The sequence below is a fragment of the Macaca nemestrina genome, chromosome 15 (assembly GCF_043159975.1).
Source record: "Macaca nemestrina isolate mMacNem1 chromosome 15, mMacNem.hap1, whole genome shotgun sequence".
Taxonomy (NCBI): domain Eukaryota; kingdom Metazoa; phylum Chordata; class Mammalia; order Primates; family Cercopithecidae; genus Macaca; species Macaca nemestrina.
In genome coordinates this window covers 87,271,701-87,778,525 of record NC_092139.1, presented here as the reverse complement: position 1 = coordinate 87,778,525, position 506,825 = coordinate 87,271,701, and the positions used below count along the sequence as shown (strand labels likewise).

General features: G+C 50.7%; 13 protein-coding genes, 2 long non-coding RNA genes, 2 other non-coding genes and 3 pseudogenes across 43 annotated transcripts; 12 read left to right on the top strand and 8 right to left on the bottom strand.

Moving 5' to 3' along the window:
* The first annotated feature begins 13,675 nt into the window (after nucleotides 1-13,675).
* On the top strand, nucleotides 13,676-19,144 carry LOC105480664 (RIMS-binding protein 3A). The gene has a single exon (XM_011739753.2). It carries the CDS (start codon nucleotides 13,787-13,789, stop codon nucleotides 18,719-18,721), a length of 4,935 nt encoding a protein of 1,644 aa, XP_011738055.2. The 5' UTR covers nucleotides 13,676-13,786; the 3' UTR covers nucleotides 18,722-19,144.
* A 780-nt stretch (nucleotides 19,145-19,924) lies between these two features.
* On the bottom strand, nucleotides 19,925-20,007 carry LOC112426489 (small Cajal body-specific RNA 18). The gene has a single exon (XR_003017829.1). It is a non-coding gene; the product is annotated as a small Cajal body-specific RNA 18 (non-coding RNA).
* Nucleotides 20,008-20,091: 84 nt separating this feature from the next.
* LOC112426491 (small Cajal body-specific RNA 17) lies at nucleotides 20,092-20,235 on the bottom strand. The gene has a single exon (XR_003017831.1). It is a non-coding gene; the product is annotated as a small Cajal body-specific RNA 17 (non-coding RNA).
* Nucleotides 20,236-50,779: 30,544 nt separating this feature from the next.
* Nucleotides 50,780-88,227, top strand: LOC105480665 (HIC ZBTB transcriptional repressor 2). 2 transcript variants are annotated; one of them, XM_071080048.1, is made up of 3 exons: nucleotides 50,780-50,978; nucleotides 77,539-77,637; nucleotides 79,793-88,227. In XM_071080048.1, the coding sequence occupies exons 2-3, from the start codon at nucleotides 77,612-77,614 to the stop codon at nucleotides 81,612-81,614; spliced, it is 1,848 nt and encodes a 615-aa protein (XP_070936149.1). In that variant the 5' UTR covers nucleotides 50,780-50,978; nucleotides 77,539-77,611; the 3' UTR covers nucleotides 81,615-88,227. The 2 variants fall into 2 exon arrangements, with proteins under 2 accessions (XP_070936149.1, XP_011738056.2); XM_011739754.3 differs by lacking the exon at nucleotides 50,780-50,978 and having other exon boundaries at nucleotides 76,166-77,637.
* LOC139358666 (uncharacterized) lies at nucleotides 86,551-108,970 on the bottom strand. Its single transcript, XR_011613898.1, has 3 exons — nucleotides 108,827-108,970; nucleotides 105,066-105,179; nucleotides 86,551-86,686 (listed from the first exon to the last, which is right to left on the bottom strand). It is a non-coding gene; the product is annotated as an uncharacterized lncRNA (long non-coding RNA).
* Nucleotides 108,965-111,562, top strand: LOC105480666 (transmembrane protein 191C). 5 transcript variants are annotated; one of them, XM_011739757.3, is made up of 10 exons: nucleotides 108,965-109,252; nucleotides 109,533-109,656; nucleotides 109,791-109,841; nucleotides 109,991-110,068; nucleotides 110,415-110,471; nucleotides 110,569-110,628; nucleotides 110,755-110,819; nucleotides 110,899-110,971; nucleotides 111,118-111,158; nucleotides 111,241-111,562. In XM_011739757.3, exons 1-10 carry the CDS (start codon nucleotides 109,098-109,100, stop codon nucleotides 111,443-111,445), a joined length of 909 nt encoding a protein of 302 aa, XP_011738059.1. In that variant the 5' UTR covers nucleotides 108,965-109,097; the 3' UTR covers nucleotides 111,446-111,562. The 5 variants fall into 5 exon arrangements, with proteins under 5 accessions (XP_011738059.1, XP_011738058.1, XP_070936151.1 ...); XM_011739756.3 differs by having other exon boundaries at nucleotides 110,569-110,652; XM_071080050.1 differs by having other exon boundaries at nucleotides 110,569-110,819; nucleotides 111,121-111,158.
* Nucleotides 111,563-115,468: 3,906 nt separating this feature from the next.
* LOC105480668 (phosphatidylinositol 4-kinase alpha) lies at nucleotides 115,469-262,344 on the bottom strand. Of its 2 annotated transcripts, none has more exons than XM_071080046.1 (55): nucleotides 262,099-262,344; nucleotides 243,128-243,244; nucleotides 239,047-239,140; nucleotides 234,831-234,919; nucleotides 231,708-231,780; nucleotides 230,784-231,043; nucleotides 229,652-229,718; nucleotides 222,631-222,779; nucleotides 220,211-220,276; nucleotides 216,288-216,384; nucleotides 213,871-214,062; nucleotides 213,202-213,302; nucleotides 212,084-212,213; nucleotides 210,451-210,583; nucleotides 207,785-207,880; nucleotides 207,208-207,391; nucleotides 206,708-206,811; nucleotides 204,299-204,467; nucleotides 201,327-201,377; nucleotides 173,631-173,739; nucleotides 173,147-173,283; nucleotides 172,864-172,997; nucleotides 168,986-169,068; nucleotides 163,300-163,370; nucleotides 163,095-163,219; nucleotides 161,773-161,854; nucleotides 161,392-161,475; nucleotides 159,748-159,837; nucleotides 157,410-157,529; nucleotides 154,089-154,181; nucleotides 150,414-150,570; nucleotides 150,050-150,177; nucleotides 141,664-141,822; nucleotides 141,265-141,416; nucleotides 140,958-141,065; nucleotides 140,195-140,322; nucleotides 137,932-138,051; nucleotides 137,672-137,751; nucleotides 137,353-137,546; nucleotides 135,061-135,151; nucleotides 134,506-134,673; nucleotides 133,774-133,827; nucleotides 128,192-128,312; nucleotides 125,694-125,823; nucleotides 124,710-124,780; nucleotides 123,075-123,147; nucleotides 122,907-122,977; nucleotides 120,746-120,855; nucleotides 120,168-120,272; nucleotides 119,961-120,086; nucleotides 119,135-119,255; nucleotides 118,488-118,647; nucleotides 117,701-117,790; nucleotides 117,090-117,173; nucleotides 115,469-115,882 (listed from the first exon to the last, which is right to left on the bottom strand). In XM_071080046.1, exons 1-55 carry the CDS (start codon nucleotides 262,339-262,341, stop codon nucleotides 115,831-115,833), a joined length of 6,396 nt encoding a protein of 2,131 aa, XP_070936147.1. In that variant the 5' UTR covers nucleotides 262,342-262,344; the 3' UTR covers nucleotides 115,469-115,830. The 2 variants fall into 2 exon arrangements, with proteins under 2 accessions (XP_070936147.1, XP_070936148.1); XM_071080047.1 differs by lacking the exon at nucleotides 262,099-262,344 and adding an exon at nucleotides 248,107-248,126.
* On the top strand, nucleotides 182,013-196,003 carry LOC105480667 (serpin family D member 1). The gene is made up of 5 exons (XM_011739758.2): nucleotides 182,013-182,113; nucleotides 187,196-188,100; nucleotides 192,222-192,495; nucleotides 194,305-194,449; nucleotides 195,162-196,003. The coding sequence occupies exons 2-5, from the start codon at nucleotides 187,212-187,214 to the stop codon at nucleotides 195,351-195,353; spliced, it is 1,500 nt and encodes a 499-aa protein (XP_011738060.1). The 5' UTR covers nucleotides 182,013-182,113; nucleotides 187,196-187,211; the 3' UTR covers nucleotides 195,354-196,003.
* A 195-nt stretch (nucleotides 262,345-262,539) lies between the features above and the next one.
* LOC105480669 (synaptosome associated protein 29) lies at nucleotides 262,540-293,228 on the top strand. The gene is made up of 5 exons (XM_011739760.2): nucleotides 262,540-262,880; nucleotides 274,907-275,103; nucleotides 285,976-286,061; nucleotides 288,377-288,475; nucleotides 292,986-293,228. Exons 1-5 carry the CDS (start codon nucleotides 262,644-262,646, stop codon nucleotides 293,141-293,143), a joined length of 777 nt encoding a protein of 258 aa, XP_011738062.1. The 5' UTR covers nucleotides 262,540-262,643; the 3' UTR covers nucleotides 293,144-293,228.
* Nucleotides 293,229-333,023: 39,795 nt separating this feature from the next.
* On the top strand, nucleotides 333,024-376,203 carry LOC105480670 (CRK like proto-oncogene, adaptor protein). Its single transcript, XM_011739761.3, has 3 exons — nucleotides 333,024-333,371; nucleotides 355,669-356,134; nucleotides 372,178-376,203. Exons 1-3 carry the CDS (start codon nucleotides 333,061-333,063, stop codon nucleotides 372,310-372,312), a joined length of 912 nt encoding a protein of 303 aa, XP_011738063.1. The 5' UTR covers nucleotides 333,024-333,060; the 3' UTR covers nucleotides 372,313-376,203.
* Nucleotides 369,209-369,321, top strand: LOC112426488 (small nucleolar RNA U3; annotated as a pseudogene).
* An 11,684-nt stretch (nucleotides 376,204-387,887) lies between the features above and the next one.
* Nucleotides 387,888-404,242, top strand: LOC105480672 (AIF family member 3). Of its 11 annotated transcripts, none has more exons than XM_011739767.2 (21): nucleotides 387,912-387,947; nucleotides 390,567-390,737; nucleotides 396,253-396,466; nucleotides 396,711-396,820; nucleotides 397,016-397,125; nucleotides 397,205-397,249; nucleotides 397,465-397,561; nucleotides 397,644-397,756; nucleotides 398,617-398,703; nucleotides 399,127-399,218; nucleotides 399,320-399,450; nucleotides 399,562-399,677; nucleotides 399,782-399,853; nucleotides 399,940-400,003; nucleotides 400,607-400,683; nucleotides 400,795-400,912; nucleotides 402,160-402,258; nucleotides 402,514-402,589; nucleotides 402,907-403,011; nucleotides 403,631-403,651; nucleotides 403,878-404,242. In XM_011739767.2, the coding sequence occupies exons 2-21, from the start codon at nucleotides 390,707-390,709 to the stop codon at nucleotides 403,915-403,917; spliced, it is 1,818 nt and encodes a 605-aa protein (XP_011738069.1). In that variant the 5' UTR covers nucleotides 387,912-387,947; nucleotides 390,567-390,706; the 3' UTR covers nucleotides 403,918-404,242. The 11 variants fall into 11 exon arrangements, with proteins under 11 accessions (XP_011738077.1, XP_011738069.1, XP_011738075.1 ...); XM_011739769.3 differs by lacking the exon at nucleotides 387,912-387,947 and adding an exon at nucleotides 390,009-390,058; XM_011739775.3 differs by lacking the exon at nucleotides 396,711-396,820 and having other exon boundaries at nucleotides 387,888-387,947.
* Nucleotides 404,243-404,367: 125 nt separating this feature from the next.
* LOC105480671 (leucine zipper like post translational regulator 1) lies at nucleotides 404,368-423,354 on the top strand. Of its 3 annotated transcripts, none has more exons than XM_011739764.3 (21): nucleotides 404,368-405,453; nucleotides 405,912-405,974; nucleotides 409,003-409,059; nucleotides 411,092-411,171; nucleotides 411,598-411,706; nucleotides 412,998-413,081; nucleotides 413,812-413,869; nucleotides 414,655-414,794; nucleotides 415,874-416,075; nucleotides 416,448-416,603; nucleotides 417,032-417,142; nucleotides 417,899-417,991; nucleotides 418,161-418,256; nucleotides 418,344-418,506; nucleotides 418,795-418,964; nucleotides 419,111-419,267; nucleotides 419,990-420,116; nucleotides 420,207-420,356; nucleotides 420,966-421,071; nucleotides 421,156-421,236; nucleotides 421,502-423,354. In XM_011739764.3, exons 1-21 carry the CDS (start codon nucleotides 405,254-405,256, stop codon nucleotides 421,616-421,618), a joined length of 2,520 nt encoding a protein of 839 aa, XP_011738066.1. In that variant the 5' UTR covers nucleotides 404,368-405,253; the 3' UTR covers nucleotides 421,619-423,354. The 3 variants fall into 3 exon arrangements, with proteins under 3 accessions (XP_011738066.1, XP_070936144.1, XP_011738064.1); XM_071080043.1 differs by having other exon boundaries at nucleotides 418,341-418,506; nucleotides 419,156-419,267; XM_011739762.3 differs by having other exon boundaries at nucleotides 418,341-418,506.
* Nucleotides 423,355-424,054: 700 nt separating this feature from the next.
* LOC105480673 (THAP domain containing 7) lies at nucleotides 424,055-426,439 on the bottom strand. Its single transcript, XM_011739782.3, has 5 exons — nucleotides 426,337-426,439; nucleotides 426,083-426,162; nucleotides 425,510-425,665; nucleotides 424,920-425,060; nucleotides 424,055-424,707 (listed from the first exon to the last, which is right to left on the bottom strand). The coding sequence occupies exons 2-5, from the start codon at nucleotides 426,160-426,162 to the stop codon at nucleotides 424,155-424,157; spliced, it is 930 nt and encodes a 309-aa protein (XP_011738084.1). The 5' UTR covers nucleotides 426,337-426,439; the 3' UTR covers nucleotides 424,055-424,154.
* Nucleotides 426,440-427,900: 1,461 nt separating this feature from the next.
* On the bottom strand, nucleotides 427,901-443,386 carry LOC105480674 (tubulin alpha-3 chain-like; annotated as a pseudogene).
* An 863-nt stretch (nucleotides 443,387-444,249) lies between these two features.
* On the top strand, nucleotides 444,250-466,399 carry LOC105480677 (purinergic receptor P2X 6). 9 transcript variants are annotated; one of them, XM_011739785.2, is made up of 12 exons: nucleotides 444,252-444,545; nucleotides 445,148-445,298; nucleotides 447,191-447,262; nucleotides 452,106-452,181; nucleotides 452,373-452,466; nucleotides 452,549-452,629; nucleotides 452,706-452,847; nucleotides 452,940-453,049; nucleotides 456,374-456,467; nucleotides 456,581-456,646; nucleotides 456,822-456,899; nucleotides 456,986-459,319. In XM_011739785.2, exons 1-12 carry the CDS (start codon nucleotides 444,382-444,384, stop codon nucleotides 457,172-457,174), a joined length of 1,317 nt encoding a protein of 438 aa, XP_011738087.2. In that variant the 5' UTR covers nucleotides 444,252-444,381; the 3' UTR covers nucleotides 457,175-459,319. The 9 variants fall into 9 exon arrangements, with proteins under 9 accessions (XP_070936138.1, XP_070936141.1, XP_070936139.1 ...); XM_011739787.3 differs by having other exon boundaries at nucleotides 444,253-444,467; XM_071080037.1 differs by lacking the exons at nucleotides 456,822-456,899; nucleotides 456,986-459,319 and adding an exon at nucleotides 465,914-466,286 and having other exon boundaries at nucleotides 444,250-444,545; nucleotides 452,960-453,049.
* On the bottom strand, nucleotides 458,585-462,644 carry LOC105480676 (solute carrier family 7 member 4). Its single transcript, XM_011739783.3, has 4 exons — nucleotides 461,010-462,644; nucleotides 459,581-460,221; nucleotides 459,207-459,315; nucleotides 458,585-459,101 (listed from the first exon to the last, which is right to left on the bottom strand). The coding sequence occupies exons 1-4, from the start codon at nucleotides 461,989-461,991 to the stop codon at nucleotides 458,926-458,928; spliced, it is 1,908 nt and encodes a 635-aa protein (XP_011738085.1). The 5' UTR covers nucleotides 461,992-462,644; the 3' UTR covers nucleotides 458,585-458,925.
* Nucleotides 466,400-466,976: 577 nt separating the features above from the next.
* Nucleotides 466,977-476,917, bottom strand: LOC105480679 (uncharacterized). The gene is made up of 3 exons (XR_011613893.1): nucleotides 476,651-476,917; nucleotides 475,046-475,117; nucleotides 466,977-467,097 (listed from the first exon to the last, which is right to left on the bottom strand). It is a non-coding gene; the product is annotated as an uncharacterized lncRNA (long non-coding RNA).
* Nucleotides 476,918-478,577: 1,660 nt separating this feature from the next.
* Nucleotides 478,578-495,800, top strand: LOC105480682 (leucine rich repeat containing 74B). Its single transcript, XM_011739792.2, has 9 exons — nucleotides 478,578-478,788; nucleotides 480,360-480,502; nucleotides 480,852-480,984; nucleotides 481,928-482,134; nucleotides 485,735-485,844; nucleotides 487,144-487,259; nucleotides 488,910-488,988; nucleotides 490,910-491,005; nucleotides 494,158-495,800. Exons 1-9 carry the CDS (start codon nucleotides 478,647-478,649, stop codon nucleotides 494,311-494,313), a joined length of 1,182 nt encoding a protein of 393 aa, XP_011738094.2. The 5' UTR covers nucleotides 478,578-478,646; the 3' UTR covers nucleotides 494,314-495,800.
* A 6,579-nt stretch (nucleotides 495,801-502,379) lies between these two features.
* On the top strand, nucleotides 502,380-503,628 carry LOC105480681 (tubulin alpha-3 chain pseudogene; annotated as a pseudogene).
* The last annotated feature ends 3,197 nt before the right edge of the window (nucleotides 503,629-506,825 follow it).

Below are 506,825 nucleotides of genomic sequence, written 5' to 3'. Positions count from 1 at the left end.
AAAAAACTAGCCGGGTGTGGTGGCGGGCGCCTGTAGTCTCAGCTACTAGGGAGGCTGAGGCGGGAGAATGGCATGAACCCGGGAGGCGGAGCTTGCAGTGAGCCGAGATCACGCCACTGCACTCCAGCCTGGGAGACACAGCGAGACTCCGTCTCAAAAAAAAAAAAAAAAAAAAAAAAAAAGAACAGTGGGTTTCCCCTGAAAGGAGAGAAGGAAAGGGAACTGGAAATAATATATCCTGGAATAAGGCTGGCCTCACACTCATCTTGGGAGCCCAGGCTTGACACAGGAAAGGAGGGAGAAACTAGATGACAAGCCTCATGTGAGCAGCCATTCTGCCTGCCTTTTACCTCCCTCAAGGCCAGTACACTGGAAGTTCAATACACATTCAGCGTATGTATGAGGGACCCCATCAGCTCCCTAGGGTCATGGTGGACTTGGAAGCCTGGGACTGACTCTGGGGTCTACTGTGAGCACCGGGCCTGCCCTTACTGAGCCCAGGACAAAGGAAAAACATAGCTTTATTGAGAACTGCTTTCCTCTGTGGAGAATTACAGAGGAAAGGGACCCTTACTCTGAGAAATTCCAAGCCAGATGAGGAATCACAATTCATACCTTCGACCCGATGTGCTAAACTGAGAATAGAGAGTGGGATCATCAGAGGCTCAATGTCAAGGACTAGCCTTTACCATGGCATCTTCTTACATCCTCACCGCTGCCTGCAAGATGACTCTCTTGCACTTTGCAAGTGGGGAGCCAAGCCGCTGAGCTGCAAAGTGCTTTTGCTAAACAAGCACTCAGGAAATGTACCCAGTCCCAGTGGAAGGGCGGCCTGGCCTTTGGGGCCCCTCTCTCGTTCTAAAACCTTCATTCCTCCCTCTAGTAGGCGTGACTTCTAGTCATACCCAATCCCCTCCACTCAGCCAAACCCTGTTCATACACACCTATCCTTTCTGTGCCATCTCCCCAAGCCTCCCATCAGAAGTAACCTCATGGTGACTCATGCCTGTAACCCTAGCACTTGGGAAGGCCAGGGCAGGAGGATTGCTTGAGCCCAAGAGTTTGAGACCAGCCTGGGCAACACAGGGAGACCCCAGCTCTACAAAAAAAAAAGTGAAAAAAATTAGCCAGGTATGATGGCCAAGTAATTCTAGCTATTTGGGAGGCTGGGGTGAGAGGATCACTTGAGCCTGTGAGATTGACGCCATTGACGCCGCAGTGGGCCATGATTGTGCCACTGCACTCAAGCCTGAGTGAAAGAGTAAGACCATGTCTCAAAAAAATAAATAAATAAATAAATAAATAAGAAAGAAAGAAAGAAAAGAAAAGAAAAAAAGAAGTGGACTCTTTTGGCTGGGCACAGTCTCACACCTATAATCCCAGCAATTTAGGAGGCTGAGGCGGGAGGATTACTTGAGGCCAGGAATTCGAGACTGGCCTGGGCAACATAGCAAGACCACCATATCTACAAAAATAAATAGGCCAGGCGCAGTGGCTCATGCCTGTAATCCCAGCACTTTGGGAAGCCAAGGCAGGCAGATCACAAGGTCAGGAGTTCAAGACCAGCCTGGCCAACATAGTGAAACCCTGTCTCTACTAAAAATACAAAAATTAGCCGGGTGTGGTGGCACGCACCTATAGTCCCAGCTACTTGGGAGGCTGAGGTGGGAGAATCGCTCAAACCCAGGAGGTGGAGGTTGCAGTGAACCAAGATCATGCCATTGCACTTCAACCTGGGTGACAGAGTGAGACTCCATCTCAAAATAAAAAAAAAAAGTAATAAATTTTTTTAAAAAGAAGTGACTGCTTTTTCCTCCTGGACTACCGGCCCTTCTGCTCACATTGACCACATGCTGTTCCTTCCTCCAGTCAGCATGGAGTCCTGGGCACTCATCTATTAGGCCTTGGGCCCAGGTCCAGAAAAGGAGATACTCAGGACCGTGCGCGGTGGCTCACACCTGTAATCTCAGCACTTTGGGAGGCCTAGGCGGGTGGATCACGAGGTCAGGAGATTGAGACCACAATAAAACCCGTCTCTACTAAAAATACAAAAAAAAAAAAAAAAAAGCCGGACACGGTGACGGGCCTCTATAGTACCAGCTACTCCCGAGGCTGAGGCAGGAGAATGGCATGAACCCGGGAGGCAGAGCTTGCAATGAGCTGAGATTGCGCCACTGCACTCCAGCCTGGGCGACTGAGCGAGACTCCGTCTCAAAAAAAAAAAAAAAAAGAGAGATACACAGGCACCACCTGCCCCCAAGGAGCTCGCAGCATCCTGAGGAGGCACCAAGGAAAACACCAGAGGGTGCTGAGGGTTTAGTGAGGTGTGGGGGCTCATAGGAGGGGCCTCACAGAAGCTGGTGGAGGAACCGGGGATGGAAGGAATTCCCAGTAGGCAAGAGGACAAGGAAAAGCAAATGCCTCTGCTGGGGCAGGAAATGGCCAGCTGGGCACCGGACACTTATACCCTTCACTGGCACCACAGAGCAGTGCTGAGATGTTCTATTTGATAGGAGAGAAAACTGTGGCCCTGAGAGAAGTGGCCCGTCACTGGGCTAGGAAGCTGGGTATCAGGAGTTGGACCCTGTCTAGAGTATGCAGGTGAGGCTCTGCCTCAACCTCCCTCTGACAACCTGAAGCCTCATCTCCCACATCCCTTGCTTCCCACAATCAGTGCTGTGCCACATCATGCCCCCCACCATGCCCAGGCTGGTCCTTCTGCCTGTGGTGCCTTTGCCATTCCCTCCCCCTATACTCCCCATGTCCACATGTCAGGGACTCAATTTATCATGCTCCCTTGGGTAAGCTGACAGTAAGATGCATACTGGACCCTTTTGAATTTTTTTTTTTTTTTTTTTGAGATAGAGTCTGGCTCTGTCACCCAGGCTGGAGTACAGTGGTGTGATCATGGCTCAGTGCAGCCTCAACCTCCTGTACTGAAGTTATACTCCCACTTCAGACTCCCAGAACTACAGGTGCACACCTCCATGCCTGGCTAATTTTTGGGAAAAAAAAAAATTGTAGAGACAGATTGTCTCCATATTGCCCAGGCTGGTCTCTAACTCATGGACTCAAGAGATTCTCCCACCTCAGCCTCCCAAAGTACTGGGATTACAGGTGTGAGCCACCACAGCTAGCCTGGACGCTTTTGAGTGCAAAGGCAACACCCAGCATCTCTGTGACTTCCCCAACAGCCCTCTGTTGGGGGGCTCTCTGGGTCAGAATTGCTATAGCCCTCTGGGTCAGAACTGCTATCAACCCCATTTACAGAGGAAAAAACTGAGGCTCAAGCTGTTCCTCAACTTCTCAGTCATCTGACTGGTCAGAGGCTGAAGCCCAAGTCTGTTCTTGGACTGTGAGGACCAGACCAAGTCCTGAGGGGCTTAGATAACCTAAAGGACTCCCTCTTTCTTTCCTTTCTCCCTCCCACCTTCCTTCCTTTCTATCCTCCTTCCTCTCGCTTTTCCTTCCTTCCTTCTCCTTTCCATCTTCCTTCTACTCCATTCTCTGCGCTTGGTGAATGAAGAAATTAGCACATTACTGAGCCCTTGTAATCCCCTGGCCAGATTGGATGCTTAATAAACATTTGATGAAGGACGGTCCTCTGACCTAGAGCTATGGCCAAATGACAGAACAAATGGTCATTGCTACTGGTGCCTTTGGGAAGTGGGCAAAGCCTCAAGCTTCAGACTGCAGAGGAAGGAGGGTGATTGAAATAGATGCAGGCTGGGATTGGTGGCTCATGCCTGTAATCTCAGCACTTTGGGAGGCCAAGGTGGGCGGATTGCCTGAGGTCAGGAGTTTGAGACCAGCCTGGCCAATGTGGTGAAACCCCGCCGCTGCCAAAAATACAAAAATTAGCCAGGCGTGGTGGCACACGCCTGTAATCCCAGCTACTTGGGAGGCTGAGGCAGAAGAATCGCTTGAATCCAGGAGACAGAGGTTACAGTGAGCCAAGATCGCTCTACTGCACTCCAGCCTGGATGACAGAACGAGACTCCATCTCAAAAAAAAAAAAAAAAATAGATCCAAAGGGAAGAGAAATGCAGATGCTAGAAGACAGAAGATATGTCTGTCCTGGTAGCAGTGTGGAATTGGGAAACAGAGACACTGCCAGCAGCAATGGGGATCTCAGGAAGCAGTGCCTGCTTGTCCAAAGGCTCAGGGATTACAGTAACACTCAGGCTGCCAGAGCCAGCGGGTAAGACCCTGCAAGCATCAGTTCAGAGCCCAGACTCAGGTCACACAGACCTGCACATAAGTCCCTGTGTGACCCTGGGCAGTTTCCTTCTCTGGAGAGGATAGTGTTAGGCTCCATGGCTATAGGGGGGATTCAGGGATGAGGCTTGTAAAGTGCAGATGGGAAGGGGCTGACCACTTGCTGCAGAGGCACATGAACTGGGGAGCTGAGCCAGGGCCACCAAGGCAGTAGGCCAGCCCAGCAGGCCAGGGGGCCCCTGCCAGAGAGCTAGAAGCTGGCACAATGCTGCCCTCCTGGCCCAGGAAGATGTGGATCAGCCGGGCAGGCTGCAGAGCCCAGGAAGAGCACCACGATACCTCTCCAGGTATCCAGCCCCACCCAGTGCTGGGGGATGGAAGGAACTCCACTGGAACTCAGCTGGTTAGAGTCTGGCCAGGTGACCCTCCCTCTCTGAGCTCCAGTCCTCCCTGCACCCTCAAATGAGGGTCATAATAGGATGGGCAAATATCAGTGCAAGAAGGGATGTGCCTGCCCTGAGGGTGGTGGGCATGAGTGAGGGCCGGTACAGACAGCCAGACTGCAGGAGGCTGGGGGTTTGCAGCTCCAGTTCCCACTGCCCGAAATCGCCTCTCAGCTCCTCTGGCAGCCCTCACTCCCTCTCCTTCAGCTCTCAGTCCCTGTGTTTCCTCCTTGCCTCATCCAGGAATCCTGCTCTGATGTGGCTCTTCTCCCCCTCAGCGCCACATTCCTCACCCAGAGCACTTGCCCAAGCACCAATGTTACTACATTCCATTGTTATTTGTATCTGACCTTTGCATCCTCCCCCAGACTGAGCCCTGAGGAACCCAGTTTGAAAACCATTCAGGTAATCCATCACTTTCATTTGTTGTTTGTTTGTTTGTTTGTTTGTTTTGAGACAGTCTTGCTCTGTCACCCAGGCGGTAGTGCAGTGGCACAACCTCAGCTCACTGTAACCTCCACTTCCCAGGTTAAAGCAATTATCCTGCCTCAGCCGCTGGAGTAGCTGGGATTACAGGCACCTGCCACCACGCCCAGCTATGTTTTGTATTTTTTAGTAGAGATTTCACCATGTTAGCCAGGCTGGTCTCAATCTCCTGATCTCAAGTGATCCACTCACCTCAGCCTCCCAAAGTGCTGAGATTGCAGGCGTGGGCCACCATGTCCAGCTTCGCTTTCATTTAATATGTGAGAAAGCTGGACCAGGAGAGGGCAGGAGTATGGTGAGCTCATGCTGGGACACCTGCCTCCCAGTCTGCAGCTCATTCTCATAGATCATGGACTGTCAATTCCCTGAGGGCAGCAGCCACATCTGGCCTGTCTGCCTCTGTCTTCTTCAGTCATGTATTTACTGAGCACCTATCGTGTGCCAGGCACTGTTCTAGACATGGAGGACACAGCAAAGAACAGACAGAAAACACATAGAAACAAAAATAAAAACTATGCCGCTGGGGGTGGTGGCTCATGCCTGTAATTCCAGCACTTTGGGAGGCTGAGGTGGGAGGATCACTCGAGATTACGAGTTTGAGACCAGCCCAGGCAACATAGGGAGACCCTGTCTCTACAAAAAGAAAAAAAAAAATTTTAAGTTTTTAATAAATAAAAATAAAGGATATGGAATGAAAAGCTGGGGGAGCTACTGTAGCAATGGGGGATGGGAAGCTGAAACACTCCTGCATGCTCTCGGATGGAGCCCATTCGCCTCCTCAAGGCCAGGCAGGCTCTACAAAGCTTGGGGCTTTGGTAACCGAACAGAAATGGAGCCAGGCTAGGCCGGCAGGAGAAGGATGTGAACCAGGTTGCCCAGGAACCCAGATTCTATGGCCCAAAAGTCATAGACTGGGGCTGTAGAGAGAGGGAAAGTGGAATACAGGGCTGGCGCTATGGGGCTAACTGAGATGTAAAGGGGACATAACACCTTCTCTCCAGGTCAGAGAACTCATGACGTATTGGGATGGCGGGTGTGTGTGTCGTGTGTGTGTGTGTGTGTGTGTGTGTGTGTGTGAGAGCACATAATAGGCAAGAGGTCTTCTAACCCAGGGGTTCTCAAACGTATTTCAAGGAGCATAACCTTTTATTAAACCAAAGTGCTTCTTCGAATCTGATAAAAGACACTTTTTTTTTTTTTTTTTGGAGACAGAGTCTTGTTCTGTCGCCCAGGTTGCAGTGCAGTGGCCGGATCTCAGCTCACTGCAAGCTCTGCCTCCCAGGTTTACACCATTCTCCTGCCTCAGCCTCCTGAGTAGCTGGGACTACAGGCGCCCGCCACCTTGCCCGGCTAGTTTTTTGTATTTTTTAGTAGAGACGGGGTTTCACTGGGTTAGCCAGGATGGTCTCGATCTCCTGACCTCATGATCCGCCTGTCTCGGCCTCCCAAAGTGCTGAGATTACAGGCTTGAGCCACTGCACCCAGCCAAATGACACTTAAGAGTAGATCTACCCACTGAAGCAAGTAGGGGCAATGTCTCCCCATCCACTTCCTGCAGGTCTCCTCCCAACAGGCCTATGGTATTTCTGTGTTGTATTTTTTTTTATTTTTTATTATTGTTTATATTTTGGGGGTTGGGTTTTTTGTTTTTTTGGTTGTTTGAAACAGAGTCTGGCTCTTTCGTCCAGGTGGGAGTGCAGTGGCACAATCTCAGTCCACTGTAACCTCTGCTTCCCAGGCTCAAGCTATCCTTCCATCTCAGCCTCCCAAATAGCTGGGACTATAGGCGTGCACCACCATGTCTGGCTAAATTTATATATATATATATATATATATATATATATATATATATATATTTTTTTTTTTTTTTTTTTTTTTTTTTTTTTTTAAATACAGATGCAGCCTTGCCATGTTGCCCAGGCTGGTCTTGAACTCCTGAGCTCAAGTGATCTGCCTGTCTCAGCCTCCCAAAGTGCTGGGATTACAGGCATGAGCCATCACACCCGGCCTGTCGTTAATTTTTTTTTCTTTTTTTTGAGTCGGACTCTCGCTCTGTTGCCCAGGCTAGAGTGCAATGGTGTGATCTCTGCTCACTGCAACCTCCGCCTCCCGGGTTCAAGCAATTCTGCTTCAGCCTCCTGAGTAGCTGGGATTACAGGCACCTGCCAGCATGCCCAGCTAATTTTTGTATTTTTGGTAGAGACAGGGTTTCACCATATTGACCAGGCTGGTCTCGAACTCCTGACCTCATGATCCGCCCACCTCGGCCTCCCCGCTGGGATTACAGGCGTGAGCCACTGCACCTGGCCTGTTAAATTTTTTTTTATTGGCCAGGTGTGGTGGCTTTTGCCTATAATCTCAGTACTTCGGGAGGCCGAGGCAGGTGGATTGTTTGAGGTCAGGAGTTTAAGACCAGCCTAAGCAACATGGTAAGACTCTATCTCTACAAAAAATATATAAAGAGAGGGAAGGGAAGGGGAGGGAAGGGGAGGGGAGAGGAGGGGAGGGGAGGAGAGGGGAGGGGAGGGGAAAAGAGAAATTAGCTGGGCATGGTGGTGTTAGCCTGTAGTCACAGCTACACGGGAGGCTGATGTGGGAGGATTGCTTGAGTCTGGGAGGCAAACGTTGCAGTATGCCGAGATCACGCCACTGCACTCCAGCCTGGATGACAGAGCAAGACCCTGTCTCCAAAAAATAAATAATAAAACAATTTTAAAATTTATTTTATTTTACTTTTTTTTTTTTAGAGATGGAGTCTCTCTCTGTAGCCCAGGCTGGAGTGCAGGGGCATGATCATTGCTCACTGCAGCTTTGAATTCTTGAGCTGAAACTATCCTCCGCTTCAGCCTCCCAAGTAGCTGGGGCTACAGGCACATGCCACCATGCCTGACTTTTTTTGTTTATTTTAGAAACAGGGTGTCACTATATCTTCCAAGCAGGACTGTGGTGGCTTACTCATGGCTCACTTCAGTCTTGGCGTCCCAGGCTCAAGCAATCTTCCCACCTAGCCTCCCAAGTATCTAGGACTATAGGCATATACTACCATGCCCAGTTAATTTTTGTGGTTTTTGTAGAGGGGTGTCATGTTGCCCAGGCTGGTCTCAAACTTTGGAGCTCAAGCAATCCACCCATCTTCGCCTCCCAAAGTGCTGGGAATACAGGCTTAAGCCACCATGCTGGGCCACATTTTTTTAAATTTCTCTTTGAGATGGAGTGCAATGACGTCATCTCAGCCCACTGTAACCTCTGCCTCTGCCTCCTGGGTTCAAGCGATTCTACTGCTTCAGCCTCCTGAGTAGCTGGGATTACAGGCTCACACTACCATGCCTGGCTAATTTTTGTATTTTTTTTTTTTTTTTTGAGACGGAGTCTCACGCTGTTGCCCAGGCTGGAGTGTAGTGGCGCGATCTCGGCTCACTGCAAGCTCCGCCTCCTGGGTTCACGCCATTCTCCTGCCTCAGCCTCCTGAGTAGCTAGGACTACAGGCGCCCGCCACCGCGCCCGGCTAATTTTTTGTATTTTTAGTAGAGACGGGGTTTCACTGTGGTCTCGATCTCCTGACCTTGTGATCCGCCCGCCTCGGCCTCCCAAAGTGCTGGGATTACAGGCTTGAGCCACCGCGCCCGGCCGTTTTTTTGTATTTTTTAGTAGAGACGGGGTTTCACTGTGTCAGCCAGGATGGTCTCGATCTCCTGACCTCGTGATCCGCCCGTCTCGGCCTCCCAAAGTGCTGGGATTACAGGCTTGAGCCACCGTGCCCGGCCTAATTTTTGTATTTTGAATAGAGACATGGTTTCATCATGTTGGCTAGGCTGGTCTTGAACTCCTGATCTCAAGTGATCCACCTGCCTTGGCCTCCCAAAGTGCTGGGATTACAGGCATGAGTCACCGCGCCCAGCCTACAAAAAAAATTTGTTGTATTTTTGGTAGAGATGGGGTTTTACTGTGTTAGCCAGGATGGCTTTGATCTCCTGACCTCGTGATCCGCTGCCTCAGCCTCCCAAAGTGCTGGGATTACAGGCATGAGCCACCGCGCCTGGCCCAAAAATGTTTTTAAAATTGTCAGCTGGGGACGGGCACAGTCCGTCTCAAAAAAAAAAAAAAAAAAATTGGCAGCCGGGCCTGGTGGCTCATGCCTGTAATCCTAGCACTTTGGGAGGCCGAGTCAGGCAGATGACTTTACTTGAGGTCAGGAGTTCAAGACCAGCCTGGTCAACATGGTGAAATCTATGTCTACTAAAAATACAAAAATTAGCCTGGTGTTGTGGCACACGCCTGTAATCCCAGCTACTAGGGAGGCTGAGGCAGGAGAATCACTTGAACCCGGGAGGCGGAGGTTACAGTGAGCTGAGATCATGCCACTGTACTCCAGGCTGCAGAACAGAGCAAGACATCGTCTCAAAAAAAAAAAAAAAAAAAATTGTAGAAATGAGGGTCTCTCTTTGTTGCCCAGGCTGGTCTCAATCTCCTGGTTTCACATAAGCTTCCTGCCTTGACTTCTCAAAATGCTGGGATTACAAGTGTGAGCCACTGCACCCAGTTTATGTGTGTTTTTTTTAGGGATAGCATCTCATCACTATGTTGCCCAGGCTGAAGCGCAGTGGCTATTCATACAAGCACGATCCTACTGCTGATTAGCACAGGAATTTTGACCGGCTCCTTTTCTTTCTTTCTTCTTTCTTTCCTTCTTTCTTTCTCTTTTTTTTTTTTTTTTTTTTTTTTTGAGATGGAATCTCATTCTGTTGCCTAGGCTGGAGTGCAGTGGTGGAGGTTGCAGCCTCCACCTCCCAGATTCAAATAATTCTCCTGCCTCAGCCTCCCAAGTAGCTGGGATTACAGGCATGCATGCGCCACAATGCCAAGCTAATTTTTGCATTTTTAGTAGAGATGGGTTTTCACCATGTTGGCCAGGCGGGTCTCGAACTCCTGACCTCAGATGACCTGCCCGCCTTGGCCTCCCAAAGTTCTTGGATTACAGGCATGAGCCACGAAGCCTGGCCAACCTGCTCCTTTTCTTTCTTCCTTCCTTCCTTTACTTCCTTCCTTTCTTTCTTCCTTTCTCTCTCTTTCTTTCTTTCTTTCTTTCTTTCTTTCTTTCTTTCTTTCTTTCTTTCTTTCTTTCTTTCTTTCTTTCTTTTCTTTTTTTTTTTTTTTTGACGGAGTCTCACTCTGTCACCCAGGCTGCAGTGCAGTGGTGGGATCTCAGCTCACTGCAAGCCCCGCCTCCCGGGTTCGCGCCATTCTCCTGCCTCAGCCTCCTGAGTAGCTGGGACTACAGGCGCTGGCCACCTCGCCCGGCTAGCTTTTTGTATTTTTTAGTAGAGACGGGGTTTCACCATGTTAGCCAGGATGGTCTCGATCTCCTGACCTTGTGATCCACCCATCTCGGCCTCCCAAAGAGCTGGGATTACAGGCTTGAGCCACCGCGCCCGGCCATATTTTTGTATTTTTCAGTGGAGACAGAGTTTCACCATGTTAGCCAGGATGATCTCAATCTCCTGACGTTGTGATCTGCCCGCCTCAGCCTCCCAAAGTGCTGGGATTACAGAAGTGAGCCACCACGCCCAGCACTTTTTTTTTTTTTTTTTTTTTTTGAGACAGTCTTGCTCTGTTGCCCAGGCTGGAGTGCAGTGGTGCCATCACGGCTCATTGTAGCCTTGACCTCACCTTGCTGGCTCAAGCAATCATTTCACCTCAGCTGGAACTATAGAGTGGGTCTCGCTCACTCTCTTGCCCAGGCTAGTCTCAAACTCCCAGGCTCAAGTGACCCTCCCATCTCAGCCTCCTGGGTAGCTGGCACTACAGGCATGCACCAGCACACCCAGCTAATTATTTTTTTGTAGAGACGGGGTCTCTCTATGATGCTCAGGCAGGTCTTTTTTTTTTTTTTTTTTTTTTTTTTGAGACGGAGTCTCGCTGTGTCTCCCAGGCTGGAGTGCAGTGGCGTGATCTCGGCTCACTGCAAGCTCCGCCTCCCGGGTTCACGCCATTCTCCCGCCTCAGCCTCCCAAGTAGCTGAGACTACAGGCACCCGCCACCACGCCCGGCTAGTTTTTTGTATTTTTAGTAGAGACGGGGTTTCACCATGTTAGCCAGGATAGTCTCGATCTCCTGACCTCGTGATCCACCCGCCTCGGCCTCCCAAAGTGCTGGGATTACAGGCTTGAGCCACCGCGCCCGGCCTCAGGCAGGTCTTGAGCTCCTGGGCTCAAGTGATCCTCCCACCCTGGTCACCCAAAGGGCTGGGATTACAGGCCTGTTCCACCATGCCTGGCCCAGCCTGCCCTCCTGACCTGACAGTTAAGGCCCTACCAGAGACTGCAGCAGGGCATCCAGGCTGTGGAGCCCCACCCACCAGCTCTGCCTCAGTTGCCCATGTGCCCTGGCAAGCCAGTGGCTCCCACTGAGCCTCAGATTCTCTTTGGTGAAACAGGGCTGTGATGATGATTCTCTGAAGATAGTTCTCCCTGTGGCTACCACTTCCAGGAGCCCAGCACCAGTTCAAGGCCGAGGGCATCCCTGCATCTCACCTCCTCTCCTTCTCACACACACACTACATCTGCTTCACCTCTCAAAAAGAACATCTGAGCTGGGCATGGTGGCTTACGCCTGTAATCCCAGCATTTTGGGAGGCCAAGGCAGGAGGATCACAAGGTCAGGAGATCGAGACCATCCTGGCCAACATGATGAAACCCTGTCTCTATTAAAAATACAAAAATTACCTGGGCGTGGTGGCGGCGCCTGTAGTCCCAGCTACTCAGGAGGCTGAGGCAGGAGAATCACTTGAACCAGGGAGTCGGAGGTGGCAGTGAGCTGAAATCGTACCACTGCATGCCAGCCTGGTAACAGAGCGAGACTCCATCTCAAAAAAAAAGAAAAAAAGAAAAGAAAAAAGAACATTTGGAGCCATAATTCCCGACGTTCTTGTTACTTGACACTGCCTAAAGGCATTTTCTGTGGGTTCAGGGGAACTTGATTTGAAAAACTTGAGTGTTGTGAAGGAGTGGAGCCAGAGAGTCATAAGCTGAGTGAACACAGCAGTTGCAAGAGGTCCCAGGTGCTTCCTGGGGACAGGGAGACACGACAGACCGAGAAGTAAAGGGGCCTCTGATGTGACTTCAATATCAAGGTCTCATCGGGTTCAGTGGCTCACACCTGTAATCCCAGCACTTTGAGAGGCCCAGGCAGGTAGATCACTTGAGGTCAGAATTTCAAGACCATCCTGGCCAACATGCTGAAACCCTGTCTCTACTAAAAAGTACAAAAAATTATCTGGGCATGGTGGCACGAGCCTGTTATCCCAGCTACTTGGGAGGCTGAGGCAGGAGAATCACTTGAACCTGGAAGGCAGAAGTTGCAGTGAACCGAGATTGCACCACTGTACTCCAGCCTGGGTGACAGAGTGAGGATCTGTCTCAAAAATAAATAATAATAATAATAATTTAAAAACCAATGTCTCGATGCAGATGGCCAGATATCAGGTGTCCATCCATGTTTCCCAAAAGCCACTTGGCACCAGGAACAGGCAGGAAGGGCAAAGAGGAGCCAGACTGAAGCAGGGCTCCTTAGCTTCCAAGCCACACAGGTGGCCACCAGTCAGAGACAGGCAGTGTGTGTGTGTGTGTGTGTGTGTGTGTGTGTATGTTTCTTCTGCAGCTCATTGTGTGTGTGTGTGTCTGTATGTTTCTTCTGCAGCTCATTTTGTGTGTGTGTGTGTGTGTGTGTGTGTGTGTGTGTCTTCTGTGGCTCAGGATGCCTCCAGCATTTCTGCTGAAGCCTCACTCTCACTCCTGGCCCATCCTGAGGCCTCTACCTAAAGTGCCAATGAGTAGCCCAGACACTGGGGCTCCAGCGTTTGTCACCAGGTGGTACCTGGATGTGGGAGGTAGGCAGGCCAGATGGCCAGTTTGGGCAGTGCCCCTCATGCCTATCTGGCCCTGGGTCCCTATGCCACCTTGCTGGGGAGGGTCTTTTCGTTTATACCTCCTCTGAGCCGACTCTGCACAGTAACACAAATGGGTATCAGGCACATCCTTTCCCCAAAAGGTGGATGACCAGTTGGGTGATCAGGGCTGTTATGGGGGCTGAAGTGTCCTGGGGAGTCCAGGTCTAGCCAAGTTGAGGCATATCCTACTGCATTTTCCAGCCACCTGACCCAAATACACCACCTGAACCCACGACCAGGTATGCCCACACCCCTTGGGTGGCCTTGACACACACACCCTGCCCCTTTCTCCAAGTCCAGGAGCAGCAGCCCAGACTTCCCTCAGGGCACCTCAGCCTGCTTGGGACTGCACAGTGCCTGGGAGGGTGCCTAGGGAGGGTCACAAGGAACTTGGTGCTAGAAGCAGGAAAAGTGTAGGGACCAGAAAAGCCCTCGTGCATCCTGGAAGGGACATGGGCCAGTTTGAGCAGGGGTGTGGGAGTGCAGCCCTGGCCTTGCCAGGTGGAGAGGCACGTGGGCCAGACATCCGTGGCAGGAGGCGGGGGAACACTCCAAGAGACGGAAGGGGCGCGCGGAGACCCCCAGGGGGCGCCGGAAGGGGAACGCCGGGCGGTTGGCCGCTGCCGGGGCGGCGGCCGTTGGCGAGCTGCGGTCGGCCAGGCGAAGTCTGGAGTCCAGCCGGGCCGCGGCCGCAATGGCCAAGGACTCGCCCAGCCCCTTGGGCGCGTCGCCCAAGAAGCTGGGCTGCTCTAGCCCGGCAGCGACAGTGTTGGAGAACCAGAGGCGGGAGCTGGAAAAGCTACGGGCTGAGCTGGAGGCGGAGCGGGCGGGCTGGCGGGCGGAACGCCGGCGCTTCGCTGCTCAGGCGCGCCAGCTGCGGGAGGAGGCCGAGAGGGAGCGACGGCAGCTGGCTGACCATCTGCGCTCCAAGTGGGAGGCACAGCGCGGCCGGGAGCTGCGGCAGCTGCAAGAGGAGATGCAGCGGGAACGCGAGGCCGAGATCCGGCAGCTGCTGCGCTGGAAGGAGGCCGAGCAGCGGCAGCTGCAGCAGCTGTTGCACCGTGAGCGCGATGGCGTGGTGCGCCAAGCCCGGGAACTGCAGCGCCAGCTGGCCGAGGAGCTGGTGAACCGCGGCCACTGTAGCCGCCCGGGGGCGTCCGAGGTCTCCGCGGGGCAGTGCCGCTGTCGCCTGCAGGAAGTGTTGGGGCAGCTTCGCTGGCAGACTGACGGCGAGCAGGCGGCGCGCATCCGCTATCTGCAGGCGGCGCTAGAGGTGGAGCGCCAGCTCTTCCTCAAGTACATCCTGGAGCACTTCCGCAGGAACCCCAGTTTGTCGGAACCCGCGGACCCCCAAGCTGTGCATTCCTTGGAAGAGCCGCTGCCCCAGACCTCAAGCGGCTCTTGCCACGCCCCTAAACCCGCCTGTCAACTCGGATCTCTAGACAGCCTGAGTGCCGACGTCGGTGTCCACTCCCGCCCGCTTGACCTGGTGTCCTCTGCGTGCTCCAGCTCCCTAGACGGACTGCTCTCGACGCGCGCCAGCTCCCTTGATTGCTTTGCACCAGCACGTTCCCGCTCGCTTGACAGCACCCGGAGTCTCCCCAAGGCCTCCAAATCCGAGGAGCGGTCCTCCTCACCATACACCTCCATCCCTGGCTCCCAGAGTCTCCCGCCGCCACCATCGCCACTCCGGCCGCCACCATCGCCACTCCTGCCACCACTACCACCATCAGTCCACAGGAAACTCAGCAACCCGCAGGGAGGAGAAGGCTCTGAGAGCCAGCCCTGCAAAGTCCTGACTCCCTCACCCCCGGGCCTGGGCCACCAAGAGCTGATAAAGCTGAACTGGCTGCTGGCCAAGGCGTTGCGGGTGCTGGCGCGCCGCTGTTCTACCCTGCAAGAGGAGAACAAGCAGCTGCGGCGTGCAGGCTGCCCCTACCAGGCAGACGAGAAGGTGAAGCGGCTCAAGGTAAAGCGCGCGGAGCTGACCGGGCTCGCGCGGCGCCTAGCTGACCGCGCCCGCAAGCTGGAGGAGACCAACCTTCGGGCGGTGAGCGCGCCTGTGCCCGGCGAGAGTTGCGCCGGCCTGGAGCTATGCCAAGCCTTTGCCCGCCAGCGCGCCCAGGACCTGTCGGAGCAGGCGAGCGCGCTGCTGGCCAAGGACAAGCAGATCGAAGAGCTGCGGCAGGAGTGCCACCTCCTGCAGGCGCGTGTCGCCTCGGGCCCCTGCAGCGACCCGCATACTGGAAGGGGAGGCCCCTGCACCCAGTGGCTCAACGTCAGAGACTTAGACCGCTTGCAGCGCGAGTCCCAGCGGGAAGTGCTGCGCCTGCAGAGGCAGTTGACGCTTCAGCAGGGCAACGGTGGCGCCAGGCCCGAGGCGGGCGGCCAGAGCACAACCTGCGAGGAGGTGCGACGGCAGATGCTGGCGCTGGAGAGCGAGCTGGACCAGCGGCGGCGCGAGTGCGAGGAGCTGGGCGCGCAGGCGGCGGCGGCGCGGCGACGCGGCGAGGAGGCCGAGACACAGCTGCAGGCGGCGCTGCTCAAAAACGCCTGGCTGGCGGAGGAGAATGGGCGGCTGCAGGCCAAGACAAACTGGGTGCGGAAGGCTGAGAATAGCGAAGTGCGCGGCCAGGTGGGCCGCGCGTGTCAAGAGCGTGATGCCGCCGGCTTGATGGCCGAACAGCTGCTGCAGCAGGCGGCGCGCGGGCAGGACAGGCAGCAGCAGCTGCAATGCGACCCGCAGAAGGCCCTGTGTGACGTTCATGCTTCCCAGAAGGAGATACAGGCGCTCCAGTGTCAGCCTGTTCACCCTCCCGAACAGCCCTGGGAGACCAGTCAAATGCCGGAGTCCCAAGTTAAGGGTAGCAGAAGGCCCAAGTTCCAGGCACTGCCTGAAGACTACACAGTGTCACAGCCCAACAGAGACATACATGAGAAAAGGGAAGTCTCCCTCGAGGAGAGCCCAGTTGCCCTTGGGGAGCCAGCCAGTGTCCCCCAAGTTTCAGAGACAGTCCCTGCCAGCCAACCTGTGTCCAAGAAAACCAGCTCCCAGTCAAACTCCTCCTCTGAGGGGTCGATGTGGGCCACCGTGCCATCCTGCCCTACTCTGGATAGGGACACAGCCAGTGAGGTGGATGACCTGGAGCCTGACAGCGTGTCCCTGGCCCTGGAAGTGGGGGGCTCAGCAGCTCCTGCTGCCCCCAAGCTCAAGATCTTTATGGCTCAGTATAACTATGACCCATTCGAGGGGCCCAATGATCACCCCGAGGGTGAGCTGCCCCTCACAGCTGGGGACTACATATATATCTTTGGGGACATGGATGAAGATGGATTCTATGAGGGGGAGCTTGAGGATGGCCGGCGGGGGCTGGTGCCCTCCAACTTGGTGGAGCAGATTCCAGACAGCTACATCTCAGACTGCCTGCCTGCAAAATCCCCTGACCTACGCCCCCATCAACTCCCAGCTGGGCAGGATGAAGCTCTGGAGGAAGACAGCTTATTACCTGGGGAAGCCCAGGGAGTGGTGGACAGAGGGCTATACCAGATGGTAAGGGTGGGCTCCAAGACAGAAGTAGCAACAGAGATCCTGGATACCAAGATGGAAGCCTGCCAGCTGGGCTTGCTGCAGAGCATGGGGAAGCAGGGCCTTTCCAGATCCCTTCTGGGGACCAAAGGGGTGCTCCGTATGGCTCCCATGCAGCTACACCTGCAGAATGTCACAGCCACATCGGCCAAGATCACCTGGGTCTACAGCAGCCACCGCCACCCCCACGTGGTGTATCTTGATGACCGAGAGCATGCCCTGACCCCAGCGGGTGTGAGCTGCTACACCTTCCAGGGCCTGTGCCCTGGCATGCACTACCGGGCGCGGGTGGAGGTGCGGCTGCCATGGGACTTGCTGCAGGTGTATTGGGGAACTATGTCCTCCACCATCACCTTTGACACACTCTTGGCAGGACCTCCCCACCCGCCACTGGATGTGCTGGTGGAGCGCCATGCCTCGCCAGGCGTCCTAGTGGTCAGCTGGCTCCCTGTGACCATTGACTCAGCTGGGTCCTCCAATGGAGTCCAGGTCACCGGTTATGCTGTGTATGCAGATGGGCTTAAGGTTTGTGAGGTCACCGATGCCACTGCTGGGAGCACTCTATTGGAATTCTCCCAGCTACAGGTGCCCCTAACGTGGCAGAAGGTCTCAGTGAGAACCATGTCACTCTGTGGTGAGTCCCTGGATTCGGTGCCAGCTCAGATCCCCGAGGACTGCTTCATGTGTCACCAATGGCCAGAGACTCCACCCTTCAGCTACACTTGTGGCGACCCATCCACCTACAGAGTCACCTTCCCCGTCTGCCCCCAGAAGCTGGCACTGGCTCCTCTGAATGCCAAGGCCAGCCCCCACAACCCTGGAAGCTGTGGGGAGCCCCAGGACAAGTTCCTGGAAGCATTCTTTGAAGAACCACCAAGGAGGCAATCCCCAGTGTCCAACCTGGGCTCAGAAGGAGAATATCTGAGTTCAGGGACTGGCAGCCAAGCCGAGGAGCTTGCAGAGGCCTGGGAGGGCTGTAGAAAGGACCTGCTCTTTCAGAAGAGTCCCCAGCATCACAGACCACCTTTGCTCAGTGACCAGCCTGGGGAGAAGGAAAATTGCTACCAGCACATGGGCACCAGCAAAAGCCCTGCTGCAGGATTCATCCAACTACACACCAAGTGTGGGTCCAGGAAAGAACCGTGTCAGGAAAAGGCTGCCCTTGAGAGGATACTTCGGCAAAAGCAAGATGCCCAAGGGTTCACACCTCCCCAGCTGGGCGCCAGCCAACAGTATGCATCTGACTTCCATAACATTTTGGAGGAGGAGCAGGAGGCACTGTGCTTGGATCCGTGGGGCACAGAGAGGCAAGAGGAGAGGAGGGAGCCCAAGCCCCAGAGCAGGCAAGGACAGGCTCTGGGGGCCAAGAGAGAGTGCCAGCTCCACAAGCCCAGCTCAGCACCGTGTCCAGCTCCATCTGCCAAAGTCATCGAGATGCCCAGGGGTGGCCCCCAACAGCTGGGGACAGGGGCCAACACTCCAGCCAGGGTCTTTGTGGCTCTCTCTGATTACAGCCCCCTGGTGATGTCTGCCAACCCCAAGGCTGCAGAGGAGGAGCTGGTCTTCCAGAAAAGGCAGTTGCTAAGAGTGTGGGGCTCTCAGGACACCCACGGCTTCTATCTCAGCGAGCGCAACAGGCAAGTGGGCAATATCCCTGGGCACCTAGTGGCTGAGATGGAGGTGGGCACAGAGCAGACTGACAGGACGCGGCGTTTGCCGGCCCAAGGGCACCTGCCTTCTGTGGCCCACCTTGAGGACTTTCAGGGGCTCACCATCCCCCAGGGTTCCTCCCTGGTGCTCCAAGGGAACTCCAAGAGGCCCCCACTGTGGACTCCAAAGACCATGATAGCAGCTCTGGACTATGATCCCATGGATGGGCAAACAGGGGGCCAGGCGAAGGGCAGGCTGGCGCTGAGGGCAGGAGATGTGGTCATGGTTTTTGGGCCTATGGATGATCAAGGATTCTATTATGGAGAGTTGGGCGGCCACAGAGGCCTGGTCCCTGCCCACCTGCTGGATCACATGTCCCTCCATGGACACTGAGCAATCATCCTTGCCCAGGTAGTGGTCTCTGGCTGCTCACACCCTGCCAGAGAAGAGGCAATCTTGCAGACCCTCACACCAGCACCCCTCCTCACCACCATAAGTAGCATGTGCTCCAAGTGCCACCATGTTAAACTGATGGTAGTCCTTAAACTGATGGTAGTCCTTAAGTGTTCCCTAGGCTCTGAAAGTAGCAGGACTTAAGCCTGAGTTATTTGCAAAAGCAAGCAAAACAAGCCAACCCCTGAGATTTTGAGAGACCATTTCAAAAGTTGCTGATAACTATGGTAGGTATATGGAGAAGTGCCTTTTTTCTGTGGCCAATGTGTGTTTTCTCTAGGAGGTTAAGGTTGTCTATCCATTGCCTTGTATGTATGAAAGTCTCAAGAAAAGTCTATATCTTAAAAAAAAAAAAAATGCAATCTGAATGTTATTTTTGGGATGTGAGGGTGATCTGGCTGCGACATCTGTCACCCCATTGATCACCAGGGTTGATTCGGCTGATCTGGCTGACTGGGCGGGTATCCCCTTCCTCCCTCACTGCTCCGTGTGTGTCCCTCCAGAAGCTGTGCGCTCAGTGGAAGAGGATGACCATCCCCGATAGAGGAGGATCGGTCTTCAGTCAAAGGTATAAGAGTAGCTGCGCTCGGCCGGGCGCGGTGGCTCAAGCCTGTAATCCCAGCACTTTGGGAGGCCGAGACGGGCGGATCACGAGGTCAGGAGATCGAGACCATCCTGGCAAACACGGTGAAACCCCGTCTCTACTAAAATACAAAAAAAAAATTAGCCGGGCGAGGTGGCGGGCGCCTGTACTCCCAGCTACTCGGGAGGCTGAGGCAGGAGAATGGCGTGAACCTGGGAGGCAGGGCTTGCAGTGAGCTGAGATCCGGCCACTGCACTCTAGCCTGGGCAACAGAGCCAGACTCTGTCTCAAAAAAAAAAAAAAAAAAAAAAAGAGTAGCTGCGCTCCCCTGCTAGGACCTCCAAACAAGCTATCAGAATGTTATTTTTCTGTCTTATGTCCAACCCCTCATTAAAATGTTCATAGTAAAAACATATTTTAGAAGTTGAAGCACAACCAAGGAAAACATGAGCCTGGCTTTCCTCCCTCTCACTACCGTGCAGTGGGTCTGCAAGGGCTACAGAAATGTTTTCCTGGCCAGGGAAGGGAGGGTGCACCCTTCTGCTTTTTTTTTTTTTTCCTTGCTGCAGTCTATTCCCAGAACACACTCCACCACGTGGTTCCCAGAACTCAGATTGTGCAGTGGCCACATCATCATTGGCTGGGGCTCACAGTCACAGCAGCAGAGGCCTCCCTAAACTCCCTGTCCTCTAGCCCCACCCACCGTCCCCTGCTCCTCACGCCCCCATGCTGGGTTCCCTGGCCTCACTTCCCTTGCCATGTTTTCATAATCCTCTCAGGCTCTGGGCATGCAGCGCTGCCCACGGTGGGACCAGATCATATAAGGAAAATACTGCAGTCTTATCTGGGGGCTGCACTGGGGACCTGAGAACACCTTATTCTACCATACCTGCTGCACCTCATCTGACGCTAACTTCTCTGCTTTGCTCAAGGTCCCTAGGCCCTGAATTCTTACTTTTTAAGGTCAGCCTGGCTCGGGCTGTGCTAGTTTGACTGCTGAGGGTCCTATTAAGAGCCAGGACTGAGGAGCAGGGCCTAAAAGACTACTCTGGGCCACATCTTCCCCGAGGGCATCTCCACAGGGAGGCTGTGTGCTGCTGAGCCCTTTGCGAAGAGTGAGTAGTCAGTAGTGTCTCCCAGCTTCAGATAGCTATTGTAGCTCACTGCTTTTCTTTTCTTTTTCTTTTTTTTTTTTGAGACGGAGTCTCACTCTGTCACCCAGGCTGGAGTGCAGTGGTGCGATCTCCGCTCACTGCGAGCTCTGCCGCCTCCTGGGTACACGCCATTCTCCTGCCTCAGCCTCCCGAGAAGCTGGGACTACAGGCGCCCACCACCACGCCTGGCTAATTTTTTTTTGTATTTTTAGCAGAGACGGGGTTTCACCGTGTTTGCCAAGATGGTCTCGACCTCCTGACCTCGTGATCCACCCGCCTCGGCCTCCCAAAGTGCTGGGATTACAGGCGTGAGCCACCGCGCCCGGCCAGCTCACTGCTTTTCTGAGTCCCTTCCTGTGAAGGACCACCTTGGGATGGCATTTCTTTTTCTTTTTTTTTTTTCTTTGGAGACAGAGTCTTGCACTGTTGCCCGGGCTGGAGTGCAATGGCACCATCTTGGCTCACTGCAACCTCTGCCTCCCAGGTTCACACGAGTCTCCTGCCTTAGCCTCCTGAGTATCTGGGGTTACAGGTGCACACCACTACACCCGGCTAATTTTTTGTATTTTTAGTAGAGACAGAGTTTCACTATGTTGGTCAGACTGGTCTTGAACTCCTGACCTCGTGATCCGCCCGCCTCGGCCTCCCAAAGTGCTGGGATTACAAGCATGAGCCACCACATCCGGCCTTCTTTTCCTTTTTTTTTTTTTTGTTTGAGATGGAGTCTCGCTCTGTCACCCAGGCTGGAGTGCAGTGGCACAATCTCAGTTCACTACAAGCTCAGCCTCCTGGCTTCATGCCATTCTCCTGCCTCAGCCTCCCGAATAGCTGGGACTACAGGTGCCCGCCACCACTCCTGGCTAATTTTTTGTATTTTTAGTAGAGACGGGGTTTCACCATGTTAGCCAGGATGATCTCAGTCTCCTGACCTCGTGATCTGTCCACCTTAGCCTCCCAAAGTGCTGGGATTATAGGTGTGAGCCACCACACCCGGCTCTTTTCCTTTTTTTGAGGCAGAGTCTTCGTCTGTTGCCCAGGCTGGAGGGCAGTGGCACAATCACAGCTCACTTGCAGTCTTGAGCTTCAGGACTCAAATGATTCTCTCACCTCAGCCTCCCAAGTAGCTGGGACCACAGATGTGCACTACCACGCCTGGCAAATTTGGTGTGTGTGTAGAGACAGGGGTCTTACTATGTTGCCCAGGCTGGTCTGAAACTCCTGGGCTCAAGAATCCACCTGCCTCAGCCTCCCAAAGTGCTGGGATTACAGGCCTGAGCCACCACACCTGGTGCCTGGCTAATTTTTTAATTTTTTGGCAGAGATGGGGTCCCGCTATGTTGCCCAGGCTGATCTGGAACTCCTGCGTTCAAGTGGTTCTCCTGCCTTGGCCTCCCGAAGTGCTGGCATTACAGGCCTGAGCCACTGCACACAGTGAACATTTCTTTTTCTTTTTCTTTTTTTTTGGAGATAGAATTTCACTCTTGTTGCCCAGGCTGGAGTACAATGGCATGATCTCAGCTCACCACAACCTCTGCCTCCCAGGTTCAAGCAATTCTCCTGCCTCAGCCTCCGTAGTAGCTGGGATTATACGCATGTGCCACCACGCCCGGTGAATTTTGTATTTTTAGTAGAGATGGGGTTTCTCCATGTTGGTCAGGCTGGTCTCAAACTCCCGACCTCAGGTGATCCACCTGCCTCGGCCTCCCAAAGTGCTGGGATTACAGGCGTGAGCCACCGCACCCGGTGACATTTCTTTATTTGTCCCATTTTGCAGAAGAGCCTCCTAAGGCTCAGAGGGGCTCCTCATCTAAGGTCACATCATGGCTCAAAGTCACCTCCTCCATAGACTTCCCAGGCTGCCCCTCTGGGAGGGCGGGAATGAGGGGTGGTCTTTATCCTTCTCTCCTTCTCTTTCATACCCTTTTGCTTCCCCATGTCCAGCAACACTGTCAGAGGAAAGACACTTCCAGAATACCCAGGTACAAAAAAAAAAAGAGAGAGAGAAAATAAGGAAAGGACACTGACTTCTTCAGTGTCATCAGAAATGACCAGAAGCACCTTGGGGCAGAAGGACCAGAGCTACCAACTGGTTCCATGGAAAGTTCATGAACTGGCGCCACTGGGTTCTACCACACTGTCCCTGCGGTTAAAGGTGGGGATAGGGAAGGCACAGGCCTGAGGGCTGTCTCAACCCAACACACTTACTGCTGCCTTATCCTCAAAGAACACACCAGATGGCTGGGCGCAGTGGCTCATGCCTGTAATCCCAGCACTTTGGGAGGCCGAGGCGGGTGGATCACCTGAGGTTAGGAGTTTGAGACCAGCCTGGGCAACATGGCGAAACCCCATCTCTACTAAAAATACAAAAATTAGCCGGACGTGGTGGTGCATCCCTATAGTCCCAGATACTCAGAAGGCTGAGGCAGGAGAATCACTTGCAGCAGTGAGCCAAGATAGCACCACAGCACTACAGTCTAGGCAACATAGTGAGACCCCAACTCTTTAAAAATAAATAAATAGGCTGGGCCCAGTGCGGTTGCTCATGCCTGTAATCTCAGCACTTTGGGAGGCCGAGGCGGGTGGATCATGAGGTCAGGAGATCAAGGCTATCCTGGCTAACACAGTGAAACCCCATCTCCACTAAAAAAAATACAAAAAAATTAACTGGGCGTGGTGGTGGGCACTTGTAGTCCCAGCTACTGGGGAGGCTGAGACAGGAGAAGGGCATGAACCTGGGAGGCGGAGCTTGCAGTGAGCTGAGACTGCACCACTGCACTCCAGCCTGGGCAACAGAGCGAGACTCTGTCTCAAAATAAATAAATATAAATAAATAAATAAATAAATAAATAAGGCAGGGTGCCATGGCTCACACCTGTAATCCCAGCACTCTGGGAGGCTGAGGCGGGCAGATCACAAGGTCAGGAGTCGAAGACCAGTGTGACTAATACAGTGAAACCCTGTCTCTACTAAAAGTACAAAAAAATTGGCTGGGTACGGTGGCGCACGCCTGTAATCCCAGCACTTTGGGAAGCCAAGGTGGGCGGATCATGAGGTCAGGAGATCGAGACCATCCTGGCTAACACGGTGAAACCCCGTCTCTAGGCCGGGTGCGGTGGCTCACGCCTGTAATCCCAGCACTTTGGGAGGCCGAGGCGGGCGAATCACAAGGTCAGGAGATCGAGACCATGGTGAAACCCTGTCTCTACTAAAAATACAAAAAATGAGCCGGGCGAGGTGGCAGGCGCCTGTAGTCCCAGCTACTCGGGAGGCTGGGGCAGGAGAATGGCGTGAACCCGGGAGGCGGAGCTTGCAGTGAGCCAGGATCGCGCCACTGCACTCTAGCTTGGGCGACAGAGCAAGACTCCATCTCAAAAAAAAAAAAAAAAAAAAAAAGAAACCCCGTCTCTACTAAAAATACAAAAAATTAGCTGCGCATAGTGGCGGGTGCCTGTAGTCCCAGCTACTCGGGAGGCTAAGGCAGGAGAATGGCATGAACTCAGGAGGCGGAGCTTGCAGTGAGCCAAAATCCAGCCACTGCACTCCAGCCTCAGAGATAGCGAGACTCCATCTCAAAAAAAAAAAAAAAAATCCAAAAACATTAGCCAGGCTTGGTGGCACACACCTGTAGCCCCAGCTACTCGGGAGGCTGAGGCAGGAGAATCACTTGAACCCTGGAGGCAGAGGTTGCAGTGAGCCAAGATAGTACTACTGCACTCCAGCCTGGGCGACAGAGCAAGACTCCATCTCAAAAATAAATAAAAAATAACATTAAAAATAAAGTTAATTTTTAAAATTTAATTTAAAAAAGTAGGCCAGTCGCGGTGGCTCACGCCTGTAATGCCAGCACTTCGGGAGGCCAAAGCGGGTGGATCACGAGGTCAGGAGTTCGAGACCAGCCTGATTAACATGGTGAAACCCCATCTCTACTAAAAATACAAAAATTACCTGGGTGTGGTGGCAGGTGCCTGTAATCCCAGCTACTTGGGAGGCTGAGGCAGAGAACTGCTTGAACCCTGGAGGCGGAAGTTGCAGTGAGCCAAGACTGCACCACTGTACTCCAACCTGGTGACAGAGCAAGACTCCATCTCAAAAAAAAAAAATTAGTTGGGCATGGTGGTACACGCCTCTAGTCCCAGCTACTTGGGAGGCTGAGGCAGGAGAAACGCTTGAACCTGGGAGGTGAAGCTTGCAGTGAGCCGAGATCGCGCCAATGCACTCCAGCCTGGGCAACAGAGTGAGACCCTGTCTCAAACAAAAAAGAAAAGAAAGAATAAATATCAGTGCCTCATAGTTGTAATCTCAGCACTTTGGGAGGCGAGGCAAATGGATCGCTTGAGCACAGGAATTCAAGAAGAGCCTGGGCAACATGGCGAAACCCCGTATCTACTAAAAATACAAAAATTGGCCTGGTATGGTGGTTCACACCTGTGGTCCCAACTACTTGGGAAGCGGAGGTGCAAGAATTGCTTGAGCCTGGGAAGCAGTGGTTGCAGTGAGCCAAGATCGAGCCACTGCACTCCAGCCTGGGTAACAGAGTGAGACCCTGTCTCAAAAGAAAAATAAAACAAAATAAATGACAATGTAAAGGCAAATTTTGTCTATAGCAATATCATAATAGGACATTGAATTATTACAGTGCAGTTGTCATAATTAAGTTTACAATAGAATATCCTTGGCTGAAACCCAGACAAACTAAAATTACCAACTGCTTACAAACCATAAAGATCAGTAGTAGCAGTTGTTAGCTTACTAGTGAAAACTCAAATAGGTAAGTCTTTTTTTAGCAATGAGTCTCTGCTCAGTGAGGACCTGGGCACCCTCATTTTGAGTCTTGGTGTTTCTTTCCATCTGAAAGGGTGGAGTGGATCCCCAACTTTTTCAGTTCTTCCACCTGGTCCCCATTCTGTCATGGCATGATCATAGCTCACTGCAGCCTCAACCTCCAGAGCTCAAACCATCCTCCCACGTCAGCCTCCTGAGTATCTGGAAGCATGCACCACCACACCCAGCTAATTTGTGTGTGTGTGTGTGTGTGTGTGTGTGTGTGTGTATGTAGAGATGAGGAGTTCTCGCCGTGTTGCCTAGTTTGGTTCCAACTCCTGGCCTGAAACCATCCTGCCTTTGCCTCCCATGGAATAGTCGATTTTTTTTTTTTTTTTTGAGATGGAGTCTCACTCTGTCACTCAGGCTGGGGTGCAGTGGTTCAATCTTGGCTCACTGCAACCTCCTGGGTTCAAGCAATTCTCCTTCCTCAGCCTCCCGAGTAGCTGGGATTACAGATGCATGCTACCATGCTCAGCTAATTTTTTTTTTTTGAAACGGAGTCTTGCTCTGTTGCCCCGGCTAGAGTGCAGTGGCACCATCTCGGCTCACTGCAAGCTCCACCTCCCAGGTTCACACCATTCTCCTGCCTCAGTCTCCCAAGTAGCTGGGACTACAGGCACCCGCCACCATGCCTGGCTAATTTTTTGTATTTTTAGTAGAGGCAGGGTTTCACCATATTAGCCAGGATGGTCTCGATCTCCTGACCTCGTGATCCGCTTGCCTCAGCCTCCCAAAGTGCTGGGATTACAGGCGTGAGCCACCGCACATGGCCATGTCTGGCTAATTTTTTTTTGAGACAGAGTCTCACTCTGTCACCCAGGCTGGAATGCAGTAGTGTGATTTCGGCTCATTGCAACCTCCGCCTCCTGGTGCAAGTGATTCTCATGTCTCAGCCTCCCGAGTAGCTGGGATTGCAGGCATGCACCACCACACCCAGCTAATTTTTTGTATTTTAGTAGAGACAGGGTTTTGCTATGTTGGCCAGACTGGTCTTGAACTCCTGACCTCAGATGATCTACCCGCCTCGCCTTGCTCCCAAATTTCTGGGATTACAGTTTGGAGCCACTGCACCCGGCCTATGGAATAGTTCTGAATGCCTTGCCTAGCTAGGGATCATTGCACATGTTGTATGCAGGGTAAACTGCAGCTGAAGGATCTATACCAGGGTGTTGGTGAAGATGCAATGGGGTTGCCCCAGCGTCCTTGAGAAAGACCACTACTGCCGGGCACGGTGGCTCAAGCCTGTAATCCCAGCACTTTGGGAGGCCGAGACGGGTGGATCACGAGTTCAGGAGATCGAGACCATCCTGGCTAACACAATGAAACCCCGTCTCTACTAAAATACAAAAAAAATTAGCCGGGCGAGGTGGCGGGCGCCTGTACTCCCAGCTACTCGGGAGGCTGAGGCAGGAGAATGGCGTGAACCCGGGAGGCGGAGCTTGCAGTGAGCTGAGATCCGGCCATTGCACTCCAGCCTGGGCGACAGAGCGAGACTCCGTCTCAAAAAAAAAAAAAAAAAAAGGAGAAAGACCACTACCTTGTGGCTGAGCGCAGTGGCTCACGCCTGTAATCCCAGCACTTTGAGGCCGGGCGCGGTGGCTCAAGCCTATAATCCCAGCACTTTGGGAGGCCGAGACGGGCAGATCACGAGGTCAGGAGATGGAGACCATCCTGGCTAACACGGTGAAACCCCGTCTCTACTAAAAAATACAAAAAACTAGCCGGGTGCGGTGGCAGGCGCCTGTAGTCCCAACTACTCGGGAGGCTGAGGCAGGAGAATGGCATGAACCCAGGAGGCGGAGCTTGCAGTGAGCTGAGATCCGGCCACTGCACTCCAGCCTGGGCGGTAGAGCGAGACTCCGTCTCAAAAAAAAAAAAAAAAAAAAAAAATCCCAGCACTTTGGGAGGCCGAGGCGGGTGGATCATGATGTCAGGAGTTCAAGACCAGCCTGGCCAAGATGGTAAAACCCCATCTCTACCAAAAATACAAAAAAAATTTAGCTGGGCATGGTGGCTCGCGCCTGTAATCCCAGCCACTTAGGAGGCTGAGGCAGAGAATTGCTTGAACCTGGGAGGCAGAGGTTGCAGTGAGTCAAGATCGTGCCACTGCACTCCAGCCTGGGAGACAGAATAAGACTCCGTCTTAGGAAAAAGAAAAAGCAAAAACCTACCACCTTGTACTTCGTTCAACAGAGTGTCCAGTTGCTCCACGGCGCCTGCACTCCAAGGCTGCCTCCACCTGTGCCACACTCTCACCAAAGCAGAGCCCCCACTGCTCAGCCCAGAGACCTGCTCAATCCTTCTTGTTCACTGGAGCCCTTGATGGCCTGCGACCTTGATTGGCAGGTCCTTGGCTTCCTTCCCTTGGCATAATGTCCTTTAGCTTCATCCATGTTGTAGTATGTGTCAGAATTTCCATCCTTTCATGAGTAATTGTTTTTTTTTTTTTTTTTTGAGACGGAGTCTCACGCTGTTGCCCAGGCTGGAGTGCAGTGGCGCGATCTCGGCTCACTGCAAGCTCCGCCTCCCGGGTTCCCGCCATTCTCCTGCCTCAGCCTCCTGAGTAGCTGGGACTACAGGCGCCCGCCACTGCACCCGGCTAATTTTTTGTATTTTTAGTAGAGACGGGGTTTCACTGTGGTCTCGATCTCCTGACCTTGTGATCCGCCCGCCTCGGCCTCCCAAAGTGCTGGGATTACAGGCTTGAGCCACCGCGCCCGGCCGAGTAATTGTTTAAGGCCAGGGTGGTGGCGCAAGCCTGTAGTTCTAGCACTTTGGAAGGCCAAGGTGGACGGATTGCTATAGCCGAGGAGTTGGAGACCAGCCTGGGTAACATGGCGAAACCTCATCTCTATTATTATTATTTTGAGACAGAGTCTTGCTCTGTCACCCAGGCTGGAGTGCAGTGGGACCATCTTGGCTCACTGCAACACCCGTCTCCCAGGTTCAAGTGATTCTCCTGCCTCAGCCTCCTGAGTAGCCAGGATTATCGGCTGACCGCCATAATGCCTGGCTAATTTTTTTGTATTTCCAGTACAGGCAGGGATTCACCATGTTGGCCAGGATGCTCTCTAACTCCTGACCTCAGGTGATCTACTTGCCTCAGCCTCCCAAAGTGTTGGGATTACAGGCATGAGCCAGTGCACCTGGTCTTCATCTCTTTTATTTTATTTTATTTTATTCTATTTTATTTTTTGAGACAGGGTCTTGTTTTGTCTCCCAGGCTGGAGTGCAGTGGCGCAATCTTGGCTCACTGCAGTCTCTGCCTCCTGGGTTCAAGCGATTCTCTTGCCTCAGCCTCTCGAGTAGCTGGGACTAGAGGCATGTGTCACCACGCCCAGCTAAGTTTTGTATTTTCAGTAGAGATGGGGTTTCACCATGTTGCCCAGACTGGTCTTGAACTCCTGACCTCAAGTGATCCACCCACCTCAGCCTCCCAAAGTGCTGAGATTACAGGTGTGAGCCACCACACCCGGCCTCATCTCTATTATTTTAAAAAACATATTTTTTGGCCAGGTGTGGTGGCTCATGCCTGTAATCCCAGCACTTTGGGAGGCTAAGGCGGGTGGATCACAAGGTTGGAGTTCGAGACCAGCCTAGCCTATATGGTGAAACCCCGTCTCTACTAAAAATACAAAAATTAGCCGGGCGTGGTGGTGTGTGCCTGTAGTCCCAGCTGCTTGGGAGGCTGAGGCAGAAGAATCACTTGAACCCAGGAGGCGGAGGTTGCAGTGAGCTGAGATCATGCCACTGCACTCCATCCTGGGCAACAGAGCAAGACTCTGTCTCAAAAAAAAAAAAAAAAAAAAAAAGCAGGCCGGGCGCGGTGGCTCAAGCCTGTAATCCCAGCACTTTGGGAGGCCGAGACGGGCAGATCACAAGGTCAGGAGATCGAGACCATCCTGGCTAACACAGTGAAACCCCGTCTCTACTAAAAAAATACAAAAAACGAGCCGGGCGCGGTGGCGGGCGCCTGTAGTCCCAGCTACTTGGGAGGGTGAGGCAGGAGAATGGCGTAAACCCGGGAGGCGGAGCTTGCAGTGAGCTGAGATCCGGCCACTGCACTCCAGCCTGGGCGACAGAGCGAGACTCCGTCTCAAAAAAAAAAAAAAAAAAAAAAGCATATTTTTATATATATATATATATATTTTTTTTTTTTTTTTTTTTGAGACGGAGTCTCGCTCTGTCGCCCAGGCTGGAGTGCAGTGGCAAAATCTCGGCTCACTGCAAGCTCCGCCTCCCGGGTTCACGCCATTCTCCTGCCTCAGCCTCCCGAGTAGCTGGGACTACAGGCGCCCGCCCCTGCGCCCGGCTAATTTTTTCTATTTTTTAGTAGAGACGGGGTTTCACCATGGTCTCGATCTCTTGACCTTGTGATCCGCCCACCTCAGCCTCCCAAAGTGCTGGGATTACAGGCGTGAGCCACCACGCCCGGCCTTTTATATTGTTTAAAATTATTATTAATATTTATTTTATTTTATTTTTTAATGGAGTCTTGCACTGTCACCTGGGCTGGAAAATGGTATGATCTTGACTCACTGCAACCTCTGTCTCACAGGTTCAAGTGATTCTCCTGCCTCAGCCTCCCGAGTAGCTGGGATTACTGGTGCCTGCCACCACTCACGGCTAATTTTTCTCTATTTTTAGTAGAGACAGGGTTTCACTATGTTGGCCAGGTTGGTCTCTAACTCCTGACATCATGATCTGCCCACCTTGGCCTCTCAAAGTGCTGGGATTATAGGCATGAGCCACCGTGCCTGGCCTATTATTTTTTTCTTTTTTTCTTTTTATTTTCATATTTTTTCTTCTTCTTCTTGTTACTTTTTACAAGTTTTATTTATTTACTTATTTTTTTTTTGAGACAGAGTTTCACTCTGTTGCCCAGGCTGGAGTATAGTGGGGCAATCTCGGCTCACTGCAACCTCTGCCTCCCAGGTTCAAGCCATTCTCCTGCCTCAGCCTCCTGAGTAGCTGGGATTACAGGTGCCTGCCACCATGCTCGGCTAATTTTTTTAGTGGAGATGGGATTTCACCATGTTGGCCAGGCTGGTCTCAAACCTCTCACCTCAAGTGATCCACCCGCCTTGGCCTCCCAAAGTGCTGGGATTACAGGCATGAGCCACTGCACCCGGCCTATTCCTTTTTTATTTTTATTTTTTTTGAGACGGAGTTTCACTCTTGCTGCCCAGGCTGGAGTGCAATGGCACAATCTCAGCTCACTGCAACCTCACCTTCCAGGTTCAAGCAATTCTCTTGCCTCAGCCTCCTGAGTAGCTGGGATTACAGGCACGCACCACCATGCCCAGCTAATTTTGTATTTTTAGTAGAGATGGGGTTTCTCCATGTTGGCCAGACTGGTATCGAACTCCTGACCTCAGGTGATCTGCTTGCCTCGGCCTCCTAAAGTGCTGGGATTACAGGTGTGAGCCACTGCACCCGGCCAATTAATATTTTTTAGGAGACTGGGGTCTCACTATATTTACCAGGCTGCTCTCAAACTTCTGGCTTCAAGAGTTCCTTCTGCCTCAGCCTCCCAAAGTACTGGGATTACAGGCATGAGCCATTGCGCCAGGTCTTTTTTTTTTTTTTTTTTTTTTGAGACGGAGTCTCACTCTGTCCCCCTTGCTGGAGTGCAGTGGCCGGATCTCAGCTCACTGCAAGCTCCGCCTCCCGGGTTCAGGCCATTCTCCTGCCTCAGCCTCCCGAGTAGCTGGGACTACAGGCGCCCGCCACCTCGCCCAGCTAGTTTTTTTGTATTTTTTAGTAGAAACGGGGTTTCGCTGTGTTAGCCAGGATGGTCTCGATCTCCTGACCTCGTGATCCACCCGTCTCGGCCTCCCAAAGTGCTGGGATTACAGACTTGAGCCTCCGTGCCCGGCCTGCGCCAGGTCTTTATCTAGGTTTTTCTATTGTCTGTCTGTCTTCATCTAACCATCCCCTACCAGAGTGTGCCTGGCCAATTTTCTTCCCTTCTTCCACCCCATCTTTTTTTTTTTTTTTTTTTTTTTTTTGAGACAGCGTCTCACTCTGTCACCCAGGCTGGAGTGCAGTGGCATGATCTAGGCTCAATGAACCTCCACCTCCTGGATTCAAGCGATTCTCATGCCTTGGCCTCCAGAGTAGCTGGGATTATAGGCATGTGCTACCACACCTGGCTAATCTTTGTATTTTTAGTAGAGAGGGGGTTCCCCCATGCTGTCTATGCTGGTTTCCAACTCCTGGCTTCAAGTAATTCACCTGCCTCAGCCTCCCAAAGTGCTGGGATTATAGGGGTGAGCCACCACACCTGGCCTCCATCCTTTTTAAGACTGAATAATAGTCCATTGTGTGTTATGTAACGCATTTTGTTTATCCATTCATCTGTCAATGGATACTTCAGTTTTTTCTACCTTTTAGCTACTGTGAATAATACTGCTGCTCTTCTTTACATTTTTTCAAAGCACTAGATCCCTGTGAGCCCACAGCCTAGAAATGGAGTCTGAGCACAGCAAGCCACAAGACAGCTGCTCTGCAGAGGGGACAGCCTGGGACCTCTTGGGTGAGGGACAACAGGCTTGGAGGTTGGCAGGCTGCTCTCTGACAGAGAAGCGGGGACAAGTATGGTTTCCACACACTAGGGAAGCAATGAAAGACTAGCAAGAGAATAGAAACTTTAATTCATGCACTGTCAGGCCAGGCATGGTTGTGCAGACCTGTAATCCTAGCGCTTTGGAAGGCCGAGGTGAGCCACTGTGCCCTGTCTGTTTTGTTTTTTGAGACAGAATCTGGCTGTCACCCAGGCTGGAATGCAGTAGCACGATCATAGCCTCAACTTCCTGGGCTCAAGTGATCCTCCCACCTCAGCCTCCTGAGTAGCTGGGACTACAGGTGCATGTCACCAGTCTAGCAAGTTTTTTTTTTTTTTTTTGAGATAGCGTCTTGCTCTGTCAGACAGGCTGGAGTGCAGTAGCACGATCTAGGCTCACTGCAACCTCTGTCTCCTGGGCTCAAGCAATTTTCCTGCCTCAGCCTCCCGAGTAGCGAGATTACAGACATGCACCACCACACCCAGCTAATTTTTGTATTTTTAGTAGAGATGGGGTTTCACCATGTTGGCCAGGGTGGTCTCAAACTCCTGACCTCAGGTAATCCACCCATCTCAGCCACCCAAAGTGCTAGGATTATAGGCGTAAGCCACCACAACCAGCAATGTTTTTGCATTTTTTTTTTGGTAGAGATAGAATTTTGTCATGTTGCCCAAGCTGGTCTCAAATTCCTGGGCTCAAGCAATCCACCTACCTTGGCCTCCCTACAGGCATCAGCCACTGCGCCTAGCCCTCAGCTAATTTTTACATCTTTTGTAAAGACAAGGTCTTGCTATGTTGCCCAGGCTGATCTCAAACACCTGGCCTCAAGTGATCCTCCTGCTTGGCCTTTCACAGCACTAGGATTATAGGTGTTAGCCACCACTTCCCACCTAGCCTGTTCTATCACTTTTTACTTAATTTCACAACTTTCCCTGACCATTGCCTCAAATCAGCTTTTTTTCTGACAGCTGCGTTGTAGTCTTTGTCAGAGTTATGAAGGGGCACCCCCATTCTTCACTCCAGCCCCCACCTATTTTATTTTCCTCCACAACCCTCATCACCCCCAAGCATGTTACCTAGGTTTTAATTAATTAATTAATTTATTTTTTTAAGACGAGGTCTCACTCTGTCACCGAGGCTGGAGTATGGAGTACAGTGGCGCAACCACAGCTCACTGCAGCCTTGACTTCCTGGGCTGTTGATCCTCCCACCTCAACCTCCCAAGTAGCCGGGACTGTAGGCATGAGCCACCATGCCTGGCTAATTTTTGTATTTTCCGTAGAGACAGAGTTTTGTGCAAGCCACTGCACCTGGTCGATCGTGTGTTTTGGGCAACTCTGGGAGCAGTGGCACAGGAAAGAAGAAAGGGAGTGGGGACAGGTGCCAACCCATCAGCTGGTGTAGATCTCCTCCTCTGGGAGGGTTACAGGTCCTGGGAGGAGGACCTCATGCCGCCACCAGGGGGCAGCTGAGATATGCTTAAGGGTCATTCCCCCAGGGACTGCACACCTGGCAGAACTGCCTGGGCCACACCTGCCTGCCCAGTGTAAGGGGGAACAGGAAATACTGTATCTTTTTGACTGAGCAGGCCTGGAATCCACACCCTACCCAACCAGCCCCATTCTCTCCCTCCCTTCTCCCCAGAGCACCCTAGGCAGCCCACTCCCCACATACCGAGAGGGGCTGTCCTTCCAGGGGGGCAGTGACTAGTGTCAGGCCTGGTTATTCTGATGCCCACCCACAGAAAGGTCTCCTTCTTCACCCCTCTGGCAGCCCTGCTCCCCTAAATCCTCAACTTCAGAGGCCATGGGCAGTTTTAAAGAAGCATAAGGCTGGAGAGGCAGGGCCACAGAGTCACTGGGCTCCAGAACCCAGTCACTGGATCCAAATGCCAGCCTGCTCACGGACAGCTGCAAGGCCTCTCTGAGCCTCACTTTCCCAGACTGTGGCAGAACTGGTTTTGTTTTGAGCAGGTCAGGTGTGCAGAACACTTGGCCTGGTGTCAGAACCCAGAGAAAGACCCAGACAGCTGATGAGAAGCTGGGCGGCATGGCTTGTGCCTGAAATCCCAGCTATGGGGGAGGCAGAGGGAGGAGGATTACTTGAGACCAGGAGTTCGAGACAAGCCTCGGCAACATAGCAAGACTCTGTCTCTACAAAAAAAATTTAAAAGAGGCCGGGCGCAGTGGCTCACGCCTGTAATCTTAGCATTTGGGGAGGCCGAGGTGGGTGGATCACAAGGTCAGGAGATTGAGACCATCCTGGCCAATATGGTGAAACCCTGTCTCTACTAAAAATACAAAAAATTAGCTGGGCGTGGTGGCACTCGCCTATAGTCCCAGCTACTCAGGAGGCTGAAGCAGGAGAATTGCTTGAACCCTGGAGGCGGAGGTTGCAGTGAGCCGAGATCGCACCACTGCACTCCAGCCTGGGTGACAGAGCGATACTCTGTCTCAAAAAAGGAAAAAAAGAAAAAAAAAGAAAGCAGATGAGGGCACAGGTCGCGGGTGGGGGCAAGGGAGCATGGTTCTAAGCCCCGGCTTGGCTCCCCCTACAGAGCCCTGAGAATCTGGAGACTTTCATCAGAAGGGAAGGCCACACAGGTCTAGCAAGGTTGGCAGGCTGCTGGGGGATAGGGGTGGGCTGGGAAGGAGGTGGATGCCTGGCTGTGGCCTGCACCAGGCCCCTTTCCTGACTGACTGCAGGACCTGGAGGCCCAAAACCTGTCCAGTCCAGACCTGCCCAGGAGGGGACCGAGGGGGGATGGGCAGCCCAGCCAGCCTGAAGGCAGAGGAGCCTAACGAGTGGGCGAAGGGGCGGCGTCCGGAGCGTTCTGGTGCAAGGGTCACTAAGCCTGTCCTGGCCCCATCTACCCCTGCCCAGGCACCTCTGGCCCATCTGCCCCCTCCACCTCTCGCTGACCTGCCCCCTCTCGCTTGCTGCTGCTATGGATTTTGAAAGCATGAGGCTAACTGATCAGTTTCAGAGTCATCGTAAAAAATCTGGAGAAGATTTCACAAGAACGTGATATGAAAGATATGATTTTTTTTTAAAAGCTCAGAGTTATCTCTGCAGCCTATTTTAAGCTCATTCCACCTTCTGGTCACACCCTCCTCTCCCTGTCTCACTCCTGGGGTGGTTGAATTTGGAGGCTGGGTGGGGTGTGCAGGAGGTCAGGTGTTCCATCTGAGGTGGAACACGATGGGCCAACTCTCGTCTTGTGAAACCGTGCACATTGCCAGGTGGAGCCGGCTCCAGGAACCTAGGCACAGAGGGTTCCACACACGGTGGCACTGCTGACACCCCAGCCGGCCCCACAGGTCCTGCCAGCCTCCAGGCTCAGCCCCACCTGTCCCTGTTTTAGGTGGTGGGTGGGGTCTATAATGGGTCTGTTCCCCCAGGCTGGAATGCTCTGTTTGGAAGATCTCCTAAACATCCCTGGCCCACAGGGCCCATCCACCCTCCCCATAAAGTGCTAGCCCTCACTATCTATATCTGATATCTACAGGCTTATGTGCCCTCTTTTTGCCCTCTCACAGGGTCCCCAGAAGCCCCAGTAAATCCTCCTGTCACTACCTGGCTAGCTGTACCTACCTTGGTGGAACTCCAGGACCTGGGCCTCAGTCTTAGGGTCACCACGGTGCACAGCCTCTTGGTCAGGGTGCTTTGGGTCGAAGGCGCCCTCCTGAGGGCGAGGTACCTTCCTGCCCAGCCTGAGAATGGAGTGGGGGCTGAATCTGAACCCTGGCCCAGTCACTTCTCAGTTGAGAGACCTCAGGCAGTTCCTTTGTTTTTTGACTTTCAGCCTCAATTTCCTCTTCCCTAAAATTGGCCTTCCAGCTGCCCTGTGCCTACAGCCAACTCACTCCCCCAGGTGTCCTTCCAAAGCACCCTCCACCACTTCTTGCAGGCAGTGTTCCCCCATTCTCCCCTCCCTTACAGGATTTAGCTTCCCCTCCCACATGGTTGGACAGCCCTTAGGCATAATCCCAAAACGCACCCAGGAATTACTCATTCATCCTGCTACCTTTCCCTTCAGACTGTCTTACTCCACCCTGCACCCTGAATGCAGGCACGTGGACCTGGTGTGGACCAGGCATCGGGATTTGTGGACCAACCCATTTCCAACTTAGGAAAGGCACCAACTAGCGTGTGAATGAGAAGCATTGGACTGGGGCTCTCAGCGGCCATACTTCCCCTAGAAAACTGACCTTTCCTGAGCTCACATATTGCTCAGCACAATGTACCCAGATGGTTTCATTATTCGCCCCTTTTACATAGGGAATAACTCAGATTTGGAGAGAGGTGTGGTCATTTGTCATGATCATTTAGCAGGTTGGGGGCAGAGCTGAGGGCCTGAACCCAGGTGTGTCCCTTTGACCAATGCCCTTATCTGTAGGATTCCTTCCCCCACCCTGGGGCAGGGCCTGGGTCTAGGGAGGAGGCCAGAGAGAGATAGGAATTCAAATTGGTGGTGCTGGTGGTGGGGGAGGGCGAGGCCCTGGGAGTGGCCAGCACTCAGGGCTTGGGCAACAGGGTGCTCTGCAGAGCCACTGGGTGGGGGGAACAGCAGGGGCAGGCACAGACCTGCTGAGTCAGAGATGCCGCAGGGACTCCAGGGTGAGGCGTTTGGCAGATGGCTGTGGGCTGGGGCCTGGCAAAAGTACCCCAGGGTGGTGGGTCAAGGAGTAGAATTGGGTGCTGAGGCCCCAACCAGGACCAGGGGGTGTAAGAAGGAGGAGGCCGTGGAGAGGGCAGGGGGCAACATTTTCCGGAAGGAGGGAGTGGTCAGTCTCCACAAGGTCAGGCGAGATAAGCGCTGCTGCACCCAACCTCCCTCGTGACTGTGACCAGAGGCTGTTGCCCCAACTCAGGGGCTTCCTAGCATCTTGGCCATGAGGGATATGTGTTGCCCCCCTACCCCCTGCCATCTGAGGCCCTGTTGGGCCCTGGTGATGGAGGAAGGCTCCCCAAAGAAAACTAGGGAGCTAGAATTTGGAAATTCCATGCCATTAGGCCTTGGTCCACTCCCACTCTCTTTTTATTTTATTTATTTATTTATTTATTTATTTATTTATTTATTTATCTTGAGACGGAGTTTCGCTCTTATTGCCCAGGCTGGAGTGCAATGGTGTGATCTCAGCTCGCTGCAACCTCCACCTCCCGCGTTCAAGCAATTCTACCACCTCAGCCTCCCGAGTAGCTGGGATTACAGGCGCCCAACACCATGCCCCGACTAATTTTTGCACTTCTGTAGAGACAGGGTTTCACCATATTGGCCAGGCTGGTCTTGAACTCTCGACCTTGAGTGATCTGCCTGTCTCGGCCTCCTAAAGTGCTGGGATTACAGGCGTGAGCCACCACACCAGGCCCTCTTTTTATTTTAGACACAGGGTCTCACTCTGTTGCCCACACTGGAGTGCAGTGGTGCCATCATAGCTCACTTCAGCCCCAACCTCTCTAGGCTCAAGCAATCATCCCACCTCAGCCTCCCAAGTAGCTGGGACTACAGGTGCCACCACTGCGCCTGGCTAATTTTTTTAGAAGTTTTTTGTAGAGACAGGGTCTTGCTGTGTTGCCTAGGCTGGTCTGGCCTCCTGACTCTGTCTCCCAAAGTGTTGGGATTACAGGTGTGAGTCATTGCACACAGCCCATCCCTTTGACTACAGGAGACAAGCCAGAGCCCCAAAGAGGTTCTTGGTGCCTCAAGAACCCTGTTTCTCAGCCCACATTGAGGAGGGGATGTGTTTTCTCCACTCCTGCCCCACCTCCAAACTGCTAGAGAGGAACCTCAGCAGGGAAATGAAGCATTGCTTCACCTTGCCTCTACATCTGGCCCTCGGGTACCCTCTCTGTCCACTTGACCCCCACTCCTCCAATCACTGAGGCTGTGCCGACCTTCTGTCTGCTCTATCCTATAACTACCTCACATTTGCACAACCCAGTGAAGCAGATATGGCTCTGAGTTCCATTCCACAGGTATGAAACTGAGGTCCATAGCAGTCAGTTCTAGGGCATCTGGCCGGTTAGTGGCACAGCCAGGATTTTTTTTTATTTTTATTTTTTATTATTATTTGTTTATTTTTTTTGAGACCAAGTCTCACTCTGTTGCCACACTGGAGTGTAGTGGCACAGTCTCGGCTCACTGCAACCTCTGCCTCCCGGGTTCCAGTGATTCTTCTGCCTCAGCCTCCCGAGTAGCTGGGACTACAGGTGCGCACCACCATGCCTAGCTAATTTTTTAGTACAGACAGTGTTTCACCATGTTGTCCAGGATGGTCTCCACCTCTTGATCTCGTGATCTGCCCACCTTGGCCTCCCAAAGTGGTAGGATTACAGGCGTGAGCCACCATGCTCAACTTTTCTTTTTTATTTTGAGACTGAGTCTCGCTCTGTCACCCAGGCTGGAGTGCAATGGAGCAATCTCGGTTCACTGTAACCTCCACCTCCCGGTTTCAAACAATTCTCCTGCCTCAGCCTCCCGAGTAGCTGGGATTACAGGCATGTGCCACCACGCCAGGTTAATTTTTTTTTGTTGTTGTTGTTGTTAGTAGAAACAGGGTTTTATCATATTGGTCAGGCTGGTCTCCAACTCCCGAACTCAGGTGATCTGCCCACCTCGGCCTCCCAAAGTGTTGGGATTACAGTCTTGAGCCACCACGCCTGGCTGGATTTGGTTCCTGGTTTGACTGTCTCCCCATGGGCTTCACCGAGAAACAGGCCTGCTGGCCCTTTTCTCCACCCATCACGGAAGAACAACTGGGTCCCCTCCTTTACCCATCCTGGGGCCATTGTATCCTACACACAGATCCCAGAAAACAGACCCTGCCAGTCTAATGGTGGAGACAACTCCGAGATCAAACGGCACGTGACAGATTGATCACGAGCAGGAGACCCAGGACCTGGGGGAGACAGAGCAATTAATTCACAAACTACCTCAAGCAGAGGGCAAGCAAAGCTCCCTAAGAAAGTGGAGCCAGGCCAGGCACAGTGGCTCACGCCTGTAATCCCAACACTTTGGGAGGCTGAGGCCAGTGGATCATGAGGTCAAGAGTTCAAGACCAGCCTGGCCAAGATGGTGAAACCCTGCCTCTACTAAAAATACAAAAATGAGCCAGGCATTGTGGTGGGCGCCTGTAATCCCAGCTACTCGGGAGGCTGAGGCAGAGAATGGCTTGAACCCAGGAGGCGGAGTCTGCAGTGAGCCGAGATTGCGCCACTGCACTCCAGCCTGGGGGCGACAGAGTGAGACTCTGTCTCAAAAAAAAAAAAAAAAAGAAAGAAAGAGGCCGGGCGCGGTGGCTCAAGCCTTTAATCCCAGCACTTTGTGAGGCCAAGGCGGGCGGATCACGAGGCCAGGAGATCGAGACCATCCTGGCTAACAGGGTGAAACTCCATCTCTAGGAAAAATACAAGAAATCAGCCAGGCGTGGTGGCGGGTGCCTGTAGTCCCAGCTACTCGGGAGGCTGAGGCAGAAGAATGGCATGAACCTGGGAGGCGGAGCTGGCAGTGAGCCGAGGTAGTGCCACTGCACTCCAGCCTGGGAAACAGAACGAGACTCTGTCTCCATAAAAAATAAAAATAAAAAATAAAGGCCGGGTGCGGTGGCTCAAGCCTGTAATCCCAGCACTTTGGGAGGCCGAGGCGGGTAGATCACGAGGTCAGGAGATCGAGACTATCCTGGCTAACATGGTGAAACCCCGTCTCTACTAAAAATACAAAAAACTAGCCGGGCGTGGTGGCGGGCGCCTGTAGTCTCAGCTACTTGGGAGGCTGAGGCGGGAGAATGGCGTGAACCCGGGAGGCGGAGCTTGCAGTGAGCCGAGATCACGCCACTGCACTCCAGCCTGGGAGACACAGCGAGACTCCGTCTCAAAAAATAAAAATAAATAAATAAAATAAAATAAAATAAAATAAAAAAATTAAAAAGCCAGGCGCAGTGGCTCACGCCTGTAATCCCAGCACTTTGGGAGGCCGAGGCGGGCAGATCACGAGGTCAGGAGATAGAGACCACAGTGAAACCCCGTCTCTACTAAAAATACTAGAAAATTAGCCCGGGTCGTGGCCGGCGCCTGTAGTCCCAGCTACTCCGGAGGCAGAGGCAGGAGAAGGGCCGAACCCGGGAGGCGGAGCTTGCAGTAAGCAGAGATCGCGCCACTGCACTCCAGCCTGGGCGACAGAGCGAGACTCTGTCTCAAAAAAAATAAATAAATAAAAATTAAGAAATTGGGCCGGGCGCGGTGGCTCAAGCCTGTAATCCCAGCACTTTGGGAGGCCGAGACGGGCAGATCACGAGGTCAGGAGATCGAGACCATCCTGGCTAACACGGTGAAACCCCGTCTCTACTAAAAAATACAAAAAAACTAGCCGGGTGAGGTGGCGGGCGCCTGTAGTCCCAGCTACTCGGGAGGCTGAGGCAGGAGAATGGCGTAAACCTGGGAGGCAGAGCTTGCAGTGAGCTGAGATCCGGCCACTGCACCCCAGCCTGGGCAGCAGAGCAAGACTCCGTCTCAAAAAAAAAAAAAAAAAAAATTAAGAAATTTAAAAAGCCGGGCGCGGTGGCTCACGCCTGTAATCCCAGCACTTTGGGAGGCCGAGGCGGGCGGATCACAAGGTCAGGAGATCGAGACCACGGTGAAACCCCGTCTCTACTAAAAATACAAAAAATTAGCAGGGCGTGGTTGTGGGCGCCTGTAGTCCCAGCTACTCGGGAGGCTGAGGCAGGAGAATGGCGTGAACCCGGGAGGCAGAGCTTGCAGTGAGACGAGATCGCGCCACTGCACTCCAGCCTGGGCGACAGAGCGAGACTCCGTCTCAAAAAAAAAAAAAAAAAAAAAAAAAAGAAATTAAAAAAGGGCCGGGTGCAGTGGCTCACGCCTGTAATCCCAGTACTTTGGGAGGCTGAGGGGGGTGGATCCTGAGGTCAAGAGATGGAGGCCATCGTGGCCAACCAACATGGTGAAACCCCATCTCTACTAAAAATGCAAAAATTAGCTGGGCGTAGTAGTGCATACCTGTAGTCCCAGCTACTCGGGAGGCTGAGGCAGGAGAATCGCTTGAACCTAGGAGGTGGAGGTGGCTGTGAGCCGAGATGGTGTCACTGCCCTCCAGCCTAGGTGACAGAGTTTCTGTCTCCCCCCCCAAAAAAAAAAAAAAAAAAAAGGCAGCCAGAGAAAACCACACCAGGAGTGACCTTAGAGCAGCCACTGAAGAACAGCACGGCATGGCAGGCAGAGGGCATGGCAAGGGCACGGACCCTTGCTTGGTTCCTCAGACCAGGGAAGTCAGTTCCCCTTTTATGACCTGGCAAAGCAGCCTGCACCTTTTTGCCCAGCCCCAGCAACCTTGTGAGTATTCCATCATCTTCTCCTGAGTCTCTGGGCTTCTGAGGCCAGGGAACACATCTGTGCTGTTCACTAGCCCAGTGTCCACCTCATCAATGCTGTCAGCATCTGTTGGTTGAATGACAGTCCCATGAGGGGCCTCCCTTGGGCTCAAGGTGAATGACTCTGCTAGGGGTGGAGGAGTGGTGGCTTGACAGGAAGGAGTGTGGTGAGGAGGGGGGCACCCATCACAGGCCTGGCCTTTGCTATAGGGAATATGCTTGCTGGGGATGCATTCGTCACATAGTGTTCCTAAGAGGGTGAACTGAGCTCATGTCAGTCTGAGAGGCTGGAGTCTGAGCTTAGCTAGGGACCTTGGGCAGGTGACTTTACCTCTCTAACCTTGGTTTTCTCATCTGTAAAGTGGGGTAGTACGAACACCCCCTCCTAGGTGGTGTTGAGAAACAGCTAGTGCAAGTGAGGAAAGTGCTTTGTCCACACAGAGTGAAAACTCAGTGTTGGGAGCCAAAATCAGCAACCAGAATTTGAGTGGGACTGTTGCTCTTACATAAGAGAGATTCTACCTCCTGGTTACGGGACCTGTGTATGCTGCCTGCATGGCATTCCCTGTGACACGAATGAATCTAAAAATGAACGAATGAGTTTATATGGCTCTGAAGCACCAGCAGGATGCATTGTGACAGGAAGGAAAGGGGAATTGGGAGGAAATTCATTCACTAGACTTTTTTTTTTCCTTTTTTTTTAAGACTGGGTCTTGCCCTGTCATCATGGCTAGGCCGCAGTGATGCAATCTCAGCTCACTGCAGCCTTGACCTCCTGGGCTCAAGCTATTCTCCCACCTCAGCCTCCTGAGTAGCTGGGACTTCAAGCACGCACCACAACGCCTGGTTTTTTTCTTTTTTGTATTTTTAGAGACAGGGTTTCGCCATGTTGCCCAGGCGGGTCCGTAACTCCAGGGCTCAGCTGACTCACCCACCTCAGCCTTCCAAAGTGCTAGGATTACAGGCATGAGCCACCACCCCTGGCCTCATTCATTTGACTTTCATTTTCATTATTATTATTTTTTTTTTTAGAGTCAGGGTCTCACGCAGTCTCCCAGGCTGGAGTGCAGTGGTGTGACCTTGGCTTAGTGCAGCATCAAATTCCTGGGCTCAAATGGTCCTCCTGCCTCAGCCTCCTGAGTAGCTGGAACTATAGGTGCATGCCACATGCCTGGCTAATTTTTTTTTTTTTGAGACGGAGTCTCGCTCTGTCGCCCAGGCTGGAGCGCAGTGGCCGGATCTCAGCTCACTGCAAGCTCCGCCTCCCGGGTTCACGCCATTCTCCTGCCACAGCCTCCCGAGTAGCTGGGACTACAGGCACCCGCCACCTCACCTGGCTAGTTTTTTTGTGTTTTTTAGTAGAGACGGGGTTTCACTGTATTAGCCAGGATGGTCTCGATCTCCTGACCTCATGATCCGCCCGTCTCGGCCTCCCAAAGTGCTGGGATTACAGGCTTGAGCCATCTCGCCTGGCCAATTTTTTTTTTTTTTTTTTTGAAACAGCGTCTGGCTGTTGCCCAGTTATGGTACAATGGCTCAAGTATAGCTCACTGCAACCTCGAATTCTTGGGCTCAAGCAATCCTCTTACCTCAGCCTCCCAAGTAGTTAGGACTATAGATGAGTGCCACCACGCCCAGCTAATTTTTAAAATTTTTTGTAGAGATGAGATGTCACTATGTTGCCCAGGCTGGTATCAAACTCCTGGACTCAAGCAATCCTCCTGCCTTGACTTCCCAGAGTGCTGGGATTATAGGCGCCAGCTACCATGAGTGACCTCATTTGACTTTTTTCTTTTTTTTTTGAGACAGAGTCTTGCTCTGTAGCCCAGGCTGGAGTGCAGTGGCATGATCTCACCTCACTGCTACCTCTGCCTCCCGGGTTCAAGTGATTCTCCTGCCTTGGCTTCCCAAATAGCTGGGATTACAGGCATGCGTCACCATACCCGGCTAATATTTTGTATTTTTAGTAGAAACTGGATTTCACATGTTGGCCAGACTGGTCTTGAACTCCTGACATCAGGTGATCCTCCTGCCTCAGTCTCCCAAAGTGCTGGGATTATAGGCATGAACCACTGTGCTCGATCTCATTTGACTTTTTTTTTTTTTTTTTTTTGAGATGGAGTCTCGCTCTGTTGCCTAGGCTGGAGTGCAGTGACACAATCTTGGCTCACTACAACCTCTCCCTCCCGGGTTCAAGTGATTCTCCTGCCTCAGCTTCCCCAGTAGCTGGAATTACAGGCACCTGCCACCACGACTGGCTAATTTTTGCACTTTTAGTAGAGATGGGGCTTCACCATGCTGGCCAGGCTGGTCTCGAACTCCCAACCTCAGGTGATCTACCCGCCTTGGCCTCCCAAAGTGGTAGGATTACAGGAGTGAGCCACCGAGCCTGGCCCCTCATTTGACTTTTAATTGAGAACCTACTTGGTGCCATGTATAAGCTGGGTACAAGAGTGAACACGACCAAGTCTTCCTGCCCTCATGCCAACTGCTTAGCAGTATTTCAGCACGGTATCAGGGTGATACAGTGCCTGGGATCACAGGAGACTTCCTATAAGAGATGTCTGAACTGAGTCGTTCACCAGGCACAGGTGGGAGAAGGGAGAAGGGTGACCTGGACAGGAGGAGCCCTGGTGTGAATGCCCAGAGACGGCAGGAGAAATCATGGTGTATATAAGGTGTCTTGAGTTTGGGATATGGGAAGATGAGAAGTCATATTGTATGGGACATACTTATACTAAAGAATTACTGAGCCGGGCGTGGTGGCTCAAGCCTGTAATCCCAGCACTTTGGGAGGCTGAGACGGGCGGATCACAAGGTCAGGAGATCGAGACCATCCTGGCTAACACGGTGAAACCCCGTCTCTACTAAAAAATACACAAAGCTAGCCGGGCGAGGTGGCGGGCGCCTGTAGTCCCAGCTACTCGGGAGGCTGAGGCAGGAGAATGGCGTGAACCCGGGAGGCGGAGCTTGCAGTGAGCTGAGATCCGGCCACTGCACTCCAGCCCGGGTGACAGAGCGAGACTCCGTCTCAAAAAAAAAAAAAAAAAAAAAAAAAGATTTACTGGTTGTTTTTCTGAAATTCAAATTTGGGAATACTGTTAAGTGCTAAACCTAGCTGTCATGATAAAAAGCTGAAATTTACTGTTTGGGGATATTTTTTATAATTGTTTTCTTTCTGTTTTTATTGAAAACAGATAATGATAAAATAATAAATCAGCTCTAATTGATCCTTCCTATATGACACAAGAATCATAGTCACCACACCAGGGCTCACCAGACTGAGTTCCGTGCTCTGCCTGCTTAACCTCATGTCATTCAAGCCTCCCAAGGCAGTGGTGCCCTGATTCCCAAATGGATGAGGAAAGCAGATCATAGTGGTTAGATCCTGGACTAGACACACAGAGAATCCAGAGGGAGTCAGGACACAAAATGAACCCATTTCTGGCAGGTCCTCCCATCCCTGTTAATCTGTAGTTTTTATATTTCCATATTACCTTCCGCCCAGATGTAGCTTTACCGGGTTGCTGCCAGGGAGAACAACTTTTTGAAATCTGCTATTTATTTTTTCTTTCTTTCTTTCATTCGTTCGTTCTTTCTTTCTATTTCTTCAAGACGAGGTGTTGCTGTGTTGCCCAGCCTGGGGTGCAGTGGCACGATCTCAACTCACCACAACCTCTGCCTCCCTAGTTCAAGTGATTCTCCCACCGCAGACTCCCTAGTAGCTGGGATTATAGGTATGTGACACCGTGCCTGGCTAATATTTTAGTAGAGATGGGGTTTCTTTTTTTTTTTTTTTTTTTTTTTGAGACGGAGTCTTGCTCTGTGCCCCAGGCTGGAGTGCAGTGGCGCGATCTCAGCTCACTGCAAGCTCCGCCTCCCCGGGTTCACGCCATTCTCCTGCCTCAGCCTCCCGAGTAGCTGGGACTACAGGCGTCCGCCACCTCGCCCGGCTAATTTTCTTGTATTTTTAGTAGAGACGGGGTTTCACCGTGTTAGCCAGGATGGTCTCGATCTCCTGACCTCGTGATCCGCCCGTCTCGGCCTCCCAAAGTGCTGGGATTACAGGCTTGAGCCACCGCGCCCGGCCGAGATGGGGTTTCTTCATGATAACCAGGCTGGTCTCAAACTGCTGGCCTCAAGTGATCCACTTGCCTCGGCCTCCCAAAGTGCTGGGATTAGAGGTGTGAGCCACTGTGCCCAGCCTAAACACACACATATGTATATAAAATATAATATATATATAAATATAATATATATAAAAAAAATATATATATATATATTTTTTTTTTGAGACAGAGTCTCACTTTGTCGCCCAGGCTGGAGTGCAGTGGTGCGATCTCGGCTCACTGCAAGCTCTGCCTCCCGGGTTCACGCCGTTCTCCTGCCTCAGCCTCCCGAGTAGCTGGGACTACAGGCGCCCACCACCACACCCGGCTAATTTTTTGTATTTTTTTAGTAGAGACGGGATTTCACCATGTTAGCCAGGATAGTTTTGATCTCCTGACCTCATGATCTGTCTGCCTCAGCCTCCCAAAGTGCTGGGATTACAGGCGTGAGCCACTGTGCCTGGCCAAAAATATTTTTTAATAGCACCACACTGTAGGCTGGGTGCAGTGGCTCACACCTGTAATCCCAGCATTTAGGGAGGCCGAGGCGGGTGGATCACTTGAGGTCAGGAGTTCAAGGTTTTGGTCTCAAAACTTGAGGTTTTGGTCTCAAAAAAAAAAAAAAAAGAAAAGAAAAGAAATGTTACTTTCATAAAATAAAAATAACACACTAAAGTATACATGTATAGAAAAAAAATTCCCAACTTCCAGGGAGAACGTCTGTAAATATTTTTGATTTATTTTCTTCAGTTACTTTTCCATATATCAATATTTTTGCATGCATTTAAAAACTACAATTTTTTTTTTGAGACAGAGTCTCACTCTGTCGCCCAGGCTGGAATGCAGTGGCAGGATCTCAGCTCACTGCAAGCTCTGCCTCCCAGGTTCACACCCTTCTCCTGCCTCAGCCTCCTGAGTAGCTGGGACTACAGGCGCCCACCACCACGCCTGGCTAAATTTTGTATAAAAAATACAATTTTTTTTAAGACAGGGTCTAGCTCTGTTGCCCAGGCTGCAGTGTGCAGTGGCGCGATTTTGGCTCACTGAAACTTCCACCTCCTGGGTTCAAGTGATCCTGCTGCCTCAGTCCCCCGAGTAGCTGGGACTACAGGGGTGCACCACCATGACTGACTAATATTTTTATGTGTATTTTTAGTAGACATGTGGTTTCACCATGTTGGCCGGGCTGGTATCAAACTCCTGACCTCAAGTGATCCTCCTGCCTCAGTCTTCCAAAGTGTCGGGATTATAGGTGTGAGTCACTGCACCTGGCCTCTTTTTTTTTTTTTTAATTACTTTTGGCTGGTCACGGTGGCTCACACCTGTAATCCCAGCACTTTGGGAGGTCAAGGCTGGTGGATCATGAGGTCAGGAGTTCCAGACCAGCCTTGCCAAGATGGTGAAACCCCATCTCCACTAAAAATACAAAAATTAGCCAGGCGTGGTGGTGGGTGCCTGTAATCCCAGCTACTCAGGAGACTGAGGCAGAGAATTGCTTGAACCCAAGAGGCAGAGGTTTCAGTGAGCCGAGATGATGCCACTGCACTCCAGCCTGGACGGCAGAGTAAGACTCTGTCTCAAAAAAAAAAAAAAAAAAAAAAGATTTTATTTTTTAATTAAAAAATGTACGGATTTATTTATTATTATCATTATTATTTTTAGAGACAGAGTTTTACTCTTGTCACCCAGGCTGAAGTGCAATGGCAGGATCTCAGCTCACTGCAACGTCTGCCTCTGGAGTTCAAGCAATTCTCCTGCCTCAGCCTCCCAAGTAGCTGGGATTACAGGCCTGCGCCACTGTGCCAGGCTAATTTTGTATTTTTAGTACAGACAGGGTTTTACCATGTTGGCCAGGCTGGTCTCAAACTCCTGACCTTGGGTGATCCACCCGCCTCAGCCTCCCAAAGTGCTAGAATTACAGGAGTGAGCCATCGTGCCTGTCCTATTTATTAAATTTAATAAATTAATTAATTAATTTCTGAAACTGAGTCTTTGTCGCCCAGGTTGGAGTGTAGTGGTGTGATCTGGGCTCACTGCAACCTCCACCTCCTGGGTTCAAGCAATTGTCTGCCTCAGCCTCCCGAGTAGCTGGGATTACAGGTGCCCGTCACCATGCCTGGCTAAATTTTGTATTTTTTGTAGAAATGGGGTTTCACCATCTTGGCCAGGCTGGTGTTGAACTCCTGACCTCGTGATCCACCCACCTGGGCCTCCCAAAGTGCTGGGATTACAGGCGTGAGTCACTGCTCCCGGCCTTATTTATTTACTTTTAGTGGAGTCCCACTCTGTCGCCCAGGCTGGAGTGCAGCAGCGCCACCTCGGCTCACTGCAACCTCTGCCTCCCGTGTTCAAGCAATTCTCGTGCTGTGCCTTAGCCTGCTGAGTGGCTGGGACTACAGGCATGTGACACCATGCCCGGCTAATTTTTTTTTTTTTTTTTTTGCGACAGAGTTTTGCTTTTGTTGCCCAGGCTGGAGTGCAATGGTGTGATCTTGGCTTACCGCAACCTCCGCCTCCCGGGTTCAAGCGATTCTCCTGCCTCAGTCTCCTGAGTAGCTGGGATTACAGGCATGCTCAATCATGCCCAGCTAACTTTTTGTATTTTTAGTAGGGATGGGGTTTCTCCATATTGGTCAGGCTGGTCTTGAACTCCCAGCCTCGGGTAATCCGCCCGCCTCAGCCTCCCAAAATGCTGGGATTATAGGCATGAGCCATTACTCCTGGCCTAATCCACATTCCATTATGTGGATTATTTAACCCCATTATGAGAAATTTGTTTATGCTTTCTTTCATTATTATACATGACACTTAAAAAATATTATTGTGGCCGGGCGCGGTGGCTCAAGCCTGTAATCCCAGCACTTTGGGAGGCCGAGACGGGCGGATCACAAGGTCAGGAGATCGAGACCATCCTGGCTAACCTGGTGAAACCCCGTCTCTACTAAAAAATACAAAAAACTAGCCGGGCGAGGTGGCGGGCGCCTGTAGTCCCAGCTACTCCGGAGGCTGAGGCAGGAGAATGGCGTGAACCCGGGAGGCAGAGCTTGCAGTGAGCTGAAATCCGGCCACTGCACTCCAGCCTGGGTGACAGAGCGAGACTCCGTCTCAAAAAAAAAAAAAAAAATTGTATATTAGTTATCTTTTGCACTGTTTTTTGAGACCAAGTCTCCCTCTGTTGCCCAGGCTGGAGTGTCATGGCATGATCTCAGCTCACTGCAACCTCAGCCTCCCAGATTCAAGTGATTCTCGTGTCTCATGTAGTAGTTGGGACTACGCGCATGCACCATGCACCATGACATCCGGCTAATTTTTGTATTTTTAGTAGAGACGGGGTTTCACCATGTTGCCCAGGGTGGTCTCAAAGTCTGGCCTTGGCCTCCGAAAGTGCTAGAATTACAGGCATGAGGCGGCCACATTAGTTTTCAAATGCAGACGAAACAAGGGACAGTTGAATGCCTGTTGTCTCAGGTGTGCTCCTAGGCACGGGTTCCAAACTTACAGGTACAAACTTACTTATGGGTAGAGAGACAGATAATAAGTACGTGGTCTGTAAATGTGGTTAATTTCCCCAGAACAGAATCCTGGAATACTGGTCTGAGAGGGTATAATTATTTTAAAATATTTTTGGGGCCAGGTGCGTTGGCTTAGCCTGTAATTCCAGCATTTTGAGAGGCAGGAGGATCACCTGATCCCAGGAGTTTGAGGCTACACTCCAGCCTGGGCAACGGAGTGAGACTCCGAGCGTCAAGAAACAAAACAAAACAAACAAACAAAAAAACTTTTGGCTTACACCGCCAAACTCATGTCCAGGAATTTTGAGGCGATTTATGTGCTTCCAACAGTAAAAGACTGGTAAGAGTGATTACCTACCAGACCCTGTGTTTGAAGGTTATCATTTGAAACTGATTTTTAATTTGTTTAGTAGAAAACCCAGCTTCTTATAGTTTTAATTTATATGTCTTGGGTTAGCAGAATGGTTGACTATTTTTTTTTCAGTCGTTCCTTCAAATAGTGAGTCCTCTGCTGGGCTCTATTTGTGGAATATTCCTTTTCTTCTTCAAGGATGTTTGATATCTCTTTTTTCTTCACAGATGTTTGATATTTCCTTTTTCATCTATTGTGTTCTTACCATTTCTAGGATGTTTCTAGGCTTTCTATTCTATTTCTTGTTCTGTACCACACTGAAATGCTTGCGGTAGCTTTACAATTTCTTTTTGACATCTGTTAGGGCAAGTCTACCTTCATGCCTGCTTTTGTTTCCAAGGGGGGAAAACGATAGCTGTTTTCGACTATTTAGTTTTCCAGGTGAACTAAGAATTTTGTGAAGTCTAAGAAATGTTGTTAGCATGACACTAAACCTATACGTCGATTAGGAAAGAAAGGTGCATAATCAGCTTGGCAAAGGGTTATTGGAACTGGCTTTTAATCTTGACTGGAGCTGGAGCACAACTTCCCTGTAAGGCAGACCTGTGCTCCTCTTGGACTTGGGCGACCTCGATAGTGGTGTGTTCCTTTGTTTGGTGTTCAAAGTAGAGAGAGGTCCATTAAGTAGCTCCCTAGAGAAGCAGTGGCGGCTCAGGCCAGCCCAGCCCCTGGGAAGGCCATCTGCATGGCGGCCGGGAACCCGGGTCCTGGTGGGCCGGCTCGGGCAGGCGCTTGACCCCTGGGGCCTGCGAGGGGCTGCGGCCACCGGAAGGGGCTGGCTGAGCGCAGCTCGCTGGGTCCTCCGCGCCTTCGGAGCAGGTAAGGCACGCGGGGGTGCGCGCGCGCGGGCCGGAGGGGCGCTGGGGTCAGGGAAGGGGCGCCCCTTCTCTTTTGCACCCAACCAGCCCGGGCCTCCCCAGGAGCCCAGACCCCCGAGCTTGCAGTCACTGCTGGCTGTGCCTTTGAGCCTCGCGCAACCGCAGGGAGCGTCGAGCAGGGGTCGCAAGGGAGTCGGGGAGGAGACGCGTAGGCCGACAGAGGTCCCTAATTCGGGGCTCCTAGGGGTCAGGGTAGGGCTAAAAGGGAGTAAGTCCATCTGAGTTTGAGGGGGTGGGCGTCAGCCTGTGGAGGGGGGGGCCAGCGTCCCTGTCCCGGGGGCGGGTATGCGGTCCGGGTACTTCGGGGGTGAGGTCGCGGTCCTGCCCTGGCGCTTGAGGTCGGGATCCAGTTAGATGTCCGGGGTCTGGGTCCCCGGCTCCTCCCGCGCTCCCCTCCCCCACGGCGCCGGACCCCGGCAGCCCGCCCCGCCTAGTACTCGGACCGCTTGCCGGCGCCGGCGCCGGCCCCGCCCCCGGAGGCCCCGCCCCGGTTCGCAGGCCCCGCCCCCTAGCGCCCCCTGGCCCCGCCCCGCTGCTCGCCCATTCAGATGTGGGTCAGGGGTGAGCGGGCGGCGCCGACGTCACAAGCTTCCAAGATGGCGCTGGGCGGGCGGCTGTGAGCGGCGCTCGGGGCGCGCTGGGCGGGGAGCCGAGCCGAGCCGGCGGCAGACGGACGGGGCGGACGCGTGCGGCGCGAGCCGGGCGCTGAGGACAAGGGCCGCTGGTAGGGCCGGCCGGCCGGCGGGCGGAGCGCCGCCGCCGACGCACACGAGGTGAGGGGCGGCCTTGGGGGGCGGGGGGCGCGGGGCGCGGGCGGGGGCCGCGGGCCGGGCGCGTCCCCGAAGAGAGGGGCGTGGGCGCGCGCGCGCCCGGGCGACGTGGGACTACGCGCGTGGGGGACGCTCTCGCGTCTGGCGGGCCTGGGCGGGGGCGCACGCGGGACCCCTGGCAGGCCCGGGCTTTGTGGGCCAGATGCCCAGAGGGGCGCGGGCGGTGGGGCACCCGGGGCACAAAGCCCACGGGGCCGCGCCAGGCCCAGGAGGCGCGGGTCTGCGGAGCGGGGGTCGGCGGGCGAGCGGGCGCCGGCTCTTTGTGCCTTTTCATTAGCAATCTAATCCGAACAGCGTCGGGCGAGCTGCGCTGCCTGACAGGCGGGAGGGCTCCCATTATGCAAACGGCCCTGCGCCCGCGGCCGCCCCCTCGCTGGAGGATTTTGCGATTTCCAGAACTGCGGTCTTGCACTGTCTGCGGTCTCCTCTCTTCTTGCCTCCTCCCCGCGGGAAGACTGGCCACGGCAGGGGCAGGGGCGGGCCTGGAGGGGCCGCTCCCAGAGGGCCAGGCTCTGCGCCTGGTGGGCTCGCTGCCCTGCCCCCAGATCTCTCCTGTAGGCAGCCGCTTGGCAGGAAGAGAGATGGGCTTGGGGGAGGGGGTCGGCTGGCAGGGGGAAGGGACCGGCTGGCTGAGGGAGGGGGCTGAGGGGCCCCAGCTTGTCACTCTCTGTTTATCTTCCAAGATGGTTCATATTCACACAGGCCTGGGTGTGTGCGTGGTGGGGGGGAAATGCCTCTCCCTGGGGGGCAGTGACTTGCGGAGAGGAGGGAATGAGGCCAGATAATGCTCCCAACGGCCCCACCCAGAACTGCCTGGGACTGCCTGTGTAAGGGAGCCCAATGCTGAGCCGGATGGGTTGGAGCGGTGTTAAAGTTATTTATCCATGTCTTCTATTCCCTGCACCCCTAGTCTTTTCTAGTAGGAGTTGCCAAGCACATCTGGAAAGCTATGTTCCCGACCCCCCACTCCCCCAGCAGCAGGAGGGGTGTAACCCAGGGAAGCCACCCCTCTGACATATGTGCTGGGGGGAGGGGCAGAGCCTTGCCCATAGGAATCCTGTGGCGGTGGGTTGTTGACTGATGTGGGGATTGCTGTGTCTCTTGTGCTGTCGGAGAGCTGGCAGGTAGTGGAGGGGCCTTGGGAGCTCCTAGGGTGAACTCAAGGCTGTCCTCTAAGGATCCAGGATGGAGGGATGGAGCTGGGTCACTCAAACCTAAGGCCTTTCTGGGTCTAGCATTTATTGCTTCCTGGTTTCTGGCTTTGCTTCTTTCCCTCCATTCTCATCTGCCAGTGTCTGGACTCCCTGGGGCTTCAAGCAGACATTTTCAGGAGCACAGGCCATGTGGTTGGTCTGGAGCCCTGTGGCAAGGAGAGTGTGCATGCTTGGTGGAGCAGGGTTGCTGTAGTAGTCTGAAAAACAGATGAGCTGGCCTCTGGAGACAAAACTGTGTGGCGAGACTGCTGGTTTAGTGAGTTCTGAACACCAAGAACAGGGCTGGGAGTCTGATGCTTGGGGGCTGAACTGAGTCCTGTGGCCCAGAATTGTTGCCTGGAAGTGAACGTTCCGTCTTGTGCCATTGAGATTGTGAAGATCTCTAGGTCCCACAGGACAAGCAATAGACTTGGAAGGCTGGGAAGAGGCTCCCCAGCTGCCTCCCTTCGGAGGTCAGAGCTCTCAGGTGGGTCGGCAGGCCAGTGTCGGGTTGGGGGAGGGAGGTTGTAGAGTGCCTGTAGCCCAGCTTTTCTGGCCAGTTGGCTCTGAGTGCTGCTGTGTGCCCAGCAACCTCTCCCTGCGGTGTTTTTCTGCCAGTTGTTGGAACTTGTAGATTAGTCACTGAGGTTTTACGACCGATTCCTGAAAAGAAAAATCTCCCTCTGGTTGCTGGCTCTGTGTAGAGGAAGAAGCAGCCCGAGGGAGTCAGGCCTTTAATTAAAGTAAAACCGAAATGATTGTGAAGTTGCTGGAAGGAGAAGAGAAGGCGCAGGTGGGGCAGGGGTGATGAGTCCTGTTGTGCTGCATGATACCTGCTCTGGGGACAGGTAGGCACGATCCCATCCTCGATCCTCGGTCTTGGCCAGCAGCCCAGCCTTCTTCACAAGCTGCAGTCCTGGATTAATCCTCACGTAGTGTTTTCTTTCCGTAGATCAGATTTCTCATTTTGTTAATAAGCGCAGCCTCCCGTCCACTTGAAGTCAGCTGTTGTGGACGAGGAGCAACAGGATTTTGCATTATTGAGCTGATAGCCTGCTGCCTTCCTCGAGTCCTTATTGTTTGCGGGGTCAGATCTGAGGGGTGGGGGAAGTGCCATTTAATCAGCAGCTAGCCCCTGGAGAAGAGCTGGCGGGGCAGTTCTGGAGAGAGAGAGCCGTGAGGAAGGAATAAAGTTCAGTTTACCCAGGGGACTTGTGGTTCCAACCTTATTGCTTGGTCTGTTGGCCTTGAGCAGTCAGCCCCACCCCATACCTTGTCTTGCCTGCTGCCCCCAGTACCTGATCCCTGGGAGAGTGGGGTGCTTCTTCCTGGGCTGCTCTTGCTGGCCTGGGAGGCAGCTTTCACCACGGGAAGAAAGAACAAATTAAGTTCCTCCCCTCTTGTCTCCTCTGAGCCTGGCCGAGGAGGGACTCCTGTGGGGCAGTGAGAGGGGAACTGGACTTGGTCGCAAAGTCTGCAGTGCATTGCTGGCTCTGCCATTTACTTCCGTTGTGACCTTGGGCAGTGATTGACTCTCCTGCCTCATTTCTACAATGGGAACAGAACTTGAGTTTACATTCATGTATCACTGTTTTCTGGAGCTCAGCCTAGGGAAGTTAGACACTCAACAAATGATTATAAGATGGGGTGATAAGGGCTGGCATCTAGCGGAGCGCAGAGGGCATAGCGGTGGTGTGGGAGGAGCCCGCTGTGGGCTGGCTGAGAGCCCTGGATGCCATGTGGGTTGGGTTGGCCTGGAGGGGAGGGGTTTTAACCAGGAAGTGACTGCTGCTGGGTTTTAAAAGTCAGTGGTAGGGTAGAGGGTGGCAGGGGAGACAGCTGGAGAGCACTGAGGACGTGGACCCACAGATACCGTGTGAGTTGGGAAGCCCGCTTGGGAGACCCCACTGCCAGCCAGGCATGTATGCGGCTCTTTTTCGAGCTTTTTATTCATTCCGCCACATTTTCTGAGCACAAACTCAGTGCCTGGACCCCTTGGTTTAGACCAAATCGTGTTGGCCCCTGCTTTCTGGCGCTCACAGACTTGCCTGGGTGGGGTGATAGAGGCGCTTGCAGTTCAGCACGCGGTCTGGTCTCCTCTAGAGGAGTGAAGGAGCTGCTTTTGGAAGTTCAGTAGCTTGCTTGGGGGCTGGAGGGTAAGTGCCATTGATTCCACCGCCTGTGGAGGCCCATATAGTGTGGTGTCTGGAGAGATTTGAGATCCCACTAGGGAGGAGTGGGGCTGAAAGCCCCCTCCCTAAGAGAGGTCCTGGCTCCCATTTAGGGGCTTCTGAACCAGCCCTTCCAGTTTGACTCTGCCTGGCACCGCCAGGGTTCCCTTCCTGCTGGGAGGGGCCTTGCCCTAAGGGTTAGGGACCTGGGCTGGGGGAGGGCTCTGAGAAGGGACTGGGCCCCGAGGGACTGAGGGACTGCAGGCTTGCTTGCCTTGAGCCCAGTTTTAGCTGGGAGTGGCAAAGCAAGAAAAGCTGGTGGGGGTAGGAGCTGTGTGTGGGCCCCCAGTGAGCTTGATAAGGGAGGGAAGGCTGGGAGCTGGTTCCAGCCCGCCACAGTTCAGGAGGGAAGGGCCAGACTGCCTGAGAGGGGTGTGGCAGCACTGAGTGGGGAGAGGGACCGTAAGAAACTGCTTGGGACCCTCGGGAAGGTGGCCAGGCTTTGGGGAGGCCCTCCTTCTGACTATTCTATTTTCCTCTTTCTTTTCTTTTCTCTTTTCTTTTCTTTTCTTTTCTTTTCTTTTCTTTTCTTTTCCTTTCCTTTCCTTTTCTTCTTTTTGTGGTAATGTTAGTGGGTGGAGAGTGGGAGTGCAGCCTCGGTGTTAGAACAGGGGGACTTGGGGGTTCTTCTGATGGTGAGAGGGAACAGGGATGGGTCAGCCAGGTCCCTCTAACCTAGAGGCAGCTGTTTTTTGTGAGGTGGGCGGCGCATCGTAGGATCTTAGGTGCATGTTCTCTGTTTAGGGGTGATCATACACGGGGTGTGGTGAGGAGGGAGTGTGTGGAGTCCCCAGCCTTCCCGTGGCAGTTCCCAGTGTGACTAAAAGAAGGCAGGGATTGGGTTTGGTTAGGTGGGTGCTTCCAGATGAGAGCTGGCCTGCTGTAGAAATGGAAGAGTTCCTGGCTCTGGCAGGGGTGTGGCTGCTGTACAGACTTGTCCCCTGCCGTCCTGGGCTGTTGCCCTGCGGCTTGGGCTTCGGCTTCATTCCTCTGGGTGGGTGGATTCTCTCTGGCAAGTGTGGGAAGGGGCCGCTCCCATTACCACACTGAGGCCTGAGCCCCTTTGAGGGGGAGGATCTGTTGCATGGCCTTTGCAGCCCTCTCACCCCTGCTGCAGTGCGGGAGGTGAGGCCGCAGCACTCGGGAGATGGTAAGCTGTTGGTGACCTCTCATTCACAAAGTAAGGGAGAAGGGAGAGTGGGGCCTGGGACTTTGGTGACTTGTCCTTGTGTGGACACAGTGGGGCTTTTCTGGGTGATGAGTGCAGGCTGCACATTCACCTAGCACTTGCTGTTGCTCATGCTGCCTGGCAGAGGCCTGCCTGCTGGTGCCCTGGTTCTCACCTTGGGCTATACCTGTCTCTGGGGTGGGCCCAAGGCACTAGCTTTTCCTGAAGCTTTTGAAGTGAACCTGGTGTGCAGCAGAGTTTGAGAACTGCTTCTCTAGCAGGTGATGCATCTTTGTTGATAATAGAATCCACAGGCGGAAGGATGAGTAGCCCAAGCAGCCGGCGCTTTTACCTGCGGTGCTCACTAACTGCTTTACTCTGAGGACCTGGCGGGGTCAGCAGTTATCCAGTGAATGAATTGGTAGAATCAGTCATGCCGATTCTTGGGTAGTTACTGGGCACAAAGGGTGAACAGCAGGAAGAACCTAGACCTTGTGCAATGGGGGCCTCTCCTGGGAGGTCCTCTGGAGGTGGGTCCTACTAACCCTGTAGCATGGGCTTTTGGAGTCTGCCTGGCCTGCTTTCCTGGCTGCATTCTTGGGCTCTTGTTGGCCTGTATGTAGTTTGGTGGGGCCTCACATAGTGCAGTTTGGGTTGAGCAGACGTGGCCAATAATGGGAGCCCCTGGGACTCCTGGGACCTCTGCCTCGTTCTCCCTGGAAGAGAAGAGATTTGTCCCTGAGGTTGGTTTCCTGGGCTGTGTTATATGAGGAAGGTATATGAGGCCACTAATAGGGGCAGTGAGGGAAGAGTGGGAGGGGACTGAAGGTGGAGGGGACAGGACAGGAGGCAGAGCTTTAGGTAGGGCCTGGCTGGGCCTGGCCCCCTTTGTTGGAACAGAACAATGGATTGTTCTGGGGTTTTGTTTGTATTTGAGGGAGAGAGGCTATAAGACAGCTCCTGCCAGCTAGGAGCAGCCTATCATGTGAGGGGACAGGTAAGGCCCCTGGGTGTGGTTCTGATCAGCATCCTGGGTAGGAAGTCTTGCCCTTTAGAGAAGGACAGCAACCTGGCCAGGGGCAATAGAGGAGATGGGAAAAGGAGCTGAGAAGGAAGGGGTGGTGCACATCTTGGTAGCTGGGCCTAGGTAGTCCTGTTCTGAGTGAGTGATCTGGGGATGGATTCCTGCCCTAGGTCTTGTGCCCCTTCACTGCAGCCCTCTCCGGAACCCCATGGCCCTTCCCCTTTGTGGAAGCAGCTGCTGTTATAGTTTCTGTCTGGCTGGTACCAGGGAACTTGGCTTGGAAGATGGGAGGAGGATGGTCCCCACGGAGTTCTGACAGAAGGCCAGGAAGGTAGTGGTGAAGAGGTAAGCACTCATCCTGGGCTCGTTCCTGGGCTCAGCCTGGCAGTGGGCATTTTACACCCGATTCAGTTATCAGAACACACCAGTGTGGTCCTCATCATTTTGTCAGTCCTCGTTGTACAAGTGGCTCAGAGAAGTTAAAGAGAGTCATACGTCTAGAGAGTGAGTGGAGGAGCTCCAGGTGAAGTGTGTGAAAGCCTCGGACACATTTGTGAGTGAGGACTCCTTACTCTGCGCAGTGCTTGGGCTGGAGGGCAGCTGAGATTTTCATTTTGAATGGGGTAGTGGGATGGCTGCTCTTGACAAAGCCAGGGAGTCTGGCTCCCAGAGTGGGAAGGTGGTCCCCTGCAGGTCCCTTGCTCCTCCCCAAGGACCAGGGGCCAGAGAGCATTCTCTGGGTCGTCCTCATCTTTCCAGTCACACGCAGCTCCTTACTGTCTGGTATGTGGGAATCTTCTGCCCCACGGCATCCTGTGCCTTTGCCAAACACCTCCAGGAGAGCCATGTGGGGGATGGTCTGGACGTTGCAGGGACCAGAGCTGAGCTCTTGAGATTCTTTGAGTGTGGACAAACGAGGTGCCCTTGGTGGTGTGGGGACGCAGGCAGGGTAGCTCCTCTGGGCGACTCTTGGTAGGTTGTCTTCTGGTAGATGGACTGGGGGTGCGGGTTCTGGTGCTTCAAGGTGGTTGTCCTCTGACTGTGAACCAGATCCCAGGGACCAGGCGTCAGCCCCGTGCTGGCGGAAGGGAGAGGGTTGTTGCCAAAGTCTCACATTCCAGGCATGTGTTGATGCTGATAAGGCAGCAGGGCTGGCTTAGCCGCTTTGGGCAGGAGGGGACTTTGACTTCATGCCCCCAGCAGGCAGCATGCACATCTTGCTTCCTGGTAGCACCCCTCCCCCACCGACCCCCTCTGCTTGCAGGGGCAGTGCTGCGCTCAGCAGCGTTGCTGGCTTAGTAGCAGGCCTCTGGAGGCCTATTGATGGATTCTGCCAGCACTGCCTCTTGGAGTATTCGAGGATGCCATTGGAAATGTCACTTCCTTTTATTTGCTGAAATTTGTTACTCTCAGGTTTGGCAGTAGGCCCCTTGTCCAAGATTTCAGCTTTTGGGGAACTTCAGTTTTGTGGAAAGATGACTCCTGCTTCCTCTGTGGGCCAGTCTCTTAACCTCTCCAGGCCTCATTCTCCTTGCCTATAAATGAGTTGTTAGACTCAAAGTTGTTTGCAGACCCTGGGGATCCCCAATACCTTTTTCAGTATATTGAAAAGTTACGAGGTCGGATGGGGTGCTCACGCCTGTAGTCCCAGCACTTTGGAAGGCCAAGGCGGGTGGATCATCTGAGGACGGGAGTTCCAGACCTGCCTGGCCAATATGGTGAAACCCTTCCTCTCCTAAAAACAAAAATTAGCCACGTGTGGTGGCACATGCCTGTAGTCCCAGCTACACAGGAGGCTGAGGCAGGAGAATGACTTGAACCTGGGAGGCAGAGATTGCAGTGAGCCAAGATTTTGCCACTGCACTCCAGCCTGGGTGACAGAGCGAGACTCCCATCTCAAAAAAAAAAAAAAAGTCGCTGGCCCCTGCCCTGGGTGGACACTTGCACTGCCAGAGTTGTGTTCCCCACTGTCAGCCAGCACTGGGGGCTGAGACCCACCAGTTCTACACATGTCCAGGGGAGGCAGTACGGATGACTGAGTATTAAATCTAGACCTTTAATTACACATCTTTTTACTTTTCTATGTGATGAAATAGGAAGGATACATGAGGCATTTTTTGAGATGGAGTCTCGCTGTTGCCTAGGCTGGAGTGCAGTGGTATGATCTCAGTTCGCTGCAACCTCCACCTCCCGCGTTCAAGTCATGCTCGTGCCTCGGCCTCCCGAGTAGCCGGGATTACAGGCACCCACCACCATGCCTGGTTAATTTTTTCTATTTTTAATAGAGTCTGGGTTTCGCCTTCTTGGCCAGACTGGTCTTGAACTTCTGATCTCAGGTGATCCGCCTTCCCTGGCCTCCCAAAGTGCTGGGATTACAGGCATTAGCCACCATGCCCGGCATGAGGCTTTAAAATTTTTTTTTTGTTTTTTCTGGTTTTTTTGGTGTTAGGTTGCCTAGGCTGGAGTGCAGTGATGATGTAATCACGGCTTAGTGCAGCCTCACCTTCTGGGCTCAAATGATCCTCCTGCATAAGCCTCCCGAGTAGTTAGGACCACAGTCATGCCCACACCCAGCTAATTTTTTTTTTTTTAGAGGTGGGGTCTCCCTGCTCTTGAACTCCTAGGCTCAGCCAATCCTCCTACCATGACCTCCTAAAGTGTTGGGATTACAGGTGTTGAGCCACTGCGTCCAGCCTACATAGCAACTTTGTTTTTTTTGAGATGGAGTCTCTCTTGCCCAGGCTGGAGTGCAGTGGCACAATCTTGGCTCACTACAACCTCTGCTTCCCGGGTTCAAGCAATTCTACTGCCTCACCCTCCGAAGTAGCTGATATTATAGGTTCGTGCCACCATGCCTGGCTAATTTTTGTATTTTTAGTAGAGACTGGGCTTCTCCATATTGGGCAGGCTGGTCTCGAGCTCCTGACCTTGTAATCGCCTGCCTTGGCCTCCCAAAGTGCTGGGATTACAGACGTGAGCCACCGCACCTGGCCTACATAGCAACTTTTGTTTTTTCCTTGAAACGGAGTCTCGCTCTGTTGCCCAGGCTGGAGTACAGTGGTGCAGTTCTGCCTCAGCCTCCCGAGTAGCTGGGATTACAGGCATCTGCCACCACACCTGGCTAATTGTTGTATTTTTAGTAGAGACAGGGTTTCACCACATTAGCCAGGCTGGTCTCAAACTCCTGACCTCAGGTGATCCGCCTGCCTCGGCCCCCCAAAGTGTGGGATTACAGGTGGGAGCCACTGCGCCTGGCCAATAGCAACTTTTAAGAAACTCGTTTGTCAAGCTTTAGTGTAATATCAATGAAGAATAGACACATGGTTTTCTGAAAAAGTTATTAAAATACTCCTTCCTTTTTTCTGTGTAAGGCCAAATTTCTTTAAAGACTTTAATCAAAACCACATATCCTAACAGACTGAATGCAGGAGATAGAATCCAGCTACTTCTGTTAGACCAGACATTAAAGAGATTTATAAAAGTGTGAAGCAACGCTATCCTTTTTTTTTGTTTTTTTGAGATGGAGTCTTGCTGTGTCGCCAAGCTATAGTGCAGTGGCATTATCTCTGCTCACTGCAACCCCCACCTCCAATCACTTGAATCACCTGGGTTCAAGTGATTCCCCTGCCTCAGCCTCCCGAGTAGCTACAGGTGTGCGCCACCACACCCAGCTAGTTTTTGTATATGTATATATATATTTTTTTAGTAGAGATGGGGTTTCACCTGTTGGCCAGGATGGTGTGGATTCTTTTTTTTTTTTTTTTTTTTTTTTTTTTTGAGACGGAGTCTGGCTCTGTCGCCCAGGCTGGAGTGCAGTGGCTGGCCGGATCTCAGCTCACTGCAAGCTCCGCCTCCCAGATTCACGCCATTCTCCTGCCTCAGCCTCCCGAGTAGCTGGGACTACAGGCGCCCGCCACCTCGCCCGGCTAGTTTTTTGTATTTTTTTTAGTAGAGACCAGGTTTCACGGTGTTAGCCAGGATGGTCTTGATCTCCTGACCTCGTGATCCACCCGTCTCGGCCTTCCAAAGTGCTGGGATTACAGGCTTGAGCCACTACGCCCGGCCGGTGTGGATTCTTGACCTCGTGATCTGCCCGCCTTGGCCTCCCAGAGTGCTGGGATTGCAAGTGTGAACCACCATGCGGCCCTTTTTTTTTTTTTTTTTTTTTTGTTGTTGTTGAGATAGTCTCACTCTATCACCTAGGCTGGAGTGCAGTGGTGCGATCTCACCTCACTGCAACCTCTGCCTCCTGGGTTCAAGGGATTCTCCTGCCTCAGCCTCCTGAGTAGCTGGGATTACAGGCACCTGTTACCACGCCCAGCTAATTTTTGTATTTTTTAAAATTTTAATTTATTTATTTATATATTTTTTGAGATGGAGTCTGTCTCTCTCTCGCCCAGGCTGGAGTGCAGTGGCATGATCTCGGTTCACTGCAAGCTCCGCCTCCCAGGTTCACGCCGTTCTCCTGCCTCAGCCTCCTGAGTTAGGACTACAGGACTACAAGGGCGGGGACTACAGGCCCGCCACCACACCTGGCTAATTTTTTGTATTTTTAGTAGAGACATCTGTGTTAGCCAGGATGGTCTCGATCTCCTGACCTCGTGATCCGCCCGCCTCAGCCTCCCAAAGTGCTGGAATTACAAGCGTGAGCCACAGTGCTCGGTCTATTTTTTTTTTTTTTTTTTTTTTTTGAGAGGAAGTTTTGCTCTTGTTGCCCAGGCTGGAGTGCAATGGCATGATCTCAGCTCACTGCAATCTCCGCTTCCCTAGGATCAAGTGATTCTGCTGCCTCAGCCTCACCAATAGCTGGGATTAGAGGTGCGCACCAACACATTTGGCTAATTTTTGTATTTCACCTTGTTGGCCAGGCTGATCTCGGTGATCCACCCACCTTGGCCTCCCAAAGTGCTAGGATTACAGGCGTGAGCCACTGTGTCCGGCCCTTTTTTTTTTTTTTTTTTTTTTTTAAAGACAGAGTTTCGCCGTTGTTGCCCAGGCTGGAGTGCAATGGTACGATCTCGGCTCACTGCAGCCTCCATCCCCTGACCCTCCCCTGGGGTAAAGCCTTTCTCCTGCTTCAGCCTCCCAAGTTGCTGAGATTACAGGCACCCGTCACCATGCCTGGCTAATTTTTTGTATTTTTAGTAGAGATGGGGTTTCACCATGTTGGCCAGGCTGGTCTCGAACTCCTGACCTCAGGTATCCACCCACCTTGGCCTCCCAAAGTACTGGGATTACAAGCGTGAGCCACTGTGCTCAGCCTTTTTAAAAAAAATTTGCTTTTCTAATACAGTAAGTAGAACAGTGATGTGTAAAGTAGTCTCTCTTTACCTGTGGGGGTATGTTCCAAAACCTCCATCGGAGACCTGGAACCATAGGTAGTGCTGAACCCTATATGTGATGTTTTTTCTATACATACATGCCTGTACTAAAATTTAATTCATGAATTAAGCATAGTGAGGAAATAATAAAATAGGACAGTTATAACAATATGTTATAAAAGTTATGTGGATATGCTCTTTCCCTTTTTTTTTTTTTTTTTTGAGACGGAGTTTCACTGTTGTTGCCCAGGCTGGAGTGCAATGGCACGATCTCGGCTCACTGCAACCTCCGCTTCCCAGGTTCAAGCGATTCTCTTGCCTCAGCCTCCCTAGTAGCTGGGATTATAGGTATGTGCCACCACGCCTGGCCAATTTTGTATTTTTAGTTGGTCAGGCTGGTCTTGGAACTCCCGACCTCAGGTGATCCGCCCACCTCGGCCTCCCAAAGTGCTGGGGGTAACAGGTGTGAGCCACCGTGCCTGGCCGGATATGCTCTTTCCTTTAACATATTTAATACTCACCTATTTTCTACCCGCAGTTGACCAAGGATAACAAGCTGAGGAAAGTGAAACTGAATAAGGGGTCACTACTGTAATACATGGTAACATCAAATACTGCAACAGCCCGGATGCAGTGACTCACACCTGTAATCCCAGCACTTTGGGAGGCTGAGGCTGCAGAATGGCTTGAGGCAGGAGCTCGAGGTTGCAGTGAGCTATGATTGTACCACTGTGCTTCAGCCCGGGTGACAGAGCAGGACCCTGTCTCAGAAAAAACTCCACAAAGCAGTAACATAGAAGCCACATAAGCAGATGCTCTTTAGGAGTTCTGACTAATTTAAGAATGTAAACAACACAATTTTAGAATCAGTGGCAAGGAGGGTGCTAGGCATTTCCCTCTTCACCACGTGCCTCTGTATCTTTCACATATTGTTTCACTCTATCTCTTCTCAGCCTTGGCTCTGACCAGCATTTGCTCACTTAATGAATGTTTATAAGTGCCTGCTACATGCCTGGTGCTGTGGCTGCTTGGGACAAAGGGTCTAACTTTGGGTACTGGTCTGTGGGGTGGTCGGGGGTAGACAGGAGGGAAGCGGCTTGGCAGCTGGTGCTGACGTTGGGAGCTGGAAGACAACAGGCAGTTCTGGCTTCACTGAGGAGGGAGTCGTGTGGGGGCAGGCTCCTCCTGGAATAGGGCACAGCCTGCAGGAGCTCTCAGGTGTGTCTGTGGAAGGGGTGAGGTGGGCTTGATACCCCTATGGGAAGTGCTTTGCTTGCCAGGCCTGAGCATGGACTTTATCCCAGGCATCAGAAATTTATTGAAAGCTTTGGTTTTTTTTTTTTTTTGAGATAGTTTTGCTCTCATTGCCCAGGCTAGAGTGCAATGACGCGATCTCAGCTCACTGCAACTTCCACATCCCGGGTTCAAGTGATTCTCCTGCCTCAGCCTCCAGAGTAGCTGGGATTATGGGCGTGCGCCACCATGCTCAGCTAATTTTGTATTTTTAGTAGAGATGGGGTTTCTCCATGTTGGTCAGGCTGGGCTCGAACTCCAGACCTCAGGTGATCTGCCCGCCTCAGCTTCCCCAAGTGCTGGGATTACAGGCCTGAGATACCACGCCTGGCCCATTGAAAGCTTTAAGCAGGGGAGTGGCTTGATGAGATGGGTGTTTGAGAAAGATAACTCAGGGTTATTGGACTCTGAATTGGAGAGTACAGGGACTAGGCGAGGGTTGGCTGGAGGGGTTGCAGAGGGGTGATTGTGTTCTAGATGCTGATATTTTCACTTAGAGTGGCTCTGATTCTGCCCTTCTTTCCCCTGTAGACCTTGGGAGGTTTCCTGGGATTTCTCCCTCCTGGACAACTTCTGTTGAGTTGCCTGCCGCCTCAGGTGTGGAGGCCCCAGGTTCTTTTGCTTTGTATGATTAGGACAGGGTGATATTTTCTGGGTTATCTCTTGTGGGAACTGAGCCCGCCAAAGCCCTCATTTGTGCATTGTTATAGCTGCCCAAGTGTGTGGCCCTGCTGTGTTTGATGGCTGTAGACCAAGTGACCTCTCAGGTGGTGAAAGGGGGGTGCTCTGTGAGTGCACCTCAGCTTTAGCATCTTGGCTTCTCTGTGGATTGGGATTTAGCTCCTCCCTGTACCAGGAAGGTCTCTTTCCTCTTTTTTTTTTCCTCTTTCTTTTCTCTCTCTTTTTTTTTTTTCAATGAGACAGGGTCTCGCCCTGTTGCCCAGTCTGGTCTTGAACACCTGGACTCAAGCGAGCCTCCTGCCTCAGCCTCCCAGAGTGCTCAGATTAGAGGCATGAACCACCGCACCCGACGTTCCTTTCTTTTGAGACTTCTGCACAGAGCAGGCTCAGCTTCCTTAGTAGACTTAGCCATTGAGCTCTAAGAAGTTATTTACAGAGGTGGAAATAGGCCGGGCACGGTGGCTCATGCCTGTAATCCCAGCACTTTGGGAGGCCGAGGCAGGTGGATCACGATGTCAGGAGTTCAAGACCAGCCTGGCCAAGATGGTGAAACCCCGTATGTACTACAAAAATTAGCTGGGTGTGGTGACAGGTACCTGTAATCCCAGCTACTCAAGAGGCTGAGGCAGGACAATCCCTTGAACCCAGGCAGCAGAGGTCTCAGTGAGCTGAGATTGCGCCACTGCACTCCAGCCTGGGCAACAGAGCAAGGCTCAAAACAAACAAACAAACAAAAAAGGTAAATTACATGTATATCTGTGTGTGCACAGTCTTAAAGAACAGAGAGATAAGTAGTGGTAAACTCACTATTGGTTGAATCGTGGGTGTCCCACTGAGCGAGACACAGTTGTTCCCTTGTGGCCACGTAGGAAATAGCCTCCCAAGTTCCTGGGACAGCCCATGCACTTCTCCCTGGCTTATCCCCACTTCCCTCTAGAAGCCAACAGTCTTCTGAATTGTGGGTCAGCCATCCGCTGGGTTTTGTCAGTTTCCCACCTTTGTCTGGATCCTGAAACTGCGAATGGTTTTGGCTGAGTTCGCTGGGAGCCGGGTGCCCTGCACTCTTGGGACACGAGGAGCAACAGTTCCTGTGTTCCCATTCTCCATTTCGGTGTTCAAGGTGGCACTATCCACACATAATCACCTGTCCTACTGGCAGTGAGCATTTGGGTGGTTTTCTGGGTTTTGTTTTTGCTGCCTTCTGAGTAGCTGACTTTTCACCCCCAAGCTATGCTTCTTGAGGCAGAGAAGTGCCAGTTTATTTTGTTTTCTGTCTCTAAATCCAGTTCCTTAATGCACCACTGAGACTCAGTTTAGAAGTGCAGTGAAACTTTGTGAGCATTTTTCTCCCCAAGTCTGAATGGATCCCTCTCTGATTCTTTGAGTTCTTGGGCACTTCTCTGCTAGACACTTTCAAGTTACCTACTGGACAGGATAGACCTTCTTTATAAAGTATCACACTTGGAGGCTTTTCAGGCACAGTGCCATAGATTGTAATATTTTCCATAGCAATTGCCCAATTTTATCTGTAAAAAATTGCTTTTTAAGGCCTGGTACAGTGGCTCACACTTGTAATCCCAACATTTTGGAAGGCTGAGGCAGCAGGATCACTTGAGCCCAGGAGTTCGAGACCAGCTTGGAAAACATAGTGAGACCTCATGTCTACAGAAAATTTTAAAAATTGGCTAGGCATTGGTGGCATGCACCTTTAGTTCCGGCTACTCAAAAGGCTGAGACGGGAGGATCCCTTGAGCCCAGAAATTAGAGGTTGCAGTGAGCTATGATCGTGCCACTGCACTCCAGCCTGGGTGACAGAGAAAGACACAAAAAATCACAAAACTTCCAATGGATACCGAATGTATAACTTTTTTTTTTTTCCTTATTTGGAGTAAAATAACTGGATCCTTGATCGTTGGCTGTAGCTCCTGAGCCATTTGAGGCAATGGGGGGTTTGTGTGTTGATTACCTATGAAGGAACAAGTGGGCTGTTTCCTTCTCCCCAGCAGCTTCCTTTGACCCTAAATCCCTGAGAGCCTCACCCATTTTCTTCTTGGCTTCCTCCCTTTGATATGCCCAGCCGGCTCCTGCCCTAGCTGGCTGCCACCAGGACCTGCTGGAGGTTTTTGCTGGGAATTATTTGGTGTCCTGTTTGAACCTCGCTTGCCGTGCTCCCAAATTTCCTGTTTCTCCTGGGGTTGCCTTTCAGGATTTGCAGAACCCCTTCTCCTTTAGAAGTGTCAATTGGGGCTGGGTGTGGTGGCTCACACCTGTAATCCCAGCACTTTAGGAGGCCGAGGTGGGCGGATCACCTGAGGTTGGGAGTTCCAGGTCAGCCTGACCAACATGGAGAAACCCCGTCTCTACTAAAAATACAAAATTAGCCGGGTGTAGTAGTGCACGCTTGTAATCCCAGCTACTCAGGAGGCTGAGGCAGAAGAATTGCTTGAACCCGGGAGGTGGAGGTTGCGGTGAGCCGAGATTGCGCCATCGCACTCTTCCTGGGCAACAAGAGGAAAACTGTCTCAAAAAAAAAAAAAAAAAGTCAATTGGACCTTAGGACAGCTTAAAAACATTATCAGGTTTTTATCTTTTAGATAGCAGACATGAGTCTGCTCCTCATAAGGATTTACAGTAGTCTCTCTGTTTCCCGTGGGCTCCTGGCTGGCTTGTGTGAGCTCCCTCCTCTAGGATGGGCACTCCATCCTGGACATTGTGGCATTGCCAGCTGTCCTGCCAATGTTCTGCTTCCTGTGTTGCTGTTATTGGTTGGGGGTCCAGGAGAGGTTGCTGCCTGGACTGAGTCTGCTTGCTGATCAGGATGAAGTTGATCTCTGCTTCCCTTCTGAAGGTTTCTGTGCACTGTATTGAATTCAAGGACGTCCTATGTAAGAAGTGTGCATAGCTCCAAGAGTTCTTTACAAATGATATGCCCTTGAAACGAGCATCCAGAGTGAGAAACACAACCCTGGAAGCCCCTCATGTATCCTGAAGCTTTTAGTCACTCTCAACCCCCACCCATATGATTAGTGCTGCCTGCTTTTTTTGAATGTATGCAAATAGAACTGTAACTGTCTTTTTGGCTGTGGCATCTTTGCGCAAAAGTATATTTGAGAGATTCATTTGTGTTGTTTGTAAGTCAAATCATGTGAAATTATCAGCAATCAGCTGTGTTTTTACCCCTAAAAGCTAAATTCATACAGTTCAACCTAAATGTCTGTCCTGTTCACTGCTGGATCATAGTCTCTTCTACCTGCAGCTGCCCCTTCTCAGGGTGGCCATAGGAGTTGTTTTCCAGTGTTGGGCCTTCATGAGTGTGCCTGCCTGTTTGGTGCGCATACGTGTGCATTCTTGTTGGCGTATACCTTGGGTGAGTTTTTGGGCCCACAGCTGGCTAGCTTGCTTGCTTGCTTTATTTATTTATTTAGAGACGAAGTTTTGCTCTTGTCGCCAGGCTGGAGTGCAGTGGCGCAATCTCAGCTCACTGCAACCTCCGCCTCCTGGGTTCAAGTGATTCTCCTGTCTCAGCCTCCCAAATAGCTGGGATTACAGGAGCCTGCCACCGCGCTGGACTAATTTTTGTATTTTTAGTAGAGACGGGGTTTCACCATGTTTGCTAGGCTAGTCTCAGACTCCTGACCTCAGGCGATCCACCCACCTTGGCCTCCCAAAGTGCTGAGATTATAGGCGTGGGCCACCACCCTGGGCCTTGGGCCCACAGCTTTAGATTGTACCATCCAAGGGTTTTCTAAACCATGTGAGTTTTCTGGCCAGGTGCAGTGACTCATGCCTATAATCCCAGTACTTTGGGAGGCTGAGGTGGGCAGATCACTTGAGGCCAGGAGTTGGAGACCAGCCTGGCCAATATGGTGAAATGCCATCTCTGTGGAAAATACAAAAGTTATCTGGGTGTGATGGCGCACTGCCCTCCTCTGTAATCCCAGCTACTTGGGAGGCTGAGGCAGGAGAATTGCTTGAACCCGGGAGGCGGAGATTGCAGTGAGCCGAGATCTTGCCACTGCACTCCAGCCTGGGTGACAGAGCAAGACTCTCTCTCAAGAAAATAAAAAATTATAAAGCATGTGAGACTTCTGGTTGCCTTATTGCCTTTCCAACATTTGGTGTTACCTTTTTCCTGATAGGCTTTGACGTTCTTATTCTTTCTAGAACAGTCCTGTTCTGTTTAAAAACATCCCCGTTTCCCTTTCATCCCTGGGAGATACTATTTTAGCCTTTGTTTGGCTAATCAAAATCCCATCTTTAGTGTCTGTTGTTGAATTTTTGTGTTTTTGTTATTTTGGATTCGCTTTCAGCATGTCATCTCAGTCTTGTCCCAGCCCAGGGGGTCAGGCGGTATTGTGTACAGACAGTGCAGCGGCTCCTTAATGCCAGTTGCCGAGCCTTTGCCAGGCCTGGAGAACTGCATAGGTGCAGGACTGCCAGTAGTTCTTCCTGCTCTTCAATCATTGAAATGTTTTCTTTTATGAAGTAATGATGGTAGAAGATGATAGGGTTTCTGTTTGTTTCTAATTCTAGTCTTTACTTGGCATTAAGAAATTGTTAGCTGCTAGGGTTGATTTTGAAACTGTGAAGTTGGAGAGTCTCTCCTGGAGCCGTGGGCTGGATGGCTGCAGCTCTGTGACTCAGCTGTGCTGGGTGCTTCCCTTTGGGGCTTAGTTACCTCGTTTTAAGGTGTCCCTGGGGTGAGAGAGATGATCATGATAGTGCCTTCCACCTGGGCGGCCCAGGCTTTCCTCGCCCATTTAGTGCCTTGCATGTAGAATTTCCACCTATGGTCTGCTGTGCTGCCATTGCTTGTCCTCCTTCCCTGCCACACAGAGCTGTGTTCTCTGTCTGCCACTCATGCCTGCTTCTCTGATCAGAGTTTGTGGAACCCTCAGGCATGGTCACCATTCTGGTACCTGTGGTAACAGGCTTAGCCTTGGTGTGGCACATTCTAGGTCTACCGTTTGTATTCACCAGCCTGTGAGCTTGTGTACATGGGACATGTGTCTTCGTTTTGGGGGCCTTCTCCTTCCACTTGATGCCCATCCCTTAAGCATTTACTCCTTGTAGAGCACTTGGCTTTCAAGCCATGGAGAGCTTTCCAATCAGTGGTGTCCAGGTAAAAACAAAAGAAGGAAAAAAAGCTTCTAACCTAGCCCTTCTCAGACTTGACTGTGTGTTTGAGCCCCCAGGGTTCTGGTGGTTAGAGCTGGATGGAGCCTGAGCGTCTGCATTTCTAACAAGATCCCTGGTGGTGCTGCTGCTGTTTCTTGGGTCATGGCCAATGAGCAAGAAGAGCAGGGAAGTGGGCTGGAGAGGACTGCAGAAACCAGCACAGGGCCCGTTTTGCCTCTTGACATACGTGGCTGCCAGATTCCTGCCTTTTCCTCACCTACTAGGAACAGCAGCTGTACATCCTCTAGTGGTCTTGCATGGGCTCCTGCTCTGTGGCTGCCAGCAAGCCTTTTACCCCCACACTCAGGTCCCTCTTGGGAGGCAGGGTGGTGTTGGAATGGAGTTTGGAGGTGAGCACAGCATTCGTAGTAACTATCACAATCTTAAATTGTTATTCTGCTTCTTTTTTTTGAGACAGAGTCTGACTCTGTCACCCAGGCTGGAGTGCAGTGGTGCGATCTAGGCTCACTGCAAGCTCCGCCTCCCAGGTTCAAGCAATTCTCCTGCCTCAGCCTCCGGAGTAGCTGGGACTACAGGTGCGTGCCACCACACCCGGCTAATTTTTTGTATTTTTAGTAGAGACGGGGTTTCACAGTGTTAGCCAGGATGGTCTTGATCTCCTGACCTCATGATCCGCCCGCCTCAGCCTCCCAAAGTGCTGAGATTACAAACCGTGCCTAGCTGTTATTGTGCTGCTGCTTTTTTTTTTTTTTTTTTTTTTTTTTTTGAGACAGAGTCTCGCTCTGTTGCCGGGGCTGGAGTGGAGTGGCCGGATCTCAGCTCACTGCAAGCTCCGCCTCCCGGGTTTATGCCATTCTCCTGCCTCAGCCTCCCGAGTAGCTGGGACTACAGGCGCCCACCACCTCGCCCGGCTAGTTTTTTGTATTTTTTTTTTAGTAGAGACGGGGTTTCACCATTGTAGCCAGGATGGTCTCGATCTCCTGACCTCGTGATCCGCCCGTCTCGGCCTCCCAAAGAGCTGGGATTACAGGCTTGAGCCACCGCGCCCGGCCTATTCCGCTTCTTAAAGCAGTGTTCCCCTGCCTCTCTCCAATATCCTGTCTCAGAACTCTCAGCCAGATGGTGCTAGGGCCCCAGGCCCTCCTTGGTGCCAGCCCTAGCAGGGGAAATCAGCTGCAGGCCTCCAAGGTCTTCCTGGCCTCGCTCCTTGCTGGCTCCAAACCCGGAAGTGATGAGAGTGAGGGGACCAAGGCTGTAGCTTCTGGGGAAGCACAGTTTGGAGGCATCTTCGGTCCAGCTCTCCTCTCAGCAGCCCATTCTAGCCTTTTCCTTGTGCTGGAGTGTTAGCCTGTGCTTCCTCACCTCTCAGAAGGGACAGTACACATGGGCGGGTGGCTCGGACCATGCAGGGCTCGGCCCTGCTGTGGGCAGCACGAGGTTGTCAGTAGGACCCATGGGCATTTCAGAACAGGCTTGGGAAAGTCACCGGGCTGGGGTGGATGCTACCTTCCTCACTCTAGGCCACAGGGCTGGCCTGAGGAGCAGAGAAGGAGGAGGCCAGCCTCAGGTCCCAATTGCTGCATCACCAATGTGTTGAGTGGAACCCGAGTGTTTATTTTGTAGAAGCTGCATTGGAGAGAGCTGGGCTCCTGGCATTTGTGGAGCCTGTTGCTTTCCAGGAGGATGGTCTGGGAGAAGAGCCAGGAGCTGCTGGCCGGCATCCAGGTCTAGGCTGGATTGCATGGCTGGGCTTGCCCAGAGCAGTGAGCCCCACCCACCACCAGCCCATGCCTGGAGGGACAGGGAAGGAGGTCATGGAGGGTGGGGGTGTTCCCAGAGGAGCAGCAAGCTCCACCTGGGCCTCCAAAGCAGGCTGCGTGATTGGGGCCCCACCTTGTCACTTCTGATGAAGGAGCCAGGCAGACCCCATGCCCTCACAGTGAGTTTGGGAGAATGCACCCAGGTGAGGCCCTGCTGTGGATATGCAGGTGGTGCTGGGGGGTGGGGGGGGTGGGGGAGTGAGGCTGGAGGTGCAGACTGAGTCCCTCCTCCTGGCACACCAGTGCATAGAGGGCAGTGCCTCCTGTGACTCCCCCAAGCAGCTTGGCAGTTGGAAACCCTGTGTGAGTGGCATCCCTGGCCCTGCCTGCATTAGGGTGGGGTCGTCAGACTACAGCTCTGGAGTCAGGCTTTGAGTCCTCACTTTGCTACCTACATGCTCTTGTGACCCTGGGCAAGTTGCTTAACCCCCAAGAACCTTTAATTTCTTATCTGAAACTGCAGAGATAACGCCCCGCCCAATGGGCCTGTGGGAAGATTGAGGAGATCAGACCTGCCCACACATGGGCTACCATCTCATACAGGGCTGTGGCGGTGGGCGAGGTGCAGCCTTGGCCCCTTGGAGCTATCTCTTGTTTACCAAGTCTTCCTCAGGGAGGACTCCAGGCCATAGGGATAGGATGAACAAAGTCCTGGGCTTGTGACTGTGCAGGGTTGGTTGGTCTGTCCAGGGGCTGGGCCTTGGGGCGCTTCTAGATCCTGGCTGCCTCCTGCCTGGTTGCCTTGTGCCCTCCAGTCTCTCCCATGGCTTAGGGGCCCCTGGGAAGAGGCTGAGCTCACACAGGGCCACCCCTTGCAGCTGCATCTGTCCCAGCCACACCTGAAGTTATGAGGTGACTATAGTTGGGGGTTGGTCTGGGACCAGGGCCGATCTGACCTTAGACTTAAGTTTGGGAGGAGTGGCAGCAAGTCTGGGGCTCTCTCTGATCCTGGTCAGATGTACTTAGACCTCTGGGATGTGGAAGTTGCCTGGTGGCCCTGCCCTGCCCAGCATGGCTTCTCAGCCTGGTGGCCCTGCCCTGCCCAGCATGGCTTCTTAGCCTGGCGTGCTTGTCCCTCCCACCTGACAGTGGAGCTTGGGCGGGCCGTGGGCGGCCCTGCTCACTCTCAGCTGTCTTGGCGTCAGCTGGAGGGTTCCCATTTCACTGTTACTTTTGTTTAGGCTGGGAGGTGGTTAAGGTGCTGCTCCTTGGGGGTGGGCTGGAGGGAGCTTCTCCTCAGTCCTCCAGTATAGCTCCAGGCCTCATGCAGGAAGCCCCTTTCTGGGGAAGTTAGGGATGGCTTCCGGGGAGGAAGGTGGATGAGAAGGATCCTAGGAGGGCTAGGCGGGGTGGCCTGCTTGGGGCGGCGCCCTTTCCTGGTCTTCACCCTTCTCCCCCAGGCCTCCCTCCTGGCTGGGTGTGAGCCAGAAGTTTCAGTCTGGGTGCCTGTGCTGGCCTCCAGGAGGGCACGTTCTGCCTGTAGGAGCCAGACACTGAAGGCGGGTATCATGTAGCTGAGACCACACCCTGAGTTTGACCCCCACTTGTGGGCCTGGAGGTGGGCGTGAGATGTGTTCCTGTCTCCCAGAGGCAGGGCCTCCAGAAGGAGCCATGTGGGGGCCCAGCACCTGGAGCGATTCTGAATGCCTGGCTTCTTGGAGGCCAAGGCTCTAGGCAAGGTGGGTGTCCAGGCTGGGTTGGGGCAGTGCCTCTCAGATTGGGGGCTGGAGTTCTCTGCTTTCTGCCTCCGCAGGGATCACTTTTATCTGAAAACCTCCTCTCTTCTGGCCTTTGAAAGATGCTGACCAGAGCACACTCTCCTGCCTTTTATTGGGTGCTTAGAAAAAAGGCCTTGAGGTGACCCTGTTCTAGCCTCCCCATGGGCCCCTGCAGCCACGTGGACTGACCAGAGGCTCTACACGCGGGCAGGTGTGGCCTGACCTCGCATAGGATCATGGACTAGTGGGTCCCCCAATGGGGGGCTGCTTCGAGTGTCAGGAGGCAGTGAGGGGTGCACAGTGCCCTGCCCTCTGCCACCCCCATTGGCTATTTGGCTGGTCTGCATTTGGGGAGCGAGTAGAGGGATCCAGAGTGCAGGGTGGTCTTGGCCTGGGGCTTTTGACTGCCCTCTGGAGATGCTCTGAGGGCCACCCAGCTGGGGAGCAGCTGGGAGGGACAGGAACCTGTTCCCGCTGTGGCATCTTTGCCCTTCCAAGCTGTTTCCCCGTCGCCCTTGGTCTCTGTGCCAGTTGGAAAATTGAGAACTAATCCCCTGGGTGGTCTGGAAATCATTAGTGAGAAGGGGGTGTCCTGTGCCCAGGGCTGCAGATGACATGTCCCTCCACACTTTCAGCCCCAGGTTTTCCTACCTCGTGGGGAGGTGAGAGGTCGGGGTGAGTGCTGGGTTTGAGGCTCAGCTGTGCTGTGTGAAGATGAGAGGGTCCCACCTCATCACATGGACAGAACACACAGGCTCCTGGGTGGCCCTGAGGGTCCAGTGACACAGCACATGGTAGGGCATACAACAGTGCCCAGTAAATGTTAGCTGGTGGTGTTTCCAGGAGGGAACAGGGTATCGTGCTGAGTTTCTGAACTGGGAATGTCCTGTGAAAGCCTCTGTCTGGAAGTTTCATTGGAAGTACAGTTTACATGCAATTAAGTGCCTAAAATTGTATTTTCATTCACCTTAACCCAGACTCCCAGCAAGATAGAGAGCTGCCCTCACCCCAAAGAGTTTCTCATGCCCCATCCTGGATAGTCCTGTCAGGGCCAGGCAGTGGTGGGCATTTGTCCCTCACCCCATCCTGGGCAGTCCTCACCTGTCCCTCCTGCTGTGGTTTTTACCCTCAGTCCGTTTTGCCTATTCTAGAACTTAATGTAAATGGAGTCATGCAGTCTGTACTCGTGCAAAAGGCTTCTTGTACTCAGTGCCATGACTGTGAGGTTCATCCATGTCTCTGCATCATTTCTGCCCTTTGTATTTTTGGCCGGGCGCGGTGGCTCACACCTGTAATCCCAACACTTGGGGAGGCCGAGGTGGGCTGATCACGAGGTCAGAAGATCGAGACCATCCTGACTAACACGGGGAAACCCTGTCTCTACTAAAAATACAAAAAATTAGCTGGACATGGTGGCAGGCGCCTGTAGTCCCAGCTACTTGGGAGAATGGCATGAACCCGGAAGGCTGAGCTTGCAGTGAGCCAACATCACGCCACTGCACTCCAGCCTGGGGGACAGAACGAGACTCACTCCATCTCAGAAAAAAAAAAAAAAAGTAATACTTTTTAAAAATGTTGAGTATTGCTCAAGCCTGTAATCCCAGCACTTTGGGAGGCCGAGGCGGGTGGATCACAAGGTCAGGAGATCGAGACCACAGTGAAACCCCGTCTCTACTAAAAATACAAAAAATTAGCCGGGCGCGGTGGCGGGCGCCTGTAGTCCTAGCTACTCAGGAGGCTGAGGCAGGAGAATGGCGTGAACTCAGGAGGCGGAGCTTGCAGTGAGCCGAGATCGCGCCACTGCACTCCAGCCTGGGCAACAGCGTGAGACTCCGTCTCAAAAAAAAAAAAAAATGTTGAGTATTACAGAAATGAATATAACATGCAGATACCATGGTTTTTTTATAATCCCAGTCCCACAGATAATCTTATTTAGCAGTTGGATATGTGTGTCCCCAAGGTTTTTATTGCCACAGAATGGACTTGCTGGGCCGGGTAGGCTCTGACTGGGCCTTGGGCTGCCTTACTGTAAGTTCCTTGAGGGTGAACAGAGCGGGGGTGGGGCTGCTGTGGCTGGTCCAGCTCTGCAGGGCTTGGGCATGTGCCACCAGTGGCTTGAGAGACTGGAGTGTTCCAGCCCCCTAGTGCCTGCCTGGGCCCTGGGCCTGCCCTCAGTGTTCGGGGACATGGCTTTCTGGCTTTTTAGTGGCAGGCACTGGGAGGGGAAGGAAAGGAGAGCAGTTACGTGTTGACAGTTCCGTAAACAGGGCTGTGCATCTGCTCTAACAGAAGGCCTGGGAAGGTAACCCAGAGGCTTTGGGTTCCTTCCTGCAGACCTTCTGGGCTCCCCAGAGAGAGCTGGCCCTCACTCCAGCTGCTGGGGTTCTTGCCCTTCCCAGCTGGGGCCAGTCCATCTACAGGGGGAATCTTGAAGCTGAGGGATCCTAACTGGGGAGATAGTTTCTGTGCTACCCTTCTTGCCTCTCCCCTGGACCCCTGAAGGCTCTGTCCCAGGGAGGCGACGGGTCACAGCCTTAGGCGAATGCCCAGCTGGCCCCGATAGCCCAGGCCTGCTGCCCCACTGCCCCAGATCCTGGGCGTCCTGGGAGCTAGCGTTCTGGCGGGGCAGTAGGCCAGGGCTGGGCGTGCTAGCCTTGGGGCTGATAGGCCTGCTGCCCGGGCCTGCTGCCAGGGGCTGCTGGGTGCCAGGCGGCATCCTCATCGCAGCCTGCAGTCAGCTGCTGCCAGGGCTGGGCACCAGCATCCGGGCCAGCGCCCAGAGCTGTGTTTCTAGTTACCTGGCACTCCCCAGGCGGGGTCCTCCAGGGTAGGCGCTTGCTGTTTCATGCCCAGCGGTGAGCGGGTAGGGCAGAGCTCTGTGGCTGAGAAGGAAAGAGCAGTGCTTAGTAGGGGTTTTGCAGCAGAATGGCGTGTGCCACCCCCCACCCCTGCATGGGGTGAGGCTGCATTGCTGCTTGCAGACACAGTGGTGGCCTAGACGTGGCCCAGACTCAGCCCAGCTGGTGTAGATGGCAGGCATGGTGGCATTGTGCTTGCTGTGAACTTTCTGCAGGTGGCTCTGACACCCTTGCCTCAAGTGGAGGGCGCAGGGAGGAGCCCTGCCCTGTTCTGTGTGACAGCTGACCCAGCCTGGGGCCATCCTTCCTTGGTGGAGAGACCTAGTCCTAGCCTGGGCTTGTGAAGTGCCTGTCAGGGCCAGGCAGTGGGCACTGATGGAGGGTGTTCCCACCCCCATGGCACTCAGGTGCCCCCCAGTCCTGTTCTACCACCCACTCCCTGCGCGGCATCCAGTAGCTGGCCTGGCCTCTGGCAAAGTCAGGTGACCCCTGGTTGCGGAGTTTGGCAGACGCTCTGCCCAGCAGGGCTCTGGTTGACTGGGTCCTGAGGGGCAGTGGTTGGGGAGCAGGTAAAGTGGCACAGGGCTGGATGATGGTGTCTGATTGTCTCCAGTGTGCCACCGAGACCCTCTATCCAGTTTTCTTTTTTTTTTTTTTTTTTTTTTTTTTGAGACGGAGTCTCGCTTTGTCGCCCAGGCTGGAGTGCAGTGGCCGGATCTCAGCTCACTGCAAGCTCCGCCTCCTGGGTTTACGCCATTCTCCTGCCTCAGCCTCCCGAGTAGCTGGGACTACAGGCGCCCGCCACCTCGCCCGGCTAGTTTTTTGTATTTTTAGTAGAGACGGGGTTTCACCATATTAGCCAGGATGGTCTCGATCTCCTGACCTCGTGATCCGCCCGTCTCGGCCTCCCAAAGTGCTGGGATTACAGGCTTGAGCCACCGCGCCCGGCCTCTATCCAGTTTTCTGACTGCTCCTGCCAGTGTTTCAGTGGCCCCTGCCTGACTGGCCTCAGCCCAGCGTTAGCCCACCAGGTCCAACCCTCGCTAACTATCACCCTTGGGCTTCCTGCCAACAGAGCTGGTTCTGCTGCCCTCTGGGCCTTTGGTGGGGTCCTGGACCAGCCATGCACCCCTCCCCTCACACCCCCCACCCAGAGGGGAGCTGCACTAGGGGCTGGAGAGACAGCTGGCCAGCTTCAGCCTAGGCCTCCCAACCCTGGGCCGGCACCCCGGGTCTGGTCACATTCCTGAGGGACCTGCTGAGCCTCCCTGGCCCTGGGGGTGGAGTGGGGGAAGGGGAAACGGAGACGGGCCACTGCACGCCCCCTCCCTGACCCCGGCTCTGTTCCATGGAGGCCCAGGCTGGCAGGTGTGGGGTGCAAGGACCCACCACCTCAGGATCCCCCCTCCCTCAGGACCCAGAGCTCTGGGGGTAGGAGGGAGCCCGCCCTTTGCTGGTGGCAGCTGCCCAAGGGTTTGGTGGGCCGGTATTGAAAGCCCAGGCCTGCAGCTTGGGCGAGCCCTTAGGCAGTGAAACCTCTGGAGAGGGAAGGCCATGTGGTCTGGCTAGGGGGCTGGGCCCTCTGGGCAGGGAGGGGGTAAGAGTAGATCAGGAAGGGAAGGAACAGGGGAGCCAGAAGCGGTTGAGACTGGTTCTTATAAATAGCTTTGCACAAGTGGCTCCAATTTTGACCTTTTGTTATGTAAATGTGACCAGCCTGGGAAGGGCCCTGCCCAGGCCTCCTGCCACCACACCCACAGGCCAGGAATTGTGTGTCTGCCACCAGCGCCCCCTGGCCTAGGTGACCCCTGGGTGTCCATAATCACCTTGTGTGTATTAGAGGGGGAGGTATCGCACCCTCTGAACTCCCTAGACCTGTTCCCTGGTCTTTACTTTTCCTGGTTGTCAGAAGGGACAACTGTGGCTCTGTGGCCACAGTCTCCTGCTGGGCTGCCCCTGGTGCCCCAGCCAGAGACCCCCAGGTGCTTCCCTTCATCGCCCTTCCCTCTCTTCGCTGATGGCTGTCTGGGTGACTGTGTTCGTCTTCTCTTCCCCAGGTGACCAGGCATTGATGCGCCCCCAGGAAGGCCACGCGCGCAGGAGGCCCCCCCGCCGCTGGCTGCTGCTCACATGGTGTCTGGGCCCTTGGCATTCCGGTGAGGCGCAGGGGAGGGAGGACCGCCACTGGCCCCTTTCCCCGGAGCTCTCTGGGTGGCGCACAGCCCCACAGCTCAGCCTCTATCGCTGTCTGACCCGTGGTCCTTTGTGTGCACACAGCACTGGGCAGTGTGGAGGGAGCCTGGGGGCTACTGCCCTCTGCCAGCCCCGTTGCCAGTCTCAGGGTACCAGGTGTCTGGGCGCTGGCAGAGCCGGCACTGATGTTTTCTGGGAGCTAAGCGGCTACCGGGGCCCAGTGTGGAAGCCACACCTTGGGGGCTCTTTGTCCCTGCCTGGTGGATTGAGGGGCCAGGGAGCAGAGGAGGATTGGTTCGTGAAGTCTTCAGCCCGTGAGCACTCTTCTGAGCTGCTGTGGGCTGGGCTGCTAGGCAGAGAGCCCCTGCAGGTGCTTGCTGCCTCTTGCTGTTAGGCTCTGAGTGCCAGTGGTGTTCCAGGCTGTGTTGCGCTCTTGCGTGTTCACATTGAGCTCCGGCACCTTCAGGGGTCTGTGAATGTTAGGGTTTTCCTTTGTCTTTGCAAACAAGGGCAGGCATGGGGCTGGGGAGAGTTTCTGTCATGGGAAGGTTGGGTAGGGTGGGACCCTTTCCAAGGCTCTGCTCTGGGAGGCAGGGCTGGACACTCTGGGAGGGGCAGTAGATCCCAGAGGGCAGTGGCTGAGAGTAGTTCAGCTGCTGAGAGTCTGGACCCTGAACTGTGAGGCTCAGAGCTGCCTGTGGGCCCCGCTGCTCAGTTGTCCAGCAGCCGTGAGTCAGTGAGGAAAGTTCCTGTCTCCACTGGCCCCCTGCCCTGTGGAAGCTTGTGAGCCTGTCCAGGGCACAGGTGGCCACCTGTACACTGGCATGCCTTCCCCAGAACCCTCCTGCTGAGCTGTTCTCTGAGGGGCTCTGGTAGGGGTGAGAGGATGGAGCTGAGGGTACTGTGTTTTGCACTGGGGAGTTGGGCTTAGGGCTGAGGATGGCTTTGAGTCATTCAAAACATTCCAGAGTCATTCTGTACACTGCCGGCCACAGTCCTTGCCTCTTCCCTTGGAGCAGCATTTCTCTCTTCCCCCCTGGGGTCCATCTGGTGCCCACTGTGCACCCGTGTGCGCTGCCCTTGCATTCCCACTGTGGGGTGCCTGGTCCATGGCAGAGGAAGCTGCTCAGTGGGGATGGGAAGCGTGGTGAGGAGCACCCGCTCTCGAAACCCCATGGCTTGCTGCCGCACAAGCAGAAATACACCTGGGCTGGCAGGGTTCCTGCAGAGACCAGTGGCGTCGGTGTGTTTCTTGCTTACTGAATTCGGTTAGCGCCTGTGCCAGTCTGTGTGACGGAGGCCAGCTGGCCAACTTTCCTAGGCCCAGATGGCGCTGCCCTTCCTAGAGAGGATGGAGGGTTCAGGTGGTGCCAGGTGTTTGGCCCAGACTGCCTTTCCTGCTTGGTACCTGGAAGCCCAGGCTGGGGCAGCACTTGGCACCCGCCCAGAGTGCAAGGTGGCCCAGGGCCTTGGGGAGAGGCGGGGCTGCAGGCCGACTGCAGCATCTGGGAGGCAGCCACGTGACTTCTGGCAAAGCTTGGTCAGCCTCTCAGGTGGCTTGGGAGGCATACCAACAGAGCCAAGGCTGCACACCAGAGGCTGCTGGAAGTTTGATTTGGGCCCTGCCGTATTTCAAAGGGAACATTTAGGTTTGGGGGATTTTTGCCAGCTTTCAAGACAAGCTCCTCTCAGGGAGGTCTCTGCTTTCTTAGGTTTAAAGCCATCTGCTGGTCATTTTTGGGTCCCCTTCTGGTGCCTGAGGGTGTGTCATCGACTTCATTTAGTGTAGAGACAGTAGCCCGGGCTGTGAAACCAAATGCAAATCCCTGTTTCTCTATTTGTCACCTCATCATCCTCCACCTCCGTTTTCTTATTAGTGCAAATGGGGCAGGGGCCTCTGTCCCTTCTCAGTTTGAGTCCTCAGTGAGGGGACACGTATACTACGCCTGCATGCAGGGGGCATTGTGGGCTTATGTGCCGTGTACTGTGCCACAGGGGCTGCTGCCCTGTGTGGGGTAAGTTCTGAGGCACTTTGCCTTGTCGAGCCCCACCCTGCCCTAGAGCCCTGGTCCGAGTGTCCCAGTCATCTGACGCGTGCATGCCTGTTCTTGCCCACAGGTGGTGCGCGTGGGCAGGGCGCGGGGACATGGGGCCCGACATGGAGCTGCCCAGCCACTCGAAGCAGCTCCTGCTGCAGCTGAACCAGCAGAGGACCAAGGGCTTCCTGTGTGACGTCATCATCATGGTGGAGAACTCCATCTTCCGGGCCCACAAGAACGTCCTGGCCGCCAGCAGCATCTACTTCAAGTCCCTGGTCCTGCACGACAACCTCATCAACCTGGACACAGACATGGTCAGCTCCACGGTGTTCCAGCAGATCTTGGACTTCATCTACACAGGCAAGCTGCTGCCCAGTGACCAGCCAGCCGAGCCCAACTTCAGCACCCTCCTTACTGCCGCCAGCTACCTCCAGCTGCCCGAGTTGGCAGCCCTCTGCCGCCGCAAACTCAAGCGAGCCGGCAAGCCCTTTGGCTCTGGGCGGGCGGGGGCTGCCGGCATAGGGCGACCCCCCCGCAGCCAGCGGCTGTCCACAGCCTCCGTCATCCAGGCTCGGTATCACGGGCTCGTGGATGGGCGCAAGGGGGCCCACGCCCCCCAGGACCTCCCGCAAGCCAAAGGCTCAGACGATGAGCTCTTTCTTGGTGGCTCTAACCAGGATAGCGTGCAAGGTCTGGGCCGGGCCGTCTGTCCAGCTGGCGGGGAGGCGGGCCTGGGGGGCTGCAGCAGCAGCACCAACGGGAGCAGTGGGGGCTGCGAGCAGGAGCTGGGCTTGGACCTGTCCAAGAAAAGCCCACCCTTGCCTCCTGCTACGCCAGGTCCCCACCTCACTCTCGATGACCCAGCCCAACTGAGCGACAGCCAACATGGGTCGCCCCCTGCGGCCTCTGCCCCTCCCGTTGCCAACAGTGCCTCTTATTCTGAGCTGGGGGGCACCCCCGATGAGCCCATGGATCTGGAGGGGGCCGAGGACAACCACCTGAGCCTGCTGGAGGCGCCTGGCGGGCAGCCTCGGAAGAGCCTCCGGCACTCCACTCGGAAGAAGGAGTGGGGCAAGAAGGAGCCTGTGGCTGGCTCCCCCTTTGAGCCGAGAGAAGCGGGGCCCAAGGGTCCCTGCCCGGGAGAGGAGGGCGAGGGGGTCGGGGACAGGGTTCCCAATGGTATCCTGGCTGGTGGGGCTGGCCCTAGCGGGCCCTATGGGGAGCCCCCTTACCCCTGCAAGGAGGAGGAGGAAAACGGCAAGGATGCAAGTGAAGATAGCGCGCAGAGCGGGAGCGAGGGGGGCAGCGGCCACGCCAACGCCCACTACATGTACCGGCAGGAGGGCTACGAGACAGTGTCCTATGGGGACAACTTGTACGTGTGCATCCCCTGCGCCAAGGGCTTCCCCAGCTCCGAGCAGCTCAACGCGCACGTGGAGACTCACACGGAGGAAGAGCTGTTCATCAAGGAAGAGGGGGCCTACGAGACAGGCAGTGGGGGTGCCGAGGAGGAGGCCGAGGACCTGTCAGCGCCCAGCGCGGCCTACGCGGCTGAGCCCCGGCCCTTCAAGTGTTCGGTCTGCGAGAAGACCTACAAGGACCCAGCCACGCTGCGGCAGCACGAGAAGACGCACTGGCTGACGCGGCCCTTCCCCTGCAACATCTGTGGCAAGATGTTCACGCAGCGCGGCACCATGACGCGCCACATGCGGAGCCACCTGGGCCTGAAGCCCTTCGCCTGCGATGAGTGTGGCATGCGCTTCACCCGCCAGTACCGCCTCACCGAGCACATGCGTGTGCACTCGGGCGAGAAGCCTTACGAGTGCCAGCTGTGTGGGGGCAAGTTCACCCAGCAGCGCAACCTCATCAGCCACCTGCGCATGCACACTTCTCCCTCCTAGAAGCCAAAGACCCGCGGGCGCCCTCTGCCACCTTGCTCCCCGGGAACCCATGGAAGGAGAAGCGAGGTGATGCAGCGGCAGGGGCGAGACCCTGGGTCCAGTGGAGGCTCCGGGTGGCCCCTCTGGCCCCCACTGCCCACACCCAGAGCTTTAATCGACAGTCTGTACCAAGCAGAGCCGAGAGGAGGGAAGCCAGGGGTCCCAGCCCGTCTACCTCCCCATCCCACCCAGGCCCCCAGCTCCCCGCGGGGGCCACCGCAGGGCCTGTGGGCTGGGTCACGTGGGTCTCGCTGGGACCTGGTCCCTTTGCTGCAGTCGGCTTGGAGAAAGAGGGCAGTGGGACGCTGGCCACGGCCAGGGTGGTGTCAGGAGCAGGCCCCACCCCGCTAGCCGTGTCTGTGTGTGTGCTTGTGTCTGTGCGGGCGCGTGCGGCCCTGGTTCTGCAGGGAACAGGTGCTGGGGGTGCAGATCCCTCCCTCCTTGAGCCAGGGTGGCACTGCTCACTGGCGCTGGGACAGTCAGGGTGACCCCACCGCCTACCTCTCTACAACTAAAGAGCCCTCTGGGCCTGTGTTGCTGTTATTCCTACTGATCTGCTCCTCTGTTTTTCTTTTTGATTTTTGTTCTTTAAACCAAAACAAACAATAGCTTATTTTCTTCCCGCCCCCTCCGGGCTGAGCCTGGGTCTGAAGACTGAATGTAACAGGGGCCGCTGGCCCTCCTGCGCGTCCCCCGGCTCTGGCGCTGCAGGGGTGCTGGTGCGCCACCTCTCCAGGCCCCAGAAGCCCTTCTTGCCCAAAGGCTTCCCTGGTCCCTGAGCCCTGCCTCGGCTGCCTCAGGAGAGAGTGCTTTTCCTGTAGTTTCCAAGGAATATTCTTTGTTTAGAGGTACTTGTTTTTTATTAAGAGAAAAACCAGTGTAACGTTTATGTGACTGTTTGAACTGGAAGGTCTGGGGTTCCGGGGGGTGGGGGGAGGCTGGACTCGATGCCGGGGCCGTCGGTACTCGTTTTCATTTTTGTGTGTGTGCGTGTGTGTGTGTGTGTCTGTGTGGTGTGTGCTGTACGCATGGGCAGACGTTTCGCTTTCCCTGCTTCCTCACTGAACAAGGTGGAGACTTCTGACATTTTGCTACCTCTTGAATTCGTGACAACAATATGTTGGTGACTGGCAGTGGAAGCCCTTGACAAGCGCCCAGGAAGTCGTGTGCAGGAGCCAGCAGGGTGCCGAGTGGCCCAGTGCCTGCAGCTCACCTGTGTTTTCCCTTTGAGCCTTGGGCCACATGCACCCCGAGGGGACCCTGGCAACCCGGGAACGCGAACCTCTGTTTGTGGCATAGGGGAGGGGTGTGAGGCCCCAGCCTGGAGCCAGGTACTGGGTGCTGACGGGAGCCATGAGGAGGGTGGCAGTTCTTTGCAGCTCCCGGCCAGGGTGAGGCAGAAGTGAGCCCTCATCCTGCCACTCCCACCCTCCATTCCTGCAAGAGTTTGAGCTTGAGAGAGCTGACCACAGGGCCCTCTGGGGAACAGGGATTGCACTTCCCTGAGCAGTCCTGGCCCCCGGCCACCGTCTAGGGGCCAACCTCTCGCCCCTCATCTTGGGCTTCCTCAGCCAGCCTCAGATACTTCCATGGGCCCCGAAGTGGGCTCTCAAGGCCAGACCAAGGTTGCTGATCTCAGTCCCACTGTCTTCAGCCAGCTGGAGCTGTGGGGCTGGGCCAGCAGGCTTTATCGTCATCTTGCTTCACCATTTTTTTTTTGTTTTCTCTTTTCATTCTATTTTAAGTTTAGACCAAAAAAATACAGTCATCCCCTACCCCCACCCCTCTAGAGACCCTCCAGCTAGAAACAGAGCCTGAGTTCAGGGACCCAAGTGGGGAGCGGCGTGTTTGGGGTGAGGGAGTCGGGCAGATGAGGCTCCTGGCTGAGCCCTCCCTGTGGTGATCCCAGCCTGAGACGGCCCTTCTTCCCTCCTGGTGGTGGGAAACAGAACTGGGCCCTGGGTCTCAGGTTCCAGCAAGTCAGGCTGGGGACCTGGGGGGAGGAGACCCATGGACTCCACCCTTACTCAGGGCGCCCCCGCTGTCCTGACCCCACCCCACCCCATCAGCACTTAAGCCACGTGACACAAAGTCTGTACTGCACGGGAAATGTGCACACACCTGGCCGTGTGCGTGGCCTCCCGGGCTGTGGGCAGCCGCATCTGTGAGGTGACTTGTGAAAGTAGGTGATTCCTTTGCAGAACTTCAGGGACTGGGAGCAGAGGCCCCTCACTCAACGACGTTTGTGCGACATAGTATTGTACCCACCTTAGTATTGTATCGAGCCTTTTCTGTATTTTAATGAGAAAGCAGAACACTAGTTTCCTATTTAAGACTTTAAGGGTTTTTGGGACAGGGCGGGATTAACACAACATTTGGCTTTGTTTTCTTTTTCCTTTGATTTCCACGTTGGGTGTGTGCGAGTGTGTGTGTGTGGAGATGTTAAGAGCCTCATAAGGAAACTGGGTTATTGGAGGCCAAGGCGGCTTACAGTTCTCTGCGTTTGTCACTTAATTCCTGAATGTTTCGGAGAAACAGGAATCAGAAAATAGCAGATATCATGTAGGAAAGAGAGGATAAACAAAGAAAAAGAAAAAAAAATAAGCTCATACCCAAATTCACAAAGCCTATTTTTTAAACCAAAGCACATTTTGAATGAGTATGGAACCTCCATGGGCTCAGAAAAAAGATACTAATATATTTATCTCATTGTTTACATAAGCTTTTACAGTTTCAGACCTCAGCAGCTGTAAGGCCAGTCCAGGAAACCCTCCCCTGCTGCTGGAAGCCCTTCTGAGTTGGCCCTGGAGTGGTTCACGAGCAGAGAAGGGCAGCCCTGGGACTGGGGAAGGGACTGGAAGCCTCCCTGGAGTCACCTGAACCCTCGTCCCCATTCCCAGGGCCCCTCCAAGCCCAGCTGGCACCAAAGAGCTTGGGCCCGTGCTGACCAACCCCCAAGGCCCTCTGGCCGGACCACGCTGGTCCTGACCAGCTAGCCTACACGGGGATGGCTGTCAGTTCTGGCCACAGGACCTGAGTCTGGGCTTGGGTCCCCTGCTGCTCTGCCCGTGACCCTCGGGGATGGGTTGATGTGAGGGTCCCACTCAAGCCAAAAAGCCGGGACCTTTGCACGGCTCAGTCGACTCTGGTGGGTCCCCAGGAGTGGGGACCCTTAACCCCACCCCAGACAGCAGATGGGGCTGACTGGGTCTGGTCCTTACCAACATAGACGGTGCAAACACTCTTAACAGTGTTGTTTTTGTATCAATATGTTTGTGCAGTGATGAATGTATTTATTTCTCAGACTTAGGGCGAGTGAGCGGGTGGCAGGCCGGGCTCCGCCACTGCACGCTCCCGCCGGACCGAGCCCCAGCAAGGGCTCCTCCAGGATTGCAAAAAAAAAGGAAGAGAAAAGATGAACCTTTAAGCAAATAAGAATCTCAGAGACTTGCAGCATAGCCATACACCTCAGCCTGTGAAATGAGCAATCCGGACCCTCATCGACTTTCCCCACCTCAGGCAGCCATGTGTGTTTCCCGTTCGTCACCACTCGGGGGCGCCGGGCCGCCCACCCACTCCCCCAACCTGTCAGTATTCACTGGGCCTCAGACCCCATGCAGGAGTGCGATCCGGGCTGGGCCGCTGGGCAGGCTGACCCCCTGCCCTCCTGCCGCCATCCTGAGTTGGGGTGAGGCCTGGGCAGCCGGAGGGCAGGGCTCAGGGAGCAGGAGGCTGTATCCGTCCACCCCCCAGGCGTGGGGGACAAAAGCCAAAGGCGCCAGGCCTTAGAGCAGACAAGGACTCTCAGCCCTGGCATGCCCCCTAAAGGGACCAAGGTCCTATTTCCCAGTACCCCGTCGGGGCAGATGTTACTGAACCTGTGAATCAAGATGCCAGGAGTGAGGGGCTGGGGAGGGACCTAACTGGAGCCTCAGTCTGACATTCCACGCCGGGGTAGGGGTGGGCATGAGCGGTGGGAACTGAGGCTGCCCAGGACCCCCTTCCTAGGATGCCCCGGCTTCAGTCACCCCACTTTAACTTTCTACCAGGACCCCCTCCCCCTACCTCACCTTGCTATTTATTGCTGTAATTTATTGACCTCAAAAATGCTGCATAACAGACCTCACTGGGGTAGGGAGGATCCCCAGGGCTCCCACCCTCCACTTGGCGGGCCCCGTGGGGCCAGGTGCTGAGGGGAACCTCTCTACCCCACCCATCACTAGCTTCCCTCTGCCCTCCCCCACCCGGGGGGGGCCCAGGTTGGGCACTGGCTCATTTCTCGCAAATACCTCGAAGGGGAGGGGGGAGGGATGGAGTTATAGCTGTTTTGTTTAATTGGAACTGGAAGAGGGATCATGTTTTGTTTTATGCCCTTCCCAGAAGGGGGGAGGGACACCGGGATCGCACTCCTGTACTGGCCACCGCCGCTGTCACTCGTCACATTGAGTTCATGTCCCTTGAGAGTTTGTATAAATTCAGGTCAGAACTGCAGCTACACAGCTGCCCAGTGTCATAGAAAGAAAAGCAATTCACCAACGACTGATCTCTCCATTCAGAAGTGTGCAGTCTTAATGTACAGCGATGAGAAACTGTTATTTTATGATCTTTTCATTAAAAGCTTGATTGAAAACTGGTGTGGGACCTCCAGTTTCTGCTTTGGCTGTTCTCTAGCAAAGTGACATGGCTTCTAAGTCTTAGGAGGGTGGTGTCTGGGATGGGCATCTGCCTGCCACCATTCAGTGGTGCTTGGTGGTGAGGTGCTTGGTGGGTCCTGGGGGTGTGCACTGGGCCAGTGGACTGGCACTTTGGTGTCAGTATGCTCTTGGGCAGTGTTGGCCTGAGTTAGCTGAGGCTGTCTGGGAAGCAGCAATGTGTGCACAGTTACAGCAGCATGGACCTGGTGACTGGGAAGAGGAGGATGGCTGTCCAGTGCCCGGGACCCCTCATTGGAGCGGCAGAGTTGGGGCTGAGGAAGGGCTGGGGCAAGGCGAGGGCTGTTCCCTTCTGCTCACTGCTACTTCCTGCTGCTTGGCCTGAGGGGAGGGGAGGGAGGAAGGAAAATGGTTAATAATCCCCAGGGACCACCCAGAATGGGGATCCTAGTGTGAAGACCCAGGAGGAGGAGCAGGGATGGAGGGGACTGCAGGCATCCGTGGTGGCTCCTGGCAGCCGGAGATGAACCCAGTGACCCCAGACTCCAGAAGAGCTTGAGCGCAGATACTGTAAGTCTTGGTGAGTTCTGTTCAGTGGATTTAAAATGATTTTTCGGCTTTATCAAAGTAATTCCTGAATAGAATTTAAGTAATTAAGTGGTTCTCAAAAAGGCTTAAAACGAAAACTAGTTTGTCTCCCCAACTCCATCCCATACTATATAATGTGAATCACTTTGAATTATTTTAGCACTTTCTCCTGCATTTATCTCTACGTGTCTAAATAGTATTCTTACACTGCTGTCTTATTCATTCTGTTTTGGAGTCTGGACTTACTATCAATAAGGATTTTAGTTGATTTGTACTCTCTTCTCCCTAATTTATATCCACCAAATAGTTATCAAATGTGTAGTTTGATCTAGAGGTTGGCAAACTTTCTATTAAGTAGTCAGATTGTAAAAAAAAAAAAAATTATATATATTTACATATATATATATATTTACTCCAGCTTTTGTCTAGGCTGGAGTGCAGTGGATCATAGCTTACTGTAACCTCAAACTCCTGGGCTCAAGTGATCCTCCTACCACAGCCTCCCATGTGCTGGGACTGCAGGTGTGAGCTACCACATCCAGCTAATTTTTTTTTGTTTTTGTAGAGACAGGGTCTTGCCATCTTGTTAGGCTAGTGTTGAACTCTTGGCTTTAAGTGAGCCTCTTAACTTGGCCACTGCATCTGGCCTCATTGATGGCTACTTTTGCACTATGACAGAAGGCTAAGTAGTCACAACAGAGATGGTATGACCTGCAGAGCCTGAAATATTTACTATCTGGCAGCCAGATGCGGTGGCTCACACCTGTAATCCCAGCACTTGGGGGGGTTAGGCGGGTGGATCATGAGGTCAGTAGATCGAGGCCATCCTGGTTAACACGTTGAAACCCCGTCTCTACTAAAATACAAAAAATTAAGACCGGGGTGGTGGTGGGTGCCTGTAGTCCCAGCTCCTCAGGAGGCTGAGGCAGGGGAATCGCCTGAACCCAGGAGGCAGAGGCTGCAGTGAGCCGAGATCACGCCACTGCACTCCAGCCTGGTGACAGAGCAAGACTCCATCTCAAAAAAAAAAAAAAAAAAAAATTAGCTGAGCATGGTGGAGTGCACCTATGGTCCTAGCTACTTGGGAGGCTGTGATGGGAAAATCACCTGAGCCTGGGAAGTTGAGGCTGCAGTAAGCTGTGATCGTGGCACAGTACTCTAGCTTGGGCAACAGAGGAGACTCTGTCTCAAAACAAAACAAACAAAAAATCATAAACTTCATTTATAAAAACAGGTGCAGGAAGATGTGATTTGCCAATCTGTCCCTATTGTGATCATTATGTAAATTTGTTTACTTACTGGTAAGCTGGGTAAGATAATGGGTCTTCATCTCCTTTTTTTTTTTTTTTTTTTTTTTTTTTTTTGAGACGGAGTCTCGCTCTGTCGCCCAGGCTGGAGTGCAGTGGCTGGATCTCGGCTCACTGCAAGCTCCGCCTCCCGGGTTCACGCCATTCTCCTGCCTCAGCCTCCCGAGTAGCTGGGACTACAGGCGCCCACAACCGCGCCCGGCTAATTTTTTGTATTTTTAGTAGAGACGGGGTTTCACCATGGTCTCGATCTCCTGACCTTGTGATCTGCCCGCCTCGGCCTCCCAAAGTGCTGGGATTACAGGCGTGAGCCACCGCGCCCGGCCTTCATCTCCTTTTTTGTACAATTTCTTTTTTTTTTTCTTTTTTTGGAGATGGAGTCTTGCTCTGTCACCTAGGCTGGAGTGCAATGGCGCGATCTTGGCTCACTACAACCTCCACCTCCTGGGTTCAAGCGAGTCTCTTGCCTCAGCCTCCCAAGTAGTTGGGATTACAGATGCCCACCACCATGCCTAGCTAATTTTTATATTTTTAGTAGAGAGGGGGTTTTGCCATGTTGGTCAGGCTGGTCTCGAACTCCTGCCTTCCAGAGATCTGCCCGCCTTGGCCCTCAACGTGCTGGGATTACAGGTGTGAGCCACCGTGCCTGGCCTTTTGTACAATTTTTTGTTTTTCTTTTTTCTTTTTGGGACAGGATCTCACTCTGTCACCCAGACTGGAGTGCAGTGGCGCTATCACAGCTCACTGTAGCTTCAACCTGTTTGGCTCAAGTGATCCTTCTCTCTCAGACTTCGAGTAGCTGGGACTACAGGTGTGCACAACCACACTTGGCTAATTCTTTAAATTTTTGTAGAGATGGGGTTTCACTGTATTGTCCAGGCTGATCTCAAACTCCTGGGGTCAAGTGATTCACCCACCTTGGCCCCCAAAGTTTTGAAGTTACAGGCCTGAGCCACTGGCCAATTCCTTGTTTATGTTTTTTCCCTCCCCCTCTCCCTTCTCCCTCCCCTCCCCTCCCCTCCCCTCCCCTCCCCTTTCTGACAGGGTCTCGCTTTTTTGCCCAGACTGGAGTGCACTGGTGCCATTTTGGCTCACTACAACCTTCACTTCCGGGTTCAGATGATTCTCATGCCTCAGCCTCCTGAGTAACTGGGACTACAGGTGCACACTGCCATGCGTGGCATGCATGCATATATTTATTTATTTATTTATTTTGTATTTTTAGTAGAGATGATGTTTCACCATGTTGCCTAGCCTGGTCTTGAACTCCCGGCCTCAAGTGATATGCCCACCTTGGCCTTCTAAAGTGCTGGGATTACAGGTATGAGCTACTTTGCCTGGCCTCTTGTTTTTTCTTAAAAATTATTTATTTTGATTCACAGTTACCCCCTTTAACTCTGTGAAACACCTCCAGTACAGTTTTCCACACAGTGAGACACTATCTATGCTGTTATTTCCAACCCTCTACCACCGCAGGGGACATCCTGGAGTCCGCACAGATGTGGGCTAGGGTTCTTCCTGCCATTGTCCTGCATTAGCAGCCCTGTCTTGTGGATCTCATGTACTCTCTTTCTTGAATTACAAGCTTGTTTTGGTGGCACAGTTCCTCTGGTGCAATCCTGAGAAATAGCATATGGGAAGTAGGATTTTTAAGACTTTGAAGTTTGAAAATGCTTGTTAACTATATGGAATTGATATTTTGGCTGGGTATAGAATTGTGGTTTGGATATCCTTTTCCCACTGAATTTTTAAGGTGTTGTTCCCATGGCTTCTACCTTCTAATGTGATGAAAAGTCTAACTCGTTTTGTATGTGCCCTGATTTCCTCCCTGGAAGCATTGAGGAACCTCTGTTTTACGTGGTTTGCCCATTCATTGGGCTAGGCACTTGATGGCTAGGTTTCACTCCAGAGACTCATTCCCTTCAGTAAAGTCCTACTGATTTTTAAAGTAGCTTAGCTGGGCACAGTGGCTCACACTGCAGTCCCAGCACATTGGGAGGCTGAGGCAGGCGGATTGCTTGAGCCCAGGAGTTTGAGACCAGCCTGGGCAACATGGCAGAACCCTGTCTCTACCCCCCAAAATAGAAAAAATATTAGCTGGGCTTAGTGGTGCACACTTATAGTCCCAGCTACTCAGGAGGCTGAGGTGGGAGGATTGCTTGAATCTGGGAGGTGGAGGTTGCAGTGAGCCAAGACAGAGACTCTGTCTCAAAAAATAATAATAAAGCTGGGTGCGGTGACTCACACCTGTAATCCCAGCACTTTGGGAGGCCAAGGTGGGCGGATCACCTGAGGTCAGGAGTTTGAGACCAGCCTGACCAACATAGAGAAACCCCGTCTCTACTAAAAATACAAAATTAGCCAGGCATGGTGGCACATGCCTGTAATCCCAGCTACTCGGGAGGCTGAGGCAGCAGAATCGCTTGATCCTGGAAGGTGGAGGTTGTGGTGAGCCGAGATGGTGCCATTGTACTCCAGCCTGGGCAACAACAGTAAAACTCCATCTCTAAATAAATAAATAAAATAGCGATCATTTTTAATTCCTAAGAATCCTTTTGTCTGTTTCTTGATTTTATTTCATTTCATCCTTTTTTTTGTAATAGATGTAATCTCTTCCTTTTTTTTTTTTTTTTTTTTTTTTTTGAGACAGTCTCACTCTGTCGCCCAAGCTGGAGTGCAGTGGCGTGATCTCAGCTCACTGCAAGCTCCACTTCCTGGGTTTATGCCATTCTCCTGGGTTTACGCCTCAGCCTCCCAAGTAGCTGGGAGTACAGGTGCCCATCACCACGCCAAGCTAATTTTTTGTATTTTTAGTAGAGACGGGGTTTCACCGTGTTAGCCAGGATGGTCTCCATCTCCTGACCTCGTAATCTGCCTGCCTCCCAAAGTGCTGGGATTACAGGTGTGAGCCACCACGCCTAGCCAATCTCTTCCCTTTCTAAGGAGTGCTGATTTTTGACATCTTAATTTGTTTCTTACATTGTATATATAGTAGTTTCTTTTTAGATCCCCTTTTCAGTTTGGTTATACATATATTTGAGACAAAGTCTTCCTCTGTTGCCCAGGCTGAAGTGCAGTGGCACGATTTTGGCTCACTGCAACCTCTGCCTCCTAGGTTCAAGCGATTCTCCTGCATTACCCTCCCACGTAGCTGGAACTACAGGCGCTTGCCATCATGCCCAGCTAATTTTGGGGGTTTTTATTTGTGTTTGAGATGGAGTCTCACTCTGTCACCTAGGCTGGAGTGCAGTGGTACGATCTCAGCTATTGCAACCTCCACCTCTCAAGTTCAAGTGATTCTCCTCCCTCAGCCTCCCGAGTAGCTGGGATAACAGGTGCTTGCCATCACACCCGGGTAATTTTTTGTGTTTCTAGTAGAGACAGGGTTTTACCAGGTTGGTCAGGCTGGTCTTGAATTCCTGACCTAAAACGATCCGTCCGCCTTGGCCTCCCAAAGTGCTGGGATTATAGGCAGGAACCACTGCACCTGACCTGATTTTTATATTTTTCAATAATTTTAAAGACTTTTCTCAAATGTTGGGTGGTGGTGACAGTTTATTCATATTTAAGAATGAGGGCCGGGCGCGGTGGCTCACGCCTGTAATCCCTGCACTTTGGGAGGCCGAGATGGGCGGATCACGAGGTCAGGAGATCGAGACCATCCTGGCTAACACGGTGAAACCCCGTCTCTACTAAAATACAAAAAAAAAAAAAATTAGCCGGGCGCGGTGGCGGGCGCCTGTAGTCCCAGCTACTCGGGAGGCTGAGGCAGGAGAATGGCGCGAACCCGGGAGGCGGAGCTTGCAGTGAGCCGAGATGGTGCCACTGCACTCCAGCCTGGGCGACAGAGTGAAGACTCCGCCTCAAAAAAAAAAAAAAAAGAATGAGACCCGAAAAAGCTGCTTGGAACCAACCAAATGGCGCCTGAGATGTGTGCTTTTCCTCACACCTGTCCTTGCATGATGGGGTGGAAGGGAAGCACACGTCACGTGTGCTGAGTGGGCCATGGTGCTTCTAACAGAGAGGGGCCAAGACAGGCACCTTGTTAAGCCAAGTCAGTGCTTTTTCACCTTGGAGTCTTGAGAAACACTCCACATAAGGAGAAGAGCAAGGTGAAATACTATATTGCAGCCTGAGCTGAAGTCAGGGCTTGGTTAGAGGGTACTTACTTGGTTACAGATCAACACCAGGTTTGGAGTCGTAGGCAAGAACGTTTCCTTAGTAATGTGTCTTACTTGTTTAAAACTTGCTTCTTGGCCAGGTGTGATAGCTCACGCCTGTAATCACAGCACTTTGGGAGGCCTTAAGGTGGGCGGATCACCTGAAGTCAGGAGTTCAAGACCAGCATGGCCAACATGGCGAAACCCTGTCTCTATTAAAAATACAAAAAGTAGCCAGGCATTGTGGTGGGTGCCTGTAATCCCAGCTACTTGGGAGGCTGAGGCAGGAGAATCGTTTGAATGTGGGAGGCGGAGGTTGCAGTGAGCCAAGATCGCGCCACTGTACTCCAGCCTGGGCGACAGAGTGAGACTCTACCTTTAAAAGAAAAAAAATAAGTCGTTTTCCAAAAGCTATTTGAGATGGATTTCAGTAAAAGACTTCTATGGAGTGGAGAATGTTTGACACAGTAAAAGAACAGGAGTAGGAGAAAGCTGCCATGCTTCCCAGGGGGCTAAAATGTGTGGCTGAGCATCCTATGTGGCTCTGTGTGCCCAAGGTGTCCCTCCGCCCTGCTCCTAAAAAGAGGAGGGACGGGAAAAAAGCAAAGGTGGGGAAGTGGGAATTGGAGGTGGTTTTCATCTTAGTGCATAAGGAAGTGTCCTTATGCTAAATATTCCAAGAAACGTTTCCCACCAGACTTACTTTTTTTTCTTTCTGTTGAGACTGAATATCGCGCTGTCTCCCAGGCTGGAGTGCAGTGGCATGATCTCGGCTCACTACTACCTCCGCCTCCCAGGTTCAAGCAATTCTCCTGCCTCAGCCTCCCGAGTACCTGGGACTACAGGCGCGTGCCACCATGCCCAGCTAATTTTTGTATTTTTAGTAGACACGGGGTTTCACCATGTTGGCCAGGCTGGTCTCAAACTCCTGACTTAAGGATTTGCCCACCTTGGCTTCTGAAAGTGCTGAGATTACAGGCTTGAGCCACTGTGCCCAGCCTCCAATAGGACTTTGTAAATTACATTCACTAAGTTGCACAGCAAATGTAGATGGAAGCTTGTGAATGGCTTTTTCTCAAAATGACCTGGGTAAAATCAGACTGTGTCATTAGAGGTCCCTGGTGTTTTGCTGTAAAATGTTACTTTTGCCAATGGCAGGATGCAACCCCTACCTCTACCGTGCTATGAGGTAGTATGCAGCATCCATACTGATCACCTTTCCAGAATCGCGTAAGAGTGTGGACATGTGTAAGCCCTAGGCTTGGGTGGCTGGTACTTGGTCTTGTAGCCCCCTGTCCTGGGCCTCACTCATGCTGTCCACCCATGCGGCACAGGCTGGGCTTGGCCTTTCCACTGCTCCAGGCTGGGGTGGAAAGAGCCAACTGGGAGATGGCAGGAAGCCCCCCACAGACCAGGAAGCTGCACGGACCCCATGCTGAAGGAAGAAGTCATCGAGGGGCCGAGCGGGTACCAGGGTTGGGAAAGGCAGCCAGGGCTGCAGGCTCCCTGGGAGGCCAGAGCTGGCCAGGGGTGCAGCAGCCGAGGCCTCTCCCTGCAGTGCAGGCTGCGTCCTTTCCCATGCAAAGGCTTGCCTCTGTGCTGTGGAGACCAGATGGGAGGCTGGAGGGCCTTGGTGGCAGTGTAAGAGGCTGGGCCACCAGCAGGGCCCAGGTGTCTTTCTCAGTGTGCCTGGCACTACTGAGAATACTGCCCTAGGTAGATGACTGAGGAGAGCTCACCTGTCCCTGTGCCCAGACACTTTCTGAGCCAGGTGGCCTCCCCTAATGCCACTGACCAGTGGATTTAAGAAAATGTTGGCCCCCAGCCGGGTGCAGTGGCTCACGCCTGTAATCCCAGCACTTTGGGAGGCCGAGGCAGGTGGATCACAAGGTCAGGAGATCAAGACCATCCTGGGTAACACAGTGAAACCCCGTCTCTACTAAAAATACAAAAAATTAGCCAGGCGTGGTGGCGGGCGCCTGTAATCCCAGCTACTCGGGAGGCTGAGGCAGGAGAATGGCGTGAACCCGGGAGGTGGAGCTTGCAGTGAGCCCAGATGGCGCCACTGCACTCCAGCTGGGGGAGAGCGCGAGACTCCATCTTAAAAAAAAAAAAAAAAAAAGTGGCCGGGCGCGGTGGCTCAAGCCTGTAATCCCAGCACTTTGGGAGGCCGAGACGGGCGGATCACGAGGTCAGGAGATCGAGACCATCCTGGCTAACACGGTGAAACCCCGTCTCTACTAAAAAATACAAAAAAAAAACTAGCCGGGCGAGGTGGCGGGCGCCTGTAGTCCCAGCTACTCGGGAGGCTGAGGCAGGAGAATGGCGTAAACCCGGGAGGCGGAGCTTGCAGTGAGCCGAGATCGCGCCACTGCACTCCAGCCTGGGTGACAGAGTCAGACTCCGTCTCAAAAAAAAAAAAAAAAAAAAAAAAAAAAAAAAAAAAAAAAAGAAGAAGAAAGTGTCGGCACCCATGGCTGGGTGTGGTGGCTCATGTCTGTAATCCCAGCACTTTGGGAGGCTGAGTTGGGCAGATCACTTGAGGTCAGGAGTTCAAGACCAGCCTGGCCAACATGGCGAAACCCCATCTCTACTTAAAATACAAAAAATTAGCCGGGCATGGTGGTAGGCACCTGTAATCCCAGCCACTTGGGAGGCTGAGGCAGGAGAATTGCTTGAACCCAGGTGGCAGAAGTTGCAGTGAACTGAGATCGCACCACTGCACTCCACCCTGGGCGATAGAGTGAGACTCCATGTCACAAACAAAAAAAGAGTCAGTCCCTGGCGATTTTGGGATTTGGGATTTTTGCCTATTCATGTTCAGCTCCTCTTTCTGGCCAAGGTAACAATGAGTTGCCTCCTGCAGGGTCCCTGCTGTGAAATCAGGCCACCACTCAGGCCGTCCCATGCTTCTTGATCAGCAGGCCATACCTCCAGGTCAGCTGAAAGGAGCCCAGAGCATTTGAATCCCAGCCCCCACCGGCCGTGGCCTTTGCCTTGGACAGATGCCATGTCTCTGAGGTGCAGACGGGCTGGCTGGCCATTCAGGTGTCAGAGCATTTAAGTGTGTGTGGTGTTCCGAGCCCTGGGTTTGTCAATGGAGGGAATGGTGCACAAGATATGGTCCATGAGCTCTTGGATCCTGGAATGCTTGGGGAAGACAGACCAGCCTCGGAGGCTCAGCCTGTGGTCCCAGCTACCTGGGAGGCTGAAGTGGGAGGATTGCTTGAGCCTGGGAGGTGGACGCTGCAGTGAGCTAGGATTATGCTACTGCACTCCAGCCTGGATGACAGAGTGAGACCCTATCTCAAATAAATAAATAAATAAAATAAATAAAGCATCCTTGGTAGTGCTGAGTGCTGTGGGGATACAGTTGCAATTGGGGATGGGTGGCCTGAGAAGGCTTCCCAAGAAATGGCATTAGGGTGAGGCCACAGGAAGTGAGGGAGGGTCTGGGCAGAGGAATGAGCAGAGGAATGAGCAGGCACAGAGGCCCTGTGGCAGCAGACTGCACAGCGGCAGGAGTGGTCCTGGTGGTGCCGGGCCTAGGAGCCATGTTGGGACTTGGGCTTGTGCTCTCTGAGGGTCTGAGAGGCCCTGCTGGCTGCTGGAGGAAGGCAGGGTTCGGGCAGGCAGGCTTCTTAGGAGCTCTCGGAATGGTGCAGTCCAGAGCCATGGTGTTGAAGGTGGTAAGCAGGGGTCAGAACTTGGAGGTTCACGTTTAATTTAAAGCTGTTTAGTGAGCACCTGTGAGTCACTGACACTTTGTAAACATCAGCTCGTTTACTCTGTGTGGCAATCAGGCTGAGGTGGACAGCATCTCCTGAGGAAGTAAGGTGCACATGGGCCAGCAGTTTGCAATGGAAGAGCCCCGAGGGCTTGGGGACAGGCTGGAGGAAGGGTGTGAGGCGGGACGGGAGGCAAGGACAGCGTCAGCGTTTCTATGCCTACATGAAAGAGTGAGAGAAGAGCAGGACTCTCCCAGGGAGCCACGGGGGCACCGTGCTGAAGAGGAATGGCTGTGATGCTAGAGGGGACAGTGTCCAGGCGCACAAGGGTCACTCGGCTGAGTGTGGCAAGTGGGCAAGTTAGGGACAGCTGACCCCCAATAATGCTAAAACCAAAATCAATAAATGCGTAAATACAACACAGTTCATCCTGGCTGTAGTGGGAGGATGGCTGGAGTCCGTGAGGCTGGCAGGGCCCAAAGGCTGGAGGACTTTGATTGCCCTAGGCAAGGATTTTGGATTTTATTATTTTTATTACTATTTCTTTTTCTTTTTTTTTTTTTGAGATGGAGTCTTGCTCCGTCGCCCAGGCTAGAGTGCAGTGACACCGTATCTGCTCACTGCAAGCTCTGCCTCCTGGGTTCACGCCATTCTTCTGCCTCAGCCTCCCGAGTAGCTGGGACTACAGGCGCCCGCCACCACGCCCGGCTAATTTTTTGTATTTTTAGTAGAGACGGGGTTTCACCGTGTTAGCCAGGATGGTCTCAATCTCCTGACCTCGTGATCCGCCTGCCTTGGCCTCCCAAAGTGCTGGGATTACAGGCGTGAGCGACAGCGCCTGGCCTAAATTTTTTTTTTTTTTTTTTTTGTAGAGGTCTCACTATATTGCCTGAACTCGGGTTCAAGCAGTCCTCCCAACTCAGACACCCAAAGTGTTGGGATTACAATTGTGAGCAACCACGCCCACCAGATTTTATTTTTATCTTTATTTTTGAGACACAGTCTCACTCTATCACCCAGGCTAGAGTACAGTGGCGTGATCACGGCTCACTGAAGCGTTGACTTCCAGGGCTAAGTAATCCTCCCACTTTAGCCTCCCTAGTAGCTGGGACTACAGGCGCACACCGCCATGCCCAGCTTTTTTTTTGTATTTTTTGTAGAGATGAAGTTTCGCCATTTTGTTCACCGCCATTTTGTTCAGGCTGGTCTCAAACTCCTGGGCTCAAGCTATCTGCCTGCCTCAGCCTCCCAAAGTGTGGGGATTTCAAGGGTGAGTCACCACACCTGGCCCAGATTTTATTATTTAAGTTAATATTTTGTTTTTGTTGCTTAACTGATCCTTTTCATCAAACAGTTTCTTACAACCAGGCGCGGTGGCTCACGCCTGTAATCCCAGCACATTGGGAGGCTGAGACAGGCGAATTGCTTGAGCCCAGGAGTCTGAAACCATCCTAGGCAACACAGTGAAACCCTGTCTTTACTAAAAATTTTTGTTTGTTTTTTTTTTGAGATGAAGTTTCACTCTTGTTGCCCAGGCTGAAATGCAATAGTGCAATCTAGGCTCACTGCAACCTCCGACTCCTGGGTTCAAGTCATTCGCCTGCCTCAGCCTCCCGAGTAGCTGGGACTACAGGTGCCCACCACCAAGGCCTCAGCCTCCCGAGTAGCTGGGACTACAGGTGCCCACCACCAAGGCCGGCTAATTTTTATATTTTTAGTAGAGACGAGTTTTCACCATGTTGGCCAGACCTCAGGTGATCTGCTCTCCTCAGCCTCCCAAAGTGCTGGAATTATAGGCGTGACCCCACCGCACCCAGCCTACTAAACTTTTTTGTAATTAGCTGGGTGTGATTGAGGCTGGACACTGTGGCTCATGCCTGTAATCCTAGCACTTTGGGAGGCAGGTGGTTTGCCTGAGCTCAGGAGTTCAAGACCCGCCTGGGCAACATGGCGAAACCCCTGAACACGTAAGACTCCAGAGGCAAACTGCCCGTCTAGACAGCTCCGGCCTGTGGAGCACACCACACTCCCAGGCCAGCGCCATGAGGTCCTGCTGAGCTACCCCACCTCACTGCGCTCCTCCCTGGGTAAACCCTCAGACGTGGGCCCGGTGCCCTCCTTGCTGAGGCTGAGGCCACGTGGCCATGACAACCTGAGCACCACAAGCCACCCTCTGCGTCTGTGGTGTGATCAGGGTCTTCTACCACAAGCCATGTGCCCAGGCTGATCGTAATGTGGAGAGGAGGCTGCACTGGAAAGGCCCCAGAAGAGCAGCTGGGTCCTTGCAGACAGTCATCAGGGTGTGGCCCTCGGGACTGGCCGCAGCACAGGTGTTCACATCGCACGGCGGAGGCAGTGGAGGCCACGCTCGCCTGCAGGCTCTCAGCAAGGCTCTGAGGCTGGCCCCTTGTGCAGTCCCTCGTGACTCGTTGGCTTCTGGAGCAGAACTCCATCCTTCACACGGTGCTCTCCTCGAGGGCCTGTGTGCGTGTCTGTGGCCAAGTTCCCACTTCATAGGGACATCAGTCATATTGGCTGGGGGCCCCACCCTGCTCCAGTGAGACTCCATCTTAATCACACCTGCAATGACCCTATTTAGGGTCACTGTATAGGCCTATGTAAGGCCACATTCTGAGGTATTGAAAATTAGGACTCCAATATGAATTTGGGGGGACCCAATTTAACCTGTAATATGTATATACCAAATGCAATTTTCTCCTTTTCTCTTTGAGACAGTCGCTCTGTCACCCAGGCTGGAGTGCAGATCTCGCTCACTGCCTCTGCTTCCCGGGCTCCAGCAATGAGTAGCTGGGACCACAGGCGTACATACCACACCCAGCTCATTTTTGTATTTTTGACAGAGGTGAGGTTTTGCCGTGTTGCCCAGACTGGTCTTGAACTCCTGAGCTCAAGAGATGCACACGCCTCAGCCTTCCAAAGTGCTGGGATTACAGGTGTGAGCCACCGTGCCGGCCGCCAAATGACATTTTCAAAAAGGCCTTTTCTTTTTTTTTGAGACGGAGTCTCGCTCTGTCGCCCTGGCTGGAGTGCAGTGGCCGGATCTCAGCTCGCTACAAGCTCCACCTCCTGGGTTTACGCCATTCTCCTGCCTCAGCCTCCCGAGTAGCTGGGACTACAGGCGCCCGCCACCTCGCTCGGCTAGTTTTTTGTGTTTTTTAGTAGAGACGGGATTTCACCGTGTTAGCTAGGATGGTCTCGATCTCCTGACCTTGTGATCTGCCCGTCTCGGCCTCCCAAAGTGCTGGGATTATAGGCTTGAGCCACCGCGCCCGGCCCAAAAAGGCCTTTTCATAATAGTAACAGGAAACAAGTGACATAGGCATGGCCTTGATAAATGTGCCAAAAGCCCATTTGAAAACAACACATTTGTAGGAGACCTGAGGCAAGACTTGTGGGATTGGATGGAAATGCTCTGCTCCTGGGACCGGTACCTGATGATGGAGAGTGTTCATTCTTTCCTTTTAAATTTTTATTTGAATATTTTGTTTTTGAAGATGGGGTCTTGCTATGTTGCCCCAGCTGGTCTGGAACTCCTGGGCTCAAGTGAGCCTCCCACTTTGACCTCCCAAAGTGCTGGGATTACAGGTGTGAGCCACTGTTCCCAGCCCATTCTTCCCTTTTAATATATACGCTTCACATACAGGCTTTTTTTTCCGCAACTCCTATCACATCCCAACAATGTATTTGGGAGAATTTGACAAGACAGTTCTATAGTTTATCTGAAAGAGAAGCAGCAGATCCTAAATGACTTTCCCCAGGCCCAGCACTAGTGGATAGCACCTTCCTAACCTTCGGTGTGAATCCAAGGCTGGTGGTGGAGCGTCAGGACACCTGCACCCTTGTGTCCCTCCTCTATGTAAATGGAAGGCTTCAGTGCCAGCTCCTTTGGGTTGTAAGGATTGAACACACTCACAGAAGTCGTGTGCACAGTAAGGTGGGGGCTGAAATGCAGCAGCTCCTCTCCCCATGTTCTGTCCCCGCCCCACCTCTCCCCCACCTCACCTTTGACAGCTAGGGGACAAATTATAACACGAGATGTCAAGAATAGCTCATGTAAAGCCACCCCACCCCAGTCACCTGGTTGCTGCATAGTGTCACATTCATAGGAGTACAATTCAGTCACTAGTAATCCTTTGCGGGTAATATGAACGTCCAGTAATTCTTTGCTGCATAACAGGCCTTGTGCTCGAAAGGTTCTGCAGACCTTGCCTGGGTGCTCTTGCCCAGCTGTGGTCATCCCAGGGCTGGCTGGTGGCTGGGGGTTTGCCGGCATGCCTGCTGGTGGGTGCTGCTGCCAGTCCCAGCTATTCGGGAGGCTGAGGTACGGGGACTGCTTGGTCCCAGGAGGTTAAGGCTGCGGTGAGCCATGATTGTGCTACTGTACTCTGGCCTGGGCAACCAAGCAAGACTCTGTCTCAGGGGGGAAAAAAAAAAAAAAGAGGGGCTAGAAAGACTCTGAGGTCCAGGCTCTGGAGGCACACAAAGTATTTTCTGCATCATCCTGTCTGTCAGAGCAATTTGACCCAAGGTTGAGCCTCGATTCCTGAGCTGGGGAAACAGGCTCCACCTACTGGTGGTGAGAACTGCAGACAATCTGTGGTCATTTTGAGTCCACTGTAAGTAACCAAAATACCTTCAGTCTTGCTTGCATTTCTCAACATTAGTGAAAGGGGACCCAGTGCTTGGTTATAGCAGGCTTCCGAAACTCTCCTTCAGACCTGCAGAGTGTTCGTTTGCAGAACGTCCCCTCCTGGTGCACAGCATTCATGTCCCTTGTCCTCATTCCTGGTGGGTGCTCCCGCCGCCTCCTTTCTGATCCCATCCTCCTCCTTGTCCTACCAACCCCCTGTACTCACCCTGTGTATTTAGTTTATATAAATGTTAATGCCTGGCTGGGCATGGTGGCTCACGCCTGTAATCTTAGCACTTTGGGAGGCTGAGGCAGGCGGATCACCTGACGTCAGGAGTTCGAGACCAGCCTGGCCAACATGGTGAAACCCCGTTTCTACTAAAAATACAAAAAAATAGCTGGGCATGGTGGTGAGTGCCTGTAATTCCAACCACTTGGGAGACTGAGGCAGGAGAATTGCTTGAACCCTGGAGGTGGAGGTTGTGGTGAGCTGAGATAGTGCCATTGCACTCCAGCTTGGGCAACAACAGTGAAACTGTCCCAAAAATATATATAAATAGGCCAGGTGCGGTGGCTCAAGCCTGTAATCCCAGCACTTTGGGAGGCCGAGACCATCCTGGCTAACACGGTGAAACCCCGTCTCTACTAAAAAATACAAAAAACTAGCCGGGCGAGGTGGTGGGCACCTGTAGTCCCAGCTACTCGGGAGGCTGAGGCAGGAGAATGGCGGGAACCTGGGAGGTGGAGCTTGCAGTGAGCTGAGATCCGACCACTGCACTCCAGACTGGGCCACTGAGCGAGACTCTGTCTCAAAAAAAATTAAAAAAAAAAAATATATAAAAATAATAAATGTTAACATCTGTAGTCCCAGTGCTTTGGGAGGTTAAGGCAGGAGGACTGCACTGAGCACAGGAGGTCAAGGCTGCAGTGAGCTTGGATGGCGCCACTGCTCCCCAACCTGGCAACAGAGTGAGACTTGATCTCAAAAAAAAAAAAAAAAAAAAAAAACAGGCGTGGTAGCTTATGCCTGTAATTCCAACTCTTTGGGAGACCGAAGCAGGTGGATCACCTGAGGTCGGGTGATTGAGACCAGCCTGGCCAACATGGTAAAACCCTCTCTCTACTAAAAATACAAAATTAGCTGGGTGTGGTGGTGGGCGCCTGTAGTCCCAGGTAGGAGAATCGCTTGAACCCAGGAGGTGGAGGTTGCAGTGAGCTAAGATCATGCAACTGCACTCCAGCCTGGGCAACAGAGCGAGACTCTGTCTGAAAAAAAAAAACATGGAGTAAACCTCATTTTCTATTTCTCACTGTCCACATTATTTTCAGGGCTTGCTGTTGATTTTAGGAGATCCCAGCTTATTTTAAGTGGTCTATGGGACTCCTTTGTTTTCATCTGTCTCATTTCAGTCCCCCCCCATTTCACTTCTCAATTCCCTAGGAATGAGTGAGGTGTTTAGGCTTCACTCACGGAGCCTAAACTATCCACTTGGGATGAAACATGGGTGACAGAATAAGAAAAGATCTTAGCAATCTTTAGAATCAAATGATTATTAATTAGAATACACAGGTACCAGGTGCGGTGGCACATGCCTGTAATCCCAGCATTTTGGGAGGCCAAGGTCGGTGGATCACTTGAGCCCAGGAGTTCCATACCAGCCTGGTCAACATAGTGAGACCTCATTTCTTTTTTTTTTTTTTTTTTTTTTTTTTTTGAGACGGAGTCTCGCTCTGTCCCTGGGCTGGAGTGCAGTGGCCGGATCTCAGCTCACTGCAAGCTCCGCCTCCCGGGTTTACGCCATTCTCCTGCCTCAGCCTCCCGAGTAGCTGGGACTACAGGCGCCTGCCACGTCGCCCGGCTAGCTTTTTGTATTTTTTAGTAGAGACGGGGTTTCACCCTGTTAGCCAGGATGGTCTCGATCTCCTGACCTAGTGATCCGCCCGTCTCGGCCTCCCAAAGTGCTGGGATTACAGGCTTGAGCCACCACGCCCGGCCTCTTTTTTTTTTTTTTTTTTTTGAGACGGAGTCTCACTCTGTCTCCCAGGCCGGAGTGCAGTGGCCAGATCTCAGCTCACTGCAAGCTCCGCCTCCCGGGTTTACACCATTCTCCTGCCTCAGCCTCCCAAGTAGCTGGGACTACAGGCGCCCGCCACCTCGCCCGGCTAGTTTTTGTGTGTGTGTGTTTTTTTAGTAGAGACGGGGTTTCACCGTGTTAGCCAGGATGGTCTCGATCTCCTGACCTCGTGATCCGCCCGTCTTGGCCTCCCAAAGTGCTGGGATTACAGGCTTGAGCCACCGCGCCCGGCCGTGAGACCTCATTTCTACAAAAAAAAAAAATCAGCCATGCTGTAGTCCCAGCTACTGGGGGAGCTGAGTGGGAGGATTCCTTGAGCCCAGGATTTCAAGACTGCAGTGAGCTAAGTCAGCCTGGGTGACAGAACAAGATCTAGTCTAACAAAAAATTAAAATTGAAAAATACTGGCCAGGTGCGGTGGCTCATGCCTGTAATCCCAGTACTTTGGGAGGCTGAGGCAGGTGGATCATTTGAAGTAAGGAGTTTGAGACCAGCCTGACCAACATAATGAAACCCTATCTCTATTGAAAATACAAAAATTAGCCAGAAGTGGCGGGCATCTGTAGTCCCAACTACTTGGGAGGCTGAGGCAGGAGAATCACTTGAACCACCACGCCCGGTCTAATTTTTTTGTTTGTTTGCTTTTTTAAGTAGAGACAGTGTTTTGCCATGTTGGCCAGGCTGATCTTGAACACCTGACCTCAAGTGATCCACCCGCCTCAGCCTCCCAAAGTGCTGGGATTATAGGCATGAGTCACCGCGCCCGATCTGAAGACATTTTTTATTGGTTGATTGATTGAGTTGGGGTGTCACTGTTGCCCAGGCTGGAGTGTAGTGGCATTATAGCTCAATGCAGCCTTAAACTCCGGGGCCCAAGAGATCCTCCCAGCTCAGTCTTCTGAGTATCCAGGACTACAGGCACACACCGCCACACCCAACTCATTTTAAATTTTTTCTTTTTTTTTTGAGATGGAGCCTTGCTCTGTCGCCCAGGCTGGAGTGCAGTGGTGTGATCTCGGCTCATTGCAAGCTCCGCCTCCTGGGTTCATGCCATTCTCCAACCCGCCACCACGCCTGGCTAATTTTTTCTATTTTTAGTAGAGACCAGGTTTCACCATGTTAGCCAGGATGGTCTCGATCTCCTGACCTCGTGGTCCACCCGCCTCGGCCTCCCAAAGTGCTGGGATTACAGGTGTGAGCCACCGTGCCCGGCCTAAATTTTTTTTTGTAGAGACAAGGTCTTGCTATATTGCCCAGGCTGGTCTGGAACACCTGGCTTCAAACAGTCCTGCTGCCTCAGCTTCCTAAAGCGCTTGGGATTACAGGCATGAGCCACTGCACCCTGCCTGAGTGAAGACCTTTGATGCCCAACCACAGTAAGGGTCCGTTACCTCTGCCAGAGCAGCCAAAAGCTAGATGTTGGTTGACATCACATACAAGCAATGATCCAGTTTCAGAGCCCCTGGCACACTGCTAATGGCACTGTTAATGGGCCATTTGGGGGAGCACTTGGTGCAAATGGTGACCAAGTATGGTCACCTCCATGACCTGCAATCCACTGTGGGGTAAGTGCCATGGTAAAGTTTCTTACATGTTCACAAACTTATAAGAGCAAAGCATTAAGAACTTTAAGAGGCCAATGGAGGAGGATCACTTGAATTTTGAGACCATCCTGTGCAACAAATGAGACTCTATCCCTACAAAAAAAAAAAAAAATTTTTGCTTTGTTTTTTTGAGATGGAATCTCGCTCTGTCTCCCAGGCTGGAGTGCAATGGCGTGATCTCGGCTCACTGCAACCTCCGCCACCTCCTTGAATTCCTGACCTTGTTCAAGTGATTCTCCTGCCTCAGCCTCCCTAGCAGCTGGGATTACAGGCACCTGCCACCACACCCGGCTAATTTTTGTATTTTTAGTAGAGACGGGGTTTTGCCATGTTGGCCAGGCTGGTCTCAAACTCCTGACCTCAGGTGATCCACCCGCCTTGGCCTCCCAAAGTGCTGGGATTACAGGTGTGTGCCACCACACCTGGCCAATTTTTAAAAATTGTATTATTTTAGAAATGGGGTCTCACTCTGTTTCTCAGGCTGGACTTGAACTCTGGACCTCAAGAGATCCTTCTGCTTTAACCTCCTGAGTCGCTAGGACTTAAGGCATGCACCACGGCACTTGGCAACATCTAATTTTATTTCTCCTCTTATCACGAGCCAGTTTATTCAGCACAAGTTGTCATGTGGTCATGGGGGTGCCTACCTCAAATCCTCCTTGCCCTGTAGTTTAGTCTTGGTTCTGTTCCCATGTGCTGTAGGTTGCCTTAGGAACCAGCGTAAGTCCTAGTTCTTGCCCATTAGAGGTGGGGGCTCCCAGCTCCCTAAAGAGACACATAAGATATAGCATATTGACTTGCTCTTTTAGGTCCCTCATGGTTACAAGGTGGCTAGAGCAGTTCCAGCCCGTAGGACAAAGACAATGTTGCTCCCATGTGTCCTTTTGCAGAAACTCAAACCTTTCAGAAGCCCACAGCCAACTTTCCCTAGTGTTTCAGAGGCAGAATTCTACAAGGGAAGTGAGACATCCATGGTTGGTTTAGACCAGTCCTGCTTTACACCTGGGGAGAGGATGGGCCTGGCTGCCCAGAAGAACAAATTTAGGGGCTTGTATCAGCAAGAAGGAAGAGAGAGAGAGAGAGAGCAGTTTTAAGCGGTTGCTAGGCGGCCAGGTGTGGTGGCTCCTGCCTGTAATGGGAGGCCGAGGTGAGTAGATCACTTGAGGTCAGGAGTTCAAGACCAGCCTGACCAAGGTGAAACCCCATCTGTACTAAAAATACAAAAGTTAGCTGGGCGTGGTGGCGGGTGCCTGTAATCCCAGCTACTCGGGAGGCTGAGACAGGAGAATCGCTTGAACCTGGGAGGTGGAGGTTGCAGTGAGTCAAGATCATGCCACTGCACTCCAGTCTGGGTGACACAGCAAGACTGCATTTCAAAAAAAAAAAAGGAAAAAAAAAAAAATAAGGTTGGTAGGCAACCAACTGTGTGTGCAGATTCTTCAAGCTTTCCTACTAGATTTTTTTTGAGACGGAGTTTTGCTCTGTTGCCCAGGCTGGAATGCAATGGCGTGATTTTGGCTCACTGCAACCTTCGCCTCCCCAGTTCAAGTGATGCTCCTGCCTCAGCCTCCAGAGTAGCTGGGATTACAGGCGCTCGCCACCATGCCCAGGTAATCTTGTATTTTTAGTAGAGATGGGGTTTCACCATGTTGGTCAGGCTGGTCTTGAATTCCTGACCTCGTGATCCACCCCCCTCGGCCTCCCAAAGTGCTGAGATTACAGGCATGAGCCACTGTGCCCAGCCTCTTCTACTACTTATTTTTATTTTTATTTTTTTTGAGATGGAGGCTCATACTGTTGCCCAGGCTGGAGTGCAGTGGCGCGATCTCGGCTCACTGCAACCTCCGCCTCCTGGTTTTATGTGATTCTCCTGCCTCCTCCCAAGTAGCTGGGATTACAGGCCACCACACCCAGCTAATTTTTTGTATTTTTAGTAGAGATGGGGTTTCACCATGTTGGCCAGGCTGGTCTCAAACTCCAGACCTCAGGTGATCCACCCACCTTGGCCTCCCAAAGTGCTGGGATTACAGGCGTGAGCCACAGCGCTCGGCCCCTACTACTACTATTTTTTTTGTTTTTGAGACGGAGCCTTGCTCTGTCACCAGGCTGGAGTGCAGTGGTGCAATCTCAGCTCACTGTAACCTCTGCCTCCCGGGTTCGATTCCCCTGCCTCAGCCTCCCGAGTAGCTGGGACTATAGACACGCACCACCATATCCGGCTAAAATTTTTTTTTTTGTATTTTAGTAGAGGTGGGGTTTCACCATGTAGGCCAGGATGGTCTTGATCTCCTGACCTCGTGATCCACCCGCCTCAGCCTCCCAAATTACTGGGATTACAGGCGTGAGCCACCATGCCCAGCCGTTTACTACTACTTCTTAAAGGGTGAGAGGCGGGAGGATCGCTTGAGCCCTAAAGTTTGCGGCTGCAGTGAGCTTGTGATGGTGCCACTGCACTCCAACCAGGGTTACAATGGGACCCTGACTCTAAAAAAAAAAAAAAAAAAAAAAGCATACACTATTTTTTTTTGAGACGGAGTCTCTCTGTGTCTCCCAGGCTGGAGTGCAGTGGCCGGATCTCAGCTCACTGCAAGCTCCGCCTCCCGGGTTTAGGCCATTCTTCTGCCTCAGCCTCCCGAGTAGCTGGGACTACAGGCGCCCGCCACCTCGCCCGGCTAGTTTTTTGTATTTTTTGGTAGAGACGAGGTTTCACCGTGTTAGCCAGGATGGTCTCGATCTCCTGACCTCGTGATCCGCCCGTCTCGGCCTCCCAAAGTGCTGGGATTACAGGCTTGAGCCACCGTGCCCAGCCATGCATACACTATTAATACTTCCTCCTTACTATCATGTTTACTGTGGCCTTTATCAGACTAGAGAGTCCTTTTATCTCTCCCTTTTGTAAGAGCTTTTAGAATTATCAATAGATGGTTGGGTGAGGTGGCTCAGGCCTGTAATCCCAGCACTATGGGAGGCCGAGGTGGGTGGATCACGAGGTCAGGAATTCAAGACCAGCCTGGCCAAGGTGGTGAAACCCTGTCTCTACTAAAAATACAAAAAAATCAGCCGGGCGTGGTGGAGAGCGCCTGTAGTCCCAGCTACTCTGGAGGCTGAGGCAGAGAATTCCTTGAACCCGGTAGGCAGAGGTTGCAGTGAGCCGAGATTGTGTCACTGCACCCCAACTTGGGTGACAGAGTGAGACTCCGTCTCAGAAAAAAATAAAATCAAATAATCAATAGATGGTGACCGGCTGGGCGCAGTGGCTCAAGCCTGTAATCCCACCACTCTGGGAGGCAGAGACCGGCGGATCATGAGGTCAGGAAATCGAGACCATCCTGGCTAACACGGTGAAACCCTGTCTCTACTAAAAAATACAAAAAAAAAAAAAAAAAAAAAAACTAGCCGGGCGAAGTGGCGGGTGCCTGTAGTCTCTGCTTGGTTTCCATGGATTTCTGTTTCCCTTTAGATTTTGTTAGTAATTTATTTTGGATTTTTGCATCCAAGTTCATAATTGTACTCGACAAATAAAGGCAGATTTTAAAAGGACAAGTTGGGAGGCTAAGGCGGAAGGATCACTTGGGCCTGGGAGATTGAGGCTGCTCTGAGCCTTGATTGTGCCACTGTACTCCAGCCTGGTGACAGCAAGACCTTTGTCTCTAAAATAATAATAAATAAAAGGACGAGTTTACTTACAGTCTCACCAAGCAATGAAAGAGCTTATCTTCCTCCTGTTTCCTTTGCGGATCTTGCTCATGTATTTTATCTTAGTTACTTTAGCATAAATGCTAAATCAAATTCTTTTTCACCAGACATCATCATAGCTCTGGGCATGCCACATAATAAATACCCAAACACATATTAATCATTAAAATTGTTTCCTTTTTTTTGTGGCTACTGTAACCACTTCAGTGAACCATTTAATGCACAGTGGGTTTAAATTATTTTTTCTCGGCTGGGCGCGGTGGCTCACGCCTGTAGCCCTTTGGGAGGCTGAGGCAGGTGGATCACGAGGTCAGGAGATCGAGACCATCCTGGCTAACACAGTGAAACCCCGTCTCTACTAGAAGTAAAAAAAAAAAAAAAAAAAAAAAAAAAAAAAAAAAAAAAAAAATGCCGGGCATAGTGGCGGGCGTCTCTAGTCCCAGCTACCCGGGAGGCTGAGGCAGGAGAATGGCGTGAATCCGGGAGGCAGAGCTTGCAGTGAGCCGAGATCGCGCCACTGCACTCCAGCCGGGGAGACACAGCGAGACTCTGTCTCAAAAAAAGAAAAAATATTTTTTCTCCTTCCTGGGATAAATTTCCCAGGAGAGGGATAATTGGGTCAAAAGATATGAACATATTTATGGATTCTTTTCTACAAGAGATCGATCAGTTTCCGAGTGCCATCTGCAATGTGGGGGAACCAATCTTCAACTTGCCTGCATTTGGTCTTAGTATTTTATTAATCTTTCATTGATCCAATTACGGCTCTTTGACACAATTTTCATCAGTGGTGGACTAAGTGTGACCGGCCTGACCTGTCTCTAGCTGGTGTGAGAAGAGGCGTGTGTCAGGTTGCGCTTGGGCTCCCCCTGCCGCCCGTTGTGGTACAGCCCGCTAGGCGCTCCCTGCAGCCCATTGTGACGCCCGCCAGCCGCAGGCTGGGTCCCCTAGGCGGGCGGCGTTTAGGCACGGTCTCCACAGCCATGGCCGCGACGCAGGAGCTGCTGCTGCAGTTGCAGAAGGATAACCGAGATGGTCGCCAGCGGAAGCAGGAGCTAGAGAAGCTGATGCGCGGGCTCGAGGCCGAGAGCGAGAGCCTCAACCGGCGCCTGCAGGACCTAAGCGAGCGGGAGCGAAGGTGCGCGGGGAACGCCGCTCCACCTGGCGGGCGCGTGAGGGTCCGTCCCGCAGGCAGCGCTGCGAGGGGCTTCGCAGGGTACCAGGCCGATCCGCCCGGGCCTGCACCTCTGCTCTAGGCGCTTGGGGAACGGGCGATCCACCCAGCGGACCCAGGTGGGGGACTCGGTCAGGACTTCCCCGTCCCCAATCATGAGCCTGCGGCTGGTCCTTCCCGGTGACTGCGGGATCCTGAGCAACCCAGTCCGCCTTGTAGCGCCAACCTCAGTTTCCCTCTGCAGCCTGCTGCGGAGGCGAAGCCAGGCAGTACAACCTCTGCAAGGGGAGGCGCGCGAGGCGGCGCGGGAGCGCGCGGAGCGGGTGCGCAGAAGGCTGGAGGAGGCGGAGCGCCACAAGGAGGACTTGGTGAGTAAGAGTCCTGGAATGGGGCTGGATCCACGGTGGAGTGGGGCAGGGCGGGCGGAAGGGGGCGGGACCCGGGGGTGGGGTGAGGCAGGACCGTCGGAGAGGCCGGCACCGCCCCAGGACCCTGTCCGCAGGAGCAGTACAACAGGCAGCTGCAGGAGCAGTGGGAGGAGCTGTCGAGTCAGGTACGTGCGGGAGATGGGAGGGTCTGTCTCTTGGTTCCTCTCGGAAGTCCTGCCCTGGTCCCCGCCCTTGTTGCCTCTCCGTCCCTGTCACCCCGACACCCGTTCCTCCAGAAGTCGGTAAACCCCGCCTTTACAAGCCCTGCCCCTAGCTCTTCTACTACGGAGGGGAACAGCAGAGCCAGAAGAGCACGGAGCAGCAACTCGCAGCCCAATTGGTGACGCTGCAGGTGCTTGAGCTGGACCCTGAGGTCTTTAGTAGAGGCGGAGCAGCAGCATGAGCGGGGCCATGACCACCTGGGGGTGTGGCTTGCGGCAGGCCCTGACAGCGTGGACTGGGCGGGGATGTGGGCGGAGCATAATCGCATGGGGGCGGGGCCCTGAAGGCTAGAATAGGGGCGGAGAGCGGAGGGGGCGGGGCCACGACTAACTGGGGCGTTGCTTACGATGGGTCCTGAGGACGTGGGCAGGGTCATGGTCGCCTGGGGACGGGCGCTGAGGGCCACGGGCGGGGCCCGGAGGGGCAGCGGGGTGTCGGCCTGCGGACCTCCTGACATTCCCTGGGTCCTTCTCAAGAATGAACTGGAGCTGGCGGAGACCAAGTGCGCCTTGCAGGAGGAGAAACTGCAGCAGGTGAGGGCAGAAGTGGGTTCTGTTGGAGGGTCAGCTTTCGAGTGTGGGTGGGGAAGGGCGTGTCTCCCCGGAGTCTAACCCAGGTGTCCACACCCAGGGCGCGCTGCAGACAGCTGAGGCCTGGGCCATATTCCAGGAGCAGACCGTAGTCCTGCAGGTGCGGCCCCACTCGGACGCCAAGGTGCCTCCCGCCTCTCCTCCCCAAGACCTGGGGCGGCAGGTCTCCCAACCCGCCGCCAGGACGCCTCCCCGAGGCCTCAGTCCGCACTCTCACCCGCTCCAGGAGGTGCAGGTGAAGGTGATGGAGGCTGCGGAGGAGCTGGACGCCTGGCAGAGTGGCCGGGAACCGTAAGGGAGTTGGGCCTGCGGGCGCGGCGGGGCACTGTGGGGCCGGGCCGGGCTCCCACCTGCATGCCTGTCCCCGCAGGTGTGACAGACAGCTTCGCGGAGTGCAGTATAGCACCGAGTCGCTCATGGAGGAGATGGCCAGGGCGGACCGAGTGAGCGCCTGCGCGGATCCGGGCGGGGCGGGCTGGAGCGGGACACCCCTCCCCATCCCGGCGCCGGGCCGCCTCCCCCTCCTCCTGGAAACCCGGCCGGCTCCGCGGGCGCGGAGGTAGCTGGATGAGGCCCCCTCTCTCCGCAGAAGATGCGGCTGTTCGGCGGCCGGTGCGCGCTGGCCATCAGGTGAGCAGGGCGGTGGGCGCGGCCTCGGTCCCCCAGGTACACGTCCGAGTCGCCGCCCACCTGCCCGCCTTTCGCCCCTCAGGCGGTGCGTGCTGGGCGCGCTGCAGGTGCTGCTGACGCTGCCGCTCCTCTTCCTGGGGCTGTCGCTGCTCTGGACTGTGCTGTTGGACCCTGGCACCATCTCCGCGTGGCTCCGGAGCCTCACCTCGGAGACGACGCTGCGCCGCCTGCGCTACACACTGTCCCCGCTGCTGGAGCTGCGCGCTAACGGGCTGCTGCCCACCTAAGTGCAGCGCCCCGCCCCTGGCTCCAGGTGGACTCCAGGGCACCTGGCTTTATTTCTGGTGCACTCCTCTCCTGAGAGTGTAGACCAAGGTCGCCTAATAAACTCCTCAAGGGATGAAGCTCGTGGGTTCGTCATCTGTCTCCCATGCCCTGTAGGAGCTTGGATTTTTTTTTTTTTTTTTTTTTTTTACGGAGTCTCGCTCTGTCACCCAGGCTGCAGTGCAGTGGCGCAATCTCGGCTCACTGCAAGCTCCGCCTCCCGGGTTCACGCCATTCTCCGGCCTCAGCCTCCCGAGTAGCTGGGACTACAGGCGCCCGCCACTGCGCCCGGCTAATTTTTTTTTCTATTTTTAGTAGAGACGGGGTTTCACCATGGTCTCGATCTCCTGACCTTGTGATCCGCCCGCCTCGGCCTCCCAAAGTGCTGGGATTACAGGCGTGAGCCACCGCGCCCGGCCTTGTTTTTTTTTTTTTTTGAGACGGAGTCTCGCTCTGTCTCCCAGGCTGGAGGGCAGTGGCCGGATCTCAGCTCACTGCAAGCTCCGCCTCCCGGGTTTACGCCATTCTCCTGCCTCAGCCTCCCGAGTAGCTGGGACTACAGGCACCCGCCACCTCGCCCGGCTAGTTTTTTGTATTTTTTAGTAGAGACGGGGTTTCACCGTGTTAGCCAGGATGGTCTCGATCTCCTGACTTCGTGATCCGCCCGTCTCGGCCTCCCAAAGTGCTGGGATTACAGGCTTGAGCCACCGTGCCCGGCCTAGGAGCTTGGTTTTTTAGCCTCCAAAGATTCCTTCCTTTTTTACAGCTCATGGATTTAGATCCACTCCCCAGTATTATAAACAGCATTTTTAGTTTTTCAGGATATATAATTTGCCATATTGCCAGAAACTTGTACATAGCATTTGACACTTTTTTGCCAATTTGACAAGCTCCCTTTTTCAAGTATTGTGATTTGAAATTATTTCTACTATATCTGAATATATTTCTACCATTTGTAATATGTTGATCCTGATTTTTCAATGCTCCCCTTTCCGTTTATTTGGGAAGTCACACTCTGTATTCTCGTATTCTTACTACTTGAGCTCAGCTCATTGCTGTCATCTTCCCCTAAACTGCCTTAAAGCATCTTAATGCTTGTTTTTTCCCTCTGATCACATGTGCTACTTTTTTTTTTGTGAGACGGAGTCTCGCTCTGTCGCCTAGGCTGGAGTGCAGTGGCATGATCTCGGCTCACTCCAAGCTCTGCCTCCTGGGTTTACACCATTCTCCTGCCTCAGCCTCCCAAGTAGCTGGGACTACAGGCACCCACCACCACACCCAGCTATTTTTTTGTATTTTTAGTAGAGACGGAGTTTCACTGTGTTAGCCAGGATGGTCTTGATCTCCTGACCTCGTGATCCACCCACCTCGGCCTCCCCAAAGTGCTGTAATTACAGGCATGAGCCACCGTGCCTGGCCAACATTTTTTCCAGATACCTTACTGTTAGTGATTCCTAATTTCCACTGTGGCCAGATAACATACTTTGCATGATTTTAATTCTATCTCATTTACTGAGACTTGTTTTGTGGCCCAGCACAAAGCTTGTAATGAACATTGAGAAGAAAGTACTATTGCTGTTGACAGTGATTTTTTTTTTTTTGAGATGGAGTCTTGCTCTGTCGCCAGGCTGGAGTACAGTGGTGTGCAATCTCAGCTCACTCCAACCTCCGCCTCCTGGGTTCAAGTGATTCTCCTGCCTCAGCCTCCCAAGTAGCTGGGACTACAGGTGCATGCCGCCATGCCCAGCTAATTTTTGTATTTTTCACCATGTTGGCCAGGATGGTCTCGACCTCTTGACCTCATGATCCGCCCGGCCTGGCTTCCCACAGTGTTGGGATTATAGGCGTTAGCCACCGTGCCAGGCTGACAGTGTTTTACAAATACCCAGCAGGTCCAGGTGGGTGACAGGCTTGTTCAGGGCTCCTGTGTTTACTTCCTTGTTGGTAGCTCATCAATTGCTTATTGTGAAATGCTCCATAAACAGCCATACACATGATGATTATGTATGGCCAGTCTTTTTTCCATAGATCTATGTCTTCATATGTAAAGTGCTTTGGTTATAATCAGCACATAACTGGGTCTCACTTCTTGTTTATAATCTCTGACTTTTAAATTGGGGTGGTAAGTCTATTATGTTCTCCTTTCCTGCTTTCTTTTGGATTAATATCTTTTAAAAGTCCTTTTTTTTTTTTTTTTTTTTTTGAGACGGAGTCTTGCGCTGTGTCACCCAGGCTGGAGTGCAGTGGCGCGATCTCGGCTCACTGCAAGCTCCGCCTCCCAGGTTCATGCCATTCTCCTGCCTCAGCCTCCGAGTAGCTGGGACTACAGGCGCCCGCCACCTCGCCCGGCTAGTTTTTTGTATTTTTAGTAGAGACGGGGTTTCACCATGTTAGCCAGGATGGTCTCGATCTCCTGACCTCGTGATCCACCTGCCTCGGCCTCCCAAAGTGCTGGGATTACAGGCTTGAGCCACCGTGCCCGGCCGACTCATATTTTTTATTGAGACAGTCTCACTCTGTCACCCAGGCTGGAGTGCAATGGCGTGATCTTGGCTCACTGCAACCTTCACCTCCCGGGCTCAAGAGATCCTCCCTCCTCAGCTTCCTTAGTAGCTGGGACCTGGGACTACAGGCCTGTACCACCATGCCAGGATAACTGTTGTATTTTTTGTAGAGATGGGGTCTTGCCATGTTGCTCAGGCTGGTCTCAAACTGCTGGATTCCAGCAATCCACTCACCTCAGCCTCCCAAAGTGGTGGGATTACACATGCAAGCCACTGTGCCCAGCCTCTATTTTTATTTGTACAGCTGGGACTCAACTGTGCTTCCTAAAGCTGAATATTTGTGTTTTTCAACTCTGGAAATCCCATTAAAAGTTGACTGGAGCCGGGCACGGTGGCTCCAATCCCAGCACTTTGGGAGGCCAAGGCGGGCAGATCACCTGAAGCCAGTTCAAGATCAGCCTGGCCAACATGACGAAACCCCTTCTCCACTAAAAGTATAAAAATTAGCTGGGTGTAGTGGCGGGCAGCTGAAATCCCAGCTACTTAGGAGGCTGAGGTAGGAGAACTGCTTGAACCTGGGAGACAGATTGCAGTGAGCAGAGATCGCACCATGCACTCCAGCCTGGGCGACAGTGAGACTCGTCTTAAAAAAAAAAAAAAAGTTGATTGGAGCTTTTCATTCAACTCTTTTTTTTTTGGACCCTGTTACCCAGGTTGGAGTGCAGTGGTACAATCACAGCTCACTGGAGCCTTGCTCTTGGGCTCAAGTGATCTTACCTCCTGAGTAGCTGGGACTACAGGCATGCACCACCACGTGGCTAATTAAAAATTTTTTTTTGTAGAGACAGGGTCTTGCCATGTTGCTTATGTTGGTCTTGAACTCCTGGGCTCAAGCAATCCTCCTGCTTTGGCCTGCCGAAATGCTGGGATTAGGAGCCACCCCGCTTGGTTTTCCTTTCCTTTCCTTCACACTCCATTTTTGGTCATTTCACTGTTCTGATCACTGATTTTCTCTCTTACCGGCTGTTGAGCTGATCTTTTGGAGTTTCTAATTTGTTTCAGGTCTTCAGAAAGACCAATCTGCTTCAGATGCAGGGCCTCGGTAGGTGGGAGTAGATGCTTACTGGGTCTAGTCACACAAAGATTTTGGAGTTCCAGAGCACAGCACTTGAAAATGAGTAAGAGGGAAAGACTAGAGCAGTGGGAGGATGCTGCGGAGAGCCACAGACAGGCCCCCATGGCAGCCCTGAGGGAGACAGCTTTGGAGCGGGCAGAGAGTACTCAGGAAAAACACAGTGTGTGCTTTGGTGCACCTGCGCCTTGGTAAGATTGTGGGACTCTCATGCTTGTTAAGCCACAACCTGTGCTCCTGGGCCCCAGCCTATGAGTGCGGGCAACCCTGGGCCCCCCTCTCTAGGGGCAAATCCAGGAACTGCCCCTTGGCTGAAGGTGGACTTAGGACTTGACACAAAACCTCACAGATTCCAACACAGCACTATTTTGGGTTTTTATTTTGTTGATGTTGGTTAAATCTTGTATCTTTTTTTTATACACAAGAAAATACTTCATGTACCTATGAAATAAGACAGGTAGGGAATATGTCCAGTGCAAACAGAGGACTCACACCTGTGCATAGACAGCACCATCCAATGATTGTCACTGCAGTCCATGGCGTTACCAAGGCTGCGCCACCCACGTGCTGCCCCAGGAGGCGCTACCAGGCTCTTCCGGCCACAGGTCTGTCCTCCACTGCATGTGGTGGCAGGGCGGGGAGGTCACAGGGCTCCATGATTGTGGGGCAGCTTCAAGGGCACATGGGGCGGAGGGCCTTGGAGGTCCCCTCCTCAGTAGGGGATGTCATTCTGATAGTACTGGATCATGTCATAGGTCCGGCTCCTGAAAGGCCAAGGAAGAGTGAAGGGAGATGTGAGGAGTCAGCAGGGTCTGAGGTCCCTCCCCAGCAGGGAGCCCTCACTGTCCAATCAGCCCCTCATGGCTGCCCAGCACCTGAAGGCACAAATGTCTCAGGCGTGCCCTCCCCCACCCAGTGACCACATTTCCTGCTCCAACCCGGGGGCCTCCAAGGCCACTTCATGCTCCTCAGCCAAACCGCTTCCATCTGTGGGAGCCACTGCTCTGCCACATGGGCCTCGGGGCCCTTGGCTTGTCCTGGCCAGATGCCCCCAAGGGGTCTGTATGCTCTCCTCGCACCTCTGGAGAGCCCCTTCTCGCCCTGCCCCAGCCCCTCTTGAAGTCCTGGCCGCCTGGTTTCTCTGCTTCCTCTCAGCAAGAGCTCCTTCCGTGCCCAGTCTCCACACTGCCCTTGTTAGGGCACTGGACCCGGGTGCCACCTGGGGGCAGGTCTCAGCTTCCTCTCACACTCCTCCGGCTGGCAGTTCCCCACGCAGATGGCCATGCCTGGGCCCCTCATCCTAGTCTGGATGTGGCCTGTCCCATGGCACAGCCTTGGGCCCCCACATGCCCCTCAGGGCCCTACTAACCCCACATGTGTAAGTGCTGCCCCCTTCGGGGATGGCTCACCTGCTGGGCTCACCATCCTCCCTTTGTTGAGGCTGGACCCCTCAAAGCCGCCTCTGATTCCCACAGCGGGGAGCCTGTCAGCCCGGTGCTCCGCCTTTGGACCCTGAGCCAGCCCTCTCCAGGGCCCCCTGCACCCAGCTACTCCCACCACAGTAGTGACCAGCAGCCCGGCTTGCACTTCCAGTCACTGCCCACAAAGCAGCCTGAGGCAGGCACAGGGAAGGAGTGAGGTCTGACTCCTCAGCCCTCCTGGGAGGAGGGAGGCCTGACACCACATTCAGTTCTACTACTCCTGGCCTTGTGCCTCCACTGCTCCCTTGGCCTCACAAGCCCTGGCCAGTTGGGCCCAGCCTCTGGCCTCTGCCAAGTGTTCCCCTCGGCACACCACAGCCCCCTAAACCAGTGCCCCACTGCTCCTCAAGAGCTCCTGTCAAGGCTTGGGTCTTCATGAGAGGGGCGGCTCGGGGACAGCAGAATCCTCATCTCCTGGTGCAGGAAAGGCCCTGCAGGTGCCCAGGGGCCACTGAGGCAGGGGGTGAAGGCAGGAGGGCGGGGGACTCACCTGTTGCTGAGAAAGCAGCTCTGGATGACCTTCATGATGAAATTTGCAGCCTCGCGCTCGGTCATGTTGGGGCTAAACCTGTGCCTGGGGGAGAGGCTGTGTCAGGGCTGCCATGGGTAGGGCCGTGCTGGCTCCCTGGCCCAGTGGGAGGAGGGTCTTCCATGGGGACGGACTTCAGCTGAGAGTCATGCCCTGGAAATGTACCTCTGGGGCCCATGTTGGAAGATGGGGTGCTGTGAAGGCCACGCCTGGCTTACTGTGGGCCCTGTCCCCTTCCCAGCATAACCTGAGTGCTCCCATGGCATTAGGGGACTAAGCATTGGGGAGCTAAGCTACTGCAGCCCTAGACCTTAGGGTCAAGGTGGGGTGGGCGTAGCATCCGTGACATAATAGAGGCCCCTGGGTGGGTCCTTGGTGTGGCCAGCACAAGCAGGGGCCTCTCACAGGCGTGGTCTAGGGACAGAGCGTCACCCAGGAACCCTGTCTGCTCTGAGGTTCCAAGGAGATGACAACCACACTGACAATTACACAAAAGCTTCCTATCTTGGATGGAGCCTCAGCTAATGGACAACTGTCCCCCAGATGGCCTGCATGTCCACCAAGGAACCTACTTCAAGAGCTTGATCGTCTGGCCGCGAAAACAGGGCAGGCCCGTGTCCAACATGAGAGTGACCAGGGAGACGACCGCGTCCATGTAGGGCCTGGGGAGAGATAGGAGGGAGCGGTGGGCTGAGGCCAGCCTAGGTGGTGGCCCTGCCTGTAGTCCTACGGCCTGGCTGATGCCAACAGCCTCAGGTGTGGGCTCCTGCCACCCACCTCCCCTGCCACATCTTCTACATCTCTGAGGCAACTTTCAATCTGCTGCACTTGGCAACCCGTACCGCCCAGGCAAGGACTGCCCACGTGCACTCTGGACAGGCTGAGTGTCCTGCCCTGTCCCCCACATCAGGCTGCCGGCCATGGCTTCTGCACCTGGGTGGGACGCAGACACTCTGACCTGACTTTCCCTGCAGGGCAGTGCGGACGAACCCAGGTTGGATTGTGGCCTTGGCCAAATGACCTGTATATGAAACTGGGACGAAGCCCATCTCTGGCATGTAGCCTGTGAGGTGGCAGGTGCTCAGGCTTTGGTGACAGGGTGGATGGGATGCCCAGAAAGGGGGAGCCCATGGCTGAAGGCATGGGCAGGATCCTGGGGAAGGTAGCTGGAATTAGATGCCCAGAGCAAGAATTTACTGGCACAGGTGGGCAGACAGAGGTGACCAAAGGACAGGCATAGGTCAGCAGGTGGCTGCTAGCAACTACCTCACTCTCTGGAACCTGATTCCCTTCTAAAGGGGACCTCAGAACGTTCCCCACACGCCCTCTGCCTCCACCCTGGCCCTCACCCAGGCTCACCGCACAGCCAGGTAGCCGCGCACACACATCTCCATGAACCACTTGAAGGGCGTGGCCTCCATCTTGCCCCCCATGATCATCACCATCTCATCCGTCAGCTTAATGTCGGGTTCCCAGCCAAGATTGCCGCCGGGCGAGCTTTCAAACATGAAGCCAAAGTCTGCAAAACCCCAAAGAGTTGCCTGTGACTGGGCTAGGAGCCAGGGCGGGCAGAGATGAGTGGTCTGTTTTGAGGAGGAGAAAAGGACTGCAACAGCAGCATCCCCTCCACCCCCAATAGGCAGGTTGTTTTTTCTTGGGGACAGTGATAGGGTGGGTGGTGGAGCAGCAGGCAGAGGAAGAGAAGGGAGAAAGTGGAGGCAGGAGTGAGCCAGGCTGGGGCACTGAACTTGGATAAGCCCCACTCCGCCTAGCTCCAGCTTCTGACTCAGAGCAATGGCTGCTCTCACCCCAGCTCCTTGGAGCCAGGGCCAGGCACCCTCCACAGCAGAACAGCTTGGTGGCTGACAGTTCGGACCTCAGAACTGGACCCTGACACTCCTGGCAGGGTGGTCCTGGGCATGCTTCCCTCTGTGGGGTGGGGATCCCTAGCCTCCCCTGGGTGCCAGGGGTGAAGGGAGAGGAGGGTGGCACTGTGGCTGGCTGACCGATGTGGATGATATGGCCCTTCTTGTCCAGCATAATGTTGCCGTTGTGTCTGTCCTTGATCTGCAGCAGGAACAGCAGGAGGCTGTAGGCGGCCATGCTTCGGATGAAGTTGTAGCGGGCCTGTGCAGAGAGCGCCCTGGGCTCACAGAGGCCCTGGGGCCTGTGGGCACCCTCCCTGGTCCTACACCCAGGATCCCTGGGCCTGTGGGCACTCTCCCTGGCTCTGTGACCCCACTGTGGAGGCACAGCCCGAATCAGCAAGCCAGTCTTCGGCAGCAGGAGTGACAGGGGCTGTCTGTGGATGTGGGGGTGTAGATGCTTCCTCCCACACCCAGAACTTAACTTTCTTCTGAGGAGTCCAGCCCAGCTCTACATTCTTTTGACTCCCAAAGTGGCTTACAGATGCTCTGGTGTTTTTTTTTTTGAAATGGAGTCTCGCTCTGTCACCAGGCTGGAGTGCAGTGGGGTGATCTTGGCTCACTGCAATCTCTGCTTCCTGGGTTCAAGCGATTCTCCTGCTCCAGCCTCCCAAGTAGCTGGGACTACAGGTGCCCACCACCATGCCCAGCTAATTTTTTTATTTTTAGTAGAGATGGGGTTTCACCATCTTGGCCAGGATGGTTTCGATCTCTTGACCTCATGATCCGCCTGCCTTGGCCTCCCAAAGTACTGGGATTACAGGCATGAGCCACCACACCCGGCCCAGGTGCCCAGGTTTTAACCCTTAGCAAAGGATGACTGAGGAGAGCAGGGTGTGAGTGGAGGCTGGGGTGGAGTGGAGCGCACATGCACCCGCCCACCCCAGGCTGTGGCTGCCCTGGCTACCTGCTGGAAGGCCAGGGTGGATTCGTCCCCGTACTGGCGTGTGAAGTAGTCGTACATGCCGAAGTCTGTCTGGCGGCCCAGCTGGTCCCGGGAGGTGCAGTCGGGGATGCACTCAATCACCCCGCACTAGGGAGGAAAGGCCAGTTCTGAGCCCGCTGGGTGCGAGGTGCCCAGGGCTGCCCTACTGGCTCCACTCAGGGAACTTACCCCAGGGGCAGTGGCCACCACGCGGTAGGGAAAAACAAAGAGGTCCAGGCCGACCAGCTGGAAGATGTTCTTGAAGAGGTCGATGATCTGCAGGGCCAGCATGTCCTGGGAAGCCGGGACGTGCGGGATGCGGTCAGCTGGCCATGCACCCCAGCACCTCTTCTGGCTCATGCAGGGCAGAGGCCAAGCACCCAGAGATGGAGTGAGGTGGGGAGGCCACAGCTGAGCAAGTCTGGAAGGCCTTGCCTTCTGACCATCAGGGGCTGGACTCAGGCTGCTGGGACCACCAGGTCCTGGGCCGAGCATGAGGCTGAGCTGTCTGGTGGGGTGTGTGAGATAGGGCACCCAACCCCTGGGCAGTTCCCTCAGGTGGGCACTGGCGGAGACAGTGGGAGAAGGGCTGGAAGGAGAGGCCTCTGGGTTTTGCAGAAGCCCTAATTTACCCCATGGCACCTGAACCATATAAGAGGAGGCAAAGATTCACATTTCTGCATATGAGATTGGACTCTGGCCGGCCTGGAGCCTTGGGGAGCAGCAAGCCCAGCCCCTAAGCCTACCCCAGGCCTGACCCTGCTTACCTGCCGGCAGTCGTCCCCCACTTTGAAGATGGCTGCCTGCCAGGAGATCTTCTGGCCGTCGGCCTCCTGCGCGCTGCACTCATCCTCGGAGTCTGAGCGGCACCGCAGACCTGCCCACAGGGAGAGAGGCTGTTGTCAGCCTGTAGGCAGTGAGAAGCCCTCTAAGGGGGCCAGGGGTTAGTCTTCTCCCATGCCTGAAAGAAACCCCAGCAATCTTGGGGATCACTTCTTCAAAGCCCCAGGGAGGCCAAGAAGGAGCCCAACAGTGTGGGCGGCAAGTCACCCAGGTGCCGAAGCAAGAGACCGAGGGCACGAGCTGTTCCAGTATATTATATAAAATAACAAGTTATAGAAATATAAATCATAGATATAATTATATATATCATTAATCATTAGTTTGTAGCAATGACTCTATTCCAATATTATAATAATCTTTGCTCTACAATTATAACCTAGGAGAAACCAGGCCATACAGAGACAGGAGCTGAAGGGGCACGGTGAGAAGTGACCCGAAGACAAGTGTGAGCCCTCTGTTAAGCCGCGACACGGCCACTAGAAGGCTCCTTGGTCTAGTGGTAACGTCAGCGTCTGGGAAGGCGCCTGTTACCTAGCGGACCATGGTCTAGTAGTAGGAAAAGCACCCGCTACTTAGCAGACCGGGAATGGGAGTCTCCCTTTCCCCGGGGGAGTTAGAGAAGACTCTGCTCCACCACCTCTTGTGGAGGGCCCGACATCAGTCAGGCCCACTCGCAGTTATCCGGAGGCCTAACCGTCTCCCTGTGATGCTGTGCTTCAGCGGTCCACGCTACTGGTCCGCCTTCATGTTCCACCCTGTACACCTGGCTCTGCCCTCTAGATAGCAGTAGCAAAATTAGTGAAAGTATTAAAGTCTTTGATCTTTCTGAAAAGAGCATAGAAGAAATAATGACGTAAGCTGTCCTGTTTCCACCTCAGCTACCTAACAGGGAAAGGCCCCCTGTCCGGTGGGCACGTGACTCACGCGACCTTATCAATCATTAGAGATGACTCACACTCTTTACCCTGCCCCTTTTGCCTTGTATACAATAAATAACAGCGCAGCCTGGCGCGCCACTACCGGTCTCCGCGTCTTGGTAGTAGTGGTCCCCCGGGCCCAGCTTTTATCTCTTTGTCTTATGTCTTTATTTCTATGATCTCTCGTTTCCGCACATGGGGAGAAAAACCCACCGACCCTGTGGGGTTGGTCCCTACACAACAGGGCTCAAGGAAAGCCTTGGAATAGCAAGTGGAATCCAGGGTTGGAGTCTAAGAACATTTAGGCTTAAATGGAACTAAAAACAGAGCCCTATTTCATCTGCAGTGAAGACCCAGGTATGCCTGGGTCAGTGTTGGGTGCTGTGAGCTGGGGGGCAGGAGGAATGTGTCTGTACACTGGGGTCCTGGGAGGGCTCGGGGCCAGTGTGCGGACATGGCCATGGGAGGTAGGTCCCTGCAAGGGGTGGTGGCCCCCTCTGCACAGCTGGCCACACTGTCTGTACTGGATTGAAGAGTGTCTTCCTAAAATTCATGTTCACCCCAAACCTTAGAATGTGTCCTTATTTGGAAACAGGGTCTTTGCAGATGTAATTAGGTTAAGACAAGGTCACAGTGAATCAGGATGGGCCCTAATCCAATGACTGACGTCCTTCAAGGGAGATCATCATGTGAAGAGTGAGGCGGAGATGGAAGTGGAGCATCTGCAGGCCAAAGTGTGCCCAGGACTGCCGGCAACACCACCAGAAACTGAGGCGGCAAGGCAGGACCTGCCCAGAGCCTTCAGAGGGGGCACGGCCCGGATGACACCGCGATGGTGGACTCCAGCCTCCAGAACTGATTGTCTGCACAGCAGCCCTCAGAAACTAACACCCCACAATGGCCCTGGGCCCCTCAGCCTCAGGCAGGAGCCTGCTGGAGTATGCCAGCTGACTCACGGCAGACAGACCTCTAGGGGTGGCACATCGGTCACTGCACTTGAGCTCCATGCCATCCCCCAATGAGGGGTCTGACTTGAGTGAGGGCAGACAGATGGACAGACATCATCTTTTATGGAGAGCTGGTACTAAATTAAATACATGCCGAAAGAAACTGGCATTAGCAAGGAATAGCACTGAGCTCCCAAACAAAACCAGGGATCTTTACTGACCTTCTTTTTCAAGTTCACTAACTCCACATCGCTTCACCTTGAACTTGGCCAGATATGGGGCTTTTGCAGCACTGAAAACAGAAAGAATGTATGTTTCATGAGGTAGCCGAGAAAAACTGCATACGAGGATGCTGCGGAAGCGGGGGATGGGCAGGGCGAGGCGCCCACCTCTGCATCGGGGTCCCAGACTTGTAGTCGATGTCCAGCACGATGGCCTCCGGGTTGCTGGGCAGGTAGCAGCCTGTGCAGGGACAGAGGCAGTCACAGGGAGTGCATGTGTCACCAAGGTGAGGCCAGTGTCAGTTTCCAACACGGATGTCAGGTGCGAATCCACCCTGCAGGCACACCCCACCCCTGTGGAGGGGCCTCTGGTCCTTGTCCAGGGCACCACTAACTTATTATTCTGCGGCCACTAAGGGTCTGTCCTCCCTGACTCTTCAACTCTTCCCGCCATTGACCAAATGAGTCAGAACCTTCCGGGACACGCTCTTGCTGGAGGAGCACTGAGCCCCATCCTCACGGATGCAGCCCTACTGCTTCTGGGGGCGCGTGTGAAGCCTGTCCTGCCTCCACCTGCCTGAGCAACCCTCCGAACAGCCCTCCATTCTTGGAGTCCCCTTTTATTTTTGGATAGAGTCTCGCTCTGTCACCCGGGCTGGAGTGCAGTGGTATGATCTTGGCTCACTGCAACCTCTGCCTCCTGGGTTCAAGTGATTCTGCTGCCTCAGCCTCCCGAGTAGCTGGGATTACAGGCGCCCGCCACTGTGCCCAGCTAATTTTTGTACTTTTAGTACAGACAGGGTTTCACCATGTTGGCCAGGCTGGTCTGGAACTCCTTACCTCAGGTGATCCACCCAACTCAGCCTCCCAAAGTGCTGGGATTAGGGCGTGAGCCACCACGCCCGGCCAACATTGTTTCTTTATGCTTATTTTATATCTTTGTGAGTTCAAGCTTCTTCAGCTCAGGGTCCATGCCTTACTCATCTTTTTAACAGCCACAATACCTAATGTCATGCCTTTTCTTTTCTTGTTTTTGTTTTTTTGAGACGGAGTCTCACTCTGTCACCCAGGCTGGAGTGCAGTGGCACAATCTCGACTCACTGCAAGCTCCGCCTCCCAGGTTCACGCCATTCTCCTGCCTCAGCCTCCCGAGTAGCTGGGACTACAGGCGCCCGCCACCTCGCCCAGCTAGTTTTTTTTGTATTTTTTAGTAGAGACGGGGTTTCACCGTGTTAGCCAGGACGGTCTCGATCTCCTGACCTCGTGATCCACCCGTCTTGGCCTCCCAAAGTGCTGGGATTATAGCCTTGAGCCACCGCGCCCGGCCCCATCTTCTCTTGAAAAGCTCAGCCTTAACCACACTGGGCTTGAATTGCCACATGGCCACAGCCACAGGCACCCAGGAGTGGCTTCCTATGGGAGGCGGGGGGTGCTGATGGGTCCCAGCGCACATGAGCCGTCCCACACTAGCCCCGCCTGTGTGACCTGCTCCTGTAATGCTGGTGCCCAGGAACCCTCTTCTAGAGTAACAGCTACTGAGGTCAGTGTCAGCCTCCAGAAAAACAGCAGGCAGCAAGGAAGATGAAGGGCACCCACGGACGAGCAGCTCCCGCTCACTAGGGGCAGATTCTGGGGAGCGGCTGGGGTCTTGGGGCACCAGGCACCATGGGCCCAAGCAGGTGTGGGGCTGGCCAAGCTACTGTGTCCACACCCTGCAATGCCTGGAGAGGGCAGCAGCCTTCACGCCCCGCTGCCCACCCGCAGGAAGAGGTTGGTCTGAGCCTTCAGAAGCCACCTGCTCACCCGGCTGCACCTTCACTTCAGACAGGGCCGACAGACAAGCCTTCTTTCTCTCGTCGCCTTTAGGGTAGGGCCTGAGAAACAGGAAAGAAATGCTTGGTCTCCTGGAGGAACTGGCTGCTGGGGGACAGCCCAGGGCTCCTCCTGCCTGGATTACCCTCTCTGTCCCTCTCTTCCCAGCTCTAGCTGCTCCTAGGGCAGCCAGGCACCGCTGGCAGCGATTCTTGCCTTGCATTCCTTGTGGAGAATCCCCGACAGCCCCCAAGGGCGGTTTTCTGGCAGGCTCTGCCCCTGCTGTGTGGGGGTGTGTGTGGCTGGGGGGGGGGTGGGGGTAATGCCTGCCACCTGCTGCCACCCAGGAAACGCTAGATCTGGTCCTTTATCTTGTGGGTTAGAAGCTGCCAGCACTGCTATTCTCAGCACCCAGCCCAGAAAAGGGTCTTAAACTGACCAAGGTCAGAGCAGCGTAAGCACTGGAGACAGCCCGGCTAGCGTGCCCAGCATTGATGACTCCAGGGTTTCATCCCTTATGAATGGGCAAAGCCAACAACATCCAAGGATGGTGTCAGGTCCACACGAATGGAAGGTCCAGGAAAACGATGATGGGAGCTACAAAGGCAGTCTGGTGTTCCTGACATCATGAGGATCGATCCTTCAGAGTGTGGAGAGGGCAAGGTGGCCTCACATTGTGGAGCTATATGCTAAATTCTACAAACCTTAGGAGTGAAACTAAGCTGTGTTTCCTGAAACTGGTGTGGCCATGCATTCTGCCATGCCTTCAAGAGCCTTGACTCACCCCAAGCAGTGCTTCCCCACCCACCCTGGCTGTCCATCAGAACCAGCAGTGGCCCCGTTGCTAGAGACTACTCTCATTCATCTGGTTGGGGCCAGGCATGGGCATTTTTAAAGCTTCCCAGGCATTTCTGTTAAGCTGCAGGGACTGGAACGAGACATCCCAGAAGGCGGTTTCTGAAGCACTGCACTTACTTGATGATAGCCGACACATTGGTGATCTTGTTAAAGAAATCAAACTCCCGCTGGTAAAAGTCCTTCGCTGGGCCCGACAAGGAGCCTGTGATCTCCTCTACTAACTGCTCCAGGAGGTCGCCGATGTCAGCTGCCAAGGAAACAGACGCTGAGTCTCTGTGGCTGCGGAAGAGGCCCCTCAGGAATACCAGCGCTGTTTCCCAGCCCCCAGACGGGCAGTGCCCACTGTGTGCTCTGCAGGCTTGGTGAGACCGTAACACCTGCCATGCGCCCCTTTTGCTGTGTTGACACAGCTGACGCTGGTGGGAAAAGCTGCTGGTGCCTAAGCAGAGCTCAAGGCAGGGGCCAAGCGCACAACTGAGCGTGGAATCCTCACTGCTACACACCCAGTAAGAAAAAAAGCCCATATCATTTATGAATGTCACAGGTGAAGCAATGAGAATTAATTTTTATTAAACTCTACCCTGAATACATGTTTTTTTGTTGTTGTTGTTAAACAGAGGCACACAGTGGGCGGGGCTCTATTAAATAGTGCCTCTCGCAATTCAAATCCCAGGCTGAATTTAAATTCCTGGGCTCAAGAGATCCTCCTGTCTCAGCCACCTGAGTTGCTGGGACTAGAGCTAGTAGGTGGGACTACAGGTACGCATCACCACACCTGGCTTTTAAAGTATCCTTTGTGATGAAATGGGATGTGCATCTAAGGCAGGCGCTGTCCTGAGACGCACTTGGAGCTTGTCTGATTTTGGAGCCTGGACTAACCTTTTTCACAGACCTTGGTTTTTACTTGAAAAAATGACTGACAGACAACATATAGTTATTCAGACTGAGGGATGTGGCAGATGTTTTCCTGAAAATGAACAAAAAATGAATCTTCCACTCAAAGGAACAACTGAAACATTTTTTGGAAAACTTGGATCTGCCACTGTGAGCTCAACAGCTTCCCTTAAAAACCCTTTCTGATAAGACTGGCAGCATGTGAACAAATGATTTTTCCACATTGTATAAAGAAATACATCAACCTTTGAAAGATGTGCATAACTCACTGGCCTGAATTTTTTTTTTTTTTTTTTGAGACGGAGTCTCGCTCTGTAGCCCAGGCTGGAGTGCAGTGGCCGGATCTCAGCTCACTGCAAGCTCTGCCTCCCGGGTTTACGCCATTCTCCGGCCTCAGCCTCCCGAGTAGCTGGGACTACAGGCACCCGCCACCTCGCCCGGCTAGTTTTTTGTATTTCTTAGTAGAGATGGGGTTTCACCGTGTTAGCCAGGATGGTCTCGATGATCTGACCTCGTGATCCGCCCGTCTCGGCCTCCCAAAGTGCTGGGATTACAGGCCTGAGCCACCGCGCCCGGCCACTGGCCTGTATTTTATAAATGCCCACTGTTTGATGTCATAAAAGCTGTCATGGGTCCAGGTGTGAAGCAGACCAATGGACTTGAACAAAACACAGCGTGAGAAGTTTACTGCCAAATTTAAGATGCCACACTGCAATTAACCTTTTTTTTTGGCGATCCTCCTGCCTTGGCCTCCCAAAGTGTTGGGATTACAAGTGTGAGCCACTGTGCCTGACCTGCAATTGGCTGAGCTACAAAACATTAAAAATTAGCCAGTCGTGGTGGCATGCACCTACAGTCTCAGCTACTTGGGACGATGAGGCAGGAGGATCGCTTAAGCCCGGGTGGTTAAGGCTGCAGTGAGCCGTGATTACACCACTGCACTCCTGCCTGGGAGAGGGACCCTGCCTCTAAAAAAAGAAAACAAAAACTACCACTTGTCAAGTGTGATGCAGTATCAAACAGGATCTCCACAATGACCTGAAAGATTACTAACATACAACTTCCTTTTTCAAGTACATTCACTTCAACTGAAACAATGCTGCAATAGATCAACTGCAGAAGTGGAACGGAAATGAGAATCCAGCCATCTCCTACAAGGCAATGCCACTCTTTTGGCTCATTTTTGAGTTTTGGGGGGAGAGTTATTTTCCTAAAAAGATGTTATTTATGTTAACATGTAATGAATGAGCTTACATTTTCTGAAATTCTGTGTTAATTTCTAATCCTCGTTAACATTGACAGCTAATGCTCACATGAACCAGCGCTCTTTGAGGACCTCAATACTCATTTCTGACAGTGCAAGGGTCCTGAGGGTGTGCTATTTGGGAACCGCTGCCCTGGACTGGCGGCCCCTTTCTCACACGCAGTCACAGTTGTGTTGAGCATGGAGACTCTGGAGAAGCAGCCATCGGAGCAGAAGGGTCTCACTCGCACTTGGGAGTGCAGGCTGGCATTGGACAGCAAGTTAGCAAAGGCGACATGAAGGAATGGTCCTGCTCCCATGTGTGCTGAAAGGTGAGAAGTGCCCTAGCAAAGGGTGGGAGTGGAGGGGTCGGTGAGCTGCGGCAGTGCAGGCTGGGGAGAGCCCTGTGGGCTGTAGAAGGTGCTTGGCAGTGCACTGAAGACAGAAAGTGAGGCCTGTGGGAGGACAAAATACTCACGGTCTTTCTGGTGGCCTTCTTCGTCTAGATAAATGTTAGTCTTCATGTTCCAGATGAACTGGTGCGCCAGAAGCTGGGATTTAGACGCTGCCCACAGAATATACTCCCGCACATAGCCCATCTGCAGGAGAGCAAGGTCCCTGTCAGCCAGGCTCGGAGGGCCCTCTCCACGAGGAGGGCCTTGTCAGTAGCTGCTGACTCCCGGCATTTGGAAGGCCAGGAAAGAGTGAGGCCCAGTGGTTCTAGTGGTGTGGCCAAGCTCTCCAGGATTGGTGGCGAGTCCAGCTGGTGGCCAGGTCAAGTTCCAGCCGGCTGGTGGCTGGGACCTGAGGGGCAGGGGTGCAAAACGGGCTTCAGTCAACCTTTGTCTCCTCTGTGTCTTCCCATGGGTTTAAGAAGCACAACTCTCAAACCAATTTCTGGGGTTGTCAAGTACGAGAAAAAGCAGGCTGGGTACTAAAAACTCACTTGTTAGCTGGTTGTTTAGAACAATGTTCCAAAGTGACAGACAGGTTCCAGAAACATGCAGATACACCTCCTTCACAAGTTGACACATTGATATGATTAGGCTTTGTGTCCCCACCCAAATCTCATCTTGAATTGTAATCCTCAGGTGTTGAGGAAGAGACCTGGTGGGAGGTGACTGGATCAGGGGGACGGTTCCCCCATGCTGATCTCATGACAGTGAGTGAGTTCTCAGAAGATCTGACGGTTTTATAAATGTTTGACAGTTCCTCCTACACACACACTTTCTTTCGCTTGCTGCCAGGTAAGATGGACCTACTTCCCTTTCTACCATGATTCTGTTTCCTGAGGCCTCCCTAGCCATGTGGAACTGTGAGTCCATTAAGCCTCCTTTCTTTATAAATAAACCAGTCTCGGGAAGTTCTTTTTTTTGAGACATAGTCTTACTCTGTCACCCAGGCTGGAGTGCAGTGGCGCCATCTCAGCTCACTGCAACCTCCACCTCCCAGGTTCAAGCGATTCTCCTGCCTCAGCCTCCTGAGTAGCTGGGATTACAGACGCACGCCACCATGTCTGGCTAATTTTTGTATTTTTAGTAGAGACAGGGTTTCGCCATGTTGGTCGGGCTGGTCTTGAACTCCTCACTTCAGGTGATCACCCCCCTTGGCCTCCCAAAGTGTGGGAATTACAGGCATGAGCCACTGCACTCGGCCAGGAAGTTCTTTATAGCAGTGTGAAAATGGACTAATATACACATCTACGGTCATCAACCTAAGGATCTCTCCTCCTCTTCCTTCTTGGTCATTTTCCGCCACTCACAGTAGTAACTCCAGTTTTTCTTTTTAATTACAAAATTTTTTTTTGTTTGTTCCTAGAGACGTAAGTTTCAAAACTCCAGTTTTAATTCCATGCCCTAGGTTTAAAAAGGTGAGCTGGCCTTTCTGGGTAGCCTCCTGGAGTCTATGGACACTGATCTGGTGAAGTATCCCTTGGATGGACATTTGTGACCTGGGCGAGGGGGGGTGGTCTTACCACACAGGCAGAAGTCCTCGCTTTGGGTTTCCCAATTCTAACCCAGAAAATGGATCTAAAGATAAACTATGAATGTTCAATGTGTAGTGCTTTTTAAATATAAGTTTGCTTTATAATTGTGTAAACAATGACAGAGTTCCAAAGTCAAAATTATTAAATATGGTACATATCTGTTACTTCCATCCTGATCTCTCCCTCTTTGGCCATTTTTATTAACTTTTGATTTACTGTTTCCTTTTTTTTTTTTTTTTTTTTTGTTTTGAGACGGAGGTTTTTTTTTTTTTTTTTTTTTTTTTGGTGAGATGGAGTCTCGCTCTGTTGCCCAGGCTGGAGTGCAGTGGCGCATCTCAGCTTGCTGCAAGCTCCGCCTCCTGGGTTCACACCATTCTCCTGCCTCAGTCTCCCGAGTGGCTGGGACTACAGGCGCCTGCCACCACACCCGGCTAATTTTTTTTTTTTTTTTGTATTTTTAGTAGAGATGGGGTTTCACCATGTTAGCCAGGATGGTCTCCATCTCCTGACCTTATGATCCGCCCGCCTTGGCCTCCCAAAGTGCTGGGATTACAGGCGTGAGCCACCGCGCCTGGCCTACTGCTCCTTTTTTTCAAAAAAAGTATAAACAAATATGTATATACATTTGTATTGCCACAAGTGATATAAATTTTTTTAAACTTAAAAAAAAATTCCAGGCCAGGGATGGTGGCACACACCTGTAATCCCAGCACTTTGGGAGGCCGAGGCAGGTGGATCACCTGAGGTCAGGAGTTCGAGACCAGCCTGACCAACATGGTGAAAACTCATGTCTACTAAATACAAAAAATAGGCCGGGCATGGTGACTCATGCCTGTAAACCCAGCACTTTGGGAGGCCAAGCGAGGTGGATCACCTGAGGTTAGGAGTTCAAGACCAGCCTGGCAAACATGGCGAAACCCTGCCTCTACTAAAAATATAAAAATTAGCCAGGTGTGGTAATGCACGCCTGTAATCCCAGCTACTTGGGAGGCTGGGGCAGAAAAATCACTTGAACCTGGGAGGTGGGGGTTGCAGTGAGCCGAGATTGTGCCACTGCACTCTAGACTAGGCAACAGACTCTGTCTCAATAAATAAATAAATAATAACAATTATTATTATTTTGAGACTGAGTCACTCTGTAGCCCAGGCTGGAGTGCGGTGGCGCAATCTCGGCTTACTGCAAGCTCCACCTCCCAGGTTCATGCCATTCTCCTGCCTTAGCCTCCCTTGGTAGCTAGGACTACGGGCGCTCACCATCACGCCCAGCTAATATTTTCTATTTTTAGTAGAGACAGGGTTTCACCCTGTTAGCCAGGATGGTCTCGATCTCCTGACCTCGTGATCCGCCCACCTTGGCCTCCTAAAGTGCTGGGATTACAGGAGTGAGCCACCGTGCCTGGCCATTAATTAATTAAATAAAAAAATTAACCGGGTGTGGTGGCACATGCCTGTAATCCCAGCTACTTGGGAGGCTGAGGTAGGAGAATTGCTTGAACCCAGGAGGTAGAGGTTACAGTGAGCTGAGATCACTGCACTCCAGCCTGGGCAAGAAGAGTGAAACTCTGTCTAAAAAAAAAAAAGGCCGGGCGCGGTGGCTCACGCCTGTAATCCCAGCACTTTGGGAGGCCGAGGCGGGCGGATCACAAGGTCAGGAGATCGAGACCATCCTGGCTAACACTGTGAAACCCCGTCTCTACTAAAAATGCAAAAAATTAGCCGGGCGAGGCGGCGGGCGCCTGTAGTCCCAGCTACTCGGGAGGCTGAGGCAGGAGAATGGCGTGAACCCGGGAGGCGGAGCTTGCAGTGAGCCGAGATCGCGCCACTGCACTCCAGCCTGGGCGACTAAGCGAGACTCTGTCTCAAAAAAAAAAAAAAAAAAAAAAAAAAAATATATATATATATATATATATACCAGCTGAGTGTAGTGGCTCATGCCTGTAATCCTAGCACTATAGGAGGCCAAGGCAGGTGAATCACCTGAGGTCAGGAGTTTGAGACCAGCATGACCAACTTGGTGAAACCCCATCTCTACTAAGAATACAAAAAATAAGCCAGGCATGGTGGCATGCACCTTCAATCCCAGCTACTTGGGAGGCTGAGGCAGGAGGACTGCTTGAATCTGGGAGGCAGAGGCTCCAATGAGCCGAGAGTGCCACTGCACTCCAGCCTGGGCAACAGAGCGAGACTCTGTCTCAAAAAAAAAAAAAAAAAAAAATCCCTAAAAATTGACAGCAAGAAAGAAACCAGGGAAACTCGCTGAGTCCTGAGTTGGTACAACCAGACACAGAAGAATTGTTTCAGGCAGCCTTTCTCTGGTAGCCACCACCAAGAGTTCACACAGAGGCCCTGGGCACTGGCTCCCCTCCCCACTGCCTCTGGACCTAACCCTTATGCTAGGCCTGTATGGAAGCAGAGAGCCAAACAGTCAAGGGAAAATAATGTGGGAGGGGAGCCAGGGGGAAGGAAACAGGTCCCTGAAGAGAAGGTGCCTCATGACAATCCTGTAAGTTGCCACCAGTGTGAAGGCTCCAGCTTGGTGAGTGTGGCTCCACACATATCACTGCTCTGAGGTGCAGAGAGCATGGCACCACCTAGTGAGGGCAGTGAATGATTTCACAGGACTCAGTCTTTCAACAGAGGCTGGCTGCTGTTCTAGAAGCACTTTGGTCTACAGACTCTAGGGCTAGCCCCTGGGACACCCAGTCATGGCACTCAGCCAGCCCACAGGTGGGCCACGTGGTGAGGGCTCAGCCAGGACACATGGAGTCTGCTGCCCAATTCAGTCAGGGAAACAAGGCCAGCTCTGGGGTTGGGGAATAGGGCAGACAAGTTGCACTCAGACACAGAGTGCAGTGGACGGGCTGGCACGAGGGCACAGGAGGCTCAGGCTCCTGGCTGTGGTCACTCTCATGGATATTTTCTGTGCCACGACCTGTGCTGAGTACTTTATGTCCACAGACACTGCTATGGGCTGAATTATGTCCCTTCAAATTCATATGTTATAGGAGCTCAGAATGGTACTATATTTGGAGATAGGTACTTTATAGAGGTGATTAAGGTAACATGAGGTCAATAGAGTGGGTCCTAATCTAGTATGATGGGTGTACTTATAAGGGGAGATTAGGACACAGCCACACAAAAGGATGACCCTGTAAGGACTCAGAGAGAAGACGGCTATCAATAAGCCAGGGAGATGGGCATGGTGGCTCAGACCTATAATGGTGGCTCAGATACTTTTGGAGGCGGAGGTGGGCAGACTGCCTGAGCTCAGGAGTTTGAGACCAGCCTGGGAAAACATAGCGAAACTCTATCTCTACAAAAAATACAAAAATTAGCTGGGTGTGGTGGCGCATACCTGCCATCCCAGTTACTTGGGAGGGGTAGCGGGTGAGGTGCTGAGGTGGGAGGATGGCTGGAGCCCGGGAGGTTGAGGCTGCAGTGAGCTGAGATCATGCCACTGCACTCCAGTCTGAGTGACACAGCGAGACCCTGTCTCTTAAAAAAAAAAAAAAAAAAGCCAGGGAGACAGGCCTCAGAAGGAAGCAACCCTGCTCACACCTTGACCTTGGACTTCTGGCCTCCAGAATTCATGGATTTTTTGTTTGTTTGTTTTGTTTTTTGGCCTCCACAATGCTGAGAATAGACATTTCTGTCATTTAAGCTGCCCAGTCTGTGGTGCTTCACTACGCAGCCCTGGCAGACTAATGCATATGTCACCTCGTTAATCTTCCTCACCTCCGGCTGAAGAGAGCAGGATTCAGGGATTTGAGGTGACCCCACCAACGAGAGGGAAGCCTGGCCAGACTGGCAACAGCCCCAGAACCAGCTCACTCCACAGAGCATGCTTGGGCCTCAGGGTGAGGCAATGGGTGAACATGGCTTCCCCTGGCATGGCACTGGGTATCAAGAGACAATCACAGAGGCTCGGGTAGGGGGAGCAAGGGGACTGCTGGGCAGCCCTGTCTCTGAGGAGGCTCTGAGGAGCCTGTGAGGACCGGGGATAGACCAGGCACAGGCTGGGTGTGGAGCACACTCTGCAAGTGAAGAGGACGGCCATGCAGGTGCAAGCTTACCTTGTCGTACCTGAGGGCCTGCACGATCTGGGGGATGTAGAAGAGGATGGCGTCCTGTGGAGGAGGAGCAGAGTTGGTCATGACTTCTAAGAGCAGAGCCACCCAACCCTATGGCCCAGGTCCTGCCTCTGCTTCTGCTCTGCCCACAGCAGGGCTGAAAACTGGGGAAAGCCCGGAGGATGGCAGGCAAACAGACTGATGGCTCAGAACACAGGAATGGAGGAAACAGGTAAAAGGAACAAGGCTCCTGCTCTACAGTGGGTGGGAGGGCCTCACGCTCCTCACTGGGGAGCCTGCCTCAGGGAAATGGTCTGCTGTGGGTCAGACTCTAGAATATTCCAGAAGCCTTTCTCCACCATCATCATAGCTGTCTCGTGGGCTCCCTCAAGGAGGGAGGGACCCTCCATGGGCAAGGTCACTGTGGGGTTCCAAGACACAGCTGCACTGCCATGTGGGTTGTGCACAGCTGCCGCGCCGCCTCATAATCAAACTCAAGTAAACTGTATGTCTTTAACTCGAACACCTCACTCAGGTCAAAAAACAAATGTAACTAGAGAACACATTTGAATTAGAACTAAATCCATCTTCTACAACTACTTGAACAAAAACAGGGAAAGGAACAGTATGTAATGGGGCGACCTCATGGCCAGTGGTGGGGCCTGTGCCTCTCTCCAGGTAAGACCCCTCCCAACAGTCCCACCAGAGGCCAGCTCAGCAGGGCCCTGGGCTCACCGGAGGGAAGGACCGCAGGACTTTCACCCCGTACTGCGCTGTGAGAGGGTGCGGCGGGTACATGCTGGAGAAGTAGGAGAGGCCCGTGGGTGGGTCTGTGGGTGCCCAGCACAGCACATGGCTGAGCTCCGGAGCGTCGGCGTCGATGGTGTGCCAGGTGACCAGGAACTGCGGAGGAGGTGGGGAGATGCTGTGGCTTGGGCAGTCCCGGGACCTCTGGAGATACCTGGCCCACTAGCCACACCACAAGGATGGTCATGAGAAGTGATGTTTCTAAGCATCTGTAACCATGTGGAAGATGCTTCTGATGTGTTATGGAAAACAGCGTAACTGCAATTAGGGTGAAGTGCATTACATTTTCTTCTACTGTAAACAAATAAATGCTACAGACAAGGAATAGACAACACAGGAAATCAGAAAAATCATGAATAGTACTGAAGTTGCCACGTGGCTATTTTTGTCTCATTTCCAGTTTCAGGCATTTTTGTCTCATTTCTAGTTTCAGTGCTGTTTTGTGCAGTTTGAACTCAGGCCCTGGCACATGGGCTACACTACCTTGATCGCTTCAGGCACGTCACTAACGGCTCCTGGGTCCAACCGAACGAGACGGGTCACTTCGTTCCCGATGGCTTCTGTGTTCTTAAACCTACAGGGCACAGAGGGTATGGGTGGTGCTGCCTCGCCAGGGAAACCGTGCTCTCCCACACACTAGAGGGAGGGGAGCCAGAGGGAAACGCTGAACTGGAGGGATTCACATCAATACCAAGTGACGGCTTGGGTACAAACAAATAGAATGAAGACCTGCTATTTGATAGCACAACTGGGGGACTACAGCCAATAATAATTGTACATTGAAAAATAACTTTAAAAGAGTGTAGGCCAGGTGCGGTGGCTCATGACTGTAATCCCAACACTTTGGGAGGCCGAGGCGGGCGAATCACAAGGTCAGATCGAGACCATCCTGGCTAACACAGTGAAACCTCGTCTCTACTAAAAATACAAAAAATTAGCCGGGTATGGTGGCGGGTGCCTGTAGTCTCAGGTACTTGGGAGGCTGAGGCAGGAGAATGGTGTGAAGCCGGGAGGCGGAGCTTGCAGTGAGCCCAAATCGTGCCACCACAGTCCAGCCTGGGCGACAGAGCGAGACTCCGTCTCAAAAAAATAAAAAAGAGTGTAACTGGATTGTTTGTAACTCCAAGGATAAATGCTTGAGGGGATGGATACCCCATTCTCTGAGATGTGCTTATCTCACATTGCATGCCTGCATGAAAACATTCCATGCACCTCATAAATACAGACGTCTACTACATTTGCACAGAAATTTTAAAAAAAGTTTAAATAAAAAAATGGTTAGCCAGGTGACGGCTAAATGTTCTATTATGCCACTAACTAGCAGGTCTGAACATTAGTGCTTTTTTTTAAAAAAAAGCATTATTATCCGCTGTGATGAAATGCTGGAACTTTCTTAAAGAAACACAAATTTTCCTACACTTACTGTTCAAAAGGCTTCCTTTCACCATCCTTGTCCTAAATCTCCTGCCTCTTATTCCTTTTCCTACCATATTTCCCCTGACTCTCCACAGCTACCCATCCAGTGAGTCAGTGTCTCAGTCCACAGTCCAGGGGCCACAAGGCACCTGGCCCATGAAGGGGCAGCTACTAGTTTCCAGGTGTTCCCACCTCAGGCTAATGCAAGGCAGATGCCCCACGAGCACTGTGCTTTGAGGCAATGCAGAGCTGCTCTGCGATCCTACTCCAGAGGATCAAAGTAGGGCTGGAGGGAGGATGCAGTACACTGGCAGGTCTGGGCTCACAACGGAGAATCACCCACCCTGGACACATTCATGGGAAGCTGTGGATCATCTGGTGGAATTCTCTTTTTTTTTTTTAGTAGAGACGGGGTTTCACCGTGTTAGCCAGGATGGTCTCGATCTCCTGACCTCGTGATCCGCCCGTCTTGGCCTCCCAAAGTGCTGGGATTACAGGCTTGAGCCACCACGCCCGGCCGGAATTCTTTTTTTTTTTGGAGACAGAGTCTCGCTCTGTCACCCAGGCTGGAGTGCAGTGGCGCGATCTCAGCTCACTGCAAGCTCCGCCTCCTGGGTTCACACCATTCTCCTGCCTCTGCCTCCGGAGTAGCTGGGACTACAGGTAACCGCCACTGCGCCTGGCTAATTTGTTTTGTATTTTTAGTAGAGACGGGGTTTCACCGTGTTAGCCAGGATGGTCTTCATCTCCTGACCTCGTGATCCACCCGCCTCGGCCTCCCAAAGTGCTGGGATTACAGACTTGAGCCACTGGGCCCGGCCCCATCTGGTGGGATTCTAAACAGGGACTCTGCAGTCCCTCTCAGCCACCATCAGTCTGAGGTTCTGTTCCTGTAAGAGCTGCCACAGGCAGTTCACAGGAATGTGGCTGCTGTCTGCAGCATGTGCCTCCTCCGAGTACTCTGCCACTGAAAGGTGACATCCAGGAACAAACCCAAACCCTCCCCAAGGCGGATCCGGCAGCCGCCTGCCAGGAGTGACAGCCTCCACATGCCTCCTATCCGGCATGAATCAGATCTTGGCTCTGAATTCACCCTGCTGCTACCTCCCTAGGCTCCAGGTGCTGCAGCACCCCAGGCAGGCGTCTGAAAAGATCACAAGGGTTGCTGGGTTATCTCTGCACAGAAGAGCTGGGGGAGTGTCCTGGCGCTTCATGATCAAAGTAGCCTGCTAGACTACTTCCTGACCGTCCTTGAGAGGGGCTGCAGGGTGCTCCCCAGCATTCATGACCCAGCTGGCAGGCGCCCTGCTCTGGGCCTCTGGTGAGGCCTGTATCAGGCCGTGGTGCCTGGGGGCCCACCTGGCAGGCAGCTGCACAGCCAGGTAGGGAGAGATGCTCCAGGCCAGGTTCACGTTGTCCTTCCACTGCTTCTCACTCAGGCTGATGTACTTAGATCTCCAGTTGGCCACGCTGTTCTCTCCGGCCTGGTCTAGCTCCAGTTCTGGGGCTGACAGTGGGTTGTACCATGTGATGAGCCGCTCAATCTCAGTGGCCTGGCAAGATAAGATATAAGGCCTGATATGCACGCCTTCTGTGAGTGACCACACACTGCCCCAGCCACCAGGTGTTGTACGGGCAGGTGGTGGGCAGCAGGCACAGCTGCACCTGTGGGCCTCACCAGCAGGGACAGCAGCAGCGTCCTTCGCTTCATGTAGTATTTGTGTAGCTGGGAGCCCCGGTTGGTTTTCTTAGACATGCCTAGGAGGAAAGACAAAGCACAGGTGTAGTCCTCAGATGCCACCTGCCTGCCCTGAGTTTCTAAACCTAGAGGAAGCTTGCAGTGCTCTGTTCTGTTGTCTGAGCAAGTGTCCATCAAGTAGCTTGCAACCAGAATGGTAACTTGTATGTGAGGGCCCCAGGAGCATGCCTCCCACTGACCTGACTTCTTGGAGATGGTGGACATGCCACTGGACAGGGGGTAGGTGTTGATCCAGCCTTGGGTGGCTTGTTGCCGAGAGCCAACAGTTATGTCCAGGTTGCTCCGGGTGTCCTGATTATCTGAGGGCAAACACATTGTTGATTCTAGAGTGAGGTGGCTCAAGAAAAGGTATCACAAAAAGTAAACTAATATTCACCAGAGATAAGGCAATCAGTGGTACAGTGGGAAAGAGTCCTGGAATTGACTGCAGGAACAAACCTGTCTGGATGGTGAGTTTTCCAAAAGCGTGAGTAATTCTTTAACTATTCTAGATGGAATGCTTAAACATTTTAATTATATTTCTTCTATCCTTTTCAAATATTTTTTATTTAATTAATTCATTTATTTATTTTTGAGATGGAGTTTTGCTCCTGTCACCCAGGGTGGAGTGCAATGACACAATCTCAGCTCACTGCAACCTCCGCCTCCTAGGTTCAAGCAATTCTCCTGCCTCAGGCCTTCCGAGTAGCTGGGATTACAGGTGCCTGCCACCACACCCAGCCCATTTTTGTATTTTTAATAGAGACGTGGTTTCACCATGTTGGCCAGCTGGTCTTGAACTCCTGACCTCAGGTGATCCACCGGCTTCGGCCTCCCAAAGTGTGGGATTACAGGCGTGAGCCACCGTGCCCGGTCTATTTTTCATTTTTGAGAGGGAGTCTCGCTCTGTTGTAGTAGAGCCACCGCGCCTGGCCTTCTTCTATCCTTTAAAATATTATAGGCTGGGCACAGTGGTTCATGTCTGTAATCCCAGCACTTTGGGAGGCTAAGGCAGGTGGATCGCTAGAGGCCAGGAGTTCGAGACCAGTCTGGACAACAAGGCAAGACCCCTATCTGAACAACAACAATAATAAAAATTAGCTGGGGGAGCTGGCATGTGTCTGTAGTCCTAGCTGCTTGTGAGGCTGAGGTGGGAGAATCGCTTGCACCCAGGAGTCTGAGATTGCAGTGGGCTATGATTACACAATTGCATTCCAGCCCGGGTGACAGAATAAGACTCCATTTCTAAAAAAAGTAGAAAATAGAATAAAACAAGTATCATAATTTTCTTGATAAAGGATGGCAATTACCTGATCACCGGTAATGTATAGTCCTTTAGCAGGGTGATAACTTGAGGGCCTGTGGGGCAGACTGTAAGGACTGTTTGCCCTCTTCTAAGTGGAGCCAGAAAGCTGCCTTAGAAAATCACTGCATCTGCTTCTTTCTTTCCTTTTCCTGCTAGTCAGGTTGTCACCCGTGGGTCTGCTAAAGAAAACCCTATTGGCCAGGCACAGTGGCTCACACCTGTAATCCCAGCACTTTGGGAGGCTGAGGTGGGCGGATCATGAGGTCAGGAGTTCGAGACCAGCCTGGCCAATATGGTGAAACCCCGCCTCCACTAAAAAATAAAAAAATTAGCCAGGCATGGTGGCACACACCCATAGTTCCAGCTACTCAGGAGGCTGAGGCAGGATAATTGCTTGAACCCAGGAGGCAGAGGTTGTAGTGAGCCAAGATCGCGCTACTGTACTCCAGCCTGGGTAACAGAGTAAGACTCTGTCTCTCAAAAAAAAAAAAAAAGAAAACCCTCTCTCTCGTCTCTCAGTCTGTGCTTAGTAATCAGCTAGGTACTGGGAGAACAAGGGCATGGCCTCCTTGGAGCTGTTTGCTGCTTGTTTGTGTGGTATGTTTCCCTTAAGCATTCCCTTCCCTGGAATGCTGTGCCCCATCCACCCTGCATGCCTGTGCAGCCTTTCAGACTCAGATCAACTGTCATCTCTTCCAGAAAACCATCTCTGACTCCCCACTCTGGAGGGGCCGAGTGTCTATCCCGAGGAGTGCTCCCACAGTCCCCCCATATTGAAATCACCTGTCCATTTGACTGCCTCCTACCAGACGACAACAGACCACATCCCAGTCATGTGGGTGCACTAGCCTCAGCCCAATCTTGGGCCGTCAGCTGCTCAGAGGGGTGTGTGAACGCAGCTGGTGCCAGTGCAGGGAAAGTGCGGAGAGTGGAGTCTGCTCAGGGTCCTTGGGTGCGGGTTTATGCTTCTCAGCTTAGGCTGGAGAAGCAGAGCCAGGCAAGCGCCGGCCTCCAATGACCGTGCAACACAGCCAAGGCCAGGGCTCAGGGGGCTCTAACTGCTTCTCCGTCCCTACCTCTGGGACCCTCAGGGCTGCCCACGTTGCCCCCCTGTCCTGCCTGCCTCCACCATGAGCGGCTGCACTGCTGAGGGTTACCTGGGGGAACAAGCTGGCTGGCGGTCAGGTACTTCTTATCTGAGAACATGGCGGTCCAAAATTTAATCATGATGCTTATGTCTTCACGCAGCCGCTTCTCTCCTTGAGTAGGGAACTTTGGGGGACAGCTTCAAACAACCATAAGAGGACAAGGGCTGAGTGTCTGGAGTTGGGGACTAGAGGCCAGTCACACAAAGCAGTGAGAGGTGATGTACACAGTTTCTTAATGACAAAGGGTCAGCCCAAAGCCCGTCATTAGCAAGGATGATCTGGCCCATTCCCATGGGAAGGTGTGGTGGCTCTGGAGCCCTCTTATGCCCTCCTCCCTCACTGCCCACAGCAGCCCCTACAGCTTTCCACTGAAGCTGCGCTTGTGGCAGATCAGGGCAACGAAGCTGCACTCATACAACAGCACAGTCTATGGGTGCAGAGCCCCAGGCAGTGGGTGTTTGCAATTCTTTGTGCAATAAGCCTTCACATCAACAGGGAAATTAAATGGACGCACTTAATCTCCTAAATCAGTTGAACTGAGGGAAAATTTGCCTACATCTCACTGGGAGGCTAGCTCTCAGTACACAGGACACATGCACAGGGCTGAGGGTATTTAAATCCAGGGGGCCAGGGCTACTGAAGGAGGAGGTTGGTGAGCACAACTGGGCAACTGTGTACTCCTGTGAGTGACTTCCTGGGGGTCTGGGGTGGTAGAACACTTGCAGGGGCTGGGCCATCCCTGGACGCTGCACAGCACACCTTGGGGGAGTACCTGAAGTAGTCAAAGGCAGTGGAGTAGATCTTCTCGCGAAGCACATTGCGGATGGTTGCATTTGGAACCACATCGGCATGCAGGAGGGACAGCCCCAGGGTCAGCAGCCTGTGAGGGAGCCCAGGACCCAGTCAGAGCAGGAGCCTGGCCTGGGGCCAAGTTCACCCTCTGGACTCTCTTCCCTGCCCTTCCAGGAGCAGCTCACTGAAATGTGTTCCCTGTCTACGGAAGTACTGTGACACACAGACGCCCCACGAGACACTGTACACACCAGGGGCCCTGTGCTCCCCAGGAAGAGGGCTCTCACTTGAAGCGGGGCCCGATGGCCGCCACATGCCGGTTCATGCTCCCCTTGGCCCCGCCGATGTTCAGGGACATGGAGCGCTGCAGCAGGCTGGAGAAGATCTCCACTTGGTCAGAGCTGCAGTACTTGGCGATCTCAAACCGCTGCACCAGGAACTGAGTGAGAAGAGGAAGACACTGTGGTGGTGGGGCTGCGCTGGGCTAACCCTGGGACCGGCAGAGACAGCTGAGGAGGGGCTCTGGGCTGACTGGCCGGGCTTGCCAGAGGCTGGAACAGTCAGCCCCTGAGGTCACAGCGTCTGAAAACCTGCAGGCCTCGGGTTCGGCTACCCCCACCCCAAGAACAGTCCTGGCCCCCCCAGGTGGAGCACCCCAGAGCCTTGGTGGGGGAACAGGCACGTACATCGATCCAGATGTAGTGGGGGGTCACTTCGGGAGGACAGGGTTTGGGTTGACTCGCTTCCGAGGCGGCCAGGGGGTCTGCTTCCTTTATCTCAGCAGAAAACAGGCCAAACTTCTGCTCCACCGTCATGTGCCAGGCCCCTGCCATCTCCCGCATGAACTACAGGTACAGAAGGAATGTTAGCTCCTCTGTGAAACACAAAAAGGGGCTACTGTCATGTTTTCTCTAATTAAAAAAAAGGAACATATGCTCACTGAGTAAGATTTAGAAACCGAGAAAAGTATGAAGAAAAAAATGAAGATCGCCTATAGTCCCACATCCCAGGGTCATCCGTGTCAGTGCTTGGTGTATTTTCTCCAGCCTCTCGAGGCTGCATTCTGCTTAACCCAGTTCACGGTGTGGACGTTGCAGGGTGTGAGATAGCAGCACCCGGGATGTGCCTGATGCCCTGACAGGCACTGGGTAGCTGACTTTTCTCTATAACCCTGAGAACCCTCTGTAGCTGTGAGCGGGAAGACCCCTGTGGGGGCTGCTGAGCTGGCAAGGGCAGAAGAGGGTTCTGGATCCAGAGCCTGGCTCCTCCTCTCCACCCCACACAGACCCTACCCGATGCCTTCATCCCGCTAACCAGATCAGGAACAGCCCATGGAGCTGAGGAGAGCCTGCAGCCACCATGGCTAGGCCTGGAAGCCCAAGCTCAGGCTGCTCCCACGGCCCAGTCATGCTCAGCCAGGTCCCCATTCCTTGGGGAGGCATGAGGGGTGCCCAGAGGGAGCAGCATAGTGCCAGGGAGACACCTAGGTGCTGGAGAGAGTAAGAGGTGTGGCTCACATGTGGAAAGCCCCCACAATTTCTGGGTGTTTTTACAAGGAGACCAAGAAACAGCATTTGGCATCTGGCCATAGAGGATTTCTATCCCTCTATTGTCCCAGCAACACCAACTCCTGCAAGGGCTCCAGGCGCCTGTGCAGACGTGGCAACAAGGCCCAGTGAGCAGAACACACACCGAGGCTCCTCTCCAGTACCCATCCCCTCCCTTCTTCCTCATGAGGTGGATCAGGGTGGCCACGTGGCCAGTCACGGAGCTCTCAGCCAGGCTCCCTGCTGGCTGGGGCAGCCACTGTTCTCCCCGGACACTCTAATGAGCCAGGGAGAGCGAACTGGGCAAGGCCCTGGGAATGCATGCCAGGGTGAGCTTCGTAAGGTCAAGGCAGCTGGCCTCTGCCTTTTGCACTCTGCTCTTGTCTTCCTTCCTGCTGGGAGGCACAGAAGCCATCTGGAAGCCGTGAGGGTAGAGACAAAGGCCACATAAGCCCAAGATGGCCAGGAGCCGACAGGAGCCTGGGGCGGGGCTGCACTACTCTGTCTGCTGCTTCCCTCTAAGCTGCCCGTGGGGTGAGGACTCCTGGGGGACGAGACACTAGAACCACTAGAACCTGCTTTCTGTTTCCTGAAGACCGATGTAGTCTTATGGAAACAGACAAGGGAGCAAAAAATGTGTCAGGGGGGAACCCCAGCACTGCCAGGGATAAGAAGCCACGGCAGAACCACACTCCCACCTATTTGTTAAACAACCACATCCTGGTGGCTGCCTCTGTGCCAGGGCCTCGTGGGCTCTGGGCGTGGTGCCGCAAATGAAGACAAACATGACCACACAGTCTACGGTGGGGACCAGAGACAATAAGAAATAAGCTACACACACTGAGAAACACTAAGAAACAGCAGTGCGAGTGAGCGTGTGACAGACCTGGTGGCCAGGGAGAGCCCTGGCAAGGAGGGGACATCTGAGATGAGCCCTGGAGGAGATGCAGGAGTGAGGCGCAAGGCACGGCTGTCTGAGAAGAGGGAGTGTATGACACGGCCTATGGTGGGAGCAGCCCAGGAGGGCAGCTTCAAAAGTGAAGCTGACGGGATGTGCGGAGAATCATCCGTGGGAAGTGCAGGCCGGACCCCAGCATGGCCACAGCACAGCAAGCGAGGGGAGGAGAGGGGATGGAAGTTGGGTGGGAAGGGGGCTTGCAGGTCACAGAAACAGGCCCGCCTTTGAGTCTGTAGGGGGGCTCTGATTCCCCCCTGGCTTGCGCCAGCTGCATGTGGAGAAGGGGAAGATGCCTGGGGGTGGGGAGCAGGAGGCCAGGCCAGGGGGCAGCAGCTGGGATGCTGGGACTTGTCAGATCCTGGATAAACCTCAAAGGTGAAACTGATGGGATGTGCTGAGAGTCATCTGTGGGATGTGCACAAGAGGAAGTCAAAGATGTCTGAGCAGAGGGAAGGACCTCGCTGGCATCTACAGTGAAGGGAAGGACCATGCTGGCATCTACAGCGAAGGAAGGGGCCATGCTGGCATCTGCAGTGAAGGGAGGGACCTCGCTGGCATCTACAGTGAAGGGGGGAACCTTGCTGGCATCTACAGGGAAGGGAAGGGCCACACTGGCATCTACAGTGAAGGGAGGGACCTCGCTGGCATCTACAGGGAAGGGAGGGGCCACGCTGGCATCTAAAGTGAAGGGAGGGACCTTACTGGCATCTCACATGAAGGGAGAGACCTCGCTGACATCTACAGTAAAGGCAGGGGCCACACTGGCATCTACAGTGAAGGGAAGAACCACCCTGGCATCTACAGTGATGGCAGATGGGCGACCAGTGTAGGGGTGTCTGGAGCTGAGGTTGGACCCATTAGTTGGGGCTGCTAATCAGTTCACCACGCGGGCTGTGGGCCAAGCCACCGAAGGGATGCACCTGGACTAGGGGTGACTGGGCTAGGTAAGCAGTGGAGCTGGCCAGACTGCCCAGGCAGGAAGGAGGAGCCCTGGGGCATGCCAGTGCTGAGAAGGCCCTGGGCTCAAGAAGGTCCCTTTATTCTGGAGGACGAAAGGGCTACAAAAATTACAAAGGCCTTAAGTCCCTGGGAAGGACTGTTAGGCTCCCACAACAGTTGCTTTCAAGTCCCAGTGCTCTGAAGGAGGCTGTGAGCAGCTTTCCCTGAGCTGATCTGTCCTCCTACCACCTGGGACCTGCTAGTGATATCCGTACTCCATCTGCCCTGCCCCAGGGGTCCCCGGAGGCTCATTCAACCCACTCTTATCTGAGGACCAGATAGGGAGGCCAGAGGTTCAAGGGCACCTAGACTAAGGAAGTGGAGAGGAGAGGAACGGATCCGGGCTCCGGAGCCCCAGGCACAATGTGAGGGCTGACCCGTGATCAGGAGCACCCCCACTGCCCTGTGAAATGGGAACAGCTGCAGCCCCTACTCTTTTTTTTTCTGAGACGGAGTCTTGCTCTGTCGACCAGGCTGGAGTGCAGTGGTGCAATCTCAGCTCACTGCAAGCTCCACGTTCCGGGTTCACACCATTCTCCTGCCTCAGCCTCCCAAGTAGCTGGGACTACAGGCGCCCGCCACCTCCCCCAGCTAATTTTTTGTATTTTTAGTAGAGACGGGGTTTCACCATGTTAGCCAAGATGGTCTCGATCTCCTGACCTCGTGATCTGCCTGCCTTGGCCTCCCAAAGTGCTGGGATTACAGGTGTGAGCCACCGTGCCCGGCCTAATTTTGTATTTTTAGTAGACATGGGTTTCTCCATTTTGGTCAGGCTGATCTCGAACTCCCGACCTCAGGTGATCCACTTGCCTCGGCCTCCCAAAGTGCTGGGATTACAGGCGTGAGCCATTGCGCCCGGGCAAGCAGCCCCTACTCTTAAGGCCCGGCAAGGTCTCAGGCTGAAGCAGCATGTGAAAAGGAATCCTGACCACAGCAGCACTGTGTCCTGACGGTCACAATTTGTGGTGAAACCAAGGCTTCCAGAAGACCCTGAGAGGAGGGCACACATGTCCTCTCCTGGGAAGTGGAGAGTCCCACCAAGAGACAGTGTGTAGGCAGGTGTGTGCAGGCAGGTGGGCGCCCTGGGCCCACACAAAAGTGAGTGTGGCTAAGACTTCCCAGGATCGGGCCCCTCCTAAGCCCAGAGGAGGACAGTCTCAGGGTGTGGGGGAAACTGTACCGTAAGCATAGACCTCAAGGCCTGGGCTAGATGGACAAGAGAGTGATATACATATAATGCCCTGCTCAAGCTCAGCACATGGCAGGACCACAGCAAGTTATCAGTTACTACCTAGTGCAGCCCACATCCATTTATTTTGGGTCATGAATTTTAAGTACCATACAAGGATCACGAACCTTTCCCCTCTCAGTGAAATGAAGGTCCCAGACCCCTGTAAGGAGGTCAGGCTCCCCACTGTCCCCACACTGAGATGCAAACAGCAAGTGTGACATCTCTTTATCTCTTTGGGAATGCAAGAAAAGACATCAGTGATTCAGTGGTTGCCTCTGAAGTTGGGCGATTCTTATTTCTCTCATTACACTCAAACCTTCCACTTTTTCCATCATGAGTGGACATTGCTTTTATAGTAGAAAAAAATTTAAAAAGCCCCCACCCTGGGCACTATGGGAACTGGACAGGTCAGGTCCTTGTGGTGGCAGAGACAGGGAGTGAGGACCTGAATGGCCAGTGCCAGGTGTAAGTGTGAGTGGGTAGAGAAACCTGACACAGGCGAAGGGACCTGAGGCCAGCTGAGCCACTGGAGATGGCAGGGGCAGGAAGTGCAAGCTGGACTCCAAAAGACCCCAAACGAAACAGTAATTTGGTTTGTATAAAAATCCCTTTAAGATATCTTTCCCAATTTTGCTTAAATTAAAAAGAAAAAAAAAAAAAAAAGGAAGTGGGGTAAAAAGCAGGAAGAACCCATACTTCCTGTCAAGACCAGCTACTGAGTGGGAGGAGGAGCCACCAGACATAAGAAAGACACTTCAGCTAGGCGTGTTGGCACACACCTCTAGTTCCAGCTACCGGGTCAGGAGGCTGAGGCAGGAGGATCACTTGAGCTCAGGAATTTGAGGTCAGCCTGGGCAACATAGCGAGACTGTGTCTTCAAAAAAAAAAAAGAGAGAAAAAAGAAAAAAATAGAAAAAAAAATAAAGACCTCTTTCTCTATGGGAAAATATACAGCAGTCCTCAATTGTCAGTTTTATTTAAATGTACAACATCCAGTATAGAAACAAAAACTTTCAAACAGTGAAGAAAAAAGATCAAAAGAAACAGACCCACAGATGACTCAAATACAAGAACAGACCAGATAAGGATACAAAAATAATTACAATAAATATGCTCAAAGATTTATAAGAAATAATGGAAAGAATGGGTGAAGGTAAGAGAATCTCAGCAGAAAATGCAAACTATAAAAAAGAATTAAATGACTGGGCGTCGTGGCTCATGCCTGTAATCCCAGCACTTTGGGAGGCTGAGGCAGGTGGATCACCTGAGATCACGAGCCAAGACCAGCCTGGCTGGTTTCACATGGTGAAACCCTGTCTCTACAAAAATACAAAAATTAGCCAGGCATGATGGCGGGTGCTTGTAACCCCAGCTACTCGGGAGGCTGAGGTGGAAGAATCATTTGAACCCAGGAGGCAGAGGTTGCAGTGAGCCGAGATTGCGCCACTGTACTCCAGCCTGGGCGACAGAGTGAGACCCCATCTCAAAAAAAAAAAAAAAGAATTAACTAGAAATCCTAGAATCCTAGATCTGGAATTGTTTCCTTTTCTTATTTTTATATTAAATTTAATATTTATTTATTTTTTGTTGTTTTCTAGATCTGAGAATTGTATCTGAAATAAAAATACACAAGATGGCTTTATAGCAGAATGAATAAAGCAGAAGAAAAGAACAGTGAACTGGCATATAGGTAAAAAAAAAAAAAAAAAAATTAACCAAATGAAAGAGTGAAAAAAATCCTGAAAAACTGAAAAAGACTACAGAGAACGTCAATGATCTATTGGACAATACCAAGTCACTAATATATGTGTACCTGGAATCCCAAAAGGAGAAGAGAGAGAGAATGAGGTAAAAAAAAAATTAAAAAATATTGACCTTAGGAGCCTAGGAAGTAAACAGGAATTTTTTTTAAAAAAAAAAAAAAGGTCGCCGGGCGCGGTGGCTCAAGCCTGTAATCCCAGCACTTTGGGAGGCCGAGACGGGCGGATCACGAGGTCAGGAGTTCGAGACCATCCTGGCTAACACGGTGAAACCCCGTCTCTACTAAAAAATACAAAAAACTAGCCGGGCGAGGTGGCGGGCGCCTGTAGTCCCAGCTACTCGGGAGGCTGAGGCAGGAGAATGGCGTAAAAACCCGGGAGGCAGAGTTTGTAGTGAGCTGAGATCCGGCCACTGCACTCCAGCCTGGGCGACACAGCGAGACTCCGTCTCAAAAAAAAAAAAAAAAAAAAAAAAAAAAAAAAAAAAAAAAAAAAAAGGCCGGGCGCAGTGGCTCATGCCTGTAATCCCAGCAACCTGGGAGGCCAAGGCGGGTAGATCACAAGGTCAGAAGATCGAGACCATCCTGGCTAACATGGTGAAACCCCGTCTCTACTAAAAATATAAAAAATTAGCTGGGCATGGTGGCGGGCGCCTGTAGTCCCAGCTACTCAGGAGGCTGAGGCAGGAGAATGGCGTGAATCCGGGAGGTGGAGCTTGCAGCAAGATGAGCCGAGATAGCGCCACTGCACTCCAGCCTGGGCGAAAGAGCGAGACTCCATCTAAAAAAAAAAAAAAAGAAAAGAAAAGAAAAGAAAAAAGGAAAAGAAAAAGAAATGACAAATAAATATTGACCTAAAGATTTCCAAGTTTGATGAAAATCCTAAATCCCTAAAATTAAGAAGCTCAATGAATTCCAACAGGATAAATACAATGAAAATCACACACAGTCAAACTACTAAAAATGAAAGATAAAGAGAAACATCCAACAAGTAGCCAAAAGAAAAACAATAACATATACAGTCATCCCTTGGTATCCTCAGGGGAACTGGTTCCAAGATGTGGAACCCATGGATAAGGAGGGCTGGCTGTACTGAGAAACAGAAAGACTGTTGACTTCTCTCCAGAAACAATGCAAGACAACAGAAGGTATATTTGAAATGCTAAAAACAATAAAATAAAAAACTATCAACCTAGAATCCTGGGCCTAGAAAAAATAATCCACATGCATCAAAAATGAAGGTGAACTAAGATGAGAGAATTTATTTCTAGCAGACCTGCATTACCGGAAATGTTAAAGAAAATTACACGTGCAGAGGAGATCACAGGAAGACTGGAAAAGTGTGAGTGATGAAAAACATTTGGATAAATTTATAAAGCTGTAACAAAACCTCTTCTTAATTTCTTTGAAAGACTTTTGACTTTTTTTGAACAAAAACAACATTATAAGGTCTAATGCATATAGCAGTAAAATATGAAAACAGGACACAGGGAATTGGAGGGAGAAACTGGGTGTCATAATGGCAGGGGGTGTCTACAGTGGCAACGGTATACAGCCGTCTCTGCAGAATCCTCTCCCTGGCAAGAACTATAACTGCTGTGGCTGCTCCAGCTGTCATTTACCGATAGCTCACTAGGATGCAGGTGTTCTTGTTATGATGCCCACCACGCAGGTGAGGAGCCCTGCCCGGGAGTCAGAGCCCTACAGGCTGAAGCGTGACTTCCACAGGCCCTTCTGCACATCTTTGATGGAAGCAGGCTGATCAGGCTGAGAACCCAGAACCCTCCCTGACTTCACAGGTGTCCCCCTCACTAGATAACCTCCCCCAGGTGCCCACTGGACCAAAATGTTTCCTAAGAACGCTGAATGATGTGATGGACACAAACCCCACAAGGTTATAAAATATCAGGCAAATGTGAGGTATTATCATCACTGCCACCGCCACCAGCCTGGAAAATCTTAATTCCGTTTTTGGAAATAGTCCAACTTTCCTGAGGAAACAAGAAAATCAAAATCCCCCTTTCTGACCACTCATTTCAACTGATCCTAAGAAACACAGAAAGAAAACATGTCAAATTCCCTGTTACCCTGACAGTTAACAGGATCTTTGAAAAATAAAATTGTTCTTAAGCATTTATCTAATCAGCTGAAAGGTAAGTATAAACCTCCTTGTGGGCCCCCTGCAGTAGCAACTCCAGAAATACAGATGCAGGGAAAAGGGGCTGATCCCGATTAGGTCAAAAAAAACGTTCCTGTGGACAAACACAACTGCTCCCAATCAGATTCAAAGTTAACAGGTGTTCAAGAAGCTGCATCTTCCAATTTCAGTAGGGAAATGGCTCCCCCTACCGAGGTTTTGGGAGATAACGGCTTCTCGGTACCAATGGGATGCTGTTAACATATGTTCTATTTTCCGTGACTGTCACACATAATAATAGAATCTATAAGGAGACTGAGGCTTGAGAAGGTGAGGGGCTTGCCCAGTGTCTCCATGCTTGGCGGTGGCGGCACCAGGGAAGGCTCTTCCCGTCTCTTATCCCATCCCATCCTCAGTGCCACCCCAAGGTCAGGGTCCTACCGGCACTTCTACTCCATCCTTGCCGGCCAGCAGCCATTCCCAGCAGGCCAGGGCTGTCTCCATGCCATGCTCGTTGAACATCCGGAGGGGACCCCAGCAAAGATGATGAAGGAGCTGCGGGTCACAATCTGGAACCGAACACACCTCAGTCAGAGGCCTCCAACACAGCTTCCATAGGCCAACAAGAGTTGACCAGCTGGGGCCAACAATGGCCTTTTATTGACTTTCCACTCATGAGAGATAACTCCTCTACTGAGGGAGCTCCTGCTCCTTCTCCTGCCAGGACTCCAGCTGACTATGGGTCATGAAGTCCAGCATTCATTTAGAAATGAGCCCAGAATTCCACGGTGCTTCCGTGAGTTACCTTTGCTGCTAATGAGCATTGCAGTCAGCTTGAACATGGCCTGCGTGTAGTGCTGAGGATGACTGCGGTCTAACGCTGAATGTAGATCCTGGACCATCATTTTGTTCAGGTCAGACATCTGGCCTGTGGTGCCTGAGAACCGAATCATTCCATACACCTGCAAAAACATTCTCATCAACAACTATGCATAGAAGCCAGGCAATGTGGGTGAGGTCCTGGAAGCTACCAGATCACACTTGTGGTGGCAACAGCGGGTGCCTCACTGCCCCAAAGTGGAGCTCATGCATGCAGAGAGACAGGCTCATTTCAATGATGCTACTACTGATCACAGCTTTCTTCTAAAAGAATAGCTCCTCTAGAAATGCAAGTTGGCGGTGCCACCACTGCAGATGTTCCCCGGGGGTGGGAACCCCGTCCCTCATCTTTGTACCCAGCAGTGAGCCCGGGGTCTGACCCACGGTGAGACTGCATGAATGTGAACTGGATAAATACATTTCCTCAGACTCATTAATAACTCAAACAACAAGATCAGCCTCCTTATTAATATTATTATTTTTTGAGAGAGGGAGCCTCGCTCTGATGCCCAGGCTAGAGTGCAGTGGCATGGTCTTGACTCACTGCAACCTCCGCCTCCTGGGTTCAAGTGATCCTCCCACCTCAGCCTCCCAAGCAGCTGGATTACAGGCATGCACCACCATGCCCGTCTAATTTCTGTATTTTAGTAGAGACAGGGTTTTACCATGTTGGCCAGGCTGGTCTCGAACTCCTGACCTCAAGTAATCCACCCGCCTTGGCCTCCCAAATTGCTGGGACTACAGGCGTGAGCAGCCATGCCCAGCCCTCCTTACTATTATTATTATTATTATTATTATTTTTTTTTTTTTTTTGAGACGGAGTCTCACTCTGTCGCCCAGGCTGGAGTGTAGTGGCCGGATCTCAGCTCACTGCAAGCTCTGCCTCCCGGGTTCACGCCATTCTCCTGCCTCAGCCTCCTGAGTAGCTGGGACTACAGGCGCCCGCCACCTCGCCCGGCTAGTTTTTTTGTATTTTTAGTAGAGACGGGTTTCACCGTGTTAGCCAGGATGGTCGCGATCTCCTGACCTCGTGATCCACCCGTCTCGGCCTCCCAAAGTGCTGGGATTACAGGCTTGAGCCACCGCGCCCGGCCCCTCCTTACTATTATTAATAATTTTTTCTTTGAGACAGAGTCTTGCTCTGTTGCCCAGGCTGGAGTATAGTGGTACGATCATAGTTCACTGCATCCTCGAACTCCTGGGCGCAGGTGATCCTCCTGTCTTGGCTTCCCAAAGTGCTAGGATTACTGGCGTGAGGCACTGTGCTTGGCCAACCTACCTATTTTTAAAGTCAAATATAACTTTTTTTCCAGAGAAAAGAACATACAAGTGACAGAGTGCTCAGAGGGAGTGAACCCCCACTCAGACCAGGCAACTGATGGACTTTCAGAGTCGCCAGGGAGCTTAGAAATGGTATAGACTGGCCGGGTGCGGTGGCTCAAGCCTGTAATCCCAGCACTTTGGGAGGCCGAGACGGGCGGATCACGAGGTCAGGAGATCGAGACCATCCTGGCTAACACGGTGAAACCCCGTCTCTACTAAAAAATACAAAAAACTAGCCGGGCGCGGTGGCGGGCGCCTGTAGTCCCAACTACTCGGGAGGCTGAGGCAGGAGAATGGCGTAAACCTGGGAGGCGGAGCTTGCAGTGAGCTGAGATCCGGCCACTGCACTCCAGCCTGGGCGGCAGAGCGAGACTCCGTCTCAAAAAAAAAAAAAAAAAAATGGTATAGACTAGGCCAGGTGCTGTGGCTCACACCTGCAATCCCAGCAGTTCGGGAGGCTGAGGCGGGTGGCTCACGAGGTCAGGAGATTGAGACTAGCCTGGCTAACACAGTGAAACCCCATCTCCACTAAAAATACAAAAAATTAGCCAGGAGTGGTGGTGGGTGCCTGTAGTCCAAGCTACTTGGGAGGCTGAGGCAGGAGAATGGCATGAACTCGGGAGGCAGAGCTTGCAGTGAGCCGAGATCACACCACTGCACTCCAGCCTGGGCGACAGTGCAAGACTCCGTCTCAAAAACAAAAACAAAAACAAACAAACAAGAAATGGTGTAGACTAGCTTCTGAGTTTATGGAGCAGGAAATGGAGGACCAGAGATGTGATGCCACTGGTCAGGCTGGAATAAACTGTGGCGTGGTGGGTGAAAGCCCATGATGTGGAGTTGGAAGATGTGGTTCCAGACCACACTCCACTTGTGTGACTCTGGCAAGTTACTTAATCTTGGGAACCTCCGTTTATTTATAAAACCGGAATAATAATACATACATCTCACCAAGTACCCAAGAGCCTATGGTACATAAATGTTTGTTACTGCTTTTAAAAAAAGCCAGAAAAATTAAAAAGCTTCATTCAGTGTAGCCAGAGTGTGCACAGAGTTACCCTCTTGTGGAAAAAATAAGTAACTGTCATAAACACTCTGGAATGTGCCAAGGATTGTAGGCGGCAAGCCACCCAGGTGCCGAGGCAAGAGACCGAGGGCACAAGCTGTTCCAGTATAATAAAATATGTAAGATAAGAATAGTTATACTAGATATAGACCATACATATGATTATATATGAATATCATTAATCATTACTTTGTAGCAATTACTCTTTATTCCAATATTATAATAATCCTCGCTCTACAATTGTAACCTAGGAGAAACCAGGCCATAAAGTGATAGAAGCTGAAAGGACGCAGTGAGAAGTGACCAGAAGACAAGAGTTGTTATGCCTGGACAGGGCCACCAGAGGGCTCCTTGGTCTAGTGGTAACGTCAGCGCCTGGGTAGATGCCTGTTGCCAAGCGGACCGTGGTCTAGCGGTAGCATCAGTGCCTAGAAAAACACCCACTACTTAGCAGACGGAGAAAGGCAGTCCCCCTTTCCCTGGGGGAGTTTAGAGAAGACTCTACTCCTCCACCTCTTGTGGAGGGCCTGACATCAGTCAGGCCCACCCACAGTTATCTGCAGGTCTAACTGTCTCCCTGTGATGCTGTGCTTCAGCAGTCACGCTCCTAGTCTGCCTTCATGTTCCATCCCATACACCTGGCTCTGCCTTCTAGATAGCAGTAGCAAAATTAATAAAAGTACTAAAAGTCTCAGATATGCAGAAATAATGGCGTTAGGTGTCTCTCTCTTTCTCCCTCTCTCTCTCTGCCTTGGTTGCCAGGCAGGGAAGGGCCCCCTGTCCAATGGACATGTGACCCACATGACCTTACCTATCACTGGAGATGGCTCACACTCCTTACCGTGCCCCTTTGTCTTGTATCCAATAAATAACAGCGGGGCCTGGCATTCGGGCCACTACCGGTCTCCGCGTCTTGGTGGTAGTGGTCCCCTGGGCCCAGCTGCCTTTTCTTTTATTTCTTTGTCTTGTGTCTTTATTTCTACAATTTCTTGTCTCCACACACGGGGAGAAACACCCACCGACCCTGCGGGGCTGGACCCTGCAAAGGATCCTCCTAAAATGTAAAATGTGCCCTTTAAATCCTCCTAAAATGTGTGAATTCCACATCACCCGGACCCTCTGTTCATTTTCCACTAGGAAGCAGTCAACAGGCATCAAAACAAGAGGACACTTTAAAGGACCTAGGACGCAAGGACAAGAGAAGAGAAGTACCTCGCCTGCGTAGCGGTTGCGCAAATTCAGGGACGCCATGAAGTTGGAGTAGTCTTTCTTCACACAGGCCGGGCGCTCGGTTAGCTGAGTTGCCTACAGACAAATAACAATTATTTTAGACTATGGTAACATTATCCTTTTCTCATGTTTACCATGGCTAAGCCTAAACCCAATTAAGAAGTCACATTCGGATCTGGGGGTTACTATTAATAAAAATCTTCACTGCTGGCAAGTTAATAAAGCAAAATATTTCAGAATACCCAGCAGTTTGATATGTTCCATAAGAAATTAAAAAAAAATTTTACAGAAGAAATGTCTCTGAAAGGCAGTTTCTGCTACTGGTAGGCCTTTGCAAGAGAAAGAATTGCTAGATTGTGAGAGTAATTGTCACCTGCGATGGAAACGCCATGAAAGCATTCACAGCCATCTCCTTGAGAGTTGTGTGGGCAGCTTACAAATGTCACTTACAGACTGTAAAGGGGCTGAAGGGGAGAGCCAAGGCCAGCAGGCTCTTAAACATCTGCTGGCTGCTCCTCAGTCTAATGGGAAGAGACAGAACAGGGTACACCTTGAATACAAAGGCAACCCACAGAATGGGAGAAAAATATTTGAAAACTACCACCCACCCCCTCCACCCCTCCAGCCACTCTCTCTGCTTCAGCCTCAGCCTCCCAGCCCCAGGGCCTCAGTGACCCGGCTTCCTAACCCACACCTTTTAGTTCCCGTTCATCCACGGTCACTGCAGAGTACAGTGTGCATTGAAAAGGACCTCCTTTTGCATTTCCCTTTAGCATTAGTACTAATGGGGAAAGTGAGCTTCTCAACTGTTTTGAGTTTAGAGGGATTTTTTTTGAGGGGACGTGGTGTGGAGAAAGAGGACCAGGAGAAGAAAACACAGGTGTTGGGGAACATCAAAATGCAAACAAGAACAAAAATACGTGATTTTTCTCATGAAATTATTAAACTGGTTTATTTAAAAAAAAAAAAAAAAAAAGATCATGTAAAACTGCTTTACATTTTCTAGAAACAATATGGTCTTTGGCACCAAGCAGGACTGAGTTAGAGCTTGGCTCTGATACTGATCAGCTGTGAGACCCTGGGAAGTCAACGTCTCTGAGCCTCAATGTGCTCATCTGTAAAGTGGGCATAAGAGTGGCCCTCTCACAATGTTGTTACAGGTTCAACATAATGACACACACAACATCCTGGCATGGCAAACAGCACCTGGTGGGCAGTGCAGGCCAGCTCCCTCCCTTCCACCGTCGCTCCTCACTGCCCAATGAACCAGGCAAGAGAACAGCAGGTGATTGCCAAGAGCTGCTGCAGGAGTGCCCTGCCCTGCAGAGGAATGTTGACTCGGTTCTTTGGTCCTACCAGCCTGAAATCATACTTCTGAAACTGCCCTCCAGAGATCACTCTTCCCCTCCGAATGCTGTGTGAGGGGCGGTCAGTCAGGGGTGGTGGAAGCTGCCCTCTCCCTGTGCTTTCCAGGGGCAGGGTACCTTAGGATTTCGAGCACAACCCTTTCCTGTTTAGCAACAGAAAGGGAAAACCTGACAGAACAGTAGGGTGATTCCAGTTAACATTCATTGTTTGTACATTTCAAAATAGCCAGTAGGGGCCCAGGCACAGTGGTTCACGCCTGTAATCCCAGCACTTTGGGAGGCCGAGGCAGGCGGATCACTTGAGGTCAGAAGTTCAAGACCAGCCTGGCCAACATGGTGAGACCCCATCTCTACTAAAAACACAAAAATTAGCTGGACATGGTGGCGCACACCTGTAGTCCCAGCTACTCGGGAGGCTAAGGCAGGAGAATCGCTTGAACCAGGGAGGTGGAGGTTGCAGTGAGCCGAGATGGTGCCACCTGCACTCCAGCCTGGGCGACGGAGCAAGACTCTGTCTTGGAAAACAAAAATAAAATAAAATAAAATAAATTCACACCATTCTCCTGCCCAGCTGGGACTACAGATGCCCGCCACCACGCCCAGATAATTTTTTATATTTTTAGTAGAGATGGGGTTTCACCGTGTTGGCCAGGCTGGTCTCAATCTCCTGACCTCGTGATCCGCCTGCCTTGGGATTACAGGCGTGAGCCAACCGTGCCCGGCCCCAGAATTAACGTTTAAATATTTAAAAAAATAAGTTAGAGAAAATCTAACATATCGAATTTTCTGGGGAAAAAGAACAAAATCCTTTAGGCAAAACAGATTTTTCACAAATCAGCTGGTTAGAGTCTAGAAGAGGCTTACAAATGGGAACACATTCTATTTTATGTAATAAAGTTTTGCTCCTACCACCCCCAAAAAGGAAGAGGCTTATGACTGTCATAAACACTTACAGTCAATGAGTTCCACCTCTGGTCTCTGTGGCCACCCAGTGGCCGAGACACCCAGGTCAGCGCACTGATACCTGGTGCCCCATCAGAGTAGGAGGCCTGGGGCGGGTGACCCTGCAGGTGCAGGCTGGACCCAGCTCGACCATGTTTGCTACGCTGGTGTCTTTAGAGATAGTGCAGTGACCTCGAGGGAAGTGTCCTGATAGCAAAATGAGGCGAGAAGACACCAGCCTTCTCCGGCATAGCTTCAGGCCCCAGAAAGGCCAGAGGGCACTCAGGCCCCTCTCTCCTGCTGGTATCCCAGGGGAGGCCTGTCACCCTTCCTCCTGGGTGCTCAGCCTCTGCACCTCCACATATCCCATCCCACACTCCATTCGGAGAGAGTTGGGAAGAACACATGGCCAGGCTCTAGATTGATTAACCAACAGAATCTCTGTGACCAGCCCCAGTCACATGGCCAGGTGGAACTGCCTGCTTTAATCCTATTTAACTCTAAGCTCTAATTTAACTTCAGAAAGTATTGCTGTGTGAACCCTCTGTCCTCTAGATTAATCTCTAGCAGAACAAGAAGCTGAAGGCATTCATGTGCAGCTCAGCACCTGCAGAAAAGAGAACTGTTCAGGAGTCCAGTACATGCTCCAGATAAGCGTAACTGTGGCATCGCACTGCCTGTGTCCAGCAGAGCTCTGTTTCCATCCTCTCACATGGGGACATTCAAATAAAAAACTAATCATTGTCATATCAAGCGCTGATCCCCATAAATCCATATATTAAAAAAAAAAAAGCACAATAAGGAAACACTCATTTCAATGGCCACCTCTTCTTTGGGCTAGGGTGAGGCTTGCACGACTACTATTGTCAACAGACATCCACAGCACCCTGCATGTACTCGGTGCACGTCATGAAAAGCGACAGCTCTAGGCCTTCCCCTGCACTGTGGCTCCTATGGTCTAAGGGTCACTGCTCTCCAGAAGGCTCGCACGTACCCCGAGAGTTGTGTTCTGCTTGTTGTAGCCAGCAAAGTGAAGGATGCTCTCAGTGGCCATGGCCAGTCCCGTGTGCTGGGACAGTCCTGACACCCAGTTCTGATGTTTGTTCAGATATTCCTGAAATAGGAAAAACACACGGGGTTTCAGTTATTTTTTAGAGGCAGGGTCTTCTCGCTCTGTCACACAGGCTGGAGTGTGGTGGCATGATCATGGCTCATGGCAGCCTCGACCTCTTAGGCTCAAGCTATCCTCCCACCTCAGCTTCCCAAGTAGCTGGGACACACCAACAAGCTTGGCTAATTTTGTAATTTTTTGTAGAGATGGTGTCTCACTATATTGCTCAGGTTGGTCTTGAATTCCTGGGCTCAAGTGATCCTCCCGCCTCAGCATCCCAAAATGTCAGGATTACCAGCATGAGCCACTGTGCCTGGCCTTGCTATTTCATTTAAAGGGGAAAATAAAACTTTATAAATTAAGGTGTGGGCTAATGGACCAAACACTGGGTTTCTGTCCTGGGTCTGCCCCTCCCTAGCTAGCTGTGGGACTGTCAGTAAGTCAAAGCCCCTCTCTGATCAGCTACTGCTCATCTGACTGAGGACGAGGCCAATTCCCCAAGCGGCAGTCATGCAGTCACTGCGGTGTTGCACCATCAACGGGGGAGGGCCACTTATTCTTTCAGCATATCCTTGCTGAGCATCTGCTGTGGTAAATAAGGCAAATAAGGCACAAAGCCTTGGCCTTGTGGTCAACAGACAGGTAGTGTGGTGTGGAGCCTCGGTTCTCCTACTGCAGTATCCTGGCAGCCCGGCCTGGGTGAGCTGGACAGCAGGAACAAAGAACAACACCTGTGTCCACCTGGCCACCCAGTGGGAGAAGGGTGCTGGGCAATGGGATACCTGGCAGAGCCCAGAGGTGTGAGGGAGGCCTCCTGCTCTGGGCACCACAGGGGGCTCAGTACTGCAGGAGTACCAAGGACAAGGGTCTCAAGGGTGGGGGCAAGCCTGGGCCAGATGCAGGCCAGGCGGGAAAGGCCTCCAGGACCATGCAAAGGTGTTTACAGGCGTGAACCAATTAATTCCCTTAAGAAGAATGTACAGGAGCATGTACATGCAGAATTGTCTCAATGGTTTTGGGGGACTCCTGGAGCCTCAGAAACCCATCCTTGGACACCATGGTGATGAAGAGTGACTAATGATCAAGTTTAAAAGGGAAGCACACTGACCAGCTATCCTAGTAAAAGCAGACTACTCTGGTGGGTGGAGGAGAGGACAGATTTGGGGAAGGCTGAGGCAGGGCATGGAGGGTGGGGAGTAAGCGCACTGCAGGGGATGTGAAAGGGCAGGCCAGAGGCACGCCAAGGGGACACCTGGTGGAAAAATCAAGACCGCTTCAAGCCTTTTCATTTTCCATTTCCTTCTTAGGCCAGACATGCCTGAGACAGTAAAAAGCTCTATCAGCTGCTTTTTTTGTCCACTTAAACTTTCTAGGCATCAGAGGGGGCCTCCCCTTTTCAGACGACAGACAGCCTTGCGACCTGAGGCCCTTTTGCTGTAAATGAACAAGGGGAAATCATTTCTTGCCACTGCGCTTCCACACAGCTCCCAGGGCTCTTGGAGCTGGCTGCTCTATCCTCCCTGGATTCCACAACCAGAAACACTTTTGAACTTGTTTCATCTTTAAAGTGCTGCCAAGGTCAACCTCACGAGCAGCTCCTCTCAGCACAACCACTCTCTGTTAACACAGATTCCTTCTAGAGGTATTTTTCTCATCTTTGATTCCTTTTAAGGCAATTATTTCCTCTCACACCCTGTGGCATCACATGGTTTACCTCGTGGTCATCTGAGTTTCCAAGCCAGTGTTTTTGTCTGAGACTCCCATGCACCTCCATGTGCAGCTTATGTGGAGCTTTACTGGGACACAAGTCCCCAACTCTGCCTCTGCTCCACCAGCCTTGGTCAGGCCCCCACCTTTGGGCATAGGTGCCAATAATGCACTTGGCCCTTAGAGATGCTGCCATCTGGCAGCCTCCCACATCCACCACACCAGCCCGTGCTCTCTTGTGAGCAGCTCCCAAGTCCTGCCACAGTCCTGCCACCTCACCTGGTATGAGCTGTCAGATGCCCTCCTTGTGCCCTGGCCAGCACTCATCCCACAGGCGCTCCTAACACAGAGCAGCCTCTGAGGCATCTATTATTCTCAGGCCCTAGACTGATGTTTTCGGTCTCCATTCACACTAGTGCTATTTGGATTTTGAGTTATCCATGTCTCTGTAAAGCTTTTTGGGGAGCTTGAAGGAGCTTATGGAGACTGCAGTTTGATGGTTTCAAGAAAGTACCTGCAGGTGGGACTTGGTGACGGTAGGTGCCCACTTCATGGCCTCCTGCAGGATCATCCCACAGCGTGCAGCGAAGTCCTTCACAATGCTCTGGAAGAGGGTGAAGTTGCTTCTCAACAACCCAAAGTCGTTTCATCTGAGCTGCTGTAGTGACTGTCATGGGCTGAACTGTCTCCCCAAATCCCTATGCTGCGCCTTAACTGGTACCAGTACCTCAGAGCAGAGCTCATTTGGAGACAGGGCTTTAAAGAGGTGATTCAATTAAAAGGCCAACAGGGTAGGTCCTGATCCAATCTGGACAGTATCCTTCCTTACATGTGTGGAGGGGAAATCTGGACCCACAGAAATACTGGAGCAGCGAGGAGGGTGTGCACAGAGGGAAGAACACGTAAGGACATAAGGAGAAGGCTGCCATTCACAAGCTAAGGAGAGGTCTCCGCAGAAACCAGTTCTGCGGACACTTTGATTTTACACTTCGGCCCTCAGAACTGTAAGACAATAAATGTCTGTCCTTTAAAGCTGCCCAGTCCATTGTCTTTTGCTACAGCAACCCAAGAGACTAGCACAGTCACTAAGTTTGAACCTCAGGGCGCCTGGGGCCAGGAAGCCCACACACACTGTGGTCTGTAATTCCGGCACAAGGTTTGTGGCAGAATCTACATGAGTAACATGTCACAGAGCCACTGTGCAACTTGTGTCCTGGGTCTGGGACTGGACGGAAGGGCAGGCTCTGGGTGGCAAAATTCTCTTCAGTGCCACACCACTCTGTGGGAAACTCGCCATTGACAGCTGGTCTGGAAGGGAGGTCCAGAGGTAGGATATGACTCAGCCCAGGCTGAAGGAGCTGTGAGCTGAGTTTCAGTCTTGCCATAGTGAGGGCTCTGAGACCGAGTTGGGGAGAGGAGAGACCCAGTATATCCTCCTCTTTTGGAGTGATTTATTCTGCCAGTTTCCCCATGGGATAGCACAAGTCAAAGGCATGTTCCCCTATTACCACAATAATAAAATGTCAGTGCACCTCAGAGAAGTGAAGTCCAGGCCGGGCGCGGTGGCTCAAGCCTGTAATCCCAGCACTTTGGGAGGCCGAGACGGGCGGATCACGAGGTCAGGAGATCGAGACCATCCTGGCTAACAGTGAAACCCCGTCTCTACTAAAAATACAAAAACTTAGCCGGGCGAGGTGGCAGGCGCCTGTAGTCCCAGCTACTCGGGAGGCTGAGGCAGGAGAATGGCGTGAACCCGAGAGGCGGAGCTTGCGGTGAGCTGAGATCCGGCCACTGCACTCCAGCCTGGGTGACAGAGCGAGACTCCGTCTCAAAAAAAAAAAAAAAAAAAAAAAAAAAGAAGTGAAGTCCACCTGAAAATCATGCAGCTAAACTGAGGACACAGCTGAGTCAACATGGCTGAGGTGGGAGAGCTGGACTTGGAAGACAGAGCAACCTGGGGGCAGCCAGCTCCCCTTGCACACGATGGGGCCTGGTCTCCTCACTGGCTTGGTCTCCTCACTGGGGGATGTGGCCAGTACCACCCACACCTCAAATTGCTGGGGACTGGGTGAGCTCATGCAGGATGACCACCTTGTGGACATATTCAGGGAACTGTGGTAAAGATGGCCCTTAATGCAGGGGATCGTGTCAGGCCTACCTCACGGGCTTCGTATGTGTCAGGAACCGTGATCCGATAGGGGGCGTCGGGGATGTCATAGTAAGGCTGGTCCTTGTGAATATCCTGCAAGTACAGCGAGACTCCGTTTTGCAAACTGCCTTCCCCAAGTTGCCACTAGCAAGCACATGGGCCACCCCTTCCCACCAACTGTCTGTCTGTGACAGGCCTCCATACTTGATGCAACTTACTGCAAAACACCAGGTGAATTTGGGCCCCCTCACCCCCAACTTGACACCTGTAGCATTAATTAGGTTCAGGCTTATTGTCAGAGAAGCAAGCCACAACACAGGGCGGACAGGGCTGGCGGGGTGGTGGTAGTGCTGGTAGTGTTTGGGCCCTAGGTCTCCTGGGGACACTCACAGCGCTCAGGGACAGTGACAGGGTCTGCAGGATGTCCAGCATGGTCTTCAGCACAGTCCCGCTCCAGAGCAAGTGGGGAAACCTGCACAAAGAGCCGGCTCTCAGGACCAAGAGCCAAACCTCCAAGGAAGGTCTGCTTCTAGGAACCCCCTCAGCTGCCAGTCAGAGCCCATACCTGCTGCAGGCCAGCTGAAGGGGGAGGTCGGGAGGCCTTTGCAGCAGGATGCCTTGCCTCCTCAGGCTCACTGCAGCAAGGTGAGCAGTGCCTGGTCAGAAAGGCTCCCCAGGCCCCTGCCAGACCCACTTCTTAAGGCCAGACATGTCCCAAGTGACCTGCTATAAACCTGACACCAACTGCCTTGGTTATGCACTGGCCAGGGCACCCCTCACTTCCCAAAGCAATCCTCTTAGTTTCTGACCAGGGTTCTCCATTATTTCTCACATAATGGAGAAAACAGCAGTATCTACCTGACACCCTGGGGTAAGAGAGGCCAAGGGCTCTGATGGCCCCAGGGCTGAAGGAGAGGTGTCTCTGCACAGCTGTGACCCACCAGTGGCCCACTGCTCAGGAGGCCCAGCTCAGACACACACCACGTGTGTGCTGGACTCATTTTCATGACCCTTGGCTGGCTCCTGACTACCCTTGATGGTGCCGCTGCCTGGACCAGGCACACAGCATCTGCAACAGGCTCCAGAACCGCTGGATACCTCTGGGGAGCCGTAGGCAGCCTCCGTCTGGGTGTTTTGCTGCCTCTGGCCTTCTCACCTTGGAGAAGCTGGCCCAGCCCACCTCTGAGAGTTCTCATCAGTGTGGGGACATGTCCCAAGAGGGTCTCTTTTGGCTCCCAGCACAAAGAGTGTATAGCAGAGAAGGGGCTGTGTGGGCTTTTGTTCCTGAGAAGCCCAAAGATACTGATTCTACCAGGGGACCTCAGGCTGGGCCCTGGGCTAGAAGATGGTGCACCAGGTCTTGCCAGGGTACATTCAACAAAATAACTGTTCTTCAAAAGTGTCAAAGTCACAAAAGACATTGACAGACTGAGGAGTCAGGGTGGGTGGGATTGAGAGACACAGTGATGTGGCACCCAGCAAACGTGCTGTAAGTAACATTAACAGCTCAGAATGAACAGAAGTTTCTGGACCAAAATTCAGACACCTCAGCAAACTCACTGACATTGGAGGGAGGCTGCATCGCCTTAAGAGTTTTCATTCTGACTCCAATTTTTCCTAGGCTAATAATACAAGGATGATATTTCCCGGCATTTGAAATCACAGAAGTATATAAACATACACACAAAACATTAGCAGGAAAATGAGCTTACTTATCCACCAGACCAGACAGATACTTGTCTGCCACCCTCCTTATCCTCTTGTGAATGTGGTTAAAGTTCACCAACAGGAACTGAGCGTGCCGCTCCAGCTCCTCCTCGTTCTCCTTGGTCTTGGCCTAGAGATGCAAAAGAAACAGGTACAGCAGTGCCCCAGGTGCCTCCAGCAGACAGACGCATTCATGCAGGAGAGGCTTACTTTATCTGCCATCATGTTCAGGAAGGCATCGAATACTTTGTCGGCGACTGCAATCACACACTGCATCATCCCTGAAACAAGAAGGTTTCCACAGATAAGGTGCAGCAACAGAGAGAGAATACTAGCAACTTTCAATCATTTTCTTTTGAAATGATTTCAGACTTACAGAGTGGCAAAGACAGCACAGAGCTCCCATATACCCTTCACCCAGCTCCCCTGGATTTTAACATCTGCAGTAACCAGGCTGATGTGTCAAAACTGAGTCAGATATTGATATAATCCTATTACCTAAACTTCAGACTTCGTCTGGATTTTCCATGCCTCCCACACGTGCCCCTCTTCTGTTTCAGCATCCAACCCAGGACACCAGATCGCATTTAATCTCTGTGTCTCCTACTCCCCTCCAATATGTGGTGACTCCTCAGTCTGTCAATGTCTTTTGTCACTTTGACACTTTTGAAGAACAGTTATTTTGTTGAATGTTCCCTAATTTAGGTTTGTCTGATGCTTGCCCACGATTAGACCAGGGTTACAGGATTTGGGGGAGAACTCCATAGAGTGGATGTGCTCTTTTGTTTTGAGATCGAGTCTCACTGTGTTGCCCAGGCTGGAGTGCGGTGGCATGATTTTGGCTCACTGCAAGCTCCACCTCCTGGGTTCACACCATTCTCCTGCCTTAGTCTCCCGAGTAGCTGGGACTACAGGCGCCTGTCACCATGCCTGGCTAATTTTTTGTATTTTTAGTAGAGACAGAGTTTCACCATGTTGGCCAAGATGGTCTCGATCTCCTGACCTCGTGATCCGCCCGCCTTGGCCTTTCAAAGTGCTGGGATTACAGGCGTGAGCCACCGCACCTGGCCCGGATGTGCTCTTTCTGCATCACGTAAGGGGTATGTGGTAACAGTATCTCTTATTACTGGTGAAGCTAACCTTGACCACTTGGTTTGAGTTACCATTTTTCCCTTTTTCTATTTTTTTTGAGACAGGGTCTCATTTTGTTGCTCAGGCTGGAGTGCAATGGTGAGATCATAGCTCAGCTACAACCTTGAACTCCCAGGCTCAAGGGATCCTCCCACCTCAGCCTCCCTGGCGGCTGGGATTATAGATCTACAACACCATGCCCAGCTAATTTTTAAATTTTTGTAGAGACTGGGGGTCTCACTATGTAGCCCAGGCTGGTCTTGAACTCCTGGGTCAAGCAATCCTTCTGCCTCAGCCTCCCAAGGTGCTAAGATTACAGGTGTGAGCCACCATGTCCGGTCCCCTTTCTCCATTCTTTTTTTTTTTTTTTTTTGAGACGGAGTCTCGCTCTGTCGCCCAGGCTGGAGTGCAGTGGCTGGATCTCAGCTCACTGCAAGCTCCGCCTCCCGGGTTCACGCCATTCTCCGGCCTCAGCCTCCCGAGTAGCTGGGACTACAGGCGCCCGCCACCTCGCCCGGCTAGTTTTTTGTATTTCTTAATAGAGATGGGGTTTCACCGTGTTAGCCAGGATGGTCTCAATCTCCTGACCTCGTGATCCGCCCGTCTCGGCCTCCCAAAGTGCTGGGATTACAGGCTTGAGCCACCGCGCCCGGCCCCCCTTTCTCCATTCTTTAGAAGAAAGTCACTAAGGACAGCCCACACTCAGAGCCAAGGAATTAAGGGCTACCACCTGAAAGAAATTTGTGGATGAGAATTACAGCCACCATAGTGATTGATATTTTGGGGAAGATACTTTGAAGTTATGCAGACATCATGTTTCTCTTTAAGATTTTGCCCATTTACTTTGGCATCCATGAATGAATTCTGCCTGCAGTAGTTACTATGGTTGTCACAAGAATTTTCTATTTTCCTTGTTCTTTCTACTTTTTAAAAAGTGTTGGCCAAGCACGGTGGCTTACGCCCGTAATCCCAGCACTTTGAGAGGCCAAGGTGGGTGAATCACGAGGTCAGGAGTTCGAGACCAGCCTGGTCAACATGGTGAAACCCCGTCTCTACTAAAAATACAAAAATTAGCCATGCATGGTAGCGCACCACTGTAATCCCAGCTACTTGGGAGGCTGAGGCAGGAGAAGGGCCTGACCCTGAGAGGCAGAGGTTGCAGTGAGCCGAGATTGTGCCACTGCACTCTAGCCTGGGTGACAGAGTGAGACTCCATCTCAAAACAAAACAAAACAAAAATTTATTTTTTAGGGACAGGGTATCACTTTGTTGCCTAGGCTGGTCTTGAACTCCTGGGCTCAAGCGCTCCTCCTGCCTTGGCTTCCCAAAATGCTAGGATTACAGGCATGAGCCACTGTGCCCAGCCCCTTCTATTTTTATTAATAGTAGTTGGAATTCTGTAAGGAAGGTTCAGCCTTTTTCCCCATTTTTAATTTATTTGATAGTCTAATCATTACAGAACCGTGGATTTTTATTTGTTGGGTTATAATCCAATACTATTTATTCTGTTCAAATCATTCCAGCTTTGGCCACTGGGAGTTCTTTCAGGCTGGCTCCTGTGTCATTTGGACAGGCCCCATGTCTTCTCTTTTCTTCTTTATTGGTGTATCCTTACTTTCTGGTGCAACAGGGTGCCCCAGGCTCATCCTGTACAGGCTCCCTAGAATCAACCATTTCTCCATGGAGCCCTGGTTCCTTTTATTGGAGAATACTAATTAGAAACCAAGATCTGGGCCGGGCGCGGTGGCTCAAGCCTGTAATCCCAGCACTTTGGGAGGCCAAGGCGGGTGGATCACGAGGTCAGGAGATCGAGACTATCCTGGCTAACATGGTGAAACCCCGTCTCTACTAAAAATACAAAAAACTAGCCGGGCGTGGTGGCGGGCGCCTGTAGTCTCAGCTACTTGGGAGGCTGAGGCGGGAGAATGGCGTGAACCCGGGAGGCGGAGCTTGCAGTGAGCCGAGATCACGCCACTACACTCCAGCCTGGGAGACACAGCGAGACTCTGTCTCAAAAAAAAAAAAAAAAAAAAAACCAAGATCTGAGCACCGGATATGCTCACTGTTACAGGGGTGCCAAGTAGGCTGTAAAAGGCAACAGAATGGGCCAGGCACAGTGGCTCACGCCTGTAATCCCAGCACTTTGGGAGGCTGAGGTGGGTGGATCACTTGAGGCCAGCAGTTCGAGACCAGCCTGGCAACATGGTGAAACCCCGTCTCTAGTAAAAACACAAAAATTAGCTGGGTGTGGTGGTGCACACCTGTAATTCCAGCTACTTGGGAGGCTAGGGCACAAGAATCACTTGAGCCTGGGTGGTGGAGGTTGCAGTGAGCTGAGATTGTGCTACTGCACTCTAGGCTGGGAGACGGGGCAAGACACTGTCTCAAAAAAAAGAAAGAAAAGAAAAAGCAACAGAACACAGTGATCATCACAGTGCAGATGAAGAACTGTAATAAAATGCCAATTCACACTCCATCATGCTGTTTTCTCTATCCAGTGTTTTTAATTTGCATGACTACATGCCAGGTCTGCCCTCTGCCTCCAGGCAGAGAGACAAGGCAGGTGCTATCAGCTTTGCACCTCATGCCCAGCATGGAGCCTGAGACATAAAGAGGCCTTTCATAGATATTTTTTATGAAGGTAAGCGGGACCTCAGCAATCTGAAAAGTTGTCAGTGTGACCTGGACAGATGCTCAAGGGTAGTGAGAGGCTGCTTTCTTTTTTTTTTTCTGAGACAGTCTCGCTTTGTCACCCAGGCTGGAGTGCAGTGGTACGTTCTTGGCTCACTGCAAGCTCTGCCTCCCAGGTTCACGCCATTCTCCTACCTCAGCCTCCTGAGTAGCTGGGACTACAGGGTGCCTGCCACTACGCCCGGCTAATTTTTTGTATTTTTAGTAGAGAGGGGGTTTCACCATGTTAGCCAGGATAGTCTGGATCTCCTGACCTTGTGATCCACCCGCCTCCACCTCCCGAAGTGCTGGGATTACAGGTGTGAGCCACCACGCCCGGCTAAATTTTTTTATTTTTAGTAGAGATGGGGTTTCATCATGTTGGCCAGGCTGCTCTCGAACTCCTGACCTCAGGTGATCCACCCATCTCGGCCTCCCAAAGGGCTGGGATTACAGCCGTGAGCCACTGTGCCCAGCCTGATTTTTCAACAAAAGAAAAAATGGTACAAGTAGTTATCAGAAATAATTTCTCCATAGGCAAGAACAAGTTGATAGATTCACCAACCTATCAACGGCTTCCGGTGCGGAAAGGACTACACACTGCTAGTTGCACTTTCATTAATATTAAATTTGTCAATCTCAAGAATTTATCAATAAGCATGCCTCAAAGAATTTATTCATACAGTTAATCAAAATTTGTGGATTCTCCCCAATTCTCTTGCACACTTAAACATGATTTCACCATAATTGCAAAAATAATCAAATTATTCTAAGCATTTAATTAAAACTCAGGTCTAATATTTCAGCATCTTTTAAATTTTTGATTTTAAACACCTTATAAATCAGACTTCTTAGTGCCCTTACACTAAAACTGGCCAAAAAGTGCTTCTATGCAGTATTTAACTTTTTCCTTTGTTGTCTCTATTTTAATATCTTTTTATTGTCTAAATACATTTTTTTTTTTTGAGACGGAGTCTGGCTCTGTCTCCCGGGCTGGAGTGCAGTGGCCGGATCTCAGCTCACTGCAAGCTCCGCCCCCTGGGTTTATGCCATTCTCCTGCCTCAGCCTCCCGAGTAGCTGGGACTACAGGCGCCCGCCGCCTCGCCCGGCTAGTTTTTTTTTGTATTTTTTAGTAGAGACGGGGTTTCACCGTGTTCGCCAGGATGGTCTCGATCTCCTGACCTCGTGATCCGCCCGTCTCGGCCTCCCAAAGTGCTGGGATTACAGGCTTGAGCCACCGCGCCCGGCCTGTCTAAATACACTTTTATAAAACTACTTAATATTAGCCTTTTGTAATTTTAAAAATTTGAGGTATAATTTGCATATAATAAAATCCACAGCTCTTATGTGTTCAATTCCATGACTTAACAACTGTATACACTCATGCGACCACTACCCAAACAATCTAGAGGACACTTCCATCAATCCAGTCTCCTTGTACTCTTCCCAGTTTCCATCTCTCCTTTTTATTCTTATCTTAGCTTTGTCTTCATGGGGTTTTGGTAATTGTAACATTTTTATGCCTTCCTACAGTTTCCACCATTTCTCTGTCTTCCTAGGAGTTGGTTTTCTGGGCTAGGGCTGTTAACAGCTGAGGCCCTCTGTGCACTCAGGGTCTGACGACAAGTTGCATCTGGAATGCAGTGGCATGATCATAGCTCACTCTAACCTTGAACTCCTGGGCTCAAGCGATCCTCCCACTCAGCCTCCCGAGTAACTTGGGACTACAGGCACGAGCTACTGTGTTCCCTGCTCCTGACGTTAAAAAACCATGACTGCTCTCTGGCAACAGCAAGATGCTGCAGGTCCATCAGTGACCATCCGAGAAGCCCTGGTCCCTCTAGATGAGTGCTGGAGCACACCTGAGCATAGACAGTGGGCTAGAATGACCATCCTTCTTTTTGGGGCCCTTGCACCAGTGGCAGAACCATTAAGGTATACATTTGAAGGTTATATGTTTTATACTGATCTTTCTAATGTAGTATGTAACTTCATAAAACATTTTCTACATGTAGACAGAAAAGAGGAAGTAGTACTGCTTTTTATCCTATTAAAGTTCAATTCATCATGAAAGCACCACAATAATGAGCTTACCAGATTTGTCTTTCTGAATAGCTTTATCCTCAAAGTAGCAGAACATTACCTGGAAGCGATCAGGATCTGTTGAACGCAGTACCCTAAGAAGAAAACAGCTTTAGATAAATTTTGAAAAATCCAGGCCCTCCCTATCACAGATTTGACACCGCCCATAAGTGGTAAGGCTGTGAAGAACATTTGCCTTCTGCCATTCATAAGGGCGTACACTGACGTGGACTTTCTGGAGGGTGACGTGCACCATCTATTACACATTCCCATATTTTTCACTCCAGCAGCCCCACCATTAGGATATATCTTAAGGGTTACATGCATAAGGATTCTCCTAATAGCACTGATGGCATTACCCAAAATGGAAAGACTCTGAATGTCCATCAACAGAAGACTGGGCAGATAAGCCAAAGTACACCCATTCGATGACACATCATGCAGCCACCACACAAGAGGCAGCTCTCTACATGTGCTGTTACAAAAAAATGTCCGAGACATATATTAACAGAAAAAAGCAAGCTGCAGGGAACACATGTCCAGCATGATCCCACTGACAGGTTTCCTAAAGGCCTGTCTGTGCATGTGTATGTGTAGGCTACGCATGCTTGCCTATGCACAGAAAATTTCTAGAGGGAAATTAAGAGGCCATTAACAGTAGGATAGTAGAAACGAGGTATTCACATCTACTAAAGACAGGTGACACCTGTCTTTTTTCATCTTTAGCATCTTCTGTACTATTCCAGTGTTTCCTCTTTTCTTTTTTGTTTTACGCACCCTGTATATTTTTCTTTTATGGTAAAAAATATCTTTAACCTCAGGGGGAAAAGGAGAAAAAGGAAAAAGCGCATACACTTGTCCCATGGGTGCTGTAAAGGGCTGTTCAGAGTTCCAGGGGCTCCACTAAGGCAGCAGCGGCTTGGCAGGCCACGTCTTTTGGCCTCTGCGCCAGCCTGTCAAGAGTTAAGCCTCAGGAGGGCAGGCCAGGTGGCTTTCAGCACACGCATTCGAGTGTGCACGTGCACACACCTTTAACTTGATTTCCCAAATTCTCCACTTCGTGGTTTTAAAGTTCTCTCAATACCCAGTGGCTGGGAACCTGGGCCAAGTTCCTGAATAAAGGCTTTGAGGTTGCCTCTCTATGCTAATAGAGTGCCCTCAAGGGCCTGGTAGGCAGCCCGAGGTGGAAGGTGGGCTCACAGGAGCTGCTATGGGCTGCCTCTTAGAGTCTTCCTCTGCCAGTTAAGAGCCTGTCCTGAGAACCTGAGAAAATTACTCAGGGGCATACTTGTGGGAAAGGCAGAGGTAGCTTTGCCTTCAAACCACATGAGGTTGAGAGGGTCTGGAGATACCTCTTCTAGCCATGCATGCTGGGATGAAAGCCATGTTTTTGCTCTGTTTGGGTCTGGCTTGTTTTGTTTTGGCTGTTTTTTCTTTGAAAATATATTGTTCAGAAAAAAGACTACAAGCAGCTATACTAACAGGCTATAGGGGATGATGGTGAGGTCAGTGGTTTTTTTCTCTCTCTACTTATTTTGCAAGATTTTGCATAAATGTTCTGTTTTTCTGAGACAGTGTCTTTTGCCTAGGCTGGAGTGCAGTGGTTTGATCATAGCTCACTGCAGCCTCAACATCCTAGGCTTAAGCAACCCTCTTGCCTCAGCCTCCTAAGTAGCTGGGACTACAGGCATGTTCCACCACAACTGGCTAGGTTGTTTTTTTTTTTTTTTTTTTTTTTTTTTTGGGGGGGGGGTAGAGACAAGTTCTTGCTCTGTTGCACAAGTTCAAAACTTCCAGGCTCAAGTGATCCTCCCACCTCCCAAAGTGCTGGGATTATAGGCATGAGCCACTGCCTAGCCATTTGTTTTTTTGAGATAGAGTCTCACTCTGTCGCCCAGGTTGTAGTGCAGTGGCGCCATCTCAGCTCACTGCAACCTCTGCCTCCTGGGTTAAGCAATTCTCCTGCTTCAGCCTCCTGAGTAGCTGAGATTACAGGCATGTGCCACCACGCCCAGCTAATTTTTATATTTTTAGTAGAGACGGGGTTTCACCATGTTGGTCAGACCGGTCTCAAACTCCTGACCTCATGATCTGCCTGCCTCGGCCTCCCAAAGTGCTGAGATTACAGGTGTGAGTCACTGCGACCGGCCGCACTTAGCCATTTTTGTGTAATGTTCTTTATTTTTGAGATGGAGTCTCGGTCTGCTGCCCAGGCTGGAGGGCTGTGGTGCGATCTTGGCTCACTGTAAGCTCTACCTCACCTCCCGGGTTCATGCCATTCTCGTGCCTCAGCCTCCCGAGTAGCTGGGATTACAGGCACCTGCCACCACGTCTGGCTAATTTTTTGTATTTTTAGTAGAGACGGGGTTTCACCGTGTTAGCCAGGATGGTCTTGATCTCCTGACCTTGTGATCCACCCGCCTCCGCCTCCCAAAGTGCTGGGATTACAGGCGTGAGCCACCGCGCCTGGCTGCATGTGCAATGTTCTTATATTACTTTTATAACTGAAAATAAAGGACACTTTTTTCTTTTGAGATGGAGTTTCGCTCTGTTGCCCAGGCTTGAGCACAGTGGCATGATCCTGGCTCACTGCAACCTCTGCCTCCCGGGTTCAAGTGATTCTCTTGCCTCACTTGAGGCAAGTGAGGCAAGTGAGTGGCTGGGATTACAGGCGTCCGCCACCACGTCTGGCTAATTTTTGTATCTTTAGTAGAGACGGGGTTTTACCATGTTGGCCAGGCTGATCTTGAAACTGACCTCAGGTGATCCACTTGCCTTGGCCTCCCCAAAGTGCTGGGGTTACAGGTGTGAGCCACCATGTCCGGCCAAAATAAAAGACACTTATAATGAAAAAAGACCAAAGTCAAAACTCCCTTGGCTCTGTGGGACTTGGGGAGAATGGGTTTCCATATTTGGCTCTGTGTGGAGCCCTGGGCTGCTGAGGGCAGGGCGGAGGAGACTGAGCAGGAGGGTGGGGGTGCATTCTGATGCAACCAAAGCACTCTGCCTTCCTTTTATGTATTGAGCTTTCAAGGACTATTTTACCAGAGGGTTGGTGGCAACAAAGAAAGGCTAAAATAGTGTTTTCCAAATAGCCTTTCTTTTAGGACACTTTCTTTCTCAAATCATTTGTGAAAGGAATTATTCTACGACTTATCTGCACTCTCCCATGACTTAAGCTGAGTGTAATTTGACCTTTTCTTGATGACAGGAATCATCATTTTGTAGACAATGTACTCAGTTGCTATCCCAGGGTGCCTGAGGCCTCAGCACAGTGGGTCTGTATAACACCGCCTACCTCACAGGCATGTCGGGAGTGGTAAACGTGGGTAATGCAGCACAGTACCTGGTACAGCACAGGCACTCAATTCACGTTTACTTCTGAGGTCAACATGATAACAGCTGTAGCTCCAAAGAGTTACTACTGCTGTTAGGACTGCTGTGGCCACAGGTGTGTCCTGAGCGTCGGGCCACATGCAGGATTGTTTTGGAGCCGGCCCCACCTCATGTTGCATTTGCTGTTTGTACTCAACCGTGGTCCTGGGCAGCTCAGTGAGTGCCCTAGACACGCACTCAGTGAGGCTGGGTCCTCAGAAGGGCCTCGCTCAGCCCGTGGGCTGAGTTCACAACACTGACTGCGACTGCCCAGAAGCCTGTTTCCTATTAGAGAGGGGATAAGGCGGAGCTTAGATACTGGGAGGTGTTACCAGATGTGGTACTTGGTGGTCATGAATGAGGGGCATACGAGAAAAGTAGAAGGTGTTTTTGCTTGGTTTTTCAGAAAGTTTGCATGTCTTGGGAGGAGTTGAAAAAAGTCTCACGCTTACGAGGGCACAAAAATGAAAACCCTGCTCAAATGTGGATGTGCATGGTGGTGAAGGCACGTGTACCTCATGTACTCCAGCCGGTACACAGAGAGAAGGTAGGTGGACATGGCGAAGTCCAGCTTGTTGATGAGTGCGGACACTTCGGGAGGGGGGTCCAGCAGGTTGATGATGGTGCTGCGGAGCTCACTCAGCTCAGCCTGGAGGGAGAGAAACATCCAAGGGCTCAGGGGGCACCTCCCAGGACAAACAGGTCCCAGTGGCTGGCAACATGTGTTAATAATGGCAATGAAAGGATCTGCCCTAATTGGCCCAGAGAGCATGGTAAAAATGAGATGTGAATCCTTACAGGGGTGACTGTGTCGTTCTTCATGGCTGAGTTATACTGGAGGACGGACCGCAGTGGCTCCTTGCTGGGAAAGGTGAGCAGGGGGGACTTGGTGGCTATTTCACAGACCCCTTCGTACCACTCTTCCGGCCAGAGTCCTGCAATAAAGTGAACACAAATGAGGAAATCACCTTGGTCAGAAAGCACAGCAGTGAGGTCGACTGACCATTTCTATAGTCATGGGTCCTTTGAGACAATTATCCCAAAAACTAGGCACACAAATGAGTCTATTACCTAACTTGGACAGACTTTTCCTAAGGTGTGCGGCATTCTCAGCACCCTAAACTACATCTGGGGACAGTAACACTTGCTAATACTTGCAGGAAGAAGCAGCTGCATGTGGACTCATTTAAACATGCTCATATTCATAATTACATGGGCTCTGACCTCACCTTTATCTTCATTCTGCACTCCATCTTCCCCGGGAGAGAGATTATCCCCCTACCTGAGCCCTCCACAGCGAATCCCATCAGAACGGAATATAGCCAGAAGTCCCGGAAGAGCTTCTGTAACCGAGGCTTAGCTTCTTTGATGGGCGGCAGTCGTCGGGTGAGCTGATGTGCCAAGAAGAGAGGGAGAAAGGAGGTTATTTGCTCAGGAAACCCTAAGCCCTGTAGGTGTAAAAGTAACCACAGATTCATTCTCCAAGAGCATTCTCAAGAGACTCAGACTGGGTAGGAAAAGGCACACTGAGCAGTGATAATTTTGCCAATAAGCATTGTCCATCCATTCAGGTACTGAGTCCCTAGTGTGCACCAGGTGCTGTGCCAGAGAGGAAAAAGCCCTGTTCCTGCACTTGAAGGACTTCCTGTCTAGTTTGGAGGCAGGTGAGCAACAGTTACAGTGGGGCGGAGTTCCCAGAGAAGGAGTCATGGGTCTCACAGCTAACATTCGAAGAAAGCTTAGCCAGGAGAGAAGAGAAGGCAGCCTGTTCAGCCACAGGAGCATTAGGTCCTAAGCCTGGCACTGTGGAGGGCAACAAATGCATAGGAAAGGCAAACAACGGGATGCGAGCCAGAGCTGGGAGGAAGGGATGCTGCTGGGGAGGCAGGGAGGAGAGCACAAGAACTCTCATGGGCCAGGCAGCACAAATTTTCCAAACAGTAATCTCTGGCAGAATCCCCATGTGTGTAACAGGTAAAGCAGAGTTGCTCAGGTGCAGGTGAGGGGCTGTTGTCCCTGTTTCTGCTCCAGATGCTGGTGGGAAGCAGGGAGAGACTCATCAGTAGTATAAATGGTTAAACTTGGCCAGGCGTGGTGGCTCACGCCTGTAATCCCAGCACTTTGGGAGGCTGAGGTGGGCAGATCACCTGAGGTCAGGAGTTCAAGACCAGCCTGGCCAACATGGTGAAACCCCATCTCTACTAAAAATACAAAAAATTAGCTGGGCGTGGTGGCAGGCACCTGTAATCCCAGCTACTCGGGAGGCTGAGGCAGGAGAATTGCTTGAACCCAGGAGGCAGAGGTTGCAGTGAGCCGAGATTGTGCCATTGCACTCCAGCCTGGGCAATAAGGGCGAAACTCCGTCTCAAAAACACCAAAAGGTTTAACTTGTGCATGATGCCCAGCTGGACGGGCTGATCCTTACAGACCCTTCAGTGGACGCTGAGCTCCCATCAGTGATGTTGAGTCTGTGGTAAGCGGGGGCTTTGCTACCCCCAAACACTTATAAGCACCCAGTATGGGTCAGGCACTGGGCCAGGGACGGAGAGGTGGGGGAGATGAAGACATCATCTCTTGAGGCAAGGAGGGCACAATGGGATGGGCTGTGACATATCACACACAGCAGGCAGGACTGTAAACTGTGACAACACTGCTTTGAAAACAATTCGGTAATATGCATCAGAAATTCTCAATATCGCCACACATATTTCACCCAACATCCCATCCCTGAGAAATCTATCCAAAAAATTTTAAAAAGCTGATTTAGGAACAAAAATGTTGTAACAGCAAAATAAATAGAAACACACTAAATGTCCACCTGAAAGGGGCATTTAAATAAGTAACAGTATATTAACAGTATAATAAATTGGCCAGGCGCGGTGGCTCATGCCTGTAATCCCAGCACCTTGGGAGGCTGAAGTGGGCGGATCACGAAGTCAGGAGATTGAGACCATCCTGGCTAACATGGTGAAACCTCGTCTCTACTACAAAAATACAAAAAAAATTAGCCAGGCGTGGTGGCGGGTGCCTATAGTCCCAGCTACCCAGAGGCTGAGGCAGGAGAATGGCGTGAACCCGGGAGGTGGAGTTTGCAGTGAGCCAATATGGCGCCACTGCACTCCAGCCTGGGCGACAGAGCGAGACTCCATCTCAGGAAAAAAAAAGTATAATTAATTATTTTTGAGACAGGGTCTCACTCTGTTACCCAGGCTGGAGTGCAGTGGCACAATCACAATCACTGCAGCATTGACCTCGATCTCCCAGGCTCAAGTGATCCTCCCACCTCAGCCTTCCCAGTAGCAGGGAGGACAGGTGTGCTCCACCATGTCCAGCTAATTATTATTTTATTTATTCTTTTTGAGATGGAGTTTTGCTCTGTCACCCAGGCTGCAGTGCTGAGGCACAATCTTGGCTCACTGCAACCTTTGCCTCCCAGGTTAAAGCAATTCTCCTGCCTCAGCCTCCCGAGTAGCTGGGACTATGGGTGTGCACCACTATGCTCAGCTAATTTTTGTATTTTTAGTAGAGACAGGGTTTCACCATGTTGGCCAGGCTGGTCTCAAACTCCTGACCTCAAGTGATCTGCCCATCTCGACCTCCTGAAGTCCTGGGATTACAGGTGTGAGCCACCGCGCCCGGCCTAATTATTATTATTATTATTTTTCCAATTCTAAACTTTTAATGTAAAAGTAAACTTTAATGTTGAAAATGCAAACTTGGGGAGGGGAGAAAGATCACACACAAGGCTGCCAATTCACACTTGGAGGGTTGCACAGCAGCTGGGCAAAGGTGCTCCTCACTTCCCAGACAGTGCAGCGGCCAGGTAGAGGTGCTACTTACTCAATTCCCAGATGGGGTAGCAGCCAATGCCCGGCTTAATTATTATTATTTCTTTTTTCATGCAAACAGACACTTTACTGATTTTTTACATTTTTTTGTAGAGAAAGGCTCTCACTACGTTGCCCAGGCTGGTATTAAACTCCTAGGTTCAAGAGATCCTCCCGCATTGGCCTCCCCAAGCATTGGGATTACAGGCAGGAGCCACTGTGCTCAGCCAAGAATCATATTTTCGAAGACTATTTGGTGACACATGTAGAAATCACAATATGTCAAGTGAAAAAAAAGCAAAATGTATAAATAATATGATATAGATTTTTAAAAATCTAAACATATATGCATAGAACAAAGATGGGAAAAAGTAGCCACATATTAAGATTATTTCTGGGTTGCTAGGGATTTCACTCTTCTTCTTTAATGTCTGTTACTTCCTGGAGCTCTTTCATGAACTTGTTCCTTTTACAATCAAAGGGAGGGTGCAGGTGCTGGTCAAGGGCTTGGCAACCTGTATGGAAGAAGGTTCCACACCTCTGCTTGAGAGTCACCAGGGCACTGTGTCCTTGGGAAGAGTGGGCCAAGACCTGGGGGTGCAGGGTGGGCTCTGGATAGGTGCTGAGGAGGTGGGGAGCTCAGCTCCTCCACGGCTGTGTGGAGGGTAGCAGTAGACGGACACGACAGAGGGCAGGAAATCTAGAGCCGCACACGATGTGGCCACAAAAGGACAGTTGACAAAGGGCTTCCAGTTCAGCTAGCGGCCAAGGACAGTGAGAGTAAGAATACGCAACTGTGGGACTCACTGGCTCTGAAGTGATCAGCCTCCCTGGATAAGCGATGGTGGAGATATGAAGGGGTTTCCAGGCTGCAGAATTCAAGGCCTATGTGGCTAAGAGGTTCTGGTACTTTCTAAAGAGAACTAGACTTTGGTGGTTATGGAAAGGGTCAAGCTTCTAGAATGCTCAATGAGAACAGCAGCTCCACGTGGCTGGGAAGCTCAAAGTGGTTTTGGTACAGAAAAGAGAAAGTGGACTCTATCTTTGATTTGGGATCCTACTCCTGACCCTGTGAACTTCTTGGCTCCCTCCTGAGGACTCCGGCTTGAAAATGGCCCTGTAGGTTCTCCCTGCTCTCTGACTTCTCCGGGCCTGCTGGCCACTGTCTTGGCTGAGACTGCTCTAGTCTCCAGAAAGGAGACCTGCTCGCTCCTAAAGAGTATCAAGGTCAGGCCAGGCGTGGTGGCTCACACCTGTAATCCCAGCACTTTGGGAAGCTGAGACAGGCAGATCACGAGGTCAGGAGATTGAGATCAGCCTGGCTAACATGGTAAAATCCATCTCTACTAAAAATAGAAAAATTTAGCCGGGTGTGGTGGCACGCGCCTGTGGTCCCAGGTACTCGGGAGGCTGAAGCAGGAGAACAGCTTGAAACCAGGAGGCTGAGGTTGCAGTGAGCCAAGACAGCGCCACTGCACTGCAGTCTGGGTGACAGAGTGAGACTTTGTAAGACGAAAGAAGGACGGAAGGAAGGAAGGAAGGAAGGAAGGAAGGAAGGAAGGAAGGAAGGAAGGAAGGAAGGAAGGAAGGAAGGACGGACGGAAGGACGGAAGGAGGGAGGGAGGGAGGGAGGGAGGGAGGGAAGGAAGGAAGGAAGGAAGGAAGGAAGGAAGGAAGGAAGGAAGGAAGGAAGGAAGGAAGGAAGGACGGAAGGAAGGAAGGAGGGAAGGAGGGAAGGAGGGAAGGAGGGAAGGAGAGAGGGAGGGAGGGAGGGAGGGAGGGAGGGAAGGAAGGAAGGAAGGAAGGAAGGAAGGAAGGAAGGAAGGAAGGAAGGAAGGAAGGAAGGAAGGTTGGTCAGGGGAGAAGTGGAAAGACTGAAATAGATAAAGGATTCTAAAGAGATATAACAGCCAAATGCAATGCATGAAACCCTGACCAGATAAAAATAAAAAAGCCATAAAATACAAGTTTGAAGTCATGGAGTAATCTGAGTTGGACTAGACATGTGATATATGTGAGGCCTGTGATCTTCCCAGGAGTGAGGTAGCACAGCACAGGGCAGAGACCCTTCCATAGAAGAAAAACACTGGTGCTAGTGCCCAGGGCAGAAGTGAGTGATGTCTTCTCACCTTCAAACACTCCAGGAAAATAGCCCCCAACACATAGAATTAAGTGGACATGGCAAAATATTAACTATTCTACCTAGGTTGTGGGTGTATGGATATTTAGTATTCAATTATTCCGATTTCTCTGTGTACGTATATGTACTTTTTTTAGAGACAGGGTCTCACTCTGTCGACCAGGCTGGAGTACAGGGGTACAATCATAGCTCACTGTACATGCTCAAGTGATCCTTCTGCCTCAGACTCCTGAGCAGTTGGGACTACAGGTGTGTAGCATCATAGCCCAGTTAATGTTTTTTTTTTTTTTTTTTTTTTTTTTGAGATGGGTTTTGCTAGCTGGGCGCAGTGGCTCATGCCTGTAATCCTAGCACTTTGGGAGGCCAAGGCAGGCAGATCATCTGAGGCCAGGAGTTCAAGACCAGCCTGGGCAACATGGTAAAACCCTGTCTCTACTAAAAATACAAAAATTAGCCAGGCATGGTGGCAGGCGCCTGTAATCCCAGCTACTTGGGAGGCTGAGGCAGGAGAATCACTTGAACCCAGGAGGCAGAGGTTGCAGCAAGCTGAGATTGAGCCACTGCACTCCAGCCTGGGCAACAGAGCAAAAACTCTGTCTCAAAAAAAAAAAAAAGAGAGAGAGATGGGTTTTGCTATATTGCCCAAGCTGGTCACGTGTACAAACACACACACACACACACACACACACACACACACACAACAGGGCAAAGGTTCTAAAATTTTAAACCTGGTAAATCTGGGTAAGGGTATATAGGAGTTGTTCTACTACACTCTTTTTTCAACTTTTTTGAAAGTTTGAAGTTATTTCAAAATAAAAAGTTTTCCAAACTTTAGTGATCCTCCTGCCTCAGCCTGCCAAAGTGCTGGGATGACAGGCATGAGCCACTGTGCCTGGCCCCTCTGTATATTTTTAAAATTTAATGTTAAAAGATGGACAAGGCTGGATGAGGTGGTTCACACCTGTCTTCCCAGCTGTTTGGGAGGCCGAGGTGGGAAGACTGCTTGAGGCCAGGTGTTCAAGACCAACTTGGCCAACATAGTGAGACCCCACTTTTTTCTAACTAAAAAAAATTTTTTCAAGTTGAAAAAAATAGCCATGAGACAAGCCTTGAAACTGCAAAACAACAATGGAGTATGTGTGACAGGAGGTACTACTCTACAGTGGGGGCTAAAGCCATACACAAGCTGTTACCACTAAATGGGAAAATGACTGAAAAATGTCAATGTCAAGAGGGATTGAAATCAAATTTTTTCAATAGTGGGTTACATAATCAGAAATCTAGATAGGCAGGAAACATACTAGCTTTATTTATTTATTTAGATAGAGTCTCACTCTGTCACCCAGGCTGGAGTGCAGTGGCACGAACTTGGCTCACTGTAACCTTCGCCTCTCAGGTTCAAGCGATTCTCCTGCCTCAGCCTCCTGAGTAGCTGGGACTACAGGCGTGTGCCACCACATCCGGCTAATTTTTGTATTTTTAGTAGGGACGGGGTTTCACCATGTTGGTCAGGCCGGTCTTAAACTCCTACCTCAAGTGATCCACCCACCTTAGCCTCTCAAAGTGCTGGGATTACAAGTGTGAGCCACACCTGGCTGGTACTGGTTTTAAAAATAACAAAAGTAACACATACACATAGAAAAAGGTCAAAGAAGTACATAGCATGAAAACGAATGCTGTGTCCCTTCCCAGACCATTTCTGTGAATAAATATGTAACACCACGAAACGATGACGACTAACATTTCCTGAATGCCAGACACCACTCTACGTGCTTTCCACACATTCACTATCTCATTCAATCTTCACAACAACCTCGTGCAGTAGGTGTAACTGTCACCCTCATTTCAGAGAGCAGAACACTGAGAGCTGGAGGCCAAGGGGCAATTTCAGCCAGGGTGGCTGGTGATGCCTCAGTGAAACCAAGAGCGAACAGTGACAGCAGCGGCCACCTGCTGGTCTGCAGGGAAGGTGCCCTTGGCAGAAAGAATAGCAAGTGCCAGGGCTGTGCTGGAGCCAGGCTTGGCATGTGTGAGAACAAGATAGAGAATGAGGGAGGTGGCCCCAGGAGGCATGTGGGCTCAGGCAGCAGTCTCTGCCTATGGTGCCACGCTGAAGACTCAGTATTGTGTGTGACAGATGAAGGCTCTGAGAAGACAGCTCTGACCAAAGCTAGAATGCAAAACCAGACTCAAACACAACCACTGGTCTGTGTCCTAAACACAATGGACCTTTACACTCTGGAATTTCTCAAACGGAGCAATGCATAGACACCCCCATGGGCCCCTTGCACACCCGCAGATTCTCCTAGGAGTCACATTCTCCCTTCAGATAGACTCTGGGTGCCGACACTCCCAAACATGCTCTCGAGGAGCAGTCTCTGTGATCTTCCAGACAATCCAGAATATTCTTAAAACTTTTTAGATCATAAAATTTAAAACACAAATTAAAAAACAAATTATCATAAGGCTGGGCACAGTGGCTCATGCCTGTAATCCCAGCACTTTGCAAGGCCGAGGCGGGAGGATCACTTGAGCCCACGAGTTCAAGACTAGCCCGGGCAACATAGTGAGACCCTGCCTCTACAAAAAAGTCAAAAAGTTAGTCACACATGGTGGTATGCACCTGTATTCCCAGCTACTTGCGGGGCTGAGGTGAGGAGGATTGCTTGAGCTCAGAGGTTGAGGCTGCAGTGAGCTAAGATCATGCCACTATAATCCGGCCTGGGTGACAGAGTGAGACCCTGTCTCAAAAAACACATAGGGCCGGGTGTGGTGGCTCACGCCTGTAATCCCAGCACTTTGGGAGGCTGAGGCGGGCAGATCACTTCAGTCCAGAAGTTCAAGACCAGCCTGGCCAACATGGTGAAACCCCGTCTTTACTACAAATACAAAAAATTAGTTGGTTGTGGTGGTGCATGCCTGTAATCTCAGCTACTTGGGAGGCTGAGGCAGGAGAATCGTTTGAACTTGGGAGACAGAGGTTGCAGTGAGCTGAGATCGCACCACTGTACTCCGGCGTGGGCAGCAGCGCAAAACTGTCTCAAAAAATAAAAAAAAACCCAAAAACAGAATCACAAAATGTATCACAGCCTCACAGATCCCCACGAATGCCTAAGTGGCCCTGAGTTTGGGAAGCACTACTCAGTAATAGTCCTATCTGTCCCACAACAGACAGGAGAACTGGGCTGCACCTACTGGCAACAAACACAGCAACCCTTGACTGGAGAAAGGTCCATGCCACGATCTCCTTATTCCGTAAGCCACTAATTTTGTCCTCTCTCCTCCACTTTTCACTGAGGAACAAGCTCTTGGAAGGATGGAGATACCTGCCTAGTAGCTGAGCCAGCCACATCAACCCTGGAGAGCAGGTGGAGGGCAGATGCTGTGATCATCCCAGAAGAGAAGACACAGTTGGAGGCAGACGCATGGTCTCTACTTTCAGCTACCCTCAATGCAGCCTGGTCCTCAAAGGCCAGAAGAGCCCCTTGTTTATGTGGTGACCTCAGGAAGGGCTGCTCCTGCACCAAGGCTTTGAGTGCATGCTAACACAGTAACCGTCATATACTCAAAATCTCAGCTCTAAGAACTGGAGATGAGGAGCTGCAAGCCACTCTGCAGTTATCAAAGGCACAGCTGAGGGGGTTTGTGCTGACCAAGCTAGTTGCCTGGTGTTTGGATTGGGACATATTTACTTTGGAAAATACGCAGCAACAGCCCAGCACCAAAGTTCACATCGAAACCCCACTGATGACCTTGGCTGCTTTCATCTCTGAAGCGCCACTTCTCAGAAGCACAGAGGTAAGTTGGGTTTCTAATATTTCTGCTGATCATAAATTATTTATGGTATTCAAAGATAGGCAACTGGTTCATTTTTCTAGCAAACTAATTCAGAAGCTTTCTACACGTTTTAGAAGTGGGAAATGGTTTCATTTTTCAATCTGCCTGTTATAAAATTGTGTCAGTTGCATTGTTGGGAGAGTTGACAAAATTAGAATAGGAACTGTGGAATAGATGAAAGTATTGTACTTTTATTAATCAAATTGGGTAACTGTCCTGTGATTATGTATGAGAATATCCTTGCTTTTACGTATTTTCCCTGAAGTATTAGTATTAAAGGTTAGAGGGACCGGGAGCAGTGGCTCACACCTGTAATCCCAGCACTTTGGGAGGCAGAGGCAGGCAGATCACAAGGTCAGGAGTTCAAGACCAGCCTGACCAACCTGGTGAAGCCAAGTCTCTACTAAAAATACAAAAATTAGCTGGGCGTGGTGGCGCGTGCCTGTAATCCCAGCTACTCAGGAGGCTGAGGCAGGAGAATCGCTTGAACCCAGGAGGCAGAGGTTGCAGTGAGCAGAGATCGTGCCACTGCACTCCAGCCTGGACGACAGAGTGAGACGCCATCAAAAAAAAAAAAAAAAGGTTAGAGGAACAAGATACAGGAGACCTACTCTCAAATGGTCTAGAAGAAAAAATGCATACGTTCATGCATGTGAGTACACACATGTACACACACACACGCGCGCGCACACACACACACAATGACAGGGCAAAAGTTCCAAAATTTTAAACCTGGTAAATCTGGGTAAGGGTATACAGGAGTTGTTCTACTACACTATTCTTTCAACTTTTTTGAAAGTTTGAAGTTATTTCAAAACAAAAAGTTTTCCAAACTTTAGGCAGTTACTTCTCTCCCATTCTGCCTGCTCTGTTGGGCCTGGAGACCATACGCCAGGAGGGACGATGGTTTATCGAGTGTTACGCTCTGATGCGTGACTGAAAAGGCCAACCCAGCTCTGGCAATTAGCAAGAAAGTACAATATGAAGCTCCCAGGAAAAAAAAAAAAAGAAAAACAAACTTTTGAATGATTTATCTTTAAAATATATAGTTTCTCTTCAAATAGTAATCTGGATTTAATCACAACCTAGTGAGTTTTTAAACGTCTTCTACAATGTTTGTTATACGAAACAGCAAAACAATAGGAATATTTACCTTCAGATCTTTAATTTCAATCCATAAAAGATATCGGATATATTTTCTCCTTCCTCTGGTAAGGGATTGATGAAAACTATTTTTGGCTTTTCATCAGACAATGTGGGAACAGGGTATAAGAAGTTTCCAAATGTAACTTCTGAATACCGGGATAAAACATGAATGTCTTTACTCTGCCACTCTATCGGGCCTCAGATGCATTTTCCTGAATATGTTTATTTCTTCAAGTTAGTTTTTGTTTTCTTCTTTAACCTTATTTTTATCTGAGATAAAAACTTTTTCCCCCTTTGTTCCTTCTTCTTCTGGCTTTCTTTTTTAAAATAGAGATGAGGTCTTGCCATGTTGCTCCAGCTGATCTTGAACTGCCGGGCTCAAGCGATCCTCCTGCCTTGGCCTCCCAAGGTGCTAAGATTACAGGCGTGAGCCCCTATGGCTGGTCTTCTTCTTGATCTTAGCCAGAAGGCCAAGAAGTGATAAGAGGAGGACACTTGAAGTGTAGCTGGGCAAGGAGCCTTCTACCAGCTGCTTACTTTCTTTGTTCCTGACTTTTAAAAGTGTGTTGCTGTTGATACCGATGCCTGATTCCATTCAGAAACTGGACCTAGTTCTATTCACAGCTACATACATTAGAAATCATTTCTAGAGGCCGGGCATGGTAACTCACGCCTGTAATTCCAGCACTTTGGGAGGCCGAGGCATGCAAACTGCCTGAGCTCAGGAGTTTGAGACCTGTCTGGGCAACATGGTAAAACCCCATCTCTATCAAAAATACAAAAAATTAACTAGGTATAGTGCCACACACCTGTGGTCCCAGCTACCTGAAAGGCTGAGGTGGGAGGGTCTCCTGAATCTGAGAGGAAAAGGCTGCAGTGAACCAATATTGTGCCACTGTGCCCCAGCCTGGGTGACTGAGTGAGACCCCGTCATCTCAAAATAAAAAGAAATCGTTTCTAGAAACTGTTTTCCTGTGTGTAAACTAGTGGCACTGCAGCCTCAGGCAGGTGCTGAGATGGGGACCTGGAAAAGGCAACAGGCATTTTCAGTCAGAAACAATGTGACTTTCCTGCTCCAAAATGTGCAATTCAAAAGTCTTTCTCAGTTGTGACTAAAACAAACTTTGAGTTTACTATTTCAACAGTATTATAAAGGGAAGACCCAAGGAAGGGGACGGACACTGGGGAAACAGCTAGGAAGCTGCTCGGCACGGCCAGGGAGTCTGGAAGCATTCTGGTACTCCAGGGTGAACAAGGCAGAGTGCTTGATGTGGGCTAGAGGCTCAACCAACTTGGTTCGAATCTAGCCACTGCCACTTATTCGAGACAGTGATGAAAGGCTCAGTCTCCTGATATGTAAAATGCTGGCAGGATGAAGCTGAGTTACACAAAGTGCCTTATACAGCGTGTCAGGCATCCAACAGAGGCCATTATCAACATCAACCACACTGACAGCATTTCAAGCAGAGTATCCAAACAGTTACCCCATCTTCAGGCCTAATGAGTTCAAATATTTGCTTAACAAGAGCAGCCAGTAACTCTTACCTGGCCTCAACTGGCAGCAGATATTCTGGCCCTCAAATACCTACCTAATAGGAAATGGTCACAGACACAAAATAAGCTTAACAAAAGGCAGTGTTTTGTTTTGTTTTTTTGAGATAAGGACTCAACTCTATCCCCCAGGTTGGAGTGCAGTGGCATGATCATAGTTCAATGCAGCCTTGACCTCCCAGGCTCAAGTGATCCTCCTACCTCAGCCTCCGAAGTAGATGGGACCACAGGCGTGTGCCATCACACCAGGCTAATTATTTAATTTTTCCTTTCTTTTCTTTTCTTTTTTTTTGAGATGGAGTTTCGCTCTTTTTGCCCAGGCTGGAGTGCAATGGTACAATCTCGGCTCACTGCAACCTCTGCCTCCCAAGTTCAAGCGGTTCTCCTGTCTCAGCCTCCTGAGTAGCTAGGATTACAGGCATGCGCCACCACGCCTGGCTAATGTTTTTATATTTTTTAGTAGAGACAGGGTTTATCCATGTTGGCCAGGCTGGTCTCGAACTCCCGACCCTCAGGTGATCTGCCTGCCTCTGCCTCCCAAAGTGCTGGGATTACAGGCGTGAGCCACTGCGCCTGGCCTAATTATTTAATTTTTCATGGAGACGAGGTCTTGCTATATTGCTCACGCTGGTCTCGAGCTCCTGGGCTCAAGTGATCATCCTGCCTTGGCCTCCCAAAGTGTTGGGATTATAGGCATAAGCCACAGCACCTGGCTGGCAGTTCTTTCTGGGGTGATTAGAAGTTGGGACCATGTATTACCTGTCTGAGTCAGCATTATAAAATACCTATGGCCACTGTCCTGGCAAAATATGGAAGCATCAAAGCTCATCTACCCAGAATGCAGTTAACAACCAGGAAGTAAGCAAGAGAAAGACAAACGATTTGGCAGCTAAAACAGATTTGATAGGCCAAGTCAGATCCTCCTCTGAACCAGTCAGGGAGGAGAGCAGGATTACCATAATGCCTCTGTGCTAAAAGCTTATCTTGTTTACTTAAATAAAAGCAGTGCCCCTCAGGTCTTGAGTAAGAGCTTGCTGACATCACCCTCACACAGACTTTATCTCGTTTCTAACCCTGTGTTAGAAGCAGGAACACAGAAGATTTAGTTGCTCCTGACAGCAGTGGGAGCCATTGTCTAAGAGATACAAAGGAGAAAAAAGTATACCTGCAGCAAGTGATATCACCTCTGGGGCTGCCACCATATCATCTCACTACACCCTGAGGGGGTCCCGGCACTAGACAAGCTCCAAATCTTACGCAAATTAAACAACCCCAGGTCAGGTGTGGTGGTTTATGCCTAATCGCAGCACTTTGGGAGGCTGAGGTGGGTGGATCACCTGAGGTCAGGAGTTTGAGACCAGCCTGGTCAACATGGCAAAACTCTACTAAACAAAATACAAAAATTAACCATGTGTGGTGGTGGGCCCCTGTAGTCCCAGCTACTCAGGAGGCTGAGGCATGAGAATTGCTTGAGTCCAGGAGGCCGAAGTTGCAGTAAGCTGAGATCACGCTACTGCACTCCAGCCTGGGTGACAGAGCGAGACTCCATTTCAAAAAATAACAACAAAAAAAGCCAAATACAACAAAATAAAAAAACACAACATATTAAACAACCCCAAAGATTACACAAATTTCAAGTATCTTTAGAGTATTTGTTTTCAGAAAGCCTGGCCCATGGACATTTTTCAACAGCATCTCCACTGTAAAGGTGGAATAGTGTGAGTCACACAGGCATGGTGAGTCCCTCTAAAGCACATCCCTGCTGGGTGCTCTCCAGTCACCAGCCCTGGGCGCCCACTCAAACCCAGCTCTTGGTGAAGTTTCCCTGACTCTCTGGGCACCTCCACTCCTACCACACAGGGTAGAGCACACCCCTTTCCGTATCCCCCTTCTGCTCTGGCAGCATTATTTTCAGAGTCTTTGCTTTACTGCACGTCTGTCCCATCTGAGCCCTGACTGGTCCATGAGCCCCTGGTGGGAACTTTGTCTCTGGTACCTAAACACTATCTGGAGGTGGTGGACAAGGTGTCTGGAGAAAAAGAAACTCCTCTCCGGGATGCCTGAACTCCCAGGATTCTAGGTTAGTTTTGCAAACCTTTAAATAAGGGATTTTCATCAAGGGGCCCATGGATCCTTCAGTGAGGTTTATGAGTCCCACATCAAAGGTTGGGTGTCTGTTTATCTACATCAGATTCTCTTAAAAGTCCATGATCCTAAAACAGTTAAGAACTAACGCTGTGAGGGCCTCCTCCTGGGTCAAAGCCACAGGGAACCTGCCATGTGGATGCTGCAGCGGCGTGTGGATCAGCCAGGCCGCCTTTCACTGTGTTTTGTTTTCCCTCCCAGCTTTAGCTCTGCCAAAATGAAACACTCGTTCCACCCACTTCTCATTTTCCTCATCATAACATCTGTGTGGGGTGGCAGCAAAGGCCCGCTGGATCAGCTTGAGAAAGGAGGGGAAACTGCTCAGTCTGCAGATCCCCAGTGGGAGCAGTTAAATAACAAAAACCTGAGCATGCCTCTTCTCCCTGTCGACTTCCACAAGGAAAACACCGTCACCAACGACTGGATTCCAGAGGGGGAGGAGGACGATGACTATCTGGACCTGGAGAAGATACTCAGTGAAGACGACGACTACATCGACATCATCGACAGTCTGTCAGTTTCCCCGACAGACTCTGATGCAAGTGCTGGGAACATCCTCCAGCTTTTTCACGGCAAGAGCCGGATCCAGCGCCTTAACATCCTCAACGCCAAGTTCGCTTTCAACCTCTACCGAGTGCTGAAAGACCAGGTCAACACTTTTGATAACATCTTCATAGCACCTGTTGGCATTTCTACTGCGATGGGTATGATTTCCTTAGGTCTGAAGGGAGAGACCCATGAACAAGTGCACTCAATTTTGCATTTTAAAGACTTTGTTAATGCCAGCAGCAAGTATGAAATCACGACCATTCATAATCTCTTCCGTAAGCTGACTCATCGCCTCTTCAGGAGGAATTTTGGGTACACACTGCGGTCAGTCAATGACCTTTATATACAGAAGCAGTTTCCAATCCTGCCTGACTTCAAAACTAAAGTAAGAGAGTATTACTTTGCTGAGGCCCAGGTAGCTGACTTCTCAGACCCTGAATTCATATCAAAAACCAACAACCACATCATGAAGCTCACCAAGGGCCTCATAAAAGATGCTCTGGAGAATATAGACCCTGCTACCCAGATGATGATTCTCAACTGCATCTACTTCAAAGGTAAGAAGCACCTTTACAGTTCTCAGAGCAAACCCACAACTTACTCTTTTTGTATGTGGGTAGATTGAATGCCCACATATGGTAGCTATAATTTATCCAGGAAAACAAAACACAAGATTGACTCTGGAACAGGGACAGGGAAGGCCGAGCTGAAGTTGACAGTAGCATCTGACACTTACTGAGCCCTAACTCTGTGCTTTAACAGAGACTTGTGAGGTCACCACTGTTATTAGCATCCCCATTTTACGGAGGAAGCCACCAAAGCATGAAGTAAAAGGATGGGCCAGGCACGGTGGCTCACGCCTGTAATCCCTGCACTTTGGGAGGCCAAGGTGGGCAGATCACTTGAGGTCAGGAGTTCGAGATCAGCCTGACCAACATGGTGAAACCCCCTCTCCACTAAAAATACAAAAATTACCCGGGCATGGTGGTGGGTACCTGTATTCCCAGATACTTGGGAGGCTGACGCAGAAGAATCACTTGAACCTGGAAGGCAGAGATTGCAGTGAGCCGAGACTGTGGACTGTGCCATTGCCTAGACGAGAGAAAGAGAGAGACTCCATCTCAAAAAAAAAAAAAAAAAAAAAAAAAAAGGGAAGTAAAACGATGATCCAAGGGCATCCAGTTATTAAGGGGCAGAGCCAAAGCTGAACCCAGGTAGGCCATCACTAGCAATCTGCTAAATTGGAAGAAATAATACCAAAACTGTTTTAGCATATGGCCAGCCTAGATTTGAGTTTTCTCTTTTCCTTTCCCAATCATCAATAAGCAGAAATACAGACAAAAGGCTAAAGAAATGCACCTGTGAACTATTCAGCTTGAACAGCTGACATTGACATCTACAAGTGCTTTTCAGGATACTTTTGAACTACTGGGCAGATGGGATGGAGAAATAAATTACTATTTCCCCAGCAACTGTTCTGGGCTGAGCACAAGGGCTTTTTTTTTTTTTTTTTTTTTTTTTTGAGATGGAGTCTCGCTCTGTCGCATGGGCTGGAGTGCAGTGGTGCGATCTCGGCTCACTGCAAACTCTGGGGCCTCCAGGGTTCATGCCCTTCTCCTGCCTCAGCCTCCCGAGTAGCTGGGACTACAGGCCTCTGCCACCACGCCCAGCTAATTTTTGTACTTTTAGTAGAGACAGGGTTTCACCATGTCAGCCAGCATGGTCTCGATCTCCTGACCTCGTGATCCACCTGCCACGGCCTCCCAAAGCGCTGGGATTATAGGTGTGAGCCACTGCGCCCGGCCTCACAAGGGCACTTTTTAAGGAGGTCACCCCACACCCACAGGACCTCTGGAATCCTAGGAATAAATGAGCATGGATTTCTGAAATCCAAACCTCTCTTTTCAAATACCTTCACCTGGACCAGACCAGAGGCAACCTCTACTTTACTATCTAAGCTGAGAGTGCAGAAGGGGAGACACGAGGAATGGTTTGGCTTCAGGACTAATTGCGGTGACACATAACCACCTCTCTTTGCCACCAAGGACTACCAGGTACCCGCAAAGGGCAGTCCCTGAAGACTTGGAGGCCAGTGCTTTCTGCTAGTTAGCCCCTGTGGTTTTATAGCAGCCCAGGCGAAGGAAGGAGACCCCGCCCGGCTCCTGTTCTGTTCACGGAAAGGGGGCCAGAGCCCCTCCTGATCTGTCAACACACCTGCTCTGTGCTTTGGTTGAGGTCCCTGCAGCTCTACAAGGCAGGCATTCTGCTGGATAGACCAAGCAGGGCCACTCTAACACCCAGATTTCCGCCCCAAGGCAAGGCACAATGCTGGCCTCCTGTGGGTGGAATCAAAGGCTGAGTTTTAACAGGCTTGTGGCAGACACACACACAGAGACCACATGTATACGATGAACACACATATCCTTTTCATTACTGGTTATTAGTATAAGTTTTGGAATTGAGCAAACAAGAGCCTAAGCCCTGGTTTCACCACTTCTCGTTTGTGTGACCTCAGACAAGTCATTCAACATCTCTATGACTCAGTTTCCTTATCTTTATCAGAGAGATAACACCTACTCTGACAGGGCCAAGGGAAGAACCATAAGAGATGGTGATGCAACAGAGTGGCACATGGCAAGAGCTCAGTGAATTTGAGGGAATGAAACTGTAGATCACAATACTAGTACAATATGATAAACATATATGATATTGTTAGTGACATTTATTTTACTTCTACTAGCAAATAACCAATGTTTAGGACTGACTTTAGAACAAGCTGGCAGAAGCCTTTTTGGTAGCATCAAAGTCCTCCATCCTACTGGTCTGTTGGCTCCCCCAAGTACACCAAAGAGCCTCCGCATTAGCCCTGGCTGAGGGTTCAGGGACAGGCAGAGAAGTACAGCAGCGAACCATCTCTGCCTGTATGGAGGTAGAGAAATGACCAGGCATGGTCAGTTGACAATCTCCTAAACACAGTAACCCGTGTCACACCACAGTGTAAACACACACGCAAGCGCTTCTGCTTCCTTTCCCCATCATATGAGAATAGTCACTCAATGCTGGGAATCACAAGGGATCAAATGCTAGGATTACCCAATCATTCAAGGATGCTTCTCAAAAGGGAAGAGTGTCTAGAACTGTAATTTTAATTTCAGTTAATTTCATATGAAATCATCTCCATTACTAATTTTGTTCTAATTTTGAATGTGGTAATCACTTTGTAAAGCACAATAAACAGAGGTACGCTCTCAGGAGGAAGTCAGAAGGAAAGAATCCCAGGAGACGTGGGACAGCTCCATCCAAACTGGAAAGGGCCGTGATTCCCAACAGGGCAACTGTGTCCCCAAGGTCTGAAGACACTTGTGGTTGTCACAACCTGGGGGGTTGGGGTAAGCATTACTGGTATCTAGAAGGGGGAGGCTGGGGATGTTGCTAAACACCCTACCATGCACAGGGCAGCCTGCATCACCACCAACTATTATCTGGCCCAAACGTCAAAAATGTTGAGGTTGAGAAACCCTGGGTGAGGCAGACTCAGGGAGAAGGGAATTGAGCTTCACTCACAGGCAGGCAGGAGCTGTCTGGTACTTCAACCTCCAAGACACCTCCTGCTCATTTCATCCTGGCTGCTCTAGCCACCAGCTAGAAACCTTGAACAAGTTACTTCACTTCTTTGTGCCTGTTTCCTCATATGTAAAATGGGGATAACAAAAAGCACACAACTTGCATGTCGCTAGGAGCAGAAATGAGATAATACAAGAAAGGTGCTGAGAAGAATGCCCGGCACATGGCCAGTTCTCAACTACTAGTCACCCATCACTATTAGTTACTCACATCTTAGAACTAAAATAGACATGGGCTTATACCTGGATACACAGCACTGTCCCCATATCTACAGTGGTGATCCTAAGGGCAACACATGGCATCACCCAATGTCTTGTTAGTCACTACAGAATCACAGTGTGAGGGATGAAGGCCATCAAGACAGAGCTGAGGCTGGCAGGGTGGCTCACGCCTATAATCCCAGTGCTTTGGGAGGCTGAAGCAGGAGGATTGCTTGAGGCCAAGGGTTTGAGACCAGCCTAGGTAACATAGCAAGACCCCATCTACAAAAAAAAAAAAAAAAAAAAAAAAGACAGAAAAAATAGCCAGGCATGGCACATGCTTGTAGTACAAGCTACTGGGGAGGGAGGATACCTTGAGCCTAGGAGTGTGAGGCTGCAGTGAGCTATGACGGCATCACTGCACTCCAGCCTGCATGACACAGCGAGACCTGGTCCCAAAAACAAAATAATAATAATAATAATAACAACAACAACAACAACAACAACAATAATAATAAAAGCTGACAAGAACCCAAAGTTACTCATTTGACAGATCTGACAGATGAAGAAATGGAAGCGCAGCAAGTTAGGTGTCTTACCGTGGTCAAACAATTAGTTCATATCAGACCCATTATAATCCAGAAACCATTCAGTCCAGGTAACCTCTTATTAACTTCTCTTGTTAGAAGTGCAAATTTCAGCCCAAACCAGACCTCAGGAATCAAGAGCCTGTGGGGTCGGCTCTATGGGCTATCTGAATGAGGCCTCCTGGGGAATCAGATTCACTCTCAAGGGTGAGCCGATTTTCCCTAAAGGAATCTTCTCATAACAGCCTCTTCCTGTGGCCTCTACAGGATCCTGGGTGAATAAATTCCCAGTGGAAATGACACACAACCACAACTTCCGGCTGAATGAGCGAGAGGTGGTCAAGGTTTCCATGATGCAGACCAAGGGAAACTTCCTCGCAGCAAATGACCGGGAGCTGGACTGCGACGTCCTCCAGCTGGAATACGTGGGGGGCATCAGCATGCTAATTGTGGTCCCACACAAGTTGTCTGGGATGAAGACCCTCGAAGCACAACTGACACCCCAGGTGGTAGAGAGATGGCAAAAAAGCATGACAAACAGGTACTTCATGCTGTGTGTTTGTTCTTTTGATCTCCCAGATGCTGGGGGTGTCTCGGAATACTGGAAAATTGATCATTTTTTTAAAAAGGGAGAATTATGTACAAGTACCCAAGAATTTCCATGCAGGGCCACTCTATTAATTCAGCTCCAATTTGTTGCTTGAGATGAGAGATGATTAGAGAGCATTCATAAAGGACATATCTGCCCTCCAGGGGCCAGTTTCAGGAGTTAGGGGCAGGTGACTTAGAGACAGCTTGGAAACAATCCCAGCTCTGCTATGTACTTGCTTTGTGGCTTTGAGTCCCAGTTTCATCATTCCTAAAATGGGGATAATTCCATTACTTCCCGGGGTTGCTGTGAGAAAATAACAGAATCAGCAATGCTGAGCACCCCTCCCAGTACTTGGAACCTAGGAGGCACTCAAAAAAGAGTGGCTCAACTCTTCCCTGCCCAGGAAATTCCAAGGTCCTCTTAGTGTACTGAGGATACATCATTTATGATTTCCTGTATTATTATTCATTACTCTGTAGTTAAAACTGCAGGTGTTAAGTACTTATTGAGATTATTATGAGGTCATGGCAGAAAGAATGGAGAGGTCTTATTTCTGTTTTACTGGATACTGGCTAGGGCCATATGAAGAAGTGATTCTGGTTTGAGCCTCCTTATAGGACAAGAATACAAACATATGCAACCAAACTGAGAAAAGTGGGCTCTTAGAGGAAGGTATTTGCCTGGGCAGCCAGTCATCATGCTCTATGAATTTTTCCTTAACAACATCCCTTCTGTAGCTGCCTCCCTCCATTCCTCCCTGCAGCCAGCAGCTCTTGAGAAAGGGACTGCATTTTTTTTTTTTTTTTTTTTTTTTTTTTGAGACAGGGTCTTGTTCTGTCACTCAGGCTAGAGTACAGTGGCATCATCATGGCTCATGCAGCCTCAACCTCCTGAACTTAAGTGATCCTCTCACCTCAGCCTCCTGGATAGTTAAATAGTTAAGACTACAGGCGTGCACCTTCATGCCCAGCTAATTAATTTTTTTTTTTTTTTTTTGTAGAGATGAGGTCTCGCTGTGTTGCCCAGGCTGGTCTTGAACTCCTGGCCTCAAGCAGTCCTCCTGCCTTGGCCTTCCAAAGTGCTGGGATTAACAGGCGTGAGCCGCCGTGCCTGGCCTCATTTGACTTAATTGAGATCCTACTTGGTGCCAGGTATGAGCTAGGTACAAGAGTGAAGAAGATCAAGCCTTCCTGCCCATCCAGCTGGGATTGCAGCTTAAATCTCTTTATCCCCTGCAAAGTGCCAGACTGACTCCACAGGCACTACTGGTGCTATCCACCCCCTTAGGGACTGAGTAAGTTGAGGCAAAGACTGAGAATGCTCAGCATTGTCTAGTATACACGGGAAAGGTTCTTTTTAAAAGTACACTACCAGATATTCGACTCCTTAATTAACAAACAAACAAACAAAAAAACCAAATGCCTAAAATTGGGGAACCAAACCAGAGAATTATTTTAGATGCCTTTTTAAACCACAAACCAGGAAAAGTTCTGCTGCTAACCTTGAAGATAGGAAACAAACCACACAGTCTCAAGGAAATAACCATGCAACAGAAAACAAGTCTCAGTTTTCAGTAGTGGAATTACAATGGAATACGTTTCCTAAAATCCTCAACTGACAGTCCCGGAATATAAATTTTAATAAGTGCTATATCAATTCTGTGATAAATGTAACCCGTGGCCCTTTAAAGGGAAAATCATGATTCTTTTGTAACTTGTGGTTCAATAAAATTGGGCCCCCCTTTCCTTTTCTGTCTAGAACTCGAGAAGTGCTTCTGCCGAAATTCAAGCTGGAGAAGAACTACAATCTAGTGGAGTCCCTGAAGTCGATGGGGATCACGACACTGTTTGACAAAAATGGCAACATGGCAGGCATCTCAGACCAAAGGATCGCCATCGACCTGGTAACCACTCCCTTGTCCAACCGCCTGCCCCGTCCCGAGGGTCTGCCTCAGCACAGCCTCACCTCCACTTGCCCTTCCTACCCACTCCCCAATCTGATGTCCTAGCTTGGGGTGCTGATTCTGCTCTTCGGCCTGGCTGGGGTACACAGAAGCCTGGTTTCGTGGATGCCAGCTGGAAAGCACGGCACCTGGCAGACACTTGGTGGGCAGGGAGGTCCCAAGAGCAGCCGTGGGGTGAGCCCCACTCCTGCTGACACCAGAGACAGGGAAGACATGTGCTCCGGTCTGGAAAATAGCTACCCCCAGCCAAATCATGAAACAGCCATTAAACACCACACTACACACATACTTAAACCAATCAGGCGCTCAGTCCAAACAGTGCAGCAGACCCAGTTCCCTGTCCCGGGGAAGTACGCAGCAGTGTGGGGAGCTGGAGCTGGGGTGGCTGTCCTGCACCAGCCCCTACGACCCTCAGACCACAGGCACTGCCAAGAGGGAACATGACCCTAGAGTTACACCACCCGGCCTCTAAGTGCAATGGCTGCCCTTGACAGGTGGTGACAGATATTTTCAAGGGTGACTCTGACCAGCTGTGATTTCCACCTTACATGTTGTCTTTGGATTCTTTCCCTGAATGATACGCGATTGTGCTGGGCACTCTAGCCCTCTGTGTGCTGATCTCTAGAATCTGATAACTTTCCTTTCTAAACAGTTCAAGCACCAAGGCACGATCACAGTGAACGAGGAAGGGACCCAAGCCACCGCTGTGACCACGGTGGGGTTCATGCCGCTGTCCACCCAAGTCCGCTTCACTGTCGATCGCCCCTTTCTTTTCCTCATCTATGAGCACCGCACCAGCTGTCTGCTCTTCATGGGAAGAGTGGCCAACCCCAGCAGGTCCTAGAAGTGGAGGTCTGGGTGTCTGAAGTGTCTTGGGGGCACCCTCATTTTGCTTCCATTCCAACAATGAGAACAGAGATGTTCTGGCATCACTTTTGTAGTTTACGCTACTAATCTGAATTCGAGGCCCATATGAGAGGAGCTTAGAAACGACCAAGAAGAGAGGCTTGTTGGAATCAATTCTGCACAATAGCCCATGCTATAAGCTCACAGAAGTCACTGTAACTGTGGTGTGTCTGCTGTTACCTAGAGGGTCTCACCTCCCCCCTTCAGCAAACCTGAGCAGTGCGTCCTAAGCACCTCCTGCTCCAGTGACCCCATCCTTGCACACCTGGTTGTGTCACTCAAGCCTTTCTCCAACAAGCCCCTCATCTGAACATCAAGCACAGAAATTAGTGGTGTGACTAATTCCTTACCTCTCCCAAGGAGGGTATACAACTAGCACCATTCTTGATGTCCAGGGAAGAAGCCACCTCAAGACATACGAGGGGTGCCCTGGGCTAATGTTAGGGCTTAATTTTCTCAAAGCCTGACCTTTCAAATCCATGCTGAATGCCATCAGTCCCTCCTGCTGTTGCCTCCCTGTGACCTGGAGGACAGTGTGTGCCATGTCTCCCATACTAGAGATAAATAAATGTAGCCACATTTACTGTGCATCTGTTACAATTCTCTATTTTTTGAAGCTCAAATATCAAAAGCCAAATCCAAATTCCTGGACAACCTCAGGAATGATAAAAGCTGACAGGAAGTCACTTGAGCACCACCATGTGCCACGGCAGGGCATGTTCTCAGGACAGGACAGGACAGGTGTGTGCTGGGTCCTGGGGAGGCCTGTGTGGTACCCCAGAACTGCGGGGCGCTAAGCAGCACACAAGCCCCAGGGCTCCCACAGTCTCTGCCAGGCTGCTGCAGCTTTCGTCCCTCACACCTGGTCCTGCAGTGGGTCTGGTTTGACAGAGCAGGTGTCACCTGAGGAATATGTTTCTGGATTCTTCAATCCCTGGGTAAGACAAGTGAAATCCACAGAGGCTGCTCAGCATGCAAGAGTGCCAGTGCTCTTTCGGTGAGGGGACGACTGATGGTCACAGGTGCTGCATGTGCAGGTGTCTTAACAGTAACCCCCACAGTCTGGCAGATGAGGAAGACAAGGGTTGGAAGAGTTCTGAAACCTGTCCAAGATGCCGAAGTAGTGGGGCTGGGTTCGAGTGCAGGTTGGCTGGACTCCAGGGACCACACAAGGAGTCCTGTTGCAGGCTTCTGATCCCATGAGACCAACACCAGTAAGAAGAGCCGCAAAAGGGAGTAGGGATGGAAGAACATCACTGCCCTGTGTAGGCGTGCCTGTGGGTTATCTCGTAGAGTCTCCTTACCCTCAATCCCTAGGGGGCTGGCACTGTTACCCCTCCTTTTCACAGCAGAAGCAGCAATTTCAGCTCACAGAAGGGAAGGCATCTGCCTGAGGCCTGAATCCACAACTAGGCAGGGGGAGCCCTGTTTTCCCCTGCTCCCTTCCTGACTTCCCACACCAGGCTCTGCCTCCTTACTCTGCTGAGAGCTGACAGTGCAGGGGCTAGGTGAATTGCCCCAAGCCATCCTCTCGGTCTCCTGGTGAGCCCTGATGCTGCGGATGGCCCACTCCTTCAATTCATTCTCCAATCTGCTTCACCACTCTTCTTTTCTGGTGCTTGTCCTATATTTCTCATCTTGCTGCAGCTTCCTTTTGGCTCCTCTCATTTCTAAGAGTAATGATCTCAAAAAACCCTTTTAGTCCTTTGCCATGTCCGTCCCATACCCAGAAAGGCAGTGGTCACTTCTGCTCACCCAGCATCATCTCTGCTACAGCCAGTGTGGAGTCCTCCACACTCTTGAGCATCCAGAAGCCCCCGTCTCAATATATTTTGTTCACATACACCCACTCAGAATCTCTCAGATCCCCTCTTACAGAAATTAGCCCATCTGTTACTCAAAGCAGGAGAGTATTCATTCAGAGCATAGGCTCTAAGCCAGGCTGCCTGGTTGGAATCCTGGCTCTGATATCTAGTAGCTATGAAACTCTAGTAGCAGGTTCTGTGCCTCAGTATCCTCATCTGTAAAATGGGGAGACCAGCAGCACTTACCTTGAGGGACTGCTGTGAGGATTAATCAAATTAATGTCTGGAAAGCATTTATTTATTTATTCTTTTTTTTTTTTTTTTTTTTTTGAGATAGAGTCTCACTCTGTTGCCCAGGCTGGAGTGCAATGGCACAATCCTGGCTCACTGCAACCTCCGCCTCCTGGGTTCAAGCAATTCTCCTGCCTGAGCCTCCTGAGTAGCTGGGACTACAGGCATGCGCCACCACGCCTGGCTAATTTTTATATTTTTAGCAGAGATGGGGTTTCACCATGTTGGACAGGCTGGTCTCGAACTCCTGACCTCAGGTGATCTGCCCCCTTGGCCTCCCAAAGTGTTGGGATTACATGTGTGAGCCACCATGCCTGGCCTGGAAAGCATTTAGATCACTGTTTGGTGTTTAGCAAGAACTAGGAAAGGGTATAACGTTACTCTCAATCTAAGAGAGTACGTAAGCCAGGCCTTCCTAACTGGGGAGCCTTGGGTAGATTGTTTCCATTTAACTTCCTGAAGTTACGTGTAAAGTCTTGAGAATAATACAGATTTCCACGGAGAGTGCACAGTTTTCAAAAAGGTTCTCTGTGACCTAAAACATGTTAATCCACACACACCTGGTTTTGCAGGCACTGAGAAAATAAGTAACCCTTCCAAGGCCACAAAAGTGAGCAGTGACACAAGTAAACTTGCTCTCAGCAAAATACATGAATGTTTTTCCAGAAGGAGGTGCATCTTATTAAATCACTATTATATGACTGTGGAACAACTAGGTCTCTAAGCATTAGATACCATTCAAAACATTTAACAAGCTAAATAACAACTGAAGTAATTTAATCAATGACATCTCTGAAGAAATATTATTCACAAAGTTGCAGTGCAAAGATCACCAAACCTAGCCAGGAAGGAGCCTCAGAGATTGTACGACCCAGCTTCCTAGCAACTCCCTCAAAGTCACTGAGAAAAGCTGCATTGGGGCCAAAACCCAGGCTTCCTGCCCCAAATCCACTGGTACTTCCATTCAACAGAGTAATCTGAGATACTGTGCCATCAAAGGTCCAAAATAGAGTATATCTTTCTTTTAAAAAGTAAAATAAGTAGGCCAGGCATGGTGGCTCACACCTGTAATCCCAGCCCTTTGGGAGGCTGAGGCGGGTGGATCACTGGAAACCAGGAGTTTGAGACCAGCCTGGTGAACATGGCAAAAACCGATTTCTACTAAAAATACAAAAATTAGCCGTGCATAGTGGCGCACACCTGTAATTCCAGCTGCGTGGAAGGCTGAGGTAGGATAATCGCTTGAACCCAGGAGATGGAGGCTGCAGTGAGCCAAGATCGTGCCACTGCACTCCAGCCTGGGTGACAGAGTGAGATAGTGTCTCACAAAACACAAACAAACAAAAAACAAAAACACACAAACAACAACAACAAAAAACCACCTCCGGAAATTAGTTTATTCCAGAAGGTTCAAGGGGTAACCATAAAGTAAATGCAAGAACCCATGATCTCTGTGCTCTTTATTGAGCAATAAAATCAAATATTTGTTTCCTCCCCCATAATATAACCATTAACTTTCACTAAAAATACACTTATTCTACTCATGTAAAAGGTCACATCAGGGGAGTATTTAAGTGAGCATGTGCTAAGCTACCACAGACAACAGTTCTGCCTGTACCACCCACCCCAGCAGCCTGGAGAGGCACAGGCTCACATACAGTCTCACATGCAGGACCAGGAGTCCAACTTGGAACTCTGTGACCCTCAAATTCATGTAATTTCAACCAACCTCACCACTCACTGCTTCCCAAAAGTGCAAAGTGCCCGACAGATTTCCACTATGCATATATTAAGCTCTAAATGACAACTGCTCAACATATTTGAAAGCTCACAAGAATACAGGTCATCAAACTCTGATGGTCAAAGATCCTGGAACTCACTGATTTTAGTGTTGCCCCAAGCATCCTCCCTGTCTGCCTAAAACTTGCTCTCCTGCAGAGCCTGCTGCCAAGGAGTGCCTTGGGCTTCATGTCCCTTACTTTTTCTTCCAGGTCAGATAAAAGGCCCACATACAACAGCACTTTAAACACACAAGCATACACTAGTCAACATTAACTATACAGTGGGAAAATTTCTGTTTTGAAAAATCAACCAATGGGGCCAGGCATGGTGGTTCACACCTGTAATCCCAGCACTATGGGAGGCTGAAGTGGGCAGATCACTTGAGCTCAGAAGTTTGAGACCAGCCTGGGTGACATGGAAAACCCCATCTCTACAAAAAAATAGAAAAAGTAGCTGAGAATGGTGATGTGCACCCGTAGTCCCAGCTACCTGGAAGGCTGAGGTGGGAAGATTGCTTGAGCTCCAGAGGTCCAGGCTGCAGTGAGCTGATATTGTGCCACTGCACTCCAATCTAGATGCCAGAGTGAGACCCTGTCTCAAAAAAAAAAAAAAAAAAAAAAAAAATCAACCAATGGGGGCGTCCACGAAAAATACCATGGCAGGCCAGGCGCGGCAGCTCACACCTGTAATCCCAGTACTTTGGGAGGCCAAGGCAGGTGGATCACTAGAGGCCAGGAGTTTGAGATCAGCCTGGCCAACACGGTGAAACCCCGTCTCTACTAAAAATACAAAAATTAGCCATGCGTGGTGGGGCGTGCCTGTAGTCCCAGCTACTCGGGAGACTAAGGCATGACAATTGCTTGAACCCGGGAGGTGGAGATTGCAGTTAGCCGAGGTCTCACCACTGCATTCCAGCCTGGGTGACAGAGTGAGAATCTGTCTCAAAAATAAAAAATAAAATACAATATAATAAAAAATAAAAACAAATAAATAGCACGCGACATAAAACATTTTACTACTAAAGATAAATAATGCAGACCAGTCAGTTACTATTTTTCATCTACCTCGGCCAGCCAAAACTGGACACCCTAGAAGTCCCCAGGCTGGGAATAATGATGAACACTCAGATGGTGTGAGCAGGGGAACCACTTCACTGAGACCAGGAGAAGTGCCTCCCTGCGCCTGCAATGCCACCTGTCTACCTGACCTCCACGTCCCTAGGCTGCCCTAGCAGTTCTGCCACCAGGCCCAACCCTCTGGTGTACAAGTTGAAGGGGACACATGTAAGTGCTCAAGACTTGAACTACTAGGGGGTGAGGAGGGGGGAAGGCACTGTAAGGCAGACACAAGGGATGGCCTAGAAGGTCGATTAAATGGAAGGGAGAGAATATGGAATGAAAATAAATACTGGAACATAGGTGTTGGGCTTAGGACTTGCAGCTAGCAGTGACGAAGAAAGGGAAAAACAACTTCTACAAGTCATCTGGGAAGAAGCAGACCTAGGCTGGGACAGGACAGGACGGAAACAGGCTCTCCAACATGATGGTGCCGCACAGGAGGCAGGGACTGTGCCCGCCATGCCAACAACGCCCCCTGGAGGAGACTGGGGCCACAGCTCCGAGGCCTGAGCACCAACAAGAGGCTTCCAGGCCTGCACTTGCAGGAAGGATCCAAGGAAGGGATGGAAGCAGGGAGCTGGCCCACCATCAGTCACGAGGGCATGAGACACAGGATGAAAGTGGAGTCAGATTTAGGACCTAGGAGCCACACAGAAGGGAACCAAAGCAAGTGACCTTGTCAATTGGTTGAGGGGGTTCGGGCAGGGCATGGAGAAAGGGAGTGAAGAGTGTCTCACGGTGGACACACCTACAGGGCTGTCATGGAAGAGCTGGTGATGGCTGAAGCAGTCACATCTAGAGGCACAGGGGCCTCAACACTGCACCTTTCTAAGGAATTTACTATGCGTCACCAGGCAAGACTCAAAGCATGCACACAGTATCTGCAGTTTCATCATTCAGTTAATGAATACTCACCACAGCTATTACAGGAATGAGTACTCCCAAGTTCCCTGCGCTGCTAGAAGCCTAGAAAAGAACAGAATTGTTGTCATTAAAGAGTATGTGTTTCTTTTATTTAAAAAAAAAAAACCACAAGATACAACATAGTGTTATGTAAACCTGGAATGTCTTAATCTAAGAGAAATGATGAGAGGTATGAAGAGAGAGGCATAGAGATGCTCATCCAGCATAATTTTAACAGCAAAAAATGAAAACAAATGTGAAAAATAAACCATGGTTACATAAATGATTACATAAATCATGGCACTTCTGCATAATTAGATATGACACAGCCATTTAAAATACAACTTTCTGAAAAGCATTTAGTCACCATGGAAAGAGCCCACAGCACATGTCAAATGAAAAAAAAGGCAAGATTTAAAACTGTGCTATGATTCAATCCCAATTATGTAATAAATACATATGCATAAAAAAGCTAGGAAGAAATCTGTCAAAGTGTTAGTAATGATTATGTCATCTCAGTCAAGGAATAAGTGCTTTTTACTTTACTATTTATAGGTTTCTGTATCTTTTCTAAAATAAACATATATTCTTTCCAAGCTAGGGAAATTTTGGGGGGTTACTTAACAATAAAAGACTCCCTGGCTAGACACACAAATGTAGCTAATCTTCAGTACACAGTGATTAGTAAAAATCCTGGAAGCACTGGCCTAAGCCGACGTGATTTATGCTCTTAACCTATAATAACGACAGCAGCTGAAGACCCTGAGCATCCACTGCAGCCAGGCACGTGCTGAGTGCTTCACATGCGCTGAGTGCTTCACATGCACTAACTTCTGGGAAGATTCATGGGAGGTCTCAGTAGCTTGCCAAAGCCACACAGCACTGCAGTGGTGGGGACAGAATGCCAAGCTGTAAATATATACACCTACTATGTACCCACAAAGATTTTTTTGAAAATTTACAAAGAATGCCAAGCTGGTTTCCCTGGGCTGGGGGCCACAAGGGTGGCCTTGCCTGGTCCCCTCTGGGAAACCGATAGCCTAAGGGCTGCGTGATGATGGAGAACAACCCACAGATCTTAGTTTAATTTATAATTACAGCTTCTTGTCCTCCACAAGGTGAGGCACTGAGGTCCAATTTCCAGGGGAGAGCAGGCTCCTGAAACACCCCTCAGACAGGTTACAGCCTCTGCTTTCTCAGGTGCGCAGCACCACCTTGTATCATCGGCACCCTCCTCTTATCCTGATGCCTAAGGTCCCGCTAGACATGCGGGACACGTTTCTTTCCTGTGCACTGAGGTGGTCCGAGCTGTGTACCCCGCTGGGAGACTTGGGAAGTTATTCAGCCACATCACTGTCGGAGGGCCCGGCATAGCAAGGCCGAATTAGGGAAAAGTCTTAGGATCCCTGCTTGCACCAGCCACTCCCTCTTGACTGAGACTTTCACAGGGGGACTCCTCCATGCAGCTGTCATCTCAGATGTCACTATTCAGAGAGGCCTTCTCAACGAGCCCAATGTAAAGTGCCCCTCACTACACTGCCCTGTTTCACTCTCCCACTAAGCCCCACAGTCAGAGAGGACCCTGTCTGTCTCGTTCACTTCTGTAACACCCTCATCTAGAGCAAGGGCTGGTAAACTATGGCCCATGGACCAAATCCAACCCAACGCCTGTTCTTGCAAATACAATTTTATAGGAGCACAGTCACACCTGTTCGTTCACAAACAGGTAAACATAGAAGAGTTGAGTTGAGCAGTTACAACAGAGGCTGTATGGCCTGCAAAGCGTAAAATATTTATACTCTGGCCCTTTACAGAAAAAGTGGGCTGACCTCTGACCTAGGACAGTAGCTGGCAGAGAGTAGGTAAACAATAGCTGTCTGGGGGAAGGGGAAGGAAGGAAGGGAAGGGAGAGGAAATGACAAAACAGGGTGGAAGCAGAGATAGGTTGTGGGATATAATGGGGTTTTTCTTTAAATAATCTGATCAATCTTTTATTTTTTAATTTATAGTACCCCACACTTTTTCTTCTTTTTCTTTTTGCCTTTATTAAATGCCTAAATATGCCTCAGTACCAAGCGTTATCAATACCAACTCACATTCCTTTCCTTATAAAAAAAAAAAACCAGCTTTCTAGCTCATTACAAACACCCCCCTTCCTTTTCTCTCCACTTTTTTTTACATACCCACTCTATTTTTAAAAATCAAATGTTTAGCCAACCAAAATTAGTTTCAACTATACGACCCAACCCCAGTCAATAAAAAAATACAAAAACAAAACTTGCGTCAAAAATAAAAATTCTCATGCTCTTTATTCAAATATGCTTTCCTAACAACTAGCCAAAAAGACACCCTCTACACAAAAATAACATTGCTTTACTAAACATCTTTTGTTCAAATATTCAATTTCCTTAACATTTTAAGCATTATTCCTAACATGGTAGAGCCACTGGTGCCCACGTGACATGCTACTGGGGAGTTACAGAAGAAGAGGCCTCACCTGCCTCGGCCCCACCACAAATGTATTTGGGCATTCAAGACAGGACATTTGTTTGTCTCAGTGGACCTGTCTTCCTTGGGTGGCCTGAGATTAGGTGAACTCTGGCCCTTCTCATGTTACCGCTGTGTTCTGATGATGGGCCCTTAAAGTCCTCCTAGGCCCAGCTACCACCCCGGGCTTCATGAAGAAGGCAAGGAGAGAGAGAGGGGCCCATGGGGAGCTGAGGCTAGACTGTTGTCATGTCTGGGATGGGGAAAGCAGCTACCATGAGCTGGATATAACTCAGTGAGAAAGCTGCCCTCTCCTCCATCCCTGCCAGCATCCTTGAGAAAGAACCCCACCCCTTCTTACTTGCATTCTACCAGGCACATTTAAATCACTCAACAAAGAAAGTGCCATATTCCAACCAAGATAGTGCCTGGAGACTAAGCCTTGGCCAGCAGGGATGGGACACTGATGGGGAAGGCACAGCCATCCTCCTTCCTACCTTCAGGGCAGGGCCCTTCTCGCTTGCCCTCTCGCTGGCTCGCTTCCCCTCCAGCCCCAGCTGCACAAACAATTCCAGCAGGTTCATGAGCAGCTCATCCACCAGGTGCTCGTCTTGGATGTTGGCCGCAATGTTGGCCAGGGCATTAATCACTGCCAGGGAGCAATGCCTGAAAAAGAAAGAGTAAAATAACAGCCACTGCCATGCCCTCAACCATCCCCAAGGGACAGCACTGCAGGGGTGAGGAGAGCTGAGCGGGCCAGGCCCAGCCTGCCTTAGCACACTCCTCCCAGTGTCTGTAAACCAAAGGAATCTCAAGTGGAGAAGGACACGTCATCTTTGTGAAAAACAGCCCGTAAAAGAAACTCAACTGCTGCAGAAATGACTGTAACCCTTTCTCCTGAGATGTAGTAAGGACCTCCAGGAGACTAAGTTCCAGGCATCTGCAACACTGGGGACCTGTGAGGGTCTCAGGACACTTCCCTCAGGGCTGAAAACGAAAGGGCCCATGCCCAGGCATTCCAGGTTGGATCTTGCTTTCCCCCCACAAATCACCAAGAGCCTTAATGCATCATTTACCACCCACAGAACTTTCACTTCATGACCAGCTTCTCCCTAACGCTGCCTCCACCTTGGAGCTGATGTCAGCATTTTTTCACATCGAATGCTCAGGAAGTGTTCCAGGGTCCTGCCTCAGGATCCTGGCTGGCCCCATGTAAACGCCGGATGTGAAGCTGACATTGCCCCTTTGGCCAAAAACCTGAACCATGGAAGCCAACCAGGCTTCTGTGGCCCTGGAGACTGCCAGACTCTGTCACGTCCAAGCGGCACGACCTTGGGTAAGTCTCTTAAGTCTTTGAGCCTCAATTTCTTCCTAAGTAAAACAAGGATAATAATTCCTCTTCGTAGGATCATGGGAAGAGTGAAACACCATGCGAAGCACTGAGCATGTCGTCTGCCCCACTAAGAAATCCCAGAGCAACAGCAGCCACAGCAAAAGGCACTGCAGTTAGGTAACACCTGGTAGGTCAACGGCAAACAAAGGGCAGTAAATGCTTCTGCTGGTGAGGAAGAGGACAAATCATTTTTGGTGGCAATATGAGAAAAGGCTTTATGGAAAGAGAGGCAAGCTAAGCCAGAACTGAAGAAATGGAAGGATGAAGACTGGCAGATGCTACACACTCACGGTAAGGCGTGGCAGAACATCTAGGAGGGGTGGGAGCAAAGGCAACCGGGGAGGCAGCTGAGGAGGCCCCTGGAGAAAGGGCCCAGCAGTCACACAGGCACAAGGAAGCAACGTGTTAGCCTGTGTGCAGGTTCCACGGCAAAGAATGGGACAGAGGAAGAAGGAAAGGAGAGCCTGACCCCATCCCCAATCCAGTCTTCAGGCTGTTCTAGCAGCCTGGGCTCATGACGGTGGCAGCAAGAAGGCAATGAAGTAGTATCGATGTGAGAGACAGCTCTATTGATTGAGAACTTTAACGTATGCAGTCTCATTCCCAACTGCAGGCAGGTTCTCATTTGGCAGATGAGGAAACTGAGGCACAGAGAGGTTCAGCATTTTCTGAAGTCATGCAGCCACATGGCATGGCTCCACAGCTGCACTCCCACCCACTAAACTGACATGGAGAGACTGGACTTCACAGTCAGAAGGGAGGAGCCTGGAGGTCAAGAAGAGTAACGCCTGCAAAAGGGCTCTCTTCTTCCCTCCCCAGCCTCCTGTCCTCATCTAACTTCACCTCTCCCCTTCCCTCTCTTCCAAACATGGATGAACATGTCCCTGTCCTTAAGGCATTCCTAGAGGAGGGTAAGGAATAGCCAAGAAGCATCTCTCCGTCTGTCAGGGAAAACTGGTCAGACTTTATACAAGTATCAAATGTTCAAAGACATTTAACACCTACTTCCTTGGACCCAAAATCCTACTTCTCTGAATCTAACCCACAGAAAGCATCAAAGATGCTCAGAGATATGTAGCTGTTAGGCTGTCAATGCTGCATTTATTAGTGGGAAAACTGGAAGACAACCTAAAATCCAAACTAGGGACTGGCTGGTTAAATCTCGGTTCTGCTACAGGATGGGACGCTCCGCAACCTCTAAAGGCAAACTGTGCAGGATCATTCATGGTGTGGCTGATGTGCTGCCCCATAAAAAAGCAGGTTAGTTGCATGTGCAGCATGGGCCCGATCAGAAGGAGAGGCAGGAGCTGAGATCTCGTGCGCTGAGATGCTTGATGGTCACCTCTGCGGGGGGCACATCGGGTTTTCATTTCCCCCCTTATGTGTGCATTGATCTGTAGCAAATAGTGTTCTTGTAAGAAGAGTTTATTTAGGAGACAAATTCACAAACCTCCCATTTTCAAAGTAAATTAAATACTGTCATGATAAAAAAGTGACAATGAAGTCCAGTTACCTGTAGCCGTGGTCCTTGTAATCTTTGGTGGCTGAGTATACAACGGAGCTGGCCTTCACACTGATCTGCTGGAAGAGGTTCCACACTTCCTGATAGATGTATTGCTGGGAGAGAGCGAGGGGCACTGTCACCATGCAGGATGCCCTCATGAGGCCCCTCCTGTCATCACCCAGAGGGAAAGCTCTGGAATCATGGGGCACAACAGCTCAAAGATCATCCATTTCTAAAGCTTTAATCAAACCTCAAATTAAAAGCTAAAAGGAACATGGCTTAGATTCAAATATTCTGTTATAATACACCAACAAGAAATTAAACCTCTTTTTCCCCAGCACTCATAGCACTTTATACTATTCTTACTACTCAGTATTAAAACAGTTGTCAGCATTTAGCTCATCTGCAAGGTATATTTAATCTGTATTTGCACATCCCTTACAGTCAAGAGTTTAATGTAGCTTGTAATGTAACAGGGTTAGTGGTGTCCTGGCTCTGGCCTCCCTTACATTTCCGGTGATAACCAGGCAGCCTAGCTGGTCAATAATCAGCACATCGAGAGGGGAGGGTGGTTGGCAGAATTTCTGCTGCAGGATCTGCAGAATGGGCTCCATGACCTTCGGGGTGTCCCTTAAGGCCACCGCGATGTGTCCCAAGGCTCGGATTGTGTGGTCGGGAATCAAGTGAGCGTCCCTACAAAAGGAAGAACAGAAGCACCCTAGCAACAGTCCTCCAGCATGCAGTAGTGAAACAGTACCCAGAGACTACAATCTAGACCTTAATTTCCTAACAGTCTTGATGAAGTATTCATCGGAAACTGACAGTCCAGGATTTTAACCACCAGCAGAAAGGCAAGCCCCAGGTACTAGGCTGGATGACAAAGATCTTTCTCGACTTCCACACAGTGGTCCAGGAAGTACGTTCCAAGGTGGACTTCACCTTAAATCTTGTGACAACCCTGATGCATGCCTATGCTCTGAGGCAAGGAGATAAGGACAGACGCATCCATACGCACAATGCCAGGTGCCCCACACAAGCCTGCTGAGAACAATGGGTTGTCTCTGAGAGACAGGAATGGGGGCGTACTTGTCGCTCTCCTGAGAGATGTAGAGCCGGTTGGACAGGCTGGCCAAGAATGCCTCCACGATCACTGGGTCCACCGTCAATCCAGCCTTCAGGCACCTGAGGAGCAAGAAAACCCATGTGGCATTGAGGCATCAAAACAAGATAGGTTTTTTGTTTTTAAATTTTTCCTTCCTTAGGCCTACAAAGTTTAAAGAACTGCTCAAATTTTCTTCCCCCAAAATTGGAGGTCATAACACAGAATGAATTCAAAGAATTACTCCAGATTTTGCCCACTTGATAAATATCTCAGTCAGAAACAATAATTTCATTATTTTGCCCAGAACAATTTCCTTTGGAATATCATGCTCACTCTAATTCCAATTTCAATCCCTTGTACTGTTCCTGAAGGTCACAGAGACTGATTGAAAAGACAAATGGTCCCAAGATAGCAGAGGAAACATCACAATTATATACCAAGGTTTTCATGGTAAGGAGAAACATTTATGTTATAGGGAAAAGGAGAAAAATTTAAAGCCCCTAAAAACATAAAATCTTGTAAGATGTCCTAGCTCTCCACATCTGTTTGGCTCCTGGGCCAGAGTTGAGAGAACAGTTTGAGTCTGACAGACAAGCTGCCATCCTAATTTAGCTTCCAAGGGCGAGGAACCAGAATCCAGGCAAAGAGGCATTTGCATGGAATCAGACTGTATTTGGCTCCCAAGTTGGAAGAACAAGAGTCCACAGTGCAGGAGTCTGGGCAGCAAGGGGTACCTGATCATATTTAAAAACCTCACATTTATATTACATATTCCAAAGAAAACAAGGTAAAGAAAATATGATGATACGTTACTCTGGATGGTGAGCTAATGGGTAATCTTTGTCTTTTTACTTTTCTATACGTTACAATTTTTCTCTAGTAAGAATTTTTTAGCCAAGTGCGGTGGCTCACGCCTGTAATCCCAGCACTTTGGGAGGCAGAGGTGGGCAGATCACGAGGTCAAGAGATTGAGACCATCCTGGCTAACATGGTGAAACCCCATCTCTACAAAAAAAAAAAAACCAAAAAAAACAAAAAAAGCACACAAAAAAATACAAAAAAATTAGCCAGGCATGGTGGCGGGCACCTGTAGTCCCAGCTACTGGGGAGGCTGAGGCAGGAGAATGGTGTGAACCCGGGAGGTGGAGCTTGCAGTGAGCCGAGACCAGGTCACTGTACTCCAGCGTGGGTGACAAAGCAAGACTCCGTTTTTTTTTTTTGTTTTTTTTTTTTGAGACAGAGTCTCGCTCTGTCACCCAGGCTGGAGTGCAGTGGCGCAATCTCAGCTCACTGCAAGCTCCGCCTCCCTGGTTTACGCCATTCTCCTGCCTCAGCCTCCCGAGTAGCTGGGACTACAGGCACCTGCCACCTCGCCCAGCTAATTTTTTGTATTTTTTAGTAGAGACAGGGTTTCACCGGGTTAGCCAGGATGATCTTGATCTCCTGACCTTGTGATCCGCCCATCTCGGCCTCCCAAAGTGCTGGGATTACAGGCTTGAGCCACCGCGCCCAGCCCAAGACTCTGTTTTTTTAAAAAAAAAAAAAAAAAAAAGGAAGAATTTCTTATTACGGTTTTTGAGACAGAGTTTCACTCTTGTTGCCCAGGCTGGAGTGCAATGGCATGATTTCAGCTCACCTCTGCCTCCCCGGTTCAAGTGATTGTCCTGTATCAGCCTCCCAAGCAGCTGGAATTACAGGCATGCGCCACCATGCCCGGCTAATTTTTTGTATTTTTAGTAGAGATGGGGTTTCACCATATTGGCCAGGCTGGTCTTGAACTCCTGACCTCATGATCCACCTGCCTCAGCCTCCCTAGTAGCTGGGATTACAGGCGTGAGCCATTGCGCCAGGCCTTTTATTATGTTTATGATCAGGAAAAGAAAAGAAGTAAAATATGAAATAATTCCTCTTTACAGATCAAGTGTAGGCTTAAAATAATCAGAAACAAGCTTTAAAAAAGTATAAATGCAGCCAGGTGTGGTGGTTTATGCCTGTAATCCCAGTACTTTGGGAGGCTGAGGCAGGCGGATCACGAGGTCATGAGTTCGAGACCAGTCTGGCCAACATAGTTAAATCCTGTCTCTACTAAAAATACAAAAAATTAGCCAGGCATGGTGGTGTGTACCTGTAATCCCAGCTACTTGGGAGGCTGAGGCAGGAGAATTGCTGAGGCAGAGGTTGCAGTGAGCCGAGATCACGCCATTGCATTCCCACCCCAGGGAACAGTGCGAGACTCTGTATCAAAAAAAAAAAAAAAAAAAAAAAAATGTGTAAATCGTCTGGGTGTGGTGGCTCACACCTGTAATCCCAGCACTTTGGGAGACCAAGGCAGGTGGATTACCTGAGGTCAGGAGTTCGAGACCAGCCTGGCCAACATGGTGAAATCCCATCTCTACTAAAAATACAAAAATTAGCTGTGCGTGGTGGTGGATGCCTGTAATCCCAGCTACTCAGGGGAGGCTGAGACAGGAAAATCGCTTGAACCCAGGAGGCAGAGGTAGCAGTGAGCTGAGACTGCGCCACTGCATTCTAGTCTGGGCAACAGGGAGAGACTCAATCTCAAAAAAAAACCAGTATAAATGTCTCTTATTTTGTAATAACCCGCTGTCTGGAACACTGCTGTCTACTCGCCACTTGCCCGGCTTCCCACCTGCAGATGTTGTCAATAGCGATGTCTCGGAGCTGCTCGTACATAGAGGGCTGGCTCTTCTTACCCGACATGACGTTCAGGGTTGACTCGGAATGCTCATTGGTCACACTGATTTTTATATCATTGCCAGCAACTGAAAGTAAAAAATTCAAATATATAGCTGGTTAAGCCTATTATTTTCCAGCACCTTCTTTGTAATTCAAAAACCAAGATGATATGCTGATCATTTATAAAAGCAAAATGATCACTCTAAAAACATCTGACCCAAATATATCAGAAACAGAAGAGTCTAAGACCAACAGAAAATAATATGTTTAAACGAAAAGGAAGAATATTCAGGTTACAAAGTGATAAATATAGAAAACCAGCAATTTCTCAATAAACTGTTCAAAAGTACTGATGACCAACCACCAAAGGCAGCCCTGAGGGCAAGTGAGGCATGGCCCAGGGCTTGGAGTTATCTCACTAATATGGACAAAGCCTGGAAGGGTTGGGGACGCTTAGGAGAGCAGGGACCTTACAGCCTGAGAGAACCCTCCCCACTATGAGGTCCAGGGAAGTCTTGTTTTTTATTTGTTTGTTTTTGAGATAGGGTCTTGCTCTGTCACCCAGGCTGGAGTGCAGTGGCACTATCACAGCTCACTGCATCCTCAACCTCCTGGGCCCAAGCCATCCTACAGCTTCAGCCTCCTGAGTAGCTAGGACTCAGATGAGCACCATCACGCCTGGTTAAAACTTTAAAATGCTCTGAGTTTAAGTCTTCATCTGAAGGGGAAGATAAAAACAGCTGAGACAGGAGAATTGCTGAGGCAGAGGTTGCAGAGAGCTGAGATCACACCATTGCAGTCCCACCCTAGGCAACAGTGCGAGACTCTGTTAAAAAAAAGAAAAAACGTATAAACGGTCTGGGTAGAGTGGCTCACGCCTGTAATCCCAGCACTTTGGGAGGCCAAGGCGGGTGGATCACGAGGTTAGGAGATCGAGACCATCCTGGCTAACATGGTGAAACCCAGTCTCTACTAAAAATACAAAAAAAATTAGCTGGACATGGTGGCAGGCGCCTGTAGTCCCAGCTACTGGGGAGGCTGAGGCAGGAGAATGGCATGAACCCGGGAGGCGGAGCTTGCAGTGAGCCGAGATCACGCCACTGCACTCCAGCCTGGGCGACTGAGCAAGACTTTGTCTCAGAAAAAAAAAAAAACGGCCACCTTCATGAGACTGTGGGTAACAGGGTGATACTACATCAGAGCCACTAGCACACAGTAGGTGTTTAATTAATTAATTAATGTTAATTATTGTTTCATCATACGTGGAAACATCATAATCCATTCTCGTAGAGGTAGTAGGGACTGGGCCCCTGGCTAAGTATTTGGGGCACATAGGATTTGCATTTCAGACTTCCACAGTGAGAGATGTCAAAAAGAAAACAGCATTTGAAGGGGCCTTTGGTGGTAACATGAATATAGGATGAGAGAAGACCGGGGAGGAAAGGCCTGGAGCTTCAAGGGGACGCAGAGGGAAAGACAGAAGGAAAGGTGTGGCAAAGGAATGTGCCCAGGTACAGTCATGAAACCTGTGTGGGGCTCACACAGTCCCTTTCTCAGGGCCTGAAGGGCACACGGTCTGTTATTACCTGTGTGGTACTGACTGTGGTACTTGTAGAGCTTCACCAGAACTGGGGACGGGATGACCAGGAAGTCTCGCAAGGACGGTGTCACAGAGTGTACCACCACCGGGAACCTCTCGCACAGGCGGCCCAAACCCTGCAACACACCATCAACCTGTCACATGGCCTCTGGTGTGGGACCATCTGAGTAGGCCCTGAGCAGGGAGATGCTCAGCCCTTCAGTACCCAAGTCTGACCCAAAATTTCCATGGTCAGAGCTCCCATAGGCCACCTGCCCAGGACATAAAAAGACAGGGAAGGGATGGTGCTGGTTCTACTCCACCTATAAGGGACATCAACTACTGTTTTTTTTGTTTTGATTTTGAGACGGGGTCTTGCTCTGTCACCTAGGCTGGAGTGCAGTGGCACGATCACAGCTCACTGCAGCCTTGACTTACTGGGCTTAAGCAATGCTCCCACCTCAGCCTCATGAGTAGTTGGGACTGTAGGCACACACCATCATCCCTAACATTCTAATTTTTTAAATTTTTTGTAGAGATGGGGTCTCACTATGTTGCCCAGGCTGGTCTTGGGCTCAAGCGGCCCTCCCACCTCTGCCTCCCAAAGTATTGAGATTACAGGCGTGAGCCACAGTACCTGGCCACAGGATATAGACTGTTAAAGTGTGCTCATTTCTTTAGGAAGCAAACTAAAGAAGAAAGGGGCAAAACAGAACTTTTAAACAATGGCAGGGGTGGAGTTAATGGGATTGTGACAAGGTAAGAGTCTTGGCAGAGCAGAGCTAGCACTGTGGGTGTCAGAAGATGTCCCCTTGCGTGGCCCCATGGCACATGTCAACAGTCCTTCCCCCACAGACCTTGGGAATGGCCCCACAGCCTCACAACAAATGAGAACTGAAGCCAGCTGCACCCAGATGCCACTTGCAGAAAGCCCTGGCATCCTGTAGGGGGCAGCCCACACTCAGTGATGAACTGTGCACAGCAGGCACTGGTTAAAGCTTCTAAAGACAGAACCTGCATGGTCACCACTGCTGGTGTGCCCAACATAGCCTGAACAGCAACAGCATGACCAGAGGAAAGCCCTACAGATGGGATTTGAGCCTCTCTGGGTTCAGGGAGACTGACCTGCAGACAGCAGATCAGCAGGGGCAAGTGAGCAATGATGACTTTGCTGGACGTCTTGGACTGCAGCTTCTCAGATAGCTTGATGCAAAGGTTTTCTGCACCTTAATTCAAAACCAGAAGAGGAGCTGAGTGATCAGCACAGGCCAGTCTTTCCAACACGCTTATCCACCAAGTAAGCACAGAATTTAATAAAATCCCAGCGATATACTTTAGGCGGGGCTTATTCATACTGAGAGGTCACACAGTGTGTGATTCTCTCTCTCCTCCGCGGGCCCTAAGACCCCTCGTCCCCGCAGTGTCCATTCCACAGGAAAACTTCCCATTTTACTCCTCCCCTAGAAAAACACTTCACCTGAAGGCACTGAGCTTCCATGTCACCACAGAAAAACCTAAAGAACCAGTGAGATGCAGCAGACAGCACACACGGGCCCTGAGGCCACGGGCATCCCCATCCTCCCAGGTCCAGTGCCCTCCGTGCAGGACAGGACACCAGATGTAGAGCACAGCAGGGGCTGATGCTTCACTCTGCACGTGCCCTGGAGGTCTACTGCAACTGCCCCTGCTAGTAACAGAGCCAAGCGTTCTAGAAGTCGTTTGGGGAAACCTGTGGGAAGAAAGCCTCTGGGGCATGCCTGGAGCTCACATGAGAAGCAGGGCAGTCTGTCTCACCCTGCTCGTCCTTCACGGCCCACACCATGAGGTCCACGCAGGCGGCATTAGCCTGGCAGCGCAATTTGAGGGGGCTCAGCTCATTGTGGATCCGGTCTGCGTCATGTAGAATCTTCTGGAGCTCCCCCTGGCTTGTGTTGAACTGCTCCAGCACAAAATCATGGATCTCCTTCACAAAAGAGGTCGAGAGATCTGCAGGAAAGAGTGTGGCATCACAGCTAGGAACAAAACTACAGCAGAACACAGGCAATGCTGGCAGCAGCTACAGTCTTCGCCTTTTAACAAAAACCCCAGAAAAGTAGCATTGGCTACTGGCCACTGTGGGTCCAAGAATGCCCACTGGAAAGAAGTTGGATAGGAAGTGCACAGCTGTCCTCCACATGCACACAACCTGGCAATCAGAGGAAATGATAATTTCCCGGGGATGTTACAGCCATGCTTTGTTTTAAGCAGTCAATGTACTAAAACCTGAATACACAAAACATATAAATTGGGAAGTATTGTCACTGGAACTACTTCCATTGACAATATGAGATACTTCTGTGATTTTTTTTTTTTCTTTTAAGAAAAAGGTTGTCAGGGCTGGGTGCGGTGGCTCACACCTGTAATCCCAGCACTTTGAGAGGCCGAGGCGGACAGATCACAAAGTCAGGAGATCGAGACCATCCTGGCTAACATGGTGAAACCCCGTCTCTACTAAAAATGCAAAAAATTAGCCAGGCGTGGTGGTGGGTGCCTGGAGTCCCAGCTACTCGGGAGGCTGAGGCAGGAGAATGGCCTGAACCCGGGAGGCGGAGCTTGCAGTGAGCCGAGATCGCGCCACTGCATGCCAGCCTGGGCGACACAGCGAGACTCTATCTCAAAGGAAAAGAAAAAAAAAGAAAAAGAAAAGGGTTGTCAGATAAGGGTAAAAACTGGTTGTAGCCTTGAGAAGAGAATTATCTGGATCTTCAGAGCACTCACCCTGAGTTTGAGAGACTTTTCAAACTCTCATCCCCAGGGCGTGGAAAATTCAGGAGAACCACGATGATGCACACAAGTCGGCCCAGCCAAGGCAGCCAGTAACACACAGCATGGGTGGTGGGGAGGGCAGGGGCAATCCCTGATGCCCCTTCTTAGGGAGTCTCAACCCTTGCTGTGGCCCCAGATGACTCAGCTTCCGAGGAATGTTCAGAATCAGATTAGGAAAGTGGTTACTAAATTTTGGTATACCTTCCTGATAAAATATTATGTGCTCATCAAAACTTATGCTTACAAAGAACACTCAACAGTGTGAGGTGAGAGCATAGGAAAAACATTTTGTAAAATGCATAAAAGATTATTTCCTTACTTCCGGGAAAGAAAAAATCATGAAAGAGGGACTAGAAGAAAATGCTAAATTGTTGTATGTGCATGTTAGCTATTAAGATATTGTCTCCGGTTGCGTGCGGTGGCTAACACCTGTAATCCCAGCACTTTGGGAGACCAAGGGGGCGTGGATCATTCGAGGCCAGGAGTTCAAGACCAGCCTGGCCAACCTGGTGAAACCCCATCTCTACTAAAAACACGAAAATTAGGCACACGTGGTGGCACACACCTGTAATCCCAGCTACTTAGGAGGCTAAGGCACGAGAGAATAGCTTGAGCCCGGGAGGCAGAAGTTGCAGTGACGCCAGATCATGCTATTAATGCACTCCAGCCTGGGTGACAGAGCAAGACACTATTTAAAAAAAAAAAAAAAAAAAAAAGCTAGTATCTCTATGTTAAGAGATTGTATGTATTACAAGTGCTTCATTTTCTTTTTTTAAATTTTTTTCAGATGGAGTCTCACTCTGTCACACAGGCTAGAGTGCACTGGCACGATCTGGGCTCACTGCAACCTCCACCTCCCGAGTTCAAGCAATCCTCCTGCCTCAGCCTCCTGCGTAGCTGGGATTACAGGTGCATGCCACCGTGCCTGGCTAACTTTTTTTGTTATTTTTAATAGAGACAGGGTTTCACCCTGTTTGGCAAGGCTGGTTTCGAACTCCTGACCTCAAGTGATCCGCCCATCTTAGCCTCCCAAAGTGTTGGGATTACAGGCGTAAGCCACCATGCCCGGCCTCTTTTTTTATTTTCTAAAATATCTAAATGGTATGTAAAACTGTACCTGTGCTTAGTGTGCTTAGGACAATATAACATGCACATTTTAGAAAAACACCTTAGGAAATAAACTCAGCAAAGGAGCCATCACTGATGGTACCAGGGTTGCAGGATCATGGATAGATTTTTTGAATTTGCTTTTTTCCCAAAATTCCAGTAACATAACCACATTGCTCATATGTGTTTTTAAGTGGCCCCAGCAAAAACTGAGTACCAGTCTGCAACCACTAGCATGCGACAGTGGCCTGGGAGCCAGTCTTGCTGTACTCACAAACACATGGGCAAACTGTCCTCACCCTTCATGTAGTACAGAGTGTCGCGCAGCATCTTGAACATGGTCAGGTAGAGGGGGTCACTGAAGGAAGTGTAGTAGAGATCAGCACTGGGGTTGGCCTGCAGGGAAGGCAGACAAACATGACTACAGAACAGAAACTCCCTTCTGCCCACCCTTTGCCTTCACAGCAAGGCCCTGTGGAATGGTGATTCGTGACTTAGCATTCTAAATGAAGTAACTGTTTATCACGACTCATCACTTGGACACTTTACTGTCTTCACCCTCTTAAGCATCAGATCAAGGAAAACAGGAGGCTCATACAGTCCAGAGATGCCTGTGGGGGAGCAGCCATCTGCACCCTAGTAGGAACCTCCTTGCTGTGGCTGAAGCTCGCCATCTTTGGCCATCATTGGCCCAAACAGGGACATGGGAAGTGGTGAAGGAGGAAGAATGACGAAGGCCACCAGAGTAAGGGATCCACACTGTCCATCATCCCAAGGATAGACATTACAGCCAGGACACCTTCAGATACAATTCATGTTTTGTAACTAAAACGCATTTTAAATTATTCTTTAGGAATCTATTTGAAATGCAGCACTATTCTTCTGCTGAAAAAAAAAAAATTCGCACAAGGTCTAATAAGTTAAGAAAGATAGCTGGGCGCGGTGGCTCAAGCCTGTAATCCCAGCACTTTGGGAGGCCGAGACGGGCGGATCACCAGGTCAGGAGATCGAGACCATCCTGGCTAACACGGTGAAACCTCGTCTCTACTAAAAAATACAAAAAACTAGCCGGGCGAGGTGGCGGGCGCCTGTAGTCCCGGCTACTCGGGAGGCTGAGGCAGGAGAATGGCGTAAACCAGGGAGGCGGAGCTTGCAGTGAGCTGAGATCCGGCCATTGCACTCCGGCCTGGGTGACACAGCGAGACTCTGTCTCAAAAAAAAAAAAAAAAAAAAAAAAGGAAGATAGATAATAGTCCAGTCCAGGGGCGGTGGCTCATGCCTGTAATCCCAGCACTTGGGGAGGCCAAGGCGGGTGGATCACCTGAGGTCAGGAGTTTGAGACCAGCCTGACCAACATGGAGAAACCCTGTCTCTACTAAAAATACAACACTAGCCAGGCGTGGTGGTGCATGCCTGTAATCCCAGCTACTTGGGAGGCTGAGGCAGGAGAATCCCCTGAACCTGAGAGGCAGAGGTTGTGGTGAGCTGAGATGGTGCCATTGCACTCCAGCCTGGGCAACAAGAGCAAAACTCCGTCTCAAAAAAAAAAAAAAAAAAAAAGTTGCTGGGTGCAGTGGCTCTCACCTGTAATCCCAGCACTTTGGGAGGCCAAGGCAGGTGGACCACGAGATCAGGAGTTCGAGACCAGCCTGTCCAACATGGTGACACCCCGTCTCTACCAAAAATACAAAAAATTAGCCAGGCATGGTGGCTACCCAGCTGGTAATCCTAGCTACCAAGGAGGCTGAGGCAGAAGAATTGCTTGAACTTGGGAGGCAGAGGTTGCAGTGAGCCAAGATCACGTCACCACACTCCACCCTGGGTGACAGAGCGAGACTCTGTCTCAAAAAAAAAAAAAAAGAGAACAGTCCTTAACTTCTATACATTCCCAGTTGAGTAGGATGGAAAATTATGGTTTATTATAACTCTTGTTTTTTTTCTTTTTTTTTTTTCGGAGATAGGGTCTCACTCTGTACCCCAGGTTGGAGGGCAGTGTGATCACAGCTCACTGCAGCCTTGAACTCCTGGGCTGAAGTGATCTTCCTGCCTCAGCCTCCTGAGAAGCAGGGACTACAGGCATGTACCACCATGCCCAGCTAATATTATAATTCTTGACAAGTGTGAAAGTGCTCTGCAAATATAGCAAATCTTTAAGGGGCTAGAAGTTGGCCAGAGTGGGACGGGACATGCAGTGTAAGGTTGACAGATGGTGAGTGAGCAAGTGGAGAAAAGAAGAATCATGTGGAGAGTGTGAGAGTCATGCCAGTTCCCAGGAGGGCACTGACAGGAAGAGCTGTGGTTGACAGCACTGCAATGATGGCTTTACAGACAACGTTTGGTGGCCTTTACAGGGCATAAATGGAAAAACGAGACTGCGAGAGGTTAAAGCAGTTCAGGGCTTTGACTCTGGGAGTCCAGACAACGTGAGTGTTAAGCTTTGGAGCCCTGGAGACCAACCATCCAAAGCCCACAGCCGGGTTCCATCACTCACGAGCTATGTAAATAAAGTTCCTTAGCCAAGACTCCGTTTCCCCATGTGTAAACTGGGGATTGCTGTGAGATTCAAGGAGTGAGTGAGTAAAGTTCTGGCACATAATAAGCATGTAATAATTGGTAGTGATTATTACACTGGTTATGGATAATGATTAGTATATTGCAGACTCTAGGTCAAGATTACAAGAAACTGTTTTTTTAAGCTATGAAACCATTTCTTCAAATGGATGTTTATGCTAAAGTACAAATTACAAAACAAAAAATACCAGAAACTGCCCTGGTTCAATGAGGAGGGTCTCAGAGGAGAAGTGCAGGCCCAATAAGTCTCCAGTTGTCTAACTGCCCAGCCCAGCTCTCGCCCTGGTCCTCCTAATCTTTCCTCAATCACAAATGATCACACACTGATGATGGAAAACAAAAGGCCTCTGAGACCACAAGTTCAGTCTACGGTGAGCGAGTGAGAGAGCTAAAGCTCAGGCCAATGGGCAGAACGACAACCTGCAAAAGAGTTGAAGACAAGGTAGGAACTGCCCAGATGCAACTTGGGGAGTTAACAAGAACTCTGTTACTTAATCAAGAACCAACCCAGACCAAACTACAGCCAGCACATCCATCTCACATCTGCGACAGCTTGCTGGCAGGGGTGCGAAGCAGGAAGACATGGTCTACAGCACATGAAGGGCCCTGGTAGTTCCTTCCCTGCTTCATACCTGAGCCCCAGGTACAGTGGTATCAGGCACTGTGCGTCTTATAATCAGGTAAGAGAAGGAACACCAGGCTTAAACAAGGAATCTGGGTCCAGGACATACCAATGGTAATAATTAGCCTGGCAAATGACAACCTGTCTGTATCTTAACCCTCAAGAGGGTCCTAACCCAAATGTTCCCTGAGATTCTGAGACCTCTCAGCACCAATGTAATGATTTCATAAGTAATGCTGTAGGCCTTGGTTCCAAATACATTAAAGACAAAAGTTCCAGCCAGGCATGGTGGCTCACAACTGTAATCCCAGCACCCTGGGAGGCAGAGGTGGGCGGATCATGAGGTCAGGAGACCAAGACCATTCTAGATAACATGGTAAAACCAATCTCTACTAAAAAATACAAAAAAATTTAGCTGGGAGTGGTGGCGGGCACCTGTATTCCCAGCTACTTGGGAGGCTGAGGCAGGAGAATGGCGTGAACCCGGCAGGTGGAGCTTGCAGTGAGCCAAGGTCACGCCACTGCACTCCAGCCTGGGCAACAGAGCGAGACCATCCGTCTCAAAAAAAAAAAAAGTTACCTAGTTACACACTACTTACCCTTAAAAACCAGGGCTTGCACATGCCTAGAAAATGCAGCTGAGCCCAGAGGAGCAGCTTTGTAAGCACCAAAGGAGTGACGAAGATAAAAGAGTAGGAGAGACCCAGGCCAGACTCCCAGCTCCCACAATAACTACGTGATGTGGGCACGTTAGTGAGTTCTCCCTGAAACTCTATCTTCCGTCTGTGAAATGGAGACGTTGGCTGCCAGTCAGAGGCACCAAGAGGTGGTGATTTTAAAAGAGCATGCAACAGTACCCAGCACAGACCAAGCCCTCAGTGGCAGGTGGATTGTTACCACATAAACAAGGGAAGTGAAAACACTGCAAAACCCCTTCCACTCTAGCCCCTGCTCAAACTCTTCCTGCTTTCTCTACGCACATGTTTAAGTCAGGTTGATTTCATGGTAATGCCCTCAGAAGCGACATACCTCCATCACACTGGCTACAATGGCATCCAAGGATTTGAGAACAGGCTCCTCAACGATCTTCTTCACCTACCAAGAAAACAGAACCTCATGAAGCAACTGACATACACAGAGACAGAAATGCTAGCTCCTTCTACCAAAAACCCGTGACAAACTCACATGGTGAAAAATGTGATGCAGATAAAGGCCATTAAATACAAATTATGGCTATGTATTAAACTATACGCACAAAATGCCTTTAATTCTGAAGTTACTTGGGACTGCTTTCCTACCTTAGATAGCAATGACATAAAAACAAAGGAAAAAAGCCAAACTCCCTCAAATTTGTTGATATGAGGTTTCCGTTTCCAGGATGTGCAGACCTCAGGCCTTGCTGCCATTTCACCCACTCATGGTTAACAAGCACATTTGAGTGACATCCTCCTGCAATCCCCTCCCAGACATCAAGGACACCCTCACAGCCAGTCCTTAGAGCTGATGGCACCTCCCTCCTCCCTGGGCGAGGTACGCTGGCTCTTCTACAACTCCTTAGGTACTCAAACTAGAGCTCACATTTTAAATTTTCAATAGAAGCAATTATTTTCACCTGTTCTCTGTACAGCATTTAGTATAGGAATGAACTGTTCTGTCAACTGCAGAAACACCAAAAAAAAAAAAAAAAAAAAGAAAAAAAAAATTGCCCACATCCACAACTGTAGTATTTGATGAAGGTCATTTCCAAACTGTACAGATAATGATAAACATGCTAGGAAAAGAAATGAAAAACCACCTAAAAGAAAACCTAGGCTGGGCGTGGTGGCTCACGCCTGTAATCCCAGCACTTTGGGAGGCCAAGGTGGGCAGATCATGAGGTCAGGAAATCGAGACCATCCTAGCTAACACGGTGAAACCCCATCTCTACTAAAAATACAAAAAATTAGCCGGGCATGGTGGCAGGTGCCTGGAGTCTCAGCTACTCGGGAGGCTGAGGCAGGAGAATGGCATGAACCCAGGAGGTGGAGCTTGCAGTGAGCCAAGATCGTGCCACTGCACTCCAGCCTAGGCGACAGGGCGAGACTCCATCTCAAAAAAAAAGAAAACCTAAACTTGAAAAAAGTTAAAATATACTGCAAAAAATAATACCCCAAGAAAGGATGTGAAACAGTCAGTCTTCAGTTAGAATTTCTGACATGGTACTGGGAACAGTCATCTGTGAAGGTCATGGCTCTACCAGGCCACTATTCTGTCTGGGGCACTGACACTGAGAAGCAGTTTGGGGACAGTTTTCCTTCTTGACAGCAACTTCAAAAACATCCTAGCCTATTTAGTAATTCATTATGGCTCCATCCTCATTAATTATTACCTATGTTGTAATGTCTTCTTACATCTTCAGCCTAAAGCCATTCTCTGAGGGATTTCTATTCACACTCCACATAGCAGGGAGGTGGACACTCTTCAGCACTTGCTCCATGCTATCCAAATTGTTCTCATTGTTCTCATATTGGCCAGGCTAGTCTTCTAACTCCTGACCAGCAAGTTCAAACTTGAGAGTCTGGCCTTGATGATATCATCACCCATACCCATTCAAATCTGTCTTGAACCATCCTAGCTTGATTGTAACAACTTCAGCGCCCCTGGATCTTTATTTTTCAATTTTTGGGGGGATGGAGTCTCACTCTGTTGCCCAGGCTGGAGTGCAGTGGTGCAATCTCAGCTCATGCAACCTCCACCTCCAAAGTTCAAGCGATCCTCCTAACTCTGCCTCCTGAGTAGCTGGAATTACAGGGATCCATCACCATGTGCAGATAAAGTTTTGTGTTTTCTAGTAGAGATGAGACTTCACCATGTCGGCCAGGCTAGTCTTCTAACTCCTGACCTCAAGTGATCCGCCTGCTTTGGCCTCCCAAAGTTGGGATTATAGGCATGAGCCATGCATCCAACCGAGGTCCCTGAATCTGACCAAAGCTCTGGCCGTTTAAGGATTCGAACAATGGCACTGGTGTTTTCTCTGGTATCACCCTAAAGGTCATCCAAAGGTACACAAATATGAAAAAGTCAGGTTTTGTATTAACCCAAAGAGCCACCCCTTAGAGGGAGTCAAGCCCAGGAAAAGCACTGGGCTTGGAGTCAGAATCCCTGGACTGGATGCAGCCCAGCTGCTGGCCTACATATCCATGATGTGTTTGGTACCGATTTCCTGACCTCTGAATGGGGATGCATGGGTGCCTCCCCAGCATGGTTGCTCAAGGATTAAATGAGAAACTAGTGCACAATGATTCCATGAATGTTACTCTACTTCCTTCATTAATCTGCAAGTTTATGACTATTAAATGATACTTTGAAATACTGGTACTCTGAGTTTTTCTTTTAAAAATACAAGCTTTCACCACTAGCAATTTTACTGACATATCCATAGTCTGTTCATCCATCAGTTCTTTGCTTACCAAGTTTAAGAGTTCCCGAAGCATTTCCAATGGAATGTTAAACTCCTTATATGTGACGCCGTTGAAAAGGGGAGAGACGGAGAAACTGGAGCTGATGGTTGAAAAGTAGTACTCAGGCTCTAGGGCAGTCCCATCGGGCAAGCAGGAGGCTGGTGGGAGATAAAGCTGGAAACTCAGCCATGGTCACAGGCAACTAGGGTACTTCCTCAAGCTGACTCCTCTAATAACCAACAAAGGTGCAGATTTTGCTTTTGTTTATATTCCAATTCTCTGCATGTTTTAAAATTAACAACTAAAGGGTAGATTGCAAATCCTTGGGGACTGATGCCCCTCACCTGTGTCTTTCAGGTCAAAGACTCAGATATGATGGTCCTAATATTTCCATCTTAGACTATATAACTTAATATGTGGGAAGTGAAAAAATAATTATACCTTTTTTATTTTTATTTTTATTTTTTTTGAGACAAGAGTCTCGCTCTGTTGCCCAGGCTGGAGTGCAGTAGTGCGATCTCAGCTCACTGCAACCTCTGCCTCCCAGGTTCAAGCAATTCTCCTGCCTCAGCCTTCCGAGTAGCTGGAATAACAGATGCCCATCACCACACCCAGGTAATTTTTGTATTTTTAGTAGAGACAGCGTTTCGCCATGTTGACCAGGCTGGTCTTGAACTCCTGACCTCAAGTGATCCACCTGTCTCAGCCTCCCAAAGTGCTGGGATTACAAGCGTGAGCCACCATGCCCAGCCAAATTATACCTTTTTAAAGGTGAAGAGATATGAAAGCTTGAGGTCTACAGGGCCTGAGATATTTTCCCACCAAAATTAGAATAAAAAATGCACACTACTAGAACTTTCAAAATCAGAGCAAATAAGTGAAATACACCTGTCACTAAAAGACAAATACTGTACGATCCCACTTATTTGAGGAACCCAAATCATACATAGAACGGTAGCTGCCGGCCGGGCGCGGTGGCTCAAGCCTGTAATCCCAGCACTTTGGGAGGCTGAGACGGGCGGATCACGAGGTCAGGAGATCGAGACCATCCTGGCGAACACGGTGAAATCCCGTCTCTACTAAAAAAATACAAAAACTAGCCGGGCAAGGTGGCGGGTGCCTGTAGTCCCAGCTACACAGGAGGCTGAGGCAGGAGAATGGCGTAAACCCAGGAGGCGGAGCTTGCAGTGAGCTGAGATCCGGCCACTGTGCTCCAGCCTGGGCGACAGAGCGAGACTCTGTCTCAAAAAAAAAAAAAAGAAAAGAAAAAGAACGGTAGCTGTCAGGAACTGGAGGGAGGGGAAATCAGGAATTATTGCTTAATGTACAGTTTCAGTTTCATAAGATGAAAAGAGTTTTTGAGATGAATTGTGGTGATAGTTGCACAATATTATAAATGTATTCAATACCACTGAACTATACATTTAAAAATAATTAAGGCCAAGCATGGCGGCTCATGCCTGTAATCCCAGAACTTTCAAAGGCTGAGGTGGGAGGATTGCTTGAGTCCAGGAACTCAGGACCAGCCTGGGCAATATAGAGAAATCCTGTCTCTACAAAAAAAACGAAAATTAGCCGGATACGGCAGTGTGCGCCTATAGTCCCAGCTACTCAGGAAGCTGGGGCAGGAGGGCTGCTTGAGCCTGGGAGGTTGAGACTACAGTGGAGCTATGAATTTGTCACCGCACTCCAGTCTGGGTAACAGAGTAAAATCCTGTCTTTGAAAAAAAAAAAAATGAGTTAGCAAATTTTATGTTGTGTGTATTTTACCACAATAAAAAAATAGAAGGAAAAAAATCAACAAAAATAAAGTCATTCAGTCATTTGACGTTTAATAAATATGAACCCAGGCCCAATGCAGTGGCTCACACATGTAATCCCAGCACTTTGGGAGGCTGAGGTGGGAAGATCGCCTCAGCTCAGGAGTTTAAGACCAGCCTGGGCAACATGACAAGACCCTGTCTCTATATAAACAAATTTTTTTAAATTAAAATAAAAATATAATAAATAGGAACCCAAAAGCATATAATTGTTTGAAAATCAATTATTTAAAAACTATAATAGAAAACTATGAGGCTGGGCATGGTGACTCATGCCTGTAATCCCAGCACTTTGGGAGGCCGAGGTGGGCAGATCACAAGGTCAAGAGATCAAGACCATCCTGGCCAACATAGTGAAATGCCGTCCCTACTAAAAATACAAAAATTAGCTGGGTGTGGTGGCACATGCTTATAATCCCAGCTACTCGGGAGGCTGAGGAAGGAGGATCGCTTAAATCTGGGAGGCAGAGGTTGCAGTGAGCCGAGATCGCGCCACTGCACTCCAGCTTGGTGACAGAGGGTGACACCATCTCAAAAAAAACTATGATTGTGCTGGGCGCGGTGGCTCAAGCCTGTAATCCCAGCACTTTGGGAGGCCGAGATGGGCGGATCACGAGGTCAGGAGATCGAGACCATCCTGGCTAACCCGGTGAAACCCCGTCTCTACTTAAAAAAAATACAAAAAACTAGCCAGGCAAGGTGATGGGCGCCTGTAGTCCCAGCTACTCGGGAGGCTGAGGCAGGAGAATGGCGTAAACCCGGGAGGCGGAGCTTGCAGTGAGCTGAGATCCGGCCACTGCACTCCAGCCTGGGCGACAGAGCAAGACTCCGTCTCAAAAAAAAAAAAAAAAAAACTATGATTGAAAAATAGATGAATTTGTAACATTTTCATAAGACAGACAATATCAATTCATAAAGAAGTGAATACTAAATTTTATGACTTTTTCAAGCACTAGAGAACAGACTCAAAGAGTTGAGTTTAGCCCCAGTTGTGTCAAAGCTGGTGTCTAATAGCTGGCAGCGCACTGCCAATCTGTCTAAAGATGGACGCAAATCAGCAACTTACAGCAGAAAGGATGGGCAACAATACCACTGGGAGCTGAGACGCCAAGAGGCCAACATAAGAAATGGCCACTGAAAAAGGGAACAAGTGAGGAAAGAAGGGAGGGAGAAAACAGCCGGATTAAAAAGGGTAGATAAGGAAGAAGGGAAGGTTGTGATTATCGGGCATTTCTCAGAAAGACACCATGAAATAAGGGCTAAGTCCTGTGTGGCTGAACCCCACAGAGGGCACAGATGATGGCAAAAGACAGGGGCTGCAGGAACTAGGGACTTAACATTTGGGATTTATGCAGGGGGTGTCACTGAAACTACTTTTGTTTTTGTTTTTTTTCCTGTGAGACAAGAGTCTCACTCTGTTGCCCAGGCTGGAGTGCAGTGTCATGATGTCGGCTCACTGCAACCTGCGTCTTCCAGGTTCAAGCGATTCTCAAGGCTGTCTCCCGAGCAGCTGGGATTATAGGTGTGTGCCACCGCGCCCGGCTAATTTTTCTATTTTTAGTAGAGATGGGGTTTCACCATGTTGGTCAGGCTGGTCTCGAACTCCTAGCCTCAAGTGATCCGCCTGTCTGAAAGTGCTGGGATTACAGGCATTAGCCACTGTGCCCAGCCTGAAAGTTTTTAAGCAGGAAAATAAGTGATCAAATTTGTGCTATTAAAAATAATTCTTATGCTGGGCGCGGTGGCTCAAGCCTGTAATCCCAGCACTTTGGGGGCTGAGGCGGGCGGATCATGAGGTCAGGAGATGGAGACCATCCTGGCTAACATGGTGAAACCCCATCTCTACTAAAAATACAAAAAAATTAGCCAGGTGTAGGTGGTGCATGCCTATAGTCCCAGCTACTTGGGAGGCTGAGGCAAGGGAATGACATAAAACCTGGGAGACAGAGCTTGCAGTGAGCCAAGATCACGCCACTGCACTCCAGCCTGGGAGACAGAGGGACACTCCATCTCAAATCAAAAAAAAAAAAAAAAAAAAAATTATTATTTATTTTTTTAAGGGTCTCACTATGTTACCCAGGCTGGTCTCAAACTCCTAGGCTCAAGCAATCCTCCCACCTGGGCCTCCCAAAGTGCTGGAATTACAGGCGTGAGCCACCTCTCCTGGCGTAAAAATAATTCTTAAAAACTAAATTCTTACAGCAGTTTGGAAGAGGGCCTGGGAAGAGAGACAGAAGGACCAGCTGTAAGAAAAGTCTGAGTATGTGGTGTTACATACCTTAAATCCCAGCTACTTGAAAGGCCAAGGCCAGAGGATCGCTATGACTGCACCCCTGCACTCCAGCCTGGGTGTCAGAGCAGGACCCCAACTCAAAAAAAAAAAAGTCCAAGCAAAACAGGAAGTCTGAGAGGAAACTCGGAAGGCACAGGGTCTGCTGTTGTCTGTCCCTACAGTGAGGCGCTTCAGAGAGCAGGGCTCGCTTGCCTGGTCATCATCACAGGCAAAGTGGGCGGAGCCAGGTCTGATGGAGAGATGTGTGGGGATCTCACAGTCAGCCACACCACTGTGCTCCTATCTGCCACTTACTGGATGTGCTCAAATGGGGCAGCTGTCAAGGAGAGGAGCCCTCACCACAGAGGGTGGACAATGAGCTGTTTACCAGGAAAAGGGAAGCCTCCAAGAGTACATCATGGCGGCCAGGAGCGGTGGCTCACGCCTGTAATCCCAGCACTTTGGGAGGCCGAGGTGGGTGGATCACAAGGTCAGGAGATCGAGACCACGGTGAAACCCCGTCTCTACTAAAAATACAAAAAATTAGCCGGGCGCCGTGGCGGGCGCCTATAGTCCCAGCTACTCAGGAGGCTGAGGCAGGAGAACGGCGGGAACCCGGGAGGCAGAGCTTGCAGTGAGCCGAGATTGCCTCACTGCACTCCAGCCTGGGCTACAGAGCGAGACTCCGCCTCAAAAAAAAAAAAAAAAAAAAAGAGAGTACATCATGGCCATCCTAAAATGCCCCAAAGGCAAACAGGTGGCAGTGAGATTTTCAGAGCCTGGAGGAATACATTCTACACTTAAACAAGGAGTTGTCTCTAAGAGGTACGATTCTGAGAGGCTGAAATTAGCCCATATATTCTAACATATATATAGAATGTAATCTGTTACATTCTCACAGATCTAAGAGATGGAAAGCTTCCTACATTTATCTAAGCCCAGATATTCCCTTTTTCCTTCAAAATTCCCTTCACATCTCTCAGAATTGTCTTGAGACATGCTCTTTTAAGAAACAGCATCATTCAAAAATGGAGAGACTATACTGAAGCATGGAATTCTGCCTTCCCCATTTCCTATCCCTTAATCTGGGTCTTACTTCCATCAAGGATGAGGTAGAAGTAATTTTAACATGTGTCTGACATGGCACAGGGTAGTCACATGAATCCAATTTAGTAAATTATGTAAAAGTACTTTGTGAACAGCAGAGCTCTATAAAAAGTAGTAATAGGCTGGGTGTGGTGGCTCACACCTGTAATCCTAGCACTTTGAGAGACTGAGGCAGGCTTGAGCCCAGGAGTTCTGGACCAGCCTGGGCAACATGACAAAACCCCATCTCTACAAAAAATGCACAAGTCAGTGGGCATTGTGGAAGGTGCCTATAGTCTTAGCTACTTGGGAGGCTGAGGTGGGAGGATCACTTGAGTTCAGGAGGTTGAAGCTGTGGTGAGCCGTGATGGTGCCACTGCACTCCAGCTAAGGAGGCAGAGTGAGACTCTGTCTCAAAAAAAAAAAAAAAAAAAGGGCCGGGCGCGGTGGCTCACGCCTGTAATCCCAGCACTTTGGGAGGCCGAGGTGGGCGGATCACAAGGTCAGGAGATCGAGACCATGGTGAAACCCCATCTCTACTAAAAATAGAAAAAATTAGCCGGGCACAGTGGCGGGCGCCTGTAGTCCCAGCTAATCGGGAGGCTGAGTGTCCAGAGCTGCACGCCCCGGCCATAGCGAATAATAACTGACGATTAAAAACGCCTGAGCTCTATTCATTTCCACCTTCTACCTCCTCCCTAGATTTACCTTTTTCCCTGTATTAATACCTCATAAAAGATGGCGCTCTTCCTGCTTCTTCTTCACCCACTTTTCCCGCGCCCGCGAAAATTACTACCTGACAGCGCAGGTGCAACATGACGTTCGACCAGAGAAACCAATACCTATCTGGCCACGCCTCCACTATGAGATCATTTTCGCCCTGGCCCAACCCCTTTCCCTCCAAGTGTATATAAGGCACTGCATTACCGCCATTAAAGAAGACTTGATCAGAGCACTGTCTTGTCTCCATTTCTCGTATCTCTTGTTCCCCAAATTCCCACCCCCTCCTCCAGGGCCTGCTTCGACTATCCCGCGGGCCGGGAGAGCTGAGGCCGGAGAATGGCGTGAACCCGGGAGTCGGAGCTTGCAGTGAGCCGAGATTGTGCCACTGCACTCTAGCCTGGGCGACAGAGCGAGACTCCGTCTCAAAAAAAAAAAAAAAAAAAAAAAAAAAAAAAAAAAAGGTAGTAATAGTAGTATTACTACATTCTTTAATATTATCTACATACTTAATGTCATTTAAAAAAAAATGTCCGGCCAGGTGTGGTGGTTCATGCATGTAATCCTAGCACTCTGGAAGGCCGAAATGGGTGGATCACTTGAGGTAAGGAGTTCGAGACCAGCCTGGCCAACATGGTGAAACCCTGTCTCTACTAAAAATACAAAAATTAGCTGAGCATGGTGGTGTGTGCCTATAGTCCCAGCTACTTGGGAGGCTGAGGCAAAAGAATTGCTTGAACCCAGGAGGCAGGGCCTGCAGTGAGCCGAGATTACGCCATTGCACTCCAGGGTGGACAACAGAGCCAGACACCATCTTGGAAAAAGAAAAGAAATATCCACCATTAGCACTTCCACCTGAAAAGGAACTTTTACAGGTTAAAGTGCAAAAATTCTGATGGCAGGTATATAGGGGTAAGCTATTTTCTGTACTTTTCTCTCTATATAAAATATTTGAAAATTAAATTTTAGAAAACTTAAATGAAAAGAGAAAATAAATGCTTTCTAAAAGCTTGGCACTCTAGGTCCATCCATGACAACAGAGTTAGTATCAGCATCTTTAATATCACGAGAAGTCACTGTGAGCCTATTCTCCAAGTACTAGGTCAACATTCTTGAGAGAGGTAAAGCCCACCTTCAAAGTAGTGAAAGGCGGATCCTCCAGGGGAACTGGGAGGGGGCATGCCACGTTCAGGGCTGACCTGAAACACACAACCACAGTTACAGATCAGAAAAGACCAGTGAGACCTCTGTCAGATTTGTCTTAGACTTCAAGTCCTGGTTGAAGCTCATTTCCTTCCTAAAGCCCAACACAGCTACAGCATTCTCTATTACATACTATATCACTAAATTCTTCGTGTTTAGCCGTATATTTGACACTTGATTACTGAGTTCAATTGTCCTCAGTGTTTTGTGTTTTTACCTTTTCTCCATGAGTCAATTATATACTTCTTAAGGGCACCAACTGTCTTCCAGGCAAAATAGAATTTGGCACCCAACTGCTATGAAACACATACTTTATGACTATGAAATCACTTATAAATCTTATGTTGGGGACTAGCCTCAACACCACCCATAGGGTATTTGAAGTTTGGTGGCGACAAAGGAATGAGAAGAGACAAGTTAAGAGTTTATAAAGGTGGCAGCCAGGGGGCCAGAGGAAATCAGAGGCTGCAAAGGCCTAGAGTTTTGTTTTTTACACTATTTATTGAGTACAATCACTTAGATTTAAGAAGCAGATGTTTAGGGTGAAACGGTGAAAGGGAGGCAGTGTGTCATATGTGTCATCTACAGTAGTGGCAGTTTAAATGAATTTTTTTGTGTGTTTAAACAGTATATTTTTAACTTATTGGAGAGTAGTTAAGTGCGAGCGTGCTTAACTAGGAGTCTGTATGTTTGGCCATATTTTAATGTTTTAAAGGAGTGTTTTTTTTTTTTTTTAACACAGTGTTTACGGATAAGAAAGTAAGTCCTGCTCAGAGTATAGGAACATAACGGCGATAAGAAGGCTTTTTTTTTTTAAAAGGCCTTTTGTGGCTTTTTACACCTTACTGTTTTATATTTTTACGGCCAGTTTATACAGGCTCTCTATAAGCCTTTCCCCCAACATCTTAAGAGGGACAAGACAAGTCTGTATTAAAGAGAATTCTAGTGAAACATTTCACATTACTTAAGTTTACTCCAACTACAAAGAAGAGGGATTTTCTTTGCAGGGGAGCTTAACAGGGTCTTTCTCCTCTGCTCTTTCCCCAGTAGCCCAGGCCCACCTGAGAGATGCTGGACACACTGCTGGTTTTCCTCTTCAGGGTACCCTCCTGACAGACAGTCAGCAGATTGCTGGGGAGGATGGAGCGGAAGTCATTAAAGGAACGCCTTCGAACACCTTCAAGCTCTTCTGGGACACGGAGGGAATGAGGAGGGATTTTTGGAAAGAGCTTTGAGAGGAGAGACTCTTCCATGTTGCTGTAACGCCCAAATGCTCGCGAGATTCCTATCAGGCATGGGATAGCATACTTGCAAAGGTATTCTAGAAGATCAAGTGAAAACATTACAATATGAGAAAGTATGCTGACAGAGTCATACGGTAAGTAGTCATACGGTAAGTACTAACTTGTAACATTGACTAAGATTTCACAATTCACCCACTAATAACTGTGAAGGTTCAAAATAAGCCACAATAATGAGGTCAACCCCAAGGGCTGGCCAGTGATATCTTCAACCTGTCATTAATAACTTCAGACTATGTCTTCAACACACCCAGCTGCCCTCTTTGGAAGGTCTTCATCTATTCATGGCACATCCAAATCAATAACATAGCTAGGTCATATTATCAAGTACCTTGACTCTAGTTAATACATTTATTCCTCTTAGAAGCATATCGGTAGCCTTACAATACAGAAAAAATGACCTTTGGAAGTCAACTAATCTACCCACAGATGTTACTAGTGAAGAAACTGGGGCCCATAAGGGTGAAGTTACTTGTCCAAGGTGACCCAGCATCTATATAGCAGAGCAATGCGCATGACCCCACGTGGCCTCTGAGGATACTTACACACAACAAATCAAACTAAAATAGGAAGGTTTTCTCCCATCATATACATTAGGTACCCAACAACAGAAAAGACTGGAGAAAAGCAAGCGAAAGAGTAACCACAAAACCATTTTAAGAAAAACGTTAAGGATACTTGTACCTTTGTCTTGAATCTCCAAGGCCTGGCACATCCCCAAGAGGACATGCAAAACCTGCAAAAGCGCTTCTAAAATCTGCAATAGTCAAGGAAATAAGAAAACAAACAAACATAAACAAAATTAGGTAAATATCACAAAACTAAGTCAAAATTACAAGGCACTTCAGACATTATCTTAACCAGCCCCATATCTGATACATCCCTCCACAATGACCGTGCCAAGTGGCCAACAAGCTGACTTTCCAGGGACAAAACCCTCACTCTCTGGGCTGGTTCAGAGTTCCTCCCAACACTGGGCCAATGTTGTCCTCCTGGGGCTTGTACCTACCAGCCCTTGGGGCTACTTTTTCCTCTATTGACATATTCTGTAACAGTATGGCTAATTTCTTGTATTTTTAGTACAGATGGGGTTTTACCATATTAGCCAGGTTGGTCTCAAACTCCTGACCTCAGGTGATCCACCCGCCTCAGCCTCCCAAAGTGCTGGGATACAGGCGTGAGCCACCACACCCAGCCCATAATTTTTTAAGTTAAGAATTGCTTTTTGTCCTGGCGGGGTGGCTCATGTCTAAAATCCCAGCTCTTTGGGAGGCTGAAGCAGGTGGATTAGTTGAACTCAAGAGTTCAAGACCAGCCTGGGCAAAGTATCGAAACTCTGTCTCTACAAAATATACAAAAATTAGCCAGGTGTGGTGGTGCGTGCCTGTGGTCCCAAATACTCAAGAGGCTGAGGTGTGAGGGCCACTTGAGCCCGGAGGGCTGAGGATGGAGTGAGCCAAGATCAGTGCAGGGGTTCAATCATAGCTCATTGGAGCCTCAAACTCTTGGACTCAAGCAATCCTCCTGCCTCAGCCTCCTGAGTAGCTGGGATTACAGGCATGTGTCACTATGCCCAGCTAATTTTTTTTTTTTTTTTTTTATACTTTGAGTTCTAGGGTACATGTGCATAATGTGCAGGTTTGTTACATATGTATTCCCAGCTAATTTTTATTTTTATTTTTGTAGGGATGGGTTTCGCTATGTTGCCCAAACTGGTCTCAAACTCCTGGGCTCAAGTGATCCTCCTGCCTCAGCCTCCCAGAACTTGGGATTACAGGCGTGAGCCACCATGCATAACAACGAGCTTATAAATGAGGAAGATACCTAAGTCTTTTTTCGCACCTGCTTCTCCTAAACTATGTAATCTCTACCAATGTAGTTGGTATTTTTTATCTTTCATGTATTCCTACAAAAACTCATGGTATTAGCTTTAGCTCATTGTACAAATCTGTGATTCCCAGCTTTGTGCCTTCTACAAATGAAATCAACTTGCTTTCCAGATATTCATTCACAGCACTAGCTTGTTTTGCTCCAATGATAGGAGGGTCTTGCTGGGCCGATACCTCACTGATAACCCTTTGGGACAGTCCTTCAAGCAGTTCTGCAAACCCTCCAAACCATTTGGCCCTCAGCCCATATAATTGGTCCAGGATGTCAGGAAAGGTGCTTGTCTAAAGCCTTTATGAAGATCCACTACACTGCAACAACTTCATTTCTCTCAACCACTCTTCTTAGAAAACCCAGGCAAAGAAAAAATGAAGTTGGTGTGACATGACTTGTTCATAACCAAGTCAAATCTCTTACATTTTCCTAATATTAAACAATGCTGAATACTCTATGAAAGCCTGAAAAGCAATACTTTTTCCATTTTATTTATTTATTTTATTTTATTTATTTATTTATTTATTTTGAGACCGAGTCTCACTCTGTTGCCCAGGCTGGAGTGCAGAGGCATGATCTCAGCTCGCTGCAACCTCTGCCTCCCGGGTTCAAGTGATTCTCATGCCTCAGCCTCCTGAGCAGCTGGGATTACAGGCTCCTGCCACCACACCTGGCTAATTTTTGCATTTTTAGTAGAGACAGGGTTTCCCCCTGTTGGCCAGGCTGGTCTCAAACTCCTGACCTCAGTGATCCACCTGCCTCAGCATCCCAAAGTGCTGGGATTATAGGCCTGAGCCACCACACCCACCCACATTTTCCATTTTATATGTTAAAGTCATGTTATCACCTTTGGTGTTGACCTCTTTATTCTGATAAATTATATTAACAGAAAAGCCTTTAATGTTCAACTTTTAAATAAAAACACATAATTCTAACATATTTAATTATATCTTTAGCCAACCTACAAATAAATGAAGAATCTAAATTAGTCAAAATACATCACTAACTGGGAACATTTAGAATGCAGACAAGCAACTAGGCACTGCTTGGAAGAACCTAGAATACCAGCATACAAAAACTAACTTTCTAAGCGATAAATCTAAGAAGAAGTTGTATGATTATATTCTTTGCTTAAAGAAGAGGAAAGTATGAAATACATGTTTGTAACATTTCTATCAAAATTAACAAAATCTAAAGAAAGTCTGTGCCCTTAAAGATAAAAGCTTCAGCTACCTAGAAGATTCTCTTCTAGCTGGGCACAGTGGCTCACACCTATAATCCCAGCATTCTGGGAGGTCAAGGCAGGAGGATCGCTTGAGGCCCAGAGTTCAAGACCAGCCTGGGCAACGTGGCCAAATCTCGTCTCTACAAAAAATACAAAACAAATTAGCTGGCGTGATGGTGCACGCCTATAGTCTCAGCTTCTTGGGAGTCTGAGGAGGGAGGCTGGCTTGAGGAGGAAGGTGGAGGTTGCAGTGAGACAAGGTCATGCCACTGCACTCCAGCCTGGATGACAGAGCAAGACTCTGTCTCAAAAAAACAAAAGAAAAGAAAATGATCTTCTATGAATGACTTCAATCCCCAACAAAGAGCAAGAAAAATGAGCTGACTCTGCCTTTTTCTGCCGCCTACCTTACACGACTTTCTGAAAAGCTGAAAGGGAGAGTGCTGCTCATGTCTCTGCAGCACCTGCCCTTCATTAGAAAAAAGAAAAAGAAAAAAAAAGAAAAGTTGAATGAGATAAGACTCATGAGATCCTAAAGAGTACTGAAAGACCTAAACATGTCTTAGGTCTGCTATGAACAGGATGAAACAGATAAATATCAAAAAGCAATCTGGTCACATTTCACATTTTTAAAATCTTTTCATCACTTTGGGACTCTATTCAATCTAATAGAAATGCACACCAAATCAACACATGCTTACCTCATCCCTGAGTGAAGGATCCCTATAGGCCACATCAGACAGCAGAGTTACCAAGCAGAAGCTGAAGCTCTCTGCAACTGGGAGGGCACCTGGAAGATGTAAAAACAGTAATCAGATAACCAGGAACCAGATACTGGGTCACACCTCTGGCCATCCAACTCAGTATATTCCCTCTCACCATGACCTGCCAAGGGACCAGTTTACAGCAGCTCCCCTCCTTGAGACAAGTATCAAAAGAACAGCTATGGGCCCAATGAGTTTGCTGAGAAACACCCCTACCTTTCCTTTATGTAAATGTTTTGGTTCAATAAACTTAAATGTTTCCTGAACCAATAGCTAGTGTGAGATAACAGAGCCTCTCAACATGACGGATTCAACTTTTTATTCCCTAAGTAAATGTGAGAAATCACAAAAAAATTAAAAAATAATAATAATAAAATTAAAAAAAAAAAACACTTGGCTGGGCGAAGTAGCTCACACCTATAATCCCAGCACTTCTGGGGGGCCAAGGCAGAGAGATCACCTGAGGTCAGGAGTTCGAGACCAGCCTGGCCAACCTGGTGAAACCCCATCTCTACTAAAAATACAAAAATCAGCTGGGTGCAGTGGCGTACACCTATCCCAGCCACTTGGGAGGCTGAGGCAGGAGAATCGCTTGAAGCCAGGAGGTGGAGGTTGCAGTGAGCTGAGATCGCACCACTGTACTCCAGCCTGGGTGACAGAATGAGTTGTCATCTCAAAAATAAAAAATTAATCAATTTTGAATATTGAATATTGAATTAAGGACAAAAGAGTATCCATTATTTAATGGATATATTCATAGTACATGACAGAAGACTTACATTTCTACTCCAACACCTAAAATTTTTCTTTTTTTTTTTTTTTTTTTTTTGAGACGGAGTCTTGCTCTGTCACCCAGGCTGGAGTGCAGTGGCCGGATCTCAGCTCACTGCAAGCTCCGCCTCCCGGGTTTACGCCGTTCTCTGCCTCAGCCTCCCGAGTAGCTGGGACTACAGGCGCCCGCCACCTCGCCCGGCTAGTTTTTTTTGTATTTTTTAGTAGAGACGGGGTTTCACCGTGTTAGCCGGGATCGTCTCTCGATCTCCTGGCCTCGTGATCCGCCCGTCTCGGCCTCCCAAAGTGCTGGGATTACAGGCTTGAGCCACCGCGCCCGGCTTTTTTTTTTTTTTTTTTCCAACACCTAAAATTTTAAAGTGCAGCTCTAGGCTATTCTCAAACTTGAATGTGCCCATGCCCAGCCTAAAATTTGACTTTTTAGTAATGATGCTCTATTTAATTTGTAGTCTATCAAATTGCACGACAGACTGGGTGCGGTGGCTCACGCCTATAGTGCTAGCACTTTAGGAGGCCGAGGAAGGCAGACCACTTGAGGCCAGGAGTTCAAGACCAGCCCAGCCAACATGGCAAAATTCTGTCTCTACCGAAGATACAAAAATTAGCCAGGCATGGTGGTGCATGCCTATAATCCCAGGTACTGGGGCGGCTGAGGCACGAGAATTGCTTGAACCCAGGAGGTGGAGGTTGCAGTGAACCGAGGTCAGGCCACTGCACTCCAGCTTGGAGTGCAGACAGAGTGACACTCTGTCTCAAAACACAAAAAAGAAACAAAATCCTAACAAATTGCAGGATACATGCATAATTTGGGATCTGTCAGTTTTAGGCATGTTACCAGAAATGATGAAAACCCAAAGGTCAAGAGGAATATAGGCACAAACAGAATGTTTTTTAATTTTTATTTCAGGTTCAGGGGTACATGTGCAGTTTTGTTATACAGGTAAACTGCATGTTACAGGGATTTGGTGTACAGATTATTTCATCATCCCCGTAGTAAGTATAGTACCCAAAAAGTAGTTTTCCCATCCTCACCCTCCTCCTACTCTCCACTCTTAAGTAGGCCTCAGTGTCTGCTGTTCCTTCTGTATTCATATGTACTCGATGTTTAGATCCCACTTATAAGTGAGAACATGCAGCGTCTGGTTTCCTGTTCCTGTGCTAATTCTCCCATAATGGTCTCCAGCTCCATCCATGTTGCTACAAAAGACATGATCTCGGCCGGGCACAGTGGCCTCACACTTGTAATCCCGGCACTTTGGAAGGCTGAGGCAGGCAAATCACTTGAGGCCAGGAGTTCGAGACCAGCCAAGCCAACATGGCAAACCCCATCTCCACTATAAATCTTAAAAATTAGCTGGGCGTAGTGGCACATGCCTATAATCTCAGCTACTTGGGAGGCTGAGACACAAGAACCGCTTGAACCTGGGAGGCAGAGGTTGCAGTGAGCAGAGATCGCACCACTGTACTCCAGGCTGGGTGACACAGCGAGACTCCGTCTCAAAAAAAGATAAAATAAAAAATAAAAGGACATGATCTTGTTTTTTTTTTTTTTTTTTTTTGAGACGGAGTCTCACTCTGTCGCCCAGGCTGGAGTGCAGTGGCCGGATCTCAGCTCACTGCAAGCTCCGCCTCCCTGGTTTACGCCATTCTCCTGCCTCAGCCTCCCGAGTAGCTGGGACTACAGGCGCCCACCACCTCGCTCGGCTAGTTTTTTGTATTTTTTAGTAGGGACGGGGTTTCACTGTGTTAGCCAGGATGGTCTCGATCTCCTGACCTCGTGATCCGCCCGTCTCGGCCTCCTAAAGTGCTGGGATTACAGGCTTGAGCCACACCGCCTGGCCGATCTTGTTCTTTTTTTATGGCTACACAGTACTCCATGGTACACATACCACATTTTCTTTATCTAGTCTTCCATTGACGGGCATTTAGGTTGATTCCTTATCTTTGTTATTGTGAATATTGCTATAATAAACATACTTATGCATGTATCTTTACAGCAGGATGATTTACATTCCTTTGAGTATGTACCCAATAATGGGATTGCTGGGTCAAATGGTAATTCTGTTTTAAGTTCTTTCAGAAATTGCCAAACTGCATTCCACAATGGCTGAACTAATTTATATTCACACTAGCAGTGTACAAGTGTTCCCTTTTCTCCACAACCTCACCAGCATCTGTTATTTCTTGACTTTCTAATAATAGCCATTCTGACTGGTGTGAGATGGTATCTCATTGCAATTTTGATTTGCATTTCTCTGATTATTAGCATCAGATGATGAGCATATTTTTCATATATTTATTGGCCACTTGTATGTCTTCTTTTGAAAAGTGTCTATTTGTCCTTCGCTCACCTTTTAATGGGGTTGTTTTTTGCTTGTAAATTTAAGTTCCTCATAGATTCTGGACATTAGACCTTTGCATAGTTTGCAAATATTCTCTTTCATTCTTTTTTTTTTTTTTCGAGATGGAGTCTCGCTCTGTTGTTGCCCAGGCTGGAGTGCAGTGGCATGTCTTGGCTCACTGCAACCTCCACCTCCTGGGTTCAAACGATTCTTCTGCCTCAGCCTTCCGAGTAGCTGGGCCTACAGGCACACACCACCATGCTCGGCTAATTTTTGTATTTTTTAGTAGAGATGGAGTTTCACCATATTGGCCAGGCTGGCCTTGAACTCCTGACCTCGTGATCCACCTGCCTCGGCCTCCCGAAGTGCTGGGATTACAGGCATAAGCCACCGTGCCTGGCTGACCCAGACTAGTCTTAAACTCCTGAGCGCAAACGATCTGCCCACTTCGGCCTCCCAAAGAGCTAGAATTACAGGAGTGAGCCACCATACCGGCCAATTTATTCCGTTTCTAAAGGTGCAAAGTTTAACTGCAACTTAGAAACAAAGTGATGAAACCATTTACAGTGAACATTGCTGTTGCGTCCCAACCTCCATCTCACCCTTTTTGAGCAGCAGCAATATAATCTGGAAAACTGACCTCACTCCAGGAGTGAGCCTATAAATTCTAAGGGTAACAGTGACTGATTTGGGGATGGGCAGGTAACCCAATTCTGGCCAATGAGACATGAGAAAAGGTTCTTGAAGGTCTCAACAAGAATGAGCAAGAATGCTCAGTCGCAGAAGAATGCAAGGGAAAGCTGGCCTGCCCAGGCCCACCTTCTCCCCAACTCATCCATGGGCTGTGGCCAACACATGGATGTAAGCTCAGCCCACAATGCTGCAGGCAGTTAGTTGTTTCACAGCCAGAAGTGAGACAAGACGCATCTGATGTATCAGTATGAATAAACACTTGATCCTACAGACACTGAATATGTATATTTTCTTTTATATTCAGGGAAAACATTATATACTATTACCTCTGCCTTTCCGAGCTGTGCTTTCTTCTACCCAATACACTTTTGGAAGACCTTTGAGAAGTCGCAGAAGGTAAGGAACCACACAATCTTTGTGCTAAAAAATAAGAAGAAGAAGAATAAATTAGATTTAATAAAATAAGTGATTGGTAGCTTTTTAGCCCAGATTAAGCCCAAAGCAAAGCATATACACATCCTAATCATCTCAGAGATTCTCCAAGGATAATGTAAAGAGCATGTAAATTCACATGGCATCACTCCATTCCTGTTTTCACACTGCAGAGTCCAGAGGCTGTTTCATCAACCTGTACCACAGGAGCCTAAGGAAGGGTTCACACCTGCCTTCTGGAGCAGAGGGTCCAGCCTGCTCAGGCCTCCTCTGGGGGTTGGCCATCTCCAGAAGGTACATGTGTGTACGCACTCAAAGCTGTCTTCAGTGAGAATGGTTTAGACCCCCAAAATCCATCCAAGAGCCCCAGAATAAGATCCTAGGGATGGAGAGAAGCTCATAGTGTGGACATCTCAACTGGGTGATGCTTTTTTCTGTTCATGTCCCTTGTCCATATTCCTTGCTTTTTTTTTTTTTTTTTAATTTTCTACTTCATGTTTCCTCTTGCTCTTCTCAAGTTGAGCATCAGACTTTATAGCCAACATTAGCCCAGTGAAAAATTTTACTTTCCTCTAATTTCTGAACTAGCCAATCAACACCAATATACAGCTTCATAATCTTCCATCATTGGCTTTTGGAGCTATTTCCCTAATTACAGCTGTTCCAGTTAAGGATTAGTTGTGCTCCAGAGAAGTCTGCTGTAGAGAAGAGGGGTACTATTTGATGTTTTGAAATGCTGACAAACTATGTGGTAGTTTTAAAAACATGGCTGCAGCCAGGCACAGTGGCTCACACCCGTAATCCTAGCACTTTGGGGGACCCAGGCGGGTGGATCACTTGAGCTCAGGAATTCAAGACCTGGCTGGCCAACATGGCAAAATCACGTCTCTACTAAAAATACAATTATTAGCTGGGTGCAGTGGCACATTCCTGTAGTCCCAGCTACTCGGGAGGCTGAGGTGGGAAGATTGCTTGAGCATGGGAGGTGAAGGCTTCAGTAAGTCAAGATTGTGCCACTGCACTCCAGCCTGGGCGAGAGTGAAATCCTGTCTCAAAAAAAAAATTAAAACATAAAAACATGGCAGACAGTGGCCGGGCATGGTGGCTCACACCTGTAATCCCAGCACTTTGGGAGGCCGAGGTGGGCAAATCATGAAGTCAGGAGATCGAGACTATCCTGGCTAACACGGTGAAACCCCATCTCTACTGAAAACACAAAAAATTAGCCGGGCATGGTTGTGGGCACCTGCACCTGTAGTCCCGGCTACTGGGGAGGCTGAGGCATGAGAATGGCATAAGTAAACACGGGAGGCGGAGCTTGCAGTGAGCCTAGATGGCGCCACTGCACTCCAGCCTGGGCGACACAGCGAGACTCTGTCTCAGAAAAATAAAACAAAACAAAACATAACATGGCAGAAAGCACGCAGCTTCCACCTGGTTCTTTTTCAGGACATTTGTCCTGGAACCCAGACACTATACCATGATAAGACCCATGAATGAGACTTCAGGTGATTCCAGCCCCCAGCTTTTGAGCCACCCAACTGACGCTAAATGGAGTCAATTGAGCCCTGTTTAAATTGCAGATTCATGAATCAAAGAAAACAATGTATTAAGCACTAAGTTTGGGGGGAGCTTGTTATACCATAACAGATAACCAAAAACAAAGAACTTTATCAAAAACAAAACAGTTTTTTCTCTAGACCATAAAAAGGAACTGGCTAAGACATCAGTTGAGGATCCTAGTGTACTGACAGGAACAAAACTCCATAAGGCCTGAACCACATGGCCTCCTGCAGAGGAAGTGGCTCCAGGTGGCTCTTTTCTATATAAACTGTGATGACATTAGCAGTACAGGGTGAGTAAAACCACCTCAGCTCCTCTGGCCACAGCTGCTACCATGGCAGCCCACTGCTGGGACCGGAAGGAGGTTAATGCACAGCCCATCCTAGAGGGAAGCAAGGAATATAAGCACCAGGTAAACCAAGGTGGTCCCTAGGGCTTTCTCAGGGGGCTGGCAAAGCATGCTAGGCTTCTCTCCTAGTATATATGAGGCCAGTGGGCTGCCCTGGACATACAGGCAAACTCTATGGTCCAAGGGACAACGTCACATGCCACCTGGGACCCTGCTAGTCCTTACCCAGAACCTGAATGACACCAAAAGTAACTTGTGCTCATCTATTCGTTGTCATCTTAAGAAGTCTAATACAAGTACGATACTTTCAGGACTTACAAGTAAATCTATAAAGAAATGTGTTTGTCAAAGATATTATCAAGTAATCCACATTTGAACAACAATAGTTTCTTAAAAATTTTTTTTAATTCTTTTTTGCCCTTTATAATTCATTTTATATTTATGTAGGATATGGTAAACAGAAAAAGTAAAAATGGTTTTCTTTCTTTTCACGTTTATAAATAAACAGGTAAGCTGGGTACGGTGGCACATGCCTGTAATCCCAGCACTTTGGGAGGCCTAGGCATGAGGATCACTTGAGACCAGGGTTGGAGATCAACCTAGCATATGGAGATAACCTATAGGCAACATAGCAAGACTCTCATTTCTACAGAAAATTTAAAAGTCATACCCATGACTATAAACCCAGCTGCTCAGGAGGCTGAGATGGGAGAATCCCTTGAGCCCAGGAGTTCAAGGCTGCATTAAATAATGACTGTGCCACTGCACTCCAGCCTAGGCGATAGAGTGACACTCTGTTTCTAAGAATAAATAAACAAATACATAGCAGAAGAAAAGCCAAAATGCAGCTTATGTATCTAATTTTGGTTTTTTATGTAACCTTGATCAGGTAACCTATTTAATTACTAAAATACTGCTCTATAATTAAAATTCTTATTTTTTTCAAATGTATAAATACTGTCAAAATATTAACGCTTATTAGAGCAAAATTTCCAGGAGACGGAAGCAACCTTTTCTAGATAAATATTCAAATGTCTAACATCTTTATTTACCTAACACAGCATAATTAACTTGGAATTTAGAAATAGTTTCTAGTAATGATAAAAATAAATAGATAAATAAAAGATTCAATATCCAATGATCAATCGTTTGTTTCAATTAGCTTTGATAAATATAAAAATATAGTCTCAAAAAACAAAAACAAAAAAAAATACACACACAAAACAGTCACATTATTTTTTCGTTGGAGCTACAGGGCTAGTTTTTAAGTCTCTATTAAAAGGTACATTGAGACCAGGCATGATGGCTTACACGTGGTTCATGCTTGTAATCCTAACATTTTGGGAAGCAGAGGCGGGCAGATCACCTGAGGTCAAGAGCTTAAGACCAGCCTGCCGAACATGGAGAAACCCCGTCTCTACTAAAAATACAAAAAAATGAGCCGGGAGTGGTGGCTGGCACCCGTAATCCCAGCTACTCAGGAGGTTGAGGCAGGAGAATCACTTGAACCCCGGAGGCGGGGGTTGCAGTGAGCCAACACTGCACCACTGCACTCCAGCCTGGGCAACAGAGCGAGACTCCATCTCAAAGAAAAAAAAAGAAGATACAATGATACATACTCTACAAGTTTATATACATAATCACAATTTTGAAAAAGACATTATATCAAAATTACCTAAAATGATTTTGTCCTTTTGGAAGGAGAAATACAGTACCCCTGAGTCTGAATGATGAGCTTGAAAACCAAACCTATCCTGGAAGGCACACAATTACTTCTCAAACCATTTTGACTTACTCTGTGGCACATAATAACAAACAAACAAAAACCACTTTTTTTTACAACATAATATATACACATAATTCCAAAAAACTCAAATTTTCTAAGAAGGTTTACATTTGGAAGTCTCACTTCCACCTTGTCCTACCCTCCTCACTAACCACTTTAATTAGGTTCAAATGTATTCTTCTAGTAATGTTTTAGGTAAATATAAGCAGATACAAACTTAAATGCTCACTACACCCCTATTTACAATGAAGAAACTTTTAATTTCATGAAGACTTACCTGGAGATCAGATTCAATCAGAAAAATGCCCAATGCAATCACTGCATCTCTCCGTCTTTCATCTAACTGGAAGATCCCATGGAAATCCACTGGACACATGCAAAGAAGCTTTTGGACCTAGAAAATAAGACCCCCCAAAAACAGCTCCAGAAAACAGAAAACCACATTCAAAGTAAAGCAAGCTGAGTACAGTGTCACATGCCTGTAGTCCCAGCTATTTAGGAGGCTGAGGTGGAAGGATAGCTTGAGTTGGGAGTTTGAGACTAGCCTGGCCAACACAGTGAGACCCTATCTCTTAAATAAATAAAAATAAAAAATAGGCCAGATGCAGTGGCTCATACCTGTAATCCCAACCCTTTGGGAGGCCAAGACAGGTGGATTACCTGAGGTCAGGAGCTCGAGACCAGCCTGGCCAACATGGTGAAACCCCGTCTCTACTAAAAATACAAAAATTAGCCAGGCGTGGTGGCATGCGCCTGTCGTCCCAGCTACTCGGGAGGCTGAGGCAGAAGAATCACTTGAACCCAGGAGACAGAGGTTGCAGTGAGCCAAGATCGTGCCACTGCACTCCAGCCTGGGTGACACAGCAAGACTCTGTCTCAAAAACAAACAAACAAACATACAAAAAACAAACAAAAAAACACTACCATAAACCCCAAAGAGTCCATGTAACCAATAAGTCATAATTATTTTTTAGTTAAAAGATCACAGGACATCTCCAGCTGCTGAAACGATTGTACACATGCCCCTCAAAACACACAAACTCTGAGTAATATGAGCTAAGGGTTAAAACTATATATACTCAGAGGGGGTAAGACACAATGGCTAAAGTTTGCATTTTGGTGTTAGGACAGTCTAAGTGGGTGTCCCCACCTCCTGACCACGAACAGGTTACCTAAACCAACCTGCAGTAACAATGCCTCACTGACTCTTTTAAAAAATCAAATGTGGCCGGGCGCAGCGGCTCACACCTGTAATTCCAGCATTTTGGGAGGCCGAGGCGGACAGATCATGAGGTCAGAAGTTTGAGACCAGCCTGGCCAACATGGTGAAACCCCGTCTCTACTAAATACAAAAAGTAGTCGGGCATGGTGGCGAGCACCTGTAATCCCAACTACTCGGGAGGCTGAGGCAGGAGAATTGCCTGAACCCAGAAAGTGGAGGTTGCAGTGAGCTGAGATAGCACCACTGCACTCTCCAGCCTGGGTGACAGAAGGAGACTCCATCTCAAAAAAAAAAAACCGGCCAGGTACGGTGGCTCAAGCCTGTAATCCCAGCACTTTGGGAGGCCAAGACAGGTGGATCATGAGGTCAGGAGATCGAGACCATCCTGGTGAACACGGTGAAACCTCGTCTCTACCAAAAAAATACAAAAAACTAGCAGGGCAAGGTGGCGGGTGCCTGTAGTCCCAGCTACTCGGGAGGCTGAGGCAGGACAATGGCGTAAACCCGGGAGGCGGAGCTTGCAGTGAACTGAGATCCGGCCACTGCACTCCAGCCTGGGCAACAGAGCGAGACTCTGTCTCAAAAAAAAAAAAAAAAAAATTCAAATGTGTGAATCAGCTAGGACTGAACACAGCACATATTAAGTGCTCAATAAACATTATCTATTGTTACTGCATATGCTATAATAGTGGCCAGTGGAAGGCAAAAGCAGGCAATGAGATTCAAAGAATGCTGACTAATGAGTCAACACTGAAGCAGAGGGAAGAAGTGGCCCTATCAAAGCCTATGTACTTTGCTCTGTCCTGTGCAATACTTTATCAATACCCTGTACTAAAACACAGAAGATACACTCCACTACAAACCTGGCAGATGAAACTAATGTGCTAGAAGACAGCACAGAGACTTGAAAAATCGTCAAAATTGGCATAACATCATTATTTCTCCAACAATAGTGCCTGAAAGACAACTTTTGATAATGTGATCAGGGAGGACCTCTCTAAGAAGGTTCCTCAAATTGGGATCTGATCAAGGAAGCCAGAACAGGAAAGGCTGCTGCTGCAGCAGCACAGTGGAAAAGAGGAAGCAAGGAGGCCCAGGAGTTCAGGCCCAGGCAGAGAAGGTCCCCAGAGGGCCCCACAGGCCAGGTCAAAAGCCTGAATTGTACACTAATAACAAATACATGGAGGCCTTAGGGCATCAAGTTTAGAACTGAAATCTAGAAGAATCCCTCTGGCTGATGCACAGAAAATGGATTTTGGAGGACAAGAGTGAAAACAGAGAGACAGGTGAGGAGAGCCCTGCAGTAGCCGAGGCAAAGATGGTAGCATGGTAACAATCGACGAGTACAGACAGAAACAGACCAGTTCAGGATATGTTTTGGAGGAAGAGTTAACAGGGCTTGATGATGGACAGGATATGGAAGCAAGGGAAAGATTACTTTAGCTGCCTCTTTACCACACTAGAACGTATCCAGGCTAGGTGCATGGCTCATGCCTGTAATCCCAGCACTTTGGAAGGCTGAGGCAGGAGGATCACTTGAGCCCAGGAGTTTGAGACCAGCCTGGGCAACATAGTAAGACCCTGTCTCTACAAAAGATGACAAAATTAATCAGCTATTGTCAGAGGTGTGTGAACCAGAGCAACTCCATCCTGAATAGGGGCTGGGTAAAATGAGGCTGAGACCTACTGGGCTACATTCCCAGACAGTTCAGGCGTTCTAAGTCACAGGGTGAGACAGGAGGTCAGCACAAAATACAAGTCATAAAGACCTTGCTGACAAAACAGGCTGCAGCAAAGAAGCCCGCTAAAACCACCAAAACCAAGATGACTGGTCTCGAACTCCTGATCTCAGGTGATCCACCTACCTCGGTCTCCCAGAGTGCTGAGATTACAGGCATGAGCCACCGCGCCCAGCCACCAAGGCTTTCTTTTTCACATACAGCATAAGAATGGATTTCCTCTCTCAGGCCAGGTGCTCTGGGTTGGGCTCTAACAATATCCCAGGATCAGAATTCAGCATCATCAATACAGTTTAGCCATACTGCCAGGGCAGGTGTCACCCTACCAGTAGAAAGAACTGAAGGCAGCATTTTTTACCATCCTCAATTCCTCTAGACTGCCAGGGCCTCCTCTCCTTCAAATGCCCAGAGGGGCTCTGGGGTACTCTGACTTCAGACTTTCCTCCCCTATCTCCATCCAACTAAAAACATTTAAATAGAAATCATCTGTGACCATTCAGAAATTACTCTAAAAGCTAGGCACAGCTTTAAATGTGAAGCAAAGATACCAAAAAGAACAACTAACTCAGAGACCCATGTAATGATTCCATGATTTAAGCACTACACTGGCATGCCATGTTTAGGCAGAATAATGGCACCTCAAAGATGTCCACACCCTCAATCCCCCGGAATCTGTGAATATGTTACTTTACATGGCAAAAGAGACCTTCCAGATGTAATTAAATTAAGAACCTTGAAAAGGAGGGATTATCCTGGATTATTTAGATAGGCCCAGGGCAATCGCAAAGGTCATTAAAAGGAGAAGAGATAGACAGAAGAAGGGGTCAGAGTGATGTGAGATGGGGGCTTGGCCAACCATTGCTCCTTTTGAAGATGAAGGAAGGGGCCAGGAATCAAGGAATGTGGGCAGCTCTAGGAGCTGTAAAAGGCTTGGAAATGATGGTTGGGTGCAGTGGCTCATACCTGTAATCCCAGCACTTCGGGAGGCCAAAGTGGGCAGATCACCTGAGGTTAGGAGTTCAAGACCAGCCTGGCCAACATGGTGAAATCCCATCTCTACTAAAAATACAAAAATTAGCCAGGCATGGTGGTAAGCCCCATGGCAGGCACCTGTATTCCCAGCTACTCAGAAGGCTGAGGCAGGAGAGTTGCTTGAACCCAGGAGGTAGAGGTTGCAGTGAGCTGAGATTGTGCCACTGCACTCCAGCCTGGGCAACAGAGCAAGACTCCATCTCAAAATATATATATATATATTTTTAAAAATGAAAAAGGCTTGGAAATGAGTTCTCCCCTACGGTCTCTAGAAAGATATACAGCCCTGCCATCACCTTGATTTTAGTCCAGTGAAACATAGGTTGGGTTTCTATCTACAGAACTGTAAAATTATAAATGTATGTTATTCTAACAAGAAGTCTGTGGCAATTTATTTACAGTAGTAATAGGAAACTAATGTAATTGGTCACAGGTAATTAAACAAAACTCAAAGCCTGTTGGACTGCCTATAAAGAAAAGTATCAAACTGAATAATCAGATTACAGGCAAGAGGCGGGGCACAGTGGCTCACACCCGTAATCCCAGCACTTTGGGAGGTCGAGGCAGGCGGATCACATGAGGCCAGGAGTTCGAGACTATCCTGGCCAAAATGGCAAAACTCTATCTCTACTAAAAATACGAAAATTAGCTGGGTGTGGTGGCCAGGGCCTACCCAGCTACTCGGGAGGCTGAGGCACAAGAATTGCTTGAACCCGGGAGCCAAAGATAACAGTGAGACGAGATCGTGCCACTGCACTCCAGGCTGGGCCACAGAGCAAGACTCTGTCTCAAAAAAAAAAAAAAAAATTACAGACAATATTTATTTCCTTCTTTATTCTTTTCTGTATTTACCATATTTCTATAAAAAATATTGATAACTTTAAAATCAGAAAAAAATACAGGCAGGCATGGTGGCTGACGCCTGTAATCCCAGCAGTCTGGGAGGCTGAGGTGGGAGGGCTGCTTGAGCCCAGGAGGTCAAGACCAGGATATGCAACATGGTGAGACCCTGTCTCTACAAAAAATTTAAAAATTAGCCAGGTGCGGTGGCATGCCCCTGTAGTCCTAGATGCTCAGGAGGCCAAGGAGGGAAGATTGCTAGAGGATTGCATGAGCCCAGGAGGTTGAGGCTGCAGTGAACTGTGATCACACTACCGCACTCCAGCTTGGGTGACAAAGCAAGACCCTATCTCCAAACAAAAAAAGAAAAAGAAAAGAAATACAGAATATACACAAGTTCAGGTGCTCCACTGATATGCTTACCTGAACTGCAGGCCTGAGGATCACTGACAACTCCCAAACATATGAAGAAGTGTAGGTATAGGGCTGGAAGAGGTTGCAGATGCAACCAGTAAATGTCCACTTTCAGGCAGGCCATGTGTTATTCTATCCCTGTTTTACAGGTTAGGCAACTAGGTCCAGATAAGTTAAGTGCATCTGAGGCAACAGGCTCCTAACCAGACCTTCCTTCTTATTTTGTCTCTTCCTACTCCAATATTTCCACTTCTGGTTCATATACTTTCAATGGTTCCCCATTGCCCAATGAACCCTCAGTGCACACTCCCAGTCCCAAAACTTCTCTCATAAACCCAGGCCGCTATGTATCAACTCTCATTTCTCCCTGCCTGGCCTTTTCCATGGTTTTGACCCATCTGAAACGTTTTGTTCAACCTGCTGTATCTCCCCTATAAAAATTCAACCCATCCTTCCAAGATCCATCTCAACTGTCTCACGCCTCTCAAACATTTTCCAGACCTCAGCAACTTGACGTAGTATCTCCCATCATACTTCTCAATAGCTCACATAGAACTCTGTATTTCTCAAGATAATCACCTTCCTGACATCTCAGAGTTACTTGTATACTTATGCTCTTACTGCAGAGAGGACTGTGACCTCCTCATCACTCCACTGCACCCTGCACATTTCAGAACTTTAACAACTACTTAGTGCAACTAAAGCGGCCAAGGTCACAGCATTTGATAAGGTGAGGAGGAAAGAAAAGAGGTAAGGGCTACTAGAAAGCAGGGTTTAACTACACTGTGATACTTGTCATATAGTCAGTACCAGGCACAGTGCTGGCATGCAGTTGACACTGAAAAAGTTTCTGCTGCCTCACTGAATGAATGGAGGGATGGGTAGAAGAACTCTCAAATGAAGTAATATATAATGTACAATCACTCCCTCCCGAGTGTTACAATCCAGCAGAAGTTACAAAACTAATAAAAATGACACAACTAGCAAATAACACAAGTCAGAAACTAAATGACAGAGGGCCCTGAAAGCCTGGTGCAAAATACTCTTGGAAACTGGGACTCTTATGAGAAAGATATTTGAAGACTTGAACCTGGGTCCTATAGAAATCGTCACACCCAGTTCTGGTGGGTGCCATTCTCCAAATAATGACAGCTAACACATATTGAGCATTTATCATGTGTTCATCTGTATTATCTTATTTAATCCTCACAACAGCTCATTAGGTAGCTATTACTAATCATCCTCCTTTTACATATGATGAAACAGACACAGAGAGGTCAAAGTCCTAAGGCAAGATAAAGCATTAACTCTATAGTCTTTGAAAAAAATGAAAAGAAAAATAACATCAAATGGCTTTTCAGAATCAGAATTTTACAATAAACTAGCAAGTTGTTCGTTTTTAGGGTCTTAGGGGGAGTGGGTCATTATAAAAAGTCATTAAGCTCAAAATCTGACCACGATGGCCAGGGTTTTTCCCATTTACAAAAAGGATCCAGAGGGGTTCTACCTACCACTTTCTTTTTTTTTTTTTTTGAGACGGAGTCTCGATCTGTCGCCCAGGCTGGAGTGCAGTGGCGCGATCTCGGCTCACTGCAAGCTCCGCCTCCCGGGCCGACGCCATTCTCCTGCCTCAGCCTCCCGAGTAGCTGGGACCACAGGCGCCCGCCTCCGCGCCCGGCTAATTTTTTGTATTTTTAGTAGAGACGGGGTTTCACCGTTTTAGCCAGGATGGTCTCGATCTCCTGACCTTGTGATCCACCCGCCTCAGCCTCCCAAAGTGCTGGGATTACAGACGTGAGCCACTGCGCCCGGCCTACCTACCACTTTCAAAAGGTTGTTAAGCCAATGGACCACAGGGAGGCAACAGATACGACTGACTTAGACTCTGATAAGAACTCTTGGCAGTACTTTAACCCAAGGATATTAAAAGACAGATAGCTCAAAGATGTGAATTTTGACTGCCAAGGTAAGGAAATGCTAAACCAAGGAGAAAATAAGATTCTTAATTGTAAGTCTGGATGACTGGGCAGAAAATTGTAGATGAGAATCAACCATAACAGAGGGTATTTGTAAGGTATTTAGGTCAAAATAAAGCTACAATAATAGCATTACAAAAGTTGGATAATTAAATGATTTTTTTAAAAGAGTACTACTTGTTATTTAAAACCTCTGGGAACAGTCTTTCTGGAGAAAACAAAATTCCCTGAGAACGAAAGACTAAGATTTAAGTATCAATGGTATATTTTTCTGTTAAAACCATTTGTAATTGTGTTTCTCAAATGTACTGCCCCCTCAGACAAAAAAATATTGAACATAAGTTGACATTTTCAAAGTGACTCAGAGCTATCATGATAAAGGTGACTGTGACATGATACACATGGACCTACAAATGTAAATGGAACAGCACCTGCTCCTACAAGCACCCTGGATCAGACTTTCATTAGAGATGCTCTTTTGAGCTGAGTGCGGTGGGAAGTGCCTGTAATCCCAGTTGCTTGGGAAGCTGAGGTGGGAGTACTGCTTGAGCCTAGGAGTCTGAGGCTGCAGTAAGCTATGATTGTGCCACTGCACTCCAGCCTGGGCAACAGAGCAGAATCCTGTCTCCAAAAATACAAAATAAAAAAGATGCTCTTTGGTCATCTTTGGACAGATTCATGGCCTTCTAACAAACAAATTCAGCAAGGTTACAAGATACAAAATTAAGATAGGAAAATCAGCCGGGCGCAGTGGCTCACGCCTGTAATCCCAGCACTTTGGGAGGCCGAGGCAGGTGGATCGCCTGAGGTTAGGAGATCGAGACCATTCTGACTAACACGGTGAAACCCCATCTCTACCAAAAATTAAAAAAAAAAATTAGCCGGGCGAGGTGGCAGGCGCCTGTAGTCCCAGCTACTCGGAAGCCTGAGGCAGGAGAATGGCGTGAACCCGGGAGGCGGAACTTGCAGTGAGTCGAGATCACACTACTGCACTCCAGCCTGGGTGACCGAGCAAGACTCCATCTCAAAAAAAAAAAAAAAAAAAAAAAAAAAAACGAAAATTAGCCAGGCATGGTGGCGTGTGTCTGTAGACCAAGCTGATTAGGAGGCTGAGGCGGAAGAATCGCTAGAACCTGGGAGGCAGAGGTTGTAGTGAACTGAGATCTCCCCAATGCATTTCAGCCTAGGCAACAGTGCAGGCTCAAAAAAAAAAAAAAAAAAAAAAAAAAAAGAAGAGGGGGGTGGGGGGGCCAGGCGCGGTGGCTCACGCCTGTAATCCCAGCACTTTGGGAAGTAGAGGCAGGTGGATCATGAGGTCAGTAGTTTGAGACCAGCCTGACCAACATGATGAAACCCCGTCTCTACTAAAAATACAAAAAAATTAGCTGGGTGTGGTGGCACATACCTGTAATCCCAGCTACCCAGGAGGCTGAGGCAGGGGAATCACTTGAACAGAGGAGGCGGAGGTTGCAGTGAGCTGAGATCACGCCACTGCACTCCAGACTAGGCAACAGAGCAAGACTCCATCTCAAAAAAAAAAAAAGTAATAGCTAATGGATGCTGGGCTTGATACATAGGTGATGAGATGATCTGTGCAGCAAACCACCATGGCACACATTTAACAAACCTGCACATCCTGAACATGAACCTAAAATAAAAGTTGAAGAAAAATGAATAAATAAAAATCTAAAAAGAAAAACAACTGTAATAATCTCAGCACTTTGGGAGGCTGAGGCAGGAGGATCGCCTGAGCCCAGGAGTTTGAGACCAGTCTGGGCAACATAGTGAGACTCTGTCTCTACAAAAAATTTTAGAAATTAGCCAGGAGGCTGGGTGCAGTGGCTCACGCCTGTAATCTCAACACTTTGGGAGGCTGAGGTGGGTGGATCACTTGAGCCCACGAGTTCAAGACCAGCCTGGGGTACATGATGAAACCTGAGACCAACCTGGAGTACATGGTGAAACCCAGTTTCTACAAAAACTAGCCAGGCCATGGTGGCTTGTGCCTGTAGTTCCAGCTACTTCAGAGGCTGAGGTGGGAGGACTGCTTAAGCCTGGGAGGTCCAGGCTATAGTAAGCTGTGATAATACCACTGCATACCACTGCTCTCCAGCTTGAGTGATAGTGAGACCCTGTTTAAAAAAAAAAAAAAAAAAAAAACAATTTCATTTAAAATAGCATCAAAAAAAAAAAAAAAGTAACTTATGAATAAAAACAAAAGAAGTGCAAAACTAAGAAACATTGCTGAAAGTAAAGAAAACCTAAATAAATGGAAAGGCATCCCACGTTCATAGATCAAAAATAGTTACCATTGTTTAGATGGCAATATAGGCCGAGCACAGTGGCTCACACCTATCATCCCAGCAGTTTGGGCGGCCAAGGTGGGTGGATCACCTGAGGTCAAGAGTTCAAGACCAGCCTGGCCAACAAGGCAAAATCCTGTCTCTACTAAAAATACAAAAATTAGCCAGGCATGTTTGTGCACACCTGTAGTCCCAGCTACCTACAAGGCAGAGGCAGGAGAAATGCTTGAACCTGGGAGGTGGAGGTTGCAGTGAGATGAGATTGTGCCACTGCACTCCAGCCTGGGTGACTGAGAGAGACTCCGTCTCAAAAAACAAAAAAAAAGGACAATACAGCAATACAGTCCAAACTGACCTACAAATTCAACACCATCCCTATCAAAACCCTAGGTGAGTTCTTTGCAGAACTAACAAGCTAACCCTAAAATTCCCATGGCAATTCCAGGGACCCAGAATAGCAAAAACTATCTTGAAAAGGAAGAACAAAGGTGGAGGACTCATTCTTCCCAATTTCAAAATTTGCTACAAAGCTAAAGTAATCAAAACAGTACACGAGCCAGCATCAGGAAAGACATATAGACCAAATAAACCCTCACACTTACAGTCAACTGATTTTTGACAAGGGTTCCAAGACCCCTCAATGGAAAAAAGAACAGTCTTTCCAAGAAATCGTGCTGAGACAAGTGGATATTCACATGCAAAAGAAAGTGGACCCCCATCTCATATCAAATAAAAACTTAAAATGGATCAAAAACTCAAATGTAAGAGCTAAACTATAAAACTGCTAACAAAAAACACAGGTGTAAGTCTTTGTGACCTTGGAATTGGACAATGGTTTCTTAGATACAACACCAAAAGCACAGGGGACCAAAAAAAAAAAAAAAAAAAATGACAAAATGGACATCATGGAAATTTAAAACTTTTGTGGTTCAAAGAACACCATGAAGAAAGTGAAAAAGCCCACAGAACGGGAGAAAATATTTGCAAATCATATATCTTAAGACACTTGTATCTAAAATACATAAAGAACTATTATAACTTAATTAAAAAAAAACTACAATTTAAAAATGGACAAAGGATCTGAATAGATATATCTCCAAAGGAGATCTACAAATACCCAAAAAGAGTGGCTGTTCTAGGATAGAATAGGCTGGCTCAACATCATTAACCATCAGGCAAATGCATATCCACAACAGAATAATAAGATCCCACTTCACATCCACTAGGATGGCTATAACTGGAAAGACAGACAAACCAGAGTGTTGGTGACAACGTACAGAAAACAAGCTTTCTGTACACTGTTGGTGAGAATGTAAACGATGTAGTAACTTTGGAAAGCAGTCTGGACTTCCTCGAAAAGTTAAACCTAGAGTTACTGTATGGCCCAGCAATTCCACATCTAGTTAAAGACCTAAGAAAAATGAAAATATGTCTACAGAAACACTTGTACATGAATTTCCATAGCAGCGTTATTTATAATAGTCAAAATGTAGAAACAATCCAAACATCCACCTACTAATAAATGGATAAAATGTGGTATATGCATACAAATACTATTCAGTAATAAAAATGAAGTAATGAGATGCTACAACATGGATGAACCTTGAAAATATGCCAAGTAAAAGAAACCAATCACAAAGAACCACATCTTATATAATTCTATTTCTATAAAATGTTCAGAATAAATCTACAGAGACAGAAAGTAAACTAGTGGTTGCCTAGGGATGGGGCTGGTAGGGCTGGAGGGTAACAGCAAGATTTCTTTTGAGGGCAAAGAAAATGACCTAAAAATGATCATGGCGATGGATGGACAACTCTGTGAATACACTAAAAATGATGAATTGTACATTTTAAATGGGTAAATTTTATGGTATGTGAATTATATCTCAAGAAAGCACTACTGAAAAACCTAGCCTCAGAAGGATCAAATTAAACGACAGCAACTACCTACCAGAACAAGGCCCAACATTCCCTAAAGGAAGACAACAAAAATCTAAACACTCAGGCCAGGTACAGTGGCTTGCCTGTTAACACCAGCACTTTGGGAGGCCGAGGTGGGTGAAATCACTTGAGGCCAGGAGTTCAAGACTAGCCTGGAACCCTGTCTCTACTAAAATACAAAAAATTAGCTGACTGTGGTAGTGCACGCTGAAGGAGTCCCAATAGGTCCCTGGGACTATATACTCATTAAAAATTTTTTAAATTTTGGCTGGGTACAGTGACTCATGCCTATAATCTCAGCACTTTGAGAGGCTAAAGTGAGTGGATCACTTGAGCCCACGGTTTCAGATAAGCCTGGGCTCTTAAGATAGTAAGATCCCATCTCTAAAAAAATTTATTTTTTTTACTTAGCCAGGTATGATGTGCACACCTAGAGTCCCAACTACTTGGGAGGCTGAGGCAGGAGGATCCGTCAAACCCAGGAATTCAAGGTGGTAGTAAGTTACGATCACGTCACTGCACTCCAGCCTGAGTGAAAAAGCAAAACTGTCTCCAAAAAAATGTAATTTTAATTTTAAAAAATGTCTAGGCCAAGCACAGCGGCTCATGCCTATAATCCTAGCACTTTGGAAGGCCGAAGTGGACAGACAGTTTGAGTCCTGGAATTTGAGACCAGCTTGAGCAACACAGTGAGACCCTACCTCTATTTTTTTTTTAATGTCTATTTATCCACCCCTCTAATGCCAGCGCCTAGCACAGTGCCTGCAACACAGCAAACCCCCAAAGACTTATCATATGAATGGATGGTGCCATCTGTAGCTTTTATAATAGTATAGCCTTGGTTATCTTTTTTTTTTTTTTTGAATCGGAGTCTTGCTCTGTCACCCAGGCTGGAGTGCAGTGGCGCAATCTCGGCTCACCGCACCACCTCCTGGGTTCAAGCAATTCTCTTGCCTTAGCCTCCCAAGTAGCTGGGATTACAGGTCCATACCACCATGCCCTGCTAATTTTTGTATTTTTAGTAGAGACAGGGTTGCGTCATGTTGGCCAGGCTGGTCTCAAACTCCTGACCTCAGGTGATCTGCCTGCCTCAGCCTCCGAAAGTGCTGAGATTACAGGCATGAGCCACTGTGCCTGGCTGGCCGCCTTGGCTATCCTGAATCCAGGCTTCCAGACCAGCTTGAAACACAGAAAAACATTCAGGAAAAGAGAATGGCTTCTGCAGCAGAGACAGAGCCTCTCAGGACTCAATAAACAAACGCAAATGAGACCTGAGGATTTCTGCCTCAACCCTGTATTTGTCAGTTTACCACACAAATGAAAGTAGTGTTCTGGCCGACTTGGCAATGTTCATGAAAGGCCAAGCATTTCTCCAGTATGCCAACATATACAACAGAAGCAAATACAAAAATAGAAATATAAATAAGCAATCACGAAGATAAAATACATAAATTTCAGCAACTGACGTCAATGATGGAAATAGCTGCTGGTGAGAAAGATTAGAGGCAACCACATCTCCAATGAGTGCAAACTGCAAACACAGACAGCAGAAAAGAGAATCTGCAGTAAGGAGTAAGAAATAGAACATTTCTGCCCCCTGGGGAGGCAAACAGCTGGTGACGCAGGAGGGCACCGAGGGAAGGCTACGTGAAGACAGAGGGAGAAAGGGACCTCAGAAGGAATCAACATTGCTGACACCTTCATCTTGAACTTCTAGCTTCCAGAATGAGGAGGAAATACATCTGTGTTGTTTAAGCCAGTCTGTGGTACTCTGTTATGGCAATCTAGCAAACTAACAGTTAATATGGTATGGTTACAGGTAAAGATTTTTTCTTCTTCCAATTTCTTCTTAAAATATTTTAAGAGTTGACTTAATAATAATGATTCTGGCAACATGTATACCCTCCGCTGACCCTCATTCTCTCTCTCCTCTCAATCTACAGATGGCTGTTCTTTTTTTTTCTTTTTTTTTTTTTTTGAGACGGAGTCTGGCTCTGTCGCCCGGGCTAGAGTGCAGTGGCCGGATCTCAGCTCACTGCAAGCTCCGCCTCCCGGGTTTACGCCATTCTCCTGCCTCAGCCTCCCGAGTAGCTAGGACTACAGGCGCCCGCTGCCTCGCCCGGCTAGTTTTTTGTATTTTTTTAGTAGAGACGGGGTTTCACCGTGTTCGCCAGGATGGTCTCGATCTCCTGACCTCGTGATCCGCCCGTCTCGGCCTCCCAAAGTGCTGGGATTACAGGCTTGAGCCACCGCGCCCGGCCCCGGCTGTTCTTAACACAGTCGCACAAAGGAAAGGGAAAGAGGATGGGAAATTCTCAGCTTCCTGATGCTGAAAAAACGCCACCACTATGATTTTTACTCCACGGCACACCACTCTAAAGTACCACTCTAACGTACACACTGAATAACCATGAACTCCAGAAAGCCCACTACCCTAAGCACCAAGCCACATATTCTTCCAACTACAGATTAGAATTAACTCATCTTATGGAGCACATATGGCCACCAAGAAGGGTTCAGCCTGTCCCTAATGCCACAGTGCCATTTAAACATCAGATCAGGCTGGGTGCAGCAGCTCACGCCTATAATCCCAGCACTTTGGGCGGCCAAGGCAAGAGAATCACTTGAGCCCAGAAATTTGAGACCAGCCTGGGCAAAATGGTGAGACTCCGTCTCTATTTTCTTTCAAAAATCAGATCAATAGTTAGCTACGACACCTCAGGATTCTGGCATTCTAACTGAAGAAAACAAAGAGAACATTTTAGGACATGGAAAAAGGGCTCTGATCAAAGCCTCCTGAGGGTGGGGAGAGGAACAGAAGCTCTGCCCATGACTCTTGGTATCCCAGGATCGAGGGTCCACTGGTTTAACACAGGCCTACAGAGGAGAGACAGAAAACAGGCCACTGAACTTCCCTGACGAAAAGGAAGATTAGCCAGGCAGAGCCAGGAGGAAGCTTGGTAGGGGTGGCTCAGCAACATTCTGAAGACAGGTGAGAACCAGGAAGGCAGAACGAGACTAGCGGGCAGATAGAAATCAGGAAGGAGGAGTCTGGAAGCCAACTGTATATGGAGATCCCTATGTTGAAAAGCCTCACTTTCTTTATTGTCTATTTTTTTCTTCTTATCTTTCTCCCAGAGGGAGAGGGGCTGAGCACTGGGTAGGACTTGGTTCAACGGGCTTCACAGAGAGAGCGTCCTCTGAGGTGGGTTCCAATCCTGGGGGTGGGACCCCAGTCTAAAGCATAGCCTAGCAGGAAAAGCTCAAACTCAGACATGGATCAGAACAGATGCTCAAGGGTCCTGGTTTTGGCTATGGGAACATGGCAGGAGTCTAGTTTGAAATATGAGAGTAGATGGGATCTTGGCCAGGTTGGAGTAGCTCATGCCTATAATCCCAGCACTTTGGGAGGCGAAGGCAGGAGGATCCCTTAAGCCCTGGAGTTTGAGACCAGCTTGGGCAAGATGGTGAGACCCCCATGTCTATTTTAAAAAAAAAAAGGGCCGGGTGCGGTGGCTCAAGCCTGTAATCCCAGCACTTTGGGAGGCCGAGACGGGCGGATCACAAGGTCAGGAGATCGAGACCATCCTGGCTAACATGGTGAAACCCCGTCTCTACTAAAAAAATACAAAAAAATAGCCGGGCGAGGTGGCAGACGCCTGTAGTCCCAGCTACTCGGTAGGCTGAGGCAGGAGAATGGCGTGAACCCGGGAGGTGGAGCTTGCAGTGAGCTGAGATCCGGCCACTGCACTCCAGCTTGGGTGACAGAGCGAGACTCCGTTTCAAAAAAAAAAAAAAAATTAGATGGGATTTCATTGGTTTATTAAAGAGGAAAAAAAAGAGTAGATGGCAGACTTGTAGCAAGGTTGACTTGCTGCTTTTCACTTGAGCAACCAAATTAACACTGCTTCTGATTTAACTGGTCTAGTCGAAAGTAATTTTTTGTTTTGTTTTGTTTTTTTGAGACGGAGTCTCCCTTTGTCACCCAAGCCAGAATGCAGTGGTGAGATCTCGGCTCACTGCAACCTCCACCTCCTGGGTTCAAGCAATTCCCTGGCCTCAGCCTCCCAAGTAGTTGGGATTACAGATGCCCGCCACCACGCCCGGCTAACTTTTGTATTTTTAGTAGAGAAGGGGGTTTCATCATGTTGGCCAGGCTGGTCTCGAACTCCTGACCTCAAGCGATCAGACTGCCTCAGCCTCCCAAAGTGCTGGGATTATGGGCGTGAGTCACTGCGTCCAGCCTAAGGTAATTTTTTTTTTAAGTAAAGTCCACAGAGCAGTAATAGGCTTGGTTTCACAGACTGGGATTAGAGTAAGTGACTAAAGTAAACACAACTGTGGCATGTAGAGAGACAAAGGTAGGGAAGGTTATGTCATTAATGTACCTCAAGTGTCACTAAAACCATGTCAGGGCTGCCTGAGTTACCAATGTCTGAGCTGAGATGCAAGGTCTGGTTCTGCAAACTTAGCCTTCCCCAGGTCAACCCCATCTAGATCAAGCCCCACACAGTCCTCCATCTCTCAGGAAGAAAGAAAAGAAAAGAAAATAGAAGAAAAGAGAAGGGAAAGAGGGAAGAGAGAAGGGAGGGGATTGGGTTTTAAACACACATCTCCTGCCATTAAGTATCCATCTTTATTATTTCAGGTGCGTCCTCTAAAATTCCTTTACTCTTAAGAACAAGAAACTTTTCCTTGGGAATGCTAAAGGCTTTTTGTGAATTGCTTTAAAATAGAGGAATGTAGTAAGACACATATCATAGGACTATATATTAACAATGATCTCTAGCATAATCAAGTTGCAAGATCTTAGATGAGGATAAGAGGAATTCACATATACTTAATGGGTTCAGCCACTGACAGAAGCCTCCTCTATGAAATAAGTTGCTTTAGGGGGCCCCCAGACTGCCCACATGTATACAGCTGTACTCATGGCTACATTTTTCACAGTGAATGGATATCAGCAATGGGAAAAGACCTCAAGTGTCACTAAAAGCACGTCAGGGCTGCCTGTAGAAACCCATGCACAGGCTTCCTTCTGTTCTCTCCCTCCTCTGAGGATATACATCAAGCTTGCTCCTTGCTACAGCAGCAAAAAAATTCAATACATGCATGCAAAGTTTGTGCCCAGGAAAGTCCATTAGAGAATCAGCACCCTAAATTTTTAATTTAGGCACCACCAGCCTAGCAATCAGATTCCCAGAAGGAAATCAGGTACAACAAAAAAGTGATTGGTAAATGTTGCCAATGAGACTGAAGTACTTCTTAAAGTAAGAGGCATTAGGGAGCTGCCAACCTGTGGCTATGGCTGTGTTCCTTGCAAAATAAAATTTTTTTTTTTTTGAGATGGAGTTTCGCTCTTGTCGCCCAGGCTGGAGTGCAATGGCGCAATCTTGGCTCACTGCAACCTTCGCCTCTCAGGTTCAAGCGATTCTCCTGCCTCAGTCTCCCAAGTAGCTGGGATTACAGGCACGCACCACCATGCCCAGCTAATTTTGTATTTTTAGTAGAGACAGGGTTTCACCATGTTGGCCAGGCTGGTCGCGAACTCCAACCTCAAGTGATTCGCTTGTCTCAGCCTCCCAAAGTGCTGGGATTACAGGCATGAGCCACCACGCCCGACCATAAAATATAATCTTGACAACTGAAGCAGTTATTACTACAAAGCTAAGAATGTTGCAATTACAGAATGTTCTCAAGACTGGTGAACATGGCTGAAGAAGGCAAATTGAGCTCAAGGTGCCCTTTTCTGAGTTACTGATGGAAAGGGTGCTACCACTGCTGGAGCTGCAAGACCAGCTTCTCAAAGATCATCCAATTTCCTGCATTCTCTTCTCACTTCTCCCAGAATCCAGCAATCAGACATAAGATATACTTGTTGGCTCTCCTGCTAAGAAGCGAATGTGCTGACTAGCTAGCATGAGTTTGATTTAATAAAACAGCACTATGCTGCATTAGTCAGACTACCTAATAACAGTGATCATACATTAGATACCCACAGGCCTTTCTGTTCATCTTCACAATGTTTCCACTAAGTACTATCTTGTATTGACAGAAGATAGCAAAGTATCAGAGAAGGGAACTGACCTGTCTAGAGTCACACTAGTGCAAGAAACTGATACAGGATTTAAATTCAGAGGTCCTATTTTCCAAACTCATGTCCTTTCCATTGCATTGCACTCCCTCTTTAGCTAGAAGTCAGGTTAGCACCAATTTGCCAGGACCTCCTCACCCTGAAGGTGCGTGATAAAATCAAATATGAGGCCGGGCGCGGTGGCTCACGCCTGTAATCCCTGCACTTTGGGAGGCCGAGGCGGGCGGATCACGAGGTCAGGAGATCGAGACCATCCTGGCTAACACGGCGAAACCCCGTCTCTACTAAAATACAAAAAATTAGCCGGGCGCGGTGGCGGGCACCTGTAGTCCCAGCTACTCGGGAGGCTGAGGCAGGAGAATGGCGCGAACCCAGGAGGCGGAGCTTGCAGTGAGCCGAGATCGCGCCACTGCACTCCAGCCTGGGCGACAGAGTGAAGACTCCGCCTCAAAAAATAAAAAAATAAAAAATAAAATCAAATATGAGAACCGACAAGGCCAAGGACCAGGTCACTCTGCCAAAAGTGCCTAAAATAGCCTTTCAGCTTCACCCATCAGCAGAGAGCCACAAAACCACTCCCAACTGCAGCAGGCTTCTTTTACTGTCTTCTTATCTTGTCGGAAAACATCCTCTTTCCATTTGCCAAAAAGTTGAGTGGGAAAATAATTCCATCCTTTCGGGGCTAAACATTGTGCTGAGTCTCATCACACACTGGTGGGCAAACAAAGTTGACATTTACTGCTCACCCACTCTGTGCTCAGCCCCGTGAAGACGCTTTATGCTAGAACTCATTTAATTCTCAAGAACAACCTCCAACCTCATCTTACAAGTAACGATACAGAAGCTCTAAAAGTTGAAGTAATTTGCCCAAGAAGACACGGTAAGTGCCAGTGCAGGAAACAAATTTAGGTCTAACTCTAAAACCTGTCTCCTTCCAGATCTCAAGGCACACCACTGAGTTGCCTTTCACCTTTCTCCCAAGATGAGGATTGCTCTGGCTGGCACGACTTCACCATTCTCTTCTGAAGCAATCCCGAGTTCACTTCCCTGCCCACTGACAGTTCACTCTCCCTTTCCTGCCACTGTCCCTTCTGCAAACGCACAATCTTTTACCCAATCTAACGCCCCCAGCCTCGAAGAATAACACTGCGCAGTTGGTTTACAGTGAGAAAGCACTTTCAACACAGTGTTTCGTCTTCTAGCCACCGCAGTCCGGTGAAGCCGGCAAAGCAGATAAAAGCATCCCTATTGTAAGAGAAAGGCATTTTCCCAAGGTCGCCGAATAAAAAGCAGCTGAAATCGGAAGCAAAGCCCCAGGTCTTGACCCCTGGTCATCGGCTCATCCCACTGCTCCTCACTGACGCCCGCGATCCAGTCTCCACCCCCGCGATGTCACAAGATGCTCCCTGGGCCAGCAGCTCACGTCCCCCCTACCCCAATCCCACGACCTCCCACCTGCAGCGGCCCTGCAGGCCCCACCGACCCCTCCCCCACGGTCCCTCTCTCTTCACCAGCTCCTCCCTCTGGGGCCTCCTTCCTCAGCTAGATCCCTCCGCTCAGACGCCCCCTCCCGCACAGGCTGCCTGCGAGCCCAGCCTCGGCCTCCCACCGACCTTCGTCCCGCCTCCACGCTTCGCCACCCCAGCCCCTCCTCCTGTCAGCCCGCGGCAGAGCCCGCCGACATTACCTTCTCCAAGGATGCTGGTCTCTGCACCGCCAGGGAGCGGGCCAGTGACAGGACCGTGTTGAAATAGAAACCCCGCGAGGCGCAGGGACCGGAGCCGCCGCCGCCGCCGCCGCCGCCGCCGCCGCCGCCGCCGCCTCCCCGGGCCGGGGCCGCCGCCATCACCTCACGCGCCGCGGCGGTGCCCGCCGGCTCCCCGCTCCCGGCCAGCGAGCGCCCGACCTCAGGGCGCAGGCGTAGGCGCATCCGGCTTTCCCGCCACGTGACCTCTCAGTTGCCGACAGTAGATAGGGCGTGACTGCGGGGCGGGCCCACCGCTGCAGGGGAGAGAGGGGATGGACAGTAGGCTGCGGTTGCGCGCGCCGGGCGTGGGCCCCCCCCCAGCCGACCTGCGCGATGGTCGGCTCCGAGGGCGGGGCCACGTGCGCGCGACGCGCGGAAGGAGTTAGCGCGACGATCGCGGGGTCGGCGGGCGGGGCGAGGCCCTGGACGGCGGCGGTGGCTGTCCTCCTCAGTCTCTTTCTCAGACCGAGAGCCACTCCGGCACCATGTCAGCTTACCCTAAAAGCTACAATCCCTTCGACGACGACGGGGAGGACGAAGGCGCCCGTCCGGCCCCTTGGAGGGACGCCCGGGACCTCCCCGACGAGCCCGACGCGCCAGCGGACAGGCAGCAGTACTTGCGGCAGGAGGTGCTCCGCAGGGCTGAGGCCACGGCCGCCAGCACCAGCAGGTCCCTGGCCCTCATGTACGAGTCCGAGAAGGTTGGGGTCGCCTCTTCCGAGGTGAGCCTGGGCAGGGCTGGTGTGGACCCGCCGGTGTCTGCGTTATCAAACGAAGACGAGAAATGTTTTGCTCACAATCTTGAGAATTCTCAAGTTGCCTAGCATAGATTCTTGCACCTTAGTGACTCAGTGGTGGTAACAGTCTGTTAACTATGTGAAAGTGTGTGCATCTGGGGTACTTGAAGACAGCAGTTTACCCCAGAAATCTTCCTTAGCTATTAGTCTACTTAGTTGATTTTTTTTCTTACGCCTAGCTCACGGGGAAACGCCAGATTATTTTCTGTGCAGGTGAGTAAAAATTCTGAACAGCAGGTCCTGGGTTAGGAAAATGGAGAGTCTGTTTTTTCGACATTATTTCCTGTGTAAAAGTCTGGCACGGGGTTTCGGCCATTCTTTCCGGAGTGAGCCAGAAAGAGAGGACTATGTGCTTGCGAGTGTCAGGTGGTACCCTGAAGCGTCAGGGCAAGTGGTCCACGAGTTCTTTCCGCGTCATCAACCACATCTCCACCTAACCAACAGAGATATTGAAGGCCTGTCTGCCTAGACAGCTGCCGAGTTGACCAAAGTCTGAGTTTGGTTGAGTCCAGGGCCTTACCTTTACTTCCCAAATCCTAGACACACAGTGTGTGGGTTGAGTCTATTGCTCCAACTCACCTTCATCACGTCTTCCCATCTTTAGATTTCACAGAGTACTACCTTTAATAACAATTATTGTGGCCAAGCGCGGTGACTCACGCCTGTAATTTACCCAGCACTTTGGGAGACCGAGGCAGTCGGATCACCTGGGCTCAGGAGTTCGAGACCCGCCTGGGCAACATGGTGAAACCCTGTCTTCACTAAAATTAAAAAAAAAAAAAAAATTTAGCTGGGTGTGGCAGCGCACCTGTAGTCGCAGCTACTCAGAAGGCTGAGGTAGGCGGAGGTTGCCATGAGCTGAAATGTGCTGCTGCACTCCAGCCTAGGCAACAGACCGAGATCCTGGAGGGTCGTTTTTTTTTTTTTTTTGAGATGGAATCTCGCTCTGTCGCCCAAGCTGGAGTGCAGTGGCACGATCTCGGTTCACTGCAACTTCTGCCTCCCGGGTTCAAACGATTCTCCTGCCTCAGCCTCCCGAGTAGCTGGGACTACAGGCACGCGCCGCCAAACCCGGCTAATTTTTTTTGTATTTTTAGTGGAGGCGGGGTTTTGCCATATTGGCCAGACTGGTCTCGAATTCCTGACCTCAGGCGGTCCGCCCGCCTTGGCCTCACAAAGTGCTGGGATTACAGGCATGAGCAACGGTGTCTGGTAGAGAATTGTTCTTTATTGTACACCACATTCTCTCTTCAGCCTACTAATGAAACAGTTTTGTCTGGACAAAGTAAAAAAAAAGGTTTAAAAAAATACAATAAGCTGGGTGCGGTTGCACTTCTGCAGTCCCAACAATGTGTGAGGCCGAGGTAGGTAGATCACTTGAGCGCAGGAGTTCAAGACCAGCAGGCGAAACTCCATCTCTACAAAATTTTAAAAATTAGCCATGCATGGCGGCATGCGCATGTGAGTGCAGCTACTCAGGAGGCTGAGGCAGGAGGATCGCTTGAGCCCAGTATGTCAAGGCTGCAGTGAGCCATGTTCATACCACTGCACTCCAGCTTGGGCGACAGAGCCACACTCTGTCATTTCCCCTTGCTATTTTCTTGGGTTACTTTCCTTCCCCACCTCTCTCTGTTCATGTATCTCCCATTGATCCACCTCCCTGTGTTTTTGTTTTTGTTTTTATTTTGAGACAGATTCTCGCTCTGTCACCAGACTGGCGTGCAGTGGCACCAACTTGGCTCACTACAGCCTCCACCTCCTGGGTTCAAGTGATTCTCCTGCCTCAGCCTCTTGAGTAGCTGGGACTATAGGCGTGCGCTATCACACCCGGCTAATTTTGGTTTTAATAGAGATGGAGTTTCACCATGTTGGCCAGAATGGTCTCAATCTCTTGACCTTGTGATACACACACCTTGGCGTCCCAAAGTCCTGGGATTATAGGCGTGAGCCACTGCGCCTGGCCCACCTCCCTGTGTTTAACTGTTGGTTTTTTGTTTTTGTTTTTTTGTTTTGTTTTGTTTGAGATGAAGTCTCACTCTGTCACCCAGGCTGGAGTGCAATGGCGTGATCTCGGCTTGCTGCAACCTCCACCTCCCCAGTTCAAGTGATTCTCCTGCCTCAGCCTCCTGAGTAGCTGGGATTACAGGCATCTGCTACCACACCTGGCTAATTTTTGTTTTTGTTTTTGTTTTTGAGACAGAGTCTTGCTCTGTCTCCCAGGCCAGAGTGCAGTGGCGTGATCTCAGCTCACTGCTACCTCCGCCTCCCAGGTCAAGCGATTCTCCTGCCTCAGCCTTCCGAGTAGCTGGGATTACAAGCACCTGCCGCCATGCCCAGCTAATTTTTCTATTTTTATTAGAGATGGGGTTTTGCCATCTCTAATAAAACATCTCTCATGTTGGCCAGGCTGGTCTCAAACTCCTGACCTTAGGTAATCTGCCCGCCTCAGCCTCCCAAAGTGCTGGGATTTGGGATGTGAGCACCGTGCCTGGTCCTAACCTTGTTGAGGAGGTTTTGCTTGTAGTTCTTCATCTCATACCTACTGGATTCCTATGTTCCATTCTAAATAGCAAGTCTCCACTTAGATTTGGGAGGATTGCCTGAGATTTTAGAGCCCTGGTGAATGGGTCACATGATTGAGGATCTCAAGCCCAAGGAAGTCAACTAACAACTATTTGAGGAGACATCTTTGTAAATTGAGAACAAATAAAGTAGGAAATCAGAATGATTCAAAGTAGGGCATTGTGGCAGAAGATAAACTTGAATCTAGCTTTTAAGGCTGAGGTTTACACAAGAGGAGTGAGAATAAGGGATGTTCTTAGGGAAGACAGGAGAATGTACAAACACACTGGCCCAGCAACAGAGCTCCTGGGCCCAGAGAAGGGATGCGATAGACTGGGTGTGTTAGAGGACAGAGGATGGAGGAGGTAGCTTAGGAGCCCTTCAAGGTCATAGGGAAAGTTCTGGTCTCATAACACAGGAGAGGCAAAAATATAGGTGTGAGTTTGATATAGATTATGATGACATGCCCCATGCTGCCCCCAAAGGTCTTTCTATGCAGTGGGGACTATGAGAGCAGAGGCAGAGTGGCACTTCAGGCATATCAGGCTTGGCCAGGCCATTCATTGCTGTGAGAGGTACAGCGTGGTCATGACTGGGCAGGTGACAGGTGCTCTTGTCAGTGAGACAACACGTTGGAATTTTCCAGGATTGGATCAGTTCTCAATTATGAGAAGTCCTGGGAGTCCGGAATGACCTACATCCACACCCCACCCAGTGTTCTCCAAGCTGTCTATGTTTTTGTCTTTTGTTTTGGGGAAGGTTTTTTGAGATGGGGTCTCACTCTGTCAACCAGGCTAGAGTGCTGTGGTGCATTCTTGGCTCACTGCAGCCTCTGCCTCCAGGTTCAAGTGATCCTCCTGCCTCAGCCTCCCAAGTAGCTGGGACCACAGGTGCACGCCACCACATTCAACTGATTTTTGGTATTTTTGGTGGAGAGGGGGTTTTGCCATGTTGCCCAGGCTAGTCTCAAATTCCTGAGCTCAAATTCCTGAGACTGTACAACTCAGTCTCCCAGTGCTGGATTACCGGCCTCCAAGCTGTCTGGCCTCCAAGCTGTCTTTGAATCACTCTAATGACTCTTTCATTCCCTTTGGGGTTGGGATGGGGACAGGGGAGTATGAGCTCTTTCAGCCCTCAGTGCACAGTGTGGCTTCCAGCACATTCCAGTGTACCCTGCTAACCACCCAACTTAGACGGGTGCCTCCTGGTTACCCAGCACTGTGAAACATGTCAACGCATGACAGATTTATGTCAAAGATGAGGACTTTACAAATAGGTTGGGAAGATCATAATTCAGTCCCAGCTTGGCAGGAAAATGGCTTAATTAAGTCACCTCTAGCAAAGAGAACTGCCCTTCTCCTACTGTGAAACCTGACAAGGTCTGTTTCTCACAAAGGCTCGGGTCACAGGCTATGACTACAGAGGAACGGAGAAGTAGTGGGAGCAGGGCAGGTTTCCCCAGGCCGACCTCATAGGTGCTTTATAGAACTACAGGGAGGCTTGTAAGCCATTCATCTCTTTCCCTGTTTGGTAAGCATGATTTCTTTCCTAAGGTGTGATTTTTATGAAGAGATATTCCAATCACATGGTTAAAAATTCAAAACATACAAAAGGGTGTAGTCTTCTCCCACTTCCCTCCCTATCCTCCCTCTGCCCCTAAAGCAACCAGTCACTTTCCCTCTTTCAGTGTTTTGGGGAGATAATGCTGTGGATAAAGATGGGGTTTTTTTTTTTTAAGTGACGTATTCTATACATTCTGGTCTGCATGTGCTTAATAGAATGGAGGTTGTTCCACACTAATATGTAATGAGCTGGGCTTTCTTTATGGCTATGTTGTATTCCATTGAACAAATGATTTCTATTTATGCAGCCTGTCCCCTAATGAGCATTGAGTTGTTTACATCTTTTGGTGAGTCTATTTGCATCCTACTTGGACATGGTTTGTTTTTTTGTTTGTTTGTTTTTGAGACGGAGTCTTGCTCTGTCGCCAAGGCTGGAGTGCAGTGGCCGGATCTCAGCTCACTGCAAGCTCCGCCTCCCGGGTTCACGCCATTCTCCTGCCTCAGCCTCCCGAGTAGCTGGGACGACAGGTGCCCGCCACCTCACCTGGCTAGTTTTTTTTGTATTTTTTAGTAGAGACGGGGAACATGGTTTTTGTACACCCTTTCACCACTCCCAACGGAGGAGACCCACCTGCCCAGAACACTCCACTTCCCCTATTGTAGCTGAACTTACTCCACTGAGGTTTTCTGGGGCCCAAGATCTCGGTTCAGGGCAATACAGCAACAAACATTAGACCAAGGTTGGAATGGCTGGCACAGTAACATCAATGGAAAGGGACAGAGTTTGAGAGTTCAAACATGATGCACTCAGCAGCCACCGCCAGCACATCCTCCACACCGTCTCATGCAGGGGCCCACCCATCTCTGTGTCTTTCCAGCACACAACAGTCACCCACACTGGGCATTCAGTTCAGAGGTGGGAGAGAGGAGGACACCCCTCCTACCCCAGGAGCAGAGGCCCTCAAGGTGTCCCGGGAACTTAGAGTAGATACATTGTCAAAAAGCGGTATCCTCATCCTCAGCAATGCTGGTCTTGGAGCAGCCCACTCCAAATTAAGGGCTGTGCAGACCAGAGTCAGCCCACTGAGGCAGCGTGTGGTGATGCTGATGTAGTCAGAGTTCTTAGCAAAAGCTGATGGATGGGGACCGGCAGCTGCTAAATAAAGTAATTCCTCAAATTTGTAAATGTCAGCTGTGGAAGAGTAGCAGTCTCTTTCTTGCTCAACTTTCTACCCCCACACTTCTCAGCACAATGTCCTTAAGTGTCATTGGCGCTCCCGAAATTGTTGCCAAATGAATAAGTGACCTTGGGGAAGGAAAGGAAGGAGGGAGGGAACAGAAGATTGCCTGAAAAAGGAGGAGAAAGTGGGGTGGAAAGAATGCATTGAGCTGTGTGCCTTGGTTGCAGTGCCTGTCCCATGACCAGAAAATGCATCCCAACGCATGGCAGGCTGTGTCTAGCAGGTGGGAGGGAGTCTGGTAGAGAAATGGCATTGGACCACATATTCACCACTAGGTCTGTTCAGGATTTATTCTTAATTAATTTTTAGTAAACTATCTATGATTGAATTTGACCATTGATGGCCGGGTATAGTGGCTCACACCTGTAATCCTAGCACTTGGGGAGGCTGAGGCAGGTGGATCCCTTGAACCCAGGAGTTCAAGATCAGCCTGGGGAACGTAGTAAAACCCTGGCTTTACAAAAAATACAAAAATTAGCTGGGCGTGGTGGCGCACGTCTGTAGTTCCAGCTGCTCAAGAGGCTGAGGTAAGAGGATTTCTTGAACTGGGGAGGTCAAGGCTGCAGTGAGCTGAGATCATACCACCGTATTCCAGCCTGGGTAACAAAGTGAGACCCTGTCTCAAAGAAAAAAAAAGAATTAGACCATTGATCCTAGGCCAACTTGCTGGCTTGTTGGCTGTAACAGGATGCCTTCTGAGGATGGGCTGGTGGTTCGAGCGTCTGGCTGCTCTTTCCTGGGCATATCCACTCACAGCTGCCACATTGTCCCAAGGAACCTTGCTTTGCTGACCAGGAAACATGCTGTGACAAGCTGAGCGGCCATCTGCTATACAACTTTCTGCCTCCGAGGTGTTCTCAGAGTGGGAAGTGTTGTAGGGAGGTGTTTGGGGGTTCCCAAGACCACCCTCAACTTCCGTGATTCACTGGAAGGCTGCCCAGAACTGTTATGGTGATTTCTTACAATGAAAGAATACAGATTAAAACCATCAAATGAAAAAAGTGCATAGGGCAGCGTCCAGGGGAAACCAGGCACAAGCTTCCAGTTGTCCTGTCACCATGGAGTCATGGGGACAACACTTCTCTAAGCAGTATGTGACAACACACACAGAGTATTGTCAACCAAGGACCCTCACTTAAACCTGGGTGTCCAGAGGTTTTTGGGGGTCTGTCACATAGGCATGGCTGAGTATAGTCTCCAACCCCACCAGAGGTCAAGCTGATAACGTGTAGCCCAAGACCACCATCCTATATTACATTGTTAGCATAGTCTATCTGACCTGGCCTAAGCTTAGGCTCACTTAAACACTCTTATCAGGCAGGATATTCCAAAAACAAGAAACCAGGCTAGGGCCAGACTTCTCTTTGGAATGTGGAGTGTATGGACAACCTAGAGCTGCTGAGCTAGCCTTTTACTCAGCCCCAGGTCAGCCTGCACACAGGTGGTGAGGGGCACCAGCACTACCGCCTTTGCCCTTGGTGGTTTTTCCTCACCCTAAGACCCAATTTGTCTCTGAATCCACCCCACACTGTGGCTGCCACATTCAGAGCCCCAGGTTTGAGCATGCGCCATGGGTGCTTACATATTCCTGCCAGGGCTTGTGCCTGTGCACACTCTCTTGGGAAAGGAGAGACGGGGCCGGGCGCGGTGGCTCAAGCCTGTAATCCCAGCACTTTGGGAGGCCGAGGCGGGTGGATCACGAGGTCAGGAGATCGAGACCATCCTGGCTAACATGGTGAAACCCCATCTCTACTAAAAAAATACAAAAAACTAGCCGGGCGTGGTGGCAGGCGCCTGTAGTCCCAGCTACTCGGAGGCTGAGGCGGGAGAATGGCGAACCCGGGAGGTGGAGCTTGCAGTGAGCCGAGATCGGGCCACTGCACTCTAGCCTGGGCCACACAGCGAGACTCCATCTCAAAAAAAAAAAAGGAGAGACGGAACAAAGATAAATTTCAGATTTCTAGATTCAGCTCGCTGACTCCAGATTGGCCTTCATCTACTTAGGATGAACCTTACTTATCAGAACCTGAGTTTCCGAGCTCAGTGTGAGAAACACAGTGTTGATGCCCTTCCTTAGGAACCTGGGGAGGACTCGGTCACGGAAGCCCACCTGATGTTATAAGTGTTGGCTTTGAATTGCAGTTGGGATCTGGTGGTCACTGCTGCCCTTTGAAGGCCTTAGCGACATCCTGTGGGTGTTCCCTGCCGAGTCCTCTGGGTAGCCCCGCTCACTCCCCACACAGTTCCTCCACCCTTGCACGAGCTGCACCCTCTGCCTGGTGCCCTTGCCTCACCCCAACTCTTTGTTGTGGTTTGTGTGTGTGTGTGTTTTTTTTTTTTTTTTTTTTTGAGACAGAGTCTCGCTCTGTCGCCCAGGCTGGAGTGCAGTGGCCGGATCTCAGCTCACTGCAACCTCCGCCTCCTGGGTTTACGCCATTCTCCTGCCTCAGCCTCCCGAGTAGCGGGGATTACAGGTGCCTGCCACCTCGCCCGGCTAGTTTTTTGTATTTTTTAGTAGAGACGGGGGTTTCACCATGTTAGCCAGGATGGTCTCGATCTCCTGACCTCATGATCCGCCTGTCTCGGCCTCCCAAAGTGCTGGGATTACAGGCTTGAGCCACCGCACCTGGCCTTGTTGTGGTTTGTTTTTAAGAAAACTAAGTCCGAATGGACAGGACCCCCAACTTTCTGACTGCCTAACTTCTCCGTCTCTCCTCCAGCCTCAACAGGGAGCCTCTCTGACCCCCACCTTAAGCTGGACAAAGAGTCCGCAGGGAGAGGTGACTCTGTGTGTGTATGTGTGTGCATGCGTGCAATAGCTTTATTCTCTGCCTACAAGACTGTAAGCTCAGTGAAGCAAGGACTCATCTGCCTGCCTTGGATTCCCAGCATTGCAATGTTGTCAACAAATGAAAAACTGAGATTGAACCTCACTCATCTTGCTCTCTGTCAGACTGTAAACACTATCAGGACAGAGGCTTGGGATTGCTTCGTGGACAAAGAGAGAACTCTTGTTGGGGTTCAAGGGAGTAAGAAGAGCATCACCTGTAATGCTTAGTAGTCACTGAAACAAGGAAGCGCTTTGCATGTGCGTCCTTTACGCTGAGGGCACCTGTGGAGCTCACTTCCCTCGCAGCCACTCAAGTCCCTTCAGGGACCTCATTCTCCCAGAGGAAGGTGGAGAAGATGTGCCGTGGCTCTGTGGAGGGGGGTGTGGACATGCCTCAGGACCCGGAGTGGTTGAGGCCTGTCTTGGTGATGGCTGGGGCACAGGTGCCTGCCTGGCATGTCCTTGCAGACTGTCATTGTTCTCTTTCCTGGTATTTTGGTGTTTGCTCTGCCAAACCCTTCTTCCTCGTTGGTTGGAACTAGGTCACAAGCACATTAAGTCTGGTCATTTCCTCTGCCTTCTGGGGGTGGATTTTGGCAGAAGAAATACCTCCTCCTTTGCTGGCCTGGTGACCTCCAGTGAACGCTAGCTTCCAGCAAACAGAAACTTCCAGAAGCCAGAGCAGCACTCACTCGCCTGGTCTTCCAGCCTCACATGCAAGACACGCCACCCTCACAGACTTCTCTGTGCTTCTATCTAAACATCTAAATCAGCCATCTGGTTTCCTTAACAGTAGCACAGACTCTGGGAGTTTGAGAGAATGTGTCGCTTGTGAATAGGAGAAAATAAGTCCATACTGGGGAAGGTAGCTCTCCAAACTGAGATGAGGAAGTCAGGGTGGGAGGGTGTGTGGTCATGGGTTGGCCCTGATGGGAGGAGCTCCCCATAAGGGAAACTGAGGACCCCCTTGCTAATGTGACAACAGAGTGTTGGCCACCCCTTCATTCCCCAGCCCCCAACCTGGCTGCTGTGAGTGTCTTTCAGCTACAGATTATTCTGTCTTCTGCAGCCTGCAAAGCTAGCTGGAACTGGACTGTTAGAAAAACGTGTAGATGCTGGAGAAAATCTCTTTAATCCTAATGTGTAGCTCTGCCTTATTCCAGAAAAGACCACAGTATGGACATGAAGATGATAAACTTGAGGTAATGGAAGAAGCAGAAACACCAGATATGTTAGCAGCTCTTTTTTCTTTTGAAAACTAGCCCTTGCAAGATTTGCTTGACATACTGACTGACACAGTCCAGAAAACATTTTTCTTTTTAGTTAAAAAAGGCTGATGGTTTTTTCAGACATGTCTTGTGAACTGGCGAAAAATGTAAATGTTGAAAGCTGTAAAATTCAGCAGTTCTAAGTTTATTTCCAGCAAGAGTTAAACAAAGTTTAATAGTAAATTCAACCAGTGTTTTAGCTTTTTGCGTATACATTATGTTTTTAAATTTCACCCATTAAACAAGGACTTAGGTTACACATTGATTCCTTAAGGACTTTAAGGAAGCCACAACCATTTATTTATAGTTGCATTTTGCTCTTCTGATTACAGTTGCATTTTACTCTTCAGCGATTAAAGCTTTTTTTTTTTTTTTTTTTTTTTTAACTTTGTTTATAGGCGTCAAGAGAGAATATATCTAAAAAACATTTGCGGCCGGGCGCGGTGACTCACGCCTGTAATCCCAGCACTTTGGGAGGCCGAGGCGGGCAGATCACAAGGTCAGGAGATCGAGACCATCCTAGCCAACACAGTGAAACCCCATGTCTACTAAAAAGAAATACAAAAAATTAGCTGGGCGTGTTGGCGGGCGCCTGTAGTCCCAGCTATTTGAGAGACTGAGGGAGGAGAATGGTGTGAACCCAGGAGGCAGAGCTTTCAGTGAGCCGAGGTTGCGCCACTGTACTCCAACCTAGGCGACAGAGCGACACTCGGTCTCAAAAAAAAAAAAAAAGTATTTGCATAGTTAGTGTAATTGCTAAGCCACAGGGTGATGCGTGGATAACAGATTCAGAGGAAGGCAGCTGAGGGCAGAGGCTGCCTGAGAGCAGGAAAAAGAAGCTTGAGAGCCTTCTGGCTGGAAAGGCAGCTCAACAGATGGGCCGCAGCCATAGATCAGTTCTGAAGCAGGGACTGAAGCAAGTGTGTCATAAATAAAGGAAAGTGGTAGTGTTCCTGTTGTGGTGGATGTATATCCACAACCAGAACCTTTAGCTCTGGAGGGGCCATCAGGCTGCCACTGTGGCCAGAGAGCATCACTCACGTCTCCACTGGGCAGATTTGCAGAGACTCATCTGTGAACAGAGCAAGTCCCTGCCTCCTGGAGCTCATATGCTGTGAAGAAAAGAGAGGCTGGGTGCAGTGGCTCATACCTGTAATCCCAGCACTTTGGGAGGCCGAGGCAGGTGAATCACCTGATGTCAGGAGTTCGAGACCACCGGGCCAACATGGTAAAACCTTGTCTCTACCAAAAATACAAAAAACTAGCTATGCGTGGTGGCAGGCGCCTGGAATCCCAGCTACTCTGGAGACTGAGGCAGGAGAATCACCTGAACACAGGAGGCAGAGGTTGCAGTGAGCTAATATCATGCCACTGCACTCCAGCCTGGATGACAGAGCGAGACTCCATCTCAAAACAGAAAAGGATGTGGAGAAGAGGGTTGGTGGTTGGAAGGAGTTCTCCTTTAGGGAAGATGTCTGGGAAGGCCTCTCTCAGAGAGTGGCCTTTGAGAGGAGACCCTAATTGGATGAGGGATGAGAGGCTGAGCCATATAAGTATCCGGATGGAAAACATTACAGGCAGAGACAGTGGTGTGTGCAAAGGCCCTGGGACAGGGTCACACATGTTAACAGGTTTTAAAGCTGGAATTGCGGATGAACTAGAGTCAGACATTAATAGGACCAGAAGGGACACTGGTCCCTGAAATAGAATTCGAGGATTTGACCATGGCCAGGAGGCTCAGGTGGCCCACTGGGACCTCCTAAAGTGGGAACTTCATAAAGGAAGAATATAAGAACCAAAGTCCAGGGGGCAGTGCCAGGCCCAAGTCTGTGAGGGTTCCCAGAATTGGTGGGCTAGAGAGAATCTGCTTCCAGTTCAGGCCCTGGACTCTGAACCTCACAGGCACATTGCCATCCATCTTACCCGCTGCCCCCAGCATCGAGATGGGGTCTTGCTCTGTTGCCCAGGCTGGAGTGCCGTGGTACAATCTCAGCTCACTGCAACCTCCGCCTCCCAGGTTGAAGTGATTCTCCTGCCTCAGCCTCCCGAGTGGCTGGGATTACAGGCACCCACCACCACAGCTGGCTACTTTTTGTATTTTTAGTAGACAGGGGTTTCACCATGTTGGCCAGGCTGGTCTTGAACTCCTGACCTCGTGATCTGCCCACCTCGGCCTCCCAAAGTGCTGGGATTATGGGCGTGAGCCACTGCGCCAGGCCTCTGCTATCCATCTTAACATGGTGCCGTGAACCAGCCTCTCAGGAAAAGGGTCTCATGAACAAATGAGGAAAGCAAGCAGAGGTAGGGCAGGGAGGGAGAGGCAAAGGAACGTGTTGTTGGAAAGGGTAGTGTGCCCCTCACAGATGATAGTACCCGTCTCCAGATGTGCCCACTGAGAGTTTATGAAGTGGCTGCTCCATGTGGTCCTTGACTGCCCTAGGGGAGAGTCACAGAAAGCTATAATACCACCGCCTCTTGGTTTCCCCAGGAGCTTGTCCGTCAGCGAGGAGTCCTGGAGCGCACAGAGAAGATGGTGGACAAGATGGACCAAGATTTGAAGATCAGCCAGAAACACATCAATAGCATTAAGAGCGTGTTTGGGGGGCTCGTCAATTACTTCAAATCCAAACCAGCAGAGGCCCCACCTGAACAGAATGGCACCCTCACCTCCCAGCCCAACAGCAGGTGAGTGTGTCTTCTACCATCTGGGTATAAAGGAGCAGAAGTGGGGATTAGTGCAAATGACCAATACTTTCAGTCCACGTCAGTGTCATGAAGGGATCCAGCAACCCTTTAAGTACTCATCAGGATATTTGTCCTCAAACATTGTGAAGCCAGAAACTGTTCTTCCGTGTTCCCATGTTCACTTGATTGACATGTAATCTGTCAACTGCTTCTCCGATAGTTGTGACCCCACTACTTTGAAAGAGAGGGTGTGGCCGGGCGCGGTGGCTCAAGCCTGTAATCCCAGCACTTTGGGAGGCCGAGACGGGCGGATCACGAGGTCAGGAGATCGAGACCATCCTGGTTAACACGGTGAAACCCCGTCTCTACTAAAAAATACAAAAAACTAGCCGGCCGAGGTGGCGGACGCCTGTAGTCCCAGCTACTCGGGAGGCGGAGGCAGGAGAATGGCGTGAACCCGGGAGGCGGAGGTTGCAGTGAGCTGAGATCCGGCCACTGCACTCCAGCCTGGGTGACAGCGCGAGACTCCGTCTCAAAAAAAAAAAAAAAAAAAAAAGAGAGGGTGTTCGCCTCAGCGTAATCAGTACAAATGTGACTCACTTCACATAATTTTTCCTTTAAAAAGTCTTTAGGGCTGGGTGCAGTGGCTCACATCTGTAATCCCAAAACTTTGGGATGCCAAGGTGAGTGGATTGCTTAAGTCCAGAAGTTCAAGACCAGCCCGGGCAACATAGTGGGACCCCAGTCTTTACAAAAATTACCCAAGCATTGTGGTGCACACCTGTAGTCGCAGCTCCTCAGGAGGCTGAGGTAAGAGGATCGCATGAGGCCTGGAGGTCAAGGCTGCAGTGAGCTGTAATGGTGCTGCTGCACTCCAACCTGAGCTACAGAGGGAGGCCCTGTCTCAAAAAAATAAAAATAAAAAAATTTATGTCTAAATTTGTCATATCTAATCCAATTCACCCATTGATTTTCATTTTAAAATTACAAGACTGAGCTCAGTGGCTTATCTGTAAAATCCCATGCTTTCAGAGGCTGAGGTGGGAGGATTGTTTGAGACCAGCCTAGACAGCATAGCAAAGACTCGTCTCTATAATAAAGAAAAAAAACAATTAGCCAGACATGATGGCACTTGCCTATAATCCTAGCTACAGGGGAGACTGCGGTGGAATTATTGCTTTAGCCCAGGTGTTAAGAGACTAGAGTAAGCTATGATGGTGCCAGTGCACTACAGCCTCAGTGACAGAGTCTCCCTGTCTCTAAAAATATATAAAAATAAATAATTAAAATTAAAAAAATAAAGATAGAAGTTGCTTTCCTCAGGTTTTGGCTTGAAATATAAAATAACACATGAGATTGGGGGCTGGGCACGGTGGCTCACACCTGTAATCCCAGCACTTTGGGACGCCGAGGCAGGCGGATCTCAAGGTCAGGAAATCGAGACCATCCTGGCTAAGACGGTGAAACGCCATCTCTACTAAAAATACAAAAAATTAGCTAGGCGTGGTGGTGGTCGCCTGTGGTCCCAGCTACTCAGGAGCCTGAGGCAGGAAAATGGCATGAACCCAGGAGGCGGAGCTTGCAGTGAGCTGAGATTGCGCCACTGCACCCCAGCCTGGGTGACAGAGCGAGACTCCATCTCAAAAAAAAAAAAAAAAAAAAAACTTACATGAGATTTTGGTAGACTTCAGTGTTACATGTTCAAGGATAAAGGAATGGAGTTTCTGCTAAAATAGATTACTACTGTTTGTATTTTAGATCATTGTGTCTGTTTTTATTATTAAAAACAACATGGCCATATTACAGATAATCTATACATACCACAACACAAAAACAGAAAATTTCGTTTTTCCCCTTATTCAGTATTTTTATAGTTGTAACCATAGTATTTTTTTGGTTTGATAGCCTTTTTCTTCCATTTAACCCAGAAAAAAATGTTTGATATTATAACTCGGGTTCCATAACCATCTTTCTCTCTCTCTCTCTCTCTCTGTTTTTTTATTTTTTATTTTACTTTTTTTTTTTTTTTTTGAGACAGAGTTTCGCCCTTCTTGCCCAGGCTGGAGTGCAAAGGCGCAATCTCGGCTCACTGCAACCTCTGCCTCCCAGATTCAAGCGATTCTCCTGCCTCAGCCTCCCAAGTAGCTGGGATTACAGGTGCCCACGCCATGCCTGACTAATTCTTTTTTTTTGAGACGGAGTCTCGCTTTGTCACCCAGGCTGGAGTGCGATGGTGCAATCTCGGCTCACTGCAAGCTCCACCTCCCGGGTTCACGCCATTCTCCTGCCTCAGCCTCCCAAGTAGCTGGGACTACAGGCGCCCACCACCACAGCCGGCTAAGTTTTTTGTATTTTTTAGTAGACACGGGGTTTCACCATGTTACCCAGGATGGTCTTGATCTCCTGACCTCGTGATCTGCCTGCCTCGGCCTCCCAAAGTGCTGGGATTACAGGCGTGAGCCACCGTGTCCGGCCTAATTTTTGTATTTTTAGTAGAGACGGAGTTTCACCATGTTGGCCAGTCTGGTCTCAAACTCCTGACGTCAGGTGATCCACCTGCCTCAGCCTCCTAAAGTGCTGGGATTACCGGTGTGAGCCACCACGTCCGGCTTTTTTATTTTATTTTATTTTTTTGAGACAGAGTCTCACTCTGTTGCCCAGGCTGGAGTGCAGTGGCACCATCTCAGCTCACTGAAACCTCCATTTCCCAGGTTCAATTCTCTTGCCTCAGCCTCCCAAGTAGCTGGGATTACAGGCATGTGCCACCGTGCCCGGCTAATTTTTGTATTTTTAGGAGAGACGGGGTTTCTCCATGTTGGCCAGGCTGGTCTCGAACTCTTGACCTCAGATGATCCGCCCGCCTCAGCCTTCCAAAGTGCTGGGATTATTATCGTGAGCCACCACATCTGGCCTCTCTCTTTGTTTTAATTCTGTAATGTGGAACTTTTCTTTTTCATTTTATTTATTTATTTTTTAAGAGATGAGGTCTTGCTATGTTGGCAAGGTTGGTCTTGAACTCCTGGCCTCAAGCAGTCCTCCCACCTCAAGCCTCTGAAAGTGCTAGGATCACAGGCACGAACCACCACACCTAATTGCAGAGCAATTTTTTTTAACGCATTACTAAGGTACAGTAAAATGCATGCATCTTAAGTGGAGAGCCAGTAACTGTGAACCTGTGTGCACTAGTGTGGCCACCACCCAGATCAAGATGTAGGGTATGGTAGGGAAGAAATTAGATAACTACTTCAAACTCAGAGTGGGGCTGGGGAGAATCCAATGTAGGTAACAAAGCTGGCGGTGATAGCAGAAAGAACAAGCACAGGCAGGTGAAGCCATCAGACTTACGGAGAGGTTCAGGCATGGTGGCTGATGCCTGTAATCCCAGCAGTTTGGGAGACTGAGGCAGGAGGATCACTTGATCCCAGCCTGAGCAACATGACAAAACCCCGTCTTTACAGGAAAACACAAAAATGAAGTTGGGCATGGTGGTTCAGGCCTGTAATCCCAGCACTTTGGGAGGCCGAGGTGGGTGGATCATTTGAGCTCAGGAGCGTGAGACCAGCCCGGCCAACATGGTGAAACCCCGTCTCTCCTAAAAATACAAAAATTAGCCAGGCGTGGCAGTGCGTGCCTGTAGTCCCAGCTACTTGGGAGGCTAAGGCAGGAGAATCCCTTAAGCCTGGGAGGCAGAGGTTGTAGTGAGCAGAGATTGCGCCACTGCACCTCAGCCTGAGTAGCAGTGAGACTCTGTCTCAAAAAACACACACACACACACACACACACACACGAAAATTAGCCGGACGTGATGGTACGTGCCTGTGGTCCCAGCTACTGGGGCAGCTGAGGTGTACCCGACCTTTTGGCATAGGTAGGAGGATCACCTGAACCCAGGGAGGTTGAGGCTGCAGTGAGCCATGATTGTACCAGTGTACTCCAGCCTGGGTGACAGAGTGAGACCCCGTCTCAAAAAAAAAAAAAAAAAAAATACTGCAGGAAGGACCTTGCAGAGTTGGCCCTGGGAACCTGTAGGCCTCAGTGAGTGCCCTGGGGAGGCATTAGCTAAGGTTGTGAGGGTTGGTTGGTTTTTTTGGCTCAGCCATAATCACCATTCTGGGTTCTCCAGCTCAACCCTAATTTTAAACATCTGCCATTTTCCTCCAATTCTAGTTGTTGCTTGTTTTTTGTTGTTGTTGTTTTCCAATATACATCAGAAAGAGGTTTTATATCCTAATCTTTGGCCACATTTAATTGCCATAGGAGAAGGTAGGATGTTCATTTGTTTTGGTCTAAGACATCCTCTGTGTACAAACTCAGGAGCAGAGTGAGCCCTTGGAGGAGTGGGAAACTGGCAGGTTTGTGACTAGCACCCTTTCACAACCTTCCACATCCTACATACCTCTTCACAAAGGCTGCTGCTGGGGCTCTTGGAGGCCCCTACATCCCTGAACGTAGCTATGAAAGCCATGGAAGTCCTGTGGCTCCAGGGGCAGTTTTCTTTTTTTGGAGCATCTTGAAAACTCAAGGGCTTCCCAACAAAGGCTTCCATCAGTGAGGCAGCCATAGCTATTTCAGTGAGGTGGGCTTTGTCTCTTGGGAAGTCCTGTTTGTCCTTGGCTGACAGCTTTCCAAGCCACTTGTTCTCATTTCCACTTAAAGCTCCTGAGTTCCTATCAAGGTCCCCAAAGTCATGTACCCTGCCTGGCCTGCCCCTAGATTAGCCCCAATCAGTTGTAGCATTCTTACCATCTCTTAGTAAATGCAATAAAGCAAAACTTTCTTTTTTTTTTTTTTTCTTCTTTTTTTTGAGATGGCGTCTTGCTCAGTCGCCCAGGCTGGAGTGTAGTGGCACGATCTCGGCTCACTGCAAGCTCCGCCTCCCGGGTTCACGCCATTCTCCTGCCTCAGCCTCCCGAGTAGCTGGGACTACAGGCGCCCGCCACTATGCCTGGCTATTTTTTTTTGTATTTTTATTTTTATTTTTTATTTATTTATTTATTTTTTTTTTTTTGAGACGGAGTCTTGCTCTGTCACCCAGGCTGGAGTGCAGCGGCCGGATCTCAGCTCACTGCAAGCTCCGCCTCCCAGATTCACGCCATTCTCCTGCCTCAGCCTCCGGAGTAGCTGGGACTACAGGCGCCCGCCACCTCGCCCGGCTAGTTTTTTTGTATTTTTAGTAGAGATGGGGTTTCACCGTGTTAGCCAGGATGGTCTCGATCTCCTGACCTCGTGATTTGCCTGCCTAAGCCTTCCAAAGTGCTGGGATTACAGGCGTGAGCCACCGCGCCCGGCTGCAAGCAACACTTTCACCCACGCTCTGCAGTTCTGTGGGAGCAGAAGCTACAGGAATGCAGTCTGTCTGTTGGAAGATATGGAGGAGGCAGACAGTCCACAGGGATGCAGTGGGGACCCAGAGGAGAGGGAGGTTGGCCCTGGGGACAGAGGAAGGCTGCACAAAGGACCTGACCTTTTGCAGAAGGTGAAGGTTTTGAAGGAACCCACCAGTTGAAGGAGGGGGTTGGTGCAGACACATGGCAGACAAAGCACAGGGGAAGCCAGTATGAAGGAAATTGTTGGCCATTTCAAGGGCCCAGCAGGGCCAGGCACGGTGGCTCACGCCTGTTATCCCAATATTTTAGAAAACTGAGGCAGGACGATCACTTGGGGCCAGAAGTTCGAGACCAGCCTGGGCAACATAGCAAGATCCTGTCTCCACAAACATAAAAATTTTTTAAAGCTGGGTATGGTGATACACACCTGTAGTCGTATCTACATGGACAAAGAAAAAAAAAAACGAAAAGGGGCCGGGCACAGTGGCTCACACCTGTAATCCCAGCACTTTGGGAAGCCAAGGTTGGTGGATTATGAGGTCAGGAGATCGAAACCATCCTGGCTAACACAGTGAAACCCCGTCTCTACTAAAAATACAAGAAATTAGCCGGGCGTGGTGGTGGGTGCCTGTAGTCCCAGCTGCTCGGGAGGCTGAGGCAGGAGAATGGCATGAACCTGGGAGGTGGAGGTTGCAGTGAGATCATGCCACTGCGTTCCAGCCTGGGCGACAGAGGGAGACTCCATCTCAAAAAAGAAAGAAAAATGCAGTAAATTGTGAGTAAAATTTCTGTGATCCTATCAAAACCTTTAATCCATAAATGCAGGAATACTGTCACTTAAAATCTTTTTTTTCTTTTTTTTCTTTTGAGACAGGGTCTCTGTCACCCAGGCTGGAGTGCAGTGGTGCAATCTGCTCACTGTCTCCTCCACCTCCCAGGCTCCAGCAACCCTCCCACCTCTGCCTCCCAAGTAGCTGGGACTACAGGCGTGGGCCACCAAGTACGGCTAATTTTCGTGTTTTTTGTAGAAACAAGGTCTCACTATGTCTCCCAGGTTGATCTCGACCTCCTGGGCTCAACTGATTCTCCCACCTCAGCTTCCCAAAGTGCTTGCATTGCAGGCATGAGCCACCGTGCCTGGCCCGCTTAAAAGCTTTTTTTTTTTTTGAGACACAGTCTCATTCTGTCACCCAGGAGTGCAGTGGCACCATCTCAGCTTACTGCAAGCTCCGCCTCCCGGGTTCACGTTATTCTCCTGCCTCAGCCTCCTGAGTAGCTGGGACTACAGGCGCCCGCCACCATGCCTGGCTAAATTTTTTTTGTATTTTTAGTAGAGACCGGGTTTCACCATGTTAGCCAGGAGGGTCTCAATCTCCTAACCTCGTGATTTGCCTGCCTCAGCCTCAAAAACTTTTAAAATGAGTTTCTCCTAATCAAACTTCTATTCAGCCATGCATTTCCTGCATACATCATTATCACGCAAACCCTTCGGCCTTCTCTGAAATTTCATCTCTTGGGAAGCCCTGTTTGTCCTTGCTGACAGCTTTCCAAGCTGCTTGTTCTCATTTCCACTTACAGCTCATGTGTTCCTGTCCCAGATGCACCCCTAATTTGAAATTCTCTAACTTACTGAAGACTTGGTTTCTGACCAGGAATTACCCTCTCTTAAACCTACTTATCACTTCTCTCACTCTCCCTATAAATTGGCTTTCTTGGCCTGGCACGGTGGCTAACACCTATAATCCCGGCATTTTGGGAGGTTGAGGTGGGTGGATCACAAATCAGGCAATTGAGACCAGCCTGGCCAACATGGTGAAACCCTGTCTCTACTAAAAATACAAAAATCAGGCCTGGTGCAGTGACTCACACCTGTAATCCCAGCACTTTGGGAGGCCAAGGAGGGTGGCTCCCCTGAGGTTGGGAGTTCGAGACCAGCCTGACCAGCATGGAGAAACCCTGTCTCTACTAAAAATACAAAATGAGCCAAGCAAGGTGGCGCATGCCTGTAATATCAGCTACTTGGGAGGCTGAGGCAGGAGAATTGCTTGAACTTGGGAGACAGAGGTTGCAGTGAGCCGAGATTGCACCATTGTACTCCAGCCTGGGCAACAAGAGCGAAACTCCATCTAAAAAACAAAATTAGCCGGGCGTAGTGGCACTCACCTATAATCTCAGCTACTCAGGAGGCTGAGGCAGGAGAATTGCTTAAACCCGGGAGGTGGAGGTTGTGGTGAGCTGAGATCGTACCACTGCACTCCAGCCTGGGAGACAGAGTAAGACTCCATCTCAAAAAAGAAAAAAAAAGAAATTGGTTTTTTTGTGGGGGAGTCATTTTTCACAAAGAAACCATGTTTTCCTCATTTATGTATTACCAGTAGGTACGTGATGGCACTTGGAAAGAATAAAGCCAGCGTTGAGATGTGCAGGCTGAGAGGTGGCCAGGCAGACTCAGAAGCCAAGCATCTCCTCCTACTCCCAGCCTGGCAATGCACAGCCCACAGTGGTGCTTAGAGGAACCAGTTCTGTGTTCTAGACTTTCAGTCACAGCTTCCATGGGGTGAAATCCTAGAGTGTTAAACCCTTCCATTCATGAGGCTCTGCTGCATTCTACCCATAACTGGAGCCCTGGACCTGCAAAATCCTTAGTTTGCAGGAGTCTGGATTTGCTCTTGCAAGTTGGGAGTCATTAAAGACTTTAACTGAAGAAGTGCTTGCCAGTATTGCTTTAGAAGGATGCCCAGCACCCATGGAGAGTAAGGATTGGAAGGGAGGGGATTGAATTGAGAGGCATTGCCATAATCCTTGTTAAAGGTAAAGAAAGGCAAGGCAGGCCGGGCGTGGTGGCTCAAACCTGTAATCCCAGCACTTTGGGAGACCGAGGTGGGCAGATCACGAGGTCAGGAAATCGAGACCATCCTGGCTAATACCATGAAATCCCATCTCTACTAAAGATACAAAAAATTAGCCGGGCGTGGTGGTGGGCGCCTGTAGTCCCAGCTACTTGGGAGGCTGAGGCAGGAGAATGGCATGAACCCGGGAGGTAGAGCTTGCAGTGAGCCAAGATTGCACCACTGCACTCTAGCCTGGGCGACAGAGCAAGACTCCATCTCAAAAAAAAAAAAAAAGGCAGCCAAGACAGAAGGAGAGACTGGGTTTCTGGGCTACCTAGGATTTGGGAGATCAAGAGGGCATTTGTTTTGCCTGGATTGCTGGGAGTAGCACTGTGTAGGAGGAAGGCAAAAATTGCGAGTAACCCTGGTTCCCAGATTGGCTGGCAAAGTAGTCAGGCTGCTGTTGAGATAGAGAAGAGCAGGCTGTTGAGGAGGCACAGCTCCCAGCTGGAGGCACCTGCCACACCTTAGGGGGCTCAGCAGAATGTCGGGGATCAGCAGGGCATCAGGCCTAGTCTAAATGACTTTGAGTTGCAAGAGCTGTCCCCGTCTACAGCCAGAGTCAGCAAACTAGGCCACGGAGCAAAATCAAAGATACAGGGACTTATGTGATGAGAAAAAAACGTATTTTCACTACTTTTTAGTGACAAAATTTAAAATATAAAAACAGTAGTCGGGCACAGTGGCTCACGCCTGTAATCCCAGCACTTTGGGAGGCTTAGGCGGGCGAATCACGAGGTCAGGAGATCGAGACCATCCTGGCTAACACAGTGAAACCCTGTCTCCCCTAAAAATACAAACTATTAGCCGGGCATGGTGGCGGGCGCCTGTAGTCCCGGCTACTTGGGAGGCTGAGGCAGGAGAATGGTGTGAACCTGGGAGGCGGAGCTTGCAGTGAGCCAAGATGGCACCACTGCACTCCAGCCTGGGCTATAGAGCGAGACTCTGTCTCAAAACAGAAAAAAAAAGGTAATAGGCTGGATACAGTGGCTCATGCCTCATGCCTGTAATCCTGGCACTTTTGGAAGCTGAGGCCGGAGAATCGCTTGAGCAGGCATCTGTAATCCCAGCTACTCAGGAGGCTGAGGCAGAAGAATAGCTTGAACCCGGGAGGTGGAGGTTGCAGTGAGTCGAGATCACACCACTGCACTCCAGCCTGGGCAACAGAGCAAGACTCTCAAAAATAAAAAAAATAAAAAAATTAAAATATTGGCCAGGCACAGTGGCTTATGCCTGTAACCCCAGAACTTAGGGAGGCTGAGGCAGGCGGATCACCTGAGGTTCGTGACCAGCCTGGCCAACATGGTGAAACCTTATCTCTACTAAAAATACAAAAAATAGCCAGGCGTGGTGGTGGGGGCCTGTAATCCCAGCTACTCGGGACCCTGAGGCAGGAGAATCACTTGAACCCGGGAGACGGAGGCTGCAGTGAGCTGAGACTGTGCCTTTGCAATCCAGCCTAGGTGACAGAGCGAGACTCTGTCTCAAAAAATTAAAAAAAAAAAAAAAAAAAGCAGGGTGGTGAGTGCCTGTGTTCTCAGCTACCCGGGAAGCTGAGGTGGGAGAATCAGGAGCCTAGGAGTTAGAGACTTCAGTGTTTGCGCCATTGTACTCTAGACTTGGTGAGAGAGAGAGACCCTATCTCAAACAACAACAACAAAAACAGTAATAGTTGAATACAGTATTTTGGTAATGTAAGTGCACTAATGAGAACAATGAAACTCTTGAGGTTCTAAGTTTGTCATCTGAGGTGCAGATGGTCATCTCTAAGGCCATTCTTTGCTCATGAAATTTTGTTATGTGTATTTTACCACAATAAAAATAACTTGGGGCCGGGCGCAGTGGCTCAGGCCTGTAATCCCAACACTTTGGGAGGCCGAGGTGGGTGGGTCACTTGAGATCAGGAGTTCAAGACCAGCCTGGCCAACATGGTGAAATCCCGTCTCTACTGAAAATACAGAAATTAGCTGGGCGTGGTGGCGCGTGCCTATAACTGTAATATCCTAGCTACTCAGGAGACTAAGGCAGGAGAATCACTTGAACCCGAGAGGCAGAGGTTGCAGTGAGCCGAGATCACACCACTGCACTCCAGCCTGGGTGACAAAGCAAGACTCCATCTCAAAAAAAAAAAGAACGAGGAAACAATACAAAAACAGGAGGTGAGCCAGATGTGGTGGCAGGTCATTGTTTGCTAACTGTGGTCTAAAGTACCCATTTGGTTGTTCCATGTGCTTTCCATCTGCCTGGTCCTAGGAATCCTGGTTTCCCTGAGAGAGGGCCACCTAACTCGATGCTACACTGCTTTTTTTTTTTTCTTGGTAAAGACAAGGTCTCATTATGTTGCCCAGATCTCACACTCGTGGGCTCAGGCAATTCTCCCACCTCAGTTTCTCAAAATGCTGGGATTACAGGCATGAGTCACCACACCTGGCTTAGCTGCCACACTTCTGAGGCAGGGGTCTTTGTAGGCTTATTGCTTGGCCAGCTGTGCTCCTAGGAGAAGCTGTTGAAATCCCTACTTTGGTCAGAAGGAGTTTGGTACAGAAGAAGCATTTGATTTTTGGCATACAGGCATTATGTGAAAATACTGATAACATTGTCATAGGGATTTTTCCTTTTTAATACTGTCCTTTTTTGTAAACTTTTATCCAAAGATTGAAAGAAGCCATAAGTACAAGTAAAGAACAGGAAGCAAAGTACCAGGCCAGCCACCCAAACCTTAGAAAGCTGGATGATACAGGTAAGTGGATACCTGTGTGCACAGCCCTATTTGAATTCTAGCAGGGAGACCTCTGGGTTTGGCATTGGTCCTTAGGGGGCAGTAGCAACCTCTCGGGGGAAGTGGGCAGGGGCCCCAGCTGCCAGCATCACCCATGCTAGCCAAAGGGCCTTAGGGACCCGGCATGCTCTTGGGGAACTAGGGGTGTGCCTTATGGTAGGGCTCCTCCCTCCTCCCTGCCTCCATGGAGAGGAGAATAAGGAAGTGAAGGCCTGCGTTCCATTGAAAATGAGCCTGCCTAGCCTGGTGCAATAACACACGCCTGTAATCCCAGCACTTTGGGAGGCCAAGCCAGGTGAATCACCTGAGGTCAGGAGTTTGCGACCAGCCTGACTAACATGGTGAAACCCCGTCTCTGCTAAACACAAAAAAATTAGCCAAGTGTGGTAGCATATGCCTCTAATCCAAGCTACCTGGGAGGCTGAGACAGGAGAATGACTTGTACCTGGGAGACAGAGGTTGCAGTGAGCTGAGATCATGCCACTGCACTATAGCCTGGGCAACAAGAGTGAAACTCTGTCTCAAAAAAGACAATAAGCCTGCCCATCATTGGTTCCTACCTATGTCACTCTCAGTTGTTCCAGCAGTAAAAAGGCAACTACAGAAAAACCCCTTGGTAAATAGCTGTCCACGTCCTAATCCCCAGACCCCGTGAGTCTGTTAGGTTATATGGCAAAGGCGGAATTACAGTTGCAGATGGAGTTACAATTGCTAATCAGCAAGATGGGGAGATTATCCTGGGTTGTCCAGTTGGGTCCAGTGTCATCACAAAGGTCCCTTTTAAGTGGAAAGAGAAGCAGAAGAGAGAGTGGCAGAGTCAGAGATCTGAAGATGTTGCTGGCCTTGAAGATGGAGAAAGGGACTCACCTGCCAAGGCACACAAGTGAACTCTAAAAACTGCAAAAGGTGAGGAATTAGATTCTTCCCAAGAGCTCCAGAAGGAGTGCAACCCTGAGGACACCCCGACTCAGCCCAGTGAGACCCACGTTGGACTTCTGACCTCCAGAACCGTAAGACAAGTTTGTGGTCATTTGTCACAGCATCAATGAGGGGCTAATACAGCCTCCAGCCCAAGCAGGAGGAGCAGCAGCCACATGGACAAGGTGTGCAAGACAGTGAGTGTTGGTCAAATCATTCCACTTCTATCAAGTGATAGGCCCAGAAATATCCCTTATCTGGAAAGGAATTTAGGGCTCCTGGGGCCTCCTCCATAGGCCCCCCAACAGCCAGGGTACATTGAAATTGGTGCTAGAAACCAAAGGCTTAAAACTGTGCTGCCTTCAAGAAAACGATACACCATGGAAGCTCTGGAACCCACCATGGTTGTGGTCAATGCAGCTGGGGAGATCAGATGGAGGAAGAGCGGGGAGCAGGAGAGACTGACACCATCAGCACAGTTCAGTCTGGAAAGGCAAGTGGAGGAAGTGAGTGTAAATTGAAAGGCAAGGGTGGGGAAAATCGGCCTCATCACACCCTGGAGAAGTGGCACAAGACACTGCACCCAAGACACAATTTTAAGGAATTAAGGAGTTTCCATTTGTGTCGTATATATTAAAAGACTGAAAAAAAAAATCGGCACAGTTTGCAGTATGGTTTCAGTTGGTTGGTGCTGGAGGAAATATGCTAAGTCTAGAAAGTGATGTTTCCCTAAAGGAGATAAACTGGGATGACAGGGCTTTTCTGTGTGCATTTAGAAACTGAAGTTCATTCAAGCCAAGAAAGATAACTTTAAAAAAGAAGAAACTAGGGTTCAAGGAAGATTTCTTACGGCAAATGTGCATTATTTAACATTTCTTTTTTTTTTTTTTTTTTTTTTTTTGCTTATTTGTTTCAAGTGAAAATATAGCGTAGAGATAAATTTCGGAAAGAAACAAAATTACCCATTATTCCATTTATGTAACGTAACAATGTGTATTTTTAGACTTTGTCCACAGACTGTGTAGTTTTGCATTATTGCAGTTCCACTGTGTATTGTCACTTGTGTGACTCGTGTCTTTCCTGAGCTTGTGCACCAGGGTCTGAGTAGGTGACCCTTAGTTTGAGGGTCTTTCATCTCCCAAGGACTGAGGGAAAGTGGGAACCATCCCCTACCCTGTGGAAGCATCTCTCCTGGCCCATGAGCCTGCACTGTGCTCCTCCCTCATCCCTCTGGATAGCCTCAGAACCAACCTTTCATTCCTTCCACCCATTTTCCAGATGAAATTGTTTTGGGTGTGTGAAGCAGCATTTGAACAATGTCAATTAACCACTCTCCTGGTGTTTCCTTCTAAACTTAGACCCTGTCCCCAGAGGGGCTGGTTCTGCTGTGAATACCGATGCTTACCCAAAGAACCCACACCTTCGAGCCTATCACCAGAAGATCGACAGCAACCTAGGTAAGACTGAGCGCCACACCAGCTTCTGTAAGCCACTGTTCCTTCAGGCAGCTCACGCCAAGCATAGCCCCTACGTGAGGACCCTCCAGCTTCAGCTCCCTCCCCACACATCGCATCCCACACTAAGCTGGGTCCATCTTGCCACCTCACTGTCTCTGGAATCTCTCCACTTCTCACCATTTCCTACTTCCAGCCCAACCGAGCCCTCCCCACCTCTCACTTTCATGAACAGCACCAGGGACCCAGGAGTCCCTGAGAGGCGATAAAGTGGAGCCTGGACATGACCGCTTACTCCATCCTTCCCTTCCCACCTGGCCACTCAGAGCCCTGTTTTCCTCCTTGTGAAACGGGCTGCCTCTGAGAACAGTGGGAAGGTTACCTGAGCCAGAAAGTGCCTGGGATGGAATTAGCGCTCGTGTTGCAATTGGCATTTTGGCCACACAGCCTCCAGCATGATGTTTCAAAACAGAAGGGTGTGCAGGGGGCCAGGCGCAGTGGATCACGCCTGTAATCCCAGCACTTTGGGAGGCCAAGGCAGGTGGATCACCTGAGGTCAGGAGTTCAAGACCAGCCTGACCAACATGGTGAAACCCTGTCTCTACTAAAAATACAAAAATTAGCCGAGCATGGTGGCTGGCGCCTGTAGTCCCAGCTACTCGGGAGGCTGAGGCAGGAGAATCACTTGAACTCGAGAGGCATAGGTTGCAGTGAGCCAAGATAGCACCATTGCAGTCCAACCTGGGCAACAAGAGTGAAACTCCATCTAAAAAAAAAAGAAGAAATGAGGGGTATATTCTTCCAGAACTCTCTCATGGAACCCCACACACTCACAGTGCAGTCCAGGCTCTCTTTGCCTGCCCTGGTGCCTTCTGCTCTCATCACCTGCAGGCTCGTGTGGGATTTCTGATGTGAGTTCTGCCTCGTGGCCCCTATCTGCCTGGATGAGCTCCCCCAACTCTCTGCAGGCTGACTCCTTCTCTTTCTGTCAGTCTTGCATTAGTGTGGTCTCCTCTCCCTGTCTCTTGGGACCCTTGTGTTTCCAGGGGGCTGCCCTGGCCGTTTGTGATTGTGTATCTGCTGGTTTGCCTGCTGTATTCCCAATCAGAATGTAGATTCCAGGACAGCATGGGAGAGTTTCCATTTTGTCACTACTTTGTTCCTGGGGCCCAGCAGGCAAGCACTTAGTGGTTTTGTTTTGTTTTGTTTTGTTTTGTTATGTTTTGTTTTGAGACGGAGTTCACTTTTGTCGCCCAGGCTGCCGTGCAGTGGCGCAATCTCCGTTCACCGCAACCTCAGCCTCCTGAGTTCAAGCGATTCTCCTGCCTCAGCCTCCCGAGTAGCTGGGATTACGGGCATGCACCACCATGCCCGGCTAATTTTGTGTTTTTAGTAGAGATGAGGTTTCTCCTTGTTGGTCAGGCTGGTCTCAAACTCCCGCCTGCCTCGGCCTCCCAAAGTGCTGGGATTACAGGCGTGAGCCACTGTGCCCAGCCAGTGATTATTTTTTTAATGGAAAAGTCAGTTACTTGAAGTTCAAGTAGGTGTTGGCCTGTGGGCAGTTCTGTGAGTTTATTCTAAGTAGTGTCTCAGATTTGCTGCCTCCTCTTACCACTACTCCATGAACAGAAATCTCCCCCGTGGTGACCTGGGTCACCCTCTCAGTCTCCCAGCCCCTGTTAGCTGGCAAAGTGGAGAGGACAAATAATAAAATCCTCCCCTGCTGTAAAGGTATCTAGTGGGAGGCAAAACTGAAACCCATGAAGATGCACATGGAGTGTCTGTGCACACGTTTGCTCCTGCTTGCTTTCTGGGAAGCCCTAGACAGCTGCCACCTCCTTCTATGCCCGAACTCTGTCCTCCAGAGCCAAAGACCTCTAAGGCAGAAGGTGTGTCTGCCCAGATCTAACCACTCCAGAGAAACCCAGAGAGGCGTGAAAGCCCTTTGTCCTTCACCAGGAGAAAGGGAGTGGTTAGGGCTAATGGTATGGTTGGTGCCTGCTGGCAAGAAGTGGGAGAAGCGACTCTGAGGAAAGATACTGAATTCAGAGAGGCAGGAAGAAGCGCTGAGTACTGCCCACCAGTAGGGGTGCTGAGGGTGCACAGTTGGCACTGTGGACTTGCAGCTGGGCAGGTCCCGGCAGGACGCAGTCTAGAGTAGGAGGTGGGCCCTGGCAGAAGGGCGGGTGGCTGGTTCAGAGCTCAGCCCTCCGGCCCTGCTCACACAGTTCAGGCCAGGCCACTCTGGTGGGGCAGGGGATGTTGCCTTTGTTCACACTCTTCCCATCTTAACACATGCTCCCTGCTATTTCAGGAACTCAGGCAAGCTCTCTGGACTCCAGTGCCCTGGCCTGGTGGCTTTACATTATCACATATTTTATCTCAGCCTCTCTGTTTGCTTATCCTTTGCTGCCCTGGCTGCCAGTGAGCTTCCTCCTGAGGCCTGAGGCAACCACAGATTCTACTGTCCATGGAGCACGAGGCCCACAAGTTTCAGTAAGCTTAAGAAGCAAAGAGCTGAATACTATCTTTTTTTAAAATTTTTAAATTATACTGTTTTTCTCTTTCTTTTCTTTTCTTTTTTGTTTAGAGATGGAGTCTCACTTTGTTGCCCAGGCTGGTCTCGCAACTCCTGGGCTCAAGTGATCCTCCCACCTTGGCCTCCCAGAGTGCTGGGATTACAAGCATGAGCCACTGTGCCTGACCTGAAGACAATCTTTTTATTTATTTATTTATTATTTATTTATTTTAATTTCTTTCTGAGAGTTTTACTCTGTCACCCAGGCTGGAGTGCAGTGGCGCGATCTCAGCTTACTGCAGCCTCTGCCTCCTGGGTTCAAGCGATTCTCATGCCTTAGCCTCCCAAGTAGCTGGGATTACAGGTGCGTGCTACCACGCCTGGCTAATTTTTGTATTTTTAGTAGAAACGGGGTTTCACCATGTTAGCTAGGATGGTCTCGATCTCCTGATCTCAAGTGATCCACCCACCTTGGCCTCCCAAAGTGCTGGGATTACCGGCATAAGCCACCACACTCAGCCTGTCTTTTTATTTTATTTTTTGAGACAGAGTCTTGCTCTATTGCCCAGGTTAGAGTGCAGTGCATTGATCTCAGCTTACTGCAACCTCCTCCTCTCAGGTTCAAGTGATTCTGCCTCAGCCTCCCAAGTAGCAGGGAATACAAGCATGCACCACCACATCCGGCTAATTTTTGTATTTTTTAGTAGAGACAGGGTTTCACCATGTTGGCCAGGCTGGCCTCAAACTCCCGACCTCACACGATCCATCTGCCTCGGCCTCTCAAAGTGCTGGGATTACAGTACACTTTGTAATCCCACACTTTGTGAGTACAGGATCACTCACAAAGGTGTGAGCCACTGTGCCCGGCCAAGAGTACCTTTTTAAAAAAACTGATTTTGGCCAGGTGCAGTGGCTCATGCCTATAATCCTAGCACTTTGGGAGGCCAAGGTGGACAGATCACAAGGTAAGGAGTTCGAGACCAGCCTGGCCAATATGGTGAAACCCCATCTCTACTAAAAATACAAAAGAAATTAGCCGGGTGTGGTGGCACACGCCTGTAGTTCCAGCTACTTGGGAGGCTGAAGCAGAAGAATCGCTTAACCCGGGAGGCGGAGGTTGCAGTGAGCCAAGATCACGGCACTACACTCTAGCCTGGGCAATAGAGCAAGACTCTGTCTCAAAAAAAAAAAAAAAAATGATTTTGCTTAGATTTGTGGTACCAGTGCTAAGCATTTGTGTATCCTGATCCTTTTTCTCTTAGTGTTTTGTATTTAATCTTGCAAGTAAGAAGGCTTACACAGCACTACCTCTTCTCCCTCCCCTCTGGCTCTTTCCTGGCTGCTGTTCTTAGTAAAAAGGCAGAAAGCGGCCGGGCGCGGTGGCTCACGCCTGTAATCCCAGCACTTTGGGAGGCCGAGACGGGCGGATCACAAGGTCAGGAGATCGAGACCACGGTGAAACCCCGTCTCTACTAAAAATACAAAAAATTAGCCGGGCGCGGTTGTGGGCGCCTGTAGTCCCAGCTACTCGGGAGGCTGAGGCAGGAGAATGGCGTGAACCCGGGAGGCGGAGCTTGCAGTGAGCTGAGATTGCGCCACTGCACTCCAGCCTGGGCTGGGCGACAGAGCGAGACTCCGTCTCAAAAAAAAAAAAAAAAAAAAAAAAAAAGGCAGAAAGCAGCCCTGGGCATATCTCCCTACCCCCGGCGTGCACAAAGACACACACACACACGCACAACGACACACACACACGCACAAAGACACACACACACACACACACACACACACACATCGTCACAAACCTGGGAAAGAGGCTTTACTCTTCACCATGACAGAATCAGTTAAGTCAAGACTCATCTCTGCAGTGGGTGCAACCCCACCAGGCAACACAGATCCCTCAGTCTGTCTCTCCCCCTTAGCCACACCATCAGGAAGCATCTGCAGGTGCCGCGACTGTGTTTGCTCATGCCTACATGTCATTTCCTCCTCCCACAGATGAGCTCTCCATGGGACTGGGCCGTCTGAAGGACATAGCCCTGGGGATGCAGACGGAAATTGAGGAGCAAGATGACATTCTTGACCGGCTGACAACCAAAGTGGACAAGTTAGATGTCAACATAAAAAGCACAGAAAGAAAAGTTCGACAACTCTGAAGACAGATGGATTTCTACTCTATTGTGATGAAAAGATTTGAAAGAGCTTTTTTTGAACTTTCAAGAAATTTCATTTACTATTTTAGTATGTAAATTAATGTGTGTTTGCAAATGATATAATAGAGTAGGTCTTAAGACGTTTTTGCCATTATAAGGAAGTGTTTGTCCTCCATTTCCCTAGGGTTAACACCTCACCTAGTTCTTCCAGCAAAATGCTTATTAGAGTTTTTGTCTGAGCACAGTAGCCTGGCCCTGCATATCTTGGGCATTTGCTTACCATGCTGGAATAAGAAGAGTTGCATTTCTCCCTTTAGTGAGCATGTGGAAAGATGTGGACAGAATTTCAGTCTTGCAGCCACGAGCCTCTATTTCTTATTCCCAAGCCTTCCTGTGAGTCAGAGCGTTAAGGGGGTGTGTGAGCCAGTCGTTTGGTGGAGGAGGGTCCTTGCCACATCTTTGTTTAGGAGTCATTCACACACACACACACACTCACACACACACACACCTCCTCACACACTGAACACATTATCTGCGATTCATCCTCTGGGAAAGGATCAGTGTTAGAATGGGAAATGGAGTGTGCCATGTTGCTCTTTTGTTTTCTGATATCCCCGCTTCCCTCCAGCCCCCCATCCTTGGCATGCATTTTAGTAGGTGGGCTTCACACCAGCACTGCTCACTGTGATTCCTGGAAATATGCAGGGAATTGGGTGAGCCCCTCTTCCCCACATGCTCTCATCTGGAACTCTCCATCTGTGACTGGGAACAGGTCTTATACTGGCTCGAGGCTGCCAGGCTGACTGACAGAGTGCCCAATAGAGTTTGTGGGAATGGAGTATTACACAGATGTGGCTGCGCAATGGTCTTCCTCCACCCCTCTGGGAATCACCATTAGGCAGGCCTCAGGAGGGCAAAATGTTTATTTGGAACCTGGGGTCTCCTGACCTGACTAGCATTCCCCCCGACTCTTCTGCACTTTTTGCAAGGTAACGAATCATCACTTATTTCTCTGCCACCCAGTTTTAGGACTGGAATTCTATAAGTGATGCTGACTTTGTATAGAAAAATTTAGCTAAGGGGGGAAAAATGCCCAGATACTATTTTAACTGGCTCGGCTAGTTTTCTCCTTTCATTTTACAAAAGAAATCATTTAGAAGTGTCAGTTAAAACTGATTTATTTATGCTGGTATATCCAACAAAATAGTTGGAGCCACAAGGCCCTTGCCTTTTTAAAAAACAAAATATTTTGAAGATGGTGAAAGTGATTGATTTTAATAATGAGATAGGTCACTTAAAATAACAGTGCCTTTGACCTTAAAACATGGCACTGGCCCATGTGACCTTTGCCATTTCCCAATACTTCCCTTTACAGTCTGCAGCCTATAAACAGTGGTGTCTCAAAGCAAAGCAAACCTCTGTAAGTGCTGCCACAGTGCATTAGTTTTTATGTAGCACTCTGTTTATAAAAATTCCCATCCCATAATGCATGACCTTCCTAAAAATATCCACAGCCTCCATAGGCAAGCAGAGCTTTCTGTGCTACACACTGGTTAGATTCCAGCCACCTCAGGGATTCTGATCCATGTCATTAATGACCCTCCCAGGGTGTGAGGGCCTGATTAAAGCTTATCAAACTAGACATTTGTTTATTAGATGAGCTCGGCATTATTATTCTAACTGGTAAAAGGGAAATTTTAAACATAACACTCAACCCAAACAAAACTACTTCATGAGGCTTTCAGCAAAAATGCTGCTTAAAAGTATGAACCCGGGATGCAGAGCAGCTTTTATGCACAGTTCAACTTACTGTAATTGTTTCCGGTTCTTTCCTCTAACACCTTCCATGTATGTCATAACTGTTGATCACCATCAGGCATAGACTCGTGGAGATTAGTCATTACACCTCAGACCTAAGCTAATTATTTAAAATAAATACATGTGAAGGCCACTGCCAGACATTCTCGGCAGCCTTCTACTTGCATAATGAGTTTAGTGATTCAACTGACTTGAAGCACAGTAACATCTTATTTTATGCCCCTTCCCTGTCTTTTGCTGGACTGATGAAGCCAGTTACCCGCCCTTCTCTGTTTTTTTTTTTTACCCCAAGTATATGGAAGGAGAGTTGCCTTTTCTGGAAATTTGTCTTCCTCTGACATATTGGAGGGCCTTGTTTTGTCCTGTTCTTGTTCAGACCCTCTTGTTCTATGTCCTGTGCTGAGGGACTGTCCTTAAGCTACAGGACAGCCAGCTGGTCCTTTCTGCCACTTCTTCCCCACTCACATGCCCAGGAAGGCCTGGTTGCTGATGCTACTTTATAAATGAGTTGCTTGCATTTTCACAGAGAATGAAGGAAGACCTAATGTGGCTCCAGAATGAAGGATGACCTAACATGTCTCCAGAATCTTTTCACATGATGATTGGGGTCAACAAAAAAATGCTACCCTCTAGATTAGACACATTTCATGGAAACAAGCAAAGGTGCCAGGGCTGGGCTGACTGTGGGATGAGATTTGGTACTGCAGACAGATTTCGATTTCCACAGTTGAGCTGGAAACAAACTGTGCCTTCAAAAAACGGCTTTTCTAACTTAAGGTGAGTTATATGTTAGGTGTGCTACTAACTTAAAAAATAGTGCACTCTCTGGCCGGGCGCGGTGGCTCACACCTGTAATCCCAGCACTTTGGAAGGCCAAGGCGGGCGGATCACAAGGTCAGGAGATCAAGACTATCCTGGCTAACATGGTGAAACCCCGTCTCTACTAAAAATACAAAAAATTAGCCAGGCGTGGTGGCTGGCGCTTATAGTCCCAGCTACTCGGGAGACTGAGGCAGGAGAATGGCGTGAACTCGGGAGGCGAAGCTTGCAGTAAGCCGAGGCAACAGAGCAAGACTGTGTCTCAAAAAATCACTCTCCTTCAAGAAAGTTTTCTAACATCTAGTGATTTGTAACTTAGAAGTGGAGTTGCCTTGTGGATGTCTTTTTTTGCATTCTGTAGGAAAGGAAACCTGAATTTAACTCAGGTTGCAAGAAATAAAAATGTCAGTGCATTTAAATTTCTCTTTCTCTAACCTCTTTTTGTGAATTGAATATGTAATTTTAAGTGTATACTATACCAATTTAGTAATAATCTTATACTTTGCCCATATAGGCCTTTTCTGCAGATTTTTTTATTTTATTTTATTTTATTTTTTTGGAGATGGAGTCTCACTCTATCACCCAGGCTGGAGTGCAATAGCACAATCTCAGCTCACTGCAACCTCCGCCTCCCAGGTTCAAGCAATTCTCCTGCCTCAGCCTCTCGAGTAGCTGGGATTACAGGTGCGTGCCACCATGCCCAGCTAATTTTTTTATTTTTTTAGTACAGACAGGATTTCACTGTGCTGGCCAGGCTGGTCTCAAACTCCTGACCTCGTGATCTGCCCACCTCGGCCTCCCAAAATGCTGGGATTATAGGTGTTACCTGCAGAATTTTAAAGTTACAAACGTAACTTTTAGCTTTTTAGGTCTGATTAATGCAGTGTCAGTACAAAAAGATGAGCTAGGGCCGGGGCATGGTGGCTCATGCCAATAATCCCAGTGCTTTCAGAGGCTGAGGCAGGAGAGTCTACTGAGGCCAGGAGTTTGAGACCACTCTAAACAACATAATGAGACCCCATCTCTACAAAAAATTTTTAAAAATAGCTGGGCCTCTAGTCCCAGCCACTTTGGAGGCTAAGGTGGGAGAATTGCTTGAGCTCAGGAATTGGAGGCTGCAGTGAGCTATGATCATGCCACTGCACTCCAGCCTGGGCAACAGAGGGAGACCCCATCTCTAAAAAATAATAAGGCCAGGCACGGTGGCTCACGCCTATTAATCCCAGCACTTTGGAAGGCCAAGGCGGGTGGATCACAAGGTCAGGAGATCGAGACCATCCTGGCTAACACGGTGAAACCCTGTCTCTACTAAAAATACAAAAAAAAAAAAAAAAAAAAATTAGCCGGGCATGGGGGGGCACCTGTAGTCCCAGCTACTTGGGAGGCTGAGGCAGGAGAATGGCATGAACCTGGGAGGCAGAGGTTTCAGTGAGCCGAGATTGTGCCACTGCACTCCAGCCTGGGCGACAGAGCAAGACTCCATCTCCAAAAATATATATAAATAATAATAATAAACAAAATGATGAGCTAAGTTCGAGACCAGCCTGGCCAACACAGTGAAACACTGTCTCTTATTAAAAATACAAAAATAATTAGCCGGGCCTGGTGGCATGTGCCTATAGTCCCAGCTACTCAGGAGACTGAGGCATGAAAATCACTTGAACCTGGGAGGCAGAGGTTGCAGTGAGCCGAGATCACACCACTGCACTCTAGCCTGGGTGACAGAGTGAAATTCCATATCAAAAAAAAAAAAAAAAAATCGATGAGCTAGTCATTAAAAGTACAATTATGTGGGGATGGGATGGGGTCTTTAGTTCGAAGTCTGTTTCAGGACAGCACTTTTCCTCCATGCCTTCAACTCAGCAAATGACCATATTCCATCAAATAAAATGTGAAGTAGTTTTTGGTTTTTTTTGTTTTTTTTTTTTGAGACGGAGTCTCGCTCTGTCGCCCAGGCTGGAGTGCAGTGGCCGCATCTCAGCTCACTGCAACCTCCGCCTCCCGGGTCTATGCCATTCTCCTGCCTCAGCCTCCCGAGTAGCTGGGACTACATGCGCCCGCCACCTCACCCGGCTAGTTTTTTGTATTTTTTAGTAGAGACGGGGTTTCACCGTATTAGCCAGGCTGGTCTCGATCTCCTTACCTTGTGATCCGCCCGTCTCGGCCTCCCAAAGTGCTGGGATTACAGGCTTGAGCCACCGCGCCCGGCCTGAAGTTGTTTTTTAAACAAATTTTGTCTCCTATGTAGTTATTTCTTAGTGAGTTGGTGGAGGGGATCTTCCTCGTTGAGTCTTCATGTATTTGGTCTTCGATGCCACATTTAGCCCTATAAACTACCTTCTATCCTGAAACCCTCTCATCAGTTTTCCAGTCTGTCTCCTACCTCCCTACCTGCTCTGCAGGACTGTCTAGACCAGGGCTCAGCAAATTTCTGTAAAGGGCCGCAGAGTCAGTGTTTTAGGCTTACAGGCCAAACCATCTCCATCTCTGTTGCAACTGCTCAGCTCTGCCATTGTTGCATAAAAGCAGCCAAAGGTCCAGGCGCAGTGGCTCATGCCTGTAATCCCAGCACTTTGGAAGGCCGAGGTGGGCAGATCACTTGAGGTCAGGAGTTTGAAAACAGCTTGGACAACATGGTGAAACCCTATATCTACTAAAAATGCAGAAATTAGCCAATCATGGTGGAGTGCACCTGTAATACCAACTACTCGGGAGGCTGAGGCAGGAGAATCACTTGAACCCAGGAGGCAGAGGTTGCAGTGAGCCGAGATTGCATCCCTGCACTCCAGCCTGGGCGACAGAGTGAGTCTCAAAAAATAAAGAATGAAAGCAGCCAAAGACAATACATAAATAAGTGAGTGCGTGAGAGTGGCTGTGTTCCAAAGACTGAAATTTGAATTTCACATAATTCACGTGATAAAATGCTATGGATTTTGTTTGTTTGTTTTTGAGACAGCATCTTATTGTAGAATCAAAAGGTCTGAAAAGCATCTGTAGGTTATGCTAGGCCATTTTGGATTTTTTTTGTTTTGTTTTGTTTTGTTTTTGTGATGGAGTCTCACTCTGTCTTCCAGGCTGGAGTGCATTGGCACAACCTCAGCTCACTGCAACCTCTGCCGCCCCGATTCAAGCAATTCTCCTGCCTCAGCCTCCCGAGTAGCTGAGATTACAGGCGCCCACCACCACACCCAGCTAATTTTTTGTAACTTTAGTAGAGACGGGGTTTCACCATGTTGGCCAGGCTGATCTCAAACTCCTGGCCTCGTGATCCACCCACCTCAGCCTCCCAAAGTGCTGGGATTATAGGTGTGAGCCACTGAGCCCAGCCCATCTTGGAAATTTTTATCTGTCAGTGGGCTAGCTACCCGTGTCCCAAAAGCCACTCTGGTTTTAGTGGAATATCATCTTTATTTATTTATTTTTTATTATTTTTTTGAGACAGAGTCTCGCTCTGTCGCCCAGGCTGGAGTGCAATGGTGCAATCTTGGCTCACTGCAACCTCCGCCTCCCGGGTTCAAATGATTCTCCTGCCTCAGCCTCCCGAGTAGCTGGGATTACAGGCACATGCTACCACGCCTGACTAAGTTTTTGTATTTTTAGTAGAGATGGGGTTTCACCCTGTTAGCCAGGATGATCTCAATCGCCTGACCTCGTGATCTGCCTGCCTCGGCCTCCCAAAGTGCTGGGATTACAGACGTGAGCCACTGCACCCGGCCGAATATCATCTTTAAGTATCATCATTATAAATAAGGCATGATGAGGATTTGAACCCAGACTGGACTTTTCTGGGGAGACAAAGAAGCGGACATTACAGGCCGGATGCAGTGACTCATGCCTGTAATCCCAGCACTTTCGGAGGCTGAGGTGGGTGGATCACCTGAGGTCAGGAGTTTGAGACCAGCCCGGCCAACATTGTGAAACCTCATCTCTCCTAAAAATACAAAAATTAGCTGGGCGTGGTGGCAGTCATCTGTAATCCCAGCTACTCGAGAGGCTGAAGCAGGAGAATCTTTTTTTTTTTTTTTTTTTTTTTTTTTTTTTTTTTTTTTTTGAGACGGAGTCTTGCTCTGTAGCCCGGGCTGGAATGCAGTGGCCGGATCTCAGCTCACTGCAAGCTCCGCCTCCCAGGTTTACGCCATTCTCCTGCCTCAGCCTCCCGAGTAGCTGGGACTACAGGCACCCGCCACCATGTCTGGCTAGTTTTTTGTATTTTTTAGTAGAGACGGGGTTTCACCATGTTAGCCAGGATGGTCTCGATCTCCCGACCTCGTGATCCGCCCGTCTCAGCCTTCCAAAGTGCTGGGATTACAGGCTTGAGCCACCGCGCCCGGCCTATAGAAGAATCTCTTGAACCTGGGAGGCAGAGGTTGCAGTGAGCTGAGATCGCACCACTGCACTCCAGCCTGGGTGACAGAGCGAGACTCCATCTCAAAAAAAAAAAAAAAAAGAAAAGAAAAGAAAAACGAAGAGGACATTACAGAAGAAGCAGCATAAGTGAAAAAAATCAAGGCGGCTCACATTTGGCATCTACAAGTAGGGAACTAGCATTATGGGTTGTGGGTGGGAGATTTCATGAAAGGTAGGCAGGACCCAATCTAAGAGGCCTTATGAGCCATACTGAGCAGTCAGAACATTGCACTTCGACGACAGGGAGGTACTGATGGAGTCTAACCAAGTGAGTGATGTGACAATATTCAGATTTTGAAAGACCATAAAGATGCATCACAGCATTATTTATAAAAGCAAATAATGGCTGGGTGTAGTGGCTCATGCCTGTAATCCCAGCACTTTGGGAAGCCGAGGCAGGCAGATCTCCTGAGGTCAGGAGTTTGAGACCAGCCTGGTCAACATGGCAAAACCCTGTCTGCACTAAAAATTCGAAAATTTGCCAGGTGTGGTGGAAGGCACCTGTAATCCCAGCTACTCGGGAAGCTGAGGCAGGAGAATCGCTTGAAACCGGGAAGCAAAGGTTGCAGTGAGCCAAGATCATGCCACGGCACTCCAGCCTGGGTAATAGAGCAAGACTCTGTCTCAAAATAAATAAATATAAATAAATAAAAGCAAATAATAAGCCTAGCAACAACCCGATTAGGAAGATGATGGAGTCAACTATGCTCACCCATAGCTGCAACAGACAATTGTATCTATGAAAAGTCTTCAAAGATAATGCTTGCAAGATTAACATAAAACTGATTATATGGTATGGTCCCAATTTTGTGGAAAAGCAAACCAATACGTGAATTAAAAAAAAAAATCACCCTCGTTTCAGTGAGGAGGACAAGCTGGAAACAGAGTAAGGAAAAGACTTTGGTCATGGTCCAAGCAAGAACTGAAGAGGGGCCCAAACTAGAGTGGTGGCAGGACAGAAAGGGAGAGATGGGCAGACTCCAGAGCATTGGGTAGGACAGGCTTTAGTGACCGATTCACCAATGTGGGATGATGTAGAGGGAGGAAGTGAAGACAGCACTCAGGCTTCTGGCCAAAGGAATTAGTAGACAGTGTTTTATTTCACAAAAGGAATACAAAAACAGGCCAGGCGTGGGGGCTCACGCCTGTAATCCCAGCACTTTGGGAGGCCAAGATCAATGGGTGGGTGAATCACATGAAGCCAGGAGCTCGAGACCAGCTTGGGCAATATGGTGTGAAACCCTGTCTCTATTAAAAATACAAAAATTGGCCGGGCGCGGTGGCTCAAGCCTGTAATCCCAGCACTTTAGGAGGCCGAGATGGGCGGATCACGAGGTCAGGAGATCGAGACCATCCTGGCTAACACGGTGAAACCCCGTCTCTACTAAAAAATACAAAAAAAAACTAGTCGGGCGAGGTGGCGGGTGCCTCTAGTCCCAGCTACTTGGGAGGCTGAGGCAGGAGAATGGCATAAACCCGGGAGGCGGAGCTTGCAGTGAGCTGAGATCCGGCCACTGCACTCCAGCCTGGGCAACAGACTTCGTCTCAAAAAAAAAAAAAAAAATGCAAAAATTACCCAGGCGTGGTGGCGAGCACCTGTAGTCCCAGCTTCAGCTTCTTGAGAGGCTGAGGCACTAGCATTGCTTGAGCCCAGGAGGTGGAGGTTGCAGTGAGCCGAGATTGCACCACCGCACCCCAGCCTGGGCAACAGAGCAAGACTCTGTCACAAAAAAAAAAAAACCATGGCCGGGCATGGCAGCTCACACCTGTAATCCCAGCACTTTGGGAGGCAGAGGCAGGAGGACTGCTTGAGTCCACGAGTTTGAGACCATCCTGGGCAACAAGTTGAGACCCTGTCTTTATAAATAATCAAAAATAAGCCAGGCGTTGTGGTGCATACCTGTGGTCCCAGCTACTAGAGAGGCTGAGACAGGAGAATTGCTTGAGCCCAGGAAGTAAAGACTGCAGTGAGCCATGACCATGCCACTTGGGCAACATGACCCTGTCTCAAAAAAAAAAAAAAAACAAAAACAAAAAACAAGCAAGTTTGGGGTTGGGGCATTGATGAACTAGGTACTGGACAGGTTGAGTTTGAAGACCTTTGGGACATCCAGATGGATCCCAGGTGCTGCACCAAAAGCTATGCAGAAAACAGATCAGAATCCCTGTCCTCATGGAATGGACAGAGAAGACATTGAACAAGACAAGTAGAAAATTAATAGGCCGGGCCAGGAGGGGTGGTTCAGGCCTGTAATCCCAGTACTTTGGGAGGCCGAGGCAGGTGGATCACCAGAGGTCAGGAGTTCAAGACCAGCCTGACCAACATGGTGAAATCCCCATCTCTACTAAATATACAAAAATTAGCCGGGTGTGGTGGTGCATGCCTATAATCCCAGCTACTCGAGAGGCTGAGACAGGAGAATCACTTGAACCCAGGAGGCAGAGGTTGTACTGAGCTGGGATCATGCCATTGCACTCTGACCTGGACAACAAGAGCGAAACTCCATCTCAAAAAAAAAAAAAAAGGGAAAGAAAACAGGCCAGGCGCTGTGGCTCACGCCTGTCATCCCAGCACTTTGGGAGGCTGAGGTGGGCAGATTACCTGAGATCAGGAGTTTGAGACTAGCCAGGCCAACATGGTGAAACCCCCTCTCTACTAAAATATACAAAAATTACAAAACAATAAAAAAAATTCAAAAACTAGGCTGGGCGTGGTGGCTCACACCTGTAATGCCAGCACTTTGGGAGGTCGAGGTGGGTGGATCACCTAAGGTGATGAATTTGAGACCAATTTGGCCAATGTGGCGAAACCCCGTCTCCACTGCAAATACGAAAATTAACTGGGTGTTCTGGTGGGTGCCTGTAATCTCAGCTACTCCAGGGTCTGAGGCAGGAGAATCACTTGAACCCGGGTGGCAGAGATTGCAGTGAGCCAAGATTGCCCCATTTCACTCTAGCCTGGGTGAAAAAGCGAAACTCTGTCTCAAAAAAAATTAATAAATAAAATAAAAATAAAAAATAAAAAAATTAGCTGGGCATGGTAGTGGGTGCCTTTTAATTCCAGCTACTTAGGAGGCTGAAGCAGGAGAATCGCTTGAACCTGAGAAGCAGAGGTTGAAGTGAAGTGACTGGGATTGTGCCATTGCACTCCAGCCTGGGTGATAAAAGCAAAACTCCCTCTCAAAAAAAAAAAAAAAGAAAAAAAGAAAAGAAAATTAATAGAATATTAAATGGTGAAGTATTTGCATATAACCAATGTACATCCTCCTGTGTACTTTTTGTTGTTTGTTTTGTCTTGATTTTGAGATAGAGTCTCACTCTGTCACCCAGGCTGGAGTGCAGTGGCTCGATTTTGGCTCACTGTCACCTCAGCCTCACAGGCTCAAGCAATTCTTGTGCCTCAGCCTCCTGAGCAGTTGGGATTACGGGCATGCCACGCCTGGCTTTTTTTTTTTTTTTTTGCGACAGAGTCTTGCTCTGTCACCCAGGCTGGTGTGCAATAGCACAATCTCAGCTCATGCAACCTCCGCCTCCCAGGTTTAAGCAATTCCCCCACCTCAGCCTCCCAAATAGCTGGGATTATAGGCACCCGCCACCACGCTCAGCTAATTTTTTGTATTTTTAGTAGAGACGGGGTTTCACCATGTTGGCCAGGCTGGTCTCGAACCCCTGACCGCAGGTGATCTGCCTGCCTCAGCCTCCCAAAGTACTGGGATTAAGGCATGAGCCACTGCACCCGGCCATATATATATTTTGAGACAGTGTCTCACTCTGCTACCCAGGCTGGAGTGCAGTAGTGGGATCACGGCTCACTGCAGCCTCAACCTCTCAAGCATAAGTGATCCTCCCACCTCAGCCTCCTAAGTAGCTGGGATTATAGACATGTGCCACCACACCCAGCAGATTTTTGTATTTTTTGTAGAGATGGGGTTGGCCAGGCTGCTCTGAAATTCCTGAGCTCAAGTGATCAGCCCACCTTGGCTTCCCAAAGTACTGGGATTATAGGCATGAACCACTGTGCCCAGTCTAGAAATTTTATTTTCTCACAGTTCTAGAGGAACCACAGTGTTGGTTCCTTCTGAGAGTGGTGAGGGAAAGATCTGTTCCGGGTCTCTCCCTGGCTTGTACAGGGCAGTCTTCTCCCTGTATCTGTTTTTTTTTTTTTTTTTTTTGAGACGGAGTCTCGCTCTGTCGCCCAGGCTGGAGTGCAGTGGCCAGATCTCAGCTCACTGCAAGCTCCGCCTCCCGGGTTCACGCCATTCTCCTGCCTCAGCCTCTCGAGTAGCCGGGACTACAGGCGCCCGCCACCTCACCCGGCTAGTTTTTTGTATTTTTTTAGTAGAGACGGGGTTTCACCGTGTTAGCCAGGATGGTCTCGATCTCCCGACCTCGTGATCCGCCCGTCTCGGCCTCCCAAAGTGCTGGGATTACAGGCTTGAGCCACCGCGCCCAGCCTTCTCCCTGTATCTTGATATCATCTTAAAGACACCAGTTATACTGGATTAGGGCCCACCCCAAAGACCTTACTTTCAGTGATTACCTTTGTTAAGACCCTATCTCCAAATAAGGTCACGTTCTGAGGTACTGGGGATTAGAACATCCACATATTAATTTGGCAGGGGAGTCAGGGGAGCACAGTTCAACCCAGAACCTATGCAGGTAAGTTTTAGCTGGAAGGATCTGACATCTGTTGGCCTTTATTTTCTTTTCTTTGCTTTTTTTTTTTTTTTTTTGAGATGGAGTCTGGCTCTGTTGCCCAGGCTAGAATGCAGTGGCGCAGTCTCGGCTCACTGCAAGCTCCGCCTCCTGGGTTCACGCCATTCTCCTGCCTCAGCCTCCCGAGTGGCTGGGACAACCAGCGCCCGCCACCACGCCTGGCTAATTTTTTTGTATTTGTAATAGAGACGGGGTTTCACCATGTTAGCCAGGATGGTCTCGATCGCCTGACCTCTTGATCCACCCGCCTCGGCCTCCCAAAGTGCTGGGATTACAGACATGAGCCACAGCACCCGGCCTGGCCTTTATTTTCTTTGTGAGGCTGAAATTGGATGGAGCAGAGATAGATGATTGGAGAGTTAGATCACCAAGGATAGGGCTGTTGTAGACCCAGCTAAGACAGGGCACTCAGAAGGACCCTGGTCTTTAACACATTTCATGGATTTAAAGAAATAGAGTAGCAGGGTTTCTAGCCCTAGAGTCACCAGTCAGCTTCGCAGCTGCTTAGCAGCAGGTGGTACAGGATCCCACCATATGGCTGAAGTTTAAGAGCAGGACTCCCGAACCAGGCTCTCTGTCTTGCAACTATAATCCCAGGTACTCAGGAGGCTAAAGCAAGATCACTTGAGGCCAGGAGTCTGGGACCAGCGTGGGTAACATAACAAGACCTGCCCCCCTACACCTTTAAGAAAATTAAGTAATTTTGGGCTGGGCGCGGTGGCTCAAGCCTGTAATCCCAGCACTTTGGGAGGCCGAGACGGGCGGATCATGAGGTCAGGAGATCGAGACCATCCTGGTTAATACGGTGAAACCCCGTCTCTACTAAAAAGTACAAAAAACTAGCCGGGCGAGGTGGTGGGCGCCTGTAGTCCCAGCTACTTGGGAGGCTGAGGCAGGAGAATGGCGTGAACCCGGGAGGCGGAGCTTGCAGTGAGCTGAGATCTGGCCACTGCACTCCAGCCTGGGCGACAGAGCAAGACTCCGTCTCAAAAAAAAAAAAAAAAAAAAAAAAAAAAAAAAAGAAAAGAAAATTAAGTAATTTTTTTTTTTTTTTTTTTGGAGATGGAGTTTCATTCTTTTCACCCAGCCTGGAGTGCAATGGCACAATCTTGGCTCACTGCAACTCCGCCTCCCAGGTTCAAGCGATTCTCCTGCCTCAGCCTCCAGAGTAGCTGGGATTACAGGCGCATGCCACCACATCCTGCAATTTTTTTTTTTTTTTTACACCAGGTCTCACTGTGTTGTACAAGCTGATCTTGAACTCCTAGGTTCAAACCATGCTCTGACCTCTGCCTTTCAAAGTGCTGGGATTACAGGTGTGAGCCACTGCACTCAGCGAGGACTTGACCATAGACTGAAAGCAAGAGAGTGAGGCAAGCCATTTTTTTTTTTTTTTTTTGAGACGGAGTCTCGCTCTGTCGCCCACGCTGGAGTGCAGTGGCCAGATCTCAGCTCACTGCAAGCTCCGCCTCCCGGGTTCACGCCATTCTCCTGCCTCAGCCTCCCGAGTAGCTGGGACTACAGGCACCCGCCACCTCGCCCAGCTAGTTTTTTGTATTTTTTTAGTAGAGATGGGGGTTTCACCGTGTTAGCCAGGATGGTCTCGATCTCCTGACCTCGTGATCCGCCCGTCTCGGCCTCCCAAAATGCTGGGATTACAGGCCAAGGCAAGCCATTTATAAGTAGGAAAGAAACTGCTTGCCCGACCCCCGCCATTGCTGAAGGAAGCACAGCAACACACTAAAGATACAAACCTTGGAGACTAAGAGCACCTCCAGGTCATTTAGAAATTAAATCAAGCCGGGCGCGGTGGCTCACACCTGTGTAATCCTAGCACTTTGGGAGGCTGAGGCAGGCGGATCACAAGGTCAAGAGATCGAGACCATCCTGGCCAATATGGTGAAACCCCGTCTCTACTAAAAATACAAAACTTAGTTGGGTGTGGTAGCACATGCCTGTAGTCCCAGCTACTCAGGAGGCTGAGGCAGGAGAATCGATTGAACCCAGGAGGTGGAGGTTGCAGTGAGCTGAGATCGTGCCACTGCACTCCAGCCTGGCAACAGAGAGAGACTCCATCTAAAAAATAAATAAATTAATTAATTAATTAATTAAATCAAGGCCAGGCGCAGTGGGGCTGGGAGGCTGAGTCAGGCAGATCACCTGAGGTCGGGAGTTCGAGACCAGCCTGACCAACATGGAGAAACCTATCTCTACTAAATATACAAAATTAGCAAGTCATGATGGTGCACGCCTGTAATCCCAGCTACTCAGGAGGCTAAGGTGGGAGAATCGCTTGAACCCAGGAGGCAGAGTTTGCAGTGAGCTGAGATCATGTCACTGCACTCCAGCCTGGGTGACACAGCAAGACTCTGTCTCAAAAAAAAAAAAAAAAAAAAAGGCCGGGCGCAGTGGCTCACGCCTGTAATCCCAGCACTTTGGGAGGCCGAGGCTGGTGGATCACAAGGTCAGGAGATCGAGACCATCCTGGCTAACACGGTGAAACCCCATCTCTACTAAACAAAATATAAAAAATTAGCCGGGCACGGTGGCGGGCGCCTGTAGTCCCAGCTACTCGGGAGGCTGAGGCAGGGGAATGGCGTGAACCCAAGTGGAACTTGCAGTGAGCCGAGATCATGCCACTACACTCCAGCCTGGGCAACAGAGCGAGACTCCATCTCCAAAAAAAAAAAAAAAAATTAAATGAAAACAGATGGGTGGAGTGCCTCATGTCTATAAATCCCAGCACCTTGGAAGGCCAAGACAGGAGGATTACTTGAGCCCACGAGTTTTTTTGTTTGTTTTTGAGACAGAGTTTCACACTTGTTGCCCAGGCTGGAGTGCAAAGGTGCAATCTCAGCTCACCGCAACCTCTGCCTCCTAGGTTCAAGCGATTCTCCCGCCTTAGCCTCCTGAGTAGCTGGGATTACAGGCATGCACCACTACGTCCGGCTAATTTTGTATTTTTAGTAGAGACAGGGTTTTTCCATGTTGGTCAAGCTAGTCTCGAACTCCTGACCTCAGGTGATCTGCCTGCCTTGGCCTCCCAAAGTGTTGGGATTACAGGCGTGAGCCACCACGCCCGGCAAGCCCAGGAGTTTGAAACTAGCCTGAGCAACACAATGAGACCCTGTCTCCACACACACACACACACACACACTAAATAAGAATAAAAATAATTAGCTGGGTGCGGTGGCTCAAGCCTGTAATCCCAGCACTTTGGGAGGCCGAGGTGGGTGAATCACTTGAGATCAGGAGTTTGAGACCAGCCTGGCCAACATGGTGAGAGACCCCTTCTGTACTAAAAGTACAAAAATTAGCCAGGCATGGTGGCAGGCACCTGCAATCCCAGCTACTTGGGAGGCTGAGGCAGGAGGATTGCTTGAGTCTAGGAGGTGGAAGTTGCAGTGAGCCCAGATCACACCACTGCACTCCAGCCTGGGTGACAGAATAAGACCCTGTCTCAAAAACAAACAAAAAAATTCCACTTCTGTTGGCTCCTATTAGGGTGTCATTTAGGGAAGCCAGTTGACCAGCTTAGGCAGCACATGACACAGTCTCCACTGATGGCCCTGAGTGTGGCCCTAGGTTCACAGGACAAGAGGTGGCTAGTGTCTTACAGGTACTAACCAAAATCATGATAAATCTTAAAATCTGAAGACCATTATTACTCATTTACAATAAGAAAGATAACTGACCAGAATGTAAGTTCTCTGGTGGGAGCCCAGAGCATTGTGCCTGGCACAGAGTAGGCATTTAAGAAGTTTTTGTAGAATGGATAGTAAGAAAAGGAAGGGAGAGAAGAGGGGGTAGGGAAGGAGCAAGTGAAAGAGGAAAAAGCTCATTCTCTTTCGTAGGAAGGCTACTTGAGGAGCCAAGTTAAAATCAGATTGAATAGTGCTTATTCCTCCACTAGATTAAGTACCACCAAGCAGGACCATATCACATTCACCTTTGCATCCCCAAGTCTAGCCCTGGGAGATGCTTAATACAGGTGTGCTGAGCCTATCTGTCCCTTAAATGTTCATTATCTCAGGATCTTACAAAGGGTTTCTTTTCCTGAAATTCAGCAAGGAGGAGTTTTAGTCCGCATGTGTCTGATTACCCAAAGAAATGTTTCCTTCTGCTTGAAGGCAAAGCCACAGTCTTTTTTTTTTTTTTTTGAGATGGAGTCTCAGAATCTCGGCTCACTGCACGCTCCGCCTCCCAGGTGCGTGCCATTCTCCTGCCTCAGCCTCTCAAGTAGCTGGGACTACAGGCGCCCGCCACCGCGCCCAGCTAATTTTTTGTATTTTTAGTAGAGACGGGGTTTCACTGTGTTAGCCAAGATGGTCTCGATCTCCTGACCTCATGATCCACCTGCCTCGGCCTCCCAAAATGCTGGGATTACAGGCATGAGCCACTGTGCCTGGCAATTTTTGTATTTTTAGTAGAGAAGGGGTTTCACCATATTGGTCAGGCTGGTCTCAAACTCCTGACCTGTGGTGATCCACCTGTCTTGGCCTCCCAAAGTGCTGGGATTACAGGCATGAGCTGCCATGCCTAGCAGAAAGCCAGAGTCTTGTATGCTCTCAGTCAATCACAGGTGGTCCCATTCTTGCTGATCCTTGCCTTAGGAATGGCTATGTGCCCTGATGGGATGGGATATGAAGGGAGAGCTCCCAGGTTTCTGGAGGAAGTGATCTTTGCCCTTAAAAAGGGATGCCAAGGGCTGGCCTTGGTGGCTCATACTTATAAGCCCAGCATACTGGGAGGCCAAGGTGGGAGGATCATTTGAGGCCAGGAGTTTGAGACCAGCCTGAGCAACATAGTGAGAGACTTCATCTCTGCAAAAAAGAAAAAAATAGGCCGGGCGCGGTGGCTCAAGCCTGTAATCCCAGCACTTTGGGAGGCCGAGACGGGCGGATCACGAGGTCAGGAGATCGAGACCATCCTGGCTAACAAGGTGAAACCCCATCTCAACTAAAAAATACAAAAAATAACTAGCCGGGCGAGGTGGCGGGCGCCTGTAGTCCCAGCTACTCGGGAGGCTGAGGCAGGAGAATGGCGTAAACCCGGGAGGCGGAGCTTGCAGTGAGCTGAGATCCGGCCACTGCATCCCAGCCTGGGCGACAGAGCGAGACTCCCTCTCAAAAAAAAAAAAAAAAAAAAAAAAGAAAAAAATAAAAGGGGACACAAGGCCAGGCATGGTGGCACATAACTGTGGTCCCAGCTACTTGGGAGGTTGAGGCAGGAGGATTACTAGAGCCCAGGAGGTTGAGGCTGCAGTGAATGATGATCATGCCACTGCACTCCAGTGTGGGTAACATCATGACACTCTGTCTCTAAAAAAAGGACACAAGGAAATGACTGTCCTTCTCCCACTGGGCATTGGCATAACTGAATGTGAGCCTGGGATAACCAGCCAGAGGATGAGGACAAAACCTGAAAGAAATTAGAACAAAAAAAAAAATCACACAGAAGCAGACCCATGGCCTGGACATCCTGCATCTTGAGCTGCCTGCTACAGAGTCGTGTTATGAAAAATAATAAACGCCCTTGCACCTGGCTCAAACTATTTTGAATAGGGCTTTCTGATATTGCAGCCAAAGCATGCTAATACAGCTTGTTAGTTAAGATGATTACATCATGAATCCATGGCGAGTAAACTTTTGTAAGACCATTGAGTCACTCTGGTGTTGCAAGTATAGACAGATCTGATTGCCTAATTCCAGGAGGGTTAGGCCCTGACCTCAGTCATGACTACTTTCTGAATAGGCTTGACACCAGGAATTGAGTGGGAGGAACCTGGGTGACCTAGGAGCTTAAACAAAAATAAAACTTCAATTTTAGAAGAAAAGATGTCCCAAGAAACTGCTCCATGATGGGCAGGAGGTGGAAATAGGTGGAAATTTGGAAATAGGTGGAAATTTCCAATAGGTGGAAAAAGTGGAAATAGGTACCTGAGCAGGAAAAACTATGTTCATGATTTTATACTAGCTCTTGAGGTTTTAGTCTTCTGTTAGGAAAAGTGGATTTAGGATTAAAGTCTTCTGTCCATACACAATCTACAGCATTAAAAGATTTTACCCTCTCAGATTGGCACAGGCCTGTGGTCACTGCTACTCGAGAAGCTGAGGTGGGAGGATCACTTGAGCCTGAAAGTTGGAGGTTGCAATGAGCCAAGATCAAGCTACTGCACTCCAGCCTGAGTGACACAGTGAGACCCTCATCTCAATTAAAAAAAAAAAACAGGCCGGGCGCGGTGGCTCAAGCCTGTAATCCCAGCACTTTGGGAGGCCGAGACGGGCGGATCACGAGGTCAGGAGATCGAGACCATCCTGGCTAACACGGTGAAACCCCGTCTCTATTAAGAAATACAAAAAACTAGCCGGGCGAGGCGGCGGGCGCCTGTAGTCCCAGCTACTCGGGAGGCTGAGGCCGGAGAATGGCGTAAACCCGGGAGGCGGAGCTTGCAGTGAGCTGAGATCAGGCCACTGCACTCCAGCCCGGGTGACAGAGCGAGACTTCGTCTCAAAAAAACAAAAAAAAACCAAAAAAAAAACAAAACCTTACCCTATCAAGATTAGAGTTCAGTGAAGATCAATTATAAAATACTTCCTCTTTCAAATACAGATGATGATAACAGGCACTGATGCAATACTCTTAGTAAGCGTTGACTCTTGGTTGTTTTTAGTCAAAGATTTCTAATTCCGGCTGTATTACTGAAGGACCATCTGGCCACCCATTATGGTACATGGGTTATATAACACGAATGCTATGGTTATTGACTGAAAGCCATTTTATAATGAGACACCCTATTGCTATTACATAAAAGGCAGTCTCAGCTATAGAATGAATTCTCGCTTGGTCAGTCACTGCGGTCCTCCTAATCATGGAAGGAAAAGATGTTTCTCCCAGAAAATCTAAACTGAGTAGGAAAGCCCCAGGAGGTACAAGCCTGGTTGCACATTAGAATTGGCTAGAAGTTTTAAAAAATACTGACGATAGCCCTTGAACATATGAAAAGATGCTTCACTTCACTCCTAATAAGAGCAATGCAAAATAAAACTACTCTGAACATTTTTTTTCACCTATAAGATTGGCAAGAATCTAAAAGTTGGACATATAATTTTATTAATATCCAGTTCTCCTCTACTTCTGAAAATAGGGACTGTACAATTTCCTGCACCCTCTGAATTTAGGCTTAGCATGTGACTCATTCTGGCCTATAAAATGTGAGCAGAATTAACATATTTTCCACTGGGCTGAAGGATTTAATAGCTGGTGCTATTAACAAACTATGGGGATTCTCTAGTTCTGTTCCCCAATTCAGCTACTGAGGGAGAAGGTGAAGTGTTCCATTTGGTGTAGACTCAGGATGGTGGACTTCCACCAGCCTGGATCTGAGCTGCTGTGCGGAGGAACATTGCCCTGTGTCAGAAATAGTTAAGCCACTGCTGCATAAGCCCAGCCCATTCTGACACACGCCGTTGATGAAGCTGTGAGTAAACAGGTATTCACCTATATTGCTGCAATAGTACAAAACGCTATAAGCTTCATGGAGGGCAATTTGACCATAGCTATAGATGCACATTTATCATTTAATCTATCATTTAACTCCACTTCTGGAAATTCCTCCTACAGAAATGCCTGCATACATATGAAGTGATTTATATACAAAGTTATACATTATGGCATTGTTTGTAACAAGAGTTTGGAAATAAATAAGTATGGAGACTGGTTAAATAAACTATCGTCTATCTTCACAATGGAATAGTATGCAAATATAAAAACAAACAATAAGGAAACTCTCAAAATGCTGATATGGAAATTGTTCCAGGATATACTGTTAGATTTTTTTATTTTTTTAATTTATTTTATTATTTTTTTTTTTTGAGACGGAGTCTCGCTCTGTCGCCCAGGCTGGAGTGCAGTGGCGCGATCTCGGCTCACTGCAAGCTCCGCCTCCTGGGTTCACGCCATTCTCCTGCCTCAGCCTCCCGAGTAGCTGGGACTACAGGCGCCCACAACCGCGCCCGGCTAATTTTTTGTATTTTTAGTAGAGACGGGGTTTCACCGTGGTCTCGATCTCCTGACCTTGTGATCCGCCCGCCTCGGCCTCCCAAAGTGCTGGGATTACAGGCGTGAGCCACCGCGCCCGGCTTTGTTAGATTTTTTTAAAAGCAAGATGCAGGCCGGGCGCAGTGGCTCACGCCTGTAATCCCAGCACTTTGGGAGGCCAAGGTGGGTGGATCACCAGGTCAGGAGATCGAGACCATCCTGGCTAACACAGTGAGACCCCATCTCTACTAAAAATACAAAAAATTAGCTGGGCATGGTGACGGGTGCCTGTAGTCCCAGCTACTCAGGAGGCTGAGGCAGAAGAATGGCGTGAACCCGGGAGGCTGAGCTTGCAGTGAGCCAAGATTGCGCCACTGCACTCCATCGTAGGCGATAGAGCGAGACTCCGTCTCAAAAAAAAAAAAGAAAAAAAAAAAGCAAGATGCAGAAGAGTAGGTATGTTTCCCTTAGTGTAAGAAAGGGGGAAAATAAAAATATTTTTACTTACATAAACATTTGTGTGATACACGAGATGAACAGAAGTGGTTAACTATAGGGTCCTCCAAGTTGGATGGGATGGGAGCAGGACTTCTCAATAAATACCATTTGTATCACTTTATATTTGAACCATATTAATACATTACTTTTATATATATATATATATATATAGTACTCAGGTCTCCCTGCAGGCCAAATAAGTAAATGAGTCTTCTGGGATTAGGACTGGGCTTTTTGTTGTTGTTGTTTTTAATGCTATGCAGGTGATCAAATGTTTAGTCAGCACTGAAAATTGGTGTTTTAAGCTCCAGTCTCAGACGAAACAGGGTATCAGAGAGGCAGTTTTTGTGTTGTGGGTATGGGTAGTATTTGGCCTTTGCTCTGTGTTCTAAAACCTAACTCTGATGGCTCAAGTCACCCTTCTGGTTGGAATACTACAACGAGATGAGGGAGTTCCATCTGGCACAGTTGTTGACAGTGCTGTGGGATATGCCTGGACCATGTGCCAAGCTATCTGGAACTGAATACTCTGAACTAGAGAATTGGGCCAGACACAGAGATGAAGTAAGGTGCGAACCAATACTGAATTTATCAGGGCTGTGTGGTTATAATCAGGGGCCTTTTTTGGGAGAAGACATCTATTAGAAGTTGTGGTAGTAGGCTGGGCACGGTGGCTCATGCCTGTAATCCCAGCACTTTGGGAGGCCGAGGCGGGCAGATCACAAGGTCGGGAGATCGAGACCACCCTGGCTAACAAGGTGAAACCCCATCTTCACTAAAAATACAAAAATTAGCTGGGCGTGGTGGCGGGTGCCTGTAGTCCCAGCTACGAAGGAGGCTGAGGCAGGAGAATGGCGTGAACCTGGGAGGGGGAGCTTTCAGTGAGCCGAGATTGCATCACTGCACTCCAGCCTGGGCAACAGAGCAAGACTCCATCTCAAAATAATAATAATAATAATAATAAATAATAATAATAATTTGTGGTAGTGACCCAAAAAAAGTTCTGGGTCACACTGGGAGCAACACAAATGGCACACATTCAATACAGAAGATTTTTGACCTAATGTTGGCAAACAACGGCCCATGGGCCAAATCTTGCCCACCAACTCTATCTTTATGACTTGTGGGCAGAGTGTTTTTGTTTCGTTTTTTGTTTTTTTTGAGACGGAGTTTCGCTCTTGTTGCCCAGGCTGGAGTGCAATGGCACGATCTTGGCTACAACCTCTGCCTCCCGAATTCAAGTAATTCTCTTTCTTCAGCCTCCCAAGTAGCTGGGATTATAGGCATGTGCCACCATGCCTGGCTACTTTTGTATTTTTAGTAGAGACGGGATTTCTCCATGTTGATCAAGCTGGTCTCAAACTCCCGACCTCAGGTGATCCACCCACCTCAGCCTCAGCCTCCAAAGTGTTGGATGTGAGCCACCACGCCCAGCCAAGAGTGGTTTTTACATCTTTAAATGGTTGGGGGAAAAGTCAAAAGAATAACTCAGGATACATGAAGATTATGTGAAATTCAAATTTCAGGGCCCATAAATAAAGTTTTACTGGAATAAAGCTATACCTAAATCTATTGGGGCAAAGTCACATATAGTGTGGCTGCTTTCCCACCACAATGGCAGAGTTGAGTAGTTGTGGCAGACACGTACCTGGCACTCTCATCCCTTTGTGCTGCTGCTCAGTGCACTACAAGTCGGAGTGCTGCAATTATAACTCAGCAGTATTTTGGCCAGGCGCGGTGGCACACGCCTGTAATACCAGCACTTTGGGAGGCTGAGGCAGGCAGATCACGAGGTCAGGAGTTCGAGACTAGCCTGACCAACATGGTGAAACCTCGTCTCTACTAAAAATACAAATAATTAGCCAGGCGTGGTGGCGGGCGCCTAGAGTCCCAGCTACTCAGGAGGCTGAGGTAGGGGAATTGCTTGAACCTGGGAGGCGGAGGTTGCAGTGAGCTGAGATCATGCCACTGCACTCTAGCCTAGGCGATAGAGCAAGATGCCTTCTCAGAAAAAAAAACAAAAAAAACAAAAAACAAACAAACAAACAAAAATTGCCAATGCACATCTCGTATCAAAAGAAGAAAAGTGGCCGGGCGCGGTGGCTCAAGCCTGTAATCCCAGCACTTTGGGAGGCCGAGACGGGCGGATCACGAGGTCAGGAGATCGAGACCATCCTGGCTAACACGGTGAAACCCCGTCTCTACTAAAAAATACAAAAAACTAGCCAGGCGCGGTGGCGGGCGCCTGTAGTCCCAACTACTCGGGAGGCTGTGGCAGGAGAATGGTGTGAACCCGGGAGGCGGAGCTTGCAGTGAGCTGAGATCCGGCCACTGCACTCCAGCCTGGGCGGCAGAGCGAGACTCCGTCTCAAAAAAAAAAAAAAAAAAAAAAAAAGAAGAAAAGTAGAATTTTCTTTTTTTGAGACAGGGTCTTGTTCTGTTGCCCAGGCTGGAGTGCAGCGGTGTTGATCACAGCTAACTGCAGCCTTGACCTCCTTGGCTAAAGCAATTCTCCCACCTCAGCCTCCTGAGTAGCTTGGGCCACTATGCACAGCTAATTTTTTTTAAATTTTTTGTGGCGATGGGGTCTTGCTATGTTACCCAGGGTAGTCTCAAACTCCCGGCCTCAAGTGATCCTCCTGCCCCAGCCTCCCAAAGTGCTGGGATTACAGGCATGAGCCACTGCACCAGGCTAGAAAAGTAGACTTTGAGGCCGGGCGCGGTGGCTCAAGCCTGTAATCCCAGCACTTTGGGAGGCCGAGACGGGCGGATCACGAGGTCAGGAGATCGAGACCATCCTGGCTAACACAGTGAAACCCCGTCTCTACTAAAAATACAAAAAACTAGCCGGGCGTGGTGGCGGGTGCCTGTAGTCCCAGCTACTCGGGAGGCTGAGGCCGGAGAATGGCGTAAACCCGGGAGGCGGAGCTTGCAGTGAGCTGAGATCCAGCCATTGCACTCCAGCCTGGGCGGCAGAGCGAGACTCCGTCTCAAAAAAAAAAAAAAAGTAGACTTTGAATGTCACACTTTCAAGGCAAAGTGTAGATTATTCTGTTACTGTATACAATTGCACGGTCGGGTGCAGTGGCTCACACCTATAATCTCAGCACTTTGGGAGGCCAGGCAGGTGGATCACTTGAAGTCAGGAGTTTGAGACCAGCTGCCTGGCCAACATGGTGAAACCCCATCTTTACTAAAAATACAAAAATTAGCTGGGTGTGGTGGTACATGCCTGTAATCCCAACTACTTGGGAGGCTGAGGCAGAAGAATCACTTGAACCCGGGAGATGGAGTTTGCAGTAAGCTGAGATTGCACTACTGCACTCCAGCCTGGGTGACAGAGTAAGACCCTGTCTCAAAAAAAAAAAAAAAAAAAAAGCATACAATTGCAGAGTATTGTGTTTATTATGCAGTGACACTGTATCTGTGCTAAAAGAATAAAATGTACGTTAACTTAGACTAAGCAGTCATCACAGTATTACCAATTTATAGGAAAGTAACAGTCAGAAAAATTGGAACATTTTGGGTGGGCGCTGCAGCTCATGCCTGTAATCCCAGCACTTTGGGAGGCTGAGGCAGGAGAATCGCTCGAGCCCAGGAATTTGAGACCATCCTGGATAATACAGCAAGACCTCATCACTCAAAAAAAAAAAAAAAAATTGGCCAGGAGTGGTGGCGTGTGCCTGTCCTCCCAGCTGCTTGGGAAGCTGAGCTGGGATGACTGCCTGAGCCCAGGAGGTCGTGGCTGCAGTGAGCTGTGATCATGCCACTGCATTCCAGCCTGGGTGACAAAGCAAAACCCTGTCTCAGATTAAAAATTTCAAATGGAACATCTTATCAGAATTTCTGCACAAAAATGAAAAATGAGGCTGGGTGTGGTAGCTCATGCTTATAATCCCAACACTTTGGGAGGCCAAGGTGGGAGGATCACTTGAGCCCAGGAGTTTTAGAACAGACTGGGCAACAGAGCAAGACCTGGCTGTACAAAAAAAAATTTTTTTTTGAGTCTCCCTCTGTCACCCAGGCTGGAGTGCAGTGGTGCGATCTCGGCTCACTGCAAGCTCCGCCTCCTGGGTTCACGCCATTCTCCTGCCTCAGCCTCCCGAGTAGCTGGGACTACAGGTGCCCACCACCTCGCCCGGCTAATTTGTTTTGTATTTTTAGTAGAGACGGGGTTTCACTGTGTAGCCAGAATGGTCTCAATCTCGTGACCTCGTGATCCACCTGCCTCGGCCTCCCAAAGTGCTGGAATTATAGCTGTGAGCCACCACGCCCAGCCCACAATTTTTTTTTTTTAATTAGGCAGGTGTGGTGGCACACACCTATAGTACCAGCTACTTGGGAGGCTGAGGTGGGAGAATCACTTGAGCCCTGGAGATAGAGGCCACAGTGAGCTGTGATCATGGCACTGCACTCTAACTTGGGTGCCAGAGTGAAACCCTGTCTCAAAAAAAGAAAAGAAAAAATGAAAATGAAATTGCAAAAGTAAATTTCCAAGGGGCTTATGCGTTAGCCAAAGAAAGCTGCTTACTGGTGGTGAATTCATTAAATTGTGTTTGTAGTAGCAGAAGAAAAGTGTCCAGAGAAAAATGATTTTGAATTATTTTCCTTGATTATCGACAACTTGATAGATGTTACCATTAGTGCTCAATTGCTGTTGTTTATTTGAGGTATCAATTCTGAGTATAAAATCACTGATGAATACATCTCTCTTGAATAGTGTGCATGGAATAACCATACGCAATATTCTGAAAAGTTGGCCGGGCACGGTGGCTCACACCTGTAATCCTAACACTTTGGGAGGCCAAGGATAGCGGACAGCTTGAGCCCAGGAGTTCGAGACCAGCCTGGGCAACACAGTGGGCCCTCATCTCTAGTAGACTTGACCTCTGCCAGGTGCGATGGCTCATGCCTGTAATCCAGCACTTTTGGAGGCTGAGGCAGGCAGATCACCTGAGGTTGGGAGTTCAAGACCAGCCTGGCCAACATGGAGAAACACTGTCTCTACTAAAAATACAAAAATTAGCCAGACGTACTGGCACACACCTGTCATTCCAGCTGCTCAGGAGGCTGAGGCACGAGAGTCGTTTGCACCTGGGTGGCAGAGGTTGTGGTGAGCCAAGATCATACCACTGCACTCCAGCCTGGGTGACAAGAGTGAGACTCTGTCTCAAAAATACATAGGCTGGGCGCGGTGGCTCACGCCTATAATCTCAGCACTTTGGGAGGCTGAGGCAGCCAGATCACCTGAGGTCAGGAGTTCAAGACCAGCCTGCCCAACATGGTGAAACCCTGTATCTACAAAAATACAAAAATTAGCCGGGCATGGTGGCGTGCGCCTGTAATCCCAGCTACTTGGGAGGCTGAGGCAGGAGAATCACTTGAACCCAGGAGGCAGGCGTTACAGTGAACCAAGATTGCACCACTGCACTCCAGCCTGGGCGACAGAGCGAGACTCCGTCTCAAACAAACAAGCAAACAACAACAACAAAATAAATAAAGACTTGACCTCAGACCAGATGTGATGACCTGCTGAATTTAAGCATATTAGTCAGCAGAGGAAAAGAAACTAACCAGGATTCCCTCAGTAATGGCAAGTGAACAGGTAAGAGCCCAGCACCAAATCCCTGCCTTGCAGAGTTTTTACATATATACATATATATACATATATATGTGCATTATATATATATGTATTCTTTTTAAGTTGAGAAAACAATAATTCAGTACAACCCAAAGTGGAATCTGCTAAGATGTGTAACAAGTGATGGTGGTAATCATGTATGAAGCAGAAAAAGGCTTAGTTGAGCAAATCTATAAAGTCCCGGAAAATAATAATGAGTTTAGAGCCTATGATTATTTATTACATTATTCATCTAAAACTAATCCATGAAAAAAATATATATATTTTTCAAGACAGAGTCTCGCTTAGTCACCCACGCTGGAGTGCAGTGGCGCAATCTCAGTTCACTGCAACCTCCGCCTCCCAGGTTCAAGTGATTCTCCTGCCTCAGTCCCCTGAGTAGCTGGGACTACAGGCGCATGCCACCACACCTGGCTAATTTTTGTATTTTTAGTAGAGACAGGGTTTCACCACGCTGGTCTCAAACTCCTGACCTTAGGTGATCTGCGCGCCTTGGCCTCCCAAAGTGCTGGGATTACAGACGTGAGCCACTGAGCCTGGCTCCCCAAAATATTTCAATCTACCATGTGTTATTGAACTAGAAATGTTAACAGGGAATTTCATTTGCTCTCATGTTTAACCATCACAAAACATGACTTTTTGTCAGAAACAGAAGCTAAATATCCTGACTTGTCCTATCATACATCATTTCAATGACTTAGCAATGATTAGGTTTTATTAATTTTTTTTAAGCTCAGGGCCAAGATTGAAATTATTGAAAACAGACAAAAATCATTCTAAACCATTATTACTGAATAATTAATAGCTTTGGGGATTAGCTTTTGCTACAAACTTCGTAATGTTTCTTTTTTTTTTTTTTTTTTTGAGACCGAATCTTGCTCTCTCACCTAGGCTGGAGTGCAGTGGTGCGATCTTGGCTCACGGCAACCTCTGCCTCCCGGGTTCAAGCGATTCTCCTGCCTCCTAGCTGGGATTACAGGCATGTGCCATCATGCCTGGCTAATTTTTTGTATTTTTAGTAGAGACTGGGTTTCACCATGTTAGCCAGGATGTTCTCGATCTCCTGACCTCGTGATCTGCCCGCCTCGGCCTCCCAAAGTGCTGGGATTACAGGAGTGAGCCACCACACCAGGCCTGATGTTTCTTAATGAATTAAACCTAAGGCCGGGCGCGGCGGCTCACGCCTGTAATCCCAGTGTGGGGGAAAGAAAGAGAGATCAGCCTGTTACTGTGTCTACAAAGAAGTAGACATAAGAGACTCCATTTTGTTCTGTATTTGTGATGCTGTTAATCTGTGATCCTACCCTCAACCTTGTCTTTGCAAGAGGCATGTGCTGTGGTGACTCAAGGTTTAATGGATTTTGGGCTGTGCAGGATGTGTCTTTGTTAAACAAGTGCCTGAAGGCAGCTTGCTGGTTAAAAGTCATCACCATTCTCTTAATTTCAACTACCCAGGGACACATACACGGCCAAAGGTCGCAGGGACCTCTGCCTAGGAAAGCTAGGTATTGTCCAAGGTTTCTCCCCATGTGATAGGATGAAACAATGCTGCTAAAAGGTTTATGGAGATGTTTGCATATGCATCTCAAGGCACAGCATTTTCCTTTAAACTTATTCATGTCACAGAGGTTTTTGTTCATATGTCTTACTGCCGATTTCCTCCCTACAATGATCCTATTGTCCTGCCACTCCCTTATCTTTAAGATGGTAAAGATAATTATCAATAAATACTAAGGGAACTCAGAGACCGGTGCCGGCGTGGGTCCTCTGTAAGCTGAGTGCGGGTCCCCTGGGCCCACTTTTTCTTTCTCTATATTTTGTCTCTGTGTCTCATTTCTTTTCTCAAGTCTCTCGTTCCACCTAACGAGAAACACCCACAGGTGTGGAGGGGCAGGCCACCCCTTCATCCCAGCACTTTGGAAGGCCAAGGTGGGTGGATCACCAGGTCAGGAGATCGAGACCATCCTGGCTAACAGGGTGAAACATTATCTCTACTAAAAATACAAAAAATTAGCTGGGCGTGGTGGCGGACGCCTATAGTCCCAGCTACTCGGGAGGCTGAGGCAGGAGAATGGCATGAACTCGGGAGCTGGAGCTTGCAGTGAGCCAAGATGGTGCCACTGCACTCCAGCCTGGGCGACAGAGCAAGACCTCATCTCAAAAAAAAAAAAAAAAAAAAATGAATTAAACCTAAAATTACAGGGCAAAAAAGTGCTTATACACAAAATACATACTGTAGCAAAGTCAATGATAACTAACTGTTTTAAATCACAACTAATGTTAAGGCCAGGCGTGGTGGCTGACACCTGTATTCCCAGCACTTTGGGAGGCTGAGGCAGGTGGATCACTTGAGGCCAGGAGTTCAAGACTAGTCTGGACAACACGGCGAAACTCTGTCTCTACTAAACAACACAAAAATTAGCCAGATGCAGTGGCATGTGCCTGTAATTCCAGCTACTTGGAAGGCTGAGACACAAGAATTGCATGAGTCTGGGAGGTAAAGGTTGTAGTGAGCTGAGATTGTGCCACTGCACTCCAGTCTGGGCAACAGGGCAAGACTTTGTCTCAAAAAAAAAAAAAAAAAAAAGAAGAAAAGAAAACAAGTAATGTTAAGCTGCTTTATTTTGTTTTGTTTTGAGACAGGGTCTCCCTCTGTCGCCCAGGCCAGAGCGCAGTGGCACAATCGTAGTTCACTGCAGCCTTGAACTCCTGGGCCCAAGCAATCCTCCTATCTCATCCTCCCAAGTAGCTATGATCACAGGCACACACAACCAAGCTAGGCTAATTTTTAATTTTTTTTTTTTTTTTTTTTTTTTGAGACCAGTCTCACTCTGTCACCCAGGCTGGAGTGAAGCGGCGCGATCTCAGCTCACCGCAACCTCCGCCTCCCAGGTTCAAGCGATTCTTGTGCCTCAGCCTCTCGAGTAGCTAGGATTATAGGCGGGTGTCACCACACCTGGATAATTTTTGTATTTTTAGTAGAGATGGGGTTTTACCATGTTTGTCAGGCTGGTATCGAACTTCTGGCCTCAAGTGATCTACCTGCCAAGGCCTCCCAAAGTGTTGGGATTACAGGCGTGAGCCATCACGCCTGGCCAATTTTTAAATTTTTTTGTGTGGAGACAAGGTTTCGCTATGTTGCCCAAGCTGGTCTTGAACTCCTGGCTGAAATGATCCTCTTGCCTTGGCCTCTCAAAGTACTGGGATTACAAGCATGAGCCACTGTGCCCAGCCTTAAGTGCTTTAAATACTTCTTGTGCTGTCAAAAGGTAAAACAGGAAGCACAATCTCTATTCCTACACAAATTTGCAGCAGAGACATCTCAGCTCAAACTACAGTTGCAGAGGCAATTTCTAGATCTTGATGCCAAGTGTAATAGAATTTCACATATTTCAAAACCCATTTAATTGTGAGATTGAGTAGCTGCTACCTAACCTTCAATTGAAGGTGGTTACTCTGCAATAACAGGCAAATACCAAGAGAAGAATCTAATAGAATTCTATAAATGCCTTCCAACAATGAATATACTCAATTAAAATCATATGCTCATGGACTGGCATTAGTATTGCCAATGCTATCTAGGTGAAAGACATTTTCTTTTTTTTTTAAGGTTTTTTTTTTTTTGACTCATCACTATATATATAAATGAGGAAAATACATTTTCAAATATGAAGTATGTAAAATTTCATTATAGATCAGCATTAACAGCTCAGCATTTAGGGCCAGACATGGTGACTCATGCCTGTAATCCCAGCACTCTGGGAGGCTGAGGTGGGTGGATTGCTTGAGTCCAGGAGTTTGAGATAGCCTGGGCAACATAGCAAGACCCCGTCTCTATAAAAAATTTAAAAATTGGCCTGGCATGGTGGTGCACATCTATGGTCCCAATTACTTGGGAGGCTAAGGAGGGAGGATCGCTTGAGCCCAGGAGATTGAAGCTGCAGTGAGCCAAGATCGCGCCATTACCATTTCATACCAGCCTGGGTGACAGAGCCAGAACCTGACACAAAAAACAAACAAACAAACAAACGTTTTTCCTACGCTCTCCCCTCACACTGGTGAATGAGAAACACCTGAGCCCAGATGGGCGGTCTACAGTGAGCCAAGATCTCACCACTGCACACCAGCCTAGGTGACCAGGGTGAGACTCTGTCTCAAAAAAATAAAAAAAACTCAGCATTAAATAGTGCACACTAACTTTGAATCCCAATTAAGCAGAATGTTATTCCAAACAAATGAATCCCATTCTTCTCACTACTATACATAGATTACAAAAAAAATTATACTCAATTGCTCTTATACTTTAATGTATAAAAAATTTGCAGCAAAATATTTTTCTTTTCTTTTTTTTTTTTTTTTTGAGACGGAGTCTCACTCTGTCACCCAGGCTGGAGTGCAGTGGCGCGATCTCGGCTCACTGCAAGCTCCGCCTCCCGGGTTCACGCCATTCTCCCGCCTCAGCCTCCGAGTAGCTGAGACTACAGGCGCCCGCCACCGCGCCCGGCTAGTTTTTTGTATTTTTAGTAGAGACAGGGTTTCACCATGTTAGCCAGGATGGTCTCGATCTCCTGACCTCGTGATCCACCCGCCTCGGCCTCCCAAAGTGCTGGGATTACAGGCTTGAGCCACCGCGCCCGGCCAGCAAAATATTTTTCTTCTTATACACTGACTTACATAAATTTCCTTGATTTGCCACTTGGTCCACAAAACTTAACATATTTACTATCTGGCCCTTTATAGTAAAAGTTTGCTGACCCCTGGTGCAAAGAGTTGCATAGAACTAGTTTATTTGAGATAAGGGTGAGAGGGAATCAGTGTTCCCTAGTGGAAGGATCATCCTGCTCAGATCTTTACAAATGACATGCCAAAGGGTTCTGAAATCCAAGGACAAGAGAATTTGACTTTCAGTTCAGAAGTAGCTAAGTGACAAGAAAGTAGACATACTACTTTTAAGGACAAAACGAAAGTACATGAGAAAATGGCAAGGGGAATATGACCGCACTTTACAACACTTGGACATGCTTTCTGTGGCAGTCAACAGAATTTCCAGGTATGGCAGCTTAGCCTAGATCAGGAATATAACCCATGATGGAAGTGATTACTAATTTGATATTATGATAAGGATATGAACATTATTATTTTTGTTTTGGGGGGTTTTTTTGAGACAGAGTTTCACTCTTGTTGCAATGGCACAATCTTGGGTACCTGCAACCTCCGCCTCATGGGTTGAAGCGATTCTCCTGTCTCAGCCTCCCGAGTAGCTGGGATTACAGATGCCTGCCACCAGGGCCAGATTATTTTTTGTATTTTTAGTAGAGATCGTGTTTCACTATGTTGGCCAGGCTGGTCTCCAGCTCCTGACCTCAGGGGATCCCCTGCCTCAGCCTCCCAAAGTGCTGGGATTACAGGAGTGAGCCACGGTGCCCAGCCGAACATTATTATTCTTATTATCCGAGACAGGGTCTGGCTCTGTCACCCAGGATGGAGTGCAGGGGCGCGATCTTGGCTCACAGCAACTTCCACCTCCCAGGCTCAAGTCATCCTCCCACCTCCACCTCCTGAGCAGCTGGTACTATAGGTGCACGCCACCACATCCAGCTAGTTTTTGTATTTTTGGTGGACATGGGGTTTCACCATGTTGCCCAGACTGGTCTTGAACTCCTGAGCTCCAGCAATCCACCCTCCTTGGCCTCCCAAAGTGCTTGGATTATAGGAGTGAGCCACCACACCTGGCCATGTCTCGCTCTGTCGCCCAGGCTGGAGTGCAGGGGCGCGATCTCAGCTCACTGCAACCTCTGCTTCCCAGGTTCAAGCAATTCTCCTGCTTCAGCCTCCCAAGTAGCTAGGACTACAGACACTCACCACCAGTCCTGGCTAATTTTTTTTTTTTTGAGACGGGGTCTCGCTCTGTCACCCAGGCTGGAGTGCAGTGGCCGGATCTCAGCTCACCGCAAGCTCCGCCTCCCGGGTTCACGCCATTCTCCTGCCTCAGCCTCCCGAGTAGCTGGGACTACAGGCGCCCGCCACCTCGCCCAGCTAGTTTTTTGTATTTTTTAGTAGAGACGGGGTTTCACCGGGTTCGCCAGGATGGTCTCGATCTCCTGACCTTGTGATCCGCCCGTCTCGGCCTCCCAAAGTGCTGGGATTACAGGCGTGAGCCACCGCGCCCGGCCCTAATTTTTTTTTTTTGAGACAGAGCCTTGCTCTGTTGCCCAGGCTGGAGTGCAGTGGCGCAATCTCGGCTCACTGCAAGCTCCACCTCCCAGGTTCACACCATTCTCCTGCCTCAGACTCCCAAGTAGCTGGGACTACAGGTGCCCCCCACCACGCCTGGCTACTGTTTTTTTTTTTTTTAATTTTTAGTAGAGACAGGGTTTCACCATGTTAGCCAGGATGGTTTTGATCTGACCTAGTGATCCGCCCGCCTCGGCCTCTCACAGTGCTAGGATTACAGGCGTGAGCCACCACGCCAAGCCTTTTTTTTTTTGAGACAGAGTCTTGCTCTGTCACCCAGGATAGAGTGCAGTGGTGCTATCTGGCCTCACTGCAACCTCTGTTTCCTGTGCTCAAGCGATCCTCCTGCCTCAGCCTCCCAAGTAGCTGGGATTACAGTCGCCCGCCACCACACCTGGCTAATTTTTGTATTTTTAGTAGAGACGGGATTTCACCATGTTGGCCAGGCTGGTCTTGAACTCCTGACCTCGTGATCCACCCGCCTCGGCCTCCCAAAGTTTTGGGATTACAAGTGTGAGCCACCATGCCCAGTCTAGCTGCTGCTTCTTTTTTTTTTTTTTTTTTTTGAGACAGAGTCTCGCTCTGTCACTCAGGATGGAATGCAGTGGCAGGATCTTGGCTCACTGCAACCTCCGCCTCTCAGGTTCAAGCGATTCTCCAGCCTCAGCCTCCCTAGTAGCTGGGATTACAGGCGTGCGCTACCACACCCAGCTAATTTTTGTTATTTTCAGTAAAATGGGGTTTTGCCATGTTGGCCAGGCTGGTCTTGAACTCCTGACCCCAGGTGATCCACCCTCCTTGACCTCCCAAAGTGCTGGGATTATAGGTGTGAGCCACCAGGCCTGGACATGAACATTATTTTCTAAGTATTACAGTAGCAAAGTAGTAGAAAAGAAAAAAGAAAATCCTCAATGAGATTTTTTCATTTAGGGAAATAAACTTAGAAATATATGTAAAACATGGAACAGTGGCTGAGAACTAATGAGAGAAAATTTCTTGCACAGGAGGCGAAGAACTCAATGATTTAGGTTAGTAAATGCAGTACAAATGGAAGAGATTGACCAGTCCTTGTGTAGAGAGCATCCGAGGACTGCTGAGATGCTCTGAGTTACCACAGTAAACATATCATGTAATTGTGCATCTACATTTTCACACTTCTACCCTTAGCATCATTGCTGAAAAAGAGAAGGGCAGGAAGATGGGACAAAAGGTTGTTCTGGTGCCTTCAGTAAGGCAGCAATCTAGGGAGACTGCCAGGCCCTGACCATCACCCAAAGGGTTGAGCCTGCCCAGGCAGGAAGAACAGAGCCAATAGCGGGGTCCCAAAATTGTGGCCTCTCTGCAGTGTCAGGGCTAGGAAGTAAAGAATCCAGACAAGTTGCTCAAAAATATTTGTCATTTTGAATCTAGATTGTAATTATCTTTTTTTTTTTTTTAAGAGACACAGTTTCACTGTGTCACCCAGGCTGGAATACAGTGGCATGATCCGGGGCTCACTGCAGCTTCAACCTCCTAGGCTCAAGCACTCCACCTGCCTCAAACTTCCAAAGTGTTGTGTTTACAGGCATGAACCACCACACGTAGCAACTGTAGTTATTACTTTTTTTTTTTTTTTTTTTTTTGAGACGGAGTCTCACACTGTTGCCCAGGCTGGAGTGCAGTGGCGCGATCTCGGCTCACTGCAAGCTCCGCCTCCCGGGTTCACGCCATTCTCCTGCCTCAGCCTCCTGAGTAGCTGGGACTACAGGCGCCTGCCACCGCGCCCGGCTAATTTTTTGTATTTTTAGTAGAGACGGGGTTTCACTGTGGTCTCGATCTCCTGACCTTGTGATCCGCCCGCCTCGGCCTCCCAAAGTGCTGGGATTACAGGCTTGAGCCACCGCGCCCGGCCAGTTATTACTTTTTGATACGGAGTCTTACTCTGTCACTAAGGATGGAGAGCTGTGGTGCGATCTCGGCTCACTGCAACCTCCGCCTCCTGGGCTCAAGCGATTCTCCTGCCTCAGCCTCCCCAGTAGCTGGGACTACAGGCATGTGCCACCATGCCTGGTCTTTAGTAGAGATGGGGTTTCACCATGTTGGCCAGGCTGGTCTTGAACTCCTGACCTCAGCTGATCTGCCTGACTTGGCCTCCCAAAGTGTTGGGATTACAGGCGTGAGCCACCACAGCCGGCCCGGCGATTGTAATTATTTTAGAAGACAGGAGTTTAAGCATAATACCATCTAGAAACCCTGGGAATATGCAAGCTAAGGAAGAATCACAAATCTATATGTTACAGCTTTTTTAATGGTTTCTTTCTGTTTCTCTACTCATTGCTGTTTTGTTATCTCAGCATTTAGGAACTTTTTTTGGAATGTTTTTGACAGGGTCTGTCTCGCTCTGTTGCCTAGGCTGAGGTGCAGTGGCACAATCAAGGCTTACCGCAGCCGCGACTCCTGGGCTCAGGTAATCCCCTCACCTCAGCCTCCTGAGTAGCTGGGACTTCAACACCTGGGCTCAGTGATCTACCCGCCTTGGCCTCCCAAAGTGCTGGGACTACAGGCATGAGCTACCATGCCCAGCCTGGAAAGTTTATTTTATGCTTGTCTCAACTGTGCTAAGGAAAAATAAAGGAAAGTATCTTTTAGAAAAATGTTATTATGACAAATTCCAAACATATATAAAAGTATTGGCCGGGCGCGGTGGCTCAAGCCTGTAATCCCAGCACTTTGGGAGGCCGAGACGGGCGGATCACTAGGTCAGGAGATCGAGACCATCCTCGCTAACACGGTGAAACCCCGTCTCTACTAAGAAATACAAAAAACTAGCCGGGCGAGGTGGCGGGCACCTGTAGTCCCAGCTACTCAGGAGGCTGAGACAGGAGAATGGCCCGAACCCGGGAGGCGGAGCTTGCAGTGAGCTGAGATCCGGCCACTGCACTCCAGCCTGGGCGACAGAGCGAGACTCCGTCTCAAAAAAAAAAAAAAAAAAAAAAAAGAATATAATTAACCTTACCCTCACATCATGCCACCTGGTTTCAATAATTATCAGTCACACATGGCCATTCTTGTTTCACTTTTATCTAACCCACACTTTATTCCCCTCTGGAGTATTTAGAAGCAAAATGAGAGATATTTGGTTCTTTTTTTTTTGAGACGGTGTGTTGCTCTGTCACCCAGGCTGGAGTGCAGTGGCATGATCCCAGCTCACTGCAACCTCTGCCTCCCAGGTTCAAGCAATTCTCCTGTCTCAGCCTCCTGAGTAGCTGGGACTATAGGTGAGCACCACCATGCTTGGCTAATTTTGGTATTTTTAGTAGACACAGGGTTTCACTATGTTGGCCAGGCTGGTCTTGAACTCGTGACCTCAAGTGATCTGCCGGCCTTGGCCTTGCAAAGTGCTGGGATTACAGGTGTGAACCACAGTGCCTGACCTTCTTTTTATTTTTTCTAAAAAGAGGGTTTATTTAAGGAAAATAGAGAGCAGAGAGTTTACTTTTAAAATGTTTTTACATTGGCTGAGTGTGGTGGCTCACGCCTGTAATCCCAGCACTTTGGGAGGCCAAGGTGGGTGGGTTGCGAGGTTAGGAGTTTGAGATCAGCCTGGCCAATATGGTGAAACTCCGTCTTTCCTAAAAAATACAAAAATTAGCCAGGCATGGTGCCACGCGCCTGTAGTCCCAGCTACTCAGGAGGCTGAGGCAGGAAGAATTGGTTGAACCAGAGAGGCAGAGGTTGCAGTGAGCCGAGATCACGCCACTGCACTCCAGCCTGGGTAACAGAGTGAGACTCCATCTTGAAGAAAAGAATGTTTTTACTTTTTTTTTTTTTTTTTTTTTTTTAATAGAGATGGGGTTTTGCAATGTTGGCCAGGCTGGTCTCTAACTCCTTGCCTCAAAGGATCCACCTGCTTCACCTTCCCAAAATGCTGGGATTACAGGTGTGAGCCACTGCACCTGGCCAGGAGCAGATAGTTTATATAGACAGATAGTACACCCTGAAAAGATGAGGTAAAGAGGGCTGCTGAAAAGGGAGTGAGTCAGCAGCTAATGTTCAATTTTCATTTTTCTCTGGCTTCCTCCCATCTTTATCCATCTACATTCAAAAACCATATATTATGTATTGGCTGGGCGTGGTGGCTCACGCCTGTAATCCCAGCACTTTGGGAGGCCAAGGCGGGCAGATCACGAGGTCAGGAGTTTGAGACCAGCCTGGCTAACATGGTGAAACCCCCTCTCTACTAAAAATACAAAAATTAGTCAGGCATGATGGCGCGTGCCCATAATCCCAACTACTCAGGAGGCTGAAGCAGGAGAATCACTTGAACCTGGGAGGCGGAGGTTGCAGTGAGCTGAGATTGCACCACTACACTCCAGCCTGGGCGGCAGAGTAAGACCCCGTCTCAAAAAAAAAAATAGTATGTATTATGTGCTAGGTACTGGGAACAGAAAAAATAATATACAGCAGCCTGCCCTCAAGATGCTCAGATTGGGATGAGAAAAATATTTATAAACAATTACAAAAGAATGCGATAAAAATTAATTTAGGCTGTGACCACAGTGTATACATAGTAATCAGAGAGTATGGTCAGTTTTGGTTCTGCTTTTAGAATATGTGTTTGGAGTCACCAGAGATGTGACCCCTGAATGCTTCATGATGATTATTAGCCTACTAAAGGAAAAATTATAGAGAGGTGAAGGAGGCTCTACACTTAGAGGGCAGAGAGTGGGTTGCTGTGGCTCACATCTGTAATCCCAGCTACTTTGGAGGCTGAGGCAGGAGGGCTACTTGAGCCTGTGAATTTGAGACCAGAGTCAGCAACAGAGAGACCTGTCTTTAAAAACAAAACAAGGCTGGGCGCGGTGGCTCATGCCTGTAATTCCAGCACTTTGGGAGGCCGAGGCAGGCGGATCACAAGGTCAGGAGATCAAGACCATTCTGGCTAACATGGTGAAACCCTGTCTCTACCAAAAATACAAAAAATTAGCCGGGCATGGTGGCGGGCGCCTGTAGTCCCAGCTACTCGGGAGGCTGAGGCAGGAGAATGGCGTGAACCTGGGAGGCGGAGCTTGTGGTGAGCAGAGATCGCGCCACTGCACTTCAGCCTGGGCAACAGAGCGAGACTCCGTCTCAATAAATAAATAAATAAATACAAACCCCAAAAAGCCTAATTCAGTCAAAGCATGGGTGGAAGTCAGATTTGGTTGAGTAGCTGGGCGAGTGGCTCTCGCCTGTAATCCCAACACTTTGGGAAGCCAAGCTGGGAGGATCACTTGAGCCTAGCAGTTCCAGACTAGCCTGGGCAATACAGTGAGACCTCATCTCTACAAAAAATTAAATAATTTTAAGTCACCACTGGGATTACAGGTAGTGGCTCACGCCTGTAATCCCAGCACTTTGGGAGGTCAAGGTGGGCGGATCGCTTGAGATCAGGAGTTCGAAACCAGCCTGGCCAACATGGTGAAACCCTGTCTCTACCAAAAATATAAAAATTAGCTGCGCATGGTAGTGCGTGCCTGTAATCCCACCTACCCGGCAGGCTGAGGCAGGAGAATTGCTTGAACCTGGACCCAGGAGGCAGAGGTTGCACTGAGCCGAGATTGCGCCACTACACTCCTCCAGCCTGGGCTACAGAGAGAGAGTCGGTCACAAAACAAAACAAAACAAAAAAACAGAAAAAACGCTGGGCAAGGAGCAGGTGATTATTAAGTGGTAAATCTGACAGTGAAAAGCAGTTAGAAAACGAAGTGGAGATTTTTCTCTCCTCCCTCACCCACCGAGGGTATGCTCAGGGTTTTAGGCTATAAAGGTACAGGCCCAGGGAACGAGTGAATAATAATAATGGAAGACTCATATGATGCTTATGTGCCAGGTACTATTCTAAGCACTTTGCATATATTAGCTTATTTCATACATAGCTGGGCCGGGCGCCTCACATCTTGGCTGAGGGGGAGGATTGTTTGAGCTCAGGAGTCTGAGACGAGCCTGGGCAACATAGTGAGATTTCGTCTCTATTTAAAATAAAAAAAAAATTAACTGGGCATGGCAGCGTGAGCCTGTAGTCCCAGCTACTCGGAAGGCTGAGGTGGGAGGATCCCTTGAGATGCAGAAATCAAGGCTGCAGTGAGCCATGATAGTTCCACTGCACTCCAACCTGGGTGACAGAAGGAGAACCTGTCTCAAAAACAAAATAAAACAAACAGGCCGGGCACGGTGGCTCACGCCTGTAATCCTAGCACTTTGGGAAGCTGAGGCAAGCAGATCACCTGAGGTCAGGAGTTTGAGACCAGCCTGGCCAACATGGTGAAACCCCGTCTCTACTAAAAATACAAAAATTAGCAGGGCATGGCTGCGGATGGCTGTAATCCCAGCTACTCGGGAGGCTGAGGCAGGAGAATCGCCTGAACCCGGCAGGCGGAGGTTGCAGTGAGCCGAGATCGCGCCCCTGCACTCCAACCTGTGGACAGAGCGAGACTCCGTCTCAAAATAAATAAATAAATAAATAAATAAATAAATAAAAATAGAAAACAACAAAAACAAATAGGGATTAATAAATAGGGAGAAGCAGGCATAATCCAGGGCAGGCGAAGCCTCGGGGCCACGCCCGAGAGGCGTTTGCATTTTACCTTCAACAGTTCAAAGCCCTGGATGGCCAGGTTACCCAATTGTGGACTGCCTTGACTACTTAATTGAGTCAATCTAACCCCCACCTTCTCTCTCCTCTCTCTCCATTTAGCGGGTCACGTAGCCACTAGGGCTTCCTTAGCCTATCAAGCCACCTGGGGACTGAGTCATTCAGTCACCTATCTGGTAGTCACATCTGCCCCTGGGGTCATCCCTTTACTGGGCCACCTCGGCCCATCGTGACCTGTCACTTCTTGAGCTCCCTCAGGCCCCTAGGCTGGCCAGGTCGCCTCAGTGCCACGCCTCCCTGGCCCGCGATTCGGCCTGCACGTTACGCTTTGTTCCCAGAAGCAGGTTTTCGACACGCCGCTCCCTCTCGCCTCCAGCTGTTTTCCTGCCAGCGCTGGGAGACCCGGCAGCCGCAGCGCCCCCAGCGGCGCGCAGCGGCCCAGGAAGAGAGTGCCTACCGCCGGCGCCTCTTCAGCCTCCTCCCGGAACGCGGGAGCGGGCGCGACCAGCGCCCACCCAGATCGTCGTGACGGTGCTCCTCATTGGCAGCATTGTGTGACGCCACGGAAGGGCCCCGGCGGCCGCCGGGAGCCTGGGCTCCGCGCGTGCGCAGACGGAGCGCGCTGAGCGGAGGGGGAGGTGGCTGCCGCTTCTCCCGCGTCCGCCATTTTGTTGCTGTAGCTATTGGGAACGAGCTGGGCAAAACCACCCCGGAGGCGCGACGCTCCTTCGAGTTCGGTGCCTCGTGTGACGGCGGGGGTCGGTGAAGACCCGTGGAGCTGCGACGCCGGCGCGTTCCAGGCCGGGAGTCACTGGAGGTACCCCTGGGACGCCGAGCAGCCCGAGAACCCCGGGGTGGCCTCAGCTGCGGCTCGGCTTTGCGTGCCCTGACCCCCCGGCTCTGCCCTGCATTCCCGGGCGGCTCTCCGTGAGGCGGCCCCGGAGCAGGCGGGCGGCGTTGGAGGATGCTGCGGGCCTGGAGCCGAGAGGAAAGTGCTGGCCCAGCCCTCTGAGCGCTCCTCGAGGTGTGCGAGAGGCCCTTCCTCGGCCCCAAAGCCGTCTGCCGGGCTAAGGCGTGCAGAGCAGGCGAGGACAGCCGCCGCCCCTACCGCCGCAGAGTCCCCGGCCCGACACCATGTCCTCTGCCAGGTTCGACTCCTCGGACCGCTCCGCCTGGTATATGGGGCCGGTGTCTCGCCAGGAGGCGCAGACCCGGCTCCAGGGCCAGCGCCACGGTATGTTCCTCGTCCGCGATTCTTCCACCTGCCCTGGGGACTATGTGCTGTCGGTGTCCGAGAACTCGCGGGTCTCCCACTACATCATCAACTCGCTGCCCAACCGCCGTTTTAAGATCGGGGACCAGGAGTTTGACCATTTGCCGGCCCTGCTGGAGTTTTACAAGATCCACTACCTGGACACCACCACTCTCATCGAACCCGCGCCCAGGTACGCGAGAGCCCGCCCCGACCGCGGAGGAAGGTCGAGAACCGGGTCGGTCGAAGGGTGTTTGTGTAGGGGGGTGGGGCGCGCTTGAACCCATATTCCCCCCATTCTGAACCAAATTATTTTCCAGAAGGCCTTCCTAATGGAAAGCTAGTGTCAGGATCTGGGTCACTGGATAAGAGGATGCGTTTTTGTTTTTTGTGTTTTCCTCATGAGGCTGTTTCTCAATGTCAGGAGGATGCGTTTTAAATGTTTAACGGGGGTGGCATAAAATGCACGCTTTTTGCCTTTCGTGACTTTCTCTGGGTGTAATACTGATGCAGGGATTTGCTGGTTTTCCTAAAAACCTTTTTTTTGAGACGGAGTCGCCAGGCTGAAGTGCAGTGGTGCGATCTCGGCTCAATGCCACCTCCGAGGGCCTCCCAGGTTCAAGCTATTCTCCTGCCTCACCCTCCCGAGTAGCTGGGACTACAGGCGCACGCCACCACGCCCAGCTAATTTTTGTATTTTTAGTAGAGACGGTGTTTCACCATGTTGGCCGGGATGGTCCCGATCTCTTGACCTCATGATCCGCCTGCCTTGGTCTCCCAAAATGCTGGGATTACAGGCATGAGCCACCGCACCCGGCCAAAAACCGTTTTTAGCCATAGACTTCTTTGAGAATCTGGAGATAGCCGAGCACTCACCACCCAAGCCCTACCCCTCCCCGCCAAAGGCACGTACACACAAGTTTGCACACTATCCCAGGTTCTTGTACTCCCTCCAAATCTCTCAACTCCAGGTTAACTCCAGGACTGCAGCCTTTGTAACAGTCGACAAAATGAAACCAAAATATCAAAACTATATATTTGATACTGTGGTGCCAAGTTTGAAGCAGGCCAGACACCACCACTTTTATAGTACGTTAATCACAAAGATAAGGTGCATTGGCTTCAGCGAGGATATTTTTTGGAAAATGTATTTAATATTTTCTCCCCAAGGACCATTAGTAGGCCAGAGATTAGTCTGATTAATTTCCAAGGTGGAATTAGGCTAAAATGTTATTAAGGAAAATTTTTGAATTACACTGAGTTGTATCGTAGTTCAATTTCAGACGTGCTTTTTGTGTTAAGTCTAATGACTTAGTATCTCTTATTTTTAAATTAATGCAAAGTGACCAAGTAGTCTCTTTTCCAAGTGAAATACATTATTTTAATTGATTAGTTGCTTTAATTTGCCTTAAGCATTTTAACAAAGATTTGTTTTTATTGTTGTGTTTGCCCTGTAACACTTTGATTTTATCAGAGGTTTCTTTTATTTAAATTATCCCAAATTTGAGTTGAAAAGTTGCCTAGAATTTTTAAAGTAACAAACTGGCCAGTTCATTTCTTAAACATCTGTTTTAAAAGGATTGGGTGTTGATGCAGTTTTTCCAGGGTTAAATGTTTATGACTTTATGGATTTGTCGACCGGGTATTACTCTAAACTTTAAACATTAAAAGCTATTATAATTAAGGACACGAACTGTTTGCATAGTGAGATAGAGATAGAAAAAGAAGCCATGATAGTATAATGACTTTAAGATTAACTACTGAACTACATGGACTTTAAAAGTGGGCAGAAAGTGATTATAAATCAAATACTGTATAACAAAGACCAGGACACCAAGAATCTGATTGGTGAAACATGCGGTTCCTGGCAGATGCTGATAGTTGCAGTCAACTTTGAGCACAATATAATTCCAATTTAAGGGGTTGAGAATCTTAGAACCCACTGTAGTGAGATTTGTAGTATGATTGAATAAATTATTCATCTCGTTTGTGAGAGTGAATTATATAATTAATACCAGGCATTCATTAAGCCATGCATGTACTTACGTTGAGGTGATGAATACTAATGATACAGCTGTTTCAAAAAGCGAGTTAATGGTGGGGTGTGGTAGCTCACGCCAGTAATCCCAGCATTTTGGGAAGCCGAGCCAGGCAAATCACGAGGTCAGGAGTTCGAGACCAGCCTGACCAACATGGTGAAACCCCGTCTCTACTACAAATACAAAATATTTGCTGGGCGTAGTGGCGGGCATCTGTTATTCCAGCTCCTGGGGAGGCTGAGGTAGGAGAACTGCTTGAACACGGGAGGCGGAGGTTGCAGTGAGCCGACATCGCGCCACTGCATAGCCCGGCGACAGAGTGAGGCTCTGTCTCAAAAAAAAAAAAAAAAAAAAAAAAAAAAAGAAAGAAAGAAAAAAAGTGAGTTAATGGCTTGAATCTCTTTCTAGAGGGAGGAAAAGAAGTATGCTGCTTCTGTCTATCCACAGAATCGCCTCCAAATTTTCCATACATGCATGTGTCTTCTTAGAGAACAAGCATGTAATTCTGTTTTTGCCTCCTCTCGTCCTTCCTTTACTGCAGCTCTACTAGGCTGCTCACTTATTCCCTGGTAGCCATCCTTCCTTACTCATACCTTTGTACCTTTGCACCTTTGCTCCAGCTGTTGGCTCTTCATTGACTGCCTTAACTACACCTCGCTCTCCGTCTGTTGAAATCCTACCTGTTGTTCCAGTCCCTTCACAGATGATAGGGCCTTTCTCTGACCCTCCCCCTCATGTTCAGCTTTGTTTCTCCTTCTCTGTGCCCTCTGCCTCAGGCCTGTTGCTTTAATTTAGTTTTTCATTTTCCTAGGTATCTCTGAAGGAGATCACCATGCTGGTTGAATTAGATACTGACTGAATTTACTTTGTTATACTGAATCTTCGAATTGCCACTCCCAAGCCTGGTTTTCATGGCTTAGCCTTAACATGTTATTAGCCTTTTATAGAAAGCTAGTGACTACTAGAGCCTTGCCAAACGGAAAACTCAGTGTAATGCTTCTTCACATCCCAAACAGGATAAATTTAGTGGCTTGACTTTTCAGGCATCAAAACTGAGCTTTTAAAGCCAGAATTTAATACCTCTTGGCTAATATTTTGGTTTATCTTGCATAGCTAAAATTTGTAACAATAATGTCCTACTCGAAATTTAAGGACTGGTGGCTTGCATTGTTATAGTCTTATCCTTTTTATTGGAACGTTTCATAATTTTTAATTTTATATTTTTGTTCAAATGTTTATAAGAGAATTATGACCCAGCGTAGGTACTGGGAAAGATGTGTGACAGACATACTTTCTCCCTGTGGAACTCCTACTGTAGTGGAGAAGACAGACTGAAAAGTAGAAAAATAAAGTACTAGTAAGATTAATAAATGCTATGAAGGAAATAAACCAAGGCTGAAGGACTATAACAGGAGGGACCTACCCGGGGTGGTGTGGTAGGAGAAAGCATGACGCTAAGACCTAAGAGTAGACCTAAGAGTAAAGAAGAACCCTGCCTAGGCAAGGCTTGGCTTGAGAGGAGGGGAAGAGCCTACCAGGTTTAGGGAAAAGCTTATGGAGATGTCCTGAGGTGAGAAAGTCCATTGTGTTGGGAGTGTGTTGTTTCTTTCTCTTTTTTTTTGGAAGATGAGGTCTCACTCTGTGGCCAGGCTACAGTGCAGTGGCCCAATCTTGGCTCACTGCACCCTCCTCCTCCCGGGTTCAAGTGGTTCTCCTACCTCAGCCTCCTGAGTAGCTGGGACTACAGGTGTCCGCCACCATGTCTGGCTAATTTTTGTATTTTTACTAGAGACAGGGTTTCACCATGTTGGCCAGGATGGTCTCCATATCTTGACCTTGTGATCCACCTGCCTTGGCCTCCAAAGTGCTGGGATTACGGATGTGAGCCACCCTATCTGGCTCGGGCGTGTGTTTCTTAAAGGAGAAAGGGGACATAAAAAATTAGTTTGGAGATAAAGATCAAGGTCAGGAATTGGGTTTTTATTTAAAGTGCTGTGGGCTCCAAGGAAGGAATTTGAGGCAGAGGAGTGACCTGGGGCTGTTATTGTAATCCAGCTACAAAATGATGGTGACTAACAGTGACAGTGGAACTGTGACTTGGAGGTGCCTATTTTGGAGATAAAATTGATTTGCTGGTGGGTGGGGATGAAGGGAAAGGGAAGAAGGGATGATTTGGTATGTTTGTAACTTTGTATCTTCTGTGTTTTTATCTTTAACTGCTTTTTGTATTTGTGATATTCCTATGATGGATTTCATTTCACTTTATATTTTTTTTGAGACCAAGTCTTGCTCTGTCCCCCAGGCTGTAGTGAAGTGGTGTAATCTCGGCTCACTGCCACCTCCACCTCTGGGGTTTAAGATTCTCCTGCCTCATCCTCCCTAGTAGCTGGGATTACAGCATGCACTGCCACACCTGGCTAATTTTTGTATTTTTAGTAGAGACAGGGTTTCACCATGTTGGCCAGGCTGGTCTTGAGCTCTTGACCTCAAGTGATCCACCTGCCTGGGCCTCCCAAAGTGCTGGGATTACAGGTGTGAACCACCGCACCTGGCCTAGCTCTAATGTTTTTTTTTGTTTTGTTTTTGTTTTTGTTTTTGTTTTTGAGACGGAGTCTCACGCTGTTGCCCAGGCTGGAGTGCAGTGGCGCGATCTCGGCTCACTGCAAGCTCCGCCTCCCGGGTTCCCGCCATTCTCCTGCCTCAGCCTCCTGAGTAGCTGGGACTACAGGCGCCCGCCACCGCGCCCGGCTAATTTTTTGTATTTTTAGTAGAGACGGGGTTTCACTGTGGTCTCGATTTCCTGACCTTGTGATCCGCCTGCCTCGGCCTCCCAAAGTGCTGGGATTACAGGCTTGAGCCACCGTGCCCGGCCGCTCTAATGTTTTTTATTTAATAGGGGTTGTTTCCAGTTTAACAACAGAATGCTTAAGAAGGTAGCTTGCTTTGTTTGACATTTTCCATTTGTCGATAGATACATTCAGGCTACAAAGAAAAATTAGAAGAAATAAAATTTTGCCATTAAAAACTAAAGGAGGTTGGCCCCTCAAGAAAATAATGTATTGTACTCAGCAGACTTTGGGCATTGCATGCACCTAGTAATATGGAACCAACATTGAATCAGAGAGCTCTATCATGCTTCTGAGGAGCTTACTGGTTACTTTTTTTTTTCTCTTTTTGAGATGGAGTCTTGCTCTGTGGCCCAGGCTGGAGTGCAGTGGCGGGATCTTGGCTCACTGCAAGCTCTGCCTCCTGGGTTCATGCCATTCTTCTGCCTTAGCCTCCCAAGTAGCTGGGACTATAGGTGCCCGCCACCACGCCCTGGTAACTTTTTGTATTTTTAGTAGAGATGGGGTTTCACTGTGTTAGCCAGGATGGTCTCAGTCTCCTGACCTCATGATCTGGCCCCCTGGGCCTCCCAGAGTGCTGGGATTACAGGCATGAGCCACCACACCCAGCGTTTTTTTTTTTTTTTTTTCTTTTGAGACGGAGTCTTGCTCTGTTTCCAGGCTGGAGTGCGGTGGTGCGATTTTGGCTCACTGCAACCTCCGCCTCCCTGGTTCAAGCGATTCTCCTGCCTCAGCCTCCCAAGTAGCTGGGACTACAGGTGCATGCTACCACACCCGGCTAATTTTTGTATTTTTAGTGGAGATGGGATTTCACCATGTTGAGCAGGATGGTTTCTATCTCTTAACCTCAGGGGATCTGCCTGCCTTAGCCTCCCAAAGTGCTGGGATTACAGGCGTGAGCCACTGCGCCTGGCTACTAAAAAAAATAAATAAAATGTCAGCCGTGCTTGGTGGCTCATGACTGTAATCCCAGCACTTCGGGAGGTTAAGGCAGGAGGATCGCTAGAGCCCAGGAGTTTGAGACCAGCCCTGGCAAGATAGTGAGACCCCATTCCTATAAAAAAATTTAAAAATTAGCTGAGCATGGTATCATGTGCCTTTAAGTCCCAGCTACTTGGGAAGCTGAAGTGGAAGGATTGCTTGAGCTTGGGAGGTCGAGGCTGCAGTGAGCTATGATCGTGCCACTGCACTTCAGCCTGGGCAACAGAGCCAGACTTTGTCTCAAAAAATGAATAAACGAATGAATGTAAGTTGTATGTGTTTAATTTCCATGCATGGTAAAGCAGCTGTGGGAGAACCGAGAAAGGGTGCTTAGTCTAACCTGAGAGCCCAGAAAAGGAGCCTCACACACCTGTGAAGTAGAAGCCAATCCCTGAAGGGACAGGAGGAAACAAGCATGGTTGTGCCTCCTCCTTACATCCCCTGTTCTAAATATTTAAGAACTCAAGTCTAGACTTCCATAATTGGGAATAGGGGAAAGGATTGCCAGTAATTTTAATCAGCATAGAATTCAACACTGTGAATAAACCCCTTTGCATTTCTCCTGACCAGTGGTTAAAATCATATGAATTTGATTCAGATAAAATACAAGAACATGGCCGGGCACAGTGGCTCACACCTGTAATCCCAGCACTTTAGGAGGCCAAGGCGGGCGGATTGCCTGAGTGCAGGAGTTTGAGACCAGCCTGGGCAACGTGGTGAAACCCCGTCTCTACTAAAATGCAAAAAATTAACCGGGCATGGTGGCGTGCGCCTGTAGTCCCAGCTACTCGGGAGGCTAAGGCAGGAGAATCACTTGAACCGAGGAGGGGTTGGGTGGGGGTGGAAGTTGCAGTGAGCCAAGATCGTGCAGCTGGACTCCATCCTGGATGACAGAGGGAGACTCTCTCCAAAAAAACAAACAAAAAAACCAAGAACACTATGCTTATGCTGAGAATGGAATCTTGTCCAGTTAAGAGTTGTGTTCCCAGCCGGGCGTGGTGGCTCACACCTGTAATCCCAGCACTGTGGGAGGCCGAGGCGGGCGGATCACGAGGTCGGGAGATCAAGACCATCCTGGCCAACATGGTGAAACTCCGTCTCTACTAAAACTACAAAAATTAACTGGGTGTGGTGGCATGCACCTGTAGTCCCAGCTACTCTGGAGGCTGAGACAGGAGAATCGCTTGAACCAGGGAGCCTGAGGTTGCAGTGAGCCAGGATTGCGCCACTGCACTCCAGTTTGGGCAACAGAGTAACACTTCGTCTCGGAAAAACAAAAAACAAAAACATTATTTTAATTATTTCAGATAAGTAAAAGGGGACACAGCCTATTAGTGGGGAATTCAGATTAACTTGAGTTGAATCTGAGCTAAAATCATAACAGGTTAGGTGGGGCCACTAGGCACATAGCAACTCACCTGGAATGAACGTGAGAAGAGGCTTTGAAGGCACACTCAACAGTATTCGAATTCTGTCACACCAATTTTCTGATAGAATTAAACCATAGTTAGGTAATTCAAATATCCGAGCTTTTATGCTTTCGGAAACAAAAAAGGAGGGAAATTGGAAAGGGAATTTCTTTGATATATGGAGGCCTACTATATACCAAAACTCACTGCTAGACTCTTGGCATCTACTGGAAGTAAACCATGTTTTTGTTTTTGTTTTTTGTCTTTGAGAAGCTTGGTCTATTGAAAAAATTAAAATAGAATGCCATGACAGCTTAAAAGCAAAGGTCATCAACTGTACCTGAGAGGTGGGGAAAGGCTTGAAAGAGGAGATGCTCTTCAACTGATTCTTTTTTTTATTTGAGAGGAGTCTTGCTCTGTTGCGGCCCAGGCTGGAGCGCAGTGGCCGGATCTCAGCTCACTGTAAGCTCCGCCTCCCGGGTTTATGCCATTCTCCTGCCTCAGCCTCCCGAGTAGCTGGGACTACAGGCGCCCGCCACCCCGCCCGGCTAGTTTTTTGTATTTTTTTTAGTAGAGACGGGGTTTCACCGTGTTAGCCAGGATGGTCTCGATCTCTTGACCTCGTGATCCGCCCGTCTTGGCCTCCCAAAGTGCTGGGATTACAGGCATGAGCCACTGCACCCGGCCTTCAACTGATTCTTTAAGGATGAGAACAAGTATACGAGGTAGAAGAGGTGGTGGCAGTGCCTGCTGGTAAAGACACAGTTATAATTAATGTAAATGATGGGCGGGAACCTAGGAAGGGAAGATAAAGCCAACTTGTAAAGGGCCTCCTGTGCCTTGTAAATGAGTTTAACAATGGGAGCCATCTAAGGTTTTTAAAAAGAGAACTGTCAAATTTTAAAAGGAGAACTGATGAGTTTTACTTTTGAGAAACTGCTCTGGGTGGGGAAAGATCTGAAGGACTAATTCTCTGTTACTAGAGAGGGACCCTGAGAAGCTGAGCCAAGGTCAAATGCCATAGGAATGTAAAGTGGCACATAGAAGGTGAGGGAAGAGGTATGATGACTTCAGAGAGGATTGAGTGGTACCTTTGAGAGAAGAGAAAGGGATCAGGGTGGGGGGTGATTCTTTTCAACAGAAAGAATCTTTCTTTGAGGTACCTTCTGGAAGCTAGGTGGTATTCAGCAATCTGATGGGTTTGTTATTGAGAAGAGAGGTAAGGGCTGAATACACATAGATTTGGGAATCTCAGCTTAGATAGGATCACACAGAATGAGCAGGCAGAACAGGAATAAGTAGAGGAAGAGAAGCTGTGGAAGGAGTGGCAGCCACAAGCATAGGAGGAGGAGCCATTAGTGATGCCCTGAAAGCCCAGGGACAGAAGGAAGGGGACCTTGGCGTTAAATGCTGGTCAGTGATAAAGAATGGTGGTTACTGGCTGGGCGTGTAATTTTAGCTAGGTGCAGTGGCTGGTTCACGCCTGTAATCCTAGCACCTTGGGAGGCCAAGGCAGGTGGATTGCCTGAACTCAGGAGTTTGAGACTAGCCTGGGCAACATGGTGAAACCCCATCTCTAGGCTGGGCGCGGTGGCTCAAGCCTGTAATCCCAGCACTTTGGGAGGCCGAGACGGGCGGAGCACGAGGTCAGGAGATCAAGACCATCCTGGCTAACGCGGTGAAACCCCGTCTCTACTAAAAAAAAATACAAAAAACTAGCCGGGCGCGGTGGCGGGCGCCTGTAATCCCAGCTACTCAGGAGGCTGAGGCAGGAGAATGGCATAAACCTGGGAGGCGGAGCTTGCAGTGAGCTGAGATCTGGCCACTGCACTCCAGCGTGGGCGACAGAGTGAGACTCCGTCTAAAAAAAAAAAAAGAAAAGAAACCCCATCTCTACTAAATTATAAAAAATTAACTGGGCGTGGTGGTGTGTGCCTGCAGTCCCAGCTGCTCAAGAGACTGAGGCAGGAGAATCGCTTCAACCTGGGAGGCAGAGGTTGCTGTGAGCCAAGATAGTACCACTGCACTCCAGCTTGGGTGACAGAGCAAGACTCCGTCTCAAAAAAAAAAAAAAAAAAAAAAAAAAGAATGGTGGTTAAAAGTAGTTTCACTAGAGAAGTACTTAGCTTATCTTGGAATTGAATTTTTTTTTTTTTTTGGAGATAGTGTTGCTCTGTCGCCCAGACTGGAGTGCAGTGGCGTGATCTCGGCTCACTGCAACCTCCACCTCCCAGGTTCAAGTAATTCTCCTGCCTCAGCCTCCTGAGTAGCTGGGATTACAGGCGCCCACCACTACGCCCGGCTAATTCTTGTATTTTTAGTAGAGATGGGGTTTCACCACATTGTACCAGGCTGGTCTCTAACTCCTGACCTCAGGTGATCCACTTGCCTCGGCCCCCTGATGTGCTGGGATTACAGAAATGAGCCAGCCGCTGCACCTAGCTAAAATTAATTTTTTTTTTTTTTTTTTTTTTTTGAGACGGAGTCTTGCTGTGCCACCCAGGCTGGAGTGCAGTGGCGCGATCTCGGCTCACTGCAAGCTCCGCCTCCCGGGTTTACGCCATTCTCCTGCCTCAGCCTCCGAGTAGCTGGGACTACAGGCGCCCGCCACCACGCCCGGCTAGTTTTTTGTATTTTTAGTAGAGACGGGGTTTCACCATGTTAGCCAGGATGGTCTCGATCTCCTGACTTTGTGATCCACCTGCCTCGGCCTCCCAAAGTACTGGGATTACAGGCTTGAGCCACCGCGCCCGGCCTTAAAATTAATTTTTCTACCGGTGTTTTTTGTTTGTTTTTAACTGTGAAATATTTCTTTTTTTTTTTTTTTTTTTTTGAGACGGAGTCTCACGCTGTTGCCCAGGCTGGAGTGCAGTGGCGCGATCTCGGCTCACTGCAAGCTCCGCCTCCTGGGTTCACGCCATTCTCCTGCCTCAGCCTCCTGAGTAGCTAGGACTACAGGCGCCCGCCACCGCGCCTGGCTAATTTTTTGTATTTTTAGTAGAGACGGGGTTTCACTGTGGTCTCGATCTCCTGACCTTGTGATCCGCCCGCCTCGGCCTCCCAAAGTGCTGGGATTACAGGCTTGAGCCACCGCGCCCGGCCAACTGTGAAATATTTCTTTTTTTTTTTTTTTTTTTTTTTTGAGACGGAGTCTCGCTCTGTCACCCAGGCTGGAGTGCAGTGGCCAGGTCTCAGCTCACTGCAAGCTCCGCCTCCCGGGTTCACGCCATTCTCCTGCCTCAGCCTCCGGAGTAGCTGGGACTACAGGCGCCCGCCACCTCGCCCGGCTAGTTTTTTGTATTTTTAGTAGAGACGGGGTTTCACCATGTTAGCCAGGATGGTCTCGATCTCCTGACCTTGTGATCCGCCCGTCTCGGCCTCCCAAAGTGCTGGGATTACAGGCTTGAGCCACCGCGCCCGGCCCTGTGAAATATTTCATACATGGAAAAGAGTAAGGCGGCCGGGTGCGGTGGCTCACACCTGTAATCTCAGCACTTTGGGAAGCCAAGACGTGTGGATCACTTGAGGTCAGGAGTTGGAGACCAGCCTGGCCAACGTGGTGAAACCCCATCTCTACTAAAAAGACAAAAATTAGCCAGACATGGTGGTAGGCACCTGTAATCCCAGCTACTTGGGAGGCTGAGGCAGGAGAATTGCTTGAACCCGGGAGGTGGAGGTTGCGGTGAATTGAGACTGCACCACTACCCTCCGGTCTGGGTAACAGAGCGAGACTCTGTCTCAAAAAAAAAAACAAAAACAAAAAAAAAGAGTAAGGCTGGGCACGTTGGCTCATGCCTGTAATCCCAGCACTTTGGGAGGCTGAGGGAGGCAGATCACTTGAGGTAAGGAGTTTAAGACCAGCCTGGCCAACATGTGAAACCCATCTCTGTTAAAAATACAAAATTAGCCGGGCAGTAGTGAGGCCCTGTAATCCCAGCTACTGGGGAGGCTTAGGCATGAGAATCGCTTGAACCCGGGAGGCAGAGGTTGTGGTGAGTCGAGATCACACCACTACACTCGAGCCTGGGCAATAGAGAGACTCAGTCTCAAAAAAAAAAAAAAAAAAGAAAGAAAAAAAGTATATGTAAGCAGGGTGTGGTGGCATGTACCTGTAGTCCCAAATACTGGGGAGGCTGAGGTAGGAAGATTGTTTGAGCCCAAGAGTTCAAGACCAGCCAACATAAACCCCCATCTCTGCAAAAAAATTAAGGATTAGCTGGGCATGGTGGCTCATGCCTGTAGTCCCAGCTACACGGGAGGCTGATGTGGGAGGATCACTTGAGCCTGGGAGGTCAAGGCTGTAGTGAGCCATGATCGTACTGCTGCACCGCAGCCTGGGCAACAGAGCAAGACGCTGTCTCAAAAAATTAAAAAAACAAACAAAAAACTATCATCACTGTGCTCCCTTTAAAAAAAAAAAAAAATAGAACATTGGCCAGGCATGGTGGCCCAGACTGTAATCCCAGGACTTTGGGAGGCCGAGGTGGGAAGATCGCTTGAGCGCAGTGAGTTCAAGACCAGCTTGGGCAACATGGCAAGAACCTGTTTCTACAAAAAATACAAAAATTAATCAGATGTGATGGCATGCACCTGTAGTCCCAGCTACGAAGAAGACTGAGGTGGGAAGATCGCTTGAGCTTTGGAGGTTGAGGCTGCAGTGAGCCATGATTGTGCCTCTGCACTCCAGCCTGAGCAACAAAATGAGATCCCATCTCAAAAAAAAAAAAAAAAGAATATTACCAGCACCTTTGAAACTTCCTTTTTCCAGAAGTTGATTGTATTGGTTCTTAGCTTGCATAAGGAGATTTTAAGCTTAGAACATATTAAAACTTGGTTTAAAGATGTTTTGTGTATGGTTTATACATGTAGAAACTGAGAATGCTTTTAACCAAAAGAGCTGAGAGATTCATTATCATCAGATAAGAAAATTCAGTTACGAATTAGTTGTCTGGGGCTTTGCTGCTCAAAGTGTGCAGTGGACAATAAGCAAAAAGTGAGAAGTATGGTCAAGGGTGTTTGAATGGGCTTGGAAAACCCTGTACATTTTATTTTATTATTATTTTTTTTGAGGCGGAGTCTTGCTCTGTTGCCCAGACTGGAGTGCAGTGGCGTGATCTCGGCTCACTGCAAGCTCTCCTTCCTGGGTCATGCCATTCTCCTGCCTCAGCCTCTGGAGTAGCTGGGACTACAGGCATGCACCACCACGCCCAGCTAATTTTTTTGTATTTTTAGTAGAGACGGGGTATCACCGTGTTAGCCAGGATGGTCTCGATCTCCTGACCTCTTGATCCGCCTGCCTTGGCCTCCCAAAGTGCTGGGATTACAGGCATGAGCCACCGTGGCCGGCCTTTATTTTATTTTTATTTGTTTATTTATTTATTTATTTTGAGATGGAGTTTCACTCTTGTTGCCCAGGTTGGAGTGCAATGGTGCGATTTCGATTCACTACCTCTACCTCCTGGGTTCAAGTGATTCTCCTGCCTCTGCCTCCCAAGTAGCTGGGATTACAGGCCTGTGCCATCATACCCAGCTAATTTTGTATTTTTAGTAGAGAATGAGTTTCTCCATGTTGGTCAGGCTGGTCTTGAACTCCCGACCTCTTGTGATCTGCCCGCCTTGGCCTCCCAAAGTGCTGAGATTACAGGCGTGAGCCACTGCACTTGGCTTATTTATTTTTTGAGACGGAATCTCCGTTTGTCACCAAGGCTGGAGTGCAGTGGCATGATCTCGGCTCGCTGCAACCTCCGCCTCCGAGGTTCAAGCGATTCTCATGCCTCAGCCTCCTTAGTAGCTGGGACTACAGGCACGTGCCACCACACCCAGCTAATTTTTGTATTTTTAGTAGAGATGGGGTTTCACCATATTGGCCAGGCTGGTCTCGAACTGACCTCATGATCCACCTGCCTCGACCTTCCAAAGTGCTGGGATTACAGGCTTGAGCCACCGTGCCTGGGCAACCCTTTATGTTTTAAAGGGAAGTTGGGGGAGGGTGCTATTTTCATCCTTGCTCAAAGAACAAATAAATAATTGAGAAGCAATAAATTTTTCTGATGAATGTGCTTCATATTTCTTTAGACAGTGGGATCTAATGGAAAGGCTAAGATATCTGACATGGAGCAACATACATTTATCTCTTCAGTGGAACTAATGTGTAATTTTCAGGGGAGTTTGATGAATAAATAAGTTTGAGAATACAGGGCATAGGACTTGGAATTTGGCCGGGCGCGGTGGCTCAAGCCTGTAATCCCAGCACTTTGGGAGGCCGAGACGGGCGGATCACAAGGTCAGGAGATCGAGACCATCCTGGCTAACATGGTGAAACCCCGTCTCTACTAAAAATACAAAAAACTAGCCGGGCGAGGTGGCGGGCGCCTGTAGTCCCAGCTACTCCGGAGGCTGAGGCAGGAGAATGGCGTGAACCCGGGAGGCGGAGCTTGCAGTGAGCTGAGACCCGGCCACTGCACTCCAGCCTGGGTGACAGAGCGAGACTCCGTCTCAAAAAAAAAAAAAAAAAAAAGGACTTGGAATTTATGTCAGGGTTATGACTGGTGAGATTGATTTGCTGTCAAATTTATGAATATCTCTGCAGATACTAACACAGAAAATGAGCCCCAAGGTCACTATAGCAGTATAGTAGTGGAGGGAAGTAGAAACTATCTTTATCATATTTGTACACAGACATACCCCTCACCAGGGAAGCAAAGAAGTTGAAAAACACACTGCCTCCCTGACCCAGGAGGCATCAGCAAACTGTTGAGTAAAGGGTCAGATTTTATTTTTATTTTTTTTTTATTTTATTTTTATTTTTTTATTTTTATTTTTTTTGAGACGGAGTCTCGCTCTGTCGCCCAGGCTGGAGTGCGGTGGCGCGATCTCGGCTCACTGCAAGCTCCGCCTCCCGGGTTCACGCCATTCTCCGGCCTCAGCCTCCCGAGTAGCTGGGACTACAGGCACCCACCACCTCGCCCAGCAATTTGTTTTGTATTTTTAGTAGAGATGGGGTTTCACCGTATTAGCCAGAATGGTCTCGATCTCCTGACCTCGTGATCCCCCTGTCTCGGCCTCCCAAAGTGCTGGGATTACAGGCTTGAGCCACCACGCCCAGCAAGGGTCAGATTTTAAATATTTTCAGCTTTTCCATAGGGTCTCTGTCCAACTACTCAACTATGCCCTTGTAACGAAAAACAGTCATAGACAGTACATAAATGAATGGGCTTGGCTATCTTTTTTTTTTTTTTAAAAGACAGAGTCTCGCTCTGTCACCCAGGCTGGAGTGCAGTGGCGTGATCTCGGCTCATTGCAACCTCTGCCTCCCAGGTTCAAGCAATTCTCTTGCCTCAGCCTCCCAAGTAGCTGGGCCTACAGGTGCATACCACTGCACCTGGCTAATTTTTGTATTTTTAGTAATGACAGGGTTTTGTTATGTTGGCCAGGTTGGTCTCGAACTCCTGACCTCAAGTGATCCTCCCACCTCGGCCTCCCAGTGTTGGGATTACAGGCGTGAGCCACACGCATGGCCTTTTTTTTCCTTTTTTTTTTTTTTTTTTTTTTTTTGAGACGGAGTCTCGCTCTGTAGCCCAGGCTGGAGTGCAGTGGCCGGATCTCAGCTCACTGCAAGCTCCGCCTCCCGGGTTCACGCCATTCTCCGGCCTCAGCCTCCCGAGTAGCTGGGACTACAGGCGCCCGCCACCTCGCCCGGCTAGTTTTTTGTATTTCTTAGTAGAGACGGGGTTTCACCGTGTTATCCAGTATGGTCTTGATCTCCTGACCTCGTGATCCACCCGTCTCGGCCTCCCAAAGTGCTGGGATTACAGGCTTGAGCCACCGCGTCCGGCCTCCTTTTTTTTTTTTTGAGATAGAGTCTTACTCTGTCTCAGGCTAGAATTACAGTGACGCAATCTTGGCTCATTACAACCTCTGCCTCCCGGATTCAGGTGATTTTCCTGCCTCAGCCTCTCAAATAGCTGGGATTACAGGCGTGCGCCACCACGCCCAGCTAATATTTTGTAATTTTAGTAGAGATAGGTTTTACCATGTTGGCCAGGTTGGTCTCGAACTCCTGACCTTAGGTGATCTGCACATCTTGGCTTCCCAAAGTGTTGAGATTACAGGCGTGAGCCACAGTGCCCAGCCATAGATAATTTTTTAATTAATTAATTAATTTTTTTGATATGGAGTCTCGATCTGTCGCCGTGGCTGGAGTGCAGTGGTGTGATCTCAGCTCACTGCAAGCTCCGCCTCCCGGGTTCGCACCATTCTCCTGCCTCAGCCTCTCTGAGTAGCTGGTACTACAGGTGCCCACCACCATGCTCGGCTAATTTTTTGTATTTTTAGTAGAGATGGGGTTTCACTGTGGTCTTGATTTGCTGACCTTGTGATCTGCTCGCCTCGGCCTCCCAAAGTGCTGAGATTACAGGTGTGAGCCACCGTGCCTGGCCAGTAATTTTTGTACAGTGTACTGGAGCTAAGAATGATTATAGTTTTGAGATGGAATCTCACTCTGTTGCTCAGGCTGGAGTGCAGTGGCGCAATCTCTGCTCACTGCTACCTCTGCCTCCTGGGTTCAAGCGATTCTCGTGCCTCAGTCTCCCGAGTAGCTGGGACTGCAGGCATGTGCCACCACACCTGGCTAATTTTTTGTATTTTTAGTAAAGATGGGATTTCACCATGTTGGCCAGGTTGGTCTCAAACTCCTGACCTCAGGTGATCTGCCCGCCTTGGCCTCCCAAAGTGCTGGGCTCACAGGTGTGAGCCACCGCACAAGGCCTGATTATTTTATTTTTAAAGAGTTTGAGAATTTGTGACAAAGACCATATGAAGCCTGCAAAGCCTAAAATGGATACCATCTGACCCTTTATGAACATTTGCCGACCTTTGAAAGGCCTTGGCCAGCCCAGCTCCTGTTATGTGCCTGTGAGAATTAATAGCATAATGTGTGCACTGAGGGCTGTGAGAAGACTGGGTAGGGGAACATTTGAATGAACTTACCGGGCTGTAGTCCATTTTATTTATTTATTTTTGAGTCAGAGTCTTGTTCTGTGGCCTAGGCGAGAGTGTAGTGGTGCCACCTAGGTTCACTGCAATTTCCACCTCCCAGGCTCAAATGATTCTTGTGCCTCAGCTTCCCGAGTAGCTGAGATTAGAGGTGTGTGCCACCATATCCGGCTACTTTTTTTTTTTTTTTTTTTAATTAAAAAGTAAACTTTAATGTCGAAAATGCAAACTTGGGGAGGGCAGAAAGATCACACACAAGGCTGTCACTTCACACTTGGAGGGTTGCACAGCGGCCGGGCAGAGGCGCTCCTCACTTCCCAGACCGGGGGGACGCTGGGCAGAGGCGCTCCTCACTTCCCAGACCCTGGGGCAGCCAGGCAGAGGCGCTCTTCACTTCTCAGATGGTGGGGGAACAACTGGGCAGAGGCGCCTCTCACTTCCCAGACAGTGTAGGCGGTGAAGGTGGAGTGGGAGGCTGTGGGGGAAGGCGCTCCTCACTTTGCAGGCAGTGCAGGGACTAGGCAGAGGCACTCCTTGCTTCCCAGGCGGGGCAGCAACTGGGCAGAGGTGCTCCTCACTTCCCAGACAGTGGGGCGGCTGGGCAGAGACTCTCCTCATTTGCTAGAGCCCAGCTACTTTTTGTTTGTTTGTTTGTTTATTTTTGGAAATTAAGTCTCCCTCTGTCACCCAGTCTCCCAGGCTGGAGTGCATGGGCACGATCTTGGCTCACTGCAACCTCCACCTCCCGAGTTTCTCCTGCTTCTGCCTCCCTAGTAGCTGGGACTACAGGTGTGCGCCACCATGCCTGGCTAATTTTTATTTTATTTTGTTTTTGAGATGGAGTCTCGCTCTGTCGCCCAGGCTGGAGTGCAGTGATGCAATCTCGGCTCACTGCAAGCTCCACCTCCCGGGTTCACACCATTCTCCTGCCTCAGCCTCCTGAGTAGCTGGGATTACAGGCGCCCGCCACCACACCTGGCTGATTCTTTTTTTCGTATTTTTAGTAGAGACAGGGTTTCACCATGTTAGCCAGGATGGTCTCGATCTCCTGACCTCGTGATCCACCCATCTCGGCCTCCCAAAGTGCTGGGATTACAGGCTTGAGCCACTGCACCCGGCCCTGAGTGCCACTTTCTAAACGGGTTCCCTCAGATTTTACCCTATTCCCCACATCACCACCACCCTTGGTTAAGCTTTTTTTAATTTTTTTTTTTTTTTTTTTTTTTTTTTTTTTTTTTTTTAAAGAGAGATGGGGTCTGTAGCTCCTGGGCTTAAGGGATCCTCCTGCCTCAGCCTCCCAAAGTGCTAGGATTACAGGCATTAGCCACCATGCCTGGCCTCTAGTCTATTTCTTTCCTTTTTTCTTTCTTTTTTTGAGACAGTCTTACGCTATCTCCCAAGCTGGAGTGCCGTGGCACAGTCTCAGCCCACTACAACCTCTGCCTCTTGGGTTCAAGCAAATCTCCTGCTTCAGCCCAATCCGCCTGCGTTGGCCTCCCAAAGTGCTGGGATTACAGGCATGAGCCACTGCGCCTGGCCTCTAGTGTATTTCTAATGGAGAACCAAATACATGAACCTGTGTTCAGCAGAATCATTCAACTTCAAGGGGAGCAGCTTTCTGTGCATCACCTCCTTAGCTTGTTCTCCTGACCTTTAGCAAAACTCCTTCCTTTGAGTACTCCTTGACCCTATCAGCTTCTGTTGGGACACATGTTTGTTGTTATTGTTGTTGAGACGGAGTCTTGCTCTGTCACTCATGCTGGAGTGCAGTGACTCATGCGACCTCTACCTCCCAGGTTCAAGTGATTCTCCTGCCTCTGCCTCTTGAGTAGCTGGGCTTATGGACTCATAGTACTACACCAGGCTAATTTTTGTATTTTCAGTAGAGATGGGGTTTCACCATGTTGACCAGGCTGGTCTTGAACTCCTGACCTCAAATGATCCACCTGCCTCGGCCTCCCAAAAGGGCTGGGATTACAGATGTGAGCCACCATGCCCGACTGAGACACATGTTAATTATACTGTGTTCTCTCATTTGCCTTTCTCTGTTAAATTCAGTCTTTTGAGAGGAGGAACTTGGTTTTATTTACTTTTTTTTTTTAACCTCTAAATTCTTTTTTTTTTTTTTTTTTTTTGAGATGGAGTTTTTCACTCTTATAGCTTAAGCTGGAGGCTCACTGCAACCTTTGTTTCCAGTTTTCTTTTTTTTTTTTGAGACGGAGTCTCGCTCTGTAGCCCGGGCTGGAGTGCAGTGGCCGGATCTCAGCTCACTGCAAGCTCCGCCTCCCAGGTTTACGCCATTCTCCTGCCTCAGCCTCCCGAGTAGCTGGGACTACAGGCGCCCGCCACCGCGCCCGGCTAATTTTTGTATTTTTAGTAGAGACGGGGTTTCACCGTGTTAGTCAGGATGGTCTTGATCTCCTGACCTCGTGATCCGCCCGTCTCGGCCTCCCAAAGTGCTGGGATTACAGGCGTGAGCCACCGCGCCCGGCCACTTCGCTAATTTTTTGTATGTTCAGTAGAGGTGGGGTTTCACCATGTTGGCCAGGCTGGTCTCAAACTCCTGACCTCAGGTGATCTGCCTGCCTTGGCCTCCCAAAGTGCTGGGATGACAGGGCCATCCTCCCACCTCAGCCCCCCTAGTAGTTGGGACTACAGGTGCAGAACAAAGCACAGCATCTGGCTCCCAAATTCTTAGTAGGGCCAGTGGATACCTGGGTAAATGGATTTCATCAGTGTTAATCCCCCACTGAAGCTATATTAAGTGTTGTTCTCTTGTAGGACTGCTTTTTTTTTTTTTTTTTTTTTTTGACACAGGGTCCTGCTCTGTCGTCTAGGCTGGAGTGCTTTATATGCAATCTCCACTCACTCAGCTTCTGCCTGCCAGGCTCAAGTGATCCTCCCACATTAGCCTCCCCTGAGTAGCTGGGACCACAGGCTTGTACCACCTTGTCTGGCTAGTTTTTGTATTTTTGTAGAGACAGTTTCAGAGACAGAGTGGTCTCGAACTCCTGAGCTCAAAGTATTGGGATTACAGGAGTGAGCCACCACACACAGCCAGGATTAACTGCCTTTTTTTTTTTTTTGAGACAGAGTCTTGCTCTGTTGCCCAGGCTGGAGTGCAGTGGCGTGATCTGGGCTCACTGCAAACTCTGCCTCCTGGGTTGACACCATTCTTCTGCCTCAGCCTCCCGAATAGCTGCGACTGCAGGCGCCCGCCACCACGCCCGGCTAATTTTTTGTATCTTTAGTAGAAAGATGGGGTTTCACTCTGTTAGCCAGGATGGTCTCAATCTCCTGACCTCGTGATCTGCCCACTTTGGCCTCCCAAAGTGCTGGGATTACAGGCGTGAACCACCATTCACTGGCTAACTGCTTTTAACTATACAAATAATAAAATACTCTTGGATGAAGTCTTAAGGTGGAACTGCCTATGCTCTTAATAGTGTCTGAAATTTATATGGTACTTACTAGACTCGTCACAGGATCTCTATGGCTCTTCAAATAGCAGGGGCTGGGTGTGATGGCTCACACCTGTAATCCCAACACTTTGGGAGGCCAAGGCGGGAGAATTGCTAGAGGCTAGAAGTTCAAGACAAGCCTCGAAAACATAGTGATACCCCCATCTCTACAGAAAATTTAAAAATTGGCTGTGTGTGGTGGCAACTGCCTGTAGTCCCAGCTGCTCAGGAGGCTGAAGTGGGAGGATCACTTGAGCCTGGGAGGTAGAAGCTACAGTGAGCTGTGGTTGTGCTGCTGCACTCCAGCCAGGATGACAGCAAGACCCTGTCTCAAAAAAAGAGAAAGAAATAGAAGCAGTGATGTACTCGAAGGGTATGTGTATGTTCATGTGGTTATATTGAATGCTTGGTGCTGGTCGGTAATTTTGAATGCTTCACATGCATTATGCCATTCTCATACACCTAACAGATGCAGGGTTCATCCCTAAGGCTGATTAGCTCATTATGAGTGAGGAGTCTAGAACCAGACTCCCTGAGTTCAAGTCTAACCTCTTCTTTGGCTCCTCCTTTGTAAAATGGAAATAATAACAGCGTCTACCTTACAGGGTTGCTGTGACTATTAAATAATCTAATATCTTCAAACACCGTAAACTATGCCTAGCATAGATAATAAGTATGATCTCTTTATTATTACTCCTGTTCCTACTATTCTTGCTAGCTATTTATTTTTTATTTTATTTTATTTTGTTTTTTTGAGACAGAGTGTCGCTCTGTCGCCCAGGCTGGAGTGCAGTGGCGTGATCTCAGCTCACTGCAAGCTCTGCCTCCCGGGTTCATGCCATTCTCCTGCCTCAGCCTCCTGAGTAGCTGGGATTACAGGCGCCTACCACCACACCTGGCTAATTTTTTGCATTTTTAGTAGAGACGGGGTTTCACCATGTTAGCCAGGATGGTCTTGATCTCCTGACCTCGTGATCTGCCCGCCTCGGCCTCCCGGAGTGCTGGGATTACAGGTCTGAGCCACTGTGCCCGGCCTCTTATTTATTTATGTTTTGAGACATAGTCTTGTTCTGTTGTCCAGGCTGGAGTGTAATGATGAAGTCATAGCTCCCTGCAGCTTCTAACTCCTGGGCTCAAGTAATGCTTCTGCCTCAGCCTCTTGAGTATCTGGGACCCCAGGTGTCTGCCACCATGCCCAGCTAATTTTTTGTCTTTTTAGTAGAGACAGGGTTTTGATATGTTGGACAGGCAGGTCTCCAAGTGATCTGTCTGCCTTGGCCTCCGCAGGTCTCCAAGTGATCTGCCTGCCTTGGCCTCCCAAAGTGCTGGGATTACAGTTCTGAGCCACCACTCCTGGTAGATTTATTATTTTTAACTTGGCAAGTCTGTAAGCCCTTTTTTGTTCCTTTTTTTTTCAAGGGGCCAGAGGTAGAGGCCTTTGTCATTTTCTGTGTGTCCAGGGAAGTGTGCAGGATGTATAAGCCATAGATTAGGAGTGGGAGGAAGAGTGTGTGGTGGTTGTGACAAGGGTCCAAAGGAAGGCAGCTTCCGAACTTACTTGAGATTATAAAAATAAATTTAAACCAGGTATCTCTGTGTAATCAAAAGGTTTCTGTAAAACAGAGATGAAGTGTATGTATGTGTATATACTTGTAATTTGAAAAGACATTCAGAATAGTAACTTCTGGGACAGTACAGACTACAAAAATTACAGCATGATAGAACCTTCTTAACTACTAAGAATATAGAAAGGAAAATAAGGCCTGGCATGGTGGCTCACACCTGTAATCCCAGCACTTTGGGAGGCTGAGGCAGGTGGATCACTTGAGGCCAGGAGTTTGAGACCAGCCTGGCCAATATGCCAAAATCCTGTCTCTACTAAAAACACAAAATTTATCTGGGTATGGTGTTGCACATCTGTAATCTCAGCTAGTCGGAAGGCTGAGGCAGAAGAATCACTTGAACACCGGAGGCAGGGGTTGCAGTGAACTGAGATTGCGCTACTGCACTCCACCTGGGTGACAGAGCAAGATTCTGTCTCAAAAAAAAAAAGTCTGGGCTCAGTGGCTCACACCTATAATCCCAGCACTTTGGGAGGCCGAGGCAGGTGGATCACGAGGTCAGGAGATCGAGGCCATCCTGGCTAACAAGGTGAAATTCCGTCTCTACTAAAAAATAGAAAAAATTAGCGGGGCATGGTGGCATGTGCCTGTAGTCCCAGCTACTCAGGAGGCTGAGGCAGGAGAATTGCTTGAACTTGGGAGGCAGAGGTTGCGGTGAGCTAAGATCCCGCCACTGCACTCCAGCCTGGGCAACAGAGCAAGACTCCGTCTCCAAAAAAAAAAAAAAGTAGGGGCCAGGTGTGGTGGCTTATGCCTGTAATCCCCAGCACTTTGGGAGGCTGAGGTGCATGGATCACCCAATGTCAGGAGTTCAAGACCAACTTGGCCAACATGGTGAAAACCCTTCTCTACTAAAAATACAAAAAAACATTACCCGGGCATGGTGGTGGGTGCCTGTAACCCCAGCTACTCGGGAGGCTGAGGCAGAAGAATCACTTGAACCAGGGAGGCAGAGATTGCAGTGAGCTGAGATCACGCTATTGCACTCCAGCCTGGGCAACAAGAGCGAAACTTGTCTCAAAAAAAAAAAGAAAAGGAAAATAATTTATTGTAGAGGAAAGTGGTTTATTAAGAAGTTTGACAGGCACTGGCTTAGAGTAAGATTTTTCTCTTATAGTAATTTTCTTTCTCTCTTAAGGTATCCAAGCCCACCAATGGGCTCTGTCTCAGCACCCAACCTGCCTACAGCAGAAGATAATCTGGAATATGTACGGACTCTGTATGATTTTCCTGGAAATGATGCCGAAGACCTGCCGTTTAAAAAGGGTGAGATCCTAGTGATAATAGAGAAGCCTGAAGAACAGTGGTGGAGTGCCCGGAACAAGGATGGCCGGGTTGGGATGATTCCTGTCCCTTATGTCGAAAAGCTTGTGAGATCCTCACCACACGGAAAGCATGGAAATAGGAATTCCAACAGTTATGGGATCCCAGAACCTGCTCATGCGTACGCTCAACCTCAGACCACAACTCCTCTACCTGCAGTTTCCGGTTCTCCTGGGGCAGCAATCACCCCTTTGCCATCCACACAGAATGGACCTGTCTTTGCGAAAGCAATCCAGAAAAGAGTACCCTGTGCTTATGACAAGACTGCCTTGGCATTAGAGGTAAAATCTGTTCAGACTAGCTTTTTGGGTCCTTTGACATTTGGTTTTAATTTTTAGTTTTAGTTTCTGCTCATTTAAGCTTATATTCATGGAATTAGAGCACTTAGATGATTTTGGGAGATACGCTCTGTTAGCATTTCATGTTTAAATTTTTTTACAGAGACAAGGTCTCTGTTAAAAAGAGTTGTTTGCCCAGGCTGATCTCGACATCCTGGCCTCAAGCAAATCCTCCTACCTCAACCTCCCATAGTACTGGGGTGACAGATATGAGCCACCGTGCCCGGCCTGTTATTAGTGTTTCACAGGTTGTTTTCTTCTTTCCTATTCCTTGTTTGTCCCACATTCTCAGCCTCCTTGCTCTTTTTTGTTCCCAAAGCCTAACAGATTTAGTTTTGCAGTCATTGGTTTTTCTTCCAGTAAGGAAAGATAATAATTAAGGAAGACCCATGACCTAGAGGCAAAATCAGCATACAGATGCATAGCTACTTGTATGGTTCTGTATTTCTAACATTGGAATCAGTTGAGAAATATGAAAATGTCTTAGAATTTCTCTTGAACTTGGTAGAGGAATTAATTTTTTTTGAGACAGAGTCTTGCTCTGTCACCCAGGCTGGAGTGCAGTGGCGCGATCTCTGCTCACTGCAAGCTCTGCCTCCCGGGTTCACGCCATCTCCTACCTCAGTCTCCCGAGTAGCTGGGACTACAGGCACCTGTCACCATGCCCAGCTAATTTTTTGTATTTTTAGTAGAGACGGAGTTTCACCGTATTAGCCAGGATGGTCTCGATCTCCTGACCTCGTGATCCACCTGTCTCGGCCTCCCAAAGTGCTGAGATTACAGGCGTGAGCCACCGTGCCCGGCCCAGGAATGATTTTTTTTGAGATGGAGTCTCGCTTTGTCACCCAGGCTCCAGCACAGTGGCATGATCTTGGCTCATTGCAACCTCCACCTCCCGGGTTGAAATGATTATCCTGTCTCAGCCTCCCGAGTAGCTGGGATTACAGATGCCTGCCAGCATGCCCATCGAATTTTTGTATTTTTAGTAGAGATGGGGTTTCAACATGTTGGCCAGGCTGGTCTTGAACTCCTGACCTCAGGCGATCTGCCTGCCTTGGCCTCCCAAAGTGCTGGGATTACAGACATGTATGACCACGCCCAGCCATAGAGGAATGATTTTAAAATACATCAGCCCTTGCTTGTTACAGGTTTTGTAAATTAGAATAGCATGATATAGAACTTGAACATTTTAATTACCAAGTCATTTTCTTTTCTTTTTCTTTTTCTTTTTCTTTTGAGACAGAGTCTTGCTCTGTTGCCTTGTTGCCTAAGCTGGAGTGCAGTGGCGTGATCTTGGCTCACTGCAACCTCCGCCTCCTGAGTTCAAGAGATTTTCCTGCCTCAGCCTCCCGAGTAGCTGGGACTACAGGCACGCACCACTATGCCCGGCTAATTTTTATATTTTTAGTAGAGACGGGGGTTTCACCATGTTGGCCAGGCTGGTCTCGAATTCCTGACCTCAGGTGATCCGCCTGCCTCAGCCTCCCCGAGTGCTGGGATGACAGGCGTGAGCCTCCGCACTCAGCCATGTCATTTTCTCTTAACTAAACATTACTTTTTAAAAAGACTCTTTCTCAGCTGGGCACAGTGGCTCATGCCTGTAATCCCAGCACATTGGGAGAGCGAAGCTGGTGGATAACTTGAGGTCTGGAGTTTGAGACCAGCCTGGCCAACATGATGAAACCCTGTCTCTACCAAAAAATACAAAAATTAGGCAGACGTGGTGGGCACACGCCTGTAGCCTCAGCTACTCAGGAGACTGAGGTGGAACAATTGCTTGAACCGGGGAATTAGAGGTTGCAGTCAGCCGAGATCATGCCACTGCATTTAAGCCTGGGCAATAGGGTGAGACCCTATCTCAAAAAAAGGGGGGAGAATGTTAAGAGAGACCCCAAGTGCAGTTCAGAAGGATGAAGTAAGGGACCCTGTTGCTTCAAAAAAAATAAATCCTGACTCACCAAACAACCTGCCCACAGATAAAAGTTGTCTAGAATTGGTTTGTCCATAGGTCATCCTCAATGTTTTTTTGTTTTTGTTTGTTTTGTTTTGTTTTGTTTTGTTTTGAGATGGAGTTTCGCTCTTGTTGCCCAGGCTGGAGTGCAATGGCACGATTTTGGCTCACCGCAACCTCCGCCTCCTGGATTCAAGCGATTCTCCTGCCTCAGCCTCCAGAGTAGCTGGGATTACAGGCATGCGCCACCATGCCCAGCTAATTTTTTGTATTTTTAGTCGAGACGAGTTTCTCCATGTTGGTCAGGCTGGTCTCGAACTCCTGACATCAGGTGATCTGCCCGCCTCGGCCTCCCAAAGTGCTGGGATTACAGGTGTGAGCCACCATGCCTGGCCCTCAATTTTTCTTTGGACCAGTAGTAGTATCTGAATGAACTGAACCTGAAGGTTTGTTTCAATGTTTGATTTTTGTCTCCCTTTCATGTTGGCTATAAGGAAAGAAGGAGCATCTGAGGCTGTGGTGGGGGTCTGGGACTGAGAGGCTCCAGGTCTGAGGAGGCTGCCTCCGCAGATAGGAGTGCTGGCTGAGCAGGCCTTCCAGCTTTCTTTCCTTCCTTTTTTTTTTTTTTTTTTTTTTTTTTTTTGAGATGGAGTCTCATTTGTTGCCTAAGCTGGAGTATACTTGGTATAATCTCGGCTCACTGCAACCTCTGCCTCCTGGGCTCAAGCGATTCTTCTGCCTCAGCTTCTCAAGTAGCTGGGATTACAAGTGCCCGCCACCACACCCGGCTGTTTTTAGTAGAGATGGGGTTTCACTATGTTGGCCAGGCTGGTCTTGAACTCCTGGCCTCTGATCCTCTACCCGCCTCAGCCTCCCAAAGTGCTTGGATTACAGGTGTGAGCCACTGCGCCTGGTCAGGCCTTTCAGCTTTCTCACCCCCACACAGACCGGCCTAGGCACAGGTGCATGCCTCTGGCCTGGTCTACACCTCAGCACCTTAGAATAACATGGGATGCTCTGGGCTGTTAATATGTTGTAGCATGCATTGTGTTTTCAGCCTTTTGAGGCGTTTTCACATCTGTCATAGCATAGGATTGGGGAGCTAGGAGTCAGAGTGGGTGTGACTCGTGTGTGTTTGGCAGCTGCTCGTTGAGAACCTTGAAGGTGGAGGCTCCCAATCAGAATTTTAGGTACCTGCCTGTTGACCTCTGGCTCTAGGATTGTGTGTTTTAGAAACCTATATCTAGTGTGCGTGCGTGTGTGCTCATTGGAGCGAGTACTAGGAGATTGTAGGGAGGAACATCAGGTATTACAGAAGGGATCATTTAGAGCTTGGTGTGTGGGTGGATAGGTAGGTGCCCGAGACAGGTCAGGAGTAGGAGGAAGGAAGCCTAGTTAATGATTGTGTATTTTAAGATAACCTACATACTTTGCCATTACATAGCTCCTAGTCTCTCTGGCCCCAGAGAGAGGTTCTCCACACCTGAGCCTCATGACACTAACCCAGCCAGCTGAGCTTCAGCAAATGGTTTTTTTCGTGCTTGAATGAGAGAAAGTGTAGATAGGACTTGAGAAATAGACCTTTACCAAATTCCATTTAATGATATTTCGCTTTCTGTATATTTAAATGAAACTTTAGGTTATAGCATAAGTAAAAAAAAAACTTTTTTTTCCTGAGATCGAGTCTCTGTCACTCAGGCTGGAGTGCAGTGGCATGATCTCCGCTCGCTGCAACCTCCGCCTCATGGGTTTAAGCGATTCTCATGCCTCAGCCTCCTGAGTAGCTGGGGTAAATATTTTTTTGATTGTTACCTTCTAAAACTATTATTAGGATAGTGGTGCCTGTCTGATCTTGTTAACAACAACTCTTGGGACTTTTGCAATTAGGTTACTAGGAAAAGTATTAAAATTAAAATGAGAAACAGACAACTAGGACAAAATGTGCCAATAATTGAAGCTTCATTATTCCCCTAGATAGTATTACAGAGAACAATGATGGCTTAGGTGACTTTATACCTTAAATTATTTTACAAGTTTTTTTGTTTTTAAATAAAACTTGATTTTCAAAAGAGTATTCCTGTAAGTAAAGAGGTATTTCAAAACCAGTCTGTGTTTAGCTATTTTCTTTTCTTGCTGACTTTTCTGTAAGAAGAGAGTTGATCCTGAGATTTGATTTGAAGGGGAATACTTGGTATCTGTAAGGTGAGTAGAGCTTGTGTGATGAGACTAATGTCACTGAATAGCTGTAGATAGGTGAGCATGCTGGGCAAAGGGCAAAAGTGGCAAAAGACAGCCAGGGCAGTAGGCTGTTGCCATATCACGAAGGGCTAAGCTGAGGAGATTAACAGTTTTCTTGCATTGCCTTCATTTGAGTCATGAAACAGCCAGTTTCTCACAACTGACAAGGTCAGGTTTGCAGGCAATTTCTTTTTATTTATTAATTTTAAAATTTAGAGCAAATGCTTGACTCTCATGTAATAATATCATTCTCATTCATTTGCATTCCAGTATGCTTTTCTGACTAAAAAGAAAGGGAAGAAATATCTTAGCAACTTTAGAATTGTACTTAACCCTGGGTACACACACCCCTGAATATTTGTATGAAAATTTGTATTCAAATGTCTAAATGCAGCCTCAGCTGTGCTTTTCCCCCATGGTATGGTATAAGAAAACAGTTGGTGACACAAGCTGGGGATCTGTGGGAACTGAAGTCAGTGGTACAGATCGTGTGGAGGAAAAATAGTTTCCCAGGCTTGCAAGTGAGACTTAAAGTGATTTGGGATGGAATTGATAGAAATCAAGCAGAAAGGTTGTATTGATACCTTAGGTCATTTAGTCTAATCATTTTCCCAGTGCTTTTAGCCCTCTTCAGAGTCTAACTCCATGGCCCTCCAGTCTCAACTCGGACACCTCCAAAAAAACATCACTTCAACAAAAGTTCATTGAGTGCCTATTATGTGACAGGCTGGGAATTTGGGATACAGTAGTGAACAAAACAAAGATGTCTTTCCTGTGGAACGTCTGGAACATAACAGTTTCATGCGGTGGTGTCTCATGTTGTATGGCTCTGGTAGCTGACAAGTCTTGTGTTCTGGCTCTCCACCAGGGAGAAAGAAGCCACAGCCAGTCCCCTTCCTGTGTTTGGCTAGCCCAGTGTGTGGACTTAAGTGCATGGCCCCATAGTTGTCCCTCTTGAGTTTTGTTGTTGTTGTTGGTTTGGTTTTTATTGATCTTGTCATACCATCTGTGTACATCTCTGAATCCTTTTCTTTTTTTTGAGATAAAGTCTTACTGTGTCGCCCAGGCTGGTGTGCAATGGTATGATCTCGGCTCACTGCACCCTCCACCTCACAGGTTCAAGCAATTCTCCTGTCTCAGCCTCCCGAGTAGCTGTGATTACAGGCGTCTGCCAACCACACCTGGCTAATTTTTGTATTTTTAGTAGAGAAGGGGTTTCACCATGTTGACCAGGCTGGTCTCAAACTCCTAACCTCAAGCAATCCACCAGCCTCAGCCTCCCAAATTTCTGGGATTATAGGCATAAGCCACCACGCCCAGCCTCTGAATCTTTTAAAATCCTGATGTCATCTAGTGTATTCATTACCCTCCAGTGTCCTAACTGCAGGTTTTGTAAAAGCACCAACCAGATCTTTGTACTAAAGTCCTTCTCTGCAGCCTCTCCAGATCTGCCTCTTATATCTATAAAAAGACAATGAGGCCGGGCGCGGTGGCTCAAGCCTGTAATGCTAGCACTTTGGGAGGCCGAGACGGGCGGATGACGAGGTCAGGAGATCGAGACCATCCTGGCTAACACGGTGAAACCCCGTCTCTACTAAAAAATACAAAAAAAAAAAACGAGCCGGGCGTGGTGGAGGGCGCCTGTAGTCCCAGCTACTCGGGAGGCTGAGGCAGAAGAATGGCGTAAAACTCGGGAGGCGGAGCTTGCAGTGAGCTGAGATCCGGCCACTGCACTTCAGCGTGGGTGACAGAGCAAGACTCCATCTCAAAAACAAAAAAAAACAATGAGGTTGATCTGGTGTGACTTGGTGGGCTCATGCTGCTTCCAGATGCTCTACTTCCCATTCTAAATCCTCACAAACCATCTGTTAGCTAATTGCATCCAGAATTTTTTCTGGGATTCATTTCAAGCTCACTGTTTTACATTTTATGGAATTTGCCATGTTTGTTTTGACAAAAGAACGAGGGAGACTTGACCCTTTCTAAATCTTCTAGTGTCCTATGATATAATTTCTCTATGACGAGACTAGTCTTGGACTCTTACTCCTGCTTGCCAGTGTATTTGGTCAACTCTTACGTACCTGTCCTTTTCAGCATGAGAACACCCTTTCATCATCTTTGGTGCTCTTTTTTTTTTTTTTTGAGACGGAGTCTCGCTCTGCCGCCCAGGCTGGAGTGCAGTGGCCGGATCTCAGCTCACTGCAAGCTCCGCCTCCCGGGTTCACGCCATTTTCCTGCCTCAGCCTCCCGAGTAGTTGGGACTACAGGCGCCCGCCACCGCGCCCGGCTAGTTTTTTGTATTTTTTAGTAGAGACAGGGTTTCACCGTGTTAGCCAGGATGGTCTCGATCTCCTGACCTCGTCATCCGCCCGTCTCGGCCTCCCAAAGTGCTGGGATTACAGGCTTGAGCCACCGCGCCCGGCCGGTGCTCTTTTTTTTTTTTTTTGGCATTTTTTTCTTAGTGATGCTCAGTTCTTTGAGCTCACCAGCATCCTCAACATTCTTCTCTTCGTTCCTGTACTTGCTCTGTGTCATCTGTGATTGCGTTTCTCTTTTCTTTTTTTTTTTTTGAGACGGAGTCTCGCTCTATCGCCCAGGCTGGAGTGCAGTGGCCGGATCTCAGCTCACTGCAAGCTCCGCCTCCTGGGTTTACGCCATTCTCCTGCCTCAGCCTTCCGAGTAGCTGGGACTACAGGTGCCCACCACCGCGCCCGGCTATGGTTTTTTGTATTTTTTAGTAGAGACGGGGTTTCACCATGTTAGCCAGGATGGTCCCGATCTCCTGACCTCGTGATCCACCCGTCTCGGCCTCCCAAAGTGCTGGGATTACAGGCTTGAGCCACCGCGCCCGGCCTGTGATTGCGTTTTTATAATTTCTTCTTGGATTGTCTTTGCCCCGTTTCAAAACCTGTAGTCATTTGGATTACATCAGGTTTCTGTGTCTTTTGAATTGGCCTTCCCAAGGGCCCATGGTACAACTTCCGTCACTGACTGAGCTGGAATTATCAGATTCCCACTTTACCAATTGGTTTTGCTTCGTTGCTTAGAGTTAAATTTGTATTAGCATTTTCTTCATTGCTGCTTCTACTTGCTGAGGTGAAGTAATCTACAAAGTAAGTTTAGGTTTCAGTAATACTGATTGTACTTTGTAATCTCTTAGGGATCATCATGAGTTTCTCCTACTGGGTAGCCTGCAGTGGTGTTGGGCATCATGAAGCATCTGACTCAGGGGTCCATGCAGCAAGCTTAAAGCCTCCCAGTGTAACGGGGCTGCTGTCTCTCACTTCACGTCACGTTCTAGCAACGTGAAGCCTTCTTACCAAGGCTTCTCGGAAAGGCCCACAAGTTAGCATTCACCTTAAGCAAGAATCTCAGGTGTGTTCTACCCATGTCGTGGTGGTGTGTGTGGATGTCTGGTGCCCGAGGAATCATTTCCACTCGCCTCCTTGGACCTTTCTTTCGTCAGGACTGGCCAGGATCCTCTTCCACCCTTCTGTCTTTGACATTGTGTCAGTTGTCCTTCACAGCATCTCACCTTTATTTATTCGGTACCAAAAGTGCTTTTTTCCCTTGATTATAATACCATGCAAACATAGGAATCTTTAGAAAGTCCTTTAGAATTTTAGAAGATTCTCCTATTTAAAAATATATACATATATGTGTTTGTGTGTGTGTGTGTGTGTGTGTGTGTGTATATATATATATATATTTTTTTTTTTTTTGAGATGGAGTCTTGCTCTGTCGCCCAGGCTGGAGTGCAGTGGCGCGATCTCAGCTCACTGCAACCTCTCCTTCCCGGGTTCAAGCAGTTCTCTGCCTCAGCCTCCCAAGCAGCTGGGATTACAGGTGGCCGCCACCAGGCTGGGCTAGTTTTTGTATTTTTAGTAGAGATGGGGTTTCACTGTCTTGGCCAGGCTGGTCTTGAACTCCTGACCTCATGAGCCACTGTGCCCAGCCCAGAAAAAAAAATATTTATTTATTTATTTATTTATTTTTTGAGACGAAGTCTTGCTCTGTTGCCCAGGCTGGAGTGCAGTGGTGCGATCTCGGCTCACTGCAATTTCCGCCTCCTGGGTTCATGCCATTCTCTTGCCTCAGCCTCCCAGAGTAGCTGGGACTACAGGTGCCCGCCACCACGTCCGGCTAATGATTTGTATTTTTAGTAGAGACAGGGTTTCACCGTGTTAGCCAGGATGGTCTCAATCTCCTGACCTCGTGATCCACCTGCCTCGGCCTCCCAAAGTGCTGGGATTACAGGTGTGAGCCACCACGCCCAGCTGAAAAAAAATTTTTTTAAAGGTTTTTGTTCCTCTTTCCTAATGTGTAAATTAAGTGAGAATGCCATGGAATTGGGGCCCTGGTGTGGTTCAGGCAGGGCCTGTCCCATCCTGGTCATTATGCTGACCTCTGTTTTCTGTGATAGCTGTTTTCTGATGATAGCTGTTGAGTGAGAAGAACCATCAGCTAGGGGTTCACAGAAGTTTATTCTCATTACTGCTCCCTCACTAAGAGCTTGAGGTTTATATAATTTGCCAGCAGTCCACCTTCTGTCTATGAATTTACCTATTCTAGGTATCTGATATAAGTAAAATGATACAATATTTGTCCTTTGGGTCTGAATTATTTCATTTGGTACAATGTTTTCAGAGTTCATCCAGGTTGTAGCATATATCAAAACTTCATTCCTTGTCCCAGAATGGGGTGGCTCACACCTGTAATCCCAGTGCTTTGAGAGGCCAAGGTGGGAAGATCACTTGAGGCAAGGAGTTTGAGACCAGCCTGGGCAACATAGCGAGACTCCATCTATACAAGAAATTAAGATAAATACTTCATTCCTTTAGGGCGAATAATATTCCATTGTTATGTATATATCACGTTTTGTTAATCCATTTATCTCTTGATGGATACTTGAGTTGTTTTCGTTTTTTTTGGCTATAGTGAATAATGCTGCAGTGGACATTGACACACAAATGTTTGAGTTCTTGCTTTCAGTTATTTTGGTTATATATCTCGGAGTGGATTTCTGGGTCAAATGGGTAATTCTGTGTTTAGCTTTTTTTTTTTTTTTTTTTTTTTTTTTTTGAGACGGAGTCTCGCTCTGTCGCCCAGGCTGGAGTGCAGTGGCACAATCTCGGCTCACTGCAAGCTCCGCCTCCCGGGTTCACGCCATTCTCCTGCCTCAGCCTCCCGAGTAGCTGGGACTACAGGCGCCCACAACCGCGCCCGGCTAATTTTTTTTGTATTTTTAGTAGAGACGGGGTTTCACCGTGGTCTCGATCTCCTGACCTTGTGATCCGCCCGCCTCGGCCTCCCGAAGCGCTGGGATTACAGGCGTGAGCCACCGCGCCCGGCCTTTTTTTTTTTTTTTTTTTTTTCCCCCCTTGAGACGGAGTTTTGCTTTGTTGCCCAGGCTGGAGTGTCGTGGCACAATCTCAGCTCGCTGCAACCTCTACCTCCTGGGTTCAAGCGATTTCTCCTGCCTCAGCCTCCCAAGTAACTGGGATTACAGGTGCACGCCACCACACCTGGCTAATTTTTGTATTTTTTAGTAGAGACAGAGTTTTGCCATGTTAGCCAGGCTTGTCTCAAACTCCTGACCTCAACTGATCCGCCCACTTCAGCCTCCCAAAGTGCCGGGATTATAGGCATGAGCCACAGCACCTGGCCTGTGTTTAGCTTTTTGAGGAACAAACTGTTTTCCATAGCAGCTGTACCATATTCCATTCAACCAGCAGTATGTAAGGGTTCCCTTCTTCACTGCCAAAAAAAAATTCTTCCACATCTTCACCAACACTTATTATTTTCCATATTTTTTATTATAGCCATCCTAGTAGGTGTGATGTGGTATCTCATTGTGGTTTTGTTTTTTTTTTTTTTTTTTTTTTTTTTTTTTTTTTTGAGACGGAGTCTCACGCTGTTGCCCAGGCTGGAGTGCAGTGGCGCGATCTCGGCTCACTGCAAGCTCCGCCTCCCGGGTTCCCGCCATTCTCCTGCCTCAGCCTCCGGAGTAGCTGGGACTACAGGCGCCCGCCACCGCGCCCGGCTAATTTTTTGTATTTTTAGTAGAGACGGGGTTTCACTGTGGTCTCGATCTCCTGACCTTGTGATCCGCCCGCCTCGGCCTCCCAAAGTGCTGGGATTACAGGCTTGAGCCACCGCGCCCGGCCTCTCATTGTGGTTTTGATTTGCATGTTCCTAGTGACTGATGTTGAGCATCTTTTCATGTTGGCTGTTGGCAAATCTTTGGAGAAATGTTTTCAAGTTCTTTGCCCATTTTTTAATTGGGTTATTTGGGCATTTTTGTTTGTATTTTATTTTATTTTATTTTTTTTTATATTTTTTGAGACAGTCTCTGTCGCCCTGGCTGGAGTACAATGGCACGCACGATCTCGGCTCGCTGCAACTTCTGCCTCCCAGATTCAAGCGATTCTCCTGCCTCAGCCTCCCGAGTAGCCAAGATTACAGGCGCTTACCACCATACCTGGCTAATTTTTTGTATTTTTAGTAGAGATGGGGTTTTACCATGTTGGCCTGAACTCCTAAACTCAGGTGATCTGCCTGCCTTGGCCTCTCAAAGTGTCGGGATTACAGGCGTGAGCCACCATGCCTGACCTTAGTTACTGTATTTAGGCTATTGATCCATTTTAAAAATGACTTTTTGTGTACAGTGTGAGGTAAGGTTTCAGAGTCTTTTGCTGGAATTACAGGTGTGAGCCACTGTACCTAACCAGTATTAACATCTTAATAATAAGTCTTTCCATCCATTAACACAAATGTTTTTGCATTTATTTAGGTCTTTAATAATTTTTGGTATGCAAATCTTTCACCATGGTTAAATGATTCTCGGTTTGTTTTGTTTTGTTTAGATGGAGTCTTGTTTTGTCACCAGGCTGAGGTGCAGTGGCACAATCTCGGCTTACTGCAACCTCCGCCTCCCCGGTTCAAGCGATTCTCTTGCCTCAGCCTCCCAAGTAGCTGGGACTACAGACATGTGCCACCATGCCCAGCTAATTTTTGTATTTTTAGTAGAGACGAAGTTTCACCATGTTGACCAGGATGGTCTCGATCTCTTGACCTTGTGATCTGCCCGTCTTGGCCTCCTAAAGTGCTGGGATTACAGGCATGAGCCACCACACCCAGCCTATTCTTGGATATTTTTATTTTAGATGCTATTGTAAATTGAATCACCTTTTTTTTTTTTTTTTTTTTTTGGAGACAGAGTCTCGCACCGTTGCCCAGGCTGGAGTGCAGTGGCACGATTCTTGTGCCTCAGCCTCCTGAGTAGCTGGGACTACAGGTGCCTGCCACCACTCCCAGATAACTTTTTTTTTTTTTTGGTATTTTAGTAGAATTGGGGTTTTACCATGTTGCCCAGGATGGTCTCGAACACCTGAGCTCTGGCAATCTGCCCTCCTTGGCCTCCCAAAGTGCTAGGATTCAGGCATGAGCCACTGTGCCCCGCCTGGAATTGCTTTCTTAATTATTCATTACCAATATATAAGACACAACTGATATCTATGTGTTGATCTTGTACCCTGCAACTTTGCTGAATTTGTATCTTTTCTTGTGGAATCTGTGAACTTTTTTGTATATCTGATCGTGTCTTGACTTCTTCCTTTTCAAAGCCCATATACTCTTGTACCACGGCATACTGGCCTGTGGTATCTTTAGCCGTGCCATCTACCCTTCCGAAATAAAATCTCTGTTAACCAGTAAACAGCCCTCTTGAATCAAGTTACTACTCTGAAGGATAGTGGTAATTTTAAGGAAGAGACGGAGTCTTCAGTATTAAAACCCTATTAGATAGCATTCAGTTGTGGGCTTGAGCACATGAGATTACTTGACTGCTACCCAGGGCACACAGACAGGGAGCCTAGCCCTCTAAAGTCTCTATCTCTCTGGCTACTCTGATTCGGGTGCAGGTGCACAGAGAACATAGGGGCAGGCAGTGGACCCATGCAGCTCCGTGAGGGCCAGGGGTGTTTGTCTCCTTTGTGTCCCCTCTCGTATCTCTCCACAGCCTACACATAGATCTTCAATATTTGTTGAATGACTAGAGGAATAAAAGCCAGAGAGCAGGATGATACCTGTCTGGTGATTATAGTACATGGACTTTGTTTTGTTTTAGCTATTTTGGGGGCTATAAGCGCCTTTGAGAATCCAGTGAAAGTTGTGCAGTCTTCAGAAAAACAACATACATTCATGCATTTGCATACAACTTGGCAGGATGTTCTTTGGTCACGGAGACCCATTCACGTCACCCAAGTTAGAATTTATGATTCCAGTGTCACCAGTGTACTCCTGATCTTACTTTTATGTAACCTGAAAGCATGAAATCTCAGAATATCAGTACAGGGAGTGGAGACTGATTATGGAACCAAAAAACTGCTGTGACAACCAGTGCTTGGGCCCTCCAGTGCCTTGACTGCTCTTTGAATCAAGTGCTACATGCCAGTCAGTAGAGTCTTTTCCTGGACAACACTCTGGACAAGTAGGGCTGTAGGAAACTATTGCCAGCAGCAAGAGGTACCCTCTTGCTATTTAACTCATGGTAGACATAAAAGGGCTGACTAGTGTCCCTGGCATATGTGTTTTAGAGTTAATGTGTCCACTCCCCAGGTGCTAAGTGCGGCCAGCCCCAAAGATAGTATTTTGACAGTACTTATAATGATTAGGATTGTCCTGTTCCATAGGGTGAAAATTAATAAAGATGACGCATTAGGTATGTGCTTCCTCTTAATCTGTTGATAAGGTAAGCCACATCTTCCAGGTGTAGTTTGCCCCTTGAACCAAGTTGGTATCTACCTACATCAAGATTGATCTGCCCTCTGACTGCACTTTCAGGGATCATTTCTATAGTTCATTACTAGAGAAGTTTCTCTGAAGGTGTAGAGCACCAAAAACAACAACAACAACAACAACAAATTGATCCCTCCAGAGTGAGTGCTTCTTTGAACTGGATCCGTGTACCATGAACCCAGAGGAAGAATAGGGAGTGATGAGGGAAACAGCAAGGTGACTGCCAAGCTACCAACCATTTTAGGATCTCAGCACAAGCACTGTTCGGTAGAGCCATGGAAGAAGCTGGTCCATAGCCAGGCCTGTAACTGGGCAGCAGGCTGCATAACAGCCAGGATGTCTTTTCTGTGTTAAGATAGAAAACAGCATGAGGAATGATGATGGTGTTTTAGCATGTGGAAACTCCTGCAAGGCCACAATGAGGCACTAGTGGTCAAGGGGCCACCAGAAGTCTCTCAGCCATTCTCTTCCTAGGCTGCTCTTTGACCTACTTCTGCTGGTCAAGGTTCCCTCTGTCTAAGCAGTAGCTCCTTGATCCTATGCTCTGCAGCATTGATTTAGTAGTGTTTTTCTGCCACTTGCTGCTTTTATGTGTCTTCTCTCTCTCTCTTTTTTCTTTTTAATAGAAGCTAGGTCTCACTATGTCACCCAGGCTGGTCTTGAACATGTGGCCTCAAGTGATCCTCCTACCTTGGCTTCCCAAAGTGCTGGGATTATAGGCGTGAGCCACTGCGCCTGGCTACATCAAGTGCAGTGACATGATCTTGGTTCACTGCAACCTCCACCTCCCAGGTTCAAGTGATTCTCCTGCCTCAGCCTTCTGAGTAGTTGGGATTACAGACATCTACCACCACACCTGGCTGATTTTTGTATTTTTTAGTAGAGATGTGGTTTTGCCATGTTGGCCATGCTGGTCTCGAACTTCTGACCTCAGGTGATCCACCTGCCTCGGCCTCCCAAAGTGTTGGGATTACAGATGTGAGCCATTGCGCCCAGCCTTTTTCTTTTTCTTTTCTTGAGACAAGGTCTCGCTTGTCACCCAGGCTAGAGTGCAGTGGCATGATCACAGCTTACTGCAACCCTGCAACCTCTGCCTCCTGCGCTTAAGCGATCTTCCCACCTCATCCTCCCAACTAGCTGGGACTGCAGGTGCATGCCGCCATGCCTGGCTCATTTTTGTATTTTAGAGACAGGGTTTCACTGTGTTGCCCAGACTGGTCTTGAACTCCTGGGCTTAAGTGATCCACCCGCCTCAGCCTCCCAAAGTGCTGGGATTACAGGTGTAAGCCACTGCGCCCAGCCACTTCGTGTTTTTTACACTATGTTATTATCTAACAAAGATTCATCGTGTATCCCACTTAAAAGACAAGTTTTTTGAGGATACGAACTGACCTGCCCATTTTCCATGGAATAGATGTTCAGTAAATTTTATTTAATTGTTTAGGTAGGATCATGTAGAAAGTATCCTGTTAAAGACCGCCAGACTCACAAGTTAATTGGAAGGTATGAGGTGTGAGTGTTCTTGGTAGCTTTCAGTCCCTAGCCTCCTCATCTCCATCTTCCCGTTGTCTTCCTTGGCTGCTCAGTATCCATCACAGTAATTTATTAGACCCCGTTTTCAGCCTGTTCCTCGTTGGTTTTGAGAGGACTCTTGTTGGTGACAAGGTTGGAAATCCTCTGATACATACAGTGCTGTGCTTCTCAGTGCTAATTCCAGCTCTTCCCTTCGTGCATCCAAAGGGTATGATCATTAGAGGGGGCGTGGGGCTGGGTTCTACTCAGGAATCTCTACTCAGGTAACAATCATTTGATTACTATAAGACCCTTTCAAAGTTGGAAGGAAACTGAGACTTGGAGAACTTAAGCAGTTTGCTATAGTCATGTAGTTTCTAAAAGTGGCAGAACCAGGACATTTGTTTGGTGTCCTGCATGTTCCAAAGTTCATGGCATGGACCACTGGACTGTGCCACCTTGTGCCTGTTTTTATTTTGAGATGTAGTCTTGCTGTGTTGCACAGGCTGGTCTCAAACTCCTGGGCTCAAGCAATCCTCTCACCTCAGCCTGCCAAGTACCTGGAACTACAGGCACGCACCACTATGCCTGGTTCTGTATGTGTTTAAGCAGACGAAAGCTTAATTATTATTGTCTTAGATCTTAGGCGTGTCTTATATTCAAGTAGTGTTTTTATGGACCTGAGTACACAAAATAGAATCTTAGATTAGTGCTCTGCTGAACAGAGAGCACAATGTCTACAATGGCTACCACCTGAAGGTCTTTTTTTAAAATACACCTTTTTGTGTGATTTGACTTTAACCGTTCTCAAAATCATGTGTTCATTTCTATCCTGTTGGGGTTAGTAGCCAAAATAAAGGGTTGGTTTGGGGAGGAGCTGCTTTGTGCTCAAAAGCTGTTTGTGCGTGTGTGTGTTTTTGTTTTTTTGAGACAGGGTCTCACTCAGTTGCCCAGTCTGGAGTGCCATAGAACGATCACGGCTCACTGCAGCCTCAGCCTCATGGGCTCAAGCCATCCTCTCACTTCAGCCTCCTGAGTAGCTGGGACTAGAGTCATGTACCACTACACCCGGCTAATTTTTCTATTTTTTAGAAGAGATGAGGTTTCACCATGTTGCCCAGGCTGGTCTCGAACTCGTGACCTCAGGTAATCCCAGGAGTTCAAGGTACAATGAGCTGTGATCGTGCCATCGCATTCCAGCCTGGGTGACAGACCCTGTCTATAAAAAATTAATGTGCATGGTGGTGCACGCCTGTAGTCACAGCTATTCAAGAGGTGGTGGTGGAAGGATCACTTGAGCCCAGGTGTTAGAGGTTACATTGAGTAGTGATCTCACCACTACACTCCAGCATGGCTAACAGAGTGAGACTCTGTGTCTAAATAATAATGTATGGGCCCTTTGGATAAGGTAGTGTTTGTGATTTAATGTAAACTGTCTTTTTCTTGTTGCAGAGAAATGCTAACTTTGTCTTCTTCATCCGTACAGGTTGGTGACATTGTGAAAGTCACAAGGATGAATATAAATGGCCAGTGGGAAGGCGAGGTGAATGGGCGCAAAGGGCTTTTTCCCTTTACGCATGTCAAAATCTTTGACCCTCAAAACCCAGATGAAAATGAGTGATTGCCGTTGCCCCGTTTCCTGCTGCTTTGTTGTTCTGCCTGTCCTAGTCTCCTTTGAAGTGGGAAAGCATTCTCTCTCATAGGCAAGTCACACTGCATTGCCGAAGTCCAGCTTTCTGCAGACTGGCAGTCGCACACACATTTGGAATGCACACAGCGACTGCCTCCTGACGTTTGTATCATAGTTGTATTGTCAAAGAGTAGCCGATTTTAGAGTTCTTTTGGATCATAAACTGGAAATACTGATGGAAGCACACAAGTGGAGAGAAGTTGACGAGGAAAGGGTCTTCCTTCTCATCGCTGCCTGTTTGTACATGGGACTGATTCTGTCGTGTTCACCAGAGAAAGCCTGAGGCCATGGCGAGATACTGCATGTTTGCTGTTCCACAGAGCAGTGGCTCAGCTGCCATCTTGCTTTTCTTTGGACAACAGGAACTGAACCTTAAGGAAGAGATAATTCTGTCCTAAAACTCCAAAATCCGGCTTTTTTTTTTCTTTTGGTTTGGTTTGGTTTTGGAAAACTAATTAATTAGACTTGTGTGGGGTTTTTTTGTTTTGTTTTGTTTTGTTTTTTGTTTTTTTTGAGACGGAGTCTCGCTCCATCACCCAGGCTGGGGTGCAATGGCGCAATCTTGCCTCCCTGCAGTTTTCGCCTCCCGGGTTCAAGCAATTCTCCTGCCTCAGCCTCCCGAGTAGCTGGGATTACAGGCGCGCACACCACGCCCAACTAATTTTTGTATTTTTAGTAGAGACGGGGTTTCATCATGTTGGCCAGGCTGGTGTCGAACTCCTGACTTCAGGTGATCCACCCGCCTCAGCCCCTCAATGTGCTGGTATTATAGCCATGAGCCGCTGTGCCTGGCCTAGACTTGTGTGTTCTAAACAGGTTAAGTAGCAGGTTGGGTTTTTATGATAGTGCAAGGAATGACACATGCCTCTGAGCTTCTAAACTGAAGCTGCTGTAACTAAAGGAATCTGAAAAGAACAACCCTGAAGCAGAGGTCTTTATTGTCTTGGTTGCCAGTAGTAGTTTGTTTTGCCATGTAGCAGAAAACACACAAAATAATGCAGCTGTGGTGTGCCATGCTATGTGCACAGCCCCTTGGATTACTTTGTTTTAAAAAGCATCAGAGTTGGGGGGTACTTTAGGGAAACCTTTGCTTACCTTGTTTGCCAGTGATAAGAGCAGTGGGTTGGAGGGCAGTTGGCCAGTTTTCTGTTCAGCTTTTCAGTGAATGTACCCCTTTAAGGTTAAGACTTAAATTCCCCTAAAAAGTGGGGTTGTTCATAGAATCATTGGACTCATTAATGAATCGTTAAATTCCACTCACTGAAGCCCAGACCTCCGTACCCAGGCCCAGTCTCACCAGGCTGCCAGAGAAAGTTGGTGCTGCTGATACTGGTCTCACAGTCTAAGTAAGTGTCTGATGCTCCCAAGCAGTGGAAATGCAGGCTCTGGAAATTGGTTAATGTATTTGATGTCTTAGTGTTTTAGTGACTAGGGAGACCATTAACCAGTTTATCATTAACCACTTATCAGTGTATTGATGTTAAAGCATTTCCCTGTTAGCTAAAAGAGGCCTGTTCATACAAGCCAGCTGGTATATATGTGTGGTTCATCCGTCATCTGCTGCTCATGGCAGACTAGAATTCTGGGAACCCTGTGTAATTCAGTCTGTTCTCCCTTCTGGGCCCTGGTAAAGACAAGCCTCAGCTTATAGTGAACACAGCAGACCTAGAAATGTAGCAACAGCCTAATGAGTAACTGTCATTTACTGAGTATCTGCTGTGACTGTGGCCCTGTCTGGAGGTTCCTAGGTTTTGAGATTTAGAACAATGCCTTCTGGAGACAGAACCAGCAAAACAACCATTTTTCAATTTTTCTTTAAATCAGTATTCTATTAGGCAGATAACTGCCATATTCATGAATCTTGAGAGTGTTCCCTGTGACAGAATTAATGGTCAGTTGGGAAAACTATCACCATGGCTTCCCATCTGTGGTTCTCCTCTAAAATTCTTAGAGATTAACCCTTCCTTGCCAGTGAGAACGGTGGCCGCCTCCTGCTCTGCATGGTCTGCGGCAGTTGCCGCTTCTGGTTAGGTGTGTCAGGTTGGCTTATTTTGGGCTCAGGCCTGGCGTAGCACCCACAAGTGGCAGATATATCACAGAGTCCCCAAACTCTGCCTAGAAATAGTGTTTGCCCTTTAGCCAGTGACCTGGTTCATCCCTGCCCAAGTTGAACCCTGAGTGGAGTTTCCAGCAGAGGGATGAATGTGCCTTGTTCAAGGAGGGCACAGACCCTTAAGCCTTTTTCAACCAGATTTAGCTGAAGGACTTGACACCTTTGAATTACAGCAGTTGACTTAGAGCGCAAGAAGTCTGTGGCCATTTTGGGAAGCAAGGTTTCCTTTCAGCCCTGTCTACTGACCAATACCCCAACTCACCTTGTGTGGCGCACTTCAGAATCAGATATACCTAGAGTATACCTGTGGTTTGGTTTTATAATTAATCAGCTCATCACTTCAGCCCATGAAAATGGCATCCAGGGCTGTCAGGAGATTCAGAGCTCAAAACAAGGCGAGCTTGAGTTCTGCACTCCTGATATGTGCCAAAAGTAAAACTTTTTGACTTACAACCTTGTCAGTTTTTTAAATCAGGCAGGGATATTCTCTTTTTCACACTAAACATATGAAAGCAGCACCCCTGCCTCAGCTCAGCTTCGTGCCTGAGTTCCCCACTGGTCTGGGAAGACAGTTGTGCTCCATAGAGCAGTGCAAATCTGACCTAGAGGGTGGGTGTTCGTAACTGCTACTTGCTCTGCTCTACCATGTTTTAAGAAATATTTGGATGTTAAATTAACTCACTATGGTTTTTCACCTGGGAAGGAAACAAATTACATACTAGAGGGCATTGACTGTTTGGTTATAAACTTGTGTATCCTGGGAAGGACCTGCGGTACAGAAGTCAGCCATGTCTGTGCTGTGTGGAACCACCTGACGACATGGTTAACGAGGAAGATGATGTGTTGACCGGCTGCCGTTTGAGGACTTTGGTCACCCAGACTAGACACCTTCTGTGCTCATGTTTGGAAAGCTGAAAGGGAAGGACAGCTGTGCCCTCCTGGGAGCTCACGTGTCCCTGGCACTGTGCTAGCTTTCCTTTACAGCTGTTTACAGACAAGGCAGGCCTGAGGAGGATGGCCACTGCTCTTGTGATGTTTGCTCAGAGGAATATGAACATTTTATTTTTGAAAAGGGATGATGTGGTTTTGTGCCAGGTGTTTATAATTTAATCCTTTAATATTATGGTTATTAACCTCTTAAACGTGAAAGAATTCTTGATTGTTTTAACACAGTACCTAAGACTAATGCTTTCTGTGGACACCACTGAGCTCTGCCTCAACTCCACCCTCTGGGACCGGAGAACTATGCCCCTGGAAACTGCTGTCGGTGTGGACACTGTGCTGGTTCTATTTTCTAAAGGAGTAGAAAGACAGGTCTCTGAGACAGGATCGTTGTCCCTGCAGGAGGAACAGTGGCCTTGCTTCTTAGACGGTCTTCACTGTGTGTTTTAAAACAAAAACAACAACAACACCGTAAAACTCTTTTGACCTGTAATTTAAAGATCATAAACTTCAGGCAATAATATTTTCTGTGTAAGCTTTTAAAATTATTTTTGGGGATCATAGCTTGTTTTATTTTGTGCTATAAAATTAACAGTATTAAATGACTTATATTCTTAGAACACATCGAGTGTCTTTTCTTAACAGATTAGTGCCTTTTTATTTTTGTATTCCGTTTTACGTTACTGGTCCCAGCATCAAAACCCTTGTTTCCATGGCCTGTTTGTATATTGTCTCAATAAAACTTGCATCAGCCGGTGGTGGCGGCAGCTTCGGTGTTTCAGTGTCTCCTCAGTCAGCCCCCACTAGCCTCCTGGCAGTTGAGCAGTGGTGAAATCTCTGATGCTCCTCAGTGACCCCTTAGTGCTGCTGCTGACCAAGAGCTAGAATGAAGTCTTGGCATCCGCCCATTCCAACACTCAGGTACCCAGAGGAGAGCACTTGGGGTATCCCTCCAAAAGAGAAAAAATCTGGCTCCCAGAGTGTCTGCCTTGTAGGACTGTACGGGAGCCTAGTGTTTGGCCTTTTTGAGCATGGGGCAATAGTTCCCACAGGTTGCACCACCACAGAGAACTTGGATTTTTTTCCTTCTAGGCACCCATATCTGAGGCTTCTAGTAAATATTTCTTCAGCTTGAGCTAACCAGGGTTGAATGGTTCCAAGCAGAAGTCATGGGAAGTGAGCAGCCTCATCGCAGGTCAGGGCATGATACCTATGCGGCTTTCTTGAATCCTTTTCTGTTTTTGGCTGTACGTGGTTCTCCTGATGAACTTTGGGAGACCTCCAAATGGATTGGCTTGAGGTGTTGGGAGGCCCACTGACACCCCCTCGGCCAGGGCCTTGTCTCTCCTACTCCCAGCTCTCAGTACATTTTATCTTTGACTTCACTTGTACTCTATTCCCATAACTGTTTGTGTATTGAGAGGTGCATATTTTCTTGCAAAACCTCAGGAAGCCATTTTTTAAAATTATGGCTGGGTGTGGTGGCTCATGCCTGTAATCCGAGCACTTTGGGAGGCCAAGGTGGGCAGATCTGGAGTTCAGGACCAGCCTGGCCAACATGGTGAAATCTCATCTCGCCAAAAAATATAAAAATTAGCCAGGCGTGGTGATGCACGCCTGTAGTCCCAACTACTGTGCAGGGAGGACCAAGGTGGGAAGATCTTTTGAGCTTGGGAGGCAGAGGTTGCAGTGAGCAGACATACCACTGCACTCCAGCCTGGGTGACAGAGGGAGATCCTTTCCCTCCCCCGCCCTGAGACAGTCTTGCTCTGTCGCCCAGAGCTGGAATGCAATGGTGTGACCTCAGCTCACTGCAACCTCTGCCTCCCAGGTTCAAGCAGTTCTGCCTCAGCCTCTCCTGAGTAGTTGGGATTACGGGCGTGTGCCACCACGCCCAGCTAATTTTTGTGTTTTTAATAGAGACAGGATTTCACCATGTTGGCCAGGCTGGTCTCGAACTCCTGACCTCAGGTGATCCACCCGCCCCAGCCTTCCAAAGTGCTGAAATTACAGGCATGAGCCACCGCGTCCAGCCAAGACCCTGTCTTAAGAATAAATTTACCAGCACTTTGGGAGGCTGAGGCAGGTGGATGTCAAGGTCAGGAGTTCAAGACCAGCCTGGCCAAGATGGTGAAACCCCATCTCTACTAAAAGTACAAAAATTAGCTGGGCTTGGTGGCGGGCGCCTGTAATTCCAGCTACTAGGGAGGCTGAGGCAGGAGAATTGCTTGAACCCGGGAGGCGGAGGTTGCAGTGAGCCAAGATCGCACCACTGCACTCCAGCCCCATGGGTGACAGAGTAAGACTCCATCTCAAAAAAAATAAGTAAAGTTAAAAATTTATTTGAGACAATGTCTTGCTCAGGCTGGAGTGCAGTGGTAAGATGATAGCTCACCTCCAACTCCTGGGCCCAGGCAATCCTTCCACCTTGGCCTCCTCAGTAGCTGGGATTATAGGCATGAGCCTCTGTGCCTGGCCCAGGATATATATTTATATAGAACTATGATGCTAAAATGTCCCTGATTCCTACTTTCAGGTTTCTGCTGAATTAGAGAGAAATCTGCCATGAAATATCAAAACTGTTACATCATTCTGAAAGAAACAATACCTTCCAGATACAACTTTGAAAACTACCTTTAGAGCCTGGTGCAGTGGTGCGTTCCTGTAGTCCCAGCTACTCTGGAGGCTGAGGCTGGAGGATTGCTTGAGCCTAGGAGTTCCAGACTGCAGAGAGTTATGACTGTGCCTGTGAACAGCCACTGCATTCCAGCCTGGTCAACATAGTGACCCCTATTGAGACATAGTAACATCTCAATTTTTTTTTTTTTTTTTTTTTAAACAGTCTCCTCTGCAGTGGCATATTCTTGGCTCACTGCAACCTCCACCTCCCAGGTGGGAGTAGCTGGGATTACAGGCGTGCACCACCATGCCTAGCTACTTTTGTATTTTTAGTAGAGACGGTTTCACCATGTTGACCAGGCTGCTATTGAACTCCTGACTTCAGGGGATCTGCCCACCTCGGCCTCCCAAAGTGCTGGGCGTGAGCCACTGCGCACGACCAGCATCTCAAGTTTTAATAAATAACTAAAAAATAACAAGTTTGAAAAAGTAGATCGGCCGGGCGTGGTGGCTCAAGCCTGTAATCCCAGCACTTTGGGAGGCCGAGGCGGGCGGATCACGAGGTCAGGAGATCGAGACCATCCTGGCTAACACGGTGAAACCCCGTCTCTACTAAAAAATACAAAAAACTAGCCGGGCGCGGTGGCAGGCGCCTGTAGTCCCAGCTACTCGGGAGGCTGAGGCAGGAGAATGGCGTGAACCCGGGAGGCGGAGCTTGCAGTGAGCAGAGATATGGCCACTGCACTCCAGCCTGGGCGACAGAGCGAGACTCCGTCTCAAAAAAAAAAAGAAAAAAAGATAAAGTATATCTTGGCCAGGAATGCTGACCTGGGTTCCTTCGAGGCGAGGGAAACTCTTGGACATGGGACATAGTCGGGACTACCCCTCTGCTTGCCTCCCTGCTGGGTGAACAGTACAGCTGGCCCAGCCAGTCTTGAAACCTTACCCTGCAACAAAAACTTGACACCTCCAGGCTAGTCATTCCGGAGGTGTCTTCTCTGGCCAAGTCGGTGACTCCCCAGCCCACTATTGTAACTGGACTCTGTTAATCCAGGCTGAAGGAGCTGGATGGGGCCAGGGGCAGTGGCTCACCCCTGTAATCCCAGCACTTTGGAAGGCCTGAGACGAGAGGGTCGCTTGAGCCCAGACGTTTGAGACCAGCCCGGGAAACATGGCAAGACCTGGTCTCAAGCCACACATGGTGGCATGCACCTGTGCTTCCAGCTGCTTGGGAGGCTGAGGCTGGAGGATCGCTTGAGCCCTGGAGGTCGAGACTCCTGTGAGCCATGATCGCACCACTGGACTCCATCCTGGGTGGCAGTGAGACCCTGTCCCTAAAGAACTGGGTGACCTCGACCCTCCACATCGCTGGCTCTCCACGGGCGCTGCACAGTGGAGACCCGGGATCTGATTGCATAGGACTGGGCACTGGAGTTTTAAGTTCTCCAGGGAGGTTTAATATGCAACGAAGTCTGGGAACCACTACCAGTGAACCCCTTCATTTTGTGTGGCTCCGGCTCCTGGAAGCCCTAGGACCAGGAACTGTAGCCCATCTACCGCGTAGTGTTGGTGTGAGAGTGGAGCCCGGGTCTGTCCCGGCGCGGGCCCGCGGCCACCGCGTTTGGGTTCCAGATCCCAGCCCCCGCGCTCAGTCCGGGCTTCCTGTCCGGCGCTCTCCCAGTCCCTTCCTGCGCGCTTTTACCTGGGGTGTGGTGGGGGCGGGGGACAGAGCCGGGCGCAGTCGGGAGCACAACCCTCAGGCAGGGCTGTGGGCCACTGTGCTGAGGGCCAGGCCGCCACGCCCCTGGACCCTGAAAGCGGGCTCGGATCCCCGCTGCAGCGCGGACTCCGGCGTGGCCTGCAACCCGGACCCTGGCCAGCTCCGCGTCCTCCAGATCTTTACTCATGGCCCGGCATCGCTGGGCCCAGCTGCACCTTCGGTCCCCGCCCGCGGCAGCCGAGGTGGGGCATCTCCAGCGCCGAGTCTGGGGGAGGTGGACATGGCACGGAAGCGGGTTAAGGGCAGAGAGAATCCCAGCTTGGGATGGGGGTAGAAGGTGGTGGACCCTGCGCGGGGTGGGTGTGGAGGGTGGCCGAACTCTTGGGGCCCCTGGTGCTTCCGGGAGCTCCGTCCTAGCCCTCGGATCCCAAGGAAGAACTTGATGTTTCCCTGACATTCTCCAGTGCCCATGGCTTCTGGCGTTCACAGATGGCGGGGGCACATTCAGAAGCTGCAGAGACTGGGGACTGTGGGCTGGGGCAGCTGCGGGGCGGAGGGTGGCATGGGGTGGGGTTGGGTGGCGTGAGGTTGCGGAAAGCAGGGCGTGGGGCCCAACCGCTGGCTGCGCCGCCCTATGGCTCTTCGGAGCCATCGCATTTGCCCTCTCAAGGCTTCCTGGGCTCTCGGCCCTAAGTAACCTGTGTCCCTGAGTCCCTGAGGGAGGCGCAGGATCTTAGCTCTGCCCTCGCTAAGATGAAAGCAGGACCGTGTGGAGGAGGGACGGTTGCATGGGATGGCCAGGGTGGGAGCCCCAAGAAGACAGCTTCCGCCTGCCCTCCGGCCAAGGAAAGCCCTGGGGAACACACTCTCAGGCTAAAGGGTCTGAGGAAGAGAAGACTAGCAAGGCGGAAGCCCTGGAGATGCCCAACAGTCAAGTCCGGGAAGGACGGAGTAGGTAACCAGTAACTCCCTAGAGAGTGGGAGCCAAGAAGAGGAGGGGCCTGGACAGGGCTGCAAGGAGGAAGACACAGGCCGCCATGCCAGCCCTCTGGAAATAGCGGTTTGCAGACCACCTGAGCTCACCAAGACAGCTCTGAAGAATTTAGTGAATTATGCTTTGGCTTCTGGATTGAAGGAAAAAAGTATCTATAGGATGCAGCATTCAAAAGACCTGTAGGCAGGGCACGGTGGCTCACACCTGTAACCCCAGCAATTTGAGAGGCTGAGGCGGAGAGGATCACGTGAGCCCGAGGGTTCAAGATCAGCCTGGGCAATATAGTGAGTCTCTACAAAAAAATAAAAATAAACAAATTGGCCGGGCGCGGTGGCTCAAGCCTGTAATCCCAGCACTTTGGGAGGCCGAGACGGGCCGATCACGAGGTCAGGAGATCGAGACCATCCTGGCTAACACGGTGAAACCCCGTCTCTACTAAAAAATACAAAAAACTAGCTGGGCGAGGTGGCGGGCGCCTGTAGTCCCAGCTACTTGGGAGGCTGAGACAGGAGAATGGTGTGAACCTGGGAGGCAGAGCTTGCAGCGAGCTGAGATCCGGCCACTGCACTCCAGCCTGGGTGACAGAGCGAGACTCCGTCTCAAAAAATAAATAAATAAATAAACAAATTAGCTGGACCTGTAGTCCCAGCTACTCCACAGGCTGAGATGGGAGGATGGCTTGAACCTGGGAGTTGGCCCGGGCGCAGTGGCTTATGCCTGTAACCCCAGCGCTTTGGGAGGCCAAGGCAGGCGAATTACTTGAGGTTAGGAGTTCGAGACCAGCCTGGCTAATCATGGTGAAACCCCATCTCTACTAAAAATACAAAAATTAGCCAGACCTGGTGGCCCATGCCTGTAATCCCAGCTACTCAGGAGGCTGAGGCAGGAGAATTGCTTGAACCTGGGAGGCAGAGGTTGCAGTGAGCCGAGATTGCACTACTGCACTCCAGCCTGGGCAACAAAGCAAGACTCAGTCTCAAAAGAAAAAAAGGAAGGCCAGGTGCGGTGGCTCATGCCTGTAATCCCAGCACTTTGGGAGGCTGAGGCAAGTGGATTGCTTGAGTCCAGGAGTTCAAGACCAGCCTGGGCAACATGGCGAAACCCCGCCTCTATGAAAACATTTTAAAAATTAGCCAGCTGTGGTGGCACACTCCTGTAGTCCCAGCTACTCAGGAGAATGAGGTGGGAGGATCACCTGAGCCAGGGAAGTGAAGGTTGCAGTGAGCCGTAATCGCACCACTGCACTCCAGCCTGGGTAACAGGGTGAGACCCTGTCTCAAAAGAAAAAAAAAGAAAATATTTAAAATATTTAGGCCCAGCATGGTGGCTCATGCTGGTAACCCCAGCACTTTGGGAGGCCAAGGCAGGCGGATTGCTTGAGCTCAGGAGTTGGAGACCAGCCTGGGCAACATGGAGAAACCCTGTGTCTACCAAGAAAATACAAAAATTAGCTAGGCATGGTGGCGAATGCCTGTAGTCCCAGCTACTCGGGAGGCCAAGCTGGGAGGATCACCTGAGCCCGGGAGATGGAGGCTGCAGTGAGCTGTCATCACACCACTGCACTCCAGTCTGGGCCACAGAGCAGGACCCTGTATCAAAATATATATATATATATATGTATGTATTTTTTAACACAATTACAAAACACTTTATAATTAAAAATAATAAAATGTTTGTAATAAAAAACCTTTTCATGGCAGAACAATATTCCACTGTGTGGACTGAGACAGCTGGATTTTTGTTTTTTTGTTGTTGTTTTGTTTTGTTTTGTTTTTTAGACAGAGTCCCACTCCGATGTGCAGGCTGGAGTGCAGTGACACGATATCGGCTCACTGCAACCTCCACCTCCTCGGTTCAAGCAATTCTCCTGCCTCAACCTCCCAGGTAGCTGGGATTATAGGTGCCCACCACCATGCCCAGCTAATTTTTTTTTTTTTTTTTTTTTTTAGTAGAGACGGGGTTTCACCATGTTGGCCAGCCTGGTCTCGAACTCCTGACCTCAGGTGATCCACCTGCCTCGGCCTCCCAAAGTGGATTACAGGCGTGAGCCATCGCCCCTGGCCGGAGACAGCTTATACTAGCCCATCAGTCACTGGGAGTGTGGAGATTGTTGCCAATCGTGTGTGTGTGTGTGTGTGTACGCACACACGCACGTGTGTTTAGAAAGGGGGTTTTGTCATGTTGCCCAGGCTGGTCTTGAACTCCAGGGCTCCAGCGATCCTCCTGCTTTGGCCTCCCAAAGACCTGGGATTACAGGTGTGAGCCATGCTCCTGGCCTGTTGCCAAATTGATGGTAGAAATTCCTCAGGGGATCCAATTAAGGGCCGCAGGGACAGGGCCACCCTGTAGCCCTGTGGGCTAGCTCACTCTAGGAGTCCTCTGACCTCTTCCCCCTACCTCTTGCCTCCTTCCAGTCCAACACCAGTCCTAGGTTTCTTTCCCGAAGACACATGTAACCGGACACAGTGGCATATGCCTGTAGTCCCATCTACATGGGAGAATGAGGCAGGAGAATCCCTTGAGCCTAGGAGTTCAAGGCTGCAGTGAGCTATGATCGTGCTTCTGAACTCCAGCCTGGGTGACAGAGAGAAACCCTGTTTCAAAAACAAAACACATGTGACGAAGACCCCTTACCCAGCTCCCCCTGTTCCTCCAGACCAGCCAACATCCATGTAAGGCCCCTGCCTAGAACTTCATGGCAAGCTGGACCGGACTGGCATATTCTGAGTTCTCCAGAATCTACCATCTTACCTCCTTGCCCACACTGTTTCTTCTGTGTGAATGCCCTTTTCCTCTCCTGTGAACTACGGGCATCTGCCCTCAGCTCTTGCCACCTCCCTCCATGAGAACAGGGATTAAGACTGGCTATGCCTCACCAGGCATGGTGGCTCACACCTGTAATCCCAGCACTTTGGGAGGTCAAGGCAGGCAGATCACCTGAGGTTGGGAATTCGAGACCAGCCTGACCAACATGGAGAAACCCTGTCACTACTAAAAACACAAAATTAGCTGGGCATGGTGTTGGGCGCCTGTCGTCCCAGCTACTCGGGAGGCTGAGGCAAGAGAATGGCATGAACCCGGGAGGCAGAGTTTACAGTGAGCTGAGATTGTGCCACTGCACTCCAGCCTGGGCGACACAGCAAGACTCCGTCTCAAAAAAAAAAGAAAAAAAAGACTGGCTATCCCAGAGTCTGGGGACAGGACAGTGCACGCTGCAAAGCCAGCCATTTGAGGAGGGCCTCGTCTGAACTGAATAGATCAATGGGCTGGAGCTGACTTTGGACAGAGTTGAACAACCCCAGAGAATGTAGTGGGTGCTGGGCATACAGTGGTCAGGCCTGTGTAGGCAGACCTGGGCTGAGAAGAGGCTGGGCTGCAGTAGCCAGGGCAAGGCAGAGGGGCAGGGACAGGAGTGGGTGATGGAGTTGGGCCCCAGTTCTTTGCTTGCATATGAATGAACCACTGTACAGCTGCGGGCACCACTGCATCAGCTTGCGCCTCCACACAGCTGCCTTTGGCTCATGTTGGCTGTGCTGTATCAGTCCTTCAATGTTTCCTGGGGATCAGTTAATTAAGTTGAGGTCTCTGCATCTGGAAATCCACCTCAGCCTGCAGGGAAAAGGCCCCCAGTCTTGGTCTTTGCCTTCAGAACCCTCAAGGAGAATCCTGCTGATTCTCAGATTGGGCTCCAGGGGGCGACAGTGTCAATCACAATGTTAGATACTGAAACTGGCTCAGTTCTTTTTTTTTTTTCCCTTCCCTTCCCTTCCCTTCCCTTCTTCCCTCCCCTTCTCCCTCTCTTTCCCCCTCCCTTCCCTTCCCCTCCCCTCCCCTCCCCTTCCCTTCCTCTTTTTCTCTTTCTCTTTCTTTCTTTTGTTTTTTTTGACGGAGTCACACTCTGCCATCCAGGCTGGAGTGCAGTAGCGCAACCTCAGCTCACTGCAACCTCCGCCTCCTGGGTTCAAGCGATTCTCCTGCCTCAGCCTCCTGAGTAGCTGGTATTACAGGTGTGTGCCACCACACCCAGCTAATTTTTGTATTTTTAGTAGAGATAGGGTGTCACCTTGTTGGCCAGGCTGGTCTCGAACACCTGACCTCAAGTAATCTGCCCACAAAATACTGGGATTACAGGTGTGAGCCACTGCAGCGGCCTTTTTTTTTTCTTTTTTTGAGTCAGGGTCTCACTTTGTTGCCCAGGCTGGATGTAGTGGCAGAATCATGGCTCACTGCAGCCTTGACTGCCCGGGCCCAAGCCATCCTCCCACCTCAGCCTCCCAAGTGGCTGGGACTACAGACTTGCACCACCACACCAAGCTAAAGTGTTGTTTTGTTTTTTTGTAGAGACAGTTTTGCCTTGTTGCCCAGACAGCGATCCTCCTGCTTCAGCTCCCCAAAGTGCTGGGATTACAGGCGTGAGCCACCACACCCGGTCACTTTCTTACCTAAAATACCTGCACACCCTGCTTGGAGACTCTAGGGTGAGGGGAGTGGGGAATAGGAGAATCTGACAGTAGACCATAGATGTGAGGAGGAGAGGGACAAGCTTGCTGTGTGGTGGGATGCTCCAGGGCTGGGGGTGCCTAGGGATCTACCTCTCTCCCAGGCTGTGGAATTATCCTCCCCACACTCACTGCTTCTCTAACCTTGGCTATCTCCTCCTGCCTTTGGGGTGTCTAATGGGCCTGAGGGACCTCCCAGCTGCTCTAGGTCATCTCACTGCAGCCATGTGCCCCATTTGGTACTGTCAAAGCTGCTGGAATATTATCGCCTTTCCAGAACCATCCTTGGGGCAAGATCAGGACCTCAGGCTGCCAGGGGCTCAGAGCCCTGCTGGGTCTTCCTGGGGCCCCTGGTCCACACACATCTCCCCTAAGCCTTACGGCCCTTCGAGAGGCAGCACTTCTAGCCTGCCATTGGTTTTAGCTTTTGCCCTATGAAGATCTTGTGATTTCTGCCCCAGCATGAGGCAGCAGGAACCTCAAGCACAGTGCCTGGGGCCAAGAGAGTCACAATGGACTTGCCCCAGGTCAGGCCTGCACTTGCCTTGTGTCAGGGTATCTCCCCAGGTTGCTGGCCTCCTCAACCCCCACACTGACCTGTTTCCCCAGCTTTATCTCTGGCACCCCAAACTCAGCAGCCCCGACCCCACTTCCCGAGCACCCCCTGTGACTGGTTCTGCACCTGGCATGGTGTCCTGGCAGCAGTCTGGGAGAGTATTTCAGTTACCCCCGGTATCCTGGGGAGGCTGGAGCAGAGGGGTCCACTCACTGATTGCCACGGTCACAGAATAAGACTTGAATTGTGCACTGGAGGCCCTGCGGCCTTGCATGAGCCTGGTAGGCCTCTCCCCTCCTGCTTCCAACCCTCCACCTGGGAGGCCAGCCTGCCCAGGGCTGCTCTGCCACTTAGCAGCTGTGTGGCCCTGGAGAGTCCCTAACCTCACTGAACCTCAGTTTCTCTGCTTGTGAAATGGAGATAATACAAAAGAACCTTCCTTCTCAGGCTGTTGTGATGGGTAAGGAAATAAATGCATGCAAAATCACAGCCGTAGTTATTATGAGGCACACTGTCTTCCTGGCTGCAGGAGATTCTGAGGGTGGGTGGGGGGTGGGGCAGCCAGATCACCACGTGCATGAAATGGGGGCAGGCTGGTTGGAGATGGAGGGCACCAGGCCCAAGCACTGCCATCTGCCCCGTGATGGGACTCTCCTATGGCAGTGGCAACGGTCCCACTGTGGAAGCGACACATGAGCTGAGAGGACTTTCCTGAACTGAGCCACATGTGCCCTTCGGGCCTGGGCACCCCACCACCTGCTCCCAGTGTGACCCATGCAGGGCCTGTTCCTGACCCTGAGCAAGACCAAGACTTCCTGGGCTGCGTTTCCTATCTGTAAAATTGTAGGAGGGTGGTGGGGTTGGGGGGCTCGAACTTGCCCCCTAGTGGGGTGGGGCACAAATAGTCCCAGAGGATGGCCTGGGAAGACTGGCTGGGCCTGGCACAGGGGACTATTACTGCTGTCATTATTGTCCTCCTTACAGGAGAGGAGAGTAAGGCCCAGACAGGGGAGGAACCCACACAGCCTCTGTGCTCTAGCCTGCTGGAAGGACAAAGTCTACCTACAAATGCAGAGATCCACACATTAAAGACAATGAAACACCCAAGTGTTAGGAACCAGAATAATCAGCCCTAATAGAGGGGAGGCTGGTCAGGGAAGGCTTCCTGGAGGAGGAGGCACAACACCAGGATGCACTGTGATTTCTGGAGACCCAAGGAGTTCTGGTAAATGACAGGTGAGAAAAAGAAAAATGTAATAAAATATAATTGAAAATAGACCCTGGTACGTGTGGAGAGAGGGCCGGGAGGAACCTAGGACACAGGTGAACCTGAACTCCCCCACCCAGTGAAGGGAGCTGTGGGCAGTAAGGTTTGATTGGGGTTTTCTTTTTTTTTTTTTTTTTTTTTTGAGACGGAGTCTCGCTCGGCTGGAGTGCAGTGGCCGGATCTCAGCTCACTGCAAGCTCCGCCTCCCGGGTTCACGCCATTCTCCGGCCTCAGCCTCCCGAGTAGCTGGGACTACAGGCGCCCGCCACCTCGCCCGGCTAGTTTTTTTTTTTGTATTTCTTAATAGAGACGGGGTTTCACCGTGTTAGCCAGGATGGTCTCGATCTCCTGACCTCGTGATCCGCCCGTCTCGGCCTCCCAAAGTGCTGGGATTACAGGCTTGAGCCACCGCGCCCGGCCTGATTGGGGTTTTCTTTCTTGTGGAGGTTTCTCAGAGTGATTCAAGTTCCCCCACCCCGCCCACAGTGGTTCTGAGACTTTGGAAAGAAATAAAAGTAAAAAAGAAGCAGACCCTGCCCGCGCCCCAGCTGGGCATCCCTGGGAGGTCGCGAGGATCCCCGGAGACCCAGACCCGGGTCCGGGGCGCCCCCTGCCAGAGCGGCCCCCGGCTGCCTCCCCACGCTCCGCGACTCCGGTCCGGACGCCGAGGGCCTCGGCCTGCTCTATGTCCCCCACCGCCCACCACCTGCTCCGGCCCGGCGGGGCGGTGCTGGGCGCCGCGGGCTCCCCGGCCGCAGTGCAGCCGCAGCGCCAGCCCCGCCCCGCCCGCGCCTCCCCGCCCCCCCGCGCCCGCGGCCCCAAGCGGTTCCCGAGTCCAGGCCCGCGCCGAGCCCAGGTGAGCGCCCGCCCCGGGGACCCTGGTCCCCGGAACCCCGGTCCCCGCCCGCCGCCCTGCCTCTTCGCCCCGGCGCCGGGGGCCAGCGCTTGTGCTCGCAGGTCTCGGACCCGGGCCCGGCACGTTAGGGGTTGGGGGTCGGCAAGCGTGGCCACAGGCACTGCCCGGGGGCCGGAGCACACCTCGTCCTTCTCTCGTCCCACAACCGCCCCTTCCCTGCTCGCCGCGGCTTCCCACTGTGTGCCAATCCCCCTTCCCGGGCTGCAAGGTCTGGCGGGGCACCGGGATGGAGCCGGCGAGGCTGCTGGCACCGGCCACCGGCTTCCCAGAGCGAGGGAACTGCACGTGCAGAGGCGAGGAGAGTGGACAGAGGCTTGCGCCTGAGCTCCGTGGGGGAGGGGAGAGCGCGGAGCCCCCACACTCCAAGGCAGGACTGGAATCAGATGCCACCCCTAGGACGCCTGGAAGCCACTGGGAGCCCGATCTGGGCAGGAGCCCTTGGGATGAGGCAGTGGGGGCGGGTGGGCAAGAGGTGGAGGAGTGGGGAGAGGACCCTGCCCAGCCTGCACACGGGGCGGGCGCCAGGAACCCCGGGAGGGTCAGGTGGAGCAGTGGCCGCTCAGTGAGATGGGGGTAATCCAGTCCCGCTTCACAGGTCCTGGGGTCCCTGGGACAGACAGACTCCTGCAGAGTCCAGTTAGCACTGGACTCTGCTAGAACTTTTCTGCAGTGGGCAGCTCATGGGCAAGGAACAGCACTCTGGCATTCTGCACAAACCTGGGGGGCCCTACTGCCCTGCCCCTAGCAAGGACCTTTGCCTTTGAGTGGGGTGACTGGGCTCCAAGCCGATCTAGCACACAGTAGGCCGAAGACACAGGGGCCCCACCCAGTCTTCTTCCTGGCCCAGGCCCTGGGGGATTCAGGGCCCTGGGTACTCCGGAAGGACAGCACAGCCTGGGCAGGTCCCCAGTGGCAAGACCAGGTCTGACCTTTTCTGGGATCTGTGGCCTAGCAGGTGAGGCCTGAGGTCAGCCAGGAAGGAAGTGGGCAGGGCTGAGCCAGGGCTGAAGCCAGGACCCGGGGAGGGGCTGCCTAGTGCCCAGGGAGGGGGCAGGTGGGGCAGGTGGCTGTTGAGTTTTACAGACCTTCCTTGGTGACAAGTGGGGGAAAGAGCCAAGGCACACCCCAGTGGCTGTGGGAGTCACCGGCTCCTCCCCTGTAATGGGCACCTTGAGGGCCGACAGGCGCAGGGGCCAGGCACCAATGGTCTCTCTCCAACCTGGGCTTTTGTTTGCACCCCTCGCTCTCAGGCACCCACCCACAGCCCTTCTGGGATCTGGGCCAGACCAGGTGGGCCTTAGCCCCACCTCAAGTGAGACTTCAGGAAGAAGTTCCAGAGGAAACCGGAGGATGACAGTGGGATGGACTGTGGGGAGGTCATTTGCAAACAAGGCAGCTATGCCTGTGCCCTGGGCCTTCCAAAGTCCTACCTGTAGGCTGCATCTTCCGGAAGGCCTGCCCTGTAGCCTGGAAGGCACCTGGGCTACAGTGAGCTCTCTGCTGTGCAGGTGTCCCTCCCCCAGGGCACCTTGCAGGGCCTTAGGGTGATATGGGGGCTTTCTGGGCCCCTGCCCATCTTAAAACTGATGGAGGTGGGAGGGTGGGGTAGGAGGCCACAGGGATACCCCTGCTGCTTGACCTTGATGAGACCTTGGCCCCTTGCTTTCCCCATCTGCTGTTGGGCAAGACCCCAGCACCACAGGCCTAGTGGGCATTTGCGAAGGGCTGGAGTCGGGGGTAGGGGGAGCTTATGGCTGCTGGGCACAGGCATGGCAGGGCTGTGTGCCCGGCTTCTCTTTCCCCTAACCCCATCAGGGCCGGGCTGGCCGCCCACTTCTGTTCACCACAGAGCTGGGTTTCCCTGGGGACCAGTGGACTGGCCCAGCCCCACACCACCCCCCAGCCCCTCCTGGCCACAGCTTGAGCTGGGAGGAGGGTGGAGGCTGGGCCGCCTCCTGGACCCCTGCCCTCCCTGCCCGGCCTTCCAAGGCCCGGCAGCCTCAGTCCACTGCTGGGCCTGGAACACAGAGCAGTGGCTGCCCTGAGAGGAGGTGGGTGTCCAGAGTACTAGCCAGGGTAGGGCTGGGCTAGAGGGAGCCTGATGACACCCGCATTGTAGGAGGGAGAAGACCAAGGATGAGGAGGGCTTTGGCTTGCCCAAGGTGACCCACTCTTTACGCTTAGGCATGGTGGTCTCCCGGTACAATGGAGGGTCCAAGAACTCTCAGGCTGTGGGATTTGGAGAGGGGAAGGGGGGCATGAGGAGGCAGCAGAAATCAGGGAGGATTTCTTGGGCAAGGCAGCTGTGGGGCTGGACCAAGGGTGGCCGAGGTTGGGGCGAGGAACTCCACTGGAGGAGTGAGAGAGCTGAGCTTGGAGGGCTTCAAAGGGGAGGTGTCCTCCAGGGCCCCACGCTCTGGGATCAGGCTCACCTACACGCCATGGTTCCCAACTCAAATGTAAGACTCTCTGAAGCTCCCACCATCTCTCTCTCTCTCTGTGTGTGTCTCTACCTCTGCCCACACGCCCTGGTCATGACGGCCCCAGTCTCCCCTGCAGGTCCTAGAGCAGCTCCAGCAGGATGGCATCTCCAGCATCTCTAAGGCCTTCAGGGGGTCCAGCCCCATGGGGGGCGCCCTAGGCCTCCGACAGCTCCCCATCTGTGCTCCTGCCTGCCGGCCATCTTCAGGCCACTCGCCATGGGTGGCTGTTTCTCCAAGCCCAAACCAGGTACCTCCTGTCTTCTTGCCTCCATCCTTCCTCCTCCCTCCCCACCTCTTCCTCCCCCCTCTTCCCCCCGCCCTCCCCCTCTGCACTCGGCAAGCCTCCGAAGTAGGTCAGGCTAGGCAGGAGCCTGCTCGGAATGTTAATACGCTGCAGCCAGGAGGGGGTAGGGGGCCTGGAGCAGTTCCCCAGCTGGCCCCTCCTCCACTGGGTGCCCCTTTTTCTTTGGGGCTTTGAGTGTTGGTGGTGGGAATAAGAGCAGGACCCTTCTTGGAAAAGGAAAAGCTGGTTCCTCCTGTTGCAGGGTTGGGGAAGGGGCTATGCCCCCAGGGCCAGGGAAGTGGGGGGACTGGAGACAACCTCAGCCACTCTATGACCTAGGGCATGCAAGTTACCCCTCTGAGCCTCTGTTTTTCTCTCTGCAAAAGAGAGGGCCTGGCCACCCTGACCTCTTAGAGTTGCTGTGAGGGTGTAGTGAGCAGATCCTGGCTCTCTTCGCCTCCTCTGATCCCCTGTGTGGTCTCGGGCTGCCTTCTTGGCCTTTCTGGGCACACTTCCCCATTTATACAGGAAATCACCACCCAACTTAGCCTGAGCTACTCTGGCCAGAAGTGATAGTGTCCTGGGGTGCTGGGAGAGGCCTGCGTCTTTTCTCCACTAAAGACTCATGTCTGCAGAGCTCTCCCTCTGGCCCCCCACTTTCCCTCTTCTCTCCTCACAACACCCAGGGAGGCAGGAGTGTGCAGCTCTGTCACAGATGGAGAAAATTAGGCTTAGAGAGACCTCAAGAGCCCAGCCAGTGCTCCACTCACCCCGCCAGGCCACCCTGCCCCAGCCAGCTCACCCCAGCTCCCCTTACCTGATACCCATCGGCTCCGTTACCTTGGAACTTGTGAGCCTTTTCTCCCTTTCCTGGGTCTGAGGGGGAACTTAGGGGAGAGAGGAGAACTGTAGTGACTCACCAGACAGAGGGACCCACCTGCCTCTGCTCCAGGGAGCCACTCTTCCTCCCCCAACTCCTGTGCTGTGGACACCCAGGCCTGGGCTGGATCCCTCCCTGCCTCAAAATGTGCCTTGGGCAGATGATGTCCATTGTCTCCCCCTAGAAGTGGGTGGGATGATGCCAGCTGGCCTCATACCAGGCGTCTGTGGCACTGCTGGGCTGGCAGGAGGCCCTGGCAGAAGATGCCACCTGCAGGTTCTTTTAAAGGACCCCAAAGGGCTGGCCTGCCTGGGACCCGTGGCCCAGTGTGGGGGGTGGCCGCTCTCACCAAAGGCAGTGCTAAGAATTTAGGCAAATCCAGCCCTGCCCTTTCCCGGCTGTGAGGCCTTCAGCATCTGAGCCTCTGCATCCTCATTGTAAAGTGGGGCTGTTGTGCCTAGCATGGGGGCCTGACACACAAGAAACACTTGTGGAATATTATTTGTTATCCCTTCTCTGAGCTGGGCTCTGTGCTGCCAGGCCTCCCCTGTGGGCCCGTAGCCAGAGGCTCAGGCCCCAGGTGCCCATGCTGGGCAGGTCAGGCATGAGGCTCAGGGAATTTCCAGATATGGGAGTTACAGCGTTTGGGGCATGAGGGTTCTGCTGGGGTCTTAAGGGGCCACAAAGAGACTATAGCAAGCAGAAGACCTCTGTGCAAATCACTCACTATCTTGCCCCACTCGATTCTGTGGCTCCATGTGCATCAGCACCTGCTTCCTGGGTTCCCTCTGTGCTCCTGCGTGTCCCGTCTGAGTTCTTGATAAGAAGATATCAGGCCAGTCCCTCACCTAGCTCAGAGCTAGGAGGAAGTGCAGCTCTCTTAGCATCTGTTCACCCGCCTTTTATTAGGCCACAACTGCTACCTAAAGGCTTTCCATCCTCACCATGGCTGCTAGGAGGCTCAGAGCTAACTGGTAAAACACTGCTGCCCAACTCCATCTATTGAGCTTCTACTCTGGGTTACATACATTATTTCCTTCAGCATCCACTATCACCAATGAGGTAGGCATTTGCTGTTCTCTCTGTTTTATTTTCATTTTTTGAGATGGGCTCTCATTCTGTTGCCCAGGTTGGAGTAAAGTCGCATAATCATAGCTTGCAGCAGCCTAGAACTCCTGGGCTCAAGTGATCTTCCCACCTTAGCCTCCTGAGTAGCAGGGGCTACAGGCCTGCACCACCACGACTGGCAATTTTATTTATTTTTATTTATTTATTTATTTATTTATCATTATTATTATTATTATTATTATTATTATTTGAGAAAGAGAATCTCACTCCCTTGCCCAAGCTGGAGTGCAATGGCACGATCTCGGCTCACTGCAACATCCACCTCCCAGGTTCAAGCGATTCTCTTGCCTCAGGCTCTCAAGTAGCGGGGATTATAAGTGCATGCCACCATGCCTGGCTAATTTTTATATTTTTAGTAAAGGCTGGGTTTTGCCATGTTGGCCAGGCTGGTCTCGAACTCCTGACCTCAAGTGATCCGCCCGCCTCGGCCTCTCAAAGTGCTGGGATTACAGGCGTGAGCCATCATTCCTGGCCAACAGGCAAATTTTTAAATTTTTTGTACAGACCGTGTCTCACCCTGTTGCCCAGGCTGGTCTTGAACCCCTGGACTCAAGCGATCCTCCTGCCTTGGCCTCCCAAAGTGTTGGGATTACAGGCATGAGCCACCGCACCTGGCCTTCTCTCCATTTTGTAATAAAGGCATCTTAAGGCCCAAAGGGGCTAAGGCGGGTCTTATGGGCAGCCAGAAGTCACTGATCTGGTTTTGTGGGTGAGCAGAGACGCCCCTCCCCTCCACCTTTCCAAAGGGCCCCTGACTTAATGGCTTTCGTTAGACCGCATCAGTGAGCGGGCTTGGAGCCTTCTGGGAGGAGGTGGAGGATGAGAGCAGCCTGGCTTGGCGTTATCTGGCCCCCCTGCCAGGCTATTTGTGAGCTCCCACAGCTTCCAGAGCTGGTGTCAGCTAAGTCCAAAGTATTTCTCTTTTTAAGTCTTCCAAAAACATTATAACACCATTACATAAAGTATAGAAAATGGAATGAAAGCCCCACCCATAACCCCCCACCTGATATGACGGCCTCAGTGTGGCTCTGTGCTCTGCACCTTCCCTGCTGGGCTGGGGTCAAGGAACTGACCTTTGCCCCTGTCCCCTGCTATGCCTGGGCCTGAGCTGTAGGGCTGGGACTTGGGACTGGGGAGGGGGCCTGGCCAGGGTGGAGGATTTAGCAGAGCATGAGATGACGGATATGCAGGGGCTGGGCAGCCAGGAGAGGCAACTCCTGAACCTTGTCTGGGTAGATAGGAAGGATGGCAGAGGGCAGCCCCAGCCCAGCGGACAGCTCAGACGAAGGCCTGGAGGTGCATCTCCGCAGCCTCTCTGGGTTCTTGGTTTCTGGAGTGTCAGGTCTGAGGTGGAGGGGATGAGAGGTAAAACCCAGAGGCGCTGGTGCCTTGGGAAGTGAGAGAGGTAGGTACCTCTGCTCCAGCATTGGGCCCATGCTGTGCCAGGGGCTGAGTGTCCATCGCTCAGCTTCCTCCCGGCTGCAGCAGCCTGGGAGGCTGGATTATTGCTGCTAAAAATTCTGTTTATTGTTCCCTTCTAATTAGAAAAATATCCCCGGCACATCACAGGGAATTTGGAAAATGTGGAAGAGTATAAAGAAGAAAAATGGCCGGGCGCGGTGGCTCAAGCCTGTAATCCCAGCACTTTGGGAGGCCGAGACGGGTGGATCACGAGGTCAGGAGATCGAGACCATCCTGGTGAACACAGTGAAACCCCGTCTCTACTAAAACTACAAAAAAAAACTAGCCAGGCGAGGTGGCAGGCGCCTGTAGTCCCAGCTACTCGGGAGGCTGAGGCAGGAGAATGGCGTGAACCTGGGAGGCGGAGCTTGCAGTGAGCTGAGATCAGGCCACTGCACTCCAGCCTGGGCGACAGAGCGAGACTCCGTCTCAAAAAAAAAAAAAAAAAAAAAAAAAAGAAGAAAATGGCAATCTGGCTCACTCCCCGCTAGAGCTGGCCCCGTGGGCACGCTGGGGAAGTGGCCTCTGTACGGAGGCTGTCGGGGGGCTGTGCTGTCCACATGCCTTCCCATGCTCGGGTTCACCCCCAGGGCACACGAGGACACTGAAAACCCAGCACCTGGTCAGTGAAGGATTCTCAAATTGGTGAGAAAAGCTATTTTAAGAAGTTGAAATTGGGCCGGGTGTGGTGGCCCACGCCTGTAATCCCAGCATTTTGGGAGGCTGAGGCCAGTGGATCACCTGAGGCCAGGAGTTCAAGACCAGCCTGACCAACATGGAGCCCCGTCTCTACTAAAAATACAAAAATTAGTTGGGCGTGGTGGCACATGCCTGTAATCCCAGCCGCTCGCTTGAACCCGGGAGGCGGAGGTTGCGGTGAGCCGAGATCGCGCCATTGCACTCTAGCCTGGGCAACAAGAGGGAAACTCCATCTCAAAACAAAAACAAAAAAAAAAAAAGAAGCTGAAATTATGCTGTGAATTATGCTGTGTACATTTATTTTTATTTTTATTTTTATTTTTTGAGATGGAGTCTCGCTCTGTTGCCCAGGCTGGAGTGCAGTGGCCACATCTCAGCTCACTGCAAGCTCCGCCTCCCAGGTTTACGCCATTCTCCTGCCTCAGCCTCCCAATTTTTTTTAATTTTTGAAAACAATTCAAATATACGGGAAAGTTGTAAGACTAGAACAATGAACCCTTGACTTCCTGTCACCCAGATTCACTGGATGGGACCTGAGCTGCTACCACTTTTGAATTCCTGTGTGCACTTGAGTTGTACCCTAAATGTGTCCCTGAGCTGTCAGGGACATCGTCATTGTCCGTCGGAAGATGCAGGACTTGAGGGTCTCAGGGTTCTTTCTGCCACAGAGGTTTCTGCAGCCAGGAGAGTTGCAGGGTTGAAGGAACTCAGCTCTGTGCCCCCCTCACTAATACTGTCATTGAAAAAGGAGGTGGGGCACAGTGGCTCACGCCTGTAATCCCAGCACTTTGGGAGGCTGAGGTGGGCAGATCACTTGAGGTCAGGAGTTTGAGACCAGCCTGGCCAACATGGCAAAACCCTGTCTCTACCAAAAAATACAAAAATTAGCCTGGCATGGTGGTGTGCACATATAATCCCAGCTACTGGGGAGGCTGAGATGGGAGTATTGCTTGAACCCAGGAGGCAGAGGCTGCAGTGAACCGAGTTTGCATGACTGCACTACAGCCTGGGCGACAGAGTGAGACTCTGTCTCAAAAAAAGAAAAAAAAAAAGGAAGAAAGAAAAAAGAAAAAAGAGACATGCAGAAATTAATTCAAGCAGACCCGGGTGTACCCCTACCCATATATGCCCCTCCTCTGCTTCGTGCCAGGTTTAAGGCTCTTTGCTGGTGGTGCAGAGGGCATTCTGAGGAGGTTACCAGGCAGGGCGGAGCCTCCCGGCACCCCAAGGAGCTGGCCTCTGCACCCAGCTTGATGGATGGGGGAGGAAGTGGGCTGAGGTAGAGGGCTGAAGGCGCTGACTTGCCCACAGTGGAGCTCAAGATCGAGGTGGTGCTGCCTGAGAAAGAACGAGGCAAGGAGGAGCTGTCGGCCAGTGGGAAGGGCAGCCCCCGGGCCTACCAGGGCAACGGCACGGCCCGCCACTTCCACACGGAGGAGCGCCTGCCCACCCCTCACCCCTACCCCAGCCCTCAGGATTGTGTGGAGGCTGCTGTCTGCCACGTCAAGGATCTCGAGAATGGCCAGTGGGTTCTGGGCCTGCCTGGGAGGGGGGATCAGGGGTCCCAAGGTGGGAGGGTGAGGTACAGGCCGTAGCCGGGGGTCGGGGTTGGCCTGAAGGGGCTATGACCAGCTGCTGCCCTGGTCACTGCCTTTGTGGCTTCTACCGGTCTGGGCCTGCTCCCCAGAAGGCTGGATGGACACTGGGAGGAGCTGCCAGGAGGTTGTGCCTGGTGTCTGGCCTGACCTCTGAGTGCTGCGGTTCCCCAGGATGCGGGAAGTGGAGCTGGGCTGGGGGAAGGTGTTGCTGGTGAAGGACAATGGGGAGTTCCACGCCCTGGGCCATAAGTGTCCGCACTACGGCGCACCCCTGGTGAAAGGTGAGCTGTCAGGTGGGAGGTGTGAGGGGGACCTTCCAGGCCCCATGCCAGCTTGGCTCCTCCCCAGACCCCAGGATCTTCATCTATTAGTGAAGTCTCCCGGGCTTTGGGGAGGGGCCCGCAGTTGCCAGGGCACTGAGATCCTTGGGAAGCAAGCCCTGCTGGTGGCCCCAGCCTAGCACCTCCCCTTCCCAGGCGTTCTGTCCCGTGGTCGCGTGCGCTGCCCCTGGCACGGCGCCTGCTTCAACATCAGCACTGGGGACCTGGAGGACTTCCCCGGCCTGGATAGTCTGCACAAGTTCCAGGTGGGGCCAGGAGTGTGGTGGGGTGAGAACCTGGGGGTGTGGGGTTTGGGGCTGGTCCTGAGGAATGCAGCCCTTGCAGGTGAAGATTGAGAAGGAGAAGGTGTACGTCCGGGCCAGCAAGCAGGTGAGGGGGTAGCTCGGGGCTCAGGCAGGAGGGAGGAGCCGGGAGGGCATCTTGGCCCAGAGAATGGCATGTGGAAAGGCCCTGCGGTGAGAGGAGCTTGGCACATGTCACTTGAGCAGAGTGAGGGGTTGCGGTAGGGATGAAGCTGGGCTGGAGTGGCAGGACCTGCCTTCCAGGATGATGGCAATGACCCTCCACCCTCCTGGCACCCACAGGCCCTACAGCTGCAGCGAAGGACCAAGGTGATGGCCAAGTGTATCTCCCCAAGTGCTGGGTACAGCAGTAGCACCAATGTGCTCATTGTGGGCGCAGGTTGGTAGTGGGGTCGTGAGGGGCAGGGTGGGAGATGGGATTGGTGAGAAGTGGTCCCCGGCCCACGGGCCCCTTCCCTCAGGTGCAGCTGGCCTGGTGTGTGCAGAGACACTGCGGCAGGAGGGCTTCTCCGACCGGATCGTTCTGTGCACGCTAGACCGGCACCTTCCCTATGACCGTCCCAAGCTCAGCAAGGTAGGGGGGGTGGGGCAAGTGGGACCCTATCCCTCTGAGTCCTAGTTAAGCCCACTTCAAGCCTTGCTTGTCACCCCATGGAGGTCTGGCCGGCTGCCCTCTCTGCTTATGCCAGGCCTGTCCGTGGTACCCCCAAAAGGTCTAGATTCCTTGTTGTTTTGAGACAGCATCTCATTCTGTCACCCAGGCTGGAGTGCAGTGGTGCGTTCTCGGCTCACTGCAACTTCCATCTCCTGGGTTCAAGTGATTCTCGTGCTTCAGCCTTCTGAGTAGCTGGGATTAAAGGTGTGTACCACCACCACGCCTGGCTAATTTTTTGTATTTTTAGTAGAGATGGGGTTTCACCATGTTGCCCCGACCAGTCTTGAACTCCTGAGCTCAGCCCACCCACCCACCTCAGCTTCCCAAGGTGCTAGGATTACAGGTGTGAGCCACCGCACCTGGTTTTTCTTTTTTTGAGACAGGGTCTTGCTTTGTCGCTCAGGCTGGAGCGCAGTGCCTGTCTCATGGCTCACTGCAGCGTTGACCTCTACCTCCCAGCTCAAACAATCCTCCCACCTCAGCCTCCCGGTAGCTAAGACTACAGGCGTGCACCACCACGCCTGGCTAATAATTTTTTGTAGAAACGCGGTTTTGTCATGTTGCCCAGGCTGGTCTTGAACTCCTGGGTTCAAGTGATCCTCCGGTCTCAGCCTCCCAAAGTGCTGGGATTACAGGCATGAGTCACTGCGCCCGGCCAGATCTGGGTTTGCTGAGTTCTGTCCTGCAGCCCCTATGTCACTGGGGCTGGCCCTACCTTCCCTGGGGCCCAGTGTCTTTTGCTGTAAACTGGCTCCTCTCAAGCTGGCTCGCCCCTGCAGTCCCTGGACACACAGCCTGAGCAGCTGGCCCTGAGGCCCAAGGAGTTTTTCCGAGCCTATGGCATCGAGGTGCTCACCGAGGCTCAGGTACAGGGTCAAGGGTGGGAAACAGGCCCCGAGGAGGGAGGGTGGGAACATGAGGTTGTGTGGGCCCCGGGGGTGGGGTCTTGGTGCTCTACCTTCCTGGCCCCACTGCCCAGGCACCTGGGAGGTGCTCCAGGCTTGGGAGACAGCAAGGAGCTTTTTCCCGACAGGTCATGGGCACACACAGAGCCCCAGGGTGTGTGGAGATGAACAATCAGGGCTGGATAGGAGAGACTGGTGGGACTTGGGAGGGTAAGGAGAGGTTTGAGGGGAAGGTGATGTCTGAAGCTTAAAGAACAAAGTCCAAGTGGCAGGATCTGTTCTAATGGGAGCTTCTCAGAGGCTGTGGCTGGGCTGTGGGTGTACTGCAGGACCCAGGAGTGGGCGGCGAGGCCCAGCCCATGCTCTGCCTGGCCGGGGTTGCAGGTGGTCACAGTGGATGTGAGAAACAAGAAGGTCGTGTTCAAGGATGGCTTCAAGCTGGAGTACAGCAAGCTGCTGCTGGCGCCAGGGAGCAGGTGGGACGGTCTCCTTTTTACCCATGGGACACTGGGCAGGACACTGGCCTGGACGGGGCTGGGGCTGCCAGGAGGCCCTCACTGACACTGCCATGTCTCAGCCCCAGGACTCTGAGCTGCAAAGGCAAAGAAATGGAGAACGTGTTCACCATCCGGACGCCAGAGGATGCCAATCGTGTGGTGAGGCTGGCCCGAGGCCGCAATGTGGTCATCGTGGGAGCCGGCTTCCTGGGTGAGAGGTAGTGGGCGGTGGGGATGGTGATCAGGTCGTCATGGCCAGTCCCAGGGAAGTTCTGGTTGAGGAAGGTGCAGGTGCCAGCCTGCCACCCCTGCCCACGACCAGGGATGGAGGTGGCCGCTTACCTGACGGAGAAGGCCCACTCCGTGTCTGTGGTGGAGCTGGAGGAGACGCCCTTCAGGAGGTTCTTGGGGGAGCGCGTGGGTCGTGCCCTCATGAAGGTGAGCCCACTCCAGCACGCACCCAGCGCCTTGGAGCCGTGGGGCCCAGCCTGGCCCCTGGCTGGACTCTCATCCACTGCCCACCTGCCCACTTGTCCTGACAGATGTTTGAGAACAACCGGGTGAAGTTCTACATGCAGACTGAGGTGTCAGAGCTGCGGGGCCAGGAGGGAAAGGTGGGCCCTTCTCCCTTCTCCTTTCTGTCCTCTGTCCCCTGAGCCCAGGAGTTGGGCCCACCTGTTCACCCACCCACTCCCCACAGCTGAAGGAGGTTGTGCTGAAGAGCAGCAAGGTCGTGCGGGCTGACGTCTGCGTGGTTGGCATTGGTGAGTTGGTGTGTGGGCAGGCAGGCGCAAACCAGCACAGCCATCTGCACACGCTCACATGTGACCTTGGACTAGTCCCTTCCCCTCCCAGAGCCTCAGTTTCCACCACATCTGTCAAACGGGGACCCCCAACCGCCCCTAGTTTACGGAGCTGTTGAGGAAGGTGTGTACCGGGCTCAGCCCAGGCCTGGCACAGAGGATGCTCCCAGTGCCTGCTGCCCAGTAACACTCATCTCCATGCCTTTCGAGAGTTGACATAGACAAGCCCTGAACTGGCTCTTGCTCCAGCTGAGGTGCTAATTTGGGTAGGGGCCAAGATGGGAGGTGGTAGTGCCTGCAGGGGCTGAGGAGGTGTGGCATGCTGTCCCTCCACTTAAGGGCCTCATGGAGCACTTCTTGGAGAAGGTGATACCTCAGGTCTTGCAGGAGGCACCGGATCTGTGGGAGCCCGGTTAGTGGGGGCCAGGGTGCATGAAGGCCTCAGGTGGCAGCCCCTGGAGGATCAGTCTGGGGATGTCACATCAAACGCAGGGTGTGGGGTGTGGAGAGTGACTGTGCAGAAGGGAGGGACAGGGGAGTGAACACAGGCCTCTGTCCTGTCAGGTGCAGTGGCCGCCACAGGCTTCCTGAGGCAGAGTGGCATCGGTCTGGATTCCCGAGGCTTCATCCCTGTCAACAAGGTGGGGTGGATGGCACTGGGTGGGGAGGGCCCGGTGCTGGGCTGGGAGTGGCAGGAGGTTCAGGTCAGGGCCCCAGTCACACCCATGGAGTCCTGGGCCCTCTCTCTACAGATGATGCAGACCAATGTCCCAGGCGTGTTCGCAGCTGGTGATGCCGTCACCTTCCCCCTTGCCTGGAGGAACAACCGGAAAGTGAACATTCCACATTGGCAGATGGCTCATGCTCAGGGTATGGCCAGTCCCGAGGCACATGGAGGGGTGTGAGGGAGTCCCAGGGTCTCAGTGTCCCCATGCCCATGCCTCAGTTGCTGACCTTGGGTCTCGGACACTGTTAGGCATCAAAGCTCTGATGTGGATTCTCTGGCCAGCCTCATCCTGGCGATCCAGCCAACACAGAGAGCAACACCCCATTGAGCCAGCCACAGCTCCTTAATCTCAGTTTTCCTTCTAGTAGTCTCTCCCTTTTTTGTCCTCAAGGACCTATATTCTGCAGAATTCCTGACCAACCTGTGCAGTTACCCTGGGGAGGGAGGGAGGGATTTAGTGGATCACCTTCCTACTTTGTGCCTCTGTTTCCCTTGGGCCACTCAAGTATCTCTGTGAACTCAGTTCAGCCTCATGCAGGTCCCCGAGGTGCCATGTAAGCCCAGAGACCTGGGCTCAGTGGAGGCACTGTGCTTTCTGAGGAATAGCTTTCCCCTCCTGCTGTTTGCCGGCCACCAAGTCCCCCAAGCCTCATCCACTGTGCACATCTGGTCTGGGCCCCTAAGCTGCAGGTGCCATCACGTTAGTTGCCTCACTGCCTCAGAGAGAGGACTGCCAGACCCCCAGCCTGGGACAAGGGACCTCTCTGCACCCATTTTCCCTTCCCTCTGCCTTTACACCTGAGGGTCTGCTGCTTGAGACCCCACTCCTGGTACCAATTTCTATTCAAGTCCAAAGTCTAAAGTTGTTGCTAGGTTGTAAGTAACCAAGGCTACTGATCCGCCAAGTATAATTAGGATTTAACTGGGAGAGTTTAGGGGACTTTGAAGTACATCCAACTACAGAGGTCTACTGGGGCCTCATAGGAACTGGGGAGCCATCCACACTGGTCTCTTCGGAGCCCTGTGTGTGGCTGTCATCTGTGCTTCCCTGCATACTTGTGGCCCATTTTCCTCCCTCTTCAGACCTGATATGTCTGATTAGGTGTCTGTGTGCACAGCCCAACCCCAAGAAGCAGACCTTCCAGAGGCAGGGCACTGTATTCAGATTCTCTCAGGAAGCAATCAAGTGGAGAGCTTGGAGTCAGGTGTTCCCCTGCAACAGTCAGCTGCAGGTGCAAGTGAGCAGTGGTATGAACAATGATGTCTCTTGACCTCTGGGGAGACCAGGAGGAGTAGCCACACATGTCAGGGGTCCCAACGGCATCAGGAGCAGGCAGTGTGGGAGTGGTAAGGGCGAAAGTCAGGGTTCTCACGGCCCTGGGTCCTTCAGGGCGCGTGGCAGCCCAGAACATGTTGGCGCAGGAAGCGGAGATGAACACCGTGCCCTACCTCTGGACCGCCATGTTTGGCAAGAGCCTGCGCTACGCGGGTAACCCCGGGGCCTCGAATGGGGGCGGGGCCAAGGGCGTTTAGGGGCGGGGCTTGGTGTGGGGCGGGGCGGAGAGCCTACGGGCAGGGCTGTGACTGCACTAGGAAGAGGCCGGTAAGAACTCGCTGGCGGCGAGGCTAGGAACTACCTAAAAGGACGTATGGAGCAGGGCCTGGGCGGGGTTAGGAGGGGATCCTGTGAGTCTCGTTCCCTCCTCCGGCTCACGTGGGTGCCACCCACCTGCCCGGCCCACAGGCTACGGAGAAGGCTTCGACGACGTCATCATCCAGGGGGATCTGGAGGAGCTGAAGTTTGTGGCTTTTTACACTAAGTGAGAGCACCGGGGTGCAGCTTGGCGCGAAGCAGCGGGAGCTTAGTCGGGAAGGGGGATTCATCCCAGGCAAAATCCCAGAACAAGAGCCCAGCCCTGAGCCCCGCTGAGGAGTGCTGGAGCTTCCTTAGGAAAGACTGAAGCTTGTGCACGGTCAAGCCCCGATGTGCAAAGCAGGGAGGGCTGGGTGCTCAGGACATTCCTGTTCCCCTGGGGTAGGTCCTTCCCTGGGCCCCAGAATGACAGCAGTGCATCAGGATCTTCAAAAAGGGGCTGCTGCCTGGCAGTCCTCAGGCTTGGCCATCCTCTCCCTGCAGAGGCGACGAGGTGATCGCCGTGGCCAGCATGAACTACGATCCCATTGTGTCCAAGGTCGCTGAGGTTCTGGCCTCAGGCCGTGCCATCCGGAAGCGGGAGGTGGAGTGAGTGTGGGTGTGGGAAGCCTGGGGGCGGGAGTAGTTCCCTGGAGGACTGGCTAAGGTGCCCACGACAGCCAGCCGCCCCCACAACCCTCCAGGGCTTTGCCCCTCACTCTTGGTTTGCATCACCGGAGGCTTCCAGGACTACAGGGAGGTGTGGGGCAAGGATCATGGTTTGGGAGCAGGCTGGTTATGTGTTCATGGTGGATGGAAGGAATAGGGATGTGTGTCCCCAGGCAAGGCCAGTGCTGTGGGGAGGGGTCAGGGCCCAATGCATGGGCAATCACCAGGCCTGGGACACCTAATGGGACATGGTTGTGCTGAGCCTGGCAGAAGCTTGTGGGAAATGCAGCTACTGATGCCCTGGGTATGCCCTCCACAGAGATGGTGGGGGTGGTTCTAGGTTTCACTCAACACCAGCCAGTTCCCTTATCCTGGTGTGGTGTCAATGAGATTCACCCTCTGGGAGAAAGCTCCCAGGGACTAAGGACAGCCTGGAGGCCACTGGGGAGCTATGAGACAGGGGCAGGCTCCAGGCTGGAAACAATGGAGGACCAGAAGGGGACATGATAAATGACATGCTCTCTCCTTGGCCTTCTGTTTCTCTCTTGCCTTCGTGAAGGCTGTTTGTGCTGCACAGCAAGTACGTGTGTCCTTCATGTTGACTGTTCTGAGCCTTTCCCATGTCAGCCCAGACCCTCCACCCAATGGTCTATCTCCATCTGTCCAAGTACACCTCCCCGCTGGGCACTAGGGTCTGGCACAGAACAGACCCCCTGCTGTCCTCAAGGGCCAGCTGTTCAGGGTGCCCAGAGTGGAGAGCCTGTTTTCTTCTGTCCTGATGTTTTCTTCTCCCCTCATTCCTGCAGGACTGGCGACATGTCTTGGCTTACAGGGAAAGGATCCTGAGCTCACATGCAGTAGACTTGGGCAGGCAAAGGGGGGCACCAGGGGCAGAGGCCAAGCCTTGGGGGCAGGTGCCAATCTCCAGTCCCAGGATCCCCCAGGGCAGAACCTGAGCCCTCCCAGTGCTTGCCTTCAGCCACCTGGCTCCCCTCCTGGGAGGCCTCTGCTGGATCCAGAAGATGCTCAACCCTCAAGGCCTCTACTGCCACTGACAGCTGGCACTGGAGGCAGGACAGGCCCTGCCTCTTCTCCCTCTATTGGGACTGGTCCCCTGAAGAACCCTGCAACATGTAGACATTGCCGTAAAATTAAAACGCACAAACTTGCAGACCTGTATGACTCCCAGTGTAATCGGGCCGATAGGCACAAGGCCAGACCACAGGGAAACAGGCACAATCACAGAATGCTAGGTGCCACACCAAGGAAATTTGGCCTGTGAACTCCCAAAGGAGGTAGCAACTAATTCTGCGCCCCACGCCCTCCCACATCCCTCTCCCTCTCTGCGATCAGCGAACGCTTTTTGCTTTTGGCTCTGAATTTCGAAGGAAGGGTATTCCAGGTAGAAGGGACAAGCCCAAAGGTCTTAAGATAGTAAATGCTCCTTCAGAGGTGGCTCATGCTTGACACTTTGGGGCATTTGTCCACTTAGGGTTGTGGTAGTTGTGTCCTGAGACAGACCCCATGCTTTTCATAGCTGGAGCATTCTCAATCCCAGTGTCCGAGGTGACGCAGCTGAGGCCCTGCTAAGTAGAAATGAGAATCCAGAGGCTCATCGCCGGGCTGTCTCTCAGTCAGTAAGAACACCAAGGAGAGAGGGGAGATGCAGGGAGTCAGGGCTGGGGGCGCTAGCGGGAAAGGGAGCGTTGAGCGCCTGCAGAGGCCGCTGCGAGCCCGGAACCCTCCTTGGGGAGTCCCGGCAGCGGCAGACGATCCAGGCCGGAGCCATGCGCAGATACAAAGCATGCTGGGAACTGCGAGCCAGCCGCGGGTCTTCGGGCTTCGTGGGCCTGGGAGGCGCCGGGAAGAGCAGTCGCGACGGGGTTAGGGACGAGACACTGCATTCACTGGAAGGGACAACCTGGCGCCAGTACATAGCCTGAAACGCTCCCCAAAGAGTCCCACGCTTGCTGCGCCGTCCTCAACTGGATCCAGCACTCGCCCGCGGTGTCTTGGCAAGCGCTAGGCTTGTCGGGAAGAGCGGAAGGGCGCAAGCGCGGCGCTGGCCGGAAGTGCCGAGCTGTCAGCGCAGGGCTCGCCGGGAAATGTGGTTCCTCCAGGCGGCCCGGGGCGGTGGCCGCAAGTTCTGCGGACAGCGCGGCCGATCAGGCGTGGACCCGGGATGGCTGGACCGGGCAGCACCGGGGGCCAGATTGGGCCCGGGGCCCTGGCAGGCGGCGCGCGGTCCAAGGTAGCCCCGAGCGTGGACTTCGATCACAGCTGCTCGGACAGTGTCGAGTACCTGACGCTCAACTTCGGGCCCTTCGAAACAGTGCATCGCTGGCGGCGCCTCCCGCCCTGCGACGAGTTCGTGGGTGCCCGGTACGGTGGGCTTCATGGGGTCCTGAGGACAGGAAGGGCGATCTGCGAGAGTCCCAGGGCGGGGTCCAGGGGCGAGGCCGGTGCGTGGTGTCCTGGGGTAGGATCTGGTAATGAGGGGGATGGTGCTGTACAGGACGCTGTTCAGGGCAGGGGAGAGAGGGTTCCGAGGGAGTCCCAGAGCCCGATGACCTGGGACAGAATACTAGAACTAAGTTGTGTTTGTGGATATTGAGCTGGGGTCCCAGGTGCTCTGAGGTGGGGTGAGGAGTCCAGAAAGTCCTGGAGCCGTGTCAGGGGTCCTCACTTGCAGGGTGATTGGTGTTATCTTAGAAGATGATCGATCCTAGCAGTTGAGAGGTGATATCTAACTTCTGTGGCAGCTCTCCTGCTTAGTCCCATTCCTTAGGTGCCCCCCAGGAGGGTCCTGTCCTTACCGCCCTCCACTCCTTTCTTTCCAGGCGCAGCAAGCACACAGTGGTGGCCTATAAAGATGCCATTTATGTATTTGGTGGAGACAATGGGTGAGTGAGTCTGAGCATCAGTGTTTGGACCAGGTAGGGAGAAGTACTGTGGTCAGGGACTGGGCCTGCCCAGCTCCATTACTGTCCTTTCAGATGTTAGCTAGTGCCTCTAAGCTTCAGTTTCCCCATCTGTGAGATTCCTTGCACTCACCTCCCTGGTCGTGGTGAGGATTAAATGAGATCCTGCACTCATGATCCTCAGCACAGCTTCCAGTGGGTGGCACTTGCTCAGTATGTGGAACTGTCCCTCTTCTGAGTAGACGCAGCCTTGAAAGAAACACAACCACTCTTGTGGCCAGCCCTGCCAGGCACTTTTCTTTCCCTGGGCCTCATCCGGTATGGAGGACACAGTTTTATTTATTTCATGCATTTTTCACTTTTTGTGAGGGTTTTCCCACATTGCTGCAAACATTCAGGCAACAACATGATGTTTTGTTGGTGGGCACACCTCGTTTCACATAAACTGTCTCCAGTTAAGTTGTGGCTGGTGTCCTTATGCAGAGGGTGGAGTATTTGCACATGACCAGTTGTCCTATTCCTGCCTCTCAGCCCCAGGACCTGGCATGAAGCCCTGGAAGAGCTGGCTTCTTTTTTTTTTTTTTTTTTGAGACGGAGTCTCGCTCTGTCACCCAGGCTGGAGTGCCGTGGCCGGATCTCAGCTCACTGCAAGCTCCGCCTCCCAGGTTCACGCCATTCTCCTGCCTCAGCCTCCCGAGTAGCTGGGACTACAGGCGCCAGCCACCTCGCCTGGCTAGTTTTTTTTGTATTTTTTTAGTAGAGACGGGGTTTCACCATGTTAGCCAGGATGGTCTCCATCTCCTGACCTCGTGATCCACCCGTCTCGGCCTCCCAAAGTGCTGGGATTACAGGCTTGAGCCACCGCGCCCGGCCAGATATAGAGCTGGCTTCTTATTGGCTCTGCAGCCTTGGTCCTGCAGGCCTCCCTGGGGGGCTGGCTTGAGGATGGTGGGGTAGTCTGAACCCCACCAGGATCCGCAGACTGGGCAAAAGAGCCTCCTTGGGCATGGTCCCCTGGCTTCAAGCCTGCCTTCCTCCCACTCTCTTTCCCCAGGAGTAGCCAGTGGGGTCCATTTACATATGCAAGTCAGAGTGTGTTCCTCCTTGGCTCATCCTCCTGTGATGCCTCCCTGCCTCTCTGAGTAAAAGCCCAAGTCTTCATGGGAGTCTGCTGCTCCTCTGCCCTCAGTCTCTCACTGCACTGGGGCTGCACTGGCTGCCTTGCTATGTTTGGATTGTACCAAGTGCCCCTTTGCTCAGGCCCTTGCACTGCCCATTCTCTCCTCCTACCTTCCTGCCCCTCCTCTGATGCTTCTTGTGACTGAGGCCTTCCTTGGTCATCTGGACCAACTAGAGACCATTACTTCCCCTCCATCCCTCTTACCATCTTCATTTGTTCCTGAGGCACACAGATGTTGGTTATTATCCATCTGTTCAGTCAAGGCAGGGCCTGTCCTCCTTTTACTATTGTAAAAGAAAACTCAATAAATGTTTGTCAAATGAAGGAATGAAATAAAGAAGAGATGCCTACCCACAGGCGTTTACTGGAGCCTTAATGAGAACCCTCCAAACCAGAAAAGGCTTTGGTGTCCAGTACAAGGCAGCAGGTGGGAAATGGGGGACCTTCATCCTCAAGAGTGTCCGTAACAGGTAGTTTGTGTGACAACTGTGTAGCAATAAGCAGAAACATTTTTGCTGCCGTGTGACAAAGAAATAGGATACAAATTTGTCTCACTCTAGTCTTAACTTTATAAAGACTGAGTACAAAGAAAGATGGCCTCCTGCAGCACGTGGGGCAAGTGAGGGAGGGAGGGGCGATATCACAGTCACCACCAGCTTCTAGGCTCCTGGCTTCCTGGCTGCATGGCCTCAGACACAGCCTTTGAACCACTAGGTATCTCACATCCATTTCACAGATGCACCCGCTGGTGCAGACTAAGACGGTGCAGGAGGCACCCAGCACAGGCTGGGCGTGAGGGGTGCTGGGCTCCTGTCAGTTTGCCCTTCTTCCCAAGGGCTGGGTAGTAATATGCCAACTGGTTGTATTAGGTGGTCCAATGACCAGTGAATTTGTTTTCTATTTAATTGTATCTTTAACATGATTATTACATTGGCTTTTGCAATAAAGAAATGGCAGGGGCCAGGTGCGGTAGCTCACACCTGTAATCCCAGCACTTTGGGAGGCTGAGGTAGGAAGATCGCTTGAGGCATTCAAGATAAGCCTAGGCAGGAAAGCAAGACTTCGTTTCTATTTTTTTTTTTTTTTTGAGACGGAGTCTTGGTCTATTGCCCAGGCTGGAGTGCAGTGGCGCCATCTTGGCTCATTGCAAGCTCCGACTCCCGGGTTCAAGCGAGTCTGCCTCAGCCTCCCCAGTAGCTGGGATCACAGGCGCCTGCCACCACGCCAGGCTAATTTTTTGTATTTTTAGTAGAGATGGGGTTTCACCATGTTGGCCAGGTTGGTCTTGAACTCCTGACCTCAAGTGATCCACCCACCTCGCCTCCCAAAGTGCTGGGATTACAGGCACGAGCCACTGAGCCCAGCGCATTGACTCTATTTTTTTTTTTAAAGCAGTGGCAGGAAGATCAGAGAGAAGTAAAGGGCCTCCCATGAAGCATGGGCAAGTGCTTGCATTGTGGGGTACAGCCTCAGAAGAAGGGGATTGGGACGTGTGAATAGGGGTTCTGGAGGCTAGGGTGAGGTGTGAGGGTGACTCTGGCCTTTGGGCCATTTTGTGCCTGCTGGTTGGGCTCCTGGTGGCCACATTCATGCTTTGGTCCTGACCCCAGGCAGGCTGGTGGCTGCCTGTGTGGCAGCCCTGGTGCCCATGTCAGTTGGGGAGCCTCCTTTGTGGTCACCACTCTTGGGCATCAGCTGGTTGCCTGGCTGTGTTAGTGACCCAGCCCAAAACAGCCCCCTCCTCTACCCTGGCTACATGTAGTACCCATCTCTGGGGGTCCTGCAGAGCAGACCTGGCTAATGCCACCCTCTCTTCCGACTGCCTTTCAGGAAGACCATGCTCAATGACCTCCTGCGGTTCGATGTGAAAGACTGCTCCTGGTGCAGGTGGGTGGCCCCGTGCTCCAGGGCCCTGCCTTTCCTCCTAGAACACAGTGGCACAGTTCTGGGTCCCAGTTGCTAGCAGAGTCTCTCTCATCATGGGAAGCTGGAAAGAAGTTTCCAGGAGGAGACAACCATGGCCCCAGGGATGCCACACCCAGAGCCACCCTGTCAGGGCTGAGGAGATGAAATAGTTGCCCAGCACCTGCGGCTGCCAAGCTGGGCACACAGGGCGGCTCTCTTCCGGGCGCCCACCTCTACCCCGAAGCTGCTGCTAGTGTGGGTACAGAAGTTGCTATGTCATTTCTCTCATATGTGATTTTGTAAGATAGCTAGTAGTTAAAAATTAATTTTAAAAATCATTCTGAAGGCTTCGCAATTATTTGTCAAAAATTGCTTAACTATAAAACTCAGAAAAAGAGCAGCCCCAGGTCAGCAGTGTAAATGGATTTTGAATTCAGTACATAAAATGTAAAGGCAGAGCACAGGGGCCCATGCCTGTAATCCCAATGCTTTGAGAAGCTGAGGAGGGAAGCTCCCTTGAGGCTAGGAGTTCAAGACCAGCTGGGCAACAAAGTGAGACCCCGTCTAGAAAGATAGACATATGATAGATAGATAGAAAGACAGAAAGAGAGATGATAGATAGATAGAGAGATAGATAATAGGTAGATAGCTAGATGATAGGTAGATTAGATAGATAACGTAAATAGTGGATAGTTGATAGATGACAGATCAACAGACAGATGATAGATGATAGGTAGACAGATGATAGATTAGATAGATAGATAGATAGATAGATAGATAGATAGATAGATAGATAGATAGATAGATAGATGGATGATGGGTAGATGACAGACGATAGATGACAGGGAGATAGATGATGGATAGATAGATTATATAGATAGATTAGATGATAGATGATAGATAGGTAGGTAGGTAGATGATGGTTAGATAGATAGGTATTAAATGAAATTGATGGACCCCATGCTGTAAGACGCTGCACTGCTGCTGAGAGCAGGAGTATGGATGGTCCTGAAGTAGCATGAGGACCTGGTCACATTCTGTGAGTTGAATAAGCAATTTACAAAATATCTACCACTTGATTCCATTTTAAAAAATTCCATGGAAGCCTAAGTATGCATAGCAGAGGGGTGCAGGGAAGACCTCAAGGTGTTGCCAGAGGTTTTCTGGTCATGGGAATTTGCATGAGCTTTAGTGCCTATTTCGTTTTTTCCTTATTGGTGAGGTGTTTTTTTTTTTTAAGTTTCTTTTTTTTTTTTTTTTTTTTTTTTTTTTTGAGACGGAGTCTCGCTCTGTATCCCAGGCTGGAGTGCAGTGGCCGGATCTCAGCTCACTGCAAGCTCCGCCTCCCGGGTTCACGCCATTCTCCTGCCTCAGCCTCCCGAGTAGCTGGGACTACAGGTGCTGCCACCTCGCCCGGCTATTTTTTGTATTTCTTAGTAGAGACGGGGTTTCACCGTGTTAGCCAGGATGGTCTCGATCTCCTGACCTCGTGATCCGCCCATCTCGGCCTCCCAAAGTGCTGGGATTACAGGCTTGAGCCACCGCGCCCGGCCCTTTTTTTTTTTTTTTTTTTTTTTTTTAAGTTTCTATGATGAGACAGGTGTCACCTTCAAAATACAAAAATGAAACGTAGCCGGGCGCGGTGGCTCCCGCCTGTAATCCCAGCACTTTGGGAGGCCGAGGCGGGCGGATCACCTGAGGTCAGAAGTTCAAGACCAGCCTGGCCAACATGGTAAAATTCCGTTTCTACAAAAATACAAAAAACTAGCTGGGCATGATGGCGGGTGCCTGTAATCCCAGCTATTCAGGATGCTGAGGCGGGACAATTGCTTGAACCCAGGAGGCGGAGGTTGAGCCGAGATGGCGCCACTGTACTCCAGCCTGGGTGACAGAGTGAGACTGTCTCAAAAAAAAAAAAACAAGAAAGGCAACACAGGGATGCAGGGCCACCCTGTGAGGGTGTGGACCTCATGGGTGACGGCCGCTGACTCTCACCACCTCTGTGCAACCCCAGGGCCTTTACCACTGGGACCCCGCCGGCCCCCCGTTACCACCACTCGGCCGTCGTCTATGGGAGCAGCATGTTTGTCTTTGGTAAGCAGCCTCTTGCCTCCCAGGGGCTGTGTCGCCCCCGAGGCCCACAGACACCCTGCCCTTCTGCAGGCCTGGGGCGTTTGTGCTCGTGCTGTATACAGCAGGGGCTCTCTGTTCACCCTCGGCTTTGTCTGCCAGTCCTCTGAATTCTGCGCTGGATCTGGGACCCCTTGCCCTAACAGCCCTGAACTCACAGGGTTGGGTGTCTTTCGGTGTTGCTGGGCTGTGGCTGGGAACAGTGTCCCGCTCATCTCTGCGTCCCCAGAGCCCAGCACGGAAGCAGGCGGGCAGTAGGTCCTTCTAGGGCTTGTGGAGGGAGTCCTGGCTTATGCATGTTCAGTGGGGCCAGATTCTGGTCCACCTTCCAGGGTTTTAAATCTTCAAGACTGCCTTTGGGTTTGACAGTTTCTCACTCTCTTTACTCAGGGGGTTACACTGGGGACATTTATTCCAATTCTAACTTGAAGAATAAAAATGACCTCTTTGAATACAAGTTTGCAACTGGCCAGTGGACGGAGTGGAAAATTGAAGGACGGTGAGAAACTCTGCAGAAACATTTGGGACAGGCGGGGTTCTGGGTGGCATTGGATCTGGGATCTGTGCCCTGTTGCCTCCCAGATGAGGACCCTGAGGGCACACAGTAGCGGGGAGCTTAGGGTTGGTGGAATATCCCCCAGTGCAGCTGTGCATGGCCTGCTACCAGCTTTTAGATTCCCTCCTTTCAGAAGAGACCCAAATGGGCCGGGCGTGGTGGCGCACGCCTGTAGTCCTAGCACTTTGAGAAGCTGAAGCGGGAAGATCACTTGAGCCCAGGAGTTCAAGGCTGCAGTGAACCATGCATGCCTCACTGCACTCCAGCCTGGAAGATGGAGCAAGACCTTGTCACAAACAAATTTTTTAAAAAGACCCAATGGGCTGGGCGCGGTGGCTCAAGCCTGTAATCCCAGCACTTTGGGAGGCCGAGACGGGTGGATCACAAGGTCAGGAGATCGAGACCATCCTGGCTAACACGGTGAAACCCCGTCTCTACTAAAAAATACAAAAAACTAGCCGGGTGAGGTGGCGGGTGCCTGTAGTCCCAGCTACTTGGGAGGCTGAGGCAGGAGAATGGCGTAAACCCGGGAGGCGGAGCTTGCAGTGAGCTGAGATCACGCCACTGCACTCCAGCCTGGGCGGCAGAGCGAGACTCCGTCTCAAAAAAAAAAAAAAAGACCCAGGCCGGGCGCGGTGGCTCAAGCCTGTAATCCCAGCACTTTGGGAGGCCGAGACGGGCGGATCACGAGGTCAGGAGTTCAAGACCATCCGGGCTAACACGGTGAAACCCCGTCTCTACTAAAAATACAAAAAATTAGCCGGGCGTGGTGGCGGGCGCCTGTAGTCCCAGCTACTCGGGAGGCTGAGGCAGGAGAATGGCGTGAACCCGGGAGGCGGAGCTTGCAGTGAGCTGAGATCCGGCCACTGTACTCCAGCCTGGGTGACAGAACGAGACCCCGTCTCAAAAAAAAAAAAAAAAAAAAAAAAAAAGACCCAATGTACTGCTGATGGCGCTTCTGGGGTCCTGCTTTTTGAGTACCCCCTTTGATATTTTGGTGGCACCTGGGAGAAAGTTCTGTGCCTCTGTGGCTGTCTGAATTCCTCTTCAAGCCTCCAGTCGGCCTCTGAGGCTGTTGCTTATTCCTAGTGCCTTGTGGAGGCCCTGAAGCCCCAGCGTCGGGCGGATGTGGCCATGCAGCCTGGCTGTGGCCCCTGCACTGACCCTATGGGACTGCGAGGCTCAGGTCTGTGCTGGGCGGCCTCACTCCCTCCCCTCTTCCCTCACACTTCAGGTTGCCAGTCGCTAGGTCGGCCCACGGGGCCACGGTGTACAGTGACAAGCTGTGGATCTTTGCTGGCTATGACGGCAATGCCAGGTGGGTGGTGGTCCGGCCTTTGCACCCCACCTCCCACTGCACAGAGACAGACATCCTGGCATTTGAGGGCTTAGGCTGGGAGAGCTCTGCCTAGTAGATTTTGAGTGTCACTGTCCAGGGGTTTCTTGGGAGGGGGACAGGGAAACAGGAGGATGGGCAGATGGAGGTGAGGACCACTGGGTGGAGCCCCATGGCTACCTCAGTTGCTCGGGTAAGGATCCTCAGCCAGGAGTCGCCGTGCAGGGCTGAGTCGGTGGGCGGATGGGCGGTGCCCAGGCTCAGGCCCAGCCCTGGTTCTTGCCCAGGCCAAAGGCCTTTTCCTCCTTATTTTAGAAAGTTGGCTTTGCTCTCTTTTTGTGATTACAAAAGTAGCATGTGCTGGTTTCCCAAAACTTCAGCATCATAGAAACTCCTAACAATGCAGTGATGATGGTGGTGTCTGTGATATCTGTGTCCTCTCCCCACCCAGGAGGGACACAGCTGGCCTGCCACACTGCCCCAATGTCATGCATGAGAGTACTTGTTCTGTCTGGGCCGGGCAGGGGGCCCAGCATGGCAGGGATTTGAGGCAGTGCCTGCCACCCCACACAGAAGTTCCCGCCTCCTGGCCGCACAAGTCCCCTACCCTGTGTGGGGGTGGGGGTCCTCCCTTCAGCCATCCCTTCCAGCCAGGACTGGCCCACCCTGACAGCCAGACCCAAGGGGTCCTCACTGGTCTGTCCTAATACAGGTTGAATGACATGTGGACAATTGGCCTCCAGGACCGAGAGCTCACCTGCTGGGAGGAGGTGAGGGGCACTGGGAGCCAGGGTGCAGGTGGAGGAGGTGAGGGGCGCAGGGAGCCAGGGTGAAGGTGGAGGAGGTGAGGGGCGCAGGGAGCCAGGGTGCAGGTGGAGGAGGTGAGGGGCGCAGGGAGCCAGGGTGCAGGTGGAGGAGGTGAGGGGCGCAGGGAGCCAGGGTGCAGGTGGAGGGAGGTGGGAGGCAGGCAGAGCCAGGCTGGGGGTCGAGGCTGCTTTCTTCCCCTTGCAAAGCCCAGCCTTGACCTGAGCCTCGCTCTCCTCCCTGGTGACCCGCAGGCCTTCATGACCAGTTCCTCACTGTGGCTGCGCAGTGATTCGAGCCTTGGTGTTTTAGATGGGCAGAGCGCCACGTGTGTGAGGGATGTGGTTTTGCTTTAATCTACCCTTTATTTCAATGCAGTGAGGGCAGTCTGCTGTCTAGTGTTCTGCTCCCTGAAACTCCCCCTGGGATTGCTTTCCCCTTTAGAAACATGGAATTTATTTATTTATTCATTAAAAAAAATTTTTTTTTTCTCAGTCTTCTGGGCATGAAAAACATATGGGTTTAGCCGCTGCTGATTTAACCCTGATGATTTTAGCCCTAGCTGTTCACAACTGGGCCCCCTGAAGTGGAGGAGACAGGGCTATGTGCTGCTCGAAGACAAATGAATCTGTGAACCCTCATCTGGGGAAGTTTCAAGAATAAAAGCAGTCCCATCTCAGCAGTCTTGAGCGTGGTGAAATGTGAGTGGGCCCTGGGAGGCCAGGGCTGAGCTGTTCTCTCCCCCATGCAGGTGGCCCAGAGTGGCGAGATCCCCCCGTCTTGCTGCAACTTTCCCGTGGCCGTGTGCCGGGACAAGATGTTTGTGTTCTCCGGGCAAAGCGGAGCCAAGATAACCAACAACCTCTTCCAGTTTGAATTCAAGGACAAGACGTGAGTACTCTGGCCAGTGGGGTGGAGGGAAGATAGTCAGTGCCCCCGAATCCTTGAATGTGAAGGACGCCCCCTGCACCTGGTGGCCATAGTAACCATCCTTCTGAGCTCTGCAAACAGCAGGAGGTTCCAGCCTGGAGCAGGGATGTGCAGGTCCCCAGGATATGGCTACAGTTTAGCAAGATAGGGCCTGGCAAAGAGGCCCCTGACTAGGCCTCCCTCTGACTATGAAGGACATCCCCTTCCCCGTGAATGGCTTGGTCAGTGCCACCAGTAACAAACGTGCCCTGCATAGATCTCAAATGATGGCAGAAGACCAGAGGGGTCTGCAGGTCCCCAGAGGTCTGGCCCATGCTTCCCCTGGCTGCTGGCCAGCCCTTGACCCTGCAATGAGGCTGCAGGAGAGGGCACAAGGAGTGTGAGCTGCAGGTACAGAGGGTTTGGGAAGGGACTTGGGAGCTTCCCTGGAGGCCACGGATGCGTGGGAGGATGGGCAGGGTGCCCCAGGACGAGGGAACCTGTCGAGGGCCCGGGGCTTAGCAAGGAGCCAGATGGCATAGCCCTGCCAGGCCAGGATCTGTTCTGAAGTCTTCAACTAACTTAGCAAAAGAGGGGACTTGCTGGGAGGTACTGGGAAGCCTGGGAGGTGGAAGGTGCTGGAGCAGCATCAGGATGTAGGGTGCAGGCAGCTCCCAGGATGGGGACTCAGCTGTGGGGATGGTCTGACTGGGCAGCATGAAGATGTGCAATGGTCTCTGCACAACTTCACTCCCCAGAGAGCAGGACTGCCTGGCGGGTCAGATGCCACCCTCCTGCCCATCACTGCTGCCTGCTCCATGGGGAGACAGGGGAGCTCCGGCAGGACCCCACGGTGGGCCACATGGAACCAGGCAGGGCTGGTGCCAGTGCTGGATGGGGCGAGGGGTGCTCAGCGCAGGTGTCTAGGCCTCCCTCTGGACCCTGGGCTAGTCACCGTAGGGGCTGCAGGGGGACCTCCCAGTGAGGGCCTGCTGTGGGGAGGCCCCGAGGGTGAGCAGGAGCCCCTGTCCCAGCATTGGTTCACTGTCGTGTACCCCCAGGTGGACACGCATCCCAACTGAACACCTGCTCCGGGGTTCCCCACCACCCCCACAGCGGCGCTACGGGCATACCATGGTGGCCTTTGACCGCCACCTCTATGTGTTTGGGGGTGCGGCCGATAACACGCTGCCCAATGAGCTGCACTGCTATGACGTGGACTTCCAGACCTGGGAGGTCGTCCAGCCCAGCTCCGACAGCGAGGTGAGGGCTGCCGGCTGGACACCAGTGGCTCCTACCCTGCTCCCACCTTCTCCCCAGCTCCTCACAGCTTTGGGGCCACTTGGGGTTCCAGACAGCTACCAGGAGCAAGGCCAGGACACCTGGGCCTCAGCCCTGGACACCTGCCCCAGCCTCCAGCCCCAGCTTCACCCCACAGCCTGCAGGTGGTTAACGCTTCACACCCCGTCATGGCTGCATGGAGCTGCCGTGCTGCAGACCTTTCCTGGGAAGCCCACAGGCATGCGGCTCTTCCTTCTTTCCGAACCCGCTCTCAAGGCCAGGATGGTGGGGGTCTCTGGGCACCTACCTGGCCCTTGCCAACTGATCTCATGCCCACGTGTCTCTCCTCCTCAGGTCGGTGGGGCTGAAGTGCCCGAGCGAGCCTGTGCTTCCGAGGAGGTGCCCACCCTGCCCTTTGAGGAGCGAGGCGGCTTCAAGAAGTCCCGAGATGTGTTCGGCCTGGACTTTGGCACCACCTCAGCCAAGCAGCCCGCCCAGCCCGCCTCGGAGGTACAGGCTGGGACCCTCATTAAGACTCCATCACCTCCTGAAGCAGGTCCTGTGATCAACCGCTCTCACACATGGGGAGACTGAGGCCCAGAGAAATACTCGCTTGGGGTCACACTCCAAAGGAGGTGCAGGGCCAGGAGCCCTCACCCTGCTGGCCAGGCTGCAGCTTTCTGGGATGGGTGCCACACACTGGCCCGAGTGCCCCACCCACTCTGAGGGTCCCCATGGCCCGTCATGCCCCACTCGACTACATGGGTATTCAGGTCCCGCCTGTGTCTGTGGTTGCACCCAGGGGCCCTCCTCCCTTGGGGACCCTGCCCCCTGGCCCTTCATGGCCATGAGGTGCCGCATCCTTGCCCTTACCTGGCTGCACCAGCCCCACTGTGGAGGCTCTGCCCCCCATTCCACCCTGCCTTCTTGTCCCCCAGCTGCCCAGCGGGAGGCTCTTCCACGCGGCTGCTGTCATCTCGGACGCCATGTACATCTTCGGGGGCACGGTGGACAACAACATCCGCAGCGGGGAGATGTACAGGTTCCAGGTGTGGGGCCTGTGGGCCTGTAGGAACGGCTGGGTGGATGGATCCCCTGTGATGGGAAACTGAGGCCAAGTCGGGGGCGCGGGGCTTATCCAGGCCATTGCCAGGGCCACACCTGGCGGGATGGAATCCTTGGGAGGAGCCCTGTGGGCTGAGGGTGGGCTGAGGTGGCACTAAAGTGGGCAGCCTCCGTGCAGTGGGGCAGGCGGATGGCACTGGGGCTCACAGCAGAGTCAGTGGAGGGAACCGGGCCAAGCTAGGCTCAGCACCAGAGCCTCACAGGCATCACAGCCTGGCCCAGGGCAGCCAGGGCTGACAGTGGCTTGTGCTGACAGCCCCCTTCCCAGGCCTGGAGGAACAGGTGGTCAGGGCAGGGACTCACAGCCACAGTGAGGTCAGGGCCGGCTTCCTAGAGGAGATTGGGGTGGTGCTGGTGGGGGCCAGTGTGAGGACGCAGGTCCAGGCAGAGTGGAGACGGCAGAGCTCTGCTGAGGCCTGGGCCCCAGCTGAAGGCAAGAGGCAGGGGAGCCCTTTCCTGCTGTGGAACTGGCCGTGGACAGTTGCAGGTGCCGAGGCTGGAGCCAGGCTGTATTTTCAGGGTGGGGTGGCGGCGGCTTTCTCTCCTCAGCCAGGCCCACCTGCCTTCTGGGCCCTGAGGGTCAGCATGGGCCAGGTGGGGACCTCAGGGTCAGCCTGCGCAGCCACACTGGGGCCACTCTGCCATCCTCAACATCTAGCGTCACTGGGCCCCTCTTGCAGTTCTCCTGTTATCCTAAATGCACGCTGCACGAGGACTACGGGCGGCTGTGGGAGAGCCGCCAGTTCTGTGACGTGGAGTTCGTGCTGGGTGAGGTGAGTGCCTGTCCTTGCACCCTGCTCTGCCTGCTGTGCCCGGGTAGCGGGAACTTCGCCCCTCAGAAAAACAGCTGCTGGCGTGGTGGTGCTGACCCTGGCCGGCTGGGTCTCTGTTCTCTGGGGCGAGGGTCCCATGCCCTCTGCCAGTGCATTATTCTTTGTGCAGAAGGAGGAGTGCGTGCAGGGCCATGTAGCCATTGTCACAGCGCGGAGCCGCTGGCTTCGCAGGAAGATCACGCAGGCACGGGAGCGGCTGGCCCAGGTGAGGTGCCTAACCGCCCCGCCCGGATCTGGCAGCCATGCCTGTTGTCCACTGGGGTGCCCGTGAGCTCCCTTCTCCCCACAGAAGCTGGAGCAGGAGGCCGCCTCAGTTCCCAGGGAGGCCCCCGGCGTGGCTGCTGGTGGGACCCGGCCGCCCCTGCTGCACGTGGCCATCCGGGAGGCCGAGGCCCGGCCCTTCGAGGTGCTCATGCAGTTCCTTTACACCGACAAGATCAAATACCCACGGAAAGGTCCGCCTGGGTGGGGGTGGAGCAGGATTGGTGTGGGCTGGGGTGTGGGCCGCAGAGCCAAAAGGTGGGTGCTGCCAGCCCTGCCTTACTGATGGGCCCCCTGAGGCTCAGAGGCTGCAGGTCACCCTCATTACCCATGATCACTGCCACTGGATACCATCTGAGTCCCCCGAGGCCTTGCTCCTACCTAGTGGCCCCAACCCACACTCTTCCATGCGGAGAGCCCTGTGCCCTGTGCCCCGCCCTCCCCTCTCCGGCGCCCTGAGACTCGGGGGCTCTGGGTCGCAGGCCACGTGGAGGATGTGCTGCTCATCATGGATGTGTACAAATTGGCACTGAGCTTCCAGTTGTGCCGCCTGGAGCAGCTGTGCCGCCAGTACATCGAGGCCTCCGTGGACCTGCAGAACGTGCTGGTCGTGTGCGAGAGTGCCGCCCGGCTGCAGCTGAGCCAACTCAAGGTGTGGGGTGGGGTCAGCACGATCGGGGTCAGATGGGGTGTGCTCAGGCTTTGGCCCCCTCCCTGCCCACCACTGTGAGCCCCTCGCCCAGCCTGGGACCCTGGCTTGACCCTGCCTGCCTGCCCGCCTGTGCCTGTCTGCCCCAGGAGCACTGCCTGAACTTCGTGGTGAAGGAGTCCCACTTCAACCAGGTGATCATGATGAAGGAGTTCGAGCGCCTCTCCTCGCCGCTGATCGTGGAGATTGTGCGGCGGAAGCAGCAGCCACCCCCTCGCACTCCCTCGGACCAGCCAGTGGACATTGGTAGGGAGCCCCGTTCCCCTTCCCTCGGGGCTGGGAGGGATGGTGTTCATCTGTGGCAGGAGACTTGGGAGCCATGGAGAGCACCTGCCAGGCCCTCGGGGTGGGGGTGGGTGCCATGGGACCCCAGAGTGCTCTCCTGGGTACAGGGCAGAAACAGATGGAGGCAGAAGCCCCCAACCCATGGGGCTTGCCACAGTGGGCTGTGTCCTGGTGAGCTGGGATTTCCTGAGCCAATTTCTGGGGGTGGACATGGGTACCTCTTTTGGGCTGGGATGTCAGGTCTGATGGCCCAGGGTCACAGTGATCAGTCACTGGACTTCTCTTTGCTTGTAATGTCACAGGCCCCTTCATTCCCCCAGCTCTCCTTGGGGATCGTGCTGACCCCAGTTGCTGGCTCTTGGTGACATCTGCCGGCACCAGAGGCCATGCAGTGGGCCTGGAGGGGGCTTGATCATGAGGGCAGCGAAGGGGGCACAGCAGGCTGGGTGGAAGATGAGACGCTGGGTGGTGGGCTGTGTGTTCGGCATAGTGCTCGAGTTGGCCAGGGCGCTGAGGGAGGACAGAATGTGGCTGATGGTGCCTCAGGGCCAGAGTGAAGCCTTCTGCCTGGGTGAAGTTTTGTTCAGAGCGGCAACATGGGCAGATGTGCAGGAAGATAGTGCCATGGCGCCCCAAGGCCAGAATCCCAGGCTGTACCTGCTCAGGGTCCCTCCCACCCCCAGGCACATCTCTGATCCAGGACATGAAGGCATACCTGGAGGGGGCGGGCGCAGAGTTCTGTGACATCACGCTGTTGCTGGATGGGCACCCACGGCCAGCCCACAAGGCTATCCTGGCCGCCCGCTCCAGGTGGGTGGGGGCTGGACGGGAGGGAAGGGTGGGCCTGGATGGTGTCTTCGTTCTGCTGACAGCCGGGTGCCTGCTGCTCATTGTCTACAGCTACTTTGAAGCCATGTTCCGGTCCTTCATGCCCGAGGACGGGCAGGTGAACATCTCCATCGGGGAGATGGTGCCCAGCAGGCAGGCCTTTGAGTCCATGCTGCGCTACATCTACTACGGCGAGGTCAACATGCCGCCCGAGGACTCGCTGCATCCTCACTCCCCAAGGAACTCCCAGGTCCCCACCAAGGGGTCCTGGCACCCACCTCGGGTGGCTTTGAGGCCCGCTTTCCTGCCCCAGCTAGGCGATCTGGGCCCAGCGCCTCCCTCCAGAGGATTTGCTGGTGCCTGGAGCTGGGCCAGGTGCTCTCCAAAGCAGTTGGCAGCTGGCAGGGAGGGGTTTGCAGCCAGGAGGAACCAGTGGGTTCCTGACCCTCACAACTGCCCAGAGGATGGGGTGGGTCATTGTTTTGTGTGACAGTTGAGCACATACATGGAACTACTCCTCTTATGTCACTTCAGTAGGGGTCCAAACATGGAGGGTCACGATGCCTGTTAGGCTTGCAAGGCCATGGAATTGTGCTGCAGATGTGCAGACAGTATTTTTCTGGGGAGGGGATTCATGGTATTTGGATCCTCAGTGGGGCCTTTGACCCACTGAGTAGTTCAGAATCCATTTAGAGAGCATGCTGGCGTGTGGGCTGGATTGGAGTCTGGCCCCTGGTGGGCTTGGGGCTCCACCTGCGCCCCTCCCTGTCCTTCCCTGGGAGGGTGTGGGCGGACCAGGTTCCTTTGGTCAGCTCCTTAACTAGGCCCCAGCTACTTGTTTGCGGCCCCCTACTACTACGGCTTCTACAACAACCGGCTGCAGGCGTACTGCAAGCAGAACCTGGAGATGAATGTGACGGTGCAGAACGTACTGCAGGTAGCCCCCCAGCCCTGTGCCCACGGCTGCAGCTCCCACTGAGTGGGTGAAAGGGGCAGCGCCTCAAGGTCCCTGCCATTACAGATCCTGGAGGCAGCCGACAAAACGCAGGCGCTGGACATGAAGCGGCACTGCCTGCACATCATCGTGCACCAGTTCACCAAGGTCAGGGCTCTGGCCTCCCCTTCAGGACTTGCTTCCCCTCAGCAGTGGGCACGCCCAGGCAGGGAGGGGTGCCCAGGCTCTGTGGTCCCCTGCAGTGGTGGGTCCTGGGGGTGAGCGAGCAGAGCAGCCCACCACTGGCTGCACCTTGCTTCATCCTTGGGACTAGCCTGAGCCCCGAGCAGCGTGGGCCCCAGAGGGCTCCACTGCCCACCATGGCCCTTATGTGGATCTGGTCCCATCTCCTTCCGGCCTGCTTGCCTTGCAGGTCTCCAAGCTGCCCACGCTGCGGTCGCTGAGCCAACAGCTGCTGCTGGACATCATAGACTCCCTGGCCTCCCACATCTCAGACAAGCAGTGTGCAGAGCTGGGCGCCGACATCTGAGGCCCTGTGGCGCCTGCCCATTGTGAAGAATTGCCGTGCCTGCCTGCCCTGCCCACTGAGAAGACTACTGGCTATGCGTCTGCCTATGGCAGAGTGGGTGCACCTGCCAGGCCGAGGGTCGGGGTGCCCAGAGCCTCCAAAGAGAGCTGAGGGGATGTGGGGCCCCAATCTCCTCAATTCACTGAAGACACAGGTCCCACAGAGAGCAGATGTTAGCAGATGATGAAGCAGACCCCCTCCCCTGTCATCACCCTCTCCTGATGTGATGTGGATGTGAGGCCACGGCTCAGTAATGGGCTCACCACCCGGAAGTGGGGAAGAGACCTTGGGCCTCCCACCCAGTGGTGCTTGGCCTGGCTCCTATGGCCTGGGTGTGTTGTAGACCCAGGCACTGGGGCCTGTCACCAAGGCTCCTCCAACATGCGGGAGGCTTAGCAGACTTGCGCTGCACCATGGAATCTGCCTGGGCTGCTCCTGTCCCGCCCACCCTCACTGAGATCCATGTAAGGGGCTCCTTTTCCCACCCGGAACTTGTGAGTGTGGACCCATGATGTGTGGGTCTCACCTGACTAGAGGTGAATTTTGGAGTAAGGGCCCTGAGGTCAGCTCCCAGGTCAGTCGTGCTGGGCCAGGCCTGGTTTTCACAGGGGCTGAAGGATCCCAGTCCACCTGTGTGCATGTCAGGGCTCAGCCGGGACGAAGCCAGCCAAGTCCTGCATGTCCCTTGCTGAGTATTCTGTCACAGACAAGCCTCCATTAAAGCCACAGCAGTGCTACCTACCACACACACCTTGCTGGCCCAGCCAACACTGCTGGCCTCAGCCCCTCGGCCCTCCTGCAGCCGAGGACTGGCTCTGGAGCCCATGGCTTAGCAGATCCCCAGATGTAGGTCAGTTGGTCTTACCTGTCTCTATCCATGCTGTCAACTGCCCCCACCTGGGGTCACCCAGTCACACTAGGGAGAAGGGCTATGAAGGCATCCAGGCTGGCCCCTCCCAGGGGAATCCTGGAGGCCTGGGGTAGGCTCCTGCCCCTTCTGCCCTGCCTTGCCCCTGCACTGTGGTCTTGGCTCCTGTGGAAGGCAGGCTGCCCTCTCGCCCTAGTGAGGGCCCCATGTGAATCCACTCTGATGCTGGGGAACCAGTGCTCCCTTATTGGGAAGAGGATTCCAGGACCCCTTTTTTGTCGTGGCTGCCATGAAGCCACAACTCACCTTAGGGAAGTGACCTGCTCTCCTCTGGCTGTATGCAGGTGGAAGGGGGCCTTGAGTGGCAAGTTGCTTAGCTAACAGGAACAGATCCATAGGCAGCCTGCAGGCTAGGAAGTGGCCTGGTTCAAGATGAGCTGGGAACAAGAGAGGAGCGAGCGGGAGCTAGGGCAGAGGCTGAGCCAGGAGGCCCATGCAGTGATGACACAGCAGGCCCAGGACCATGGCTAGGAGGTAAATGTCAGCACCTGGAAGTGGAGTGCAGGCTGGGGCAGCCAGCCATGTGGGCCAGGTGCATTCACTCAGAGTGGGGCCACAGAGCCACCTACCCAGTTTCCACATGTGGCTCCTGCCACACCCACAGGGCAGCCTCCTCCAAATCCCTCTCCTGGAAAGGTCAGCCCAGAAGCCTCCTTGAACTAGTCTGCAAACCCTGCTCTATGCTGACCCTTGTCGCTAAACCCTCAACTGTCTCTTCTTGACTTATATGAATAAATGAAATTATATGCCAAGGGCCCTAAAAAGCAAATTTTACAAAATTGTATGGCAGTTTCTGGGAGTAAAATGAATTCAGTTGTGCTCCTTGGCAGGGAGAGGCCATGCTTGCAGTGAGTCACCCCACACACAGAGCTGTTGGAGAATTACAGCTGCAGCAAGGCCTTCCAGGTTCTGGGAGTTGAAGGAAAAGGATGCCGAGGCCAGGACCTGAGGGCTTGTCTCCCAAGTTCTAGCCACCTCTTCCTAGATTTCCAGGGGCTAGCTTGTTGGGGCTTCACTACCTGCTGACATGCCCCAGGAGGCTGATGACTGTCATCGTCGTCCCTGTTTTTCGAATAGAGATGGTAGTGAAGGGGGACGGGGAGAGGGTTGCCCTGCTTACCCACCAGGCTGATGGGGCCTGTGGACAGAAGCCTGTCATGCCCCTGCTTGAGAAGCGAATCTGGACTGGGTTTCAGAAGTGTTCTCAAAGGGGCTGGCTGGTTTAGGTCAGGGCTGTTTCAGATCCTATGGAAAGAGCACCTGGAGCTTCAGAGAACCCTGTGGGGCATGGAGCTGCACTAGCAGGGCTGTCTGCCACCAGTAGCTCTGAGGTGTGAGAGCCAGGCTCTCTGTTCTCCTTGGCAAAGAGCTTGGACTGAGCCCTCTGGAAGCTGCAGCCACTGTCTGGGACAGCAAGCTTAGTACTCAGAGGGGCTCCAGCCCCCAGCTGAGCCATACAGCAGGCCCTCTGTCTAGAATCCGCTTTATTATGGCACCTGGTGGGATCTGAGGGAGGAAGAGGCAGCAGCCTTGCTGGGCAGCCCCTCAGTCAGTCCAGCGGCACCTCCCTTAGGCCATGCTGCTGCTCAGCTGCATGGCAAAGTCCTGCACATGCTCCTTCAGAGTCTGGCGGGCATCCGCCTGTGCCCTCTTCTCCCGTGCCCGCTCCTGCTGCAGCTTGGTTAGTCTCAGCCGCAGCCGCTGCTCCCGCCGCTTGCAGGCCTGCAGCTGGCGCTGGGCCTTGTCAAGGGCATCAAGGGCTGCCTCAGCTCGTCGCTTCCAGAGTAAGGCGCTGCCCACCTGGTAGCTGTGTTCATTCTGGATGTAGGCTCCAGCGGGTGGGGGCAGGCGCAGCATATAGGCTGAGGGGGAGACTGGCCGTGGCTCGAGAGGGGAGGGCTGCCGCTCTGGCGAAGGCTGGGCACTGCAGCCTGCTTCATCTGCCTGGGCACCCAGGGGGCCCAGTAGGTCTGAAAAGGGGCTGCTAAGGCCAGGCTCCAGCCTCCCTGCTGGGGAGGCCGGCAAAGTGGCAGGTGCTGAGGCCTCTTCCACAGGAAAGCAGGTGACATCAGCAGGTGGAGGTGGAGAAAATGGAGTTGTGGGCCCTCGGCCTTCGGAGCAGCTAGTAAGGGGGAAAAGAGATACTGATGGGCTAGGCTGAGGGCTTGCCAGACCACACTCCACCAGTCCACCTGATCCCCTTAACGCCCAAACCCGATCCACAGATTCTGTGCAGCAAGAACCCTGTCCAGTTAAGACTGCTGGCAGACCCCCTAGGGCCCAGTCTCTCAGCCTAGGGGTAGGAGTGGGGCATCCCCCACCCATACCACATACCGCTTCCTGCATCGTCTGAGCCGGCTGACTTCAGGGGGGCCAGGTGGATAACTGTGTCCTTTGGTTTTGGTTGTCCTGCGCAACTTGGAGAAAGACTCAAATATGGTGGGGACTGCCCCCTCCTTTAGCCTGTGATATCCGCTGTGGGGAAGAGCAACCCAGATGAGCTGGAGAGCAAGTGCTGCCTCCCCAGGCCAATCAGCCCCCAGCACCAGCGCAGTGGGAGGCTGGAAGGCACCGCGCAAACAATAGGTCCGGGGAATGCCAAGTCAGAGCTACACCAATCGCTTCCCTGCAGGACCCCTCAAAGTCGAGGTGCGTGGAAAACCTGCACAAGCAGAGCTGGGCTGACCAGCCAAAAAGAATTCTTTGATTTGTGGACTTGCTGGCAAGATTGGGGCTCTGAAAAATCCTCTCTGGAAAGGCTCATGTTTTTCCCCGTGTCACGGCACAGTGATCCTGGGGGTGGGTCTCACTGTACAGAGCTGGGAAGAGGAAACAGCCCCCTCGGACGCAGGCTGCTCAAGGGACTTCAGGACCTGCAGCTGTCCCAATCCGCCCGAGGCCCCACGTCCTACCCCAATCCTCACCTGATTCCCACCAGCTCAAAGCAGTTCTCCTCAAAGTGTTTGGAGCAGAAGTAGATGTACTCGGATGCCGGGTCCCACAGGCCCTGGCCGCTGGGGTCCAGCCGCTGGCAGTTGGCCAGCCACAAGCCTCGCCTCGGGTTGTCCTTCTTGGGAAGTCTGTGGAGCCACAAACCCGTGAGCACCAGGCTGTCCATAGCCCTGGGCTCATGCTGCCCAAGCTCCCCAGGGGGAAAACGCAGATCCAACACGCGCCGCCACGAGACCTCCCTGCGACCCCGCCAGGTAAGCACCACCGCCCCGGCACAGACGAGGCAATGGGAGTCTCGAGAAGAAAAGCAGTTTCCTCAGCGTCGTCTGGCAGGTAACAGAGTGGGGCACGTCCAAGCCGGCTAGACTTCCCGTCCTCCCCGTCCTGACTGCATTTGGTCCCGCGGGGACCGTCCCGCTCCGCCTCCCACCCACAGATTCAAGCCTCCTCAGGATCCGAGAAAGGCGCGAAGCCTCTACGCAGTTGCGGCCCGAGGCGAGCAACGACTAGCGCATGCGCACGAGAACCCGCGCACGCGCGCTGACCTGTGGAAAGAGATGCCGCGGTTGCGCGTCTCGCGCGTGTCCCGTGTGCAGCAGCCGGCAGCGGAGCAGTGACGCGGCATCTGGGGAAGAGGCGGGAGTTAAGTCGCAAGCGGCTGTCCGGGCTTCCAGAGGAGCCTCGCGCCTCTAGCCGCCGCTCCTCCCCAAGGGGCTCTGGCCCGTCGGGGTGTCCCCCGGCCCGTTGTTGCCCCAACCCCGTCCCAGCCGGTTTCTTGACTTCTGTCAGCGGCACTCACGGTCTGGCCATTGCTGCGCCGCCGAAGTCTCGCGAGGGGTAGCGCGCGCCGGAAGTTGGTACCATAGAGACTGGAGAGCTGGAGGAGCTCCGCCGCGGGGCGGGGCGGGGCGAGGTCCTAGCGAGCTGGGTTCGGAAGCGGCGCGAGTGTGCGAGTCTCTGTTGCGCCCGCGTCGTCCTAGCTCCTTGGACTACCAGTGTTGTCGCCCATGTGGGCTTCTCTTTCGTCGGTTCAGGCCTCACTCTTCTCCGTAAACACTCCGGCACGATGAAGCGGCCCCAGTGTACGGGTCGGCCCGGGAGCGGAAAGCTGCAGTGTCCTGGGAGCCTCGAAAGCCGCGGGGGCGGCAGCTCGCTTTCGGAAGACCTCTGACTGACGAAAGAAAACGGGGCCTGGGACGCTTGCACAAAAGAACCCGACAAAAACCAGAGCCGGCACTCACTCTCGTACCGGGGAGGTGGACTTGAGGGAGGGCAGGGTATGCCCCTGAGTACACTGGGGACGTGTGCTGGGCCGGAGGTTCCATTGTAGCCAGCTTCGGCAGGGGCGTGACGGAGGGGGGGAAAGGCTGAGGATGCCGGTATGACAGGCAGCGTCGGGAACTGCTCCTGCGAAGCCGGTGGACACATGACCTGGCGGGCTGCTTGAGTCCTCATCTCCTCCCGTAAGACTCAGTGAAAATAGCCGCTCCATTCAAGGGCTTCAGAAGGTTTAAATGCAAAATAGGCCGGGCGCGGTGGCTCAACGCCTGTAATCCCAGCACTTTGGGAGGCCAAGGCGGGCGGATCACAAGATCAGGAAATGGAGACCATCCTGCCAACATGGTGAAACCTCGAATCTACTGAAAATACAAAAAAACAAAAAAACAAAAAAACAAAAAGCTGGGTGTGGTGGTGCGCGCCTGTAGTCCCAGCTAGTCCGGAGGCTGAGGCAGGAGAATCGCTTGAACCCGGGAGGCAGAGGCTGCAGCGAGCGGAGATCATGCCACTGCACTCCAGCCTGGGCGACAGAGTGAGACTCCGGCTCAAAAAAAAAAAAAAAAAAAAAAAAAAAAGTAAAGCATTTTGTCCTAATTCCTTCAGTTAGTGTTTTGAAGCCAGCATCAGGAAAGTAATGCAATTACTAAACATACTGGCATGCTTAATTTCTTCAAGAAAACAAATGGGCCGGGCGCGGTGGCTCACGCCTGTAATCCCAGCACTTTGGGAGGCTGAGGCGGGTGGATCACGAGGTCAGGAGATCCAGACCATCCTGGCTAACACGGTGAAACCCCGTCTCTACTAAAAATACAAAAATTAGTAGGGCGTGGTGGCGGGCACCACTCCGTTGAGACTTCGTTTCAAAAAAAAATGAAACAAATCGATGTTTTTTCCCGTAGAAATGCACTTGGAAGAGAAAGGTTATCTGGAGGAGGAATCTCTCAAAGTACAACATAGGAGAAAGACAATATCGCAATACAGAAATTTTATTTATTTATTTATTTATTGAGACGGAGTCTCGCTCTGTCACCCAGGCTGGAGTGCAGTGGGGCGATCTCAGCTCACTGCAAGCTCTGCCTCCTGGGTTCACGCCATTCTCCTGCCTCGGCCTCCCGAGTACCTGGGACCACAGGCGCACGCTGCCACGCCCGGCTAATTTGCAATACAGAAATTTTAATAGATAATTAGCTCTTCTAACGTTATGGTGGGGAATACAGAGGGATGGTTGCCTGCCGCACCCTCCCCTCACTATTCTTCGCCTTCTTCAGCCTCAGCTTCCATGGAATCCATGCCCACCTCTTCATAATCCTTTTCCAGAACTGCCAGATCCTTGCGGGCCTCGGAGAATTCCCCCTCTGCCATGCCTTCCCCCACCTATCAGTGCACTAAGGCGCACTTGGCCGAACTTACGATCCAGGCAGGCCCAGGCCTTCGTGATGGCCATGGTGTTGCTCAGCATGCACACCGCCCACTGCACCTTGGCCAGGTCTCCCACAGGGACTACTGTGGGGGGCTAGTAGTTAATGCCCACCTGTCAGAGATGGGCAGCATAGAATGAAGTTTATATTGGCCTCAGAAATGGTAGCTCATTAAAAATTAGAGCTGTGGACCAGTTCCAACACTGTGTTTTAAGAATTTTTGGCATTATCTGTTATCTATTGACAATATCCTTTGATGACTTCCTTTTTCTTTTTTTCTTCTTCCTCCTTTTTTTTTTTATTGCTGTTGTTGTTAAGACAGGGTCTAGCACTGTTGCCCAGGCTGGAGTGCAGTGGTGCAGTCACGCTCACTGCAACCTCTGTCTCCCAGGTTCAAGCGATTCTCCTACCTCAGCGTCCTGAGTAGCTGGGATTACAGGCATGTAAGATGGAGCCCGGAAGACAGAGATTTCAGTGAGCCGAGATTTTGCCACTGCACTCCAGCCTGGGCTACAGAGTGAGACTCTGTCTCGGAAAATATATGTGTGTGTGTGTGTGTGTGTGTGTATATCCCATATTACCCATACAGTAAAACACCTGAACAAGAATGAGAATCCTGTCTTGGGATATAAATACATCCAAGGTATATTGTATACTTTGTAAAAAAAAAAAAAAAGTGAGTTGAAATCTGTATTTGTGTGCAAAAAAATCTATGTAATAACATACACAGGCTAGAGCCTTGGGCAGCTAGGGTAGCATCATGCCGGAGGAGGACAAACGCCTACCGAGGCGGTGACCCTACCCTGCCCTAACAAGCACTTAGCAGTTAGCAGCAGCTAGATACAGACAGACTCCACAGGAGTTGGAAGCGGCAGAGAGAAGGGTTTGTACCCTGATCAGAGAGTGTTCTCCCACAACTCTAAGGCCAAGCCAATCAGCCCTTCCAAGTGGGAGTGCTGCCAGCTTTCTGTTTACTGTGACCACCTGTGTGCAGTGATTGGGCCTGTCACCTGCAGGAAAGGGACATACATGTCTGCTGGCCACTGCCAACATCACCTGTATAACGAGAGATTACTATGCCTTGAATATGTACAGAACGTTTTCCAGAGGACAGAAGCAGCTCTGGGGAAGAAGAGGACTTCAGCTTTTCAGTCTTCTGCATTCTTTTAGTATTTTGCCACATATCAGGGTTTTTTTTGTTTGTTTGTTTTTTGTTGTTTTTGAGACAGGGTCTCACTCTGTCACCCAGGCTTGGGTGCAGTGGTGTGATCTCGGCTCACTGCAACCTCTGCCTCCCGGGTTCAAGCGATTTTCCCGCCTCAAGTGATCCGCCTGCATCAGCTTTCCAAAGTGCTGTGATTACACGTGTGAGTCACCGTGCCCAGCCCATATCAAGTTTTTTGGGGTTTTTTTGTGTTTTGTTTTTTGCTTTTTTTTGAGATGGAATCTTGCTCTGTCATTCAGGCTGGAGTGCAGTGGCACAATCTCAGCTCACTGCAACTTCCACCTCCTGGGTTCAAGTGATTCTCCTGCCTCAGCCTCCAGAGTAGCTGGAATTACAGGCAACCACCACCACACCTGGCTAATTTTTGTATTTTTAGTAGACACAGGGTTTCACCATGTTGGCCAGGCTGGTCTCGAACTCCTAACCTCAGGTGATCCGCCCACCTTGGCCTCCCCAAATGCTGAGATTATAGGCATGAGCCACCGACCGCACCCAGCTTTTTTTTTTTTTTTTTTTTTTTTTTTGAGATAGGGTCTTGTTATGTTGCCCAGGTTAGAGTGAAGTACAGTGGTGCCATCTTGGCTCACTGCAGCCTCAACCTCCCAGGCTTGAGCAGTCCTCCTGTCTCAGCTTCCTGAGTAGCTAGCACTACAGGAAATGTGCCACCATGCCCAGCTAATTTTTTATTTTTTGTAGAGACAGGGTTTTGCCGTGTTGCCCAGGCTGCTCTCAAAGTCCTAGGCTCAAGCCATCTACCCCATGGATTACAGGTGTGAGACATGGTGCCTGGCCAACATAAGTACTTTTATAACAAAAAACCCAAATGTTTGGTTTTTTTTTTCTAAGGGTCTTGTTCTGTCACCCAGGCTGGAGTACAGTGGCACAATCATAGCTCACTGCAACATTTGCCTCCCAGGCTCAGGTGATCCTCCCACCTCAGCCTCCCAAGTAGGTAGAACTATAGGTGTGTGCCATCACACCCGGCTAATTTTTTGTATTTTGTGTAGAGATGGGGTTTCATCATGTTCCCCCGGCTGATCCTGAACTCCTGGACTCAAGCTTTTTTTTTTTTTTTGGTGAGAAAGGGTCTCACTTGGTCACCCAGGCTGGAGTGCAGTGGTGTGATCTTGGCTCACTGCAACCTCTGCCTCCTAGGCTCAAGTGATCGTCCTACCTCAGACTTCCAAGTAGCTACAGGTGCGTGGCATCATGCCTGGCTAATTGTATTTTTGGTAGAGATGAGGTTTCACCATGTTGCCTAGGCTGGTCTTGAACTCCTGAGCTCAGGTGAGCCACTGACCTCAGCCTCCCAAAGTGTTGGGATTACAGGCAATGAGCCACTCTGCCCAGTCCCCAAATGTTTTTAAGCATGGAAAAGACTCTTGGAAAATAGCGTATCCGAGGCTGGGTGCAGCGACTGACGCCTGTAATTCCAGCACTTTGGGAGGCCAAGGCAGGTGGATCACTTGAGTTCAGGAGCTCGAGACCAGCTTGGCCAACATGGTGAAACCCTGTCTCTACTAAAAATACAAAAATTAGCCAGGCATGGTGGTGCGCGCCTGTAATTCCAGCTACTCGAGAGGCCGAGACAGGAGAAGTGCTTGAACCTGGGAGGCGGAGGTTGCAGTGTGTTCTGTTGTACTCCAGCCTGGATGACAGAGTGAGACTCCATCTCAAAAAAAAAAAAAAAAAAAGCAGCAAATGGTTGTTAAAGAACATATGGTTGGCCGGGTGCGGTGGCTCACACCTGTAATCCCAGCACTTTGGGAGGCCAAGGTGGGTGGATCACCTGAGGTCAGAAGTTCAAGACCAGCCTGCCCAACATGGCGAAACCCCATCTCCACTAAAAATACAAAAAATTTGGCCGGGCGCGGTGGCTCAAGCCTGTAATCCCAGCACTTTGGGAGGCCGAGACGGGCGGATCACGAGGTTAGGAGTTCGAGACCATCCTGGCTAACACGGTGAAACCCCGTCTCTACTAAAAAATACAAAAAACTAGCCGGGCGAGGTAGCGGGCCCCTGTAGTCCCGCCTACTCGGGAGGCTGAGGCAGGAGAATGGCGTAAAAATCCGGGAGGCGGAGCTTGCAGTGAGCTGAGATCCGGCCACTGCACTCTACCCTGGGCGACACAGCGAGACTCCGTCTCAAAAAAAAAAAAAAAAAAAAAACAAAAAATTGGCCGGGCGTGGTGGCTCATGTCTGTAATCCCAGTACTTTGGGAGGTTGAGGTGGGCGGATCACAAGGTCAGGAGATCAAGACCATCCTGGCTAACACGGTGAAACCCCGTCTCTACTAAAATACAAAAAAAATTAGCCGGGCGAGGTGGCGGGCGCCTGTACTCCCAGCTACTCGGGAGGCTGAGGCAGTAGAATGGCGTGAACCCGGGAGGCGGGGCTTGCAGTGAGCTGAGATCCGGCCACTGCACTCCAGCCTGGGCAACAGAGCTAGACTCCGTCTCAGAAAAAAAAAAAAAAAAAATTAGCCGGATGTGGTGGTGGGCGCCTGTAATCCCAGCTGCTCAGGAGGCTGAGGCAGGAGAATTGCTTGAACTGCAGAGGCAGAGGTTGCAGTGAGCCGAGATCACATCACTGCACTCCAGCCTGGGTGACAAGAGTGAAACTCCATCTCAAAACAAACAAACAAACAAAAAAGAATGTATGGTAAATCACACTAAGACTGACAAAAAGGAACTTAGAGCAAAGAGAATTCAACAAGGTCCATCTGGAGCTGGACTATCTTCTGGGAGGACAGGAGAGGCTGTGACTTTATCTCCCCACAGACTACTGTCTCACAAGACTTAGCTACAACAGGAAACCTTTGCAGAGTGCAGCATCTCCCACGGTGCCTGCCAGCTAAGGATGTCTTCACCTTCCAAATGTAACACCAATTGAAAGAAAAATTCCTCTACTCAAGTCGAGAGGCTTAGTAATTAGACACAGAATGGAAGGTTTCACATCCTACTTGTAACATCTAATATCCAAGGTCTGTAATCCTCCTATGTAACATGTAATGAACATTCCAGGCTGGTGTAACTGTTGTAGATTTTACCCTTCTTTTTCCTTTTTTTTTTTTTTTTTTTTTTTGAGACAGTCACACTTTGTTGCCCAGGCTGGAGTGCAGTGGTGTGATCTTGGCTCATTGCAACCTCTGCCTCCCTGTCTCAAGCGATCCTCCCACCTCCGCCTCCCCATTAGCTGTGACTGCAGGCATGCACAACCATACCCGGATAATTTTTATATCTTTTGTAGAGACAGGGTCTCACTATGTTGCCCAGGATGGTCTTGAACTCCTGGGTTCAAGCGATCTTCCCACCTTGGCTTCTCAAAATGCTGGGATTACAGGCATGTGTCACTAAGCCTGGCCGATTTTACCCTGTTCTATGAATCACTTTAAATCTGTCAACTTAAAGACAATTTACATCAACGTGAGATGAAAAATAGAGATGATCTGTGTCAAGGTGTTGTAAAGTGGCTGACAGAGGGCCAGACAGATTCAAGAAGTTGTGTGTGTTCAGAGGCAAGCTATGGCCATTCCACATGGGAAAAGGAAGACACATACCTGTGACTTTCTCATATCATTTCAATCTAGAATGATCCTGCAACTTGCAACTCCTCCAACACTTTCAGAACTCATTGACACTTACAAATGTGGGATCTATAGCTTTGCCTAATGTGGAAACCACTGTAGACAAGGGCTCTTAACTAACCATAGGGCACAAAGTTGACCAACACAGGTGTGGTGAGGCATTTAGCCTAGTCATCACAACAGATCTTTGAGCCTGACATTCTGTTATTTGGCTTCCAAATACATGGTACTTTTCTCTTGGTAGACAATGGACTGTAAGCACAGCTAAAGGAGCACCAAATCATCAGTCTGATTGTGTGTGAGGCAGAGGTCTCTGCTTGGTTTGGAGAAAGGGCAAAGACCTGCCTTTGGTCTTCACAGTAAACACTGCACAATGTATTTAAAAATCTTCACAGAAACATAGTGTTGCCCAAACTTCAGTGACAACAGGTGACCAACATGATGTAAAGTGTAAAAACCACTGTTTAAAACACAAAAAATGATACCATAGAACCTGATAAATTACTAAAGTAAACAGTGGAGTAATGTGGAGGACAGACCAGGACCTGCAGTCAGATCATCTCTGATTTCTCTCTGCATCACTTGCTGCCTGTGAGGCTTCAGACACCTAAAGCTATCTCAGCCTTTGTTTTCTTTCTTTTTTTTTTTTTTTTGAGATGGAGTCTCGCTCTGTCGCCCAGGCTGGAGTGCAGTGGCGTGATCTCGGCTCACTGCAAGCTCCACCTCCCAGGTTCACGCCATTCTCCTGCCTCAGCCTCCTGAGTAGCTGGGACCACAGGTGCCCGTCACCATGCCCCGCTAATTTTTTGTATTTTTAGTAGAGACGGGGTTTCACCGTGTTAGCCAGGATGGTCTCAATCTCCTGACCTCGTGAGCCACAGGCCTCGGCCTCCCAAAGTGCTGGGATTATAGGTGTGAGCCACCATGCCCGGCCTCAGCCTCTGTTTTCTAAAGTGTAAGATGCTGGTGATATTGCCCCATGAACTTTAAAGGGTGGCGGTAATATATAAGGGAACATAAAGTATTTGGTAAAGTATAAGGCGGAAATAAATTACTAAAATTATTCTCCTTGCAACCTAGCTGACATGAAAAGGGGTTGTCTCCACAAAGGATGTGGGCCTTCATGGGCAGCATTATTCTGCAGGTCTGCTGCTTCCTGACAGCACAAGGACTCCACCTCACCCAGTCCTACCTTACATCCAGTCGGACACCAACCCACAAACTGGTTGGTGCGCTTGCTCTCAATGGTGGTGACAGCCGCACTGACATCTTTGGAGACCACATCCCCGCTGTACAACATGCAGCAGGCCATGTACTTGCCGTGGCAAGGGTCACAGCGACCATCTGATTGGCTGGCTCGAAGCAGGCATTGGCAATTTTGGCCATGGACAGCTGCTCGTGGTAGGCCTTCTTGGCTGAGATGACCAGGGCGTAGGTGGCCAGGGGTAGGTGGATATGGGGGTACGGCACCAGGTTGGTTCGGAATTCTGTCAGATCCACATTCAGGGCCCCATCAAATCACAGGGAGGCCATGATGGAGGACATGATCTGCCTAATCAGATGACTGAGGTTGGTGTATGTGGGACACTCGATGTCCAGGTTGCACTGACATGTCATAGGTGGCTTTGCCGTGGACCATGAAGGCACAGTCAGAATGTTCCAGGGTCATGTAGGTGGTCAGGATGGAGTTGTAGGGCTCCACCACGGCCGTGGAGACCTGGGGGGATGGGGAAACGGCAAATTCTAGCTTGGACTCTTCCCATAGTCCACCGAGAGCCACTCCATGAGCAGAGACACGAACCCAGAGCCAGTGCCGCCCCCAAAGCTGTGGAAGATGAGGAAGCCCCGCAGTCCCGTGCACAGATCCGCCTGAGAGAAACCAGACAACGTGAGCCAATGCCCATGGGAGCCACACCACCAACCTCCACCAAGCCAGGGCCACTTCTCTTTGCCTCTGAGCGTTGATATGGATTCAGACCATCCATAACGAATGCACATAACACTTTGAAGCAAAGAAAAGCAGACAATACAGATCTATGCCCAAATCACTACGCATACTTCATAGTAAGACGTTGCAGACTCAGTCGCACTCGAGATGCTGCTCTAAGTGTTGTGAAAATGACCTTCCCTTCACCATCCAAGGCCTGTTCTCCCGTGCAGGACAACGTCCACACGAAGCCTTCTCTTCTTACCAGTTTGTGGATCTGGTCCAGGACCAGGTCTCCTTGCCGATGGTGTAATGGCCTCTGGAGTAATTACTGGCTGCATCTTCCTTCTCGGTGATCAGCTGCTCCGGGTGGAAGAGCTGCCTGTAGGTCCCTGTGTACACTTCATCTACAAAGAGAACACATGTGCTGTGAGGCTGTAAGGCCTACGGTACACCAAGGTGGACACGTTCCAGGACTGTTCACTTCTACAAAGTACATGCTGTTCAAAGTACATGAGCTACATGTTGTAGGTCAACAGTGGCAGTGTCTGGTAGAAAATGTCTGTGTGTGGGGCCGGGCGCGGTGGCTCACGCCTATAATCCCAGCACCATGGGAGGCCGAGGTGGGAGGATCACAAAGTCAGAAGATCGAGAGGCTAACATAGGGAAACCCTGTCTCTACTAAAATACAAAAAATTAGCTGGGCGTGGTGGTGTGCGCCTGTAATCCCAGCTACTCAGGAGGTTGAGGCAGGGGAATCACTTGAGCCTGGGAGGCAGAGATTGCAGTGAGATGGCACCACTGCACTGCAGCCTGGCAACAGAGCGAGACTCTGTCAAAAGAAAAGAAAAGAAAAGAAAATGTCTCTGTGTGATAACCAAACTGCAAATGCAATTTAAGGTTCTAGGAAGTTAAAGTCAGCTCTGGTATAAATGTCAGCAGGAACAGTTTCCAGTGAAGGGAAATAAGCTCTTGCACCCCCCACCCCGCCTAGGTAATTCTATAGGTACATACGTCTTTCCTACCTGAAGCTACATTAAAAGTTAGAAGTTAGAAATCTGACTGGCCGCAGTGGTTCACACCTGTAATGCTAGCACTTTGGGAGGCCGAGGCAGATGGATCACTTGAGGTCAGGAGTTTGAGACCAGCCTGGCCAACACAGCGAAACAAAATTAGCCGGCATGGTGGTGCACACCTATAGTCCCGGCTACTTAGGAGGCTGAGGCAAAAGAATGGCTTGAACCCAGAATGCACTCCAGCCTGGGTGACAGAGCGAGAGACTGTCTCAAAAAAAAAAAAAGTTTATTATTGCCATATTTGAGAACTGAAACCCTGGAGCATAGATTAAAGTTGCCTTAAATACACAGTCTAATTAACAGCAGTTACAATATGCTGTGTTATTATTATTTTTTGAGACAGGGTCTCACTCTGTTGCCCAGGCTGGAGTGCAGTGATGAGATCACAGCTCACTGCAGCCTCAAACCTCCTCAGGCTTAGGCAATCCTTCCACCTCAGCCTTCCAAATAGCTGAGACTACAGGCAAATGCCACCATGCCTAGCTAATTTTTTGTATTTTTTTTTTTGTAGACACAGGGTTTCGCCATGTTGCCCAGGCTGGTCTTGTACTCCTGGACTCAGGCAATATGCTTGCTTCAGCCTCCCAAAGTGCTGGGATTACAGGCATGAACCACCACACTAGGCCAGAGATGCTGTTTTTAAATGAAAAGAAGAGGCAGTTCCTAAGTGGTTTACCAAAAATTGCTCTTTTTAAAAAGATTAAGATGGGTCTCACTGAGGCTGGTCTTCAACTCCTGGCCTCAAGCAATCCTATCACTTCAGCTTCCCTTGCCACAAGAATCTGTATTAAAATAGCATAAGCTATTGATTGTCCATATATTATTCTTTGCATCACAAATTCCAGGAACGCGAAGATAATACATTAAGCCAGTCAGGAACAAAATGCCTTTAAACAGCTGGCCCCTGGGCATTGGTACGAAGTGTGTTACTGAAGTCCCATATTCATTTTAATCTTTTTCTTCTTCTTCTTATTTTGAAACAGGGTCTGGCTCTGTCCCCCAAGCTGGAATGCATTGGCATTGTCATAGCTCATTACAGGCTGAACCTCCTGGGCTCAGGACCACAGGTGTGTGCCACCATGCCCAGCTATTTTTTTTTTTTTAAGTTTTTGAAGAGACGAGGGTCTCCTGATGTTGCCCAGTCTGGTCTTGAACCTCTGGACTAAAGTGATCCTCCCACCTTGGCCTCCTGAGTCTGGAATTACAGGCGTGAGCCACTGTGCCCTGCCTGAAGTCTCATATTCACGACTCTGGGCCTGATAAATTCTGTATACCCCACATAGCTCAAAGTGCTCCGAGCTATTTTTCCTTTTTTCACTTTCTTAGTGAAGAGTGAGTTTCTGGCCACCAGAAAGGGAGAGGCACATCCCTGCTCAGGGAAGAGCCAAGCTGGGACTCAATACTCATTTTGGAGGACTTTGGAACTGATTCTTCCTTTTTTTTTTTTTTTTTTAATAGGATCTCACTGTGTTGCTCAGGCTGGGCTCAAACTCCCAGACTCAAATGATCCTCCTGCCTCAGCATCCTTTGCAGGCTGGGCGTACAAATCATACACCACCATGCCCAATTTTTTTTTTTTTTTTTGAGACAGAGTCTCATTCTGTCACCCAGGCTGGAGTGCAATGGTGCGATCTCAGCTCACCGCAACCTCTGCCTCCCAGGTTCAAGTGATTCCCCTGCCTCACCCTCCCTAGTACCTGCGATTACAGGCATCCGCCACCACGCCCAGCTAACCTTTGTATTTTTAGTAGAGACAGGGTTTCACCAGGTTGGGAAGGCTGGTCTCCAACTCCCGACCCCAAGTGATCCACCCGCCTTGGCCTCCCAAAGTGTTGGAATTACAGGCGTGAGCCACCGCGCCCGGCCTTGACCTCTTTTCAATTTGCGAAAGCACCAGCACCAGCATGTCTGCGGGCTGTCCTCCAGTTAAAAGCCCCTTCTGCACATGGCTAACAGCTCCTCATCCTCCTAATCCTTTTTTTTTTTTTTTTTTTTTTTTAGACAGGGTCTCATTGTGTCACCCAGGTTGGAGTGCAGTGGTGCAATCATAGCTCACTGCAGTCTTGACCTCCTGGAGTCAAGTAATCCACCTGCCTCAGCCTCCTGAGTAGCTAGGACTACAGGCATGTGCCACCATGCCCAGCTATTTTTTTGTTGTTGTTGTTTTTATTTTTAGTAGAGACAAGGTCTTCTTGCTACGTTGCCCAGACTGGTCTCAAACTCCATGGCTCAAGTGATCCTCCCGCCTTGGTCTTCCTAAGTGCTGAGATTACAGGCGTGAGCCTCCTCATCCTTCTAATCTGGGTTCATAGCATCAGGAAGCCTTGCCTGCCTGGCTGAGCTTACTGGACGGCCTTGAGCCCCATGTCCTTCCACGGCTCTGGCCATTAAACCTCTCTCTGCCTAGTGGGTCTTTCCTACCAGTCTTAGAGTCCCTTGGAGATCTGAAGTTGACCTCTCTCCATGATCCCAGCACCTAACATAGGTCTAGGAAGGCTGGTTTGAAGAAATACACAGAATAAAAATGGATGGATTAACCAGAGCGCTCAGCGAGCCTGCTGGACTGGCACCTGTGGCTACAGACACTTTTTTTAGCACCATGGAGAGCTCCCTGCACAGAAGCAAGGACTCAGGGCATTGCCCCCTTTCTACCTGAGAACTAGACTCAGCGCCCAGCACCGGATTTGATAATACAGGTACTCAAATACATATGCTTTTCTCTTTACTCAGACACTTCTAGGGCTGGCAGGGTCAGACAGTAATCCCCCACTTTGTAGGGAGGCCCTGTTTTTGCTGAACAGCTCAAGGGTAGGAAGATTCTTTCTTCTACACACTCCTACAACTGCCTATGCTTGTTCTGTGTGACCCTTGTAGCGGTCCTATGTTGTAGGTGCTACCATTGCTACAGATCAAGTGGTGGAGGCAGAGACCCAAGCTCCTTCACCTCTCAAGGGAGTCGGGCCCTCCCACAGATCTCCTTCTGGAGAAAAAAAAATGGCCTTGCTGGGCCTGTCCATTTCCAGTCCCCACCCACCTCCCTCATGTACATGTGTCTGTTTGTGAAGCCTTCATACCACCTTAGCTTCCAGGCCCTCCATCCTGGCTGCCTCTCCGGCACTTGCCCTTTTACTGTGCAGGTCCAAAGAGACCCCTATATTCAGTTTGTCAAAGTCTGAAATAAGCCTGTCTTTTAATTTCACTGACTCCCAGTAGTAATTTTTTTAGAAGGCAACTTGGTTCTCTGGCAGTTACACGTCAGGGCTAATTCTCAAAGGCCAAGTCTGGTGCCATCCCACTCCCTCTAAGCTGCTTGAGCCAGATCAGAGATTCTGAAACACTGCAGAAAAGAGAGTTCTCCTGGGGCATCCATTAAAATGCAGATTCACGGGCATTCCCCTAAGAGTTTGGTTCAGCAGGTCCAGGGTCAGCATCTGCATGCCTAACCCAGGGTCCCAGGTGATCCTTACTATTATTAGACCATTTGAGGAGAGGCAGGTGGAAGTGCATATTCCTGGCAAAACAAACACTCAGGAGCATGAGAGTGATGAGATCAAGGAATCTCAACCATGTCTTCTATCTCACCTGGAACAAAATCTTCACCCTTTTTTGCCACAGTCAACAGTCCTGCAGCCCCCTCTGCCTCTCCACCCCACAGCCTGGCCACGCTTCCCTGGCTCCCTAGCCTAGTCACACTGCTGTCTGCCAGTCTGGGAACAGGCCCGCATGCTCACGGTTCCTCTGCTTGAAATGCTCTCCCTCTGATCTTGCCAAGGCTGACTCCTTCCCACTCTGCACATTTCAGCTTAAATGTCACTTCACAGAGGCCTCCCCAGCCACCTCTTTAAAGCAGGGGGTCCCCATTCTTCTTCAGAAGCAGAAACTATTTGTTTCTTCTGAGAATGATGTTGTCAACATTGTTCCTTGAGGCCAGGAACTTGGTTTTGTTCAAGGTGGATCCCTGGTGGCTAAGTCAGTGCGCAGCACATACAGCAGTGGGCAATGAGATATTTGTGGAAGGAATGAAGAGTTCTGTGTGGCTGGAGTGGAAGAGGAGTGGGGCAAGGTGGGGTGTGGGGAGCAGGAGCCAGAGCACATGCTCCCTGGCGATGTGCAGTGCGGTCCTGCCAACCTCCACCCACCCTTGCCCTAGGAAGCTGAGCTTTTATGGCCCATGGTGCCCTGGGCAGGCGTTACCTGCTTGCTCATTCAGCTGGTTATAGCTCAGGTCCAGGGATTTCAGGTCTGTGTGGGCCAGCAGGATTTCAGCAAGGTACTGGGCCGCCTGCTCCTCCAGGCCATTCCCTGACATCTGTATCTTCCATATGGCCTGATTCACGGTGCGGGTGGCACAGAGGGCCTGGGCTCCTGCCACTCCCAGCTGGTTCTCCGACAGGTCCACATCTGGCGGACAGATCCACTCCTCAGTCAGTGGGATGCAAAGCCAGGCACCCCCCCGCCATGTCCCTCTTCTGCCATCCGCCAAACCTCCAGGTCTGAGGCAGAGGAAGGGGCCTTATAGGTGAACTGTCCCGGGGTTGGATGGTAGCTCTGGCTCCCAATGGCTGGGTCCCCTCTGCCCCTGACCTCCCTCTCCCTGTGTGCCCACGAGCTTCTGTGTCAAGTGGTTAAAACCGCCTACCTCTTTTTTTTTTTTTTTTTTTTTTTTTTGAGACGGAGTCTCACGCTGTTGCCCAGGCTGGAGTGCAGTGGCGCGATCTCGGCTCACTGCAAGCTCCGCCTCCCGGGTTCCCGCCATTCTCCTGCCTCAGCCTCCTGAGTAGCTGGGACTACAGGGGCCCGCCACCGCGCCCGGCTAATTTTTTGTATTTTTAGTAGAGACGGGGTTTCACTGTGGTCTCGATCTCCTGACCTCGTGATCCGCCCGCCTCGGCCTCCCAAAGTACTGGGATTACAGGCTTGAGCCACCGCGCCCGGCCCGCCTACCTCTTGGTACTGTAGAGACTGCTGTGGTGGGGGGCAGCCACCCCGTCAATGATTGTGTTTGGCAGTGATATCACCACCCACTTCAGAAGCCCTCATGGCCCCATTGCCAGGATTGGCAATAATAGCCCAGGTGGCCATGCATAGAGCGCTTACATGGGTCACACATTCTGCTGACCACTTCAGGAGCGCGTTTCACTTCATGCTCACCACAGCCCCAAGCCCATAAGATATTGTGGGGGCCATTTCACAGATTGGAAACTGAGCTGCTTTCATAAGTCACCCTGTTTTCTCAGTGGCAGAGCCAGCATTTGGATTCAGCTCCAATGAACTTACACCTTGCCCACCCCTTTCTTGAACTTCCCAGTCCGCAACTCTCTGTGTTGCAGGACTTTCCACCCTGCATTCAGGCACTGGGAGTCTCTTATGTGCAGGGCAGGGCAGGAGAATGGGTTCCAGCCAGCAAGGAAGGAGAGTGGTGGGGTGGGGTGGGTGAGGAGGGGACTTGTATCCAGCATTGACTGCACAGCGGAGGGTCTAACTCCACCCCACATGCCCCCTCCTGTGATGAGGCCCCTCTTCTATCCACCAGCAACACCAGCAGGCCCCAGGTGACATGGCCCAGCTTTCGGGGGTGGAGGCACATCCCTGAGGAAAGGGAGGACTGACGCCTGCCCACCTGACCCAGGCCCAGCACCTACCATGGATGCTGCTGCTTTTGCTCAGGGCACCTGCCAGGGCCTCTGTACCTGCCCCATAGAGCCCATTGTCCCAAAGGTTCAGCTACTTGACATATGGATTGGAGCTCAATGAGGAAGCCAGAGCTCGGCACCCTGGGACAGACAGAGCAAACACACTGGCCACTATCCTGGCTCATGCTCCAGGGCTCAGCCCACTCCACGTCCCTGACCTGGAAAGTACCCCGCTTCCCACCTGCTTAAGAGACACCTGCTTCTCCTTTTAGGCCCCACCCAGGTCTCCCCCCACTCCCACCTCTCCCAGAGCCCCCAGCGGGTTAGAAGCTTGCAGGCTCCCCAACCCTTAATGCCATCTGTCATAGCCTCAATCCCATCTGTCTCCCAGATGTGGAGGGTAGGGCGTGACTGGCACAGGCAGAAGCTGGCAAGTGTAGGGGACAGACTCAGGGGCACTCCCATGGCCGTTGTCTCCCGGGGCCTCTCCCTGTAAGCCTGGAACCAGTGTCCTTCCACTGGTACCTGGGGCCCCAGGCCACCATGCGGCAGGTTCAGCTCTGGGGCGCTCCCTTGGCACAGAAAGCAGAAGATGGGCACAACGCTATGGATCCAGCAGGACCTCAGGTAGAGGGTGTCCCCGACCAGTTCTTCAAGCCCATGGGTGCCTGGTAGGAGACAGCAGGATGAATGTGAACCCCTGCATGGCTATAGCCACCTGCCTCCTCCCCTGCCCTGCATCACTACCTGGCCTATTGTTTGCCTCTAGAAGCACTGCTCCCTACACTCCTTGGGACCACTGCCCCCATATGACAGATGGGAACATCGAGGCTAAGGCAACACAAATCTTTTCCTTAAAGTCATACAGCTGTCAAAAGCAAGCTGGACAACCTGGGCAACATAGTGAGATAAAAAAATTATTTAAATTAGCCAGATGTGGTGGCTCCCTGTAGTCTCAGCGACTCAGGAGGCTGAGGCAGGAGGCTCACTGGAGTGCAGAGTTCAAAGCTGCAGTGAGCTATGGATCCTGCCACTGCACTGAAATCTGGGTGACAGAGCAAGACACTGGCTCTAATAAATGAATTCATAAATAAAGTACCACAGCTAGTGGTAGCCAGTCCTGCCAGAGTCAGGCCTCTGCCTGTCTGATGCCAAATTGCACGCTGTGTCTTTTAACCCGATTGCAGACCACAAGTGTTTTGTGAATATCTTCCCGGGGAAAAAACAGAAGTAGTTCTAAATTCTATACATCCATTAGCTTAGTTTTACCTATGGATTGGGAAAACCCAGCTCTGATTGCATTTCAGGCCGGGACAGCCCTTGGTGCACTGTCTGGCGGGATTTTGCATTTTAACCTCCTTCTGGAAGCGCCTTCTCATGCTAAAGTTACTGATGCCGCCAGGAGCGCCGAGGGGAGGGCGAGGGGCTGCAGACGCCCCGCAGAGGGCTACGCGCCCTGCTGAACAGGGGTCTCCTGCCTCCTCGGCCCCAACCCACCTCCCACAACCCCTGTGGGAGAAGCCTCCAAGGGGAGGAGACGGGCCTGGCCCCTGCCCTGAGCACCTTGTGTCTGTCTCCAGGTCGGCGTTCGAATCGGCCTCGGGACCCTGCTTGGCCTGGGGGACCCCTGCAAGACGTCCACAGGCCGCCGTCGCCTCTTCCTCCTGCTCTTCATCCTCCCCAGACCTCTCGCAGGAACCATTCATGGTTAAGCCCCTTTCGCAGGTTAAGCCCCTTTCGCAGGTTAAGCCCCTTTCGCAGCCTCAGACCCTCAGGCGAAGACCGCTTGGCGCCTCACCTAGAGCGCGGCCCGGGGATGTGGGCGGAGTCTGCGGCTGCGCTGACGAATCGAATGTGGCGTCCATCGACTGGCGTCGGCCACGCCAATTAGCGACGAGCTCCCCAGCGGCGGTCGCCCCGGCAACCCGGTGTTGTTGGTTGCCGTGGAAACCGTGGCTAGCCTGAGCTGAGGCTCCTCGCCTGAGAGGGTAAACTGCACGCGCCACGGGCCATGCACTGGGTTGGGCCCCTTGTGGGCATTTATCCTTCCTGCCTCCCTAGGGGGTTCCAGCATCGCCCCCCTTTCATGGACTGGGAAACACGCCTGACTCCAGGACTTGTGTTTTCCTCACTGCACTGGGGAAGGTGGCAGGGGACAGCTTTTCAGGAGGGCCTGGGGAACTTCGCAGAGCCAGGTCACCCTCTCACTCTGGGCCTGTTAGTTCTCTTGCATGTTCTGACCTTTGCATACGCTGCTCCCTGCACCAGGAACCTCCATCCCCATCTTTTTCTGCTTGTCGAACTTCAGAAATCTGCAAGGGTCAGCTTAGAGGTCACTTCTTGCTGAAGCTTTCCTCAACACCCTCCCCGCCCTGCTGCTGCTGCGCTCAGGCCCTCCTCTCACAGCACTGATAACAGCTGTCTCTCCCCACCCTCCCACCACCTCCACTCCCACCCCAGGAAGTGAGGCCAGAGGGCAGGGACAGAGCTGCTGCTGTATTCTGTGTGCCACCAGGGCCCAGCAAAGGGAATGTAGGGAGGGTGGGAGGTGCAGGACAGCTGGGGTTAGGGGCTGAGGGCTGGGTGTTGGAAGCTGGATCCTGCTTTAGTGGAAGTGTCCCTTTAACAGTCGCTGGCCTGGCCTGGCTCGGGCCCTGCTTTGCCTCCTGTTCAGCTGTGACTGCAGCTACCATGCTGACTCATGTGCCCGCAGCTAGCAGGAGCTGGCAGCATGGGCTCCCCAGGGGCTACGACAGGCTGGGGGCTTCTGGATTATAAGACAGAGAAGTATGTGATGACCAGAAACTGGCGGGTGGGCGCCCTGCAGAGGCTGCTGCAGTTTGGGATCGTGGTCTATGTGGTAGGGTAAGAGAGAAGAGCTTTTGGCCAGGCTGGAGGGGCAGGGGAAGAGGTGGGGGGTGGGGCTTGGTCCTGCTGGGTTGAAGTTGAGGGTTGGCCTGTTTAGGGGCTGGAGGGGAAGGGGGCAGATTGGTTCGGGGGCTGGGGGGAGGTAGGCAATACAAGACAGGAGAGCAAGAGCAAGCTGTGTGTTTGTCCTGTGTGCCCACCTGCCTCCTTCCCAGTCCCTCCCCACGGCCCCACCCAGGGAGCACAGGACATCATCCTTAACATCTGTGAGAGCTGGAGCAGTAGCCCCAGAGAGACCACCAGCTATATCTCGGGTCAGGGGAGTCTAGAAGCTGGGAGCTGGGTCTAGTGAGGCTGGGGGTGGGTGCTGGCTGGGGAAGGTGATTGTCCGAGGGCACTGGCTCTCTGACACATGGCTGGAGCTTCTGTCTCGTTCAGGCGGTCTGGAGTGGGAAGTGGGGCCAGAGAGGAGGTGTGGCCCTCGATGTTGGGCTGGGAGCCTGTAGGGTGTGGGGAGAGAACTGAGCATGTAGGGCCCAGCTCCGACCCTGTCACTACACCCTGGGGACACACCACACTGCCTAACTTCTCTTCCCCAGGTGGGCTCTCCTCGCCAAAAAAGGCTACCAGGACCGGGATCTTGACCCCCAGATTTCCGTCATCACCAAACTCAAAGGGGTTTCCGTGACTCAGATCGAGGAACTTGGAAACCGGCTGTGGGATGTGGCTGACTTCGTGAAGCCACCTCAGGTGGGGGCCCTGGTGCTGCTGATGGGGACACAAGTCCTTTGCCCACTGACAGCTTGGACACCTGCCATGCAGCCATGCAGAGAGAAGCATGTGATGCCGGAGACAGCTGGGTGTTCTCAGGAAGGCCTTCACAGAGGAGTGGCGCCTGGACAGGGCTTTCAGGGATGTGTAGGAGGTTTCAGGGTGGAAAAAGGGGCTGGTCAAGAAGCCAGGCCACGGCTGGGTGTGGTGGCTCACTCCTGTAATGCCGGTACTTTGGGAGGCTGAGGCGGGCGGATCACGAGGTCAGAAGATAGAGACTATCCTGGCTAACACGGTGAAACCCTGTCTGTACTAAAAATACAAAAAGTCTGCCGGGCATGGTGGCGGGCGCTTGTAGTCCTAGCTACTCGGGGAGGCTGAGGCAGGAGAATGGTGTGAACCTGGGAGGCGGAGCTTGCAGTGAGCCGAGACGGCTCCACAGCACCCCAGCCGGGGAGACAAAGAGAGACTCTGTCCCCTGAACCAAAAAAGAAGCCAGACCAGAGAAACTGCATTTCCAAAGACTGCCAACAAAAGAAGGGGGTGTCCGGGACTAATGGCTTGAGCTTGAGAGTGGTGTGGGGTGCTGGGGCATGGAACTTCCTGTAGCCCTGCTCCCTGACCTGGGGCACTGTGGTCAGGTGCTGCTCCTCCCCTCTGCTCGGCTGTGTTTCCCTCCTCCTTCCACCCAGTTCATCCCCAGCCTCAACTTCCACTTCTGCTCTTCTGATGCCCAGGGTGTACGTAGCCCCAGTGAACACCTGCCCAGAGCACAGCTGTCTTCCAGGTGCACACCCACATGTCCAAAGATGAATTATTTCCCTCTCCTGGCATGGCCTCTGTGACATCCACTAGTCACGATGGCTGTGACATCCACTAGTGCCTCAGCCAGATCTGTGACTCAACCTCGACCCCTTCCTGTCCCTTCTAAGATTTTTCACCACTACCCTTGCCATGCCTGCATGAGACTATGGCCTCCTAGAGGGCCCTTAGATGCCCCTCTCGCCTCCTCCCTACTGCTCAGTGCACACCCCGCAGCAGCCAGGCTGAACTTTCACACTAGGCATCTTCAGAGCCTGCAGCCCCTGCTTCTACCCTCAGGAATTCCCCCAACCCTGCCTATGACGGTGTCCACACATTCCTCCCAATCCTAATGGCTGCCACTCCCACCACCCTCTGCTCAGCCCTCACCTTCCCTTCCTGTGCATACTTTCCTCAAATTCACAGTGCTCTCATGAGCAGCACTGGAGGGTCAGCCTTTCTTTCCAATGTCCTTGACCACAGGCAGAGCTTTCCCTCTTCTCCCCTGGCCCTTGCTGTGCCAGTGCTGCTGTGTGTGGGATGGGAGACTCACCTCTTCTCCATCCTGGGCAGGTGCCAGGCCCAGCTCTCCCCTAGATCTTCAGTACTAGAAGCAGCAGGCTGTTGGAATATTCTGGTTGAAGCCAGGCATGGTAGCTGGAGCCTGTAGTCCCAGCTACTTGGGAGGCTGAGGCAGGAGGATCTCCTGAGCCCAGGAGTTAGAGTTTGCAGTGAGCACTGATAATAACACTGCACTCCAGCCTGGGTGACTAAGTGCAACCCTGTCTCTAAATGCACACAGACACACGCACACACACAAATAAATTTTGGTTGAGCAAATGAGAAAGAAACTTGTCTCAAGAGATGGACATGGGCACGAGGCTTCCCGGTCTCAAAAATGGCCAGAACCCCTGCCGGCCTCCCATCTCTGCTTCAATCTGCCTTATGGGGGGACAGGGTTAATGACTTGATGGGGCCAACATCCCTTCCCTTATAAACCAGGCTGCCGGCTTCCGGCCTTTCTGGTCAATGTGAGCCCATCCAGGCCAACCTTGAGATTTGCCTCCTAGGGAGAAAACGTGTTCTTCTTGGTGACCAACTTCCTTGTGACGCCAGCCCAAGTTCAGGGAAGATGCCCAGAGGTGAGTTTGCCCAGGATCCTCCCAGTAGGCCCCTCATTCCTCCACCAGCCCCAGGTGGCCACCCGTGTTTCCCTTTCCCCTTCCCAGGTGGTTGAAGCCTCAGCATGTGCTTAGTGTCCCCCAGGTCCTGGGCTACATCTTTGTGTGAATCATTTCTTTTAGTCTTCATATATCCCCTGCCTGGTAGGAAGTCCTGTGATCTGCATTTCAGAGGAGAAGACTGAGGCTCAGTGAGGTTGAGTCACTTTCTTAAGGCCTCCCAGCCTGTGGGTGACAGTGCCCCGAGCTCTGGGCAGCAGCAGTTCCCGTGAGGTGCCCAGACCCTCCCCATCCTGGTCCTGCCTCTGGGTACTCTCCAGGTTGTTATTGTGACACCCAGAGCTGGGCACATGCTCAGGGAGGTTCTAATAGCAAGAGCCAAGCTGGAATATCACCTCCCCTTCTGTGTTCCCAGCCTCTATTAATGTGTCCTGAAGCAGCTTTCATCTTTGTGAGCCAACACAGCACACTCTTGCTCATGGTGAATTCAGGGTTGCTTATGATTTCTGGATATTTTTGTTTTGTTTTTGAGATGGAGTCTTGCTTTGTCACCCAGGCTGGAGTGCAGTGACGCGATCTTGGCTCACTGCAAGCTCCGCCTCCCAGGTTCACACCGTTTTCCTGCCTCAGCCTCCCAGGTAGCTGGTACTACAGGCGCCTGCCACCATGCCCAGATAATTTTTTTTTTGTATTTTTAGTGGAAACGGGGTTTCACCGTGTTAGCCAGGATGGTCTTGATCTCTTGACCCCGTGATCCGCCTGCCTCGGCCTCCCAAAGTGCTGGGATTACAGGCGTGAGCCCTGATTTCTGGATAGTTTTTACATCAACCATGGTCAAGCCAGAGTCCCCCACCTTGTTCTTCTTCATTTCTGATCCAGAAATACTGATTCTCCCCCTGATATTTCACCTTTACCCCTTGCCTGGAGATGTCCCTGGGATCCTGCATCTGTCACAGAGCACGCTCATTCTCTCCAGCTGTGAATTTTGTTTGAACTATTGAGACTCAGGACACAGTCCCGAAAGTTTACTTCCACAGTGACATCTTTCTTTAAACAAGTCCAACATTTACCTGCTTCCTGGGCTGGAGGGTCATTGTGCAGATACCTGTTCCCTGAGCCCTGGTGGTTAGTCCTAGCACAGTTGCTGGAGACATCCCATGTCTGTAGTTGGAAATATGCACAAAGGATTGCTTACTCTTTTTTTTTTTTTTTTTTTTTTTGAGATGGAGTCTCGCTCTTGTCCCCCAGGCTGGAGTTCAATGGCCCGATCTTGGCTCACTGCAACCTCCGCCTCTCGGGTTCAAGCGATTCTCCTGCTCAGCCTCCTGAGCAGCTGGGATTACAGGCGCCCACTACCACGCCCAACTAATTTATGTATTTTAAGTACAGACAGGGTTTCACCTTGTTGGCCAGGCTGGTCTTGAACTCCTGGCCTCAGGTGATCTGCCTGCCTTGGCCTCCCAAAATGCTGGGATTACAGGCGTGAGCCTGCCGAGACCAGCTTGGTCGGGGAGACCCTAACCCAGCAGCGCTAGAGAAATTAGACACACATACAGAAATACGGAGGTGTGGAGTGGGAAATCAGGGGTATCACAGCCTTCAGAGCTGAGAGCCTTAAACAGATTTACCTACATATTTATGACAGCAAGTCAGTGATAAGCATTGTTTCTGTAGATTATAGATTAACTAAAAGTATTCCTAATGGGAAACAAAAGGATGGACCAAAATAAAGGGATGAGCTCTGGCGAGTTATCTGCAGCAGGAGCATGTCCTTAAGGCACAGATCGTTGATGCTATTCTTTGTGGTTTAAGAACGCCTTTACGCGGTTTTCCACCCTGGGTGGGCCAGGTGTTCCTTGCCCTCATTCTGGTAAACCCACAACCTTCCAGCGTGGGCGTCATGGCCATCAGGAACATGTCACAGTGCTGCAGAGATTTTGTTTACGGCCAGTTTTGGGCCGCTTTATGACCAGATTTTGGGGGCCTATTCCCAACATGAGCCACTGCGCCCGGCAGGATGTGCTTACTCTTAGTGAACCCACACAATGTCCTTCCCTTTCTTAATGCTCAGGTGTCTGTTTAATATTCAGTTTGTAGACTGTTCTGAAATTTGGCTGGATCCGTGGGTCTGTGTTTTTCAGAATCTGTGCAATTCCTCTTTGTCTGCAAGCACACTTCTGGCTCTTCCCATGAAATGTCAGGGCTGGGTCGTCATTATCAGATCTGACAACCTGGCTTTCCCAGAAGACCAGAGTTCTGCCAGCTCCTCTCGGGATCCTGGCGCCTGAGCCCTCCCGTACATGCACCGTGCTCCTTTAGTGTCACCTCCCTCAGCAGACACCGCTGAGCCTCCCCACTGGGCCAGGGGGCTAGCTATGCTGAATTCACAAAACTCCATCTCCCATACCTCAAGGACCACCTGCGTGGACAGCCCAGCCAAGGTGGCAGGTCCTATGATGGGACAGAGGCCGTAGGTGGGGGACCCAGGGCTGCACTTGAGCAGAATCTTTTTTTTTTTTTTTGAGATGGAGTCTCACTCTGTCACCCAGGCTGGAGTGCAGTGGCATGCTCTCGGCTCACTGCAACCTCCACCTCCTGGGTTCAAGCAATTCTCCTGCCTCAGTCTCCCAAGTAGGTGGGACTACAGGCACAAGCCACCACACTCGGATAATTTTTGTATTTTTAATAGAGACAGGGTTTCGCCATGTTGGCCAGGCTGGTCTCGAACTCCTGACCTCAGGTAATCCACCCACCTCGGCTTCCCAAAGTGTTGGGATTACAGGCATGAGCCACCACGTCCGGATGAGCAGAATCTTAAAAAAGGGTGAGGAGAAGCTGGTGAGCAGGTGGATTTGGCTGGAACAGGATGTCCACACAGAGGGGGCTTGGTGGGCAAAGGCGCTGAGCTATGTGAGGTGAGGTGCCTTTAGGGCTATCAGCCACTGAGTGGAGCTGAAGTGAATATTTGAACTGGGGTGGGAAGAAGGTAGTTCAGGATTTCAGGGGCCCCTGTAAGCCCCACTATGGAGCCAAACTGTTTTTGTTTGTTTTCTTTTTTTCTTTCCTTTTTTCTTTTTTTTTTTTTTTTGAGACAGGGTCTTGCTCTGTCACCCAGGCTAGAATGCAGTGGTGTGATCACAGCTCACTGCCTCCTTGACATCTCGGGCACAAGCAATTTTTCTGCCTCAGCCTTCTGAGTTGCTGGGACTATATATGCGGGAGTGACCATACCCAGCTAATTGTTCAACTTTTTTTTTTTTTTCCCTGTAGCGATGAGGTCTTGCTTTGTTGCCCAGGCAGGTCTCGAACTCCTGGGCTCAGGCAATCCGCCCGCCTTGGACTCTCAAAGTGCTAGGATTACAGGCATGAGCCACCGTGCCTGGCAGGAGCTAAACTTGATGAGAGGAGCAGAAGAGAGCCACACATGGGCTCAGAGGCAGGGTGCTCAATCTCCTGCACATTGTGGGATGCACCACTTGGGCTGCTGGGGATAGGTGGATGAGGGTAGGGGGAGACGTGGGGGCCCCATTGGTAGTCACTGTGGGGTCTAGTTGGAGGAGACGGTAGCCCAGCTGGGGTGGAGAGGAGAGGCAGACACAGGACATAGGTAGGGACAAAGAAGCAGAGCATGTGGCTCTGTTCCACCCTCCACCCAATCATGATGGCCCTGTCTTTCAGAAATTCCCACTGCCTCATTCTGGCTTCTCAGAGGCGCTCAGCCTTCCTTGAGCCCCTGGTGCTGGTGTTCCTCCTGCTGCCCCTGAGCTGAGTGCCCTGGGCAGCAGTGTCCATTCTCAGCCGGGGCAGAACCGTGCCTGGGAGAGTGCCTGGTGCTCAAGGGTGCCTTCCTCTCTTGGGTCTGGGACCCCAGAAAGCTCGCCTGTCCTCCCCTTCTGCCAGAGCCCCATAGTCCTATGCCTCTGTGCAGGCATGAATGTCCCCAGGTTACAGAAGAGCGAGCAGAAAGGAGTAGGCTGTGGCCCCTCAGCAAGGGTGTGGGGTCCTGCTTTAATACCCAAGCCCCTGACTCTAGGGCCCTGATCTTTGTCAGTTATGCCCCCATTTCGGGCATCAAAAACTTACCCTCCCAAGGTATATTCACCTTCCCTAATCTGTCATCCAGATTGGAGCAGAGGAGGTAGACCTGGAAGAATCACTTCCGTGTCCACCACAGACAGAACTCTCAGGAGGGAAGGGCAGGGCATGTTGTCTCACACCTTTAATCGCAGCACCCTGGGAGGCTGAGACAGAAGGATTGCTTGAGGCCAAGAGTTTAAAACCACCCTGGTCAACATGGCAAGACTCCATCTCTACAAAAAAAAAAAAAAAAAAACTAAAAAATCAGCCAGGCACAGCGGTGTGTGTTTGTAGTCCCAGCTACTGGAAAAACTGAGGTGAGAGGATTGCTTAAGCCCAGGAGGGCGAGGCTATAGTGAGCCACGTTCGTACCACTGCACTCCAGTCTGGGCAACAGAGTGAGACCGCATCACTAAAAATAAATTTTTTTAAAAAAAGAGGAAAGAGGTCTCCCTTTGTCTTTGAAATACAGCATTGTACCCTCATCTGGCCAGGGCGTTGCTCTGCTCCCTCCTCTGACCACCTCCTTTTATTTGCACCCTCCAGCTTTCCTGTGTGGCCCCAGACTCAGGGTACTCTGGTGGGAGGGTGGTGAGGAGGTTCAAGGTGGGAAGGACGTGGGAAGGGGGCCTGTCCTTCCCACCTTGAACCTCCCTGCCTTTGAGACTGGGCTGTGGAGGGGAGACATCCCCTGTGCCATCGGTGACTGCTCTCTTGCCCACCTCAGCACCCCTCCGTCCCACTGGCTAACTGCTGGGTCGACGAGGACTGCCCCGAAGGGGAGAGAGGCACGCACAGCCACGGTAACTGTGGGCTCTGTCTTCCAGTGCCCCTAGCAGGGTGGGGGCTGGCCTGGGATCCTGGGTGGCTCCTGAGTGCAGGCCCCATTCGCCTCTGTCCCTGCATCTCTCTTTCTGCCAACAACTCCTTGGCTGACGCCTTCCCCAGCCCTGCGGAGATTTGAAGGTCTGGAGTTCATCTTTTGTTTTTCTAGGCGTAAAAACAGGCCAATGTGTGGTGTTCAATGGGACCCACAGGACCTGTGAGATCTGGAGTTGGTGCCCAGTGGAGAGTGGTGTTGTGCCCTCGTAAGTGTCCCCACAATCCCCCACCCCCACCGGCGCAGGGCCCCAGGCCTGGCAGAGGCTGTCACCTCCCTTCCACCTGCAGGAGGCCCCTGCTGGCCCAGGCCCAGAACTTCACACTCTTCATCAAAAACACGGTCACCTTCAGCAAGTTCAACTTCTCTAAGTAAGCAGAGTGGGTCTCATCTGCCCCAAGACCCTCCTTGTCTCCTACCTCGTCTGACCTCCCCCACCCCCGCCAGGTCCAATGCCTTGGAGACCTGGGACCCCACCTATTTTAAGTACTGCCGCTATGAACCACAACTCAGCCCCTACTGTCCTGTGTTCCGCATTGGGGACCTTGTGGCCGAGGCTGGAGGGAACTTCGAGGACCTGGCGTTGCTGGTGGGTGCCGAGTTGGGGGCAAGGTTCCCGGAGGGCTCTGGGAGAGGGTCCCGGGCCCACCCACCAGTGGAACAGCTGTGTGCTATGTGCAGGGTGGCTCTGTGGGCATCAGGGTTCACTGGGATTGCGACCTGGACACTGGGGACTCCGGCTGCCGGACTCACTACTCCTTCCAGCTGCAGGAGAGGAGCTACAACTTCAGGTGCGGCCCCACTGCTCCCAGTGCCCAGCTGCTGTGCCCATCGCCCTCTCCCTGTGGCGGTCAGGACAGACCACACCCAGGCCCAGCCCTCTGGATATTCCACTGGTGTGCGAGGGGCTCCCAGGAGCAGGAGAGAGCTGTACTCAACCCCACATCCTCCAGCACAGGCTCCATCCTGCTCCCCCAAGTCCTGAGCCCTCCACCCCATCTGTCCCGGGCCCCTGCCCAGCTCAGGCTCCTCACTGTCAGCCCCTCCTCCACCCCACCCTGCCTCTAGTATCTCCCCTCCACAGCAATGGGGGGTTTCCTTTTTACCATCCCCTTCTTCGTTTCAGCTTTTTTTTTTTTTTTTTTTTTTTTAAAGACAGAATCTCATTCTGTCACCCAGGCTGGAGTACAGTGGCCCGATCTTGGCTCACTGTAACCTCCGCTTCCCGGGTTCAACCGATTCTCCTTCCTCAGCCTCCGAGTAGCTGGAATTACAGGCGCCCACCACCACTCCTAGCTAATTTTTATATTTTGGTAGAGATGGGTTTTCACGATGTTGGCCAGGCTGGTCTCAAACCCCTGACCTCAGGTGATCCACCCACCTCAGCCTCCCAAAGGGCTAGGATTACAGATGTAAGCCACCATGCCTGGCCTCCCTTCAGCTTTTACCTAAACATTTTTTTTAAAAACTCTAGACAAACTTAAGATTAGTACCATGAACACCCATATACGTTCATCTGGGCTTACCAGTTTTTATGTTACCATCTGGCCACATTTTCTTTTTCCCTGTCTGGAGTGAACTGAGTATGTTTAGATTTCAAACGGAACTGTTTGAAAGTAGGTGGCAGACATCCGGACACTCACCCTTTTCAACATTGTCCTGAGAACAGGGACCTTCCCCATGTAGCCACTGTCTTATTGTTGCACTCAAGAAATTGACCTTTGGGTGCAGTGGCTCATGCCTGTAATCCCAACACTTTGGGAGGCTGAGGCGGGAGGATCACCTGAGCCCAGGAGTTTGAGACCAACCTGGGCAATATAGGGGGACTCCTATGTCTACAAAAAATACTTCTAAAATTAGCTGGGCCTGATGGCAGATGCCTATGGTCCCAGTTACTCAGGAGGCTGAGGTGGGAGGATCATTTGAGCCCAGAAGACTGAGGCTGCAGTGAGCCATGATCATGCCACTGCATTCCAGTCTGATGACAGAGTGAGATGCCATAAAAGAAAGAAAGAAAAGAAAGAAAGAAAGACATTTAGCAAGAGTAAATCTTTTTTAATTTTTAAAAAACAGTATAGAAACGGGGTCTCACTACGTTGACCAGGCTGGTCTTGAACTCCTGGCCTCAAGTGATCAGCTTCCCACCTCAGCCTTCCAAAGTATTGAGATTACAGGTGTGACCCACCTTCCAGGCTGGCAGAATAAATCTAATACTTAATGCTCCCCAGCTGTGCCAACAGTGATCCTAAACCTTTGTACTTTCCAATCTAGGATGCGCTCAAGGATTTTTTTTTTTAAAGACGGAGTGTCACTCTTGTCACCCAGGCTGGAGTGCAATGGCATGATCTCGGCTCACTGCAACCTCTGTCTCCCAGGTTCAAGCAATTCTCTTGCCTCAGCCTCCCAAGTACCTGGGATTAGAGGCGTCCACCACCATGCCCGGCTAATTTTTGTATTTTTGTAGAGATAGGGTTTCACCATGTTGGTCTCGAACTCCTGACCTCAGGTGATCCACCCGCCTCGGCCTCCTAAAATGCTGGGATTATAGGTGTAAGCCACTGCACCTGGCCCTTTTTTTTTTTTTTTTTTTTGAGACAGAGTCTCGCTCTGTTGCCAGGCTGTAGTGCAGTGGTGCAATCTCGGCTCACTGCAACCTCCACCTCCCAGATTCAAGCAATTCTCCTGCCTCAGCCTCCCGAGTAGCTGGGACTACAGGTGTGTGCCACCATTCCGGCTGATTTTTGTATTTTTAGTAGAGACGGGGTTTCACCATGTTGGCCAGGATGGTCTCGATCTCTTGACCTCATGATCCACCTGCCTCGGCCTCCCAAAGTGCTGGGATTACAGGCATGAGCCACCACACCTGGCCTTTATTTATTTATTTTTTTTTAATTTTTAAATTTTTTTTTTTGAGACGGAGTTTTCACTTTCTTGCCGTCTAGGCTGGAGTGCAGTGGCGTGATCTTGGCTCACTGCAACTTCTGCCTCCCAGGTTCCAGTGATTCTGCAGTCTCAGTCTCCGAAGTAGCTGGGATTACAGGTGTGTGCCACAATGCCTGGCTAATTTTTGTCTTTTTAGTAGAGATGGGGTTTTGCCATGTTGGTCAGGCTGGTCTCGAACTTCTGACCTCAGGTGATCCACACACTTCGGCCTCCCAAAGTGCTGGGATTACAGGCATGAGCCACCATGCCTGGATTTTTTTTTTTTTTTAGATGAAATTTTGCTCTTGTTGGTGCCAGACTGGAGTGCAGTGGCCTGATCTCAGCTCACTGCAATCTTTGCCTCCCGGGTTCAAGCAATTCTCCTGCTTCAGCCTCCCAAGTAGCTGTGATTACAGGTGCATGCCACCACACCCAGCTAATTTTTGTGTTTTTAGTAGATATGGGGTTTCACCGTGTTGGTCAGGCTAGTCTTGAACTCCTGAACTCAGGTGACCCACCTGCCTCAGCCTCCCAAAGTGCTGGGATTACAGGCCTGAGCCACCGCACCTGGCCTCAAGGTTCTTAAATTGCATTTGTTATCATGTCTTTGAGTCTTCTAAGCAGATTTATTGGATCCTTCTGCCACTGAGTGTCACCTCGTCATGCAGGCAGGCACACACGGCCACCAGGCCTGGGGATGATGCCCCTCAACACAGCTCACTGCATCCCGTCTGGTCTGGCTTCCCCAACCTCCCGAGCCCTTCGAAACCATGCGGGGCTGGCTCCCACCCACATCCTGTTCCCCCCCGCTCTGTGCTGGCAAACCATTTGTGTGCATGTTCCTCCAGGCCCAGTCTCATGTCCCCTCCAGGAAGCCTACCCCAGTTCCCAGGGAAAAGTGCGTTCCCATCTCTGGAATCCCTCAGCCCTGAGCCTGCTCCTTCACATCCCCGCTGCTGGATCTGTTTAGGGACTCCTCTGTCTCCCATCCCCTCAGCAGGCAGGGAACTTCTGAGGGACAGGTCTTGGTTTGCTTTTTCTGTTTTCTCACCAATGACACAGGGCTGAGACCCAGGACTCAGGCTTGGGCTGGGGTTTACAGTCAATGGATAAGTTGGACAGAGGCCTGGCAGGGCCAGCCCCACCTGTGGGTGGGCAAAGCAGGCCACCAGAGCCCTCTTTCCTGCCTGCAGGACAGCCACTTACTGGTGGGAGCAACCGGGCGTGGAGGCCCGCACCCTGCTCAAACTCTACGGAATCCGCTTCGACATCCTCGTCACCGGGCAGGTAGGCACAGGTAGGGGTCAGGCCGGGGATGGGAGGCGGCAAAGCAGACAGGGCTGGAGGAGGCATGAGGCCGACAGTCGTGGGCTGAGAGGTTCAGCTCAGATCTCTCTCAGGCAGGGAAGTTCGGGCTCATCCCCATGGCCGTCACACTGGGCACCGGGGCAGCTTGGCTGGGCGTGGTGAGTGCAAGCACTGTGGGCACCTGCAGGCTGCGGTGAGTGCCGCTGACCAGGGTGTGTCCAACGCATGCTGGAGGCTCCGGTGCCTGCACATTGAATCTCGGGGTGCAGGCTGGGGAAGTGGCAGGAGAGCAGGCTTGGGGGCTGGAACATGGGTTGGCCCTGCCTCTCCCAGGTCACCTTTATCTGTGACCTGCTGCTGCTGTATGTGGATAGAGAAGCCCATTTCTACTGGAGGACAAAGTATGAGGAGGTGAGCTGAGGTCACTCTGCTTGGACTCTGGGTTCTGCCACACTTAGAAGTTGGCTGGATCCCTGACCTGCTGTCCTCGTCTGCAGGCAAAGGCCCCGAAGGCAACCGCCAACTCTGTGTGGAGTGAGCTGGCCCTTGCATCCCAAGCCCAACTGGCCAAGTGCCTTAGACAGATCTCAGCACCTGCACCCACGGCCACTGCTGCTGGGAGTCAGACACAGACACCAGGATGGCCCTGTCCAAGTTCTGACACCCACTTGCCAGCCCATTCCTGAAGCCCGTAGCCATTCCCTGCTGGTTGAGAGTTGGGGGTTGGGGAGGGTGGGGCCCTGCTTGGGGATCTCATCCTTGAGATGATTGAGGATTAGGGGTAGAATTCCATCCTTGAACCCCAGCAGACAGTCTCTCCCCTGACTCCTGCCTTAGCAGGATGCTGCCTCGGGGAACCACAGAAGTCAGCCACAGAAGTCATACTTAGGAAGCTGTCTGAGCGCAGCTGCTTGAGGGAGGCCCTGTCTCTGATCCCAGGCTGGGTGGAGTGGCTGGAAGGAATGGTTCCAAACACCACCACCGAGATCTCCCTCAGGCTGGCTGGGTTTTGCAGCTGGAATTCTCCTCTTGGTCCCAGGGCAGGGCAGGGAATTCTAATTGTCCAACCCAGGGAGGCAAGGGGCTGCTTTCCATTGTGGGTACCTGGTGATGAGGGCATGCTGTGGAGGGCCAGGGGTGGGGCTGAGGCTGGGCTGACATCTGGAATCATCTGCCACCTGGAGCCTCAGTAAAATGCCTGGGGTCCCTGCTGCCTCTCAGTCCCCAGAGCCATGTCCCTTGGGAGCTAGGCTCTGAAGGGCTAGGGTGGGAGAGTGTGGCCCCTGAGGCCTGGGTATCCAAGGAGGGGCACATGCACCTGATTCTCCTTGGGGCCCAGAGAAAGCTGATGTCATGGCTGGAGAAAGTCGTGGAGTAAAGCCAGCAAAGCCACCCTCTTCCTGTGTAGTCCTTACAGGCAGGACTGGAAAGTTGGGGGGCATCTATGGTAGACATGGCACAGCCATGGGGAGACCAGTGGGGCAGTGCAGGGTGGACTTGGGGACTCTACCCCTGAAGACTGAGGCCCTGCAGCTACCGGGTGGGCTAAAAGGTAACTGGAACAGGCCTGGACACTTGCGCACCCATGTCGGAGCCTGAGGGCCACATTGTTTTCACCTCAAAGCCCTTGAAGAGTGGGCAGAGACAGCAAGAGAGCCTCAGCCTGGGCCTGAGCTCAGAAACAGCTGTCGCCTCAGTCTGCACATAGGCGTGCACCCCAGGGTAGTGCCAGCAGGGACGTGTGTGTCCCTGTGGGTGTGCCTGTGCCGGGCAGGCCTCAAGTGCATGCCATCCTCTGAACCCTGCTGCCCTGTCTAGGAAGCCTCCTTGGGGCCCCAGCTCTGCTCCCTGGATCTGCCACCTAGCAGATGTGGGGAGCCTGACCCCAGGCCTGTCATGGAACCCTCCTTGCCTGGTGTGTGTGGCTCCCCTCTTAGCTGGGCACCTGGATCCAGGCCCACCTGTGTCCCTGACTCAGGGTGGTCCCAGGACTGGCACCTACTCTTTGGAGAGCCCCAGCATCTTTGGTGTGGATTGGAGACAATTGCCTAGTTCCATGGGGCAGGTGAAGACTTGGTGCCATAAAGAACGCCACAGTGGATATGCCAGCAGGCCACATGGCTGGCCAAGCAATTATTATTATGGATCCCTTGGGCTGTGGGCCTTCCCGTCCACCCCACCACACCTGCCCAGGTAGTTGGAGCTGATCATAAACAAGAAGGCTCTGGGCAGAGTCCACGGCACCAGCATCAGCCAAGGCCCACTCCTGAAGACCTGAAGTTCAGCTCCTGGACAAAGTCCTAAGGTCCTGAGGACGCCCCAGCCTGCGCAGGCCTGCAAACCCAGGCTGCCCACAACAGAAGGGGCTCCTGGCTTGTCCGGCCTCTCTGGCCTCCCAAGCAGGTGTGGGAGAGCAGGGCAAGTGTGGGCTGACCAGCTACTCCATATGGCCGGGGTCCTGCGCTGGCGCCTGGCTAGGGGGCTGCACAGCCTGCACTGTCTCCTCCAGGCTGCCCCTGGGGAATACCACGTAGTGCGTGGAGTTTGGCCCTGGCAGCTCCCGCTGGTTCTCCTTGCTGTGCCGGATGCCGTAGCCAAAATACACTGCGAGTCCTAGACAGGGCAGGAGGCAGGGCATGAGCCTGAGGTACAGGTTCCAGCCCTTTCTGTCCTCTTTGCCCTCCTCCTGACCCCGGTCCCAGCCTGGCCCCCACTCACCCATCAGCAGCCAGATGGAGAAGCGCACCCAGGTCAGATAGCTCAGCTTCAGCATGAGGCAGATGTTGAGGAGGATGCTCAGGGCTGGAATCAGGGGAACCATGGGGATCTGAGGAGGCAGGGGAGTGCAGGGCTGGACCGGGCTGCAGGAAAGATCTGCCAGCCCAGGGCCCACTTTCTCGGGAATCCATACAGCCTTTCTCCCTCTCAGGAGGTTGTGGAGACATGTGCTCACTCACCATGCAGAAAGGGGTGCGGGATGGGTGTGCCATCCTCCCCAGCCCTGTGAGCCTTGTTCATTCTGGGATGGCAGTGGGGGAAGGGGAGGCAGCTGTCTGGGCAGAGCACGAGTGGGTGCTGGCTGGGGGAGGTACCTGAAACAAATCTTCCCGATACTGTTGCTGATGAGCCCCCAGGACGAGGAGGCTGAGCAGAAACACGACACTGGTGAGCAGGAGCAGCAGGATGTAACCCCAGTGTGGGAGGTGCAGGGTCGAGTTCCCAAAGACGAGCACGCAGCCTATGGTGATGGCTGAGGCCAACATAACGCCAAGCGCCCAAGTCACCACTGCTCCAGGGCTGTACCCATCCAAGAAGCCCAGGTAGGGCCTCAGGGCTGGCTGCAGCTCCCCTGGCTCAGGCAGGGAGGTGTGCGTAGTGCCCACTAGCTGTAGGTGGTCTGAGAAGGAGCTATGCTGCTTGGTCAGGGGGCCAGGGCTGGCTGGGCCTGGGGAGCTGGGCGGGGAAGACTTCTGGAAGCGCAGCACAATGATGCTTGTGGCCACGAAGGTGTAGGCCAGGAGTGTGCCAAGGGACAGGAACTGAACCAGCGACTCCAGGTCCAGCAGTAGTGCCAGGAAGGCTGTGAGAAGCCCGAATGCCAGGGTGCCTGCCACAGGCACCTGTGTCCGGGGATGCACACGGGCAAACACCTGGAAGAAGAGCCCATCGGCGGCCATGGCATAGACAATGCGTGGCAGGGAGAAGAGGAGGCTGAGCAGGACAGTGTTCATGGCTGTAGCAGAGAGAGTGGGGAGGGTCAGCATGGCGGAGAAGCCCACCAGGGGCCTCTGCTGGGGGTCGGTGCATGGGTGGTTCCTTAGGAACATGGGCATGAGCTTGTCTGGGCTCTCAGAGTAAGCATGAGTGTGTGTAGGAGTAATAGATTGTCAGTGCTCTGCCCAAGAACAGGACATCTGGGATAGGTCACAGGCCCACTGGAGCATCTGATCAGAGCTGAGTGCCTCTGCCTAGGAAATAATCTATAAGGACATGCCCAGCACTAATATGCTATGGACCATGTGTGGGGAGGTCCCGTCCAAAAAGTTTCTGAAGAAATTTTTTTGGCCGGGCGCGGTGGCTCAAGCCTGTAATCCCAGCACTTTGGGAGGCCGAGGCGGGTGGATCACGAGGTCAGGAGATCAAGACCATCCTGGCTAACATGGTGAAACCCCGTCTCTACTAAAAATACAAAAAACTAGCCGGGCGTGGTGGCGGGCGCCTGTAGTCCCAGCTACTCGGAGGCTGAGGCAGGAGAATGGCGTGAACCTGGGAGGCGGAGCTTGCAGTGAGCCGAGATCGCGCCACTGCACTCCAGCCTGGGTGACACAGCGCGAGACTCCGTCTCAAAAAAAAAAAAAAAAAAAAAAGAAATTTTTTTGAAGTGAAGAGTTTCTAATAATTAGCACTTTCCTTGCCCTATTATGCAACTAGTAAAACAGCCTCAGGTGAAGGTGAATCTGAGGACAGAGCCCCCCCCCCCCTTGCTCTTTTCCCTGCCACCCTGCCCAGGAAGTCTCTTACCGCAGATGGAGCCAGCTGCCACGATGAAGCCAGCCCACCTGTAGCCCCGCCGGTAAAAGGCATCTGCGAGCGCTGAGTCGGGGTCCAGGCTGTGCCAGGGCACCATGAGGGTTAGCACGGTGGAGACAAGGATGTAGGCACCAGCTGCAATGGCAAGTGAGATGGCGATGGCCAGAGGCACGGACCGCCGTGGGTTCTGGGCCTCCTCGCTGGAGGCGGCAATGACGTCGAAGCCCACGAAAGCATAGAAGCAGGAGGCAGTGCCAGCCATGACGCCGGAGAAGCCAAAGGGTGCAAAGCCGCCTTCCTCAGCGCTCCAGTTGTGAGGCTGGGCCAGGATGAAGCCCAGGATGACAATGAAGAGAATGACAAGCAGGCTGATGGCTGAGAAGGTGTGGTTGAGCCAGGAAGAGACGCGGGCTCCACAGGAGACAAAGGCAGAGGCCAGGAGGATGATGCCAGCAGCTAGGAAATCCGGGTAGTGGCCCAGAAGGGGCACCTGCCAGGAACCCACGTGGGTCTCAGTGAAGTTGCGGACGCTGTGGCTGAACATAGAGTCCAAGTAGCCACTCCAGGCGCGGGCCACGGCGGCACCACCAATGATGTATTCGAGGAGAACATTCCAGCCGATGAGGAAGGCCCACAGCTCGCCCATGGATACATAGGTGAACAGGTAGGCAGAGCCCGTGCGTGGCACACGTGCCCCGAATTCTGCATAGCATAGGGCTGCCAGCAGGGAGGCCACAGCAGCCACACCGAAGGACAAGAGCACAGCAGGGCCAGCCACGTCCTTGGCAACAGCACCTGTAAGCACATAGAGACCCGAGCCCACCATGCCACCCACGCCCAGAAGAGTGAGGTCCAGTGTGGACAGGCAGCGCCGCAGTGACGTCTCCATGGTGGAGTCCTCCAGCGGCTTCAGGCGGTTCAGCTTCTGGCATAAGCGAGCCAGGCTGGCCATGCTAGGCAGCCCCCGGGCCATGGCAGGTGGCCGAGAAGAGCACCGAGCCAGCTACTGGAACCTGCTAGGGCCAGAGGGGAATGACAGGATGCCCAGCCGGCCTTCCATCCCTTCTGGTCTGACCACCCCCAGTCCTCTCTCCCTCCCTGCCCTGCGGACCTGGACACCCGAACCGAAGGCCTGCTGAAGGGCTGGAATGGGGCCGGTGTCAGAGCCTGTGGGCAGGAGGTCATAGGAAGCCTGGAGATCCTGTCTGCATCCCAGGCAGCAGAGGAGGCCTGGTGGGGCCCCACCTACTCACCTGCTGGGTGGGGTGGGGAGGGAGCAGCTCCAGGTGAAGCTGGGAGAGAGACTGGGAACGGCTCAGTGGTGGGGTCCCAGAGCCAGATGAAACCGAGGCTTCCCCAGAGTAGAGCCGACCCGGAACAGGAGCCACGGCTCTGCGTCGGGGCGGGCGTGGCCCAGGCAGCCACCTGCCACAGACAGTGGCGGCCACACACACCCCGCCCCCGCCCCCGCCACCGTGGCCAGACTGGGGTATCCGCGCGCCGCGCCGGGCGGAATGCAGGGGCGCCCTGGGCCCGCACACCTCCCCATGCCCGACACGCCGCTGCTGCCAGAGCCAGCTCCGCCGCGCCCCCGTCCCCGGACACCTGCGCCTTCGCTTGCTCTTGGGCCTGAGCCCGTCCCCCGTCCCGTCCCCGTGCCCGTCCCCGTCCCCATCCCTGTCCCCGTCCCCGTCCCCATCCCTGTCCCCGTCCCGGTCCCGCGTAGGATCCGCTGCAACCCACCTGCTGCCGCCGCAGCTGCCTCGGCTCTGAGCTCTGAGCCCGCCCAGTTTGCCGGCGCCGCCGCCAAGCGCAGGGCCCGCCCCCACCTCCAGGCCCCCCGCGCGGCCCCACCCGCTGCCACACGCCCAGATATTTCACCCTGCCCACCCTGCCCCGACCTCGCAAGGTCATGACGGGAGCTCACCGGGGTCTAGGGAAGCCCTGTGACTGTGACTCACTCACAGATGGAGGTCAGACCACCGGCTAAGTGACTAGCCTAGGTCATTCGGGAGGTTAAGGGCGACGTCTGAAAGTCCGCAGCCCGCCCTCTTTCTACTGCAGCGGACACCCTTCTTGATCCCTCACCCCAGTATGTGAACCCCACCCAGCTGGGCCCCAGACAGACCCCGCAGCACCGTCATGTGACCTTCAGGCACAGTGAGTTAAATGAAGACACAGGTCTGCCGGAGTGGCCTGGGGCAGTCCCTGACCTCTACTCTTACAGTGGGGTGGCAGTCAGCCACCCTCACAGGTTGGCAAGAGACTGCAGCCTTTTGAGAGAGTTCTGCGAATTGGGGGAACGCACGCTGGCTGTTTTGAGCCTGCGCTACCACATCCTGCAAGGGAGCAAGCAGTTTCTGGGACCAACCTCACAGCCCTCCGGTAGGGGACTAGACCTCCTCAGACCCCAGTGGTAGCCCCTCCTAGCCTAGGTGCCTCTGGCAGTAACCGGGAGGGCCCTATAGGACCCCAATAACAGATCCACACTTGTGTTTATCAGTGAGCCACTGTGTCCTGAGTACTGCATCCCAGCGCCCCACGCCCCAGGCAGGCAGCACCAACACACCAGGCTAATTTTTTAATTTTATTTTTTTTAGAGACTGGGTCTCACTATGTCGCCCTGGCTGGTCTCAAACTCTGGGACTCAAGCGATTTTCTTGCCTTGGCCTCCCAAAAGGCTGTGATGAACCATGGCTCCTGGCCTCCCCAGAACGCTATACTAGACATGTGTTCAGGCTTATGTGTGGTTTGTGGAATGGGATCTTAGGAGCATCTGCAGCCTGTCCAGCTGGGCTGGTGACAGGATGATGTACTCCCAGAAAACATAGTGCTAATTTGGAACATGCTGCCTCGGCCAGAATGCCAATACCTTCTAATATTTGGCTGGTATTGTCTTGAGGAACTTCTCAGATGGCTCCCACTTCCAGTGGGATGGTAGCCTCCTTACCCCATCCCTGTGTTGCCTGAGCAGACGTCCCTTGTCCTGAAATGTCACCACAAAAGTCTAGGCACTTCAGGCCAGAGGCTTAGGCAATTTTGTGATGGGAGCTCCCCCAAGGCCTTATCAATGACCACCATATTGCTGGTGTCCAGTGTTTTGGAGTGTTGACTTTTTATCTACCTGGAGAAGGTGTGACACCTTCTGCCACAGGCACCAACATGCAATGGATATGTGACACTAAGCCGGGCTAATGCAGTAAATTGTACATTTCCAGGGATATTTCACTCACTACTGAGTGAGACAGTTACACAGAGCAACCCCACAGTGATGCAGTGAAGATAAACCACCAGGAAACAAAAAGAGGAGGGAATAATTTCTAACTCATTCTACAAGGCCAGGATTACCCTGACACCAAACTCGACAGACATCACAAGAAAAAAAAGCCACAGACCCAAATCCCTTATGAATATAGATGTAGAAATCCCCAGCAAAGCACAGCGGACTCTTGAACAACACAGGTTTACTAATACACAGATGTTTTTCAACCAAATGTTGATAAAAAATACAGTATTTGGCTAGGCCCAGTGGCTCACACCTGTAATCCCAGCACTTTGGGAGGCTGAGGTGAGAGGATCGCTTGAACCCAGGAGTTTGAGGCTGCAGTGAGCTATGATCCTGTCACTGCACTCCAGCCTGGGTGGCAAACCAAGACCCTGTCTCCAAAACTACTAAATAAATAAATTAAAATAAGTGGTGGGCACCTGTAATCGCAGCTACTTGGGAGGCTGAGGCAGGAGAATCGCTGGAACCCTGGAGGCAGAGGTTGCAATGAGCTGAGATGGCACCATTGTACTCCAGCCTGGGTGACAGAGTGAGACTCCGTCTCAAAAAAAAAAAAAAAAAAAAAAAAATTCATATGGAAATGCAAGGGATCCAGAATAGCCAAAATACTTGGGTATTTTGCCTGGGTAACATAGGGAGACCTCACCTCTACGGAAAGGTAAAAAAATTATCTGGGCATGGTGGCATGCGCCTGGGTCTCAGCTACTGGGAGTGGGGGGTTGGTGTTGAGGTGGGAGGATTGCTTGAGCCTGGGAGGTTGAGGTTGCAGTGAGGCATGTTTGTGCCACTACACTCCAGCCTGGGTGACACAGTGAGACCCTGTCTCAAAAAAAAAAAAAAAAAAGAAAAAGAAATTAAAGGCAACATAAATAAATGGAAAGACATCCCATGTTCATAGACTGTAAGATTTTAAGGCCGGGCGCGGTGGCTCAAGCCTGTAATCCCAGCACTTTGGGAGGCCGAGGCGGGCGGATCACAAGGTCAGGAGATCGAGACCACAGTGAAACCCCGTCTCTACTAAAAATACAAAAAATTAGCCGGGCGCGGTGGCGGGCGCCTGTAGTCCCAGCTACTCAGGAGGCTGAGGCAGGAGAATGGCGGGAACCCGGGAGGCGGAGCTTGCAGTGAGCCGAGATCGCGCCACTGCACTCCAGCCTGGGCAACAGCGTGAGACTCCGTCTCAAAAAAAAAAAAAAAAAAAAAAAAAGATTTTAAATATAAAATGGCAGTATTCCCCAGACTGGTCTGCAGATTCAGGAGTTGCATAGATTCTGTGCAATTCCTATTGAAATCCCAACTGCCTATTTTGCAGAAATCATCAAAATTAATGTGGAAATGCAAAGGATCCAGAATAGCCAAAATACTTTTGAAAAAGATTTGGAGGACTTACAATTCCTGATTTCTAAACTATGAAATGACTGTAATCAAGATTGTGGTGGTGACATAAGAGTAGACATATAGATGAATGGAATAGAATTGATAGTCCACAAATAAACACTTATGTTTATGGAAAAGTGATTTTTAAAAGTAGACTTTAGGCGCGCCATTCGGGGCGGCCGCCATGTTTGTCTTGTCTTGTGTTGTCTTGTGTGTTCATTCCTTTGTTTAGGAAACACGCGGACCCCAACATCTGGCGCAGCCAGAAGGGTCCGTGGCTCCACGAGAGCAAGGAACCGGAGGGGGAACACCCCAGGCAGACTGAGTCTCGTTCTGTCACCCAGGCTGGAGTGCTGTGGCGTCACATTTGACTTTTTAAAGTATTCTACTTGTGAGCATGCCTTCTGCTCAACTGCTTTCAATTGTCTACGCTGCCGTACATGTCACTGAACTAATCTGCTATTTCCTAGAAGACCATAAACTTTACTGGAGCCTGGTGCAGACGACTCAAGAATTTAAGATGCAGCCAAAATGTTTAATTTTGCCAGGAGAAGAAAGCTATACCAGGAAAAAAGTGGCTACCTCTACAGAGAACTAGTTCTTCTCTGGCATCATCCAATTCTAGAGAGAAGACAAACGATGCATCTTTTTTATTGATGAGAGAATTATGCAAATAAGTATAATAAAATATTTCCAACTGGCTTTGCAAAATAGATAATGTATAAATGAATTGTTTTCAGTGTACCCACACAGGAGTGCAATACACACCCCATGAGAGCGTTATTGTATCTTAATTGTAGCAATCAAATTTAAGAAAAAACCATAGGGCACTTTTAAAATCTGTCTTGACAGGTTTCTGGCAAAAATTAAAACATCCTAAACAAAAATAATCTTTGTGGTGTCAAGCTGAGACTAGGCCACCAACTGATACAGACATCAGAATGCTGCAAAAGTAGATTTAGATGATTGCTTATAATTATTTTGGAGCCACTGAACAGGATCATATATTTTAATAATTTATATTCAGTGTTCATAGTTATTTAAGATTGTGGAAAATAAGTAAGAACTAACAAACAATATGATTACATGTCTACTGATAAGGTTGGGAAAAAAGTAAATTGAGTTCATCATATATAAAAATATATTCATAATAGAAATGAAAAGCATTTGATCCCGGCTTCAAAATAGTACATATTTTCTCAGTATAACCATATTTTTTATGTTAAACGTATACATGTAGTAATTATATATGTTGAAAATATTCATGTAGTAATAAACAAAAAAAAGGCATTAAAAAAAAAAAAAGTAGACTTTATTAGCTGGGAATGGTGGTACATGCCTGTAGTCCCAGTTACTCAGGAAGCTGAGTTGGGAGGGTAGCTTGAACCTAGGAGGCAACATAGCAAGACCCTGTATCTAAAAAAAAAAAAAAAAAAAAAAAAAGAGTCTTCAGAGCAGTTCTAGGTTCACAGCAATATTGAGCAGAAAGTACAGAGTTCCCATATACTTCCTCCTTCCACACACGTGTAGCCCCCTCTCCCACTACTGACATCCAGCACAAGAGGGTCATGTTTGTTACAATCGATTAACCTACATTGACACATCATTATCACCCAAAGTTCATAGTTTACATTAGGGTTCACTCTTCGGGTTGTACATTCTGTGGGTTTGGACAAATGTGTAATGACACATATACACACCATTATTGTATCATACAGTTTCATTGCCCTAAAAAGTAGTTTCATTGCCCTAAAAACCCTCGGTGCCCTGCCTATCCCTCCCTGTTAACACCTGGCAACCACCGATCTTTTTCCTGTCTCCATAGTCCAGTCTTACTTTTGCAGAATCTTTTTTTTTTTTTTGAGACGGAATCTCACTCTGTCACCCAGGCTGGAGTGCAGTGGTATGATCTCGGCTCATTGCAAGCTCCGCCTCCCGGGTTCACACCATTCTCCTGCCTCAGCCTCCTGAGTAACTGGGACTACAGGTGCCCACCACCATAACTGGCTAATTTTTTTTTTTTTTTTGTATTTTTAGTAGAGATGGGGTTTCACCGTGTTAGCCGAGATGGTCTCGATCTCCTGACCTCGTGATCTGCCCGCCTCGGCCTCCAACACTGCTGGGATTACAGGCGTCAGCTGCGGGGCGCCTGGCCTGCAGAATCTTATGTAGTTGGGATTATAGAGTATATAGCCTTTTCAGGCTGGCTTCTTCCCCTTAATAATATGCATTTGAGATTCCTCTATGACTTTTCATGGCTGAATAGCTCGTTTTAATTTTATTTTTTATTTTTATTTTTGAGACAGAGTCTTGCTCTGTCACCCAGGCTGGAGTGAAGTGGCGTGATCTTGGCTCACTGCAGCCTCTGCCTCCTGGGTTCAAGTGATTCTCCTGCCTCAGCCTCCCGAATGGCTGGGACTACAGGCGTGCGCCATCACACTAAGCTAATTTTTGTATTTTTAGTAGAGGGGGGGTTTTCCCATGTTGGGCAGGCTGGTCTCAAACTCATTTCCTCAAGTGATCCACCTGCTTCAACCTCTCCAATGTGCTGGGATTACAAGCGTGAGCCACCCCACCTGGGCTCTGCTATTTTTTTTTTTTTTTTTTTTTGAGATGGAGTCTCGCTCTGTTGCCCAGGCTGGAGTGCAGTGGCGCGATCTCGGCTCACTGCAAGCTCCACCTCCCAGGTTCACACCGTTCTCCTGCCTCAGCCTCCCCAGTAGCTGGGACTACAGACGCCCGCCACCACGCCTGGCTAATTTTTTTGTATTTTTTTAATACAGATGGGGTTTCACTGTGTTAGCCAGGATGGTCTTGATCTCCTGACCTCGTGATCCACCAGCCTCGGCCTCCCAAAGTGCTGGGATTACAGGCGTGAGCCACGGCGCCCAGCCAGCCTGTGCTATTTCTTAAATGCAGAGATGAAGTTGCCATGTGAAAGATGCAACATTCTTATCTTCAAGGATGAGAAACTGAAATGAGAGAATTCTGTACAAACCTTGTTAAAACACTCTTATCTTTTAAGCCTCCCCACATAATTTAGTTGCTTCTTCATAACTTATTATTCTTTGTCCAATTCAGTGTATAAGTAACAGACTCTAACTTCTTCTTTGGGTCTTCATATGTCCTTATGAGGGTTCCCAACCCATGTAAAACTTGTACCCAATACATTTGTGGGACTGAGTGTGGTGGCTCACTTCTGTGATCCCAGTGCTTTGGGAGGCCAAGGGGGGCTTGCTTGAGTCCGGGAGTTCAAGACAAGTCTGGGCAATATAGTGAGACCCCGGTTCAACAATTTTTTTGTTTTTTTTAATTAGACCGGTGTGGTGGGTGGCATGTGCCTGTAGTCCCAGCTACTCAGGAGGCTGAGGTGGGAGGATAGCTTGAGCCCAGGAGTTTGAGGCTGCAGTGAGCTATGATTTCGTCACCGCACTCCAGCACCCCTTATTTATAAATAAATGTAATGGCTAGCCTTAGGGACTCTGTGAGCAAGATTAGAGAACAGAAATCAGATGTAGAATAGCATATAAATAAATTTGTGTGCTTTTCTCCTGTTAACCTGTCGTATGTCAATTTAATTCTTGGACCCAGCTGAGACCCTAGGGATGGAAGTGGAGTTTTGCCACCCCTACAGTTTCTGGTGACAAGGATGAGATCCTCTCAAGCCTAAAGATGGGATCCTGGGAGAACAAATAAAAGCAGGCACAGGTAGGAATTCTTACCAAAGTGAACTCTTCTGGATCTCTGTCTGTAGTGCCTGGTTGAAAGAGGAGAGTAAAATTTTTCCTTGTCCCTTTCCAAATTCAAACTGGCAGGAGAAAAGCATTGGTAAGAATTGATTCTTTGAGTTACGACTCTTGTGTCAACCTTAAATAATGAGATTCAGAAAATATCAGCTAGGCACGTTGGCTTATGCTTGTAATCCCAGCACTTTGGGAGGCCAAGGTGAAAGGATCACTTGAGCCCAGGAGTTTGAGGCTGCAGTGAGCTATAATTGCATCACTGCATTCCAGTCTGGGTGACAGAGACCTAGTCTCAAAAAAAAAAAAAAAAAAAAGAAAAGAAATATGATTTTTATTCTAGTTCAAAGCTTGAGGATGGACACCCAGGAAACAGCTTCCAAAGGGTTGGGGTCATTGTTCCAAAGTGGGGAAGCTAAGGTAGAAACAGAAACAGTGCCAGCAGGATTGCAACATCTTGTGTACAAATCCAGTATGTTAGATTCGATTAGTACAGCTTGCTACATTCCAAGGAAAATTGTTTCAACATTCCGTGAGAAGAAGGCAAGCTCTGAGGGCATCTTATCTCTGATGCTGCTCAGTCATTTCCAACCATTTACAGGAAAAAGCAGAAGTTGCAATTGCATACTCCATGCCTCAGGCCACATGGCCACATTCCTCCCGAGGCTCATAGTAATGTAAAGATCCAACAGTTTGGCGGTGGCTCACTCCCGTAATCCCAGCATTTTGGGAGGCCGAGGTGGCTGGATAACTTGAGAAAGGAGTTTGAGACCAGCCTGGCCAACACAGCGAAACCCCGTCTCTGCTAAATATACAAAAATTAGCCTGGCGTGGTGGCAGGCGCCTGTAGTCCCAGCTACTCAGGAGGCTGAGGCGGGAGGATTGCTTGATCCTGGGAGTTTGAGGCTGTAGTGAGCCACGATTGCAGCACTGCACTCCAGCCTGGGTGACAGAGGGACACCTTGTCTCAAAAAACAAACAAAAAAAAGAATTATTTGATTTCACACTTCTGAGTTTGGTATTTGGCTCTGCATACATAGTGGCTGTTGACTCACAGCCTCCCAGAAATACAGCTTGTTTTCCATGTCTCTGTCTTTTGTGTGATTTATTATATCTTGTTTTATGTCTTGAGAACATGGCTCTGTGACCAATGAAAATCTTCTCTTTGGTTTCTGCCAGCTGGGGGGGTTGGGGGACAGGTCGTTGTTAGGCTGCCAGCCAGCTGCCCAGGAATCAGAAACACAGTGTCTCTGTCCAACGGTTTCAGCTCTCAGAGGAGTTTGTCCTACTTGTCTCAGCTTTCATTGCCTTGATAACAATTAGGATATTTGCTTGCTTAGGCTATCTTGAGAAAGACTTTGGATCTTGAGGGGGATTGCATCTTTTCCAGCCTGTTTGGGATGCTCTTCTGTGTCTCCGGTTAAGCCAGAAAAGGCATACTGATTTTAAGCCATAAAAAGGCTTATTGGTTTTGAGTCACAATTAAAGTAGGTATAACATTGAAGATTTGGACTTTTGAATCTAAAAGCTTTTTTTCTTTTTTTTTGAGACAGAGTCTCACTCTGTTGCCCAGGCTGGAGTACAGCGGCGTAGTCTCGGCTCACTGCAACCTCTCTTTCCTGGATTCAAGTGATTCTCCTGCCCCAGCCTCCCAAGTAGCTGGGATTACAGGCGCCTGCCAACATGCCTGGCTAATTTTTTGTATTTGTAGTAGAGATGGGGTTTCACCTTGTTGGCCAGGCTGGTATTGAACTCCTGACCTCGTGATCTGCCTGACTCGGCCTCCCAAAGTGCTGGGATTACAGGCATGAGCCACTGTGCCCAGTCTAAAAGTATTTTAAAGAGTGCTCTGGCCAGGTGTGGTGGCTCACACCTGTAATCTCAACTTTGTGGGAGACTGAGGTGGGAGGATCGCTTGAGCCCAGGAGGTTGAGGCTGCAGTGAACTATGATCTTGCCAACACAGTGAGACCCCATTTCTAAACCGCCCCCGCCCCCCCACACAAAAGGGTGATTTCATCCTAAACAACTGTCCTATTGGTAACTAGAGAAAGATCAAGTCAAAAGGAAGACACAAAGAAATATAGTCCAGGCACTGTGGCTCATGCCTGTAATCCCAGCACTTTGGGAGGCCAAGGCAGGTGGATTACGAGATCAAGAGATTGAAACCATCCTGGCCAAAATGTTGAAACTCCATCTCTACTAAACATACAAAAATTAGCCAGGCGTGGTGGCACGTGCTTGTAGCCCCAGCTACTCAGGAGGCTGAGGCAGAAGAATCGCTTGAACCTGGGAGGCTGAGGTTGCAGTGAGCCGAGATGGCGCCATGGCACTCCAGCCTGGGTGACAGAGCCAGACTCCGTCTCAAAAAAAAAAAAAGAAATATAATGGTTAGCTTTAGAGACTTCCTTTAATCTTCCTCAACATTAAAGAGCAGAAATCAGATGTAGAATAAAAGTTAAAATCTGCATCCTCTGTAAATTCTCCTCCTCCATCCACCTGTGCTCTGCTTAATCCCCAAGTCCCTGTCCCTGAAGATCTTTCAGATATCTGGGCCCCTGACTTAAACCTACCCTCCTCAAAACTTGGCCCTATCTCCTCAGCAAATTTCTTTTAGACCTAAAACTTCTCCAAATATCCTTTCAATGCCCAGCTGCCTAATTATCTTCCCTTTTCCTGTAAGATTCACAGAAAGCACCCCAGCCTGTTTTTCAGGCCCAAGATATACAGGTGACATGTAAATACTGATAGCCAGAAAACAGACCTAACACAGGTTCTGGGAATGAGCAGCCAGGCTTGCTTCACTGTACCTTACAATTCCTCCCACTTCCTGGGGCTCTGTCATCAAACCTCATCAGCTCCAGGCATTCCCATGTTTAGGCCGAAACCACAAAAAAATCTGCTGAACTATCGTACTCTTAGGAAAAAGAAACCATAAACATCACCCTAGATCTCTGATAACAAAAAATATGCTCTGAAACTCCTTCTTGGAGAAAATCTACATTCTTTCTCAGTTCCTTGAAAGTGTAAATCTTATCATATCTTTAAAACTTAAGTATCTGAGGCATTGGGCTGGGCGCAGTGGCTCAGCCTGTAATCCTAGCACTTTGGGAGGTCAAGGTGGGCGGATCGCTTGAGATCAGGAGTTTGAAACCAGCCTGGCCAACATGGTGAAACCCTGTCTCTACTAAAAATACATATATAAAAAAAATTAGCTGGGTGTGGTGGCGTGCGCCTGTAATCTCAGCTACTTGGGGGGCTGAGGCAGGAGAATTACTGGAACCACTTGGGAGGTGGAAGTTGCAGTGAGCCGAGATCATGCCATTGCACTCTGGCCTGTGCGACAGAGCCAGACTCCGTCTCAAAAAAAACCAAAAACCAAAAAACAAAAGTGTCTGAGGAATTAACTAGAACAACCCCTAGTATGCTCATATGAGATTTAAAAAAAGTGTTGAATGTTTAACATTTTAGATACTTTACTTCAATAATGTTTGATATTTGCCTAATATATATGTCAAAAAAATTGCCAGCAAAATAAAACTTAATAACTAGCTTTGTCTAATGTTTCATGAAGTTTTCACAATTCAAATCTAATTTTTTTTTTTTTTTTTTTTTGAGACGGAGTCTCGCTCTGTCGCCCAGGCTGGGGTGCAGTGGCCGGATCTCAGCTCACTGCAAGCTCCGCCTCCCGGGTTTACGCCATTCTCCTGCCTCAGCCTCCTGAGTAGCTGGGACTACAGGCGCCCGCCACCTCGCCCGGCTAGTTTTTTGTATTTTTTAGTAGAGACGGGGTTTCACCGTGTTAGCCAGGATGGTCTTGATCTCCTGACCTCGTGATCCACCCGCCTTGGCCTCCCAAAGTGCTGGGATTACAGGCTTGAGCCACCGCGCCCAGCCTCAAATCTAATTGTTAAACAAACTAAACTTATATAAATGCAAGTGGGAAAAAATTTGTAAATAAGTTATAATTATTATTTTTTGAGACTGGGTGTTGCTCCGTTGCCCAGGCTAAACTATAGTAGTGGGACCGTAGTTCACTGTAGCCTTGAACTCCTCTTGCCTCAGTATCCTGAGTAGCTGGGACTATAGGTGTGTACCATGATGCCTGGCTAATTTTTAGAAAAATTTTCTTGTCGAGTGGAGTCTTACTATGTTGCCCAGGCCAGTCTCAAATTCTGGGCCTCAAGCAATCCTCCTGTCCTGGCCTCCCAAAGTGCTGGGATTACAGGTGGGAGCCACTGTGCCCAGCTATAAATAATTTTTTATTGTTTTAATTTTTATTTTTGACTGACTTATTGCTAGACATACTATTTAAATAATGATTACATTTTATAAAATATGTCTACTTAAAAATAATTTCCAGGAGTTCAAGGCTGCAGTGAGCCATGATTGTGCTATTGCACTCCAGCCAACTCCCACTATTATTGAGACCTTGTCTCAATAATAATGACAATAATAATGATGATAATTTCTGGCCGGGCAAGGTGGCTCACACCTGTAATCCCAACACTTTGGAAGGCCAAGGAGGATGGATCACCTGAGGTCAGGAGTTTGAGAACAACCTGGCCAACATGGCGAAACCTCGACTCTACTAAAAATACAAAAATTAGCCAGGCATGATGGCAGGCACCTGTAATCCCAGTTACTGAGGAGGCTGAGGTAGGAGAATCGCTCGAACCCAAGAGGCAGAGGTTGCAGTGAACCGAGATTGCACCACTGCACTCCAGCCTGGGTGACAAAAGTGCACACACACACACACACAAAAATCCAAAATCTTTTCGGTAATCTAAAACCTTAAAGTCAAACTAAGTTAAATTAAAAGATGGTTATTTGTTGAATATCTAGATCACTTCCAAATAAGATATAATACAGAAACATTGATTGCTGAACGTAAGTATAAGCTTATTCAACTTTGGTTTCTTACTACACGGGACCAAAAGATATCTGTGTCTCTCAAGAAACGTGTCCTGGGCTGGCCTTGGTGGCTCATACCTGTAATCCCAGCACTTTGGGAGGCTGAGGGAGGAGGATTGATTGAGTCCAGGAGTTTGGAAGCAGCCTGGGCAACACAGTGAGACCCCATCACTACATAGAATAATACAATTATCTGGGTGTGGTGGCCTGTGCTTGTTGCCCCAGCTATTCTGGAGGATGACGTAGGAAGATCACTTGGGAGTTTGAGGCTGCAGAGAGCCATGATCATGCCACTGCTTGGCTCTTGCTATTGGAGCCTCCCTGAGCATGTGCCCAGCTCTGGGTGTCACACTAACAACCTGGAGAGTACCCAGAGGCAGGACCAGGATGGGAGGGCCTGGGTACCTCATGGAAACTGCTGCTGCCCAGAGCTCGGGTTTCTGTCACCCACAGGCTGGGAGGCCTTAAGAAAGTGATTCAACCTCACTGAGCCTCAGTCTTCTCCTCTGAAATGGGGATCCCAGGAATTCCTGTGGGGATATGTGAAGACTGAACGAAATGATTCACACAAAGATGTAGCCCAGTGCCTGGGGGACACTAAGCACATGCTGAGCCTTCAGCCACCTGGGAAGGGGAAAGGGAAACACGGGTGGCCACCTGGGGCTGGTGGAGGAATGAGGGGTCTGCTGGGAGGATCCTGGACAAACTCACCTCTGGGCATCTGCCCTGAACTTGGGCTGGCGTCACAAGGAAGTTGGTCACCAAGAAGAACACGTTTTCTCCCTAGGAGGCAAATCTTAAGGTTGGCCTGGTTGGGCTCGCATCGACCAGAAAGGCCGGAAGCTGGCAGCCTGGTTTATGAGGGAAGGGATGTTGGCCCCGTCCAGTCATTAACCCTGTCCCCCCATAAGGCAGATTGAAGCAGAGATGGGAGGCTGGCAGGGTTCTGGCCATTTTTGAGACCAGGAAGCCTCGTGCCCATGTCCATCTCTTGAGACAAGTTTCTTTCTCATTTGTTCAACCAAAATATCTTTTATTTTCGTTCTTATTTATTAGTTTTTTGAGACAGTCTCACTGTGTCACCCAGGCTGGAGTGCAGTGGCACGATTTCGGTTCACTGCAACCTCCGCCTCCTGGGTTCAAGGGATTCTCCTGCCTAAGCCTCCTGAGTAGCTGGGACTACAGGTGCACAGAGTTTCACTTTACTCGTCCAGGCTGGAATGCAGTGGTGTCATCAACGCTTACTGCATCCTCTAACTCCTGGGCTCCAGAGATCTTCCTGCCTCAGCCTCCCAAGTAGCTGGGATTATAGGCTCTAGCTACCATGCCTGGCATCAACCAGAATATTCCAACAGCCTGCTGCTTCTAGTACTGAAGATCCAGGGGAGAGTTGGGCCCGGCACCTGCCCAGAATGGAGAGGAGGTGAGTCTCCCATCCCACACACAGCAGCACTGGCATGGCAGGGCACAGGTGAGAAGACAGAAAGCTCTGCCTGTGGTCAAAGGGTGGCCAAGGATGTTGGAAGGGGAGGCTGACCCTCCAGTGCTGCCCACAAGAACACTGAATTTGGGGAATGCATGCCCAGGAAAGGAAGGTGAGGGCTGTGCAGAGGGTGCTGAGAGAGGCAGTCATTGGGATTAGGAGGGATGGGTGGCCACCATCATTGGGGGGTGGGGGGGCTCCTGAGAGTAGAAGCAGGGGCTGCAGGCTCTGAGGATGCCTGGTGTGAAAGTTCAGCCTGGCTACTGAGTGGTGTGCATCGAGCAGTAGGGAAAGGGTGAGAGGGGCATCTAAGGGTCCTCTAGGAGGTCATAGTCTCATGCAGGCGTGGCATGGCAAGTAGTGAAACATGTTGGAAGGGACAGGAAGGGGTTGAGGCTGAGTCACGGGTCTGGTTGCTGCACTAAACTAGTGGATGTCAGAGCCCTCAGAACTAGTGGATGTCACAGAGGCCACGCCAGGAGAGGGAAATAGTTGACCTTTGGACATGTGGGTGTGCACCTGGAAGACAGCTGTGCTCTGGGCAGGTGTTCACTGGGGCTACACACACCCTGGGTATCAGAAGACCAGAGGTGGAAGTTAAGGCTGTGGATAAGCTGGGTGGAGGGAGGAGGAAAATGCAGCCGAGAAGGTGGAGGAGGAGCACCTGACAGAGGTGCCCCCATCAGGGAGCAGGGCTACAGGAAGTTCTGGTTCCAGCCCTCCCACACCCCTCACCCCTCTCAAGCTCAAGCCATTAGTCTCAAACACCCCCTTCTTTTCTGTTGGCAGCCTTCGGAAATGCAGTTTCTCTGGCCTGGCTTCTCAACCCGTACCTTTTTCTACCGGAACCTCCTACACATCCCTGAAAGCCCTGTCCAGGCGTCACTCCTCTGTGAAGGCCTTCCTGAGAACCCCCAGCTATCTCCGGCATCACATGCTTCTCTCTCGCACACACTGGCTGCATGGCGGGTGTTCAAGCGGTCAGCGGGGAAAGGACTTGCGCCCCCGTCTGCAGCACCAGGGCCCCCACCTGAGGCGGCTTCACCAAGTCGGCCACTTCCCTTTGTGTTTGGTGATGGAAATCTGGGGGTCAAGATCCCGGTCCTTTGGCGGGAGAGCCCACCTGGGGAGGAGAAGTTGGGCAGTGTGGTGTGTCCCCAGCGTGTAGTGACAGGGGCGGAGCTGGGCCCTACATGCTCAGTTCTCTCCCCACACCCTACAGGCTCCCAGTCCAGCATCGTGGGCCCTACCTCCTCTCTGGCCCCACTTCCCACTCCAGACCCCCTGAACGAGACAGAAGCTCCAGCCATGTGTCAGAGAGCCAGTGCCCTCGGACAATCACCTTCCCCAGCCAGCACCCACCCCCAGCCTCACTAGACCCAGCTCCCAGCTTCTAGACTCCCCTGACCCGAGATATAGCTGGTGGTCTCTCTGGGGCTACTGCTCCAGCTCTCACAGATGTTAAGGATGATGTCTTGTGCCCCCTGGGTGGGGCCGTGGGGAGGGACTGGGAAGGAGGCAGGTGGGCACACAGGACAAACATACAGCTTGTTCTTGCTCTCCTGTCTTGTATTGCCTACCTCCCCCCAGCCCCCGAACCAATCTGCCCCCTTCCCCTCCAGCCCCTAAACAGCCCAACCCTCAACTTCAACCCAGCAGGACCAAACCCCACCCCCCACCTCTTCCCCTGCCCCTCCAGCCTGGCCAAAAGCTCTTCTCTCTTACCCTACCACATAGACCACGATCCCAAACTGCAGCAGCCTCTGTATGGCGCCCACCCGCCAGTTCCTGGTCATCACATACTTCTCTGTCTTATAATCCAGAAGCCCCCAGCCTGTCATAGCCCCTGGGGAGCCCATGCTGCCAGCTCCTGCTAGCTGCGGGCACATGAGTCAGCATGGTAGCTGCAGTCACAGCTGAACAGGAGGCAAAGCAGGGCCCGAGCCAGGCCAGGCCAGTCGCTGTTAAAGGGACACTTCCACTAAAGCAGGATCCAGCCTCCGACACCCAGCCCTCAGTCCCTAACCCCAGCTGTCCTGCACCTCCTACCCTCCCTACATTCCCTTTGCTGGGCCATGGCACACAGAATACAGCAGCAGCTCTGTCCCTGCCCTGGGGTCTCACTTCCTGGGGTGGGAGTGGAGGTGGTGAGAGGATGGGGAAGGACAGCTGTTATCAGTGCTGTGAGAGGACGGCCTGAGGGCAGCAACAGCCCCGGGGAGGCTCTGAGTAAAGCTTCAGGAATAAGTGACTTCTGAGCCGACCCTTGCAGATTCTGAAGTGAATAAGCAGACAAAGATGGGGATGGAGGTTCCCAGGGGAATGAACAGCCTATGCAAAGGCCATCGCATGCAAGAGAACTGAGAGCCACAGAGTGAGAGGGTGAGCTGGCTCTGAGAGGTTCCCCAGACCCTCCTGAAAAGCTGCTCCCAAGTGCAGTGAAGAAAACACAAGCTCAGGAGTCAGGCATGTTTCCCATTCCATGAAAGGGGGGCAATGCTGGAACCGCCTAGGGAGGCAGAGAGGATAAAAGCCTCAAAGCGCCCAACCCGGTGCATGGTCTGTGGCGCATGCAGTTTATCAGCCTGGGCGAGGAGTCTCAGCACAAGAACCCCCCACAGTTTCTACGGCAACTAACAACACCTGGTTGTCGGGGCGACCGCCGCGGGGGAGCGCCTCGCTATTGGCTGTGGGGGGCGCCTGTCGCTGGACGGCACATTCGGTTGGTCAGCGCAGCCGCAGACTCCGCCCACAATCCCGGGCCGCGCTCTGAGTGGGACGCCAAGCTGTCCCAGTCTCAGTGTCTGAGACTGCGAGAGGGTCGTAACCATGAGGGGTTCCTGCGAGAGGTCTGGGGAGGATGAAGAGCAGAAAGAAGAGGAGGCTATGGCGGCCTGTGGGCGTCTTTCAGGGGTCCCCGAGGCCGTGCAGGGTGCCGAGGCCGATTGGGACTCCGACTGGGAGATGGAAGGTGCTCAGGGGAGGGGGCAGGCTCGACTCCTCCCCTTTTGGGGTCTTCTCCGGCAGGGGTCGGGGGAGGCGGGCTGGGGCTAAGGGGGCAGGAGACCCGTGTCGCGCAGGGAACGTACCCGTCTGAGGGGCGCCTCCAGCCCCCTGCCCTCCCTTCATTGCTCCTAGAAGCATCAGGGTAAAATGCAAAATCCCGCCAGACTGTGCACCAAGGGCTGTCCCGCCCTGAAATGGAATAAAAGCCGGGTTTTCCTGTGTCCTGAAATGGAACCAGTCGGGTTTTCCCAATCCACAGGAAAAACTAAGCTAATGGATGTATAGAATTGAGAACTATTTCGGTTTTTTCTCCCGTAAAATGTTTACAACACATGTGTGGTCTGCAGTCCAGGTTAAAAGACACAGCATGCAGTTTGGCATCAGACTGGCAGAGGCCTGACTCTGGCAGGATTAGCTACCAACCCTAGCTGTGGGACGCTCAGCGCAGGCCAGCCACGGCTTCTACCGCAACCAACAACATTGGATTGCCTGGGCTCATATTTATTTATTTATTTATTTATTTATTTATTTATTTATTTTTTGAGACGGAGTCTCACGCTGTTGCCCAGGCTGGAGTGCAGTGGCGCGATCTCGGCTCACTGCAAGCTCCGCCTCCTGGGTTCACGCCATTCTCCTGCCTCAGCCTCCTGAGTAGCTAGGACTACAGGCGCCTGCCACCGCGCCCGGCTAATTTTTTGTATTTTTAGTAGAGACGGGGTTTCACTGTGGTCTCGATCTCCTGACCTTGTGATCCGCCCGCCTCGGCCTCCCAAAGTGCTGGGATTACAGGCTTGAGCCACCGCGCCCGGCCGGGCTCATATTTATTAATAAACAAATATATAAATAAATTATGTATTTATCAGAGCCAGGGTCTTGCTCTGTCACCCAGGCTTCAGTGCAGTGGCAGGATAATAGCTCACTGCAGCCTTGAACTCTGCACTCTAGTGAGCCTTCTGCCTCAGCCTCCTGAGTAGCTGGGACTACAGGGGACCACCTCACCTGGCTAATTTAATAAATTTTTTGGCTGGCCGTGGTGGCTCACGCCTGTAATCACAGCACTTTGGGAGGCCTGGGCAAGCGGATCACCTGAGGTCAGGAGTTTGAGACCAGCCTGGCCAACATGGTGAAACTCCGTCTCTATTGCTAAAAAATTAGCCCGGTGTGGTGGCAGGCGCCTGTAATCCCAGCTACTCAGGAGGCTGAGGCAGGAGAATTGCTTGAACCTTTGAGGCAGAGGTTGCAGTGAGCCGAGATCGTGCCACTGCCTTCCAGCCTGGGTGACAGCAAGACTCTGTCTCGAAAAAAAAAATTGTCTGGCTATGTTGCCCAGGTTGTCCAACTTTCTTTTCATAGCTGTATGACTTTAAGGAAAAGATTTGCGTTGCCTGAGGCTTGATGTCCTCATCTGTCTTATGGGAGCAGTGGTCCCAAGGAGCACAGGAAGCAGTGCTTCTAGAGGCAAAATATAGGCCAGGTAGTGACACAGGTGGCTGTAGCTGTGCAGGGGTCCACATTCGTCCCCCTGTCTCCTACCAGGCACCCATGGGCTTGGAGAACTGGTCAGGGACACACTGTACCTGAGGTCTTGCCGGGCCCATAGCGTTGTGCCCGTCTCCTGCTTTCTGCGCCAAGGGAGCACCCAAGAGCTGAACCTCCGGCACCGTGGCCTGGGGCCCCAGGTACCCCTGGAGGGACACTGTATCCAGGCTTACAGGGAGAGTCTGTCCCCTACACTCCCCAGCTTCTGCCTGTGCCAGGCATGCCCCACCCTCCACATCTGGGAGACAGATGGGGTTGAGACTGTGACAGGTGGCGTTAAGGGTTGGGGAACCTGCAGGCTCCTAACCAGCTGGGGGGTCAGGGAGAGCTGGGGGTGGGAGGAGACCTTCACAGAGCCTGAAAGGAGAAGCAGGTGTCACTTAAAACAGGTGGGAAGGGGTGGGCTTTCCAGCTGGAGGACGTGGAGCGGGCTGAGCCCTGGAGCATGAGCCAGGATAGTGGCCAGTGTGTTTGCTCTGTCTGTCCCAGGGCGCCCGGGCTCTGGCTTCCTCGTTGAGCTCCAATCCATATGTCAAGCGGCTGGACCTTCGAGACAATGGGCTCTGTGGGGCGGGTGCAGAGGCCCTGGCAGGTGCCCTGAGCAAAAGCAGCAGCATCCGTGGTAGGTGCTGGGCCTGGGGCAGGTGGGCAGGCGTCAGTCCTCCCTATCCTCAGGGATGTGCCTCCACCCCCAAAAGCTGGGCCATGTCACCTGGGGCCTGCTGGTGTTGCTGGTGGATAAAGGAGGGGCCTCATCACAGGAGGGGGCATGTGGGGTAGAGTTAGACCCTCCGCTGTGCAGTCAATGCTGGATACAAGTCCCTTCCTCACCCACCCCACCCCACCACTCTCCTCTCTTGCTAGCCAGCATCCCCCTCTTCACCTGGCACATGGTAGACTCCCAATACCTGAATGCAGGTTGGGAGAGTCCTTCCACACAGAGAGGTGGGGGTTGGGTATTGTAAGAAGCAGGTAGGCAATGTGAGAGTTTGATGCGGCTGGGGCCAAATGCCCGTTCTGCCACCAAAGAGCTGGATACCTGGGCAAGCAGCTTCACCTCTCTGAGCTTCAGTTTCTGATCTGTGAAATGGCCCCCACAAGACCTCATAGGCTTGGGGCTGTGGTGAGCATGAAGTGAAACGCGCTCCTGAAGTGGTCAGCAGAGTGTGTGACCCATGTAAGTGCTCCATGCATGGCCACCTGGGCTGTTATTGCCAATACTGGCAATGGGGCCGTGAGGGCTTCTGAAATGGGTGGTGATATCACTGCCAGACACAGTCATTGACGGGGTGGCTGTCCCCCACCACAGCAGTCTCTATAGTACCAGGAGGTAGGCAGTTTTAACCGCTTGACACAGAAGCTCGTGGGCACACAGGGAGGGGGAGGTCAGGGGCAGAGGGGACCCAGTCATTGGGAGCCAGAGCCACCATGCAACCCCAGGACAGTTAACCTGTAAGGCGCCTTCCTCTGCCTCAGACCTGGAGGTTTGGGGGATGGCAGAAGAGGGAGGTGGGGGGGTGCCTGGCTTTGTGTCCCACTGACTGAGGAGTGGATATGTCCCCCAGCTGTGGACCTGTCGGAGAACCAGCTGGGAGTGGCAGGAGCCCAGGCCCTCTGTGCTGCTTTCACCATCAACCGGGCCGTGCAGAAGATACAGCTGTCAGGGAATGGCCTGGAGGAGCAGGCGGCCCAGTACCTTGCTGAAATCCTGCTGGCCCACACAGACCTGAAGTCCCTGGACCTGAGCTATAACCAGCTGAATGAGCAAGCAGGTAACGCCTGCCCAGGGCACCATGGGCCATAAAAACTCAGCTTCCTGGGGCAGGGGTGGGTGGGGGTTGGCAGGACCGCACTGCACATCGCCAGGGAGCATGTGCTCTGGCTCCTGCTCCCCACACCCCACCTTGCCCCACTCCTCTTCCACTCCAGCCACACAGAACTCTTCATTCCTTCCACAAATATCTCATTGCCCACTGCTGTATGTGCTGCGCACTGACTTAGCCACCAGGGATCTACCTTGAACAAAACCAAGTTCCTGGCCTCAAGGAACAATGTTGACAACATCATTCTCAGAAGAAACAAATAGTTTCTGCTTCTGGAGAAGAATGGGGACCTCCTGCTTTAAAGAGGTGGCTGGGGAGGCCTCTGTGAGGTGACATTTAAGCTGAAATGTGCAGAGTGGGAAGGAGTCAGCCTTGGCAAGATCAGAGGGAGAGCATTTCAAGCAGAGGAACCGTGAGCATGCGGGCCTGTTCCCCAGACTGGCAGACAGCAGTGTGACTAGGCTAGGGAGCCAGGGAAGCGTGGCCAGGCTGTGGGGTGGAGAGGGCAGAGGGGGCTGCAGGGCTACAGGCTGTGGCAAAAAGGGTGAAGATTTTGTTCCAAGTGAGGTAGCAGACATGGTTGGGATTCCTTGATCTCATCACTGTCATGCCCCTGAGCATATGCAGGAGCTATCTGCTTTGCCAGGAATATGCACTTCTACCTGCCTCTCCTCAAATGGTCCAATAATAGTAAGGATCACCTGGGACCCTGGGTTGGGCATGCAGATGCTGACCCTGGACCTGCTGAACCAAACTCTTAGGGGAATGCCGGTGAATCCGCCTTTTAATGGATGCTCCAGGAACATTTTCAAAAGAACAAAAACCGTTTTTTTTTTCCTTTGAGACAGAGTGGAGTCTCACTGTGTCACCTAGGATGGAGTGCAATGGTGTGATCTCTGCTCACTGCAACCTCCACCTCCCATGTTCAAGCAATTCTCCTGCCTCCTGAGTAGCTGGGATTACAGACGCGCGTGACTATACCCAACTAAATTTTGTATTTTTAGTAGAGATGGGGTTCCACCATGTTGGTCAGGCTGGTCTCGAACCCCTGACCTTGTGATCCGCCCGCCTCAGGCTCCTAAAGTGCTGGGATTAGTCATGAGCCACCGCACCTGGCGGAGAATTGCCTTTTCAGAAGCACTTCTCTGTCTCAAGCAGCTTAGAGCAAGTGGGGTGACATCAGCCTTGGCCTGTGAGAATTGGCCCTGGCAGAGAACCAGTTTGCCTTCTAAGAAAATTATTGCAAGAAGTCGGTGAAATTAAAAGTGAGGCTTGGCAGGGCACTGTGGCTATCTGTAATGCCAACAACATTTTGGGAGGTTGAGGGGCGCAGATTGCTTGAGGCCAGGAGTTCGAAACCAAACTGGGCAACATAGGGAGCCCCAGTGGTGACAACAAATAATTTTAAAAATTAGCCCTGGGTGACAGAGTGAGACTCCGTCTCAAAAAAAAAAATAATAAAAAGCCCCAAGTGGTGGCCTGTGCCTGTAGTCTCGGTCAGGAGGCTGAGGTAGGAGAATCGCTTGAGCCCAAGACGCCAAGGCTGCAGTGAGCCGTGATTGTCCACTGCACTCCAGGTTGGGCAACAGAGTGAGACCGTGTCTTAACAACAACAAAAAGACTAGCTTTCTTTCCTCTTTAGTGCCTGTTTCCCTGTTATGATGTTAAAAGCAGGTACTGTGATGTGCAGCTGGTTTCTGCGTCTTATGCAGGTGCTTTCTTATGTGTATAAATGTTCGTGAAGGGGGCCAGCCCTTCCACACCTGTGGGTGTTTCTCTTCAGGTGGGAAGAGAGACTGAGGAAAGAAATAAGACACAGAGACAAAGAATAGAGAAAGAACAGTGGGCCCAGGGGACCTGCGCTCAGCATAGGGAGGATCCCCGCCCGCCCGCTGGCACTGGTCTCTCTGAGTTCCCTCAGTATTTATTGATCATTATCTCTACCATCTCCTCAGAGAGGGGGATGTGGCAGGACAATAGGGTAATGGTGGGGAGAGGGTCAGCACATTTGAGCAATGATGTTTGTGTGATAAATAAGTTTAAGGAAAGGTGCTGTGCTTTGATGTGGGAGTACACAAACATCAGTATTGCCACGGCTCACCTCCAGCCCTAAGGCAGTTTTCTCCTATCTCAGTAAATAGAACATACAACTGGGTTTTACACGGAGACATTCTATTCCCAGGGAGGAGCAGGGGACAGATGCCTTCCTCTTATCTCAACTGCAAAGAGGCACAGACCCTTTAAGGTCAGGTCTTTCCCTTCCCAGGAAGCCATATCTCAGGCTATCGCATGGGGGAAAACCTTGGACAACACCTGGCTTTCCTAGGCAGAGGTCCCCGTGGCCTTCGCAGTGTATTGTGTCCCTGGGTACCTGACATTAGAGAATGGTGATGACTTTTAACAAGCATACTGCCTTCAAGCACTTTTTTTTAACAAAGCACATCCTGCACAGCCCTAAATCCATTAAACCTTGAATCAACACAGCACATGTCTCTGCAAGCACAGGGCTGGGGCTAGGGTTACAGATTAACAGCATCTCAAGGCAGAAGAATTTCTCTTAGTACAGAACAAAATGGAGTTTCTTATGTCTACTTCTTTCTACATAGGCACAGTAACAGTCTGATCTCTCTTTCTTTTCCCCACATGTTCGCTTTGGTGTTCCTGTGAGGGTTGTGGGATGACTGCTGGAGGGTTCTGTTCGGCCATGTTGCTCCGCCTTCATCTCCAGGTCTCGCTTTTTTGTCCAGGCTGGTCTTGAACTCCTGGCCTCAAGAAATCCTCCTGCCTCAGCCTCCTGAGTCACTGGGACCACAGGCACACACCACTGCCTGGCTTTCACCTTCCTTTCTCTACCACCCCCATCTCCTCTGTATCACAGCTGTGCCAGCCCAGTCACCTCGTGCCGACCCTATGGCACCAGCCTTCTACGTGGTCCCCCAGCCTCTTGCCTCTGCCCCCACCCAGCCCAGTCTATCCTGGACACCTGCCACTTGCTGAAATGCTAGTCCAGCCTCATCGCTTCTTAAGGCCCTCCCTGACTCTTTGCCGCTTGTATGTGCTGCCTAAGCCCCTTAGCTTGGCACTCAAGGCCCCTCAGCATCTCTCAAGTGCCTGTTACTCCTTCCTGACCTCACTGGCTTCGCCCTCCCCAGCCCCAGCTCCAAGCCTGCATGCATTTCCACAGGTGCCTCTGCCATTTGCACTTTCCTGTGTCTCCTCCCCACTGTGCATGCACAAGCCCGTCAGGAATTCCTCAGTCCTGAGTTATCTCCTCTGTCCTCTTTCCTGACTGTCCGCAAGACAGGTTAGCCACCACTCAACAACCCATGCCTCCCCCTTTGCAGTCTAAATGAATAGCTCACATCCCATACGTTTGTATTTGTATTTCCCCCATGAAATGTGAGTTCCTTAAGGGCATGGCAGGCCCATGTTAGTTTCATGTCTGTGACCCTCCTGCCCAGCAGAGGCTCAGCACACAGTGGGCACCAGTGCGATCTTTTGAAGGAGTGAAGAGAGTGAGTCAGAAGGTCTCTCTTGGTGTTTCTGAAGGGGAGACACTCGGACCAGCCCTGGCAGAAAACACTGGACTCACCGAACTTAACGTGAGCTGGAATCACCTCCGAGGCCCGGGAGCTGTGGCGTTTGCCAGGGGACTGGAGGTATGAAGCCCCCACCTAGTCAGCCCTGCAACCTGTCTGCTGGGACCTGCCTCACAGGGGCCAGCTCCCTGTCTCTGCAGCTCTTCGGAAATGAACCTTGGATCTTTTTTTTTTTTTTTTGAGACAGAGTCTTGCTCTGTTGCCCAGGCTGGAGTGCAGTGGCGCGATCTCGGCTCACTGCAAGCTCTGCTTCCCGGGTTCACGCCATTCTCCTGCCTCAGTCTCCTGAGTAGCTGGGACTACAAGCACCCACCACCACGCCCGGCTAATTTTTCGTATTTTTAGTAGAGACGGGGTTTCACCGTGTTAGCCAGGATGGTCTCGATCTCCTGACCTCGTGATCCACCCGCCTTGGCCTCCCAAAGTGCTGGGATTACAAGCGTGAGCCACGGCGCCCGCCCGATCTTTTAAGCAGAGCTTAAAGACTGTTTCTTTAGGTGATTTTAATTTTCCTGGCTTCATTTAGTGACCACAATACGCTGTGCTCACTGTCATATCATTTCCTGAAGGGTCACTGTTGAATGTCTTGCACCTTCCCCAGACACCATAGACACCCAGCTGGGAAGGGACATCCGTGCAGTCTGGTGACACACGCTCACTGTTGGGCATAGGCAGGTGGTTTCCTGAGATGAGACCTTGCACCCTTGGATGCCAGCACAGCCTCTCAAACACCCACCGTTCCCTTCCATGTGTGGCTCATAGGGCTCGGGAATGGGCGGCTCAAGCTGGTGCTAGGGTGGTACAAGGTGTCTGCAATGTCCCTAGTGCCAGATACCCTGTGGGGTCCTCCTCAGGCCATGGCAGCTGCTTTCTTGCCCTGATACAGGGGCTGACCTTGGGGTCCTGCCCCACAAGGTGGCATGTCACATTCTGTCTTGCCAGAGCACCTACTGTTCTTCCCATCACAGTACCCTGGGCAGGTTTCATCCAACAGCTCTTCACTGGATCTTGGGATCCCTGCCCTCCAGAGCCATTAGATGGGTGTGGAGTCCGTTCAATGTTTCTGGGGCCTGCTGCTGCTCTGCACACATCGCTCCCGGTCTCTCTGAGGGCCATTCACATCTACACCGGTCCTTTCCTGTTGTGCTCTGGGCCACTGGGCTCTGTTGACCACCATCATCCAAGCTGTAGCCACCGGGGGGTCTGCATGGCACTTTCCTGACCCTTCCTTGGAGCCTCTCCCCTTCTGCCCTTTATCCCTTATCTTTGCTCCTCAGGACTCCTGGCTCTGAGGCTGTGGCACCCAGGCTTGCTCCACTGTCAGACGGGGTTCCATGACTACACTCTTTGGTATTCTAGGCAAACATCTTCCTGAAAGTTCTAGACATCTCATACAATGGCTTTGGGGATCCTGGAGCCTCTGCGGTGGGTGAGGCTCTCAAGGCCAACAACGTGTTGGAGGAACTCAACATGAGGTGAGGATCCCTGGGGGCACACCCCAGGAATCGTGGGCTCCATGATCTTTCTGCTGATCCACACAGTCTACCCGTGACGGGGCTTGAGCCACAGTCCCAGAGCAGCTCTGTCATCCTTATCGCTGGAGTTTATAATTTTATGTATTGATTTAAAACAGCATCTTGCTTTACTGCCCAGGCTAGAGTGCAGTGATGTGATCATGGCTCACTGCAGCCTTGACTTTCCAGGCTCAAGCAATCCCGCCACCTCAGCCTCCCAAGTAGCGGGGACCACAGGAGTATGTCACCAAGCCTGGCTAATTTTTTCTTTTTTGTAGAGACAGTCTCCTGCTGGCTTTGAACTCTTGGGCTGAAGCAGTCTTCCTGCCTCAGCCTCCCAAAGTGCTGGAATTACAGTCATGGGGAATTCATCACTGTTACATAGAGACCTGTGATTCCTACAGCACAGGCGGATGGCTGCGAATTGCACACGGTGTGTATAAAGCATCTCCCGCAGAGCCTGGTGCATGGCGGGTGCTCCATGCAAGCTTTCCTCCCTTGCAGATGAGCCAAGGCCAGGTTCTGTGGCTCACATCTGTAATCCTAGCACTTCAGAAGGCTGAGGTGGGAGTATCCATTAAGGACAGGATTTTGAGACCAGGCTAGGCAACATAGCATGACTCCATTTCTATGCAAAATCTAAAAATTGTCCATTTCCGGTGGCATACACCTATCATTCCTGGTACTTGGGAGGCTGAGGCAGGAGGATTGCTTGAGCGTAGGATTCAGGAGTTCAGGCTGCAGTGAGCTGTCATCATGCCGCTGCATTGCAGCCTGAGCAACAGAGGGAGAAAAACGAGCCTAGTCCAGATGAGGCAAGGCAGGACCCTGACAAGTGGGCCCCAGTGCCTGTTTTGCTCAGCATGTGGCTACTGGAGCATGCCCTGTGTGAGGGGCTCCTCCAGGCCATGCAGTGTCCCAGTCTAGCCAGGGGGCACAAGCCCAGAAGGAAGAAAAGAGGTGGATGCCAGGGAGGTCATGGGCCAGAGGCCAGGGAGGTCATGGGCTGCTGTGGCTGAGACCCTTCCCAGGGGCAGCTCCCCGTGGGCAAGAAGGCCCCACTCAATCCTGCCCAGCTTTCCTCCCCATGGGAGGAGCTAAGACTAGGGGCAGCCACAGAGGCTGAAAATGGAGGTGCAGCCAGAGCTGGGGTCTGAGAAGTGAAAGGGAAGTGGGACTGGCTCCGGAGACAAAGTGGTCCAGGGTGGTGCTGAGGCCTGCAGTTTGGGAACAGTGGGAGGAGGAGAGGCCTTGGACAGAAGCAAGGTGATTTTCTGGAACAGGCGTTGTCATGGTGATAGGCATGCGATGCCAGCTCGGGCAGAATGCGTGGGAGCACTTGCAGAGCTCAGACGGCCAGGGAGCGGCAGCTGGTGTCCACCAGGACAGGGACGCTTTAGGCGTGTTTGCTGCGTGATCCCTCTGAACGGTGTCATCTCTACCTTTTACCTGTTGACCTATCCAGGGTTCCTGCGGTGTGAGTGGAGGGCTGGAATGAGAGACCCAACCTGGTGACTGCAATGGCAACTCCAGTGGGCACCCTGGGGCAGTGGGCTCTGCACGGCTGCTTGGAAGGTTGCACAAAGCATGTGTCTGTTGTCTTTGTTGCAGCAACAACCGCATCTCTGCGATGGGAGCCCTGAGCCTGGGCCTGGGTCTCCGGGTCAACCAGACGCTGAGGATTCTTGTAGTGAGTGCTAGCCTGATGACTGAGACCCCAGCACAGACCTGCCCTGTACCAGTCCACACAGATCCCTCCCCCGCAGCCCCCACCCAGGGGCAGTGGGCAGGTGCACACAGGCTGGCTCGCTCCCTTGCCATTCACCCTGCATCTGGGGTCTGGCCCTCCTCTTCTCCCCTTCTTCCCTCCCAGCTTCTCTCCCGCATCTTCTTGCTGCCCTTCCTCCTCTGTGGGCTGGGGTGCTGCTCTGATGAAGGTGGCTGGGCACCCCTTGTGTCTCCCTCATCTTCTCCCCTGCCTTTCCTCTGGTCTTGCTGGGACCCAGGCCCCACCCAGGTGTTGCGTTGGCCACTGCTCAGGCCGACCTGAGGCCTGGTGTTTCCAGCTGGAGTCCTTCCCCTGGGTTTGCAGGTGGGGAGGGAGTGCTGAGCAGGACAGAGAGCAGAAGACAGACACAGGAGGGAGGCGAGTGGGGAGCAGGTCCCCAGGGGACCACTGTGCCCACAGCAGGTACATGCTGGGGGACAGTATTGCTAGCTGGGTATGGACACCCAGCTCTGTCGGCCCTCAGCTCCCCACCCCAGCCTTCCCTGGGCTTCTCCCATAGCTCTCCTCCCCTGCTCCCTGCCCCACAGGAACCTGGACCTCTCTGAACCGTAGACTTGAGTTTCCAGTCACCTCCTAAACAGTCCTCTAAATGTCCCAAAGTCACGTGGGAATGTGAGAGTCCAATCTGAATGCATCACCCCCCTCTAAGGGCTGCCTCCTGGTGGGGGGCTCCTTCCCAAGTCACCAGCTGGGGCCCAGAGCCTACTTGCCCCTCCCTTTTCCACACCGTCCCGCCCACCCTCTGCAGGGGCTCACCCTGCTGACTCCTCCCTCTTCTGACTTCCCCTCTCAGCTTCTGTGAACTTGCGGGGTTCCTGGCTACAGTCCTTCCTTCCCACCTGCTACCCAGTGACCTTTCTAAACCAGAAACATGCCGTGCCTGAAAACTGTTGGAGTTTTATCCCCTCTGGATAAACCCAAGCTTCGAGTGCATTTTGTCACGGGGAACTGGGCGTGGTGGCTCACGCCAGTAGTCCCAGAACTTCCAGAGGCTGAAGCAGGTGCCTGAGGTCAGGAGTTTGAGCCCAGACTGACCTACATGGTGAAACCCTGTCTCTACTGAAAACGCAAAAAAATTAACCAGAAGTGGTGGCGCACACCTATAATCCCAGCTACTCTGGAGGCTGAGGCAGGAGGATCCTTTGAACCCAGTAGGCGGAGGTTGCAGCAAGCTGAGATCTCACCACTGCACTCCATACTGGGCGACAGAGCATGACTCTGTCTAAAAAAAAAAAAAAAGGTAACATAGCATGTCATGGGGGATCTGGGCTCTGCCAGCCCCTCTCTTCCAAGTTCAGTGCTCTCACCCCAAGCTCGGAGTACACACACACACACACACACACACACACACACACACACACACACGGTACTATTTTTCACCCCTGCCTTTGTTCCTCTGCTGTTCTTGCTGAAATGTCCAGCTCCGGCCACCTCACCTGGGAAGCTCAGCTGAGCCCTACCCAGATACACCTCCCCTCCCAGCCTTTCCCTCCCAGGGGAGTTGGTGCACACTCTGCGCTGATCACACCACATTTCATGATGCTTCCTTTCCCTCCCCTCTCCCCAGCAGGCAAGTTCTTAAAGGCAAGAGTGTGTCTTGTGTGTCTGTATCAGTCAGAGGCCTCTCCCTTCCTCTCTTCTCTGGCCCAGCAGCCTCACCAGAGCATTCTGTCTGACTGTCTGATGGAGACACCTTCTGAGCTGAGACAGTGTGGCCATAGTAGCTGTGTCCTCAGAGATAAGGAGCCCCTCCTTCCCTTTCACGTTGCTCGCTGGCCTCCCCAGACCCGGCTTCTCGCAGCTTTGTGTGCGTGTTTCTTAGGTGTCCAGGAATCCCATGCGAAGTGAAGGCTGCTTTGGTCTCCTCAAGTCTGTCCAGGACAATCCAGCCTCTGCCCTGGAACTGTTGGATTTCTCAGTAAGAGCATTTTATAAATCTCGTTTCTGATCCTCCCAACAGCCCTGTGAGGTATCATCATTTTAGAAGAAGAAAGTGAGAGTTAGAGAAATCAAGAGCCCTGCCCAGACACACGGTGTGGCAGAGGCAGAGTTGCAATAGGGACCTGACTGCAGGCATGGTGCCACTCGGCTCTGCCCCCTCTGGACTGGTGGTTCTGCGGGATCTTGCCTGGGGACCCTGCCTGGGTTCTTCATTGGCTGAGAGAGGGTAAGTGGAGGTCTGGGCACGATGCTCCCTATCCACTGAGGTTTAGATCTGCAGTTGCACCTGCAAGGCTGCCCTCTGCCCCTCCCCCGACTGTCTGCAGGTAGACTGTGGTGCTGGAAGTTTCACTTGAGTGGCTGTGAGAGAGATTAGGATCCCTTTTCATTCAATTCTGCCACTTTTTTTGAGTCAGGGTCTCAGTCTATCACCCAGCTGCAGTGCAGTGGTGTGATCATAGCTCACTGCAGTCTCAAATTCCTTGGCTCAAGTGGTCCTCCTGTCTAAGCTCGCCAAGTAGCTGGAAGTACAGGCACAGGTCACCATACCTGGCTAATTTTTTTTAGAGATGGGGGCTTGCTATGTTGCCCAGGCTGGTTTCAAACTTCTGAACTCAAGTGATCCTTGTGCTGTGGTTTCTCATGTCTTGGGTCAATTTTGATTTTTTTTTTTTTTTTTTTTTTTGAGACGGAGTCTCACTCTGTCACCCAGGCTGGAGTGGAGTGGTGCTATCTCAGCTCTCTGCAACTTCTGGCTCCCAGGTTCAGGCAATTCTCCTGCCTCAGCCTCCCAAGTAGCTAGGATTACAGGTGTGTGCCACCATGCCCGGCTTAATTTTTTTTATTTTTAAATTTTTTTAGTAGAGATGGGGTTTAACCAGGTTGGCCAGGCTGGTCTTGAACTCCTGACCTCAGGTGATCCAACCACCTTGGCCTCCCAAGTGCTGGGATTACAGACATGAGCCATTGAGCCTGGCAAATTTTGATTTTTAATGTAGAAAAAGTGCCAGGTGAGGTGGCTCACACCTATAATCTCAGCACATTGGGAGGCTGAGGTGGGAGGATCCCTTGAAGCCCAGAGTTCAAGACTCTCCTGGGCAACACAGCAAGAGCTCCATCTCTACAAAAAGCTTTTAAAAAAATTAGCCAGGCATGTGTCACATACCTGTAGTTTTGGGTACTCAGAAGACTGAAGCAGGAGGATCACTTGATCCCAGGAGTTTGTGGCTTCAGAGAGCTATGATTGTGCCACTGAACTCCAGCCTGGGCAACAGAGCCAGACTCTGTCTCAAAAAATATAAAAAAAGAAGGAAACAAAAAAGTTGAGTTACAAATCAGTGCTGATTCTAACCCTGATTTTTTTCAATCCAGACTTGAGTCAAAGCCTTTCCAGAAATGTGTGTGTGTAGTTTCAGTTATTCAGGTTTGGGACAACCGATGTCAAACATCCTTACCGTTTCCTTCTAACGGCCTGTTCTTGCCTTAACCATGTGCCTGCTGCTCTGAGAATTCCTGTCAGCACTGGATCTTTCGTTCTAAAAGAAATAGAATGACATATGGCATTATCCTACCCAAATATATACTTACTTGACACAATGTATGGTCATTATCAGAAGCCCCTAGTCTCATGGGAATGCCATGGGCTTTGGAATCAGTTCAGGCTTGGGACCAAATCCTGTGTCTATCAATGTGGGATCCTGGACAAGATTCTGAGTCAAAGAATCATAAACAATCAATCAATAACTAGCCTGGGCTGGGCATGATGGTTCAAGCCTATAATCCCAGGACCTCGGGAGGCCAAGGCAGGTGGATCACCTGAGGTCAGGAGTTCGAGACCACCCTGGCCAACATGGCAAAACCTGTCTTTACTAATAATACAAAAATTTGGCCAGAGTTGGTGGCTCATGCCTGTAATCCCAGAACTTTGGGAGGCCGAGGCAGGCAGATCACCTGAGGTCAGGAGTTCAAGATCAGCGTGACCAACATGGTGAAACCCTGTCTCTACTAAAAATACAAAAATTAGCCAGGCGTAGTGGTATGCACTTGTAATCCCAGCAACTCGGGAGGCTGAGGCAGGAAAATCACTTGAACCCAGGAAGTGGAGGTTGCAGTGAGCCGAGATTGCACCATTGCACTCCAGCCTGGGCAACGAGAGTGAAACTCTGTGTTGTAAGCTGGATGTGGTGGTGCCCTCCTGTAACCTCAGCTACTCAGGAGGCTGAGGCAGGAGAATCGCTTGAACCAGAAAGCAGAGGTTGCAGTGAGCCGAGACCGTGCCACTGCACTCCAGCGTGGGTGACAGAGCGAGACTCCATCTCAAAAACAAACAAACAAACAAACAAAACAAAAACACGAAGAAAAACAATTAGCCTGAATCGAATATTCTATTTTCTATTCCTTAATTGTTGTTATCTGTTATCACTAGTATAATCTGACTAGCCCAGATTTTATTCTGGGCTTTGAGGGAAATAGTTTTGAAGACTTATAATTCAAGGAAAATCTTTCCCTGGGCTTAGACTTGTGTTTTTGTAAAATGGGGCTAACGTCTACCCCCCAAGGCCATCATGAACTTAAGCTGAGATGACAGACCTGAGGGAAAGGCCTTTCACAGAGAAGGACTCAATCAGTGCCAGTTCTGTTCCAACAACCCCTTGGTTTTTTAATTGAGGAACAACATTTATGCTGAAAAATGCACAAAGATTAAGCATAGAGCTTGGAGAATTTTCACAAACGGCATAGGTGTCTATGTAACCAGCCCCCAGATCTGAAAACACAGCATAGCCGGGCATGGTGGTGGGCACCTGTAGTCCCCGCTACTCTGGAGGCTTAAGCGAGAGGATAGCTTGAGTCCAGGAGCTCAAGGATGAAGTGAGCTATGATTGAGCCACTGCACTCCAGCCTGGTGACAGAGTACGATCCCATTTCTAAATAAATAAATACAGCAGGACTTTAAACGTCCCACATTGTCCCCTTCTCTCCTGGATCTTACTAGTTTGCGGGTATGAGATTGTCATCCACAGGGGAGAAGCCGCCCGAAGGAGCTTCTCTGAGACCTTGTGTGTGTGAGTGGAAAATGGTCAAGTTCTCAGATAGTAACAAAGTTCATCCTTGTAATGGGTGTCTCCTCAGGATATCCAGGTGAACGCGGAGTTTGATGGCCTTGCTAGCTCAGTGAGGGGAATTCTTCCAGAGCTCTGCATAAAGACTGGTGCTTGCAGAGTGGAGTATAAAAAGGAGTTGCTGCCAGTCTTCAGACCAGCCCTGCCAGCGTCTGTCCCTAAGTGACCTTGGAGTGCGGCTTCCTCATCTCCAATCAGTTGCTTTGACCTCCAGGGTGAGAAGCTCTTTGACTCACGAGGCCTTGTTACCACTTGTGTCTGCACTGAGTCCCCACGTCAGCAGTGTGCTAAGTCCTGTGGAGCTGGCCTTCACGGTGCTCACACACCTGTACCCTCCACTGTGCCCCACGGACCCTGCACTCATCTGGGCTTTCATGTGCTCTCACTCATTCATGTCACACAAACCTCTACTAAGTACTGCACATTGAGCTGGGCGTGGTATCCAAGATGCCCAAGCAAGTCCCTGCCCTCCCCATGTTCATGTTCTGGTGACCTCAGGAAACTATTAAAATATAAGGAGGGGTGCACACTGTGCTTTTGAGAATGCAAACGGGCACATCCTTTTTGGAAGGCAATTTATCATTATGCACTGAGAGCCTCAAAACTGCCTGTGCCCTTTGATACAATTATTTGACTAATGTGCTCTAGAGAAATAACCAGAGATGCCTAAATAAAAGATTGGTGCCTAAAGATGCTCATGGGGCTGGGCACAGTGGCTCACACCTGTAATCCCAGCACTTTGGGAGGCCAAGGCGGGTGGATCATTGAGGTCAGGAGTTCGAGACCAGCTTGACCAACATGGTGAAACCCCAGCTCTACTAAAAATACAAAATTAGCCAGGCGTGATGGCACACACCTGTAATCCCCGCTACTCGGGAGGCTGAGGCAGGAGAATCGCTTAAATCCTGGAGGTGGAGGTTGCAGTTCTCACCATTGCACTCCAGCTTGGGCAATAAGAGCACAAATCTGTCTTAAAAAAAAAAAAAAAAAAAAAAAGCCCATGGAAATGCTGTTTATCATGATGAAAATCGGAAGTGTCCCCAATAACAGGGGATCGGCCAACTAAAATTTGGAACTCTGCAAATGTTAAAAGCCACATGCTCAAAGGACACTTAACAACTCATGAAAATATACATGATTAATGTTAACTGAGAAAATTGGGAGGAAAAAAATCACATGGCAGCTGGGTGCAGTGGTACGTGCCTGTAGTCCCAGCCATTCAGAGGCTGAGGTAGGAAGATTGCTTGAGCTCAGGAGTTGGAGACCAACTGGGGCAATACAATAAGACCCTGTCTTTAAAATCAATCAATCACATGGCTTATCTGACAGTTCCTCAAAAGCTTAATCATATAATTACCATATAGCCCATTAATTCCATTCCTAGGTACTTACAAGAAATGAAAACATATGTCCCTGCAAGAACTTGTGCAACATTATTTATAATATTCTAAGAGTAAAAATGCCCACCAGTGGATAAATACAATGTGGTATATCCATACAATGGAATATTATTTGGCAATAAAAAGGAATTGGAGGTGATAAAAATGTTCTAAAAATGTATTGTGGTGATGGCTACATAACTGCATATTCTAAAGGCAATTGAATTATATATACTTTAAAGGAATGAACAGTATGGCATGTGAATGACATCTCAATAAAACTTTCGAGGCCGGGCGCGGTGGCTCAAGCCTGTAATCCCAGCACTTTGGGAGGCCGAGACGGGCGGATCACGAGGTCAGGAGATTGAGACCATCCTGGCTAACACGGTGAAACCCCGTCTCTACTAAAAATACAAAAAAAAAACTAGCCGGGCGAGGTGGCGGGCGCCTGTAGTCCCAGCTACTCGGGAGACTGAGGCAGGAGAATGGCGTAAACCTGGGAGGCGGAGCTTGCAGTGAGCTGAGATCCGGCCACTGTACTCCAACCTGGGCGGCAGAGCGAGACTCCGTCTCAAAAAAAAAAAAAAAAAAAAAACTTTCGAAAAGAAGGAAAAGTACTGAAACATGCTAAAAATGGATGAAACTGGGAAACATGATGCTAAATGAAAGAAGCCAGTCACAAGCCCACATGTTGCATGATTGCATTTATATGAAACATCCGGAGTACGCAAATCTATAGAGACAGACAGTAGATGATAAGTTGCCTAGACGTAGAGAAATAGAGGGATTCGAGGTTGACAGCTAAAGGATATGAATTTCTTTGCAGGGGGGTGATAAAAATGTTCTAAAATTGATTGTGGTGATGTGCAACTCTATGCATATGCTAAAAACCACTCAATTTTACATTTTAAAGGGTTATTTATGTGGTATGTGAATTACATCTCAAGAAAGCTGTTGCAAAAAATATCATACTGGTTAAGCCTAGTGGCATTAAAAAAGTATAAATATGATGCAGCTACTCTGGAGGCTGAGGCACAAGAATCACTTGAACCTGGGAGGTGGAGGTTGCAGTGAGCCGAAATTGTGTCACTGCACTTGAGCCTGGGTGACAGAGTGAGACTCTGTCTCCAAAATAAATAAATAAATAAATGAAAGTATGAATATATAAACACAAGAAAAAAAGACCAAAAAAGCCCAACTGAAATATTAATAATGTTTATCTGTAGGCTGTGGGTTTTTGGATGATTTTATGCTCTTTTTGTTTTTAGATTTTCCATACTTTTTTTTTTTTTGAGGCAGAGTCTCGTTCTGTCGCCCAGGCTGGAGTGCAGTGGCGCGATCTCGGCTCACTGCAAGCTCTGCCTCCCGGGTTCACGCCATTCTCCTGCCTCAGCCTCCTGGAGTAGCTGGGACTACAGGCACTCACCACCATGCCTGGCTAATTTTTTGTATTTTTAGTAGAGATGGGGTTTCACCGTGTTAGCCAGGATGGTCTTGATCTCCTGACATTGTGATCTACCTGCCTCAGCCTCCCAAAGTGCTGTGAGCCACCGTGCCCGGCGATTCTCCACACTTTCTACTGGGAACATGTGTTACTTTTATAATCAGAAAAACAAATACAGCAGTCACGTGGCATATCATAATGTTTTGGTCAACGACAGACAGCATATACAACAGTGGTCCCCTAAGATTCTAATACCATTTTTTTTTTTTTTTTTTTTGAGACAGAGTCTCACTCTGTCACCCAGGCTGGAGTGCAATGGCCAGATCTCAGCTCACTGCAAGCTCCGCCTCCCGGGTTCCCGCCATTCTCCTGCCTCAGCCTCCCGTGTAGCTGGGACTACAGGCGCCCGCCACCTCACCCGGCTAGTTTTTTGTATTTTTTAGTAGAGAGGGGTTTCACCGTGTTAGCCAGGATGGTCTCGATCTTCTGACCTCGTGATCCGCCTGTCTCAGCCTCCCAAAGTGCTGGGATTACAGGCTTGAGCCACCGTGCCCGGCCCTAATACCATATTTTTTCCATAGCTTTTCTGTGTTTAGATATACAAATCCTTACTGTTCAGGTCTGTAGCCGAGGAGCAATATACTGTACCATATGGCCTAGGTGTGCAGTAGGCTCCACTATCTAGGCTGGTCTAAGCACACTCTATGATGTTCTCCCATCAACAAAATCGCCTGATGATGCATTTCTGAGAATGTATCCTAGTCACTGCGCAATGCATACCTCTATTGAAGAGCACTGTGTGATGCAGGCTACAGCTGAGTTCTGTGCACGATGTGGTTGGAGCCCTGAGGAAGGGGAGGGCTGTGGACTGAATGGTATCCCCCTCAATATTAGACGCTGAAGCTCTAGTCCCCAGTGTGACTGTATTTGGGGCAAGGGCCTATAAGGAGATGATGAAGATTAAGTGAGGGCATAAGGGTGGGCCTTGATCCAACAGGATTAGTGTCCTTATAAGAGACCAGAGAGCTTGGGTGCTACCTTCCCCCACCCCGTGGGAGGACATGGTGAGAAGGTGGCCACGTGCAAGCCGGGAAGAGAGGCCTCTGGGACTTCTAGCCTCCAGAACTGAGAGAAAATAAATGTCTGTTGTTTAAGCTGCTCTGTCGATGGTATTTTTTTATGGCACCTGGAGCTAATACAGAATGATTCACCCTCCTGGGGAGAAGGGGCAGTGGGGGCAGTGGCCTCCTCTGGTTTCTGTGGCCCTCTGCAGAACTCCCTCCCTGCCTTTCCTCCTTGTGCCAAAGCACCCTTCTAAGGGCAGACCTGATCACACTGTTCAGAGGTCCCCAAAGCCCACAGAAAAGGCCCAACTCCGGACCTCATGTGTCTCATCCCACTGGAGGAGCTTCCTCTCTCTTCTCTGCTGTCTTCTCAGGAGGGAAAGTTAAGGGTCTGCTTGACAACCCTCTGGGGAGAGGCCAGAATGGGGTGCTGCATTCCAGTGATGAGCTAGGGGTAAGCCTCCATGTCTCCTCCTGTGCTTTCCCAGAAGTGAATATACAGTGGATATGCAAGAAAGTAAAGACTATCTTTACGAGTGAATGGCCGGGCGCGGTGGCTCACGCCTGTAATCCCAGCACTTTGGGAGGCCGAGGCAGGTGGATCACCTGAGGTCGGGAGTTCAAGACCAGCCTGACCAACATGGAGAAACCCCGTCTCTACTAAAAATACAAAATTAGCTGGGGTGGTGGCGGGCGCCTGTAATCCCAGCTACTCTGGAGGCTGAGGCAGGAGAATCGCTTGAACCCAGGAGGCGGAGGTTGCGGTGAGCCGAGATCGCACCATTGCACTCCAGCCTGGGCAAAAAGAGCGAAACTCTGTCTCAAAAAAAAAAAAAAAAAAAAAAAAAAAGAATGAATTGAATCAGGCTGGGCATGGTGACTCACGCCTGTAATCCCAGCACTTTGGGAGGCTGAGGTGGGCAGATCACTTGAGGTCCAGAGTTTAAGACCAGTCTGGCCAACATGGTGAAACCCCATCTCTACTAAAAATACAAAAATTAGCTGAGTGTGGTGGTGGGCGCCTATAATCCCAACCACTCGGGAGGCTGAGGCAGGAGAATTGCTTGAACACAGAAGGCGGAGGTTGCAGTGAGCTGAGCTCACGCCACTGCACTCCAGTCTGGGTGACAGAGCAAGACTCGGTCTCAAAAAAAAAAAAAAAAAAAAAGGAAGAATCAGGCTTAGCGCACTGGCACATGCTTGTAATCCCAGAAATTTGGGAGGCAGAGATGGGAGTGTCACTTGAAGCCAGGAGTTCCAGACCAGCCTGGGCAGCATGGTGAGACCCCCGTTTCTACAAAAAACTTTAAAAAAATTTAGCTGGGCATGGTGGCATGTGCCTGTCGTTCCAGCTACCTGGGATGCTGAGGTGGGAGGATCACTGGAACCTGGGAGTTTGAAGCTGCAGTGAGCCATGATTGCACCACTGCACTCCAGCCTAGTTGAGAGAATGAGAATCTGTCTCGGAAAAAAGAATGGAAGGATCAAACTGGGCGTGGTGATGCATGCTTGCCTGTAGGCCCAGCCTATAAGGGACCCTGAGGCAGGAGGATCATTTGAGCCTGGGAATTTGAGCCCAGTCTGAGCAACATAGTGAGATCCTGTCTAAAAAAGAAAAAAAGGAAGAATCAAATAATTGTTCCAAAGTCCTTCAAAATGAGTATTGGGTCCCAACTTGGCACTTTCCTGAGCAGAGATATGTCCCCTCTTTCTTCTTTAGTGAGGTATGCAGAATTTATCAGGCCCAGAGACATGAATATGGGACTTCAGGCAGGGCGTGGTGGCTCACGCCTGTACTCTCAGACTCAGGAGGCCAAGGTGAGGCCAAGGTGAGGCCAAGGTGGGAGCATCACTTTAGTCCAGGAGTTTTGAGACCAGCCTGGACAACATCAGGAGATCCTTTTCTCTTCAAAAACTTAAAAAAAAAAAAAAGCTGGGTATGGTGGCACACACCTGTGGTCCCGAGTCAGAAGGTTGAGGCTGCAGTGAGCTATGACCATACCAGTGCATTCCAGCCTGGGTACACAGCGAGACACTGTCTCAAAATAATAATAATAATATGCTGGGTGCAGTGGCTCATTCCTGTAATCCAGCTCTTTGAGAGGCTGAAGTGGGCAAATCACTTGAGGTCAGGAGTTCGAGACTAGCCTGGCCAACATGGTGAAACCCTGTCTTTTCTAAAAATACAAAAATGAGCCAGGTATGATGGTGCATGCCTGTAATCCCAGCTACTTGGGAGGCTGAGGCAGGAGAATCGCTTAAGCCCAGGAGGTGGAGGTTGCAGTGAACCAAAATTATGCCACTGCACTCCAGCCTGGACGACAGAGCAAGACTCTGTCTCAAAACAAACAAACAAACAAAAACCCAAAAAAACCAAACCAAAACAAAAAACAAAATAATAATGTAACAATGAAAAGAAAAAGAAATGAATATGGGACTTCAGTAACATATTTCGCATCCATGCCCAAGGGGCAATTGTTTAAAGGCATTTTGTTCCTGACTAGCTTAACCCATTATCTTCCTGTTTCTGGAATTTATGATACAAAGAATAATGTAGAGACAACCAATAGCTTACGTTGTTTTAATATGAATTCTTGTGGCCAGGGAAGCTGAAGTGATAGAATTGTTTGAGGCCAGGAGTTGAAGACCAGCTTCAGTGAGACCCATCTCAATTTTTTTAAAAAGAGCAATTCTTGGTAAACCACTTAGGAACTGCCTCTTCTTTTCTCAGAAAAACAGCATCTCTGGCCAGGTGCAGTGGTTCACACCTGCAATCCCGGCACTTTGGGAGGCTGAAGCAGGCAGGTCACGTGAGCCCAGGGGTTTGAGACCAACCCTGATAACATGGCGAAACCCTGTATCTACAAAAGATACAAAAAATTAACTGGGCATGATGGCACATGCCTGTAGTCCCAGCTATATGGGAGGCTGAGGTGGGAGGATCACCTGAGCCTGAGGAGGTTTGAGGCTGCAGTGAGCTGTGATCTCATCACTGCACTCCAGCCTGGGCAACGGAGTGAGACCCTGTCTCAAAAAATAATAAAATAGGCTGGGCACGGTGGCTCACGCCTGTAATCCCAACACTTTGGGAGGTCGAGGAAGGTGGATCACGAGGTCAGGAGCTCGAGACCAGCCTGACCAACATGGTGAAACTCAGTCTCTACTAAAAATATAAAAATTAGGCAGGTGTGGTGGCACATGCCTTTTCCAGCTACTCAGGAGCTTGAGACAGGAGAATCGCTTGAACCCGGGGGAGGCAGAGGTTGCAGTCAGCTGAGATCCTGCCACTGAGCAAGACTCTGTCTCAAAAAATAAATAAATAAATAAAATAAAACAAAATAACATAAAAACTAACATAAAACAGCATTTTGTAACTGCTGCTAATTAACAGTGTATATTTAAAGCAACTCAAATCTCTGCTCCAGGGCCGAAGGTCTTAAATGTAGCAATAATAAACTTTTTTTTTTTAAGAGCTCTGTCACTCAGGCTGGAATACAGTGGCACAATCACAGCTCACTGCAGCTTTGAACTCCTGGGCCCCAGCAATCCTCCCACCTTGGCTTTCCAAAGCGCTGGGATTACAGGTGTCAGTTACCTCACTCAGCCTTCTCCCTTCTATTTACCGTCTCCCTTCTATTTTAGTTTGTTATTCTACCCTTTTAAGAGCTAGTAGAGACGGAGTTTCCCTATGTTGGCCTCTCGATCTTCTGACTTTGTGATCCTCCCGCCTCGGCCTCCCATGGTGCTGGGATTATAGGCGTGAGCCACCGCGCCCGGCCCCACACACAGACATTTTCTACCAGACACTGCCACTGTTGACCTACAACATGTAGCTCATGTACTTTGAACAGTATGTACTTTGTAGAAGTGAACAGTCCTGGAACGTGTCCACCTTGGTGTACAGTAGGCCTTACAGCCTCACAGCACATGTGTTCTCTTTGTAGATGAAGTGTACACAGGGACCTACAGGCAGCTCTTCCACCCGGAGCAGCTGATCACCGAGAAGGAAGATGCAGCCAGTAATTACTCCAGAGGCCATTACACCATCGGCAAGGAGACCTGGTCCTGGACCAGATCCGCAAACTGGTAAGGAGAAGGCTTCGTGTGGACGTTGTCCTGCATGGGAGAACAGGCCTTGGATGGTGAAGGGAAGGTCATTTTCACAACACTTAGAGCAGCATCTCGAGTGCGACTGAGTCTGCAGCGTCTTACTATGAAGTGTGCTTAGTGATTTGTGCATAGATCTGTGTTGTCTGCTTTTCTTTGCTTCAAAGTGTGATGCACGTTCGTTATGGATGGTCTGAATCCATATCAACGCTCAGAGGCAAAGAGAAGTGGCCCTGGCTTGGTGGAGGTTGGTGGTGTGGCTCCCACGGGCATTGGCTCACGTTGTCTGGTTTCTCTCAGGCGGATCTGTGCACGGGACTGCGGGGCTTCCTCATCTTCCACAGCTTTGGGGGCGGCACTGGCTCTGGGTTCGTGTCTCTGCTCATGGAGTGGCTCTGGGTGGACTATGGGAAGAGTCCAAGCTAGAGTTTGCCATTTCCCCAGCCCCCCAGGTCTCCACGGCCGTGGTGGAGCCCTACAACTCCATCCTGACCACCTACATGACCCTGGAACATTCTGACTGTGCCTTCATGGTCCACGGCAAAGCCACCTATGACATGTCAGTGCAACCTGGACATCGAGTGTCCCACATACACCAACCTCAGTCATCTGATTGGGCAGATCGTGTCCTCCATCACGGCCTCCCTGTGATTCGATGGGGCCCTGAATGTGGATCTGACAGAATTCCAAACCAACTTGGTGCCGTACCCCCATATCCACCTCCCCCTGGCCACCTACGCCCTGGTCATCTCAGCCAAGAAGGCCTACCACGAGCAGCTGTCCGTGGCCGAGATCGCCAAAGCCTGCTTTGAGCCAGCCAATCAGATGGTCGCTGTGACCCTCGCCACGGCAAGTACATGGCCTGCTGCATGTTGTACAGGGGGGATGTGGTCTCCAAAGATGTCAGTGCAGCTGTCACCACCATTGAGAGCAAGTGCACCAACCAGTTTGTGGGTGGGTGTCCCACTGGATGTAAGGTAGGACTGGGTGAGGTGGAGTCCTTGTGCCGTCAGGAAGCAGCAGACCTGCAGAATAATGCTGCCTGTGAAGGCCCGCATCCTCTGCTTGTCTGGAACTGTCACCTGCCCCTGTTCCATGGGCTAGGCTCGTGGGCATCAATCAGTGAACCAGGGTGATAATTAAGTCAGTGGTGTCTTTTGAACTTCCTTTGTGAGTCATCACACTATATATCTGTGGTGAACTTTTTGTGTTTTTTTAAGAATAAGGTATTTTTTGGAGGATTTTGGTGCCCCTTGCTTGGATAGCAGAATTTGTGTGGAAAAGACAGGTTGAGCTTAGTAGAAATGTTATGGGCATTTTGGGGAATCATGTGGATGGTGTGTGTATTTTAACTTGGGCATCGTTGTAAACTGCTCTCACTAAGTTCTACTTCATGTAAGTACGTCCACGTTGCACTGACACACGTCATAGGTGGCTTTGTTGTTGACCGTGAAGGCACAGTCAGAATGTTTGTCTGTAGAAATTATATCCAATGTAAATGTCCTTTGGAGTGTTTGATTTAAAGAGAGGCTATCAAGAATCTTTTTTTTTTTTTTTTTTTTTTGAGACGGAGTCTTGCTCTGTCGCCCAGGCTAGAGTGCAGTGGCCGGATCTCAGCTCACTGTAAGCTCTGCCTCCCGGGTTTTTTCACACCATTCTCCTGCCTCAGCCTCCCCAGTAGCTGGGACTACAGGTGTCCACCACCTCACCTGGCTAGTTTTTTTTTTTTTTTGTACTTTTTAGTAGAGACGGGGTTTCACTGTGTTAGCCAGGATGGTCTCGATCTCCTGACCTCGTGATTCGCCTGTCTTGGCCTCCCAAAGTGCTGGGATTACAGGCGTGAGCCACTGCGCCCGGCCAATAATCTTTTTGTGATAAAAACAGCACCATCTTTATTTCTCTTTTGGGAAGCCTAGTAGTTTTGGCCTGTGTTTGCCTCAGACAGAAAATCTGTCCCCACCTTCCACTGACACATGGAAGAAAGCTTGTGGGTCCCCTTTCAGCTTTTCCAGGAGTTGGTGACTAAATCCTGTCGCTTCTTCCTCTGTCGGACCTGTGTGTCCTCTGCTTTGCTTTCCCTGCCTCCTCTGGCTGAGACACCCACTGCCTCTGGGGAGACCACTGCAGTCAGCTCTGACTGGGAATTCCTACTCTGGGCTTCTCTTCCTCTCCTTCAGGGGTTAGCATGGCTGCTGGACTAGCCACCTAATTTTGTAAGTAAGGTTTTGTCTGAACACAGTCACCACACCCCTTCATTGCAGATCAATTTTGCTGTCCAGCCTCAGAGTGGGGTCGGTGTGACAGAGCCCATGTGCCTGTAAGGCCTAGAATTTGTATGATCTTGTCCTTTATAGGACGGGTTTGTTGATCCCTGCTCTAGTTGACCCCATGCACCACTCAGGACGTGTTATTCCCAAGTTCTGAAACTTGGAATGCTTCCCTTTTGGTTCCCACCTTGGAATGTCACTTCCTACTCAAGCAAGCACACGGACTACTCTTGCTGCTGCGGTAGCTTCATTCAAGTGATCTTTGACCTGTCACCTTTGCATATTTCACAGCGCCTTGTTTGGTGGGACAGCATGGGGTATGACCTTCCCCGTGGTATCACAGTTGTGTACTCAGAATCTATCTGGGTGGAAAAGGTTTAGCTATGGAATTTTATTACTATCTTGTAAAACCCTCTGGAGTAAATAATCTATAAAGAAGACAGGCAGGGTACATTTTCAGAGGGAAGACAGTCTTCACCTGGGCACCTATCACATGTCACAGTTGCTAGGACACAGCCCTTCGGGCAGCTTGGGACCCTGCCAGGGTGGCCACCTCAAGGCTCCTTTCTCTTTATTCCTTGTCTGGAACCGTCACCCTGCCTGGCACAGAGAAGGGCTTAGTGAGGTTTGTGGGGGTGAACTGAGCATTCTCCTGGTCACCTAGAAGGTGTCTTCTGTGTGAGGAAAAGTAGCCACCATTTCTAGGTTTGTTACAAGCTTCATGGACTGCTTTCTTCCCCTTCTCTGGCAGGTGGGCATTAACTACCAGCCCCTGACGGTGGTCCCTGGGGGAAACCCGGCCAAGTTGCAATGGGCCATGTGCATGCTAAGCAACATCATAGCCATCACCAAGGCCTGGGCCTGCCTGGAACATAAGTTTGGTCTCATGTATGCCAGGCAGGCCTTTGTGCACTGGTACATGCGGGAAGGCATGGCGGAGGGGGAGTCCTCTGAGGCTTGCAAGGACCTGGCAGCTCTGGGGGATTATGAAGAGGTGGGCGTGGATTCCGTGGAAGCGGAGGCTGAAGAAGGTGAAGAATAGCGAGGGGAGGGTGCGGTGGACTCTCTCCTGCCACCCCCACCATGGCTGCTTTCAAGCTGTTTGCAACTCAAGTTTCTCTACAAAACCAAGACCTCTGTGTGTCGTGCTGCTTGGCTCTGCCTACAGGAGCAGGTGGGACCCCAGAGCCTGCGTGGACAGTCGGTGGGGTCCCAGCCTGCCCTGCTGGCATGGGGTTGGGGTGCAGCACGAGTGTATGTCCTTAAGGAGCTGCCATGGAAGTATTTGACCCAGGGGAAACAGTGTTTTCCCAAGCCAAGCGTTCAGTGGATAGGTTTCCTCAATTCTAGGAAAGCTGAGTCAGGGTTTCAACTGAATTTGCAATTTCTGGGGCTTGTCTATTAATGGGATGTTCTGGCTAAAAAGAAGAGCCTAGAAGTAGAGTGTTTAAATCTGAGGTATGTGAAAGGGGCTTGTCCATGAAATCCCTAAAGCTGTGGGTCAAATGTGTCAGGTCAGGACATTTTAGAAGGGGGAAGGAGTGTTACTGAGTTCTCCACGGTATTTGTGACCCACAGAAGGTCACAACACACCCATCCTGACCCCCACTGCTCCATGGTAACCTGGAAGGCAGCGTTTACCCTCCAGGCACACACACGGTCGCCTTGCCCCTCAGCACTGTCAACTGTCTTGGTAGAAAACCTTGCACTTCAAGTGAAGCGTGTTGACGTCTGTTTATAGAAGACCTGGGAATCCAGGAATCTTTTCTCAGAACCAAAGTCAGCTCCGGGAAGTTGACTCACGGTGAAGTGACCTGGTTAGTTCAGCTGTGGCACAACCAGGACCTGCACAAAGACCTCATTGTAAGTTTGTGCCATAATATCATCAAAAAACAGCAGAGAACATATGACCCGGACCCTCTGCATCTCAGAAAGGCTTATTATCAACTGAAGGAGACAACATGTAGCCTTTGCTGGGGACAGTGGTCTGACAAGTCTCTGGCCCATCCAGGTGCTGCCCTGCATAGGGCTCTTCCCAGGCCTGCCCCACGTGGGCAGCCTGGTAGCGCTGGGCTGGCAGGGTGTCCCCTGGCTGGATCCTTTGCGGCCGTTGCATTCCAACCGGGCCACCGCTCCCCCGAGGGACGTGCTGCCTTTGTTTCTCCCTGAGGAGACACAAAGCACAACCAACAGGAACGGGCGAGCCCTGTAACTGCAGCACCTACTGAACTGTGCTCCTTGAGCAACATTTGTGTCTGCACATTTCCCTCAAAGTCACTTCAAGCTGAAGGCCCTATATCAGTCCCGAATCCTGAGGCTCAGAACCGCCAAAGGCAGGTCATGCCCCAGAGGGCTTTGGCCAGGGGTCTATTTAGGGAAGGGTAAGCGTGTCTGGTCCATACCTGGCCTGGACAAGG

Coding starts and splice junctions, on each gene's coding strand:
- LOC105480664 (XM_011739753.2), top strand. CDS start 13,787: ATGGCCAAGGACTCGCCCAGCCCCTTGGGCGCGTCGCCCAAGAAGCTG.
- LOC105480665 (XM_071080048.1), top strand. CDS start 77,612: ATGGTGTCTGGGCCCTTGGCATTCCG. Junction 77,638..79,792: donor TCTGGGCCCTTGGCATTCCG/GTGAGGCGCAGG, acceptor TCTTGCCCACAG/GTGGTGCGCGTGGGCAGGGC.
- LOC105480666 (XM_071080049.1), top strand. CDS start 109,098: ATGGCCGCGACGCAGGAGCTGCTGCTGCAGTTGCAGAAGGATAACCGA. Junction 109,657..109,790: donor AGCGCCACAAGGAGGACTTG/GTGAGTAAGAGT, acceptor CCCTGTCCGCAG/GAGCAGTACAACAGGCAGCT. Junction 110,069..110,414: donor CCCAATTGGTGACGCTGCAG/GTGCTTGAGCTG, acceptor GTCCTTCTCAAG/AATGAACTGGAGCTGGCGGA.
- LOC105480667 (XM_011739758.2), top strand. CDS start 187,212: ATGAAACACTCGTTCCACCCACTTCTCATTTTCCTCATCATAACATCT. Junction 188,101..192,221: donor CAACTGCATCTACTTCAAAG/GTAAGAAGCACC, acceptor TGGCCTCTACAG/GATCCTGGGTGAATAAATTC. Junction 192,496..194,304: donor CAAAAAAGCATGACAAACAG/GTACTTCATGCT, acceptor TTTTCTGTCTAG/AACTCGAGAAGTGCTTCTGC.
- LOC105480668 (XM_071080046.1), bottom strand. CDS start 262,341: ATGCGCCTACGCCTGCGCCCTGAGGTCGGGCGCTCGCTGGCCGGGAGC. Junction 231,781..234,830: donor ATCCTTCACTCAGGGATGAG/GTAAGCATGTGT, acceptor TGACTATTGCAG/ATTTTAGAAGCGCTTTTGCA. Junction 119,256..119,960: donor CCACCCTGGCCTTCCAGCAG/GTAGCCAGGGCA, acceptor CTCTCTGCACAG/GCCCGCTACAACTTCATCCG.
- LOC105480669 (XM_011739760.2), top strand. CDS start 262,644: ATGTCAGCTTACCCTAAAAGCTACAATCCCTTCGACGACGACGGGGAG. Junction 275,104..285,975: donor ACCTCCCAGCCCAACAGCAG/GTGAGTGTGTCT, acceptor TTTTATCCAAAG/ATTGAAAGAAGCCATAAGTA. Junction 286,062..288,376: donor TAGAAAGCTGGATGATACAG/GTAAGTGGATAC, acceptor TTCTAAACTTAG/ACCCTGTCCCCAGAGGGGCT.
- LOC105480670 (XM_011739761.3), top strand. CDS start 333,061: ATGTCCTCTGCCAGGTTCGACTCCTCGGACCGCTCCGCCTGGTATATG. Junction 333,372..355,668: donor CTCATCGAACCCGCGCCCAG/GTACGCGAGAGC, acceptor TTCTCTCTTAAG/GTATCCAAGCCCACCAATGG. Junction 356,135..372,177: donor AGACTGCCTTGGCATTAGAG/GTAAAATCTGTT, acceptor TCATCCGTACAG/GTTGGTGACATTGTGAAAGT.
- LOC105480672 (XM_011739767.2), top strand. CDS start 390,707: ATGGGTGGCTGTTTCTCCAAGCCCAAACCAG. Junction 397,562..397,643: donor TGTGCTCATTGTGGGCGCAG/GTTGGTAGTGGG, acceptor CCCTTCCCTCAG/GTGCAGCTGGCCTGGTGTGT. Junction 402,259..402,513: donor CAAGAGCCTGCGCTACGCGG/GTAACCCCGGGG, acceptor CCCGGCCCACAG/GCTACGGAGAAGGCTTCGAC.
- LOC105480671 (XM_011739762.3), top strand. CDS start 405,254: ATGGCTGGACCGGGCAGCACCGGGGGCCAGATTGGGCCCGGGGCCCTG. Junction 405,975..409,002: donor GTATTTGGTGGAGACAATGG/GTGAGTGAGTCT, acceptor ACTGCCTTTCAG/GAAGACCATGCTCAATGACC. Junction 420,357..420,965: donor ATGCCGCCCGAGGACTCGCT/GCATCCTCACTC, acceptor ACTAGGCCCCAG/CTACTTGTTTGCGGCCCCCT.
- LOC105480673 (XM_011739782.3), bottom strand. CDS start 426,162: ATGCCGCGTCACTGCTCCGCTGCCGGCTGCTGCACACGGGACACGCGC. Junction 425,061..425,509: donor TTTGAGCTGGTGGGAATCAG/GTGAGGATTGGG, acceptor TCTTCCCCACAG/CGGATATCACAGGCTAAAGG. Junction 424,708..424,919: donor CTCAGACGATGCAGGAAGCG/GTATGTGGTATG, acceptor CCCCCTTACTAG/CTGCTCCGAAGGCCGAGGGC.
- LOC105480677 (XM_011739785.2), top strand. CDS start 444,382: ATGTGCCCGCAGCTAGCAGGAGCTGGCAGCATGGGCTCCCCAGGGGCT. Junction 447,263..452,105: donor TTCAGGGAAGATGCCCAGAG/GTGAGTTTGCCC, acceptor TGCCCACCTCAG/CACCCCTCCGTCCCACTGGC. Junction 452,848..452,939: donor TCGAGGACCTGGCGTTGCTG/GTGGGTGCCGAG, acceptor TGCTATGTGCAG/GGTGGCTCTGTGGGCATCAG.
- LOC105480676 (XM_011739783.3), bottom strand. CDS start 461,991: ATGGCCCGGGGGCTGCCTAGCATGGCCAGCCTGGCTCGCTTATGCCAG. Junction 459,316..459,580: donor ATCGGGAAGATTTGTTTCAG/GTACCTCCCCCA, acceptor CTGCCTCCTCAG/ATCCCCATGGTTCCCCTGAT. Junction 459,102..459,206: donor CTCCATCTGGCTGCTGATGG/GTGAGTGGGGGC, acceptor TGCCCTGTCTAG/GACTCGCAGTGTATTTTGGC.
- LOC105480682 (XM_011739792.2), top strand. CDS start 478,647: ATGAGGGGTTCCTGCGAGAGGTCTGGGGAGGATGAAGAGCAGAAAGAA. Junction 480,985..481,927: donor CAAAAGCAGCAGCATCCGTG/GTAGGTGCTGGG, acceptor TATGTCCCCCAG/CTGTGGACCTGTCGGAGAAC. Junction 485,845..487,143: donor CGTTTGCCAGGGGACTGGAG/GTATGAAGCCCC, acceptor TTGGTATTCTAG/GCAAACATCTTCCTGAAAGT.